Below are 576,716 nucleotides of genomic sequence, written 5' to 3'. Positions count from 1 at the left end.
ACTTTGTATTGGTTTATGATGCTACTGAGTATGATACGGAGTTGTAGGAAGTCAGATTACTCTTGTACTTAGTCCCGAAACAAAAAGACAAACTGAGAACGAAAGCAACACAATGGCAGAGTCAAGGATGCAAAGTGTGTCGGAACCAGAAGCGGTGCGGATTTTATGGAAAAGATAGCACAATTGGCAGCGGACAATACTCAGTTGAGAATGAATTAACATCTAGAAGTGAGCGGGAAACCGCATCTGATCAGTCATTGTTGCCTAGGGTGCAGGGGATTGATCCAGCCACTGCAAGTTTGATTATTCCGTTTTCTGGCAGGGCATCTGAGGATGTGTGTTCGTTTGTGGATGACTTGGAAATTTCAGTTGTGATGAATGGTTGGTCTGATGAGCAGTTGTTACATGTAGTGAAGATTAGACTAACGGGTGATGCGAAAACATATGTAAGGTGTTCTGAGGCCTTAAGGAAGGCACGACAGTTAAAGTAGTTAAAGGAAGGGCCTTCACAAAGGTACAAGAAACAGAATAGCGCTCGGTACTTTAGGGAGAGGTTAAGGACAATGACAAAGAGACAGGGGGAGACGATGGAGAAATTTGCGGACAGGATAAGAGAAATTAACGAGTATACTTAAGAGTCGGGTCAGAGAGATGAAGCGAATAGTGTTCTTTTGCAGGAGGCTGATCAAAGGGCACTTGATGTATTTTTGAGAGGGTTACCAGTGCACATGTCACGGAAAGTGCGTGAAGGGACTCCGAAAGATTTGTATTCGGCCATTAAGCTGGCAATTCAGTGAGAGGAAATAGACGCGGCAACAGGGGTACGCGAGAGGCAAACAGTATTTGCAGCGGGTATAAAATGTTATAAGTGTGGTCGGATGGGACATATGCTTAGGCAATGTACCCAGTCACCAAGGAATAGAGGAAAGGGTGAAAATCAGCAGCCTGGAGGATGGAGAAATGGAGATAGGAGACGTGGACAAGTGTTAAATGACAGGGGGCCCAAGACACACCTAAAGGAGCTCCCATTTAATTTCAATTCTACGAATATGTATGCAAAAGTGGAATGTTCAGTGGTAGGATCCGTAGGAACTAAAAAGTTTAAGGTTTTGTTGGACACAGGGGCTCAAGTGTCAGTGGCTACTAAGAATATAATGGGATGAAGGAAGTTAGAGTCACCACATTATAGGTTGCGTGGAGTGGGGGATAAGGAGGTCACACCTTTGGGGTTGGTGACAGTTGACTTTTGGATAGGGAAAATCCAATTTATTGCATGCACGGAGGTAGTACCATGAGTGAGTGAGGGCTATGACATGATCCTAGGAGTAGATTTCTTGCATCAACATCATGCCAAAATTGACCTTCGACAACGAGCTGTGGAACTTGGTGGAATGTTATTTCCACTAGGGGAAACTGTTGACAATGCAGAGCTGTTGCAAGGGGTGTTCAACATAATGAACCGCGTACATTAGCATTAAGGCTTAATTCACATGAGTGTGTGTCTAGTGGAACCGGGAAGTCGCTTTGGGTAAGTGTGGAGTCGAACCTATCTGTGTGTACATTATGTGTTATTGAACCATTGGAGCATAATGAAGATTTGAGTTCATTGGGTTATTTTGTGAAACATAGTGTTTTACGCGTACAGGAAGGGAACAAGGTACAAGTAGTTAGCGTGAACGTGGATAATTTTAGCGCTGTAGACGTTAGTTTGAGGAAAGGAGTTTTAGTAGCAAATTTGGATGTGCCAGATGATGAAGACTGGTGTTCGAGAGGTAGGCGAAGCGATCAACCACTAACTGCCGATAGAACTGCATTGCATGACAAAATTAAGCATTTGAAAGAAGAAGAAAGGGAGCAAATGGACGAATTATTGTGGGAGTTTAAGGATTTGTTTTTCCACAAGGGCTGTTACCAGCAACTCCATTAGTTCAACACAGGATACCAACAGGGAATGAAGCACCTATTTACCGTAAACCATACAGAATACCGAGGTATTTGCAGCTGATTGTAGAAGATTTCATTGATCAGCAGCTTGCGGACGGTATTATAGAGCATAGTAATAGTTCCTGGGGAGCAGGCATTGTCGTTGTGCCTAAAAAAATCTGTGGATGGAACTAACAAATACAGGTTCTGTTGCGACTACCGATACCTCAATAATAAGACAGTAATGGACGCATACCCCATTCCCAACATATTGGAGACTTTGGATCACTTAGGACAGCGCCAGTACTTTTCTACAATGGATTTGACAAGTAGTTATCACCAGTTAGAGGTGGCTCCAGAGGATCGCCCAAAAACTGCTTTCTCTACACCTGCAGGCCATTACCAGTACATTAGAATGCCATTCGGTTTGAAAAACACTCCGGCAACGTTTCAGAGGTTGCTAGACAGTGTATTGAGGGGTTTGAAACCACGGCAGTGTCTTGTCTATTTGGATGACATTATAGTGTTTTCAAGTAGTATGGAGCAACATACACAGCTGTTAGGGGATGTCTTTATGAGGTTAAGAGCAGCTCATTTGACATGTAAATTATTTGGGTCATATTATCAGTAAGGATGGAGTGCGAACAGATCCAAGGTTGGTACAGGCTGTAAGTGACTTTCGGGACCCGAAAACAGTTAAGGAAGTGCAGTCATTCATCGGAATTTGCAATTTCTATTGAAAGTTCGTGAAGGGTTTTGCAGATTTAGCAAGCCGTTGACGCAATTGTTACTGAAGGGTGTGAAATTTGAGTGGGCAGAAGTGTGTGAGAAAGCGTTTGACTAACTGTGTTAACATCAAGACCGGTTTCCAGATTTTGAAAAGGTGTTTATACTAGCATGCAATGCATCGAATCGAGCATTAGGGTGTGTTCTTAGTCAGGAAATTGATGGGAAAGGACACCCTGTAGCCTATGCGTCTAGGCAGTTGAATGCAGCAGAGAAGAATTACTCAACAACAGAGAGGGAGATGCTTAGCGTAATCTATGGAATCGCATATTTTAAATGTTATTATATGGGAGAAGATTTTGGGTAGTGACAGATCATACTGCATTGAAGTGGTTGTTGGGGCTGAAGGATCCGTCTACTAGACTCGCTCGATGGGCTGTGAGGCTTAGTGAATTCGACTATGAGTTGGTGCACAAGCCAGGGAAGAAGCATGGTAATGTGGATGCACAAAGTAGGGAGGTCGCAAAAGTAGAAGTCATAGGTTATGACCTAGCATTATGGCAAAAATACAGGACACGGACAACAATTGTAAATTGTATCAGACAGCCACAGTTTAATGTTTATGACAGTCTTCCGTGCAGGGAAATGAAGTTAGGGCCATGGGTAGTAGTGCCAGCAGAACTGAGGGACGAGGTTTTAACGGAAGCTGATGATCACGTGTTATTCGGTCATGGAGGGTGTAGAGCGACGAACAGGAGAGTGGTGGAGAGGTATTGGTGGAGAGGTAGGAAAGGAGATGTGGATCAGTATGTCAAGAATTGCATACCATGTGCGCAGAGAGCAGATTTGAGTCGGAAACGGATACAGCTACAACGATTACCGGAAGCAACATGTCCATTCTCTTTCCTGGGGATTTATGTCTTAGGACCTTTTAGGCGAACACCATCGGGGATAGATTCGTTCTCACAACAATAGACCATTTTTCGAGGTATGTGGAATGGTGGCTATGCCAAGTCAACAGGCAGCAAAGGTGGAGGAGGAGGAGGAGATTACTGTTTAACGTCCTGTCGACAACGAGGTCATTAGAGACGGAGCACAAGCTCGGATTAGGGAAGGATGGGGAAGGAAATCGGCCGTGCCCTTCGTAAGGAACCATCCTGGCATTTGCCTGAAGCGATTTAGGGAAATCACGGAAAACCTAAATCAGGATGGCCGGACGCGGGATTGAACCGTCGTCCTCCCGAATGCGAGTCCAGTGGCAGCAAAGGTCACGCAAGCATTAGTAAATAGCTGGATTTTGAAGTTTGGTGTACCAGAGACAATAATTACTGACCAAGGGACCAACTTGATGTCGGATTTAATGAAGGAACTATGTAAATTGATGACCATAAAGAAGTTGAGGGCGAGTGCATTGCATCCACAGGCCAACGGAAGGACAGAACGGGTACACAGAACAATCGGGAAGATGCTCAGTTTTTATGTGGACTCTCATCACCGTCAGTGGGACAAGTATTTGAAGCATATCGTATAAGCATACAATGCAGAAGTCCATACAAATACCCGTTTGTCTCCATATGAGGTGGTGAATGGGTGAAAAATGCCGTCACCGTTTGATTTAGTGACGCTACAGAAAAGAAGGACTGGCGAATCTGAATGTCAATTCGCAAGGACAATTCGGGATGTTTGGAAACGGGTACAAAAGGCGAATACAAAGGCTTTGGAAAGGCAGGAAGACGCAGTAAAGCAGAAAGGAAGTTTACCACAGTATAGGGTGGGGCAATGGGTAATGCTGTCCAGCCCCTATATGCAAAAAGGGAGAACGAAGAAGTTCCTCATGAGATATCAAGGGCCATACCAAGTTGTTGAAATCACATTTCCCGTTAATGTTAAGCTTCAGCTGCCAACCAGAACGACGATAGTACACGCTGGGCGATTACGGCCATTTAAGAGTTGCCCGGATGTGCTTCCAGCACAGACATGTCACAAAAAGGAACAAGGAAGAAAGAGAGTGAAGAGCACAGAGTAAACCAGGAGGATAGAGTACAGTATGCTTCACGTTCTAGAAAGTAGTAGAATATTTGTAGTTTTTTTTTATTTTATTTTCTGGTTATGTATCATTGGGTTTGTGTAGATTCATTAAGCATTGTATTTTATGTGTTTTTGAGAATTGTGAGCCTGCTAGGGATAGGAAGGGTGATGGTGATCCCTGTCCACAGGTCACTGAAAAAGGAAGTGTAGCATCTGACGTATGTAGAGTGTTGTTGTTGAAGGAGAGATCAAATGCAGTTCTGGAGAGGTAAATATTCCGGAGTAAATAAATATGTGTTGAAAGATGTCAGAGTCATATGATTTCTTGTTTAAATTTTCAGTTATCGACATTGCTGAGTCAGAAACATCATGTTTATATAATGTAAATTCAGGGATGAAAGTAGTTACACAATTGGTGTTGGGTTTGGATCTTCTCCACCTACAAGAATTTGGTAGTAGTAGCAAGTTGTTTTGAGCAAGGAGTGCTTACGGAAGCGAAATGTGTAGATCTCAAAGGAAGTGGAATTTTAATCAATGGAACTAAGTGTAACATAATAGGACTAACATTCCATCTGCCCGCGTCAATTTCAGGAGTCGTGCAGTTGAATGTTACACAGCCACAGCTGTACTGGCCAGAAACCACTTCAGAGTTTTTGCCAAGGCACAATCTGACCTTGTAACTCAAACTCTGGAGCCAGGTATGTTGAGATCCGTAAACCAGTTCATTTCAGAGCAAGAGGGGCGCATATCAGCCGAAAGCTTGTGCAACATGTCGTGCAGTATAGGGAAAGGCAATGGCAAATAACGATCATTTTGAGCACCTCTGTGCCAAGTGCCATCGCAGCCTTAACTTTGTTATATGTTGTTTTCTTTCTGATCAGGTGGAGAGCCACTTCCCAGAAGGATCCGAGGGCAGTCCAAGTCCCAGTGGATTGGATACCAAGGGCGTTCTCCTGGATGGCAGGGCGTGTCGCACCACCAGCTACACCAGGCGACAGAGGGGGCGCCAGCGTCCCAGTCCACGGCGGGTATTTGGTTTGACCCTCTGAGGCTGACGCGAGGTCCGCAGCCAGCCAGGGCACTCTTCAGCTTGCTACCGTGGACAGTCGTCTCGGCTTCCCACCCAAGCCAGAGACTTTCGTGGCGAGGGCCACAGATTCGAACACCGGATCGGGTGCAGTCGTTGCCGCCACGTTCCCAGCTACACCAGCCGAGGAAGAGGCAGCAACGGGGCCAGCCTACGGCTCCTGGCGGAGCAGCACGGTGTCAATGGGGATGGTGGTCGCTGAGTCGGCTGATGACGCAGCCATCCTGACGTAATATGAACTCTACAGCTGGCGACACACAGCGTTGCGTTGCACAGGTCGCTGGGGCAGTGGCCTTAGCATTGCGGGGCCTGTGACCTGGACTGAGGTGAATGAAGCTCTGTAGTGGAAACGAATAAATCATTTGAAAAGCTCCGACGAGTTTCAATACAGCACCTCCTGGCAAACACCCACTACATTTGGTGTCAATACGCCGCATTTGGCATCTGATACTACTACAGGGGATTCCTTTTGGTACGAATATGGATTAGTTCACACTTTTCATTATTTAGAGTCAATTTCCACTTTTCATACCACACAGATACAGTGTATTAACTAAATCATTTTGCAATCTTCAGATCATCTGATGACTTTACAAGACCATAAATGACAGCATCATCCGCAAACAATCTAAGAGTGCTACTCAGATTGTCTCCTAAATAGTTTATGACTTTACGCAGATCAGGAACAGCAGAGAACCTATAACACTTCCTTGCAGAACACCTGATATTACTTCTGTCTTACTCTATGACTTTCCATCAATTACTACGACCTGTGACCTTTATGACGCAGAACCATGAATCTAGTTGTACAACTGAGGAAATAGCCCATTGACATGAAATTTGATTAGAAGTCGTTTGTGAAGTACAGTGTCAAAAGCTGCAGGACTAATCCTACAACAGAAACAGGATGGAATTTGGAAGCCTACTGGTTTATTTCTGAAGACTTTTCCCTCGTCCATAACACCTACTCAGCTAATGACTGAGAACTTCTCGATATTTAAATAGCAATAAAATAGTTCAAATAGCTACCTGACAGAAGAAAATTTTATACAGATCATATGCCAATAACTTATGCATTCAAAAAGAAGAATGAAAAGGTTTCACCACTGCACGTCCATTGTTTACAGCATATTTCTCAGTTCACAAGTGATTTGCATAGTGTGTCTGGCACAGAAAATACACTGGCTAGTGATTTGTCAAGGCTGAAAGATTTAGAGATGATAGACTATGATGAAATAGGTATTTCACCAAAGAAACAGGAAGAACTTCAACATATGTAGTCAAGTTGCAGCACTTCACAGAAATTTAATGAGTTTAGTACTCTTGATCAATTAAGACTTCCGTGTGACTTCTCATCTGAAACCATTTCTCCGTATGTTTCCAAACAATTTAGGACCACAGTTTTTAAGCATTACTATAACATTGTTAATTCAAGTGTGATATCTTGAGTAAAGCTATCATCCAGATTTGCCCTGCAAAACCTGAAGGATAGTCAACAATGGATTAAGACATATACAGCCTCTCAGAAGAGCTAAACTGTCAGGTATACTAAACCACTAACTGGAAAATTCCCCATTGCCAGTGAACGTTTTCACATGGTACCTGTTGATCTAGTGAGACCTCTACCACACTCCAATGGATTTATTTACTGTTTAATTTGTACCGATAGATTCACCCCCTTCGAAACACTGGAGCGAAGACCGAAGCAACAGCCTTTAATTCTTTGATTGTCAGATTTGGAACACCACAGCAGATGGCAACAGAGCAAAGAAAACAGTATCAATCTAGCATATTCTGAGCCTTACAAATATTTGTGGCTGTAAACTGACTAAAAATAGTGCACACACCCCACAGACTAATGGAAAAATTGGAAGGTTTAACCATACATTGAAGAGTATTTGGCTTCCTTTGTTCCTTCTGAAGTGAAAGATAGTCTACAACAGTAGAAATGCTATATGGTACTACAATGAAACTGCTGGGAAACTACTTCCAATAACTTGATGTATCAATAAACACTGGCCTTCCAACTTTCATAATTTAACTGAAGAAAAGAATGAATCACATGAATTCTTCTGAGTATTCCTGTACGGCCAAAGAAATTCCTTTTATCCATAAGAATCTTGGAAACACAAGTCATGTGTTTATTAGAATTGATAAGTTACGGCCTGGGCTCTAACAGCTATATATGAAGGTCCTTATGAAGTGATTCAATATTTATCCAAGTACTTCACTGCCAAGATTAAACATAAACTAATCAACAGTTTCATTGGTTGAAGCTACCCTTCTTTCTTCCTGATAAGGAATATGTGTACCCAAAACCATAAATCCACTACTAGCTGAGCAGAATATGAAGTGTTCCCAAGAACTACAGAAAGTTACATTGAGTTACATCCACACTGAGTGTGGAGTGATGTGGGGATATATAATAAATGTAAATTGTGACTAACAAGAAAATTATTTATTTCAAGGAGTTCAAACTGAATGTTCTCTTGTACGAATATCTACATTTTGTGTTTTTAAGTGCAAGGACGGTAAAAGGGGAGTTGTGAAATAAAGTGTTGTAGTCTAAAATGGTGTTTGGTTTAGTTACATTTCAACAAACACACACACACACACACACACACACACACACACACACACACACACACACACACACACACACCAAAAGATTTCATGTTTAAGCACCTTACTTTCTCGATAATTCCATATTTTCGTTATGTTAATAGTTATGATTTAATTCAGTATAGGACCATAGCTATAATGTGGAAACACTTGTTATTCATCCTGCTTGTCTTATAGTTAGGCCAACGATAAGCAATGTGCCTTTCTTGTTATTGCAACTCTAAGTACAATGGCATATTGCATGAGTCAGTCAACTTGAAATTGGTTGTTGCTTTCCAGATAGCCCTACTATTTCTCACAAACTGTGTTGGTGCTTAAATCAATGCACTTAAATTTCCACAATAAGTGTATACTGAAGATCTTAAGATAGGTGTCTTGGGTGCCCTTTAATGGAAAATATAAGACCTTAATAAAACACATATTTTATTTAGACAGTTACAGATTCAACAACAAACAGATAAATTACAGCTGTTATGTAATAAAATGCACGCACATGCTTGTGTGCACGTGCGCGCGCACACACACACACACACACACACACACACACACACACACACACACACTTTCAAAGATTTACATGTCCACAGATACTGTACAACCATTCAATGACGGATCACAGATATTTAATCAAAAAGATTGATTCTAGTAATCAACTAAATTTGAAACTAAAAGATATATCTACTGTTTATCACAGGCTTGGAAAAAAAATACTTTTCTCACAAAATAAAAAATTGGAAAGAATACACAGAAAGTAAATGTAAGTATCTATGTGTACCACTTACAGGAACAAAAAAACTGTCATCTCCCTGTTCTTTCCTAAAAGTTTTCAGGCATAAATCTTGTTCTCATTTCACAAATAAGTGCATTAAATACAGCATACATATTAGATGCCATTTAACACAATGTAAAACACTTCACATAAATAGCAGAATATCTTCACTATACTGATGACCATTTCTTGTTTTAATTGAAAATAAATTTTCTGCAGTATACTAACATTCAATCCTCCTGCATGTATTTCTACTTTTCAATGATGTCACTTGTGTGAGTAAATGAGCACAGAAAAACAAAAATTTCTGCAACCATTATACCATTTCAAGACGACAATTATCATATGACAACTGATGGTTGAGCAACAAGAACATTTAAGATAGTATTACAACTATAAATTAACTTATTAATAGTTTTCACTGCTGCTCAATTTGTGAATAACAATCTAAAACCTTATATGGATGATGACAAGTAATGGTTCTGGAAGCAAGTCACATCCGGCCTGTTTACTGCTAAACACATGTTACGATTCATGCAGTAAAATATTTGTTGCGCTGTTGATGTCATTGTTCGCGCTTCGCAAAGCACTCAGAACTCTTGTTCGTTCAAATCCCATCTCAACTAGTGTTTGGACTTGTTCTTCTGACGGCTGAACATTGTTCTCTGAAATGATACCAATCGTCGTTATAAGAATTTAATGTGTTTTGAACAAAAAAACACCTTCAACCACTGAATATTTACAAAAAAACCATAACAAAATCATTACTATGAAATAATAACAGGCAAACACATGTACTCACCTTCAGGTACAGCATTTGGTCGCCTATTTCTGAGGAAACCTCCAAATAATGTTCCATTTTCCTGAGGCCAATAGTTTTCAGGTCCAACCAAGGTTTCAGCAAAGCCCTGACCCTGCTACAGAAAAAGAGATGCGACTGATAATGACCAGCATATTTACACTTCTTATAATATGTAAAGCTAATTTTTATCATCCATTTAGCTTCATTCTAAAAAATCAATAATAACCCTAGATATAAAGCACAACTAACATAAAAAAGCTAAAGCATGTCTTGACATACTAAACACAGACTGTTACTATTGTTTTATAAAAAAATTTCAGTAGTACAGAAACATGATAAATATTTTTAGGCAATATGTGAAATGGAATGTGGCATGGCTATCTGCCATACATTTGTTATATAGAAAATAACACTAACGACAGTCATATGCCAGTGCCAGTGATCAGCTTTTCATTTGCACATTATCACGTGAAAATTATTTTTACTCCTTTGTTAATGGAGAATTGTTTTTGCTCTAATTACAGCTCACATAGAAAATCACAAAATGGTTGCAAGAACATGGCAACGCGTAAGCTAATACAATATTTTTGCTATTTGTACACAGTTATGATTCCTGATAAAACAGTGTTTAAATTATGAGTTGTGAATAATGGAATGTAATGATGAAAGTGTTGCTGCAGCAATGATGTCAAAGATGAACGAACAGCAAGAAAGGTGCAATCTAACTACATCTGAAGCAGATATATCAAAAAATCTCATTATAAGAGGAATTAAGATAGAAAATGGTTTTCACATGACAAAGTAGGTCACTTATCAACAAACTATATGGCGGACTTGGTTAGTTTTATGCAAGAAAAGGGCCATGATCAAACAAGTGCCCCAGCATATGCAAAATAAAGGTATGTGCTATGTTGTCCACTTGCACAACATCAATAGGAAGTTCAAGATATTGCAGCTGCATAAATACTTCAAGTTTTAATGGTGAGATACATCAACTTTTTCTGTATATATAAACAAACTTGACTGGTGAGTGGTACACTGTCAATAGTGGGACGCATCACATCACACAACACAACGTATCAAATTGATTTGTACACCATGTATCAGCCATTTAAAACTCTAACATGGACAGTGCCAAAGATGTACAAACTGAAAGATTTGATATGGGTTGAATTTATGCACAGGTTTTCAATGGACAGAGCAATATTTTGAAGATAATTGGTTTTGTCAGGTGGATATTTTAACTTATTTTCTGTTAAGAAATCTGCACAAAAAGAGTAGATGAAATAATTAAAAGCATGGCAAGTCATTTTTATTTTTCAAAAACAACATTGCAATTGCTTTTTCTGCATCCAGTGGTCGAAACGAGCTTTATTGTCTAGCTGCAAAGGTTGTTAGTCAAGTAAAGTCTTGTGTTGTTCCTGAAACTGATCATACAAAGATTGTGTGATAAAATGAGTCATCACAATAAATGCTACATGCACCAGTTTTTGAAGGCTTGTGGTGTAAAGGCATTGATTGATAGCAGCTTTTGTGAGGAGAGTGTATATGGTGGTAAACATCAGTGGCTCAAGTTTGGTGAAAAGTGTAGAATCCCACTAAACATGGTGAATTAGTTTATGCAGATGTTTGTGGACCAATGAAAGTAAATTATTTGCAAGGTCATCAATACTTTGCTGTTTTTAAGAATGATTTTCCCAGTTTCACAAAACTGTACCTTTTGCAACTCTGTTTATTAAAATGACAAAGGCTAAAGCTGGAGTTACTGTGACAGAATTATGAACATCTGTTGGCAATGAGTTCCATAATGAAGATGTAAATAGGTTTTCTGGATCAAAACTGGACTGAAAAATTCAATTACTGCACTACATACTTCTCCGCAGAACGGAATCCTGTGTATGATGCCACATTTTTGGTTCTGGTTTGTTGAACACTTCCCAAAAGTATTATGGAGGAAGTAATTCTGCCTGCAACACAATGCTGCACAATGGAATAGTTGGTGCAAAAATAAAAATTTCGTTACAAATCACACGGACATTTCAAAATGGTGTGTGTCTGCCAGCAATGGAATGGTGTCGTAGCCGAATTTCAACTTGGGAGGGCTGAAGTACAAACAAGCTGGGAACTCAGGTCATCAGATTTTGTGAGAAAGAAGACCAGAGCAAGAGATTCAGCACTCTGACAACAGTGTGGAACAGAGAGAATGTGCTATTGCAAAGTGGCTAAATGTAGTAACTTCACTCAGAGATGTTACAAGAACACCTTCAGTGTGCAAATATTACATAAAGGAACACACTGAAAACCTAAAGTTAAACACTTGACCAGCTGAGAGTGCTGTCAGGCTCAGAAAAGGAGAGCACATTTGGTCACAAGAGCATTGGGAGAGGGTGTGGGGGAAGGAGATCAAGTCACTGCCTCCGCTCTCCTCAGGCTCATTCTCAGAGTTAGGCCATCCCATCTGCGGTGGAAGACCAGCTCTATGAAATCACAAGACGCTCTTGTGAATGCTGCCAGCTTGGAGTCCCCTTCTGCAAATCCAAAGTCATCCACCTGTGGAGGGGACTTCTGATCTGCAGGTCACAATCCTGCCAGTCAAAAAGCTGACTGAGGATGAGGGCCAGGACGATCTTCCATGGATGAAGAACCAATCTGCCCACCTGCAAGCTGTTCAACTTAGACGCTGGGAGCCTGTGTCACCATCCCTGGGGGAGCAGTACAAGCACCACCCTTACAAGCTGCATGCTGGGACCATCACTTGGGCTGTCCATGTTGCTGCTAGGGCTTCTGCCTACACGCCATCTCAACAACCGACAATAGGGGCATGCAAATATGTGGGCACGAGCCTAAGTGCAGCTTCACTCTTCCAGAGTGCTGAGGCTCTGACGCATCCACAACCATACCAGGCTGCGGGACGCACCAACTGCATCCTCTTACGAAGGGGCTGCAGCACTGACTGCAGGCAATGCTAGGATCTGAGACTGATAGTTCCCTTGCAGGAAGCAAAGATTAGGGCCATGGGCATGTTTGTGAGAGGTATTTCAGCACATATGTTGTGAAGGGTAAGAATGAAGAATTCTAGGGATTTGTCCTTCACTACCAAAATTTCCACATAGTTTAAGGAAACAGATTGCAACCCAAAGAGAGAGCGGCCAAGGTATTTTCTCCTCTTGACATTAAATACTACAGCTGTGGACAGCAGGCCACATGAAGAGGCAATGTCGCCAACCACAGGGTGTTGAATGTGGTCAGGTTGGACATAATTTGTGCGATTGAAAAAACAATAAATTACAATAAGAAGCAGCTTGAGTCAAATGCAAAAGGGAGCGCCTTAACTGTCAAAGGTCATTTCCAATAAAACAGTACACTGCAAGAATGAGTGCAGAGGCAGACTGTTGCTTGATCGGCACAGTAGGGAATATGGAACATAAATTCTTGGTCGACACAGACGCCTAAGTATCATTTGTATGGACAACTTAGATAGGAAGAAACTTCAGCCTCCATGATATAGGTTACGTGAAGTGGGTAACAATGAGGTAGAATCCTTTGGGACAATGCTGCTCACTTTTAGAATTGGGGCTGGAAAGTTTAAGAAGCATATGGAGGTATTACCACACGCAAGTGAGGGCTCTGTGTAACTTTTGCGGCCTATGTTCGAACTTTATGAAACTTTGTTCCCGTTAGGGGAGAAGACTGCTAGTAAAACAATGTACCAAGGTGTGCCTGTCATGTAGGCAGTACCAGCTAAACCTGTACATGTGCACTAAAGGTTAATTTGCAGAATAATCTATCAGCAGGTACAGGAAAATTGTTCAGAGTTGTGATTGGTAGAACCACTGATGTGCAATAAAGAGATAGGTAAAATTATTTAATTGGATAGATAAAAAATCTACCCACCTAGTGGTGGCAGAACACACACATAAAAGACTGTTGTAATTGGCAAGCTTTCGGAGCCAGTGGCTTCTTCTTCAGGCATAAGGGTTGAAGGGGAAGGAAGAAGGATGATGGAATAAGACTGGAGAGGTCTAGCAAAAGGGGTATATATTGGGGAAGTCACCCAGAGCCGCAGATTAGGGGAGACTTACTTTCCTTCTCATCATGTATGGTGAGACTTCACTGGAGCAGTCACCCAGAACTGTAGGTTAGGGGAGACTTACTTTCTTTCTCATTCTGTACGGTGAGTCTCCACTGATCCACAGTACTGGGTGGCTTTCCCAAAATCTACCTCTTTTCCTAGACCTCTTCAGTCCTTTTCCTTCCTCTTCAGCCCTTCTGCCTGAAGGAGGAGCCACTAGCTCCAAAAGCTTGCCAATTACAACAGTCTTATGTGTATGTTCTGCCACCAATTGGTGAGTAGATTTTCTATCTATCCAATTAAACAATTCTGTCAATAAAAGAGTTAGGTAAGTCGCACTGTACGATGTGCAAGAGCTTAGAACAAGTTACACATAAAGACAGAATATTTATGGTTCCTGCAAGTATAGACTATTTTGGCATGGACAAGACGAGTCTACCAATGGGCCTAACTATTGCCAGTTTGAGTGTCTTGGAAGAAGAATATAACGACAGGCTGAGTGACAAGTGCAGCCACAAGCATATCATTAACAATTCTGCACTATGTGATAAACATTTGCAATGGAAGGATAGGGAAGACGTGGAAGCTTTACCACTTAGGTTCTTCGATTTCTTCAATGTAGTGGGTCCGTTACCAGCAACACTGATTACAAAGCATGGGACACTATGAGGATGCAATGCCCTAGTGCATAAGAAACCATACAGCAGGCTGTTCCAACCGAGCTCCAGGGAGCCGGAGCGCTCCGGAGCACTCACTGCGGCAGCTCGGAGCCCGCATGGAGGGGGAAAGTGAACTCACTGCCCCCTGGCCGCAAGCAGCCGCAACTGACGCAATAATCCTTGTTCAATGACAGCTATGACTAGCCGCGGGAGCCCTGTACCTCTGCTGGAGGATACCTTTCTATTCACTGAGAGGGATGGTCGTCCGCAATGTCTTGTATGTCATATAAAGTATTCAATTCTGCAAAGAGGTACAATATACAACGACATTATACACGTCTTCATGCTGCGCACTACGATCAGGTAGAAGGCGTTGCACGCAGAGAACTGGTAGCCAGGCTTAAGAACGACATAGCAGGAGACGTAAGTTCAAAAACAGTTTCGTAATATGGAGGGTATCAAAACACGCAACATAGTTCGTGTTCTGTAATGCGTTTATAATTTTCAGGTGAATGAGAGTGGAGAAAACACTACTGAATCCACACTTCGAGCAAGCTACAGGGTCGCTCACATCATTGCGACAAGTGGCAAGCCATTTTCGGTGGGACCACTCGTAAAACCGTGCATGGTAGCTGTTGCAGAATGTTTGTTTCCAATGAAGGTGCAGGCAATTGAAGGGATTTGCCTGTCGAAGCAAACAATGTCTTGTTGAATTCTGGACATGGCAGCGGATTTAGAGACACAGCTCAGGAGAAAGGCGGAGAGCTTTGTTGCATTTTCGCTAGCGCTTGACGAAAGCACCGACATATCGGACTGTGCTCAACTTGCAGTCTTTGTGCGTGGTGTCGACATGGAGCTGCAAGTAACTGAAGAACTCTTGGATGTGGTACCACTCGATTACACCGCAACAGGACATGACATTTTTGAAGCTGTTTGTGAATCAGTGGACAATATGAATTTGCCGTGGGATAAGCTCCATTATGCAGTGACAGACGGTGCACCACAAATGATCGGGCGTCACCAAGGTTTTGCTTCTCGTTTGAAAAATAAACTCAGGGACGAATTTGGGAAAGACATTTTGACTCTTCATTGTTTTATTCACCAAGAGGCACTGTGTGCTGAAACAGTAGAGCTAGGTGGCGTAATGAAAGATGTCGTGAAGTGTGTGAATTTTGTGCGGCGTCACAGTATGAATCACCGCCAATTCAAAGGATTCCTGAAAGATATTGAAGCGGAGTATGGGGATATACCTTACCACAGTACAGTTCGTTGGCTGAGTCGGGGAAAAGTTCTTGATGTTTTCTTTGCCAGTCATGAGGAAATATCCCTTTTTCTCAAAATGAAAGGGGAAGAAATGTGTTGTCTGAAAGATATAAAATGGATATCAGACCTGGCGTTCCTAGCTGATATAACTATGCATCTGAATAATTTAAATCTGTCACTGCGGGGCAAAGGGCAGCTAATCGTTGACATGCACGACCAGATCAAAGCATTCATGGAAAAGTTACGTTTATTTGAGAGGCAGATGGGTAATGGACATTTAACGTTCTTCAGTCGTCTGCTTCTTTAGAACTACCTGAAGGTACTACTTTCGGCGATTACCAAGCAAAGTTGAAGCAGCTCATTACGTCGTTTGAAACACGATTCCGAGACCTCACTAATTTGGAAATGGAACTTAAGGTGTTCAGCATTCCTTTTTCAGTTTCCCCCGATGACTTGTCACCGTCACTTCAATTGGAGATAATTGATTTGCAAAATTCAACTTTGTTGAAAGAGAGGTACTACAACACGTTGGATTTGTCACGATGGTATCGTTCATTACAGCAAAAAACATTTCCCAAGCTTCACAACAATGCCACTCAGATCACGTGCATGTTTGGATCTACGTATTGTTGTGAGCAGCTTTACTCAGTAATGAAAGGAGTAAAAAGTAAGGAACGATCGTTTCTTCAGGATGCAACAATGAAGGCCATCCTCCGCATTAACTCTGCGAACACTTTGATGCCTGATATTTCCGATCTTGTAATGAAAAGAAAATGTCAAGCTACAGAGACCCAATAAAGTTAGTATACAATTTCTTGTAAAACAGTTGTTTCTTATTTATTTCCTGAACATCGTATTTCCTGGTGTAGCATGTCATAGCAGCTAAGAGTATGAGGTTGTCGATCTTGTAAGACGCAGCTGGCACATCGAAACGGTTGCCTTGCCGCCTGCCTCAGCCAGCCGTGCCACATGCCGGCGTGGGAGCCCACTTGACTGGTTACAGCGAGCGACACGGCTCCCTGGAGCAGGGAGCGCTCCGCAGCTCACAACGGAGCCGACGAGCTGGAACAGCCTGCCATACAGGGTTCCAAAGCAATTAACAATCTCTAATGGTGGAAGCAATTAACAATTGCTAATGGTGGAATTCACTGAACACCAGTTGGCTGATGGAATCACTGGGGACAGTGATAGTCCCTAGAGTCCAAACATGGTCAATGTGCCCAAAAGTCATCGGATGGTACCAAAAAATATCGGCTCTGTTGCGGTTTTTGTTTCACCAATGCAGAAACTGTCAGCAATGCATATCCCATCGCAAACGTCATGGGGACAGCCGACAATCTGGATCAACGCAAATACTTTTTTGACTACGGATTTGAAGAGTGGCTACCACCATCTTGAAGCAGTTCCAGAAGACCAGCCAGACAGCTTTTTCCACACCATGTGGACATCATCATTATCACAGAATGCCATGTGGACTAAAAAATGCACAGGCTACATTTTGGGGACTCTCAGATGGACCACTTCATGGATTGAAGCCTAGGAAATGCAGGGTGTATCTTGATGACATAACTGTATTTGCAAAGAATATGGAAAAAATGTGAAACAACTGGAAGAAGTCTTTAAGGGGAGCCAGAACGATGAAAATAAAATTAACGTTTTTTGGTTTCTTTCATTATAAAATTATTTGGAGTTTTCTGAATAAAACAAATCAAGTTTCACCCTTCTAAGTGAATCCTAAGTGTGTTTTTTATTGCTGCTAAGTGTATGGATTGCGTTGCATTGGCAAGGGCAGTGCTGCAGGGACAATGTTACGTGGAATTATGAACTTGCCAAAACCACCAACAAGTTTGGATTTTATAATAAATTGGTGGGATTTTCTGCTTAAGATATTGTTCAAGAAATAATGAAGAAAGCAGTTGAAGAAGCTGTAACAGATAATGGGAATTGTAGAGATTTAACTGTTGCTTTAAATGGATCATGGCAACATAGAGGTCATAAATCTCTAAATGGAGCTGTGACAGCTACCACAGGAGACTGTTGCAAAGTAACTGATGTTGCTATTATCTCAAAACATTGTAGATGTAACGGCAATACCAAGGACGAACACAGTGAAAGTTGTGAAGCAAATTTTCACGGCACGAGTGGAGTTATGGAAGCAGAGGGAGTGAAAGCAATTTTTTCCAGATCACAGGAGTGGTATAATGTACGACACACTAACTATCTAGGAGATGGTGATTCTAAGGAATATAAAGCTGTAGAGGAACTCAAACCTTATGGCAATGAAATTCACATTAAAAAACAGGAGTGCATTGGACATGTGCAGAAGTGCATGGGGGCTCACTTGCGCAAACTAAAGCAGACATTAGGATCCCAGAAGCTTAGTGATGTCAGACCCTTGGAGGAAGAGGAAGATTGACAGAGGAAGCTATTTATAGATTGCAGAGGTATTATGGGTGTGCAATTAGGCAAAATACAAGAAGCATTGAGCATATGAGGAGAGCAGTATGGACATTACTTTTTCATACTGCATCAACAAATGAGCACCCACAACATGCACTGTGCCCCACAGGTGATGACTCATGGTGTAAATACCAATCAGGAAAGGAATATGCCCATAAAAACAGTTGCCAAATCCTGTAATTGATGTAATTAAGCCCATATGAGATTTATCACAGTCAAGTTTATTGGAAAAGTGTTTACATGGGAAAACACAAAATCCAAATGAAAGTGTAAATAATTTAATTTGGATTAGGATTCCCACAGAAAAACATTGCACTTTGGAGTGTAGGATGCAGTGGCAACAATGAAGGAAACATTATCAAATGTGATGTGCTGAAACGTTTAGGTTTCCAACCAGGACAACAACATTTCCACAATGCGCCTAACTGATGAAGAAAGACTAAGAGGTGCAGGAAGAAGAGACAAAATCCTACAACATGCAGCAAAATGGAAGAAACGACCAGTGAAAAGGAAAGTAACACTGGAAAAAGAAGAGGATGCTGATAATCCATCATATGGGGCAGGAATGTATTAAAAACCTTGGGAAGCCATTTCTCAAACTTTAAAATTTTCATCTTTGAGGAATATTTTCTCAAAAACTGCTAACAGTATATCAATGAAGTTTATACACAATATTGTTTACTTCTTTTCCTTCATTTTTATTGTAAAAAATATTATATAATTCAAGCATTATAGAAGAAAAAGTGCAAAATGTTAGAGAAAAAATAAGCATCTGTTTAAAAAAATTGTAAAACAAAAACCAATAAATATTTCTTAATGTGGCATTATAATTTTGTAGAGAAATATTCACTGAACATGTAGTCCAAATTTCAGAGCAATATGTTTAATGGTTTTAGAAAAAATGTTTCTTTTATTTGCTAAAATTAACATGGAGGAGATGGATCGTTTCGGCTCCCCTTGAATACGGTAGCATGCTTAACTCTCAGTGCAGGTAAGAGTCATTTCATTCAAACAGAAGTAAACTTTATAGGACAAATAATTAGCAAGGAACAAATAAAGACTCCTCTACATTTAATATCAACAGTTCGTGACTATGTACCACCACAGACCACAAAACACTTAAAATCTGTTTTGGTCTCTTTAATAACTGTAGGAAATTCATAAGAGATTTGCACGAATTGCCAAGCTTTTGAAACATCTATTAAGAAAAGGAGCTAAATTTGAGTGGTCAGTAGTGTGGCAAGTCACATTCGAGAAATAGAAGCATGCTTTAGTATATAGGCCTGTATTTGTATTTCCTATCTTCGAACAAGAGTTCATACTATTCTGCAATACAAGCAATAGGGCAATGGGATGCATTTTGAGCCAAATCAGGGATAATACGGAACACCCAGTGGCTTATGCATTAGGACAGTTGAATAAAGCAGAACAACTATTCAGCAGTTCGCCAGGTGCAAGTCTTCCGATTTGACGCCACTTCAGTGACTTGCGCATTGATGGGGATGAAATAATGATGATTAGGAGAACACAACACCCAGTCCCTGAGCAGAGAAAATCTCCGACCCAGTCGGGAATCAAACCCGGGCCCTTCGGATTGACATTCTATTGCGCTGACCACTCAGCTACCGGGGCGGACATTATTTATGGTGTTACCTACTTTCACTGTTACTTGTATGGACAAACGTAGTCACTGATCATACTTTCATTGGGAAGTGGCTCCTGTGACCGAGAGGCCCTTCCTGTGGATTAAAACAGTGGGCATTGAAATTAAGCGAGTTTAATTATGAGGTAGTGCATAAACCTAGCAAAACACACAATCACGCAGACACGTTCAGTAAAAAAATTGGAGCTCTGCAGGCACTAGGCAAAAGCTTGGTTAGAATGGCAGAAAGTGCAAGCAACAGACATAGATGGACAAGCTTTTAGGTCACAGCCAAAGTTTGTAACACATAGCGGTTCTCAGTGATAAAGTACGAAGTGTGGACCATGCATAGTGGTTCCTGCATTGTTCAGAAACAAAGTTTTGCAACAGGCTCTTGACCACTTGTTGGCAAGTAATGGAGGCCAAAGGACAACAGACAGAAGTGCAGCAGAAAAGTTTCATGGAGAACCAGAAAGCAAGATGTTGACTAATATGTGAAAGACTGTGTGCCATCCCCGTCAAGAGCAAATTTAAGTCACCAATGCATACCCCACTGCAAAGGTTACAGGAAGTGACAAAGCATTTTGAAATGCTTGGTTTAGATATTCTTGGACCTTTCAAAACAGCAGCAGCTGGTAACAAGTAAATTCTAATGATTATAGATCATTTTTCCCAGTTCATGGCAATGATAGCAATTCCGGATCAGCAAGCAACAATACTTGTAAATGTGATGCTTAATAATTGGATACTAACATTTTTATAAAATGAATAGTTGCTACTCACCATATAGCAGAGATGCTGAATCACAGATAGGCAGAACTAAAACACCGTCAGAAAGTGAGCTTTCAGTCAACGGCCCAAACTGGCCCCAACAGATACTGTTCTCGTGCGCGCGTGTGTGTGTGTGTGTGTGTGTGTGTGTGTGTGTGTAGTCTATTTCCGATAAAGGCCCTTAGTCTGAGAGCTCACTTTCTGACAGTCTTTTAGTTGCGCCTATCTGCAATTCAGCATCTGCGCTATATGGTGAGTAGCAACTATCCTTTTAATAGTGTAACATTACATTACATCCTGGATTTTCCACTTTTTAATTTTGGATACTAACATATGGAGTTCTTGATACTATAATTACAGATCAGAGTACAAATTTTATGAAGCATTGTGTTGTCTGCTTTGTATCCAAAAACTTTGCACTAGTCCTTTCCATCCACAAGCAAATCACCATACTGAACTGGTTTACCATACAATTTCTAAGATAAACCATTATGTGAATAGTGAACATGATAACTGGGATACATATTCACAATATGTACTCTCAGCATATAATTCAAAATCACAAAGTAGTACAGGCTTTTCACGTTATGAGTTTGTATACGGTAGAAAGACACCACCCTCTTTCGAGATTGTGAAACTTAAATTAGATGCCAATGACAAATCAGTGAATAAATTCACAAAACGGATTAGAGAAATTAGTAGATCAAATGAGCAAATACAAAATGCACTCTAGCATCAAGAAAAGACAGGGAACCAATGAAGAAATTGCCGCAATATCGAGTATGTCAGTGGGGTTTGATAACTAATCCATACAAGCCAAAAGGAAGAACAAAAAAAAAAAAAATTTTTAATTAGATACCAGGGTCCACATCAAGCAATAGGGGTGACATCACCAGTGAATCTGAAGGTAAAGTTTCCAACAAAAACATTATTTATTCATATAGGCCAAGTCAAACACTTCAGTGGAGTGGTGGGTGCTCTGTCAACAGATTCCAAAACAACACGTGGTATGCAATAAAGGCTTTAGGAAGGTGAAGAAGTAGTAGTTAAAACTGCACAGGATTCACGTAACATACCATATGTACTGTGTGGTATTCAGTAGTATTTTGTTATGCACTGAAGCTTTAGGAAGGAGGGAAGGAAAATGATGGGGAATTCCTTTCTCTCATGTGACGTGCCAGCAAAGGTGGCCAACAAGAATGCAGTAATTTTGCTGCTCCTTCAGCTTGCAGGGAGTGGAATAGGAGGTGAATAGCGGAACCAACTCAGGGGAAAGTTAACAGTATTTTACGACGTCAGTTGTCTATGTGGGAACAGATGTAGTGTCACTATATGCATTAATTCGTTTTCTGATAGAATGCTTAGATTCCCAGTATCAATGTTTCATTACAACTCTTACCAGTGATATGGAGCACAATAGGAAAATAGATACAAGTTTGCACTAGTGCAGTAATGAATTTCAGAGAATAGAGAAACATATCCACTGATGTCCAGAGAAAAGTTACAGACTGCCTGCTGATCTGGACTGACATGCGCGCATGAGAGGTAGCATTGTTCCTAGGAAAATTCAAAGCACCAGAACGTCCTTTAAAAGATAACCCTTACCCACATTTCCAAGGAATGAGAGTACATTGGATTATTCGTTATTTGTTCTGGTGATCATATTTCTGAAATGATACAAAAAAGGAAAGCTATGGGACATGTCCAAAATGTAGTTAAAAAACAGGGGAATCTTAACAAATGCAATGGTTTGCAATATAACCGGAACAACTTTTCACTTACCTGCAACAGTTTCAGGTATAACAGTAATGAAGGTGACATACCCTTTGCTGTTTTAGCCACAGAAGCAAGTACAGGTACTGCCAGCCCAAAACCTAACATTTTATATCATTTGCTCAATAGACCAATTAACAGCATCATAGAAGGGGCAGATTTCTGCAGAAAACGTTGTCACCTGGTATAAAACCTCTGAACACCTCAAGCTCATTCTCAGGGTTAGGCCATTTTATTTGCAATGAAAGCCTAGTTCTATTAAGGGGAGACGGAAGGCAAGTGGGCTTCAAAAATTTGATTTTTAGATTTCAGCATATTTGAAATGCCTGGTCTTTCCTATGTGAAACAGTTCTTGTTTTATATAAACATGACAATTTTTTCGTGAGATATGATGATTTTCCTGATGCTCTGTGCAATCTGGCATTTAAATTTCACGCCTTCCTTTTTGCGCCATGCAGAGATAATACACAGCATTCTTTTACTCCTTTTATACTATTTCGTGCTTCTATTGTTTTACTGCTTCAATGTTTCCTACCCTGCATCTACTATCGATACTTGATTTTCCGATTGTGTTTGTTATTGTTTTCGAGTACTAATGGTTGTACTTAGTGAAGTTTGTTGTGAGTGAAGTATGTGTCGATTTGTATTTTCTTTGGTTCTGCGTGTTTTCATAAAAAGTCCACGAATAAAGAAAATCTCGCCTAAACTAAAGTTCAGAGGAAATAAATACATAAAGGTAAATGAGGCTAGTGGGTCAAAGGACCCAAGAATGTTAGACATAACGAAAATCAGCACATCAAGAAAGAAACTGCAGTGTCTTCAAGGCATTTCCTCCCGATCAGCTTGTGGAGATGAACATTCGTTTGGAAATATTATGGTGAACCTTAGCATGCTCTGTTATTTCATTTCCAAAAATACTGTGTGCAGAATATGTGGTGGGGACATATCTTTGGGTGAGAACCAGCGTCTTCGTAAAGGGATTGTGTCAAACCTGACATTGAGTTGTACAAAACGTGGTGCAGTTGCTACAGCAATGACATCAAAAACAACATAAGGCTAGTTTATGGTCTCAGATCTACTGGTAAAGGGATGGAGGTTGGCAAACTCTTGTGTGCATTACTTGACATTCCAAATCCTCCTGCAAAATTTATAACTTACAATAATGTTATTGGTACTGCTGTTGCTGAAGTTTGTAACATCTCAACAATGAAGGAAGCAGCTGAAGAAATATTCAAGGAAAGTGATGACAGTGAAAGCAGTGATACTTGTGCATGTTTTGATGGCAGCTGACAGAAACGTGGACACACTTCACTAAATGGTGTCGTGACAGCTACATCATATGATACCAGCATATAGAGATTCTAAGCAAGTACTATAAAACTTGTGGCAGTGTAACTGAGAAAGAGGATGAACATAACTGTCAGATGAATTATACTGGTCCAAGTGGTGGGATGGAAGTAGCAGGAGTTCTCAGGATTTTTAATCGTTTAGTGGCAAAAAGAGGTGTCAAATACACACAGTATTTAGGGGAGAGTGACAGCAAGGTTTATGACTGGATACGTGCAGAACAACCCTATGATCCTAATGGCACAATTTCTAAATTAGAGTGCATTGGGCATGTCCAGAAGAGAATGGGGTCCAGGTTGAGAAGATCATTGAAAGGAAAGTCAAAAATAGTATTGGAAGATGGTAAGAAGATAGGTGGTAAAGCTCGCCTGACAAATGTTGAAACAGATAGATTACAGAAATATTATGGCTTGGCCATAAGAAGAAATGTAGGGAATTTAGAAAACAGGAAAAAAGCTGTATGGGCTATCTTTTTCCATAACCTTTCCACAAATGAAATTCCAGAGCAAGGTCTTTGCCTGTATGATCCTGACACTTGGTGCAAGTACAGGAGAAGCACCAGATATGACCACAAACATTCTTTACCTGCATGAGTAATGAATGAAATTAAACTCATATTTAGAGACCTTTGTAAAGATATCTTTTTGAAGAAATGTCTTCATGGGAAAACCCAAAATGTAAATGAATGTGTTGAATTCTGTCATTTGGAACAGGTTACTGAAAATTGTATTTGTTCAGCTTACAACTCTCACATTTGGTGTTTATGATGCAATTTTATGCTTCAATGATGGTGTAAATAGAAAACTGGATGTTTTGGAATTATTGGGCATAAAATCTAGTGGAAATACTGCAAAAGCCTTGATGTAAATAGATAAAGAGAGAATCTGTAAAACAGACATTGCTAATTTAAAATGCACAAAAGAAGCCATACATAAAAGAAGAGGGACCAAGAGAAGAAAAGAAGACCACTATGATTCAGATGATGCTCAGTATAGTACAGGAAAATATTAGTGGTAAGTGATTTTCATCAATAACTATACTAGAATTGTAATATTAAACAGTAAACGGATTTTTCTCAAAACTACCCTTTTTTTTACTTTCAGGTACCACTATTTGATAAACTAATGGGGTTAGAAACATGGAATTTGGTCAATTTGTACTGCAGATGGTAATAAGTTATTACAAGTAAACTGAGAACCACCAAACAATCAGTAACTGTTTTATAATAATTAATGTACAAAAAAAAGTTAAATTTTACTAGTGAAAGAAAAAAAATTTTTTCTTCAAAACCATATAAGGTATTATGTTCATTTTATTTGTAAATTGAGGCATATATGTTATATATACACAGTAAAAATTTCATTGTTTTATCACTTATAGTTCTTTTGAAAAGTGTGCCCATTCAAAGGGTAAAGTAGCATTGGCAGAATAGGGATAAAAATTGCCTTCCATCTCCCCTTACGTTGCATGAATCTGGTGAATTCAACAAGTGTCTACAAGCTGCCTCTGATCTGGAGTCCACTGCTGCAAACCCACAGCTATCAAGCCACGGAAGAGGTTTATGATTTGCAAGCCGCAGTCCTGATGGTCACAACGGTGACAGAGTGAGGACGGGACCAATCTTCTGTGGATGAAGAACCAATCTGCCCATCTGCAAGCTGTTCAACTTAAGACACTGGGTGTGTCTTTCACCATTTTTGAGGCACTACAAGTGCCACCATCAGCTGAATGCTGGGACTGCCACTTGGGCTGTCCATTGTGTTTCTGATGGATATTCCACCTGAATAAGAGATGACGACAGAAGCATACAGGTTTCTGGGACTCAGCCTAAATGCAGCTTCACTCTACAAGAGCACTGAGGGCCTGGCGAATGTCCACATCCATGCCAGGCTGCAGGGATGCACAGCCACTGCAACCTCCAGTGACGGGAGCCATGGCACTGTCTGTAGGGGGACCCGTGCTCAGCAAGTTCCTCCCTAAGCACTGACATGGCACCTCACGCTTTCAAGCAGGGCGAACTCTACACAGTCGATGCTAGGCAGTGCCGGTAAGAAGAATGAGGGATTGTAAAATTCTCACCAATAAATGTCTATTAATTAAATGATGTTTCTTAGTGCCCCAGCACTTTACAGGATCATTAACCCCTGCTCTTCATTCAAACTCCTGATAAGAACACAAGTCCGGCTCAGGTTGTAATAACACACACTGAATCAAACTGATCTCACAGAAGTTAATGGTAAAACTGAGATTTCTTGACAATAGAAAAAGGCTGGATTCCCATGTAATGCTGAAGTGTGATGTTAAATCTTGAAAGGATACACGGTAGGTTATGATGACTGTGGGTTTCATGTTCATTTTTCTGAAAAAGGTGTAACTGTGTATGCAGATATGTAAAATTCAACTGCAAACAATTATAGAAACCTCTGACTCAAACAGTCTAAAAGGCTTCTTGATATGTCAGATATATATGGAAAGGACGATGTTGCAGAAAACAAACATCTATTAATATTGATTTTGAGGAGGACGGTCAACGTGGCTGTATGAATCAAGATGTAGTTATAAGCAATGAAAATGTTAGCGACCATTTGTATGCTGGGTGTATACGTGGACAAGGAAAAAAAATTCCCGGATTTCCCGGTTAAAAATACACTTTCTCCCGGGTGACAGTATATTTTCCCTTATCAATCCTTATGGTTATGGTTTTATACACGGGTGTACAATTTCCCGGCACTTTAGAAAACGAAAATCAGGGAAAAAGACACGTTTTGGAAATATCTTTGATGTGCAGCAACATGTACGCTGCGTATTTTCGTATTACAAAAGTATACATTGGAATTCCACCAAACACCGCATGTTACTTTCCCAATCATTGAAATCGAGATTTCGATGTGCTTTTGTAAGCCGTTCGTAGCTCGTGTCACGTGATCTCGCCAGCCGATGACAGCGGGTATTCATAGCATAGGACACGTGATGCAGTCAGCCAACAGCAACATCACTGTTAAGTTGCACGAACACACAAACAGGGAAAGTTAATAGTTTAAATTAATATTCATAGTGTTGCTACAAGAAAAGCAAAGCTTTCACATATAATATTGGTCTCAAGCTGCAAGAGAAGCTAAGCTTTCTCATATACTGTTGATCTTTTCTGCGCGCGTTACACTTTAAGATATATCACACAAATGTGCCAGTAAAATTTTTTTTTAATAATGACATAAATGTCTGATCTTCAGGGTTCAAAATTGTTCTAAATGGCTCTTCATCAAAAAGTTGATTGTTAAATGAGAATCTAACGCTCCGTGATTTAATAAATTCATGGTACATTCTTGCACATAGTTCAACTTACGTAAAAGGATATTTTTGAAAGTAGCTCTTTTCAAACCACTATTCGCAGTATTTTTCTGCGACCTGTTAGAAATAGGTTCGTTTCAGCAGTTGCCAGAGAGCGCATATAACAGGCGACACCACGCTTGCGTAGCTATCATGATGTAGGAAGCCCGTATGTACGTACGTGTTGAACATTGAAAGATCATACATTATGTCATAAAAGAAACAAGACATCAGAGGATACTCAAAGAGCATCGGAATTTCGTGAACCATATTAAAATGTGCACATTCGTATGTCCAGATTCCCAATGAAGTAGACCTCGACCTGATATTAAGCTTTTGAATGTGGTTTTCCGGATGTAAATTTTCTTGGAGCACTGGTACTGTATTATATCATGTTCGTTTCTTTATTATGGCATAATGCCATACGTGCTAGAAAATGAAAACGTGCACTTGAAATGCACCGAACAGTTGAAACTAGCCAGTACTGTGGAATTAAACATTTCGTTTCAAATACATTGACTGCCTCTGCGGAAAAGGTTAACAAAAGTCAAATTTCTTTAGCAAATAGACCCAAAAATAACTTCATTGTTCCGCAAGGCGATTAATGCTCGACTGTCAGGAACGTAGAAATAAAATAAAATATGAAACTAATGACATATTTTAGCCTTCTGTAATTACGTGAATGTGTTTTAATTCACTTGATGGCTCCCGGCCACAGATATCTGTTTTGTTTTTATTTCGCGTGAGAGTAAACGAAGGGGAAACAGCAAAATCACTAAATGTAAACACGGGTCACGTGGAGACTACCCACTATAACTCAAACTGCTCTGTGCATCAGCCCAGGATCTACGACATTTGCAAACCGGGTCAATACTTAAAAAAATCGAATTTTCAAAATATGTTCATCTTGTAGGGCACATCTTTCTGAAAAGTCTGAAACATAAAACATACGTATTCGAGGAAATGTAAGACATATTATTTGGTCTTAAGTATGCCAACGTGCAGTGTCATGCCTCTTCTTAAAACATTTTTCTACGGCACGTCCAAACTATATTCAGGAGAGTGGAAATTGAAATGTACTGTGGTGCCTCTCCTGCTCCCAGTCGGCTGGTTTGTGCGATGTCCCCGTTTCTTCTCCTTCTTTGTTCTAACAAACAATCTTGTCATCACCAATTCTGTAGCTATTGCTGCCATTGTCAAAATTTGTTCGCCGATTAACTTCTCTAACCCTGCCAGAATCACAGGTTCAGTTATTCCGCGATTATTTTCCGGTTAGGCGTTATTACGTGTTCGAAAAACACGTTTTCCGCCTTACTTCCAGAATAGAATTTCCACGGCTGCTAGCCGGGGACTGTACTACTGGTCCTTACTAGTGTAGCAATCCGGCCAAAAATTTTCTGTCAAAATTTCATTTTCTTGGATACATCAAGAAAATGTGTGTGAAATCTTATGGGACTTAACTGCGAAGGTCATCAGTCCCTAAGCTTACACACTACTTTAACCTAAATTACCCTAAGAACAAAAACACACACACATGCCCGAGGGAGGACTTGAACAGCCGCCGAGAAGATAATACGTAATCTTTCGCACCTGTTATTCTTGTCGTCGTTTATTTCCATTCTGATAGTCTGAATCTAAGGATTTCGCTAGTAATTATAACAATGCTGATCATTCGCAAACACAATCAACCACATAATCAGACAGCGATTGGCCGTCATCCGTTCGGCTTTACTCCCTCAGCTCGTATAGCACCGTTCCCTTTTGTCTGCGGAAAGTTTATTTATAGATGCGATGAGGATTCTCCTGACAGAGACATCACGTACACTACGCATGCATTCAAAAGTCAACTTATGATTCATTCAGAAATCAACTTAAAATGTGTTCAAAAATGTTCAAAAACCAACAGGGAAGTGTTTCAAAATCATATGAATAATGGATAGACAAAGCTGGATGCTAGGCGCTTTGTGAAACAAGTTGTTTTCCTTCAAGAATATGAATTAGGCCCCCCCCCTCCCCTTTTGCCGGTAGCATCTAGCTGCTTGCTGCGACTGCTTGCACAGCTAACAGCCACATTTCTGTAGCCAGAAGCGGGAGAATATACTCCTCAAACGTGACTCAACTCCGCATGCGCATGAGCCCGCACGTAACTGCTAAAACAAATCGAATGTAAACAGTTGCAACTTCACGCTCATTGGAGGCAATCTGTTGTTATGAAGCACTGCACAGTCTTCCTAAAGCCTTTGACACATTCTCAATTGGCAGACGCTTGCATGAACACTGTGTGTCGTCGTTGTACATGGCGCATTTCCTTTGCAAATTAAGTTATTTTCGTTTTTTTTCTCTCATTTATGTTTTATTGTTGAAGTATTATTCTGCAGTAGTGGGATACAGTAATATCCATTGTTAGCGTATCGTTTCTTACCAGTCAAAATTACAAAAATTTAACTGAAAACTAAAACAATGAAAAATTCCCGGAATTCTAAAAATATCCCGGGTTTTTTCTGGTTTTCTCCCAGATGAAAAAAAATTATCAGGTTTTTCCCAGATCTCCCGGTTGTTCCGGGTCATATACACCCTGGTATGACACTGAAGGAGAGCAACTCTGAAGCAAGAAATGAACTTTAAGTAATCCACAATTTATGTCAATGGTGAAATTTGGAGAAACCCTCATGTTACTGTGAGGATTCAACACATTAACCAAGAATAGTGGTTCTCTGTGAGATTCCAAGGAATTATAAATAAGAAGTGAGATGAAAATTCTGAAGAAAGCAATGGAGAAAGAAAAGAATTCGCAGAAGAAAAATAAAACATAAGAACTAGTTTTTACAACTAAAACAAATAGGGTGATCAAAAATCAAAGGGATTTTGCTATAAAATTAAATGTACATAAGGAAGCAGTTTGATACATAAGGCTCAATTGGTGGCAAAAGGATAAATGCAATGATTTGGACTATATTACGTTGATATATTTAGCCCTGCAGCAAGATTTGCAATGCTGAGAGTCCTGCTGAGTGTTGCAATTCAACGTGATTGGTATATAAGGCAATATGATGTAAAGACATCGATTGTCAATGGTAATTTGAAGCAGGAAATTTATATGTCAATTACTGAAGAGTCTGTATGGTTTAAAGCAAACCTTATAATGCAGGTACAAATTTCTTGTTACATATCTTAGCGAACATGATTTATGGGAGATATGTTCGGATCCATGTGTGTTCTATAGTGAGGGTCTGGCACTACTGTTTTGTGATGGATTGGTTGTGGGCTCTACTGATGCAACAGCTAAATCTGTTGAACAGTTGGCCGAATGTTTGTGGGTCACTGAGGATGGTGTTGGTTGTTTTCTGGGCTTACAAATCAAGAAGTCCGACAGCTGTAATCGTTAAAGTACTTTTATCTTTGAAGGTTTGTCAACTGATGTTATAGAACATCTTCGTTTGTTGTGTTGTGTTGGCTATACTTTGGACATTTGACGGGTTTTCCAATATTGTCATACTTTTCAGGTTTTAAAATAAATGTTTTAGTTTATAAATGGCCTATTGTGTTTTACCAATGACTTCAATGGATTACCAGATCTGAAACTGAATTTTTAAAAGTTCTTCCCTGTAACTGCTCTAAAGTGCTTCCATTTCAATTTTACTCTTTATAACTGGAAGAATAATAAAATTGTAGAAGCAAATGTAGCTCTTAGTTCTCTATTACTACAGACCAATGAAGCTGAATGAACTATGTTGAAGCTGTTGCACCATTAAAGCTATAAAAAAGCTTCTGATGGTGACACGCTCTCAGGTAAATGTCTATAGAGATCTCCTAGTCCTCCTGCACCAACACCAACATTCTGGGCAATGGTATCTACAGTATGACTAGCAATGAAACAAGTTTGTATGGCCATATGAAACCAGTTTTTTCCAGTTCATTTACCATCACTAACTACCGTTTCTTGATTTAACGAAACCACTACTGAAATGAATGTGGAAAGTGGTTTCTCAATCTAAGTAAGATGTAAAGATGAAAATACATGTGCATCCAGTGCCCTCTAAATTCTAACAATATACTCTAAAATTACTAGCAGTATTATTCTATTTTATTCCAAGCAGTTGCTGATACCATCTACGACTCTGGTCGTAGATGAGAAATATGATATATGGAAAACAAGCAAATTCACAACTAATACTACTGCCACCAACAAAATCTCCCGGAATACATGGCGAACTGCCACATCAGTTTAGGAGATGTATACCCATTGTAAGAGAACTTTAAGAACCTTTTGTTTGGAGATGTTTGGATTCTTGGGAAAGCCTATACTATCACATTTACTCCAGTGCAAGAAGATTGGTTAAATACGTGTCTGAGATGATGAGTTCTACTGACAGAGAAGGATGTAAAATTACCCTGCAAAGTTCTGTAACTTTTAGTCAAACATCTCTTGGCATGTTCAACAGGAATTCCACATCGTGTTTGAAGAAAATCAGAAATTCACCATAAAATAATACTCTATAATCTTCCAAGAATAGCTTTAATATTCAAAATATTAGGCCATCTAACATACTACATGTGCATGTAAGGTCACTGTAGCCCAACTTGCACTGCTCAGATGCTGGCCCAACAGTCTTCAGCACCGAAGTGTGAAATAATGGGTTTGATATAGCTGCACATCGCAGTCTACATCTACATCCATACTCCGCAAGCCACCTGACAGTGTGTGGCGGAGGGTACCTTGAGTATCTCTATCGGTTCTCCCTTCTATTCCAGTCTCGTATTGTTCATGGAAAGAAGGATTGTCGGTATGCTTCTGTGTGGGCTCTAATCTCTCTGATTTTATCCTCATGGTCTCTTCGCGAGATATACGTAGGAGGAAGCAGTACACTGCTCGACTCTTCGGTGAGGGTATGTTCTCGAAACTTCAACAAATGCCCGTACCGAGCTACAGAGCGTCTATCCTGCAGAGTCTTCCACTGGAGTTTATCTTTCATCTCCTTAACGCTTTCGCGATTACTAAATGATCCTGTAACGAAGCGCGCTGCTCTCTGTTGGATCTTCTCTATCTCTTATATCAACCCTATCTGGTACGGATCCCACACTGCTGAGCAGTATTCAAGCAGTGGGTGAACAAGTGTACTGTAACCTACTTCCTTCGTTTTCAGATTGCATTTCCTTAGGATTCTTCCAATGAATCTCAGTCTAGCATCTGCTTTACCGACGATTAACTTTATATGATCATTCCATTTTAAATCACCCCTAATGCGTACTCCCAGCCCAGCAAAGTCAGGTGCATAGTGTGAATCTGTTTAATGTTGTTTGTGAAATCTATAGAACCTCAAGTGATCATCATCTTTCCTGTAAATAGGTACTTAACGACTTACAGTGGCAATCAACCAGAGCAGTTGCAAAAGGGTGAGTATTTGATGTCTCTATGCACATATAACATACCATGCAGAATATGCGTCTTTTGCAAACTTGATAGCATAACTGCTAGATTAGTTGCACAATTTAGCTCACACCAATGGTTGCTGGAATGAAACACTCGTCCACAATTGACATCACCCTACTGACGGGCTAAAATTACAAGTTATAGCAAAAAATAATAACATAAGAATCATTTGTTGGCATCAATGTTCGAAAAAAATAGTCTTTACAATTAAGATCTGGCACACAGTCCAGTTTGCTGGGGTTTGCAAATCAGGTAAGATTTTTTAAAATAATTACATGTACCAGCAACAGTTATCTAAGTTACACACCCCAATAGCCATATCAAACAATAGCAATAAATTATCAGAACAAGTGGTGATTTGTGCCTCAAGAGTCTATCTTCTTTGGCCGTTGTGGTCTAACAGATAGAGCACTAGATTCCAGTTCTCAAGGTCTCAGGTTCAATCTCGGGTAGGAGCGGGGTTGTTACCTCGTTCCATTCCCTCCAGGACAGCTCAAGGTCCACTAAGCCAGCTCTCAAATTGTGTACTGAGGATCTTTTGGGGTAAACGAGGGCTGAGGCGATGTGCTCACTGCCCTTTGCTTCCTAGTTCCACAGCAAATTAAAAGCTGTGTTCTATCTGCTGTCATGACAGAAAGACCATTCACGGGCTGAGTGCCACAGACTTTTCAAGTTTCTGAATCATGTCACATCACTGGGACAAAGTTCATCAAAAGCTATTTCCGAAGACTTTGTGTACTTCAGTAAAACTGAGTTAAAGCTTGACAGAACTCACAACTGCTGTATTTTTTAATGGTTTAAAGTCAGTATTTCATATACAATAACGATTTCAAGAAGCAACACAAATGTGCGATTATGAAAGCCCTCCAGTTTATCGAGACTGCATTTTTCCCCAAGAAACTCATGACGTAAATGACAAAGTATACTACAGTAGTCAGTAGTGTGATACTGATAGGTTGACGATATGTTCATTGCATGGCACCAAACACAGCAAGACTTAGCAATCAAGAATTGTGTTAATACCATCTACACCCACAGCCCTTGAAAACTGATCTGCTGTCTGCAGCTAATGTCTTTGGTTGATTAATAGCTCCTGACAGCACCACCATAATGAAAATTCTGGGAATACAGAGTACATATGTTGCCCTAAAGTATCAGAAAATTAGCTTGTGCATAGCAGTAGAGACACTAAAACACATTTAACATAAATAACTTGAAGTATCTGTTCATGACATCCAAGCAGCAGTTGGTAAATGACCAAATGAATTGTAAGCAGCCTTCTCTGTGTTACAGCTTCACTAACCTGTCTCCTGAACTCCCTTGCTCTATTGAGAAGCATCTGCTGCTCCAAAATCTCCATCTGCTGTGCTCTTTGGATTTCCAGTGTTGCTCCGATTGCTCCCTCCTGTGGTGCTCCAGAACGAAGTATCCAGCCAAAAGATTTGTTACTAATTTGTGCCACACATTTTGGTATTTTCAACCATTTTCTCAAATATACCACATTGTAACGGTACATTAAACCTGCAGCCTGAAAAATAATAAACACAGATACTGTGCCATTGTGTAAGTGGAAAAAAACTATTCTACTACAAAGGTTTGTCATGAGACACACCATTCATCAAAACAATACGTCTCAGGGGTGGGGAGGGGAGGGGAGGGGAGAGGGGGGAGGGAGGGAGACTTTAAGTAACATTTCACAAAATATACACAGAAGTAGCAAAAAACAGACTTATTTCTTTTTTCTCATCTCTGGGGCAACAAGCTTGGACGAGCTTTCATGGAACAAGAAGTTACAATAAGATAAATCTGCCATCTGGTGGTCAACTCCTGAATTAATGGCAGTCAATTCAAAAGTCAGTCCGAGTTTTTTTTTTTTTTACCTACATGGGATTTACCCCAACTACCTTACAACAACAACAGATTGCTAAACTGTAATTACTTCTGGTGAAAGACCAATCCCCAACATACAGGATGAGCACAAAGTCTTGCCCTGATTATAACAATTTATTACAGAGTAACTGTTTGACATAATAATTTACATTTGATGCCATTACATAGGTTAGTGTTACTAGTTTTTTTAAGACACTTACGTTAGTAAGCCTCATCGTGTGCTCCCTTGGTAGCTCGGAAAATGTCGAGGCGGTATTCCAGTTCCTGCCAGGTGTTTTGTAACATGTGTTCTGTCACAGTACCCACAGCAGCTTGTATCCTAGCCTTCAGTTCATCATCGTCAGCAACAGGTGTGACGAAGACTCAGTCCTTGACATAGTCCCAGAAAAAAAAAGTCAAGGGGTGTAATGTCTGGAGAGCGGGGTGGCCAGGGTGTTGGACCGTTCGTTCCAGTCCACTGATCCAGGAATGTTTCCTCCAGGAAATCATGCACTATCAAAGCCCAGTGGGGGGAGGGGTGCTCCATCTTGCTGGTAAAGTATCCATGGTTGATACTGTTCTAATTGTGGGGCAATGAACTGTTGCAAAACAGTCTAAGTAAATGTTAGCGGCAATGGATTTATCAGCAAAGAGAAATGGTCACTGTCTCGCTGTAACTGTACAGTAGCATGTGGAGACTGAACCCCATATATGGACATTATGCCTATTTACCATTCCACTGACATGAAAGGTGCATTCATCGGTAAAGCATATGCAATTTAAGTAATCATTAGCACCATCTATCCTGTTGAGAATCTCAGTATCTCAGTTGCAAATTCAGCACATCATTCGGTTGCAAGGCCTGCACGATTTGCAACTCGTAAGCATACAACCTAAATCTTTCATGAAGAACCTTCACCACACTTGCTTGCGGTATTTGAAGTGCACGTGATGCTTGATGAGTTGATTTAGACAGACTCTGTTGAAACGACTGCTGAACATGACCAACAGTTGCATCACTCACACGAGGCCAGCCACTTCGAGGACGATCTTCAACACTGCTTGTTTCATTAAACTTTGCATACCATCGATTTATTGATTTAACGTCAGGAGGGCTGCGTCCATAAGAAAACCGAAATTTACGCTGAACACTGATGGGCGATTCCGTTTCGTCAAACCAGAGCACATATTGCGCTTTCTCCTGCTTCGACGCCATTTGGCCAGCAACTAACGTGACCTAACAGACCACATCGGTGTTGTGGAGCACTAACGCCATCTATTGGTCGCAACTAGTTACACTAACCTATGTAACGGCATCAAAAGTAACTTATTGTGTCAAACAGTTACTCTGTTATAAACTTTTATAATGAGGGCAAGACTTTGTGCTCACCCTGTATATTCCTTCAGACAGTACATGTCTAATCTGAAATGCTCTTTTATACATATTCATCAATTTGTATCTCTTCCGAGTCAATCTTAAATGAGTGACTATTTCTTATCACTTTTACATTCAAATTCTGTCATTCAGTATAATGTTGGGTGCAATCTTCTCAGAATACTGGAATTTTAGTTTTCCACCCTTCAACTATATAACTAATCATCCCTTCCCACCATTAACAGCTGATACAGTTGAAAAAAATCTCAAAATCTAAGTAAACTTCACTTCCACTAATTACTTAGGAAGCTTGAAAATATTAAAACTACAAACTGCAGATAAAACCTAAAAGCCATTCTGGAATTTCTCACTAAAACATCCGAATTCACTACAAAGAATTGAAACATACTCTTGGAACTTTACAAATATCCTGTTGTAATAGTTGCAGTTAACCACAGACATTGAAGTCCACCCATACCAATGGAATGAGTATACAACTGAGGAAAATTTCATCCTTTAATCAAATATTTAGGTAAGGTACCTGACAAATACAGAAGTTGCCCAATTAGGTATCATAAAAAGCACACACAAAAAGAAATCTCTATACTCACTATTCCACATACTGCAGAAATTCCGTTTGCAAATGACGAGGAACAAAGTTGTAATCCAAGTAGATATGTCAGAGTTTTTCCAGTAATAGGTATTCCAAGAATATGAGTCTGCGCAACACGAGGGACATCAAAGAAGAAACTCACAAACAATGGAAATATCAGGCCATACCTAGAAGAGATTTCTGCAAGTTACGAAATAGTAAAAGTTCTCAAATCAGTAAAAAACAAATGCAGCTATACTTCAATCAGAACAACAAAGTGACTGACAGCTAGCTGTTCACATGACAGCTACCATAGCAACACCCAATCAGAGCAGGAGCTTAGTCACATCTTTTGTTCTGTGAACAGTCGTTTATCTTATATGTAAACTGAAGGTGTATGGGGAGGAGGAACAAAGGGAAGGGAAGGGAAGGGAAGGGAAGGGAAGGGAAGGGGACTACTGATGTCAGCTGCATTGTGACTGTGCGGAATCAGCAGCAACATGTGAAAATATATGCTGCACCAGGATTCAAACCTGGGATCTCCTGCCTGCTAGGCAGCTGTGTTAACCGCTACGCCATCCAGACACAATGTTTATCACAACTGCGCTGACTATCTCATTGTGCATCCACACCGAAGAAGGCGGATTCAATGTCCGTCGAGATGAATCAATTATATGAATGCATGGTGTCTGTTCTTTCAGACACGTCTTGAGTCCGAATGAACAGACATCACACATCCATATAGTTGTCACATTGCAGAGCTACCTCTGTTGTCAGTTACTGGTCAGCTGCTGATGATAGCTGGAGTCTGCAAAATAATTGTTGTGACTTATTATTATGTGCTCTGTTTCTCTTTATAGATTTTTTTAAGGAATTTGTGAAAGTAATGTGAAATTACTTAGAAAATGGTATGACTATTAAGATCTTCCAAAGTGAACTCAACAACACACATTAAAAGGGAACGCATTAATGTACTCACTACAGAACCACACTGCTGCCGCTACCAAAACCATACTGCACTTGACATAATAGCGAACTGACAACATTGACCCCCTCCCCCTTTTCATGCTAAACTGTCAATCACTTTGTTATTCTAATCCAGGGATACACACACTTATTCAACAGTATTTGGCAAAACATAGTACTACAAATAAAGTAACTTACTAAATGTTGCAGATAACCAAGAATATGCAGCTAGAGGCATTAAGATACCAATTTCACAACATAACTTAATGGGATGTGAATGATTATAAAAAATAATATGAAAAACACACATATCAAAATTTAAAGCTACAATAGTTAAATAATATTACAAAACTAAGTGGTTTTAGTATTTGTATCAACATTTAGTAGGTAATGAAAATCTTAATTTTTTTCCACAATTTTGTTTAGGCTGGTTAATTGATTGACTGGTGGGTAAGGGAATAAAAACAGAGGTTATCAGTCCCTTGGTCATGACTGTTAATCCAGGGGTAATGATGATCATCAATTTTGTTTATGCTGATTCTACAACTAATGAGTCCACCTCCATAGCAAATTGGTCAGCACATGTGACTTATGTAGAGAACCTAGTTTCGATTCTGGTAATGACTGGGATTTTTTCTTGGTGGGAGGAGAGGAACGAGTGAACTCAGTCCTGTGGCGTTAACTGAGGAGCTACTTGAGTGAGGAGTAGTGGCTCCGAGATTTGGGAAGGAGAGTGGTTTGCTGACTCTGCACCCCTCCATACTGCATCCAGTGACCCCACTGACAGAGGATGACTCAGCGGTCAGTCAATACTGATTGGCCCATCAAAGCTAGAACATGGAGCTTCGCTTAATTTTTACAATGGATGAGATACTGACATTCATTATATTCAGTTGCTTGACTAACTAGAGACAGTTTGAAATGTAGTTACTGCAAGAATGGATGAGTTACACACACTCATGAGGTTCAGTTGCATGATAGGCAAATTGACAATCAGTCAGACTTCTGTAGTTACAGCAGTTGTCCACCTCTGGTGCACTATACTACATAATATGAATACACTAAGGTTTCTCCCTCCCTCTCTCTCTCTCTCTCTCCCTCTCTCTCTCTCTCCCCACACCAAAGACTGAAGTATAAACCGGACACAAAGCTGATTATGAAAGTTCATTAAAATTTATATCCATTTAATCAACATTAACAAGAATCTCATCTTAAACTACGGGATATGCTACTCAGTTTTGATCAACTACTAGGAGTTGCAAAGTGTCATAGTAAAGTTTTGCAATGTCGAAGTCCAGCTGAAAAATTAAATCCTCCTTTGTACACTTTTAAACCTATGATATTTGAAATAAAAAAGAGCTTGAGTTTCTCTAATCAAAAATGACTTGATCATTGGCATTAACAAATGATTCAATGGAAAAATTAAGTGTGATTAGTAGTTTTGCAGTTTCTTCTTTTTTTTTTAGGAGTGAAAATGGGTCAGTGCTTTGATGGAATCTCTCTATAGATTGGAGAACCCTCTCTGGTCCACGTGGCCTTTAATGCTGCAGAGAATGCATACAGGTTAAGGGTCTTGATCAGCAATTAAGACCACAGGGATAAATTAAGACAATAGGGATCATAGAGACAGCTGCCAATTGAATCCTATTAATACAATGAATGCACTGGTAAGTGCACAATTTACTTCTATGGCCATCCCCCTAAGACAAAACTTACTTTCTTAGGAAGTAGCTGTTGCTGATTATACAACTGACTCAATTTCCAGGGGATTTATTTTATAAATTACATGAACTAACAAAAGACATTGTGTGGCAAACAGAAGATTTCCAAACTGACAAATCTAACTGTTCAGGGCAAGTGTGCATAACCGAACGCCTTTAGTATTATACAATATGACCACTAAGAAATTCCACCATTTCAAATCACTCACTCACTCTCACTCTCACACACACACACACACACACACACACACAAACACACACACCACAGCTCCAATGGAGTGAGGAATTCTGTCAGTTGGAGTGGGAAGGGAGAAAGAAGATGGAGAGTGCAACCCGCCCTTCCGCTCCTTTCCCTTCTTCCACACCCACTCCACCTGCCAATTATTTAGACAAGTTGAGCTGCAGTGCAGCACAGTATTATCGGCTGGGATAATGCTACACAAGTGAGTATCTGTTGTGTGTGCTTAATCTGTTAGCTCTAAAGTAATATTAGTCCAAAAGTCCAGCATCTTTCTGAGGCCTCTTTGCATATCTATAACAACTCAACGTCTCAACTATATGGTGAGTTGTTATCTTTATCCCTTCCACTGCACAATTAGTTTTCATCATCTGTAACTGTAATATCTGCACCAAAGGTCACAACTTTTTGACAATAAGAATGAAAATATAGTGACACAGATAATGAAGCTGAGAGATCGTACTTGGAAAAGTTAAAACTCAGCACATCAATGTGGTACAAACTCTAAAGAAGGGGTCATGATGTTAAGGAGAGTAGGAGTTAAATGTGTTCTCTAGAAATGATTAAATAACCAATCCTGTTTGAACAACGAAATATTGTACAGACAAGAATACGTATTATGTCTTTTTATGACAAAACTCTCATATGTGATTTGTTTGTATAAGAAGGGAACTACAATGAATAACATTGTAGAAAGAGGTGGAGAGGAAGGTGCCATCAACCAGAAGGGTTAGTTGAACAGAATGGCTCTTTATAAGGCTTGGCTCTTTTAGAGGTGGCAGTAAGCCATTGCCTTCCTTTGACTTCTGAACTGACAGTTATAGAGGGCTGATGGTTTAATGTGGATTCCAAACCACAGTACACATGGCATTTTTCACACTGACTTGCGTTGCCAGAGGTGAAAGAAGTGAAACGTAGCACACAAATATCATCGGCGATCAACCCCCTGCCTTTGGCTCTATAGCCTGGCACTTTACCACTTTCAAGAAGGACACTGGTCAATCTGATTTTTATAATTTTTTATATGAAGTTCAGAACTCACTTACCAATCTGTCTCAACAGTTCAATATAATTCTCAAGAATCCTCAAGAAAATCGAGTTCGACATTTTTCGAGGAACTTTAATTCACTAAACGTTAGGCCCTTTTCACAACGGGCCATGCGGCTCACTTGGTACCATTTGAAAATGGTAATCCCTAGATATTTGAATATAAACTTCACCAAATATATGCTACTAAAAAGAACAGAAGCTTTCGAAACGTGGTGCTACAGAAGAACGCTGAACACTGAATGGGTAGATCACACAACTAATGAGAAGGTACAAATAAAAGTGGGGAGAAAAAAAGTATGTGGCATAATCTGACTAGGAGAATGAATGGACGACAGTACATAATCTGAGACATCAAGGGATCATCAATTTAGTACTGGACGAAAGTGTGGGGAATAAAAATCTTAGATGATGACCAAGAGATGAATACAGCAACCAGATTCTGAAGAATGTAGGTTGTAGTAGTTATTCGGACATGAGGCTTGCACAGGTTAGAGTGGCATGGAGTGCTGCATTAAAACAGTCTTAGGACAATGACGACATATTAATTAACACATATCTAAGCATCAAAAATACATGTCATCTTGTTTCTAATTACATATTGCACAACTGCAAGTATAATTTCTCAATTATTGATACTTTGTAAAATACTGTTAGTAAATATGTAATTTTTTTAATTTAAGCAATATTTATTAACAATGTTTAACAAAATATTGTTAATTATGAATGTATATTTGCAATATGTGTCATATATAATTAAAAACAAAGACATGAGCTATTTTCATTATAAATGATGATTTTGTGTGTGTTAAGTAGCACATATTTGATTAATTTTATATATAAAAGATGCAGGTATTTGGAAAAGAAGAAGAAGACTAGTGGCACATCAATTACCCAATTACCATTCTCCAACAATACCAAGCAAGCTACGGAGCCTGTTGTGAAAATTGCTACGGAACCTATTGTGAAAGTCGCCTGAAGTTTAGTGAATTAATGTTCCTCTCAAATGTCAATATTCTCGAGAACTATCGAGTTGCACTGAGCTGCTTTAGCGGATTGATATGTGAATTTCATGTACTAAATATACAAACAATTACAGAACTCCAACTGCAAGCTAGTCTCCTTGTTAGTTATAGTGTCTCACCTTCTGTCAAAATAGCAATATTTGGCAGGAGGGGAAGGGGGGGGGGGAGCCTTGGAAATTTACAATACAACTTGACTAGAAGAAGGGCTCTCGAGAGATATGACACATCATGGTGGAATAGTCCAACTTGGTAATGGACCAATGTGTAAGGTCTAACTTGTGGGGGCATCAGTAGTCAGTTTCAAGTTGATGTAGAGTGTAGCAGTTACACAGTGGTGAGAGTTACACCAGACAGACTAGTGTTGAGGACTGTATCAAATCAATCTTCTCACCTGCCAAACTAGTACAGAATTCAGGTTATGTTACAGGCTGTCTACACAAACTCCATAAAAAAAGTGCCAACTGTGATGTTACTGCTCTAAGGCAGAATAACAGCATCACGATCTTTGATATGCTTGCCATCTTACTAATCCTGAACAACACAACTGAAGCCATCAACGACATTATGTTGTGAAACTATGTTGCTCACTAGACCTATATACGGCTGTGATACAACACAAAAATACTGCAGACACTATCCATATAACTTATGACATCACACTTCAAAGAATAATCAAAAAACCACTTTTCAATAAAAATGTTGTTCAACATTCAATTGTGGGTACATAATTACTGAGTGACAGTGACCCATTTGTAAAAGCATTAATGAAGCTCTCTTTTTCCCTTTCTCTTTCTGCATTGTGCATAAACATGACATTTTTGCAACTAGGGGCAAAACTTTAGTTTGCCTTATCGAGGTATACTTGAGATAAAAAAATCTCCAGCCAAAATACTGCGCCGTTCAACTCAATGTCTTAAACAGTGCACAATGTGCAACTGAAGAGAGTATCTGCTACCACATAATTAACACCACCCCTTCCACATGAACTTTATGAATGGCATAACTAGTATTTACATTTGAAAGACATTAACAAATAGTTGCAAAATGTAAACCGATAGCAACTTATGTTTTAATGGTATGTTGCATAGCTAAAACAACTTACTCATTGTATGTTTGCTTATTTGTTATTCAGTATCTCCGAGTATAACACAAGGTCAAATGTAAAAATTCTTGGTGTAGCAGTGAAACAAGGCTGAAATGGAAAGCAAATCAGTTTTCAATGTAGTCCCTTTAATGGTCAAATATTTTTCCAGTCAGTAGTTTCCATACTGTAGAAATTATGCAGAATCCGATTAAGGATAAGAATGAGTTCTTCACTAAACTCTGTTTCTCTTTCCATCTACAAATTTCTTTAGATGTGGTGTAAGTGAAACACACAGGGTGGCAAATATAGTGAACGGAGTGGATTTTCCAATGATCTGTACTTCCAACTATCATCAACAACAAGCTTTGGTTGAAAGGTGCGTTATCGCGTTGTCATGATTTCTTTTTCAATTTAAATTCAAGCCTTTGGCAGTTATGTTTTTCATTCAGCTAATCCACAAGACAAGTGCAGTATTTGCTTGCTCTTGCTTTATCCTTTGCCAGTGAAGCAATAAGGAAACCTCTCCTAAGAATGGAATTTGTTTTGCTTTTCTCAGTAAAATACTACTGTCTCAGGCAAATGTCACCCCACTCAGTCATCTACTTCCCATCCTGCACATCATTCCTCTCCTATATAATACTGTTTAAGTTATATGAAGGTTACAATGCATGATCCTTGTGACAACACTGTTTTGAAGTTTAGAACAGAGCATTATCACTACGTACAGAAAAATTTGTCTTTTTGAGATCGCTCAGGAGTTCATGTAAGATTTTAAATAAAGTGCGATAATCTTTCAGTGTAAAGGAGATGTGATTTTTGATGAGTATCTGCAGCAGAAACATCAGAGTAGTAACTGTTACTGTCAAACAGGAAAGTAACTGAGTGTTGAGTCATCAACAGGCACAGAAATATTGAAAGCTTGCTAGCTTTGTGCCAGCTAGACACCAAATGTTGGAGCTGCAGTCCAGCAGGTGGACTAGGGTGGGATGGTGTTATGTTGGTTGAAATGGGTAGAGGGAGAAAGTGATGGGTAGCTTGTGGCTTGGAGGGAGGTAGCAAGTGTGGAGGAAGGGGCAGCAGCTGCACGAACAAAACATTTAATACATGGGTAGGTACCAGAGCCAGTGAGGTGTGGCCACAACAAAGATGATGTGGATGTGTAGACTGGGAGGCAGTGATAGGACAGAGGAAAGGGAAAACTGTTGGTTAGAGATGTGGAGACAGTGGGTTAGTGGAGATTGGTGCCACGAGCATGCTGTGCTCAGCTGCATGTTCCCCCACTAGACGGTCAACTTTGTTCTTGACCACAGTTTGGTGGCAGCCATTCTCTCTGATGGACACCTATCTGGTTTTCATGTTTGGGGGAAAAGAAGAAGAAGAAGAAGAAGAAGAAGAAAGAAAGCTATGCTGTGATTGTGTCAGATTTGGTATATGACAGGTCTGCTTTAATAGGGGGATAGAACAATCCTGTGAGAGGACTGGAATAGGAAGGCCTGGGTGGATGAATTGGGCAGGTTTTGCACGTGACACAGGGATATGGGGTTGCGAGTGGCATAAGGACAGACCAGGACACTGAGTGTGGGTGATTCAATACCACTTAAGGAGGAGTAGGGAGGCTCTTGGGTAAGAAGTCCCTCATTCCCATGCATAATGGTACGTAATCAAATTATCATGGACTGGGCAGGTTTAGTGACATCTCTGAACAGTCGGAGGGATTGTGTCTGTGGCACAACATCCACAGCCAACGTCTATCTTCAGGAGTTCCGGGAACCGCGGTGATGCAAAATGTTTTTTGATGTGTGCAGATTGTAAAAAATCACAATCAATGGTTATGTCAACACCTCAAATTACAACAAAGATTTTGTATTTGTCCCATTCCCTATGCATGACAGAACACATTAGAATGAAATGACATGACATGATATTTACTAACACAAATTAAAATTAACACAATGCCTGTTATGTTACATAATATAAAGTTACATATCGTTTGAACCTGGGTTACAAAAACATAACTACTTACGGTCCTGGTGGAAGGTAACCACCTCCATGGACATCCATATTTAAATATTGGAGAATCATTATTGTTGAAGTTTCTAAAATTGTTGCTATTGTACAGGTTGCCAAAAGATATGAAGCAAACTTATGTGAACCATATCGCCTCTCAAATATCCTGAAAAAGAGAAGAAAAAAATTAAGAAGTGCTGAAGCACAGCTGCTTGACAATAACATTTGCATTATGTCCTGGTTGTACAGCTGAGGCAGTTTTAACATTCTCTCAAAGAGGAAAGGACTGATCACTACTCTCACTTTCAAGTAGTTACCTGTGAAGTATGGAATATTTGAAAAACAAGAATTACAAAAATCAGCATCTACCAACATATCACAGTTTCTTACTTTTCCATAACTAAAGTTAAATCACTAATTGCACTTCTAGAGAATGCTATGAGCTGTTTAAAACTATGACATAACAGAAAGCATTAAATTTTATGCCAACTCTTTGTTTTTGGACTTAGTTCAACTGCAGAGACAAAAAACACACAAAAACAAACATGTTATACGTAAATCCATTTTTTAGTGTAATGTAACTGGATAGATAAAAAAATCTATTCACCATACAGTGGCAGAACACACACAATAAAAGGTTATAATGAGGCAAGCTTTCAGAGCCAGTTGCTCCTCCTGGCAGAAAGGCCTGAGGGGAAGGAAGAGTGGTGAAGGAAAAGGATTGAGAGATGTAGGAAAATGGGTATAATTCAGAAAAGTCAACCAGAACCACGTGTCAGGGTAGATGAGGAGGAAAGATCTTCCTTCTTTTCTTCTCATCCTGTCATCTCCTCTGATCTGCAGTTCTGGGTGACTTTTTCGAAGTCTACCCCTTTTCTAGACCTCTCCAGTCCTTTTACTTCACCCCTCTTCCTTCCCCTTCAACCCTTATGCCAGAAGAAGCAGCCACTGGGTTCAAAAGCTTGACTTTTATGTGTGTGTTCTGGCACCACTTTGCGAGTTAATTTTTTACTATCCAATTACATTACATTATAAATACAGGTTTACATGAATTTTTAACCCTGAGAATGCTACTTTTAATTCTTATTTCAACTGCATTTTACAACTGAGTTTCCCCAAAGTTACATAATGGTTGAGAGAAAAAACCACTCATCTTTAAGACAAACTGCCAATTGACAGGCATGTAATAAGTAGTGATGAGTATAAAGATTTCAGTCTTCATTTTCCTTCTGGGCACAAAGTTTAAACAAACTTCTGATGCTGCCGTGTCACTGGTCCATGTAGCAGTCAGGCCAAACATTCCTAGCATATAAAAATGAGATGAAGGGAAAGAAAGCATGTGATTTCACAGATAACACACACCTCACAAAATAGCTGAAGAGCAGATAAGTTTTATGGCAAGAAAGAGCAAAATGGAGGTAGAGGGGCAGAAGAGAGGAAACAAGTCAAAAATGAGAAACATGGAAGAACTGAGGATGAGGGGAATACAACTAAAGAAAAGAAAATAATAATATTTTAATTATGTAAAATATGATATACAATAAAATAATAATGGATAATTAAACTAAATATAAATGACAGGGAAAGTTGGGAAGTTTCCTGCTTTCTGCTGTCAATCGCCCTATATGATGTTCTGTGGCAAGTCATTTTCAATTGCATCTTTCTTTGGTCTGCCTTGTGGTCTTCTTCCGCAAATAGTAAAATCAATGGATTTCGAAACGCTCACTGATGTTCATCCAATCAACTGACATGACCTGCCCATACAAGCTCTTCGGTTCTGATAATGCCTACAATATTTGGGCTGTTGTAGATATCATCCAGCTCACAATTATGCTGTATCCTTCATCCACTTGTGATCTCATCTTGTACCAGACCATTGATCTTCCTTAAGACTTTCCACTCAAAGACAAGAAGATTATTTAAGTATTTTTTTCAGACACTCCATAATTTGCTATGATGCATCCCTACAAGTTGGAGGTGTGTTTAGTACAGCTGGAGTTTGAAATTCTTAAAAAGAGTGAGTGATTTAAAAAGCTAACTGAAGTACAACTGGTTTGCGGTTTGACTTACATTTCACATGATGTGTCTTCTGTAAATATTACCCCTAGATACATAAAATTGTGAACCCCTTTGTAGAATTATGTTTCGACTACCAGTGGCCGGAGTGGGTCTCTTGGATCAGACATGAGTTCAGCTCACCATCAGGTATCTGGTCTTTGATCCACTGACATGGAGACCAATCTTGCTTGCTGCCATCTCCACAATGTCACTTATCTGCATTAGTTGTTCCTTAGATCTGGACGACACGGCCATGTCGTCGACGAATGCAAGATGTGATTTTCTCACCTTCCCCCACAATCCCTTTGAAATTCTTAGGGAAAGCTTCCTTCATCATCTTTTCAAGCTCCAGATTGGACAATATTGGTGACACGACATCTCCTTGTCTCAAGGTTTTGTTTATGTTAAAGGTCTCCATGACTTGGCTCCCCAAGTTTCAGTTTGCCTTTTGTATCAGTGAAACAAACTTACTACACTGACGAGTTTTTTTGGTATTCCAAACTCAGTTAGGCAACCCATCAGGCTCTGCTGGTGAAAACAACCATATGTCTTCTTAAAATCTATGAAAAGCAAATGAAGGTTTTGTCGTATACCCATGTCTTCTCGGTGAGCTGTCTCAATATACAGTTGTCCGCAATCCAACAGCACTTTCTGAAACCACCTTGATATTCACCAATCACTACTTCTGCAAATGGTTGTATTCTGTTCTATATACAGTTGGCCAACAGGGTGAATACACGGATACGGGAAGAAATTACCGGATTTTTCCCAGATAAAAATACACTTTCTCTTGGGTGAAAATACACATTTTCATGGGTGAAAATATACCTCAGAACTGTAAAACTTAACAATTCCTGAATTGGTAAAGGTTTTATACAGCACTTCCCGGCACTTTAGAAAAATCTTTGTGCACAGCAATATGTACGCTTCATATTTTCATATTATGGAAGTATAAATATGAATTCCACCAAACACAGTACGTTAGTTTCCGAAGCACTGAAATCGAGATTGCAATGTACTTTTGTTAGCCAATAACAGCTCACGTCACGTTATCTCACCAGCAAATGAAAACAGATATTCAGAACATAGGACACCTTATGTAGTCAGCCAATAGCTACAATCACTGTTAAGTAGAGCGGATGCACAAATAGCCAAAGTTTATAGTTTAAATTAATATATATGTAGTATAGCTACAAAAAAGCTAAGCTTTTATATGTTTATTTTTTGAGTTATCCTTTAAAATATATCAAACATAAATGTGCCTGCAAAATTATAAATGATGACCAATTTCTTGTCTTCTGGGCCTAAAATTCTTTTAATTGGCTGGTCCTCGAAGTGTTAAGTTTGGAATGAGATTCAATCACTCAGCGATTTAAGAAATTCATCACACATTTTCACACTTAACATAGCTCATATTGCATAAAAGGAAATTTACTTTGAAACTTAACACTTGTCAAAGCAGCATTTGGAATATTTTCCCACAACCTGTTAGAAATATAAACTTTTGTGGCGCCATGCTCATCAAAAGCAGCTGTTATGAAGTATTACACAGTCTTCGTCCTGAAGCCTCTGACACATTTAGCTGTTGACGAACTATTATGTGCACTCTGGGTTTGGTTATAAGTTTTACACTGGTGTTTCCCTCTTGTTTATGTTTTATTGCTGCAGTATTATTCTACAGTAGCAGGCTAACGTAAAATTCTTTGTTAGAGTACAGTCAAAATTACAAAAATTTAACTGAAAAGTAATGCAATGAAAAATTTCCAAAATTCTAAAAAATTCCCAGGTTTTTCTCAGATTTCCCAGCTGTCCCGTGGCATATATGCTCTGGACAAGATGTTATGGCATATGTTCAGGAGTGCTATTCCTCTGCAGTTGGTGCAGCCCATTTTGTGTGTAGGGCAGGTAACTGCTGTATACCAATCTTCTGGAATCTCCTGTACAATCCAAATCCTCTTGATAAGCTGGAGAATTCTCTTGTGGAGTCTCTGCTCCAGTTTGAATGACGTCCGCCTGGATTCCATCTTCTCCTGCATTTGAGCTGGAGGTTAAGCTAAATCTACGTGTCAAGAGACTGTAATTCTAAATCTATATCAGGAGTTCATAACTCAAACAAAAGCTGAGGAACACACTGATGTGTTATTTCTATCTGTCAGCAACATTGAACTCAATGGTGTCCTCGACAGACTTTTGCCAGCTCTGGTGTCCCTCCTTAAAGAAGTTGAATCCATGGTACATCTATCGAGCCTCTTTTCCCAAAAAATGTTGTTGATCCTCCTTTCTCATTCCTTTGACACACATTCTCTTTGCTCTCCTCGGGATTGTTTGGGTAGTTCCTGCATACTTATCCAAACTGTGCTTTGCCTTGTGCAAAATCTGTGCCTTGTAGTTAGGCTCTCCTTGGCTCCTCTTCTCTTGGCTATTGGCTACCGCCTTAATGCATTCGTTCCTAAACCAGTTCCACATTTCTTCAGGGTTCTTTTTTTGAGTTCTTTTCCTGCATATTTTTTTGCTGTGTTTGAGTATCAATGTGGTAGCATTCTACTTGCTTAGGACTGTTTCTCATTTTGGCTGTGAGTTGTACTTTTAGTGTTTTCTACTAGAAAGTGGTCCCTCCCACATTCCACTGTCTTTTTACACAAATCACCCAGTTCTTTAGTTTTGTGGCAGTTGTAATGTAATCTATGTGATTGTTTTACTATCAGGTAACACTCAAGGCCCTCTGTGTATATTATTTTTTGTGCTACTGATGAACAATTGTTATTGGGTCACACACTGGGTTAAGGCTTGGTGTGAAACTGAGGAGTAGTAGCAGCAATAGCAGTGCTAGGTCTGGTCTGAATAGAGATAAGGTAATTGGTATTTTAGGCATCACTTCTCCCATTGGGTCTGCAACCTTGTTTTTGGCTCAATATATCCTCGTCTTTGTAACTACATTCTTTTTATTATACTCCATATATTTGCTTTAACTGCATTGCAGGATAAATATGTGGTACAAATAACTACATGAGAATGCATGACATGCACTTTTACAACACAATACGTTTATAATAATTGAGGAAGGGATACATGGTACCTAGTCAAAAGTTGATGTATTACACAACATCAGGGGCCAAACCAGCTCTTACCGGTTGGCACTTTACAAGGTAAACATGTCCCATCACCACATGGGTGAAGTGAATGGCACATGTTGAATATGTTTTCCTGTGTTATTTTAATGTGAAATAATTATTCCCATAATAAATATTCTACACATATTAAATTATAAAACATTAATTTACAGTAAATGTTGTAAGTCAAAAAATGTTTACCTTGATCTCTCTCTCTCTCTCTCTCTCTCTCTCTCTCTCTCTCTCTCTCTCTCTCTCTCTCTCTCTCACACACACACACACACACACACACACACACACACACACACACACACACACACACACACACACACACTTCATTTGTACGTGTGTGAAATGATGGTCTGTTTTTGTTTTCATCAAATATCTCGGCACAGTTACGTAATTATATTACACATATTTTTATGTTGACTATTAAGAATTCGTTTATCGTGCATAAAATTCACAAGAATGTTAACTTAGCACGCATGCATGGTCATGTGCAGTGGAAAACATATTACTCATATATTAATGATATGAACTACAAGTAACGCTGTTACACGTACAGACAAGAAGGGAATTTTATTTTGAAGTTGGGAGTGGAAAGCAACCCTTTCCTTTATATGGCATCCGAAATAGAGGAACATGGCAAAAACATTAATGACAGTAATAACAGAAAGGATATCTAACATTACCGAGACAATGGTAATACATAACGTGACATGGCTGTAGGCACTTTCATTAAGTCACATTCTTCTGATATTTATGTACAACTTGCAGCCCAGCTAGCTTTGCAAGTGTAGCACTATACGTCTACAGTTGGACAACTTGTCTGGTGTAGCTGTAAATTTGTTTAAGCGGCAGTATGTTGAGTTATGTTTAAAAATTGACAGCAGCATTAGCTAACTGTTTCATCACTTTCAAATAAATTAAATAATTTAAGCATAAGCAAAACATGCCACTTGCTGGCACACTACAGCACCTACAGGCACAAACAGACTGCCTGACCACAACCCGCTAACAATGAGAGCCCTAAATCAAGGGTCTGCAACCACTCATTTGTCGGTACGGTGGTCGCACCAGCCTGCTGCATGTGCAAAAATCTCTACAGCAGTTCCCGAGAACAGCCTTCACATACAGGCAGAAAAATAGGGCATGGAACTGTAATTCATCATAGTTCAGAAATACAAACATTTATAAATTAACCTTCCTTGTGAATCAATGTATCTATTAGTGAAAACCTTATCAAAATTTCTACAGAAATCCCCGAGATTAGCCCATATATACGCAGAAGAAGGTGCCAGGGGACTTTAATTTATAGCATGTATAGAAGGAGATTGTATGTATATGTAAATTCTTTCATGTGGCTCAATGTCCTGGTGTAAGTCTTCAACTGGACATCATTTTGGTGATTTGTGTCTCCCTAGCTAGTTATTCAACTGGGAAAAGGGAACCTACAATTTAATACGGAATCCAAAACATGTTTCATTTGTGTTGCATCTCTGTATCATTGAGAGGTGACAGCTCAGTTGGAAAATAAAGAAAAATGTTTCTGGTCCAGCCAGGATCTGATCCGACGATGTTTCCATTACCAAACACACACTTTAACTCTAGACTACCAAACACAACTTTGATTTTACTCTTGTAAATAACACCTACAGTTTAACATGGATTCCAAACTCTGTTCTGCAACTGGTGAATGTCCACGTCATCATTGAGCGTGAACACTAGGTTAAAATGGCAGCAAAAAATCTGTGGTCCAACTGGGATTTTATCTTGCATCCTACGGGCTTTCAGACATGTGCTTTTCCACCAGACCAGGCCTAAATGATACTGCTCAAACTTTGCTGTTGTCTGTAGTTGCAGCGGCTGTACTGTCGGATGGCGTTGCCATCATTTTCACAGTAGCAGCAGCCTTTAATTCATCGCTATACAGCCAATTTCCGCAAAATATTTATAAAATTGTATACGCAACCTTCCTCGTGAATCAACCTATCTATTAGTCACAGCTGAATCAAAATCCCCACAGTAGTTCCTGAGATTAGCCCAAGAACACAGACAGAAGAGGGAAGAAGAGAAGCCTGTTACTAATACTTGACATAATATTATCTGTAATTTGTGAGATTTTGCCCAGATATTTGACAAGAACAAAGAATCAACAGTATGTGCAATGCACCATATCAAGTGTGTAATTAGGAAAATGGGAACTAACAACAAATCCCATGTGGCATGATTGTCCATCATTACATACACACAAATGAAATGAATCCCAAACATAGTGTTGCTGTATGAAAAAGCAATGGTAGCAAGGTCATTGATAATGTCGTCATTTGTTACTTTAAGGGTTGCTCATTGTCAGAATTATGCAAGAGCTAGAACCCAATACCTCAAGTAAGCAGTCCCAAAACGCTAAAAAGCACACTTTAAATACCACTGCATGTCAAGTTTCAGGAGCACCTTTTAATCAATAATCCAAAAAAATCATTTAAGAAAAAAAACAATGCCCACAGCTACTCTTCTGTAAAATGTTTTGTAGTGATAGCAGAAGCCATAACAATTTTCATACTACTGTTACAATCTCTACAGTAATGTACAGACAAGAAACAGTCCTCCTACAAAAGCCATCAAGGAACTCGTCTCCCACTGTCCCATACTAAAAAAACAAAAATGACAAATTAAAAAGTGTTTTTGAAACTTTGACATATGTGCTTTGTAGCATGCTTCCTTGTGGTATTGGGTTTTTGTTCTTGCATAATACTGACATTGAGCTATCCTTAACATGACAACTGACAAGGCTATCCATGATACTACTACCATCATTCTCTCTTACAGCAGTGCGTTCTTCAGGTCCACTTAATTTGCATGAGTGTGAAATGATGGATTGTTTTTTGTTTTCATCTAATATCTGGGCAGAGCTACGTAATTATATTACATTTATGTCTACTATTAAGAATTCGTTTACCGCACATAAAATTCACAAGAATGTTAACTTAGCATAATACCTACCACTATTTCATATTGTGTACTATCATTGTCAGTACTGTCAAGTATCATTTCTGTTATTACTGTCATTGTTTATGTGAGCCCCTATTTCAAATGTCAATATAAAGGATTTCTTTCCTCTCCCTAGCTCAAAAAAATATCCTCAGACGTAGAGGGCCAACCACTGCTTTTGCCTTTACAAAGACATCCTGTTTCATTAAACATCTATACGTAATCGTAAATGGAGCTTTGTTAAATGTGGTCATTAATTTACAAAACACTGCAGTTGTGGACTCGTTCTAGCAGAGGTCTCATCACGCAAATTGCCTTCTCCATTGGTCTAGCAGGTATGCAAGTTGCTGCAGATTTCTCTCTCTCTCTCTCTCTCTCTCTCTCTCTCTCTCTCTCTCTCTCTCTCTCACACACACACACACACACACACACACACCTTGAGTTGCTGTACCCATGTATAAAATCATATAATGCCTTACCTCAATAGGAACAATTTTCACAATCTCTTGAAAGTATCTACATAAGTTTGAATAATCCTATACATGTAACACCACTACTTGTAATTTATGTAATTAATATTGCAGTAATATGTTTTCTACTGCACATGTATTAATTGCTGTATTTTTTTATTGTACTATAGACATAGCATCATATGAGTCAAGTCATAGATTTTTTGATGCACAGTAGTATTTACTGTAAAGTTATAAAGTGTATTAAAACAATGTGTGTGTGGCCAGTAATTATAATATCTGTGGTGGGAAAAATTGTTTCACATTAAAATTACATGAAAAATCATTTTCAATGTCTACATCTATACTCTAAAAACCACCATGAACTGCACTGCAGAAGATACATCTCGTTGTATCAGTTGTTGGGGCTTCTTCCTGTTCCATTCACATAGGGAGTGTTGGAAGAATGAACAGCTGAATGCCTCTGCGAGAGCTGTAATTATTCTAGTTGTGTCCTCACGATCCCTATGTTAGCGATAAGTAGGACATTGCATATTTTTAGTCATTGTTTAAAGTCGGTTCTTGAAACTGCGTTAGTAGACTTTCTCAGGAGAGTTTATGCCCACCTTCAAGAGTATGCCAGTTCAGCTTCTTTAGCATCTCTGTGCCACTGTCCCATGACTCAAGGATCAATCCGTACCAAATGGTCCAAGAAAAAATAAGTAAATTAATTTTTTTATGGAAGGGTGGTGCTGTTTAATGTAGTTTGTTAATTTTAGTTGAAAAATGTGCACTGCTGCAGTCTTGTGTTCAAGGTAGTCACTTTATGATGCACAAGCTGTTTATCTTCATCTTTATAGTAGACTACAAATGGATGAACTGTGGCCTGTTTGTTTACCCAGAGGTGCCTTTGTGTTTCATCTTGAACAACAAAGGAATAATTTTCCAAAAAGTCAGCAAGAACTAAGCATTCATCAGCAGCCAAGGTCTGCTTTGTCTTTCAAAAATTTACTTTGAGCTTTTGCAATAAAATGATGCATTTTCAGATTTTCAAAGTTAACCACCAAGACTTTAAAAAACTCTTCATGATTTTAGGACTGTCACCATTTCAGTTCTGTCTTGTGTCACCCATTGTTTGTATCAACAAATCGTCATCTTCAGATTCTTCAATCAAGTCAAGGAAGGCTTGTTTGCCTGGTCAATCTTCACATTTTCCCTTGATCATAGAATTGTAACTGCCAATATCGCGTACCGTAACTTCCAAATGGTCTTTATAGTCAACTCTAAGATTGGCCCCATCTATCATCAACTTTACGTTCTGATGATACAAACACACACACACACACACACACACACACACACACACACACACACACATTATGGGTGCCAGATGCCCCTGCAACAATACACCATCTTGGTCTCAACTGGCAAAACTTTGATCTTCCAATTTTAATGTCAGGATTCTCTTTTATAAATTCAATGAATGGTGCATTTAAATTACAGAATATTAATCATTTTTGTCTTTCAATCTTAGAACCATTTTCTTTCACAGAAACACAGTCGTTTTTACCAAACATCAAACAGCTGTTATTGTCATTATGCTTAATAACTTTAGTAATGCTGTTAAAATTCTGTGTTCTTTTACCAATTGCCTTGTTAACTTAACAAGACACTCTTGACACATTAAATTCATCACTAACTTTTGATCAACTCCAAGAATTTGGCAGTAAACTGATAATCTTTATTTTATCCACTTTGTTTGAAGTACTGCATTTAATTTTTCTATGTTGTATTTTGAAATGAAACTAACAAATTCTTTTTGACTGTAGCTGCCACTTTCTCAATTTTTGTATTCAAGGCACCTGGTCTTTTATCTTGACTTCGTGTTCTAATTTTACTAGCAGGCAATATACCCAGAATTTCACAAGCTGTATCTACTTTTTTAATGGTTTCTGACAAGTACAAAATTCGGTATCTGAGATTTCACTATCCTTTCTCTTGTGAATTACAAATATCTTACAATAACATGTTGGACACAATGATTTTCCTGTTATGAGACTGACAAAAGGGCTTTTATCTTTAGAATAATAATCAAATGTTATTTCTCACAGACCTTTTGCTATAGGTTTCTTATGTTTCTCAAAAGGGCCCATACAAGAATGACCAAAAAGGTGACGAAAATTTTCATTTCATGGCACTTGCACGTTGATTTAACCTCTGCGCCGACTTAAGTAAAACACCACTTTTTTTTCTTCACTGTACTCTTCGATTAAAGTAATGTCTTTAGGACACACTCCAAACACACTTTTATGACATGCTTCATTAATAATAACACCAACAGAACTGCACACTTCTAGAACTTCTAGCTAAATAAGTGTGAGTAGACAACTGTTGGTGTAAGGGGAAGACAACTATCAGACTTGTATATGCTTGCAGATGAAATTGTTAGCCTGCTGAAAATTACCACAGCATTGTTTCGACAAATGCTCATTAGCTAGTGTAATGTGGTGTGTGACATTATGGAATTGGTACATACTTTATTTGATTAGCCTACCAGATATCTCAGATGTTAAAAAACATATTTTTGACACATGTTTGTAATCTTTTTTTCCATAACTTCCAATTGAATTTCAAAGTCGAAATTTATATTGAAGTTTGAGCTCAACAGCAGCTCCCGATCCCATAAATTAGGACCTAACACTTCCCTTGACTTATATAGCTCAAAAACATCTCCCGATACCAATACTAACATTCACAGCCACACATTGGGATCAAACACTTCCCTTGACCTGTTATCCTTATGACAGCTCCACATACAGCCGTCCCTGGTCCGAGACGCCGGAACTTTAAGTAAGCCTAATTTCTTCACAACACACTGAACACTTCACGACTTCATCCAAAAATCCGAATAGTTGAAGAAATTTTATTAGAGACAACGCACTGTTACCCATCATAGCCGACAACCGAAAACTGTTGACCCTGTCAGTTATATCCATACCTACCAAAGACATAAAAAAAAGCAATTTACCAAAATTCACACATGACGCCACACTCGCAAAGTAAACCAAAAACATCACCTAACACACCACCAGAGACCACCACCGATCACATCAAAACAACACCTACAAACACGCCACTCTCACGGAGTGTGGCCTGCAATATCTATGTTGGGGGACCAAATAAAAATCAGAAAATTTCACAGTTAATAGACCTTTATGATATCAAACTTCGGTCAAGGGGAATTGTTCGATCCCAATTTATGAGATAGCGAGCTGCTGATGAGCTATATACGTCAAGGGGAGTGTCCGATTCCAGATGATACTGTGTTTGGGGAGTTTTGTGATGTCTGTTTTTTTTCATCGTTTTGCGTGGTTTTGTATGGGGGTGGGTGTCTAAAATTATTTATATTTAGTTTGTCCCCACCCTAAAACCCCATATTTCCCACGCTTGTTCCGTTGGTGTCATTAGGCTTTTTGCGGAACGTGTGTGTGTGTGTGTGTGTGTGTGTTTCTCGATTTATTTTCGTCCTCATAATGCGTACATAAAGACTTTATATGCGCCATATTGGAATCGTGGTTTATGGTCGTTTCCGCCATATTTGTGATGACATGGGACAAAGCAGATGGGTGGGATCGGACGCTTCCGTATTTCCAAAAAATCTATTTTTTAAAATACTGTATTTTTTAAAGTGTAAGCTGCTCAACATTGATACAATATAAAAAGTAACTATACTATACAGTGTAATAGCACAAAAAATATTAAATCTGAGAAATTAATCTTTCTTTGGAAAACTACTCTTCAAAAATTGGGTTTTTTAATTTGTGGCTGATAACTTTGAACTATTAAAAATATATTAAAGAATACTTTCAGCTAAGTGATAATGACGTTAATTTGTAGCCCAGAGTGTGTTGAACTAAATGCATTTTATCTGAAAGGTTTAGGACAATCCACAACTGAACAGTTGTAAAAAAATGTAGATGCTTGCAAATATGAAAAAACGCATGCGACCTGGAACAAATATGGCCAGTCTTTCAAAATAATACACTATATATATATATATATATATATATATGACTACTAAACATTGGGGAATTCACCCAGCAAATACAAAATTTTTCTGAGACGGTCAAGCAACCAGTGCGGGACCACTTGGTATGGATTGACCCCACAATATTAGATTATCTTAACTGCATGGACGACATGTTACCCTTTTATAGCACCTTCCTTTTCTTCCTCTCACAACGTCCCCTAAATGTGTATATACCCCACCTTGTTTGTGCCTGGATCAGAAAAAGTGACTAACAGTAAATTGTTTCAGTACAGTCACCATAGCAACAAAACAAGAAATTGTAATGTGTGGGTGTGCTATATTTTTGCTCAGCTACGTCAGGAGCTGGCCACGACAGTCAGGGGAAACACTTGTGGCTTGCAGCAAAATTATGCAGATTATGTTCTGCAATACAATTCTCTGTGTGGAAAATTTCTTTCTGATGTCAAAACAGTACAGAAAGTGCACATCAAGGGAATAAGCGTAGAAGTTGCATAGGAGGTCCAACTTACATCTTTCTTAATTTACGTCTGATAAATGTACATATTATGCATCAAAATATTCATGGTTGTACATGATCTAGTACGAGTTTCCTGAATGTTCCACAACTGTTTCCAGCCTTTTACTCTCACTCGTCCACCTTGATTAAACGTGTTACCTTTTAAGGTGTTGTGTACCAATTGCCAATGTCTTTCGGCATTGTATGATTTAAAATTTGCTGGCCAAACAATAAGAAAACTCAAACTCATAAGGTCACAACAAATTACGAATTTAACCCACTGCTTGTTTACCACTGTGCTTTCTACAACATTGTGGAGGCAAGCTACATGCATAGTACATTATGAGTAATATACCTGAAGTAATAAATCAGAAGGGCACCACAGACCAAATCTTTTGTCTCCAGAAATGTAACACGGGATGTGAGTAATCTCCATACCTGTAGGAAGAATAGTAATATATCAGTAGAACAAATGGGCTAATTTTGTATACGTTAACAACAGTACTAAAAAATAAATAAAAAATCATTCGATACTATGTTACAGAAAAAATGGGCAACTTCATATGGACATCAAACGCACTCCTCATGCTGTAATATAAAATATAATACGTGCAGAAGAATTGGTTGCATAAATGTAGATTAAGTATCCACTTACTTCACCCTCTACAAATATATCGGGCAACTTGCATACGAGATACTTCCGCATATGTGCCAACAGGGGCACATTCATTGCGGTGCACGTCAGAAACATGGTGCCCATCAAACCTTTGCATACTGGCGCCTTGTCTGAAACAAACACATTGCTTGCGAGTGATATTCAAAAACAAACAACTCCAGACGCACGGCAGTTAACCAAATTCCTGTTGCATTCACTATACAGATGTCAACTAACATTGCGTAAGTTCTGTAGATATGACGGAACGGCACAGCTATTCTCTAATAACTAGATAGAGTGTTGAAGAGTGACACTATTATATTGTCCTGCAACACTTAACATTCTACCAAAATGACACTGCCAAAATAAGTCAGACAGTAATTCGTCATCAAATAACACTTACAAAATCCTGTTGTGCTGTATGGTGAAAGAATTGCAGCCATTGTTGATTTCGTAATATTATTCAGACAATTTCTTTCGCGAATATTTTCTGACGATCGACCTAAACATTACACCACGCATATAAGTTAGACAGCACACAACAATTTCACAAAGTAATTACGTCTCATGATCTCCAACACAATACACAACAGTACTAGACACCTGGCGTTCAAAGCGAATAACGAAGATATTCCTGACATCTGAAAGTCAATAGTAACAATGTATCAAAGTGTCTCACTTTGAATAGGGGTATGGCGCAATAAGGTCGATTCCATTTGACTCAACGGAACAGAATGTTAAAAAATCCCACTGTGCTTTTCAAATTTACGCAAGTTGTTAACAGAACGAAACATGTTGGTTGAAGGCCAAGGTTTCTCAAGAGCAAAGAAAAGCTACGACGTTGGGATTGACACTGGGTCCCTGTCGTCATCTGCTAACATAGATAGCATGAATTGATATTCATAAATGAATTACAAAGTTATTTAATACAAGCTGATACCGTACTGTTTTCTGACGATAAAATGACTAGAATGTGATATAACTCTTCACTAAAGCTCAGAAGGAGACCCGCTTGCACAAAAATAGAAATAACAACAGAAGAAGTAGGTGAAAGGTTCACGGATAACTGCTTATTTGTAAACGAGGAAAGAACATTATGGGTGACTTTCGGACACATATAAAACAATCTGAATATAATATAATTGTGAAGCTACTCAGGCAGAAGATACTACAAATAATTAGTAAAATCTTTTAAAAAATCTGTTTAGATGAGCATATAAAGTAACGATAAACATGTTGACATGCTCAATAAAAAATTAGGGAAAAGCTGATTTGTATTTAGCATAGTTAAAAACCACTGCCCCTTAAACATTTATGCATCATGGCAGGGTTTCTTCTTTTGTGATAATTCAAGTCTGGCAAATCGTTCATTTATTATTCAAACTCGATCAAAACGAAAAAATGGGCTGCATGTAGGATGCCCTGTTGGATCATTTCCAAGGAAATTAAAATTATGACACCTCAATCTGTTTCTCTCTGTGGAAGACTCTGCTTTTTGAAATCTCACCCCCAAGTTTTTTCTTTAAACACTGATTTCCGTGAGTGTTCAATAAGACACAGCAACGATTTCCATAAAGAAGTATATAAGAAAGATCAGTATTATGAGTGCATTATACTAACCCAAAATTCTTTTTAGTGCTAGTCCTTTAAGAATTAAAAGGATACCAAAGTTCTGCAGTTTCAAAAATGAGTTTAAAAGTGTTAATAAGTGTAAGACTTTACAGTGTTAGTGAATACATAAATTTTCGGAATATCAGTACAACTATCACATAATTTGTGTTACATGTAGTCATGTGTCTCTGTGTACCTGAACTGGCTGATGCTCTGAGTCAGTACAGAGGCGAGTTGTTGATAAATAGTAGTGTTATAATCAAGAACAGCATAAATAAAAAAAAACAGAATTAATGATATGATATAGTGCGCAGTGTAAGTTACTCATTTTTAGGTGTGCATAAAAATGAATTAATCTGAAACTTTAATTTCTTGGTTTATGTATTTAGTTTTTAAGATCTGATCACAGACACTATTACATAAGATGGTTTCATTCATTTGTTCTGTATCACCACGTGAAAATCGTATGCCATTGTATAGGATAAAATGGATGCTCAATAAATAAATAAATAATAAGTAGTCGACATTGTTTTGCCACACTCATTCGAGCTATAACCGCGGATTTTGTGTTTGCCGTCTTCTTATTCTGTGTTTAATTATTTTATTTTATTTTTGAGACACATTAACGTGATAAATTTGATATTTTTTACATTGTGTGTTCTCCCACAAGAGAGGGCTAATTAATGAAAGCGAAAAATGATTTACGTTTTTCATCAATCGAAAAGAGTTGACACCCACACTTTGCATAAATAAGGACATAAACTGATGAAACAATTTTCATTAATTGATAATGTTTTTCTATGTGAAACATGCAACACAACTGTAGGAGAAAAGCAATTGTTTCTGATGGTGTTTGTTACATAGAAAAAAACACAGAGGATAAGGTCAACAAGCTCTATGTATTATTAATAAAGGTGTTTGTATATATTTTCTCCAGCAAATAAATATCAATGTTTCGAAAAATTGTTTCATTTCTCATAAATTTACCATACAAATTTGATCAAGAATATCCATTACAATGACTGTTTTGGCGTTTAATAAGCTTTGGCGTTGGTAGTTCCTTAATTCTGGTTCTATATTCCGACTTTTTGAATCACCAATGGCATCCCATAACATCACTTCCACTATTCATTACTGGGCTAAGCGACTTGACATCTTATTGAAATTCCATCTAGTGTGAACATTTCATTATTTGATGGTGGTGTCACTTGTCCTCCCATTCCATTGCACTGAAGAGTAATGTGAATCGGCATTATAAATTCTCTCACTGCCACAACGTAATTATTTCATAATTTTTAAACCTGAAAAAGCAACCATTTCGTACAAATCCCATCCAAATACGTGAAACAAGCATTTATTCTCCTGCAAGGCCAATTCACACTGGCCATCATGTCATCTCACATCATGTCATCGTCACATCAGGGTGTATTCACCCTGTCAAACATATCACATCAATTTGCTTACAGCCTGTTGTACAATCTCAGATAAATCCAGGGCTAGCTAATTGAGGAATAGGCTAACCACAGATTAACTTGGAGTGTGCATTGTACAACCGCACTTTATTCCCTATTTAATTATTCCTGGAATAGCATTCCCAAATAGTTAAGTTGCCAACAATGGAAGAGCTCATTGGGTATTTTCGCGTCCATCATGTCATACTTCTTTAGTAGTCATCTACAGAAAAAACTAGTTTAACACGAGCGGTAAGCGTTCTGGATCGCAAAACTATTCACTTGAGCATATTTTGAGATTAGTAAATGTTGCAAATGAGTTCAAGAGAATAGCAGAAAACACGAAAACTGATGTTGTTTCATGCACTGAAAAATCAGTACAAAACATGTAAGTGAGCTTGTAAGGTATTTGTTTGTATAACATAACGATCTATCTTAAAATTAGTTAAAGGATTAGGTATTTATTATTTGATCGCTAAGAGAGCATTCTAAACTTAGCGTGGGATAAAAATGTACGTCTCACTTCATAAACAGCTTCACAAAGATCACCAGAGAAGCTACAACAAATGTACGATTTTTTTGTTTAAGAAAGAAAGACTTAAATATTATACCTACAAAAGGTAGCGTAGGCTACATAATGGTGTTGGCCCATATGTGGAATATAGGTTCAAAGTTGTGTGCAATGAAATACACTATTTGATAAGATTGCCAACAGAAGGTAGCCACAATCAGTTCGACTCAGATGCTACATCTCTAGCAAGAGAATTTTCAATCAGATGTAGCTGTATGGTTGATCTATAATTGTAAGAAAGCACCTCACATGGTAGCAACTATAAAGTGCAGTCTGATCTGTGAAACAGTTGGTCTTTTCAGAGGTTCCAAGGAACTGTGACAGCATGGACATCATGCAGATTGATTTGATTGTCAATTCTGATAGGTGTTACTGGCTAAATGCTGTTTTATTTACATCTTATAATTAGAATGATTAATTCAGTGGATGTTCTACAGAAAGGCCCTTCACTGAATTATTGAACACTATTTGCACATCCACTTTTCCAGTTCTTGGACATATACAAATCCTGTTCCTATGATGCAAAGATTATTAATAAATATATTGGAAGGACATATGAAAAATAGGAAACCAACATTTACAATGAATAACCACAACCTTTTTTATATTGATAGGGTATAAATGTATCTATGACATGTATCCTAACTGGAAGCTGGTCTTATTGTAATATCTTACCCCAAAAGCTTTGAGAAAAGTAACTAAATCATACACAATTTTGTTGTGCAATCATCTCTAGCAGCTACAAGTAATCTCAGAAAGAATGGGGAGTAACTGGAGATGAGACACCTTCAATGTGTTCTTCCTTCTTTTCTACAAACAATTCTAAAACTTTCAATTTTGTTTTCTCGTACATGAAAGAATTAATGGAATTGCAGATGATGCTGTTGCAAAAGTACCATGGCGACAACCAGAGAAGGGACAAGAACTATATAGGTAAAAAAGGAGGATAAATTTCAATATTAGGAAAAAATTAGAACAAGTGATTTCAGAATAAAAATATATTAATAGATATACATTTGTTTATTTTATTTTCTTTTAAATGCAGCAAAGCGCATGTAATAATGGGTGAAAGAAGGAGACTTAGAAATGAAGACTGGTATGATGAATGCAGACAAGCAGAGAAACAGAAAAAGGAAACAAGACTAAAGTGCTTACAGCGAAACAGTAGTCCAAATCATGCATTATACAATGAAAAGAGAATAGAGGCAGCAACAATGGGTAGGAGAAAAATAGGGAAGCCTTCAGGAGAAAGACAGAGAAGATAGAAGAGCACTATCAAAGCAATGAGAGCAGAAAGTTTTATGAGAAAATTAAAAAAAGGAACTAAAGAATATAGACCAAAAATAACAGCATTTAAGGGCAAGGTGTGACATTTGTTGATAGATCAACAAGATGTTCTGGATAGATGGAGAGAATATTTCAAAGAAATTCTGGAAAGTTGTCCAAACAGGAATGCGCAAAAAAAAAAAAAAAAAAGTTCAAATGGCTCTGAGCACTATGGCACTTAACATCTGAGGTCATCAGTCTCCTAGAACTTAGAACTACTTAAAGCTAACTAACCTAAGGACATCACACACATCCATGCCCGAGGCAGGATTCGAACCTGCGACCGTAGCAGTCGTGCGGTTCTGGACTGAAGCACCTAGAACCGCTCGGCCACGGCGGCCGGCTAGGAATGTGCAGCCACTCAATTACACTACAGATCCTGAGATAGAAGAAGCCTTATTAGAGAGGTAGTACAAAATCTGCAAAGGACCAGGAACTGATGGAATAACAGTAGAACTGTTGAAAACTGGAGGAACTGGACTCCATAGGCGCCTCCCAAAACTTATCAAGTTGATATGGGATAAGGAAAGAATCCTAGAAGAGTGAATCTTTGTGGATTTTGGCCTAATAGGTCAACAATAGATTATATATTTGTGCTGAGGCAAATACATGAAAAGCCATATGAGTATAATATTTAGCTTCATAAGCTCTATGTAGACTTCCAGTAGGCCTTCAATAGTCTCAATAGGGTAGAAACGCTAAATTTTTTGCTACTCCTTCGCATTCCATGTAGGTGTGTTTCACTTATCCAAGTAGCATTGGATGGTTCCAAGTCTGCAGTGTGAGTGTTTGAAGAACTCCGAAAATGGTTTAACATTGTAGAAGAGTCAGACAAAGGAGTGCCTTTCTACAGTGCTTTTTAACCTGGCTCTTGAAGCAGCCACTCAAAAGCCTCAGATATCTGGTTACATAAGCACCAAGTCAACCCAAACATGTGTGTAAGCTGATGATGTAGCAATTATTAGTAGAAGAAGAATTTCCCTAGAGAGAACAATAGGTAAGCTGAAAGAACTTGTACTACCCAGAGGCCTTGCTAATGAAATAAAGGGTAGAAACATGAATTTTACTAGGAAGGGAAACAATAACTTGGATTAACTGTTAGCATTTGGTTTCAATTTTGAACATATGTGACACTTTCATTATCTTGAATATAATGTTAATTGAACAAATTCCGTGCCAACTGAAATAAAACAGCATGTTCTAAGTGGTAACAGACTCGTTTAAGAAATTGTTGGCCTCTAGGTTATTAAATAGGCAACTGAAACTTCAAATTAATAAGGTCATGATCAGGCCAGTTATAATCTGCTGACATGGAACAAGGACACTAACGACTGTTGATGAGCAGCAGCTCAGGATATTTGAATGCAGTGTTCTGTGCAAGATCTATGGGGAAATTCAGGATAACAATGATTTCTGGGGATCTAGAATGAACATTGAGCTGGATCCATTCATAAAAGAAGCTGATATTGCAAGAACAATAAAAAGTGGGAGAACAACCTGGCTTGGACGTGTCCTTAGGATAGATACTAGACAAACAACTAAAAGGGTTTTTGAATGGACCCAACTGGAAGAAGAGAGCTAGGAAGGACACCAAAGCAGTGGATAGACGATGCGGAAGAAACTTGCAGAATTAGATGATGTCACTGGAAAAAGCACAATGGAGGAAATTTGTTGAAGAGGTTAAGACCCATGCAGGGTTGTTATGCCATGAGAAGAAGAAGACAACTCAGAACTGAAATAATTAACAAAACTGTCTCCTGTACATGTTGCCGAATGTTGTACACATTATTTTAATAATCCTGGTGGCTGTCCTCTTATCGATACCAATGAAGTCTCCAATGGGCAGAAGGAAAATCACCAGAGGTAAAGTATCTGTATGTCAATAGTAGCTGATTCACTGTCAGAACAGAGTCATTTCTGAAAGAAAGAAAAGAATTGCATGCGAAAATTTGTCTGACAATACAAGAGAAATTATAAAACATAATTTGCCAACCACTTATTCCATTGTTATGATTATGTAGTTTAATAACTAAAGGTTCCTCTTAACCAAATGACAAGTACATATGGCCTTCTAACACACAGATAACTATTATGTTACAAGAGTTATGGATGTGATTGTGTGGTTAATACTAATAACTGAGAAACACAACAGCTGTACATTATAGATTTTTTTTTTTAAAGAGAGAGTACTGACTTCACTGTTAGTGTGTTAATATTAACTTGAGCAAGCATACACATTTTATGTGTTTATGGAAATAATGGTAGGTGGGATAAAATTTTATTACTCTGAAACATTAGTGGGCCTGTGGTCCTAATATTTTCACTAAAAGGTGGAGGCTTTTGGTCACAATGGGAGATAAGAACAAGAAATACTTTCTGCTATAGATATAATGTGGTCTTGTGAGCTAGGGACATCAGTGTACTATCATACTTTTGTTAGATTAATGTTACATAATGCTTTTGCCTAATATTGAATTTTATTAGGTCTATTTTGGCACTGTATGTTAAATAAAACAGAGTAATTCTTTCTAATACCGCAGCAGCTATAACACACATCAGGTAAACAAGACTATTTTGGCATGAATTACTATTTTTACGCATTATGTTTATATAAATAACACAACAGTATATTATTCACAAAGTACTGATATCAAATGTGTATTACTACAAATAAACAGTATGTTTTAGGAAACACAGACATAGTCTTACCTGTCAGTCATATGCTCCAGTTCCGATACATAAAGTGAAAATGTCAACCCTATTCATGGAAAAAATACAGTTTTTTATAACATTATTTGCTATGTAAGTTAAAATATTGGATAAGATACTCCCTTAGAAATATTTTTTGATGTAGTTGTATGTGTATACACTGGCACCAAGAAGGAGTTGTGCAACAAAAACGAAAGTTGGTAAGTGTGTTTCTACATCTGAAAGATGATGTCTATTCCAATTTCATTCCAGTCGCATAGAGTGACACTAGTAGCGCCACTATGAAGTGGCAAATCAGGTTAGCTTTAAATACACGTTGTAATGGTTGAGGGCATTAATTACCTTTGAGAGTGTGTTGATGTTAGTCAAAAATGGCTTTAAGGTGACAAAGATGCTATTATCAACACCTCACTGAGTTTAAACAAGGTCAAGGGCTGGATTTTCCTTTTGTGTTACTGCAGGTAACACTTGGGGAATGTAGCCCTGTACACGTTTGTTGACAGCAGTTGTAGCGAGAATGAATAGTCACAAGAAGACTAGACTCCAGACGACCATATGGCACTACGAAGAGGCAAGACATTGTGTTCAGCATATGGCTCCGGTACATCATATTGCATCTGCAGCAACAATTTTAGCAGCATTTGACACAACAGTGACACAACCAATTGTTACAAACTGGTTACTTGATGGAGAGTTCCAAGTCATATGACCTGTAACGAGCATTCCACTGACCCCAAACCATGGATGGTATCTCACTTAGTTATTTTTCTGTTCCATGGAACCTTTACATAAGTATTCTGCTAGGATGTATACGTATCTGACTATTTCAGTAATAATCACATGCAATTTTATTGGTGGCAAGAAAGAAGCAATAGCTAGAGGGAAACAACATTGTGAAGTGCTGTATGGCAGAGGAAATAACACTGAGAAAGAGAACATTTGCATGGAATTTGACATGAACCTGATATTCTGTTCAGTGACATCGAGAATGCCATCAAGGTACTGAAAAACAAGAAAACCGCAAGTACAGACAGTTTTTCCAGGTAAATTCTGTTTGCAGTGGAAGAGGATGGCTTGCTTGCTGTAAGGCTCCTGTAGAAGATAAGCCATCAGTTAAATTTTACTATGTTTGCCGAATATTTTTACGATGTTCAGTGCTGTTTGATGTATCTGTCATAGATAGAGTGTGGTTGTCGTGTTTGAGAGAAATTTTGATTGATAGAAAATTTAACAAGATGACAGATGTTGTTTGAGTTGATATTTTGCTGTATATGTTCAGTGAAAAAGAATTTTATTACAGTCTGTCTCACTGTAATGTCAGATTCCACAGCTATGGAACCTAAAGTCAGGGATAAAACCAAAAAAACGCAGTTACCAAAATGGCATAGGTCTCGCATCTTTCCCAGCCATATATTATACAGGAAGTGGTTAAGAAGAAGATTGGTAATCAACACATATCAGCAAGAGTAAAAGAAAATAAAAAAAAGTCTTTCTCTGGTTCTTCCACAGACGAGTCAGGCTATAAGTTCCCACGTTATGGTATTTTAATAAACTGTCATTAGAGAACCAAGTAAAAAAGAATAATTTTTTTGAGCTTGTGTCTTCTTATGTAATATAAGGATGAAGCTACTCTAAACAAGTTTTTAAAAGTTTCATAACCCATTTGGAGAAAGTTGATGTAATCTACAGGTTCAAGTGTAACATTTCCTTTAATCTTTTTCAAGTGTATATTTCTCTTTCATTTTATACCATTCCCTGGACCAGCGTCTTGTATTCTTCTTCTTTAAACACAGTACTTAAGTCCATGTTAGAAATGCTTTAGCTGCATTTGTAGCCATTCTCACTAGTGTCAAAGTACAGCATGCCAAACAGTGTCTGCTTCAAAAGTGAGATTAAATTGAGAAACTTGTTTGATCATGTATAAGCTTGTTTGACAAATCGACAGATATATAGGTAAAGGTACTTGACGGACATCTATGAATTTGATGCAGATAATTAAAAATATCGCGACTTTTCTGTCCCTGTCTTCTTCTGCTTCTCAGAATGTAACAAAATCTTTGATTATATCATGTGAGACAAGTTGTGGAGTGTGCTAAATGAGTTTGGTGTTTCAAAACATCTAGTATCATCGCTAAAAGTTCTTTACAACAATGGGTGTTGAATACTCAGAGTTCCTGAGGTGGCAAAAGGAGTTAGACAGCTCTATAACATCTATGCAGAATGTGTCATTAAGGATGGCTGGGAAGCTGGAATTTGAACTGATGACAGTAATATCAACAATCTACAATTTGCTGATGATTCTAACCTTATTGGAGAAAGTGAAGAAGAACATAGTGATTTATTCTCCAGAGTAAACCCAATTAGTTTAAATTTCAGCCTGTAGATAAACTTAAGAAACATGAAACTAATGGCCTTCAACAAACAAGGCATACATCAGACCCGACATAGAGGTTTCACAAGGAATCTGGAAATAGTGAGGGATTATGTCTGAGTAGGATCTCTGGTCAGTGACACAGAAAAGTGTGATAATGAAATAAATTATGAATTATCCTTAGTTGAGCCACAATGATCAACTAAGGTCTGGTAAAACAAAGCAATATCCAAAACAACGAAGATGTACTTGATGGAATCGTTAGTGTCCCCTGCTGTGGGATCTGGACTGTGAAAGCTATTGCTAAGAACCGATTTGATGCCTTTGAGATGTGGTGTTGCCAGAAAATGTTATGTATTCAATGTACAGCAAAAGAATCAAAGCTTCCATTATACAAGAACTGAGAATCATAAGAAGTGTATCTCCCCACATCAATCAAAGACACTTCCAGTTCATTGGACACATTTTGAGAAGAGAAGGGAATCACTTAAAAAATATCATCTTGCAAAGCAAAATCAAAGGCAAGAAATAGATACATGGACCAGCCAAATGAGATTACTGGCCTACCTCTTCACCTTATATTGAGAAGAGTTGAAGAAAACTGTGGATCTATGGATAGAGATATCTAATTGAAGATTCAGTTGCTCATGAAATGAAAAGATATGGTCTCAACACTCACCAATGAATTAACTGGCTAATGATGATGGAATGGTCATAAGGCTTATACTCTAAATCGTATGTAAACAGATACACCAAAGTCCGATAGTAACTCAGATAATTGTAGTAATAACAGTGAAACATACAAATCATAAGGTTTACCATCTAATTCACATAAAAAGCACTCTGTTAAAGATTGAGATACCACTGCTAATAGAAAATTCATATACTAATGGTAAAGTTACAGTTCACAAAGTATTACATAGTTTAAAAAATCCCTGTAAAGAATTGAAGAACTATCCAAATGATAGTTTTTTCTTGCAATCTATTGAGTTTAGTCAGATCCTCAATAACTGATTCGATGGGAACTGAAAGTTTGTTGTATGATGTACTCTCTTCTATACCGTACTGAATTTGTTTAAATCTCTGTGAAGATCATCTTTACTTCATGTCTCTGGATCATTATATCACTGTTTATTGTATTAAGTGTATGATTCCTTATGACAAAGTTCCTAAGTGAAAAATATGCTGGAATGGCATGGTGAGGGTACCCAGCAGTTTGAATAAATTTCTACATTGGACTCTACTCATAATTTTGAAGACCGTCTGAATACAGTCAGAGAGAGTCCCTTTAGTCATCCACAGTGCCAGTAGTGCTAGTGTATGTTTTGAATACAGTCCAGAGACAGGTAGTGCTATTTTCATTGTTTTGTACAAGAAGTGTCAAGTAACCACAGTTTAGCCAACTATCAGCCGCCTTTAGTGAATTAGCAGTCTAGTTAAAAGTTGATTAACTCTCTACAGTAAATTGATTTCTTAGGATGGATAGGATGTGTGACTGCTGTGTACGGATGCAGGAGGAGCTGGCCACTGTTCACGAACAGCTGAACGTGTTGATGGCCACGGTCAGCTGTCTTCAGGCTGCTCCCTCGGGGTGTAGCGGCAGTGGGGAGTGTGGTGCGTCGCATGGTACACCCCAGGTGTTACATGCTTCACCCTGCTGTCGAGACATCTTCGCGGGTACCGGGCGCGGTTGGGCCACCCTCTCCCCAAGGGGAGTGGCGGGTTCAGCGGTGTTCGCGGCACATGAGGCGGAGGGTCAATGTGGAGGCTGGCTGTGTGGCATCGCCCACTCTGCCTGTGAGTGGACATGTGGCCGATCCTTCAGCAAAGGTCGAGGAGGCACACGGCGGAGGGATTTATTAGTGATTGGGAGGTCCAACGTTAGGCGGGTGATGGAGCCCCTTAGGGAAAAAGCGGAAAGGTCGGAGAAGAAGGCCAGTGTTCACTCTACTTGCTGGGGGGGTCTCATCCGAGATGTGGAGGAGGCCCTGCCGGCGGCGATAGAGAGCACTGGGTGCACCCGACTGCAAATTGTTGCTCATGTCGGCACCAATGACTCCTGCCATCTGGGTTCAGAGGTCATCCTCAGCTCATACAGGCGGTTGGAGGGGTTGGTGAAGGCGGGTGGAATCCGAGATAACTATTTGTAGTATCCTTCCCAGAACCGATCGCGGTCCTTTGGTTTGGAGCTGAGTGGAAGGCTTAAACCAGAGGCTCAGATGATTCTCCGGAGATCTGGGGTGCAAATTTCTCCGCTATCGGGTGGAGAAATGTAGGGTCCCCCTGAATAGGTCAGGCGTGCACTACAAGCAGGAAGCGGCTACAAGGGTAGCGGAGTACGTGTGTAGTGCACATGTGGTTTTTTAGGTTCGAGAATTCCCTCCCGAGGCCCGACAAGACGCATCAAGGTAGGAGTAGACAAAATGCAACAGGGAATAACAATATTAATCTGTAAATAGTAAACTGCAGGAGCGTCTATAGAAAGGTCCCAGAACTGCTCTCATTAATAAATGGTCACAATGCCCACATAGTACTAGGGACAGAAAGTTGGCTGAAACCAGATGTAAACAGTAATGAAATTCTAAATTCAGATTGGAATGTATACCACAGAGACAGGCTGGACAGTGAAGGGGGAGGCGTGTTTATAGCGATAAGAAGTGCAATAGTATCGAAGAAAATGTGAAATGATTTGGGTGAAGGTCACGGTTAAAGCAGGCTCAGACATGGTAATTGGATGTCTCTATAGACCCCCAGGCTCAGCACCTGAAGGATAATTTGGAAAATATTTCGGGTAGATTTCCCCACCATGTTGTAGTTCTGGGTGGAGATTTTAATTTGCTGCATACAGACTAGAAGACTCAAACGTTCATCACAGGTGGCAGGGACAAAGAATCCAGTGAAATTTTTTTAAGTGCTTTATCTGAAAACTACCTTGAGCAGTGAAACAGAGAACCGACTCATGGCGATAACATATGAGACCTTCTGGTGACAAACAGACCTGAACTATTTGAAACAGCTAATGAGGAACAGGGAATCAGCGATCATAAAGCGGTTACTGGATCGATGATTTCAGCTGTAAATAGAAATATTAAAAAAGGTAGGAAGATTTTTCTGTTTAGCAAAAGTGACAAAAAACAGATTTCAGAGTACCTGATGGCTCAACACAAAAGTTCTGTCTCAAGTACAGATAGTGTTGAGGATCAGTGGACAAAGTTCGAAATCATCGTACAATATGTGTTAGATGAGTATGTGCCAAGCAAGATCGTAAGAGATGAAAAAGAGCCACTGTGGTACAACAACCAAGTTAGAAAACTGCTGCGGAAGCAAAGGGAACTTCACAGCAAACATAAACATAGCCAAAGCCTTGCAGACAAACAAAAACTACGTGAAGTGGAATGTAGTGTGAGGAGGGCTATGCGAGAGGTGTTCAATGAATTCGAAAGTAAGGTTCTATGTACTGACTTGGCAGAAAATCCTAAGAAATTTTGGTCTTATGTCAAACCGGTAGGTGGATCAAAACAAAATGTCCAGACACTCTGTAACCAAAATGGTACTGAAACAGAGGATGACAGACTAAAGGCCGAAATACTAAACGCCTTTTTCCAAAGCTGTTTCACAGAGTAAGACTGCACTGTAGTTCCTTCTCTAGATTGTCGCACAGATGACAAAATGGTAGATATCGAAATAGACGACAGAGGGATAGAGAAACAATTAAAATCGCTCAAGAGAGGAAAGGCCGCTGGACCTGATGGGATACCAGTTCGATTTTACACAGAGTACGTGAAGGAACTTGCCTCCCTTCTTGCAGCGGTGTACCGTAGGTCCGTAGAAGAGCGTAGCGTTCCAAAGGATTGGAAAAGGACACAGGTCATCCCCGTTTTCAAGAAGGAACGTCGAACAGATGTGCAGAACTATAGACCTATATCTCTAACGTCGATCAGTAGTATAATGACTTTTCTGGAGACTAGAAATCTACTCTGTAGGAATCAGCATGGGTTTCGAAAAAGGCAGTCGTGTGAAACCCACCTCGCGCTATTCGTCCACGAGACTCAGAGGGCTATAGACACGGGTTCACAGGTAGATGCCGTGTTTCTTGACTTCTGCAACGCGCTCGACACAGTCGTGTAATGAACAAAGTAAGAGCATATGGACTAACAGACCAATTGTGTGATTGGATTGAAGAGTTCCTAGATAACAGAGCGCAGCATGTCATTCTCAATGGAGAGAAGTCTTCCGAAGTAAGAGTGATTTCAGGTGTGCCACAGGGGAGTGTCGTACGACCATTGCTATTCACAGTATACATAAATGACCTTGTGGATGACATCGGAAGTTCAATGAGGCTTTATGCGGATGATGCTGTGGTATATTGAGAGGTTGTAACAGTGGAAAATTGTACTGAAATGCAGGAGGATCTGCAGCAAATTGACGTGTGGTGCAGGGAATGGTAATTGAATCTCAATGTAGACAAGTGTAATGTGCTGCGAATACATAGAAAGAAAGATCCCTTATCATTTAGCTACAATATAGCAGGTCAGCAACTGGAAGCAGTTAATTCCATAAATTATCTGGGAGTACGCATTAGGAGTGATTTAAAATGGAATGATCATATAAAGCTGATCGTCGGTAAAGCAGATGCCAGACTGAGATTCATTGGAAGAATCCTAAGGAAACGCAATCCGAAAACAAAGGAAGTAGGTTACAGTACGCTTGTTCGCCCACTGCTTGAATAATGCTCACCAGTGTGGGATCCATACCAGATAGGGTTGATAGAGGAGATAGAGAAGATCCAACGGAGAGCAGCGCACTTCGTTACAGGATCATTTAGTAATCGCGAAAGCGTTACGGAGATGATAGAAAAACTCCAGTGGGAGACTCTGCAGGAGAGACGTCCAGTAGCTCGGTATGGGCTTTTGTTGAAGTTTCGAGAACATAACTTCACCGAGGAGTCAAGCAGTATATTACTCCCTCCTACATATATCTTGTGAAGAGACCATGAGGATAAAATCAAAGATTAGAGCCCACACAGAGGCATACCGACAATTCTTCTTTCCACGAACAGTACGAGACTGGAGTAGAAGGGAGAACCGATGGAGGTACTCAAGGTGCCCTCCGCCACACAGCGTCAGGTGGCTTGCGGAGTATGGATGTAGATGTAGATGTAGATATTCCACTAAGAATTCACTTGCTTGTGACTGGTTTCCTCAAAATGCGGTGCATGATGCCATATATCATAAGTGACTGGAAGTAGCTAAGGCACACAGATTTCATTGTTTCCAAGGTACGAACAGGTGCAATCGAACAAATAGCCAATGCTGCCGAATTTCGTCCTTTACATAGATCAAGGATGTGAACTGACCATTTAGGTTGTGATAACAAGTAATCCCACGTATGTGGAAGACTCGAATCTCAATATTTCTTCTCATATATTATGTTTTGCATGTGCAGTGTGAAACTAAATGAACTGGGACATTTTAATATTTAGTGTCAGACCATTTGAAGCGAACCAATCTAGAGCTTCTTTGAATACATTGGTACCAACATTCTCCGCACTGGAGTTGTGAACTTTGTCAAACACAATGTTGTGTTGTCTGCAAATAGGGTGAAGTGTGCTTTTTGGCTCATACACCATTGCACATCACTGATAAAAATTAAGAATAGTAAGGACCAAGAAATCGATCCTGTGATACTCCACATTTGACTGTGCCCCAGTCAGAGCAGGCAGGGGTCATGAAATTATTTAACATTACCTTCTGCTTTTTGTCATCTAGATACAATTTGAGCCACATCCCTACTTTAGCTTTTAAGCTACAGTTCTCAGTCTAAGTAAAATTTTCTGACCTGTCGAATGCTTTAAACAAATCACACAAGATTCCAGCTGGTAACATTTTATTGTTTATGGATTCTTGAATTTGGTTAACAAATGAGAAAATGATGTGTTCAGATGAAATATCATTTCGGAATACAAACTGGCTTTTGCTAAAGATATGGTGTTTGTTAAGATGATTCATAATTCTTTGTGCAAAAAGACTAGTTAGCAATAGCACTGCTCAATAGTTGGAAGCTTCAGATTTGTCGCCTTTATCCCATTTTTTGGAGAGTGGTTTGACAGTTGTGTGTTTGAGTATATTTGGGACTGTTTCTTGATTTAGTGAATCATCATTTATGTCACAGAGAACTTTAAGCATAAACTTACAACAGTGCCTCAGCACTTTGACTGACATGTTGTCCATATCTGCAGAATTTTTGTTTTTCATTTGCCTTTTCATGGCCTCAGTGTCATACATTGTGATATTGCATATATCATTTGGCTAGTTTTGTTCTGCACTGATATTTGCAAAACCATAGAACCTTTACAATCAATCTGATCAGCTACTGTCAAGAAATGATTGTTGAAAATATTGAGAAGTATTAAATCTTCATCTGCCATGGCGCCATTATGGCATACTTTGCTATTGTCTGTATCATTTGAATTTTTCTGTTTCCTTTCCTTATCACCCTTCATTTCATAGTCTGAACTATCAGTTTCAGATTTAATGAACATCTCTTTGGATTTTTAATCCCATTCTTTACTATATTCCAATATAACCTGTATCCCAAGGTATAACAGAATATCTTAGTGAAATGTACAGCAAGTCCCATTCCATGAATGCTGAAGATTTTCGAGTTTTCAACTTTTTTGTGTTAGTGATGCAACTACTCTCGTTAGAATGACTGGCACCATGCATTTTAAACAGGAACTCATCACAATCAGAAATACCATTTAAAATTTGTCTTATACCAACATTCTGTTAATATCTGCAAAATCTTGTCACTCAGTCTTGTGTAATTCTTTGTTACCCTTGTGAGAAAGTAAGCAAATGATATCAGATTAAAAGAGCTTGTTACATTTGCAAAAGCTGTCCTATAGTTATTACAGGTACAGAAATTTACATTAAAAGCACCAAGTATGATTACTTCTGTGGACATTTGACACCAGGTGAATTGAAAATGATTCTACTTTCTTAAGGAATACATTCAGTTTTCCTGAGGGAGTTCTATAAACAGGAATCACATAAATAGGCTGTGTATTAACAAGGAGTTCAATTCTAAAAAGCCTCAAAATGTTGATCAATGCAACTGTTTTTTATGTCTGTAGACTTGCACACTACATTATTTTTAACATGCATTATCACACCATCTTCTTCAATTCTGTTCTAGAGTAATAAGCTGCTAAGCTGTACCTATCTAACTGTGACATTTCAATCCTTTTGCTCATATGATATCCAGTAAAATGGGTGTTGTCTATCACATTGCTGTCATTTATTCAAATAGACTGCTGATCCTGTTTGTTTCTTAGAGCCATTATATTCTGGAGAAGTATGTTAAGTTTGTAATTTATTCAACTCTTCGTTTCGGTGTTGCTGTTGTTATTGAGCTTTATTTTTTCAAGACTCATAAGGAATAATCTGTCTTAAAGGAAGCAGAGCTGTTGAGAAAGTTCACACTCTGACTCATAGGCGGCATACGGTTACTGGCTTGCCATTTCCCATTTTGATGAAAAAACTAGAGACATGTTTGATTTTGAATGTTGTTAATTGGAACTGTAGCTTTTAGGTAGTGTACTTGCAAATATTTGAGTTAGACCAGTTCTGGAACTGAGGGCACGCACCAACACTCCAACAGAGTTGCACATTTTTTGATTATTGGACTTCTTCTAATTGCCACTGATTCTGCTGATGATCATGGTGGCATGTCAGGGGTTGAAGCATCTTGAAACTATTGAAGATTGTGTAAGCATAAGTAGTGATGAACGGTTTAGGGCTACTTATGAAAGGTCAGCTGCTGACAAAGTTTCTAAAATTGCTGCTGATGAAGGCAGTGGGATAATTGTAGTTCTTTTGACGGCTGTTGGAGGAATACATGGTGTAAACTTTCCACAATTCAGAGTATTTTCTAACACTGTCTGGATGTTTCATACTTTTTGTGATATCAGAGTCATTATTCTTGCACAAGAAGTTTATGGTTATGTTTCTATTCCTTCTTCGACTGTTTACACAAGTGTGGTTGAGCCCTATATAACTGTCATTGTTGGCGGAGGAATTGGGACGTTGTTTATTTAAGAAACTGATAGAACAGATTTTATTATTTCGGCTCAAATGGCATTTTTACCCTTGTTATTTTCTGTGCAGAGCATGTTATGTGCAGCACTCTCTTATAGAGTTGTCAGATGGTGTGGATGTTGATTTACAAAATTATTTATAATTTTTTTGTTGACTCCTAATAGTGTTTGTGATTTCAAAATTACCACAAGATTTTTCTGTTGAGTAATGTCTCTATGGAACAGCTATAACAAAAACGTTAAAAAGTGCGTTATTTCAAAGTTTAAGTTTCAAAAATGTCGTTACTCACCTAATTTCAATACAGTAAATGTCGTTTGCACCCCCTACCACAATACACTTGATTTCATACTGCCAAGAGCTTTTACAATTTTTTTTAGAACTTCATATACAGGAGTGCCCAGCTTGACAGTCCAGATGTTTACAATTTCGGCCATTTGTCTTCCATGTGTTATGTATATAAGAAAAGTGGGAAAGAAAGAAATTTTTTGATGATAACTTTATTATTTTGTAACTGATTATGGTAAATTCTTCGTAGTAATAGGAACTATGAACACACAATATCTTCAAAGTGATAAGCAAAAGTCGAAGATTAGGCTACATTCAATTAATTTTAATTAGCTTCTACTGCCAATAAGAGTCATTGCTGGAGTGTGTTGAGTGAATCCACCATATTAGCGTTATTTAACAAAACCTCCACTTTAAAGGAAAAATGTATGAATATTTATGAACACAAAGTTATTCAACTTATTTCTTTCTCAACCCCATACAAGAAAATGATTTCTAGTAGGTAGAAGATGCAGCATGGGGACGCAAAAAAGTACATTAGATTGCCGAATTCAGGTCCCTACAAACTAACCTACTAACACTATATAAAAGTCTTTGTAGAAAATTTTCATTGTTCCTTCAGTTTCTAAAAGGGACGCCTAAAACACTTATTTGATAGGTGAAAGAGCAACATAACGTAAAAGTGGCAACCTTACAGGGACTACGCCTCTCGGATTTAATCAGTACAGTTTGCTTTAACTACTGTAAAGAATTTGATTGTTCACATAATAATGATGTGCATTTGTTAATTAGGTGATATGTGATCATAAAGAAAATGACAGTAACATAACAAAGATGGAAAATGAAGGGTGTAATACAAAACACGAAAGAAAAAATTTATATGACTATACACAAAACAAGCACATCAGCGTAAATCCAGATAGGAACAAGTATTATTAATTATGGTAACCATTAGCACACTGTAGCTACATTCATCGTCAGCAGATCCTTGATTTCTTTCGTTTTATTAGTTTCCAATTTTTTTTAACATTTCGTTGTAGCACCACTTGTGAGAAAGCTCATATTCAAACAGGAAATGATTTTCGCACCATTTAATTTGGGTAAAAGGAAACAGCAGCCATCTTGTTGAATGCAGTTTGTATAGTAGAATTTTCGATGAAAACTTAATATAACTTGTAATATTATAAACAATAGTTAATGCAAGTAAAAGTATATATTTGACAAAATGAAACCAAAGGAAAGCAACAAAATGAACGCAAGTATTTTAGTAAATAGAGGTAGGAAATAATTAATATGAATGAGCAGACTGACTTAACTAATGCAAGGAGATAATTAGATGACCCTTATCAATGGATGAATTGTCGACACAATTGTCAACAGAGTGTGCTTTCTCGCCTAGTAGTTTAGAAACAGGCATTGTGGTTGACTTTGAAATTTTCAGTAGCCCAATAACAATGAAAAGTATGTTTTTGGAGAAAAGGGTATCACTAGTAGAAGGAAACTGTAGGGGGCCTGAGCCAGGTAAAGACAATGGAATGATGCAGTTTATGTGTTTGTAAAATTTGATCAAAAACTTTCCAACCATTTTAATGAATTACACATAAGTATGTCAGACGATTTTGTTCAAAGACTGGATATAAAGCATGTTCAAAAAATTTTCAACTTGTCCAACGATTTCATTCAAAAGTTACCTAACTTATTAGAGGAACAAAAGAAGGGTACACATTGGTTAGATGACTTAAATAGAGTGCAAAATAATTTACAAACTGTGCATGATGACCTGGCTAAGACTGTGTCTGTAGTTCAAACAAACGTTTCAGAACTACAATCATTACATAATCAGATCCCTGATAAGGTGAAAAAATGTTTGAAGAATATCAGATTTATGAAAATAGAGCACGAACATGTCTATACCAACATAAAGAAAATGAAGGAACACACAGAAGTAGGTATGTTTGATAGAGACACCAGATGTATTGAAATATGTGACACAACTAGGACATAAATAGACAAAGTTGAAAAAATGTCAAAAAGAGAAAACAATATATCAAATAAAGTCGATGTGGACGTCAAAGCCGCCAAACAGAGGATTCATTCTGAACTAGCTCATGGCAGATTTAGTTTGAACGAATCAGCTATGGCTAACACAAGAAACAAGTCACAGAGAGTATAGGAAACAACGGAGAAAGTACCTTTTCACCCTTCCAGTTTCATGGCAATGGTGAGAAAAATTTTGGCATCGATAATCAGTTGCCTACATCAATAGCAAATCACCTTGGTTACCCCCTACCACCACACATGTTAGTGCCACAACTAATGGAGGCAATATCTTGCCTGTTGTCAGAATTAGCAGACGAGAGCTTATTAAAATACCATTAGTTCCACGTGTTTTCCACAGAATCAAAAAGGCTCATCCAGTGGTTTTCAGAGGAGGTTTCCACAAATTTTTTCTGAGTAACCAGACAGTCACAGAAAATACACTATGTAGTGGGGTTTGCTCAGTGAGACGCAGTTTTATGGCAGTCGATATGGCTGAGTGGTGCCAAATTTATGAACAGGCTGTGCAGGAGTTGTGGATAAATTTTGGTCGACTGCAAGAACGATTGCAGCGTGAAGTATCTAACCTCCAACAGTTCAATAGCTAACAAGGAGGATTATGAAGATACTTCGAAAAACATACAAGCAAAATGAGGTATTGGAGTAACCACATCATACATACTGTAATGCCAAAGAACTTCAAAAGTAAATTACCTCTGAATTTGCATGAGAAATTGGGTGCTATCCCTGGGACAGACCTTGAGTATTTTCTCTCGGTAATGAACTCTATAGATCTCGTGTATGAGGATGGCTGTGGTTGAGAGGACAATTTGAATCACAGTCAAATGTTCAAAGCAGTGGAAGCAACCAACCTGGTAATAACAACAACAACCACAGTTGGCATCCAAAGGCATTACCTCCTGATAATACGCATAGAAATTTCGATTATCATGGGAACAGCGGGTGTCAAAAGAGAAATGACCATGGATATGAGCCAAGCTATTAGAACTCACCAAATCCGCACATCAGAGGCAGGTATAATGATTGACAAGGTGTTACAGACCACAGGAGATAAAACAATGGTAACTGTAATGAGTACAGACCAGTAACCGCTTATCTAGTACAAGATAGAGAAACTAGGTCAGGAAGATAGGGTTTAGGAGTGAACAGGCCACATACTGGCGCAACACAGAACATGCAGTGCATGCAGTTGAGGCAGCTGATAATAATGGTGCTATGCCAGTGACACCGATTGCATTAGGCCTCCTGACGACCCCCAAAGGGCAACACCGAAACATGTATTTTTTATGTTGGATGTGTGGGGCGAGTTACATATAGCCAATGTACAGGATGATGACAACACTGATGAAATAGTACAGGCAATAATAAATACTGAATAGGGAAAATTTCAGTATCTATTTTAATCACACTGGAGCTTTGACCAATGTGTTATCAACAAGCTTATTTAATGAGATTAGAAGGAACATGCATAACACCAACCTTACCTGTGCAAAATTGTAGAACTCTGACCACAGTAGGAGGTAGGACAAGAGGATTAAAAACACAAACACTTATAACTGATACTCTTAATGGCATTACAGTGGAACGTACATTTCTTGTGGTGAAGAAGTTAATAATTAACTGTATCCTCGGACTGGATTACTTTCGGCAGTTGAAGTAAGAACGGATTTAGGTAATGGCAAGCGTCATTTCCAGTTTGGAAAGTGTACGATTTTGCTTCAGCTAATTAGAACTACAGCAGGTCACTGTAAATACCAGAGCAATGTAGATTTGCAATTTTTTAATACTGAGGTATTTTTTTATAAATGAACAATGTAATGACCTGTTATTTGATCGCATAAAGACATACAAGTGGTGCGAGATAAGGTAAAGGAATCTCCATGGTTATCTGAGACTCAAAGAGATGAGTTATGTGGATTGCTTTTACAATACACACAATTGTTCGAGAAATGACCTGGAATTATTAAAGATTATCTTTGTAAAATGGACTTATACCTACACCAAACGTCTGGTAATTCATCATATGCGATACCACGGTCTAAAAACGAAGCAGTAAAAGAAGACAGGGCTGGAGAACTTAGATGAACAACTGAGGGCTTCCTATTGACAGATCACAATTCATCCTGATAGCAGAAAGTATACTGTGTTTATTTGTTTTGGTAGGAGCAACCAATTCATTGTTCTACCCTTTGCGCTTAACATCAGTGCTGACTTATTCATAGGAGCACTGGATACATGGTTGGGCTCAGAGCTGCTAAGTAGAACAGCGACATATGTAGACGACTTATTGAATGCGACCACTTCATGGGAAGAAAACAGAGAATTACTAGGTAAAGTGTCAGAGAAATTTCTGAAGTTTGTCATCACCATAAACCTATTAAAATCTGAATTTGGGTGAGAGGAAATTAAATTTTTAGGTCATCTCGTCTTCCTAGAAGGAATACTCCCAGATACAGGAAAAATAGATGCAATCAAACATTTTCCAGTACCTCAAACCGAAAAATAGTTGCAAGTATTTCTAGGATTAACAAATTTTTTAGGATATTTGTACCAAATCAACTACTGAATGGTGACACATTAATAAATTTATTGAAAAAGAACAACACATGGTTAGGGACAAAATATGTCACAAGGACTTACATGCTATCAAGAAAGCATTGGTAAATGCTAACTTATTGTGCCACCCAGACGTGAGTAAAGAATTTTGTTTAAGTACAGATGTTTCATCACAAGAATGGGGGCAAGTTTGTTTCAGATAAGGGAAGTTGAAGGGAAACCAACAGTTTGTGGAATTAGTTTTTCAGCCATACCCTTACTGAATGCAAGAGAAGATATTCAGTGACTGAGCTAAAAGCGCTACAATTTGGGTATTTAGAAAATTCCAGTACTACCAGTGGAAGAATTATATAAAAGTATTTTGTGACCACCAGGGCCTGTCATTCCTCTTAAGGTGTAAAATATTACTGCAAGAATTCAGTTTTGAGGTCTGATATATAAAAGGAGATCAGAACTTAATAGCAGACACACTTTCATGGCACCCACAATGGTTGAATGAATCTGTGAACTAACAGTACAGACTTCCAATTTCCGCATTTTATTGGTACACAAAGGCATATACTGTTTGTATTATTTGAAAATGAGTTGCAGCATGCAACAATTATAAGAAGAACATCCATGTTATAAGAGGGTCAATCAGAGACTTCGATAAAATGACGAAGAAGAATTGGGTAAGTACTACAAGTTATATCAAGGAGTATTCTCATTCTCGCATGCTAGAATTATCCAGGTGATGCGTATGTTTATCCAAGGTGTAAGACGACAGTTTATTAATTGTGCTGACAATACTTGAGGGCGTTATGGAGCACTGAAGTGTACTAATAAAATTATGTCATACTGCCGTTTCCACAACATTTGTCACAAAGTACAACAGCTGATCAGAACATGTGTCAAATTCCAGGAAACAAAACATTCAAACAGTGTCTGTTTAATAGAGTTACATCCAATTATTCCTACAAAACCTCTAGAGTTAGTATCACTGCATTCAGCCAGTCCATATCCACAGGCCAGACGTAGGGTAAAGAATATAATTGCACTGTATGATGTTTTTTCTAAGTATCTCTGTATGCTCACTAAAAACAGTGACATCAGTTTCTGTCATTAGACTTATTGTGAATGATTGTTATTTACTCAGCGTCAGTAAACCAAAACAGCAATTGTGATAGGTAAGGCAACAAATTTTATGAGTAATAAGTGGAGAGATTTTGTAAAGTAACAGCAAATGAAACATATTATGTTGTCAGGATTCCACACATATGCCAGCGCAGTGGAGAGAGTATTTAAAGATTTCAATAGGTTTGTTAGGACATACATCCCAAACAAACAAAGTAAATGGAGAGAATATTTGGCTCTCTTCTAACAAACTGTACCATACACTTCTACCAGTTTTACACCAACAGAACTAATATTCCATAAATGTGAAACAGACAAATGCATTAAACTATTGCCACATATACCTCCTGATGGGTTATGGTTAGAACAGAAGGCCGGACAATTACCGATAACTCTTAGTGAAAAAACTCCAATTAGAGGAAAAGTGAACTAGAAGAAATTTGGACATTTGTGTACCTTGGAAGTGGGGCAGGAAGTACTCTTACGTACACATCCTAAATCAACCAAGCATGAGAAACTAAACTGTAAATGGCAACTATTGTATTCCTGGTCATATATCATAATCGACAATCCAACCCAGGATGCTACCTTCTAGGATTTCTGAATACTAGGGAAGTACAAGTATTCTACCTGCACAAGGACCTGAAAAGATTACGCTAGTATTAACAGTCGATGAGAGACAGCACTCAAAGGCCTAGCAAGGTAATCAATATGCAAAGAGAAAGAGGATCTGAAAAATATACAGATGTAAAAATACTGTCAGAGAAAAATCACAATGCCAAAAAATATTTTGTATAGAATTACGAAATTTTGGGAATACATTTGTCTGGGTAATATATGTAAGTGATTAACACTGTAAGACTACAGGTTAATATGAAGTGTGAGATAAACTATTGGAAATGTGAAATGTTGGTGCATTAATAATAACCATGTAACAACCACATGTCAAATGCAAGCTTGCAAACGTACATGCATTGTCATTGTGTTGCACAGATGCCAGATGTCAGTTTCTCAGATGGAGTTCTCTACCTGTTGCACTTGGTCGGTCAATACAGGGACAGTAAAGCTGGTTGTGAATGACACTGGAGTCATCATCCAATGATGCCCCATATGTGCTTCATTGGAGACATATCTGGTGATTGAGCACGCCAAGGCAACATGTCGACAGTCTGTAGAACGTTTTGGGTCATAACAGCAGTATCTGGACGAGTGTTAATCCTGTTTGAAAACACCCAACGGAATGTTGTTCACAAATGGCAGCACAACAGGTCGAATCACCAGACTGAACTACAAATTTGCTGCCATGGTATATGGGATACTCATGGAGTGCTCCTGCTGTCATTAGAAATCGCATCCCAGACTATAACTCAAGATGTAGGTCCAGTATGTCTAGCGCATAGAGAGGTTGGTTGCAGGCCCTCAACTGGCCATCACTGGCCCCAAGGCAGAATTAGTTTTCATCAGAAAACACAACAGAGCTCCAGCCTGCCCTCCAATGAGCTCTCGCTTGATACTACTGAAGTTGCAAATGGCAGTGGTTTGGGCTCAGTGGAATGCACATTACAGGGTGTCTGAGTCGGAGCTGTCCCCCAAATAACTTATTTGTAACTGTTCATTGTGTTACTGTGGTGTCAACTACTGCTCAGATTCCTGCTGCGGGTGCAGTACAATGCCCCAGGGCCATACACCGAATACGATTGTCTTTCTTCTTGGCAATGCCACATAGCTGTCTGCAGCCCAGTCTTATTTTGAAAGTACATTCTTGTGTTCAATGCTGCCAACAATTACATACAGTTGCTAGTTTCCTACAAAGTCTTTCTGCAGTATCACAGGAGGAACATCCAGCTTCTCTTAGTCATTCAAACTCAGTGAGGTGTTGATAAAAGTGTCTTTGTCGCCTTAAAGGCACTCTTGACTTAAATCAACTCATCGCATGAAACCTCAAAGATAACTAATTCTCAGGGCCATTACAAAGTGTATTTAAAGCAAACATAATTTGCATCTTCACAGTGGCGCTACTAGCGCATTATTGTGCAACCGGTGTGAAATTTGAATATACTTCATCTTTCAGATGTAGAAACATACCTACCAACTTTCGGTTATGTCCCACAGCTCCTTCTTGGTACTGTGATTTTTTTCCGTCAGCGTATGAATTTCATGCTTAGGAATAAAATAGGGTAAGAACATAAGAAAACGATAAGTACGTAACTAATGTGAACATGCTTAAAAGAAGTAACTACAGTTACTGCATATAGAGTGTGACTATTTACAAAGGAACATTATACAAGTAACCCAAACTAGCTAGACTCCATCATAACGATTTACAGCGGACCTATTCTGCACGAAATATGAACTGCACTAAATTAGAGGATAACTAAATTCATGCTATATACAAATATTTACAAAAGCCTCATAGACAACGAATGTAAGAACAAGAAGTATCATGGCAAGACATGATTAGTATTTGTATGGAGTGGGAGAGTCACTGGCCACCATGAAAACAACATGTGAAATACTGAAAAAGGCAGTTGATTTAATTTACTGAATAAAATAATGAGAATGTAAGTTAAGTAATGAAGTATATGACATGTTGGGCAATATAAGCTTGCAACATGAAGACTAACATGTGAACTCACTAGTATAAGCTTTGATGGAATAATTTTAATACTGTTGGACTCTGTGAGACACAAGAGCAATATCTGATGAGTATGAGAAGTTATGCGCAGTAAGCTCTCTGCTGATAACTATTTGGAGTGTACATGGTGCCCTGGCAGACCTACAGGGAGTTAAGAATTTAGTCATTTTATTTAGAGAAAACTGTACAAATCTTCCCTTAGATGCTGCTGAATGTAATTACTAACATAGATATGATAGATTTCTGACAAAAGTCGTGATTTTGAGGATAGAATTGATTAAATAAGACGTCTTCATTTGCTTTAAATCGGAAAGAAGCCCGAATTACCTAAATGAACTTCTAAATTTTCTTCTCCCCCAAAAATGATTTAATATAAAGAAAACTATCAGTTGGGAAGCTTCTTCTTTCTTTAAAATTGTTGGTTTGAAGATATTCATGTTACAAATTATTTATAGTAGTGTATGTTTTGTAAGGAAGATATAACCAGAATTTTATTTCAATACATTGAAGCGCCTAAGAAACTGGTATACGCATGCATATTCAAATACAGAGATACATAAACAGACAGAATACGGCGCCGAGACTGCAACGCCTATATAAGACGCCTGTATGAGACGCCTGGGCCCGTCAGCATCGACATTGGACTCTTGATGACTGGAAACATGTTGCCTCCTCGGACGAGTCTCACAAATTGTATTGAGCGGATGGACCTGTACGAATATGGAGACAACCTCATAAATCCATGGACCATGCATGTCAGCAGGGGACTTTTCAAGCTGCTGAATGCTCTGTAATGGTGTAGGGGTGTGCAGTTGAAGTGATATGTGACCCCTGATATTTTTAGATACGACTCTGACAAGTGACACGTATGTAAGCATCCTGCCTGATCACCTACATACATTAATGTCCATTGTACATTCCAACGGACTTGGGCAATTCCAGCAGGACAACGAGAGACCGCACACGTCCAGAAATGCTACAGAGTGGCTCCAGGAACCCTCTCTTGAGGTTAAACACTTCCGCTAGCCACCAAACTTCCCAGACATGAACATTATTGAGCATATCTGGGATGCCTTACAACATGCTGTTCAGAAGATATCTCCACCCCTCGTACTCTCGCGGATTTATGGACAGCCCTGAAGGTTCCAGGGTGTCAGTTCCCTTCAGCCCTACTTCAGACATTAGTCGAGTCCATGTCATGTTGTGTGGCGGCCCTACACAATATTAGGCAGGTGTACCAGTTTCTTTGACTCCTTAGTGGAAGTTGTGTAAAATAAGTAATGGCTTCATGTGAAGCGGTTCTTATGCTTCCTGAAAAAACAATAATTAAAAAAAGAACAATAAATCAATATAGTGACATGATTTGCTGTGTCCATTACGGTTGTCATATTTAAAGTTTGTTAAATGATTTAAGTTACAGAGTGAACTGCCAGTTCAGGAAACTACTTGTAACCATGTGGCAAACTTAAATTATAAGGTTTTCGCTGGTATACCAGTTCTGGTGGCTTCATTTTGTCGTTCAGCCTGAAAAGACCCTTTGTATTCCTTGGGAGAAATGATTATTTGGACACAAGACAACTATAGGCATATATCGAAAGCGGTTTGTACTGCAAACTTACTCCTGTCAACCAACACGATGACAACACTACTGTTTTGGTGTTTGGACCAAACAATATGACTTCACCGAGAAGGAAATTGAATAATATATCTCCACTGCCAGCAAAATAATGTACCTCTGATGTGGATTAATAAATGAAAGATGACAATAAATTATGTATAAGAAAGATAACTTAATAAAAAGGGCGATAATCTCATGTAACCTCAAAGCTTGCAAACATGAACTTAAAGATAAGACAGCTTTATTTAATTATGAAATATAATTTGTAAAATAATATTCTTAAGATTTAAGTTATAATTATCAAAGAGGACTAACCCATTTCCGTGAAAAATAAACTCTAACAATCGATTCTCTTCCTGTGGTCTAACATCAAGAAATAAATTCCAAGATGATGATACAATTCTGATGAAATATGAAAGGCGGAATACAAAATAATCCTGTTTTACATGAAAAGGTTTTTTCTTACAATATGACGATATTTTCATAATATACGATAGCATAAATTTAAAATGCGACTTGCACGCATACAACGCTATAATGCCTCTACTGCATACTGTCATTGAAGGAACTGAAATGATCGATGCCAGTAGGAAAGATGAGACAAGGAAGAAGTTTTTTGTCATTTCTTAACCGATTATCGTAAATCGTACATAGTAATAGGAACTAAGAAAACTTAATATCTCTGACATCATAAAGAGAAGTCGAAGATTAACTTGTATTCCATTTTTTAAATTCTATCAGTATGAGTCATTGCTCGAGTATGCTGTGCAATATAGCCATATTAATGATATGCAATAAAAAATCCACTCTTAAAGAGAGGATATACGACTCCTTATGAACACAAAAGTTATACGACTGACTTCTTTATCAACCAAATATGAGAAAAGGATTTCTAGTGGATAGAAGATGCAGCACAGCAATGCGAGAAAGTACGTCTGATTGCTGAATCCAGGTCACATGGGAAATACCGCGAGATTCATTTTGGTAGACGATGATTAAGGTGCGAGAGATTGTAAGACCAGACAACAAATAGGTAAAATGTTGATCTTAACTGCTTCCAGAAAAATTAGCATCTAAAATTACTCCAGAGAGGACAATCCCAGCGAACATCAGCATTGTGTAAAAATCTTTGTAGAAAATTGTCATTGTTCTTTCAGTTTCTGTAAGGTATGCCTAAAACTCTTAATTGATCAGTGAAAGAACAACTGAACAGTATTCATAGGTATCTGCAAAACGTGAGTATTGCTTTTTTTAGGTATATGTTTATATGTGCGATTTGTTTTTCATCCACTTTTGCTGGAGATTTATCAATACCTTGCCAGTTTTTCTTGTCATTACATTTCCTTAGTACTCGTAAGTCTTCATCGTCAACAAGATTGAATTTGTTCTCTGTACACAACAAAAATTTTTCTTTGATCTGCAGTGAGTTTTATTTTTAGGAGTAATATCTGTTTCCTGATGGTTTTCGTCCTGCATATAGTTTTCAACGTTGAGTTACAGTAACAATGCTTTTACATTCCACAAATAATTTTCGGTTGCTGAAACATTCATTTCTGAGTGCTTCTGACACATATTTAGCCAAATCAGCACCAAATTTTGGGTTCACAATTTTTTCATCTGCAGTGTGTTAAACCATGTTCACTCGATGGATTTCTTATTCTTTAGTCTATCTGTCTTACGAAAAGTTTCAACTGGAGGCTCTTTATCATCTCCTATTCTGGGCATATTCCTTCAACTGTTTATATGTTCACACATTTCTAATGCTGTCCATGACTCTAATTCTCTTCTTACCTTTTCCTGTCATTCTTTCCACTTTTTCCTCTATAATTCTTCGTTGCAGACAACTGCTATGCTGTATATGTCTCAGCAAAGTTTTTTTCCTATTTCTGATCGCTTCCAATAATCTACTTTCTTCCTACATTTTCTCCATTCTTAAATTATTCAGTCCATTTCACCTTAAGCATTATCCTCCATAACCATATTCCAAAACTTTCTAAATATCTTTCTTCTGTCTGTTTAACTGTTTATGATTCACTGTTTTGTAACTCTACTCTCCAGACATAACTTTTAGCAAATATATTCCTCAGCTCTTTAGGAATTCTTCTAACTGTTAGTAACTGTTCTTCCTTTTCAGATGCTCGTTTTCCTATGGATTTACTCCTCCTTATTTTTTCTGTGCAGACACAGAAAGGATTTTAGTTGTTCTGTGTTTTTCCATCAGTGAATATGTTAACTAGTGCTTCCTTCTCACTTATTCTCACGTCTTTTGTCTTTCCTATATTTATCTTCACTCCATATTAAACCATTCTTACAATATTCTACAACATATTCTGTAGGCCTAGCTCCCCTTCTGGCTCCACCAACACTGCTTGATCATCCACATGTTTTATAGTCTTCACTGTTTGTGCTACAGTATGCCAAATAAGATGATTAGTCCACATATGTATCACTGGCGTAACTGAACACCTTTTATAGCTGTGTCTTTTCCATAATTTACTGTTTTAATTAATCAGATACAGAAATTTAAAACAGTGATTCACTAATATGTGTAAACACTACAGAATATTTCACCATTCAGTACTGAGATAAGTGAAGTGACATGTTGATGTTGTATCTAGTGTGACCACACTGCCATTTGAGTAACATCGCCTGCCTCCCCATTCCATTTGTCACGTCCTTCTCGGATCTTCGGTCTTGGCTAACACTCAGCGGTAGAGCAACGAGATTGTTATTTCTTATATATCGGTATCGATGTTACAAACAGAACATTGATGAACTGAACTCCTGACTTGTGAAAGATATTTACTTCACCAAATGTCATAATTAAATCGTTTATAATCGATGGTTTATCCATTGCTACTTAAATATTAATGATACGTTCAAATTAATTTGCCGGCCGTGGTGGCCGTGTGGTTCTAGACGCTTCAGTTCGGAACCATATGGCTGCTATGGTCGCAGGTTCGAATCCTGCCTTGGGCATGGATATGTGTGATGTCCTAGGTTTGATTAGTTCTAAGTCTAGGGGACTGATGACCTCAGAGCTATTTGAACCATTTTTTTAAATTAATTCCAGCGACATCAAATTCCCTATAGACTGGTTGTAATCTCAAATATATAATTAGTCGTAACAGTGTTATTAATTCCTAATGTCAAGGAGTTTCTATATAAGCGCCAAGCGCTTCAGTCAAATAATATCACAGCACGTTATCTCTATAAATAATATTGTAAAACTTGAATTATAAATGCATGAATTGACATGATATGCTGGTTTATTACACAATATTAATCACTTCCTAACAGAGCCGTGAGGAAGAAGCTCTCCCAGCTGTTGGGGGGAATTATAAATTATATGCTTCATAACTATTGCCAAGTTCCATAGTCCATTAGTTACTACGAATGAAATTGTCTATCAGTGTTCACTTCCTAAATAGTGTTAACTTCAGGTTATCTAATTAAAAGTTACTTCTGTCTAACATATGCAAGTCCTCTATCTGAATTCTAAATAATGTAATATTTGAAGTCAAAGTATCGTTTCACTGTGTGATAATAGATCGCAATAATCAATTCTGAAAAAACAATCTAATTGCACCTGCATATACCAGCATTCAAAAGTATGACCTGCTTTGGCTAACTCTCGTAATGTAGTGACAATGGATTCAATTATCCTTAGCCATTACTCACGAATCTTAAAGAATACTTACACGGAGTATTCTTTGGGAATGTTGGTTCTACTTTGCGAATTTTAATTATAATGATTTTGCAATTTACTATGATTTTGAATTTTGAGTTTGATTTTACTGGAATCCTATCTTTCTTTCATATGTTAATAAATTACTAAGTATTAGATTCCTGATTCAATTACTGGTTAATATCCAAATAATAATGTTAACTGGAAATTTGTTTGCTTGTTCATTTTTCATGGAATTTGGAACTTGTTTGGGGGAAATCTTGATTTCTCGTCCGAGACGGCTACTGTGAACTGAATGAAATGAGTCATAAGTTTTAAATGGATCATGATATAGAACATTTTGTATATAAAATAATGCAGGGTGAGCACAGAGTCTTGTCCTGATTATAAAAATTTATAAAAGAGTAACCATTGGACATAATAAGCTACATTTGATGCCGTTACGTAGGTTAGTGTTACCAGTTTTTTTAAGACCACTTACGTCTGTAGACCTCAACGTGTGCTCGTTTGGTAGCTTGGTGAATGATGAGGTGGTATTCCAGTTCCCACCAGGTGTTTCGTAACATGCATTGTGTCACAATACCCACAGTAGCTTGTATCCTAGCCTTCAGTTCGTCGAAGTCAGCAACTGGTGTGACGAAGACTCTGTCCTCCATATAGCCACAGAAAAAGAAGTCAGGGGGCGTAATGTCTGGAGAGTGGGGTGGTCAGCGTGTTGAAACATTCCTTCCAATCCACCAATTCGGACATTACTCCCCTCTCCAGACATTACGCCCCTTGATCTTTTTTTCTGGGGCTGTATTAAGGACAGAGTCTTCGTCACACCAGTTGCTGACATCGACGAACTGAAGGCTAGGATACAAGTTGCTGTGGTTACTGTGACAGAACACATGTTACAAAACACCTAGTGGGAACTGGAATACCACATTGACATTCTCCGAGCTACCAAGGGAGCACACGTTGAGGTTTTCTAAGGTGGTCTTAAAAAAACTAGTAACACTAACATATGTAACGATATGAAATGTAAATTATTATGTCAAACGGTTATTCTGTAATAAATTGTTTCAGGGCAAGACTTTGTGCTCACCCTGTATAATGAGATCACCATCTTCCCTGCACCACCTATCAGCTTAGAGCTGGCTTTTGACGTTTCAGTCTTAAAAAAGGTTTCATTCAAAATTGTTTCATCAGCTTATATCCTCATTTGTGCACAATGTTGCCTTTTTATTTGTACAAAAATCATAAAACCTGAAATATTTTTCGCTTCTACGTATTTGGCCTCTTTTGAGGGAGAATACTCATATGAAAAGTTACCAACACCACATGGAACCTTCGTAAAGTGTTACAGAAACAAAGCAAATAATAAAATAAATCTTAAGAAGACACAGTAGCAGGAAATCTACTACCATAATATGAGAAGACAGGGGAATATATTAACTTCTGATGCTAACAGAGGATGCCACTCTATCCCCACCAACGTCATTCTTAAAATTTTTCTTCGAGAGAACCCTTGACACTGACTCTGTTGGCAGTCTGTGTGAATATAGACATTTCAAATGCATTATAGAATGTTTTTAATTTCCATTCTCTGACGACCAGTGTGTTGCGATCTTTAGTATTTTTCTCAGAGTCAGCTGAACATTATCCTGTTGAAATACTTCTCATTGCTTAGCTGGATCCAAGTGACTAGTTCCTTGCTTTTTGTCATTTTGTCCAGTTGCTATATTGGTACCCTAGACAAGAATTTATCCGTTTACAGCAGGACTTTCAATTGCCAGTTGATATCTGCAAATAAATTTGCATTTTTTTCTGAGAAGGAACAAAATGAAGCTTCAGTAGTAGCAAATATAGGAAACAATTGTATAAGATCAAAATGAAGTGCAACTGCAATTCATTATCACAACCCCACAGAAAATTTGTAATGAAAACATGTTTCGAATCAAAACATTGCAATAATCTACCGATTTCTGAAAATAGCACTGAGGGTTGCCAAAGGAAATCGAGAAGTAGAGCATTTGAACTTACGGCAATAAGAAATTAGGCAGAGGAAAGAGTTGTATTTATACGTGTTGGAAGAGAACAAGCTTAAAAAATCTACTAGTATTGTATGTTAAACGATTAAGCATTATTTCATTCAGTTGATTTTCGTTTAGAACACCAAAGAAAACGTTGAGAGATTCATGAAAATAAGACAGAGCATTAGGAATCGTTACATCACAGCCATCATCCTAAGGTTGTTGGGCATGTGGCTCCAGCAGTCCCATTACTAGGATGTCAAATAAGAGCTTGGGAAATGAATACTTTTACTTATCTTTGTACCTTTTGAATAATATTCCAAGCTATAAAAGTGGTAATACAGAATTTTTGTAACTTATCAGTCGATTAATATTTAGGAAGTAGCGGACCGAACACTCTCAGTATAATACAACGGCAGAAGTGATGGCATTCCCTGGGAGACACAGCACATTACAGTGGAACTTGATGAAAAAATATAAAAAAACCAAATGAATCATTCTGTCGTTGTTTGAGAACACAGTCCAATCTATGGATTATTTCAAGCAACCTGGACCCATCAATAGTCGGGAGAATTTAAAAATAATATTGTTATTAGAGAATATCCAATGTAATGAATATAATGTAAAATCATCTTTAGACGTACAATAGGTAAGGTTTTTCAGAATGTAGTTCTGTATACATATTCTGTTCTTGTTCAACCTCATATTGAAGTTGTTTGCATTCAGTAACTTGTATTCAGGAGATGGTTACCAGGGCACTCATTTTGCAGATACTGCAAAAAATTGGAGCTCTCTGTACTGACTTCATTGTACAAGCTTCTTTCGATACACAGTAGGACAGGAGTTTCAGAATGTAATTAAATAAATAGATTACCTTTTTGTTCAGCCTCCTACTGAATTTGTTCACATGCATTAATATGCTTTCAGGAGATGGCAGCCAGGATGGTCACTTTGCAGATACTGTATAAAATTGGGCAATCATGTAAATTGTGATGTGCTGAGCCATGATTGCTGTTTACATTTGATGCAATATAATCCAATGTCTCTTGGCATTTTCCATCATGATAGCTTCAATGGCTGCAGTTTTTTTGGAATCACAATGCAATGTTATTCAAAGATTTCCATTTGTTTCACATACTACACAGTCACCAAATAATAGAGTGTGGAAGTCACTAATGGTATGACCACACTGATGTTGTTACTGTGACATTATTTGTGCATCTGCATGGTGCACTGTTATCTAGTGAAATCTGTCAAACTGTTAGAAACATGCTTCACAACGTACAGGTAACTTGCGCCAAATTTTTGCTATTTAATTTAAGTTAACAGTTTTCATGTGTCTCACCCATGTTCATAAGTCAGGTAAAGAAGGAAGAATATGATGATTATCTACTTTATGTGGTTTAGTTGTACCACAATCTAGGAAATTCAGAAAGAAGGAAGACTGGGTTTAGAAATCTAGAGATTTATGTGGGGAAAAGCAATAGTGCTGATGTAGGTGATGCACAAAATTCATTAGTGCAGATGCAGAAGAGTATCAGCATTGGAGATATTGAAGAATATGTTTTTGTTGTCAAGCGTATAAGACAATATAAGTAGAATATCTGTATGCATTCAGCGTGAATGAGAAGAAGGGGGACGTTTATTAAATTGATAAAATATGCTGGAAAGTGAAAGCTGATACAGACAGTGAGGAAAAAGTTAATGATCTTTAAGAATTTGAATGAGTTTGCAGATGTTGTGGGCAGGAGTAGGCTGTGCAGCAATTCAGGTGATGGTTTCAAAGATAAGGCTTAAGATTAGAATTAAGACTGGGATTTAGTAGGTAAAGAGTAAGATGCGTGGATGCAATCAATCTATTCAGTTGGTAACTAGCTTGTGTTTTGTTGTGATATTTCTGTTGACTGGAGAGATAAAATATCTTAGCTAGTTTAGAACCAAGGGTTAAGTCTGTGGTGTTTAATTATGCTAGTCAGCGTACACAACAGCCTGTAGATGGAAAGAAAGAATTCAGTCTTGCAGAAGTGACTATTGATGCATCCTACGATCAAGGCATGGATTTGTGTATGATAATTAGCGGTGGTATTGGTAAGACCATTTCTGTATGCACAGCCACAAACTTCTAACAAATGCTTCATCTGCTATTTCATTTCTGGAATGATGTGATGCACCCACATCTCATCCATTGTAGGTGCTGGGTGCACAAAATCAGTTAGATGACTTTTAAAGTGACTCAGACATAGACGAAAAATTTAATGTTATGTTTGCTTTTGATCAGTATAGAATGAATGATATTCCTTTTTAGAATAAAGCTGTATGTTGCGTAATTAAGGAAAAATGTTCCACACTCTCTCTTTTGGTATTTCAATGGCATTGTTTATTTGACACACCTTTAACTGCAAATCGTCTTATATCATGTTGCTAACTTCTGGGTGTTATAAATTTGGGACGTATGACATGGAAATGGTGGAGAAATTTTGAGACTTAAAATTCTGAAATACGTGTGAATTTATCACAATACAATTTCTGCTACCTTGATGACATATGTGAGTGGGTAAATGTGTAGAGCTACAATGTTATTATAGCATTGTTTCATGTTATATAATGTTATTCCAGAAACTCAGGTTTCACTTGTAAAATAACGTAAATGTCGTGTGACTAGGGCCTCCCGTCGGGTAGACCATTCGCTGGGTGCAAGTCTTTCGATTTGACGCCACTTTGGCGACTTGCGCATCGATGGAGATGAAATGATGATGATTAGGAGAACACAACACCCAGTCCCTGAGCAGAGAAAATCTCCAACCCAGTGGGGAATCGAACCCGGGCCCTTAGGATTCACATTCTGTCATGCTGACCACTCAGGTTTCACTTGTGTATTGTAGACATTTGTCTCTATGTTGATTTGTGCACACTCTGTCTGGGGCATTTGTAGGTCTACGGGCAGTGTTGGGGTGCACCAGCCATTGTCATGACATCAGAGCACGTGCAGAAAGACATCATTGCCAACAAGGAATACTCCATACAGAAGATTCCTTGCACCCTAATAAACAATGATGAAGAAGAGAACAATGAGACTGCATGAATATTTTAAGCATTCTCTTGTATGAAGCTCGAGAGAGATCTCTCATTTGATAGCATTGTAAGAGACTTCACATTGTGTGACTAAGTCTGAAAATAACGTTATTTGTTAACGAGAACTTCAGCCAATTGATTTAAATAAGCTAGAACGGATAAGTAGCTGTTTCGTGTGGTGTACATTGGTTTGAGAACTGTATGAGAGTACTGCACAATCGTCATGGTCACAGTTTAAAACAATAGCACTGACGCTAATCTGTGAGGCACTCCTGCACATGATGATCGCCATTCAAAAGAAATTCTGTAAAGATAAGATGTCCAAAGTAGTAGGGTAAAGTTCATTTTACAAAACTTTTGATGTCAAATATATATGAAAATTAATTAGATTGTGAAAGCTGATTGATTCATAACATCAACCTATTGTTCTGCTTAGTGGTTTTTCATGTAATGCCTCTCCGTCCCCTTAACCTATTGTTGGATTAATTGATTTATGATCCCTAACAGACAATTCGTCCTCCTGAGAAATCCCCCACCACTCCCTCTGTCACTCCTTCTCACAAACCTGCCAGGGAGATCCCCAACCTTCCCCCTCCCCCTCCCCAATACAAGCACACTTTTAATATCAAAGTAATTGACTAATTAATAAAATTCATCAATTTATTACTCTTTCCTCCTTCTGAGAAATTCCTCCATCCCCACGTCCCCCTCTCCACACAGAAAAGAATTGTCGGGAAAATGGCTCAGTTGTGCAGAGATGTCGGTGTGGAAGGTGCAAGTATTACTCTGTCTGGCAACTGCATGTCCTAATTATATAATTACACTGCTGAATTTTGGAGGTGTTGTCTTGCTAGAAACTTGTTGTGTGTGTGCACATTGTGAAATTGCAAGGGTCGACTGAGCTAGTGCACAACCCCACCATCAGAGGATGTTCCATCTCATACCCCTCACCCCTTCCCTAACCGCCTCCCCCAGAAAAAAATGGCAGGAAAAAGACTCGGTCTGTGCTGGAGAGGAAGCATATAACAACACGAAATTCAAGTCAGTGTCAGTAATATATTGATGCATATTTTTTATTGAATCAGTCTGAGGGAGACATCCCCCCCCCCCACTTGGGGAGAGCTCACATCTGCACCCCTATCCCCTCTTCCCATGACATAATAACGGTAAGTACCGACGAAGGGAATGAAGTGCGGTGTAGTAGCTACTGTTTAGGGTCCCCTGGTGTGTATCTGTCGGATGGGCGCCGCCAAGGAGGTCAAAACCAGCTTAATGTCCTGCTTACACATCTAATCTCATGACCCTAAACAAAACATAAAGTGGCAGTGTTTCGTTGATCAGGGATTTCCTGACTCATTCCTGACTCTTTCTCTCAAGAGGCTACATCCTGTTTGTGTGTGTGAACCAATGTCTCCAATCACACAAATGAAAGTTTTCATCTCTCCTGAGTTCCTATTGGCTAATGCTGAGGACAAGGAGAACTACGCAATTTCGATACCAAAATAGAGGGAAATAGTCAATTTGCACTACTCTACCAAATTAATTATTTAACAATTTATAGGAGTTAAATAGATTATTTAAAACGCTCACCACTAGCTAATAATGATCCTTCTCCATAATAGAAACATATTTTCAACGTTTGAGTATCCCATGCAAACATTATGCAAATCAAGTAGCCCAATTTCCTCCACAAACAGATCGTAGAGCTAAATATATCTGAGGTTTTGTATACACCGACGTTTGAGAATACAAGCACCCTCTTCCATCGCAACGATTTCACTAAACATGCCCGGTGAAAAAATCCCACCAATCAAACACACTTGAGATCGCACCACTGGCAGGGACGTCGTCTCGTCTCATAGATGCCGATTATGAGAGATCTGCACATGCATCAGATATACCAGCAGCTGCACACCCACCCCCAGCATCCACATGCCTGCCCTACAAAAGACTCAGAGGTCGGAGAGAATGTCACCAAGCAGTCAACCAATCAGTTTACGTGGGGGGAATAACAGTCCATCGCAAAACACCCGTCATATTGAATCTTCTCACTCAGCACCCACATTCCCTTCTGTCGCCACTCACCCAGCATATTGGTCACTTTGCTAGTCAGAAATCCAGCGAATGCCACTGCTGGGACTTTGTCCCTGCTGGCTTGGGCAAGATCTGACAGGTCGTTGCATCATTGGAAATTAATTTGCCACTTCCGGTCGACCAAAGGCTTGTGTCCACTCCTGTCGCTGTCCATGGCGCATTGCGAGACAAGCAGCAGGGGCCTGGACGTATAGTTCTAATTGCAATTCCACCCCGACGTAGACTCCCCCCAGATAAAAAAATCCATTTTTCCCTATCCGAGTCAGGGATGTTCTTAATCATACACCCAGAATTTCTCATATGTAATGGCGACTTCTCACTTTTACATGAGTCATTTTCGGAGACAGAAGAATTCGGGCAATACACGCGTTTTACCATCGCTAAAGAACTCTTACGTGTTGTGAAAACCCCTTAACAGTATGGCATAGGCTATATTTCCTCTAAGTGTTCTCTCATCAAGGAAAAAAAATCTATTCATAAGCAGAAGTGACAAAAAATCGATTGTTTGTTGTTGTGGTCTTCAGTCAAGAGACTGCTTTGATGCAGCTTTCCATGCTACTCTATCCTCTGCAGGCTTCTTCATCTCCCAGTACCTACTGCAACCTACATCCTTCTGAATCTGCTTAATGTATTCATCTCTTGGTCTCCCTCTACGATTTTTACCCTCCACGCTGCCCTCCAATACTAAATTGGTGATCACTTGATTCCTCAGATCAAGTTCTACCAACCGATGCCTTCTTCCAGTGGAATTGTGCCACAAATTTCTCTTCTCCCCAGTTCTATTCAATACTTCTTCATTAGTTATGTGATCTACCCATCTAATCTTCAGCATTCTTCTGTAGCACCATATTTCGAAAGCTTCCATTCTCTTCTTGTGTAAAATATTTATCGTCCACGTTTCACTTCCATACTTGGTTACACTCCACCCAAATACTTTCAGAAACGACTTTCTGATACTTAAATCGATACCCAACGTTAACAAATTTCTCTTCTTCAGAAACGCTTTCCTTACTAGCGCCAGTCTACATTTTATATCCTCTCTATTTCGACCATCATCAGTTATTTTGCTCCCCATATAGCAAAACTCATTTGCGACTTGCAATGTCTCATTTCCTAATCTAATTCCCTCAGCATCGCCTGATTTAATTTGACTCTATTCCATTATCCTCGATTTGCTTTTGTTGATGTTCATCTTACATCTTCCTTTCAAGACACCGTCCATTCCGTAAACTGCTCTTCTGGGTCCTTTGCTGTCTCTGACAGAATTACAATGTCATCGGCGAACCTCTCAGTTTTTATATCTTCTCCATGGATTTTAATACCTACTCTGAACTGTTTTTTCATTTCCTTTACTGCTTGCTCAATATACAGATTGAATAGCATCGGGGAGAGGCTACAAACCCGTCTCACTCCCTTCCCAACCACTGCTTCCCATTCATGTCCCTCGACTCTTATAACTGCCATCTGGTTTCTGTACAAATTGTAAATAGCCTTTCACTCCCTGTATTTTACACCTGCCACCTTCAGAATTTGAAAGAGAGTATTCCAGTCAACATTATCAAAAGCTTTCTCTAAGTCTGCAAATGCTAGAAACGTAGGTTTGCCTTTCCTTAATCTTTCTTCTAAGATAAGTCGTAGGGTCAGTATTGCCTCACGTGTTCCAACATTTCTACGGAATCCAAACTGATCTTCCCTGAGGTCGGCTTCCACCAGTTTTTCCATTCGTTTGTAAAGAATTCGTGTTAGTATTTTGCAGCCGTGACTTATTAAACTAATAGTTCTGTAACTTTCACGTCTTTCAACTCCTGCTCTCTTTGGGATTGGAATTATTATATTTTTTTGAAGTCGGAGGGGATTTCACCTGTCTCATACATCTTGGTCACCATATGGTAGAGTTTTGTCAGGGCTGGCTCTCTCAAGGCTAACAGTAGTTCTAATGAAATGTCATCTACTCCTAGGGCCTTGTTTCGACTTAGGTCATTCAGGGCTCCGTCATACTCTTCAAGCAGTATCATATCTCCCATTTCATCTTCACCTACATCCTCTTCCATTTCCATAATATTGTCCTCCAATAAATCGCCCTTGTATGTACCCTCTATATACTCCTTCCACCTTTCTGCTTTCCCTTCTTTGCTTAGAACTACGTTTTCATCTGAGCTCTTGATATTCATACAAGTGGTTCTCTTTTCTCCAAAGGTCTCTTTAATTTTCCTGTAGACAGTATCTATCTTACCCCTAGTGATATATGCCTCTACATCCTTACATTTGGCCTCAAGCCTTCCCTGCTTAGCCATTTTGCACTTCCTTTCGATCTCATTTTTGAGGCGTTTGTATTCCTTTTTGTCTGATTCGTTTCCTGCATTTTTATATTTTCTCCTTTCATCAGTTAAATTCAATATATCTCCTGTTACCCAAGGATTTCTACTAGCCTTTGTCTTTTTACCTACTTCATCCCTTGCTGCCTTCAATGTTTCATCTATCAGAGCTACCCATTCTTCTTCTACTGTTTTTCTATCCTCCATTCTTGTCAATCGTTCCCTAACGTTCTCTCTGAAATTCTCTACAACCTATGGTTCTTTCAGTTTATCCACGTCCATTCACCTTAAAATGCTACCTTTTTGCAGTTTCTTAAGTTTTAATCTACAGTTCATAACCAATAAATTGTGGTCAGAGTCCACATCTGCCCTGGATATATCTTACAATTTAAAACGTGGTTCCTTAATCTCTGTCTAACCATTATATAATCTATCTGAAATCTTCCAGTGTCTCCAGGCCTCTTCCACGTACACAACCTTATTTCATGATTGTTAAATCAAGTGTTAGCTCTGATTAAGTCGCGCTGTGTGCAAGATTCTACCAGGTGGGTTCCTCTTCCATTCCTTACTCCCAGTCCATATTCACCTACTACTTTCCTTCTCTTGCTTTTCCTACTATCGAGTCCCCAATGAATATTAAATTTTCATCTCCCTTCACTATCTGAAGAATTTCTTTTATCTCATCATACATTTCATTAATCTCTTCGTCATGTAGGGAGGTATTTGGCATATAAACTGTTTGAAGTAGCTTACCCCACTCCTATTTTTTTATTCATTATTAAGCCTACTCCTGCATTACCCCTATTTGATTTTGTATTTACAACCTGACCAGAAGACTTGTTCCTCCTGCCTCTGAACTTCACTAATTCCCGCTCTATCTAACTTTAACCAATCCATTTTCCTTTTTCAATTTTCTAACCCACCTGCCCGATTAAGGGATCTGACATTCCACGCTCCGATCTGTAGAACGCCAGTTTTCTTTCTCCTGATAACGACGTCCTCCTGAGTAGTCCCCACCCGGAGATCCAAATGGGGGACTATTTTACCTTCGGAATTTTTTACCCAAGAGGACGCCATCATCTTTTTACCATACAGTAAAGTTGCATGCCCTTGGGAAAAATTACGGCTGTAGTTTCCCCTTGCTTTCAGCCGTTCGCAGTAGGAGCGCAGCTAGGCTGTTTTGGTTAGTGTTACAAGGCCAGATCAGTCAATCATCCAGACTGTTGCCCCTGCAACTACTGAAAAGGCTGCTGCCCCTCTTCAGGAACCACACGTTTGTCTGGTCTATCAACAGATACCCCTCTACTGTGGTTGCACCTACTATCTGTATCGCTGAGGCACGCAAGCCTCCCCACCAGCGGCAAGGTCCATGGTTTATGGGGGGATAGAATTACGAAAACTGACAGAAAATGTGTTTGAATTGAGGGAAAATACGCCGAAATGCGGGGAAATTGAGGGAGAATGAGGAAGTACTTCTACATCTACTTGGTGAGGGAAAGTTCTAGTACATGGAAACGAGTATGTGCTGACAAGAGGAATATGAGAAAAAGTTGACATGGAAGCATGGGGACCAGGTAAACAGTCATTTTTCGTGGACAGCGATTAGACAGCTGGGGTAGATTGTTTGACGTGGATGACCACCAAATGTAGAGCAATAAATTTATATGTGTCAAGTCACAAGCCCAGGTGTGTATCCAGGGCTATTGGCGACCATCTTGTAGATTTTTTTAAAGTGCCCTTAGCTAAAGAGCTGCAGTCTGCAACTACAGAATGGACTACAAGTTTGACCCTGTGCAAGACTGTTTAGGTGTTTTAAACCCTAACAAACAATATTAACAATATGCTACTCTGTACTATCTAACAGTCACAACCATGCAGTGCCAGCTACCAAATATCTTGCAGAACAGTTGCTGCACAATTTTTTACAAACTACTGCTGTATGTCTATTCAGGTAATAGGGATACACACAGTTGACTGCTCTCTTTGATGTTCTCCTGGACAAGAGAACTACCTGCCTCTGAACCGACATGTATCTGCGTTAAAGGATGATAGAAAGGAGACAGAGTAATCAGTTGAGATGGGGTGTGACGAGGTATGTTTTAATGGTAGACTGATGATGCGTTCCACAGAGAGGAAGATGTTGTGGCAGAACATTTATCAAGCATTTAACGATTTTTTCCGTTGTTCTCTTGAAGTGTATCAGTTGTTTGGTATAACCTTCGTTTGACTCGTATAGAATTGCGTGTTCCGTGTGAGACTTCGACCGTTATCTATCTGCGATCATTAACAGCAAACCTCTCCATACCACAGTCAGCAGGGGCTTCGAGTGTATCTTTGATGAATCATGTCCACCAAACCGGTGAAAAACGTATTTCGGGACCCAGCTCCAGGCGAACGAAAATTTACCCCCTCCGTCACATCTTGGGCATAAATCTAGTCTTCAGTTTGATAACTGCCTGGTTCTAAGCTAGTGACAGGGGTTTGTGAGACACTGCAATTCCTATGCTTGACAGCAGATGTTGTGTGTGCAAGAGAGTGTTTTGTTCACAGGGTTAGTGCAGCATGGCGTGTAATTTAAAACGTCAAACACTGTTATGCATTTGTCTATTTCCTCATAAGATGTCATATTTTCATGAATTTTTCGTTGCTGACGATCATTTTATAGGATGGATGCCAGCATAGCATAATTTCTGAACCATAATTGGACGCAAACAGTGAGCGCTATACACCTCTGGAAAACTATATAGTGCCATGTATCACAAAGATACTATGTTCTTTCCCTTTTGTCTAGAAAGTAGTAGTTTCATCATCTTAAAGTTTTTTAAACTTTGAAGTTTACTAAAAGAAAGAACTCTTGTTCAGCTGCAATGACCTGTGTGAGTCCAGTCGAAGCAAACCGCCCAGTAATACAAGATTGCACTGTTTCAAAAACTTCAATGTAAATAGCTTTGTGGTAGTCCTTTGGAGTTTTGAAAGTGTGCAGTGAGCTGGCTTCATTGTTTTCATACTTCTTTGGTATACTTCGAGTCCGAGGAAGTGAAGGATCATCAACTTGTGAAGGTTTTTCTTTTAAACACAATTTCCAAAAGTGTTCAAAACTATCACGCCTTCCATTCAGTATTCAAATCAAGCCAACATATATTTTTTCCAGATCAGCAACACTTAGATGAGGGCACTGAATTTTTTTGTTGCTATCCTCTAATTGGTTCACTGCATGGCAATAAAGACATAAAAAGAAGTGTCTTGAATTGTAAAATTGACTCAAGGAAGCCTGCACATTTGTAACCTGCCTCTGTGTTGTCCTCTGCAGAAAATGTTTCAAAAAACTCTAGAAGTTCTTCAAAGGTTTTCAATATTCTCCAGATACTAGAAGCTCACATAGTCCATCGAGTCGGGAAAAGGGGTCGCAGACCAGCTTGGTCGTTGGCGCTCTCACAGTGTATGCCTTACGGTGTTTATTAAGTCCTTTGCTAAAGCCATTATATCGCTCATAGACGTAAGATGCCGGAGGCTGTCTACAACTGCCACGTCTAAACTGTGAGCAATGCAGTGCACATAACGTGCTTTTGGTTGTATACCCAAAACTAAATTTTTTAGTCCTTTGAACTTACCTCTCATATTCGAGGCAACATCATAGCACTGCCCACTTAAGTTATCCCCTTACAAATCAAGACAAGCGAAAACGTCTTTTAAAATACTAAACAGAGTTTGTGATTCAGTGCTGCGGGTCTCATATAAGCCAATAAAACCTTCGTTGATGATTAAGGAATCATCGACAGTACGAATAAAAAATGACACTTGTTCATGAATCGAAGAATCACTTGTTTCGTCAACCATAACAGAAAAATGTTCAGTCTTCTTTATTGAAGCCAATACCTTTCTCAACACGGAGTCTCCTAGTAGATCTATGATCTCGTTTTGAATGTCGTGGGACGACCACTTATACCCTGAGTGACCTAAACAATCTTTAAACTCTGGTATATCATTCTTTCGGAGTTCCAATTGAGAAAAATTTGAGTTTACATCTTTGTGCCCTCTAATTGCTAGTCCTTGTCAGCATAGAAATTGCACGGTAGTAAAAATTGTCTCAAGAGCTAAAGGTCCTTTCTTCACATCACTACCTAACTGTTCATTCAATTGGAAGGCCACACTTCGATTAGTGATAGAATTTAGTTTCAGAACACCTTCTTTATGCATAAACGTATTTTCATGAAGACAGAATTTTTCCAAAGCCTTTTTCCAGTTAGAAAACACTACGGAAGTAAATGCATGTTCTTTTTTTGAAGAAAATTGTAATAGATTTGTAGCATCTGTCTCTTTGTAGGTTTTGCAAGAAACTTTTTCGGTAGATGCTTCATATTCTAGCCATGTATATTTGATCAATCAAGACTTCTGAAATGATCTTCCCTTATTGGATTGTTCAGGTTTCGGCTGTGAACGGTTCTCGCCTGAAAACAGTGAAGCAACTGACGACACAATAATTGTTGGGAGGTTGACTTGCAGTATCATCAACTTCCAAGCGCGCCTATTTGGTACCAAATTTATCCATTGCATACTTAATTCACAATACAGTAAGAGACTAAAGTAAACGAATAAAATATAGTCATATAAAATAGTCCTTTAGACACTACTGTCGGAACACTAAACACGTCTGCAGCATGCACTGAACGAAACTATCCACACTCACTGTGACAGCAGATGGGCTTTATACAGCCACAGCATCGTAATGTCTCGAAGCGCCAAGGCGATGTGAGGCTGAGGGTTCCAGACGCTTCTGCTCCAGTCCTTTTCGTATTGCTGTGGCCGCAGCACTGGCCCGCCGACGCCAGACGTTACCCGAAGGTTCGCGCACTGGGACAAATTCTAAGTGTGTCCGCAGCACCATAACACTATCATGATTCATACCACTTGTTTTGAGTTAATCTGCTTACTACTGTAATAATTATTTGTTTTCACTCTTTACTGGATGTATTTTAAAAGGTAACTGTCGTCAAACAAGGAAAATAAAAAATTCCAACATAATTTTGTGATTTTACAAAGCATAATATAACTAACAATTTTCTTAAATTATTGGGGGGTTTGGTTTAGCAGTGATACAGAAATTGAGAACAGTGCTGCAATGTCATTGTCTGATAGTATAATATGTGAGATGTTTTGCTAACGTGACAACATGTCAAGAGTGCCACGAGTAAGTGAGTAAAATGTGTTGAAATTGCGGAAAACCTGGTAAAATTACGAAAATTGATGTGGAGGGATGAGGGTACTTACATGCTCTCCTGGGCGTATGAAAATCATTCCATTCCTCCACTGGTGGGATTGAGAACTGATGGTTCATACGATCTGTGCTATGTGAGTTTAAGTCCTGCAAAATACCCCCTTGTTCCATGTGTCGTTATGCATTGTAAATGATAAAAATGAAAGACAAAGTATCCAGAGATTGGGGGTCAGAGCGACTACCACATAGGACACCTAAACAGTGATCAGACACCTGGGTGCAATTTGCACCACTGATATCAGAAATCAATGCTCTGCGTCTCTTTGAAAACAGAACACTAAGATATCTACTACACCATCACTGTGGAAGATGAGATTAAATGTAGAGGTCATCGTCTTTCGATTGCTGTTTGGAAGTGCTCAACAACGCCGCCAGTCCTTCCAGTTCCCATATGCTGAGATGTCTTCCACATTTCTGTCAATAAGAAAAACCCACCGCCTCTGTATTTTATTTCAATATTCCTGTGTGTTGTGGCAGCAGCTTAACTTACACCATGCAATATCCAGCTCTCGCAACATGTTAATGTCAGTTTAGCAGTTCAGACACAGACCTCAAAGTCATGGTAAGTCATGGTAGGAAAACAAAATGTATGGCGGTGTACAAAGCTGTAGTCATACACTGCTTGAATGTGCTACAACAGAAAAACAGTGTATCAAACTGCTTATGAAAGAACAACACAGGAGTCCTCTCTTGTGAATGTTCGTGTGTGGCATATGGTCCTCCTACAGTACAGTCGACAAAACTTTACACAAGTCTGTGCAAGCGACTTTGTTCACTGGCTACCTGCTCCAGTAGAGAAATACATGTGTATTTAATAGAATCAGCACATATGCTCGATGTCAGTACGCAGACAGTATTTGTATTCGATATCTCGGAAGAGACAGACGTCGCAATATCTTATCGAGTTCTCTAGCTCTACAAGGTGAGGTTAGCGAAGTTTTTATAGTTCGTAGTTTTACTCTGTTGGATGTTATAAAAATAGTGAGGAAAGAGAGAGAGAGAGAGAGAGAGAGAGAGAGAGAGAGACTGTCCTTTCAATGAAGTCCGTGGCACCATTACACTGTCGTATTTCGAAGGTAGTAATCATAGAAATACGATATAAAGTATATCAGGACATGTATAGGATGATATTTATAGACCATAATTCGATATTGATGAATTGTAGGTGTTATGCTTCCGCACGTCTTTACGCAGTCCACATGTACCGTACTCTGCATGGTTGTGAATTTCCTCCTGTACTTAGTGTGCTGTTTTTCTCGTTGTGGTAGCTCTCTATGGAGTCAGTGATGGGTGGAGCACTAGAGAGTCTCCTAACTAATGAACAATGCTGTCGGAATGTGATGGAATTTAGAGGAAATTAGGAGGGGACTGTGACTTGACAGGATCTTAGTCGTGGAAATCATGTGGATTCAAGTGCCAAACATCGAGAACTGGAAGATTCGTGAGAATACGGTAGGTACGTGACACTCTGACGATGGGAGAGTTGAGAGGTTACCACTATACCGCTTCTTCTACGTGTTGTTGGCAAATATATTACAGCCTCTCACATACGTCTTGCAAAGTGACTGCAATGAGAAAATTAGGAGCTATTATGAAGATTTTTACAGAGAGACAATCAGTAGCTGAGGTTCTGTCTTTTGTTTTCTCAATAAATAATAGACAACTTTCCTCCTTGCCATTCGTGTGCCTATGAATGGATGGAATGATATCTCAATAGGTAGACCAAATTTACATTTACATCTATATCCTTACTTCGGAAGCCATCGTGCGGTGTGTGGTGGAGGGTACCCTGTACCACTCCTAGTCATTTCCTTTCTCATTCCACTTTCAAATAGAGTGATGGAAAAAGGCTGCCTATGCGCCTCCTTATGAGCGCTGATTTCTCGTATCTTATGTTCGAGGTCCTTATGCGAAATGTATGTCGACGGCGGTAGATTCCTTCTGCGCTCAGCTTCAAATGTCGCTTCTCAATAGTGTTCCTTGAAAAAACGTCGTCTTCCCTCCAGGGATTCCCACTTGAAATACCTGGCGAATGTAATCTGACAGCTGTAAAAGACATTACTCACCATGCAATGTTACTTTCATGATGAGTTTAATTAATTAGCCTATCAATTTGATATCAATGACGTGCCACCGGAGGGTGGAGGCGAGGGCTAGACTACCACTGATATGATTCGGGAGTTGCAGCAGTAATGAGACGTTTTTCGTTGCAGCGAGATCTTTTAACGAAATTTTAATCTTCCACCTACACGGGAATAGATGCTAATCGTAATAAAATCAGCTGTATTATCGAATTTTCAAAGTGATTCGTAGTATAAACCTCTGGGCTGTTACCGTAAGAGGCATCATATATTATGTACCATTTGATTACTTTAAGAGAGTTCGAAAGTGAGGAAACATCCTATGATATAGGTAGATCTTAGCACTCTGCCTTGAGCCAAAAATGAGTTTAATATTCTAGTCCTGTGATGCAGGACATAACAGATATTAAGTTGATTAGAACAGATTTCATTACCTGATGAGAGAATACTTAGAGGAAATGTAGCCCTTGCCATACTGTCACAGGATTTTCACAACTATCGATACTTCAGCGATGTGTAACCACGTGTATACCCCGATTTCTTCTGTCTTCGAAAATAACTCGTATAAAAAGTGAGAAATCTACATGTATCGTGAGAAAATCGAGGTGTATGGTCAAGTCGCGGATTATTTACAAGAACTACGCCGACCGACCTATCGCCTCTTGCCCGTGACGGCGGGGACAAGTCCCGGCGGCGGTGTTCTCTGGATGACTGACTAGTGAAGTGACCAGTAAGCGGCGTGATTGGCGACAGAAGTGGACCTGTGCGTTGTGTGAGAAGATTCGATATGACTAGTGTTTTGCACTGGACTCTTAATCCCCCCATGTAAATTGATCAGCTGACTGCTTGTTGACAGTCTCTCTGACTTGTGAACCTTCGCTAAGGCCGGCGTGCGGATGTCACGGGATGGATGTTCACCTGCCAGCGTGGCCAATGCGTGTACACGTCTTTCCTGACTGGCGCCCACGAAATGATGCAATGTCTCTGGCAGTGGCGCAGGCACGCCTCTCACACACGGTGCGCTCTTCGGGATCTCGAGTGAGTGTGATTGGTAGGATTTTTGCACCAGTCGTGTTTAATGGAGACTTTGCGATGGAGGAGGCTGTTTGAGTTCTCAGAGGACGGTACATACAAGACCTCAGATATATTTAGTGCTACAATCTATTTGTGGTGGAAATTTAACTACTTGATTTGCATAATGTTTGCAAGTGACACTCAAACTTGGAAAATATATTTTTATTATGAAGAAGGATCATTGCAAAGTGGTGTGAGTGTTTTAAGCGATCTATTTAACGCCTGCAAATTGTTAAAGCAATTAATTTGATAGGGTAGGGCAAATGGACCATTTCCCTCTGTTTTTGATACCGAAATTGCTTCAACTTTCCCTTTGTCCCCAGCATTAGCCAATAGGAACACAGTATTCCAAGGAGACGTTGGCTCACACAAATAAACAGGAAGTAGCCCCTCGAGAGAGACAGGGACAGGAATGAGCCTGGAATTTCCTGATCAACAGAATGCTGCCACTTGATGCTTTGTTTAGGGTCACGAGATCAAAGGATACCTACATCGGGCCCTTGGTCAGTGATATTTAGTATTGTGACCTGTAGTTAGTACATTGGGGGGGGGGGGGGGGTGGGGGCGGCTCTGTGGCGGTGCCCGGCCGACAGACACACGCGCGGGAGACCCCGAACGGCGGTTACTACACCGCCTTTCATTACATTCCTCGAGGCTTATGTCATGGGAAGCAGCGATGGGTGATGCAGTCTCTATCCAAGTGAGGGGTCCTGTCTCTCTAAAATGATTAAATAAAGAATACGCATCAGTATATTATTGACACTGGTTTGAAATTCGTGTCATGAGATGCTTCCTGTCCAGCACAGATTGAGTCTTTCTCCTGTGAATTTAACACAGTACCTGCAGATACAGAGTATATTACATAGTAACAATAACTTAAGTGTACTGTAAAAGAAGCCACACATACTAATAGTTTCAATGCAGAATATACCAAAAAGGATACCAGAAAAGAATTTTAACATCTTCTAGATCAAAATAAAACACAACCTACTAACACCGACTTTTTTAATATAATATTAAGCAAAGGATTGAATCACGCATTTCCCAGATTCGTAATGGCTGAGGACGTAAGCTCTGTATTATTTCTAAAGTCATACAAAGGTCTGTTACCTCATACACAGACAGATTGTGATAAATTAAATTCATGTTAACTCATTTGCACGGCGACACAGCCCAGTGGGGAATGTTACAGGTAGAGGATTTCACAACATATCACGATTCTGAGGTAGCACTTGGGTCAAAGAACAGGAGTGAGGTTGTTCAAAAGCAGTTGCGTTTGGAAGTATTAGATTCCAGACATACAATAGCAGTAACTGGAAAGGATACAGCAATTTCGTTGAATGGGATTCAAAAAAAGGCAAAGTATTTAGATGACCCAATTAGGAAGACCATTTACTTGAGGTACTCATTAGTAGATTACCTTGGCGGGTCAAGAAAAAGCTTATAGGAAAAGATTAGGGCAAAGTGTCATTATTACTACAATACTTAGAGCATAACGGTACTGTAGAACAGTTATCTGATAGACATACAATAACAATGGAAATAACAGTAATGATAGTAACAGAAATAGCAATAGTAATAATAAATGACCAAAAGGAAATAGGAGTAACAACAACCAATGAACTGATAAGGGAAGGATATATTCAGTACATAGGTGGTGAAATACCATACATAAAAGAGATAATGCAAATAACACAGTTCGCAATAGCGGTAATGATGGAGAGGGAAACTCTTAAACTTCTGGCAAGTAGTTCGATTCTCAGAAGTGATGCAGACAAGCCACAAATAGACACTAGTATGTGTGTTAGATTTAATGATAATAAGAAGCTATCTGATGAACTTATAGAGGAGCAAGAATATAAAACGAAAGACTATTTTAAACCTAAAGTTAATGGCTCATTAAACAACATACCAGTCGAGAGTATGTTAGCAAGCGAGATTTGTGTTATTGGTGAAGGATTTGTTGTGCGTAATAATTTGCTACACACTTAACCTCGGTTACTAGTTACAGGAGTTAGAGTTATTGGGATTGCAGGAATAACTGGCAACCTTATTAATACCGTTAATACCGTTTAATATTGTAGGATACACTTTAGAGTATCCAGTGTATTCTGTGGTGGGCTTAAAACGCCCCAATCCTGACAGGCATGGACTGACTGACAGAAACAAAAGCCTTATTAAACTTTAAAGAAAGTATTGTAACGTTTCCATACAAAGTGTCTGAAGTAGTAATTTGTTAAAAGTTGTAGTACATCACACTTACAAGAAATGAAATTGATACCTGAAGCTACATTAATAAATAAGGCTTCAAATCACATGATAAATACAAAAACGAACATAGATCGAGCCAAAATAAATGATTCAGCAAATAAATCGACATATTTAAAGTAGATTTAAAAGAATGCATTAACAGATATTTTGATGAAACAAAGATTTTTTATTACATACATGGCTGATTAAAAATTAAGAGTGTAAGCCTAAATTAAAACAACACTAACCATTTTTCATCTAACCTTACTGAACTGTGAATTTACATTCAAAACCTTTTCTTATGAATTTACTTTATTTACTACCGATTCATCAAGAACATTAACACTTTTAATCACACTATGCGAGCGTGGAAGTAGTTACCAATGGTAACTGAAGAAACAAATTAAAAACTTTTTTTAATCAATGGAAATTTTATTCCTAAAAGCCTTTTTTTTTTTTTAACAGATTTAAAAATTATAATCAGAAAGCACCCTGTAAATATCAAGTTACAATTTATTCAGAGGCAGAAATAACAATTTTTTTTAATAGTACAAGCTTTCGGGCTGAGAACCTTGCTGCTCCCTTTTAACATGGCCATAGTCATGACCGCTCACATCAACCTCTGAAAGACTACACTGGTGCAAATCTGCAACACACCAGATTGCTTTAAACTAAAAATTTTTACAACTCACACAAACACATAAATTATGCACCCAGTAAGAGGGATGGAAATTGTACAAAACACTCACATTAAAAATTATTTGCCACCGAAAGTGCAACTTGTTTTTAAAAGAACTCTTACAGTGGAAGGGTGGCAACTTTATATACTAACATGACCATTTAAATAAAAACCCATGAAATGCAGTCTTACATAAAATGAACAAACATGCTCTTCATTACACATATACCACCTCTCAAGATGATAGGCAAGATAAAAACGTATTTCAGGAATTCGGCCTTTACACCTTAAGAAATAAATTCGTTAACAACGAATCCGACAAATATGACAGAGGCAGATATTAATGTATGGCAGACCGACAGACACTAACTGCCTAACAAATGCGGACGAAGGACTGGCGAGCAAGCTGGGGACGAGAGACTGACCAAGAAAACAAGTAGAATCTAACAAGTAAACGAAACATATCAGCAATCACTTAACTTCTAATAAACGGCGATGTCTGGCGAAGACCTGGGACAGCACGCCTAAAACGCTCTCCCGACCCGTCCGCTGCCAGCCGCTTAAACGGATGGAGGAAGGCGCGCCGATCTCCCATCTCACGGCGTCGCAGCTCGCACCGGGCCGACTTACGTCGTGGGTTGGCTCCTGTTCATCTCGTGTCGCCCGCAAAGCAACTACCCCTCGCTATACGGAGCGGCCCACTGGACTGCCGTGGCGACGTCACATGCGCCGACGCTCAAGACGGACAAGTCCTCTTGTGTCCCAGTGCGCGACCGACCAACCAATCGATCCAACCGCCAATGCCCATTGCCTAAACAAACTCGAGCAGACTGGTGGCCTAACAAATACTAGCACTCCGGACAACAAACCGACACTGACTGTTACACAAATACGAACGAGAGACAGATCAGCAACCGGTGACAAGTGACTGACCCAGACTCACTCTGCCTGACCAACTGACCAGACTCGCCCTGACAGACAGACTGACTGACCGACTGCCGAGCTCATAGTGCCCCTTAAATGCACATAAACAGGCAACTTTTCCCCTTTCCCACAAGAGGGAGACACCAAAGCTGTGATTGCCACAGTGGCGCCACCGCCAGAAACGGAGGACGACTGCTTCACATTACGTGCTGCGGAGCGCTCTTCAAAACAGCAGTTTTTACTACGGCTCAACTTCCTCCCCCCAAACTAGAACCCGTGGGGTGATATCCCGAAATAAACTAACTAACCGCTCTAAAAGGCACAAGACAATGGCCGCAAGCTATACACTCAGTCGGACCCACCCCTACAGCGGAAACATGCCCTCAGGTTACCTCGACATTCCTGCCCCGGGAAGAGACTGACTTAAGACCGACAAGACGATCAATTCACAGCCATTGCTAAGCCAGCAACGAAAAAAGCGAGATACCCACTCGGGCTTCAACCATGTAAAGGAAACATGCCCCAGGCAATTCGACATCTCTACACAGTAGAAGGCACCGAGCTAAGCCTCACAAGATGACCAAGATTGAAGGGACTATTTGAAGCTGACAACCAATAAGCTACCAGAAGTTTAATCCAGAGGGTAATGCCTGAACCTAACGGACTCTGTTGATCAACACACAAGCCAGTCTAAATGTTGTTGGAACTCACTGACCTCTCCTGCCGCCGCTCCCATGTCTGCCGCAAAGGAACCAATAATTTACTCTGAAATTTGGACTGGATTGAGCAAGGCACCTTTTAGGTCCGCAAGCAACTCAGGAACAGTGTCTTGTTTGTTTATATTACGAATGCGCAACAGGCCTAATCCTGGATATTCTTTGGCCACCATGACAACCTGAAACATGCAGCTAAACATTCACTTGGCCAAAGCGAAATATTACTAAATTATAAAATAAGTACAACTACAGTTCCATCAGTTACTCAAAGAGTAGTGGCAAGAACGCTAACCATTCTCTGCTACCAGTAATGAACCGTGAATTTACTTTCAAAACCTTTTCTTAAGAATATACTTTATTTACTACCGATTCATCAAGAACATTACCACATTTAATCACACTATGTGAGCGTGGAAGTAGTTGCCAATGTGTAACTGATGCGACAAATTCATTTTTTTTAATAAATGGAAATTTTATTCCTAAAAGCCTTTCTTTTAAACAGATTTAAAAATTATAATCAGAAAGCACCCTGTAAATATCAAGTTACAATTTATTCAGAGGCAGGAATAATTTTTTTTTTAATAGTATGAGCTTTTGGGCTGAGAACTTTGCTGCTCCCTTTTAACACGGCCATAGCCACGACCGCCCGCAACAACCTCTGAAAGAGTACGCTGGTGCAAATCTGCAACACACCAGGTTACTTTAAACTAAAAATTTTAACAACTCACACAAACACATAAACTATGCACCCCGTAAGAGGGATGGAAATTGCACAAAACACTCACATTAAAAATTATTTGCCACCGAAAGTGCAACTTGTTTTTAAAAGAACTCTTACAGTGGAAGGGTGGCAACTTTATATACTAACATGACCATTTAAATAAAAACCCATGAAATGCAGTCTTACATAAAATGTACAAACATGCTCTTCATTACACATATACCACCTCCCAAGATGATAGGCAAGATAAAAAAATATTTCAGGAATTCGGCATTTACACCTTAAGCAATAAATTCGTTAACACCGAATCCGACAAACATGACAGAGGCAGATATTAATGTATGGCAGACCGACAGACAGACACTAACTGCCTAACAAATACGGACGAAAGACATTCGAGCAAGCTGGGGACGAGAGACTGACCAAGAAAACAAGTAGAATTTAACAAGTAAATGAAATAACATATCAGCAATCACTTAACTTCTAATAAACGGCGATGTCTGGCGAAGACCTGGCACAGCACCCCCAAAACACTCTCCCGACCCGTCCGCTGCCAGCTGCTTCATGGGTTGGCTCTTGTTTCTCTCGTGTTGCCCGTGAAGCCACTACTCCTCGCTATACGGAGCGGCCCACTGGACTGCCGTGGCGACCTCACATGCGCCGACGCTCAAGACCGACAAGTCCTCTTGTGTCCCAGTGCGCGACAGACCAACAGATCGGTCTAACTGACAATGCCCATTTCCTGAAGAAAATCGAGCAGACTGGCGGCCTAACACATACTAGGACTCCAGACGACAAACCGACACTGGCTGCTACACAAATACGAACGAGAGACAGACCGACAACCACTGACAAGTGACTGACCCAAACTCACTCCGCCTGACCAACCGATGAGACTCGCCCTGACAGACAGACTGACCGACTGTCGAGTTTTTTTTTGTTTTTCTTTATTGTGATTTCATTCCCCTGCCTCATATGGGCAGGTGAGGGCTGTCAGCGGCACAATCTGCCGCTCTTCAGCCGAGTGACACGACAACTAAAACAAGAAGAAAATGATACATACATAAGGAGATAAAAAAGGGGAACATAAAACAGAGTAAGGGGAGAAAATGGAGGTAAAAATACACAGACATGGAGACGTTAATGGGGGACAGTTAAAAAAAAAAAGTCACCAGGAAGTTGAAAAACACAGTTGGCGATTCTTAAAACACAGAGAAGACACTGAATGCGCATGCACAGGTTAAAGGTCGGCCATAGTATTAAAAACACTTCGGAACAACACACTTAAAACCCACTTGGAGCACACACGGCGAAGAATAAAACTGCCAGGTGGGACCTGCCGAGGGAAAGGCCAGAGAGGATGGAAAAGGAGGGGAGAGCATGAGACAGCTGGGGAAGCGGCGGGATGAAAAGAGGAGTGGGCATCAGTGGGTTCAAGAAGAGGCAGGAGACACGTGGGGCGGGAGAGGAAGAGGGAAGACAGGGCAGGAGGGAGCGCAGAGACACTGAAAGGATGCACAAGAGATGGAGGGGGAGTAGGAGGGGGAAGCTGCTCAGGAGGAGGGAGGGGGAGGAGAGGGAGCCCTGAGGAGGAGGCAGGAAGATGGGGTTAGAGTTGGTAGGAAGGGTAGATGTCAGGGCGAAGCTCATCATCCGGGAGGGGCAGAGGGTGGAAGTTGTGTTGGGAAAGGAGATGGAGGGTGTGGAGATGGAGAGAGGGTGGGACACAACTGGTGGGGGTGGAGAGGAAGGGAGACACCAGGGAGTGGGTGGGATCAAGGCGGCGGACAATATATAGTGTGCGGATGTGTACACCACAATGTGCAGTATCTATACTAGTAAGGTGCACATATCTAGGATACATACACTCTGGAGCAAAAAATGTATATTGAATATTACAAAATATTATTACTTTAAGAATATGTACAGACAAGCTACAAGATTACTTAGAACCTGTCTTGTATGTCAAACAGTCAAATTGTCAACAAGTGAAACACATGTATTGTCATGCCCAATAATACATGAATGACTCTGGGATTTAGTAGCTGTGGGCCTCTATGGACCAGTGCCTGGAGAATGTGGAGGAATGACACACATTTGTGTTGTGGTTGAATACTGGTCAAAGCTAGTAAATTATATCTGATGAAAGCTACAACATGTGTTGTGAAATTCAAACTAAGGGGCCACTTTTTTAAGAATATAGGGAAGCCTAGCAAACTTCTGTCTCTTCTGTCTCTTAGTGCCAGAAAATTGAGGAAATTTCTGGTATGGAAAAATGTTACCCACATTCCAATTCTTGGTACCATCAGCAAGCAAATCATGCAGAAAAGAATAATGAGGGAGCTAGGCAGATTATACAGAATGCACTGCAATAATAGACATTCAAGATGGGTTGAGATGATTAAGCATTTTGAAGTAGTTTTAAATGAGTTACCATTTTAAGCTATGAAAGTGTCGCCTACCAAAAGAATAGACTGTAAGTTAAAAGAAGAATTGTTGCTGAAATGGATTGATTAGCCAGAGGAAGAAACACTGAAACAGGAAATAGAAACTAATATTAAAGAATTATGAACTAAGGAAGGAGATAAAAGCAAAAGGAGATGGGAACTGGGAGCACCAGTACAATTCAGTGTAGGAGATCTAGTATTACTGAGAAGCCACAAACGAAGTTTAAAAAGTAATAAAGTAACAAATAAATTCTATCTGTTATATGAGGGACCATTCATTATCAAAAGTCTTCCTTATCCTAAGGTAGCTGTCAGCAATTTAATTGCAGAGAAGTAAAAAGGAATGTATAGTATTCTGGATATGTAGTTGTTCATACCTGACTAAATCAAAGACTGCAGCCCAACATTTGTTCCAATTTGTATCAGTACAATACTAGAAATAAACAAAAATTTTACATTAGCAGCCACAGAACACAAGGCAAGGATCCACAGTATGCATGTTTAAAGATAGCCAATGCACTGCCCAGTAAAGTTATGACCATGCCCACAATGAAGCTTGAATGTCATCTAAAGAAATTCCTGTTACAAAATCCATTTTACACATTAGAAAAATACCATACCTACATGCAGAATAAGAAGTGCTTCGAAAAAATATGTAAATAGTGTTAAGCAAACCATTTATTTGTAATTTAATCATTTTGTTAATCAATGGCATATTCAGAAGAATGTGTTATTGTGCTATGTATCCAGAATTGTAACCTGTTTTTATACATATGCAATTAATCATTGATGTTGAATAAAGTATTATTATTATTAGGTTGATATACAAACATCAAAATTCGCAATACAGGAAATGTCAACTGATACATCCGAAGATGTACTGGACACCTGAGGCAACTTATAGATTTTTTTGTACCTGCAAGAGATAAGAACGACGCATATTTGACATTTTTGGACATTATGAAACAAGCACTAATATTCACATATGCATAGTAGGAGAGCACTGCACTAAATTTCTAATATCATTGTATGTAGTTGGTTTGAGCATGTTCTGTATGTGTCTTGTCTAAGGTGCAGTAGTAAGAGTAATATTGTATGATTTATGTGGGCATTGAGGTTCAGGATGAATCTTAACTCGGAATTTTAGGATGATCAGGGAACAAATCCGTTTGTTAGCCTTAAAAGGGTTTAGTTCTGATGGAGGTGTTTTATGGTTTGTGCATAATATATGTGTGGAAGTGACAGCCCTGAGAGGTAGACTGTTCACTTTCTGGAGACCAATGTATCGTTTAGTACTTGGATAAGGGGGCTGCAAAATGTTCATTATGGTAAAGAACTCAGTTTTTGTGGATAATGACTCAGATAGCCAATGCTGCTGGGACAGTTATCAATGTTGTTAGTAATAAGCGGCAAAGAAGCATAAATCATTACGAAGTCTACCCCCATCAAGCCATGTTCTGGGGAACCATGCCCTTCCCTAACTAAACTAAAAAATTGTGTACAACTTTAAGTTTTCTACTGTAGTACAATAGGTTATCTACATGAACATTTGCTTAAGTATCTGCATCTGGGAAAGTTTATATTTTTCTGCTGGGTAGCTACAGTAAGCACGTTTTATGTAAGTTTTATATAGCAAGACATTTCATGGATTTGCTTGTGACAAACATAAAGTTTCATATCAATTACAGCTATGAAAACGAGAACAACTGTGTTAAGGTCACACAGAAAGTGGATTTTTTAATTCTTGCTTAATTAGACTGTGGATCTAGGAAATGAGGTGTTATGTAAACGAAAAAGGGAATGTATAATGTATGTAACTGCTTATGTAGTGTTATAAAGATAGAAATTAGTTATATTCACTCATTTATATGAGCAGCAGATGAAAGACTGCAGAAATTTGGAGACTTAAAATTCTGAAATATACGAGAATTTATCACACTATAATTTCTGCTCCCTTGCTGACGTTTGTGAATGAGCAAACGGGTAGAGTTACAGCATTATTCTTATATTGTTTCACGTTATATGATGTTATTCTTGAAAATCATTTGTCACTTATGTATTATATTACTTCTCTCTTTTCAGTTAACACACTTTTTGTTTGAGGTATTCGTTGGTCTGTGGGCAGTGCTGGGTCACAGCAGACAATGTCATGATGTCAAAGTACGTGTGAAGAGAACACATCGCCAGCCACAGTTCCAAGGGGTATACTAGACAGTAGATTCCTTATATTCTAATGAACAATGCTGAAGAAGAGTTGATAGCATTATAAGAGACATCATATGTTGTGTGACTGAGTCTGAAAAATAAAATAATTTGTTAACAAGAACTCCAGTCTACCGATTTAAGTAAGCTAGAATGGGTAAATAACTGTTTTGTGTGATGTATTTTGGTGCTTGATCTGTACAGGAATACTGCACGATCGTCATGACTACAGGTGAATGCAGTATCACTAACTCAAATTTGTCTGGCACCCCGACAACACATGGGTTATTTTTAAGAGAAATCAGTTGCCTATTTTAACAGTGAAAATGATAACACAGACTCACTAAAAACTTCAGCAGCTTTAATATTCATCGTTGCTGTGAAACCATCCAAAATGTACAGAGTTTCGTGCCAGCTTCATACAGTAGTTTGTTTGTTTGAGGGGAACTTACATGAGACACCATTTTAAAAGGCATAAATACAAAAGTATTCCACAGATTATGTTGTCATTTGACAATCGTTATCGTGAATAACAAAATAATATTATTTTCCCTCACATCAGATTTAGTATAGTTCTGTTGTTGGGAAAGGAAGTGGTTGAGCTCAGGAGTTGATCATCAGCTTATAAGCTGGAGCGGAATCGTCACTAGCTAACAAACAGAAGTATGGTATAGCTCAGCTCTTTATAGAACTGCAGGACTAGCATTGACACAAATATTCTGCTTATGAGATAATTCTGCTCAATTCGTCATTCTTTTTGTCAAACTAAGATCGATATTGGAGTAATATGTTTTTGTTTTGTGCTGAATAAATATAAACAAACATTACTTCGAGTTTCCATTTGTTACTAAAACCATTTAAATCACCTCAGGTATGTCAGGAAGCTGTAATCTTGAAACCCTGGAGAAATAATTAAAAAGGATAAGGATATTCACAGGAGATGGAGATTTGGAAACTACTGAACAAAGGCTTGATTCATATATTTAAAACTAAATATAGGTACATTCCAAGATGAAGACTCAGTTATGCTGGTGGTATTATAGGAGGAGGCTATGTTGATAGGTTTGTTAGACTTTAGGATGAGAAGAATATTGTGTATGGGATTGGGTTTTAAGAGTGAATTCGATTAATAGGAAGGACTGGGAAGAGTTTTCTAGGTTTTTTCATTTGCTGCAATCATGATCAGGTGAGGTGTTGTCATTTTCATTAGGTGTCTGTTCGAAGTCAATGGAGGGTATGCTCATGTTGAAGTGTTCCAATTTCTGTATATCTTTGAACTGGGAGTTTAAAATAGGGTTATGATGGTTGTACTGATGCGCTCATGGGGTAATGAGAATAGAGTTCACCCAGTTCCAGTACTGTCAGAAATGGAGAAGATGTCAGAGAGATAATACATCAAAGTAGTTAGTTGGGTATTACCTCCAGTTATTTTTCATGATACTTTCAATTCTGTTCCGAAGTAGGCGGTGTGGATGAAGTGGTTCCTGTTGTGCCACTCATTTAATTTTCAGGGCAATGTTATTTTTGAAAGTGCATATCAGAAGAATGCACTTCAACAGCATTGGAACAAAAATACTTTATTGTCTACATATCACCAGCAACCGAAATTTTGATTACTTTTCTTAAATTTCCTTATAAATTATTTGTATATTTTCTTTCACTTAAAAATAGAAGTTACAGGCCAAAAGTCAACGTTGGTTATCAGTATATTTGGTAATATGTGACAGTAGAAGTAAATTAATATTCACAGACAGGAAAAAGTTTTGAAAATTTTTTAAAAGGTGTACAACTTTGCTTCCGGCGTTTGCCGATAGGCGGCGACAACGGTAAGTAGTGGTCGACAGAAACAGATCGCAGATGTCAGGCAGTTAGTTTGGACCTCTGTCACCATAACCTCATTCAAACATTAGTCGATTTGTGTCTGCATCATAAAGTTATTCTTGATTGAAAATGTCAGTTTACGAGCCTAATTCTCGTCATTTGCGGGAGCTGTTACTGTTTTGTTTGAATATGAAGCAAACAGCAGCTGAGCCTCATGGAATGCTCTCAAGTACGTATGGTAAGGACGCTGTTAGTGAAAGAACGTGTCGTGAGTACTTTCAATGCTTCAATAACGGTGATATTAACGTCGTAGACAGCCGTAGTTGTGGAAGAGAGAATGTTTTCGAAGAAGCAGAATTGGAGACATTGCTGAGTGAGGACTGGCGTCAAACCCAAGAAGAATTGGCACGATTAGTGGGAGTGACACAGCAAGCCATTTCGAAACGTCTCAAGACTATAGGCATGATTCAGAAACCAAGACACGTTGAACGGCGTCTGTGTGTTTGTGAACAGTTGCTTCAGAGGCAAAAACGGAAGGGATTTCTGCATCGCATTGTGACCGGGGACGAAAATTGGGTACATTACGATAACCCTAAACGCAAAAAATCATGGGGATATCCTAGCCATGTTTCCACGTCGACGGCCAAACCGAATATTCACGGCTCCAAGATCATGCTCTGCATTTGGTGGGACCAGCTCGGCGTCGTGTACTATGAGGTGTTAAAACCAAGTGCAAACGGCCGCAATACAGCGAGAGGCATGATAAAGTGATTCTGCAGCACGACAACGCTCGACCCCACGTTGCAAAAGAGGTCAAAACGTACTTGGAAAGAGTAAAAAGGGGAAGTCCTACACCACCCACCGTATTCTCCAGACATTGCTCCCTCTATCACCGGTTTAGATCAATGGCGCATGGCCTGGCTGACCAACACTTCCGACCTCATGAAGAAGTCACAAATTGGATCGATTTGTGGATCGCTTCAAAAGAAGAACAAATTTTTCGACACGGGATTCGTACACTGCCCGAAAGATGGGAGAAAGTAGTGGCGGGCGATGATAAATACTTTGAATGATACATGTGTAACCAATTTGTTTCATTAAAGCCTAAAATGTTTGGGAAAAAACGGCGGAAGCAAAGTTGTACACCTTGTATTACATCATGTATTTTTATGTATATCATTATATATTTGTCATAACTGGATTAGATTTCTCAGGAAGTCCTCATGATATTATGATATGAATATATTACCGAGAAACTCGTCGAAGTACGCAGAAAAGATCAGGAGAAGTGCTCACTGATTATGAATTTAAAGCAACTGTATTCAGTTTTGTATGTAATTGAGGCTTAAATCGCCTGATGTATTGACATATTCACAGCTTCAGATTACGTAAGTATTATGAAATAACTACTGGAAAAATATTTTTGACAGATGTGAAGCACTGAACAGATCAGCACTGCTTTTTACTTTTGTTGAAACTTTTCCATTACATACACAAGGTAAATTGAAAAAAAAGCCAAGAGAAAAAAATCAGAGGGGGAATAAATCACTCAAGATCATCACTTCCATCGTCAACTCAGCTGTGTCTACATTGAAAATGATGTCGCCGATGACAACTTCCTTAGCGCCGTTATTTGACTAATAGTCTCTCTCCAGTTGCTGTACCTAACGACACCGCGTTACCCAGTTCTCTCCAGTGACTGACAGAAGTGAAGAGTCCGTAAGTTTATGGAGATTTCAGTTATTCACATATTCAGTAATGCGGCCGAATTCATTTGGTTATGGTAACTCATTGGGACGATTTAGCCCAGAACTTGGAAAACCATTCGTCACACGACCGTTGCCACTATTACTCCTAAGGAGACACACCAGCTAGGTCTCCATTTTGACAACAATCGCCAGTTGTTAGATAACTACTGACCCGAGTCTTCGCGATAAAATATATCCTTCCCAGCTTCACTAATTGATTTCAGTCCCCAATGTCCTGAAGCTCGAATAACATGAATATGTTGTATAGGTCCTTGCACCCCATGAAGCCCATGGACTTTAAGACTTTTGTAAGACGTATACAAGCCACATCCAGCATATTTTACACTGAAAAACTGACAGTAGTTTACTTATGCTGCAAACAACTTTCAGCATTGCATAAAAATTTCTGATTGTATCACAAACGGCACCTTGGAGAGGAGGAGGAGATTAGTGTCGACAACGAGGTCTTTAGGGATGGAGAGCAAGCTCGGATTAGGGAGGGATGCGGAAGAAAATCGGCCGTGACCTTTCAAAGGAACCATCCTGACATTTGCCTGAAGCGAGTTAGGGAAACCACGGGAAACTTAAATCAGGATGGCTCGACGCGGGCTTGAACCTAATTTTTCCCGAATGCGAGTCCAGTGTGCTAATCACAGCGCCACATCGCTAGGTGACACACTTGTTCATAGGCGTCTGAAGTGGGAGCAAGTGGGGGCACTTGCCTCCCCTGGAATCTCCAAGTACGCAGTTTTCATATATTGAGCTGATAAAAATCAATTTTCTGGATATAATAACTTTTTGTGTCACCTACAAATTGTAGTTCCTATAGCTTGATATGTCTCGAAACTGACAAACTCATTTATAACAAAAATGTCAATTCTAGAGCATCACTTCCCCCCTCCTCCCTTCCTCCCCAGAAAAACTTTTTACGGACACACATGCGCTTTTTACTGTCATCCTTCCCAATTAATTTTACCAATCATCCCCATAAGGAAAGAAAAAAGTCGCTTAGAAACTTTGACCAAACACATACAGACTATTTGGAAGTAGCATAGAAATATATTAATACTCTGTACAGTGCTTCTCGATTTGAGTGTAATCGAGTATATGTATTAAAGTAATTCAGGTGCACAAGTGGCTACATTGGAGGGGAATGTAACAGCAGAATACTCAATTAATCTTTTTCTTGGAGGTGTTCCAGGAGACTCTTCATAATGAGTTTTCCTAATCTTAATTAGTCTTTTTATACTGGTCGAGCTTTTTCCAGTATAAGTAGCAACTCTTTTTCCGTTTGTAAAGTGGTGGGGGCAGTTTATTCTGCTGCTTTTCCGCATCACACTTTAACCATTACTTTACCCACTGGACTATATGCAATTACAGTGGAAACACGATTAACCGTCATCTTCGGGATGGTTGAGCGAATAGACGGATAACAGAAACACTGTATTCCTCCAAAACATAACCTCAATCAATTATTTTATGTATAGACACATATCACTCTCACAGTAATATAATAATATTTCGGAGCGAAAACAAATTAAACACGATTGTAATAGCAAATAAAACTATTTATTACATGATGAAAACATCCGTACAGTAGCTACAAAAGTTGCATAATACGTAATGTACAGTACTGTACTGTACTATAAACTTACAGGTGAAATAGTCAGTCAATTTCTTCTGCCTTTTTGATGTTCGAGCTTTCACCGCGGCAATATTTCGTATTCTTCAGAGCAGTAGTGCCTGCGTTGCATTAGCCTCTTCTTGACTTTCAAACCATTCTGTACACTTGGACAGCATTGTTTCGGCCTCTGAATGGCTAATAGTTTGTTTTTCTTCATGGTTTGAGCACTCGTCTTCATCAGCCCCTTCTTCTTCCTTTCTGGTGGCACTTACGCTGGCAACAATTTCGCCATCACTCAAAATTTGAAACCCCCATCCACTTTGTCACACTCTAACCACTCTGATACTTCTTCTGACGTCAAATTTGTGCTGATTTGTAAATTACTGCACAAATTGACCATCTCGTCAACTGTCACACACTCAGGTTCCTCCGATTCTTCACCTCTAGGTTGAGGCCAAAGTTTATTCCAGCTGTTGTTGAGATTTGACACTGACAATTCACTCCATGCACTGGCAACATTGAAAATGGCATCTTTAATACTGTAAGACCTCCAAAACTGTTTTACAGATGTTGATTCATCAGATGAGAGCAAACTTTGGATAAATATTTTTCTATAACGATGTTTCATGTTTTCGATGATACCCTGATCCATGGGCTGTATAAGTGAAGTTGTGTTTGCTGGAAGGAAGAGACATGTTATGTTGCCATCATCACTTTTCATTTCACAAGTAGGGTGCGTTAGGGCATTGTCTAATAGCAATAGCGCTTTCGGTGCCAACTTTTTTTCAGACAAATGTGCTCTAACTAGAGGTACAAATTGTTTGTGCAACCAGTCAGAAAAAAATTGATTGATCCATCCAAGCACTCTTCTGGGCGTAGTATTGTGCAGAGAGAGCATTCAAATTCAAATTCTTGAATGCACGAGGTTTTTTTGATTTCCCAATCACAAGTAGGGGTAGCCTATGATTGCCGGTCGCATTTGCGCAAACCATAGCAGTGATGCGATCTTTTTGTACATACTTTGAAACCTGGAGCAGCTTTTTCAGAGAGTGATGCTAATGTCTTTTGTGGTAAAGCCTTCCAATGAAGCCCAGTTTCATCACAATTGTAAACTAGCTCCCTAACAAGATTCTATTCAGCCATTTTTTCTTTAAATTGTTCCCGGAACTCAGCAATTACAGAGCTATCCGCGCTGAGTGTTTCTCCACTGATATCAAGTTGGCGAATGTCGAGTCATCCGATACTTGCTTTAAAAGACGAGTCACCATCAAGTTTGTTGTTCAATTCAACAGCCTTGGCCATTATTATAGGCCCTGAAAGTGGAATCCCCTGACTTCTTGCTTGTATAAGCCATCGGTACATTGCAGTGTCCAATTCATCATATTTTGCAGGTTTCATTGTCTTTCTTGTTCGTACATCTTCCATCCTTGCTCTGCATTGTTGACACATGTTGTTCTATTTTATCAGCATCACGTTTTATATCGTTAACTGTTGTTCTTCCAATACCATAAATCAGCGCTACACTTGTCACAGTTTCCCCCTTTCTTAAGCGTTTTATAATTTCAAGTTTTTGGTTAAGTCCTAAAACAACACGTTTACGTTTTTCAGACATTTTATCAAGTCACTGTATCACACACACCTGCACTAAATGCGGTAGTGTAAAATATTAGTCAATAAAGCTTATTCAAGTGGAAAACACGTAACACGGCACAGCCCGCTAGATACACTGCGACAATTACAGTCTTCTGGCCACAACTGGAAACCGATCCAGTGGTGACTGTTGACTCACAAGTGAGACAAAGACAAGAAAAGGGAGAGATGTGTCAGCACGTCAACTGAAGGTCATACTTTATGTCCCATTCAACGGCGGGCGGGCACATTCACTTCCCACTAAAATAGAGTAAATAAACAAAGCGAACGCGTCACTCACTTCTGTTATTACAGTATTATTATGCTGTTACAGCAGTGATGGTTAACAGAAACTGACGGTTTAAAGAGTGACGGTTAATCGAGTTTTTACTATACTTCAAAAACAGTACTCGGTCGCGGGACACGAAACAAGCTCAACACAGCGAAGACAACACAGAATGGCGACAACAATGACGGTATATACAGAACTGTAAGTGTGCTTGGCGAAAGCTGGTAGGCATCTGAAACATGTGAATGTTTGCTCAAAGTCGTACACCGTCTTGCAACTTTTTTTTAATTCTGCATGGATGTGTGTGATGTCCTTAGGTTGGTTAGGTTTAAATAGTTCGAAGTTCTAGGGGACTGATGACCTCAGATGTTAAGTCCCATAGTGCTCAGAGCTATTTCATCAGTCACTGCGCCAACGAAAAACAAGTGAATGTTCAGAGTCGTATACTTATCTTGCAGCTTTTGTGATTCTGCTGTTCTCACTAGTCGACGCGCCAAACGTAGAGAAGTGTGCGATTGGCGGGTAAGTAACACGCTTGTTGGTATGATGTGTGTGCATGCGACCGATACGTTTGTTATTTACACAGTGTCAACTATGTTTTGAATAGGCCTGTACGTGACTGATAAAGTGATGTCAGACAAATAAAATTTAAAGTGCCAAACTGCCCATATAGCCCCAAGCAAGGTGGTTCTTGCAACAGATAAAGTTGTTGCTGCTTCTCTGAGCACCATCGATAGCATCTACGATATTACGGAAAAGAAAACTGCCACGCATTTTGAATAAATCTATATAAGCACGTGTTAAGAAAAGTGAGGACTATTTTGAGGTGGTAGTACCCCTCCAAAAACAAGAAAAAAAGTCCAGTAAAAAAGGACTCTAAAATGCGTACCATAAGAGCTATGAGCACTCGTACATCTTCGATACTATGAAACACATGTCTTCTATTTCAAGCTCTTCGCTTGCCATATACTGGGACGAGGTAGTATGGAGCAGAAGAAGAAAAAAGTCCAGTAAACAGTAAATATAGGCTCTAAAATGCATACCTTAATTAAGCTATGAGCACTTTTCGGTAGAAGAGATATGTTTCACAGTAGGAAAGATCAAAGAGTGTTCGTAGGTAGGTATGCATTTTAGAACCTATGTTTACTGGACATTTTTTCTTATTTTGATCCATGCTACCTCTCTCCAACATACGGAAAGCAAAGAGATTGTAATAGAAGAGATGTGTTTCACAGTATCAGAGATGAACAAATGCTCGTAGCTCTTAAGACATGCATTATAGAGCCCACATTTGCATGACATTTTTTCTTGTTTTGGTGGGTACTACCACCTCTCAAAATATTCGACACTTTTTTTTAACACCCTGTGCAATCCCTATACAGGACGGTTCACGCTAGCAAGCAGCAAGATTTCGCTCCGAAACGTCTAGACCCTGGGAACGGAGACGATTGCTGCTGGAAAATGCGTCATGCTGTGACAGCTGTGTCGTCGAGGAAAGAGGATGCGTCATGCTGTGCAAAGTGGGCCGAGCCTCATTTTATGGGAGACAGCTGTAAAGGCAGTTAAAGACAAATTTTTCAAAATCAACAAATAAATATTTTCCGGACCAGTGCAGGGAATGGAAACCAAAGGCATCGTAAAAAAAAGTCGAAAATGCTAATCAAATACGTTCAACATTAAATAAAGATCATTGTCGTACTCTTAACTGAAAATAGATTATCACGTAGAAGAAATTGTAAGGAAAGAAGAAGGGACGAATATAGTGTAACGGCAGGCTGAAGAGTTACCGTTAGCATCATGATTAGTGGACTATGCTTGCCATTGACGCTTATCTCGTAGTCTCTCCTCGATTTACAGCGTAATCCCGCTTTAAATTAGACTTTCTTTTTGGTTTAGTATTTTTGGCAGAGAAGACGTTTCGCAAATGCTATCAATTTAGCTTAATTAGCACTTTCCGATTAATGTAGGAAAATGCTGACAGAAGGAATCACAAAAGCAGGGAAGAGAACTATAGTATAAGTAATAGGAAAAAGAGCAAAAATGCCATGGGTACATAGGAAATTACACTCTATGACCAAAAAAAGAAGGAAGTCGGTAGATGTGATGTACATTTACAGACAAACTGAACATTTTAATTTCAGAAAAATTGTATTATTTACTCGAGAGAAGATTTTCACAAATTGAGCAAGTCAGTTTATCGTTGGTCCTTATGCAAGCAGTTTTCGGCTTGGCATTGATTGACACAGTTGTTGGATGCACTCCTGAAGGATATCGTGCCAAATTCTGTCCAATTGGCTCGTTAGATCGTCAAAATCCCGAGCTGGTTGCAGGGCCCTGCTCACAATGCTCCAAACTTTCTCAGTTTCGGAGAAGCGCGAAGGCAAGCGATAGAAAGTTTCGCCGTGTACGGGCGGGCATAATCTTGCTGAAATGTAAGCCAAGGGTTGCTTGCCATTGAGGGAAACAAAACAGGATGTAGAATATCGTCGACTTAGTGCTGTACTGTAAGGCTGCCACGGATGACAACCAAAGGGAACTGCTGTGTTTGGATGCAGGCTGAGTGGGCATCCCTTCGCTCCCAGCTTCAGGCAGTGTTGGCTTCGGTCACACAGCTTGAGGCTGTTGCCAATGGGTGGGGACGGCCAGCTCGTCCCACGCATCCCCTGATCGGACTACGACTGTGGTTGCCCGGGATACTGCCCGCATTGAGGCTGATCCCTCACCTGTGGTAGAGTGGGAGGTCGTCTCAAGGTGTGCCAGGGGGCGAAAGACATTCCGGAGGGCTGAACGGAAAGCCTCTCCAGTTTGTCTGACGAACCGGTTTCAGGCTCTGTCTCAGGCTGATACTGATCTTCGGCCTGACATGACTGCTTGTCCTGTTCCAGAGGTTGCCCCTCAGTCTGCAAGATCCGGGCAGTCGCAGAGGGTGGGCTTACTGGTAGTTGGGAGCTCCAACGTCAGGCGCGTAATGGGGCCCCTTAGGGAAATGGCAGCAAGAGAGGGGAAGAAAACCAACGTGCACTCCGTGTGCATACCGGGGGGAGTCATTCCAGATGTGGAAAGGGTCCTTCCGGATGCAATGAAGGGTACAGGGTGCACCCATCTGCAAGTGGTCGCTCATGTCGGCACCAATGATGTGTGTCGCTATGGATCGGAGGAAATCCTCTCTGGCTTCCGGCGGCTATCTGATTTGGTGAAGACTGCAAGTCTCGCTAGCGGGATGAAAGCAGAGCTCACCATCTGCAGCATCGTCGACAGGACTGACTGCGGACCTTTGGTACAGAGCCGAGTGGAAGGTCTGAATCAGAGGCTGAGACGGTTCTGCGACCGTGTGGGCTGCAGATTCCTCGACTTGCGCCATAGGGTGGTGGGGTTTCGGGTTCCGCTGGATAGGTCAGGAGTCCTCTACACGCAACAAGCGGCTACACGGGTAGCGGGGGTTGTGTGGCGTGGGCTGGGCGGTTTTTTAGGTTAGATGGCCTTGGGCAAGTACAGAAAGGGCAACAGCCTCAACGGGTGCGGGGCAAAGTCAGGACATGCGGGGACCAAGCAGCAATCGGTATTGCAATTGTCAACTGTCGAAGCTGCGTTGGTAAAGTACCAGAACTTCAAGCGCTGATAGAAAGCACCGAAGCTGAAATCGTTATAGGCACAGAAAGCTGACTTAAGCCAGAGATAAATTCTGCCGAAATTTTTACAAAGGTACAGACGGTGTTTAGAAAGGATAGATTGCATGCAACCGGTGGTGGAGTGTTTGTCGCTGTTAGTAGTAGTTTATCCTGTAGTGAAGTAGAAGTGGATAGTTCCTGTGAATTATTATGGGTGGAGGTTACACTCAACAACCGAACTAGGTTAACAATTGGCTCCTTTTACCGACCTCCCGACTCAGAAGCATTAGTGGCAGAACAACTGAGAGAAAATTTGGAATACATTTCACATAAATTTTCTCAGCATGTTATAGTCTTAGGTGGAGATTTCAATTTACCAGATATAGACTGGGACACTCAGATGTTTAGGACGGGTGGTAGGGACAGAGCATCGAGTGACATTATACTGGGTGCACTATCCGAAAATTACCTCGAGCAATTAAACAGAGAACCGACTCGTGGAGATAACATCTTGGACCTACTGATAACAAACAGACCCGAACTTTTCGACTCTGTATGTACAGAACAGGGAATCAGTGATCATAAGGCCGTTGCAGCATCCCTGAATATGGAAGTTAATAGGAATATAAAAAAAAGGGAGGAAGGTTTATCTGTTTAGCAAGAGTAATAGAAGGTAGATTTCAGACTACCTAACAGATCAAAACGAAAATTTCTGTTCCGACACTGACAAAGTTGAGTGTTTATGGGAAAAGTTCAAGGCAATCGTAAAATGCGTTTTAGACAGGTACGTGCCGAGTAAAACTGTGAGGGACGGGAAAAACCCACCGTGGTACAACAACAAAGTTAGGAAACTACTGCGAAAGCAAAGAGAGCTCCACTCCAAGTTTAAACGCAGCCAAAACCTCTCAGACAAACAGAAGCTAAGCGATGTCAAAGTTAGCGTAAGGAGGGCTATGCGTGAAGCGTTCAGTGAATTCGAAAGTAAAATTCTGTGTACCGACTTGACAGAAAATCCTTGGAAGTTCTGGTCTTACGTTAAATCAGTAAGTGGCTCGAAACAGCATATCCAGACACTACGGGATGATGATGGCATTGAAACAGAGGATGACACGCGTAAAGCTGAAATACTAAACACCTTTTTCCAGAGCTGTTTCACAGAGGAAGACCGCACTGCAGTTCCTTCTCTAAATCCTCGCACAAACGAAAAAATGGCTGACATCGAAATAAGTGTCCAAGGAATAGAAAAGCAACTGGAATCACTCAATAGAGGAAAGTCCACTGGACCTGACGGGATACCAATTCGATTCTACACAGAGTACGCGAAAGAACTTGCCGCCCTTCTAACAGCCGTGTACCGCAAGTCTCTAGAGGAACGGAGGGTTCCAAATGATTGGAAAAGAGCATAGATAGTCCCAGTCTTCAAGAAGGGTCGTCGAGCAGATGCGCAAAACTATAGACCTATATCTCTGACGTCGATCTGTTGTAGAATTTTAGAACATGTTTTTTGCTCGAGTATCATGTCGTTTTTGGAAACCCAGAATCTACTATGTAGGAATCAACATGGATTCCGGAAACAGCGATCGTGTGAGACCCAACTCGCTTTATTTGTTCATGAGACCCAGAAAATATTAGATACAGGCTCCCAGGTAGATGCTATTTTTCTTGACTTCCGGAAGGCGTTCGATAGAGTTCCGCACTGTCGCCTGATAAACAAAGTAAGAGCCTACGGAATATCAGACCAGCTGTGTGGCTGGATTGAAGAGTTTTTAGCAAACAGAACACAGCATGTTGTTATCAATGGAGAGACGTCTACAGACGTTAAAGTAAACTCTGGCGTGCCACAGGGGAGTGTTATGGGACCATTGCTTTTCACAATATATATAAATGACCTAGTAGATAGTGTCGGAAGTTCCATGCGGCTTTTCGCGGATGATGCTGTAGTATACAGAGAAGTTGCAGCATTAGAAAATTGTAGCGAAATGCAGGAAGATCTGCAGCGGATAGGCACTTGGTGCAGGGAGTGGCAACTGACCCTTAACATAGACAAATGTAATGTATTGCGAATACATAGAAAGAAGGATCCTTTATTGTATGATTATATGATAGCGGAACAAACACTGGTAGCAGTTACTTCTGTAAAATATCTGGGAGTATGCGTGCGGAACGATTTGAAGTGGAATGATCATATAAAATTAATTGTTGGTAAGGCGGGTACCAGGTTGAGATTCATTGGGAGAGTGCTTAGAAAATGTAGTCCATCAACAAAGGAGGTGGCTTACAAAACACTCGTTCGACCTATATTTGAGTATTGCTCATCAGTGTGGGATCCGTACCAGATCGGTCTGACGGAAGAGATAGAGAAGATCCAAAGAAGAGCGGCGCGTTTCGTCACAGGGTTATTTGGTAACCGTGATAGCGTTACGAAGATGTTTAATAAACTCAAGTGGCAGACTCTGCAAGAGAGGCGCTCTGCATCGCGGTGTAGCTTGCTCGCCAGGTTTCGAGAGGGTGCGTTTCTGGATGAGGTATCGAATATATTGCTTCCCCCTACTTATACCTCCCGAGGAGATCACGAATGTAAAATTAGAAAGATTAGAGCGCGCACGGAGGCTTTCAGACAGTCGTTCTTCCCGCGAACCATACGCGACTGGAACAGGAAAGGGAGGTAATGACAGTGGCACGTAAAGTGCCCTCCGCCACACACCGTTGGGTGGCTTGCGGAGTATAAATGTAGATGTAGAGTAGATGTAGATCCTGAAAAGAAATGGCACCCCAGACTATCACTCCTGGTTGTCAGGCCGTTGATATCCCGGCGCTGTCCGAGGCATCTCCAGACATGTCTTCACTGGTCATAGGGACTCAATTCGAAGCAGAATTCGCCACTGAAGACAGTTATACACCACTCATTGAGATTCCAGGCTGAATATGCACGACACCACTGGAAATGGGCTTGGTTTTGTACAGAAGTCAATGGTACTCTGCGCAACTGGCGCCGTGTGCTAAGACCCCTTTCTGTGAACCGCCTATTAATGGTCCTCTTGGTCATTGAAGCACCAGTTGCGCGTCAAAGCGACGATAGTGATAAATATGGGGTTCCGAGTGCCCGTCTGACGACTGCTTAGTCCTTTCCTTCTATTGTCTCCCTAGGTCGACTGCTTCCTTCTTGACTCTTCGGCCATAGTTCATCCATTCCTGCCAACATTATCGAATACTGACATCGCTCCTATTCAAATGTCGAGTGATTCGCCGCTTGCTCCAGCTGGTTACTTTGAACCAACTACACATCGTTCCCAAATGGTTAGATCGGCGTGCATGTTCACATACCTGTCTGTGAGGCATAGTTGCTCTCCAGCTAAGTACACTGAATGAAATTCGCAAAAACTTCGCGTCCTGGAATCGACATGAGCCAGCAGCGCAATGAAACTGTGCTGCTGAATCACACATTCATCCATTGCCTGCCAAAGTTTATAATTTTGCAGTTTATGTCGATACCTGTATGAATATGAATTTATGATCAATTTGCATAACTTCTATGTGTCAATTTTTTGTTCAAAAAATGGTTCAAATGGCTCTGAGCACTATGCGACTTAACATCTGAGGTCATCAGTACCCTAGAACTTAGAACTACTTAAACCTAACTAACCTAAGGACATCACACACATCCATGCCCGAGGCAGAATTCGAACCTGCGACCGTAGCAGTCTCGCGGTTCCGGACTGAAGCGCCTAGAACCGCACGGCCACCGCGGCCGGCTCAATTTTTTGTCTTACAGTGTATTTTCAAAATAGAAAAGAGAAGAAAATTGAAAAATAAGAATAGTGAAGATACAATGAGGAAGTACAGGAAGCTGAATAAACAAGAAAACCATATTTAACTAAGGGAATTAAAATCTCATGTAAGTGGAGGAGGTAAATTTATGTAATGGCCAGAGCTAGCCAACATCTGACATGACTTGAATGCTACAAAAAATACTGTAATATTTTGAAGAAAGTCATTAAAATGTACAGAGGTGTACATGTCCTGAGAGGAATAAATAACGCGAATAATAAGATTAAAACTATATGGGACATTGTCAAATGGGAGACGTGACAGTCAATCAATGTACAAGATTCCATAGCAATTGAACTACATGACAGTGTTGTGACTGACAACTCACTAGTTGCAAGTAACTTTAACAGTCACTTTCTAGATGTAGCAGCAAATACGGGAGTAAATGGTTTAGTTGAAGAAGTGAGATAATATATTAAAATGTCATTCCACAAAACGTTAAGGTACCTAAAATAGCACCAACATCCTTCACTGAAATTAATACAATTCCTTCTAAAAATCAAAAGCTCTTCTGGAGTTGATGGAATTTCAAACAGAATCCTCAAAACAAAGATGTCCTTAGTGATGTATGCAATACACGACGTATGCATTTTAATTTTTTCCAGTGATGTATGCATTTTAATTTTTGCAGACAGGTTAAAATACACAATTATTAAGCCACTTCATAACAAAGGTGAGAGGCGAGACTTAAACAATTATCATCCAGTTTGCTTACTGACTTCTTTTTCCATAAGAAGTAGAAACAATTTACTTAGTATATCACAACTCGGATTTCAGAAACGTTCGCCGACTGAGAATGCTATTTATACATCCTCTCAACAAATAGCACACGCCTTAAATAATAATATATCACCAGATGGAATTTTTTTGTGATATCTCCAAGGCCTTCGATTGTGTAGCTCATGACACTCTCATAGAAAAACCCAGGTTTTATGGAACTGATGGCTTTACACACAGCTGGTTTGAATCATACTTGACAAACAGAATGAAAAACGTTGCGCTAAACAACAGAGAGGATATCAGAACGATAGAAAATTTTAGTGATGGGTAAAAATCATAAACGCGGTCCCATAGAGTTCAACTTTGTTCCACTCATACTCCTTATATACGTCTATCACTTTCCACTTATCACTGAACAAGCAAAATTAGTACTTTTTGCAGGTGGTACTAGTGTCATAATTAACCCCACTAGAGAGAAACCAACAGAGGGGTTAGTGAATACTTTTTTCCAACGAATTATTAAGCAGTTCTCTGAAAATGGACTCTCCCTAAAATTAAAAAAAAAAACACACACACACTACATTCAGTTCTGCACAACAAATACAGTCATACCAGGAATTGATGTAGCACAGAACATGAGCCAATAAGCAGGATAGAAGGCTCCAAAGTTTTGGGTATACACGTTGATGAAAAATTGAACTGCAAGAAGCCTATTACTAAGCTTCTCAAACAATTAAGTTCAGCTACTTTTGCTCTTCGTATACTTGCTAATCTTGGAAACAGGTATATTTTGCGTATTTCCACTTAATAATGTCGTACATAATAATTTTCTGCGGTAACTCATCGCTTAGAATGGAAGTATTGATTGCACAAAAGCGAGCAGTAAGAATAATATATGGCATTCAATCGCGGAAGTCATGTTGGTACCTCTTCAAGAAGCTAGGCGCGCTCACAATACATATACATATTAATGAAATTCGTCATAAATAATCCATCACAATTTGAAGAGAACAGTGATGTACATAACTACAATACCAGATGAAAAAATGACTTTTATTACCCATTGTTAAAGCTGTCAGTGGCTCAGAGAGGGGTTCAATATGCAGCATATAACTGTTGATCATTTGCCCAATAACATAAAATGTCTGACAGGTAACGAAGCAAGTTTTAAACGCAATTTTAAACCGTTTCTCCTGGAGTAAAAACTAAATTAATCAATTAATTAAAAAATTTAAACGTTGTTTTTAAATAGAGTTGCATGAGTAGGAATAAAACGATAAAGTGTTAATTAATGTTAGCGCTAATCATGTATATGTATCCTGGAAACTGACTCGTTCTACACCATTGCGATAAAAGAATCGTTCAGGTGACCTATGGAATATGCAACTAACTGCCAGGCCACACATGAGCTCTGTGAAATCTGCAACAACCTGACATCTTGGGTTCAACGCCTCAATCATCATCCCTATAGTCCCAATTTGGTTCCATCCGGTTTTCATCTGCTTCCAAAACTTAAAGCACGCCTTCGAGGACTTCAATTTGATAGGGCTGAAGCGGTGTAAGTAGAGGTGAGGTTGTAGCCCAGTCAACGAAGTGAAACATTTGACAATGACCATATCAACCAACTGGTCTCTCATTGGGAGAAACGTAGTTGTAGTCAGGTTGACTACGATGAGAAATAAATATGTAGACATGAGGAATGAAGATGTAGAATGCTAATGAGGTTGATTTTATTTGAAATGCTTTAAGAGCTTCCACAGAAGAAATTCGGAGACATTACTTCCTACCAAGCCGTTGTATGCGGAAAAGATTAGAAACCAACAACTTTGGAACTGAAATCCCTGAATTATGTGGATGATGATGATGAGAGAGGACCATCAATAATACACTCCTGGAAATGGAAAAAAGAACACATTGACACCGGTGTGTCAGACCCACCATACTTGCTCCGGACACTGCGAGAGGGCTGTACAAGCAATGATCACACGCACGGCACAGCGGACACACCAGGAACCGCGGTGTTGGCCGTCGAATGGCGCTAGCTGCGCAGCATTTGTGCACCGCCGCCGTCAGTGTCAGCCAGTTTGCCGTGGCATACGGAGCTCCATCGCAGTCTTTAACACTGGTAGCATGCCGCGACAGCGTGGACGTGAACCGTATGTGCAGTTGACGGACTTTGAGCGAGGGCGTATAGTGGGCATGCGGGAGGCCGGGTGGACGTACCGCCGAATTGCTCAACACGTGGGGCGTGAGGTCTCCACAGTACATCGATGTTGTCGCCAGTGGTCGGCGGAAGGTGCACGTGCCCGTCGACCTGGGACCGGACCGCAGCGACGCACGGATGCACGCCAAGACCGTAGGATCCTACGCAGTGCCGTAGGGGACCGCACCGCCACTTCCCAGCAAATTAGGGACACTGTTGCTCCTGGGGTATCGGCGAGGACCATTCGCAACCGTCTCCATGAAGCTGGGCTACGGTCCCGCACACCGTTAGGCCGTCTTCCGCTCACGCCCCAACATCGTGCAGCCCGCCTCCAGTGGTGTCGCGACAGGCGTGAATGGAGGGACGAATGGAGACGTGTCGTCTTCAGCGATGAGAGTCGCTTCTGCCTTGGTGCCAATGATGGTCGTATGCGTGTTTGGCGCCGTGCAGGTGAGCGCCACAATCAGGACTGCATACGACCGAGGCACACAGGGCCAACACCCGGCATCATGGTGTGGGGAGCGATCTCCTACACTGGCCGTACACCACTGGTGATCGTCGAGGGGACACTGAATAGTGCACGGTACATCCAAACCGTCATCGAACCCATCGTTCTACCATTCCTAGACCGGCAAGGGAACTTGCTGTTCCAACAGGAGAATGCACGTCCGCATGTATCCCGTGCCACCCAACGTGCTCTAGAAGGTGTAAGTCAACTACCCTGGCCAGCAAGATCTCCGGATCTGTCCCCAATTGAGTATGTTTGGGACTGGATGAAGCGTCGTCTCACGCGGTCTGCACGTCCAGCACGAACGCTGGTCCAACTGAGGCGCCAGGTGGAAATGGCATGGCAAGCCGTTCCACAGGACTACATCCAGCATCTCTACGATCGTCTCCATGGGAGAATAGCAGCCTGCAATTCTGCGAAAGGTGGATATACACTGTACTAGTGCCGACATTGTGCATGCTCTGTTGCCTGTGTCTATGTGCCTGTGGTTCTGTCAGTGTGATCATGTGATGTATCTGACCCCAGGAATGTGTCAATAAAGTTTCCCGTTCCTGGGACAATGAATTTACGGTGTTCTTATTTCAATTTCCAGGAGTGTAATAGAAGAAACAAAGAATGTAAGAGCTGCAATGGGAAATGGGAAAGCAGTAGGCACAAATAGTTTACCAGTAGAAAAGCTTGCGTTTGAGCAGTGAAGGATAAGAGAAAATTTGAAATTTTTAAAAAATACGCTCGTCTCAACACTTGCTCCTCCATGTCCAGCATGCGATCCTTTCTTCTTCTTGCGTATCATCTCACATCTGCGAATCCCTAGAACAATCTTACGCACATATTTTTCGGATGAAATAATGCTTTAAAGATATCGTTTGGCGAACGTGTAATGCCTGTCGATTAACGCTGTTGGCTAAATTATAACTGAATATAACATCATTCACTTCCCGTATGGAATACAGTACGGCATCGATTGTTCGAAACTTCGGTTAACTGGAAGAGTTCCAGTCAGCAAATTTAAATTTACGAGCCACACACTTCCGATAGCGGCCGCTAGTTCTTTGGCGCTTCAGCTCTTTTCCTCTCTGTCAACAATGAGCAATCAAGTACTTCACCTCTTATCTGTCATCCAGTTGCTTGTAACATGAGTTCCAAGTTACATGTTACAAAGGGCTAGCATCGTTACTTGTGAATCTTACCATACGTCCGCGAGTAGCTCGTACAGTCTTGGTTTCTTAGTGCTGTCAGGATTAATGTCCAGGGTCGGATTTTTGAAATTTTACACCTGTATGTCCGACATCGCGTTTTTGAACATTCCCTTACGACTTCGCCTTTCTAAGTCGGCTTGGGGCAATCACTTACGTTGATGGGGAGGCGTGGCTACTAGTTCCTACAGAACTTTTCGCTAACTGTTCGTTATTTGACAACACACCAGAGACCATGTGCTTATGTTGTTTTCACGAGTGACGTAATTCGTCTACACATTTTTGATCATTTTATCTCTATTAGTTTTCTGTCTCAAATTTTAGCAATGGGCAGAAGAAAGCGTTTGTTTAATATTAACCTGTAAGAGAACTACGAGTTTTTGAAATTGTCTAATGATAGTAAAAATGAACATGTTTGTTGCACACTATGTGCAAGATAGTTTTCTATTGCACCTAAAGGAAAGACTGATACTGAAGACCACATGAACACTGCTAAACCTAGGAGTGCTATTAATGGTACTGCTTCTCCAAATACAAGAGATAATATTTTCAAAGTCAGAGATGGGAATTGTGATTTGCAGTGTGCTGCAAAAGAGGCTACATTTCCGTGTCACACTGCTATAGACACGAAATCTGTTTCAAAATGTCAGGTGCGCGTTTTAACTTGTTAAAAAGTTATATGACCCAAAATTTTCATCTGCTAGAACCAAAACTGAGGCAATTATTGCTAACGTTAGCTCGCAGTTTATATCTGATAACGCGTTCTCTTAAAAACAGTAATTACGTAATAGCGAAGCGGCCACTAGACGGTCAATAATAATGCACAATAATGTTGTGCAGTGGTATTGAGCTTTCACATAGGCTGCTCAGTCACGTTACCAATAATATTGTGCACTAATAATGTGGTTCAGAATGCTGGACGATAAAGACACTGCTGCTTTGGTAATAGGTCTACTCTACTGCAAGCAGAAAAAAAGGTAGAAGAGAAATTGGTTCAAGGAGCATCAAAGACTACCCACAAAAGCTTATCGAGAGAAGTGAGGTTGAACAAAAAAAGGTTATCATAACTTTTTGTGTGTTGATGGTCCAATATTTGATGCATAACTGGAAATGGTTCTCCCAACACATCGGCTGCCCCATACATATTCGCTTCCTCCACATAAATTTCTACGGACGCCCATACCCCTGCAATCAAAAAGCAAAACAATACATTGAGAGACGCAGTTCCCACCAAATCTGCGCTTGCCTACTATACTACGGAACATTACTATTGGCAATTCTTTCGAAGACTTGAAATGTAGGTACAAGAGTAGTTTCAGCTTACAGTATTTGAGACATAGTTACGGAAATGTGTCATGCAATAACACGTACACTTAAGGATTTTATTCGGGTACGTAATATACATACAGAGATAAACGTCTATATATACTGTTATTCATAACTTTGCATTAATAATTTTAAAAAATCTATCTTCCTTCGTGGCCGTTCCCTATACTTTCTGAGCAACAAATATGGTTCATCATTCTTAACACTTCTGTTTTTGTACTCATCTGCCCTAACATCCCACAATGCCGGCAATTGATTTATACACCACATAACAAGAAGCCTAACTTAACGTCCTTGGTCTGTGTAGCATGCAAGAGACTCACGGATATTGTCAATACTGCCCACAGAAGACACAATATTTCCGAGCGAAGCAGTATATTTCCAATTTTTTTTTACATTCTCAACATTATTGCGCAACCTCTCAATATCCCTCACAGAAGGTCAATATTATTGCGCATCAGAAAATATAGGGCAATTCTGTTGGCCGTCTATGGGCTTGGATAATTCAAACGAAGGAAATAAAACTTACTGCAAGATACTTCAGTCTGGAGGAGGGAATGCAAGTTAAGCTTTTAAATTTCGATGAAGTATCAACTGTAACTGTTCAAATTTTGGCTCAGTGTCTTTTGCAGTCTGTTAACAAATACAAACCTGAAGAAAAATTGTTTTCTTATACTGTTGATAACAGTATTTTGGTGGTGTGAAAAGAAAGGGGAATGAACATGTGTTCAGAAAAGTTAAAAGTAAGTTTAGATAGACCTATTTTAGGAATTCGTTGTTCAGCCCACATTTTACGCAAACCATTTCTGAAAAAAAGTTGCGTCTAGTGAGGAACACAACTGAGTAAATGAAGTTTAATATTTCAGTAAACTGTTAATATTTTAAATGATTTAAAAAATGTATCCTAGGTGTCACTCAAAGAAATATGGTAATTTGTCCAGGTTTGGACCCAAAAAAATATGGTAGGCCTAAACATCGTGCTTAGTTGCACCGTCCGCAATGGCGAATGAACGAAAACGCATAGTTCTCAGTGTTTCCGATAAACTTAAAATAATAGACCAACTGAAGATCGTTGCTATTGGATCAAGTTTAGCTAGGGAATATGGATGTTATGTACGCCAAAATATCGGATATTAAAAAGAACAGTGATGCCATTAAAAAATTTACAAGTCGGCTTGACAGTGAAGACGGAACCATACACAGAAAAACGTTGATAATGGCAGAATACCAGGATTTAGAGTTGACATTTCAGTTTACGCATCGTGGTTCATGCAGGTACATAGTCAAGGGCAATCATTAGTGGCCCTTTGATTTGTGAAAAAGGGCTTGAAATAAATAAGAAATTCGGAGGTAACGCTGATTTTAATGTGACTACTGGCTTGCTTTTGCGTTTAAAATCTAGGCATGGAATTAGGGAATTGGACATTCAAGGTGAAAACAGTCGACTGATAGAGAAGCAGATGAACATTTTAAAGAGTTTTTAAATAACTGATAACGAGTGTTAAAACAAAACCAATGCGGACGAAACTGGTCGTAATGGAAGAAAATACCAACAAAATCTCAAATTTCCAACAAAGAAATGTCAGTACTTGGTTCTAAGTCCAGCAGATCACGCATAACTTCTATGGTATGCGGAAATATTACTGGAACCCACAGGCTACCGGTGTCTAGTCTAAGAATCCGCGGTGATTTACGGGTTTAAGAAAACTGCCGGTCACTTAGAAGACTCAACAGCATTTGTTGGTGGGTACAAGCATTTCTACAGAATGGTATGACACGGTGTTTATCTCTGAAGTCAAGAAGGGTCAGCATACAACTGGTAATTCTGGAACTGTTTTGTTGTTGACTGATAATGACCCAAATCATTCCTCATACCTTCCAATGAATAGAGAAAATGAAAAGCTTAAAGAGGGGATAACTGAAAGCTTCAAACGGCATTATACAAAGGCATTGCTGGATATGGTTCTGACTGGGGGAGGACGTGAAAAACATTTCAATATGAATACGCAAGAATTAACTTGAAAGACACTGTGTACGTGGCAGCAGAATCTTGGGCTACTCTGAAGAACACTATCCAAGCACAAAGTTGGGATATGCTCCTTACATCAGATAAGCTTATCACTGCAACTGAAGACCCCCTAGTTGTATCACAACTAGCTGGGCTGATTAAAAAATTTTCAGGATTTGAAGGTGGTGACCAGGGAAACATTCAAGAATGGCTGGAATGTGGTGTCGATGATCCTGGTTATCAGTTACTGTCGAATAATGAAGTAATTTCTAGTGTCATCGACGACCTAGACCCTTGCAACCCGAGGAAGAGGCTAGTGACAACCATAATGAAAATGGACCATCCAGCGAGGAAGCTTTACACTGCCTCGAGATGTCTATCAAGAGGTTTGAAAAATTTGATGTATGTAATGTCTAACTGGTGTGTTTAAGACTCGTGCGAGATTTTGCATCGAAAATGCATGTCTAACTGTGAAGCAAAAGTAAGTTTGGACTTCTTTCCATAAACTGTGAGGTTACTTAAATAGTTTATGAAAAATTTATGTAAGGTATGTACAGTCCTTGTAATACATATAAAATACACTCTAAGACAGGAAAAAAAAACAAAAAAAAATTATCCGAAAGGGACGGAAATCCTTAGATATGATGTACATGTACAGACAAACAAATGATTACAATTTCAGAAAAGTTAAATGGTTTATTCGAGGGAAAGAGCTTTGCAAATTGGGCAAGTTATTAACTCTTTGGTCTACATCTGACCGTTATGCAACCACTTATTCAGCTTGGCATTGGTTCATAATGTCGCTGAATATCCTCCTGAGCGATATCGTGCCAAATTCTGTTCAACTGGCGCGTTAGATTGTCAAAATCCCGAGCTGGTTGGAGGGTCATGCCCATAATGCTCCAAATGTTCTCAATTGGGGAGAGATCCAGCGACCTTGCTGGCCAAGGTAGGACTTCGCAAGCAAGAAGGCTAGCAGTTGAACCTCTCGCCTTGTTACAGCTGGGCATTCTCCTGCTAAAATGTATGCCCGTAATGGCTTGTCATGGAAAAAGAAAAAAAAAAAACAACGGCGTAGAATATCGCCGACGCAAGGCTATGCTGCAAGGATGCCGAGGATGACAGATATGTATTCGCTGTTCTTTGGGGCTTAATTGCAAGCGAGACTCATCACTGAAGACAGTCCTACTCCAGTCAATGAGACTGTAGGCCGAAGACGTGTCTGGAGACGCCTCGAACAGTGGTGGGATAAAATCGATTGTCGCCCGCCATACAGACGGACACTCAGGAGTGATGGTCTGGGGTGGCATTTCGTTTCATAGCAGGACCCATGTGGTCGTCATGCGCGGCACCCTTACAGCACAGCGGTACGTCGACAATGTTCTGTGTACAGTTTTGTTGCACTCCATGGCAAGCCATCCCAGGCTTACAGTGATTTCCCTAAATCACTTCAGGCAAATGCCGGAATGGTTCCTTTCATAGGGCATGGTCGACTTCCTTCCCCATCCTTCCCTAATCCAGTGGAACTCCTGACCTCGCTGTTTGGTCCCATCCCTCAAATCAGCCAGCCATCCAACCCGGGCTTAAATTTCAGCAAGATAATGCTGGCATGCACGCGACGAGAGTTTCTGCAGCTTGTCTTCGTGCTTGCCGGACCTTACTTTGGCCAGCAGTGTCGTCGGATCCCTCCATAACTGAGAACGTTTGGAGCATTATGGGCAAGAACCTCCAACCAGCTAGCAATTCTAACCACCTAACGCACCAGTAGGACAAAATTTGACACTATGTCCCTAAGGAGGACATCCAACAACACTATGAATCAATGCCAAGCCGAATAACTGCTTGCATAAGAGCCAGATGTGGAACAAAGCGTTATTGACTTGCATAATTTGTGAGGGTGTTTCAATTAAATAAATCATCCAGTTTTTCTGAAATTGTACTGTTTGTCTGTAAATGTACATCACATTTACCGATTTCCGTCTCATTCAGATAATTCCTTCGTCGTGCGTCTATTTTTTTTATCTTAGAGTGTATATGCAGTTTTTGTTTAATACATATATCTGTTTGTTTCGTATTGTTAATATGACAGTAGCACAGTGGTTTCGTAAACGATCGATTATCCGAAAAATCAGTTCTCCGAACAACCCTAGACCCGAATTTTCGGATAAACGATGCTCCATTGTAATAGAATTTCTTTCACTGTTTACGTTGCTTAAATTCCACAAGTAAAATGGCCCATATTTAGATATATGTTTAAATGACCTTTTTTTAGTTTTGATGGGTACTGTCTCCTGGATGAATATGGGACATTTATTTAATATACAAGTGCTTGAACTGAGTTAGAACATACAGAAATTTATGCTGTTAATAGTTACGTAGATCGGCCGTTGGGTGAGAAGTTTATGATGAGGAGGACGTTTTTGAACTAGAAATGTCAAGGACTGTAGTTTAAAAAAGCAACTGGGGTCCAATACGCAACCTTATGGTTTCTGTAGATCAAGGAACATAAAGATGATGAGTCAGCTGCTGTTACTCTGACAGGGTAGGAAATGTTCGAGGTATAGGCGTTGACGATCAGTAGATAATTCAAGGTGGAAGTTTCATTTGGTATAATGTAAAAATTTGGAGTAGGAATTAAAATCCATGGAGAAGAAATAAAAACTTTGAGGTTTGCGATGATATTGCAATTCTCTCAGAGACAGCAGAGAACCTGGAAGAGCTGTTGAACGGAATGGACAGTGTCTTGAAAGGAGGCTGTAAAATGAACATCAACAAAAGCAGAACGAGGATAATGGAATGCAGTCGAATTAAATCAGGTGATGCTGAGGGAATTAGATTAGGAAATGAGACTTAAAGTAGTAGATGAGTTTTGCTATTTGGGGAGCAAAATAAATGATGATGATCGAAGTAGAGAGGACATAAAATGTAGACTAGCAATGGCAAGGAAAGTATTTTTGAAGAAGAGAAATTTGTTAACATCGAGTATAGATTTAAGTGTCAGGAAGTCTTTTCTGAAAGTGTTTGTATGGAGTGTAGCCACGCATGGTTCAAATGGCTCTGAGCACTATGGGACTCAACTGCTGAGGTCATTAGTCCCCTAGAATTTAGAACTAGTTAAACCTAACTAACCTAAGGACATCACACACATCCATGCCCGAGGCAGGATTCGAACCTGCGACCGTAGCGGTCTCGCGGTTCCAGACTGTAGCGCCTTTAACCGCACGGCCACTTCGGCCGGCTAGCCACGCATGGATATGAAACGTGGACAATAACTAGTTTAGACAAGAAAAGAATAGAAGCTTTCGAAATGTGGTGCTACAGAAGAATGCTGAAGATTAGATGGTAGATCATGTAACTAATTAGGAGGTACTGAACAGAATTGGTACGCAAATTCAGAGGGATGTAGGTTGCAATAGTTACTTGGAGATGAAGCAGCTGGCTCAGGATAGAGTAGCTTGGAGGGCTGCATCAAACCAGTCTCTGGACTAAAGACCACAACAACACCCAACAACAATGTAAAAATAATTACTTGTTTAGGTATATGTGAATGGATTCTAAGACGGTACCAGATACCGAACTGAGACTGCTAAGTAGGTAGCAGGAGCTTTCTCTTGGTCGTTTTTTGGGTCTAAGGAGAGATAGTGTTCTGAAGATCTCCTCCGGCTCAGGACAATAATCTGCGTGAAGACAGAGACAGAATGAGGCAGGGATTACTTTATAAGAGTGAGCCTGTTCTTTCAGTGCTACAGAAGTATGCTGAAGATTAGATGGTAGATCATGCAACTAATTAGGAGGTACTGAACAGAATTGGTATGCAGATTCAGAGGGATGTAGGTTGCAATAGTTACTTGGAGGACTCCTCCGGCTCAGGACAATAATCTGCGCGAAGACAGAGACGCAGAATGAGGCAGGGATTACTTTATAAGAGTGAGTCTGTTCTTTCCGTGTATCTGGAGAATTCTGACTTGTCCAGCAAGAGTAACAGCCTTTTTTTGAAGGAGTAATTGTTTGAAGTAATATGCTGTAAATGTTGTATAAAGACCTTTCCATGATATGTTGCCCAGGCACTAGAAGTTAGTAGCAAGACTTACCTATTCTGTTCTTTCATGGGCTGCGAGAAGTATGCAGTAGTCTAAATGCAAGTCGGAGGGAATGCAAAATTGTTAGCTTTGCTCCATTTCACAGACATGGGACGCTTATTGTGCAGGAAAGGGGTGTAGGGAATAAGGTCATTGCCATTTAGGCACTGGAAGGCTTTTCAAAAAATTAGACGAGTTCGTAGGTTCTGTGGAGTTTCGTACCTGCTTGGTTCCATTTCAGATGTTTCCCTTTTCTTTACGGTGTGGCTGCGTATTTGCTGGTGGCGTATGTACGAGAGTTGTCCAGAGAGTAAGTTCCCTTCGGTCGCGAAATGGAAACCGCAGTGAAAATTAGAAATGTTTTATTTGCGACAGTTAGCTGCACCTTCCGGCTGCTTCTCTACATAGTTACCGCTCCGACTTCGACGTTTATCGTAGCAAATGTTCAAATGTGTGTGAATTCCTAAGGGACCTAACTGCTGAGGTCATCAGTTCCTAGACTTGCACACTGCTAAAACTAACTTATGCTAAGAACAACACACACACCCATGCCTGAGGGAGGACTCCAACCTCCGGTGGGAGGGTTTGTCGTAGCATGGTACCAACTTTCCAATACCCTTGTCGCACAAGGCAGCCGCCTGTGCTTTCCACCAAGTTTCTGTGCTGGTCTACAGCTCGTTGTCTGTGTCAGAGTGCTTCATAGTAAGCGGTTCACATGAGCAGAGATGAGAATCACAGGGTGTGTGGTGGGTGATCAAAGACTTCCCATCGAAAACACCGCAGGGGCGTCTTCACTGCCAGTGCAGTGTGCGGCCGAGAAATGTCACGAAGAAGGAAATGTGTGACAGTTACGTTATGCGGGGTTGCTTGAAATCAGCTGAAATCTGTCGACAGTCATCCTTACTTGGTGGGAGACATTATTTTCTAGGCAACTTTACGTGCCCCCTGTGCCCTCGGAACTGCAAAGAGCGACGTGACGCGATCACCGGGCATACTAGAGACACTGTCCAACACATCTGTGCTAAGCTTAATTGGATTTTCACTGTGTTTTCCATTTCACGACCGATCACAAGTTATTTTCTGGACACCTCTCGTATCTCAGTTTCGCCTCTGCAGGAATAAGTGAATGTTTTGGAGGAAAGTTGTCATGAAGAGGATGACTTCTTCTAATGTGGGTCTAGGAGATAAAGTTATTGTGGTATATGGGAATCCCAATAGGATGGGCAGTTGTGATTAGTTCTGGTTGGACAGATGAAGGGTTGGCTTCCCGTTTCGAGGTGCTCATAGAATGTCACTGATTGCATTGACGATCAGGTTCTTTATTTATCTGTTGTTTATATTTTTCTAGTGGGGGGGGGGAGGGAGGGAAGGAGGGGACTCAGTAGCAGTCATGTTGTCTCCCATCAACGTTTGAATAAAGTGATGAAAAATCTTTAATAGAAATAAAAGGTATGATATGAAGCTTGATGAGATGTTGCTGCTGTATGTGGGCTTGAAACCTGTAACGGTGTTGGTACTGAACTAACATTTCCTACCTCAGAGATTTGGATGCAGAGACGAAGTGATTTTGAGAAAGGATGTCGAATGAGTGTAGGAAGGTGTTCAGGGACGGGATCTAGCCAATAGGAGGCACACTGGATTGTAATTGTGCAAGGCGCCTCGATTTGGGATGGCAGGGGTAGGGCAGGTTATACTCGATCAGATGAGTGGATCTCACGAATGACTTAATGGTCTGGCAGGAGGTAGTTAAAATTAGCCTAGAAAACGAGGTGAATTTTGTGGTGATGTAAATAATATGAGACATGGTGATGGAGGCTTGGCATAAGGCTGGCGTTCTCAATGTTGGGAGGTACAGCGGGCTGAAGGGATTGTTCTTTACAGGGGACGTAGGACTGGCGGACGTATTCATTGCTTTTGGGTGGTTACGAAAATGTTGTCAGTCGATACAGGATACGGTTGGGGAGAGTAAGTGGATATAGAAAGTGCAATGGATTGCATGATGCTAAAGGATTTGGAGCAAATGGTAAAACTCGGCAAAAACTGAGATCCACGCAGAAATCCATATGTGAATTTGGGATGATGTGGTTTTTGTTGGCATGCTTGATAGTCATGACTTTTATTCCCCTATGTTTGGCTGGTTAGTAGTTTCAGTCTATTGTGGGTTTCTTTTGGATGATTAATAGTGGGAGCTTTCATGTTTGATTTTGGTTGAGTGACAGTCCAAGATATTTTTGTGTTTTGTTTGATGAACAGGACAGTTTTGGATTGAGATGTAGAGATGTAGAAGACGAAAAGCACGAGTAAGTTTTCTGCAATTATTCCTCTCTCTCTCTCTCTCTCTCTCTCTCTCTCTCTATATATATATATATATATATATATATATATATATATATATATATATATATTACCAAGTATGATGGTACTGGTTACACCAAGATACGAAGTTATGGAGTTGAAGTTGGAGGAGTCGTTGGGGCGAACGGTGGGGTGGAAAGCAAGAAAAGTGGTATTGTCAGTGTAATGAAATATGTAAACGGAGAGAATGGTTTAGGAACGTCATTTGTAAACAGGAGATAGGGGATGGTTACAGGAGCGATTCTTGTGCACCACCATTCTTAGAAAACAAGATTTAAACACAAACATGGTTCTGAGATCAAAATGTGGTATTAAGGCTACATTACTGGTGGATGTGTTTGCAGCCTACAGCAGTCTGGTGCAGCAGACTTATTGAAACGCTCCAAAGCGGAGTCGTTCCTTCGTCTTTCGCTTAGGAGACAGGCCGAGATAACGAGAGCCGACATCTAGCGGCCTGTGCTCCAACTTCCCCTGCGTGCCTTATCGCGCACAATAACCACTTCCTGAGCCTAATCTCCCATCATAGCGCGCTGTGTGTGAGCAGGCTACCGAGCTGACGGGTACTGCTGGCCGTGCCACGGTTTACATGTTCCACGCAACGCCCATCGCCTTTCTGCCAACACTCGCCGGCTTTCTGCTACCTGTGGAGCTCTCCACCGCTGCTGTAACTGCTGCTGAGACGTTCGTTCCTCGCCAGAGGTGAGTATACGTTCACTTAACATTCATCGACGAGCAGCATCGGAAACGAAGTAAGAGCAGGGTGTAGTGCTACACCTTTGGTCATTATGTAAGTCAGACGTCTTTTACTTATCAGCATTATCCTAAGATCTTCCCACAAGGGTGAAATACCACGATTCATACTTAGTTTCTACACTGTAGAAGCTCCACTACGTTTCACATGCATTGCAGAAGCGCTTGTAAAAGAAAGAAAAACATTTGAGAGCTAAGAAATGTATACCTGAAATGTTGCGATAACTGACAGCTCAGTCTTGTGCTAAATCTGCCAGATATTCTCCGAGATAAAACTTCTTTTCTCACGAATAGTGTGTGCACTGCCTGACAATGAAGATAACATTTTGTGGTTATTTCTAGTATTGTCTGCTGCAAATTTCCTGTAACATTTCGAGGCTAGTCATTTCACACAATGTGACTGCTAATGAAATTTAAAAAATCGTAACCATGAACCATTTTATTCCATATTACTTTACACTACGCACTCTGTTCTTTTAATCTGTCTTCATTCGGTACAAGAATACGCTCTTACCATTCACCTGTGTCTCCTGCTTCTCAATGTTTAGTGTCCTATTGATGTCGACGTCGTTAGAGGTGGCCTTTTTCATAATATTGCTTCTCCGTTGATTTTCAGAAAACAATAGACTTCGAAAGCGGAAACATCGTATACACCTGTTCAATGAGTGATCAGTCTGTTTGTGCAAACGTCTTCATACAAAAAAAAAAAAAGGTTTTTAAGTCCGTCAACGGAAAATTATGTACCTTATCTGGTAGAAACAGAGTTTGGTGAAAGATGTAAATATAATTTCGAATTACTTGAAGGTGAAGTATGAAGCATTTACTGAAATGTTCAGCAACAAAGTTGCTGCTTGAGTGAATTGCATCTCGGGCAGGGTCATAGACCAGGGTCTTTGCTGTTCAGGGCCAGCTGTCTATCGAATGAGGTATTCGATCAAAGCTCGACATTTCATTTTGTCGCTACTTCTCTCTCCTTGCTTCAAGTGTAAGAAAACTGTTGCTCATTTTTTTTCCTACCGTAGCACTTTTTTCGATTTATAAACACAGCTTACGGATACAGAGAACTCATTGCGAGGTTTAGATGTCATTTTTGATTTTATTGATAGTGTCTGGAACTAAACAATTTTCGGTTAACGTATCGTCTCTTAGAGAGCTATCGAAGCATCGAAGTTCTCTTGAATTCGCACTGAACATGAAATATGTAATTAATGCTGACGAAAATAGGAAAGCAATTTACGTATCGTCTTTCCTTAAAAACGAGACACTGGTAACGATTGTTATTTTCTTATAGCACCTCAACAGAAAAGAGACCATCCACTCTTTGTGACAACATGGTGTCTTCATCTGCAGAAGGCCATTTTCTGTAGCTTACATGGGTTTCAACTAGAGGTTTTTGCATGAGTATCTGTTTGGCTGGCAGTTGCCAGTTTTACAAATGAGTCTCGAAATAAGGCACGATGCATACACGATGGTCCGCACCACTGGCTGTACCTGGAATTTCATATGTGAACCAAGCCACACACAATACGTCGTTTACACTATTAATAAAGTGTGGAGTCTCAGAAATGAATTTTATTTGTTATGTTCTGCAAAAGCGGTAAACAATGTGTTGTGTTGACAGTTTTATCTGTTTATTCCATAAGTCGAAATTAATTTACCATTACGGGTTCTCAAAGTACTTGGGGCAATAAGAGATAACGAAAACGAAGATAAAGTCAGACAATTCCATGTTTTGACATCTGTGCACGTTTTCTTCACCTAAAAAATGTCGCAAGCCTAGATTTGAAGGAACTCTTCGTGCTAAAGGAGGATGGAAAAAGTAAAGTTCTCTGGTGCTTTGCTAATGCCGCAAACTAAAGAATGCATTCAGACAACTAACACCGTGATGCAGTTACAGGGCAAGCAGCCACGAAACATGAATTCAACAACACTGCTGACGCTCTTGATGTTTCAATACACGGTATCTTGCTGTTATTTATTTTATTCCAGTTGTACTGAATAGATTAACGGACACTTATGACGAAGTGCAGATGAAATTCTATACTTCCAGCATCAGCTGTGCTAAGTTCCTAAATTTCAGATAGTGTGATGTTATAGCCTTTACGAAAGAAATCTCACTATCATACAAAAGAGAATTCACTCACTAGAAACATTTTAAAATTACTATCAACGCTGTTCTCAAACTCCGAGTTCTTTCCGGAACTAAATATATTATTCAGTGTTTACGTAAATTCGTGTTTGCTCTTGAGTTTGATTTTCTCCTTTGTATCTTGCGTCTACTGTAAGAGGTTGTTCGCTAAGGACGGTACAGTAGGAGTAAATATCTGCAACCGTTTTTTAAGCTCCCCTGAAATGTAACGACCGTTTAACGATCGGGACTTGCTTCTGGTTGTGACATGCCTTGCTTTACAGAGAGGTGACAGCTCTTTCGGTTTTACTTAACTCTCTGACTTTTAGCCAGTTGACTATTGATCTCCGTACAGCGAGCAGTGAACCAAGTCTAGAATAAAACACTGAGGAATCATTTCTCTACCAAAAAATGAAAAACACCATCATATTGATGCTTGTCTAGATAGAATTGTAACTCAATACAAGACAATTTTAGTACTAGTACAAATAGTGGTCCAACAAGTGCAAATTGCAAGATGTTCAAAAATAATTTTTTACAATAATACTAAGCAAACAGTAGTCATACTACACTGATGAGTCGTTAATGGTTACACAAAATCTTTTGCAAAGCTTCTGAGAATAAGTCTGAACACTCGTTAGAAGTGTGTTTACTTTGTGACATGAATACGGAAAGAATTAAGTGCCACTCGGAGTCTGATAAAATACGCTGTGGTTTGAAGTGGAAATAGAACATCCAATTTTTGAGGTTAGTAAATATATTTATAAACTATAATTGATTGTTAACACAAAATAGGATATAGGTAAAATCTCTTAATGAACTATAGTCAAAATCAGACATAGGAGTCCTTCACGTCCACCAAGACTAATTAGAAATCATATAAGTAAAATAATAAGTCTCATATTGGATCTAAGTTTATGGAACCCTGAAAGATTTGTAATATCAGATTGGATACAACCACAAAACAAAGTTTCGAGCAAAGAAGTCTCTCTTGTATATCAAAGAAGCGTTAAATTTCAAAAAAACAAACGGGCATAACCCAGATTTGACCTATGTCTAGACACTTTAAAGTAGCATCTTCGCCTAGCATTTTCCTTGCTGGGCAATAGTTTTCGAGCACAGATTGGAACTTGAAGTCTCCGTCCCGTTAATACAGTGAAATAAATGCCATACTAAAGCTGTCAACGAATTCCAGTTCAATATTTTGTCGACAGTTGATGTAATGCTAACAAAAATGTTTGAATAATCACCATACTGCAGGATTTTAATTCTCTTCAGGCGTATTGTACTAGTCATAATACATGTTGATGCCTTCTCTTTCTAAATGCTTAACTTATTGTACTTTTGTTTCGGCTTACCCATATCCAACAGGAGTGCCTCGTTCTCCAAGTTCGACAGTGTTTTTTGGAGGTATATCTTTTGCGGCATCAGTTCTCACTGTTCAATTAATTATATTGCTGAGCTCGTAATCAGCTGTCTATTTTTCCTCTAAAAATGTCCCCTCTAAAAAGTTTGTGTTGCGCTATAGGCTGTACTTTGCGGTGACAACTAAGAGCACTGATGGCTTGTGGCAAATAAACAGTGACATCTCAGCAAATACATCTAGTAACGGAGCAGAAATTTGTTGCAATTTCTCAGCACATTTTAATGTGCTCTGCTCCTTTGCAAAAAGGAAGCTGCTCGTTCGGATTTAATTTACAAATATTTCAATGGTTAACACTTTCTGGACAGCTGTTTTGGTGCATACGGTAAAGTTAAATGATGCATCTGATACCGATAATGTGAACTCCGAACACTTCTTAGCGATCTTATATAAATTGGGACGTCAGACTACTATCATTTGTATTACGTTTTATCATTATAAAGAGTGAACATTATGACGATTGACATAAAGTTTTTCTGAGAATCGTACTGCGTCGTAATGTAAATAAAGAACTGTGCTGGAGAAATCAACGTTTCGGCAAGGGTTACGGTGACCTTCTTCTGGGTCTACTGTTTTGATTTAGTTTTTTTTTCTTTATTGTTCCTTTTTCCCCCTCGTCCTATATGGGCTGTCAGCGGTGCAATTTTCGGCTCTTCCAGAGTATTTTTAAAAATATAACAAGGATGAGAATAAAGAACCTGTGGACCGTTTTATTATTTTAAATTTAAAAAATTAAAGATTGATATCTAAAAAACGAAAATATGTACATTTTGAGAACACATTAAAGAATGGCGAAATTCGTCTAGGAAAAAACAATGAAGCACTGCAGTTTCACTTAAAATCTGAAGGACCTGTACTGGAAGCAGACAATATGTTCCACAGGGCTGAGGGGTAGGAAAACTATGGATATGAGGGTAGGTATTGGGGTGGATTGAGAGAAGACAGAAATTGGGAAAGATAGAGGGTGGAGACGAGTTTGGTTAGTGGGTAGGGTAGGTGTAACAATAGGAAAGGGATGGGAATGGATGGAGAGGGATAGGGAGAGAGGAGCCCTGATTTTGAGTGGGATGGATGGGAAAGAGTTAAATTTGTTATGGGTGATAAATATCTGGGCTTATCTGATTGTCTGGGAGAAGGATTTAGTTGAAGTTGCGTTGGGACAGGATGCGGAGTGTGTGTAGGTCAATGGACGGTGGGACGTGTTTGTAGAGGCGCGGCAGCGTACCAGGGTTGGTGATCAGATTAAAATCTAGTTTGCGCACAGTATAGGAGATACGGAGGTGTTCGATGTAGGTGAGGAGGGGTGGGAATTTGATGTGATGGTAGAGAATCTTTGTGGAGGAAGGGCAACGGGTACGGAAAACGAGAAGCAGTGCATGGCGTTCGAGGATTGGGAGGGACTTGTAGAACTTTTGTTGGGTGGAGATTCATGCAGCATTGGCATAGGAGAGGATGGATCGGATTAGGATTTTGTAGGTGCGAAAAATAGTGGAGGGGTGTAATCTCGAAGTTTGGCCTGTTAGTAGTTTTTGTCTATTGTGGGATTTTTGTAGGAGGGATAGTAGGTGAGGTTTTCACATTAGTTGCCAGTCGAGCGTTGTCCAAGATAGTTTAATGTATTAGTTAACTGGATAGGACGGTCGTAAATTGTAAGCTAGAAGTCATGGAGGTGTTTTACTTGTGTGTAGTTGCTTATATTTTGTCATTGCTGCTCATTGAGCATGAAGCTACGTCACAATTTTAAAAGCTCGTTGTTACACTGAAGCGCCAAAGAAACTGATATAGGCATGCGTATTCAAATACCGAGATATGTAAACAGGCAGAATACGGTACTGCAATCGGCAACGCCTATATAAGACAACAAGCGTCTGGTACAGTTGTTAGATCGGTTATTCCTGCTACAATGGCAGTTTATCAAGATTTAAGTGAGCTCGAACGTGGTGTTATAGTCGGCACACGAGCGATGGGACACAGCATCTCCGAGTGGGGATTTTCCCGAACGACCATTTCACGAGTGTACCGTGAATCTCGTAGAACATCAAATCTCCGACATCGCTACGGCCGAAAAAACATCCTGCAAGAATGGGACCAATGACGACTGAAGAGAATCGTTCAACGTGACAGAAGTGAAACCCTTCCGCAAATTGCTGCAGATTTCAATTCTGGGTCATCAACAAAAGTCAGCGTGCGAAACATTCAACGAAATGTTATCGATATGGACTTTCGGGGCCGAAGGTCCACTCGTGTACCCTTGGTGACTGCACGACACGAAACTTTGCGCCTCGCCTGGGCCCGTCAACGCCGACATTGGACTGTTGATGAGGAAACATTTATCGGGGTCGGACGAGTCTCGTTTCAGATTGTATCGAGCAGATGGACGTGTACGGGTGTGAAAACAACCTCATGAATCCATGGCCCCTGCGTGTCGGTAGGGGACTGTTCAAGCTGGTGGAGGCTCTGTAATGGTGTGGGGCGTGCAGTTGGAGTGATTTGGGACTTCTGATAAGTCTAGATACGACTCTGACAGGTGACACGTACGTAAGCATCCTGTCTGACCACCTGTATCCATTCATGTCCATTGTGCATACCGACGGAGCAATTCCAGCAGGACAATGCGACAGACAAGACGACAGACGGACGTCCAGAATTGCTGTAGAGTGGCTCCAGGAGCGTTCTTCTGATGAAACGCTTATTCTGGCCACCAAACTCCCCATACATGCACATTATTGATCATATTTGGGATGCCTTGCAATGTACTGTTCAGAAGACGTCTGCATCCCTTCGTACTCTTACGGATTTATGGACAGCCGTGCAGGATTCATGGTGTCAGTTCCCTCCAGCACTACTTCAGACATTAGTCGAGTCCATGCCACGTCGTGTTGCTGCACTTCTGTGTGCTCGCGAGGGCCCTACACGATATTAGGCAGGCGTACGAGTTTCTTTGGCTCTTCAGTATATGATCGCTCACTTGAGGCAGAAGGAAAGGGAACATATTTATATCAGGTAGCTACGGTGCACGGAATGAGGATCTGCTGTTGTGTATTGTTTCTGGTACTGTTGGCTGTGATTTGTGATCATCGGCTGGTGAGGCGTGGTCTCGTGTTTTCCTCCTTCTGGACACAGGCTATAATGGCTCGAATGGCTCTGATTACTATGGGACTTAACATCTATGGTCATCAGTCCCCTAGAACTTAGAACTACTTAAACCTAACTAACCTAAGGACATCACTCATATCCATGCCCGAGGCAGGATTCGAACCTGCGACCGTAGCGGTCACGTGGTTCCAGACTGAAGCGCCTAGAACCGCACGGCCACACCGGCCGGCTCTGGACATAGGACGCGCGGCGGCAGTTACTCGCCGGTAGCGCTCGCGTCACGTGTTGCTGGTGCGCCCTGTTGGATTCTGAGGGCTGGCAGCGAGGATAGGGCAAGCTGGTATCCATCCTCTCTGTTCATATTGTCAGGGTGTTTTATTATTTCTATGGCTTCTCTGATCTTGCGTTTGTCAAACCTGGCTGCTTGGGCAGTACTCAGATTTCCTTAAATTTGATTTCCTTGCAGCACTTTTGCCGGTGTTTGACCACTGCAAACTTGCTGTGCTGCCCCAGACGAGTGTGGCGCTCGTGTTCTCGTATGGGCGTTCGCAGAAGCGATACACAACACCCGATCCTCACTCCTTCCCCAGAAACAACCTGCTATGATAAAGTTCCCGTTCCTTCCGCCCCAAGTGACCAATCATTACAACGACCTTTTAAAATTGTGACGTAACGGCATGCTCAGTGAGCAGCAATGACAAAACATAAGCGGCTCCAGACAGCTAAAGCACACCAGTAGCCCAGAAGAAGGCTACTGTAGCCGTGGCTGAAACATTGGTTTCTCCAGTACAGTTTTTTACAATCTGACGCGGTACGAGAGTGGAAAACTTTCATGTCAATTGACTCTGGCTGCAGAAGCCTATGCAATTATATTACGACTCTTCTCTAATGTTTTCTTTCAGTGATCAGTTGAAAAGCTCACTCGGTGGTCAGTTGCCCCGATCTGGAGCCGTGATGATTATTGCTGGTCTAATCACAGCGTCTCAGTACATTAAGCTTGCAAAGAATTTTAAAAAAAGCTTGAACTATAGTTGATCTTTATTAAGTTTTATATTGCTTGTACAATGCACAGGAACCACTTCCGGTATCACTAGAGAAGATGATATTCCTCTATATCTTACCCACTAGTCGAATTTTCCACCAGAGCCTTTGCACACATGTCCACGACGAAATACACACACACACACACACACACACAAGAACGCAAGAACACAGAAACGAGCTATAACTAATTTTTCTGTACTGTCAGTATCCACGACAGAGGATAGTACTTCAGACGTCCTTTGTATCTCTGGTACGCGATAGCCGGTATTTCACACAATACACCTATTCGGAACAGCTCCCAGTTCAAAAATGGTTCAGATGGCTCTGAGCACTATGGGACTTAACATCTGAGGCCATCAGTCCCCTAGAACTTAGAACTACGTAAACCTAACTAACCTAAGGACATCAAACACATACATGCCCGAGGCAGGATTCGAAACTGCGACCGTAGCAGTCACGCCAGCTTCCAGTGATTACATGGTGTCTCAAAAGGTACGCTACCACTGCAGTGTGTTATAGCAACCAAACTAATTACGATATTCACACCATATTTTGCTTACGTCACAAACTCACAAAGTTTTGTTTGCGTGCGTTTCAACAAGATGGTGCACCACCACGTTGGGCTCCGATTGTGCGAGGTGTTTAGACCTGGCGTTTCCAGATAGTTTTACCGACAGCGATGGTCCAGTTCACTGGCCTCCTAGGTCGCCTGACATTACACCGACGAACTTGATTCTATAGGGTTATTCAAGGAACGAGTCCACCAAATGTCTGTCAACCACATCAATGATTTAAAGATGTGTCATTGCCACAGTTGGTGTGGATATGTTGCGCCGAGTTTGGATAGAGCTCGATGTTGTGTGTGCCACCAGTGGCGCAGTATTGAAATTGATTGAATGACATAAAAACTTTGTGAGATAGTGCATCACGTAAGCCAAACACGATGTCAGTATCTAAATTAGTTTGGATACTATAACACATGGGTAGTTAATCTTTTTTACCTATCGCTCACTTTTGTATCTCTGCTAGTACTAAAATTTTCTAACCGCTTTGGACGGAGCATATTTTGGAAACGACAAATGTATGATTCGCTTAACCGGATCACTCTATCGCGATTCAGACAGTTCGTGAGTTCTGTATACGAGGGTTGGAACTTTAATAGTGGCAACTATTTATTTACAGCTCGCATAAAGTAGATACGTGTGACCTTCAGAGTAGTCACCAGCATTGTGTATAACTCGTTGCCAGCGATGTGGAAGTCGTAGGACAGTCGTAGCAATGGCAATAATGTTAACAGTTCGAGCGGCGCGGTCTAGTGCCCGATGAATTTGTAGCAGTTCTGAAGCGAATACCGTGAAGTATTTCCTTCGGTTTAGAGATCGAGTTGAACTCACGAGAGCTTAACTCAGGGGAGTGCAGTAGGTGGTATAGCACTTAGCAGACCCATCAGTCAAACAAATCAGTAACAGCTTGCACTGTACGTGCTTGAGCATTGTCCTGCAAAATGGTGGTCAGGTTCTGCAGAAAGTGTCATCACTTCTGTCTCTATGCTGTTCATGTTTGGAACACAACCTACGATCAGCTTAGACACAGAAGTGATGACACTTTCTGCAGAACCCGACCACCATTTTGCAGGACAATGCTCAAGCAAGCTGTCACTGATTTGTTTGACTGATGGGGCTGCTAAGTGCTATACCACCTACTGCACTCCCCTGACTTAAGCCCTCGTGAGTTCAACTCTATTTCTAAACTGAAGGAAACACTTCACGGAAATCGTTGACGTGTCAACATGAGCTTGGACAAAAGGAGCAGGACATTACTGGTGAAGCTCTATTACCAAAATAACAGTAATGCTGCAGCTCCATTTCGAGAATATCGCCAACTGAAAGGATTACGGAAGGATCCTCTTTGTCCTCCTGCTATGCGAAGGAGATGAAGAAGTTCGAATGAACTGGAGAACTGGGCGTCGCTCAGGGAAGAGGCCGAGGACCGGTTGCACCACAGCTGATTGATGAAATCGCTGTTGCTATGGGAGACAACGCTGCGCGCAATTCCCGATCATCAGGCAGTGCGCGTGCTGTCACGACAGTTGAGCATCCCATGGTCCACTGTTCGGAACGTGCTTCGAACCATTCTCAAGTGGTATCCGTACAAGATCCATATCGTACAGCAGATTGCACCACAGGATGCACAACGACGTGTTGACTTCGCTCTCCATTTTCTCGCAAGGATTGAAGTCGACGAAGGCTAGCCCTGAACCATCCTATGGACAGACAAAGCTCATTTTTCTCTGATCGTGAGGTGAACACACAGAACTGTCGAATGTGGGGATCTTCACCTCCAGTCACTGTGCAGGAAGTTCCTCTGTATGGTGAACGTGTCACCGTAGGGTGTGGCTTCACGGGTACGTTCATCATTGGCTCATTCTTTTTCGAACTGGTTGGCTCTCAAGGTCCGAAGACGTGCAATGTGACTAGGCACTTACTGCGATTGGTTCGCCACCCTAAAGAAGAGAGACGCATTGAACTCAACAGTTTTCATGCAAGATGGGGCACCACCGCACATCGCTCGTGAAGTTCACCAGTCTCTCCGAAACACATTTGGAAATGACCGAATTATCAGCCGATCGTCTCCAAATGCTTGCCCGGCACAATCACCTGATCTCACTCCCTATGATTTCTGGTTGTAGGGCTACCTGAAGGACAGGGTTTACCAGGGGAACATTCACACATGTGCTGATCTGAAGCGCAGCATATCAAGAGAGGTAGCCAGCATACCTATGGACGTGCTTCCTTCTGCTGTGCAGAATGCAGTCCTGCGTTTTGAGACTCTTCTATACACTGATGGCCGCCATATTGAGCCCCTTTTGTAGCAGTAATGGTACCGGTGTGTAATGTTAGATATACTGTAGCAACACATTAAAAATGTTTCGATTGAATTTATTCCACATTATTTCTCGTCCCCGTGTCCTTGACATTAATACTACAATGTTTGGTCCTATTACGGTAATTAGTTTCCGTGTTACGTCTTAAATAGGGAAGTTTAATTATAACCATTCGGCGCATTGTAAACAGTAACGGGCCTATCACACTTCCTTGGAGTACTCCGGAAGTCTGCTATGAAATCTTTATTCAGTCGCAAATCTGGTCCGATGTTTCAAAAGCTCGTATTTTTTTCATTAACCGGAAGTGCGAGACGGCGTCAGATTCCTTCCAGATGTCAAAGAACACATCAACCTCAGCGCCGTTGTCTACACCTCGCTCTCTTCCTCCATGAGATCATAGATTCCTGATTTTCGCTCCTTTGTGGAATCGATATTGTGTTTTATAGATGAGGTTTTCGTTCTTCAAAAGCGTGACAGTTTTTGAACATAAAATCTGTTCCATAATTCTACAACAGATTGACGTCAACAATATAAGCCTATAATTACGCGTATCTATCCTACGGGCCTTCTTGAAAACGGGAATTACCTGTGCGTTTTTCCAGTCGTTAGGTACCCTTCGCTGTCCCAGCGAACTACGATAAACTTCTCTACCCCTCGCGGTATCGTCAGCAAAATTCAAAACGGCGATTTTTTTTTGGCCAAACAGTCACCACTCTAATATTAAGTGATCTATTAATCCGTCCCTTGTGATTCCTTTAGTGAAGGCGAGACGACACCAAACAAATAACATATTGTCTGTACCGCAAGACCGCTACGGTCGCAGGTTCGAATCCTGCCTCGGGCATGGATGTTTGTGATGTCCTTAGGTTAGTTAGGTTTAACTAGTTCTAAGTTCTAGGGGACTAATGACCTCAGCAGTTGAGTCCCATAGTGCTCAGAGCCATTTGAACCATTTATTGTCTGTACCAAAATACAATATTTTAATGACACTTTTACGTCCGAAAGAGGAATCACAAAACGTAATAGATTCGTACTCGGCAGGAGCTGGGTTCGAATCCATGCCCAACCATCCAGATTTAGATTTTTCGTACCTACCATAAACTGATCACGGTGAACGACAAGATGGTAGCTTTGAAAAGGACCATCCCTTTTTCCAATTTATTCCAAGAGTTAGTACTCCATCTAATGTTTTCGTCGTCGACTTGATGTCAGACTTGACTTCCTTTGGTTTCACTCTGTCAGCGGAGTGCACGGTGCACAGGATGAGGAAATCAAAAGCCACCATCGCAGACTGCCTCTATCGGAGAAGATCCGCTACAGCGTTTTCCTCCTTCCTTAACAAATAAAGAAGTAACAGTATCTTCTAGATACAACAAACTGTATCAGTTTGGTAACATGATACGGATACGGCGTGGCTTTCGAAAAAAGCAGTAACGCACATTATACTTTCTTAGTGAGCTGTATTTACGTTGAAGAGCCAGCCACGTGACTTTTCTTGAAGTGTAATGCTCGAATGGCGTCTGTACCTGATGAAAAGCCAACAAATAGATACTTAATCTCTGTGAAGTTCGGTAAGTCGCTTATCGCCACTTTTGTACCACAGGAGGCCGGAAACTGTCTAGAATAGTGATTTATGTAGATATTTTGACCGACCGCTAACAGTACATCGTATACAGAGTGGAGTGCGTAATAGTTGAGGCGCTGATTGTAGAGAAGCGGAAGTCAGGATCCTCCATTACGTTTTCAGTGGATTACGAAAAAAATTCCCTTAACACTGCGACTCACGATGAGGAGTTCTACTCGTATTGATGGCTTCATGGCCCCCGTAATCCACGTCACCGTAAATTTTTTCGTTATCCGTAACAACACTGTACCACACTAACCAAGCACTCATCAAAATAATCCTCACGAGACAGCTGCACACCTGAGACAATATAGCGAGATCAGGGAAGGGAAGAGACCGTACCCTTTCAACAGCCATGAATTAGGTCACAGCCCTCGCATTGGGATTACTAGAATGACCAGATACAGGCAATGTCATGACTACGTGAAAAGAAACAAAATGATCGTATGCATTATTGGCCGGAAGAGCCCATCTGATTCTTCGGCTGCCTAGTGCAAGCCTTTCTATTTCACGTTATTTTGGTCATTTGCGGGCCTTTTTTGATGAAGACGTACCCGTCATGTCCAGCAATCGAACGCGGCACACTGCGGTGCAGAGGCAGCATAGCTAATGTCGACGAAGGGAGTTATCGTCTACAACTCTTGTGGTTAGAAAGGGATTTTTCCCGCACTAATGCTGGAGAAAAGTTATCGGTTAAAATTCGTCCTGCTGCTATTGGTGGGCCCATATCATTGGCTAGAAGTGAAAAGGGCAATGCAAGAGAGGGGGACTGTTCATCCAAAATATTATTGTCCGCAGAGGTGGCTTCCAGTGCGTTGTTTGTATTGCTCGCACACCGCGGCCACGTATTCACTTCCTTGATGAAGGGAAGCCACAACACCGGAAGCGTATAGCCGTCTCCTCTATTAAAGTCACATGCGTTCTTAGAAATTTCAATCGCTTCTCGGACTTTTCTTCTATAAGTGTTGGTTTCCTTAGCTACCACATGTACGTTACTGAGATCGATGTCAAGGCTACAGTTCTCGTGATGTTTCGCTACCGCCTATTTCATCCTTTGTTTCAGGCCGCGTATGGCGTTCATGTTCCTTAATGCGTTCTTTAACAGTCCTTCCCGCTTCGCCTATATAAACTCTGTCGCAGCCAAACGTCATTTTATACACGCTCGCAGAGTTGAGGCAATTAGGTAGATTCGTTTTCCGACGGAAAAAATATTTTTATCTGTTTCGACTGAAGAAAGCGATCTGAATAGCATTTTTCCTTAGAATTCTGATTATGTAGTCGGTGATCCCAGAAACAAACAGTAACTTAGCAAAGTGAGAAGATTTTAACTTCAATGACAACGGGTTCGAAAGCCAGCAGAATTACTCTGTGTAATGATATATCTCAGCTTCTGATGACCAATGCAGAAATTAAGCTGGATGTGTAATAGTCCTTTATCCATAAATATGTGGGTTCACGTATATAATGAGCTTCGAAAATTTTGAAATTCGGTAATAAAAGCTGCAGGTTTTATGCTTGACTGCTGAGTAAAAACTGTTTGAGGTCTAGTGTATTACTGAAGGCTTGGTCCGCGGCTGTTAATGAATGCCTCGAATAGTAAAAACAGTCGTTTCAGATTTTATTAATATTAAAGGCATTTACAGGGACGTCGACAGTTCTTTCAAATAATTACAGTATGTTTGTAAATTCCTGTTACAAGCATATGACATTGAAGGTCGCAGGAACGATAATATTTTGAGTAGCAACACATGACCTGAGACACCCAACACCGGCGGACAAAGGAAATGGCCAACACTTACATGTTGCATTAAGCATTCTATATCCCTTCTTGTACTGATTGTGCACATCCTGTTCCATCACTATAACAGCAGCTAACGTTGAGCATTGTTGCATGATATAGTTGGTTTACAGTTTTCTCGGCCACAAGTGAGAAAAGTAGACAGTTTCACAACAAGATATTTTACTATGGTTCCTTAACTGTTCCCATTAAACCATGGCACTCTGTGTCTATAGAAACTGCGGCAATTTTCGCTTCAGCACAGGGGGCTTGCCGAAGGGGACTTTTACTGGAGACTGTCAGGAGGGGGCTTGCTGGATACATTAAGGGAGAGGGTCAGACAGAGATAATACTATAACTACCACAGTCATAGTAAATCCCTGTCACACCTACACCCAGCATACGAGATGGTGTGTAACTCAAATTTGTTTCTAGACTCGGATCCATACCCAAACCACTTTCTACACAGCGCACTCGACGCGCCCCAGGACTTTCTATGTGGAACTTTTTAACAGCATCTACATGTAATCCAACATGCTCGATACTTTCATTGGCAAAATAATCTCAAGATTGGTTCTTGAGTCACTACTAAGAAGTAACAAAAATAGAGACTGTATTTCTTCGTGATATGCTGAATTTATTGCGCTTTATGCTTTGTAGACGTAGCATCAAAACGTAGCTACCTGCCAATAATTTTATACCTGCCGGCCGAAGTGGCCGTGCGGTTAAAGGCGCTGCAGTCTGGAACCGCGAGGCCGCTACGGTCGCAGGTTCGAATCCTGCCTCGGGCATGGATGTTTGTGATGTCCTTAGGTTAGTTAGGTTTAACTAGTTGTAAGTTCTAGGGGACTAATGACCTCAGCAGTTGAGTCCCATAGTGCTCAGAGCCATTTGAACCATTTTTTTTATACCTCAAGAAAAACGAAAATGGGGTTCCAATTAAGAACAAGGTTCTGCTTATCAGACGGACACCCCCCCCCCCTCCACCCTCAGTTATAATCCTAGACAGCCGGCCGGAGTGGCCGTACGGTTCTAGGCGTTACAGTCTGGAGCCGAGCGACCGCTACGGTCGCAGGTTCGAATCCTGCCTCGGGCATAGATGTATGTGATGTCCTTAGGTTAGTTAGGTTTAATTAGTTCTAAGTTCTAGGCGACTGATGACCTCAGAAGTTAAGTCGCATAATGCTCAGAGCCATTTGAACCATTTTATAATCCTAGACAGACTGTGGGTTTGTTGTTTTGAATGTTACTGGCAGCTAGCATTATCTGATAAAGTGCGATAACAGATACCGATATATTTTAGATCACTTTTCTGGTACGTGCATCTCTCACCTGTATTAGATCGAACACGCCCTCTATATTCGCGTCACCCCTGTACAACATAACCATACCACTGCAGTCCTTAGCTTTATCTCGTTAGATCGCTGAGATATGTTGATGACGGAGTAGTGCTAAGTTTTATGTGGTCTGTAAACTTGTGGAAACCGTTTCAAGCCGAATGTCTTAACTTCGCCGCGATAAATGAGACATAAAATTTATCTGCCCAGCGAAGTACTTCGGAGAACAATTTTACGAGAAAAGTAGCTAGACTCTCGCTGTTTTACAGAAACCGTCAGATTGTATCTTGGATTAATTATAATTGTTCGTGAAATGGAGCAGAATGACAGTAACGGGCAAAAGTAACGCTCACAACTGTATATTTTGTAATGTCTCCACCGAAATTCTGTGTAAGCCAACTGTTAACTGAAATCGATTCGCCATACGAATATTCCGGGAAGTTCGTACCACCCATGAAGGACACCGGTTCTCCAAAAAAGCTCTGCATTTATTCCCCGTGAGTTGAAAAACTTTCCGGGCAGTTTTTAAAATTTTTCGATGTGCCGTAAAGGCTCTGTACTACCTGCAACGCAGGCTAAATTTGTCATTGCATAGCTAACGTCTTGTTATCATCCAAATAAGACTTCCGTCTTATCAGATGTTGCAGTTCAAGCAATCCGGTGAACCTTATGAGTAGGGAAGACAAGTTGGTTCAATGTCTACGAGTTCATTGTGCTAGAGCGTATTTTTTTAGCCCTTATTGGTTTGTTTCTTGAATGTAAAATGATCAGAATTGATACAGAATGTTCTGAACTTGTTTGTCTGGTGGTTTCTCAAGTTGTAAATACGAAGGATGTCAAAGCTATTCCACAAACATAGTGCGAAGATTCTTTTTGAAAACCTTGTGTTATTTACTTCTGTGATGACTGTAAGAATTAAACTTGCCACTCCTCTGTTTGTGAACATTGATAACCTTGTCGTTGCTTTTGTGATCTCTGCGTGTAAAGTTGGTTTCATCCATACCAAACGGTGAGGACTTTTTACTACATTAGCTCCCTTGAGACATTAATTTTAAGTGTTCTTATCAACCTCATCGATTTTTTTTATATCCCGTCCTTGTTTCCTGGATGGCGCAAAAGCTGAACATAATATCACACGGGTTCCTTACACTTTACTCTTTGCACAGGACGTGACACTGAGAAAAACGAGTTTATAGACTCTAAAATCCCCTTGAAGCGAAAACAAGAATTCTAGTCGTTAAAGAAATGCAAAGCTTCAATACAGAGAGCAATATCGGTTTCATAGATTTGTTTCCTTGTCTGTTTTTTTGTTTTTTTTTTTTTTTTTTTTTTTTTTTTTTTTTGCATTAGTCTCGAAAATGCTTCACTTGCTTATAACAACATACAGAGAACTAGAGACAGCCATTTTTTTTCTTACTCTGTTTACAAGTTATTAGGAAAACGAAAAGTAACAAATTGCTTATACGCTGCATTGTACACTGCAAATGTCGACGTTTACATATTTAAATAATTACACTGCTTCCAAATGGAAATTTTCTCTCTGTAGCGGAGTGCGCGCTGATATGAAACTTATAGACAGGTGAAAACTGTGTGCCAAATCGAGATTCGAACTCGGAACCTTTCTCTTTCGCAGACAAGCGCTCTACCTACTGAACTACTCAAGCACAACTCACGACCAGTCCTCACAGCATTACTTCCACCAGTACCTCATTTCCTACCTGCCAAACGTGACAGAAGTTCTCCACCGAACTGGTAGTAGTAAAGCTGTGAGGATAGGTCGTGAGTGAAGTTCTAAAACTAATGTAGGCTGTTGCAGACTGCCATAAGTAAGTGCAAACTAGGGTAGTTTTCCCAAGTAGACTAGGCAGTGTAGATCCTACGCGCGTTACCTGAATGTCAAGTGAGTTGCATACTTATTGGGCGTTACCCCATTTGGATCGCTTTGTTTACATACGCGATCAGTGTTTTACTAGATTCCCCTAGAAAACGGAAGTGTTGAACCATCTAGAAACTGAGTATGCATACGTAAAGGGCTGCGTAACCTGCTGCGCATTAATATGCGACGAGCATTCGTCAACGTGCATCGTCATTCGGAAGTGTGAGAAATGTACGATACAACGACCATCGAAAACAACGCAGAAGCCACGTCTAGGTACTGTGAAACCATTATCCATAATGCAGTGGCTACTCGTCTACGAGATCACCTTCAGAAGCGTAGACTCGGTCCGCAATCTATCAAACGTGTGGTACAGGAATTGTTACAGACATCAGGAAAAAAAAATTCGAGGGCCACTTGTGAAACAACTAACGAAACGTCGATTGCTACAATGTGTGGGATCTCACCTGATGAGCAATGCAGTCTCTCGAATGCCACATCATCAGTTTTATTGGACACTGCTACAACAATTTCTCATAGTGACATAGACTAAGTCGTCACTAGAGCTAATTAAGCTTCAGGAGACTCGTTATCAATGCGAGAGACCCAGTACTGGAGGAAAGCTTTTCAGTTATTCATCCTAACTACGAGCCACCTATGGGCACAACGAGGCTCAACGCTGTATATTAACGTGTTCACGTTGCTGTCACACGTAAGATTAAACTCTCTTGCTTTCATTTCTGGTAGATGGACAGATGTGTCAGGACGTCATGTGATGAATTTCATTGCCACGGCACAGGGAAAAAATTTCTTCAAGAATACTCGTCCTGTTGAGTGCAGAGAAACAGTACAGTTTATCGAATCAAGCTGTATCACAGTAATTCAAGAAATGTGGGGCGAAACGTTCATAGCGGTGATCACCGAAAATACCAGAAATATGCAAACTGGAGAATAGTGGAAGAAAAGTACATGCATTTAACATTTGTAGGATGTGCTGCTCTTAGCGTCAATTTCCTTATGAAATACACTCCTGGAAATGAAAAAAAGAACACATTGACACCGGTGTGTCAGACCCACCATACTTGCTCCGGACACTGCGAGAGGGCTGTACAAGCAATGATCACACGCACGGCACAGCGGACACACCAGGAACCGCGGTGTTGGCCGTCGAATGGCGCTAGCTGCGCAGCATTTGTGCACCGCCGCCGTCAGTGTCAGCCAGTTTGCCGTGGCATACGGAGCTCCATCGCAGTCTTTAACACTGGTAGCATGCCGCGACAGCGTGGACGTGAACCGTATGTGCAGTTGACGGACTTTGAGCGAGGGCGTATAGTGGGCATGCGGGAGGCCGGGTGGACGTACCGCCGAATTGCTCAACACGTGGGGCGTGAGGTCTCCACAGTACATCGATGTTGTCGCCAGTGGTCGGCGGAAGGTGCACGTGCCCGTCGACCTGGGACCGGACCGCAGCGACGCACGGATGCACGCCAAGACCGTAGGATCCTACGCAGTGCCGTAGGGGACCGCACCGCCACTTCCCAGCACATTAGGGACACTGTTGCTCCTGGGGTATCGGCGAGGACCATTCGCAACCGTCTTCATGAAGCTGGGCTACGGTCCCGCACACCGTTAGGCCGTCTTCCGCTCACGCCCCAACATCGTGCAGCCCGCCTCCAGTGGTGTCGCGACAGGCGTGAATGGAGGGACGAATGGAGACGTGTCGTCTTCAGCGATGAGAGTCGCTTCTGCCTTGGTGCCAGTGATGGTCGTATGCGTGTTTGGCGCCGTGCAGGTGAGCGCCACAATCAGGACTGCATACGACCGAGGCACACAGGGCCAACACCCGGCATCATGGTGTGGGGAGCGATCTCCTACACTGGCCGTACACCACTGGTGATCGTCGAGGGGACACTGAATAGTGCACGGTACATCCAAACCGTCATCGAACCCATCGTTCTACCATTCCTAGACCGGCAAGGGAACTTGCTGTTCCAACAGGACAATGCACGTCCGCATGTATCCCGTGCCACCCAACGTGCTCTAGAAGGTGTAAGTCAACTACCCTGGCCAGCAAGATCTCCGGATCTGTCCCCCATTGAGCATGTTTGGGACTGGATGAAGCGTCGTCTCACGCGGTCTGCACGTCCAGCACGAACGCTGGTCCAACTGAGGCGCCAGGTGGAAATGGCATGGCAAGCCGTTCCACAGGACTACATCCAGCATCTCTACGATCGTCTCCATGGGAGAATAGCAGCCTGCATTGCTGCGAAAGGTGGATATACACTGTACTAGTGCCGACATTGTGCATGCTCTGTTGCCTGTGTCTATGTGCCTGTGGTTCTGTCAGTGTGATCATGTGATGTATCTGACCCCAGGAATGTGTCAATAAAGTTTCCCCTTCCTGGGACAATGAATTCACGGTGTTCTTATTTCAATTTCCAGGAGTGTACATCATTGCTATACCAGTACTCCAAGACTATTCTAGCTCACTAAGGAAATAATAAAGCATTCAGTCACGCACCTCATGCTCTGTTGGAAACAAATCAGAAACAAAAGTATGGGAATTCGCTTTTAACTTTGAAACTTGCCTCACCAGCTCGTTGGGCTGGAGCTTTAACGAATTTTGAGAGCTTGATAAGGAACAAAGAGGCTGTTCTAGAATCTATTGTTTCCCCTTCAGTTCGTTTCTATAACACAGTAAAGAACTGCTGTGTTAAAGGAGCACACATGAGAGAAACTTGAAAAAGCAAGTGGCTTGTCTACTGCCATCACCCAACTTGAAGCAGACGTGCAGTATCACTGCACTAAATTTGCAATAGAGGTAGGCCATCTAAAAAGCAACAGTTCAGTGCTATCTCCAGAAGACCCGCTATGTATTACATCTGAAGCTACAAACAGAACAAAATACACCTGCAAGCCTATCCATACTGCAAATCTGTTAGATCGACAGCATAAAATCACTAGCATGAATGCTGAATACGAAACCCATGCATTACATGGCGTTACATGGCTCGCACGTCGAGAAAATCGCGACCCGACCTATACTAGGGCGCGGTCTTCTAAACACAAAGTTGTGGTCCGAGTTATGCTCGGGCCTGATACAGAAAGGGTTAATGGCACAGTTACAGCTTTTCAGCCGCGAGCCCAGGCAGGGAGTATTCGAATACACGCAGCTTGCAGCGGCTGAGGAGGACGACTGGGTCGGTCGTCGAAATATTGACAATAAAATGGAAGCAACAATTCGGCTGGACACCTGGAAGTACACTACTAATCGGTCACGCCGGGAAAACCTGACAGATCACAAGGTCCTGCATAATATTCTACAAAGGAAAGTAATAGTAAAACAGGCATAAAATATTTTATGCCCAGTTTCGTTACAATAATTATTCCTTTAAAATATTTACATTTTACAGAATTGAATAAAGGTACCCATTGATGGTGGCGCAAAGGTGTTGAAGCATACTTTAGGCGTTAAAAACAGTTGTTAGTGTGATAGGTGGACCTGAATTCCTATAATTAAGCAACATATTGTTTGGTTTGCTGTTTTGTGAGAGAGAAGCGAGAATTTGAGGGTTTCCCTGAAAGCGGCGCCTGCCGCGACCCAGCTGGAGGTTGGTAACCCTAGCTCAATTGCAGCGTTAATCCACTAAGTGGCCTAAACGGCGGCGGGCGGCAGGCGGCGGCCGCCCACGGCGAACCGCACGCAGCTGGACGCGCGGCGTCCACGCTCCAGGCCCCGGCGGCCGAGCAGATCCACCAGGCCTGCCGGTGGGCCGAGGACCGCTGCAGGGTCACGCACCCTCACCAACCAGCTTTGTTGTTCAGTGTCGTTGTTGCTGATCGTCATAAATGTCCTTTAAGCGTGGAACAAAGGAAGAACAGAGTTCAACGTCCCGTCGACAACGGGGTCACTAGAGTTCGACGACGGGGAAGAGAATCAGCCGTGGTCTTTCAGAGGAACCATTCCGATATTTGCCTGGAGGGCTTTAGGAAAGTCACGGAAAACTTAAATTGGGTGGCCGGACACGGATTTGAACCGTCGTCCTGCTGAATTTAACAGGGCAGTTTAAACAGATGTGCCCAACGCGTACGGTCAAACTGATACAATGTTCTTGTTGTGGTCTTCAGTCCTGAGACTGGTTTGATGCAGCTCTCCATGCTACTCTATCCTGTCCAAGCTTCTTCATCTCCCAGTACCTACTGCAACCTACATCCTTTTGAATCTGCTTAGTGTATTCATCTCTTGGTCTCCCTCTACGATTTTTACCCTCCACGTTGCCCTCCAATACTAAATTGGTGATCCCTTGATGCCTCAGAACATGTCCTACCAACTGATCTCTTCTTCCAGTCACGTTGTGCCACAAACTCCTCTTCTCCCCAATCTTATTCAATACCTCCTCATTAGTTATGAGATCTACCCATCTAATCTTCAGCATTCTTCTGTAGCACCACATTTCGAAAGCTTCTATTCTCTTCTTGTCCAAACTATTTATTGTCCATGTTTCACTTCCATACATGGCTACACTCCAAACAAATACTTTCAGAAACAACTTCCTGACACTTACATCTATACTCGATGTTAACAAATTTCTCTTCTTCAGAATCGTTTTCCTTGCCATTGCCAGTCTACATTTTATATCCTCTCTACATCAACCATCATCAGTTATTTTGCTCCCCAAATAGCAAAACTCCTTCACTACTTTAAGTGCCTGATGCAATAGGATGATCGAAATGATCGACATTATTTACAAGCTGATAAAAAGTGAACAGCTGAAACGTGAGAAGAATTAATTCAAGACATCAATTCCTGTTTGACACAGGTCGAAGAAAAATACTAGTTCCTTTAACCAGTTTTAAGAACACAGAACAAAAAAAGAGCATTCCTCCTCCCTCCCAAGAGATTTCATACATAACATTGCCTTCAGTTTTGATAACAGTTCATTTTGGTGGAGAAGACTGTTCGCAAGGTTTTTCGGGTATACCGTGTCCAGCGGTAGACATTCACCGATGATCAGACGAGCTAACAGACTGCAGGGATTTTGATTGCTCTGTTTCAATACCGTTCCAAAATAGCTCTATTTATAAGGGGTGATCAAATGTTTCCGTCCGAAGACCGTACAATCCAGAATCGGTATGCCAGTCAAGCAAATTCGCCACTAGCATTGAGTCAATCATCCCAATGACGTAAGAGGTTTGAGACATCCGTTTCGTAAAACGCCGTGTCCTGTTGCGTGAAGATGTCCGTAACTGTGTCCTGCACATCCTCGTCCGACACGAATCGTGACCACTCAAGACCTTTTTTAAGCGACCAAAGTCGTGATAATTGCATGGGGAGAGATCACTCTCTCACATGAGCTGCAGTAACTTCTGCGTTACGACATTTGCCACTTGAGGACGTGCGTTGTCGGGAAACAGCAGCACCCTTTGTTGCACCGTTCCAAAACGATGCTTTACGACAGACATGCTACCCCACACACATTCTCCATTCTCCGAGTGATGTCTGCCGGTATTTGTCCTTCTGCAACCAAGAAAATAATAACAGCACGTTGGTGCTGCTTGGACGCATTTAGTAATAACGTCGCCATAGTTCAAACTGAACTGCTTTCCTATTCTTTAACTTCGTATGTGTCTGTATCGTAATCCCGAACAACTTCTACGGAAACACTATCTTATAAAATGAGTCGTCAAAACTATCTGAAGCTGTATAAATGTATTTTAATGAACTTATATCAAATTATTTAGAAAATCTTAAACACTATGTAAATAAGCCGGCGTGTGAAATTCTTTATTGTGGTGTGCATTGAACAGTGCCGTAATGTGTGACGTCTAAGTGCTTGAATTGCAGTTCCAGCACACAAAGCTAACAGAATAAAAATTCTTCATAAAGCTACAAATCGAATTTTGAAACAATAAATAACCAAAATGTTTCCGTAAAAATGCACTATGACTTTATGCAAGCAAACTGACTGAACGATATTCTAAACATTACACAGGACACACTCCACTGTGAGAATAATGCTGTCTGACAAAATAATGTAATCTGAATTGAACTTTCTTAAACCGAACCTGATAACAATTTTGAAAAGCAATGCCTTACTGTGAATGGTCATCTTATGTTCTAACCGAGTTAAACTCGTGCTAATAAATTTTAATGACTTCCCTGTGCCAGCGAAAACTCGGTACTTTTCGAAAATGGTGAAAATAAAAACGTTGCGCATCAGGAAACCAGCTAAAGAAAAGAAAGCCTTGCGCAGTGCAATGTAAGTACATGCAAGTACATGCAAGTTTTGGTTTTACGTTTGTGTAACTGTGTTCCGTTCAGCGCAGTGCAGCGACACACTATGAGCAAATAAAACTTTCAGGGGAGACGGAGCGAGATACAGTATTTACTGAATCTTGTTGAAGAGACTAGCACTCAAAAAGTATATTGAAACTCTCATTTCTTTACAGAAATCACTTATACAAAAACATACTCCTTTTCCATGAAATTAGTTAACAGAATGGTAAAGGAGTGGCGCATCTACGAGCGCTATTCTGAATGTAAGGTCAGATCGGTCGCGAAATGGAAACCACAGTGAAAATCAAACATGTTTTATTTGCAACAGTTAGTTACAGCTTCCAGCTGCTTCTCTACGTAATCGCACTCAAGCTTAGACATGTGTTGTAGCGTTGTAGTCGTACTAACTTTCCAGTACCCTCGCCACAGAAGGCAGCCGCCTGTGCTTTCCGTCACTTCTGTACTTTGATCTACTGCTCGTTGTCCATGCCAAAATATTGTCTTCATAGCCAGCCGTTCATGTAAGTAGAGAGGAAACTCAGTTCAAGACGCTTCACACCGCGCGGCAAGTGCAGCCGAAAATTCTAAAGACGAAGGAAACGCTTGACAGTTACATGGGCTGCATCACCTAAGGCGAAATCTCGCACCAGGCCCTCATACTTGGCGGAATACAGTATCGTTGTAGGCATCTTTACGTACTCAGTGTGCGCTCGGAGCTGATAAGAGCCAAGTGGTGCGATCGGCACGCGTACTAGACACGCTGCCAACACATCTGCGCAAAGCTTCATCGGATTTTCACTGTCGTTTCCATTTCGCGCCCAATTTGAACTTACTTTCCGAATAGCCCTCGTATAACTCTGAGTACAAGCTATGTGAGCAGATAATTTTACTTGATCTCGTCTCGGCAATCAAACTGACTAACCAGAACCAATAAAAAATCGTCGAAAATTAGCCCTTCACAAACTCAACATAAATTACCCGTGAGCAAGCAATGCAGTAACAGAATTACCTGAAAATCTTCATACTTCTCAAAGCAATCTTTACCAAATCTTATTTCTAAAACTCAACATTCTCTGCCATTGTATCTCTGTGCTCTGTTAGCTATGTCCACGCTGCTCTGCATCGTGACCAACACTCGAATCTCTTGCTCACATCATTCTGAATACATACTGGCAACGACAATACAACTGACCTCCAAAAATCACATTGCTTGAATTCAGAATCTCTGTGGCGTAACATATCGCCTATTGAAGACTTCTGTTTGAAAGATATCCATTGTACAGCTATGAAGTGTTGATACATCGAATAAAAATAGAGCTCACATCACTTCCATTGAATACCAGAAATAAGCAAGAAACCTTGCAACCGCACGCACGTCGGTCGCAGGTTCGAATCGTGCCTAGGGCATGGATGTGTGTGTTGTCTTTAGGTTAGTTAGGTTTAAGTAGTTCTGAGTTCTAGGGGACTGATGACCACAGATGTTAAGTCCCATAGTGCTCAGAGCCATTTGAACCGCACGCACGTCGGTTACCATAGTAATCCCTTGTGTGCGTGTCGGTGCTTGTGTACCCGCATCGAAATCGTGCTGAGTTGCTTATACACTGCAGCAACGCCCTCAGACGGAAACTTTTCGATCGCCCCGTATACTGGGCGCTTCTAAGAGAATGACCTGATTTCAAAACTCCGTATGTATCTCCGTATTTATTGATAAAAACATACTTCAATGATAGAATTGATTGCAAAATCTTAAGTTTTAGCTACGCTATTACAAATGCTGTATGTGTTCACCAGCAGCAAGACGAACATCATGTAGACAATAGCTAAATTCGTCATAAACTTTACACAATGTATCTGCTTTTACAGAAGTAAAACGACTGGAAGCTGTTATGAATGCCAACTGTTTTTCTACACCGTATCAGGCATGGTAATGCGTTGTGCTTCTGGTGTTTGAATATTTTTTCCATCCTCTGTACTTCAAAGGGCAAAAAACGCGATGTAAACATTGGTATTCGTCGTATATGCTAAAGAAGCAAAAATTAACAAGGTAATCGTTTCCTCACACGTGAGGACAAGGCGCTTCATTCGGTATTTATATATCCGAACAGTAAGGCTAAATTGAAGGCTCATAGGAAGACCGTACCGAGAAGAAGCTCACTTAGGCGCCGCAGATGAAACAAAGTGACGTCAACATTGTCCTTTTTCCTTCGGTAACATACACCGAGTGAGGTGGCGTACAGGTTAAGATACTAGCCTCGTATTAGAGATGGCCGCGGTTGAAATCCTCACCCAATCATCTCAATTTAGATTATCCGCATTTTTCTTAAATCTTGAAGCAAAATGCCAGTATGGTTCCATTGGAGAGGACACTGTCGATTTACTTCTTTCTTTCAAACTTCTGCATCGTCTCTAATGATCTTATCGTCGATGGGGTGCTAATCACTAAACTTTCTTCCTTCTGTAATACATGCGATTCCAGGTAATATGCTGGCGAAAACTATACTCCAGTGGACGTAATAATTATTGTAAACAGATAACATGCATAGTTAACGAAAACCGTATGACTTTCCAAGTAAAATTTTTCATTCTTTGCTCCGTTATTAGATGAAGATTTCAGATTGGCCAACATGAACTATTTTGCAGTTTTTTAAGCGCTTCAGGGCCAAAAATGAGCTTATCGCAGTCTCCAGCTATACACGTCACCGCAATCTAATTCTGTAATTTTCTTCAGTATAATGGAACAGAAACAGCTGTACAGACGTAAACTATGATATTACAGAAATTACTTACCGCAAACTACTGAACACGAAAAACGGAAAAAAGTAGGCACTCCTATTGAAACTGATTTTAAAGAAAATCAAGAAATTAACAAAATTGTTTCCAGAATAATTTTCCAACAAATTATGAATGAATTGTAAAGAAGTTTTATATAATTCCATGAATGCGAAGTGTAAGCGGGTATGAAAGAGTATATAGTAGACTAATGAGAAAAGTGCTCGTCGTAATACTGCATGAAATTTTTGGTATCCAGCTGAAAAATTGTTTCATGCAGCAAAGTTAACTGAACGGAACTGAAGTCATGAAAAAAGATCAATATATGTACACAGAGAAGTTCGGCGGTGGAGTTGTATTTGGAACAGATGGGATTCGTCTTTCAAAAACAGTGACTTTTGCTGCCCACCTACGACGTGCCAACAGCACCATGAAATAAATTGCCCTTCCGCTTTCTCCAAAAAAAAAAAAAAAAAATGTCCTTTTCACTCTGAGAAAACCCAAAACAAAAGTGTAATGACATGTAAAGTCGGTGTTCTTTGAAGAGGTGCAAAGGAGGGAAAAAAGAGCGATCCTAAAGCAAACATGGAAAAAGGCAACGAGTATTTGTGGAGAAGCTGTGAATCAATTCTGAATTAGCTAGCTCTGCTATCAGACGACTGGAGTATGAATACACAGGCAGGGTCGACCATAGTGTCCTGGCGAATGATAACGCCTTGTTTTCACAACAGAGGCTGCAGAGGCTGCCGTAGCTACACAGCCGGTATCCTTGAGAAATGTACGCTCTAGCCATTGTTTTAAAACAAGGCAGTTCGGTCGGACAGGCACGTTCGGCTGGAAAGAACACGACGGTGTCAGCTTTTTAGGATAGGGACACTTTCTTAGCACGCGAGAAGACTGCCACGAGAGTTGCCAACAGTAAAGTGGGCAAAGACTCTTGGTAAGCACTGATTCAATAGGTGCTCTGTTGTCCCTTGCAAGAGCAGAATAGGGGAAAACTGCAAGTTATCTTATGCAGGATATGCTAAGACTTACGGAAACGAAAAATCTCCATATATCGATGTGTTTTCAATGGATACGGGGCCACGTACGCATAAGAAACAATAAACGCACCGGCCAGCTTCCCAAAAACGTGTAACAACTCGCAGTCACTATAATACTCCTTCCGCGCTGTGATAATCGACGACGGCTTGCATTTAAGTCTAATGAAGAATGGTTATCGTTATGTATTGCGGATATTAAGTTCAAAAGAACTTGGTACTGGGGTTCTCAACACCATATACCTCTTATCCCACGGTTTTTTAATTCTGCTCTGTAGCTGAAGAAGATTATCACCATCAATAGATTAAGACCAGGCCACACGACTACCAACAAAACGAAACATCTATTAGAACCCTTTACCAGTTGCGATTACTGTCCAGCTGGAGCTGACTAACAGCATTTTAATGGAGTGTTAAAAATATAAAAGCAAAATGCGGAAATACGATACGATGTACTCAAAATTATTGATTACTTATAACTACAATAGTTCTTTGAATCACGAAACCTTTAACTGTATTTATAAGCTGATTACATATTGTTCAAATGGTTCAATTGGCTCTGAGCACTATGGGACTTAACAGCTGAGGTCATCAGTCCCCTAGAACTTAGAACTACGTACTTAAACCTAACTAAGCTAAGGACATCACACACACCCATGCCCGAGGCAGGATTCGAACCTGCGACCGCGGCAATCGCGCGGTTCCAGGCTGTAGCGCCTAGAACCGCTCGATCACTTCGGCCGGCACATATTGTCAAAATGGTTCTATAATGATAAACTTAAGTTGTAGTGTACCATGTGATTGGCGCTTTAATTTGGTGCTTCTATGGAAAACCTTATCTTTGAATGACATGATTTTCAATATCTTTATATTTATGATAGCAAACAATACAGATTATAATTTACAAAATTTCCCTTAGTCAAGTAACTACAATTTAATTTTTTCAATTTTGTACTTTGCAGTATGTGCCTTTGCCCGAAGCCATTTGACATATAAGAATCGAATAAACAAAATGCTCTCGTTGCGCAGGAAAGCGCCGTGAATTTTTATTTTATTTATTTATTTATTTTCTTTTACTAGGTGAGAACCGGCTTGAAATGTGCGCTTGTCCCGAAATCTGAACGAGGAGATATTGTCAGACGCGTAATTGAAGTGTGACGGCATCGATACTACTTCCGACATGTATAAATGAGTCAGTAGTCATTGCTGCTGTTGCATTGACGGATGTCACAGTATTAGAAAGTAGTTCCCAAATGTGGAAAGACGTTTGAATAGTGAGCGCTTGTTGCCAAGACTGGCAGCTAAGTGTCGACGCTCATAAGGATGAGAGTCGACGTTCTTTAACTAAATCATCCAAAATCGATGACTCGAATCACAGTGGCTAATTATCGACAGCTATCAAATACTCAACGATTTGAGATGAAACGATCACACAAATCTAATTATATGAAAGACATGAGATAAACAGAGATTAATTGGAAGAAAGCTTAGGAAGCGTGATTCACCCAATTTCATTGCCTAACAGAATTAAAGGATCAGTTTTTCGAAACCCCGTAATTCCCACCCACGACGATGTATCACTTTGAAATTCGGCTCAAAGATGCTTACAACGTTCCTGTGTACTGGTACAAAAGTGTGGCGTCCTGCGACGTCACCCCCAGAGCTAAACGATCCTTCTAACAGCGAGGTGTCGACACGTGCGAAAAGAAGGCAGCAGCCAAGAACCTCATGTGACGTGTAAGGTGGGTTAATGATGTCACATTAGCACCCAATTTCACCATAATTGCGCCAAATGCTACCGTCGACTTGCCACACCATCGGAATGTCGTCACATCCCCTCTTACCCACAATTCACCCGTTCATTTGACGCCACTGAGGTGGAGATCAGAACAGCGACGCCCAGTGTTGAAATATCGCAGTTTCCTTATGAGTGGTCGAGGAAAACATGCTAGACACACCGCTGCTCACTATCGGCTCGCAAAGAGACCGCACGGGGTGGCATAAAGAGCATTAATCAAACCTCCCCTTCCCTCGGGACATTGATTCGCACACATACTGTGGTCGAAAACGCCAGTTCGCAGTGCGATGAGCAACAGGAAGACCTTCTTCACAACTTTTCACACTGCTGACACCCTCCTCTAACAAGGGAATCTCCCCATCGCACCCCCCTCAGATTTAGTTATAAGTGGGCACAGTGGATAGGCCTTGAAAAACTGAACACAGATCAATCGAGAAAACAGGAAGAAGTTGTGTGGAACTATGAAAAAATAAGCAAAATATAGAAACTGAGTAGTCCATGTAGACGATAGGCAACAACAAGGATAATGTGACCTGAGGAGCACCGTGGTCTCGTGGTTAGCGTGAGCGCCTGTGGAACGAGAGGTCCTCGGTTCAACTCTACCCTCGGGTGAAAAGTTTAATTTTTTGTTTTCAGACAATTATCAAAGTTCAGGCACTCACACATCAATTTCGCTCTCCAAAATTCCAGGACATGTTCAGATTTGCTTGGACATATGCAGGATTTGACGGTCTACACAAGGAAAAATTTGAAAACGTTAAAAACATATGTTTTGACAGAGCACAGGGAAAACTGTACGACTGTGAAACTGTTGCATTCATATGTTGCAGTTTGTGTGACAAACTCTTATGTTTTCATCACCTTTTTGGGAGTGATTATCACATCCACAAGAAAACCGAAATCGGGCAAGGTAGAAGAATCTTTTTACCCATTCGCCAAGTGTGCAAGTTAGGTGGGTCGACAACATATTTCTGTCATGTGACGCACATGCCGTCACCAGTGTCGTATAGAATATATCAGACGTGTTTTCCTGTGGAGGAATCGGTTGACCTATGACCTTGCGATGAAATGTTTTCGGTTCCTATTGGAGAGGCACGTCCTTTCGTCTACTAATCGCACGGTTTTGCGGTGCGGTCGCAAAACACAGACATTAAACTTATTACAGTGAACAGAAACGTCAATGAACGGACAGATCATAACTTTGCGAAAATAAAGAAATTAAAATTTTCACTCGAGGGAAGATCTGAACCACGGACCTCGCGTTCCGCAGCTGCTCACGCTGACCACAGCACCACAGCGCTCCTGAGCTAAGAGTGTCCTTGATGTTACCTATCTTGCGCATGGACTACTCAGTTTATATATTTTGCTTTTTTTTCATAGTTCCATACAACTTCTTCCTGTTTTCTCGATTGATCTGTGTTCAGTTTTTCAAGGCCTATCTACTGTGCCAACTTATAACTAAATCTGAGGGGGGTGCGATGGGGAGGTTACCTTGTAAGTACCAGGCGCCTGCAGGTAGGCTACGCCGCTGCTCTTCCGCCGCTGCGATTCTGCTGTTGCACCTGACAGACAGTAGACTATTCGGAAACGGATGGTGTCAAAGAGGTTGTCAGTCTGCAATATAGATGGGTCGTTCGCGAACTAACGAGTCCAAAGGAACGTTTCATCTAGATGAACGGAACGGGCGATGGACGACTTCTAAGGAACGGTTTTTCATAATTCACTTCGCTCGCGGCTTTCTACTCATAGTTCCCGGGAACGGGAAACGGTGGATCTCGTTCCCGCAACGGCACGTCGGCCGGTCTCCTTCCAGCCTCGGACCCGTTCCCGTCGGTCGGTCTCGCTCGGCCGGACTCGTCCTCCTTCCCGTGGCCACTCGCCGCAGTTCCCCCCACTGCCGACTGCTTCTAGTTAGTTCGGTATCGAGTTGTTTTTCGTTTCGTTCGCTGCGCACGCCCGTTCTAGATCTGTTTCAAACCTTTTTTCAACTCTGAACTTCTGGTTCTTTTCATATTCTATTCTTTGTCCATGACCGGTAATTGAAAGGTATTTCATAAATACGTTAATTACATAAAATTACGAGGTATGTAATACATACATCTTCCCGAGTAACAAAACAGCATATCAGCTTACTTCACTATTTCGATAAACAGCAGAAGAAATACTTGTAAAAAGGCAAGATTTTTTGAATTACATTTGCCAAGGAAGTCGGCACGGCACACACGAGTGGCCATTATTCGTCTTTTTTTTTTTATCCAAGGTAAAAGAGCATGTTCATTGTTATGGAAGGCAGACCGCCTTGCAAACGAATGAAGTCCGCGTTCCATAATATTGTATAGTGTCACATTTTGTGAAGAAAATATGATAACTTCTACAATATTATTTCAGTGGTACAGGGTGGCGCACGAAAAATCGGCCCCGAGTACTAGACTGCTCATTGCCGCCCACCAATCGTCACCTATTGTTTCGAAGTTGTTGTTTGCATTAGGTTATTTGTTATTTCTTCACTGCCTAATTATTACATGTTTATCTATTCTGCTCGTAGCGGTCAACAAATCGTGCATAATTGGCGACCAGTCTGTACTCGGGGCCGGTTTTTCCTGCTCCACCTTATATTATTTCACTGCGATCAGCCACATAACGTTAGAGCTGGCTAAACGAGAGATTTTGCAGAATCACGAAAATTACAATTGTGTGAGAATTCTGTTATGAATAAAAACTCTGTTCTCCAGGGCGGAGGCAAGTGCCCCTCCCCCCTCCCACTTGGCGCTTTCCATCTTCAGTCACCTATGCTACTAATTTTCAATTTTGCGTAAGAACCCTATACCAAGCACAAATGAGCGGTGAACGAATAAAAATGAACGGTTCCCAAAAAAGAGCGATCACCGGTGAAGTAGTTCCCAAGTATGAACGAGTTTGCCTAGCTCTAGTCTGCAAGCGCGTTGGACGTTAAAAGTTTCTCAGTAGAGTTGGACGGGTGTTACCGAGGGTTTCGCCGATTTGAGGGGCCTTAGAGGGATCCTCTGCCGTTTTATTCGCAAATGTGTCAGTGTCGCATCCCTTGTGATCACACCATAGGAGGACACATAATAGGAGCTATGACAAAGCATAAGTACTCTTAACTGCTTTGAATCGCATTCAAATTTCGTCTAACGGTTTTGAACGGTCCCTAATGCTTCCAGGTTGTAGACAAAACCAAAATTTGTGGTCGAGCTGTGCTTCAAAAGCGATGCGATCACGTTTTTTGGGGATGCAGTCCCACAGTGTCCTCAGAGAAGGTATCAGTAGTGTCAAAGGTTGCGAAGAACATCTTCCAATGGCTCAATGCACTGCGAACTGTCGTTTTTGACCGCGAAATGTGTGGGAATCAACGGCCAATAGAATTGATGATTTCATCGATGCTCCTTATGCCACCTCCTGAGACCTATTCGTGTCGATTCTGACCGGCAGTGCCGGCCGTTGTGGCCGTGCGGTTCTAGGAGCTTCAGTTTGGAACCGCGTGACCGCTACGGTCGCAGGTTCGAATCCTGCCTCGGGCATGGATGTGTGTGATGTCCTTAGGTTAGTTAGGTTTAAGTAGTTCTAAGTTCTAGGGGACTGATGACCACAGATGTTAAGTCCCATAGTGCTCAGAGCCATTTGAACCATTTGACCGGCAGTGTCTCTGAAATGTTTTCGCCGGCCGAAGTGGCCGTGCGGTTAAAGGCGCTGCAGTCTGGAACCGCAAGACCGCTACGGTCGCAGGTTCGAATCCTGCCTCGGGCATGGATGTTTGTGATGTCCTTAGGTTAGTTAGGTTTAACTAGTTCTAAGTTCTAGGGGACTAATGACCTCAGCAGTTAAGTCCCATAGTGCTCAGAGCCATTTTTTTTTTGAAATGTTTTCCTCGGCCACCCATAAGAAAGACGCGTTATTTTAACGCTGGATGTCGCGGTGCTGACCGTCGCAGAGGTGTCAAAATAACGGGTGATATGTGGATTAGAAGGGGTGTGACGACCTTCCCATCGTGTGCCACGCCCACCGTGGCGTTGAATTGGGCAGAATTGTTGTGAAGTTTGTAGCCAACGTGACATCATTAACGCACACTATACGTCACATGAGCTTCTGAGCTGTGGACTTTTTTCCGTAAGTGTCGACGCCTTGCTGTCCGTTCGTCGAGTCCGAAGATGACGTCACACGGCGCCACGCTTCTGCACCATTACATAGGAACGTTGTAAGCACCTTTGGGTCATATTTCAAGCTTAAGCGTCTAAGTGTGTGCGAAGTAGAGGGGTTCCGGAAACGTGATCCTTTAATTCTGTTGCGCAGTGAGTTTTCAAATCGTTTCTTGGATATTATTTGTCGATGGAAGACGCTTAGGAAATATAATTAACAGAAATTTTAAGCATATTAGAGAGGAACCTGAACTTGGAAAATGTTGACGCTTTCCATGAATAAAAGAAGGACAGACATCTCTGAGATTTATCTGCCTCCAATCTGTTAATCGATCTCTATCGCAGTGTCCAGCAAATGATGGTTTAACGCTAGTGGAATAGTTGGGTTTTTTAGCAATCTCTCAGTCTAATACCAGCGACAGTTGTTATCAAACAGTAGTGGAGTACACTCTAAAACAATAAAAAAAGGAGGCACCACGAAAGAATTTTCCCAATGGGATGGAAATCGGCAGATGGAATGTACATGTACAAACAAGCAAATGATTACAATTTTAGAAAAATTGTATGATTTATTCAAGACAAAAATCTTCACAAATTGAGCGAGTCAATACCGCTGTGGTCCACCTCTGGCCCTTATGCAATAAGATATTCGGTTTGACATTGATTGAATGAGTTGTTTGATTTTCTCCTGCGGGATATAGTGCCAAATTCTGTCCAATTGGCGCTTTAAATCGTCAAAACTCGAGCTTGTCGGAGCGTCCTGTCCATAATGCTCCAAACGTTCTCAATTGGGGAGACATCCGGTGACCTTGATGGCCAAGAAAGGGTTTAGCAAGCACGGAAACAAGCAATAGAAACTCTCGCCGTGTGCGGGCGGGCATTGTCTTGCTGAAATGTAAGCCATGCGTGGCTTGCCACCAAAGGCAACAAAACAGGGCGTTGAACGTAGTCTACATACCGCTAAGCTGTAAGGGTGCCGCGGATGACCACCAAAGGGGTCCAGCAATGAAATGAAATCGCACCCCATAGCTTCACTCCCGGTTCTTGGTCAGTATAGCGAGCGATAGATTGGTAACCAATGCTGTCCAGGGCGCCTCCAGTCACGCATTCGCTGGTCATCGGGGCTCAGTTCGAAGCGGGACTCATCACTGAAGACAATTCTACTTCAGTCAATGAGATTCCAGGCCGAAGACGTGTCTGGAGACGCCCCCCGGACAGCGGTAGGTTATAAACCTGTCTGTGGCCGCCTTGCTGGGAGTAACGCTCTGGGGTACCATTTTATTTCGTAGCAGGACCGCTTTGCTTGTCATCCGTGGCATGCTTACATCACTGCTCGGTACGTCGAGGATATTCTGTGCACCGTTTTGTTGCCCTCCACAGCAAGCCAACGTGGGCTTCCATTTCAGCAAGATAATGCCCGCCCGCACACGGCGAGAATTTCTTCTTCATGTTTCCGTGCATCCCAAACACTACCTCGGCCAGCAAGGTCGCCAGGTCTCTCCCCAACTGAGAGCGCTTGGAGCATTATGGGCAGAGCCCTGTAACCAGCTCGTGATTTTGACGATCTAAGGAACCAGTTGGACAGAATTTGGCACGATGTCACTCAGGAGGAAATCAAACAATTCCTTCAGTCAATGCCAAGCCGAATAACTGCATGCATAAGGGCCAGATGCCGACCAACACGTTATTCCGTCCCGTTCGAAAATCCCTTCGTGGTGCGCCGTTTTCTTCCCCCCCCCCCCCCCCCCCTTAGAATATATATCGAAGGGACGCACAAGAATTTCAATCAAGGTAATTCAAAGGCTCTCTATTAGGACCATAACAGGTCGATATAGTCTAAACGATCTAAACGAAAAAGTGTCAGGGAGATACAGGAAACGTAAATGGGTTCACTTCACTGCATTAAAAGTGTTGAATTTCTGGCCAAACGCACTTCGATAAATTTTGAGATCTGATATACGCGAGACTGACTGTAAGCATATGTGCTGTCTGTGTCGTACACCTCAGGTATCTATCATGAGGCGCGTAGTTCCCTAAATAATGGAAACGAATATGTGTTCCGCTTAAACGATTCACTTTCGACGCAGCCTTTGCTGTGTTGAATATTCATAGGACGCGCAACTTGTGCTCAGGGCACTGTTTTTGAAATGTTTTTTTAAGCCGCTCGTTGTCACCTGGCTAGGCCCGTCTGCTGTCCACATTTCTGCTGCCGCTGTAACGTATCACGGGCTGTCATCGCAAACAATTCCCGCAGAGGGAATAATACAAGAGGCGGAAGAAAGCCGACCTGTCAGCTGGGAGAAAGAATGAAGCCGACACACGTCCACAGAGGCGGACGTATTTGATTTGCGCAGCTACGTTATCAGCCAGTCGATCTAAGAGGAGTGCTAGGAGCGAAGGGAACGACGGATTGGCGATGAAACCGGCGCAGAAGGAGGTGTTCTAGTAGCTCTCCGCGGATACCATGTGCGTATGTTTTCTCGTGACATTTGACAGTAGCCTGCTTTCAATAATTTTTTGGGTTCTTAAGTTTTTATGGTTTCCCGTATTGCACTACAAAGTTTGCTTTTGTCGCTTTATTTTCGGCAAGCTTGAACTGTTCCTCCTTTCATTTCGTGTTATTATTCCCCATGCATGTTTACGCAATACCTGTTTTATAAAATTCGCTTTCCATTTCTTGTGTCTGCCAAAATTCTTCTTCGTTAATGTGCAGAGTTGATAGTTCGGGTATGAAGTCTACCGCCTATGATCAGAGTTTGTACAGCGATATTTACTGAATGTTGCGATATGGGGAAGTACAGACTTTAGTCACTGGGTACCCAACATATATGTTCTGGAAATGGAAATAATTCAGTCAATTACTAACTAGTTTCTGGTGAGTGGTATCGCTCGTATAAGAACAAGTAACCAAAACTTTCACAACTAAGTACATGCGTAATACAACAAACTTCAGACGTAGCATGTACATTTTCGCCAAGTCACTGCTCTGTATCTGAATCGGCTTGACTTCCTCTTCTAGAATCATGTGAAAAGCATAGATGACGCTATAAAAGTGGCTTTTTGTTACTAGGCCATCTAATCAGTTTTTTAAATTATCAGTCATCTTCTGTAAGTCAGCATCATATATTAGTGTTACATTTATATATATATATATATATATATATATATATATATATATATATATATATATTCTTTTTTTTTTTTTCAACTAGTGACTCGCCCCGCCTTCGCACAGGGAAGAATGAATACCTACGGCCGGAAGAGCTGTCTGTAATACATTGAGGTGACCAAAGTCATAGAATAGCGATATGCACATGCACAGATGGCGTAGTATCGCATAAACAAGGCATAAAAGGGCAGTACACTGCCGTGTTTTGCACTCAGGTGATTCATGTAAAACGACTTCCGACCTGATTATGGCCGCGCGGCGGGAATTAATAGACTTTGAACGCGGCATTGTAGTTGGAGCTAGACACATGGGACATTCCATTTCGGAATTTGTTAGGGAATACAGTATTTCGGGAGATGCAGCGTCAAGAGTGTACCGAGAATACCAAATTTCCTCTCACCACGGACAACGCAGTTGCCAACACCCTTCACTTAACGACTGAGAGCAGCGCCGTTTGCGTAGAGTAGTCAGTGCTAACAGACAAGCAACACTGCGTGAAATAACAGCAGAAATCAATGCGCGACGTACAACGAACGGCAAAATTTGCCGTTAATAAGTATGGCAGCAGACGACTGACGCAGATGTCTTTTCTAACAGAACGACACCGCCTGCAGGACCTCTCCTGAGCACGTGACCATATGGTTGGACCCCAGACGACTGGAAAATCATGACCTTGTCAAATGAGTCCCGATTTCAGATGGTAAGAGCTGATGGTAGGGTTGGAGTGCTGCGCAGACCCCACGAAACGGTGAACCCAAGTTGTCAACAGGGCACTGTGAGAGCTCTTTACAGTGCTTGTATAGTTGGAGGAATTCGACCACTTTATGGATGTCCATCCTATTGCATGGACGAGGGACTTCAGCTGATGATACATATGAGAAAAAGTATTACCACAGCTGTATCTTGAGAATGGCTTTATTGTCTCACACGACCAGTTTCGGCGGCACATAACCGCCATCCTCAGGCCCCACCACCTGCAAAAGAGTATTAGATTTCCTCGGCGCATTTATTGTGGAGTCCTCGTTACTAGTAGATTAAATTAGATTAGCTTTACTTTCATTCCAATTGATCAGTGGTGAGGAGGTCCTCCAGGATGTAGAACATGTGGGCTAGCTCTCCTCAGGAGTCTCCTGTTCCGCCGAAACTAGTCGTGTGAGAAAATAAACTCATTCACAAGATACAGCTGTGATGGTACCTTTTATCATATAATTCGACCGCCGGCCGCGGTGGCCGTGCGGTTCTAGGCGCTTCAGTCCGGAACCACGGGACTGCTACGGTCGCTGGTTCGAATCCTGCCTCGGGCATGGATGTGTGTGATGTCCTTAGGTTAGTTAGGTTTAAGTAGTTCTAAGTTCTAGGGGACTGATGTCCTCAGATGTTAACTCCCATAGTACTCAGAGCCATTTGAACCATATAATTCGACCAATACTTCAGATTTCTTCCTCGGTACCTGTTAGTATGGTCTCCGAATTTGTTTGTGTGGATACTGCATCATATTCCAGTCAATAGACGAGTAAAGCAGTGAAGGCAACATTATTCGAGGTACGCTCGGGGTTGTATCGGCGGGTGAATGTTTGACTGGCAACTGTTCTAGCTGCTGTGTGTTCTGTACACAACGGTTTCACTCCACATACTAGGAGTGGGTCATAATAAACCGACCCAACGGCGTAGGCCCATACACTGGTATGCGCTCGCACGTTTAGTGTCGGTCCTCGCATTCCTGGCGTGCTGTGCAGATCGCTGTGATAGTCAAACAACACCACATACTTACGGAAAGTAAAACATTCGAACAACTCAAAGTGCAATGTTCTGTCTGGATGTGTTGAAAATGCTTTATCTTATTGAAACCAAAGAATAATCTCAGTTAATGTTAAAATGTGATCTTTATTGACAATAGCGACACTAAAGTCTCTAACTGAATTACAGCACAATAGACCACTGTTCCTGCTCTGCTCAGTATCTTAAATTTAACGCCCCATCCCAACTTGTGGAACGGTCATTTAGTTGACTAGTTGTGTAGTGTCCCAACAAAGTTATCGACAACGAAGGCGTGCTGAAAAGTAATGCCTCCGAATTTTTAATGTGAAAACTCTTAAGGCTTTTTAAATAAAACAAACGTTATTAACATTCTACATCTTTATTCTTTACGTCTAGATGTTTTCAATCATCTGCCGCTAGGGGACTCTGAATTGTAGCGTGTAACATGACGGTATGTAACGAAACTATGTCGATACGTCAGTAACAGAGTGTTGTAATCGGGTTTCGAATTCCAACAGTTTGTCCACAAATGGAGCTTTGTCCACAAATGGAGCACCCTCTCTTCAGCACGACAATGCCACCCACACACGAGTGCTGAGACATGTGCAACAATCCGACGCCTTGGGTTCACGATCATCGATCATCCTCCATACTGTCCCGACTTGGCCCCATCCAATTTTCATCTGTTTTCAGAACTTGGTGAACGCTCTCAAGGACTTCACTTTGGTAGCGATGAAGCCATGTAAGCAGAGGTGAGGTTGTGGTTCCGTGACGGTATCAACAAACAAGTCTCTCGATAGGAGAAACGTGTTCGTCGCCAGGATGATTGAGTTAAGAAATCAATATGTAGACATGAAGAATAAAGACGGGGAATGTTAATAACGTTTGCATTATTTAAAAAGCTTTAAACTTTTTCACATAAAAAAATTCTGTGGCATTACTTTTCAGCATGCCCTGGTACATTGTTCACATAACATACAGGAGTGCTACCAGATCACGGCCGGCCGATGTGGCCGAGCGGTTCTAGGCGCTTCAGTCTGGAACCGCACGACCGCTACGATCGCAGGTTCGAATCCTGCCTCGGGCATGGATGTGTGTAATGTCCTTAGGTTAGTTAGGTTTAAGTAGTTCTAAGTTCTAAGGGACTGATGACTTCAGATGTTAAGTGCTATAGTGCTCAGAGCCACTTGAACCAGGGGCAATTTTGTGGCAACTAAATCGCAAAGATAGCATTTTACAGCAGTATTCGAGTTAAAAGCTTGTAAGGCAGCATTTAGGATTTATTATTGAACTGCGTAAAATATTACGACACAACTCATTGTCGTACGCTTATAATGACGGATGAGGATGGCTCCGTAATGATCCGAAAGCAGCAAAGAAAATATGCGATCTTGACTTAGGATTATTATCCACACATATTTTAACGCGTACAAATATTCACTCAGATCTTGATGAGATTTTAAAGTGGTGCAAACATTATCAGCTTGCTTCAGATGTTCATAAATGTAAAACTGTGCACCTCACAAAACGAAACGAGTAGCATTCCATGTTAGCAAAATCAGTGAGTCACAACTAAAATCAGTCAACTTCTGCAAAAAACTGGGTGTGACAATTTGTAGGTTCAAATGTGTGTGAAATCTTATGGGACTTAACTGCTAAGGTCATCAGTCCCTAAGCTTACACACTACTTAACCTAAATTATACTAAGGACAAATACACACTACTTAATCTAAATTATCCTAAGGACAAACACACACACCCATGCCCGAGGGAGGACTCGAACCTCCGCCGGGACCAACCGCACAGTCCATGACTGCAGCGCCAGAGACCGCTCGGCTAATCCCGCGCGGCCATTTGTAGGCATATGAAATGGAATGATCACACAGTCTCAGGCGCAGGTAAAGCAGGTGGCAGACTTCGAGTTATTGACAGTGTCATCGGAAAATGCAATCAGTCTACAAAGGAGACTGCATACTAAACACTCATGCGACCCTCTTAGAACATTGCTGAAGTGCATGGAACCAGTACCAGCAAAGGATAATGAACGTATATAGAGTAGGGCAACACGAATGGTCGCAGCTTTGTTTAACCCATGGGATAGCCCAGCATTGAGGAATATTGGAATGTAGTACAGTCCCACGCGTATCGCTCTCGTATGCAGCCCGAAGACAAGATTAGACTAGTTGCTTTGTGCACAGAGACATTTAATCACTCACTCTTTCAGCGCTTCATACGTGAATGGAAGGGCAGTAAGTCCTAGTTAGTGGTACAGTGGGCTGTACGCTCTGTCATACACTTCCCAGTGGCAAGCAACAAAAATAAAAATTTCAGTGGTTATGTATTTTGCCATCAGCAGCTTATGTGGCGTTGCCACATTCACCGTTACGCTTATCCCTGGCAACACTATATTGTACGGTCGTTTATCTCATCAAAATTATTCACAGCCTGCACGTAACACATTGAGCATGTCATAACAGCGCAGGGGAAGGGAACGGCTCTAGCAGCTCTGTTTGGGATTGAATGACTTTTTCGTATTGCAGTGAAAGAATCTATCGAGTTGTGTGCCCTACAACAGTTAAAATGACGCTTTTCTTGTAATTTTTCTCTCATCGTCTAATAACAATTGGAAAATTATACGGGACCTTCGATGGGAGGAAGGGAAATTATAACTGAACATCCCGTTCCCGCCGGAACAGTTAAAGATACAAGCAAACATTCACGGCTCTCATGTTTGGGAGATGTGTTCTGTGTAGCGGTAGCACCGATCAATATAGAGGGCATTTCATTAAGCCACCGACGCCAAAGAAAGTAAAAGAAAATACGACGAAGCAGGAAGACACCAAAGGAAATGAAGGCAGGTTGCTTTCTCGCAGGTTTTAGATCACGAGAGAGAACGCAACTTAATTCTTTAAGATTCAAAGGAATATCTTTCACTTTCAAGAGGAACGGATCTTTTTGCCAATTACCGTCAAGGCATCTTTCTCATGGCTGTGTCTTTTTGCTGAGAGCGATAAAGGAAACCTGTGCGGTACAATACACCAGCCATTCTGCTGTAGACTGCGCAGAGCAGGCAGGCTGGTGGTGTGTAGACTGGCTTTGTTCATACAGGCTTCGTTTGCGTGCTTTCATCATCAGACTCATTAAAGAGACGAAAATATCTAAGCGCGATCTCTTTGTTGGTATTACGAGACCACAAGCAAGGCTCTTGGGCAAAAGTTGTAGAAGCAATATCTGTATACCTAACAGTAAATCTTCAACAAAAGAAGAATACAGAACTAAAACAACTTTGTGATAAGCTACAAAATTTTAAAAGAGTTCTGAGCACAGATGAAGAATAACTTACCATGGCATGACTGCTGAATGCTGATTTCGAGATTATTTATTTCTCAAGGCGCGCCCTTGTCTAAGGTAACAGAGAGAACCGAAAAAACTTCTAAACTGAAAGCATTTTCAGTTTGCTCTCCTTAGCAACAGCAACGCTTTTAGTACGTTGCAACTAATAACATTTAATTGGACATCAACAAAAGAAAAGAAAAATGAAATACTGTGCCTCACAGTTCGAGGTTCGCGGGGCCAGCTAAACGTTGTCTCGCTAACAGCTTCCAGTACTAACAAAAATGTGGTTTTCAATATTTCTCATTATTACTGACCGAATTTAAAAAATTACAGTGCTATCATAAGCTACTCGTTAAGACGTGTAATCTTACGTCAAAGGTTTAACACTTGCAAGACCATCCAGCACTCGGATTCTTGTAATTTTTTTTGTCTTTTAAGTTATGTGAAGTTCGGAACTCAAAAATATCAATTTCCCAAAATCGTTCGATTCAGTTCTCAAAAATTTGCGAGAAAATCGACTCCAAAGTTTCCCGAGGAACTTAAATTCACTAAATTTAAGGCACTTTTCGGGACGGGTAATGTTTCTCTTTCGTTAGCATTGGAGAATGGTAATCGGGTAATTAATGGATCGCTGATTTCAATGTCACTCCGATTTCTTTTCATTTTAGTTTTGTCGTTAAGTTCGAATACCTACATTATTTAAATATAAAATTCACGAAATTTATTCTAAGTGACACGTATATAACCAATATTTTTATGAAAAATGCACGTTTTCTTGTTTCTATATTTACAGTGTGATCAGAAAATGTCCGAAAGGTTTCAATGGCTGTTGTAGGGTAGGCTGCACTGAGAAATAACTGTTAAGAAAAATTCAATGTGTTGCGCCACTTTCTAGTAAATTAAGCATTGAAGTTAGCCAATCAGGCCGCCACGTGCGCAAATTCAAGCGGCGTACCAGGTACAATTATGCCAGCTGTTCGCCTAGGGCAGACGATAGCGCATAAGACTGCTCAGCCTATAGCTCGGCCTCGGTCCTTACTGCCGCCCCATGTCCAGCTTTTTGTATCGCTCTCTTGTTCGGTTTTAGAAAACTAAACGAAGCAAACGTTTGGCGACATTCAAGACATTCAAGAGGCACAACGAATTTGTTTCTTGACAATTATTTCTCAGCACAACGTACTCTGTAACACCCTTAAAACCTTTTCAGTCCGTTTCTGATCACCCTCTATGCAGCACGCAAGATTCTACATCCCTTTTGCAAATATAAATTCATAGTTATCAATATTTCATAAATGATTTTTAATAACTCTCTAGTTTTTAATGTAATCAGTCTTTATTACCAATCTTTTATAAAATATCGATAATTAAGAATTTATCTTTGTAATGAAACCTAGAATTTTGCATGCAATGTGTAACTGGAAACAAGAAGACGTGCATTTTTCATAAAAAATTATGTTTAAATACGTGTTAATTAGGCATACTTCTGATGAATTTTATATTTAAACGATGTAGGTATTCGAACTGAACGAAGAAAATGAAACGGAAAAAAATACAATAACAAGATTCGAGCCATCGACCCACTGACTGCCCGATTTCCGTTCACCAGTGCTACCAAGAGAGCAACATGGGCTGTCCGGGAAAGTGCGTCAAATTTAGTAAATTCCAGTTCCTCAGCAAACTTTAATTTGGTTTTCTCGAGAATTTAGGAGCTGGATCGTACTGATTTGGGAAATTGATATTAGAGTTATGAACTTCACGTAGAATAAACATAAAAAAATTACAAAAATGTGATTGCGGGGTGTCTCCTTGTTACAAAGTGAATATATGTCTTGAGGAATCATAGATCGCCACTCCTAACAGCCAAGTTATAATCATCCGGCAATTGGGAATGATAGCACTTAGTGGCTTGCAACATAATCTCAAACCTTCACGAAACTTACTGTCATTGACAATCCCTACAAAATGATGAAAGGAAAAAAAAATTATCGCTTACTACATTTTCTCCGTTCATGCAGTACAATTATCGCATCAGGAATGACGTTTTAATTTATTACTTCTTTACTACTAAATCCGTCCGCAACACGTCTGCAGACAGTATCCATGCTTAACATTGACTGTACCTACAAAATTACATAATTGTACTACAAATAGTTCAGGAGCTATGACATCATTAACATTGAGAGGCGTGAAAAACTGGCTTTTCCTTAAAACGGAGTGCAAATTACCCAGACTATACTCATGCAGTGTTTAATTATGCGAGCAGTCAGCGACTGTCAACAAGCTTTAAACGTAATTTCAAAACTTTTATGAACATCTTCTCGCTTACATACTTCACGACAAATATTTAACACATTAATTTATTTGTAAAGTAATCAGAAGTCTGAAGCTGTTTTATACAGGAGGACCGTTTTCACAAAACTCAACAAACGCCATTTTTTTCAAAACACCTTTTTAACGGATTCTGGACTTTCATTAGAGCCTCACACAATGCCTAAACATAAAAACGACGAAACCGAATATTTGGCGATGTAACAGCGGTCTGAATATAGCAAATTTTCAAAAACCTCTACATCTCCATTTTTCAAGATTCCACAAAACTCAAGTACTCCTTCTTTTATGCTGCATAGTTGGAACTTAGAGCATAAAATTTGAAAATTAAAATTAAAAGCCTTTACACTCGCTTATGGTTACTGTTATGTTGTACAACTTCCAACAAGATAAACCAACTGCTTGCTAAACGTTTGATGGATAACAGTGCATACTGTCTCGCTTAATTCTCTTTCATGTTCAACCACTGTTGTACTACAATATTAGCAGCTGTTGTAGTACGTACTTGTTGGAACATAAGATATTAGAAGATTCAAAATATTCTGAAACAATTCAGTAAGTGAAAAATGCAAGATAAAGCAGTAGTCGTCAATGTCAAAAAAGTGAGAACTGCACGCTTGTACCCTCAAATGAAGATCCGAATACAGATTGTAACCCTATAGAAACAGCAAAGGCAACAACATGTAAAGCAGGACGTTCGTGTGTCAATGATCTTATTCGTTTTAGAGATAGCACTTATATTAATAAAACAAAAGTTGAACAGGGTGATCTCTTACTACGATTTGTGTAGGCAAATTGGAAGTTTGCTGGCCAATAAATATCCACAAACTGTGAATAATTTTAATCAACGTTCGGTATCGCAAATAAAAGTTAAGTGAGTATGGGACAATTTCCGGTCTGTGCTAAGCTTTCGAGGCCCGACAAACCTGTAATTTTTTGGACTTCCTTCAGTTTTTCGCTTAAAATTCTAAAACGATACATCCTGTAGAAAATTTCCTAAACAACAGAACGAAACAGCGCAAAATTTCGCGTGAATGACCAACTGAAGAGTTAAAATTGGTTCAGCTGTTGAGTCACCATCGATCGTCAAAGTTTGGCGGAAAATTGAATTATGCTCATGTTTCGACGTCTGTACCTCAAAAACCGGCTACTTCAAAGGAAACATGCCATACATTAAAGCTTAGAATATCAATTTCTGCGTAAAAATAACTACTAAATATTGAAATTCCTTCACGGTTTTGCAAAGATACAAATAACAATGTGAAAGTATTCGTAGCGGTAAAGAAGGAACGTGCGTGGAAACGTATGTTGAGTTTTGTAAAATTTTGTAATTTGTAACTTTTTTCCTCAAGGAAGGAGATTGGTGATGAACTTCAGTTATTCCTTCATCAGTCCCTGTCTACATGGATGACCAGAATTATATTTTTGAATTTTTTTGAACCAACGCTATTGAGTAACGAAAAAAATGTCCCTCCTGTAAAATTCTGAATGACGTTTGTTGAGTTTTGTTAAAACAGTCCTAAATTGGGTTTGAGAGGAATTTATTTGATACATGAACTGCAATGATTGGTGTCCGAAAACCATTTATTGAAACTACAGGTCTAAATATTGATTCAGAAAATTCAATGAATTTTCTCTGTACTATCCACTAACAACTCTTTTTTGTTAAAATCGACTGAATACACTAATTTTATGAAAACTATATTTGCCAGTATTAACTCTATTAAATCTTCTCCAATTACAGGAAAATGCAGAAACATGTTAAGTTTGTGAATATGTGTCTTATTGTTGTAAGATGATTGAGTAAAGATAAAAGGTCACAACTATGTAAATGAACTAGGGCAAACAATTGCAGTATCTATGGGCACAAAAGAAAACTCAGTTATCCAAGTAAAAAAAGTGGATATGCAATTCGAAGATTATTAAACTTAGTAATCTTAATTTGCAAAAACTAGCCCAATTGGCTAGTGAATCGTATGAACATGTCAGAACGTCTAATTACCAGTAAGTCAAATAAGAGCGACAAACTGTTATAACTTTCACTCAAAAACGGCACTTATAACTGTTGTGGAGCTAAATTGAATAGCTTACTTTTAGACAAGATTTACCGAATTCTGTAACTAAAATCCCACGTTGTGCATATTTGCTCTCCAGTTAGATGCCGGTGTAAATAATGAACTAGAAAGTTTTCTCGGCGTAATTAATATTCCACGAAGATTTGGAGTTTGCAGCCAGATGGCGGCGGCATCTTTTCACGATATTTCGATTGACAATTAAGATCCGCCTTCAGATGGAATATGCATGAACACTTTCTTACTAGGAAAACTGGCTCCAATACCGAAACTTCATGTAAATGTATTGAGATCTTACAAACGAAATAACCGAGCGAGGTGGCGCAGTGATTAGACACTGGACTCACATTCGGGAGGACGACGGTTCAATCCCGCGTCCGGCCATCCTGATTTAGGTTTTCCGTGATTTCCCTAAATCGCTCCAGGCAAATGCCGGGATGGTTCCTTTCAAAGGGCAAGGCCGACTTCCTTCCCCATCCTTCCCTAATCCGATGAGACCGATGGTTTCGCTGTCTGGTCTCCTTCCCCAAACAACCCAATCCAAACGGAATATCTGAGCTGCTATGGACTTTGCTGATGTCGACCATGTGTACACAGTCAAAATCTTTCTCTTGCCTCCATTGTCAAGGGCGTCCAACCACAACAGTACTTAAGCCGACTAAACGCATCGCAGTCTCCTCTGTGTCATAAAATTCCCTCCAGACTGTGTGTCGTTCGCTTCGAGAGGCTGCTACGTATTCACGGTGGTACACACAAAGGTACCGCCTGTCTCAGCGAATGTTGTTTCTTTACCGCCGTAGGTGGAACGAGTGATTGTAGGTTAGTGTCCTGTTCATGAGTCTCGATTTAGTCTGGAGAGTGATGTTCGCAGTTTGTATATCTGATGCACTCCCGGGACGGGTTTCAATCAACTGGTATTGTGGAATGGAACGGATCTAGCGTTTGGTTGTTTTCCTTCTCGCGCCATAAAAGGAATACGCATTTCCGAAAGGTATCGTGGTACGCTGTGTGATCAAAAGTATCCGGACACCTGGCTGAAAATGACTTACAAGTTCGTGGCGCACTCCAGCGGTAATGCATGAATTCTTTATGGTGTTGGCCCACTCTTAGCCTTGATGACAGCTTGCACTCTCGCAGGCATACGTTCAATCAGGTGCTGGAAGGTTTCTTGGGGAATGGCAGCCCATTTTTCAGGGAGTGCTGTGCTATCGAGAGGTATAGATGTCGGACGGTGAGGCCTGGCACGAAGTCGGCATTCCAAAACATCCCAGAGGTGTTCTACAGGATTCAAGTCAGGACTATGTGCAGGTCAGTCCATTACAGGGTTGTTATTGGAGTGGAACTACTCCGCCGCAAGCCGTGCATTATGAACATGTGCTCGGTCGTGCTGAAAGATGCAATCGCCATCCCCGAATTGCTCTTCAACAGTGGGAAGGAAGAAGGTGCTTAAAACATCAATGTAGGTCTGTGCTGTGACAGAGCCACGCAAAACAACAAAGGGTGCAAGTCCCCTCCATGAAAAACAAGACCACACCATAACACCACAGCCAGTATGTTCCTAACCCGCTTAGGGCCAGTTTTCTTTGACTTTTGTTAGTGTGTCACATGTAACAATGTAATCAGGCTACCTGACAGCGCACGTGTTACCACCATGTCTCATGTTGTTTTCTCACTCTCGAAGGTCCCTTATAATTAAGCAGTGATTTTAAAGGACATTTCAGATCTTATTTGGAATTACCTTCCTTTTCCCACTTACTTAATTAAGAGCCACAACTGTGATAGGGACATGTCTGGAAAGACAGTAGGACATGTGGCAGTGTCGTTGGTCAGTGTGGCTTAGAGGCTGACTCACCGGCCACCCCAGGAACCCCTGTTAGAAACGAATACAGTCGCCTTTTGCTCAGTGTGAAGGGCAGTGACTAATAAGCCACGGCGGCGCTGACGACGTAACGGGGTGGTCAGGACCTGCACGCTGTCGCTTTTCTTCCCGGTGCGAAACCAAATTGTGATCACAGACGTTTCTTTCTCTAGCTCAGTTTCTACCGCCTACATTACTTTAGCATATTTTAAATATACTGTCGGTTGGAACAACGACGAACACTACCACAAAAATTTTATTCGCTATAGTCTGTACTCGCCCTTTCATTTTGTGAAATGACTACCGGTTTCGGTAGCAAGTGACACGATCAGGAGAGACTACGATCGAAACATCACAGTGCATAGTTAAAATACTCCTTTGTAAATATTTATAAAATATTTTTCTGTATGATAGCAGTACTAGTGCACAAAGTGCAACCATGAAACACAGTCATCAGCCTCACTTATCCACGTACACTCTCTGATCAAAAGTATTCGGACACCTCTACGTAAAAACTGACCACTAGATGTCACAGAATATGGATCGGCCAGTATAAAAGAAGGCTGGGAAGTATTTTTTTTTTTTTGTCAGTAGACAAGCAGTAACAGCAGAATGTTTTGTCAGAGGAGCTCAGTGACTTAGGATGTAAACTAGTCATTCGGTACCACCTAAATAACAAATCCGTCAGGGCCATTCCAGCTCTTTTAAAGCCGTGCATATCGACTGTCAGTAATGTGACTACGACGTGGAAACGTGAAGGAACAACCATAGCTAAACCAAGAGCAAGTAGACCTCATATACTGGCGGACAGCGATCCTCAAGCTTTGCAAAGGGTAATTATAAAAATCGCATGAAATTAGCGGAAGGAATCACTCGTGAGGTCCAAAGTGCTACTAACAGTCCAGCTAGCACAGTATCTGAGCGCAGGGAATTAACATGAAAAGGATACAACGGTCGAGCAGGTCCTTATAAACCACACATTTTTGTAGTGCATGCTGAGCGACCCTTGTGTGGCGCAAAGCATGATGGCACTGGACAGCGCATGGCTAAAAGCTAGTGATGAATCACACTATGCATTGTGGCAATCCGATGGAAGGGTACGGCGTTGGTGATTGACTGGAGGACTCTACCTGCCATGTGTGGTGTAAGGAGTAGGGGTTGTTAGGGTATGGGGGTGGTTTTCGCGATTAGGATGCGGTCACCTTACTGCACTTAATAAACGTGGAATGACATGAACACATTTTACAATATTGTGTACTATGTACAGTAGAAGAACCACTATATCACCACGACAACGCACCCTGTCGTAAAGCAGCATCTTGGAGACAATGGTTCGTGGACAATAACATTTCCGAAATGGACTGGCCTGCCCACAGTCCCAACCTCAACCCAATGAAACACTTTTGGTATGAGTTAGAATATCGACTACGTATTAACCTACCGAGCGAGGGGCCGCAGTTATCACACTGGACTCGCATTCGAGAGGACGACGGTTCAATCCCGCGTCCAGCCGTCCTGATTTAGGTTTTCCGTGGTTTTCCTAAATCGCTCCAGGCAAATGCCGGAATGGTTCCTTTGAAATGGCACGCCCGACTTCCTTCCCCGTCCTTCCCTAATCCGATGAGACTGATGACCTCGATGTTTGGTCTCTTCCCTCCAAACAATCCAATAGTCCTAACCCCCAGCGTCCAAAGTCACTATCTTCTCTGGTTTCTGCTCTTGAGGAAGAATGGATTGCCACTCCTCGGCAGACTTTCACACACGTCATTGAAAGTGCCCCCCCCCCCCCCCCAGCAGAGTTCAAGCTATCACAAAGGCGAAGCGTGGATACATCCCATATTAATGTCCACTTATAGCTGTCCGGATACTTTTAATCAGATAGTATATGTACTGCGACGCTTTTGGTCGCAGCGAGGTGTGATGACCGAACTTGCTATCGAAACCGGTAGTCATTTGACGAAATAAAAGTGTTGTGACTTAGCAAGACAGCCAAGTCACAACGAGAGGAAGCCGAAAGGCACGCGTTAAGCTCACGCAGATTGGCGTGAGGTCTGGAACAGTTAAAAGGAAATGAGAACTTAGAAAATGGACGCAGTTGCTGTAATACTTAACTTTAATCCACATTTGTAGAACATCGCTCTTGATGATACATGCTTCACAATATTAATTATCAATTGAATACGGCGCCTTGCTAGGTCGTAGCAAATGTAGCTGAAGGCTATGCTAACTATCGTCTCGGCAAATGAGAGCGTAGTTGTCAGTGAACCTTTCCTTGCAAAGTCGGCTGTACAACTGGGGCGAGTGCTAGTAAGTCTCTCTAGACCTGCCGTATGGTGGCGCTCGGTCTGCTATCACTGACAGTGGCGACACGCGGGTCCCGCGTATACTAATGGACCGCGGCCGATTTAAAGGCTACCACCTAGCAAGTGTGGTGTCTGGCGGTGACACCACAAAAAGTACATCTGCAGACTGAAGCAGAAAAAGAAAAAAAAATTAGTCGGCTGGAGTGACCGAGCGGTTCTAGGAGCTGCAGTCTGAAACCGCGCTACCGCTACGGTCGCAGGTTCGAATCCTGCCTCGGGCATGGATGTCTGTTATGTCCTTAGGTTAGTTAGGTTTAAGTAGTTCTAAGTTCTAGGGGATTGATGACCTCAGAAGTTAAGTCCCATAGTGCTCAGAGCCATTTTTTGAACCTGCCTCGGGCATGGATGTGTGTGATGTCCTTAGGTTAGTTAGGTTTAAGTAGTTCTAAGTTATAGGGGACTGATGACCTCAGAAGTTAAGTCCCATAGTGCTCAGAGCCATTTGAACAATTTCTGAACAAAAAATTTTACAACACTTCTAACAAACATTCTCGGTCATGGAGGCGTGTTAGAGGTGGAAGAAGGAACAGCAATGTGTTGAGCGTGGAGGTCTTCAGTTGAGGTCCTGCTCAGTACGGACGCTGCAGAGGCGAAGCAGCGCCCTCGGTACGTGCCGGGCGTGATTCAGCCGGCTGTTTGCGCACTGGGTACGGACGTGCACGGCGGCCGCGTATGTACTGCTGACTCAACCAGCTGTCTGATACAGCCGTAAAGCCCTGCGCGATTCACCAAATCTCAGTCACCGTTCTCAGCACGAGAACTTGCGCAGTGAGTGATTCAGAAGTGTTCGTCGCATATAATACTTCAACAAGGGTTGACTTTGCACCAACTGTGCATCTGTATTATTAGATGCAGTTAAATGAAAAAGAGACAGAGGGAAGAAGTAAGTAAGCTGTTTATTATTTCAAAGTTGATCACCATAACTGTTAATATATTTATCCCACTGTGAAACAAGACGGCCAGTGCCTTCATAGAAAAATGTCTGCGAATGCCTGCGGAACCATGATTGCACTCAGGTGTGCAGGTCTTCGTCCGAGGCAAAACGACAGCCACTAATGACTTTCTTCAAGGCTTCAGAAACATGGAGAGAGATCGGGACTCTATGGAGCACGCGTAAGGGCTCCCTAGCGAAATTTCTGTCCAAACGCCCAGGAATGTTAACGAACGGGATCACTCTGTTCCAACATAATACCCGCCCACATACTGCCAAGATTGTTTCGAGTACGCTACAGAAGTTTCGCTCTAAAGCCCTTACATATCCTCCATATAGTATCGATCTTTCCCCATGGGACTTCCGTATTTTTGGAGCCCTGATGGTTTGTTGGTTGATTTGAGGGAGGGGATCAAACAGCGAGGTCATCGGTCCCATCGTGTCAGGGAAGGATGGGGGAGGAAATCGGCCGTGCCCTTTCAAAGGAACCATCACAGCATTTGCCTGAAGCGATTTAGTGACTTCACGGGAAAGGTAAATCAGGATGGCCGGACGCCATGTGAGTCCGGTGACCTAACCACTGCACCACCTCGCTCGGTGTCGAGCCCTGAAAGTAGACATTTGTGTCCGTCGGTTTACTTCGGACGAAGAGGTGCGCGCCTGGGGTACAATGGTGGTTGCGTAGGGAACCGCAAGAATTTTTCAATGAAGGCATTGACCTCCTTGTCCCACGCTGAAATAAATATAGTAACAATTAAAGCGGTTATTTTTTAAAATAATAAGCAGTTCACTTACCTTTTTTCCCATCTTTCTCGCTTTCATTTGACTGCCCCTTATAGATAGATCTGGTTTTGTAACCTTGGCTACGTTGTCAGATAGTGTTCCTTCTGTGTATTTTCGGTAATAGGTGACGTGAGTGTGGCCTGACAGAACTGGGCCATGGAAAGTAAAGTAATCTGTTGAAAACCTGTATTCTGTGTATGATAAGAAGACAAGGATAGTTCACTCAAGTCATTGTAAATTTTGCAGGGAATAGTTGGCTGGGATATCCCACGACGTGGTTTGTGCCCTCTGTCGGAACGTGTGTTGTTCCTCTGCGCACATTGACCCCTTTCCATGCGGAGATAGAGTTGTGTGGTATGCGTATTTCTAGAGTGTAGGTGTGTATGATGGATGCGTGCATATTACAGTGTTTTGTTTGTGTTGATGATGATGATGATGAGAGAGAAGGGAGAGGCTGGAACCCGGTGACGGCACGTAGCCTACTCCTCTCAAAGAGCACCAAGATGGCCACCGAATCTAACGTTCCCATCCGACGGATGGATCATCATCAACAGTCACAAGCCCTCACTTCATGAGACTCTGAGGAGATGTTTGGAATTTAGCCCAGGACTTTGTCGCAAAGACTGGTGATAAAGAGCTTGAATCCCCCCCACACACACATTGCTCATTCAAGACCTGATACCGCACGAAATATTCGTTCCTTACGTCAAGATAGTTTAGCATCCTTTACTATCTGTCTGTGTACCTCTAAAAGAAGAGGACATGGTGAAACATTGACAAGAAATATGAACAGAATGATAGGAACCGTGGTAAGATATCAAGGTATATGAAGAAGGTAAAAGAAGCAGAGGAAGACAGAGATAGGAATATATCCAACAAATACACAGCAGCACAAAAAAAAAAAAAAAAAAAAAAAAAGCGCACACAAGCATAAGGTCATCTTACTGACAAGTGAAGGGCAAGGTGCCAACGGCCTCGCCGCTGTGGCAACACTAGTTCCCGTCAGGTCACTGAGGTTTAGCACTGTCGGGCTTGGCTAGTGTTAGTACTTGGCTGGGTGACTGTTTGGGTCCGCCGAGCGCTGTTAGCAAGTGGGGTGCACTCAGCCCTTGTGACGTCAATCGAGGAGCTACAAGATTGAGAAGTAGCTGCTCCAGTCCTGGAAGCTGACAATGATGTGCCGACTACAAGGCCTCCCTCCCTCACATATCCGCATCCAGTGACACCTATCGGCTGAGTATGACCCGGTGGTCGATCGGTACCGTTGGGTGTTATGAGGCCTGTTCAGACGGAGTTTAGAGTTCAGAGGTGACAGGTAGTTCTTCACTGTAGGAGTATATGATAACAAATTCAGACCAAATGAAACACAGACATCACAGCAAAGGGAACCCAACAGTTGCATCAGCACCCAGTGTACCCCATGTCGGCGGGAGCGCAGGCGTGTATTCTCGCATCATAGCGGTGCCGAACTGCATGCTGGTAGAGGCTGCGCCACGCCTCTTCTGTCTTTTGTAGCGATTCAGCAACGGTTCTTGCAGGCCCTGGAGAGTGAGTAATTTTTCCCTCTTCATCATTTTCCGTACGTGTTCAATTGGTGAGAGACCTGGGGTTCTTGGTGGCCAGGGCAGATGTCGTACACGACGAAGACCATGTTGCGTCGCAGCAAGCGTGCATTGCCCTGTTGAATAAGCACGTCACCTTCCAGTCGAATAAATGGCTGTAGAAAGGTAGCGGGCGCTGGTTACTTTACCCTGCAGAAACATCAAATGTGACCACGAATTGTAACTGATGGTCCCCCACACCATGAAGCCCGCGATGGGACCTGTGTGTAGTTGGCGAATGCACTCTAGAATAGGCAGCTCACGAGGCCTTCGCCATACACATGTGCGGCCATCACTCGCATATAGACAGAAGCTAGTCTCATCACTGAAAACAACAGAGCATCATTCTACTCTATAGTCATCCCTTTTAGTAGCCATGTTTGGCGGTGCAGGGTTTCAGTGGTAGTCTGGCCAGAGACATAAGTGACCTCAGCGGTCCCTGATGACACGGCAGGTGCAACACGCGTCCGAATTTCATCCCTGGATGATGTTCGGTCAGTCGCTGCTGCTCGCACAATGCATCGATCTTGATGTGCGTCTGTGTTACGCGGACGTCCAGAACCTGCTCTACGGATGTGGGAATGTTCCAGAGGCCATTGTCGAAAGCAGCGACATACTACCGGTGTATTGTGCCTAACACGTGCAGCAATCCGCCCATACGTCCACCCAGCTTCCCGCAGGCCCACAATACGATCCTGTTCAAATGGCTAAAGCTATTCAACAGGAGTACATACTCTTCTGTGGAGCATGGGTGTACACTAGAAAGAATATTGCAAATGTTGTTCATCTCTAAATTCAGCACAGTTAGTGCCTGCAGAGTCAAAACAGAGGGTGTACAGACAGGCTTCCTGAGCGCCATCTCATCGCTGATGACCGTCACAAATGAATCAGTAACATTAAAACACCTCAGTTTGCACATATTGTACCCTGGTGCCGCTGAACAATGTTCTTGAGAGTGCTGCATTTCTTTCTAACAGCGTAACTGAGGACGCTGGGTACAAGTGAAATTGTGAGATTATGGGGTTGGCACTGAAAAGGAATTCGAAACCACAACAAACCAGTCAAAAAGCTGATGACACACACACAAAAAAAATATCTGTACAGTGGCATTTTTGACCCAGCCGAAGATGGGAAATGAGTCTTTTCGTTCTAATGTAGAAGTGTGGGAGATGGCAAAGAAACAAAAATGTGGTCTCCCGGAGGTAAAAGGGGCCTTTCTGGCCGGCCGGTGTGGCCGTGCGGTCTAGGCGCTTCAGTCTGGAACCGCGTGACCGCTCCGGTCGCAGGTTCGAATCCTGCCTCGGGCATGGATGTGTGTGGTGTCCTTATGTTAGTTAGGTTTAAGTAGTTCTAAGTTCTAGGGGACTGATGACCACAGATGTTAAGTCCCCTAGTGCTCAGAGCCATTTTTTGGGCCTTTCTGTTCATCGCTGGACACTGCTTTCTCCGATAAGCTGCGTCACTTTGCCTTAATCGGGAGACGCTGGAGGCGACAGTAGCTGTCTTGTGGGATGCCTGCGTGTCGCTCTCTTCTTGTAGACTGGTCCCCTCGGCAGATGCTCCTGTTACCGCCACAGGCGATTGTTAGACGAGGTTGTTAACGGGCCCAGTGCCCGCAAAATTCTCTAACGCTAAGTCCTTTGCACGAGAAGAGTACAAGCTATCGATAAATTTCATAAGGTTATAGTTTCACAAATACTAGTCTCAAAGAAGAAAATCCGGAATTTGTACACAGACGGTAGACGTTCTCGGTTTGAGCCTCATATAACTCGATATACATCCACGTTACAATATCATTCCTATCATACCTCCAATGATGTCTGTTGCCATCTTGTATCAGTTGTGGAAGCATTCCTGCAAGGTGATGAAAGAAAACTTCATCGTTGACGAAAAGCAAGTGAACGTATCACAAAGTGAGAAATCAGGAATCAGTGGTTGCCCATGTTCCTAAATCATTATCTGCAGGCAACTCGTGAAGGATCTATCTACCCACAAGTTTATGATTTCTATACGACAGAATAAGCAAGAAAAGAGTGCGACAGGAGATATCCGGACAATCAATTTTTCCTCGCTCGATATGCTAATACAATAGAAGAGATAGCGACTAATAAAGGTAAGAAGTCAGTCCCGCCATGTACTGTATAGTAGCTTTTGTAAAACATTTTAAGAAATGCATAATACGAAAGCTGACTTATATTCTACTTTATTCACCAACCTGTTTCAGTCGAAGACGATGCACACGGTAGTCAAAATGCTATTACAAATTCGTCACTACGGATCCAATAAACAGTGAGCTCGTGAGAAGCAGGCGTTAATCATTTCGAATGAAGACAATAAACAGGGTCCAAGTTCATTAAAATGAACCTATATAATTCCAGGTACATTTTCACGTCTCAAACATATATAATGCATACATGTAGAGTTAAGCGACGACTGTAGAAAGACTGGGTTCCGAACACAGGCGCTAACCGCTCCATACAGCTGCATGGACTACCCTAGTATGCCTCCCTCCTCAATCATCGCTTCAGTTTGCATTTATACATCATAGATGTTGAGACTTGAAAAGGTCTCTGGAACCATACAGTTTCATTTTATTAAAGCACCTATACCTGCATTTGAGGTAGGATCCCCTGTTTCGTTCGATGCTGAGGTGCTATTCCAGCACAGACGAACGTTCGCCTGTAAGTGAAGGGCTAATTTCAATAGTGGTTTAAGTCCATTACCTCCACTTTTCTGCCTATAATGCTTCTGCAATTAATGATCCAAATAAACAGAAAGAAAGGTTCATCTCTAGCAAGAAGCCATATGCTTGGATATTTCTGGTATCTCAACTGCAGATTTTTCAGCGCTCATTTAACTTTAGGACTCTGTATCTCACAATGAACAAAAATGGACTTTTATCACTATTGAAATAAGCCCTTCAAGTGATTTAGGAGCTAGCGTTGGTGCCTCTGGCTCACGGGGTCAGGTGTTTGATTCCCGACCGGGTTGGGGATTTTCTCTGCCTGGGGACTGGATGTTTGTGTTGTCCTCGTCATTTCGTCATCATCATCACCATTTGTAAGAGTAACTAGATTAGATTGTGAAAAGAAAATGGACTGTGTAAAAATTGGGGCTTTGTACAGGCAATGGTGACCGCGCAGTTGAACGCCCCACAAACCAAACATCATAATCATAATCATCATCATCATCATCATCATCACCAGCACAAAGAATACCAAGTGGGCTAGGGCATGAATGGAAATTTGGGCTGAAGAGGGAGCGTGCTAGGGTGGTCTGTGTGGATGTGCAAAGCCATTGTGCCAGGGTGGCGTACTGGTTAGCGCATCTGCCTAGACAACGACAGTCGGCTCTCAGCCGTGCTAGCGTGCGGAGCTGCTCCGCGCGCCGTCCGACGCTCCGCTCTCGGCGGTGTTTACTTCCGCGTCGCGGTGTTTGTGTCTATCGAGTCCAGTACTAACGTACACCATGGCGCACTCGTACCGCCGTGCAACGATTAAAGTAACGTTTCAGGCCGAACATCCACGACCAAGAGCTTTCGAAGTCGAACAGTTCCTACGTGAGGATCTACGTTTGAACCCCCAGGACGTAATCGGCATACATTTTTCCATCACTGGAAGTGTTGTCTACATCAAGATGTCGACGGAGGAAATTTGCAATGACATAATTCACCGTCATGCGACCGGACTGAAACTTAAACACTCTGAAGGACATATGGGTGCTGTGACGGTCGCCCATGCTGGATTCGGTCTCCGGACATTGCGGGTGTTTGAGCTCCCGTTCGAGGTGCCGCAGGATGTGGTCGTTGCCGCTTTCCAACCGTATGGCACCGTCTTGGGTCACGTCGCGGAGAAGTGGCAAACATTTACGACCTACCCCGTATTAAATGGCGTCCGGCAAATAAAAATTGAGCTGACGAAACATGTCCCATTGTACCTGCTGAGCCGGCCGCGGTGGTCTAGCGGTTCTAGGCGCGCAGTCCGGAACCGCGCGACTGCTACGGTCGCAGGTTCGAATCCTGCCTCGGGCATGGATGTGTGTGATGTCCTTAGGTTAGTTAGGTTTAAGTAGTTCTAAGTTCTAGGGGACTGATGACCACGGTAGTTAAATCCCATAGTGCTCAGAGCCATTTGAACCATTTTTTTGTACCTGCTGATTGGCGGTATGAGGGCCATCGTCATGTATGATGGACAGCCACGAACGTGCGCAGGATGTGGCCAGGAGGGACATGTACGTTCCTAATGCTTACACCGCCGTTTAATACAGACGCCGTTACGTGACGAGACCCAGGCTTCGACGGTCACGTCCTTACCCATCACCTACGCCAAGGTTGCACAGGACCCCGTCGTACCAATCTCGATTGCGCCAGCAGCATCGTCAACGCCACCCGCCGCCGCACAACGCGCCGAGGACACAAGCACGGCGTCGCCTCCAGTGCTCGCTTCAGGACTGTCCGGTTTGCAGACCGAAACCGATGTTCCTGTTGGAACCATGGACGTCGACCTCGGTGTCGTGCCGACGTCTGCCTTTGTCCAGACTGGTTCGGCGTCAGACGACGGGCGACCACATTCTGATTCAGAAGGCCACATCAGAAAACAGCGGTCGCCTCGCAAACACAGGAAACGACGACGAACGCCTTCCGATGACGCCCTTTCTCAGACGGCCCCACGAGATGTCGACCTGATGTCTGACGGTGATCTCCCACATTGCGTCCAGTCACGCGATGTGGCAGCAACAGGCGCCACTCCTGTGACGCCTACTCTCCCAGCCAGGGACGTGTCCTCGCCGTCGTCAACGAACGATGACGGCGGTCCCCCTGCCACTCATGTTGCGGAATCCACAACACCCGTTCCGGAAGTACGTGACCGTCACATGTCCACGTCGTCAGCTTCCTGGGCCGATGACGTTGAAGAAGAAGTGGAACAGACTGCCAGCGTGTCTGCACAGGAGTCCACCTCGGCGACACTGGGGCTGGCGCCCCGCCAGTAATTATCACCACTGCGGCACCACCGGCGGGTCTCCACCTGCCGGCTACTTCTACCGCACGTTCTGCACATACTGAGGATGGCCGCACGCAGCAATATCGTATCGCCACGATGAATCTTGCCACCATTCGTGCCCCCCATAAACTGGCCATGTTCAGAGACACTATTTACTCTGCGGATGTGGATATAGCACTCTTACAAGAGGTGTTTGTGGCTGACTTCCTAGTTCCCACCGGATACAACGCCCATGTTTCCCCCGCATCCGATACCGGTAGCGGCGTCGCCATCCTGCTACGCGACGGACTCTCTGCAGAGGACGTCATCTACCTCCCCACTGCGCGAGGTATGGCCCTCACACTGTTCGGCGTGCGTATTATTAATATCTACGCTCCGTCCGGCACTGGCCGCCGTCATGACCGACAAACTTCTTTTGCCGAAAGCGTCACACCCCTCTTCACCGGTCCGCAGGACGATTTGGTACTCGGTGGGGATTTTAACTCGACACAAGAGCCCGCGGACCAACTCCCGCGACATTCCCCTTGTGCATCTCTCTCAGTGGTCATCGACCGTCTCCGACTTGTTGACACATGGAAGAAGCTCCACGGAATTCAACCGGGCTATACATTCTACACCTCTCACTCGTCAAGCCGCATAGATCGCATCTACGTTACCCGCTCCCTTGCTGATGGCACACGTCATGCGGAAGTCTGGCCCTTGGCCTTTGCAGACCATGATGCGTACCTCTGTGACGTCACTCTCGCCCGACAGCAAGTGCGGCATAGTCGTGGTCTGTGGAAACTCAATGTCGCTCACCTGACCTCCTCAGACTGTCGCCGTATGGTCGAAGAAGCGTGGGCACGCTGCCACCATCGTCGAGAAGCCTATGATTCCACCTTATCATGGTGGCTCTCCTGTGCAAAGCCGACCCTCAGGAAGACTCTGATGAGTTATGGGAAGGAATTAAAGGCGTGGCAAACTCACACCCTGCACTTCTACTACACCATTCTACGTGACTGTGCGACGATGCCTTTCTCGCCAGCCCGGCAGTCGATGGTCCATCGCACGAAGGCGCAGATCTCCTTGATCATGCTGCGTAACTTGGAAGGCACTGTAGTCCGTTCTCGAGCTTCTAATCGAATCCCTCAAGAACGTCCTTCGATGTACCACCTCCTTCAGGAAAGACAACGACGACGACGAGCTCTGATCCAAGTCCTCACTGATGTGGAAGGGCGCCGGCACGACACCCAACAAAGCATCGGTCGTGCTCTCCATGCTCACTTTGCCGGGCTCTACGCAGCCGTAACGCATTCTGCAGCACTGGTCACAGAAGTCGCTCAGCTTACTACGAACACTCTTCCGGAGGATGCAGTGCATGACCTCCAAGACGACGTAACCAAAGATGAAGTGGTAGATGATATCAAGGCGGGTTCCGATAACAGATCTCCTGGACCTGACGGTATACCCATCGAATTTTATAAAAGTTTTCACTATTTGTTGGCTTCCACGTGGACGGCAATCGCACAAGAGCTGATGTCACCGATGACAGTGGTCTCGAGCGCCTTTCTAGAAGGAATTATTATCCCCGTACATAAACCGCGCGGGTTATCGAGGGTCCAGGACTATCGACCAATTACTTTGCTCAACAGCGACATGAAAATATTCACACGGCTACTGGCATCGCGACTCAAGAAGGTCGCACGTTACGTCACATCCTGCGACCAGACTTCCCTAGGAGGTGACAACAACATCCGTACGGCCCTTTGCCGTTACAGAGACATGATAGTATTAGCGCATCATCAGCGTCTCCCTGGCGCCTTGGCTTCACTGGACTTTAGCCAGGCTTTCGACCGTGTTGACCACTTCTATTTACGGACAGTTCTTCAGCATATGGGTTTTCCTGGCGGTATTGTCACAGTGGTTATGCGCCTGTTGAGTAGTGCAACCTCTAAAATCATGTACAATGGTCGTCTTACACCGTCCCTGGTCATCGCACGATCTGTACGACAAGGATGCCCTCTTTCCACGATTTTGTATGCTTTCGCCTTGGAACCCCTGCTCCAGGGCATGCGCCAACGTTTGGAAGGCATGGCTGTGCAAGGCCACCGTTTTTGTTGTACAGCCTACGCAGACGACATAGTACTATATCTGCGCAGTGAAGATGAAGTACGAGCAGCACTGACATGGGTAGCGACTTACGGAGAAGCGTCGGGGAGCTGCCTCAACGTGTCAAAATCCACGGTCCTGCTCATTGGTGAGGGATTGCCGGAGAGATGCGCTGCCCCCCTTAGTGTCGCCGCCACCATACGGTGTCTTGGACTTGATTTCACAGCAGACCTGCGCCGCTCAGCGACTATCAATGGTATACGCTTGCTACAGACAATCAGAGCAAATCTCGCAGATCACCGGCTACGAGCTCTCGACGTTATCCAACGCGCGCAATACGTGAACATGTATCATGCTTCCCGTATACCACACGTGGCTCAAGTACTACCAGTCCCAAATCTCCTGGCGCGACGACTGTTGATGGCTTTCGGCTCCTTCGTCAGCTCGGGGATGTTATTCAAGGTGCAGTATGAATCCCTTGCACTGCCACGAGATCGTGGCGGGGTGGGACTCATCCACGTGCCGACTCGTGTCAAGGCACTATACGTCAGCTCCCAACTAAAACTTTGGCATCGTTGCCCGCAGAGCCTTACTAGCCTACTGCTTCACAACTTTGCACCGGTCTCCTTGTCCGCCCCAGTACTGGTGTCGACCATTCCAACCCACTTTTATTACATCCAACGATTTTTCCTGGAGTTCAGTTATATCTACCGGTCCTTACCACTTACACGTTTGTACCTCACGAAAACAGTCTCCGAATTGTTACAACAGTGCCGCCCGTCCAACCCCATCGAACGTAAGTATCCACAGAACGTGTGGCGACACGTATGGAAAGCGATCCATGCGCGTTTTCTCGAATCAGACGTTCAATCAGCGTGGTACATCACCGTGAATGGCAAACAAGTTAACCGAGATCGTCTGCACCGCATCCATCTCGCCGATTCGTCCCTCTGCACCCACTGTGGAGTGGATGACAAGGATGTCCACCGGTTCCACTGTGGCACAGCGCTAGACGTCTGGACACTTGCGCGGCGAATTTTGGCGTTTCTTACTCGCCAGACACCGGCTCAGATCGACGTCCACATGCTTTTGTATCCCGATAAGACTTTCTACCCCTCCGCCAAAACTAACTCTGTGAATTGGATCTGTGGCCACACGATCCGCTGTCTTTTTACTTTTGGCGACAAGTCTACGCTAGGATATTGGACTTATCTCAACGAACGACACTGCGTCCTGATACGCAACCCACGCTATAAACAATATTTTTCCAATTTCTTACGGAGCACTTTCGATGACCCACCTAGTAGCTGGAACGTCCAAGCCCTGAGAAGCTGAAAACTGTATAAACCGAACCGAACTGAATAGATCTGCTACCCAGAACCCACGCCTACGCCATGAGAAGACACGTTTGGACGAGCTGGCATACTGTAGGCGGATACACTTCAGGAGCTCCTGTAAGAACTGGACTTTAACTACAAGTCGCACGACGACTTAAAAAGCTTTTCCTTATTTATTCCTCATAATTTGTTCTTAAAGGAAAAAGAAATTTGATTTTGGCTTTGAGAAACTTTTTTTTGTTCCAAAAGATTGCTTCTTTGCCAACAAGACGAAGGAGACTCATTTTTGTTTACTGGACGGAGAAACCAGTAGAATTGGAGTCTTTGTTTTCTTTTGGAAAAAAAACTTTTCCTTATTTATTCCTCACAATTTGTTCTTAAAGGAAAAAGAAATTTGAGTTTGGCTTTGAAAAAAAAAATAAAGGAGACTCATTTATCCAAAAAAAAAAAATAAGAAAAAAAAGAGGGTTAACTGCCCTCTGTAATAGAAAAAAAAAGATGGATAGAGCGTCTAAAAAAAAAAAAAAACAGTAGGAGACCTCGGTTCGAATCCCACCCTTGGTATAAATTTTCATTCGTCTCTTCGGTCTACACGTGTACATCGGAGTCTGATTTCATTATTCGATTTTGTCAGCGCTGCTTCGCACACAGTCACTGCTTATTGGATCTGTACTGTTTCAAATCATGTGTCTCGTGTTTTCGTAAGATGTATAACATATCTACATCTACATCTACATGATTACTCTGAAATTCACACACTTAAGTGCCTGGCAGAGGGTTCATCGAACCATTTTCACACTACTCCTCTACCATCCCAATCTCTAACGGCGCGTGGGGAAAAGGAACACCTAAATCTTTCCGTTCGAGCTCTGATTTCTCTTATTTTATTATGATGATCATTTCTCCCTACGTAGGTGGGCGTCAACAAAATATTTTCGCATTCAGAAGAGAAAGTTGGTGATTGAAATTTCGTAGATAGATCTCCCCGCAAAGAAGACCGCCTCTGTTTCAGTGAGTGCCACCCCAACTCGCGTATGACATCGGTGACACTCTCACCCCTATTGCCCGATAACACGAAACAAGCTGCCCTTCTTTGCACTTTTTCGATGTCCTCCGTCAATCCTACCTGGTAAGGATTCCACACAGCGCAGTAATATTCCAGCAGAGGACGGACAAGTGTAAGGTAGGCTGTCTCTTTAGTGGGTTTGTCGCATCTTCTAAGTGTTCTGCCAACAAAGCGCGGTCTTTATTTCGCCTTTCCCACAATATTATCTATGTGGTCTTTGCAATTTAGGTTGCTCGTAATTGTAATTTCTAGGTATTTAGTCGAATTGTCAGCCCTTAGATTTGTGCGATTTATCGTATACCCAAAATTTATCGGATTTCTTTTAGTACCCATGTAGATGACCTCGCACTTTTCTTTGTTTAGTGCCAATTGCCACTTTTCGCACCACACAGAAATTCTCTCTAGATCATTTTGTAATTGTAATTGATCATTTAATGATTTTACTAGACATATAACGTCGGATTTGTGATAGCATTTTGCGTACCGTGAGCATGGTTTTTGACTGGAGCCAGGTGGTTAACAAAGTACAATACAAGTCAGCATTCGTGCTATGTATTTCTTAAAATACATATGTGTTGTATCAGCTTGCAAAAAATCTTTCGGAATTCATTCAGTGATGAGCCATACATCATCATTGGCACCTACAGTGAGTTTAATTGTCGTCGGGTGGCGTTGTAGGCACGTGACGCGCTAAGGAAAGCACGGGGGGCGTTCAATAAGCAATGCAACACTTTTTTTCTGAAAGCAGGTTACTTCTATGAGGATTCCAATACACCGTATTATTTATTCCTATTTTTATCATAATTTCCGTTCAACGCGACGGCCGTACACCACCTTACTAGGAGGGCCTGTACACCCTCATGGTACCCCATTACTGGTCGACGTCGGAGCCAACGTCTTACTGCATCGATAACCTGCCCGTCACCCATGTACTGCTCCCGCGGCGTGCATCCTTCATTGCACCATACAGATGGAAGTCGGATACCGGCTGTAGGGTGGATGAGGAGGAACTGACCATTGAAGTTCTGTTTCTCGAGTGCGCAGATCTGTGTGATGCCTTGTATCATGGTGAAGGAGAAGTTCGCCTGCTTTTTTTGTGCCGATAAACACGATGAAGCCGTTTCTTCAATTTCCTGAGATTAGCACAGTACACTTCACAGATGATCGTTGCACCATGACAGAGAATATCAAACAGAATAACCCCTTCAGAGTCCCAGAAGACAGTTGCCATGGCTTTACCGGCTGAGAGTGCGACTTCGAACATTTTCCTCGTTTTGTTTCCGGCACGAAGTGATGAACCCATGTTTCATTGCCGTTGGCTAAGTTCGACAAAAAAAAAATTGACGCGATCAGTCTCGTAACGCACAAGCAACTCCGCACAGATGGTCCTTCGTTGCTCTTCATGGTCTTGTGTTAGAAGGCGCGAGACATCGGACTGATTTGCGCGACCATGTTGCGATAGTGACATCCGCCTCGCCCAACTGCTCACCGTGCTTTTGTTCATTGCTGGGTCTCCATAGACATTCTGCAAATGCCACTGAATATTTGTAGTGCTCTGATTTTCCGCCAAAAGAAACTCAGTGAGACTTCTGTGCTTGGAACACATCTCCGTTACCGACTCCATTTTGTACCCTACATATAGCGTCGCCACTTATCGGAACTTTATGAAACTGTAGGGGCTGAAGCGGTAATATTCCACGATGTTCCATGAAGTTTCTACATTTTTTCAACCGTAATTGGCCGAGAAAAAAAGTGTCGCATTACGCATGTGAGCGAAGAGTAGACGGGGGAAGCACTGGAAATTTATTGTAGCAAGGATACCAGCCGTAAACGAATAAATCCACTGACTTAAGCGACTGTGACAATGGAACATTATTACGAGGGTAATCCCAAAAGTAAGGTCTCCTATTTTTTTTATAAGTACGCAGAGCCGTTTATTTCTACAGTGGTTTACATCAGTTTACAGCTTGAACGTTTAGCTATTTCTCGACATAGTCACCATTTCTGTCGATGCATTTTTGTAGACGCTGTGGCACTTTTTGTATGCCCATGTCATGCCAGATCGCCGCCATGCTGTTCAGAAAGTTATGAACCTCTTCTTTCACCTCGTCGTCGGAGCTGAATTGCTGGGACCACAATTAACGCTTACAGGTACTGTGAGACTCTGAGAAAACTCAAACGGGCAATTCAGAACCGGAGAAGAGGAATGTTGAGCAAGGACGTACACATTCTCCATGACAACGCTCGCCCACACATCGCTTGGCAAACCGTTTCTCTGCTGCAGCAGTTTCAGTGGAACATAATCACCCACCCACCCTATAGCCCAGTGACTATCACCTGTTCCCTAGGTTAAAAGAGCATTTGGCTGGAAAGCGATTCAGCTCCGACGACGTGGTGAAAGAAGAGGTTCATAACTTTCTGAACAGCATGGCGGCGACCTGGTGTGATATGGGCATACAAATACTGCCACAGAGTCTACAAAAATGCATCGACGGAAATGGTGATTATGTCGAAAAATAGCTAAATGTTCAAGCTGTAAACTGATGTAAACCATTATAGAAATAAACAGGTCTATGTACTTATAAAAAAACAGGAGACCTTACTTTTGGAATTACCCTCGTATGGCCCCTCATCTGTAAAGGACTATCGCGGAAACGGCAAATCTTGTCGGCTGTTCGAGTATTACTGTGTGTGAACATCTAAGGGAAGTCGTTGAAGAACTGTGAAACTACGAGCAGGCGACAAGGTGTTAGACATACACGCCTCATCACAGAACTTCACGCTCTGAAAAATGTGTTAGACGGAGATCTGAGGCAGGTCTGACGACGGAGAACAGTGCTGGCACAGCAGGCGCAACTGTTTCGGAACACATCGTCCAACGTAAGTTGCTGAACAAGGGACTCTGCAGCACACGCTTTATACCTGTTCCCATGTTGACCCAACAACGTCATCAGTTACAAATGCAGTGGGCATGGGATCATCGAGACTGGACAGCAAGATGAGCAGCTTTTCTAAACATGCACAGCGCCACGGACGCATACTAATGGAGGCAGTATTGTGCTATGGAGAACATAGCATGGCCTTCCATGAGATTCAACGAAAACATTTGTGGGCTGCGTGAATATTATCGAGGACCATTTACATCCCTTCCTGTTCGATGTCTTCCCCGACGGCGATGACTTCGTCCAGCAGGGTAACTGTCCTTGTCACAAGGGCAGAATCACGCTGCAGTCGCTTTAGGAGCATGACAATAAACAGACGTTGATGTTTAGGCATCAGATTAGCCTGATCTGAACCCGATTGAACACGTCTGTGACGCTCTAAGGCACCAGCTCTGTGCTCACAAACCAACAGCCCGTAATTTACGGGAATTGGGTGATCTGTGCGTAGATTTTTGGTACCACACACCTCCTGAAACCTACCAAGGACTTGTGGAATCCCCGCTACGCAGAATCGTTGCCGTATTGCGTTCCACAGGTGGGTCACGCGGAAGGTCACATTATGAATGGAAACACACACGGCACTGGTGTCATATTCTACAAGACTTACTATTTATTTCGGCTGCCAAGCCATCGTCAGGTGCAAAGATAATTAGGTGGTGCAGTGAAATTCTTTTAGGACCAAAGATTTTGAACTAGCGCATCTACAGAATATCTCCGTTTCCAAAGACGAAAATTATTAACCTTAGAGTTCGGAATGAAAGGAGAAGATTATCTCAGTGAAAATGCGAGGTAAAATTATTTAAGTAGGATAAAATATGCGACACATTAACTAATGAACTATCTAACAAATCACAACAACTGTTCTTAGAAGAAAATAAATTGGACAATTAACTATAGTGACATGTTCCAAGAGAATGGGCGAACAAAATTATCTTTTCTCGATAGGGTCCTAAAATACAAACCGATATATTACAGAGATAACAAAGGTAGGTGAAGTACCTGTGATTATACAAAGCAATTACACTGAAGCGCAAAGAAACTGGTATAGGCATGCGTATTCAAATACAGATATATGTAAACAGGCAGAATACGGCCCTGCGGTCGGAAACGCCTATACAAGACGAGTGTCTGGCGCAGTTGATAGATCGGTTACTGCTGCTACAATGGCAGATTATCAAGATTTAAGTGAGTTTGAACGTGGTGTTGGCCGGCCGGAGTGGCCGTGCGGTTCTAGGCGCTACAGTCTGGAACCGAGCGACCGCTACGGTCGCAGGTTCGAATCCTGCCTCGGGCATGGATGTGTGTGATGTCCTTAGGTTACTTAGGCTTAATTAGTTCTAAGTTCTAGGCGACTGATGACCTCAGAAGTTAAGTCGCGTAGCGCTCAGAGCCATTTGAGCCATTTTGAACGTGGTGTTGCAGTCGGCGCACGAGCGATGGGACACAGCATCTCCGATTAGTGATGAAGTGGCTTTAGGAGCCGAAGGCCCACTCGTGTGCCCTTGACGACTGCACGACACATAGCTGTACGCCTCCCCTGGGCCCGTCAACACCGACATTGGACTGTTGATGACTGGAAACATGTTGCCTGGTCGGACGACTACGCGTATGGAAACAACCTCATAAATCCATGGTCCCTGCATGTCCGCAGCGGACGCTCAAGCTGGTGGAGGCTACTGGTGGCAGTAGTGTAGGACGTATGCAGTTGGAGTTGATATGGGACACGTGATACGTCTAGATACGACTATGGCACGCGACACGTACGTAAGCACCCTGTCTGATCACCTGCATCCGTTCATATCCATTGTACATTCCGACGGACTTGGGCAATTCCGGAGGGAAAATGCGACATCCCGCATGTCCAGAATTGCTACAGAGTGGCTCCAGGATCACTCTTCTGATGTTAAACACTTCCGCTGGCCGCCAAATTGCCCAATCATGAAGATTATTGATCATTTCTGAGATGTCTTGCAACGTGCTGATCAGATGAGATCTCCGCCCCCTTGTACTCTTACGGATGTATGGACAGCCCTGCAGGATTCATGGTGTCAAATCCCTCCAGCACGACTTCAGACATTAGTCGAGTCCATGCCACGTCGTGTTGCGGCACTTCTGCGTGCTCGCGGGGGCCTTACATGACATTAGGCAGTTGTATTAGTTTCTTTGGCTCTTCAGTGTTCAAAATGGTTCAAATGGCTCTGAGTACTATGCGACTTAACTTTTGAGGTCATCAGTCGCCTAGAACTTAGAACTAATTAAACCTAACTAACCTAAGGACATCACACACACATCCATGCCCGAGGTAGGATTCGAACCTGCGACCGTGGCGGTCTCGCGGTTCCAGACTGTAGCGCCTAGAACCGCACGGCCACACCGGCCGGCGCTCTTCAGTGTATTTTAGCAGGACAAGAAAAATTATAATTACTGAAATAATGGGAAAAATGGGGAATGTGAGTAAGAGGGGTAATTTACAACATGGTCGCGATGGGACTAGGAGTAGTATCTGCAGTAACAAGTGGCGAGTAAGGGAACTGTGTCTGGGCATTCAGTACCAAGCTTGGGCAGGCGGTCATATGTTCATTAATTTTCATTATTTCAAGGTAGTTCGTCTTCCTTCACTTACTGGTGTGATGTAATTCATTATGTTGGATCTTATAACTATGGCATTCTTTGAACAGGTTTCTAGCTTCTATTGTGTTCCTCCAAGCGGGTGCGTTTTGGACCAGACTGACCAACCGAATTTACAACAGTTAAAAGTGATGTTGTAAAATCCACTCTTTTTCAAAGCTGAAGTGCTGTCTTTAACATTGGACAAAAAGTGTCCAACAGTGTTGTGGACATAAAATGATGTTTTAAAGTTCCTGTGTTCAAGCTTTCTGGCTACATTCAGTGAGACTTTTCCAAAATGTGGAATTGTGTACCATTTATTGAGTTCTTGAGATGGTAGGCGGGGAACATTGTAAATAAGAGAGTACAGGTGATGTTTCTGTTTTTTGTGCATTTTGGAGCTCATCAAGGTAGCCTTTGATGCTATTTCTTTGACTGCATTGAATTCAATTTGTAAGTTGTCTTCAATCATGGGGTGGATAGATACAGATGCGTCTTTGGATCTATGTCGTGCTTATGAAATCGCGTTTTTAGCTTGTTGTAGTTTTAGTAATCATAAATTAGGTGACAATAACTTTGTCCAGTGGCGTATGCCACATCATTCCAAACGTGTTGCCAAGGTTCGCGTTACTTTCATACAGCTACACCGATTACCGTAGGTTTCACAGCCGCTGTGAACGTGTGTGTTGTTGGCTGTCGCGTCAGGTAGAGCCTGGCCGATTGCCTCGGGGAATGCCGAGCGCGCCTCAGTGCGACGTCGGAAGTCGCCTTCCGTGTTCGCCCTGCAGCCACGTCGGGCCATTGTGTGCCATATTTACTCTCGGCGCCCGGAATGGCACCAGTCCCCACAGTCAAGCCGCTTGCCCTATTCTTACTCCATCCTGAGAACCCATTGAGCAACGCTCGCTGCATTATTATCAAATACAAATACCCAAACCCTCAGTGACTGGAGCATCATTGTCACTAGTCAACTACATCCATTTATCTGATCATTTACAATTGTTAGGACTTAGGATCTTCTCCCTCAATACGCGGTTTCTGCTCCTTGCACAGCTCTGGGCTGTGAATCGTTGGCTTCTGTCAGTACCTCAAACAAACTTTAAAATTCTGCTTCTAAAGAGGTGTCCAATTTTCATTTTCCAATAATGTACAAGTACTGACACGCTTAACTTGAATTAATGATTGGCTACTTTTTTTTAAAGAATTCCTTGTTGTTCTTCTTCTTTCTTTCTTTTTCTTCAGTCTGTCTCTATCCACTGCTGGATACAGGTCTCCTCCACATGTTTCCATTGTCTTCGTTTTTCAGTCCCTGGTAGAGTTGTGTTCCACCCACCAGCTTTACGTCTTCAAGCCATCTCTTTCAGGGTCTCCCAATGCCTCTCTTGTGATCCCATGGTCTCCAGTGAACGATTCTATGCACCCACTTGCTCTAATCTTGTCGAGCTACGTATCCACTCCTTTGCCACTTCAGTCTTGCGATTCTCTACAGGACGTCTAGTTCTCCTTCTAGTGTCATATGATCGAATTCTATCCCTGAGGCTGACTCCTAGCATCTTTCGCCTCGTAGCTCGTTCTGTATACTGTAGTTTAAGAGCACTTTCCTGAGTCGGACTCATAGTTTCCAGATCGTAGGTTGTAGCTGCTAGTATGCAACCATTATAGATCTTTGGACTTCAGGTCATTTAAGATAGATTTGTTGGCTAGAATGTATCGTAGTATCCGGAACACTTCCAAGCTCAGTTCAATATTCGGCAAGGAATTTCTGCATTTTTTGTTTCTGCCTTGTTTAATCTTGTAGCCACGGCAAGAGTATTCATCAACAGCTTCTATAGACTGGTTTTCGACTGTAAGTGGCTGTCTGTCCGAGTGTGCTATTTTGCTGAGGTTTATTTCCGGGCCAGTATTTGTAGTGGCAAGTTTTAGTTCTTGGATCATACTCTTTGGTTCTTCCAAATTTTCACTATTAAGCAAAACATAATCAGCAAAGCGCATACGGTTCAGATACACCGGAGAGCCAAAGAAACTGGTACATCTGCCTAATACCGTGTAGAGTCCCCGCGAGCCTGAAATACTGCTGGAGGGAATTGACATCATGAATCCTGTAGGAAAGTTCATAAATCCGTAAGAGTTCAACGGGGTGGAGATCTCTGCTGAACAGCATGTTGCAAGGCATCCCACATAGGCTCAATAATTTTCATGTCTGGGGAGTTTGGTGGCCAGCAGAAGTGTTGAAACTCAGAAGAGTGGTCCTGGAGCCATTCTGTAGCAATTCTGGACGTGCGGGGTGTCGTCTTGTCCTGCTGGAATTGTCCAAGTCCGTCGGAATGAACAATGTACATGAATGGATGCAGGTGATCAGACAGAATGCTTACGTACATGTCACCTGTGAGAGTCGTATTTAGACATATCAGTCACTCCAACTGCACACACCCCACACCATTACAGAGCCTCCACCAGCTTGAACGGTCCCCTGCTGACATGCGGGGTCATGGATTCATGAGGTTGTTTCCATACCCGTACACTTCCACCCGCTCGATACAATTTGAAACGAGACTCGTCCGACCAGGCAACATGTTTCCACTCATCAACAGTCCAATGTAGGTGTTGATGAGCCCAGGCGAGGCGTAAATCTTTGTGTCGTGCAGTCATCAAGGGTACACGAGTGGGCCTTCGGCTCCGAAAGCCCGTATCGATTATGTTTTGTTGAATGGTTCGCGCGCTGACACTTGTTGATGGCCCAGCATTGAAATGAACACTGGTTTGTGGAAGGCTTGCACTTCAGTCACGTTGAACGATTCTCTTCAATTATCGTTGGTCCCGATCATGCAGGATCTTTTGCCGGTCACAGCGAAGTCGGAGATTTGATGTTTTACCGGTTTCGTGATATGTACGGTGCACTCGTGAAATCGTCGTACGGAAAAATCCCCACTTCACCGCTACCCCGGAGGTTCTGTGTACCATCGCTCGTGCGCCGTCTATAATACCATGTTCCACATCAATTAAATCTTGATAACCTTCATTGTAGCAGCAGTAACCGATCTAACAACTGCGCCAGGCACAGTTTAGTGATTTGAGTACCTCTTCCAAAGCAAGGGTAAACATTTTCAGCCGGCCGGTGTGGCCGAGCGGTTCTAGGTGCTTCAGTCTGGAACCGCGTGACCGCTACGGTGGCAGGTTCGAATCCTGCCTCGGGCATGGATGTGTGTGATGTCCTTAGGTTAGTTAGGTTTAAGTATTTCTAAGTTCTAGGGGACTGATGATGTTAAGTCCCATAGTGCTCAGAGCCATTTGAACCATAAACAGTTTCGGAGAGATAGTGTCACGCTGCCGTGCTTCTTTGCAGATTGGATCTAACTGGTGATAAAGAATTCATTCACGCTGGTTGTCATTGTTGTCGTCTCATACATGTACATCAGGATCCATTACATACCTTTGCATTTATCCTGGCATTCTGAAGGGTCTTCATGATTTCCCAGATCAGTAATGAATTGAAAGCTTTCGGTAATCAATAAAGACCAGATGTACCCTAACGTTATATATATTTTTAAGGAGAAAGCGAGTAGCCAGATTGTGATCCATAATCGAAAAACAACCGAAATCTCACTTGCTTGTTTTAGAGGTTGATAGAAGTATAGTTCTCTTGTGAGACGATTTGTTACAATTTTAGCCATGCGTTTGTAAGGCTTGACAACAAACAAACCCGACGATAGTTCTACAAATTTTTCCTTATCGCCTTTCTAGAAGAGTACTAAAGCTTCAGCATTATTCCATTTACTGGTATTGTTTCAAAGTTGATTTACTTGTTGATTAGTATCCTCGAAGCATTGTTCCATTTACTGGTTTGTTTCAAAGTTGATATACTTGTTGATTAGTATCCTCGCAGCTGTCAACAAGTTACTTCCACCTAGTTTCAGCACTTCATTTGTTATCGTATTCACCTCAGGGGCTTTTCTGTTTCTTAGTTGTTTAAGTACTTTTTCAGCTTCTGCAGTGGTTACTTTCAGTGCATCTTCCTAAGTATCAATCAGGGCTGCTTGTTCTTCCTTATGTGTCCTGTCAGTGGTTGCACTAGACAACTGTTGGTAAAAATCACTAACAATTTCAGTAATCGTATATCTCTCTGTGACTGTCTCTCATTTCCGTTTCTTGAGTTTCTGGTTTTTAAAAGTCTCATGTTTCGACTTTTTTCAGTTATGTGCAAGCTCAGATTATTACTAAACTTCTTCAGGTCTTTTATTATTACTTCCTGGAAAGTCTTATTAAGAGTTGGGTATTCTGCTGTATCTCTGTCGATTGTCTTTCTGTCTTCGGTGAGCTGAATTATAATCGACAGTCGGCTGTTCTTGTTACGTTTCTGGGGTGGAATCTCATTTCCTACGCTCTGAATACTTTCTGTAATTTTCTTACCGAGTTAATTTACTTCTACGAGCGTCAGTATACTGTTGGACCAAATGTCTCAGATGAAGTTTGCTGAAACGACACATTGTGTTACACTAACTCATCCGCTCTTGGAAAAGTGTTCTTCCTTATCATTTATGATCGCTTCAGGTCAAACGTCAAGGTCGCTAAAAACTAGCCTGTGGTCGCTTTCGGTATCCAGTCTACTGAGAACTGACACATCTTTCCAGTACTGTCTTTTTGTCAGTGTGGATGAAGTCTGTTTCATTTTTGGTTTGACCATCAGGGCAATTCTATGCCCATTTCTGTTGGATGTCCTTCTTACAGAAGAGATTTACACACTAGAGATTTTCGACTGTAAGATATTTTAGCATAGGTTCACCTCTGTCCTGACCCATAGTTACCAATGTTCATTGATTTCTTTTACTCTATTTTTATTATCTTTTTGTTATCATCCAGTTCAATGGTCTCAGAATCTTTTGCTTTAGCGATATGTACGTATAGGTGTTCCATCTGCTCTTCATGAGAATTGCTGGCCTGAGCGAAAATCTGGATGACCTATATGGGAAATTTGCTGTTCGATTTCAGGACAATATATTTCATTCCACGAGGAACGGAAACTATTTTGTGTATGAATTCTTTGATATTCCTGTTAACTAGAATTTCGTAAGATGACATGACCTGATAGAAGGATCTCACTTTTTTCTCCTTGTAAGCGTGTCTTACAGATATTCAGGATGTCATATTTGACGTTTCGCAGTTCTTTTTCTAGTCTCTCAATGCCTTCGGCTTTTCTCATGTTGTAAGTGGCTGCTCTTATTTGTTTATTCTTTCTTCTCGATCTTTTGCCTTCCCCAGAATCCTTAACGCAGACTGATGAATCATTAGTGTGTGATCCTGAGTATTTCTCTCGACTTTGCGATATTTTCATTTGAGGATCCGAAGTCATCATTGGATTTTATGGAAGGTGATTGAATTCTGAAATACCGTGCTTGCAGGGGAGTTTGTGAGTTAATATTCTGACGACGCTGACAAGGGGAACAAATGCTTTTCGTAGTCGTTCGTAAACTGGGGAACAGCCGCTACCTCTCCATACTACTTTTATATCATCTCTAAAAGCAGGGATGAATCTTCCGCCAGTTCCGTCGTACCGATGATCTTCATCTCCATGTTCACTGCGTTAAGGTCTTTACCGTTATCCTAGCAAGAGGCCCTCACGAGGTACTATCACTTGGGTCAGGTGAAGCAACTTTTTTTTTAGCGGTCTCAAGCCCGGTTGATAAAGTTACAGTATCACTTTCTAACATCAAAAAGTGTTCCTATTCGATAATTCCAAGATAATCTTTGCATTAGTTCGCCTTACTTCAGATGTAAGAGATAGAGCTGCCATCGAACAGTATTCGACGTGCGATCACTTTCCTTCATCCGACGTATGAGAGCAGATGCACCCATCCACCTATGACAAGACATTTTGACAGGACATTCGAATCTCGGCGCCAAACGAAGAGGGGCAATGCTGAGACTCTCGACTAGCATTCGGGAAGACGACGGTTCGAATTCCCACCCGGCCCCCTAGAGCTAAGTCTCCCGTGGTTCCCTACACCTCTAAAGGGAAGCAACTACATGGACGGTTTGTCTGGAAAGTACATGACCGAGTTCTCGTTTCATCCTTCTCCAGTCCGAGAATATGCTCCATCTGTAATGACGACGACGTGACACGTGACACCTTAATGGCCTTCCGTCTTCTTTTCCTTCCTTCTTTTGAACCAATGGGCGAGATGCCATTTTTTCACTTAAGCGAGGCATTGTCGGAGGGGAAGTCGTGACGTATGTCAGAACAAACCTTCGGAACAACTGATATTTCGTGTGATTTGGAGAAATGCGATACACTTACCATGTGCTGAAAGTCGCGGCCGTTAGAGACGGAACACAAACTAGACTCAAACAACTGTGGGAAAAAACGTCACCGTGTCTTTGGTCATGGAACAATCCCCAGCATTCACTTGAAGTGGTTTTTGGCTACAGGATAACGAGCTCTTAATCACAATACCACCTCATTCAGCTGATGTGGTTCAGTGTGAATGACCAGGGTCGAGAGGACTGGCCTCCAACTTACTGAATAGTATGAGTGACGTTCTGTTGAACAGCAAATTTCACGAATGCAACGGTTCACGGTCGCTTCTACAAGTACAAATTGACACCAAAGATCAGAACAGAAATTCTTCCACGAATACTTCCTGCATTCAGTGCCACTCGTCTTTCCGTTAAACACTCTTTATCAACTGTTACTCGGACAAAACATTTAATACGTTATCCCGTAAGAAATCGTGTCATTAATGTCTCCCCGATGTACTATGGCGCACATTTCGTTCCAGGAATATCTAGACTTTTTTATCCCAGTAATGTCATCTGGTATGTATTTTCGCTTTCCAGCTAAATTGTATTATCCAAGCCCGTTGCGTTTATATTGTGAGATGCTGCCGTCAAACTTTTCTCGGTGCTGGATATCACTGTGAGAAAATGTCATACGTCTAACCTTTCGATTCAGAGAATTACTTCAGTCGTTAATGAACTGTAGATAAAACAGAAATGTCTGGCTCTGTTAATCTCCACTGACGCTCTGCTATCAGCCACACTGTGCTGTGGCCTTTTTGATAACAGGGACGTCGCCACCACATTCAATGAATACTTATTCGAGCATATGTTTACAGTTAATCAATTTTAACGTAGATTAAGGTTAATGTAAGTATAAACGCCACGAATCCTGTAACCGGTCAGTTTGTAGCTTTATTTGCCTGGGAAACTCTGTTCTTATTATAAATTAATTGTCAGTTCGTGTATCATGGTGACAAGAGTAACCTTGATACACAGAATAATGGAATCCTACAGTGGTGACAAATCAAAAACAAACACCCTGAGGCTATAAAGTCCTTTAAAAAACTAAGGCAATAGTCCCAAATGAACGAATTTTATTTGTGCATCACACAGGTTGTGTACTACAAATTACCACAAGCTCATGTACGTGCGAATAGTGTTTGAAACAATTACACTATCCTCTACCGCCATTTACAGCAACAAGACAAGTCCAAGACGGTGACAAGAGTCTGTCACAGAAATATGTGAAATTGCATTGAGATATATTTCTATTGTCTAAGGGATACTGTCAGTAAGGCCATTCATGTAGCATTCATCTTTTGTGGAACACAGGACAGCTGATCGTGCTAGCCAGACATATGAACGATAGCTAGTTGCGTACTGGGCGCTGAGACACTTATTATCCAAAACTTACATTCCATAGAAAAATGAATGTAATCTGTTTCACCGGCGACGTTTGGATTAAAAGACATTACTGTATGGTTATTTCAGTTAGTTTTGTAGTCAGAAGTGTTATTGTTGTCGTTGTGGTCTTCAGTTCAGAGACTGGTTTGATGCAGCTCTCCATGCTGCTCTATCCTGTGCAAGCTTCTTCATCTCCCAGTACTTACTGCAACCTACATCCTTCTGAATCTGCTTAGCGTATTCATTTCTTGGTCTCCCTCTACGATTTTTACCCTCCACGCTGCCCTCCAATGCTAAATTTGTGATCCCTTGATGCCTCTGAACATGTCCGTCCTACCAATTGATCCCTTCTTCTAGTCAAGTTGTGCCACAAGCTTTTCTTCTCCCCAGTTCTCTTCAATAACTCCTCATTAGTTATGTGGTGTACTCATCAAATCTTCAGCATTCTTCTGTAGCACCACATTTCGAAAGCTTCTATTCTCTTCTTGTCCAAACTATTTATCGTCCATGTTTCACTTCCATACATGGCTTCATTCCATACAAATAGTTTCAGAAATGACTTCCTGACACTTAAATCTATACTCGATGTTAACAAATTTCTCTTCTTTAGAAACGCTTTCCTTGCCATTGCCAGTCTACATTTCATATCCTCTCTACTTCGACCATCATTAGTTATTTTGCTCCCCAAATAGCAAAACTTATTTACTACTTTAAATGTCTAATTTCCTAATCTAATTACCTCAGCATCACCCGACTTAATTCGACTACATTCCATTACACTCGTTTTGCTTTTGTTGATGTTCATCTTATATCCTCCTTTCAAGACATCGTCCATTCCATCCAACTGCTCTTCCAGGTCCTTTGCTGTCTCTGACAGAATTACAATGTCATCGGAGAACCTCAAAGTTTTTATTCCTTCTCCATGGAATTTAATTCCTACTCCAAATTTTTCTTTTGTTTCCTTTACTGCTTGCTCAATAACAGATTGAATAACATCGGGGATAGGCTACGACCCTGTCTCACTCCCTTCCCAACCACTGCTTCCGTTTCATGCCCCTCGACTCTTCTAACCGCCATCTAGTTTCTGTACAAATTGTAAATAGCCTTTCGCTCCCTGTATTTTACCCCTGCCACCTTCAGAATTTGAAGGAGAGTATTCCAGACAACATTGTCAAAAGCTTTCTCTAAGTCTACAAATGCAAGAAACTTAGGTTTTTCCTTTCCTTAATCTATCTTCTAAGATAAGTCGTAGGGTCAGTATTGCCTCACGTGTTCCGACATTTCTACGAAATCCAAACTGATCTTCCCTGAGGTCGGCTTCTACCAGTTTTTCCATTCGTCTGTAAAGAATTCTGTTAGTATTTTGCAGCCGTGACTTATTAACCTGACAGTTCGGTAATTTTCACACCTGTCAACGCCTACTTTCTTTGGGATTGGAATTATTACATTCTTCACGAAGTCTGAGGGTATTTCGCCTGTCCCATACATCTGCTCACTAGATGGCAGAGTTTTGTTAGGCCTGGCTCTCCCAAGGCTGTCAGGAGTCCAAATGTTGTCTACTTCCGGGGTCTTGTTTCGACTTAGGCCTTTCAGTGCTCTGTCAAACTCTTCACGCAGTATCATATCTCCCATTTCATCTTCATCTACATTCTCTTCCGCTTCCATAATATTTTCCTCTAGTGCATCGCTCTTGTATAGACCCTCTATATACTCCTTCCACCTTTCTGCTTTCCCTTCTTTGCTTAGAACTGGGTTTCCACCTGAGCTCTTGATATTCATACAAGTGGTTCTCTTTTCTCCAAAGATCTCTTTAATTTTCCTGTAAGCAGTATCTATCTTACCCCTAGTGATATACACCTCTACATCCTTACATTTGTCCTGTAGCCATTCCTGCTTAGACATTTTGCACTTCCTGTCGATCTGATTTTTGAGACGTTTGTATTCCTTTTTGCCTGCTTCGTTTACTGCGTTTTTATATTTTCTCCTTTCATCAATTAAATTCAATATATCTTCTGTTACCCAAGGATTTCTACTAGCCCTCGTCTTTTTACCTACATGATCCTCTGCTACCTTCACTATTTCATCTCTCAAAGCTACCCATTCTTCTTCTACTGTATTTCTTGCCCCCATTCTTGTCAGTCGTTCCCTAATGGTCTCCCTGATACTCTCTACAACCTCTGGTTCTGTCAGTTTGTAGAGGTCCCATCTCTTTAAATTCCCATCTTTTTGCAGTTTCTTCAGTTTTAATCTACAGTTCATGACCAATAGATTGCGGTCAGCGTCCACATCTGCCCTTGGAAATGACTTACAACTTAAAACCTGGTTCCTAAATCTCTGTCTAACCATTATATAATCTATCTGAAACTTTCTAGTATCTGCAGGCCTCTTCCACGTATACAACCTTCTTTCATGATTCTTGAACCAAGTGTTAGCTATGATTAAGTTATGCTCTGTGTAAAATTCTACCAGGCAGCTTCCTCTTTCAATCCTTACCCCCATTATACATTCACCTACTACGTTTCCTTCTCTCCCTTTTCCTACTACCGAATTCCAGTCACCAATGACTATTAAATTTTCGTGTCCCTTCACGATCTGAATAATTTCTTTTATCTCATCATACATTTCATCAATCTCTTCGTCATCTGCGGAGCTAGATGGCATGTAAACTTGTACTAATGTGGTAGGTGCGGGCTTCGTATCTATCTTGACCACAATAATGCTGTCACTATGCTGTTTGTAGTAGCTTACCCGCATTCCTATTTTTTTATTCATTATCAAGCCTACTCCTGCATTACCCCTATTTGTTTTTGTATTTATAACCCTGCATTCACCTGACCAAAAGTCTTGTTCCTTCTGCCACCGAACTTCACAAATTCCCACTATATCCAACTTTAACCTATCCATTTCCCTTTTTAAATTTGCTAACCTACCTGCCCCAGTAAGGGATCTGACATTCCATGCTCCGATCCGTAGAACGCGTTTTCTTTCTCCTGATAACGTCCTCCTGAGTAGTCCCAGCCCGGAGATCTGAATGGGGGACTATTTTACCTCCGGAATATTATACCCAAGAGAACGCCATCATCATTTAACCATACAGTAAAGCTGCATGCCCTCGGGAAAAATTACGGCTGTAGTTTCTCCTTGTTTTCGGCCGTTCGCAGTACCAGCACAGCAAGGCCGGTTTGGTTAGTTTTACAAGGCCAGATCAGTCAATCATCCAGACTGTTGCCCCTGCAACTACTGAAAAGGCTGCTGCCCCTCTTCAGGAACCACACGTTTGTCTGGCCTCTCAACAGACACCCCTCTGTTGTGGTTGCACCTACGGTACGACTATCTGTATCGCTGAAGCATGCAAGCCTCCCCACCAACGGCAAGGTCCATGGTTCTTGGGGGGAGGAGTCAGAAATAACACTATGAAAACCATAATACCCGTCGTTTCGGTTTCTAGCTTTGTTTGTGACGCGACAAATGTCAGTACGTGCGTCAAATTCTCTGACACGAATTTTCGGGGAAGGCGCTACGGCAACCCGCTTTGCAAATCTTTCGTTGGGTTGCCTGTCGCAGGCGTCCCCTGTTTCGATGCGACATACTTGGCAAGGGGTTAATAATAATACTTGAAGATAGCTCAATCTACAGGTGCAGTCTCTAATTATTAGAATTCTGTAAATCATTAGCAGGCTTCCCTTTAGCAGTGCAACGCTGATACCATGTAACAAATTTCCAATAGTTCTATGGTAGGCTTTCGTTGGGTGCATAAGTCACAGTGATAAATGAAAGGCTTAAAGTATAAGAGAAAACTTAATTTACGTGCATGTTTTTAAAACTAGACGTACAATCTGACATTTTTTTCAGATATTCGCCTAAAATATAAGGATCGTTTCAGAGTTATACTATGCACCACTAACAACTGGCGTCTCCACCCTTAGGGGTTAAAATGTCATCCAGACTATCAATAATCAGCCTAACGGCCATGAGAAATTTGTATTTGAGGCGAGTATCGTTCGTTTTCGATTAATCTCAAATGCAACCACTATAAACGTGCATCCCATCTGTAACGGTCCTAGGGGTGTCTTGCCCAACACCCACTTGACTGTGGCGTTTGCATTCACTATAAAATAGAAGCTTGAGGTGTGCTAGCTGCAAGAATATAATAAAAGTATATTATAATTGCTATATTAATCCAGAATTTATCGTATTCTGAATCTGGGCTGAAATGATTGAAGTTATCATTTACAAAATTTATTCTGAAATAGTTAATATCTTTCCATTGCACACTGAGATAAGAAATAAAACAATAATATGTCCATTTTACTCCTGATTATTTCACGGGCACTTTTCTGGGTTTTCTGGGCTTTGAGACAACACTGGCAGGCTGTCTGTAACATGTGTTCACTCTCCCTTTTTTTAAATTTATTTTATTTTAGTCATAAGTCTTCCGACTGGTTTGATGCGGCTCGCCACGTAAGTCCCTCGTGTGCCAACCTCTTCATCTCAGAGTAGCATATGCATCGAACATACTCAATTATTTATTGGATATATTCCAATCTCCGTCTTTCCCTACAGTTTTCATGCACTACAGATCCCTCAAGTACGGTAAAAATTGTTCCTTGATGTCTGTACACATGTACTATCATCCTATCGCTTCTTCCTGTCAATATTTTCAACATGTTCCTCTCCTCACAGATTCTGCCTAGAACCACCTCAATTCCTACCAGAGTCCACCTAATTTTCAACAGTCTCCTATACTACTACATGTTGCTCAGTTTCCCACAGCCACAGTCTATGGTTCACTTGCGTACTATACAGTGATCCACACATGCACTCCCAGTAAACTTCCTTTAGACAGGAACGCATTCTTTGTCCGTGAAAGCCCGCTTTTTATATCCTCTTGTTTCGTCCGTCATGTGCTATTTTACTTCCAAGGAAGCAGAGTACCTTCACTTGTCACTCTTCTTCGTGGTCCCCAGTAATGACGTTAAGTTTGCCGCTAATCTCATTTCCAGCCGTCCTCATTACTTTCTTCTCCCTTCAATTTACATTCAATGCTTTTTCATGCTCATCAGACTGTTCATTTCTTTCAACAGGTCATCTATTTCAACACGTCTCTTTCACTGAAGATAGCAATGTCATTAGCGAATCTTATCGTTGATATTCCTTCTCCCTGAATTTGAAACACATTCCTGGTGCAGTGTCTCGCGCTCCCGTGCGCCCTGTCCAGCGTTGAGACGGAGTGTCACTGAGAAACTGACGTACGTTGTTGTGCCGGTGTGGTTGAGCTCCATCCTGTGGGAAAATGAAGTCATCGGAGTCCTCCTGAAGCCGTGGAAAAAGCCAGTTCTGCAGCATCTGAAGGTACCTCAACGCTGGATAGGGCACACGGGACGCCGAGACATTGCCTCGCATTCTTGCCCTCCAAGATTGCCAGACATGGGTCCAAGCGATTTTTTCTTGTGGGGATATGTGGAGGAAAGTGTGTTCATTTCCCCTTTACCTCGTGTTATAGAAGTGAAGAACAGCACATCAGCCGCAATAACTTGTGTAAAAGCAGATACAGTGGGTAAAGTTCATGGAGAATTTAGCTATGCTCTCGCTGGTAGACACACAGAGAATTTGCAATAGCGTAGCTAAAATTTTAAGATTTTGTGAGAATTTTTTAATTCGTTCCATATTTGTAATATGTTTTTATCAATAAATATGGACTTTTGAAATGACGTCGTTCTTTCTTAAAAACACTGCATACTCGTATATATCACAGTGCGTAAATTGAACTGTAAGGACGAAAGTCTTTATGTCTCTCTTATACCCTTTCTAACCCGAGCACTTCGCTTTTGATATAGCTTACTCTTTGTTCCTGTACATACTGTATGTTACCTGTCTTTCCCTATAACTTAAACCCAATTCCCTAAGAATCAGAATATCTTGTATCATTTTACATTATCAAACGCTTTTTCTAGCTCGACAAATGCTATAAACGAGGTATCCACCAATCAATAACAGTAACTCTCCAAACGAAAAACAGGATAAAGAAGATAAACGATGATCATAAAACTATGTTGTTGTTCCTGCGGTCCTCATACCGAAGACTGGTTTAATGCAGCTCTCAACCCTAGTCTCTCCTGTGCAAGCTTATTCATCTCTGCATAACTACTGCAACCTACATCAATTTTAACTTCTTTACTGTATTCAAGCCTTGGTCACCCTCTAGAATTTTTATTTCCCAATCTCTCTCCATTGCCAAAGTAACGGCCTGTTGATGCCTCAGGATGTAGGCTATAAACCTATCTCTTCTTTTAGTCAAGTAGTGCATACATTTGCTTTTTCCCCAGTTCGATTCAGTACGTACTCATTAATTATGCAATCTACTCATCTAATCTTCAGCATTTCCCTGTAGCGCCACAGTTGAAGAGCTGTTTGTCGCCGACGTTTGACTTGTTAGCTCCATGTAGTTCCGAGAAATACCTTCAGAAAACACTTCCTAACATTTAAATTTATATTCAATATCAACAACATTTTTTTTCTTTATCAGAAATGATTTTCGTGCAATTGCCAATCTGCATTTTATATCCGCTCTACTTCGGCCATTGTCACTTAATTCGCTGCCCAAAACTCATCCACTACTTTTAGTGTCTCATTTTCTAATCTAATTCTCTCAACTTCAACTGATCAGGCGGCTACATTCAATCACCCTTTTTTTAAATTTTTTTTTATCCATTCCGTACGACTACTCTTCCAAAGAAATTGCCGTCTCTGAAAGAATTATAGTGTCGTAGGCCTGTGTGTCCTCGGGAAATTAACGGCTGTAGTTTACCTTCCTTACAGCCGTTCGCAGTACCAAGATAGTAGGGCCATATTGTCTAATTTTAGAAGTCCTGGTTAATTAATCATCCTGATTGTTTCCCCTGCAACTACTGAAAAGGCTGCTAACCCTCTTCAGGAACCGTATGTTAATCTGGTCTCTTCAAAAATGCTCCTCCGATGTGGTTATACCTAAGGTATCGCTGAATCTATCGTTGAGACACGCAGGACATCCCACCGAGGCAAGGCCCATGTTTCGCACGGATAAATTATTCTATAACCTGTAATAAATTCTGTCCGACGACAAAGAATTAACCCTTACCTAAGTTGATATTTATACGATACATTCTTCAGTAATGTTAATGCTCCAAATATACCTGGTGTTTATAATTAAAATGCAGCTACTCACAGAGATCCTGTGTGGGATGTAATAACTGTATGACAGCGAAACTAGGGCCGCGCGGAGTGGCCGCCAGGTTTGAGGCGCCATGCCACGGATTGCGCAGCCCCTCCCGCCGGAGGTTCGAGTCTTCCCTCGGGCATACGTGTCTGTGTTGTTCTTAGCATGAGTTAGTTTGCGTTAGTTTAAGTAATGAGTAAGTCTAGGGACCGATGACCTCAGCAGTTGGTCCCTTAGGAATTCACACATACACACGCACGCGCAGCGAAACGTGGTAGGTATTCTAATTGCGTTAATGCGGAACCGGTTTACGCTGGAAAAAACTAGATCCAAATTGGGCCACCAGGTGCAAATCTGATGCAGTGAATGCAAGAAAGACCTGTAGAAATATTACCATACGTCATAAATTAGGTATGGGACTTGGAAGAAACGATCAAACGATCGAACAAATGAGAAAGGCATATTGTTGACTTTGTTGTCAAACGCCGGTTAGACAATTTGTTTAATATGAGTACCGGAGACGTCGACGAGATGCTGCTTCCGTAAAATGGCGTGATCAACGGTCACCCACAGTAGTTCAAACGGAATCTGAGCTACGTGTTCCTGGATACTGGCCTTCTGATCAAGTAGAACACTGGTGCCGCGCGGGTTTTAGCCGAGCGGTCTTAGGCGCTGCAGTCATGGACTGTGCGGCTGATCCCGCCGGAGGTTCGAGTCCTCCCTCGGGCATGGGTGTGTGTGTTTGTCCTTAGGATAATTTAGGTTAAGTAGTGTATAAGCTTAGGGACTGATGACCTTAGCAGTTAAGTCCCATACGATTTCACACACATTTGAACATTTTTCTGAACACTGGTAAAAGAGTTCTTTTGTATATCACCGTAACCAAGGCTCACACGGACATAGATCAGGTGATCTTACAGGCCATGCATCTGGAAAACCTCTGGATATAACACGTTTGTGAAGGGATGCATTAACCAGATGTTGCACTTCAAATGGTTCAAATGGTTCTAAGCACTATGGGACTTAACATCTGAGGTCATCAGTCCCCTAGACTTAGAACTACTTAAACCTAACTAACCTAAGGACATCACACACATCCATGCCCGAGGCAGGATTCGAACCTGCGGCCGTAGCAGCTGCGCGGTTCCAGATTGAAGCGCCTAGAACCGCTCTGCCACAGCGGCCACTGGACGAAAACAGTGCTTTCCACACAGTTGCGCTCTTCCGAGGCAGGAATCACAGAATACTGCACAGGGAGGTCTCGATAACGTGCAGACGACACGGTGGACCTAACAGGCCCTCTGGGAGTATTGTCGTCTAACAATAAAGGTGCTTGTGAATCCACATTACACAGTCACATATTGCTAGTGACAGCACGCTCTTCGTGCATAACACACGGCTTAAAGGTGTCCCAAATTCGGCAGTTCTGTTGTAAGTAGGCTGTTTATGTTTTCTTATTGGCAACGTTACATAGCGCTCTGTGTGAGAATCACTGGCTGTGCTGTGTGCAGTCTGTGGCTGGTTTGCATTGTTGTCTGCCATTGTAGTGTTGGGCAGCGGCAGCTGGATGTGAACAGCGCGTAGCGTTGGCAGTTGGAGGTGAGCCGCCAGCAGTGGTGGATGTGGGGAGAGAGATGGCGGAGTTTTGTAATTTGTCATGAACTGCTATATATATTATGACTATTAAGGTAAATACATTGTTTGTTCTCTATTAATATCTTTCATTTGCTAACTATCCCTATCAGTAGTTAGTGCCTTCCATAGTTTGAATCTTTTATTTAGCTGGCAGTAGTGGTGCTCGCTGTATTGCAGTAGTTCGAGTAATGAAGATTTTTGTGAGGTAAGTGATTTCTGAAAGGTATAGTTTAATGTTACTCAGGGCCATTCTCTTGCAGGGATCTTTGAAAGTCAGATTGCGTTGCGCTAAAAAATATTGTGTGTCAGTTTCAGCACAGTCCTGTATAAATGTTCAAAGGGGACGTTTCACTGTGTACTCATTGCACCCTGTAAATGTGCCACCTCACTCCACCGAGTACTGCCCAACAGCTCACACTGCAACTTACGTGAGTAGCTGCTCTTTAATTATAACTACCCGGTGCATTTAAAAAGTCGTAGGATTCCAGTTCAGAAGATTTTTAAAAAATATAGGAGGGTAGGAGGACCAATTGCTGGTCTCACAGAGATGAGAAAATGTCGGAAGCTGCAGCGCAAAGTCTCGGGCGTCGCCCTGTTGAAGGCGAGTGACATAATAGCATCGGCAGGCGGCTCGCGGCTCGCGGCTTGTGGCGCTCCGGCGGACAGACACCTGCCACCGAGCCGCGCATGCGCGCAGGCGACCGCCGGCTGCGGCCTGCCCACGCCTCGCGCGCAGTAGCCTGTAGCCTCCGGAGCGGCGCAGTAGGGCTGTCGACGCTCCCGCGGGTCGCAAGTGGCCGGACACATTCCACAGCGATACGGTGCGGCGCGCTAATTGGCCTATCGTGACAGCCGCTCCCATTACGTCATGCTCGTGTAGCCTCCGCCTACAGTGCAAAGCGACATGGTAAGTTTTTCGACACTCGTGCGTGATAATCTGTGAACTGTTATCCGGCAGAAAGAAGTGCAGCAAAGGCGTCATATGAAAGAGCCTACCATACGTCATTTGTCGATGAGCCAATACGATTCTTGGTGAAACCGAATACTGTACACGGCAAAATAAGCGTGGAATTTTAGAAACTATGTTCGAATTTTATGTGTGTTTAGAACAGCAGAGTCAGTCACTTTTGTTTTCTGTTGTTTTGTTGTTTATTAACATAATTTTCACGTGTGTAAATAACCGGTTTTCAGCTAACGCATGCGTTGATGCATAAATTCCTGTAGCAGATCGTGCTAATAACCGTTCAGCCGCGAGAAAACGGGAAGTGCGGGCAGCTGGTGATCTGAGCTAATGTTGACGAGAAAAAAAAGGTAAAAGAAAAGGATACATATCTGTGCATTTAAGTGAAACAATGACGCGTAGGTTTCTGAAGTCTATCTGTTTTTACTTTCCTCGCATGTGTTCAGATTTTTAATACCACTTCATTTTTCTCTGATGGAAAGAAATGGTTCAAATGGCTCTGAGCACTACGGGACTTAACGTCTGAGGTCATCAGTCCCCTAGATTTAGAACTACTTACACCTGACTAACCTAAGGACATCACACAGTTCCATGCCCGGGGCAAGATTCGAACCTGCGACTGTAGCAGTAGCGTGGTTCCGGACTGAAGTGTGATCGAAAGGCAATGTACTTGTTGAACATAAGTTGTATCAAAGGTTGCTTCACTCGTCCGAAAATGAGTTGTTATCCACTCCAAACTAGTCATTTGTTTTAATAAACAATATAGGAAATTTAAAAAAATATATTTTACAGTCATGACGTTCTGTAGAAATCCAAAATGGGTGAAATTGTGCTCTTATTACAATATTATTTTCCTAAACTTGAAGTCATGAAGTATTTTATGCCGGTGGTGCCCCACATCTCGTAAATATTTGAGTATATAGAGTGCACTCGACACAAGAGGCTGAAACTTGAATATGACGTTCTGCTGGCATTGTTTAACTATATTAACGCATTTTACTATTAACTGTACTCAATGACACAGGAGAATTTTTGGTACCGTAATAAGAACGAAATGTGATTCCCTCAAAGGTTAAATTCTGTTTTTCTTTTTAATTTGCTATAAAGTTTCTGTTTTGTTTCATTTGCAATAAAATTTGAATCAGTATACAAGTGTACGCGACAATTCATTCTGTAGCACTCTGAATACTAACGAAAAGTTCTGAATACGCTGCCTCTGGGTCACCCGTGAAATGCAATTTGAGCGGGTGACCGGGTTCTTGGAAATGTTTGTCGATTTCCATTAGAGAGAGTTTCACATCTTATTACAGCTAAACCGGGAGAAATGCAGCAGCGTTCAATATTATCGGTAGTTCTCTGCGCTGTTCTGCACGCTTTGTTCTCAGTGACCGGCGAAGTAAAGCAAACGCTAAATAGTGGAAGCATAATACATTGTTAATGAGAGGCAATTCCAGAAGCGTAAGTACTCATTGTATATTACACCATCAGGTAGTGGCTAACTAAACGGAAAAGAAACAATTTAAACGCGCATTAAAACGATTTTCTGCAGACAATATCTTTAGCTTGGTAGTGAGCTGCGGCCGCACATTCGTTAACAAACTAGACCTGCATTCGGGAGGAGCAGGGTTTAGACGTCTGTATATTTCCTGGTAACACTTGAAGTGAACGCTGAGATGGTTCCTACGGTGAGGCCGCGCCAGATTACCCTCCATCTTTGTCCAACCCGTCGTTTCTAGCGTCATCTAATCTCCCTTCCGTTCTTCCTGTAGTCTGGTTGCAATCCCATTTCACCGAGGTCTTTGTCTCTTGTATTCAGTCACTACATACGTGAAAGGACACCTGATTTGCATACTTTGATCCAAGGAAACATCTACCAGCAATGCAAAATGACTGGGGAGCTAGTTTCAGGAAGGAAAGTGTTTGGTGTCTCGAGTAGCACAATCCTGGTGAATATCTGTGACGTGCAAACCAGTCAACAGATTGTTGAGAGCAGTAATATTTAATTACAATTGGAATGTCGCTGATGCATATTTCACGGCACAAGAAGATACATTCTTTACTGTTGCTGTAGCATGTCCGCACTTAGAATCCATGTCATCAGGGAAACCAGTTGAGAACATCTCAAGTAGCCTACGGCATAAGACGATCTCAATATTAACTGGAGTAGTAACTTGTATCGATTTGTCGAGGCATTTTACTTTCTTAAAAAAAGTAAAACTTAAGTTGCATGGATTACAGTCAATAATCGTCTACCTGATACCCTCTGCATCTTGGGTGAAACCTAACCACAGAACGGAGACAAAAGCTATTGGCCTGTCAATTAGTATTTTAGATAAAGAATGCGATTAATTTTCGGCACTTCCTTTTTAAGGCAAAACTTCGTCCAACTTTCGCCTAGTTGCTAAAATTTTGTAACTAAAGAACTGACTCTAAGAGGTAAGAACACATACACGCTTACATTCATTGGGCAGAAAACGTTTTCCAGACACAGACTGCTTTAAATGTGGAATTGAAGTCAGACCTTATGATGAACGAAATGGATGTTCCAACAAGACATGGTTAAGTCTCTCAGCTATCATCTCTCCATAGAACCTTCGTAACAAGCAGAATAGTCCCAAGAATTGTTTCTTTTGCAAGAGAGCCGTCTTCTCACAAACTGTTCACTTATTTCGTCCAGCAGACTTCCGTAATATTCGCCAGTCATTAATTTACTCTTTCCGAGGTAATCGATAAGAAGGATTAGTACGATTACAAGAGCATTCAAGCTACGGCAGGTTGCGTGAGTCATAACACTTCACCACACTGGCTGTCATTGAATGGATCAAAAGTTCCCTGTATTCTGTTTCTGATATTGCGTGGTTTCAACTGAGGAGGCATTGCACTTATACATTCAAAACTGATTTCACAGCCGAAACTGTTATGTAATAGAAAGAGAGTAAAGCCCTAACACATCCAGTGCACCCATTTACATCATCGCCTCGCAGCCAGAACTTTCCTGTAATAGAAAGAATATAAAGTTTTACATCTACTGGTAGTCAACGTGGTAAAATATTATCCATACAATAGGAAGAACCTGATTTGTAAAGGAAACGGTGGCCATTACGCTCGCAGCATGTAACAACGACGTCGCCTTGTTGTAACCGGAGCTTCTGTCTTCCAGCTGCTGCTTCGACTAATGGCTCGTTTCTGGCATGAAGTTATGGATGGACACCTCATCCACACTCAGAAATCAACATACGAATAACGACAGGAAAATTAAGTGACATAGCGTTTACACAACTGCTTTTCGTGATCATATGACAAAACTGCAACGGTCTTGTAGAAAGTTTCCTCATCACTAATTTTTTCTGCATCGTCCAACACACGACAGCGCACTTTCTCGTTGTTTTCATCAGCTGTGGGCCGTAATTTATATTAATCATCTCCGAGAAAAATACTATACCGAACACCGTTCCATCCATGTCAAAGAAACAAACACGACTAGTTTGAAAATTTGAATGAACTACACTATTACGAAGATCAAGTTGACATCTTAACTTCAGTTACTACGCAACATATAACCAAATAACAAAACTAAATTTTTGTGAAAGCTTTATGAACGATGAGTGGCTCATTTGTTACAAAGAACCAAAAGCATATGCGAATACGTATATTGTGGCAATGTTTGTAAAGTGTCCAGTGTCGTTGTTTTAGATAAGACATCACTTCGCGATAGAAACGAAAGATATATCAATGCAGTCGGTGTTCCTGCACCAAAATATGGGAAATCAATTCCATCTGCCTGTGTCGTTACAAGGTATTTTTGTACTGAATACGTTACAAAGGGATCAAAACCAGCTGACAAACACTACGCCAATCTTCTGACGACTGTGGATTCTGAAAGTTAAAAATCCTTTTTCATCGGGGCATGCAGCTGCCAAAAACAGCTCTCTGCAAATAGGAAACGGGTTTGTTTTAACGCTGCCTTGTCGTAGAAGACACAGAATTGATTATTCACCTCGTCCTCCCTCGCGCCAAATTTCAAGTGGCGCAGGGTCAAACACGCGGGCACATCAGTTGGAAAAACAGCCAAGACTTTTAAAACAATGCTTGAATTCGATACAGGTAAAATTTGAATGGCTGATATACTTCATTTGGACTTGCGTTACCTAAAAATCATATTTTGTATTACTGGTAATACGCTATTTTTAAAACTGAACCACAGATTTTTTCCATTGACATGAATCTCAACTTTCGTTCTTTTTTGTAAAATGTGGTTGGTCATAGAGGGTGTTTAACGAAACTGAAATATATTCCTACAGGAGGTACTAATGATCAAAACTAGAGGAAAAGTTCATACAGCTGGCTCCATTTGGAATGCGTCGTACGCATTGGTGACACGTGCCTGTAACGTCTGCACAATGTCGTTGGGTTTGACACACACCAATGCGTTTAAATGTCTCCACAGAAATTTTGTGATAATTTTCTATGGGACCAAACTGCTGAGGTCATCGGTCCCTAGGCTTACAGACCACATGGCTATCCCCTTAGAAATCCAGCGGGTCCGGTGAACGGGGCAGGCCACGCTACTGGGCCACCTAAACCAGTGAGTCGCCCATGCAACGTCGCACAATCCGTAAAAAATGAAGTGGTGTCCCGTCGCACAGAAACCGCTGTCGCTGTCTTTCTACAAGGATAAACTTCTCCAGTAGCGCTGGTAATTCATCACACAGAAACCGGCGATACACAGATCTGTTTGGTAAATTGTTTGACCATATGAGTCTGTCACCGACAATTCCTGCTCTTACATTGATGCGTATTGTGGCAGCTTACCAAACTCTCTCTTGCGAATCCTGCCTCATTTACAAATAAAAGCCGCGCGGAGTGGCCGCGTTGTTAGAGGCGCCAAGTCACGGATTGCGTGGCCCCTCCCGCCTGAGGTTCGAGTCCTCACTCGGACCTGGGTGTGTCTGTTGTCCTTAGCGTAAGTTAGTTTAATTAGTTTAAATAATGCGTAAGTCTAGGTTCAAATGGCCCTGAGCACTATGGGACTTAACTTCTGAGGTCATCAGTCCCCTAGAATTTAGAACTACTTAAACCTAACTAACCTAAGGGCATCACACGCATCCATGCCCGAGGCACGATTCGTACCTGGGACCGTAGAAGTCGCGCGGTTCCAGACGGTAAGTCTAGGGACCGATGACCTCAGCAGTTTGGTCCCATTGGAATTCACATGCATTTGAACATTTACAAGTAAAATTCAGACTGTGGAATGCAGAAGTTCAATGGCTCCTAAGTCAAGAGACAGCGGTTACCGGACATATAACTATAGAAACTATTGTTGTAGTTTGAGCAGTAATACCTTTAGCACTATGTGAGTCTTTTTAATCACTGTTTATCATGTTGAATAATTTGAATTCAGTTCTTTTGAGTTTTTATTCTTATCATTATAAATGATAAAACATATGCAGTTGAGTAATAAACCTTAATAGTTACTAGAATGAAATTTTCACGCTGGAGCAAAGTGTGCGCTAATATGAAACTTTCCGGTAGATTAAGACTGTGTGCCGATCCGAGACTCGAAATTGGGATCTTTGTCCTTCTTGGGCAAGTGCTCTATCGACTGAGCTCCCAAAGGACGACTCCCGACCTGTCCTGACAGCTTTTCTTCAGCCAGTACCTCATCGCCTTCCTTCCAAACTTCGCAAGAGCTTCTAATAATTTTCGTGTATGCAGCCGGATCCTGTCGACATTTTGCCACGATATATCGGCCCAGAGACATCCGGCCATCTTCAGGTGAGTAGATAACTACTAAATTGCTCAGGTTCATTCATGGCATTTATGCCGAATCTCGCGCATGCGAAATATGCTGGCGTCTTTCAGCGCGCGCTTCAGGTTAACACATTCGCGGAACATCCGAGTTGTATGTGCTGCCCTCGGTGGTGGAAGTGAGAGATGGTCTAATCACTGAATATCGAATGACCCTGTCGATGAGCACATTTCGCATGAGCGAGATTCGGCATAAATACCGTGAATGCACCTGGGCTCTTCAGTAGTTGTCTGTTCACATGAAGATGGCCGGACGTCTCAGGGCCGGAATAACGAGGCAGAAAGTCAGCGGGATCCGGCTGCACATCCTAATTATTAGAAGAAGAAATTCGCCAGGAAAATTTAAGAAGTTACATCTTCACAGAAGCTCTCCTGCGAAACTTAAGGGATTAGCACATCAGGAAGAAAGGACGTTGCGGAGACGTGGCTTAGCCGTGTGAGGGTGGGTCTTGAGTCGTGCTTGGGTAGCTCAGTCGGTAGAGCACTTTCCCACGAAAGGTAAAGGTTCCGAGTTTGAGTCTCAGTCCGGCACACAGTTTTAAACAGCCAGGAAGTTTCACCTTAAAAGTTGAGCATAGATTTTTAATTCGAAAGGTGCTCTGAAATGTTGTTTTTGTGAGTTAATTGTCACAAAACGTGACAAGACGTTCAGCCTATGGATTCACAACGCTTTCAACCTATAGGTTTACAGATGCTAAGTGCGACTCTGGCCACCGGCCGTTGTGATCGAGAGGTTCTAGGCGCTTCAGTCTGGAACCGCGCGACCGCTACGGTCGCAGGTTCGAATCCTGCCTCGGGCATGTATGTGTGTGAAGTCCTTAGGTTAGTTTGGTTTAAGTAGTTCTAAGTTCTAGGGGACTGATGACCTCAGATGCTAAGTCCCATAGTGCTCAGAGCCATTTTTGAACGACCCTGGCCATCGAGAAACCTAATCTTAGTAATCCAGAGACGAGACAGATATTGCTGCTGACAGCAGACAGTGGCAGTAGCACAGCGGAAGCGGGCAGGCAGGCAGTAATTAGCCTCGAGCGGGCAGGTTGCAGTGCGGGAGCGCAGAGGCCGCCATTGTCCGGCCGATTGGCTGTGCCGTCCGCCGTCGCTATCAGTAGGGGAGGCAAGGCGAGGCGAGGCGAGGCGCGCCTTATCGCCAGCTGGCGGCGGCAGCGCCGGCGACGCTCCTCGGCGTACTGCCGCGCCCGACTTCTCCTCCCGCAGCGACATTACGCTACCAATGGCCGTATTGTTCAGTCAGCAAGCTGTGAAAATGTGAGAACCTGTGACGAACCCCAGTCTTCTCAGTTCAACCGACCTGCGTGGAGCCATACTAAACTCCTTCCTATGCAAGAGCACAGGGTTCAAATGGCTCTGAGCACTATGAGACTTTTCTCAGGTCATCAGTCCCCTAGAACTTAGAACTACTTAAACCTAACTAACCTAAGGACATTACACACACTCATGCCCGAGGCAGGATTCGAACCTGCCTAGAGCCGCTCGGCCACCCCAGCCGCCAAGAGCACAGGGGATCAAGTTCTCGTCCAACCATCGAGATTCCAGTTTTTCGAGTTTTCCCCGAATCTTTTAATGAGAGACGTCCACGAAATTGTCCGCCCCGATAGCTGAATGGTCAGGGTGACGGACTGTCGTCCTAAGGGGCCCGGGTTCGATTCCCTGCTAGGTCGGGGATTTTCTCCGCTCAGGGACTGGGTGTTGTGTTGTCTTCATCATCATTCCATCCCCATCTAGCGCGTAGGTCGCCCAGTGTAGTAAGACTGCACCAAGGCGGCCGGACCTGCCCCGTAAGGGGCCTCCCGGCCAATGACGCCAAACGCTCGTTTCCATTTTTTCACGATATTCACCGAAAATGTCGATTTTCAATTTATTTTTTATTTATTAGCGGAACTCATGGACAAGAAGTACCCAAACCCGACTCCGTCGCCGAGGTTATTTTTACTGCCAGTATTTGGCAGGCAAGGGGAGGAGAGGTGATGCCGTTAAAGTTCCCGATCACCAGACTTTGCCCTACTGTCCGGGCTTAACCCTTTCAGATCTGAATTTTTGCTGGAGGAAGTAAAATTTTTCCTTATATAGTAGTGATTTTAGATGCAAGATTTATACAAAAATACACTGAAGAGCCAAATAAAGTAGCACACCTGTCCAATTTCGTGTAGGGTGCCCGCGAGCACGCAGAAGCACCGCAACACGACGTGGCATGGAGACGACTAATGTCTGAAGTAGTGCTGGAGGGAACTGAAACCATGCATCCTGCAGGGCTGTCCATAAATCCGTAAGAGTACGGGGGGGGGGGCGGGGGGGGGGGGGCGGATACCTCTTCTGAACAGCACGCTGCAAGGCATCCCAGATATGCTCAATAATGTTCACGTCTGAGAAGTCTGGTGGCCAGCGGAGGTGTTTCAACTCAGAAGAGTGTTCCTGGAGTCACTCTGTAGCAATTCTGCACGTGTGTGGTGTCGCATTGTCCTGCTGGAGTTGACCAAGTCCGTCGGAATGCGCAATGGGCATAAATGGATGCAGCTGATCAGACAGGATGTTTACGTACGTGTTACCTCGTATCAAGATACATCAGGGCTCCCATATCACGCCCCACGCCATTACAGAGCCTCCACCAGCTTGAACAGCCCCTTGCTGACATGCAGGGTCCATAGATTCATGAGGTTGTCTCCATACCCGTACATATCCATCCGCTCGATACAATTTGAAACGAGACTCGTCCGACCAGACAACATGTTCCACTCATTAACAGTACAATGTCGGTGTTGACGGGCCGAGGGGAGCCGTAGAGCTTTGTCTCGTACAGAAATCAAGGTTACACGAATGGGCCTTCGGCTCCGAAAGCCCATATCGATGACGTTTTGTTGAATGGTTCGCAAGCTGAAACTTGTTGATGGCCCAGCATTGAAATCTACAGCAATTTGCCGCACTTATGTCACGTTCAAGGAATCTCTACAGTCGTCTTTTTCCGGCCGTAGCGATGTCGGAGATTTGATGTTTTGCGGGATTCCTGATATTCACAGTACACTCGTGAAATGGTAGTACGGGAAAATCCCCACTTCATCGCTACCGCGGAGATGCTGTGTCCTATCGCTGCTGCGTCCACTATAACACCACGTTCAAACTCACTTAAATCTTGATAACCTGCCATTGTAGCAGCAGTAACGATCTAACAACTGCGCCAGACACTTGTTATCTTATACGGGCGTTGCCGACCGCAGCGCCGTATTCTGCCTCTTTACATATCTCTGTTTTTGAATATGCATGCCTATACTAGTTTCTTTGGCGCCTTAGTGTATGTAACCGTTTTCAAAACATACTTTGTACACTTCTCTTCATTTTATGGACTAAAATAACTAATTACGAAATAGTGTCTCTTGTAATAAATAGTAAAATGACCACTCAGTAATCACCATGCAAAATAACAACATTGAGTTACACAGTGGAATATAGCAAAACCAACCACATCCGTGTATTCTGTTGGTCACGGGCTGCTGCGCACTGCTACAATGACTTGCTGACGTTTTCACAATGGTACCCAACAGTAGGCAGCACTTGCACATAAGGAAACGTTGGAAATTCACAAACGTGTAACTCAGGTTTCCATTGGGAAAAAATACTTCTGGTGCAGCTAGGACACAATAAAATTTAATGTGCACAATTCTAGTCACAGGGCCTGAAAGGGTTAAACGACATTGCAGCCACACCGCATACCGCTCAGTTTTATATTTCATATTTCTCAATAATGTAGGTCACAAACAAAACAAATTTTCAGTATTTTTTAACAAGTTTTGGCGCAGGGGAGACTTAATTTTTATCTGGTACAAACTGTCAGCATACGGACAGATTCGGACAATTTCACCAAATTTCGCACTCACGTCGTCACGTAATAGTAATTTATTTAGTTCCATAAACGAAACAAGGTCTTTCGCACAAATATTTCTATCGAAATATTGTAGCACTTTTGCAACCTCATTATAGAGACTTGGAAACTCTTCCTCAGGAATGCAGTGCAGACGCCCTGGGCAGTTCTAATGTAAAAACCTTGCAGGTTAGTCAGCTACATCTGCGTATGCACAGGGGCTCTTTCAACTGAAATGGCAACGATCTCAGAAAGAGCTCGTAAACAGATGTACGATTGACAGTGTACTCAAAATCTTTATAAAACTACCCTTGTAATTTTTTCAAGTCCACAGTGAATTCTTCAAACGTCGCGCTTTCTATAACGCCACGGAGCTTAGGGGACTGGACTGTCTTTGTCAGAATACGTCCCTTCTACAACGCAATTTTCCTTCTAATTGTATCGCCATCAAATCAGAAAGAAGTTATCTTCCAACGTCATACTGCGAGCAGTGTGCTGCCAATTCCACCTAGAATGCGAAATCTGCAATCGATTCGGGACGTTCTAATTTTCGTTCTTGCACCTCCTTTTCCGTCATAAATTCAACAATAGCTAGTTTTAAATCGAAAAATGGTTCTACTCATGCCCCCTTGACTTAACCAACGAACTTTGCACTAACATATAATCTGTCCCTACTTTTTGTTCAGTTCCATTGAAAACGGTTGCAATAGACAATGGAATAATGCGCGCGTCTTCAGAAATTTTACTGTTCGTACCACCGATTTCTTCACGTGCTCCGGGCCTGAAAATTTAGCACAAAGTGCTTTTTTATGTATAGAACAAAGAATCCCGTTTGTAGATTGTTGTAATTTTTTGCTCTTTTTTTTTAGGTCTTATGGGACCAAACTGCTGAGGTCATCGGTCCCTAAGCTTACAGACTAGCTAATCTAACTTAAACTAACTTACGCTAAGGATGACACACACACATCCATGCCCGAGGGAGGATTCGAACCTCCTACGGAGGGAGCCGCGCGGACCGTAACAAGACGCCTCAGAGCTCTTTCATTGCCACCTATAATTTTTTGCTCTTTCATTGTCAACTAAATCCTTAAATTCTTTCTATATACTATTGTAATGTCGTTTCATAGCAAATATGCAGTACTTGTCACTTATGCGAATTGAGCATCCTCATCCCTCTCTTGTTTCATTCCCATTCATTTTAAAGGACTGTGACGATAAATCGCTAGACTACCTCTTTTTGTGCAAATAGCTACTGGAACTGTGAACGTCCTTCATACCACGGACGAATAGCGAAAGTTAAACAGCGCTGGCAGCACGATTCTGCCGAATTCAGAGAGTTGTGCAGACCGAAAAATGCCCCTGATGTACAATGAAAACGAGCTCTCCTTCCAGACCGTGAAGGCCCAAGGGCTGTCTACGGGTCGCTGTGTCGTCATCTGCCTTGCGGCGTCATGCGGATGGGGTATGGAGCGGCATGTGTTCAGCACACCGCTCTCCTGGCCATTTTGCAGACTTTCCAGACCGTGGAGCGGCTACTACGCGCTCGAATAGCTCCTACATTGGCATCACGAGGATGAGTGCGCCCGTTACCAGTCCTCCCACCGAGGAAAAATCCCTGGCATTACTGGGAATCGAACCCAGGTCCTCTGCATCGCAGCCATTGACGCTGATCACTGAGAATGTACAACGGGTAGAAGGAGTCAATTTCCTTTACTGCATGTCTATGGTCACAAATTTTTTGTCGTCAGACTACCGGTTTCGGTCTGTAATGACCGTCTTCTGATCTGTTTTATAAAAGAAATGTCATAATATGTTGTAAACAGATCTGAAAAAAATTAGTTCAAATGGCTTCACTATGGGACTTAACATCTGAGGTCATCAGTCCCCTAGACTTAGAGCTACGGAAACCTAACTAACCTAAGGACATCACACTCATCCATGCCCGAGGCAGGCTTCGAACCTGCGATCGTAGCAGCCGCGTGGTTCCGGACTGAAGCGCCTAGAACCGCTCGGCCATCGCGGCTGGCTCACAGATCCGAAGATCGTAATTATAGACTGAAATCGGTAGTCTGATAACGAAAACTTTGTGACCATAGACGTGTAGTAAAGGAAATTTATTTTATATTCGGGTCACTGTTCAATGCGCGACCATGTCGCAGCTTGTGGGGGTAGAAGGAATTGTTTATAATGTGAACAATTGACAAGCAGACTCCGTGTTCATTAGCTCGCGATACAAGATATTAGTCACCTAGCCACTCCCTTAAAACAACACATTGATCGCTTTGGAGTGGAACAGAAATGGTACCAGGACCTCATGGGCCTCTCCACTGCTGGTGAAATGGTGTGATGTGTCAGTCGCTTTAAGGCAGTCATCGCAGTGAGACGGGCACAGGCGGGGGAGAACAGCACTAAGGGGTTGACGTGATTGGACGTGCCCATGCCCGCCCCGATCATGAAGTTAACCGATTTCTCAACGTGGACTGTCCAAAGTCTCTACAACGAAATAATGCACCACCGTCACCGCTCAGAAGCAGTGATAGTGAGAAATCCTAACCGATAGGGACCGGAGACGAGTCTTACTCCGTGTCAACGACAGTCTATTTCAAACCCGACAGGAATTGCTGCTATCAGTGATTGCAAGCCCATCTGAACCAGTTTCCGAGTGGACTGCGAACTCCGTGCACTGGGCATTAGGATTCGAGTATTTCGCAGAAGGCCATCGCTCACCTCGGCACACAAGGCTGCACTCAAACAACATAGCAGCTGGAAGCCGACGAGTTGCGGTTTTGCCTTTTTTTCCCAAATGATGCAAGTCGCAGAGCACTCCGGTGGCCGAATGATGGGTTTAACCCTCGTTGTGTGGAGGGTGTAGTCCGGAAAATTGTGGTTCTGCGAGTTTTTTGGGAGTATGTTTCGACCGTGTTTTGGGCTCACTCGTACAGGTTACCGTGAACATCAACCATAGCGTTCATTTTAACATTCTCGACTACCAAGTTTTACCAATTCTTGTACATCTTTATGACGAATATGCAGTGGAGACTCCGTCATCCTAGATGATGTTCACAGGCCTCCTCGTTTGAGGAACAGTCAGGTATTATATCGTAACTCGATTGGTCCATTCATCATCTGCCCCTGCAGACCAAGGAATGTCGCGGTGGGTTTCGAGTGGCTTAGCGGCAGCCACAGTGGAGAGCGTTATCGACAGCGTTCCACCATATTCAGGTGGTTGCCAAACTGCCACAAGAAATGGTTCATTTCCAGTTCTGTTTGGATCCGCAATGAATTACGTACATTTCATACACAGCGTTAGCCAAACAGTACCGGTTACTTTCACACAAGATGCGACCCGGCGTCATCAGTCTACAGTAGATGAGTTCACTCTGTATGAGGCCGAACTTTTTGAAGGCAGCGAATTATCGTTGCGACTGGTTTTGTAGAGGAGTAAATACCGGGTGATCAAAAAGTCAGTATAAATTTGAAAACTTAATAAACCACGGAATAATGTAGATAGAGAGTTAAAAATTGACACACATGCTTGGAATGACATGGGGTTTTATTACAACCAAAAAAAGAAAAAAGAAACAAATTATTGCTAGATGCGTGAAAGATCTCTTGTGAGCGTCGTTTGGTGATGATCGTGTGCTCAGCCGCCACTTTCGTCATGCTTGGCCTCCCAGGTCCCCAGACCTCAGTCCGTGCGATTATTGGCATTGGGGTTACCTGAAGTCGCAAGTGTATCGTGATCGACCGACATCTCTAGGTATGCTGAAAGACAACATCCGACGCTAATGCCTCACCATAACTCCGGATACGCTTTACAGTGCTGTTCACAACATTATTCCTCGACTACAGCTATTGTTGAGGACTGATGGTGGACATATTGAGCATTTCCTGTGAAGAACATCATCTTTGCTTTGTCTTATTTTGTTATGCTAATTATTGCTATTCTTATCAGATGAAACGCCATCTGTCGGACATTTTTTGAACGTTTGTATTTCTTTGGTTCTAATGAAACCCCATCTCATTCCAAGCATGTGTATCAATTTGTACCTCTCTATCTACATTATTCCGTGATTATTCTGTTTTCAAATTTATACTGACTTTTTGATCACCTGGTATAAGGCCATAATATGAAGTGGTGGAGTAGCGAAGTGATCGAGCTAAAATTGCATTATTATTTTTATTTAACTAATTGGTTCAGATGCAGTCTTTTGTGTTAGCAGTGTAGCCATAAGTGAAAAAAATCAGTTAACAAGTAATTTTATTCGTTTTATTAGCTATACGCCCATGCTTCGCAGCGAAAATTAAGCAATGGCCTTTGCATGCCGTCGCTTTTGAGGGTTCCGTATCTAAATCGGTGGAAACGAAACCCTTATAGGATCACTTTGTCAGTGAATTCGTTTTTCCTAGCCAATAAGTCGAATATAAATGAGACCTATCGAAAGAAGCAAAGAAATTTCGTTAAGTTTTTAATACACAAAGCTAAATCAGTAAATCCGTATATCCTAGTAAACAAAAAAAGCCATCTATTGGTCCTTTGTCGTACTACACCTTCACTAAGGTCACATCCGAACTACTAAGCTAAGAAGGCTTCTAAAACTTTAAATTACGGTATCTTTTTCCCGTGATCTGATTTTGATGAAATAAAGCCTATATGTTACTCCAGGCTACGTTCAACTTACTAGTGAAAACTCCATGAAAATTCGTCTAGCAGTTTTGGAGATGAGCGTCTTCAGACAGACACGACTGTTTTACAGCTTTATTATTAGTAAACCTAGTATAGTGTTATAGATAGTCAAATGTTATTCCATTAATGTTTTGAAGGCCACAGATGTTATTAGTCTCTCAGCTGTAAAGATTGGCTCCTACGGTTTGTACGGTTACGAAACAGCCACAGGGCGTGCTGATGTGAACCAGGTGCAGGCAGCAACGGAGATCTCGAATTCTAACGTTTACTGCTCGCGCCAGATAGGCTCCGTGTAATGAACTGCCCAGCATTTGCCTATTCGCTGTGGCCCTGTGCCCTGCACCTGAAAGATAAGCCCACCCAAGAGCAGGGCGCCTGCGGGCGGATTAACTACGCCACTCTTCTGACCGGATCCCCTCTGCCCGAATGGGATTAGACCAGCTTTGGATTGGGTACAAACGCCATACACCTGGCGTGTCTACATTACTTCCTGTGAGCTGCGTGCGCCCTGCAGCCTTCTTGTGAAGTGTTGTGGCGAATAAAGCCTCCAACAGCTACACGCGTTATTTCTGCAATATTGCTCCCGGGCAGACAGAGGCATAAATAATCTACGGTAATTTACTCCTTTTGCGTCGCATATCCTTTTGAAATCATTGCTTCAGGGAACGCGTACTGAACAGCGTGAATTTACGTTGGTTTTGAACTGCACTCTATAAAGTGCTCATTAATTTTAGGTCTTCTTCTACTTGTTCTTGTTCTTCCTCTTCTTACTTTTTCTTTTCTTTCTTTGACACTTACTTTTTCATGAGTGGCTGTCCTCTGTTCTGGTGCCCCTGTGGCAAGCTACAGATCTTGTTCAAATGTGTGTGAAATCTTATGAGACTTTACTGGTTAGGTCAGCAGTCCCTAAGCTTACACACTACTTAACCTAAATTATCCTAAGGACAAACACATACACCCATGCCCGAGGGAGGACTAGAACCTCTGCCGGGACCAGCCGCACAGTCCACGACAGCAGCGCCTAAGACCGCTCGGCTAATCCCGCGCTGTTACAGATCTTGGAACAAAGACTTCATTGGCATTAATAGGCCTTTACCTGTCACCACAATGAAGATGCAAAACTGTTGTCTGATTATAAATATGATATGTCCCCTGAGTTACCTTAACAACCATGTCCTTAATCCTTATTTTTTAACTGTCCACAATAACAACTGATAAACAAAGTAAGAGCCTACAGAATATCAGATCAGCTGTGTGGCTGGATTGCAGAGATTTTAGCAAACAGATCACAGCATGTTTTTCTCAATGGAGAGACGTCTACAGACGTTAAAGTAACCTTTGGCGTGCCACAGGGGAGGGTTATGGGACCATTGCGTTTCACAACATATATAAATGACCTAGTAGATAGTGTCGGAAGTTCCATGCGGCTTTTTGCGGATGATGCTGTAGTATACGGAGAAGTTGAAGCATTAAAAAATTGCAGCGAAATGCAGGAAGATCTGCAGCGGATAGGCACTTGGTGCAGGGAGTGGCAACTGACCCTTAACATAGACAAATGTAATGTATTGCGAATACACAGAAAGAAGGCCAGCCGGGGTGACCGAGCGGTTCTAGGCACTACAGTCTGGACCCGCGCTACCGCTACGGTCGCAGGTTCGAATCCTGCCTCGGGCATGGATGTAAGTGATGTCCTTAGGTTAGTTAGGTTTAAGTAGTTCCAAGTTCTAGGGGACTGATGACCTCACAAGTTAAGTCCCATAGTGCTCAGAGCCATTTGAACCATATTTTTTTTTAGAAAGAAGTATCCTTTATTGTATGATTATACGATAGCGGAACAAACACTGGTAGCAGTTACTTCTGTAAAATATCTGGGAGTATGTGTACGGAACGATTTGAAGTGGAATGATCATATAAAATTAATTGTTGGTAAGGCGGGTGCCAGGTTGAGATTCATTGGGAGAGTCAATCAACAAAGGTGGTGGCTTACAAAACACTCAAGTGGCAGACTCTGCAAGAGAGGCGCTCTGCATCGCGGTGTAGCTTACTGTCCAGATTTCGAGAGGATGCGTTTCTTGGTGAGGTATCGAATATATTGCTTCCCCCTACTTACACCTCCCGAGGAGATCACGAATGCAAAATTAGAGAGATTCGAGCGCGCACGGAGGCTTTCCGGCAGTCGTTCTTCCCGCGAACCATACGCGACTGGAGCAGGAAAGGGACGTAATGACAGTGGCACGTAAAGTGCCCTCCGCCACACACCGTTGGGTGGCTTGCGGAGTATAAATCTAGATGTAGATGTAGAATTTTCATTTCACCAGCTCACAACACGTATAATCAGTACTTTTCAAAAGTTCAGTACAGTTTCTTTTCTTGCTTTATACCTGTGTCTTCAATAAATTTTTCCAGAGATCTACTGAAACTTTGATAATTTTGCTGCAGTCTGATTTATTTGTTGTAGGAAACAAGTAACCTGATAAACAAAAATAGAATTTCCGTCGATCACGTCAGTATTTATCATGGGGGCGAGCTGAGAAGCAACGCCTCCGAATTTTTAGTGTGACAATTCTTTAAGTTTTCAAAATACAACAGACATTAATAACATTATAAATGTCTATGTATCTGTCTCTCAACATAGTCACCCTGGCGACGAACACATCTGTCCCAACGAAAGACCAGTTTGTTGATATCGCCTGTGTAGTGTGTTTGACATTGTTGCACTTCACCGGTGCTTGCACTGCCTCATCACTTCAAAGTGAAGTCCTCGAAGGTGTTCCTTAAGTTCTGGATACAGATGAAATCGGATGGGGCCAAGTCATTAACGTATTCAGGGTGATCGATGACAGGCGTCGGATTTTTACAGATGTTGCAGCGTTCGTGCGTGGTCTGCCATTGTCGTGCTGAAGGAGAGAGTGCTCCATGTGCGGGCCAACTCTTGCAATTCGACACTCGATTACAGCACGCTAATGTCTCACGCACCGACATACACGACTGGGCATTAAAATTGCTACACCACGAAGATGACGTGCTACTGACGCGAAATTTAACCGACAGGAAGAAGATGCTGTGATATGCAAATGATTAGCTTTTCAGAGCATTCACACAAGATTGGAGCCGGTGGCGACACCTACAACGTGCTGACATGAGGAACCTATCCAACCTATTTCTCGTACACAAACAGCAGTTGACCGGCGTTGCCTGGTGAAACGTTGTTGTGATGCCTCGTGTAAGGAGGAGAAATGCGTACCGTCACGTTTCCGACTTTGATAAAAGTCGGATTGTAGCCTATCGCGATTGCGGTTTATCGCATTGCGACATTGCTGCTCGCGTTGGTCGAGGTCCAATGACTGTTAGCAGAATATGGAATCGGTGGGTTCAGGAGGGTAATAGGGAACGCCGTGCTGGATCCCAACGGCCTCGTATCACTAGCAGTCGAGATGACAGGCATCTTATCCGCATGGCTGTAACGGATCGTGCAGCCACGTCTCGAACCCTGAGTCAACAGATGGGGAGGTTTGCAAGACAACAACCATCTGCACGAACAATTCGACGACGTTTGCAGCAGCATGGACTATCAGCTCGGAGACCGTGGCTGCGGTTACCCTTGACGCTGCATCACAGACAGGAGCGCCTGCGATGGTGTACTCAACGACGAACCTGGATGCACGAATGGCAAAACGTCATTTTCTCGGATGAATCCAGGCTCTGTTTACAGCATCATGATGGTCGCATCCGTGTTTGGCGATATCGCGGTGAACGCACATTGGAAGTGTGTATTCGTCATCGACATACTGGCTTATCACCCGGAGTGATGGTATGGGGTGCCATTGGTTACACGTCTCGGCCACCTCTTGTTCGCATTGACGGCACTTTGAACAGTGGACGTTACATTTCAGATGTGTTACGATCCGTGGATCTATCCTTCATTCGATCCCTGCGAAACCCTACATTTCAGCAGGATAAAACACGACCGCATGTTGCAGGTCCTGTACGGGCCTTTCTGGATACAGAAAATGTTCGACTGCTGCCCTGGCCAGCACATTCTCCAGATCTCTCACCAATTGAAAATGTCTGGTCAATGGTGGCCGAGCAACTGGCTCGTCACAATACGCGTCACCACTCTTGATGAACTGTGGTATCGTGTTGAAGCTGCATGGGCAGCTGTACCTGTACACGCCATCCAAGCTCTGTTTGACTCAATGCCCAGGAGTATCAAGGCCGTTATTACGGCCAGAGATGGTTGTTCTGGGTACTAATTTCTCAGGATCTATGCACCGAAATTCCGTGAAAATGTAATCACATGTCAGTTGTAGTGTAATATACTTGTCCAATGAATACCCGTTTATCATCTGCATTTCTTCTTCGTGTAGCAATTTAAATGACCAGTAGTGTAGTTAGGGTTAACATCGCGACGTTACACGCTACATTTCGGAGCCCTCTAGCTGCAAATATTTAGACATGAAGAATGAAGATGCAGAATGTTAATAGCGTTTGTTGTATTTAAAAGCTTTAAAGATTTTTATGTATAAAATTCGGAGGCATTACTTTTCAGTGCGCCCCCGTGTTTTTATCAATGTGGTTATTTGCCCTTGAGAACCATATATTTCGTTTCAGGGACAGCAGTTCTTAAGATAAGCTTTTCTTGGGGTATTTGTAGGAGACAAGCATCTTGCGTGTTTGCAATTGCTCTGATTTTTGGTCATTATTGTCAAGATGGCCGATAATGCTGATTGAGGAGTCTATAAAATGTATGAATAATTAAGAGAGAGAGAGAGAGAGAGTGAGAGTGAGAGTGAGAGAGAGAGAGAGATTGTGCGTGTACGTGAGTGTGCGTGTGAGTGTCGCGCGCGTCAGAATAGGACGTGACATCACGATGGCAGTAAGGAAGTGCTTCATCAAGCTAGACATAAACTTCTCATCGCCGAAGATTACGTGAATGAGTGGGCCCAGAGGAAGTTTAAATAATGCTTGTGATAGTGTTGTCAGTAAATAGTGTTTCTTTTTTTTTCTAAGTGAGATTAAGTGAGAGGCCCAGTGCTGTTTTCCCAAATAGCGGTATCACATCTCATAAATTTTTGGCATCTTCCGCTGTAATATATTACAATTATGTCGATTAATCACCTAATTTAATTTGAACGTGACCTCGTCGTTCCATACAATTTTAAACGGAAATGGTGCATGTCTCGCTAGCGACGTTGCCTGATATCATACTCGTTTATGACTTGGGTCCGATGTCCAGTAGCCACCCTAAAAATGCCTCTGGTGAAAAAGTCTAGAACTATATTAAGTCTTGTGTGGTCGCAAGAGAAGGAGCCTGAATAAGGAAGCAGTGACACTTTATGAGTTGGATGTCGCCGAAATGGCGTCAAATCAAAAGGCAAGGTACAAGCATGAAGATGTAACACACTCGTTGCCTTATGCTTTCCAGACGGGGTAGTTTTAGAAATGATTCTCAGACGAAACGTCGGAAGTAGCTGGGAACTCCCCACATTATGGCCGGCCGCTTTGGACGAGCGGTTCAAGGCGCTTCAGTCCGGAACCGCACGCGGCTGCTACGATCACAGGTTCGAATCCTGCCTCGGGCATGGATGTGTGTGATGTCCTTAGGTTAGTTAGGTTTCAGTTTTTCTAACAAGGGGAGGCCGCCAATTGTGAAATTCAGATTCGATTCATACTGCCCATAATAAAAGCTCATGGCCAGAGGTGTAATGTGGCAAAGCGCCAAGATGCACTTCTCAGCCGTTGTCGAGAAAATCGACAGTTAAAAGAAACCGTTGCGGTGAAATACTCTCTACGATTAATAATTTTCTACAGTGTTGTGGCGCAGCGGTAAGCGCTCGGGTTCGTAATCCGAAGGTCGCCGGATCGAATCTCGCACCATGCAACTTTTCTTTTTATTATTAGTTTTTTGTAATTCAAATATATATATATATATATATATATATATATATATATATACTATTAATGAATTGCTTACGCATGTTGGTGAAGGTGGATCGCTCTCCAATTGTACCGCCTCCATTTTTCCCTTTTTTTTTTAACAGGGTGTACCAAAGCTCTCCCGTCCGCACTGATTTTCGACGATGTTATAAGTTGCGCTAGGGACCGCATCTACCTTCTTCCGAAGTTAGCACGCAACTACGCTGTTATGCGGCGGCTCGTTTCGGCCCATTCAACATCTGTCCTTCAAGTGTAACGAGCGAGTAACGGAGTTTATATCTCATACCTGCCACAGCAAATTTGTGTTCGTGGTGTCTCTAGTCTAATTCGAACGTTTGACTTACGCTATACGTATTCGTTTCGGAATATCGTTTCTACGTCTTCCGTTAACTATACGTGGATAACATTATGAAGATAATTAATAACATTTGTGAAATACAACTTTGTTTGCGGAAAACATAATGATGTTCGAAGTCGCCAGTTTTTCCACGACAAACGACTTTCAACAACTTATTATATGCATAATTGTTGCAACTGATTGCCGGGAATTATATATATATATATATATATATATATATATATATATATATATATATATATGAATTACAAAAAACAAATACTAAAAAAAAAAGGTTGCATGGCGCGAGATTCGATCCGGCGACCTTCGGATTACGAACCCGAGCGCTTACCGCTGCGCCACGACGCTATAGAAAATTATTAATCGTAGAGAGTATTTCACCGCAACGGTTTCTTTTAACTGTCGATTTTCTCGACAACAGCTGAGAAGTGCATCTTGGTGCTTTGCCACATTACACCTCTGGCCATGAGCTTTTATAATGCGCAGTACGAATCGAATCTGAATTTCACAATTGGCGGCCTCCCCTTGTAAGTCTAGGGGACTGATGACCTCAGATGTTAAGTCCCATAGTGCTTGGAGGCCACATTATGTCGTCGGTGCAGCTGACTGACATCTTTAGGTGTGACGAACACACTGCGTGAATACTACAGCCTATTTTTCACAGTGCAAGCGGGAAACGTGCAGCATTAAGGCACCAAATTCGGTGACCAACAGCGAAGAATATGTAATCGGTAGCAGGGAGGAACACTATGCCACTTGTCGGACAACGAACCGAGGACCTCGGCGCATGTGCTAAGACTGTACTGCTGCCAAGCCGTTCCAGCCACATCTGTCGGAAGCAGCACGATGAAATACGCGAACCAATGGGCTGTGGCCGTCCTCGCTGTTGTTATCCGAGTACAGCTCGCCACCGAAGCGTCGTCTCTTCGATGACTAGTACTCTCCCTTGTAGTCACTGTGAATTTAGTTTTGCCAACGCTGGATCCCATCTGTACTAATGTGGAAACCATTATCTCTGTCACAAGATTTGTTGAGCTGTGATTTTGATTGCTTCTTTGATTACCCTGTACCAATACGCAGACTTCGTCCCAAAGACAATCGGACGAGCTACGTGAATGTGAAAAGCAGAGAGGATTTTTTATATTATCAAACAGCGATTGTATAGAGTTGAAAACAGGAAGATTACTGAAGAAATACGTAGTTAAATACGTCTTTCGTCAGCCTACAAAACACTTAGCTCTTTAGACTTGGTTGAAGATAATCTTGGCCAGAGAAGGTTTGCCGTTTATGAGATTCCTTGTGTCCTCCTGGCAGTCATATTCGGACAAACTTAGGATCTACAGTGTTTGCATATCTGATGTAACACAAACGGCGGTGACTGTCAGCTGTATGAAATGAATTACATGTATTCTCAGTTGCGAATATGATTAGACTTCAGCTGCAGTTTGAGTCAGTCCTGGAGGCGCGGTCGGATAGCCAAAGTGGTTAAGGCGACCGCTCGTGATAAGCGGGAAATCCGTGTTCGATTCCCGGTCCGGCAAACATTTCCATTGTCATTCATCCATTATGTAGCTGAAGTCTAATCACGTTCACAATTGCGAATATGTTTAATTCAGACAAACATGTCGCACCATGGAAGATAGATGCGTCGAAATCGATGACACACGCATCTGGACCAGCCACAGAAATCTGCAACGGCTGACCACTGACTGAGTACAAGGCACAATATGGATTACAAAACTCCTAAAATTCTTACGTTGACGTCTTCGTATTGGTACAGTTAAAGACGAGGCCGAAATTCGGAGCTCAAGAAAACTTGTAAACAGAGATACCAGGTTTCCAGTTTAGTACAGCGTGAGATCCAGCGCTGGCAATACAAAAGTCACAGCGACTACAAAGGGAAACTACTCTTCGTTGGCGAGTTAGGTGTTCGGATAACAACGGTGACAATGGGCACATACCAGCGCGGACGCGTATTTCGGCATGCGGCTTCAGACAGTAGTGGCTGGGACTGCTTTGCGGCAGAGCACAGGAAAAGCAACAGTCTTAGTGCGTGCGCCGAGGTCCTGCGTTCATCGTCCGACAGGTGGCGTAGCGATCCGTAGCGATTCTTCCATTTACTGATCACGATGTCTTCGCTATTGGCCTCCGAAATCCATGCCGTCATGCCTGCGCTTCTCCTACTTACCCTGGCATAAATAGGGATCTGCACTCGTAGCTCAACAGTGTGTTCGTCGCACCTTAAAGTCTGTCAATTGGGCCGATGAAATATTACGGGATTTCACGACGACTTCCGAAGTTTCGCTTGAGAACCATTTCTATTACAGACGATTTCAGAGATCTGTAAGTTTCAAGGTTCAAGAATGCTTTCACGGCCCATAAAATACTGACATTCAAGGCAAACTTCCAGTGTGGGATAAAACTCACTGCGATTTGGACCGAGAGAATACGCCCAGTGGATAAGGCGCTAAATTCACAATGATCCATCCCCATTCAGGTTTTCCTAGTTTTCACTCAATCGGTTAAAGTCAGCGCCGGAAAGTTTCCTTTTTCTCCTCGCCTTTGTCCAGTCAGAACGCATGTGCCTTCGCTAATGACGTCGTCGTTAACTGAACTTTACGTCGCAGTCCTCTTCCCAGGCCGTGATACGGATTCGGAAGTAATCTGTAAGTATCTCCTCTTTCCTAACGCTCTTCCCCGCTGCCCTTCCCCTCCCTGCGGCACGTAACTGACTTACGGAGCTGGCCCCGGCTTGGAGCACGGGAGACACTACCACCTTGAATAAGACCGTGCCTGATGAAAGAACATGAGATTCCAATCATTTTGCACTCTGATACCTTTTTATGGGACTTTTTGCGTGTTATATCGTTAGTCCACTTCTTTGGTCGATGATAACATCCAGATCACGATCCATCGGCCGGTGTATAATTTCAGCAGAGATCCGATATACGTTACAGATAATGACTTTCTTCCACGTTGTTCAACAAATGTCTATGTAACTGTTTTTTTCTGCATGTTAAGATACAAAAAACTGTAGAACAGATCTGCATTTCTCATACCATTTGTGTGGACTTCTTAAATATTTTACGTAGTTGGTGATCATCTGGTGAATTGTTAGCAGAGAAGGAAGAGACCTGCAAACTGCGTTCAGTACGACACTCCTTTAGAAGACTATAGTTGGGGCCTGAGCTGTAAACACTTATTTACTTCGTATTATTAGATACGACGCCAAAGTAAGGGGGACCCCGGTGACGTCATTTCCAAAATTGTAACTATACGCTCCGCCAGATTTTTGCAAAGCACTGTTAGTTTTCCCATTAATGCGCCGATGAAACATTACATTTTTGAAAGTAAAAAATATACATAATGTCTCGTATAGTATGATCGACCTTAACGTATAATGAACAGTTTAGTGCATTGGAACATGATTTTCCACAAGTAGTACCACGCAATGGGTTATATTACATATGATTAATAATTAGCTGTATAATTTTTAATCTGCACTGATACTGACGACTTTCGAGCAGCACTAAGCTCTCTTTTCATACGTGTTTTGAGAGCGGTAGCTGATAAACATTTGTGGCGGGAATTGATGTTTCTAATTTGTGTGGTCACGACACGTTTGAAAAGCCATATATAAAACCGGATCTGCTTTTCAATCACGAGGAAACGGATTGGAGGCGGAATGCAGCGCCTGATCATTAATTGTAAGTCACTAATGGCTAACCGATTAGAGATCGCTGACGCATGCACTTGTATAGCAGCCGGCTAGAATTCTGTCGGCGGAAGAACTTGTCATCACTAGAATGTGTGCAGCATGAAGAGGGACATACGGTGAGCTACAGTTCCTACTCACCAGACTTTGCATCGGTCACGCATTTAATCCCATACGATTCCACGGTGTTTCGACGCCGTTGTTTGCGGTCCGTCTAACAGAGAGGGTGTGTACTCGTATCTACGGTCAAGTGTGCCCTGTTCTGAAACTGATATTCAAAACGCAAGTTATTTTCATTTAAATTGATTTCAAATTTACGTTCGAAAATTCTAGAGTTTACAGGTTTCTTTACATTTACAACTTCTATGGATTTTCTTTTAAAATGTTCTACACAGAAACTATCTTACTTTCATCAGATAAGAAGTATTTATTTTTTGAATAGTAAATACCATTCTAAAATATTAATTTGTACAATTTCAGAACTTTGGACATTATTCGTTGCACAGTTAAGAGACTGTACAAAAAAATGGTTCAAATCGCTCTGAGCACTATGGGACTTAACTTCTGCGGTCATCAGTCTCCTAGAACTTAGAGCTACTTAAAGCTAACTAACCTAGGGACGTCACAAACATCCATGCCCGAGGCAGGATTCGAACCTGCAAGCGTAGCGGTCTCGCGATTCCAGACTGTATCGCGTAGAACCGCTCGTCCACCCCTGCGGACAGAGACTGTACAAGAGAAAATTACAGAGTTAAACCGTTAAATCTTTCTCTTCGCTGCTAAGAACCCCTTCTGTTGCAAATAAGCAATGCGGTGACAAACCTTTAGTGGAATATCTTGTGCATAATAATATTCTACACGTAAACCAGAGTTTCAATCTGCTGGGGAGTATATGCTCAGCTACCATAACGTACCTTTAGAGGGGGTAGGCCGCGCGCCAGCGTCGTCTTTCACTACCCTTATTTCATGTTCATAAAGGAGTCTCGTAAAGTCATCAGATGATCAAAACGAATTTCAAAACGATTTAGATAAGATATCTGTATGGTGCGAAAAGTAGCAATTGACCCTGAATAAAGAAAAGTGTGAAGTTATTCGCAGTATCACTAAAAGCAAGCCGGCCGCGGTGGTCTCGCGGTTCTAGGCGCTCAGTCCGGAGCCGCGCGACTGCTACGGTCGCAGGTTCGAATCCTACCTCGGGCATGGATGTGTGTGATGTCCTTAGGTTAGTTAGGTTTAAGTAGTTCTAAGTTCTAGGGGACTGATGACCTAAGATGTTAAGTCCCATAGTCCTCAGAGCCATTTGAACAATTTTTTGAACTAAAAGAAATCCGCTAAATTTCGATTACCCGATAAATCACACAAATTTGAAGGCTGTAAATTCAACTATATACTTAGGGAGTACAATTGCAAATACCCTAAATTGGAACGATCACCTAGCTAATGTTGTGGGTAGAGCCAACCAAACACTGCGATTAATTGGCAGAACACTTAGAAGGTGCAACCGATCTACTAAAGAGACTGCTTACAACACGCTTGTCCGCCCTATTCTGGAGTATTGCTGCACGGTGTGGGATCCATATCAGATGGGACTGACGGATGAGATCGAGAAAGTACAATGAAGGGCAGCTCGTTTTGTATTATCGCGAAGTAAGGGGGATAGTGCTACAGACATGATACGTGAATTGGAGTGGCAATCATTAAAACAAAGGCGTTTTTCGTTGCGACGGGATCTTCTCATGAAATTTCAATCAACAGTTTTCTCTTCCGATTGCGAAAACATTCTGTTGGCACCCACCTACAAAGGGAGAAATGATTATCGCCATAAAATAGGAGAAATCAGGGCTCGCACAGAAAACTTAAAGTGCTCGTTTTTCCCGTGCGCCATTCGAAGAATGGAGCGGTAGAGAGACAGCTTGAAGGTGTTTCATTGAACCCTCTGCCAGGCACTTTATTGTGAATAGCAGAGTAATCACATGGATGTAGATGTAGATAAAAAAAACACAATGCACTTGAACGAGATGGCGTAGCGGTGAAGACTGTAGACTAATTATTGTGAGGATACGAATGAAGATACCCCTCCGGCCACCAGATTTTGGTGTTGTGCAGATTGTCTAAATCAGTCGAGGCGAATGTCGGAGACTCCTTTGACAAACGACATGGGCTTCCCATGTTCAATCCGAGATCTTGATTGCACTGAGATGACTGCGTCGTCCACGGTATGTTACACCCTAATCTTCCCTTCCCTTTCTTTCGGTGTAAGTGCTCAGAAGTCAGCCACACAAGCATGGGGTCAGCAGGAATTTTTCCGAGGGGGCCCAAGATACTGAAACTGCCATTTCTTATATAAATGAGTTGCATGAAATGTATTCACGGTTGCGAATACGGGCAACCATCAGCTGTATAATGGAAAGACGAGGATGAAAATTTATGTCGGTCATGGGCCTCGAACCCGGATTAGCTGCTTTAGACGAGCGGTCGTCTTAACCGCATGGCTACCGGTGCACGACTAACAGCTACACTCAAACTTCCATATATTGTCGTTCATGTGTCACAACCTGCACTCGTACACAGTGTGTAATTCCCGTACAGGTGCAGTACATTTTAACTGGAAGTCGCTGCCTGGCATCGGCGGATAAATGCGATATTGCAGAGCCTGTCTTGTTAAGAAGTGCGGTGCACTAAAGTATTTATTCGCAGGTAGCAAGCAGCGACTTTCAGTTAAAATGTACTCCACCTGTACGGGAGTTACACACAGTGTACGAGTGCAGGTTGTGACACATGAACGACAACATATGGAAGATTGAGGGTAGCTGTTAGTCGTGCACCGGTAGCCATGCGGTTAAGACGACCGCTCGTGTAAAGCAGCTAATCCGGCTTCGAGTCCCGGTCTGGCATAAATTTTCACCCTCGTCATTCCATTATACAGCTGATGGTTGCCCGTATTCGCAGCTACGAATACATTTCATGCATGCTTTTCGTACTCCTTAATAACTCAGGGATGCAATATCGTAGAAATGAGTTGGTCAGTTTCAAGACGTGCCACGCCACAACTACTATATTTTAAAGCAATAAAAAAGTTTGTTACACAATATTATCGCGGGCCAAGTAACTTCTATTGAATGCTGCACTACACTTCAAAGTGTCATAGATACTATTTTTCAACGTAGTCACCAAATGTCTGCAAACAAGGGTCCGAAAGTTATACCAATCGTTCAGTTCTTCAAAGATGGAAATCAGCTCCTTGGTCGTAGAGCCATTTAAGAAGCGTTGTGTGAACTGTTTCATCTTCTTGGACTGCTTGGACATTCTTGTCTGTTGTCGACGTCGATCGCCTTCCTTTCAGATCAGCATCATGCATATCTTTGCGCCGGCCTCTGTGGCTGAGCGGTTCTAGGCGCTTCATTCCGGAGCCGCGCTGCTGCTACGGTCACAGGTTCGACTCCTGCGTCGGGCATGGATGTGTGTGATGTCCTTAGGTTAGTTAGGTCTAAGTAGTTCTACGTCTAGGGGACTGATGACCTCAGATGTTGAGTCCCATAGTGCTTAGAGCCATTTGAACCATATCTTTGCGGCCTTCGTCAAATGCTTGGCTTTATTTCACTATGGTACTGTCTCGCTTGCTTCAACTTTGGAGTACGTTTCCAGTTGCCGCGCCATTTCATTTGCGCACTGTTACGTACCTGTTATCCATATCGCAGCACAATTGCGTCTGCCAGAAACTCGAAACACGTCCCTTCCTCTGACAATGTGCCACTCTTGTTACGTTGTGGTCTTAGCGTGGGACTACATGTGTAACTACTTTCTGAAGCTCCTACGTAGAAACATTGTCTCCGAAACTATACCTTATCAGTAGGGCCTTAGAAAAACTAATTAAAATGTGTGTATGTACTCATGTTTAAGTAAGCAGCCGCTGTGTATACAAGTAAACAGTCGAAAGGCTTGATACAACGGCGGAGTCTGGCATCAGATCCCTACTTGGCGGTGCTTACCTGCCCTTCTGCCTCAATTTTAGCACATTTCTCGGTTATTTTTGGGAAAAGTTACAACTCCCACATTAACAACCTTTACCTCATTGTACAACAGGACTGTAATGACGTACCATTAAAAAAAGTCTTCCTTCAGTGTCCCCGTTGATACAACAGATAAGAATTCATGGTGTTTAAAATAGAGTAACCTGATTTTGGAGGGTAATAATTACGAAACATGGGACGTGCCGGCAAAGAAATATGATCAAATATTCGTCAATTTTTTTCGACAAAGATCTTTGACGTGGCGCTAAGAAGAGGTATGACACTGCCATCACATTTTTCGTTAAATTTCAAGATGGCGGGCAACAACAACTTATTATACGCTGCAGTCGCTTGAACCACAATTGCTTGTGTGTGCATGTGGAAGAGAAGCGGCGAAAAAAAGGAAATATACTAGGGTGAAGCCGTGGGTCTTAAGTCGAGACAGTAAAAGCATTCAGGAAAATTTGTTAAGAGAGCTGCAAGTGGAGGACGTCAGTCTTACATAAATTATTTACGAATGCAAGAAAATGCATTTAAGTATTTGCTCAGAAAAGTGGTTCCTCATATTACAAAGCAGAATACTCACATGGGTAATGCAGAACACAGGTACACAGCAACACTGCGATTTCTTGCTACAGGATAGAGCTATTCTATCTTACTACACAGCACTCGAATACCCCAGAGCACATTAACCAAATTAATTTCAGAAACGTGTGAAGCGATTTATAAGCCACTGAAGGTGGAATATGTTAAGTGCACTACATGGACACTAAGAACAACTTTCATTTTTGAATAATTTAATTAATTTAATTAGTGTTCTAACAACTACAAAATTAATAAAGAGTACGAAACAGATGAAGCACTTTTAGATTATGGCATCCTGAGTTCAAAAATATACAAACCAGAATCGAGAGCTAAGAAAAAAAAAATATTTTAGAGTGTGTCGTCATCTATCCCGGCTTGCTGAAAAGGTGGATGGCTGTAGCTGTAATTGTGGATTTGAAGTCGCCCGCAGCATGTTACACCTGCCCGTCAGCACACGATTAATAACATGCTCACTCCCTCACCCCTATCGAAGTAAGGTTATTATAAATGGAGCCGAAGGAACACACCTAGCAAACTTTGCAGCCCTCTTTACAAACACACTACAGACGTCAAATATGTAACTGTAGCGATGCCAGCGCTCCAAGCGGTTACATTTCAAACTGCAGTGAACAGAACACGAACGACTTTTTTGACCGAATCTACGGCGAGGCTCTAGATTTGATCACATTTATTTGACGAAAGGCGAGATTTAACAAAGTTCTCTATTACATTATCAAATTTCTGCGACAGAAATATTTGACATACCAACTTTGACAAAGAAATACGATAGTGTAATACCGGCTTTGGATGTCAGTCAATACGTCTTCTCAGTTTGCAGTCAGTCAGAAGTAGGATGGCGTCCGCTCAACAGAAGGCGTTTTGTGTTAACGAGTGAGTGAGTGAGTGAGTGATTTCAGCCCAGCGTGCTTTTCAACGATGTCTTGGCATTGATCTGCCTGCGCCACAATCATTCGTCGTTGGTTTCTCCAATTTAAAGAGACAGGATGCTTGTGCAAAGGTAGGAGTCCAAGTCGACGTCCCACTTCTGACGACAAGATGGAAAAGACTTCGGCAAACGTTTGAACGGAGTCCACGGAAGTCTACTCGCCGTGCAAGCAAAGAAATGGCAATGCTTAATACGACTGTCTGGCGAGTGTTACGGCGTCGTTTTGTCTATAAACCATACAAACTACAATTAGTGTAAATTCTTCGGGTTGGTGGTAAAAGGAAATGGGTTGACTTCAGCAGCGCTCTGATAAAGAACGCGGAAGACGATTCATTTTTACCACGGTTAATTTTCACGGATGAAGCAACATTTCATGTTAGCGGTAAAGTAAACCGACATAGCTAGCGCGTATGATCTTGTGAGTATTTTGCAATTCATCCCATGCTCGTAGTACGTTTTTATCAAAACTATGGAGTTTTCAAATCAGGCAATTCTTCTTGGAGCACCCTGTATTACTCATAAAACTTACGTTCCCCTTTACCTACTGTTATTTTCAGAAAACACCGTTTCGATATTTTGAATTGTTCGCGAAGTATAACGTTCGTAATTTTTGATGATTTGCCCTGCAGGTCAAATAGTAGGGGCAAGAATTAACCGTAGGTGTAGGTGTAAGTTCACTGAAAACAGTGACATTGTATGTTTGATAACAAAATACACCCAAAACGTCACGACTCTTCTGTTCTACTGATGTCACTTCCGAAAGAAAGTGGGTTGTCACAGCGTTAACATGAGATTTATATGAAGATCCCAATATATTGATTCTACTAAATTTTGTGTGACTGCACTAACACGTCATACAGCTTACGGCGAATTAAGTTTGTTGCAAATACTGGGAAATGTGACGACTTACGAGTCAGTGGGCGATGCTCGCTGTAAGTGCCGGGGTATGACCTCAGCGTTCGTCGGACAAACCAGTCCCTCCGCGAACCAGTTATCCGCTCACTGCCGGGTCTCTGGTTCGCTTCTGCAGTTCCGGCATACGGAGAGGCGCAACACCAACGCACCGGTACCACTACAGTTGAGCTACCTACAAGGTCTCGCGCCACCGTTGATGGCATCATGCTCGTACCGACGAAGAGAACGACTATGGAGTCTACGGAGGAGCATTCTATGAGATGATAGAATAGTGGACGGAGATTCGAACTTGTGGTCAGATACATCAAATCTTAGAGTTCTGGCTGTGTAATATATCGTGTATACACATTATATTAGTTAGTTAAGGTGTCTACGGGTCGTTTGTACAATAAATCATAACGAAATTGACCGAATCAGCTCACAAGCTGTTTAAAAGTATTCATATTTAAATAGACATGCTGATAGTGTACAGATGAGTTTATGAGACAGGAAAATTGTACAATTTTAAAAAAAGACGTGAGTTATTTTTCCTACGTGCTATTAAAGTTTCTAAATAAAAGAGGACTATTTCTAAGTAAAAGAGACTATCGAAAGTTGCCCAGTTGGATTATCTGTCAAATGGTTGTATGTCATTGAGTAAGTGACCTAAGATTTTGGTAGCAGTATTATACGCCCATTTCTGGACTCAAATAATGGTTCAAATGGCTCTGAATACTATGGGACTCAACTTCTGAGGTCATTAGTCCCCTAGAACTTAGAACTAGTTAAACCTAACTAACCTAAGGACATCACACACATCCATGCCCGAGGCAGGATTCGAACCTGCGACCGTAGCGGTCACGCGGTTCCAAACTGCAGCGCTTAGAACCGCACGGCCACTTCGGCCGGCTTCTGGACTCAATTCAGTTTTAATTATCAGTTGTTTTCTTCTGGTATAGTGATTATGGACACCTCTGCTCCTTCTTAATTATTGTGGTCTGTTATTTTCAGTCCGATGACTGGTTTGATGAAACCCTCCGTACTAATCTATCTTGTGGAAGCCTATTCTTCGCCAAATAATTACTGCAACGTACATCAATTTGAACGTGCGTACTGTATTCACCTCTTGATCTCTCTCTACAATTTTTACATCCCACACTTCCCTCCAATAATAAACTGATGATTTCTTGATTCTCAGAATGTGTCCCATCAACCAATATACTCTTCTAGTCAGATTGTGCCACAACTTTCCTTTCTCCCCAGTTCTGTTCAGTACCTCCTCATTAGTTACGTGATCTACCCATCTAATCTTCAGCATTGTTAAATAGCACCGCATTTCAAAGCCTTCTGCGGTCTGAACTGCTTATTGTCGACGTTTCACTTCAGTACAAGGATACAATCTAGACATGTAACTACAGAAAATACTTCCTAATACTTAAAATTATATTCAGTGTTAACAAATTTCCCTTCTCCAGAAACGATTTTCTTGTCATTACCGGTCTACATTTTATATCCTCCCTACTTGGGCATCGGCAGATGTCTTACTGTCCAAATAGCAAAACTCATTTACTTTTAGTGTCTCGTTTCCTAATCTTAATATGTCAGCATCACCTGATTTAACTGGACTAACATCGGGGCTAGGCTACAACCCCCATCTCATCCACTGCTTTGCTTTAATGCCCCTCGACTCTTGTAACTGCCGTCTGGTTTCTGTACAAGTTGTACATAACTTTTGCTCCCTGTATTTTACCCCTGCTGCCTTCAGAATTTCAAAGAGAATATTCCAGTCAGCATTGCCGAAAGCTCTCTGTAAGTCTACACATGCTATGAACGTAGGTTTGCCTTTCCTTAACCTATCTTCTAAGATAAGTCGTGGGGTCAGTATTGCCTCACGTGTTTCTACATTTCGCCAAATTCCAAACTGATCTTCCCCGAAGTCGGCTTCCACCATTTTTCTCACTGTCCTGTAAAGAATTCATATTAGCATTTTTGCAACAATGGCTTATTAAACTGATAGTTCGGTAATGTTCACACTTGTCAGCACTTTCTGTTCTTTGTAACTGTAATTATTCCATTCTTCTTGAAGTCTGAGAGTATTCCGACTGTCTCGTACAACTAGCACACCAGATGCAGTAGTTTTGTCATCCCTTGCTCTCCCTTGGTTATCAGTAGTTCTAACGGAATGTCGTCTACTCAGGCGTTTTTTTCGAGTTAGGTCTTTCAGCGCTCTGTCAAATTCTTCTCGCAATACCATATCTCCCACCTCGGTCTTCTTCCTCTTTCCTTTCTGTAATATTGCCTCCGAGTTCATTCTCTTCTACAGCCCCTCTATATACTCCTTCCACTTTTCAGCTTTCTCTTCTTTGCTTAGCACTGGCTTTCACGTGACCTCTTAATATTCATAGAGCTGCTTACCTTTGCTCCAAAGACGTCTTTAACTTTTCTGCATGTGATATTTATCCATCACCTAATTATAAATGCTTCTAAACTTGTCCTCTAGCCATTTTGCACTTCCCATCAGTCTCATTTTTAGACGTCTGTAGTCCCTTTCGCCTGCTTTATTTGCTGTATTTTTATATTTTCTCCTTTTATCACTTAAATTCAGTATCTCCTGCTATAGCAAAGGATTGTGACCTATTTGATCCTCTTCTGCCTTCACTATTTCATCTCTTCAGGCTACCCATTCGCCTTGTATTGTATTCCTTTCCCCTATTGTAGTCAATAGTCGCCTAATGCTTCCTCTGAAAGTCTCAACAACTTCTGATTCTTTCAACTTACCCATGTCCCGACTTCTGAATTTCCTACATTTTTGCAGTTTCTCCACTTTTAATCTACAATTATAACCAATAAATTATGGTCAGAATTGAAATCTGCCCCTGAAAATGTCCTGGTTCCGAAATGTCAATCTTGCCATTCTATAACCAATCTGACACCTTTCAATGTGTCCAGGTCTCTTTCACGTATACAACCAAATTTCATGATTCTAAAACCAACTGTTAGGCATGATTAAATTACGCTCTGTGCAAAATTCTACCAGGCGGTTTCCTGTTTCATACCCTTTGCTCAGTCTATGCTCTCCTGCTGTTTTCTCTTCCCTTCCTTTTGCTACTACAGAATTCTTGTGCACCATTACAATTAAATTTTTGTCTCCTTTAGCTATTTCGATAATTTCTTTTATCTTATCATACATTTTTTAAATCTATTTGTCTTCTGAGGAGCTGGTTGGAAATAAAATTGTACTACTGTGATGAGCATTGCTTTTGTGTACATTTTGGCCACGGTGATGTATTGATATCGCTGCTCGTCGTAGCTTAGCCGCATTTATATTTTCTTATTCATTCTTAGACCTCCTTCTGCATTGCCCCTGCTTAATTTTGTGTTTACAACACTGCACTCATCTAACCAGAAATCCTGTTCATCCAGTCATCGAACCTCACTAGTTCTCACGGCATCTAACTTCAAAATATCCATTTCTCCTTTTAAATTTCCTAAGCTGCTTACTTAATTGAGGGATCTAACCTTTCACACTACGACATGTAGATTGCCATTTTAGTTTTTCCTGGTAACAGTATTCTCCTGAGTAGTACCCGCCTGGAGATCCGAATGGGGGACTAATTTACCTCCAGAATATTTTTACATTAGAGGATGCCGTCATTTAACCATAAAGTAGAGCTGCGTGCCCTTGGGGAAGGAAACATCTGCATAAAAGTAGCATGTTCCAAACATAAAACTCTTTACACAGTTGTGTACGAGATAGTCGTGGGAAAGCACAGAATATTATTGTTACAACACTCTCTTGTGAAATGGAAATTTCGTTCTCAGAAATGTGCTTCTCTAGCATTCTGCATGGTATATTGTGTGAAATAAAGTTAATTGTGTTAACTTACTGATTAATGTTTCTAGCCGGAGGTTAGAGTCCATCCTCGGGCATGGGTGTGTGTATTGTTCTTAGTATAAGTTAGTTTAAGTAGTGTGTAAATCTAGGGACCGATGATCTCAGCTCTTTGGTCCCTTAGGAATTCACACACATACATTTACTACACTACTGGCCATTAAAATTGCTACACCAAGACGAAATGCAGATGATAAACGGATATTCATTGGACAAATATATTATACTAGATCTGACATCTGATTACATTTTCATGCAAATTGGGTGCATAGATCCTGAGATATGAGTACCCAGAACAACCACCTCTGGCCGTAACAACGGCCTTGATACGCCCGGGCATTGAGGCAAACAGAGCTTGGATGGAGCGTACAGGTACAGCTGTCCATGCAGCTTCAACACGATACCACAGTTCATCAAGAGTAGTGACTGGCGTATTGTGCCAAGCCAGCTGCTCGGCCACCATTGACCAGACGTTTTCAATTGGTGAGAGATCTGGAGAATGTGCTGGCCAGGGCAGCAGTCGAACATTTTCTGTATCCAGAAAGGCCCGTACAGGACCTGCAACATGCGGTCGTGCATTATTCTGCTGAAATGTAGGGTTTCGCAGGGATCGAATGAAGGGTAGAGTCACGGGTCGTAACACACCTGAAATGTAACGTCCACTGTTCAAAGTGACGTCAATGCGAACAAGAGGTGACCGAGATGTGGCACTCCATACCATCACGCCAGTATGTCGATGACGAATACACGCTTCCAATGTGCGTTCACCGCGATGTCGGCAAACACGGATGCGACCATCATGATGCTGTAAACAGAACCTGGATTCATCCGCAAAAATGACGTTTTGCCATTCGTGCACCCAGGTTCGTCGTTGTGTACACCATCGCAGGCGCTCCTGTCTATGACGCAGCGTCAAGGGTAACCGCAGCCATGGTCTCCGAGCTGATAGTCCATGCTGCTGCAAACGTAGTCGAATTGTTCGTGCAGATGGTTGTTGTCTTGCAAGCGTCCCCATCTGTTGACTCAGGGATCGAGACGTGGCTGCACGATCCGTTACAGCCATGCGGATAAGATGCCTGTCATCTCGACTGCTAGTGATACGAGGCCGTTGGGATCCAGCACGGCGTTCCGTATTACCTTCCTGAACCCACTGTTTCCATATTCTGCTAACAGTCATTGGATCTCGACGAACGCGAACAGTAATGTCGCGATACGATAAACTGCAATCGCGAGAGGCTACAATCCGACCTTTATCAAAGTCAGAAACGTGATGGTACGCATTTCTCTTCCTTACACGAGGCATCACAACACCGTTTCACCAGGCAACGCCGGTCAACTGCTGTCTGTGTATGAGAAATCGGTTGGAAACTTCCCTCATGTCAGCACCTTGTAGGTGTCACCACCGGCGCCAACCTTGTGTGACTGCTCTGAAAAGCTAATCATTTGCATATCACAGCATCTTCTTCCTGTCGGTTAAATTTCGCGTCTATAGCACGTCATCTTCGTGGTGTAGCAGTTTTAATGGCCAGCAGTGTATTAATGTTTCTACAATACAACCACTGACTTGAAATGAATTAGTTGTTTAGGAAGTTGCGAAACGTGTTTCTTTAATTTACCATCAATAAGAAGAGCGAAAAATTTTAATGATTTTATCTTAACTATTAACTCCCACGCCTGCGCAAAATTCATGATTTGTACTGTTCCCGTCGGTGTGCAGAACTGATTGTGCTCTCTCTCTCTCTCTCTCTCTCTCTCTCTCTCTGTGTGTGTGTGTGTGTGTGTGTGTGTGTGTGTGTGTGTGTGTGTGAGCGAGCGTTGGGCTAGCCTTTCTGCCATTCCCCTTGTTGGCAGCAGAAAAGCCCAGCGAGCTCGGTGAGGCGTGCAAGTCAACAGGAAACAGCCCTGCAGTTTCCTCGCCGGCTCTCGTCCGCGTTTGTCAACGCGGAGTTCAAGTATTCAGACAGCGAACAGAGTCCCTGCAATGGTCACAGCGCTAGACAGGGATATAATGTATCACTCGGCAAAGCGAACTGAAGACCAGGCCGTAGTGGCAGCCAGAGAAACGTGTGGGGGAGGGGGGAAGGGGGTGGGTGTAGTAACGGTGTACACTCCCGCAGTAGTCTAGAAATGGAACGCTATCGCAGTCTGTATAAATATGGCGCAGTAGTAAGACCCTGGACTTCCAATTAGGAGGACGACAGTTCAGATACCCTGTCAGCTATCCGCATTTACGCTTTTCATCATTTCTATAAACCGAAAATTTTTAAAGATCTTCGGAAGGAAATGGTCGATTTCCTTCCTCAATCCCCAATCCGAGCTTCTGCTCCGTCTCTGATGACCTCGTCGTGGACGGGACGCTAAACTCTGATCCTCCTTCTTTGCACATCTATGCACCAGTTCACCGAATCCTCGTTTCATTAGAGTAAACCACAGGCCGCCTTAAATCTGATGCTTCAATTTTTCGTAAAAATCTTATGTACTACGCCTTTTTTGAAAGAATGCCATCTCATTCAAACATGAAGACTCGTTTGTTCTGGAGCCCTTTGAAACTAAATCCACTGACAGAAGAAATTATTTCAGAAATTCCTTGCTAGACTTGACGTACACTTCTGTTCAGATTAGGCTGTTACGTTTCCGCTGAATTGCTATTTCTTTCATAATACCGCACAAAATCGCTACTTATTAGATCATTTAACAGTATCGTCAATGGTTTGTCTCCACTTTGCTGCTGTTTCATCTTTGGAATAAATACTCTAATCCCACTCCTATTAATATCGTATCCCTACTTCCTTCATTTTCACACCATCATCTTACTCGAAATCAAAATTTTGCTCTCAAGTTTCGTCCATTTTGTCGAGTTGGCATGTCACTTCTCTCTCCTCGTTATTGTCAGTAAAGTTAATGACGTTAACAGTATTGTGTATGGAACCGGGGACCTAGAAACAACGGAGAGGCTTCGTCCCGCCGCAGCCCTTAGTGTTTCACAACCCCACAACAGGCCACAGCAGTCCACCCACACCACCACCGCCCCACACCGAACCCAGGGTTATTCTGCAGTTCGGCCCCCAGTGGGACCGGCACGCCTTCCTTCGCGTGAGGGCTGTTTCCGCTACCACTGCGCGAGGTAACATCGCGCTCTACTTTGAAATGTAACGTCAGTGAACGTAGTTATGTGACAGAGTTAGTTTCCTCCGGGTCGATGGTTCGCTCTATTGAGTAATAGCAAGATGTGCTAGCTAGGGCTAGGAAAATAAACCAGTCTTGGTACACAAAACGCTACAATAACTGCAATAATCAGAAAATGTCAATGGGGGTACCAAGACTGACGGCGGCACAGACTAACAAATAAATAATTTCGATACTGGCGCCCCTGGCACTGAAAAATTATTAACATTATTTTGAGCGAACAAGGCATCAGGTCCTGACAGAATCCCAATTAGCTTTACTATGTATGTGCCACCCGTCGGCTCCTTTCCCTGTTCTCATTTACCGAGAATCTCTTGCGCAGCGAAGAGTTCAGTGTGACTGGAAAAGAGCATAGGACACTCCTGTTTGCAGAAATGGTAAAAAATTGGAAGCATAGGATTACAGACCAGTGTCGATGACGTCCGTATGTTGAAGGAGCATACTAAGCTCAAACTCTGTCGACGCTGCTACTAAGAAAAAAGCACCATGGTTGGGTGATGCTAAGGATTTGCAGAAAGACTTGGACGATATTTCCACCTGGTGTCACGGATGACAGTTCTCGTTAAATATGGATGACTAAACTCCTATGCCAAAAAATGAAAGAACCGTATAATATATGGTTAAAAGATTAGAGATGAACATGGTGCGCACGACAAATCGTCTTAGTACACTCTAAGACAAAGACGAAGGGGACGGAAATGGAAAGATGTGATGTACTTATACCGACAAACAAATGATTAGAATTTCAGAAAAATTGGATGATCTATTCAAGAGAAAGAGCTTTACAAATTGAGCAAGTCAATAACGCGTTGGTCCACCTCTGACCCTTGTCCAAGCCTTATTCAGATTAGCACGATTGACAGAGTTTTTGAATGTCCTCCTGAGGGATATCGTGCCAAATTATGTTCAACTGGTGCCTTAGATCATCAAAATCCCGAGGTAGTAAGAGGGCTCTGCCAATAATGCTCCAAACGTTCTCAATTGGAGAGAGATCTGGCGACCTTGCTGGCTAAGGTAGGGTTTGGCAAGCACGAAGACAAGCAGTAGAAACACTCGCCGCGTGAGGGCGAGCATTATCTTGCTGAAATGAAGGACAACAAAACGGGGCGTACAATCTCATCAACGTACCGCCGTGGTGTAAGGGTGCCACGAATGAAAACCAAAGGGGTCATGCTATGAAAAGAAATGGCACACCAGACCATCACTCCTAGTTATCGGGCCGTGTGGTGGGCGACTATTAGATTGATATCTTACCGCTGTCCAGGGCGCGTCTAGTCACATCTACGAAAGTGCTCGAAGAGCTCCTTGAAAAAATGACGTCGTAGTTCTCGCGAATCTGAGTTGCGAAAATTTAGAGCAGCTGTTCAGGAAGAAAAATTTACGACCATTACGCTGCCACCTTCGGACATTCTCGCAGGGGTCATGAGAATGAGAGAGGTACACAGTCACTTTTTCCTTGCTCGATACGCAAATGAGATAGGAAAGAAAATCGACAATATACGTGCGATGTATCCTCCGCCAGTGGCGTGTGGAGCACATATGTAGATGAGAAACTGAACTTCAAGCCTATTCCTGCTAGTAGACTACAGGAAAGTCATAAACATGGCAAAGATTTAAAAACCACGACCACACTAATCCGCTCTAAAGACCATAGACCAAATACTAATTTCATACAAATTCGCAGCTGCTAACCTTTACAAGAACAATAAATTATTACACTCAAATTCATTAAATTACCTCAGGCAAAAGAAAGCTTATAATCGGTGCAGGTGGCAGATCTAAACGCTAAAAACCAACCGTCCCATTCCTCAGCCACCATACGGACAAGTGATGTTGCTTGTCCCCCTAAATAATCTCACAATTCATATAGCAACAAGCCTGTACTTGCTCTCTCAGAGCCTACTGACGCTCTCCCTTTCATTTAGCCCAAAATGCTTGCGACAGTGTGAGTAATAGGATTCAACATCAGCACAGTTTTGAAACACCTTGAATAGTAACGCGACAGCCATATTAGATCATTGGCCTGAAGTAAACTATGGAAACGACAGAAACATTCAATCGTCATGGTCGTTCAAAACTTAAGGCGACAGGAAGGTGTTTCATAGTATCACACTACGTTCATCTCGTCTCTAATTCTTCTCAGGGCAGTGGCTTACTTAATGGAATTGCACTCAACAGCACGGAACTGTTTACTGCAAACTGAGAGCCTATAGCCAGTATACGGTAGCTGACTCGGCTGTCCGCCTCAGCCTGTGGCAGCATGTGAGCCTCTCTGGCGCGGCATTGTCCTTATCGCTGTGGTTTCAACTTCTCGATCCGACAAAAGCGTGGCCAGGCTTCTTTCGCAGCCTTGAACAATGTCCAGGAGTAGTGCACGGGCGTCTTCTGGCTGTCTTTAACTATAAAATTACCAAAAAAGCAGCAACCAGTCGCAAAATCATGTTTTATTTATCCACTTTTACAAATCGATTTCAACTGATTAACAGCCATTATCGGTGCTTTCAACGAATATGTGCCACATATAAAACATGCTTTTGCGACTGATTGCTGCTTATTTGGTAATTTTATGGTTTATGGTCGCTGCACAACTTGGGAACCACATGGGCCCACCATTCGTAAGTCTTTAACTACACTACTGGCCATTAAAATTGCTACACCAAGAAGAAAAGCAGATGATAAACACGTATTCATTGGACAAATATATTATACTGGAACTTACACGTGATTACATTTTCACGCAATTTGGGTGCATAGATCCTGAGATATCAGTACCCAGAACAACCACCTCTGGCCGTAATAACGGCATTGATACGCCTGGGCATTGAGTCAAACAGAGCTTGGATGACGTGTACAGGTACAGCTGCCTATGCAGCTTCAACACGATACCACAGTTCATCAAGAGTGCTGACTGGCGTATTGTGACGAGCCAGTTGCTCGGCCACCATTGACCAGACGTTTTCAATTGGTAAGAGATCTGGAGAATGTGCTGGCCAGGGCAGCAGTCGAACATTTTCTGTATCCAGAAAGACCCGTACAGCACCTGCAACATGCGGTCGTGCATTATCCTGCTGAAATGTAGGGTTTCGCAGGGATCGAATGAAGGGTAGAGCCACAGGTCGTAACACATCTCAAATGTAACGTCCACTGTTCAAAGTGCCGTCAATGCGAACAAGAGGTGACCGTGACGTGTAACCAATGGCACCCCATTCCATCACGCCGGGTGATACGGCAGTATGTCGATGACGAATACACGCTTCCAATGTGCGTTCACCGCGATGTCGCCAAACACGGATGCGACCATCATGATGCTGTAAACAGAACCTGGATTCATCCGAAAAAATGACGTTTTGCCATTCGTGCACCTAGTTTCGTTGTTGAGTACACCATCGAAGGCGCTCCTGTCTGTGATGCAGCGTCATGGGCAACCGCAGCCATGGTCTCCGAGCTGATAGTCCATGCTGCTGCAAATGTCGTCGAACTGTTCGTGCAGATGGTTGTTGTCTTGCAAATATCCCCATCTGTTGACTCAGGGATCGAGACGTGGCTGCACGATCCGTTACAGCCATGTGGATAAGTTGCCTGTCATCTCGACTGCTAGTGATACGAGGCCGTTGGGATCCAGCACCCACCGATCCCATATTCTGCTAAAAGTCATTGGATCTCGACCAACGCGAGCAGCAATGTCGAGATACGATAGACCGCAATCGCGATAGGCTACAATCCGATCTTTATCAAAGTCGGAAACGTGATGGTGCGCATTTCTCCTTACACGAGGCATCACAACAACGTTTCACCAGGCAACGCCGGTCAACTACCGTTTGTGTATGAGAAATAGGTTGCAAACGTTCCTCATGTCAGCACGTTGCAGGTGTCAACACCGGCGCCAACCTTGTGTGACTGCTCTGAAAAGCTAATCATTTGCATATCACGGCATCTTCCTCCTGTCGGTTAAATTTCGCGTCTGTAGCAATTTTAATGGCCAGTAGTGTATATACGCAGCCTCTCTTGTGCCACCTTGTCAGTGATCTGAAATACACTCTTGAGCCAAAACATTATGACAGGACATTAATCCCACTCTGCCTTTCTCCCCACCTTCCTTCCTTCCTTCATTTTTGGTTAGTAATGTGGGTACTCGCATGAGTTTTTTTTAACAAGGTAGACTGAGCCGAGATAAAAGTTACTCTACTGACTTCTGTGAAAATAAAACACTGACTTCAGGATAACTATTCAACCACTATGACTTCCATTACCTGGTAAGCACACCAGATAAAAAATTAAGGATCCCCAGGAGAAATCATCATACCGTGTGACACTGACTCTAGCCTTGACAATGGTGTCACTTTGGTGATGAAGATAGTTTAGGAGTTTTTGGTCAGGTGCACCACATTCAGTTGGTGCCACACGTAGATATACCCGCATGATGGTATGGTATTACTTGCCTATCTAGGGTTATTCGGCCGCCTGGAGTAAGTCCTTTTATTTGACGCCACGTCAGCAGCTTGCGCGTCTATCATGATGGAATGATGATGATACCCAGTCCCGGAGTGGATAAAATTTCCGACAAAGTCGGGAATCGAACCCTGCTCCCCCATCATGGCAGGCAACCACGCTGATCACTCAGATACGGAGGCGGACACGAAGGGATGATTAGATTCCATACAGTTACTAAACTGTGGGGATGTTGACTGCAACGTTTCAGCCTCTGTTCTAAGAAGTCCCAGACATTTTCCATGGGAGTAAAATGATTTAGCGAGCCAGTCGAGATGCTATGGAGTGCCTGAGTATTTGTCACACAAGAAACGTATACGTGCAAATACATAAAAGCTGAAATAAACATCCTGTATATCCATGGTAACCCACATGAGTGAGTCATAGCACAAAAAACATTACCAAAACTACACAGCACCCCCTCCTGTCTGAATTACAGCGTCCACACAATGCACGCCGCAAACCTCGCTGGACCGTTCGTGCACTCGACGCTTCGCATCATTTGACAAGAGGCAAAACTGAGATTCATCGGACGACAATATGCGCTTCCATTCAGTTACTGTCCCATTTCCGTGTTGTTCGACACCACTGAAGACGTAAAGCTTCTTGGAGCGCTTTGAGCAATGCTCTTTTGCAGAGTACCCAACTCCAAATGTCCATTGCATGCACTTCCCTTCGCTCGGTAACTGGTTGATAAGCGCCTACATTCACCGACAGCAGCAATTCCTGTCGGAATGAGAGTTTTACTCTGCAGCGGAGTGTGCGCTGATATGAAACTACCTGGCAGATTAAAACTGTGTGCCGGTCCGAGACTCGAACTCGGGACCTTTGCCTTTCGCGGGCAAGTGCTCTACCATCTGAGCTATCCAAGCACGACTCAAGCCCCGTCCTCAGAGCTTTACTTCTGCCAGTATCTCGTCTCCTACCTTCCAAATTTTACAGAAGCTCTCCTGCGAACCTGCAGAACTAGCATTCCTGAAAGAAAGGATATTGCAGAGACATGGCTTTGCCACAGCCTGGGGGATGTTTCCAGAATGAGAAGTTTGGAGGGTATGAGACGAGGTACTGGCAGAAGTAAAGCTGTGAGGAGGGGGCGTGAGTCGTGCTAGGGTAGGTCAGATGGTAGAGCACTTGCCTGCGAAAGGCAAAGGTCCCGAGTTCGGGTCTCGGTCCGGCACACAGTTTTAATCTGCCAGGAAGTTTCATATCAGCGCACACTCCGCTGCAGAGTGAAAATCTCATTCGCACCCGTCTAGACCGCTTGATGCTAACAAGCGGGAGAGAGAGACAAAACTTCAATAAATTTAAATAAAAAATAAGTTGTACCTTTTTTTTAACACTGTTTACAATGTGTCACCAGTCATTAACCTTTTAAAACTATGCAAAAAATTGATATTTTATGCCGAAATAGGAAATTAGTCATATTTAAGTAAACAAAGGCATACTTTTTGAAATACACTTCCTTTTAAAAACATCCTTTTTATTTACCTGTGCTTGAAATAAGATACACTAGATTGTCTTTAAGAAATTACTAAACTGTTATCATAGCTGTTCCGAAATTTCCGTTACAAACTTCTAGCATTTGTAGAGAGAAGTGAGTGCATAATATTTTGAATAGGAACCCATGTCCGGAAACGTACCGCTTCCGTTCTACTACGCTTTCAGTTTAGATGTTTAACTTCTCCACTTCTAATGTTACTTAAAATCCGTCTTGATTGCAAATTTTTTATTCATATGACCGGTTTCGGTTCATTCAGAACCATCTTCAGATCTGATATTTCAGTTACAGGAGTAACCCGTCCAAATCCAGCAAATTTCACATGCTACGTCACGTCACGTGAACCCAGTACGTTGTCCTCGATGGTGAGATCGGAGGTGAGGGTATCATCTGGAGTGCTCCAGGGAAGTGTGGTAGATCCGCTGTTGTTTTCTATCTACATAAATGATCTTTTGGATAAGGTGGATAGCAATGTGCGGCTGTTTGCTGATGATGCTGTGGTGTACGGGAAGGTGTCGTCGTTGAGTGACTGTAGGAGGATAGAAGATGACTTGGACAGGATTGTGATTGGTGTAAAGAATGGGTGCTAACTCTCGTTCTGTTTGGAAGCGGAACAGGGAGAGAAGATGCTAGTTGTGGTACGAGGTACCCTCCGCCACACACCGTATGGTGGATTGCGGAGGATGTATGTAAATGTAGATGTACTCACTCCGCCGTACAAGTCATAAAAATTTCTAAATGGAAATCCCGAACACCCAGTATAACCGAAAACGACGAACAAGTAAGTGAAATCACTCTAATCTGGAGACTGAGTGAGAAAACTGATGTAACTAAAGTAAACTTCATGGAATTGGGTCAGTTGTTGTCTCATATTAAGTGAAATCACTCAGACCCGGAGAATGAGTGGGAATATTCATATAGCTGACGTGGTCGCAGAGACTAGTTTCATTCGGTTGTTTCATTCGACTAAAAAAAAGCCACGAAGCGAAAAACCAATCGACCGGCCATTCGGTTGTTACGACCAGTCGGTAGTCCCGTCAGTACAGAGAGCCGGCAGTGCCGGAACAGCCGGGCGGCTTGTGTGGACGCAGCTGCGGCCTTAACCCAGATGCGGGCAGCGCGTTTCTCTCTGGGTCTGGGTCACGGCCGGCCAGACCTTCTCCTGCCGATGGCGCCCGACACCCATCCCAGACTCCCTTCTGAGAGCTAATAGCGGGGCTCTCGCCACACGGCAGTCACACTTCTCCGTCAGTTATGATGGATGTCCTAGTTAGCTCACCATGGACAGTGGATATGAACACTGCCCTGCAACACTGTCTATAGATGTATAAAGCATTCTCTGACTTCTTATCGCGTCAATTCAGGACAAAACCTCCATCGTCTTCATCAAGAGTAACTGACTGTCAAAACTTCCGCTATGGTGGCCTTGCATAGCCCATAGACGGCTTCTGATTGGTTGATAATTACGTCATGCTATCGCAGATAGTGTCAACGTCTGCGCTGGTGGCGCCACCGCTCGCGCCGTATCGTAAACATTGAGATAAATATCTCTGCGGTTGTTAGAGTTCTTCCTGCACATTCTTACTTCTACAGCCTCTTTAATTATAGACCCGTAGTATATAGGAGCCTGGGACAAAAATTTTGTTTCATAAAACAATATTTTGTGTATGTTTGTGAAGCAGTGCTGAGCACCTACATATTTCTCCTGTTCTTGATGTTTAATGTACTGTTGATGTTCTACACAGGTCGGAAACGGTACGGACGGACTGACCGATGTAATTGCTTCCGCGCTCACCATTCAAATCAAATAGCTCCAAGCACTATGGGCCTTAACATCTGAGGTCATCAGTCCCCTACTTAAACCTAAAGACATCAAATACTGCCATGCTTGAAGCAGGGTTCGAATCTGCAACCGTACAAGCAGCGCGGTTCCGGACTAAAGCGCCTAGAAGCGCTCTGTCACAGCGGCAGACGCGCTCACTATTGTTCTACGTCCCAGGGGCCATGAGGCCGAGACTGTCCTTAACAAGGCATAGCACCTGCTTTATCTTCTTAGGAGGTAGGAAAATACTGTAGATCTTACACCTCGTCTTCCCAGGACTCTGCGCATTTCGATGGGTATAGCGCCGCAGAAATGAACGAATGCAATCGGTGCCTCATCACGTCAGTGTTCAACATTTTCACGTCTCCTTTGCCGGCCGGAGTGGCCGTGCGGTTCTAGGCGCTACAGTCTGGAGGCGAGCGACCGCTACGTTCGCAGGTTCGAATCCTGCCTCGGGCATGGATGCGTGTGATGTCCTTAGGTTAGTTAGGTTTAATTAGTTCTAAGTTCTAGGCGACTGATGACCTCAGAAGTTAAGTCGCATAGTGCTCAGAGCCATTTGAACCACGTCTCCTTTTCTTGCGGAACGCTGATTTTATATCACGTGACCCATAGCCGTTTCTTAGGAACACGTACTTCAGATGATTAACTTTCGGAATCCAAGTGGTCCTCATGAGAAACAGTTTTTCCTCTTCGTACCACTATACTTAAAACTTCTCTCTTCTGGACTGAGTGGTCAAAACTCTGGGCGCTAAGATACACTGCTTGAGTTTGCGATACACTGGGTAGCTGAGACATATACCCCACTTTTGATGAACCAAAGCATTTTAAAATGTCAGCCTTCCTTTTTTCTCTGTCTCGGCAGTGAACTGGATGTTTGGGAGCATACTTTCTTTACAACGTCATGTGTCCGAAGTGCCGCCAGGCGGCTTCCATTGCCGCGGTGAGCAACGGTCATAATGTCTTGGCGCATCAGTATACACCCTAGTGTGGAACTCAAGGACGAAAGTAACTTCCGAACGCTGTGTCACTGCCAAATGTCGTAGCTCGATGAAACTTGGGCAGTACATTCAAAGACAGCAACTATGCTGAACTCACCATGATCTTATTGGTCCCCCAGACATTACAAAAGGCTGAATATCGTACTGAACACGGTGTGCATCACCACGGACTGCAATGTATGCTCTGCGACATGCTCCCATGCCCGCATCTCGTGGTCGTGCGGTAGCGTTCTCGCTTCCCACGCCCGGGTTCCCGGGTCCGATTCCCGGCGGGGTCAGGGATTTTCTCTGCCTCGTGATGGCTGGGTGTTGTGTGCTGTCCTTAGGTTAGTTAGGTTTAAGTAGTTCTACGTTCTAGGGGACTGATGACCTAAGATGTTAAGTCCCATAGTGCTCAGAGCCAGAGCCATGCTCCCATGCTGGCCACAAGATTGGTCGCGGTTGACAGCTGCTGGATGATCACTGGGATTGTGGATGTCCCGTGCTTGCCAGGTGGTTGGATGGGTTGTTTTGGGGGAGCAGACCAGACAGCGAGGTCATCGGTCACATCGGATTAGGGAAGGACCGGGAAGGAAGTCGTCCGTGCCCTTTCAGAGGAACCATTCCGGCATTTGCCTGGAGCGATTTATGGAGCGATTTAGGGAAATCACGGAAAACCTAAATCAGGATGGCCGGACGCGGGATTGAGCCGGCATCCTTCCGAATGAGAATCCAATGTGCTAGCCACTGGGCCACCTCGCTTGGTTTGCCAAGTGGTAAGGAGTTCTTGTGGTAGGGCGTTAGATTCCTCCACCAGCGCATTTGAAAAGTGCTGGATGATCGTTAGTGAGTATGGACGTGCTGCGTACGTCTCCCTAACGCATCCGATATGTGCTCGAAGGGATTTAAGTCGGGGCACAAGCAAGCCAATCCATTCGCCGAATATTCTCTCGTTCGAAGAGCTCCTCCATCTTCGCTGTTCGATACGGTCGAGCATCGACGTCCATAGAAACGAAGTCAGGGCCGAACGCTCCCGTGAAAAGACACACGACACGTGGGAAAGCAGTACAGTGCCACAATATCATTGACCAGTAAGTAAGCCGTGTTCAAAGATTTCAAAGGCAATACGCCGATACAACATTATGCCTCCTCACACCATAAGACCTGGACCACCAAAACTAACATCTTCGCCAATGTTCCTGGGTATATTGTGTACGCATTCCTAGTTCTCACCATAAGAGGCTACGTCCAGCATTGTCAGGTTTGATCTTTGGTGGTCCACGTGTTACTGTTTGCGGAGGTATACCGTTGCGTCGGGCGTACTGACCTCCAAATCTGGTCATCGTTATTGTGACACTATATTTTTTTTCCATTATGTCTTTTGAGGGGTGCATTCGGCCCTAGCAGATGGAGGATCTCTTGGAACGAGAGGATATTCGGCAAGTGGACTGATCTGTCCCTTTCCCCACGACTTGAATCTCATGAAGCACCTGCGGGATGCGGTGGGGAGACGTATTGCAGCACATGCACATGCACATGCACCAGCGATCACCCAGCAGTCGTCATCCGCACTGGTGGAAGAACGGATGGAACCCTGTACCACAACAACTCCTTAACCAACCTTGTGACCAGCATGGAAGCACGTTGCAGAACATGCAGTGGTGTCCGTGCCAAGAACACACCCTACTAAGAACCACATTCTGCCTTTTATAACGCTCATGGGACCATCGTGATCGCGGAGATTTCAGTGTAATCACTGTCTTCGAGTAAAAGTGCCATTTCTGTTTGTCTCATTGCTTATTTCTTTCAGTCACCTTCGGTACTACAAAGTAGCAGTTCTTCCTGTGTATGGTCCAAGTTTGATCCAGCTGTCTTACTTGGCAGAGACAAATCATGCGAAAGTTACTTACGTCCTTAAGTTTTGCACCCCATTGCACTTGCATAAGGTCTAACGCCACAACTCAACCACAACTATACTAAAGATGCTTTCATCTGCACGAGTGTGGTAAAATTATTTTAACTTCTACTTCAAGATTTTCAAGGGAAATGACGGTTAAATGTGTTTATATATAATGCTAGAGGCCATTTATTCAATCATAGATTGTTAAAGAGACTGCGGTCTAATACGCGCTGTGCCATGCAGCCACAGTTACAGTATGCGTTGAAAATGGTTTCCATATGCCTCAACGCACGCGTGTACCCGTCGTAGCATGTTCTGTCTCACACGTTCACATCGTCCAGGCTGCATCCGAACAGTGTCAAAGGCAGCACGAATACGCTGCATCAGTGTCTCCATATCTGGAATGGGCTCTGCATGCATGATACTTCTGAGATGTGCCCATAAACAGAAATCGCACGGGTTGAGATCCGGTGAACGAGCAGGCTATCCAACTGGACTCCCTCGTCTCATCCATGGGCCAGGGAAGACACCATTGTTATGTGTCCGGACGTTAACAGCGAAGTGGGCTGGAGCACCATCATGTAGCAGCCACATAACCCTTCGAATCACCAATGACACTTCTTCCAGCAGGGGAGGCAAGTCACCCGCAAGAAACGCCGATAGTTCCGGCCTGTTAGGCGACGTAGAAGAAAGACTCGTTCCAAAATCGGTCGCCCACACATTCCGGCTGTACCGGCGCTAATGGATCAAATGGCTCTAAGCACTATGGAACTTAACATCTGAGGTCATCGGTCACCCAGACTTAGAACTAATTAAACATAAATAACCTAAGGACATCACACACATCCATGCCCGAGGCAGCATTCGAGCCTGCGACCGTAGCAGCAGCGGGGTTCCGGACGGAAGCGGCTAGAACCGCTCGGCCACCGACGCTAATGATTCAGTCGCTATACCATGGAGGTTCTGCATACTGTCCCACAGATGACTGTTTTGAAAGTTAAAGATACCATCTGCATAAAGGTGCCCTCATCTATGAACAGGATGGATGACACAAATCCCGGAATCGAAGCCGGCCGCGGTGGTCTAGTGGTTCTAGGCCCGCAGTCCGGAACCGCGGGACTGCTACGGTCGCAGGTTCGAATCCTGCCTCGGGCATGGATGTGTGTGATGTTCTTAGGTTGGTTAGGTTTAAGTAGTTCTAAGTTCTAGGCGACTGATGACCACAGAAGTTAAGTCCCATAGTGCTCAGAGCCATTTGAACCATTTTGAATGTTTTGAACCGGAATCAAATTTGCCTGGTGAAGAAACCAGTGAAAAATCTGCTCCCGATGGAGAAAGTCTGTCTGTCGCTAATAAGCCCTGCATACGCTGCAAGTGATTAGGATAGTAACAGTTGTCATAGAGAATGTTCCACATTGTCGACTGGCTCACCCTGTGCTGGCGGGTCAACTACCTGGCACGGCGTTTCCTTCCACAGTGTTAATCACATTTTCCTCCAAGTCTGCTGTCCAAACATTTCCTGCTTCCTGAAACGACCCTGTCTCTGAATGCTGTGGTTGTATTCGGCGGGGATAGTCTCCTGATACAACCTAGCTGCCCGCTGCCCGTTGCCATTAGGCTTTCTGTACGGAAACACCGTGTCGGCGAGCTCTGGATTCGAATACGGTACCACTGTGTACAACGCTGTATCACATCCACTTGAAGGTGAGTCAGTAAGATAAGTGAATCGGCCACATTACCAATTATTATGCAGGAAAGAGCGCTAGGGTGACGTATGAGGAACAGTACCACCCTCCAGGAGGAAACCAAGCGTACTGTAACTGTGGCTGTATGGTACAGACCGCAGTCTCTGTAACAAAATGTGATTGAGTAAATGGTCTCCAGCATGGAAACCATACATTTTCGGACATACGATCATTAGACCCGGCGGAGGTTCGAGTCCTCCCTCAGGCATGGGTGTGTGTGTGTGTGTGTGTGTGTGTGTGTGTGTGTGTGTGTTTGTCCTTGGCATAATTTAGGTTAAGTAGTGTGTAAGCTTAGGGGCTGATGACCTTAGCAGTTAAGTCCCATAAGATATCACACACATTTGAACATTTTTGAACTAAATATATACCGGAAGAGTGGTGTGCTGATTTTACTTATCTCCAGCATTACTGTCCAATGACGCTTTGGGCCATTAGTCTAAAGGCCAATGTCCCGGAGGGCACGGCATTTACAATATTAGTCACCGACCTACATCAAAGAGGCGCCAACTGCCAAAGCGAACGGCACGCAGTTAAAGCGGCACGCTCAAACGTCCCGGAACCGTGTCAATATTTAGCGGACAGAACAAGCACTTCGCAGACAGCAAGGTCTTGCTGCACTTCTCGTAGAAGGAGATTAAGCACACTATAGCGGCCAGTAGGACAAGAATTCCTCTGTTTAGATAAAGTCGAATGTACAAAGAATGGCAGCACCAATGTTCAGGGCATAACGCAAATGCTGAAAAATCTGAACTAGAACACACCTAAAAGATGATTTCTAATATCTAAATAAAACAGTTTTAGAAAAATGTGGGAAAAAGTTTAAAGAAGACTCTTCCTCAGACTGTTACATTCCGTTCTTGTAATGACAGCGGACAGGAACATCTCGAGTACAGACATGAACGCTGTTATTCTCCCCATACTCTGGTTGTTTATGGCACAAAAAGAAGCCATGGTGGATGTTGCAATACAAGTTTCCACTGATAGGCGCTTTGAGTGAATTGCAGTGTGCAAACGAAATGGTGACCGAACAGCAACAAACTGTATTGACGAGAGCCGGCCGAGGTGGCCGAGCGCTTCTAGGCGCTTCAGTCCGGAACCGCGCGACCGCTACGATCGCAGGTTCGAGTCCTGCCTCGGGCATGGATGTGTCTGATGTACTTAGGTTAGTTAGGTTTAAGTAGTTCTAAGTTCTAGGGGACTGGTGACCATAGATGTTAAGTCCCATAGTGCTCAGAGCCATTTGAACCATTTTTTTTTTTTTTTGAGATCCTGTGCTGATACAAACTCTAGAAACCGCTTCGCTAAGGTGTGACTTACCAGCGGAAATGTGGTGGTATCCAGCTAGACATGAGAAAAAAGTTGTTTCAATCTTGTTGTGATTTCATAGCAAATAACACCAACGAAAACCTCTGGGGATGAGAAATATTACTGGCATCAACTGTCCAAATAACATTCAATTTTGGTAGTTCCTTTCACCCTGAATCGTTAAGTCAAGTTTTTCTAATTCTGTAGTGTGTTGGTTGACTTCACCCATTACAGAAAGTTTACTTCACCCGAAAAAAAAAACTAAGCAGTAAACACTCACATCTTCCAAATCTGACAGAATTTCAAAATAAAAGCCATACTATTTGTTTATACCCCTACGAAGTACAGTTATCGAATATCTCACTTTGTAAGGATTTATGTGCTAACAGTTTCGAATCGTGGGAAATCCAGGTTTCGTACTTGCAGGAGCAATGGCTTGGTTAAGGATACTTGCAGACACTTCGATTTCTTATTCGAATTCCGTATGTGGAAAGTGCTCATTAAGTACACAACTTCAAAGCCTTTGTAGTAGGTGTCTTTCAGTTCCGTAAGATTATTCTACACTTCTGTCTTTGTAGAGATGGTAGTTGGAGTCCGTTGTCAAAACCTGTTACGCCGTACCAAGTGTGTACGTAATTCATAAATACCTGCGGTGAGTTTTCGCGATAGAGTGCAGTAATTATGTTTTAATGGGCGAGTATGTAATGTAATGGAATCGGTAAAATTCGTTGCTTGCACTTAGCCTACTCTTGAACAGCTTCAGAGGGGAAGCCCTGAGCTTTTCACCACTTGGCGGATGTATCACAGTCGACAGTGTCACGAGCCTCCCCCCCCCCCCCTCCCCGTCGTCCGCCAACAGGGCAGCCCTGAGTTTTTCACCGCCTGGCTGATGTGTCACCAGTCACACACCTCTCCCACCCCCTTCCCCCCACGTGTGCGAGACATACTGCGGAGCGGAGAGGATGACATATCCCGCAAGCCACCTCGGCACATGGCGGAGGGTACTTTGTGTACCACTGTCGTTTCCCCCCTTTTCCTGTTCCAGTCGCGAGAATTTCGAAAGAAGAAAGATTGCCCGTAAGCCTCAGTGAGGTATTTTCGCGAAGTATACGTAAGAGCAAGCAATATATTTGTTGACCCTTTTAAGAACTTACTTCACCAATAATCTGCACCGTGATGCAGAACACCTCTCTTGCAGTGTGTGCCACGGGAGCTGATTGGTCGTCTCTGTGACACTTTGGTGCTTACTAAATGAACGTGTAACGAATCGTGCTGCTCTTCTGTGGATCTTCTCTATTTCCTCTCAGTCCTATCTGGTACAGATCGCACACTGACGACCAATATTCAAGAACTGGTCGAACGAGTGTTTTGTTAGCTACTTCCTATTTTGACGGATTGCATTTCCTGAGAATTCTTCCAATAAAAGTCACTCTGACGTCTGCCTTGTGATTAATTTTATGTGGTCGTTCTACTTAAAATCGCTTCGTACGCATACACCTATATACTTTATGGAGGTAACTGCTTCCAGTGATTGTTTTACAGTTGTGTAAAGATACAATATAGGCTCTTTCTGTCTATGGATTCGCTATATGTCACGTTTGTTTATGTTGGGGGTCCATTGCCACTCCATGCACAAATGTCGATCCTCTACAGGTCTTCCTGCATTTCTTTACAATTTTGTAGCACCACGACTTCTCTTTATGCAACAGCATCATCCGCAAAAAGCCTCGTGGACCTTACGACGCTATCTGTCGGATCATTTACAAGAGGGCATGCTGAAAAGTAATGCCTCCCAATTTTTATGTGATAATTCTTAAAGCTTTTTAAACAAAACAAACTTTATTAACATTCCATATCTTTATTTTTCACGTCTGCATATTTATTTCTCAACATAGTCACCTTGGCGACGAACACATTTCTCCCAAAGGCAGAGCAGTTTGTTGATACCATCAGTGTACAATGTTTGACAACCCCACTCCTGCTTGCACCGCTTCATCACTATCAAAGTGAAGTCCTCGAAGGTATTCTTTAAGTTTCGGAAACGCTCCAAGGTCACAAACGTGGAAGTTAGCACCACCGTATCCTTCATTACGAGCTCGAACAACCCGATGTCACACGTTACTGATGTCGATACACGCGTCACCCTATACAGCTTTAATTCTTCTATGAATTTCAAATGGAGACACGTTTTCTGCAATTATAAATTCGATTAGAGGGCGCTGTTTCTCATGCACCGACATATTTATTGCACACCGTCATGTTACACGCTATAGTTCGGAGCCCTAGCGTCAGATGGGTGCAACTTGCGTCAGCGTAGCGGGAAAGTCGACCGAGTGATACACGTCACATATAATACCTCAACCGATACTGAGAACAACCAAAATGGGAGGCATCATTTTTCAGCACACCCTCGTAATGCTACTATGACACTCCCCAAAGGCACGCCCGAAGTTACTCATAAGTCTGAAGACTTCAACCCGTTCAGAATGACATGCTGGAAATGATGGAAATTCTTCAATCCAGTCACAGAGTTGATACGATATTTCGTACGTTCGTATTTCGTTCTTTAGGCGGCAGTGCGAAAATGTATCGAATACCTTCCGGAAGCCAAGGAGCTCGACATCTAACTGGGTGCCTAGAATTAGTGCTATCTGGGTCTCCAGGACGAACAGAACGAGCTAAGTTTCACGTTCGGCATCCAGAAAAGTCTCGCCAGCATAAAACATGTTCCAAAATTCTAAAATTGACCGACCTCAAAGATATCCTGCTTTGAAACGGGAATTAACTGTGCTTTCTTTTTCCAATCATCATGGACACCTCACTCCTCCAATGATGTAGAGTATACGCTGCTAGAAGAGAGGGAAGTTCTTTTGCATACTCAATGTAGAATCGTATTGGTATCCCGTCAGCTCTGCTGAGCGATTTCGGCTTTTCTGTCTCATTGTCATGTATTTCGATTATCAGCCATTTTGTCGTTCGGGCAACGATTTAAAGAAAGCACTACAGTGCGATTTCCTCTGTGACACAGTTGTGCAGCCGGCCGCAGTGAAGGAGCGGTTCTAGGCGCTTCAGTCCGGAACCGCGTGACTGCTACGGTCGCAGGTTCGAATCCTGCCTCGGGCATGGATGTGTGTGATGTCCTTAGGATAGTTAGGTTTAAGTAGTTCTAAGTTCTAGGGGACTGATGACCTCAGATGTTAAGTCTCATAGTGCTCAGAGCCATTTGAACAGTTGTGCAAAAATATATTAGTATTTCGGTCTTTTCTGCGTCGTCCTCTGTTTCAGTGTCATTATCGTCACAGAATGTCTGTACCGATCCGTCTATTGATTTAAAATAAGACCAGAAGTTCTTAGGATTTTCTGTCAAGTCGGTAGACAGAATCTTACTTTCGAATTCGCTGAACGCTTCACGCATGGCTCCCCTTGCGCTAGTTTTGGCTTCATTTTAACCTTTGTTTGTCTGTAAGGCTTTGGTTACGTTAAACTGGTAGTGAAGCACTCATTGCCTTTGTAGCAGCTTTTTCTCCATCCCTGACAACTTCGCTCGGCACAAACCTGTCTAAAGCATTCCTTACAATGCCCTTGGAGCTCTATCCATTGATACTCATCGTTGCTAGTGCTGGAGATGTTACTTACGCATTCAGTGGTGCTGTAATGACTTTATGATAACTGATCTTTCTGTTCTACGCCGAGTCTAAAAGACCGGATCTGTTTGTCGCCAACAGTTCTAAGATGTTATTTTCATGGATCGGTTCTCTGATTAACTGCTGAAAGTAATTTTCGGGTAAGGCACTGATTCTTTGCCCCTATCAACCGTCCTAAGCTCTTGAGTCTCTCAATCTGTAGCTGTTAACTTGAAAACTATAACACGATTCCCAGCACTGACAGGCATTTTTCCTTGTTCGGTGTACTGGAGTGGGGTGCACTCAACTTTGTAATACCACTGGAGGAACTACTTGACTGAGAGGTCGAAACGTCAAAAATGGGCGTGCTTGCGGTGTGCTGTAACCCCATGCCCCTCCATACCTCATCCGATGTTGGATACCTGAGCATGACAAGACGGTCAGTCGACTATCGCGTGGTCTTCAGGGCCTGATCGCGGGATTTCCTTCCTTTAATATCACAGTTTCCACTCAGCTGTTCGACCACTACTGCTGCTGAGACATGGGGTCTATAACAACACCCGAATACCATATTTACTCCACCTTTAACACCCAAATTATTTCACTTTTTAAAGTTGCACTAAGCTCGTCTAGGTATTACCGTATTTTTTATGGATACCAACACTTCTCCACTGCAAACATTCAACCCATCTTTGCGATGTACATTCCAGTCGGAATTTAGAACTGCATAGCTTTTGACATCTGGTTTCAGCTATCTTTCTATCCAAAGTACTATGTGGGCACTGTTACCATTTACAAGCTAGATTAGTTCTGAGAGCTTTTCATAGATTCCCCAGCAGTTAACCAACACAACATTAACAATTTATTTCTCCCACCTACTACGATGAATGCTACTCTGTCTGCATTCAAAATTCATCTTATAGAGCCTGTCGAGGGATTTCTTTACCCTAAAAGAACAAATGTGCATGCCACTTCCTGTGTGTAGTGCACGCCTGAGCTCTTGAGGGCGGTCTATAATTCTCCAACGGATAGCACAGGCTGAGGAATTTGCGTCCTATGACATCACAAAGTCGTCTGAGCCTCTGGTTTAGGCCTTCCGCTCCGCTCCAAACCAGAGCACCATGTTCGACTCTGGAAACGGTGCTGCGAAACGATAGCTCTGCATCCACCCTGCGAGCGAGGCTAGCTGTCTTCACCAAATCAGCCAGGCACCTGTAGGAACCGAAGATAACCTCTGGCGTAATTCGTGCCTGCATCAGCCAGTGGGCTCAATTGCTGCCAGCAGAGGCTCCTTCACATATCGGACGAGACATTCCAGTAGACAAACAACCTGCTCGCTATTTTCTTGAGGGGGGGGGGGGGGCTCCATACCCGCCTAACACTGGAGCACTCAATGATCAGTCCCACCCTCTGCACTTGTCCAGACCTCACAGGAAGATTGGCCACAGACCGAACAGGCGAGGTGTCCCGTGCTGGCTCAGATACACTTCGTCCGCAGCGCGTTGTCTAGTGGCTAGCGTTGCTGCCTCTTGATCACGGGATCCCGGGTTCGATTTCCAGCCGGGTTGGGGATTTTCTCTGCCCGCGGGCTGGGTGTTGTCCTCACCATTTCATCATCATCTTCTTTATTTGTGACAGTGGCTAGATCGTAATTGTGTAAAAAACTTGACTGTGTAAAAATTGGGACTTTGTACGGGCGCTGATGACCACGCAGTTGAGCTCCCCAAAAACCAAACATCATCAGATACACTTTCAGAAGCAGGCAATACCGCAAATCCGTTTTTAAGACGTTTTTAAGGGGGACAGCCATGTGGCTGGTGCCCACTTTCGCCTTCCGCCAGAGATTAGCGACGCCACACCTTTTCGCTAATCACTGCCAGGTACGTGTCGAGCGGCTGGGGCGTGGGAATCGGAAGGCGCAACTGCATCAGGGATCCCAGGCCACAACGGCAGTATTGGCCGGTTCCCATCACAGAGCCAAATAAAAATAATGTGATAACTACAGATTCGAGTTGCCAACAAAATTTCAAACTCGTTGATAATAATCTGAGACCTTAGGGATGTGTAAATAACAAATCATAAAACTAAATCTGTGATTTTATGCAACTACAGTAATTTTCCCCAGATGACGAGTATCATAGATTGATTGCTTACATGAAGGACCATCAAATAGAGGGAAACAGAGTAATTTTCACATTCTCCATTTGGTTAATGTAGAAAATACTGAAAATGGCAAATTTCGTCAACAGCTCGTACCGTTAAATTTGTTTGTAAGGTGAAGCCACGCGTTGGCGTAGGTATAGCACTTTTCTCTCATTCCGAGAATTCGCGCCCAGACGGATGTCTCAAAGTGCGACGCAGAGAGATCGAACCGCTGTCTAGGACGAGGTTGCACCGTCGGTTGGTTTGCCTCGGCTGTCATGCTAGCTGCAGGGGCCTGCTTATCAACTGCGGATGCACACTGCGCTATCAATTAAGCGACAAAACACGTGCAGAGAGCAATAGTCCAACGCTTCCACAGTCCAGGGCCCGCGCCGTCCAGAGTGGCCCAGGGGTTCTAGGCGATATAAAGTCTGGAACCGCGCGACCCCTACGGTCAAACAGGTCCGAATCCTGCCTCGGGCATGGATGTGTGTGATGTCCTTAGGTTATTTAGGTTTAAGTAGTTCTAAGTTCTAGGGGACTGATGACCTCAGATGTTAAGTCCCATAGTGCTCAGAGCCATTTGAACCATTTTGAACCAGAGCCCGCAGATCAGCCGGTGATTGTAACTTCGTAACGCTAACATGCTAATTCTGAATTCACAACACAAACAGTGTCTCGCTTGTTGAAGTCAACCAGGCATCGGCAACTCGGGAAACTTTGTCGTAACGCCATGGACGCAAAACATATATGTTCTGGCAGTTCTCTTGAGATCCTGTGCTGATACAGACTCTAGAAACCGCTGCGCTAAGATGTGACTTACCAGCGGAAATGTGGTGGTATACAGATAGATATGAGGAAAAAGTTGTTTCAATCTTGTTGTTATTTCATAGCAAATAACACCAACGAAAACCTCTGGGGATGAGAAATATTACTAGAATCAACTGCCCAAATAACATTCAATTTTGGTAGTTCCTTTCACCCTGAATCGTTAAGTCAAGTTTTTCTAATTCTGGGCATTGAGTCAAACAGAGCTTGGATGGAGTGTACAGGTACAGCTGTCCATGCAGCTTCAACACGATACCACAGTTCATTAAGAGTAGTGACTGGTGTTTGTGACGAGCCAGTTGCTCGGCCAACATTGACCAGACGCAATCAATTGGTGAGAGATCTGGAGAATGTGCTGGCCAGGGCAGCAGTCAAACATTTTCTGTATCCAGAAAGGCCTATACAGGACCTGCAACATGCGGTCGTGCATTATCCCGCTGAAATGTAGGGTTTCGCAGAGATCGAATGAAGGGTAGAGCCACGGGTCGTGACACATCTGAAATGTAACGTCCACTGTTCAAAGTGCCGTCAATGCGAACAAGAGGTGACCGGGACGTGTAACCAATGGCACCCCATACCATCACACCGGGTGATACGGCAGTATGGCGATGACGAATACCCGCTTTCAATGTGCGTTCACCGCGATGTCGCCAAACACGGATGCGACCATCATGATGCTGTAAACAGAACCTGGATTCATACGAAAAAATGACGTTTTGCCATTCGTCCACGCAGGTTCGTCGTTGTGTACACCATCGTAGGCGCTCCTGTCTGTAATGCAGCGTCAAGGGCAACCGCAGCCACGGTCTCCGAGCTGATAGTCCATGCTGCCGCAAACGTCGTCGAACTGTTCGTGCAGATGGTTGTTGTCTTGCAAGCGTCCCCATCTGTTGACTCAGGGATCGAGACGTGGCTGCACGATCCGTTACAGCCATCTGGATAAGATGCCTGTCATCTCGACTGCTAGTGATACGAGGCCGTTGGGATCCAGCACGGCGTTCCTTGCTAACAATCATTGGATCTCTATCAACGCGAGCAGCAATGTCGCGATACGATAAACCGCAATCGCGATAGGCTACAATCCGACCTTTATCAAAGTCGGAAACGTGATGGTACGCATTTCTCCTCCTTACACGAGGCATCACAACAACGTTTCACCAGGCAACGCCGGTCAACTGCTGTTTGTGTATGAGAAATCGGTTGGAAACTTTCCTCATGTCAGCACGTTGTAGGTGTCGCCACCAGCGCAAACCTTGTGTGAATGCTATGAAAAGCTAATCAATTGCAAATCACAGCATCTTCTTCCTGTCGGTTAAATTTCGCGTCTGTGGCACGTCATCTTCGTGGTGTAGCAATTGAAATGTCCAGTAGTGTAGCTACATCAGAGTAGTGGGTTATCTCACTAATGTATGTTAGTAAACCCATCTATTCACGGCCGTAAATGTTTGTGACGGGAGGGCTCGCTGTTGTAGTTACAATGGGATGTAAATTGCAGCTGAATTATATCGTTACTTTTTACGAACAGTGGCACAACAAACAAGTTCTCCTGTCACTCATCCTGATAAAACAACCGAATAAATATAAATAAACAGCAGGGCCACCTTGTGGAAATATTAGGAATGTACTGTGAAACGATGTGCTGAACAATGCTTTTAAAACACATTTTCTTTCGGCGATAAAAATGCGAACCGCTCGCCTGCCGTGCGGTTCTAGGCGGCACAGTCTGGAACCGCGTGACCGCTACGGTCGCAGGTTCGAATCTTGCCTGGGGCATGGATGTGTGTGATGTCCTTAGGTTAGTTAGGTTTAAGTTGTTCTATGTTCTAGGGGACTGATGACCTCAGAAGTTAAGTCCCATAGTGCTCAGAGCCATTTGAACCATTTTTTTTGAAGCCCTCTTTCAAAATTGGTTCAAATGGCTCTGAGCACTATGGGACTTAACTGCTGAGGTCATCAGTCCCCTAGAACTTAGAACAACTTAAACCTAACTAACCTAAGGACGTCACACACATCCATTCCCGAGGCAGGATTTGAACCAGCGATCGTAGCGGTCGCGCGGTTCCAGACTGTAGGGCCTAGAACCGCTCGGTCACCCCGGCCGGCGAAGCCCTCTCTCTTTCATTGAATACGGTGTACATGCCTAAACTACAGAAGCATGTTAAGGTTTGCTCATACAGTACAGTCTCTCATGACCGGTACTTACGAGCTTTGCTGTGTGAATCCTCAGATGCTACAAAGAGGTGGTTAGTTGTTTTTCAAACTCAGAAAGACGAACAGTTCAGCTTGTTGAGCTTATTCAAGTTTTAAAGCCAACTAACTGCGTCCTTTTAGCCTCTAGGATGTCTAGCATTTGAAGCTGAAAACGTGAGTCACAGAACACGCCTTAGACCACGGTCTAATGCCCGTCTAACTAAACCACGAAACGCATTACGTTCATGGCTGGCGCCGCAGTAATTCATCTTCTGCTCGTTAACAGCGCGGGGACCCCTTCCTGTGTAAATATTATTGTTCTGTTAGGAGCTCGCTGAGCACTATCTTATGTAGCGCGCCGCTGACACTCGGACCTCGGCAACTGCTCTCCTACAGCTGGAAGTACTTAGCTCAGCAATAACAACCTGTGACGCGCCGCGCCCTACAGTAACGATCGCGTTGTGTGTGTGTGTGTGTGTGTGTGTGTGTGTGTGTGTGTGAGCTTGAAATCTTGTCGATATTTCCAGAATCTTCTCCCGTGCAACATACATCTAGATTTTTCACAGACCATCTTTTGTGCACATCATCGTAAACCCTATATTAACATAATGCAGCAGACATGTTTCGTTTTCTGAACTTTTCATTACCTGGTGAGCAGTTTCACCTGACGCTCCAAATTCGGCTACGTCTAACAGTCGTACTGTATCAGAAATATCTGTCAACATTGTCAGTCACGATGCAGTTCACCACATTTCGTGAGACGACGTTGAGCGCTAAACCCTTTAATGCCGTGTGCCGCGAATTCGCACCACATCACAGCGACGCTAATAAATGGAACGTAGACTGTTCTTGAGCGTTAGCGACGGTAGGTGCAGATTATACACGAAGCTACCAACACGTCTGACATGTGCTGCCATTTCCTGACTGTTTCGGGTACTTCTCGCCCGACCTTGTTTCCGCGCCTTCCTTCACGACCCGGACACGAGAAGTTGTCATTGATTGGAGAATTTAGGCTAGATATAGAAGTAACACCACTTCTGAAAATTAGTTGCTTGTTCTATAGTATCTGTGGCGTGACGTAAATCACATTTTGATGTAAAAAACTACTTGAACGTGCAACTCAATTTGAAAATATTGTTTGTGTAAAATACGCATCATTAGGCGTTTCTGGGAACATGAAAGAGATGGAATCAAGGAAGTGAAAGCAAATATACCGATTGATTTGTGGCACCAGAGTACTTCAGTGACCAATCGTGTTCATTATTTACGTATATATACTTCAGTTTATTACAACTTCACAATAATTCAAATGTTTTCAACATTTCACGATTATTGCGATGTGGAAATTGTGATGAAACGCTAATACTCTGGAACTTTTATTTAACTACCGATGGATTCCCGGGGGTCTATATTTCACGAAATGGAAATAAACATTTCAGATCTCCTGTAGTAACTGCGGAGGCAGTCTGTGGCAGTTTCAAAATTGCCCATAATAGACCGTGGCCTAGGCGTGTTCTGTGCCTCACGTTTCAGATTCAATTGCCCATAATAAATAAAATGTTGTACCAGAATTCAAATCCACAATAACAATGTAAAATCAAAATGTTAAATAAAAATATTTTGCTAAATAAAGTGTTGTAGGTGTTCAATGTCTCACATTCCTGTTGTCGCAAATATACAGCATACTCGGTGGTACCTGGCAGGTATAACATATCTCAGATGTGGCCTTATGTACTCATTACTGGTTACAAAACACGATTTTTTATTTTCTTGAAGTGGAAATTTATTCAGGTACTAAGGGATCGAATGGACTCATTGTTTTTGGGTGCGCAACTTGACGTAACTGTAGAACTAGCATTTCTTTGGTGGGACTCGACTGTTTCCAGAAGCTAACCACAGTGCACTGACATTTCTGTTTTTACTTCTCTGTGATTTCAGATCAAAGATAAGTGTGCCTGCAGACTGCAACTTGCAAAAACATGCCATAACAAATGTCGCGGTGTTAAGATCATGAGATTTATTGTATAACGTCTTCAGAATTACTGAAGACATTACTTTGCAGACTTCGACTGTTTCGTCTCTTTGAGTGCGTTATATGCACTTTTAGATCCTCCATGAGATCCAGTCATTACGTTTTCCAAATATGTCAGAAAGGTTAGTGACGATTAGCCGAAAATCGTTTTATTCTGTTCTTGGGTTCTTTCTCAAGCCACTTTTTGCCCTCCGCGCCTGGCGGTCTGTATCGTGTCGAGTCAGGCAGAATTCGATCCGCCGTCACGGGACGCGCTGCGCAAGTGTGCAGTCAGCCTTTTCCCACTCTCTTTGGCGACTAATTTGTTCTGCTGCTGATGTCCCCGGACTTGTTGTGGATAGCGTACCTGTACACTGGCTCTACAAATGGGAAGTGCACGTTGGCCGACAGTTCAGGACACTGAGTGGGACGTTTAAAAATGGCTACTGTTTTTAATATTTACGGAGGAACGGGAACAGAAGTACCATACTCAACGAGTGCTCGCAGCTGCGCTAGAATTCCGAACAGCTGACCTGGTCAAGGTCCTGGTGGTAGCCGGGTGTGTGTGCAAATGGTTCAAATGGCTCTGAGCACTATGCGACTTAACTTCTGAGGTCATGAGTCGCCTAGAACTTAGAACTAATTAAACCTAACTAACCTAAGAACATCACACACATCCATGCCCGAGGCAGGATTCGAACCTGCGACCGTAGCGTGTGTGTGTGTACCTGCATCGTCTGCATAACTGCGGTGGGTGCTTGTGCAGCAGAACTGATTTGCGATCATGTAACTAAGGATGAGTGTGGATGAAACGAAAGGAGAAACTGAAGCACAGTGCGGACGTCTATGCTGCTCCTCTTGAGTAGCACCAAATGTATCGTCGAACTTGTCTTCAATACACATCAAATGAATTCGCAATTGTGAATAAGGACTACCATCGGCTGTAGATGCAATGACGACAGTGAAATTTTTTGCCGGACCGGGACTCACCATTTGGCTAACCGTGCACGAATCACGGCCAGACGCAGACTTCCATATATCGTACATCCCTTACGTCGTGGACGCATGGTTGACGATATATGGCCGTGAGTCGCGCACGGATAGCCAAATGGTAAGGCGACCGCTCGCGATAAGCGGGAAATCCGGGTTCGAGTCCCGGCCCGGCACAAATTTTAACCGCCGTCTTTCCAATATACAGCTGATGGTAAATGATGAATTCATTTGATGTGTTTCGTAACGGCTGTGATCGCCGCAATGCCTGTTCCTCTGGACATGCATGCGTGTCCAAAGGAACTTTGCATCGTAATCAGAATAACACAGTTATCTTCAATAGCATTACACGTTGCGTATCCGTCCGACCCATATACTTTCACGTACCTAAATTATTCCTCAGCTCTAACATAGATATTTCTTTCAAACCTCTCTCTCTCACACACACACACCCTCTCCAACCAACCAGTATGACATGCCTCTATCCCTGAATATGCAGAGAGTTTTAGTATTTTACTCAGAATGTTTGAGCAGGTCTGCTGATCAGGATCTCTCGTACAGTATACAGTTCCAAGCGAACGGTCTCGCTGGACGCAGGAATCTCTTATTAAAGTTAAAAGGGAGCTCTGTCAAAATGATTGGTAACTGCGAGATAAAGACTGCAACACCTTCTCACTTTCCTCTGAAGATTGTCACTTCAATTAAATTGCCCGTCACCGTCTTTATACACACTCATGTTCGCTAGTGCTCTCCGACCCCAAGACCATACGTATGAGCGCCACGGGTGTCGCAGCCCCACTGTGTATTGCTTCCAAACAGTAAGTCACGTGAGTACAAAGTTCTGCCGAAGTTCCTCTAGCAGTTCCAAATCCATTGTTTACGTGTCAGCACTTTCCATCCTCGTTCTTACCAATAGGGATGCTGGAGTTGTTTTACTCACACCGGTAACTGAACCCCAGTACTATACAAGCGGAACAAAAGTAACCTGATAAGGTCACAGAAAGGTAGGGGCCGTTAAATCGAGCAAAATTTTCCCAATCGGCATAGTTCGGAAATGTACAGTTGTGTACTGACATAGAGTTCATGAGCTGCGGCAATGGTGCTGTTTGAATCAACTGATTCGAGACGCTGGAGTATCACTTCATCAAATTCCAAAGTGCTCAATGATTTTCGCCGTCTAGTGGGCGCAGACATTCCTGTTTCTCTCAAGCGTTGACCACAGCCATGAAAATGTTGGCGGTAGTAGCCTTCTGTTTCGTAAATGTTCAACATAGCATCGTCTCGCATTAAGTATTGCATCCCGTCACGTGAATGTCGGCTGGTTCGTTGTCTGTTTACCTTTTCATGGGTATTCCGTCGCAGTACAGCACACCAACAGAGCAGCAGCGCAGTCGGACAAAACCGCTCTGTTCGACACACCCAAACACGTTCTCTTACTAGACAAATTTAGCACGCTCGTCGCTGATTGGCTCGATGGCCGTAGCTCTACAACTATGAATTTCCACCAATAGCTACCTGGAAAAATTTTGCCCAATTCGACGTCCTCTGTTCTGTTCTGACCTTATTATGAGATTGTTTTTCTTTACACTATATGGATTGGCCTGCTGACTGATCCCTGCTTCATCCCCTCATAATGTTCCATTGGACGACAGTACTAGAGAAGCATGAGGTCACCATTTCACTCTGTCGGCCATTAATGTAGCGTTTCGACATAAGCACTCCTCCTCCAAGGAACACCTCAGCTGTCTCTGTTAAGACTGAATGAACCACCTGGATGCCTCCTACCCATGAAATATCGCTAGTGATACTGGAAATCTAACTTGTGATCTTATTGCTGCAGTAACAGACGATGGACTTTCAGCAGCGCCGGCTAAGTAGCTGAAATATCGCCGAGAGGGAAATTAAGGAAACAGAGAACAGAGGCGGTGGCACTCCGGGAAACTGGAGAGTCGTTTCCCACGCGCTCCAGCGGTGCCGTGGTAAATGATCGCCGGAATTAGTTTAGCTCCGGCCCTGACCAGTTTGAAAGTGGATTTCCGGACAACTGACTCGGCCGCTGTTTCAGGCAATTAATCAGAAGTTACGTACAGACTCTGAATCGCTGAAAGTCGTCGGGCGTTCGTTATTTCTTTTAAACAGACCTGTTGCCGTTGCGTGTTTGACTTTCAGCGTCACATTCACGACTTCCCGTCATTCTCAGAATCCTGCATTCCACGGGCATGGATGCGAATAGTTCGATTCATCTTTCTGTTTTAGTGCAAAGGCACGCTACAACGCACTTCCGGTGTGTTGTTGCTGTTTATATTTTGCTCTCATTCCTGAGTCGGACAGGCCTAAGTTTTCTGCTCTATTGAATAATTATTGGCAATTTTGCTTCCCAGTGATCCTAATGTTCTACTCAGACATTAAAATCACAATATTACGAGTATTCTTATCTCGTAATCAATAAGATAGTTACCATAAAACTGAAATGTAATAATGTTACAGTTTTGTTTTCGGCTCATGGAATGCCCTTCCCGTCCATTTTGGGTATAGAGCCAGCACTAAAATGTCCCAGCTGCTAAGCTTGAATCAAAGTTTTGAGATCTGTTCTTGAGTAAACAAATGTAATTTTTGTTGGTTCTTTGTTTCCTTCTTTCACTTTTTTAATTGGCCATGTTATACTATATTTTCAGGAATTTTATATGTCGAGAAACGTCCTTCGTACTTAGTCAGGCGTTTCTCTTCCTAAAATCTCGACAAGAAAAGTGTGACGATGCTTGTCGACGTACTCTTGTAGGTTAGTGAGTCTTTAACACAGCATTACCTGTAGGAAAGCGGAATGGCGGCCGACCGCTGTTTCACTGGACGACCGTATTGTGGAGTGATAGGGACTTATTTTGTCATCTCTAGATGTAACATTTGGTCGATTCTGAGATAATTACAATACTCGACTACACAAATGTGAGGCAGGAAATGGTGCGTTAATTATTCAAAGGATGTGAATGAAACAGAGAAAAAATCTAGAACTGGATTGCTTGGCGGAACTTTGAACCCCAATCAGCCTGTACGTCAGTGCAGAGTCATTATGACTGCACCACCTCGCTACCTCGCTAGGTGCCTCCTGGTCCTGTTCAAGTGGCTATATAGCTGCACTCGTTACGGTGAGTGTGGCATCTTTCCATTTCACACGTACAAAAAAAAAAAAAAACTAGTAGTGCCAGGAATCGAACAGGGTTCTCCTTGCAGCAGTCTCACAATGGTTTCTTAGTCATAGCCAGACATCAATTGGTACATATAAAAGTAATTAAATAAGAAACTTAATGCACGCAGTGCAGCGTTGAACTCCTAAGTTTTCGTAGAGGTTACAACAGGGTGTTGTGCAGTAGCCAGCAGAGTTAACATTGTTGTCACCCCTTCAAGGAAGTGAAAGCTCTTCCCTGCACTCTCCGAACACGTGGGCCATAATTTCGCGCTCAGTCTGCAAACATGTTTGTCTTTATTGTTCAAATCCAGCGCCGCGCGGGGTTAGCCAAGCGGTCTGAGGCGCTGCAGCCATGAACTGTGCGGCTGGTCCCGGCGGAGGTTCGAGTCCTCCCTCGGGCATGGGTGTGTGTGTTCGTCCTTAGGATAATTTAAGTTTAGTAGTGTGTAAGGTTTGAGACTGATGACCTTAGCAGGTAAGTCCCATAAGATTTCACACACATTTGAACATTTCAAATCCAGCGGAGTCAAAGTTGCCTGGCGCATGCCCAATGAAAACAAAATTTTCACCATGACCTCCAAACTCGGGGGGAACCGATCGTAGACGAAATATTCGAAAAGACGTCGCGGTTAGTGTACAACGTGAACGCCTCGCTCTCCCCCCCCCCCCCCCCCCCCACCATGAATTTCTCCCGCGGGGCCGACCCGGCGCGCGGGCCACTGGTCGCCCATCCGCGGTCTAAGCTCTGTAAATGATCCTTCGTGGCACGTTGCCGGTCTCATCAGGGTACACTAATCACATTGTACCATTCGCGATTGGGGACACAGCACGCTCCATTAAAGTGCACTGAAACTGCAGCTCAAATTTCCCTGCATGTGCACACGTGGCTGTACGTGGCGATTAGCGGTTTGTATTAATTTCTGGTAACGTGGCCGACTTTTTGACTGTGTTACCGTTTGGAAGAAGACGTGCCGGCTGCGACGACAGAGTCGCGTAGCCTTATCTCCATGCCGACTTGACTCTGCCCGCTTAATCTCGCGTCGCACGTGGGCGTGCAGATAACTTGAAATGATCCTGGCACTGGCACCACCCACAATCCATCGCCTGACCGCGAGTATACTTACCGCTTTCCCCGCTTCTCAGAAGTCATCTGCTGCGAGCCCGCTTGCCTCGGTGTTTAATGCCTGAGGTGTGGCGCCGGTTCAAAAACAGAAGCTCCTTTGAACATATAATGAGTAGGCCGGAACTGAAACCAGAATACACACCTCACGTTTAATGAGGGCGCGGCAAGTACAGGCGACTGCAGCCTTAATGAACTCAGACGCACGAGAGTCCCAGCCTGAAGGTGGTCGCCGTTCGTAAGCGTAGCCACTCCATGATCCATCGCGTGCGGATCCCACTAATGGCTTAATGGATTTGGAGCTGATCTGCAACTAAATAATTTTGCAGCTATATCTAGATCTATACTCCGCACGCAACCTTGCGGCGTGTGGCGGAGGGTGCATTGCGTACCACGGTTAGCGACTCGTCCATTGCTACGAAGTTTTTGCCAGTTTTCTTGTGTTCTCTTCGAAAGTTATATCGTAACAATCTCACCTTTGGTTTCACCAGCAATTCCCCGTACGTTTCATTAAACCCTAATGGGTTTGGCCAACTGTTATTACCATACTAGCTGTTGCAGCAGCTCCGTTCGTATATCAGTAACTTAGATGTGATGAATGATGGTAAGTAAGTAAGCTATTGTACGAGCAATAAAGTCTGGTACCCTCATGTGATTAAGTATACGCATAAGCATAGCTCGTAACGTGCGCCCCCCTCCACCCGCCGTACCAAACCCCCGTGACTGACCCAATGCACGACGCGGTGGCACCCTCAGCACGCTCAGCGCCGGACGCTGCGTGACAGTGCGTGCGGAGGGGCGTCGCCAGGAGCGTGCTTCTATGCGTCGCGTTTTTATGCAACAAATCGCTTCTGTTCTTTGATGTAAGGAAAGATGTCCAATCCTTATTTCGCTGTCTTACGGGTCTTTTTTTTACTTTCAAAAGCAGCCTATGTCCTTCCTCGGCGTTTAAGCTGTCTTCATACCAAATTACATCGAAGTAGGTTCAGCGGTTTAGTCGTGAAAACATAACAAAGTTACTTTCGCATTTATAATGTTGCGAAAGCAGGAGGACGGCGTAGGTTATCTTCAATCAGAAAGATTCCAATCGTCAGTAATAAAATGATACACTACTGGCCATTAACATTGCTACACCAAGAAGAAATGCAGATGATAAACGGGTATTCATTGGACAAGTATATTATACTAGAACTGACATGTGATTACATTTTCACGCAATTTGGGTGTATAGACCTTGAGAAATCAGTACCCAGAACGACCACCTCTGGCCGTAATAACGGCCATGATACGCCTGGGCATTGAGTCAAACAGAGCTTGGATGACGTGTACAAGTACAGCTGCCCATGCAGCTTCAACACGATACCACAGTTCATCAGGAGTAGTGACTGGCGTATTGTGACGAGCCAGTTGCTCGGCCACCATTGACCAGACGTTTTCAATTGGTGAGAGATCTGGAGAATGTGTTGGCCAGGGCAGCAGTCGAACATTTTCTGTATCCAGAAAGGCCCTTACAGGACCTGCAACTTGCAGTCGTGCATTATCCTGCTGAAACGTAGGATTTCGCAGGGATCAAATGAAGGGTAGAGTCACGGGTCGTTAACACATCTGAAATGTAACGTTAAAAATGCCCTCAATGCGAACAAGAGGTGACCGAGACGTGTAACCAATGGCACCCCATACCATCACGCCAGGTAATACGCTAGTATGGCGATGACGAATACACGCTTCTAGTGTGCGTTCACCGCGATGTCGCCAAACACGGATGCGACCATCATGATGCTGCAAGCAGAACCTGGATTCATCCGAAAAAATGACGTTTTGTCATTCGTGCACCCAGGTTTCTCGTTGGTTACACCATCGCAGGCGCTCCTGTCTGTGATGCAGCGTCAAGGGTAACCGCAGCCATGGTCTCCGAGCTGTTGGTCCATGCTGCTGCAAATGTCGTCGAACTGTTCGTGGAGATCGTCTTGAAAACGTCCCCATCTGTTGACTCAGGGATCGAGACGTGGCTGCACGATCCGTTACAGCCATGCGGATAAGATGCCTGTCATCTCGACTGCTACTGATACGAGGCCGTTGGGATCCAGTACGGAGTTCCGTATTACCGTCCTGAACCCACCGATTCCATATTCTGCTAACAGTCATTGGATCTCGACCAACGCGAGTAGCAATATCGCGATACGATAAACCGCAATCGTGATAGGCTACAATTCGACCTTTATCAAAGTCGGAAACGTGATGGTACGCATTTCTCCTCCTTACACGAGGCATCACAACAACGTTTCACCAGGCAACGCCGGTCAACTGCTGTTTGTCTATGGGAAATCGGTTGGAAACTTTCATGTCAGCACGTTGCAAGTGTCGCCACCGGCGCCAGTCTTGTGTAAATGCTCTGAAACGCTAATCATTTGCATATCACAGCATCTTCTTCCTGTCGGTTAAATTTCGCGTCTGTAGCACGTCATCTTCGTGGTGTAGCAATTTTAATGGCCAGTAGTGTATTTATTAAATACGAAGAAACACTCAAATGGTGCTTTTTACTGTGGAATGTCCAGCACAATTAGGAGTTTGAAATTATACAAATCCTCTAAAATGTTAAAGTCCTGTCGCTGTGCCTCTGAGTGAGGCCTACGAAGAGTCCAGAGCTGGGCTACGATGCCTACGGAGTCGAAGTTACAGAAACGACGGATGAACATTGAAGCTTGTAGACCCAGCAGTAATTGAAGACTGTACTCGACTAAGCGCCGTCAAGAGAAATGTCCGCCGTAGCTCAGTGCTCTGGTATTTAACGAGGCATCGAATAAGCCCTATCCACACACGGGATGCCCATGAGTTGGCAGCTGTGGCCCTGGCGGACATCAGTATAGACCATACTGCCAACCCATACAGCTGCTGCGCTACGAGTGTCTCGAGCGCGGTTTGTGGTGCAGTACTCTCTGGAGTAGTGAATACCGTCACCACCTGTAATAGTAGTATTAACGTACGGATAAAATATGTTGGGAATTGCGTAAGCATTGCATTCATTATACTGAATCGTATTATGTAGAACTTATCAACCAGTAAAAGCATCTGGTCCCTTCAACCCCCACAAACCAACCAACTAGTAAAAGCATTTTCACAAATATGACAAATTTTGAAACTGAAAATGAAAACAGGTTTTTAAAAGAGTAAATATTTTTCACTAATTCGTGTTACATTCTTCAAATAAATAAATATCGTTCACTATACGCTTTCTGAAGTAACCTGTGCTCTTCCTCGGCGTTCAATTTTAAATCTCAGAGTTCATCGAAATCGGTTCAGCGATTTAGTCATGAAAACGTAACAGACAGAGTTAACTCCGGATTTAAAAAGCGTAATAGTATGAATTTGGAATGCTTTTACCTTGAGTGTGACTGCTATTGTGTTCGAACTCATCGTGGTTGGGTCTGTTCGTAGCGAGGAGTTGTAAAATAGTTGTGTCATCGGTGGGCTTTTGTCTGAGTTATTCAGTTCTCCAACACTGCGTTCAGTATTTTTTCACAGCCTGTAATGCACGTGCAGTTCTCTCATTCCATTTTAGGTAATTTTATAGCCATAATCGAATGATCCAGTCTTTAAACGGCTTTACGAGAATTCTATCTGAATCTGGTGGCCGTTAGAAGTATCTGATTATTAATCTAAGGTAATCTAACAAGTATGCCAGTTACTGTTGTGCGTGTAAGTTCGTGTCGGATTCTCTTGGATCCTTGCTAGACCTGATGTTTCTTGAAATAATTTTTGTTTCCAGACAAAATCACATATAAATTCTTATATTACCGATTTCAGATGTATCAAACGGTAATCCTCATGTCAATGTGCAGTGCAGTGCAGTGCAGCCGGTAGTATAAAAAAATGTGTTTTCCTCCAGAAATAAAACATATTGTAATGAATGTTGCAGTAACGGTCGTCTCGACAGCATTAAATTTACTCCAATTGATATTTCTGCACATTGTGGTGAACATGGCACTTCCCAGATGATCTAATCTGGATACGTATGGAGCGCAACCTTTTTTTTATGCTTGGGACGTCTGCTTTGTGGATGCGTTTGCTTCATGACGCTGAAGCAGAAGAATTGGTACCAGAATTAGCTTATCCGAAATTCTGTATTCTTACATTTAACAGGCTACGTTGTCATACGTTTCCTACGAGTTACAGTTATTGCATAACCTTTCTCAGTGTCTTAGTTCTTACACCTCCACGACGCGCGGTTATCGACCTCATGCTGGAACAAATTTTCATTAGTAAAACGGTGAGGGTACACAAAATAAATACATAGGAAAAAGGTAGTTCCCCCCCCCCCCAACAGATATCAGGCGAATAGCCTTGATAGTGCCATCAGTTCGGCGGGGGAAAAATCCTCACTTTCTGCACGTATGTCACACCCAGTTGGAACCACTCATTCAAAATTTGACCTCGTGGAGCTACCAAGTTGCTCCGCTTCACTCGCTGTTTCAGATAGCCCCAGACATTTGCCACAGGATTAAAACGTGATTTAACGAGCCATTCGACGTGCCCCACTGTTCGTGAAACCGGAAAGTTGTGCGCGCAACACTGTGAAGACGACTGTTGTCACCTCGAAGCTCGGAAATGTCCACAACAAACTCATCACCGAGATATACGAGGAAGGGGAACGCTTAACCGCGTAAATGGAAATAAACATCCTGGTTGCGTTCGCGGTAATCTGAATGAATGTGCCCAACTCACGCTGCAAGAATACGCCCCCAAAACATCACAGAACCACATCTGGCGTGGACTGCAACCTCCACAGGTGTCGCTTTGCGCCTTAGGTACATTCGACGCCTTGTACTGTTTGGAAAGAGGCAAAATCGCTACTCGTCGGAACAAATTACACGCCTCAACTCAGTTACCGTCCAGTTTCTGTGTTGTTCGACCCACTATAGATGTGCAGTTTTGTGTGCTGCTTCGAGAATTGGCGTTTTACGAGGTGGCTTATGTTCAACAGCAGCAATTTCGGTCGGATTTGAAACCGATTGTTATTGACAAAACGTAACACTTGTGCCCGGTTTATGTCGGTTACGATTTTATTACGACCATTGTACTTATGCCACGGTACACAGTTACGAGTCGTACACCATTCCTTGTAGATACGTTAGATACTTCGCGCTGATGTTCCAACAAATGGAATAGTTTCACAGTATGGCAGACACGATAGCTCTCTTCTACCATTCTGTCACGTCTTCTGTCATGGCTACCCACCTTACTGCGCATACAACCGAGTGGGGTGAGAGAGGTGGGGCACTGGTTAGCACACTGGACTCGCATTCGGAAGGACGACGGTTCAAACTCGCGTCTGGCCATCCTGATTTAGGTTTTCTGTGATTTCCCTAAATCGCTTCAGGCAAATGCCGGGATGGTTCCTTACAAAGGGCATGGCCGACTTCCTTCCCCATGATTTCCAAATCCAATGTGACCGATGATCTCGCAGTTTGGTCCCCTCCCCCAAATCAACCAACCAACCGAGAGGCACAGGCACACCACTTCACTGCCAAGTCCGTTGTCGGCTATGAAGGGTGAGCTGGCCACTTGGTGCCAGCTCCCAACACCGTGGCTCTCTGTGCTTACCTATTGTCTTTGGGAGTGTCAGCCACCAAATGCAATGGCTTTTATCCTGTCCGCGCTTGTTACTGGACGTTTTCTCATTAATGTGATGATCACGTCTGGAAATACTTCGTGCAGACCAGCAGGACTATGCCTAGTAAAAAGAGTTGTGGTGTTCTAACCAGCTATCGGGTTGATAGCTGCTGCTTATGTTTCACACTCATCTGTGGGAAACAAAAGCAAACCAGATACACTCCGACTTTCTCAAAAGGAGACGGTATAGAGTTTTACATTGTTCCAGAAGTTCACTGACAACAAGAACTTCTTAATATAACACACAAAGGGATTACAGACATTCGCCGCGATTGGGCATTGATTTAAATCAATGGGGAAAATTAAAAGTTTGTACTGGACTGGGATTCAAACACGAGTCTCTCGCTTATTAGGCAGACGCTCTGACCACTCATTTTGTTCGCTACTGTTCGTTGCATATGTTCGGGGAGGACTTCCCAGGATACTTTCTTTTCTATCTCATTTTGTTCTGTATAGTTCGTTGCATTTGTTCGGGGCGGGCGTCCCATGTCACCCGTTCAGATTCAGCGTTGATCAGTTCACTCAGTTTTTTATTACAGAGGGCAGCTAACCCTCTGACCGAAGACGCTGAGCTACCGCGCCGGCTATCACACACAGTGGTCATCGCAGCTTCACGGACTATCCTAGCACGCTTCTCTTCAAACCCAAATGCCCATGATTCTCATTACCCGCGGCATTTACCCCATACCCGTAAAAGTTAGAGCCCGTAGTTCATCCGCACTGAAGAAATAACTGCCCGACCTCGCCTTCATTACATGTATGTGGTAGCCGTTCTTTCGGCTACTTCATATATACTTCTGAAAATTATGCGTGCCAGCAGCTAACTTGTTTTGAGGATCCCCTTGAGCTCTGAATGGTGTACGCTACGAAACTCCGCCGCATTACGTTCATAGACCGGTTGAGTGGAGCAGAACTTACTGGAGTTAACTTGCAGCAGCCAATACGGAGAAGATACCGATGTCCCACCGATTCCGTGTAGCCCTATCATGCGTTTCCGCGCGCATATGGCGATTGTTGGACTGTTTCTGCGTTACATGTCAGGAACAAGTTTCATAAGCAAAAATTGACTTGGCAGTTGCAGCTTCAGTGTTCTCTGCCTTATAATTAGAGAAGCATACATTCTATAGTACACGTTCAAAGAAACACGAAAAGACCAACAATGAGCTGACAAAAGTTATGAGGTACCTACTAATATCGTATCAGACACCCTTTTGCCCGGCGTAATGCAGTAGATTGACGTGACATGGACTCAACGAGTCTTGGAAGTCCCCTGCAGAAATACTGAGCAATACTGCCTCTATAGCCGTCCATAATTATAAAAGTGTTGCTGGTGCAGGATTTTGTGCACGAACTGACCTCTCGATTATGTTCCATAAATTTTCGCTGGGTGACCAAATGATTTGCTCGAATTGTGCAAAATGTTCATCAAACCAATCGCGAACAACTGTGACCCGGTGACATGGTGCATTGTCGTCCATAAAAATTCCATCTTTGTTTGGGAACATGAACTCCATGAAAGGCTGCAAATAGTCTCCAAGTACCTCAACATAAACATTTTCAGTCAATGATCGGTCCAGTTGGGCCAGGGGACTGAGTCCATTCAACGTCAACATTATGGAGCCACCACCCGTTTGCACAGTGCCTTGTTGACAACTTGCGTCCTGCCTTCGTGGCGTCTGCGCCACACTCGAAAACCCTACCATCAGCTCTCACCAACTGAAATCGGGACTCATCTGACTAGGCCATGGTTTTTTAGTCGTCTAGGGTCCAACCGATGTGGTAATAGTCAAGGAGAGGCGATGTCGTGCTGTTAGCAAAGGCACTCGCGTCGGTCGTTTGCTGCCAAAGCCCATTAACGCCAGATTGCGCCTAACGGATACGTTCGTTTTACGTCACACGTTGATTTCTGCGGTTATTTCACACAGTGTTGCTTGCCTGTTAGCACTGTCAGCTCTACGCAGACGCGATGCTGTCGGTCGTTAAGTGAAGGTCTTCGGCCACTGAGTTGTTCGTGGTGACAGGTAATGCCTGAAATTTAGTATTCTTGGCACACTCTTGACGCTCTAGATCTCGGTGTATTGAAGTCTCTAACGTTTTCCGAAATGGAATGTCCCATGCGTCCAACTCCAACTAGCGTTCCGCGTTCAAAGTCTGTTAATTCCCATGTTGCAGCCATAATCGCGTCCGAAACCTTTTCGCATGAATCATCTGAGTACAAATGACAGTTCCGCCAATGCATTGCTCTTTTAAACCTTGTGCACGCGATGTTGTCGCCATCTGTATATGTGCATATCGCTACACCGTAACTTTTTCGTCTCACTGTATAATAAAACTGTGATACGTTTATAGAAAGATTAAGCTCGATTTAATCAATGTTTTTGGAATCGACGGTTCCGCAGAACCATGCATGATGTATCTGGTAAGTTAGTTAGTTAGAAGGCAAGTTGTTGCTGCAAGAATAGCGCCACTCTAAAAGTTTTAGCCATATCATTCGAAAGACTGCATAACGTACACAATAAGGCGCAGTGGATCTGCATTGTGTCACTATACATTACTGGACGTCTCACTGAGCACGCTCTGTCTTACTTCAGGATGTATTGTCATTGGTGGAAACATAAGGAAAGGAAAATTATGATTTATAGTACGTCGACAACGAAATCCTTAGAAACGTAGAACATGCTCGGATTGTTTCAGAGATAGGGAAGGAAAGCGACTGTGGCCTTTCAAAGGAGCCGCTCAGATATTTGTCTTAATCGATGTGGGGAAATCATGGAAGGCCAAAATCTTGATAGCCGAATAGAGTTATTAACCACTGACCGACCAATACGAGCCCAGTGTCCTACCATTGATGTGAGCCACCTTTCTCGTTACAGGTCAGAACTGGGAAAAGCACGCTGTGTCAGCGCCACAGGTCGCATTAGGCCAGAAAGAAATGAGTATGATCGCGAACGGACTCGTGCTAGCTTTTGTTGCTGCAGATATCTTATTCTGTTGTTATAAAATAGAACGTCAACCAAGAACTACACAAATTTATGGTCCTGTTGGATCTAATAAATTTAAATTTCGTTCAATGGTTTTGACTAGTTTGTGTCGGGAAATTGCTTTAAGTTGACAACAAATGAACGCAAATGTTTAAGTGGCTTGCTTCGCACACTGTGGCAAAAGTTTGAAATCGGATTTTTTTCTGTATCAGTATGAATGTGCTGCTGTCAAAAGGACAAGAACCAATGTGTCATAAGTTGATGGAAGTCAGGTGTGTTTTTTGAAAGAGTGTAATACACTGAAGAGACTCGCATTTGCCAGTTTTTAATACTAAGTGCTCAGGACGTATTTAGTAATATCCATTGTTTCTCATCGTGATTCGTTTTCCTAGCATCCGAAACTGCAGCATTCTTACTTGTTGTTCCATCATCATATTGCGTAAAATAATTCGTAGTTGACCCACTAGTTTCGCATTTACGAAAACCTTAGTAGCAAAGTACAGATGCGGGGTCCATTCAGCGCCAAAAGGGAAAGTGCCATATGCCGGTGGCGTATGGACCATTCTACCAAAAGAATGGAATTTAAAGTTTACAGCTGCTTCTTCCTTTTTCGTGGGAATATAACAGTGATATCGAGACTTAAAACGCTCCATACTAACACGTACTACAGAATCGCAGTACCATGAAGTGCCTTGGAGAACTACACAGATAATTAAACTACATGTACTTCACACTATCACATAGAATCCAGTAAACCAGGAAATAATCGCCACTGAACAAAGAGTCTTTCAAGTTAAGATAACAATTTCCTACTTCAGTTAAGATATGCTGCTCTATCGCAGGCAAGTTAAAGAAACTGCGTCAAAGATAAATGGGGTTTCAGCATCATCTTCAACAGAAAGGACACAGCTTGCTAAATATATAGTAGTTAAATGTACCACACGTTCTGTACTTTGTCTTGAAATACGTGGATCATCTCTCCCGATGTTGAACATACTGTATACCACGAAACAAAGGCATTGTGCTTCTGAGTAACTTTTTCTCGACAATCCTTCCTCTTCCGTGCCTTTCTTTTGTAGAACCGAACTGTATTCTCCTTCCCACCTAATATCCATCTTGTCTTGAAAATAGTCTACTTTCATAAATTACGCTTTCATCGGTATATTAGCTGTCTTCTTTTAACTCTCAAAGGCTCCAAACATAACGATAAAAATTGTGGTCATGTTTTCAGAGTTCCATTCTTGAAAGTCGTTCATAACATGTCCGTGCCATAGCGTCTGTATCCTGATGCATATCTGACATTGTTGTTTCTTTTGCAGTCAAATCTAGAAAGGCTACGATTTTCCGAAAGGAAATCCTTCTTTGATCGGTTTGCTTGCCTCTGTTCCTGCCCTCCGTGCGCCACACTCTGGCGGGTAAGTCGTGGCCGACTGCGCAGGCGCAGTAGCTGCCTAGTTGCGTAGATTACTGTTAAGACTAGTTTACTTGGGGACACTACGTTCCGATCCAAGTTTCAAAACTGTGCTAATGGCCACTGCGCATGCGCAGCCCGGAGTGGTGGAAGTCGTTGCCGAAACTATTCAGCATCGGGACGTTCCAGTTTCCGCGACACGAAACAATTAGTTGCGTGTGTTTTTTTAGGTTGTGTGATGTTGCAATAAATGCAACATGGAGTGGGGAGTTGGTTTTGTACTGTTATGCTACGCATAGGTGCTTGTGAGACATTCATGATAATCATTAAAAGAACAAAGTGAGTCTTAGTTCAGCACTTGAGATAAATCGTCCTGATACGAGCATCAAAGGCCTGACAGTGTCGGAGTTACTAATCAAAATACATTATGTAAGAAATATGACATCTGAGACCCCTTTTTGCATTTGAAAACTTTTGTAGGTGCCGTTGGGTCAATATGAAACTATCCTGAAAAGATTACACAAATGCGGGAGGTACCATAAGAATACAATGTGGAGCTAAAGGCGGAAATATAAAATTTAATATGAACGATATCCACAAATAAGCCGCGCCACAAACATCTGAAAGAAATTTGGCCATTGTAGATTTTTGAACACGATGTGGATAAAAAGAAAAGGAAATGTGTGTTTTCCACTTTCAATTTCAACGATAACACTTCACCCATTAGCTAATTCTCGTTCTTTATGGCACCTTGAACCCTGTTAAGATCCATGAATTGTTCCGACGTCGTTCTTAAGTGGTTGTAAGTAGTTTCTGGAGTAATCTACCAAAATTTTGTTGCTGAGCTGACATCTCCTGTTTATCCAGTCATGAATTTAAACACGTTTGCTCTTTTCCTTTCTAGATTTCGGGCAGCCAAGCCTCAATTCCGCTATTACCCATGTGCAACAATTGTTTCAGAGACGAAAATGTTGCTTCGGTCCTCATAAAATGACGAAACTGAAATGTATACTGCCTTCGCCTGGTAGACTGCTATTTACGGAATAGTTTCACAATGCTAGTTTCAATAAACGAGTTTCGCAGCTCATTGTCTCTGTATAAACTAAGCTTTAGTTATCAGTGGAACGGCTGCCCCGTCTTGTCGTGTTTGTCGTTTATGCACATTTTGTAAACCCGTACCTTAAGATTTCTAACTTGTTCAAACAATTAGACAGCCGAGGTATCACAAGACGAATACCTACTGTTTCCAGTGCTACACAGAGAACGCTCACTTTCGATTACGGAGCGAAAGCAGGACCTCTCACATCTCCAGCGAGCGAGATTTAGTGAGGCAATTTATTTGTAGTGTGGAGTGGCGAGATTCATATCTCCGTCGCTTATCTGTTTTACGGTTCCTTGGTTTCCGTGAGCCACTTGAGGAGACTAAGGAAATCCTGAAACAAGATGGTTCAAATGGCTCTGAGCACTATGAGACTTAACATCTGAGGTCATCAGTCCCCTAGAACTTAGAACTACTTAAACCTAACTAACCTAAGGACACCAGACACGTAGCGTTCGCGCAGTTCCAGACTGAGACGCCTAGAACCGCTCGGCCACAGCGGCAGGCCTGAAACAAGACAATGATCGATTTCCTCCTCAGCTCTTAACAATGGGACGTTGTCAACTCATATCTTTAGTCCGCAGCTCCTGTCTAGTGGTTAGTGTTGCTGCCTGTAGATCACGGGGTCCCGCGTTCGATTCCCAGCCGTGTCAGAGATTTTCTCCGCCTAGGGACTGGGTGTTTGTGTTGTCCTCCTCATTTCATCCTCATTCGAGAAAACAGCGAGATCACACAGTCAAAAGATTGTGAATAACAACGTGGTTGAGCGCCTCACAAATCAAAATCATCATCACCACACCTTTATACTCTATGTTCCTACTAACCTGAGAGTGGCGCCGTGATCCCCCATCTTACTTTTTCGGTATGTCCTACAGCATGAAGTGTTGTTGGTCACTTGCTTGTGGACAGGTGCGACATACACTGAAGAGCCACAGAAACTGGTACACCTGCCTAATATCGTGTAGGGCCCCCGCGAGCATGCAAAAGTGCCGCAACACGACGTGGCGTGGACTCGACTAATACCTGAAGTAGTACTGGAGGGAACCGACACCATGAATCATGCAGGTCTGTCCATAAATCCGTAAGAGTACGAGGGGATGGAGACCTTTTGTGAACAGCACTTTGCAAGGCATCTCAGGGATGCTCAATATGTTCATGTCTGGGGAGTTTGGTGGCCAACGGAAGTGTTTAAACTCAGAAGAGTGTTCCTGAAGCGACTGTGTAGCAATTATGGACGTGTGGGGTGTCGCATTGTCCTACTGGAATTGCCCAAGTCCGTTGGAATGCACAATGGATATGAATGGATGCGGGTGATCAGACAAGAAGCTTACGTACGTGTCACCAATCAGAGTCGCATCTAGACGTATCAGGGGTCCCATATTACTCCAACTGCACACCCCCACTTCATAGCTTGAACACTCCCCGGCTGACATGCAGGGTCCATGGATTCACGAGGTTGTCTCCATACCTGTACACGTCCATCCGCTCGGTACAATTTGAAACGAGACTCGTCCGACCAGGCAACATGTTTCCAATCATCAACAGTCCAATATCGGTGTTAACTGGCCCACTTAAATCTTGATAACCTGCCATTCTAGCAGCAGTAACCGATCTAACAACTGCGCCATACACTTGTTTTATATAGTCGTTGCCGACCGCTGCGCCGTGTTCTGCCTACTTACATACATCTGTATTTGAATACGCATGCCTATACCAGTTTCTTGGGTGCTTCAGCGTATAACTGGCTAATTGTGGCTTTCCCCTCTTTATAATGCTACAGTGGCATTTATAACTGTTATTATTCTATCGTGAGACTTTGCATAAAATCCTACTGAAACTACTTCCGTGTACCAAAGCATTCGGAAGGAGCCTAGAGACAAGTGGGTGTTGTAACGTAGCGATTTCTTAAGTGTTCTCGTTTTGTAACATATCTACGTCTCTGTCACAACGCAGATCAATTGAAAATGTTCAATGAACATAATATTCGGTGAACATTAATGTATTAGCAGCAGCATAGATGGCGTTTTATATACGCCTTATTGGAAAGTAAAGTATCACCCATTATTTATAACAAGCCGGCACGACTGCAGAGCGGAAATGAGCCGTAGTCAGCTTTGCAAATCGCACCAAAAATACCTGGGGCGCCCGGACTTGTCTGTTGTCGCATTCCTGAAGACGCGTGTGTTTATTAGGCGCCGTGATTTCTCTGCCGAAGTCACGATGATGCACGGAGTAACTGGACTTACGAACGTAGAAGTTGGGATCACAATAAGTGTATAGATGTGCAGAACTGGAAACGATCTCTCCACAGAATGGGGTGGCACCGTCGTTTCCGGCTGTGAAAGACAACAGTAATTGGCGGAGGGCAGATTCTCTGAAGCTTTGAGGTATCATTAGTGCTCCGGTCATTTCTTTGGGTGATGATGTAACTTCCCTTAGAGTTAGTTTATTGCAGACTTGTAACATCAGGGCACTGCATACGGTAAATAAATGTCGTGTGACTAGGGCCTCCAGTCGGGTAAGCCGTTCGCCGGGTGCAAGTCTTTCGATTTGACGCCACTTCGGCGACTTGCGCGTCGATGGGGATGAAATGATGATTATTAGGACAACACCCAGTCCCCGAGCGGAGAAAATTTCCGACCCAGCCGGGAATCGAACCCAGACCGTTGCGATTGACAGTCTGTCGCGCTGACCACTCAGCTACCGGGGACGGACACTGCATATGGTGAAAAGTGACAACAAACAGTGTGCCGAATCGGACTTTGAACGCGGATCCTTAGCTTTGGCGCGCAATGCGCTAACGACTGCGCTAGCGAACGTGAGTCATGGATCAACTCAAAGCTTGGATTTGTCACGGATTTCTACTGTCTCCTTCCAGTTTGTTGGTAATATCTGATGTAACTCGTGATATTTTCAAACGCGTGTTTCGTTGTAATAAAGCTTTTAGTATGCGAGGATCCCGATCAATGAAACCGACTGCCTATGCCCCCCTTCAGGGCTGTGGTGTATGTACTATTTTCTGAAAAAGTCTGTCATGGTTTTCTCACAGTTTAGCGATTGATGATATAAGAGGAAGTACAGAAGTTCTCGGTATAACTCGAAGATGCCGTAGAGCTATTTCCTTTTCCGCATACGTGTTACGCAGTAATGTAACTCACTGTCAGCTTGATCTGCGGAATAGATGTGTTTATATACCTCTTTAAAGCAGTGATAATGTGGGTGATTCATTGAAAGGGTTTGTTGGGTGCGTGTAAGTTTGAGAAAAGAAAAGGCTACACAGATGCAGCTCGACCCAGTCAATATACTTTCATGGACTTTGTTCACTTAGAGAAAATGGAAAGAGGCGCAATGTGTCTTACATGCTCAGAAAAATATGTATACATTATAGATATAGGTGAATAAAATACAATATTTACAAGACTCAAGAGGGGACAAAAAAATAGGATACCCACAGAGAAGTGCTCGGGATTAAAAATACCGCCGGCCGCGGTGGCCGTGCGGTTCTAGGCGCTCCAGTCCGGAGCCGCGCTGCTGCTACGGTCGCAGGTTCGAATCTTGCCTCCGGCATGGGTGTTTGTGATGTCCTTAGGTTAGTTAGGTTTAAGTAGTTCTAAGTTCTAGGGGACTGATGACCACAGCAGTTGAGTCCCATAGTGCTCAGAGCCATTTGAACCATTTTTAAAAAATACTTTAAGGCAGGGATGCAGTCTTTCTCAACTATTGTTCAATCTATAGATCGCAGTAGCAACCGAGGAAATTAATGGAAGTCTCATAAAGTGGCTTAAAATTCATGGTGAAAGGGTATCAGTGATAATATTTGCTGACAACGCTATTGTTTGTGAAAGTAGGGAAAAATAGGACCTACTGAGTGGAAGTAACAGTATACTGAGCCCAGAACATGGGTTGAGAGAAATCCAAAGAAAAGCTAAATAGAATGAGATTTTCACTCTGCAGCGGAGTGTGCGCTGATATGAAACTTCCTGGCAGATTAAAACTGTGTGCCCGACCGAGACTCGAACTCGGGACCTTTGCCTTTCGCGGGCAAGTGCTCTACCATCTGAGCTACCGAAGCACGACTCACGCCCGGTACTCACAGCTTTACTCCTGCCAGTACCTCGTCTCCTACCTTCCAAACTTTACAGAAGCTCCTTCGGTAGCTCAGATGGTAGAGCACTTGCCCGCGAAAGGCAAAGGTCCCGAGGTCGAGTCTCGGTCGGGCACATAGTTTTAATCTGCCAGGAAGTTTCATATCAGCGCACACTCCGCTGCGGACTGAAAATCTCATTCTGGAAACATCCCCCCCCGGCTGTGGCTAAGCCATGTCACCGCAGTATCCTTTCTTTCAGGAGTGCTAGTTCTGCAAGGTTCGCAGGAGAGCTTCTGTAATGTTTGGAAGGTAGGAGACGGATACTGGCAGAAGTAAAGCTGTGAGTACCGGTCGTGAGTCATGCTTCGGTAGCTCAGATGGTAGAGCACTTGCCCGCGAAAGGCAAAGGTCCCGAGTTCGAGTCTCGGTCGGGCACACAGTTTTAATCTGCCAGGAAGTTTCAAAAGCTTAATAACTGAAGATAAGTGGACATGAAATTAGCACCAAACTTAGCTTGAAAATTGGACGGCCATGTAGTAGACGAAGTGTGCATAATCTACCTTGGAAGCAAGATAAGGCGTGGGGGACGGGGAAAGAAGAAAATTAGAAGCAGACTAGCACGGACAAAGACAAAATTCCTTGCCGAATGTAATATAATAGTATCAAACTTTGGCCTTAATTTAAGAAATGAATTTCTGCGAATTTGGTTTAGGAGCACAGCAGCGTCGGTAAGTAGATCTTGGACTGTGGGAAGATCGGAAAAGATGACAGTCTTTGTGTTTATAGTGTGGTGCTATAGAATAATGTTGAAAGTTAGGTAGACTGATAAGATGGAAAATGAGGAAATTCTTCATAGAATTGGCGAGAAAAGCAAGATGTCTATTACGCTGACTAGAAGAAGAGGCTGGTAGAACATACGTTAAGCCGATAGCCGGCCGAAGTGGCCATGCGGTTCTAGGCGCTGCGGTCTGGAACCGCGAGACCGCTACGGTCGCAGGTTCGAATCCTGCGTCGGGCATGGATGTGTGTGATGTCCTTAGGTTAGTTAGGTTTAACTAGTTCTAAGTTCTAGGCAACTAATGACCTCAGAAGTTGAGTCCCATAGTGCTCAGAGCCATTTTAACCATTTTCGTTAAGACGATAGGAACCAGCTTTCATAATATCATAGGTAGCCATCGAGGGCAACACATATAAGGTAAGACAGCAATAGGAACATACAACCAAACCTCAAGGACGTCAAATGTAATTGCTATCTTGAGATCAAAAGATTGGAACAGGAAAGGAAGTCGTGGCAGGCCACATCAAACTAGTGATGACGCAAGAACTAAAATAAAATACAGATTTGGTGCCATGGAGACATTGCAGTTGCTGTTTCATACGAGACATGTGCATGTTAGATAGGAGCGAAGATATTACTGCATCCTGCCTCGGCTCCCTGAGGACTGTGCGACTGCCACAAAGCCTAATGCATGCCGAGCAGGATGTTTATATCGCACTGAGCTGCACTGTTGACTGCATTAAGCGTGACCTATCTTTCCACTGGCCGAGTTGTGCTTCGGGCTACGCTGCTCTACCGTGAACTGGAGTGTCCAGAAGCAGACATTTTCTTTTGTGGTTCGCTACACAGTGTGTCTCGGTGGCGGAGGGGGGGAGGGGGGACAATGCATGCTCAGGGGTTACTGAAATGTTCATCTGTAGAAGCGCGGCTCATGACTATGTAGTATATTTCGAATGGTTTGTGTGAGAAACACGTGTAAATATTTATTATGGTTATTTTAATTAACGTTTTAGTTGTCTTTATGTATTTATTTATTTGTAGAGTGACGCAACCAGCCACTATCGTCAACGGCCGCGGAGTTCACAAGATCCAACATGGATAAAATAACATATATTCATCGGGTTACAAATTTGAAACAGTTCGTGATACATTTTGAATAATTCACAATAAATATAACATAGTTCACAGTTTTAAACAGCTTATATGTTCGATAAGTCCACCATGAACCTCGGTGCACTTTATTACACGCAGATGCTGTCCGGTTCCTTCTCCTGGTGCATCTGTATTACTTTATGAGGACGTCAGTGTTCCTTACGTAGACTTACTTACTCGGTCTGGTGTATGCAGATTTTGTCTGTAAACTTCTGCCTTTAGTCAATACCAAAACAAAACTCTAACCGTGTCAGATCAGCAATTTTCATAACTTGAAAATGGTAATAACACGACCGATCCACTCAGTAGGGAAGTCGCGATTGAGATGTTGCCTTTCATGTCCTCGGTTCTATAGCCATTACCAGCCAATACTTCTTTATCATCTCGTCCATGACCATATTAAAAAATACCTTGTCTGATACCACTATTAACTGGTATACAGCTAGTTAACCTGAAAACAATTTTCACGTGGATGTAGTTGTTGAATAAATATTTTCAACTGTTTTTATTAAGTTGGAAGTAATGCCTCGACCGTACAGCAGGTTTATCACATCTGTAAACAAAACCCTACCTAAAGCCTTGAGTGATTCAATGAAACACAGGTAAGTAGATCTGTTGTATTCAGTGAACCTTTCTACAAACTGTCTAACAATGAGTACTACTTCTGTACATGTCCTACCGGATCCTCTGCAAGGGTTGTAATTTTTTAAAATTTTATTTCATTTATTTCTGTTATGTGTTTAAGAAATGAACTGAGTAGATCTGTTGTTACTGTGTTCAGTTCGAAGACTGGTTTGATGCAGCTCTCCATGCTACCCTATCCTGTGCAAGACTATTCATCTCAGAGTAATTAGCGCAACCTACAACATTCTGAATCTGCTTACTCTATCCATCTCTTGGTCTCCCTCTATGAGTTTTACCTCCACACAGTTCCCTCCAGTACTAAATTGGTGATCTCTTGACGTCGCAGAATGTGTCCTATCAACTGATCTTCTAGTCAGGTTATGCCTCAAATTTATTTTCTCCCCCATTCTTTTCAGTACTTCCTTATTAGTTATATGATCTGCCTATCTAATCTTCTGCATTCTTTTGTAGCACCACATATCCAAAGCTTCTGTCCTCTTCTTGTCTAATCTGTTTAATGTCCATGTTTCACTTCCATACATGGCTACTAAACTAAACTCCATCCGAATAGGCCTTGGGAGGCCCGACGGTACCGACCGGCCGCCGCGTCATCCTCAGCCCCTAGGCGTCACTGGATGCGGATATGGAGGGGCATATGGTCAGCAAACCGCTCTCCAGGCTGTATGTCAGTTTACGAGACCGGAGCCGCTAATTCTCAGTCAAGTAGCTCCTCAGTTCGCCTCAAAAGGGCTGAGTGCACCCCCGCTGCCAACAGCGCTGGGCTGCCCGGACGGTCACCCATCCAAGAGCTAGTCCAGCCCAACAGCGCTTAACTTCGGTGATCTGACGGGAACCGGTGTTACCACTGCGGCAAGGCCGTTGGCCCATACATGCCTACACACCATACAAATACCTTCAGAAAAGACTTCCTGGCTCTTAAATCTATACTCGATATTAACAAATTTCTCTTCTTCAGAAACGCTCTTCTCGCCTAGTCTTTCCCTCAGCAACAACTGATTTAATTTGGCTACTGTCCGTTTTCCTTGTTTTGCGTTTGTTGACGCTCATCTTATATCCTCCTTTCAAGACACTGTCCATTTCGTTCAAGTGCTCTTCCAAGTCCTTTGCTGTCTCTGACAGAATTACAATGTCATCGGCAAACCTCAAAGATTTTTATATCTTCTCTCTGGACTTTAATTCCTAATCCAAATTTTTCATTGGTTTCCTTTACTGCTTGCTCAATATGCAGATTGAATAACATCGAGGTTAGGCTACAACCCTGGCCCACTCCCTTCTCAACCACTGCTTCCCTTTCAAGCCCCTCGCGTCTCATAACTGCCGTCTGGTTTCTGTGCAAGTTCTAAACAGCCGTTCAGCCCCTTATTTTACCACTGCTAACTTCGGAATTTGAAAGAGAGTGCTTCAGTCAGCATTGTCAAAAGTTTTGTCTAAGTCTACCAATGCTATAAACGTAGGTTTGCCTTGCCTTAACCTACCTTCCAAGACAAGTCGTAAGGTCAATATTGCCTCGCGTGTTCCTACATTTCTCCGGAATCCAAAGTGATCTTCCCCGAGGTAGGCTACGACTAGTTTTTTCATTCTTCTGTAAAGAATTCGTGTTAGTATTTTGCAACCATGACTCACTAAATTGATATTTCGGTTGTATCCATACCTGTTAGCACCTGCTTTCTTTGGAAGTGGGATTATTAGATTTATCCCTCTGTAATTGGTTGGGACCTTCTTATCTCCCTTCTTGGACATGAGAATAGTGACTGCAGTTCTTCATTCATTTGGAATTTTATTGCGAATTATGACATTATTAACTATCTTAAGTGTTCAGGTAGCAGATATCCTCCGTACTGTGAAATAATTAATTAATCAATTAATTTAAAAAACGCTAGATCAGAGTAGGTGGTCGGTACGATTCTCACTAGCACACTCATGAGCATCTAAATTAAAGACACCAACTCAATTCTCTCTTTCACACAATGGGTCGCGCAATGGACTACAAGAGAAGCAAAAGCGTTGGCGAACTGTCCTGATCCATATCGTATGAATCTCAGCTCACAACTCAAGGAAATAGGTCGTATCTAGGTCCAAGATACGGTGCAAATTATGGTTGACGTTAGGTGGAGGGAAGTGGGGATGGGTGCAGGGAAGTACCCTCAGTCCATGATGTATTCCTCAAACAATTGTGACACATCTCGCTAGTGACAGAGTGGAGCATTGTTTTGCCAAAGAGACAGGTCACTGTTCGTTCCAAATTAGCCTACTCTGTTGCTGCCAAGTCATCCACTGTCTGGTAGTCTCGACAATGCGTGTCATTGCCAGCATTGATCTTGCCTCCGAATTGTTTGCGTGAAAACTCTTAAAGGATTTTTTTTTTTAAGAAATGCACTTTATTCACATCCTATATCTTTATACTTCACGTGTACATATTTGCAGCCTTCTGTCGCTAGAGACCCGACTTGTAACATATAACATGGCGGTGTAACGTAAGTATGTAGGTGCACGGGAAACACGGTGCTGCAATATACTTTCGTGTTCGAAGAGTTCGTCCACCCATGGAGCACCCACTCCTTCAGCATGACAATGTCAGACCACACACGAGCGTTGCGACGCCTCCAAAAATCCGACGCCTTGGGTTCACTGTCATCGATTATCCTCCAAGCAGTTCCCACTTGGCCCCATCCGATTTTCATCTGTTCCCAAAAGTTAAAGAACACCTTCGAGTATCTCACTTTGATAGTGACGAAGCGGTGAGAGCAGAGGTGAGGTGTGGCTCCGTTAACAAACACCCTACAGTGACGGAATCAACGAAAATGTTCAAATGTGTGTGAATTCCTAAGGGACCAAACTGCTGAGGTCATCGGTCCCTAGACTTACACACTACTGAAACTAACTTACGCTAAGAACAACACATACACCCATGGCCGAGGGAAGACTCGAACCTCCGGTGGGAGATTCAAATGGCTCCGAGCACTATGGGACTTAACATCTGAGGTCATCAGTTCACTAGAACTTAGAACTACTTAAACCTAACTAACCTAAGGACATCACACACATCCATGCCCGAGGCAGGATTCGAACCTGCGACCGTAGCGGTAGCGCGGTTCCAGACTGAAGCGCCTAGAACCGCTCGGCCACATCGGCCGGCCCGGTGGGAGAGTCCGCGCAATCCGTGACATGGGGTCTTAAGTCGCACGGCCAAACCGCGTGGCACGGAATCAACAAATGGGTCTCTTATTGGCAGAAATCTGTTGATCGTCAGGGTGACTATGTTGACAAATAAATATCTAAACATGAAGAATTAAGATGCAGAATGTTAGTAACATTTGTTTTATTTAAAAAGCTTTATGAGTTTTCACATAAAAAATTCGGATGCATTACTTTTGAGCGCGCTCTCGTAGTTGGACGACTAATAATTGTTATTGCCGCTGGTATGCAAAGATGACGATACGATACCTCACTCGCAGCAGTATAGCTCGTCCGTGCTATTGGACTCCAAACGAAAAATCCATTAGAAAATGCAAACAGAAAATCGATTGTCAACAATAGGTTCAAACTAACATGTTATAAATGAGTGAAAACTTGTTAATTTACTTTGCTATTAATACTAATTTATCGTTACCGCGCAAATACTATCGCGCCGTTAGCACGGCGTCTGTGGTAATCGGCGAGACGCCGTGGCTCCCAACCGAATCCACCCAATGGATTTAAAAAAACGACGAGGGCCGGCGTGCCGGCTAGCCTCTATGTGATTCTTAGGCGGTTTCCCACAACCGACCAACAAGCGAATCCATGGCTGGTATCCAAGCCCCGCCACAGTTACGCGATTGCCTAACATTTCAAAAAAGGTTCTCACACTTTCACATAGGATGACACTAGATGCGGCCAGATGTGGTACAGAGCTCCCATCCTGGCGAAATGGGCGGGGAGGGTGAGGGAGGGAAGAGGTGGCTACAGGGTAGCGACAGGAAGGGCATCCCGCCACCCCTTACCACTAACATAACATGCCGATCCTGTGGATATATGGCATAAGACCAGAAAAAAGAAGAAACAGTAATAATTTTTTATCGTAGCGCAGTGGTTACAGATAACAAGTATTGAGCCAGTGCCCCAACCAGCAGTGTAGAAAACTATTGCAATGACGAGAGCAGCCAAAACTGCGTACTGCTCTGTAGTACGTCCAGGCAAGAGAGTTTATTGGCGAAATCTAGTGATAAAACAAGCGCTGGGGGACAGGTACACTCCAGCGGTTTAGTATCTTCGTCGACAAGTATTACGTTCATTATGAGATGAAGTAGTCAGGCACAACGCAGATAAATTTAGATCCCAATTGTAATGGATACTGCCGGCCACGGTGGTCTTGCGGTTCTAGGCGCTCAGTCCGGAACCGCGCGACTGCTACGGTCGCAGGTTCGAATCCTGCCTCGGGCATGGATGTGTGTGATGTCCTTAGGTTAGTTAGGTTTAAGTAGTTCTAAGTTCTAGGGGACTGATGACCACAGATGTTAAGTCCCATAGTGCTCAGAGCCATTTGAACTATTTTTTTGTAATGGATACTGCAACCAGCGACTGAAACGTCCCCCTATGTTTATCGTAGCTTCTAATTTCTAGAACTCATCGCCATATTCCAGACCCACAATTGTCATGTTACACTACTGTCCATTAAAATTGCTACACTAAGAAGAAATGCAGATGATAAACGGGTATTCATTGGACAAATATATTATACTAGAATTGACATGTGATTACATTTTCACGCAATTTGGGTGCATAGATCCTGAGAAATCAGTACCCAGAACAACCATCTCTGGCCGTAATAACGGCCGTGATACGGCTGGGCATTGAGTCAAACAGAGCTTCGATGGCGTGTACAGGTACAGCTGCCCATGCAGCTTCAACACGATATCACAGTTCATCATGAGTAGTGACTGGCGTATTGTAACGAGCCAGTTGCTCGGCCACCATTGACCAGACGTTTTCAATTGGTGAGAGATCTGGAGAATTTGGTGGCCAGTGCAGCAGTTGAACATTTTCTATATCCAGAAAGGCCCGTACAGGACCTGCAACATGCGGTCGTGCATTATCCTCCTGAAATGCAGGGGTAGAGCCACAGTTCGTAACACATCTGAAATGTAACGTCCACTGTTCAAAGTGCCGTCAATGCGAACAAGAGGTGACCGACACGTGTAACCAATGGTACCCCATACCATCACGCCGGGCGATACGCCAGTATGGCGATGACGAATACACGCTTCCAATGTGCGTTCACCGCGATGTCGGCAAACACGGATGCGACCATCATGATGCTGTCAACAGAACCTGGATTCATCCGAGAAAATGACGTTTTGCCATTCGTGTGCCCAGGTTCGTCGTTGAGTACCCCACCGCAGGCGCTTCTGTCTGTGATGCAGCGTCAAGGGTAACTGCAGCCATAGTCTCCGAGCTGATATTCCATGCTGCCGCAAACGTCGTCGACCTGTTCGTATAGATGGTTATTGTCTTGCAAACGTCCCCATCTGTTGACTCAGGGATCGAAACGTGGCTGCACGATCCGTTACAGCCATGCGGTTTAGATGCCTGTCATCTCGACTGCTAGTGATACGAGGCCATTGGGATGCAGCACGGCGTTCCGTATTACCCTCCTGAACCCACCAATTTCATATTCTGCTAACAGTCATTGGATCTCGACCAACGCGAGCAGCAATGTCGCGATACGATAAACCGCAATCGCGATAGCCTACAATCCGACCTTTACCAAAGTCGGAAACGTGATGGTACGCATTCCTCCTCCTTACACGAGGGATCACAACAACGTTTGACCAGGCAACACCGGTCAAGTGCTGTTTGTGTTTGAGAAATCGGTTGGAAACTTTCCTCATGTCAGCACGTTGTACGTGTCACCACCGGCGCCAACCTTGTATGACTGCTCTGAAAAGCTAATCATTTGCATCTTCTTCCTGTCGGTTAAATTTCGCGTCTTTAGCACGTCATCTTCGTGGTGTAGCAATTTTAATTGTCAGTAGTGTACTTGATTTCCCGAGAGTTAGGTGGGAAATTTGGAAACTGATGTAAGTAAAAAAAATATAAACGCTTCTACTAAATTGCTTTTTTGGGGGTAGGGGCGGGGAAGAAAGTGCGGAGGGTGACATGCCCACAATCCTCCACCCCCCAACTTCCACCCCCTTTCCCCCTGGATCCGCGCCTGTGTAAGTGCTGCCCTGAGACGGACAGGTTGGAACAGATGAGGAAGTCGTGGCGAGCTGCATCAAACCAGTCTGAAGTCGCGTGACAAAAAAAGGCGTGTTAAGTGTAGGTGCAGCGTCTCGCGCGGCGGGTCCTGGAGAGGAGGCCGGCCGGCCGCTCTTCGTGACACACAAACAGCGCCGTCCAGATTGGCGGCTTCCTGCCCGCTGACTGGAATGCAGCTGCTGCCCCACTTGATAAGCCAGACCCTCCCCCTCCTCGCCACTCCGACGCCTCCGGCTCCGCGTCTGCGGAAAGGCAGGCAAGGCGAGAGCTCCATTGTCTGCGTGGCGCGGCGCGGCGTCGCGACCCGCCCACCGTATCTCGCCGCCTGCCCGCTGCCCGCGCTTCCTGCAACAAGGCGCCGCGCTTAGCGTTGGAACTGAACTCAACACTCCAATATTTTTCAGTTTTATTTTATTGGCCTCTGTGTATACCAATACAGCCAGTTCAAATTTACGAAGCTGTCTTGCCACAACGTAATTTAAAACGCACATTTCACTGCCATTAAAGACAACACTTAAATAAGTAAAAAAAGAAAAAAGGCATTTCAGTCTTTGATCGCTATTTTTTATTTTCGATAACTGGTTTCAGGCTATCTGATCGTCTTCCGATCTGCTGTTAGATAAAGTAACTACAATATGTGGTATGCTGGCATTTAATACATTCCAAAATTTCTTTTTGTAAACTAAGAAAGTTCTATCAGTAACTATATCTCTCTTGTTAATTATATTTTAACTTTATCTAACAGATCGGAAGATGGGCTGCTATGCTGAAACCGGTTATCGAAAATAAGAAATAGCGATCAAAGACTGAAATGCCATATTTTTATTCAAAGAACGATCGCGGCGATCCCAATAAGGCAATCATGTCTAGTTTTGATAAACTTAAATAACTACAGTGACCAAAATGTGTGCACATATTACGTTAACAACCGGGTGCGTGAGCGCACGCGCGCGCGCGCGCGCCCGCACACACAAACACACACACACACACACACACACACAAAACTGCCACCAGTCACTATGAAAATATTAGGTTACCAGCTGTTCCCAATCATGCGTTGCTGTGGCTCTGGTTAAATGGAAAACGAAAAAAAAAAAAGAAAAACCACGCATGGGAATTGGATATTACGCCCTAATCTTCTCCATCCCCCTGCTTGGCTCTGACCACTTTGGGACTTAACATGTATAGTCATCAGTCCCCTAGAACTTAGAACTACTTAAACCTAACTAACCTAAGGACATCACGCAACACCCAGTCATCACGAGGCAGAGAAAATCCCTGACCCCGCCGGGAATCGAACCCGGGAACCCGGGCGTCCCCCTGCTTGTCTCCATCTCCTCCTCCCCCTCTCTTTGTCCATCTCCGCATCCTTCCCTTTTCTCTATCCACACGTTCTCCCTCCTCTCTCTCCAGCTCCTCCATCTCGTCTTCTATGTCAATTTCCTGCCACCCCTCTGCCCACCTCCTCTTCCTACCGGTCTCCGACCTTGACCCTTGTCTCTTGTTATTGCATCTTCAGATAAGCCAATAAGCCATAAATACAATTTTCCTATTTGCTAACAACGTTTGAAAATACAGGATGGTGCAGTTAAAATTAGCCGGCCTCCTGTTTGAATGCGAATGCAAGATTTCGACTTCAGAAATAAACAGTCAGTTTTACACGATAATCGACTGTTAGCGTTTTCTATTGGCATTCATCTCCTTAGATACCCCGGAAGCCAGCATACGGTGCCTGGCGGAGGGTACCCTGTACCACTACTTTTCATTTCCCCTGCTGTTCGCCGTGCGGGATTAGCCGAGCGGTCTCAGGCGCTGCAGTCATGGGCTGTGCGGCTGGTCCCGGCGGAGGATAGAGTCCTCCCTCGGGCATGTGTGTGTGTGTGTGTGTGTGTGTGTGTGTGTGTGTGTGTGTGTGTGTGTGTGTGTGCGTTTGTCCTTAGGATAATTTAGGTTAAGTAGTGTGTAACCTTAGGGACTGATGACCTTAGCAGTTAAGTCCCATAACATTTCACACACATTTGAATATTTTTCCCCTCCTGTTCCACCCGTAAATAGAGCGAGGGGAAAACGATTGTCTGTACACCTCCGTATGAGCCCTAATTTTTCGTATCTCATCTTCGTGGTCCTTACGCGGGACGTATGTTGGCGGTAGCCGAATCGTTCGACAATCAGCTTCAAATGTCGGTTTCCGAAATTTTCTCAATAGTATTTCTCGAAAAGAATGACGCCTTCTTCGAAAAGAACGTCGGTAACAACTCTGGCAGCTCGCCTCTGAATTGCTTCGATGGTACGATGCTTCGATGGGGTACGATGCTTCGACCTGGTGCGGACCCCAAACATTCAAATGGTTCAAATGGCTCTGAGCACTATGCAACTTAACTTCTGAGGTCATCAGTCGCCTAGAACTTAGAACTAATTAAACCTAACTAACCTAAGGACATCACACACATCCATGCCCGAGGCAGGATTCGAACCTGCGACCGTAGCGGTCGCACGGTTCCAGGTTGTAGCGCCTAGAACCGAACGGACACTCCGGCCGTCCCCAAACGTTCGAGGAGAACTCAAGAATAAGGTTGCACCAGTGCCCTATATGCGAACTCCTTTACAGGTGAACCACTCTTCCCTAAAATTCTCCCAATAAACCGAAGTCGACCATTCGCCATCCCTACCACAGTTCTCATACGTCCATTCCATTTCATATCGCTTTGCAACGTTACGCCCAGATATTTAAACGACTTGACTGTGTCATGCAGGATACTAGTGATACTGTGTCCGAATATTGCATGTTTGACCTTCCTACTCATCCGCATTAACTTACGTTTTTCCACATTTAGGACTAGCTGCCATTCATCACACCAACTCGAAAATTTGTCTAAGTCCTCTTGTATCTTCCTACAGTCACTCAATTTCGACACCTTACCGTACACCACGGCATCATCAGCAACCAACCGCAGTCTGCTGCCCACCCTGTCCGCCAAATCATTTATGTACACAGAGAACAACAGCAGTTCTATCACACTGTCTGTGATGAACACACGCTATCGAGTTCTGGGTTCGATTATTTAAGAAGTCTTCGAGCCACTCACATATCTGTGAACTTATTCCATGTGCTCGTACCTTCCTTAACGGCCTGCATTTCAGTTTACTCCATCAGTGAAGTTAGACGTTTCTCTTTTCGGTCTGCGAAATAACTTTCTCGATAGGAGAAAGAATTGAAATTATGGAAGCATATGTGAAAACAGATTCCATCAAGGAAACTCGCGAAATTTTCAGGGCCAAGTATCCTGATAGCGGACTGCCAGCAAAGAGAGCAATAGAGAGACTGCAAAAAAACCGACGCACCTACGTATCTGTGCAAAACGTAAAACGACAGAGAATTCCTTCAGTTCGCACACCACTAGTTATTGCAGACTTTAGTTGAAGAATTATAAAGAGCCCGCGGAAGTTTACACGTAAATTGACCCAAGAGGCCCTTGTAAGTAGGAGGAGTTGCCAGCAGATATTGAAAAGTCTTAATTGGAAGCCATATCGCGTGACGATTTTGCGCAGCTATGGGAAGATGACAGCCAGAAACGTGTAGATTACTGCACGTGGCTTTTGAATAACATCAACGATGGTTTGTTGGAAAATGACATTGGGAATAACAGGCCACGATCAACGAAAAGCGATTAAGTTACGCGTAAGGTTAAGCCATTAAGCTACAACTACAGACTTTGCTGTCATGTGAATTCACAGAGCACGAGGTGCTGAGCAACGGAAAGCCCTAACATTGTTTGTCACCAACCACTCCATGATGGAAAAATCGGCGTTAGTGTGGTGTAACAGGAACGCGCATCATTACACCGGTATTTTTTGACACTGCCCTCTACATGGTTTCATATATGAAAACTTTTATACGCTTTGCCCTCAACTCATTGAATATGAAACACAATAATGCTTCTTCAAGCAAATGGGGCAACATACCCACGTCTAAGGTATCCCTGGAACGAGTCCATGATGTCTTCACTGAGGAACGAACTGTCAGCAAACATTTATGGCCACCACGTTTGCGGGATCTAACAACATGCGATTTTTTTCCTATCGGGAGACTTGGAGAGCATGGTCTATGAAATTAATCCACACACAATACGGGAACCTAAAGACAACATCAGTCGTGAAGTTGCCGCCATCGATATCCAAACTTTACGCCGGGTGTATCTGAATATCCTTAGACGTGCACATCTGTGTATTGATATTGCATGGAGTCACTTTCACCATTTTTTATAAATGTATTTTTAATGATAAGTCCATTTCAGCTCTTCGTTTCTGTACTTTTATCTGTGCCACACTATATGTATATTAAAATAGGTGTATAAAAACGCGTGTATTCGAATGCAACGTTTTCTCGTAATTTCGAAGCAATTGGTGAAGAACGCTCAGACATTTTAAGTTTGGAACAAACGGAAATTTATATATAGATATATATAAATTTTTGATTATTACTTATATATTTACATATTATATGTGGCACCTTAAAAGCCACATAAAAAGGCGCCTATACCAATGCAACGTGTTTCAAAATTTCAAAGCAATCTCTGAAGAACTTTCGGAGATTCACGATTTTGTACAAATAAACATTTACATTCCTATTTGTGTAGATTCACATAAACTTGTTGTCGGGCCTTTTCAGGCTCGTTTTCATAGGGGGAGGGAAAAATCATAGTTTCGTAGCGTCATACTATGACCCGACTGTAATATCTCGGTATATTCATTATGGGTGACCAACTGCATTTGCGATTTAAATTTATATTTGGATATAAATATGCAACCAGTCTCTTTTGATCTTTGATAAAATTCACTGTGAGATTAACTAGTTTCAGAGCCACTCCAGGGTCATCATCAGATTTTCTGATGTGCAATGTGGGACGCAAAACTGGACTTGTTTAAGATTTTGAGACGAAGGGCGTCCACTTTTTCTTTGTAATGGATTGCAAAATTTCTCCCTGTTTGTCCCGCATAAGACAAGAACAGGAGCATGTGAGTTTGTATGTGCCAGACTTTTGATGTTGCTCTCCAATGGTTTTATTATTGTGAACAATTTTATTTTGTAGATTGCGGAAGGATATTTTTATATTATGTGGTCTGAAAATAATTGCTATTTTATATGTCCGATTGAAAAGGAATGGGAGACTGGCAAATTTTTGCATTTCTCTTTGAGCTTGCAAAGGTGATGGAGGTTTCTGTAACTTACTGAGAATATTTTCGACTTGAGCGTTTGAGGGAGGTATTATTTCGGGCTATATATTCAAGTATGTCCCTTCCTTTACATGCATCTCCTCCGCTGATGGGGATGCAGAGCATACGGTTCACAGCTGACCTGGAGACACTGATTGCACGGTGGTTTGAACGGCGTGACGTGTTGTTACTGGCAACAACAGCTTCTGTGGCTTTTCTGTATAATTTGAATGTATGCTTGTTTTTGTGACTAGAAACAGTCATATCAATGAAATTTTTCTTAAGTTGTCTGATGTTCAACTGTGAATGTGATATTCATTGCACCAGTTAGGTTAGTCAAAATGTGTGTGAACTCCTAAAGGACCAAACTGCTGAGGTCATCGGTCCCTAGACTTGCACACTACTTAAACTAACTTATGCTAAGAACAACACACACCAATGCCCGAGGGAGGACTCGAATCTCCGGCGGGAGGGACCGCGCAGTCCGTACATGACGCCTCAAACCGCGCGGCCACTACGCGCGGTTTAGGTTAGTCACTTCTTCTTTTGGAGAAGATAAGAAACACTTTAATCTATTGCAGCGACATATTGCAGCGACAGATATTTATACAAAAAGTGTGACGGAATACGAATTCCTTTTCGGTTATAGTGAAAATAGATAAATCTGTGGCCAACAGCCAACTAAAATGAAAACTGCCAGGTGCATACTAACTACAGTGCCATCCATACTGTCGCGGTAATAAAAAGGAAATCGTACATCGACACAGCTTGCCATATAACTATCACTCATGCCGACAAACCAAAGTGTCTCCTACTTTGTTGACGCAGAGCCAGTACACAGCTTCACCCTATAAAAATAAAGACCTAACTTTTGTATGTTCATCTCAAGATGAGCTTGAAAAGGTGCGAAATCTAGCTTACGAGAATAAACAAATAATTTCAAAGTGGCTGATAGTCGTTTTCTGAGTGATTATATTTTTTAATACCAATTTTTAAAAAGAATTCTACAAGCAATTTATCTGCCGAAACACCACAGAAAATTCGCCTGAGCACTCTCGGGAGGAAGTGTCATGAACTGCCGTCGTCTGTTGAACTGTAACGAAAATGCACTAAAGATGGCTATTGATAGCCGAAATTTAGATATGCAGGTGTAATAAAAGTTAATGGGGTTGCGACTGCCGGCCGCTGTGACCGAGCGGCTCTAAGTGCTTCAGTCTGGAGCCGTGTGACTGCTACGGTCGCAGGTTCGAATCGACTGACTGCTGTGTACCTCTCCCTCCTTGCGATCTACGGTCGCTGTGCACATCGGTTCCTGATATGAATCAAAGTTTCTTAACTCCCAGAAGGGACACCCATATATATATATATATATATATATATATATATATATATATATATATATATATATAAAATTACCCCATCAGTCTAATCTCGTTGACCGAGCGAGGTGGCGCAGTGGTTTGACACTGGACTCGCATTCGGGAGGACGACGGTTCAGTCCCGCGTCCGGACATCCTGATTTAGGTTTTCCGTGATTTCCCTAAATCGCTCTAGGCAAATGCCGGGATGGTTCCTTTCAAAGGGCACGGCCGACTTCCTTCCCCATCCTTCCCTAATCCGATGAGACCGATGACCTCGCTGTCTCGTCTCCTTCCCCAAAACAACCCAACTCTAATCTCGTTGTTGGTTTGAGTGGGTTCTGGTTTTGAAGTGGGAGACGTAGAAAGGCGTTCTGCATTATGAGGAGCTCTTCTGCAAAATTTCAAGAGTCCAGTTCTTGTTAAGGAACATATAACTTCCTTCAGCAAAAACCTCCCACAAAGACCACGATAGTTAAAAAATTCAGGTTGTAGAAAGGAGTACAGACAATAGTTTTATACATGTACCGTTTGCGAATGGAAAAGGGAGGAAAAAATATTTACGATACACCATGTACAGTCGATCGCACGCCTTTCGGAGTAGAAATATAGGCCTACATGTGCAGTTCCTTAGAGGTAAAAAATCGGTACCAAGCAGTTCACATCATTTAAAGAGCCTTGCTGGTACGCACTTACGACAGAGTAGATACGTCCAATAGAAATTATTCTAAACATGTAGCCTTTGCGGGCAGCTAGGTCTGTCAGCAAGCACCTAGGAGACGATGGCAACCTTTCGTGTTATTCATATCGACATTCTATGTAGAGCCTCTTTTTTCTCTTAGCGCATTTCTGCTTTTTGGGACTCCGACAATTTGGACACTGGGTATTAGTAAATTAAGTTTCTGTAGCGACATGCCGTTAATGACACAACGCCTTTTGCCCAGGGAACTCGTGTTTACCAACTTATTGTGAACTACGTATTTTCTATTATGTGTTACTTCGTGTTGTAGTTGTTTGTAAGTCGCATCTCTGTACGTTATGTGATGCTGTAACGTTTAGCTCAATAACGACGTTTTGTGTGACATACATTCCTTGCAACTGCTGCTCTTGTTTTGATTCTCGGAATCATCCCCAGACGACTGTTAAAATGTTTAGGATCACACAATGTAGTTGACCCCGGTAACGTTTCTGTTGATAAATCTGCTGTCGGAATTTAGTCTACTTGTCAGATTATTTTCTGTAGCTGTTGGAATTATTCTGCACTCATTACTCGTTTTAGGAATAAACAGTCGCTTGGTTTTGCCATAAAGACCTGATATCGGCCGTACTATTTCTTTGGTTTACTGTTAAATATCGCCCGTTTCCGCTTACGGCTGAAAAAATTAGTTTTATTTTAATGTGTTGCTTTATTTGGTTTACATTCCGCTGTCTCCATATATTGCTACGTCAATAAATGAATGGATGTTGTGTGGCTAGGGCCTCCCGTTAGGTAGACCGGTCGCTTGGTGCAAGTCCACTTCGGTCTCCCAGTCTCTGAGCGGAGAAAATCTCCGACCCAGCGGGGAATCGAACCCGGGCCCCTTTGCTTGGCACTCTGACGCGCTGACCACGTTTTTTTGTGTTTGGTCGTAGCGGCCATCCCACGTTATCTGTTGAAGTTCGTTGTTGATCCCTTCGCTCAGTTTTTTTATTACAGAGACCAGCCAGCTCTAAAAAAATGGTTCAAATGGCTCTGAGCACTATGGGACTTAACTGCTGTGGTCACCAGTCCCCTAGGACTTAGAACTACTTAAACCTAACTAACCTACGGACATCACGCACGTCCATGCCCGAGGCAGGATTCGAACCTGCGACCGTAGCGGTCACGCGGCTCCAGACTGTAGCGCCCAGCCAGCTCTCTGATCGAACACGCTGAGCTACCGTGCCGGCACCCCTCAGCTATCGAGGCGAACATGTAACTGATACACTGTTTTCGGTAGTTGTGATACGTGAAGTATTCTGATCCCGCAAGTGTATGCTGAAACCATCCAAAATTTTCCTTCGCGTTATACCCATGTGTCCGTCATTTGGCGTGATTGAGGTTACTGTTGCTTATCTCTCGCTTGTTACTATCAAAATAATAATCTACCGTGGTTTCTGGGTGGCATAACGCTCACGTAAAGCGGAGATTACTTGGGCACTGGTGTGGCTGTTTAATGTGGTCTTTCTCTGCATGCCTTGGAAGCACAGTGGAAAACAATCAGAACGTACCGGCGCGCTGAACTCCTTAACTCCAGTGAAAATACCAGAATGTAAGTCAATGAAAACATGGTTTGGTTGTTGTCCTGTGGCTAATGAATAATTTTCAAAGGCCAAATTAAATTTTTTTGCCAGAAATAAACTATTTGTAGTTGTATCCATTTTTGTCCGTTTTCCTGTACGTGCTTCATTAGTATCCTATATAATTATTATAATAGCAGTGGTGAATGCACGTACTGTAATTACTCTAGCTATTATATTTCTGGGTTACTCGGTCATCGGCTACTTTCTAGTCCACTTGCTGATCACGTGGTTCGTCTGTAGCTTGTTTTCCGCATGGAAAAACAGCTATTTACTGAAGTGCCAATCAGTGAGAATGGTGGCGCACGTTATCCAGTTCAATTCCTGAAACAACCGTGAAATTCTTTAGTATTTGTTAGAAGCGTGAGTGCACTTGGAATGTACAACATCCTGACTCAAAAATGGCTCTGAGCACTATGGGACTTAACATCTATGGTCATCAGTCCCCTAGAACTTAGAACTACTTAAACCTAACTAACCTAAGGACATCACACAACACCCAGCCATCACGAGGCAGAGAAAATCCCTGACCCCGCCGGGAATCGAACCCGGGAACCCGGGCGTGCAACATCCTGACTATTAAAAAAACTAAATACTGATATGCAGACAGTTTAACTGTTGACAGATGCTAAGTGAAAATCGAAAATCAAGAAAATATACAGGTTATAGTGAAGATAGCGAGCAATAATAGAAAGCACTGAAGCTCAAATAGTTATAGGTACAGAAAGCTGGCTAAAGCCGGAAATAAGTTCATCCGAAATTTTTTTCAAACGACCTAACAGTGTTCAGAAAGGATAAATTAAATACAGTTGGTGGTGGACTATTTACTGCTGTCAGAAGTAGTTTGCCTTGTAGTGAAATTGAAGTAGATACTTTCTACGAAATAGTATGGGTAGAGGTTATACTTGACAATCGGACTAAACTTACAATTGGATCGTTTTACCGACCCCCGACTCAGAAGATATAGTTGCTCAACAGTTCAAAGAAAACTTGAGTCTCATTTCAAATAGGTATCCCTATCATACAATTATAATAGGTGGTGACTTCAATCTACCCTCGATATGCTGGAAGAATTAAAAGTCTGAAGCCAGCGTTAGGCATAAAACGTCTTTACAAATTGTACTGAATGCTTTCTCAGGAAATTAGTTTGAACAATTAGTACATGAGCCCACTCGAAGCGTAAATGGTTGCATGGTTGCGAAAGCATACTTGACCTCTTAGCAACAAATAATCCTGGACAAAAAGAGAGTATCATGACGAATACAAGGTAGTTGCTGCTACGCTGAATACCGTAACACCCACAACCATCAAAAAGAAACGCAAAGTACATCTATTTAAAAAAACTGATAAAAATTCTCTTAACGCCTTTTTAAGAGACAATCTCCACTCCTTCCGTTCTGATCATCTAAGCGTAGAAAAGATGTGGAATGATTTCGAAGAGATAGTATCGACGGCAATTGAGAGATATACCACATAAATTAAAAAGTGATGTACTGTTCCCCCATGGTACACGAAACGAGTCAGATCGTTGTTAAAGAAGCAACGAAAAAGCGTGCCAAATTTAAAAGAACGCGGAATCCCCAAGATTGGCAAAGTTTTACAGAAGTTCGAAATATGGCGCGTGCTTCAATGCGAGACGCTTTTAATAATTTCCACAACGAAACTCTGTTTCGGAAACTAGCAGAAAACCCAAAGAGACTCTGGTCATATATAAAGCACGCCAGTGGCAAGACGCAATCAATACCTTCACTGTGCGATAACAACGGTTAAGTCACTGATGACAGTGCCACCAAAGCAGCGTTATTAAACACGGCTTTCCGAAACTCCTTCACCAAAGAAGACAAAGTAAATATTCTCGAATTCTAATCAAGAAAAACTGCGAAGATGAGAAACATAGTAGATATCCTCGGTGTAGCAAAGCAGCTTAAATCATTTAACACAGGCTAGGCTTCCGGTCCAGACGGTATTCCTGTCAGGTTCCTTTCAGAGTATGCAGATGCAATAGCTCCATATTTAGCAATTATATACAACCGCTCGCTCACAGAAAGTTCCGTACCTAAAGACTGGAAAGTTGCTCAAGTCACACCAATATCCAAAAAGGGAAATAGGAGTAATCCGCTTAATTACAGGCCCATATCACTAACGTCGATTTGCAGTAGGGTGTTGGAACATATACTGTATTCGAACATTATGAAGTACCTCGAAGAAAACGATTCATTGACACATGGTCAGCACGGATTCAGAAAATATCGCTCTTGCGGAACACAACTAGCTCTTAACACTCATGAAGTAATGAGTGCCATCGACAGGGGATGTCAAATTGACTCCATATTTTTAGATTTTCAGAAGGCTTTCGATACCGGTCCTCACAAGAGTCTTCCAACCACACTGTGTACCTATGGAATATCGCCTCAGTTGTGCGACTGGATTCGTGATTTCCTATCAGAAAGGTTGCAGTTCGTAGTAATAGACGGAAAGTCATCGAGTAAAGCAGAAGTAATATCCGGCGTTTCCCAAGGAAGTCTTGTAGGCCCTCTATTGTTCCTGATCTATATTAACGACGTAGGAGACATCTGAGTAGCCCTCTTAGGTTATTGCAGATGATGCTGTCATTTACGTCTTCTAAAGTCGTCAGATGACCAAAATGAATTGCAAAACGATTTCGATATGATATCTGTGTGGTGAAGTTATTCACATGAGTACTAAAAGAAATCTGATAAATTTCGATTAAGTGACAAGTCACACAAGTCTGAAGGCTGTAAATTCAACTAAATACTTAGGGATTACAATTACAAGTACCCTAAATTGGAAGGATCACATAGATAATGTTGTGGATAGACCAAACCAAAGACTGCGATTCATTGGCAGAACACTTAGAAGGTGCAACAGATCTACTAAAGAAACTGCTCACACTACACTTGTCCGCCCTATTCTGGAGTATTACCATGCGGTGTGGGATCCGTATCAGGTGGTACTGACGGATGATATTGAAAAAGTTCAAAGAAGGGCGGCTCGTTTTGTACTATCGCGAAAAATTACCTCTGAATACTCAAAGAACTGTGGCTGACGCCCGAACAACAGGGACTTATATGCATTGAGAATAAAAAATAGCGCACTGAGACTGGCTAGCTACTAGCCGAAACCTGGATTTGCGTAATAAAATCTAAAAAGTACGACTTATTGCTGCACATGCAGTCGCTGAGAACATCCACTTTCCGAATTGAAGGTAACCTGATGTCTTTCGGTGGGGATATCGAACGACGATTCACGCAGTACATGTCAATGAAGAAACATCTCTCCTCATGTGAGGTGTGGAAATGTGGGAGGCAGTATGCGCTATACCAGGTGTTCCGTGTTCCGAATTTACTGCAGCGATGAGCTGACGCCAGTAATTACGTGGAAAGTGAACTCTGCCAACACTTTTTTTTTGTAATCAAATCAGGCGTAATGAACAGTCGTTCGAAACTGGCACTATGGTTGACAGTTTCATAACTAGGAAACGATATACCGGGTGGTTATAATTAAAGTGCAGCTAGTCACATAGGTCCAGAGTGTGTGTAACTGACATATGGCAGCGCAACTTGGTAGATGTTCTAATGCGTTAATGCGCAACCAATTTATGTTGGGAAAAGTTAGTTCGTGCTTTGGCCACCGGGTGAAAATCGGGTACTGCTATAGAAACTGCAAGAAAGACGTGTAGAAACGTTTCCATATGTAATGTAATAGGAACTGGACCTGGGAAGAAAAGGTCAAACAAATAAGAAAGGCATAATGTTGATGCTATTATTAACCGCCGCTTTCACAGTTTGTTCAGTATGAGTACCAGAGATGTCGACGACATGTTGCATCCGTAAAACGAGGTGATCAAAAGTTGCTCGCAGCAATTACGTTGGAATCTGAGCCACTGTGTTCCTGTATACTGGCTTTCAGATCAAGTAGAGACCCAACGTGTGCCGGGTAAACGCGTCCTTTAGACATCCTCAGAGCTAGTCGTGCAGTCGTCTCTGTAGACCAGTCAAGCCCTCTGGGTGTATTCTCTTCAATGAAGAACGGACCGAGAATTAGGTGATTGTGAATCCACAGCAATCAGTCACATTCGGCCAGTACAGTGGCTCTTCCTTTAATGGTACCCTAAATTCAGCAGATCTGTGTATTCGCTGCATCCCGTAGTGTAAAATGTGGCTTGCCGCTCCATAGAATATTGTCCGGCCACATGTCATCAACTTCCCTCCGAGTCAGAAACCGAAGAGCAAATTCGGAATGTTGCTGCGGGTCTTGAGGTTTCAGTTGCTGCACCGTCTAGCTCTTTTATGGGAACCCGTGTAAAATAGATCCGAAAACTCCACGTACTTGACCATGGGATGAAAAATTCTCGAGACAGTACACGAACACTAGCAATACCCGGCCCATGTTCAAATGGCTCTGAGCACTATGGGACTTAACATCTGAGGTCATCAGTCCCCTAGAACTTAGAACTACTTAAACCTAACTAACCTAAGGACAACACACACATCCATGCCCGAGGCACGATTCGAACCTGCGACCGTAGCGGTGGCGCGGTTCGAGGCTGAAGCGCCTAGAACCGCTCGGCCACTCCGGCCCCGGGCCTTGTGCTGCTTGGTCGTTAACAGCAGCAGCAACCTCTTGAGTAACTTCCACTTACAACCTCTTGAGTAACTTCCACTTACACGTACCATACCAAGCTCACACGTGTTTTCGAATTTGATTATCATGTTCTTTGAATCATTGAATGATATCGGGCTTCCCCTCAGACCTTTCAGTTGGCAATATTCTTTCAATGCAGCACTGTAATTGCTGCCGTTCACATAAAAGTTTCATTGAATAGTGCACCGTCTCGGCTTTCGACAGTCACACTGTTCACTCACGCTTTGGTTATGGCTTGTCAAATGACAGTGTGGTTGTCATCCCATCATACACACAGTGTACAGTTCCAGATTTGCACATGAGGTCACAATTTGGAACAAATTTGTTTTCTAGTTTAAATCGGTTCCATATTATCGCATTAGCATCAGCCCGAATAGAGACTCCTAATCACGTATTTCGTACAATGTACTGTGTCAAACGAAAACATCGGTTTGTTTCTCGCTGAAACTATTTGTTGATCAAAATTCCAATATCGTCTTGCCATACAGTTTTTGCTCTCAACGGTTGTCTCTGTTACTGTGAAAGTTGTTCGTTAAAGTCATTAACACACATCCTACCGTCCTGTACATTCTTTCCTTCTCTATTTTCCACACATTAATTTCATCATCGATTCTGCGCTGAAACTCCTGGCTCGCTATCAAAAACAGTTGATTTTTAGGATACTTGCGTAACACCACATCCCTAGCGCTTCCATCCTATTCTTTACCCGTCTCTCTCCCGCTTTCCCCGAATCCAAGATCCAGATACATACAATGCTGTACTCCAGAAGCAAATTTTCAACTTAGGGTCTATTTTTGATATTAGAAGACCTCTTTCGACGAAGAATACTCTTTTTAGTTGTGCCAGTCTGCTTCTTGTATCTCCATGCTTCGTCCGTCGCGCGTTACTTTGCTTCAAAGGTGGTAAAAATTCACTTCCTCTAGTACGTAGACCCCAATTTAGACGCTAATCTCGTTTCTTCTGATCGTAAACGTTGTCACTTTGTTGTGGTTTGCTCTCTAACCATCCCCGTATAAAGAACATAAAACTACATTTTTCTTCTACCACGTTCTTGCAGCTCGACTTTCAGGCGGCTTGCTGGCTGTTGTTTATTGATACTTGTTTATCGTGTTTCTGCTCTCCAGTATCAATTCCGGTTGAACTGACTACAGCGAGTATTACAATTACTATTACTATTATTTTTATTATTATGTCTTTTAATCACCGTTGTTTCGCGTGGAGGGTTACGTGTTGTAGCGAACTACTGCGGCACAGGTTTCTCTGGCTCGCACGCTGTAGCACAACGGACAGCGATTAAGGCTGTAATTGCGTAGTAAGCTCCCGCATAATAGGTGGTACGTAGCCCCGATCAGTATGGGCCTGCCTGATGTGTATGTAGCTGTCTAGCTGTATCGTGCTACTGGATTCCAGGCATCGCTGCTTCACAGGTGAACTAACAGGTTTGTGATCTACTGCAACTCCGCAGTTCGCGTTAAGCATTGGCTTTCTGTTTAGCAATCGTCGCAGTAAACGTAATATAGTTCCAGGAAAACTCTCTCTCTGTGAGATTCCTGGTGAACAAGTTATGCTGGCACGTTGACGCTGATGCACACTCCACCAATAAACGACTTTCAACGTTAAATGTCTCCGTGCTGGGGCAGTTTTTGTGAGTCTGCAAACATATGATCAACAAACAAAACGTTAATCACCCGCTTAGAAAAAGACACTGGTCGCTTTGCAGAGCTGTGGACGGCCTAGAACTGGTAATAGCTGGTCATGTGGCGTAGCGCCTTACATCGCGCCTACGAAATCCGGCAGTAGGAAGGAGACAGCTTCATACATGAGCCATGATTGTAACATGACAGATGTGCTATCCGATACAGTAGCTGGCTGGAAGTAGTTACGGCTGTGGCCGAAAGGTGATAGCATTTTATGGACTATGAAATCATACGTAATTAAAATTGTGTATGTTGAACTATTATGAATTTATTATTGATTATTGAATAAGTTTAATTATTACTGTGAATGATGGTATGAATTGAAAGTAATATACTAAATGAATACTGTTGTGCCCATTAACTGAGCGTGAGAACTGTGCTTGTACATAGAGAGTGTATAATACTATCAGGGGAATTTTGTAACGTGTCAGTTAATTGGACTAGAGAAACAAGAAAAGTGTTAACGGTAGTTCCGTTATTCAAAGGAGAAGTTATTTTATTAACTGTGAATTTCCTAATTTGTTCATTTAATAAAGTTTTCGTAAAATCAATTAAGTTGTGATTAGTGAAAAGTGAAAGCCGCGGCATTGCTCGGTTTAATACTAATATCAGATTGACTATGATGTAGATTAGCCAATCGAAGGACGCATATTTGGTGGAGTATGACAATTGCTTACTTAAGTCAGAGACGATTCATAGCTCATCTATCATCATGTTCGGATGCGTACATTAAACTCTCTGAGTAGATGTGAAATTTTTCCAATATTATGTTTTAAATTTAACTGTGGAGTGCTGCAAAGCGAACGCGTACAAGTGAGAAAGACGTATACGCGAAACTCCAATTTTATGTGTCAGTTGTGAATTTGAATAACAAAATCCACGTGACGTACTGTGCAAATCGGGACCTGAAACTGGACGTTCAATGAGATCGATTTCAATAATATTAGAGGGAGCATTCGGTCACAGATAATCGGATCGGTAATCCTTTTGGTAACGGCTTCGGCTGATTACCGTAAGCTAACCATGATGAGTGACTCTGACTGGCTGCATGTATGTGCCGAAACTGTTAACTTAAGATTAGCACGGACTTGTCGCTATTTATGTATCAAACAAGTCACAATATGATGAAGTTTCACCCGCAAACTATCATTTAATTTCTCAGCTAACCTGATACTGAAAAACATTTGTTGCGCCCGTTGGACTCATGTAATGGTACAGGTTATAATATAGCTTTTCTAGTACAGAAACGTTTTTAACACGCAAGGCGTGTAAACCGGACTGCACAAGAAGAAATACCAACAGTAAACCGCAATGTGACGTAATTCACGGCAGCGAAGGTGTGTGTGTGTGTGTGTGTGTGTGTGTGTGTGTGTGTATGTGTATGTGTGTGTGTGTGTGTGTGTACCTGTTGCCTGTAGGAATGAGTGCAGTAATACAGGTTCACTTGGATATACGGCAGAATGGCGCTTGAACATCCCAAATCCCATACTGTGGATTAAGCTGCCCGATATGCCTTGTAACGGCGTAAAAAAATGGTGATCGGCAGGGGCTGGAGACGAATGTCATGCATTGTAAATGAAAATCGGTTTAAAACTCCTTCGGAACCGCTGCTGTAAGTGAACGCAGGTCAGTCTCAACCAGTTTCGGAGCGAGAACTGCGAACGGAACTGCAAGCAATGGACATTTGGACTCGGGTAATTAATGTTCGTCATGGTATATCGCCTCCTTGTGCTAAGATCTCTTTTGACTTCTGAAATACGCCTCATCTCGATTCCCTTTCTGTTCATTTACTGTTTAAAAAATACATTCATTCTGAGGAATGCAAATTCAAACGAAGTAAATTTTTAAAATGATAAATAAAATAATAAATAAATAAAGTGACAAGGCTAATAAGTTTTTAATTTTGTGAATATCCTCACTAAAATCTAAAACACTCCGGGATTTCTTTGAAACAGCCCACAGGTCCCTCTGAACCTTATCATCGTCTACAGGTCGAAAGGCCATGTGGCAGTGGTTTCCTCTTCCTTGTTGGTTCTCTCCTTGTGTGTATCACCTGTTATCACAGTGCTGTGCTACATGTACCGGAAGTTTACAATTATCTTCGAAGTTCAATTACCTTTAACGGTTCTGAAGAGTTTAGAAGTCATAAAGATGGCCATACATTCGAACAACTGTATTTTTTGTCATTTCACGCCTGGTTTGTGTGCTACCTGGAAGTTACTTTTCCAATAGGTAGCGTAGGTAAGTTGTCTTTCTTACTCAGTAATCTTATTAGCTCTTGTTGTATTTCAGATTCAATCTTAATATCTCTGTTGATTTTTTGAGCATTTTGTTGTGCGTTCAGATTTTAAACGCCTATATTCATATCACAATCGACGTTTATTGAGATTAATTATCTGTTGGGCTACACGGCTTTGGCAGACGTATGGCGACAGAGGGAAAAGTTCTTATCCTCTCTTAATCTTTTCATTGAACTTAAAACGTTCTGCGCAGACTTAATCAACTTTAGATGAAATTTCGTTGGAGGTAAATCGTCTGAAACAGAAAGTAATAATGGTACGTTATTCCAGTATATCAATTTGAACGAAACAATAAGTAACGTGACATCTTAGACTGCCGTAAAATACTCTTCCGAAGTTCAAATTGATACTTGAATTAAGTTATTGCCCAACATATATTAATACAATAAATTTGAACTTTACTAACGCCATCTCTTCGCCAGTCTGGAAACTTTTCACTTGCCCCCCCCCCCCCCCCCCAGTGCTTTGATTGATATTTGGACCTGGGGGGTGGCCGAGCGATTCTAGGCGCTACAGTCTGGAACCACGAGACCGCTACGGTCGCATGTTCGAATCCTGCCTCGGGCATGGATGTGTGTGGTGTCCTTAGGTTAGTTAGGTTTAAGTAGTTCTACGTTCTAGGGGACTGATGACCTCAGAAGTTAAGTCCCATAGTGCTCAGAGCCATTTGAACCATATGATATTTGGACCAAATAAGCTAACTGGGTGTAGGTTTAATTTGGCACAGATTTGGTGCTCTCCTCATCGCTTTTTTAGAACGAATCTAGCAGGTGTGTGGAAGGTCAGTTTGGCATGGCAAGAACATGTGTCAGAAGACAGTAAGACCATAAGAGTGGCAGTGAAAACATGACGACACCCCAGGTACAGAATGTAAGACTACGGAAGCTCGTAAAAGTATTGCTTATTTTTCCAACCGACACTTCCGCTTTAGCAGTGAAAGAGTGGTTCAAAACACATTCTGAACGTGAATAATGAGTGCCAGTAAAGCTGAATACAGATGTGTGGCGTTTACTTCGCTGTTGTGAGTGCACGCGTACGATAATGTAATCATATGATACGAACGTGTGGTGTCTGCTCTTTTGGACATGTCCGGAAGAACAGACACCACGCTTTCATATAACAGATACGCCTAGTTGGGCAATGGGTCTACATTCATCACTGCGAATTCACAGATGCGTCCGATCTCCTGTTGGAATCTCAGAGTTGCATACATGGAGTCAATGGACAGGGACTGCAGACAGGTGGCGCTAGGTGGAAATGTGGATCGGCCGTCAGGTGTGCCGCGATAGTCCGGGCAGTTGCGATAATGCTGTGTTCTGGATGGTGTAGTGGTTAATGCACCGGCCTAGTAAGGAGGAGATCGCAGGTTCGAATACCGCTGCAGTGCACGTTTTCACTTGTCGCAGCAGATTCCGCGTAATGTTCGGCTGCAGTTGATAATGTAATCGTCAGGCTGATGTGCACTGTATTTCAGGAGTAAATATTCTGAAACAACTGCACAGCGTTACAGGTTGAGGAGAAGGTCAACGTTCTATTGCAGGTAGTATACAGGGCTATTTGATGAAATACGAGTAAGCCACGGGTCATAATGGAAGAAAGTTTGGCTTATACGAAATACATACCCTGTTTCATACACAAGACTACCGAAGACAAGTAGCAGTGCCTAAGCTTTACGCTACAAGGCTATCCCATCAATTGGCGAAGGAACAGAAAGGAACTGCTAGATTCACTGGATCGCTTGTGGCAATACGATGAAGTACAGTACTCTACTCTTCTCCGGTGACCTATCGTAGTGGTTCAAAGTTTCTAATATTTTGGGACCGCGAGCAGACGTCAAATCCTCTGGGGACATGTGAGCTATCGCTCCCCTACCACCCCCCGACAAGAGCGTATTCACCTTTTTTTGAGCTCTGATAGTAGTATTTTCCCTTCTTTTCTGTGCCACAGCAGGGCATGTCACTCATATGAAAAGAAGTTTATGGGTCGATAATACTGATAGCTTACTTACGTGAAATTAAAATAACGCAAAACTAATTTTTACATCTCAGACCGGATTTTAAGTGCACAGAAATTTTGCATGTGCTTCAGTACTATAACATGGGGGTCCCAGAACCCTTATGATGTTACCGGAAACACTTCACAGCGTATTTCTCCGTGCTGCGTCACTTTATAAACTACGTTATCGCCTCACACCGGATTTTGCGTGCGTATTTTACGCGTACAGGTATGGTAATTTTCAACCTCCGTATCTCGTTAACGGATAAAGATATGAAGAAAATTTTCAAAGCTGTTCAAAATCGGGATATTAGGAATAGCTCAGAAAAATTTCAGCCATTTGGTATGCATATCTATCTTGAAATCCGCGCCTCGGTTCTGGTACGAAAAAATGGTAAAAAAAGACGCTTTCTTTGGAGTTTTCTAAAGATCCCTCCATAAGACCCTAAAGGCCCATCATAGACCACATCAAATGCAAAAAGAACGAACCGTCATTCACCATTTGTCTGAGCAGGGGGAATTGTGTAATATTCATACTTTGGCCCTGTGATGGTGGGTAGACAGTCCTTCTGTTGGGTATACAAGTGGTCGCTAGTCCAAGGACTATTCAAAACAATAGACCTTATCTTTCTATCATCAATAGAAGCGGATGTATGAGCCCCGAAAAAATCCCGTTTTTACGTACTGTGTTTTCGAACGTATTAGTAGTTCACGATGTCGACTGCATACCAATTACAAAGCGATTCTCCCGGAACCCAACAACAGCTGGAGGCTGTAGGAGCAATAAAAATTTTTATTTTTATATTTCGCATGATCATTGACTGAATGAGGTAGGAAAACCGGGGCAAGTTGAAGATGTTAACCATGAATTTATATTCGGAGAAATACTTTTTTCTTTCAAAGTATTAATAGAGCAGCCGTAAGTTGTACAGTATCTAATTGCATAATTTTTTATTTAAGTAGAATCACAATTATTTTGCCGTTTTTACAAAGTAGTGGAAAAGTGTCATCTTGCCCCAGTACTGACTCAAGACGACAACAGGACAAGATAACAACTCAGATACTAATTGAATGCATTTTTATTCTCAGAAGGTGAAAGAAAAGTACATCAGTTAATTAAAGCTTGCTAATAATGTATTAGTGAATAGTCTGTAATGAAAGAATTATAGTGTTGAAAATTAATATCTTAAAATCAATGTTTTTATAAACAAAAATCACACACAAATATTCCCCCTTTAAGGGGCTCCGGAACGCCCTATACTTGCAATGTTAAAATAACGCTTATAAATTACATGTTTCCTCACAAAGTATTTGAGGTAGGAAGTTGAACAATTTACAGATTATTTATTGGAATATGGGCTACAACTTAACACAGGGATTTTACAAAATTTTAGTTCAGTTATTAAAGATGATTTTTTTTCAATTGTAATGAAAATTCACAACATTTTTTTGCAATTTTTTATTTATATATTCAAAAATATACAGTTTTTTGGAAAAAGGCTGTGTTAAATTAAGAAGAAGGTACTGTGTAACATTTACTGAAAGTTTGAAACAAATATGTTTGGAAGATCCTTAGAAAACATGTAATTAGTATGAGAAAATAAAAGTTTTGGGAATCGAGCGACAAAGATTGGATTAACTTTTTAGTGCATTCCAGGTCCATAGGATGGATTATCTTCATCCTCTGCAAACTCCTCCTCCAGCTTCCTCTTGTTCCTCCTCCTCCTGTTTACTCTTGCTTGTATTTCTAGACTCTTTACAGCCCTGTCTGCAGCCCGAAGGCGTTCCTTGTCTAAAGCAAGCATCGCTCGTTGTTGTGTTCGTAGATTTTGCTACCATTTTCTTCAGTTGCAGTTACTGCAACACTGTTCCAAAAGGTGGTCATGTATGAACACTTATCACATTTCAGTTCTATTTCACTAGCAAGTCCTACGTGCTTTATTATGGAGAGTTCCAGACCAACTTCACTACAGTGAATACATCTTACACAGTTTGAAAAAATTCCTTTGAGAACCGTCATATCAAATATTTCATTCACATCCGATTCGCCCATAAAACATTCATAGTTTTCACTCATTGAACCAAGCTTCTTCTGTGAAGTATTTTCTTTCCCACTTTGACTGCTATGGGCAGGTGTACTTGAGAGGTTAGGTTCACTCACTTGGTTATCGTCTTTCTTGTTTACAGTAATAACACATACCTTTGACTTTCCAACATTTCTCCGTTTCTTAAAAGCCTTCAGAGGATTTCTAATAACTTTACTTTTACTCATTATTATACTTCAACAAAACAGAGACTCAAGAAACAGAATTAATTACGAATATTTTCGAGATAACGACAGAGTAAATAAACATGAAACAATCAACAATCACACCAGCGATATATATTGAACCATCACAGGTTAGCCACAACACATACTTTATCTCACATCACTAAAATGTACCTGATGAACAAGGACGTTAATAATAACACCATTTGACAGCAGTTTAACAGCGCCACAGTGGGTCACGCCCATGTAGAACACATTTCAAAAAAAATTTAAAAATAGTTGTAGTCTTCGGAATTGAATAAATTATGTACCTATTAAAAGGTAATAGTCTGCAGATTCAGAAAACGCAAAAAAGTAAAAATTGACCTTTTCATGATTTTGAGCCATTCCGGAGCCCCTTAAAGTCTGAGTCCTCATGCTACCACGTATGGTATTTGCCGCACTCTATGTAATCTTTATTTCATTTTATTTTATTTAAATGTCAAGTTCCGTAGGACCAAATTGAGGAGCAAATCTCCAAGGTCATGGAACGTGTCAGTACATGAACTTACAACATAAAAAGTAATAACAGATAAAAATAAATGTTCATGAACCTGAAAGAAAATCAGTCCATAAGTTTAAACAAACGCTATCAGCAATAAAATGAGAATCATCTTAATTTTTCAAGGAACTCCTCGACAGAATAGGAGTGACCCATGAGGAAACTCTTCAGTTTCGATCTGAAAGCGCGTGGATTACTGCTAAGATTTTTGAATTCGAGTGGCAGCTTATTGAAAATGGATGCAGCAGTATACTGCACACCTTTTTGCACAAGAGTTAAGGAAGTCCGATCCAAATGGAGGTTTGATTTCTGCCGAGTATTAACCGAGCGAAAGCTGCTTATTGTTGGAAATAAACTAATATTGGTAACAAGAAACGACAATAAGGAATATACATATTGAGAGGCCAATGTCAAAATACCCAGACTCGTGAAAAGAGGTCGACAAGAGGTTCGTGAACTCACACCACTTATTGCCCGAACCGCCCGTTTCTGAGCCAAAAATATCCTTCTAGAATGGGTAGAGTTACCCCAAAACATAATACCATACGACATAAGTGAATGAAAATAAGCGAAGTAGACTAATTTACGTGTCGAAATATCACTCACTTTCGATACCGTTCGAATAGTGAAAATGACAGTATTAAGTCTTTGAACAAGATCCTGAACGTGGGCTTTCCACGGTAGCTTACTATCTATCTGAACACCTAGGAATTTGAACTGTTCAGTTTTACTTATCATATGCCCGTTCTGTGAGATTAAAACGTCAGGTTTTGTTGAATTGTGTGTTAGAAACTGTAAAAACTGTGTCTTACTGTGATTTAACGTTATTTTATTTTCTACAACCCATGAACTGAGGTCATGTACTGCTCTACTTGAAACCGAGTCAATGTTGCACACAACATCCTTTACTACCAAGCTAGTGTCATCAGCAAACAGAAATATTTTAGAGTTACCCATAATACTAGAGGGCATATCATTTATATAAATAAGGAACAGGAGCGGCCCCAACACTGATCCCTGGGGCACCCCCCACTTGACAGTACCCCACTCAGATCCCACATCACAGCCGTTATCAACATTGTGAATAATGACCTTTTGCTGCCTGTTGCTAAAGTAAGAAGTGAAACAATTGTGAGCTACTCCCCTTATTCAGTAATGGTCCAACTTCTGGAGCAATATTGTGTGATCAACACAGTCAAATGCCTTTGTTAAATCAAAAAATACGCCAAGCGTTCGAAACTTTTCGTTTAGCCCATCCAGTACCTCACAGAGAAAAGAAAATATAGCATTTTCAGTTGTCAAACGACTTCTAAAGCCGAACTGTATATTTGATAGCAAATCGTGTGATATAAAATGATCAATTAACCTTACATACACAGCCTTTTCGATAACTTTTGCAAACACTGATGGCATAGAAATAGGTCTAAAATTATCTACATTATCCCTTTCTCCCTTTTTATAAAGCGGCTTTACTACTGAGTACTTTAATCGCACAGGAAACTGACCATTCCTAAAGGAAAAATTACAAATATGGCTAAATACAGGGCTAACATGTGCAGCACAGTACTTTAATATTCTACTAGATACTCCATCATAACCATGAGAGTCCTTAGTCTTCAGTGATTTGATTATTGTCTCAATCTCCCTCTTGTCCGTATCACAGAGGAGTATTTCAGACGTCAATCCCGGAAAGGCATTTGCTAAGAAATTTATGATTTCCTGTAGATACTAAGTTTTTATTTAATTCACCAGCAATGCTCAGGAAATGGTTGTTAAATACTGTACATATATCTGATTTATCAGTAACGGAAATATTATTACTGCAAACTAACTTTATATCGTCAACCTTGTGCTGCTGACCAGACACTTCCTTCACAACTGACCATATGGTTATAATTTTATCATGTGAATTAGCTATTTTATTGGCATACCACATACTTTTTGCCTTGCTAATGACATTTTTAAGCACCTTACAATACTGTTTGTAATGGGCTACTGTAGCTTGATTGTGACTACTTCTAACATTTTGATATAATTCCCGCTTTGTTCTACATGATATCCTTATCCCACTAGTCAGCCAACCGGGCTGTCCATTACTGCTAGTACCCCGTTTAGAATGTCCTAATGGAAAGCAACTCTCAAAGAGCATTGTATTTATCATCTATATTATAGACACTATAAACATCTTGCCACTCTTGTTCCTTGACAAGTTTTGAAAAACTCTCTATTGCTGTTGGATTAACTTTCCTACGTAGTTTGTAATTAAATACGACATTGGCTAGTTTTGTGGCGGCGTTCGTAGCGACAAACAATTCGCTGTAGAAACGGCTTACGAAGTCACCGCCACACTTTTGATAGCGGGCCGACCGGTCCGCTGGAACAGTGAACAGAAAGACGAAAACCCAAACACTCTGATTAAATAAAAGTCGGTACTTATCTTTATTAACGAAAATACAGAAACACAGTAGTGAACTCCGTGTCTACAGAGATCTGTCTAGTTCGAGCCGGAGCGGCTAGGTCAGCGTCGGCTGACGACAAACAACTACTCTGCTGCGATGAACACACAACTGACTAGCAAGTACACAATTCGGTGGCGAGTATACAACTGAGCGGCGAATACAGAACTGTCCTAGCGCTCGCGACTCCAGCGCTTAAGAAACCAGAAGCCAGCGGTGGCGCGCGCAGACTTGCGGCGATTTCCTGTCTCGCTGGCGCTGCTTATGCGGACGGCGTCCGGACTTTGATGCTGCCAACCTTTTGGCAGCGGGCTCGGGTGGCATTACTGGCTAGGATATAACAGTTAGAGTACAAAAACTTTTTAGTGTTAAAATTTGTGCATCATGGTCTGAAAGGCCATTCTCCCTTTTACTAACAGAATGCCCATCTAGTAATGAAGAATGAATAAAAATATTGTCTATGACTGTGCTACTGTTCCCCTCCACCCTAGTTGGAAAAAACACAGTTTGCATCAGATCATATGAATTTAGGAGATGTACCAACATCCTTTTTCTTGCACAATCATGTACAAAATTAATATTGCAGTCACCACACAGAACTACTTTCTGGTACTTCCTACAAAGTGAATCAAGAACCCTCTCTAGCTTAAGCAAAAATGCTCTGAAGTCGGAGTTAGGGGACCTATAAACAACAGCAGTTAGAAGTTTAGTTTCACTAAATTCAACTAATGCTGCACAACTTTCAAATATCTGTTCAGTGCAGTGTCGTGATACGTCTATGGACTCAAATGAAATACTGGTTTTTACGTACAGAGCCACCCCCCCACCCCGCAAGGAACTCCTTGAGAAACAGCCAGCTAATCTGTAGCCTGGTAAAGGAAGCCTTTGAATTATCAAATTATTTAAGTGGTGCTCTGTTATACCTATAATTTCAGAGTTAACATCTATTAGCAGTTCACTAACTTTATCTCTAATACCTCTTATATTTTGATGAAATATGCTAGTTCCTTCTCTACTTGGAAACATTACATCCTCTGGAGGTGAGCCCTTAGTTAGAGGCACTTCCTTTAAGCAGGTATACCTATCAGCTGACTTCAGTCTAAAAAAGGTGCAGCTCTAACACCAACTACTATAAGAATTGTTCCATGAGTGATACCACTATCACCACCACCACCCACTACACTGTCACCTATAAGCTTAGCCAGCCTCCCCTTCCCATACAGTTCTACAAACATTCTTCTGATGGAGGATCAGTGTAGAGCTCATTACATCCGAATCACTGCATTGTACTATTTTTGGAAGCGTGAGCTGACACCATGAATGCCGAACATCCACACAGCATATCCTTTTTGCTACGGGTACCATACTTAGACTCCCTGGCACCAAGACCTTTCCTTCAATTCCCACCCTTTTTTCTTTGTTGCTTTAGACGTGCTTGTTACATCTTATGTGATTCATTATAAGCCAATGTTAGCTTCATTAGTGGGCTTGTTAAGACACTTGCACTTTGCGTACAGTGACGGTTCCGTTTTGTCACATTTGATCTTTCTGTAGGCATCCGTTACCGTGGAAAAACGGGGGCAGACAATAGCGTTAGCGCAACAAATAGCACTATCGTTTCTCTCTCCCCCCCCCCCCCCCCCCCCCCGCCCACTGCTGATACAGTTCTACAAACATTCTTAGTTCCTGTGGGTGAAATGACATTTGGTAGCTTACTAGGCACAGTGGACGATCGAGATTAATCTGCATTGTTAATTGCCGATCCAGAAAACTTATGTAATTCCCGCACTTCTTTCAAAATTGAGTGAAACTTATCCACACTATGCTTGTAAACACCCACTGATCTGGCGACAGATGTTGCCTCTGTTCTCCGCATACTGAACTTAATTTTTTTCACAAAATATTCCAGCCGATCCTCTGCTCCCTGCTGAAAAGATGAGAAATCTCACATTATTCTGTGTATTCGAAAACACAAGTCTTCTGCACTGCTACTTCGTCATACCAAAAAACACTTTGCCCATGGCTGTTAAATAGGTTTTCAAATCGGACACTTTTTAAAAAATTCCTCACCTTACCTGAAAAGTAAGTGCCTTAAAGTAATAAAATAGCACAGAAGGCAGAGCCACAAAATTTTCTGGTGTCAAGGTCCCTTACTAACACTTACGGCCCTAGTTTGTGGCTCACAAAGTTCAGAAAATCGCATACCGTAAATAAGAAATGCACACAATCACCAAAATAAAGCAGTAGAAAGCAAGTGGGGCAAGATGACGACTTCGTCAACTTGGTCTCGTCATCATGCCTCGATTATCTATGTTAAAAGCCGCCGAATTTCACATTGCATTAACAAGGCTAAGACATGAATAAACTGTGAGTGTAAAACACTTACTGTCTTAGTAACGCACAGAAAAGAATAACCAAACTTAATAACTGTTGGATCACAAGAGGTTATCTTGGAAGTCTTGAAAATTATAACACGTCAGATAGTATAGACAGCAAGTACCTAACGTACACTAGAATGTCTGGAACGGCTAAACTGTTGGAGTTTGTAGTGTATCGCCGTGAGGAGCGAGAAGCGCTAGTAGTATTCGTAATGTGGCGCCAGTTAATAGAATAAACAAGTACCACGTAATTAATCACCTTTCCCCGTTCGTCAATTTGCTCCGGTCTCCCCTATAATATGATGTTAAAAGCTTAACACAATAAGTCAAGTACTAATTGGAAAATGTGTGTGTGTTTTGAGACAGTGTAGCCGATGGCGCGCAAATTATCCCAGGTTTCATTAATCCAGTATTTGAGAATGAGATCACCTAGTAACTTACAAAAAACCTTAGGCATAATTTCAAACCTCTACGACAATTTTTATCGCGGAAACCCCTCACAAAATGATAAAATGTAAAAAGTTAATCGCTTACTACATTTTCGCTGTTTATGCAGTAAAACTTAAGCATGAGACATGACGATGTAATTTATTATTTCTTTACTACCAACTCTATTCGCAACACGGCTTGCAGATAGTGTTTACATATACCACTGAACGGACCTGCAAAATTATCTCATTGTACGACGTAATTATAGTTTAGGAGATATGACTTCATACACATTGAGATGCGTGAAAACCTTGCTGCTATTAGAACGGATCTGTTTTACACATGAGGTTTCGGTTCTTTAAATAATCGGGGGTGTTTACTGGTGTCGCACTAAACCAATAACCCCCCCCCCCCCCCCTCACAAATTCGATACTTTCAAGAATCGACTCCCATGTACAAAACAGCTCCGTTCCAAGAAAAGCTGGGTTTTCATGCATAACGTCATATCTCCTGAATTACGTGTCATACAATGGTATAATCTGGTAGGTACATTCAGTAATATATGTGGATTAGCGCAGTTGATATTTTGCCCGGAAGATAATGATATATATCGGGATTAATATTTCCCGCGATATATCGATATCAGAGTGGCGATATCGATTGCCGATATTTTTATATCATATTACATTTTTTCACAATTTTCGTTAAATATTAGGAGTTGTTCCTTTGAAATTGCAGTATAACATAATTTTACTTTCACTGTGTGAAGGAGTCTCGCTACTTTTTGACCTTTCATCACGACCATTCTTTCTCTTGGACTGTGTGAAGAAAGGATATGTGGCACAAAAGAAGTCCGATTACACTATTGAGGATGGCGGTATGAATGGAACGATAAGATTTCAGATGTGAAGAAATAGCGTTCCTTTTCGTAAATATATATATATATATCGCAAGATTGGTCTTTACTCTGGGCGAAGACATGTGAGGAGAAAATCTGACGTAATCGGCGCTGCCAACAGAAACTACAACGTCTAGCTTCACCACACAATTTTGACAATAGAGCTGCTAGGTCGCTAGCATTGGTAGAAATGAAAAAAAAAAAAAAATCAAACAGGGTAGTCGAAGTGTTCCAGACAAATCTGATATGCGACGAAACCGAAGGACGAACCCGTCGGACAACTTTTATTGTGCCACTTACACGCAGTTACCATTTTTAGCATAGTGGTTGTCGCCAAGCGTGAAAGTGCATCATTTTACTTTCAATTTTTGCTCTAAGGGGGATATGCAGGCTGCTAGCTTGTTGATGTACATTACATCTAATAATAAATCAATACTTAAATATGCAGCTCTAAAACTGGCAGTACATTTACAATGTGCAGGCGATGTGTTTTTATAGGTATGTACGTCGATATTTGTTTCGTCGATACACCGTTATATTGATGATGACGTGTCTTTACATATCGATATTTCGGATTCTGGATACTTTTAAAAATATCATCAGTCCTAATGTGGATACTGTCTGCAAAATGTGTTGCGAACGGGGTATGTTGTAAAAAAGTAATAAAACGTCTTGGCTGAAGTTTTACGACATGAGAGCGAAAACGTCGTGAGCGGCAAACTTTTTTTCCTTTCATTGTGTGTGTGTGTGTGTGTGTGTGTGTGTGTGTAGGGAGGTCAGTGAGACGGAGTTTAGAAAAGGTTCGAATTAATCTTTAAAGTTTGTTGGAAGTCGTTAAGTGCTCTCATTCTCAAGTACTGGATGAATGTAGTCTCGATACTTGGGCGCCGTGAGCTACGCTGCCTCAAGACACATACACAGTTTCTAACGTTCAAAATGGCTCTGAGCACTATGGGACTCAACTTCTGAGGTCATCAGTCCCCTAGAACTTAGAACTACTTAAACCTAACTAACCTAAGGACGTCACACACATCCATGCCCGAGGAAGGATTCGAACCTGCGACCGTAGCTTCTAACGTTAATATTTGTCTTGCTGCGTTAAATCTTTAACATGAGACTAGACGTCTTAGTCAGTAGATTGTGAGAGCATTTTAAATTTTTAAATTCGGTCAATTATATGAAATTTTAAAAACCAAGTTTTTATTGCCCTGGAAACTTTTGTTGGCCCTGGAAGCGATTAGATAGGCAACCTGTAACCTGCCCCGTCTGACCGTTTTAGCTGTGTAGTGATACTGATAACTAAAGCACCCACCAGAACATTCGGAAACCGAAGAGCGAAAGGTTTCAGAGAGTTGGGTTGAGGAACGGGTGAACGTCGCCCCTACAGCCGAGATCCCCTTTGAGGTCTTGCTATTTTTTTTTTTTTTTCCTCACACAAGAATAATCATTGGTGTAGTTCAATCATTAGGGACCTATAAGAAAGGGGGTATCTCTCTGTCTTTCGGTGCCTTACGAGTTAAAGTTACTTTTAAAGCAATAAATCTACATTATAATTTTCTGGTCCAGTTCTCATTTGAGTGGCTCAAACGTTCTCCGTGCTACTTGAGAATTACACCAAATGGACAATGTTGTGAGCGATCCTGCAACATAAACAATATAAAATATTAATCAGGCCTAACCTACTCACTAGAGAAAGACGACAGCTATTAACGTAGCATGAACTGTGTTTATCGGCATGAATGAGTAAATCTTTTTCACTTGCCACAAGTCTAGACGATCCGAAGCAAGTTAACATTAATCCGCGAATGGAAATGGAAATGTGGGAAACCATACCAGTGTGCGAAATGCCCTCCGCTAGACACTGTGAGGTGACTTGCGGTGTGTAGATGTGGATTTATGGCTTCCGTTATTTGCAACTGAATTTCACGCTTACTCGGACGAATCCAAAGGGTGCAGCCATCAAAATACTTGATTACTTCCGTTGTGTATTAAAATCACTCAAAGCCAATGAAGACCATAACGAAAACAAACTTAAATTATGCTGCCTGATAAGTACTTGTAGTGTATATATAAATTTCAAAATAGATTCAGCAACTGAATGTAAATGTAGATAAAGATAAATGTGGAAGTCCATGAAGTAAACGGTCAGTGTGAAAGTTCATGATAGTTGTAAACAAAGCGACACGTTCAATACCATTTCGATACATGAAGAGTATAATCCATGGATACACAGACTGTACTCCTGCTGATACAACCACCGGTGAGTTTCTAACACCGTGGCTTGTAATGACGACCTTGTGTGCTAAACTGTCTCCTCCTCCGCGTCTTCTGTCTGACGACGTCAAGATAATTCCAGAAACGAGGAATTTGTTAGACCCTGTGTGACGTACCGCTATTGCGGCAACACTAGCTCATCATTGCAGCCACAACTTCCCAGTAGCTCATTCGACCATTCACACTCCTTCACGCCCATGTCTGTCGCAGTCGCTGTACAGGATGTCTGGCAATTACTGTAACAACTGCTCTGCCTGGTAACCCATGGCTGCCGCGCGGGATTAGCCGAGCGGTCTCAGGCGCTGCAGTCATGGGCTGTGCGGCTGGTCCCGGCGGAGGTTCGAGTCCTTGCTCGGCATGGGTGTGTGTGTGTTTGCCCTTAGGATAATTTAGGTTAATTAGTGTGTAAGCTTAGGGACTGATGACCTTAGCAGTTAAGTCCCATAAGATTTAACACACATTTGCATTTTTTTTTTTTTTTTTTTTTTTTTGTAACCCATGGGTCCCAACTGTTCCGCGTGAAATGAGTTTGAAGCAAATTTTTCATGGTGAACTGAACGGTGTTGGAATTGCTTGCACTCTGTTGGAAACTAAGGAAGTTATCTTTATAATGTCGTCTGGGAATGCGGTGCAAAATTTGATTTGTTAAATCAGATTTTAAAATGTTTTTTTTTCTTTTAATCTGAAAACATTTTTTAGTACGGTATCTTGCGTCGTCCTATAACATGACAAAGGGTTACTAACTCTGGCAATATGAACAATTTTAGGGAAAGAAACATTTTATATTATTATGCATCTGCTTAAAACAAAAATGCCTCTTATTAAATTTTGTATCGAGGAGAAACTTTCTGTTAACCATCCTATTGAAAAGAACGCCATTTCCTCCGTTTTATCAGTACGATGATTTTTTAATCACAGATATTTTCTCGTTGCCAGACTATTACAAAAGATCACACTGGTCAGTAGTCCTCTCCGCGATGCATCCAACTCATTTTTTATTTGTGGGCAGCCATGCCTTTTTCACGTATCGCACGCTTATGTGCGTCCGTTAGTAGTAAAATTTTCTTAACGTCCACTGATTCAAAAGTAATGGTGATTTATGAAGTAGGGAACTAACTTTACTTTATGAAATGTTTAAAGCAGAGTTAAAGGAACGTAAATCATACATTAATAATTGCGTACCAAATTCTTAATATTAGGATTTTATGAAAACCTAATGGAAATGTTTTTAAAGCTCCTACCACCCACCTTTAAAAGCACGAAGGCCAAGTAGTGGGCAGTTGGGACCGGACTGATAATAGCTGCCTTAAAAAGAAAAAAAATCCTGGTCGATAAACTGGGACAGGGAGACGATGCTTTATCTATCTTGACGAAGCTGCACGAATATACAATCAGATATTGATAAGTCAACGAAGAGGTGCAAAGACTGTGAACTTGCTTTAAACGTCTAGAAATATAAAATTTAGCACTTCAGAAAATAAAAACAAAAAAACGTAGGGATCTGGGTGGCTAAAACATTCGTTCGAATTGTCCAGTATGTTCTTCTAACTAATCATGAACAATTGCGGCCCGGTGACACGGTGCATCGTTGTTTGGGAATATGAAGTTCAAAATGGTTCAAATGGCTCTGAGCACTATGGGACTTAACTTCTGAGGTCATCAGTCCCCTAGAACTTAGAACTACTTAAACCTAACTAACCTAATGACATCACACACATCCATGCCCGTGGCAGGATTCGAACCTGCGACGGTAGCGGTGCGCGGTTCCAGACTGTAGCGCCTAGAACCGCTCGGCCACTCCGGCCGGCGGAACATGAAGTCCATGAATGACTGTAAATGGTCTCCAAGTAGCTGAACATAACCATTTCCAGTCAATGATCCGTTAATTTGGACCAGAGGACCCAATCCATTCCCTGTAAACACAGCCCACACCATTACGGACTACCACCAGAACGCATAGTGCCTTATTGACAACTTGCGTGTATGGCTTCGCGGGGTGTGCGCCACACTGTAACCCAACTATCAGCTCTTACCAGCTGAAATGGAGAGTCATCTGACCAGGCCACGGTTTTCCAGTCGTCTAGGGTTCAACAGATACGATTTCGAGCCCTGCAGGCGACGTCGTGCTGTGCTGCTAGCAAAGGCACCCGCGTCTGTCATCTGCTGCCATAGCCGCTAACGCCAAATTCCGCCGCACTGTCCAAACGGATACGTTCAGCGTAGGCCCCACATCGATTTCTACGGTTATTTCACGCAGTGTTGCTTGTGTGCTAGCACTGACAGCTCTGCGCAAACGCTGCTGCTCTAGTTGGTTAAGTGAAGGCCGTTGATCACTAAGTAGTCTGTGGTGAGAGGTAATGTCTGAAATTAGGTATTCCGAGCACACTCTAGACTTCTAGATCTCGGAATATTGAATTCTCTAACGATTTCCGAAATTTAATGTCCCCTGCGTCTAGCTTCGACTGCCATTCTGCGCTCAAAGCCTGTTAATTCCCGTCGAGCGGCCACAATCACATCGGAAACCTTTTCACACGAATCTCCTGAGTACAAGTGTGTACGCGGTATTACCGCCGTCTGTATGTGTGCATATCGCTACCCCATCACCTCAATGAACGCTACAACCCCTACAGCAATAGCGAAGACAGTAGTCTTAATACTAATATGAACGGAAAGGAGCCATAGTAAATGGCACAATGAGAGGCATCTTTTACCATACCCTTCACAGTGATTTGCAGTTTGTAAAACTGTTTTCCTGCATCAGTGACGTAGGTTCTAGCACTAGAGATCAAAGGAAAGATAGCATCCATTAGATCCGCCAGTCGCTGCAAGCAGTAGGCACATGGGACGTACAAAGACGCGCACGAAAGCACTTAGTACAAAACGTAAGATATTTTAAACGCATTTTGGGGTTATTAAACTGAATACAGGTACATGTGCATTTTGTATTTCCAATAAAAAGGCTATATTTGAACTCTAAAAAGAGGAAACGTTTTCTCACTAAAATTACGAAAATGCATTTGTAAGTTCATCTGTTTTCGTACCAAGTTATTGTTCTTTCCGTAAGGATTGCTTATTGTTGTGACTTGGCAAGACAGCCAAGCCACTATGAGGTGACCGAAAGGCACGCGTTTAAGCTCACGCAGGCTGGCGTGAGGTCTGGAACAGTTAAAGGAGTTGAGTCTAGTAAAAAAAGTACGTAGCTTCTGGAATACTTAACTTTAACCCATAATTGGCGAACATCGGTCTGACGGTACATGCATCACAAGATAAATAGCAAATGATAATAGCGCCTTACTAGGTCGTAGCAAATGACGGAGCTGAAGGCTATGCTAACTATCGTCTAGGCAAATGAGACCGTAATTTGTCAGTGAACCATCGCTAGCAAAGTCGGCTGTACAACTGGGGCGAGTGCTAGGACGTCTCTCTAGACCTGCCGTGTGGCGACGCTCGGTCTGCAATCACTGACAGTGGCGACACGCAGGTCCGACGTATAATAACGGACCGCGGCCGATTTAAAGGCTACCACATAGCAAGTGTGGTGTCTGGCGGTGACACCACACTTATCTTTTTATATTACCATAATACTAAACTTACCGTATTCTACTTCAACTCTTTTGAAAACACTACTGAAACAAATTAATTTTGTAGCGCCTTTCGTAGTGTAGATTCTGAAGCTGCCTTTGTTCCTCCACATTCCAGGCAGAATATACGCAATGTGAAATTCGTCATGTCTTTCGTCTGGAAGGTCTACCTAAAACGTTTTCATCTCCATAAGAAGTACAGAGCATCCTTTTCGAGAGAAGGCTGGAACGACAGTTTTAAAACACCTTGTATTTCAGGTATGCATTCACCTTCATATGTCCTGAAATCATTTTATCCAGTAATTTGTCAGGCAGAACTCGGAAGTTCGGTTGCTCCATGGAGCCGTTCCTGGATGATGCTGTTGTGTACGGAGAAATTGCAACCCCAGGTAATTTTAACTTAATGGAGGAGGATCTGCAGACGAATGACGCTTGGTAAGCGCTCAGTTGTAATATGGTGCGCACAAATAGGCGGCAGGACGTGTGATGGTTTAATTACACGATTGCTGAAACCATGAGATGCCAGACTGGCAAGGGGACCACGCATACCTGTCATTAACGATTTCGTCCAAATTTATGGTATCTGCAAGTCTTGACCAGCATTGAAAGTGACAAAAGTGAGAGTGTTAGATGGCCAAGCGTTTAGAAAAAATATCATTTTTGCCGCGGATCTTGGAGACATGAGCCTCATATTTATGTTAACGTGGTTTTCAGGCAGCGGTTCGCCCAGCGGGAAAAGTACAGAACCGCAATCCGACGGACGTAGGACTGTCTCTCGATGCGGAAATTTTTATTTTTAATTTTTACATTCCTTACACTGGAAATAAACCGAAATAATGCCCATTGTATTGTATTTGTTAACATTTTTGTAAAAGACGTGAAAAAGGAAGGCAAGTAAAATTTGCGGTTACAAATAACTTTCGAAGAAGGAATTTTAATTCACGCGTAAGGACTTCGTTACATTTGGTTTGCCGCCAAACTGTTCATTGAGAGAGAGAACCTATTTTGAATGTAAACCAATTTTGTTATTCTATAGAAACTTTAAGACAACCATGTAGGTGTAAAAAAAATCTACTTTTAGAAAGTGTGCAAGATCCTCTTGTTTTTATGATGAATATTATAGCATCACGCGAAAATCAAGTGGTAAATAATAAAAGTATCTAATTTAATTTACGAAATTCTCGTCTGCACTCTATGGTCCCTTTCTAGAAATTTATTTGTAATTCCAAATTTTGCTTTCCCTTTCATTGCTTTTATGAAAATATTAATAATCACAATATATAGCGTTCTGCACTCTTTCCACTGCTCTAACCGCTGCCGGGAAACCACGTAAACATAAGTCTCTCATGCTTCGCCCGCCCCGCGCCAAATTTGCGATTTTTCTAAACGCTGTACCATCAGATGCTCCTACTTTAGGTCATTTACATTTATGGCCAAGCCCGACATAATTATATCATAAATTTGACAAAATCGGCGATGGCGAGTAGGCGTGGTCCCCTCGTAAGATTCGCCGAAGAATCCTCAAGCGCAAAACCGTTTTTCAATCGATATTTCAGTATTGCTGATCAATCAAGGACACTTGCCAGGTATAGTTGATAAAAGGAAAAAGAGAAATCGAAATATGAGCAGTGCGTTCCATCACAGGTTTGTTTGATAACCTCGAAAGCGTCATGAAGATGCTCACCCAACTACAGCGGCAGACGGTACATAGACACGTTGTGCATCACGATGTGGTTTTGTTGTTAAAATTTCGAGCATATGCGTTCCTGAAAGAGTGAACGAATATATTTATTACTGCTACGTATACCTGGCGAAAATACTGTGAAGGTGAAATTAATGATATTACGTCTCATAGGAAGGCTTACCAACAACCAGGCCTCTCGTGTACCATACGCGACTGGAACAAGGAAGTGGGGAGTGTTACAGGAATTACCCACAGCGACACATCCTAAGGTGGCTTACGTAGTATAGCTGTAGATGCAGACGCGCACTTTAACATGATATCCGAACCACAGGATATCCTGTTATTTCCACATTCATGAAGAATTGCCAGAAATGACAGACGCGTTAAAATCTGGAAAGATATCTTTGTCGAACGGGCGATCGACACTGAAACGAAGCGGTTTTCTGATACCCTTGATCCACCAATTCATGTGTTATCTTTTCCGCGAGCTAGTCATGTACTTAGTATGCCGTACTACACACAAGGCAACAGAGAACATTTGTGATTATGCATTTATTTCCTCAACGTATACATGGCAGTCTCGCAGAACTTTTAATAGCATACGTTGCCTCTAAAATATCGGCAGTATTTTCAGGAGGTCTCTAGCCTGTGTTCGTATTAGCGTCTAGCAATCAATTCAAATGGTTCAAATTGCTCTGAGCACTATGGGACTTAACATCAGTCCCCTAGACTTACAACTACTTAAACCTAACTAACCTAAGGACATCACACACATCCATGCCCGAGGCAGGATTCGAACCTGCGACCGTCGCAGCAGCGCGGTTCCGGATTGAAGCGCCCAGAACCGCTCGGCCACAACGACCAGCTAGCAATCAGTGACAGCCCACTATATACGTAACTATTCTGTTGACATACCCCGAGCGACATAGCACAGTGCACAGGGTATACAGTGTAGCGTCCAAATGAAAGTTTGGCCGCACTGATGTTAGGTTTTCCGTGGTCTTCCTGCACGTTCTTCGGTGAATTCTGGAATGATCCATGAAACACCCTACTGCCGCTTCCTTCCCCCACACTTACTCAACAGAACTCGTGCTCCATTTGACGTCTCTAACCTCTCTTCCTCCTTATTTTCCTTCCTTAATTTCGGAATAGGATTTTATAAAACTACTGGCAGAATAGGATCGCTTGTATAACATTGCTGACTGGAGATCAAATTTGACATTAGATAAGAAAGTGAGCTATGTTCAGAACTCAGATTTGATCTTAGGTAGCACATAACACGATTGGCAACACGGCTAAAATAGAGTCAATGTGGCCAAGGTAAAGGCATGGAGTGCTGTTTACTTTAATTCTCCCATAAGGCCGATACCTTATGGACACCTCGGAAAGCTGTTGCTATGTCTGCTTTAAACAGATCACCAACTACTATTTGAAAGGTTCCTGTAGCGTAAAATCTTAAGATTAACAGCAAAACATACATTGCAGTCAGTGGTTCGAATCTTTTGATTGGTTTCGTTTGATAGTCTCTGAGTCCTACTTCCAACCGCTCTAAATACTTTTCTCCAAACGAAACTTCAGTTTAATCGACTTGTTATTTAACTCCACGAGTGGGTTCACCCTTTCACGGAACGTGCCGGGAGGTCATTGTATCTCGTCATCATCGTCCTCTGTGGACACGTCTGAATGCTCTGATATTTGTAAACGAAAGGAAAAATGTAATTCACATCGCACAGTGTTACTGCACACAGAATTTTGCCCAACAGTGATCCAGAACGCTTGGAAAATGGAGCGTGTGGTATGGTATTGTGTGGTTTCAGTGGTATGGAATGGCACGGTGATATTGTTATATTATCTTTACGACCAATAATCTAGAAAAAGTAGTAACAAATGGAAAAAATTCAGTAATTGACATGGGTTCGAACACGTGATCTTTTGCACAACACAGCCTCTGAGCCAAAACAAAGTTAGTGTATTTCAAAATACTTCCTTATGTTCTATTTATCTACGCACGTAGAACTGTCATAGTAATTTAAGGACATGTTCGGATGTTAAAAATTTAATACGAATTGCGTAGTTATTGCTACTATGAGAACATATATAAGTGATGCTGAATCGTTATTAGCTGCTGTCAACATTCCCATACTTAACTGTTCACTGAAAATTCCTTTCTTACTCTGCTGCTATGCGTCTATAACATGCCTTTGAACTAATCACATAAATTACGAGTCATCTTCCAAGAGTTGTTATGAGATTGATCATTAAGTCACACTTGGGGTAATCTTCTCAGCCTAACCTTCCAGATAGAACAACCGTATTTTGAGCATCAGCAGCGTGGGAATGGCACAGTCACATATTTATTTGCCATTGTTTGTGTTAATAACAACTTCCTTTATTATTCCAGTTGCTGATAAAAACATAAGCGATGAATCGTAGGGCCACTACATTATAAACTGCCGATTAGAGCTGAACTTGACTTTGATCCACGAATTGCCGCCAGTCAAATCTGATCCGACTTCACGGCGGTGTGACTCATATGCCATGTTAAGCTCGGTCTAAGGTCATTTCCTGTCTTAACCTAAGCTTAAATGCTTTATACAGTCGGCCCTAAGAGTGTTCAGCTGGCGCAGGAGCATCCCGATTATGCTTCTGTTCGCACCCTGTAGGCAGGCAGTACAGATGCTGCTGTTGTTTGGAGGCGCAATATACAGTGATTTGGTATAAAAGCTTCCTTGCCCTAGGCGCTGTGCCAGTTGCGCATCTGGCGTTTTGCGTTCACCAGTCAGCAGAACCTGAATCAGGACAGCATGTGGTAGGGGGGACATTCCATGTTTACCGTTAACGCTCCCCGTTTTCCTCTTTGAACTGGATTGGTATGCACATGGAGATGTTTAGAGGCCAGTTACTGGCCTTTTTATCCACCGTTGTGGACCCGCGATTTCGCTTAGGTACGTCCGCTATAGTTCCTATGCTCAAAATGCCGAGTTATGGCAGGCTATAATCTTCCATCAAAATCAGTTTCCAAGCAAATTTTGCGAAGACTACTGGTGATTATGGACGATGTTTCACTGGATCTCTTTAAGAACGATATCTGGAGATTTCTGTTACTTTGGAAGGACCGTGATACTAAACATACCAATTTTAAATCCAAGTCACATCAGCCATACAATGGTATATTAATTTAATGAACTGTCGTTGCTCAAATCCTAAATTTAAGTATGTAAAACTTTGCTTGCAGCATGTATACGGCAACGAATCATGTCATGAATTAAAGGAAATAATTCATAAGTTAAAACAGGAAAACCATTTGTGTCATGAATTAATTGTAACATGTATGAAACAAGAAAGAAAGGTTTATATTAAAAGTTCCGTTACAACTAGGTCATTTCTAGACCAAACTTAAGCTCCGTTTAGGATAAGCGTCGTCAGAATTTGCCTTAATACAGTAGGGAATACCTACACCTGACTAGCTGGGCGTCCAAAATGCAAGTCCAGTGTCTTAACTACTACATTGGATGATAATTTTATTCACAAGCCATGACACAGTTTGATGACACAAACAGTGCCAGCGTAGGTATAAAGGCTCAGTCTGATTTTACTCCATTTATAACGCAAAATGTGCCATAGATATATCTCAGATCATCGCACAAGTATAAACATAGGAAGTTTGAACGTACGATTATTATAGAAAAGCAAAACTTAAGAGATACTAGAGACTCTGGTTGCAAACTTACAGCTTTTGTAGGTCTTCATTATTATATTTCTTTCAGCGCAGAAATAAGATTTGACTAAAAGTGTTCCAAGGAATGCGAGTGAATTCATAGACTCCTGTAGTATTTCTTGTTCTTAACGTCTAGACCACCCGCTAGTATTATCTTGACCCTCTCGTTTTAAAGACCTTCATTCTTACCTCTGATAGAGAAAATGTCCCGTCTTCTAGGTTCTTGCTCACGCTAGATCTGTTACTTTTGTCCTATCAGTCGGAACATATCCCTATTCTCAACTGTGTATCTATATACGTGTCTGTATATCTGTATCTGTCTATATTTGTTACAAATATTCCGTGTATTCTTTAAACCATTTCGCTTCTGGTTCCTAAACGAAACATGGAGGTTAAGAATTCCATCCTAACAGTATTCCAGGCGCTTCAGAGCCGTGGAGGGTATGTTTAACGACCTGTTATTTCTGTCTTATCAGATGGATTAGCGCTAAAACGGTTGTGTAGCCGTTATTACCGCGCTTAGGTCAGACTACAGATGTTTTGATTTTGCAACAAGTAGTGCAACGTCAAAAGAGCGTTGGTGGCAAGCTTGTAACAGATCTGGACGGATGCCATACTTTCGCACTGGACAGCCATTGCCATCTACCTGACTGCTTTGATGTACATCTTAACTGGGGCTGTACAAAACAGCCGACATAATCCACCATATACTTTCCAGTGATATCGGTGTTACAGCTCAGTTGCGCCTAGTTTTACGTTGGGTTAATTCCATACATGCACCAAAGTGTTAAGTTATGAGTTAAAAACATTTCATCCCTTGTGGGGATCGAACCCACGACCTTTGGATTAGAAGTCCAACGCGCTATCCTCTGCGCCAAAGGGACGATGTTTGCTAGAGTGCGTCACGTCCAGAGTTGTCTTATTGCGGTTCCCGTAGTCTGAGCACTCGTCACAACTGATTATCACCAGGCCTACGAGAAAGACACGCCGCGGCGCGTACGTCACGAGGGTAGGCCTGAGCTAGCTAGCTCGCTCGCCCAACTCAGCCGACGAAATGAGTTCCTAATTGTGTTAACTCGTAACTGGGTGTTTACATATTAACGAGAATTGCATATTCTACTGAAAACTGCTTTTACGGAGTCTTACTGATTACTAGTACTACAAAAAATACGCAACTGTGCAGTAGCTGTAATTTAAGATCTATCTCTGCATTAATGATATAACATCTCGTTTATAGCATTTAGTCTCTACTGCTTAACAGTCCTCATTTTATACAAGATGTGGTGCCTCATCCAACCGATAAAATTTTATTATACCCAGTACAGCCGTAACAAATTATTACTAGGCGTAGGGACTTTCGATCGTTGTAGGATTAATAAACAACAAGACTCCATAACAGCGGATTCACAGTAGAAGGGCAATTCTCGTTTGTACGTAAACACGCAATTACGAGTTAACAGGTGCAGAAGCGTAATTTATCTGCAGAGGTGAACAAGCAAGCGAGTAAATCAGCCCTACCTTCGTGACGTACGTGTCGCGGACTGTCTTTTTCGCGGGCCTCGTCATTATCAGACTTAATAGCGATGACTGGTACGGGTGAAGGGGACAAGAGGAAAGAGGAGGCGACAAATCAAAAGTGACTTGCGTGCAAAGATGCCCCGCAAGAGGGAGTAATTTACCTCTGGTTAAGATGGAACAAAACCTCTGTGGCGATCATAAATAATTAAATTGCAGGGACTGTGGGCATAAGAGATGTTAAGATTAGGCAGATAGAGCGCATAAGAAACTCAAATTTTAGCAGAAGTGGCTAACCAACTGCCAGTAATTCCAAGTATCACCTGCTCAAACAAACAAGGGTAATGGAATGTAGTCAAATTAAATTAGTCAATGCTGAGGAAAACAGATTAGGAAATAAGACATCAAATAGAGTAAATAAATTTTGCACTTTGGGCAGCAAATTAACTGACGATGCCAGAAGTAAAAAGACCATAAAATGTAATAGCAAGAAAATTATTTCTGAAAATGAGGAACCTGTTGAAACTTAGTGCAAATTCAAGTGTTAGGAAGTCGTTTCTGGGGAGTATGTATACATAAGTGAAATGAGGAGTTCAGGAGCTCTCGAAATCTGATGCTGCAGAAGATTGTTGAAGACTAGAAGGAAGATCCAATAATTAATGAGAAAGGACTGAATCGAATTGTGTCGCAACTTGACTAACAGAAGGGATTGGTCGATGGGATTCTACTGGCGCATCAAAAAGTCAACGTGGTAATGGAAAGAAGTGTGCGGGCTACAAATTGTGGAGGGAGGGAAAGGCTTGACCACAATAAGGAGATCTAAATGAATGTAGGCTGCAGTAGTTACGAGATAGGAAGAGACTTATACAGGAAAGATTAGCGGACAGAGTTACATCTCAACAGTCTTCGGACAACAGTACGTTCAATTCATCCTTGCATGAGCTCTGAAGTAGCACATTGTCTTGTGGACTTAAGCATTTCGATTTTGCTTGTTAGGTAAATACTGTGTCACGTCGGGCATAAAGGTCTTACGTTAGGTAACATGTCACAACTCAATATATTGTGCCAGTAATTTGTTGTTCGATGTGGACGATGAATTATGAATCTCCTTGATATATTTCGATAGAGGAATTCTAAGTTGGCCTCTCACTTCCATTTCTAATCTTACTGAATAAGGTAAATTAATTGCACAACTTACAACAATAGTGATGCACACGGGGAAGCGACTATCAAACCACGCATGTGTCCCAGTTTTTTGGGTGTGTCTGATGCTGCTTCGTATGAACTCCATGATGTTTCCTTCAATAAGGCCATGTCACTCTAGAACCCCACTTGGTACTCCATCTTCAGAGACATAAGTATCGACGATATGTTAAAATCTAATCTTCCATCTTTTAAATTACTGCATTAAAGAATATGTAGATGTTACAGGATTCTGATAAATTTAAGTGTCATTTTGATGCAAAATTACAAGGAGACTTGAGAGGTAATGTAAAGAGCAGACGCATTTCACAAACGAGTCGAGACGTCTTGTTGAATTACTTGACAATTAAAACTCAGTTAAGATGGAATGTAACTTGTCCTTACGGCGGGAAATCGCCACATTTATGAGTGACAGGATCCATTAAATTTTATTTCGTCGAAAATAAAACTGGAAAAACTTCTGGATAACGCCCATTAATATTTAGATTTGATGTGGGATAGGTCCACATCCTTAATGCAATTGTTACACGCGTACAGCTGTCAAACATTCTTTTTTTATTTATTGCGTTTGTAATTTGCGGTATTACTTACCTTCAGGCAACTAGAAGCATATCACATGTCCGCAAATACAGCAGTTCGTATAAAATGCCAAAATCTGTGTGTGAATGGTACTCACAGATTTTGAATCCACATGTGCTCTCAGGCAGAGATACGGCGCTATGGTCTGCAACGTCCTTGAAGGTGTTATCAAAGATCAGTAAACTTGTGAGCGTTGCAGTGTTCTCGCTACTGTCAGACTTCAAACAGGGCAAATTGCTCGTGCCCACTAGTTTGGTGTTTTCGAGACAACTGCGATTCTACTAAAGGGTGTCTACATTGTCCAGTCACATTAATGTGACCTTCGCCTGTGTTCGACATCAACGTACAATAACCACTCACAGGTGGCACCACTAGCAGCGAAGGGTATATAAAGCTTGTCGGAGGGACGCAGAAAACGCTGCAGTCGTCGTCGTAATGCAGAAACTGGACGATTTATCTCGCGTTCAAAAGGGCATGTTCATTGGCTTTCAGCTCAAGGGTGGAAGCTTTTCCGAAACCGCTAAGTTTGTAAACTACTCGTGTGCCGTGCTGCCGTGGTTAAAGGATACCTTGCACGCCAAAATGGCACTACCCAAAACAGGTCCCCAGGCAACTGTGGCACACCACGGGCCATAGAAGACAGGGGTGGACGAAGGCTGCGGAGATGTGTACGGGTGTACAGTCTTGCAACTGTTGAGGAACTAACACTCATGAGCTAAGGGGCGACTAACAGCGTCTGCTCAACGACCGTTCAGCGAACGTTGCTGCTTGTGGACCGATAGATCTGTACCTACAGATTGGAAAATTGCGCAGGTTGCACCAGTGTTTAAGAAGGGTAGTAGGAGTAATCCATCGAACTACAGACCTATATCATTGACGTCGGTTTGCAGTAGGGTTTTGGAGCATATACTGTATTCAAACATTGTGAATCACCTCGAAGGGAACGATCTATTGATACGTAATCTGCATGGTTTCAGAAAACATCGTTCTTGTGCAACGCAGCTAGCTCTTTATTCGCACGAAGTAATGGCCGCTATCGACAGGGGATCTCAAGTTGATTCCGTATTTCTAGATTTCCGGAAAGCTTTTGACACCGTTCCTCACAAGCGACTTCTAATCAAGCTGCGGGCCTATGGGGTATCGTCTCAGTTGTGCGACTGGATTCGTGATTTCCTGTCAGGAAGGTCGCAGTTCATAGTAACAGACGGCAAATCATCGAGTAAAACTGAAGTGATATCAGGTGTTCCCCAGGGAAGCGTCCTGGGACCTCTGCTGTTCCTGATCTATATAAATGACCTGGGTGACAATCTGAACAGTTCTCTTAGGTTGTTCGCAGATGATGCTGTAATTTACCGTCAAGTAAGGTCATCCGAAGTCCAGTATCAGTTGCAAAGCGATTTAGAAAAGAATGCTGTATGGTGTGGCAGGTGGCAGTTGACGCTAAATAACGAAAACTGTGAGGTGATCCACATGAGTTCCAAAAGAAATCCGTTGGAATTCGATTACTCGATAAATACTACAATTCTCAAGGCTGTCAATTCAACTGAGTACCTGGGTGTTAAAATTACGAACAACTTCAGTTGGAAAGACCACATAGGCCGGCCAGAGTGGCCGTACGGTTCTAGGCGCTACAGTATGGAACCGAACGACTGCTACGGCCGCAGGTTCGAATCCTGCCTCGGGCATGGATGTGTGTGATGTCCTTAGGTTAGCTAGGTTTAATTAGTTCTAAGTTCTAGGCGACTGATGACATTAGAAGTTAAGTTGCATAGTGCTCAGAGCCATTTGAACCATTTTTGAAAGACCACATAGACAATATGGTGGGGAAGGCGAGCGAAAGGTTGCGTTTCATTGGCAGGACACTTAGAAGATGCAACAAGTCCACTAAAGAGACAGCTTACACTACACTCGTTCGTCCTCTGTTAGAATATTGCTGCGCAGTGTCAGATCCTTACCAGGTGGGATTGACGGAGGACATCGAAAGGGTGCAAAAAAGGGCAGCTCGTTTTGTATTATCACGTAATAGGGGAGAGAGTGTAGCAGATATGATACGCGAGTTGGGATGGAAGTCATTAAAGCAAAGACTTTTTCGTCGCGGAGAGATCTATTTACGAAATTTCAGTCACCAACTTTCTCTTCCGAATGCGAAAATATTTTGTTGAGCCCAACCTACATAGGTAGGAATGATCATCAAAATAAAATAAGAGAAATAAGAGCTCGAACAGAAAGGTTTAGGTGTTCGTTTTTCCCGCGCGCTGTTCGGGAGTGGAATGGTAGGGAGATAGTATGATTGTGGTTCGATGAACCCTCTGCCAAGCACTTAAATGTGAATTGCAGAGTAATCATGTAGATGTGGTTGGACCTGTGCAGCAGGCGCCTGGTTCGTGCACCCTTGCTGACTGCTGTTTATCGGTGGCTGAGGCTGAAATTTCCGTGCCAATACCACAACTGGACGTAGACTGAGAGGCGACAGGTGGCCTTTTCAGATGAACAGCGTTTTATGCTCCATAGGACAGAAACGAAACACCCTGCAACGATCGTCGGAAGGGTCCAGGCCGGAAGAGGGAGCATTATGGCTTGGGGAAAGTTTTCGTGGCATTCCCTGAGTGACTGCGTTATTCTGGAAGACACAGTGGATTAAAACAAATATATATCTCTTCTTGGAGACCACGTCCACCCCTAAATGCAATTTGTTTTTCCTCGACACGATGGCTTGTACCAACAGGAAATGCAGGGTGTCACACAGATAGCAGTGTACGTGCGTGGTTCGAAGAGCACCAAGATGAGTTTACCGTACTCCCATGCTCACTAAACTCTCCGGATTCAAACCCAATCGAGTATCTGTGAGACCATCTTTGATCGGGCTGTTCACGTCATGGATCCTCAGCCGAGAAACCTAGTTGGGGTTGGGTTGTTTTGTGGGAGGAGACCAGACAGCGAGGTCATCGGATTAGGAACGGATGGGGTAGGAAGTCGGCCGTGCCCTTTCGAAGGAGCCATCCCGGCATTTGCCTGAGGCGATTTAGGGAAATCACGGAAAACCTAAATCAGGATGGCAGGACACGGGATTGAGCCGTCGTCCTCCCGAATGCGAGTCCATTGTGCTGGAAACCTAATGATCTGGCCACGGCTCAGGAGCCGGCATAGGTCCACATCACTGTCGATACCTTCCAGAACCTCACTGACTCTCTTCCTTCACATCTCGCAGCAGTTCACACTGCAAAAGATGCTTTTTTAGGCTTTCGACAGATGCTCACATTAATGTGACTGGACAGCGTAGAACCACCGTGTCTGGAATTGAAACAGCATACATAATTCAGAGACGAACATATTTTAATAAAATCACTATTGGAAGGAATACTAAACTTACCAGAAGGGATGTGAGACAGGCGAGGATCAAAGGGATTGGGGGGACGTGCCGTCATGGGGTTATGACCCACACCCCTCAGCAAAAATTTAGAGGAAATGTTTACATCTTTTTATATTTTAAATTCCAAATTTTCCAGCAGACGAGACTGAAGCAGCACAACAACTGAGAATCTCGAAAATGATAAGGAAATCTTAAATACAAGCTACGTTTAACACAGAATACTTCTGAGTTGCTTGAGTGATGGCCTGCCCACGTGGATGGGCTTGCGGTCTGAACGATAAAATACCAGTTTTCCAACCAGGTGGAGGCGCACGTTTACAGGCTGACGGCGCCTGCTGTCAACCACGAATGCGATACGGCTCCTGAGGCCACAGCTAGAACCGTCAGACCACGGGAAGCTGAGTAAAAGGACAGACTTATTCCCCAAACGTAGGCGGAAACGGCTGAAAGAAAAGCAGTCCCCTCGTTTACACGCTCGCAAAGGCCACAGTCTGCAGACAATCGCAATGCTAAGTAATATACAATTGAGACAGCAGACTGTGATTTCATACCCGTAACTACCGAGGATGTCAGAGTTGTGAGTCTGTTTTGCTGTTAATAGTTCTTAAATTAACTGCACAGGACATTTCCTTTTCAAATTTTCGGACGATTGTTTTTTAAATGATACATATAAGGAAATTGTAATTTCTTGGGTGTTAAACTAAGGCTACGAGGGTTGAAACTTTAATACTGGCAACTATTTATTTACAACTTATACAAAACAGATACGCTTTTCAAAGCTTTAGTATCCTTCAGAGCAGTCTCCAGCGTTGTGCTTAGACCACTGCCAGTTGTGGAGCGGTCTATTCTCCGTCGAATCTTTGTAACGGTTTTGAAGCGAAGGCCATGAGCTAATTCCGTCAGTTTGGGAATGAAGTTGAAGTCACAAGGGCTTAAGTCTGGGGAGTGTTGTGGGTGGTACAGCACTTCCCAGCCCCGTCGATCGCACAAATCAGTCACAACTTGCGTCATATGTGCCCGAGCACTGTCTTGCAACATGACGGGCGGATCCTGCAGGAAGGGTCGCCGCCTTTTTCTAAGCTGGTCGCAGGGTGTGTTGCAGAAATGAACAGCTTCGTCGGGCAATAGACCGCTCCTTTCGCGCTATCAACACAACTGGCGTTGCTAAGAGTATCACATGACTCACACATTGCTGGCAGCGGGCTATACACAATGTTGGTTACTACTTAGAAGGACAGTAGATCTTCGAAACTGGTGTCTATCTTATATAAGATGTAAATAAACAGTTTCCACTATTAAAGTTTCGACACTCGTACTAACATATTGTAACATTATTATTGTTATTATTATTATTATGTTGAAACATAATACACATTTTATTGTTATTAAACAATTTATTGTTCTGAAATCCAAACTTGTGTGTACTGTTACTTTGTTACTAATAAAATCGTAGACATCTGTGCCGCGTCAAAAGTGGGGGTGGCGGCAAGCTATAGTTGGTGAGCGATGGGGGTGTAGTATCAGCCTACTCCTCTCTCCCATCTCCCTCCACCTCTCCCTACAGCCAAATAGTCAAACCTTGAATCCGCGCATAATGGGAGAACAGAGAGGGAGATTTTATCAATAAGAAGAGTGTAGTCATCATGAGAAGTAACTGGTTACTTAACACGCGTCTGGAAAACACGTCGTCAACGAAAGCAGTGCGATGGGAACTGTGTAAACAAAGTATTAACAGAATTTGGCAACAAATTAGAAGAACGTGACTGACAAGAACATGGACAGCTACTTTTCGCGTTGGTGGAGTTTCAACGTGTGTTGTCAGAGCAGTCGATGTACACGAACGATCAGTAACGACTACTACTTAAAAGTTGAAGGTCATTTGCATGAACCATTCCACAAAATATCCTGATTTATGGTGAAAACATTCATGACTTTTGCAACGCGATAATGAACCTGCTCACACGTCGTTCTTCTTTGTCAGTTTTTGTCCAAAATTAATGCTGTAATCATGCCCGAAGTCCATATTCGACATAAATAATCCACGTGGCTTTTATCTATTCCCAGAAATAAAGAAAAATTAAAGAACCTTTCATTTTATGAACATAGATGAGAGCTAAGAGCTATTCCAAAGGCCGAATTCCAGAAATGGAAATGTTCAGTCCAGACTGTCTTCTTTCGATTGTGAAGCACTCTCGAAGTTATATGATGATTTAGGCAATCGTATCGAAGGTGAGCTCTTTAGTTAAGGAAGAAGTAAGGTAAATAGTAGGCTCTGTGAATGAATTTCACACGACTTGTGGTATCAGTGGTTCAAATGGCTCTGAGCATTATGGGACTTAACATCTGAGGTAATCAGTCCCCTAGACCAACTACTTAAACCTAACCAGACTGAAGCGCCTAGAACCGCTCGGCCACACCGGCCGGCTGTATCAGTGGGGAATGAATTGTATCTGATAAGGAATTCCATCTTCCGCTGTTGTACAGCCACTATTCATACTGCTGAAATATACATTCAAATGAAATATGCATGTTTCACTAAAATGTAACGCAACAAAATCATACAAATCTATGCCGTATCGGTCTCACAGCGAAGAATAGTATGAAGTAAAACTCACGAACAGGATTTATATGCATCGATTCCTAAGAAGATGCCAGACATGGCGTACTATGACAGTCTTACTTTTGTAAAACTGCTACAATCGTCCCATTACATTTCAGCACGTATGGGAAATCTGCCTTCATTGGAACCATTTGTGGAGTAATGAAAGAGTGAATGTTGGCAACATTTTGAATGTCTCTTTGGCGTCAACCTCTTTCCCACAGAGCTCATTATAAGCGCAAATCACTTTACATCGGATGTTACGAATTCTACTCATTCCCGGAATAACCGCTTTGCAGCTACGGATCAACATATAATTGTGGGTCCTTCCAGTGTGTACTTGCAAAAATAATCCTCGCGTATAGTTCACAGAAATACTGCCTTTTATGTGTTAACATAAAAAAATCTGATGGGTGACTCTTGCTCAACTATGTTCCACAGCCGACATTATGAATTCTTGCCACTAAAGCATCGCGCAGGTGTGTGTGTCAAACGTCAAAATGAGCTTAGAGAGTAAATGAGCTTGTACTACAGTATATTTATATATGTCCTGTCTCATCTGTATTTTCTCATTGACTGGAAATAAAGAAGGAAATTTTCTCTGAGTCGCTGTGTTCTTGATCACGACAATTCCACAACTCGTGTCTCCTAAAATGTTCGAGTATGGAGATGTGTGTTTCATCTGAAGTGTTATAGTATTGTGTAGGGAAGTCTGGGATTAAAAAGATCAGGGGCCAATTGTAACGTTTCACATTTACGGGCAAATCTCATTCGAAGAATTCCCTAGATATGGCAGCAGGTTTCACATCTCTTCCACATAAAAGGCAAAAATGCAGGTAGATCGTCACCTGTGAGATGGCTGTGCGACAGAGTGAAACTTGTTTTTAGTGTGTATAAGTAAAAATAAATTTTCTGATATATTTCTTTCTAGTTATTTCCAGGTAATTTATTTACCTCAACTGGTATATACAAATATATGTTAGTTATTATAGTTTCAATTTGCGTAGGATTTAATTTACATATTTTTTGTGTGGCTAGAGCAATTTAATTTTAATCTTAATACAGAGTGATTGGGTCAGTTGTAACAGGCATAGTGAGAACGAATCGTTTTTGTGTCCGTTTCTGTACAATTTAGCTTGCTTCAATATTACCTGCAAGAATTATTTATTAAATTTGTCTGTATTAAGATCTTCTATAATATTCCGAGGAATCAAACGTGCAAAAGACAGATGGCAGGTCCCCGAGGACACTAAGGAAGTTGCTGCTTCAGAAGTTCTAAGTTCCAGAATAGCAGCTGAAACTTCTTAATTTAATTAATCTTTTACTTAAACTGAGATCACTGAGGCGGTAAAACTTATTATTTTATTTAAATTTTTTGCTTATATAGCTGAGTGAAATTGACTTACTGTTACTTCGCTTGTCTTTATCGTTTCAACACTGACCTACAGAATTTGCCCTGACTAATACAGCTCAAACTTCTCCTATTTATTAATTACTCACAATGTTCAAGGATAACGCGAGCTGACTGCTCGAAAATGATAACCTGAGTTCAAATAATTAATAAAAAATAATGGCCCTGAATAAGAAGAAATCCTGACAGTAACCTGTACATTTCGTAAGTCACTTACCTCACAAAAATTTTCATTACCCGAACTATAGCAATGCCGCAAGCACCAATACTGCCAGCTAAATAAAAGATTCTAACTACTGAAGGCTCTAACCACTGATAGGAATGTGGTTAGCAAAGGAAAGATTTTGTTGCAAAGCAAACAATGTATTTTCACCTTAATAATATGACATCCAGCTCAAAACAAATGTATAATCGTCCGTGACATCCAGTTCCAAAAATTATGTAATCACGAGTAATATTCAATCTCCAAGTCGCACACGTCCAGATCGTCCGCTCGCGCTACTACTGCAAACCTTCAACACTGCTAATTAGTAGCCTCTAACCTCCCTCACTACTGGGTGTTCACCTCCAACTTTCATCACTGCTGGCTGTTTATCTCCAACTGCAAGTCCGACTAGCCACAGAGTCTCTTACAGACTGCACACAGCGCAGTCAGAGATTTAATACAGAGCACTACCTAGTGCTGCCAACAGACACACACATAAACAGCCTACTTACACAGTGATCGGAGTGACGAGATAATCTCTCGTTATGTTAAACGTGTAGCTGCATAGACTTTTCTAGAAAATGAGAAACAACGAGATTCCAAAGTAGGCTACAAGCCACATAACCGTAGTTTCAGTGCCGGATAGGACAAGACACCTGAAAATCGCGTCTGTATCTACGTTCCGCAAGTCAACTTACGGTGTATAGCTGAAGGTACGTTGAGTACAATTGTCCTTTGCCCCTGTCCTGTCCTAGTCGCTAATGGTTCGCTGGGAGAACGGTTGTTGGTAAGTCTCCATGTGGGGTCGAATCCCTCTGCTTTTATCGTCACGCTATTTTCGTGAAAAATAGAAAGGAGCAATATATTGGTTAATTCATCTAGGAACATACGCTTTCGGAACAGTAAATCATATCGTGATGCAGGACGCCTCTTTTACAGTGCCTGCCATTGTATGTGGCCGAGTATCTCCGGTGACACTTGAGCGTTTACTAAATGGAACTGTAACGAAACGCGCTGCTCTTCTTTGGCTCTTCTCTATTTCCTTTTTCTGCCCCATCTTGTACGGATCCCAGACTCACGAGCAACGTTAAAGTACTGGTCGAACGAGGATTTTGTAAGCTACCTACTTTGTGGGGGGACTACACTTCCTGAGGATAATTCCAATGAACCTGTCTGGTATCTGCTTTATTTGCGATCAGTTTTATGCGGTCGTTCAAATTGGTTCACACACATACTTCTAGATATTTTACAGATTTGATAGTTTCCATTAATTGTTCTGAAATGATGTAAGCATACAACAACGGACCTTTGTACCTGTTTATGCACAATACGTTACACTTGTTTATTTTGAGAATCAATTGCCAATCCCTGTACCAAACGCCCATCCTCTGCAGTTCTTCCTGCATTTCGCTACATCATTCTAGCGTTGCGATTTCTTTGTTTACAACAGCATCATCCGCAAAAAGCCTCATGGAGCTTTTGATGTTATCCACCAGGTATTTATAAATACAGTGAAAAATAATAGTCCTATAATACTGTAGTGGGGTAGCCCCGAAGTAACTTTTACGTCTAAAAATCTCTCTCCGTTGAGAGTGACATGCTTTGTTCAGTTTGATTGAAACTCTTCAATCCAGACACAGCTGGTCTGATATTCCGCACGCCGTATTTTTTTCAGTAGGTGGCAGTACGGAACAATATCTAAAGCCTTCCGAAAGTCAAGGATCAACCTGGGAGACGATATCTACTGTTCTCTAGGTCTCGTAGAGGAAGAGAGCGAGCTGGGTCTCACACGATCATTGTTTTCTACCTACTGCTTTCTGGGTCTCGTGGGCGAACCGAGCGAGCTAAGATTCTCACGATCATTGTTTTTAGAACCCATTTGGATTCCTGCAGAGGCCATTTTCGGTCACCAGAAATGCTCCAGTGCGCGAGCAAAAAATATGTTCTCAACTTTAAAACAGACCGATGTTATTGCACTTTGCCTATAGCTTTGCGCGTATTCTCGAACTACGCTCGAGAATGGGAATAGCTTGCGCTTTTTTCCAATCGCTAGGAACGGTTCGCTCTTCCAGATACACCGGCTTCCAGAAGTGGAGCAAAAGTCCTTTCACGGACTCTGCGTAGAATTGGTATCCCATTAGCCACAGTGGCCTTTACCTTGCTGTGCGACTTCAGGAGCTTTTGTATCTCGTCGTCACTTATTTTGAAATCTCTAACTCAGCTGTTCCCGTGACGATTTAAAGGAGGAACTACAATGAAATCTTCCTCAGTGAAACAGTTTTGGAAAAAGATTTTTAGTATTTCTGTCTTCTCCCGATCAAACATTCTGCCGGTCTGTACTATGCGTTACCCGCAACAGATGTTAGAAAAATTAGCCTCTCAGTATGCTCTACACTTTTGGATGTAATTCCCCGAAATATGATGAATGGAAATGGTTGGAGTGGATTGGATGAGATGAATATTTTTGTCTGATATGGAATAGTTCATTTTCAACTTGTCTCGCCCGAACAATGAACTTCAATAAAGAAATACTTCAAAAATATTACGTGACAACAACTTGCAGCCCGAGATTGTGTAGAAAGTAGGCGAGATTGTATCCAAATATATTGGCAGAGATGAAGAAGAAATAACTTGGAGCAGTTACTTCCGCAGAACGTGGAAATCTCGTGACAGTTGGTGTAGCAGCAAATGCTACATGAAAATGTTCCTCCACTGTTCCTCTTCGCAGGTAAAATCTTCTGGGATGGGTTGCTACGATGTGGCCCTATAGGTTCTGTTGTAGCACCCAATGGTTCTGGATATATGCAGAGGCCCAAATTGTTACATGTTCGTGAAGCACATTGCAATACATTTACAGCCTTCCCTAAAAGAAAAACTGGTGCTTCTTCTGGACAAACACGATATTCACATATATCTACCGGCTACTTAATTCTGTAGGGAGGTTGGGAAAGTTCTTCCGTCATTCCCGCGTCACTGCTCACATCGCCTTCAACAGTTTTATGTGGCAGTTTATGGACCGTTCGAGCCTAATTTAAATTCCGACAGTATATAATATTGCAGAATTCATTGCTATTGCCGTGCATCAAATAGCGACGCCAACAGATATTCTGTCAGGATCCTCTGCAGTTGGGAGTTGGCTATTTCATGAGAACATTTTTGAAGATTGGAATCGCTCCATGCCCGAGTTACGGACGGATGAAATCAGATAACAACCCAAATGGTCTCAATGGTAAACTGACAGAACCATCGACTAGCAGCGCAACGTCACCGGAATGCTCTGAGGCGTCAGCTTTTTCACCTGAGCTGATGCGGTGCACTCGTCTTCTAAACCCATCTTGGAGACAAGTTGCACAGGACGTCCGTCAAGAAAAAAGAATAAAGTTCAGTTCTGACAAGCACTCACGAAAAACTCGAATTTGAAAAAAGGGGAAAAAGAGGCAATAAATTCTAATAAAGCCCCAAAAAGCCAAAGACAAGCCCCCCCCCCCCCCCCTTCCCAAACAACTTCAGTCTCAGGTCCACGAAACAGAGAACATTTAGCATCAACTTTATGCCAAATAGTTCTGCCTTGTCACCATGGCCTATTATAAAAGCAGCAGACTTGGAGAGGCCTGGGTGCAATGCATACCGTGTTCGAAATGTGATTATATTACATGAACAAAGAGAGGAAAACGTTAGGAATGCTGTGTTTTTTAAATTAGAATTTATGTTCCGTTCTTGCCTCGTGTAAAAATGTTGGAATATTATGTTTTTATAATTTAATTTTACAATATTTACGTGATTAACTTTAACTTTACAAATAAGTGTTAAATCGCATTTACTTATTTCTTTAAGATCTAGTTACGTAGTAAATAATCATTAGGGTAGTTTTTTATGTGAATAATGTATGCCATGACGTATTTCGAAGAAGATTTACCATAAACCATCTACACCAAATTAATTAACCCACACCTAAACGTACTTTTGTGTGTGTGTGTGTGTGTGTGTGTGTGTGTGTGTGTGTGTGTTACAACTGACTCTCATCCAGGGGCAAATATAACACCAATGCAATACACCACAGTTTAAATATAAATCTAAATACTGCGTAAAATATCGTGTTCATGATGAGGACAAATTTGCAATTGCCAAGAAACTAGAATTACATTCAATAAATTAGATAAATTTCTTGTCGAACGAAGCCTGTTAATTACAAAAGAAGTTTTTTACTCCAGGTTCTTTACCCAGCTGATGCACGTATTCCTAGGGTGAATGAAAGTCTTCTCACGCAGAGCCCTCTATAATAATTTCATAGTGTGACGTTTCATGTTCTACCATATTAAATCATGATCCAAGCTCTCTGAGAAGGCACGAAGTGCGTCCGTAATCTGTAGCAAAAAAAAAAAAAAGGCTCTGAGCACTATGGGACTTCACTTCTCAGGTCATCAGTCCCCTAGAACTTAGAACTACTTAAACCTAACTAACATAAGGACATCACACACTCCCATGCCCGAGGCAGAATTCGAACCTGCGACCGTAGCGGTCTCGCGGTTCCAGACTGTAGTGCCTAGAACCGCTTGGCCACACCGGCCGGCAATCTCTAGCAGGCAAGTTTAATTTTATCTAGACAGAATGGCACAGGCATCATTTTTTTTTCTTTTTATAGGCATTAGATTTCGTTAGTGTTCAATAGCTCTTTCGAGATGGCAAACCCATGACATTGAATGTTGTAATAACGTTATGAATGTTTTGTAAATTGCCAGTAACAATGCTGAGTAATAAAGGGCGTTGGACATCAAATAAACAGATGATGGGAAAAGGCCGAGCGGTTCTAGGCGCTTCAGTCCGGAACCGTGCGACTGCTGCGGTCGCAGTTTCGAATCCTGCCTCGGGCATGGATGTGTGTGATGTCCTTAGGTTAGTTAGGTTTAAGTATTTATAAGTTCTAGGGGACTGATGACCTCAGATGTTAAGTCCCATAGTGCTCAGGACCATTTGAACCATCTGACGCGGAAAAACTTTGTAATATCGTGAAGACCACTTCCGTTGGCAATGTTTCCATTATACTCGTAGTTAGCCACGCAGTACTGGTGCTTTATATCGTGACAGTATGCTTTACGTTGTGTGATAGCTTGTCAACATGGGGGACGTTCTTGATGTACGTTGTCAGTATGAACTGGACCGCGCTTATTATGCGACAAGGAGGTATGAGTAATGCCGCCATATGTGTCGCCTGTGAGTCACGCTGTCTTGTAATAGAGTTAGTGGTGTGCCTTAGTTTGCAGACGCTTAGCGAGGAGGAACTCAAATATAGCCAAGTATTCACATTCAGCAGAACCACACAGCACAGTGAACCATGCTCACACTACCCATCAAACCCAATTTTGTAGCAGCAGATAAAAGCGAACCAGCTGTGATCTGCTTTCTACGGAGCTACTGCAGTCCCTATGGAAGAACAGATATGTTTTAAACGTATTGCCTACTCTTCGTTGTTAGCAGTGATGAGAGTTAATCCTGCCACTGCCTTGGAAGTCGTGCGAAATACGCGCTTATCTGCATCGTAGAAGAAATTGTATCCTTACGTCACCTGTCAGTCGCAACACAACATAAATCTCTTCCTGGGCTAAGGCCATTCCAGGGACGTTGTGTTGGCTAGTGAATCTCGTTGAAAAGGCCGTCCCTTTGGCGCAGAGGATAGCGCGTTGGACTTCTAATCCAAAGGTCGTGGGTTCGATCCCCACAAGGGATGAAACGTTTTTAATTCGTGAGAAATTGTTCAGAAAGCTAATACCACTAAATGCCACCACATTCACCTCAAAACGAGATGGGAATGAACTATACTCCCATTATCACATGAAAAGACATGATGAATTATCTCAGCAATTTCGTAGAGCTCGAAATAAGATACATTAAAACGGTCGTTCATGTCCAGTGATAAGGTATGACATTTGCTCAGATTAGTAAGAGGTTTTCTGCGGATCTTCTTTCGACATCTCTTTATATGTCATCAAAGCAAGATGGTACTAAACAAGACAAAACATGTTTAATCTGAGGTAATTTTTAATTTGGCTACAGAAAGTCTTTACTGCAGAATTTTATGAATTTTATACGACGAAAATAACTTACTTCGTTGAACAGATCAGTCATGCCTCCCAGAAACCAATAAAGTATTGTCAGGATGAAACTGTTATACTCTCTGTTAACATCAAGGATACAAAACGGACATTGTTTTAAGAATACCCTTAAGATTTATAGCAAATTGGTATTCCTGAAGATGTGGAAATCTATAAGATGACACGGCGAAATGCGTTCGGCGAATCTTTTTATCTCGTTTGATGCTTGTACCACTCCTTCCTGCTCTATGTTATCCGCTACAGCTTTTTCTTCTCTGTCTGCTATTACGTCTTCCTCAATAGATCTTTATAGAATGCCAACTACTATTTTTCTTGTATTATCTCGATTGTTGCTGTATTCTTACTTGAATATTAAGATGTTTAAATAAATCACGTGAAGACGACAATCAACATATGATAGAGAAATTTAACTTAATTAATGGCACATGTAGGTGAACCTTACTACGGAAAGTAAGGAAAGAGATATTTATGAAATTTTACACGATATTGTCGATCCCTTCTGTAACGTTCGGAAATGAAACCTGGATTTTAAAATAAAGGAATTCGGAGTGCGGAAATAAGATGTCTTAGACATGTTGCAAGATACACAAGATAAGATCAAAAGCGAAATACGGGAATAAGAGAAGAATTATGTTAATGTCTCTAAATGAAAGAAAAAAAGAATGACACAGAAAAATTGTAAAGGGCACATCGACAGGACGGTGGATGACAGTCTTCTAAAAATACAATCCACTAGACGAGGAAACATGGTTAAAAGACTGATCTCTATATAAGTTGGTGTATCAGTTCAAGCCCAATACGTGAAGAAGACGATGACGACGACGACGATATTAGTTCGATTACGAGGGCGCAGCCTAAGGTCCGAACAGGTTTTGCGTTGGTTCCCTACTACGACCCTGCCCCGCTGCGGGCTAGTAGTCTGTAGGCGGTAGGTGGAGTGACTACAAGTAGAGCGATGTGAACTTGAGCCGGTCGGGCGGACCGCTGAGCCGTGGAGCCGCTCTTTGCAATCTCTGAAGCGTGACACGTTCCCCCTGACACGCTTCGGCACAGACCACTGCCTGTCATAGACCTCTTGCTGCAAGGAGAGCAGGAGGTTTGTGATGTCTGTGGAATGGTCCCGACGCATTACTAAAGCAGTCCTGTACGATTATACTCACATCAACGATGCACAGAGCAATGGATCACGGAGTATACAGAATGGAGATAAACAAACTGATTGTAAGGCCCGAGTATGCTAGGGGACGTGGAAATAAGCAAAATTTTCTAGATAACAGCCGAATGGGTTCGGAGAGCGTCAGGCAGGTAAAGCGCGACCGCGCGGCAATAGTGTGTACACCCGCGACGGCGTTTCTGCAGCACAAATTTGAACGCGACCATTCCGAACGTTGCTCATCATTTACGCCATCACGTGGCTTTCTTAATTAATGATCGGCGGATATTAAAAGTGACACACCCTCCCATCTGGTGGTCCTTTACCTGGACAACACACCACTGGGTACAGATGGCTAAGGAAAATTGATGTTGATGTATGAATTTGGCGATTAAGTTTATCGACATGCCATTTGACTGTGCAGTAAGCTCATGATCTCTATCATTGGAATCGTAATTAAATATATTAATCCATGATTTGAAACATGTGTGTCGGCCGGTGAGCCCGAGCGGTTCTAGCCGCTTCAGTCTGGAACCGCGCGACCGCTACGGTCGCAGGTTCGAATCCCGCCTCGAGCATGGATGTGTGTGATGTCCTTAGGTTAGTTAGGTTTAAGTAGTTCTAAGTTCTAGGGGACTGATGACCTCAGATGTTTAGTCCCATAGTGCTCAGAGCCGTCTGAACCATTTTCTGAAGCATGATTATCAAGTAATTAAACACTCTCTCTTTGCATGGAAGTGGATTGCACTGTTACTGAGGCTTCTGTAGAAGTGTCTCAGGTTTACACGATTCCATGCCGCATTATATTTTTCTCAGGAGACAATATGCACAAGACATCACAACAAAAAAAAGCTCTTAAAATTAGCTGTTATGGGTTCGAAAAAAAGTTCATTTTTAGCCTCTCTCTTTACTATACATTTTCACGTATCATTTCCCGCTGAAAATGAGCTGTTGTACAAGGAGCCCCTAAAATGTTCCATAAACAGTGATAAAACAGTGAAAATAGGGAACGCAAACTAAATGCCTCTATTTGTCTCCTAAATAATGTCCTTTGGCAATGTTTATCTGCTGGAAATTTTCAACGAAGGCGCCTCCTTTTGTAGTCAGTTCAAGCATTCTCGTCACACATTTTTGCGTGTTTGTCGAAATATCATGGAGACGGATATCTTTTGCGACGCGGATGATTGCCTACTTCGACGGGGATCGAACGTGTGAAAGTATGTTTCATGTCCTACGACTATGGTTTTCAAAAATGATGGCGCTCAGTCTCACACTTCGAAAAAATGTCCAACGGTTTACGTCCACGTCAACTTCTGTTCATCACTCAATATGTGCAGAATAAAAAAAAAAAAAAAAAAAAAAAAAAAAAAGGTTGAAATGGCTCTGAAGACTATGGGACTTAACTTCTAAGGTCATCAGTCCCCTATAACTTAGAACTACTTAAACCTAACTAACCTAAAGACATCACACACATCCATGTCCGAGGCAGGATTCGAACCTGCGGTTGTAGCGGACGCGCGGTTCCAGACTGTAGCGCCTAGAACCGCTCGGCCACCCCGGCCGGCTGTGCAGAATAAATCGTGATAAGATCTTCTTCTTACTCAAATCTTTTGATAACTTTGCGTTGTTTCTAGCTACCCCGAATTTCTCTGGTATCAGTTTCAGAGACAAGTCATCCGTTTCGTGCCACCATCCGTCGCTCTTGTTGTGTGTTGTATCGTATACTTGTTGACGACCTACTCTTATGTACCGAGCGAGGTGGCCCAGTGGTTAGCACACTGGACTCGCATTCGGGAGGACGACGGGTCAATCCCGTCTCCAGCCATCCTGATTTAGGTTTTCCGTGATTTGCCTAAATCGTTTCAGGCAAATGCCGGGATGGTTCCTTTGAAAGGGCACGGCCGATTTCCTTCCCCATACTTCACTAACCCGAGCTTGCGCTCCGTCTCTAATGACCTCGTTGTCGACGGGACGTTAAAACAACACTAACCTAACCTACTCTTATGTAGCGCATATTCAGATGTTTTGCTGCAGCGGAAAGCCATGTGAACCACTTCTGCTCCGTAGACATTAATTAATATCGTGAGTGTCTCCATCGTCGTTTTAGCTAGTTAGTGACAAAATTCCAGCTTCACGAGGTTCCTCATTGTGCTAAGACACTTGCCTTGAGACTTACTTCATCAGATCGGTGTAGCTCAATCTGTCTGAAAATGCACCGCATCTCTCAACGTGTATCTTAATGGTGCATCTCTTAATTATTTAGCTGCTGGTCCTTTCATCCAGTTTTAGCAGTTTCTCCTGTAGATCGTAGATTTTCCCCAGTTAGATGCCAGAGAACTGTTATCGCAATGCGATGACTGTGTGAAAGGGATCTCAGGTTTCGGCATTCGCTAAAGAACCTTTTATACGACTAAGTTTGTTACCTCAATCGACTGATATCACTTCAGTTTTACTCGATGATTTGCCGTCTATTACTATGAACTGCGACCTTCCTGACAGGAAATCACGAATCCAGTCGCACAACCGAGACGATACCCCATAGGCCCGCAGCTTGATTAGAAGTCGCTTGTGAGGAACGGTGTCAAAAGCTTTCCGGAAATCTAGAAATACGGAATCAACTTGAGATCCCCTGTCGATAGCGGCCATTACTTCGTGCGAATAAAGAGTTAGCTGCGTTGCACAAGAACGATGTTTTCTGAAACCATGCAGATTACGTATCAATAGATCGTTCCCTTCGAGGTGATTCATAATTTTTGAATACAGTATATGCTCCAAAACCCTACTGCAAACCGACGTCAATGATATAGGTCTGTAGTTCGATGGATTACTCCTACTACCCTTCTTAAACACTGAAACGACCTGCGCAATTTTCCAATCTGTAGGTACAGATCTTTCGGTGAGCGAGCGGTTGTATATGATTGCTAAGTAGGGAGCTATTGTATCAGCGTAATCTGAAAGGAACCTAATCGGATTACAATCTGGCCCTGAAGACTTGCCTGTATCAAGCGATTTGAGTTGCTTCGCAACCCCTAAGGTATCTACTTCTGAGAAACTCGTGCTAGCAGCTGTTGGTGTTTCAAATTCTGGAATATTTCATTCGTCTTTCCTGGTGAAGGAATTTCGGAAAACTGCGCTCAATAACTCCGCTTTAGCGGCACAGTCGTCGGTATCAGTACCATCGGCACTGCGCAGCGAAGGTATTGACTGCGTCTTGCCGCTGTGTACTTTACATACGACCAGAATTTCTTCGGATTTTCTACCAAATTTCGAGACAATGTTTCATTGTGGAACCTATTAAGGGCATCTCGCATTGAAGTCCGCGCCAAATTTCGCGCGTCTGTAAATTTTAGCCAATCTTCGGGAGTTCGCGTTCTTCTGAACTTCGCATGCTTTTTCCGTTGCCTCTGCAACAGCGTTCGGACCTGTTTTGTGTACCATGGGGTATCAGTTCCATCTCTTACCAATTTATGAGGTATGAATCTCTCAATTGCTGTTGCTACTATATCTTTGAATTTGAGCCACATCTCGTCTACATTTGCATAGTCAGTTCGGAAGGAATGGAGATTGTCTCTTAGGAAGGCTTCTAGTGACACTTTATCCGCTTTTTTAAATAAAATTATTTTGCGTTTGTTACTGATGGATTTGGAAGAAACAGTATTGAGCCTACTAGCTACAACGACCTTGTGATCACTAATCCCTGTATCAGTCATGATGCTCTCTATTAGCTCTGGATTGTTTGTGGCTAAGAGGTCAAGTGTGTTTTCGCAACCATTTACAATTCGCGTGGGTTCGTGGACTAACTGCTCGAAATAATTTTCGGAGAAAGCATTTAGAACAGTCTCGGAAGATGTTTTCTGCCTACCACCGGTTTTGAGCAAGTATTTTTGCCAACATATCGAGGGAAGGTTGAAGTCCCCACCAACTATAACCGTATGAGTGGGGTATTTATTTGTCACGAGACTCAAATTTTCTCTGAACTGTTCAGCAACTATATCATCGGAGTCTGGGGGTCGGTAGAAGGAGCCAATTATTAACTTAGTTCGGCTGTTAAGTATAACCTCCACCCAAACCAATTCGGTCGGAGTATCTACTTCGACTTCACTACAAGATAAACCACTACTGACAGACACAAACACTCCACCACCAATTCTGCCAAATCTATCTTTCCTGAACACCGTCTGAGACTTCGTAAAAATTTCTGCAGAACTTATTTCAGGCTTTAGCCAGCTTTCTGTACCTATAACGATTTCCGCTTCTGTGCTTTCTATTAGCGCTTGAAGCTCAGGGACTTTCCCAGCTCAACTACAAGAATTTACAACTACAATTCTGACTGTTCCTTGATCCAAGCACGTCCTGTATTTGCCATGCACCCTTTGAGATTGCAGCCCACCCCGTACTTTCCCGAGGCCTTCTAACGTAAAAACTCACCCAGTCCACGCCACACAGCCTCGGCTACCCGTGTAGCCGCCAGCTGAGTGTAGTGAACTCCTGACCTATTGAGCGGAACCCGAAACCCCACCACCCTATGGCGCAAGTCAAGGAATCTGCAGCCAACACGGTCGCAAAACCGTCTCAGCTTCTGATTCAGACCCTCCACCCGGCTCTGCACCAAAGGTCCGCAGTTGGTTCTGTCAACGATGTTGCAGATGGTGAACTCTGCCTTCATCTCGTAAGCAAGACCGGCAGCCTTCACCAAATCAGATAGCCGCTGGAATCCAGAGAGAATTTCCTCATATCCAAAGCGACACACGTCATTAGTGCCGACATGTGCCACCACCTGCAGCTGACTGCACCCGGTGCTCTTCATGGCATCCGGAAGGACCCTTTCCACATCAGGAATGATTCCACCCGGAATGCACACGGAGTGCACACTGGATTTCTTCCCCTCCTTAGCCGCCATATCCCTAAGGGGCCCCATTACGCGCCTAACATTGGAGCTCCCAACTACCAATAAGCCCACCCTCTCCGATTACCTGGACCTTGAAGGCTGAGAATCATCCTCTGAAACCGGGCAGGCATCTGCATCTCGCTCAGCCAGAGACAGTACCTGAAACCTGTTTGTCAGACACACCGGGGAGGCTTTCTGATCAGCCTCTGGGGACGTCTTTCGCTGCCTGCCACGCCTTGGAACGACCTCCCAATCAACCACAGGCGAGGGCTCAGCCCCACTGCGGGCAGCAACCGGGGCAACCACAATGGCAGACCGATCTGGGGACAGACGGGACGAGGTTGACATCCCCGTGATACCCAAGTCCAGCTCCCCACAGTGGTGCCCATTGGCAACAGCCTCAAGCTGCGCAACGGAAGTCAGTGCCGCCTGCAGCTGTGAGCAAAGGGATGCCAACTCAGCCCTCATCCGAACACAGCAATCACAGTTCCTGTCCATTCCAATTGATGTTGAACAACAATTACTGAAACACGAGTCTGTGCCTAGATAATGCAAGGGAAACACTATGTAACAAATAAGTGAGATAGGAGTATACGATTTGCTGCTGGCAGCTGCTTATCCAACGGCGGCAGGGAGCACACTGGCTGTGACCAACCGACACTAGTCGTTATTTGCTTGAAAATATGTATCAACACACATATACATTCTAAGACAAAAATCGACGCACCAAGAAGGAAGTATCCGAATGGGACGGAAATCGATAGATGTGACGTCCATGTACAGATAAACCAATGACTACAATTTCAGAAAAATTAGATGGTTTATTCAAGAGAAAGAGCTGCACAAATTGATCAAGTCAGTAACGCTCTGATCCACGTCTGGTCCTTATGCAAGCAGATTCGGCTTGGCATCAACTGATAGAGATGCTGGATGTCTTTCTGAGGAATATCGAGCCAAATTCTGTTCAATCGGCACGTTAGATCGTTAAAATCAGGGGCTTGTCGTCAGGGCTCAGTTTGAAGCGGGACTCATCACTGAAGACAATTCTAGTCCAGTCAATGATATTCCAGGCCGAAGTGTCTGGAGTCGCTAAGGACAGCAGTGGGATATCAACCTGATTGTCGCCCCCCATACGGCCTACGACCAGGAGAGATGGTCTGGGGTCCCATTTCTTTTCGTAGCAGAATGGCTTTGGTTGTCACCCGCACCCTTACAGCACAGCGGTGCGTTGACGATGTTCTACGCCCTGTTTTGTTGCCCTTTGTGGCAAGCAATCCTGGGCTTAATGTCTGTTCGCACACGGCGAGAGTTCGTACTGCTTGTCTTCGTGCTTGCCAAACCCTGCCGGGGCCAGCAACGTCGCCGGATCTCTCCTCAACTGAGAACGTTTGGAGCCTTACGGGCAGTGCCTTCCAACCACCCCGGGATCTTGGCGATCTAACGCGCCAGTTGGACATAATTTGGCACGGTATCCCTCAGGAGGATATCCAAAAACTCTATCAAGCAATTCCAAGTCATATAACTGCTTGCATAAGAGCCAGAGGTGAACCAACGCGTTACTGGCTTTCTCAATTTGTGAAGCTTTTTCTCTTGAACAAATCATGCAATTTTTCTGTAATTGTAATCATCTGTATGTCTGCACTTGTACGTCACGGCCACCAATTTCCTTCTTATTAGGATAATTTCTTCTTGGTGTGTCGTTTTTTCGTAAACTGTATATCAAATAATATTTAGACGACAGTAAATAGCGCCTTTCTCCTCTGTCTTTCATCTCTTGCTCTTTGTAAAGGCCAAATACCATCGAAAATTTTCTCATTTAATTAGTTATTATTTTTCCAACACTGAAACAATTTTCATTAAAATTTATCTATTTACGTTTTTATTTATGCGTGGTATTGGTGTTTCTTCGTCTCTCTACAGTAAAACCATAATAACTTAAGGGTTTCAAATGTTTGCTTTCTCTTGTGGGCAATACTAATAGGAAAGGATCAAATACTTATGCAATCTCCACGACATGTCACGAAAACTAAAGCAAACAATAAGATTAAGACTGAGTAGACACAAAAGCACAAAATCCGTTAATACGAGTGAGCGCGGCGAGTATAGACTAAGTTGCCATATTCTGCACATGCACAAACTGCAGCATATTCGGAATTTTAGAACCCTACATTCGGTGCAATTAACTGATCATTGACGCCACGATGAGGTTGGTTGCTGATTTATACGCAAGTATGTGATGCGCACCCATGACGAATAGTCGATTTTGATCAGGAAGTAGTTCTTGTAAAACGGGATTAAACATCAAGTAACCCTCGTAAGACGGGACCGGTAGATTTTAAACTCTTTTTATTTTATTGCTGCAAGTACACTGTGATAATCTCGGCCGAGGGGAGAGGGGGCAAGCTTCATTCTAACGAAGACAGGAGAATGAAGCATGACTGAAGAAATAATATCCATCCATTTAACGCCGAACTGCGACTGACTCGCGGCGAAGCAACATGAGCAGTGAGTCGAGGCATGCCCCATGCCGGCGCCGCAAAGATCAAGCTGCTCTGAAAACCAGAAGTTGGTTTGAACTCCACAATGCTTTACTAAGCAAGATTGTTAATAGGGGTGGTTGTTGCATCTGCATGATTACTCTGCAGTTCACACAAGGCTTTGGCAGAGGATGCAGAGAATTTCTCTATCGTTTCGATCTCGAATAGCAAATGGAAGAAATGAATACCCAAACCTTCCCGTGCGAACTCTGATTTGTCTTTTTTTTTATCACGATGATCATTTCTACCTACGTAGGTTAGAGTCATAATACACTGCTCAAAAGAATTAGGGGAACGTTACTTTGGGCGTCTGCCATACTCCATTGAGCAATAATTGCCCACATACTCACGGTGGGGTTTAAGTTGGGACTCACAGGCGGCCACTCCACTACTTCAATGTCCAGACTTCGTAAGACATCCCTGCTGACGCCCGCCACATATGCACTGGAATTCAGGGCCACCACCGTATGCAGCAGTTACCACCTGGTCCAACAGGATCTGTTCGATGTACTGTCTGGCGGTAATGCGACAGTGGACAACGACAAGATTCGAATGGCTGTCGATGCTGAAGCCTCCCAACAACATCACTGTATCCTGGAAATCTTTAGATTTCCTGCACAACATTTGGCAGGTACCACTCACACGGGTCTTCAACAAACAAATACGGCAATCACCTTGCTTCAGAGGATATCTGAACTCGCCTGTAAATAACACGTTTCGCTAGCCACGAAATTGACAGTTGACATGGGAACGGCAAAACTGAAGGTGAGCTGCAATATGTCATCGTGTTAAGCGGTGTACTCGAACTGGGCGTCTGGGTCGTAAGGGCCTTCTTCGCAACCTGTTCAGTACAGCCTGATCGGACACAGCAGCTCCAGTGGCCCTTATGAGATCGTCTTGCAGTGCTGTGGCGGTATCCGTACGACGTCGCAACGCAGAGATGGCCATATATCGGTCTTCACGTGGAGTTATAATGCGTCGGCGAACTTGACCAACACGCCTTGTGTACTGATCTGTCTCCCTGTAGCGTATCCACAATCTGTGGATGATAAGTGGAAAGGCATTGGCATCTGCAGAAAAACGACCGAAAGTCCATTCATTTTGGATCAAACAGACCGTCCTTGCAACTTGCTTGTTTGAATATAACCTCACAAATGACAACTGCTATCTTCGTGCCTCACTAGGATACCGGAACCCTCTTGCTTCTGAAGCATCAAATGAAAAGGAGATAGATGGAAAAAAAGTAAGTAAACTGTTCATCATTTCAAAAGTAATTGCCATAATTGCTAATACATTTATCTCACTTTGACATAAGACGGTGAGTGCCTTCATGGTAACATGTTTCCGTTTGCCTACGCAACCATGATTGTCGCCAGTGGTACACTTCTTTGTGTGAATCAATCAACGCCCATGAGTGTCTTCCTTCAGGGCGAGAGATCAGGACTATATGGAGGATGTGTGAGGGCTTCCCAGCGAAACTTCGGCAGCGTAATGGAAAAATGCGGGCTGGTCCACATGTTGCCCTTACACATCCTCCATACAATCCTGGTCTCCTCCCACGCAACTTCCACATTTCTTGAGCTTTGAAGAAAGACATTTGTGGCCGGTGATTTTCTTCGGACTAGAGCAGGCCTGAGCACTATCATGGTTCTGTAAGCAAATGTAAACATGTTGCCGTGAAGGCATTGACCGTATTGTCTCACAATGGGATAAATGTTGTAACAGTTATTGTGATTACTTTTGAAATGATGGAACAGTTTACTTACGCTCTTTCCGCCTGTCTCGTTTTCATTTGTGTGTCCCTTATACAAAATGAAGCTGCCCTTCACTGAATTTCTCCGATGTACGCACAGTGGTACTCCGTTATGGGTCCCATAACGTGCAGAAATACTCCAGAAGAGGAATGGCAAGCTTAGTGCAACAGTCTATTTACTAGATCTTTAGCACGTTCTACGTGTTCTGTCAATAAAAGGCAGTCTGTGATCCAGAGTTCTGAACGATTGTGCCAATTTAAATTGTTTGTAATTGTCATCCCTAGGTATAGAAAGACTTTAAATTTGTGAGTTTTATCGTGTAACCGTAATTTAATGGAGATTCTTTTTTAGTTCCCATGTGGAGTACCTCACACTTTTCATTGTTCAGATTTCGAGCCATGCCGATATTTTATCTAAATAATTTTGTAATTCTTTTATCTTGTGATGACTTTACTGGACAGTAAACGACGGCACTCTACAAGGTTTGTTCATATTGCCTCCAAAATCGTTTATGTAGATGAAGAACAGAGGGCCCGTAAGCCTTCCTTCGAGCATCTTAGATATAAGTTTCACTAGCTAAATTCTTATCTGTTACTATGAACTGCTATCCTTCAGACAGGGAAATTTGATTAAAAACTGCTTACGGGGATCGGTGCCAAATGCGGCCTGGAATCCTCGAAATATGGAAACAACTTGACATCCCCAGTTATAGAAGTCATTGCTCCGTGCGAATAATTATCCAGTTGTGATCGACAAGAACAATTTTTTCTGAATTTGTGCTAAAAAAAATGGTTCAAATGGCTCTGAGCACTATGAGACTTAACATCTGTGGTCATCAGTCCCCTAGAACTTGGAACTACTTAAACCTAACTAACCTAAGGACATCACACACATCCATGCCCAAAGCAGGATTCGAATCTGCGACCGTAGCGGTCACGCGGTTCCAGACTGAGGCGCCTAGAACCGCACGGCCACACCGGCCGGCGAATTTGTGCTGGTTGTGCATCAATAGATCATTTCCTTGCTTTTCTCCGACTCTTGAATATTTTGAATACTCAGTCAACCACGTACAGTAATACGCCCGTGCGTTGTTAACAGTGTTTTACTGGCGAGAAACAGCTCTTCGCAGTAATCGTATGGATGGTCTTGGTTCCGTATGACGTGTCACTGTCTTGCAACCTTTCAGCCATCTCGAGGCGGTACTGCACAAGACTAGCTGACCAGCTTCGGGTTGTGTGCGTCCTCCCTGTCAGGGGATGCGCCCACGGCTCGTTGGCGGAGTTGGCAACAGGGCGAGCACCTCGTCGCTAATTCAGCGCTAAGCTCGGCGAGGCCTCAGTCCTTAGCCTCCGGCGTCATTAGCAGTGGCGTAACCAGCCGCTCCTTCCGCACGGCGCACTCGAAAACACGGCCGCTGGTCACATCGGCGGGCCCAACGCTTGCTGAACGGGGTTTCCAATTCCATCAACTAGAGAATCCGCAAGTTCGCAAACATCTGCTCCTATCAGTGAAGCACGAACTACGGTTCAGTAGACTGTAACTGATTTCGGTTTGCTGCCCTCCTCTGCGTTGTAAACTACATGTAGATTATACTCTCAACTGAGATGACTTAAATCCGATGGTATGAAGGGTTCCAAATGAGGTGCCAGCAGATTTCAATTGGGAAGGCGGATAACGCTGCGACTAACGAATGTACTGATCAGGTTGCCACAAATCTGAAACAACTGTCACCCACAGTAATCTGCCTGTCGCTTTGTTACTGTTATTACCGTTGAGGTACAGTGAACTGGTCAACGCCATGCGACGAGTACATCAGCTTCATGGTACTTGGTCCTTGGCACAGCAGGTACCTCGGTATTCACTGCCCTTTTTCTGGTGTCAAGCGCAAGGAGGTTGTCTTCAGAACACGCCACCTGAATACCTACAAACTGAGCACCTAGACTCCAAACTAATGATGACCATCAATAGGGTTTATGAAATCATTTTCGATGACAGCAGATGTCAGAGTCTCATTTATTGGAAGAACCATGAAGAAATGCAATTCACAACCGAAAGAGGTTTTCTTTGCTAAAGCCTTGTTCGAAGAACTGAGTATTTTTCATTGGCCTGGAAGAGTTACTACGCTGGGTTAACAGATGGAGGAGAGGAGAACAAAAAGATGCGAATCCAATGTTTGTTTTTCTTTTGGGAGGATCACATTTTGTTAGTGTCATACTGCACACTGACATATTACGCACCAGTTATAACAGTTTCGTCATGGCTGGCTCTCCCAAGGATACCAGTTCTTAGAATATCGTCTATTCTGGGAGCTTGTTCCGACTTAGGACCTTCAGTGCTCTGTCAAATTCTTCTCGCAGTATCATCGCTCTCGTCTTTTCTTCGCCTACTTCTTCTTCCCTTTCTATAATAGTGCCTTCAAGTTAATTTCCATTGCACAGGCGCTCTATATATTCCTTGCGCCCTTCAGCTATTCCTTCTTTGCTTAGTACTGGTTTCCCATCTCAGCTCTTGATATTCGTACAGCCGCTTTTCTTTTCTCCAAGGCATCTTTAATTTTGTTATAGGTTGTATCTATCTTTCTCCTAGCTATATAGACTCCTGCAGCACTGCATTTGCCCTCTAGCCCTTCCTGCTTCGCCGTTTTGCACGTGGACCTGGACAAATCGCAGTTTCGGAGACTGCGTGTGGCGGATGCCGAGACATAGTAAATAAATGGTTCAAATGGCTCTGAGCACTATGGGGCTTAACATCTGAGGTCATCAGTCCCCTAGAACTTAGAACTACTTAAACCTAACTAACCTAAGGACATCACACATATCCATGCCCGAGGCAGGATTCGAACCTCCGACCGTAGTGGTTCCAGACTGACATAGTAAATAATTAGTGCTGCAGATCATCCTGTGTTGCTTTAAAAAATTAAGGGAGTAAACACTGGACGTGAAAGTCTGCTTGTATATTGCGAACGACTGACTGAATTACAAAACAAATCTACTACTCTCGTATTTTTACCCCTTTCGACCATAAATGTGCTCTTCTGCAGTGATTGTTACTATGAATCTGACAAATTTCAGCATACTAACACGAAATACGGTAGTTTCGTTTTTAAGTGAATACTTATTTAAAAGTTATCTTAGTTAACATAGCTAGCTGACATGACCCATAGAGATGCATTTTAAGATAGCATTTGCCGTTACGATTTGGGTATGAGTGATAACGAATTTTAGTGCAAGCTAAATGAATTGCTTGTTGTAATATTAATGTTCATAAACTTTGTTTTTTCTTGGTAACAGGAATAAGAATTTTGGTTACAATTTTGCTTTGACGCCTCCCAGGAAAAGATGTAACCCAGCTCAGAAGCAGGACCGAGCGAGGTGGCGCAGTGGTTAGCACACTGGACTCGCATTCGGGAGGACGCCGGTTCAATCCCGTGTCCGGCCATCCTGATTTAGTTTTTCCGTGATTTCCCTAGATCACTTCAGGCAAATGCCGGGATGGTTCCTTCGAAAGGGCACGGTCGATTTCCTTCCCCATCCTTCTCAAATCCGAGCCTGTGCTCCGTCTCTAATGACCTAGTTCTCGACGGGAGATTAGTGTTTATCTCCTCCTCCTCAGAAGCAAGGAGCTTATAAAATGAGGGTAAGGCAGATTCAAAACGTCGGAGGAGGGCCGTGAAGTTAAGGCTTCAGCAAGTTCATGTTGCCGCCTCTCGATCTCTCGAAAGCAGTGGAGAGCGCTAAACATGCGTAATTTGCTGATCGCGATAGCCGTTGCCTGGTTCGTGCTTCGGAAGCGTTTGCTCACCGCGAGGGCCCGTTAACTGCTGGCCACGCGATCGCTATGTTGTTGACACAGCTCTTCAGAACGAGCGCCAACGGCTGGAGTACCTTAGGATACGAGCGTCCATCCATTGGTTATTTTTTTTACCTCTTGAAATGCAGAGAGTTCGAGGAAGCCGCGTAAATGAGGGCGATTTAAATCATGAAGCTGTTGTAAATACCTACCGACATTAACTCTTTTTTTGTTATTTCGCCTCTTAGATGCCAATGATTCTCTACAGCAGAACGTGGTGAGTAATGATAATCCTAGTTTTCCTCAAAAAGAAATCCCCTTTAGTATGGTTTATTGTTATTTTATCTCATTGCACATGTTTTAGCAGTTGGTCTCTTGCGATTTAATGCGCGGTCCCAGCGCCGCTAGAAAAAAATGGCTCTGAGCATTATGGGACTTAACAGCTGTGGTCATCAGTCCCCTAGAACTTAGAACTACTTAAACCTAACTAACCTAAGGACATCACACACATCCATGCCCGAGGCAGGATTCGAACCTGCGACCGTAGCAGTCGCACGGTTCCGGACTGCGCGCCTAGAACCGCGAGACCACCGCGGCCGGCCGCGCCGCTAGAATTATGCAGTGGTATGTACAGGTAACTTGGCTTGTAACGGTGGGGCGCTTGCAGTTAAATACCGATTTCAGAAGAGTTACCACCTGACACGACACACTGTATCATATTTGTTTCTGGTTTGTAACCCTGGCTGTCTATGAATCTGAGTAGATTTATGCCTAATGTATCATGTAATTTGTGATGTTTTGTAACAGTCTATTAATGGGCCACTTCCGAAACAGGTCGAAAAAGTATTTATAATGTAGTCTGGTACATACGTCAAGTTCGTAACTGAAGGGCTGGTCGTTATTACTTAAAATATTTAATTAGCCTCAACAGAATGATATTAAAGAAAGAATCAGATTAAGCCATGGAATACTATTTTTGGTGACTCTTGAACTTGCTGCTAAGTACAACCTCGTCCTTATCTCCAGATAAACTGTAATTTACCTGAAGATATTGCTCTCTCTTTGGGCGTGGTAGCATCGGAAGCCGAACCTACAGCAGGTATTTTAGCCAGAAAATATTTTCGAATAGGCGAAATGGAACGAGCATGTGGGGATTGCGGTAGGGAAGGTGAATGGTCGACTTCGGTTCATTGTGAGAATTTTAGGAAAGTTTCGCTCTTCTGTAAAGGAGACCGCATATAGGACACTAGTGGGACCCATCGTTGAGTACTGCTCGAGTCCAGAATGAGATTTTCACTCTGCAGCGGAGCGTGCGCTGATATGAAACATCCTGACAGATTGAAACTGTATGCCGGACCGAGACTCGAACACGGGACCTTTGCCTTTCGCGGGCAAGTGCTCTACCATCTGAGCCAAGCACGACTCACGACTCACTGGCAGAATTGAAGCTGTGAGGAGGGGTCCTGAGTCGTGCTTGCGTAGCTCAGATGGTAGAGCACTTGCCCGCGAAAGGCAAAGGTCCCGAGTTCGAGTCTCGGTCCGGCACACAGTTTTAATCTGTCAGGAAGTTTCATACTGTTCGAGTATTTGCGATCCGCACCAGGTCGGAGTAAAGGAAGACATCGAAGCAGTTCAGAGGCGGGCTGCTAGGTTTGTTACCGGTAGGTTCGAACAACACGCTGGTACTTCGGAGATGCTTCAGGAACGCAAATGGGAATCCCTGAAGAGAAGCCGACATTCTTTTCGAGGAATATCCTCGAGAAAATTTAGAGACCTGGCATTTGAAGCTGACTGCAGAACGATCGTACTGCCGCCAACATACGTTGTGCGTAAGGACAATAATGGTAAGAAACGAGAAATTAGCGCTCATAGGAGGTACATAGACTTTTTCGCCCTCTCTAACTGCGTCTGGAGCAGACGACAAGTAGTGGTACAGGGTACCATCCGCCACGCACCGTATGGTGGCTTGCGGAGTAAGTATGTATGTAGATCTAGGTGTACACCTGTATTTATCGTAAATTAACTCTATTTTCGAGTTCGTTAGCAAAGGTCACAAATACGTAATAGAAAGGCTTAGTTGTTGTTGTGGTGTTCAGTCCTGAGACTGGTTTGATGCAGCTCTCTATGCTTCTCTATCCTGTGCAAGCTTCTTTATCTCCCAGTACCTACTGCAACCTACATCCTTCTGAATCTGCTTAGTGTATTCGCCTCTTGGTCTCCCTCTACGATTTTTACCCTCCATGGTGCCCTCCAGTGCTAAATCTGTGATCCCCTGACGCCTCAGAACATGTCCTACCAACCTGTCCCTTTTTCTTGTCAAGTTGTGCCACAAACTCCTCTTCTCCCCAATTCTATTCAATATCTCCTCATTAGTTATGTGGTCTACCCATCTAATCTTCAGCATTCTTCTGTAGCACCACATTTCGAAAGCTTCTATTCTCTTCTTGTCCAAACTATTTATCGCCCATGTTTCACTTCCATGCATGGCTACACTCCATACAAATACTTTCAGAAACGACTTCCTGACACTTAAATCTATACTCGATGTTAACAAATTTCTCTTCTTTAGAAACGCTTTCCTTGCCATTGCCAGACTACATTTTATATCATCTCTACTTTGACCATCATCAGTTATTTTGCTCCCCAAATAGCAAAACTCATTTACTACTTTAAGTGTCTCATTTCCTAATCTAATTCCCTCAGCATCACCCAACTTAGTTGATTGATATACACATGTCCAGTGACGTTAATGTGACCACCTCTCGAAAGCCTGAGTAACCACCTTCTGCAGTACGGATGTTCAGGAAGAGAGTCAGTGAGGTACTAGAAGGTAACAACAGGAATGAGGAGCTGCCTTAGGTTACCCGGGTGAGGATCCATGGCACGAACAGCCTGATCGAGGTGGTACCACAGATTTTCGATTGGGTTTAAATCCGGGAAGTTAGGTGACCAGGGGAGAACGGTAACCTCATCCTGGAGCTCCTCGAACCACGCTCGTACACTGCAAGCTGTGCGGCCCATTGTATTGTCCTGCTGCTAAATGCCATTACACCGAGGGAAAAACAGGGGTGTATATGACCCCAAGGATAGATGTATATTGTGTTATTCCATTGACCTTCCAGAATGACGAGATGACCCAGGGAATGCCACGGAGACGAACATTCCTCAGATCCTAACGCTCCCTCCTCCGGCCTGGACCCTTCCGATGATTGTTACAGGGCTGTAAACGCCAGCGGCCATCTGTTCGGTGGAGCATAAAACGTGATTCATCCGGAAAGCCCACCTGTCACCACCCAGTGGACGTCAAGTTGCACTACTGGCGCGCAAATTCCTGCCTTCGTCGCTGATGAACCGCAGTCAGCATGGGTACATGAACCAGGAACCTGCTGCGGAGGCCCGTACGCAGCAACGTTCGCTGAACGGCCGTTGAGGAGACACTATAGACAGCTCCTTGGTTCATCTGGGCGGTCTTCGCCGTACTGCACCACAGCTGCTTCGGCGCTGGTTGTGGGTAGCGCCATTTTGCCATGCTCGGTCTACTTTAAACATGACGGTACATGGACAGTTTACAAACTTAGCCATTTCGGAAAAACTTCTACCGTTAAACTGCTCCGTCACTTCCACATTACGACAATGACTGCGCTGTTTTAGGGCGTTCTCCTCCCCTCTCCCTCCACCGACACATTTTATATACACGCCACCGCTATTACTTACACCTTCCATCTGGGAGTGGTTATTGCAAGTTGACATCGAACATACGCAGCGGTGACATTAATATGACTAGCACTCCGTCTTCAGGCCACGAGTGGCCTACCGGGACCATCCGACCGCCGTGTCATTCTCCGTGGAGGATGCGGATAGGAGGGGCGTGAGGTCAACACACCGCTCTCCTGGTCGTTATGATGGTATTCTTGACCGAAGCCGCTACTGTTCGGTCGAGTAGCTCCTCAACTGGCATCACGAGGCTGAGCAACAGCGTATGGCTTATGGTGGCCTGGATGGTCACCCATCCAAGTGCCGGCCACGCCCGACAGCGCTTAACTTCGGTGATCTCACGGGAACCGGTGTAACCACTGCGGCAAGGCCGTTGTTAATGTGACTAGACCGTGTTTATTTATTGAATCATGAAACGCAATAAAATACGACACAGCCGAATTTTCCGAAGAGTAGCCTGCCCTCCACGGGAATAAGAAAAGCCGGCCGAAGTGGCCGAGCGGTTCTAGGCGCTACAGTCTGGAAACGCGCGACCGCTACGGTCGCAGGTTCGAATCCTGCCTCGGGCATGGATGCGTGTGATGTCCTTACGTTAGTTAGGTTTAAGTAGTTCTGAGTTCTAGGGGATTGATGACCAAAGAAGTTAAGTCCCATAGTGCTCAGAGCCATTTGAACCATTTTTGAATAAGAAAAATTACGAAAGGTGGATTAAGTAGTTTGTCCAGCACATAAGAAGTTGTAAGTAGTAAAAGCATGGGAAACAAGAATGGAGGAAGATGGTACATATGGTTTACCATGACCGAAACGAGATTTCAGTATGGGGCGGCATGTACAGAAACTCTTATCAAAGCAGCACTGGCGTTTGGTGTGCAGTAAGTTAGGCCGGCTGGTGTGGCCGAGAGGTTCAAGGCGCTTCAGTCGCAGGTTCGAATCCTGCCTCTTGCATGGATGTGTGTGATGTCCTTAGGTTAGTTAGGTTTAAGTAGTTCTAATTTCTAGGGGACTGATGACCTCTTATGTTAAGTCCCATAGTGCTCATAGCCATTTCAACCATTTTGAGTAGTAAGCTCGTAGAACAAAATTCGTGTACGCATAATTACGGCGATCGCGGTAGTCGCGTGCATCCTCTCGTGATGCGACCGGACGTTTACGACTCTAAACACAACTGACTCCAAAGCAATGGAGGCGAGTACGCTAAGAAAAAATAGCGGCAAACTTCGAGGCTGATTCATACGAGCGATCTAAAAACCGAACGGAACTGACGAAAACCTGCGTCTGTTAGGGGTTGGAGAGTGTGTCTCCATTAGTTTTAATGCCACAGCGCTGTGCCTCCATTGTAAAACAAGTAACTGCTGCAGCCGGCTTTAGTGGAGAGGCTGCGGTGACCTCTCCTAGCGCTTTGTAGGCGGTGGGACGGGCGACTCTATGGCTCATAGGCTGACCACTCTGAAGTGGCGCCACTTGTACGTACGGAGAAAAAAAAAGGCCTTTCTCCGCGACAGCTGGCCACGAAGCCGCTTTGACCTAAACAGCCCATTTCTTCAACGATCCACGTTATCTAGGAGCTTTTTTTTTTAAACAATATGCTTCGCAGATATTAAAATATTTTGATCTTACCACCCGATGGTTCTGTACTTCAGCAACACATCGACAAGTCCAGAATACCGAGCAAAATTGATTTTATAGTGGAAATTTGCATATTATGTTTTCCGACTTATTAAATATGCCCACAACCGACTCATGATTGCCGTCATCGGATTTGCTATTTCCCTTCCTGTATGAATGTGTAATTTTATATTAATTAAATAATTACGTACGTTTTTGTAAGGGCTGGACGAAACGGTCGCTAAGGCCTCTCCACATGTGTGGCAAACATCGGAGAAAAGTCTCAGTTTACAGTAACAAATCGATTCTTGTTATTTAGCGAACTGAAATAGTGTTAAGTGAGTGCGCAGTTAATCGTTTAATGGTCGCAAGCCTCTTGTGCAACCTTGTGTTGCAAACTAAACTCCTAGCAGCGATTGTACCAAATTTACGGTGATTTTTAATCTTCTCAAATCCTAAAATATAGGAAGAAGTGAACTGGACTTCACAGTAAGGAAGGAAATAGGGATTTAACATCCCATCAACGACGATCTCACAAGGGACGATGCATACGCTTCGACTGGGACAAAGAAATGAGCGACATCCATCTCTGCATCTAGACCACGGGGGACCTAAATCTGAATGGCACATGGTAATTTTAGCCGCTGCCCTTCTCAGTGTGAACTGGACTTCGAAGCATGGCAGGAAGGTTACAGCAAATGATCAAAACACGAAGTTGGGGTGGAGCCTTAGAAGTCTTCATAAGCTTTGAAAATTGTCTGGAATGATAACCATACACACAAATTCTTTGATAATACGAGGGCTGGAACTTAAATAGTGGCAACAGCCGGCCGCTGTGGTCGAGCGGTTCTTGGTGCTTCAGTCCGGAACCGTGCTGCTGCTACGGTCGCAGGTTCGAATCCTGCCTCGGGAATGGATGTGTGTGATGTTTTTAGGTTAGTTAGGTTTAAGCAGTTCTAAGTGTAGGGGACTGATGACCTCAGATGTTAAGTCCCATAGTGCTTAGCGCCACTTGAACCAAATAGTGCCAACTATTTATTCACAAATGATACAAAAGAGTTACATGTTTGCACTTGTTACTGTCCTTCAAAGTAGTCACCAGTATTGGAACAAATAAGCCCTCGGTCACAAATATTAATTCAAAATTGACCTGGTTTCGACGCTACTATGAGTGTTGTCTTCAGAATTAGACTAACTGTTCTAAAACATATTAGGTATATAGTACATTAATAAAATTAAAATTTGTACCGACTGGAAAAGATGCAGTACTTACAAGTCACATATTAAAAAAGGTCTAAGCCGGAAAGGCGACGTCATGAACAGTTGTGAGATGGCGAGCCACTAAGAGTTGCTCGTACTGTGAACAAGGGTTGCAACAAGACTCACCAGTGCTGGGTAGAACCCGTTGCCAGCGATGTGGAACGCGTAGTATACCGTTAGCAGAGCCTGTTCTGTAGATGGTGCGAATGGAGCGGTCTACTGCCTGTCGAATCTCTGGAACAGTTCTGAAGCGAATGGCACGAAGTGGTGCCATCATCTTCGGAATCAAATCAAAGTCACAAGGACTTAAGTCGAGTATGGTACATGTTACAGTACTTCCCAGTCCAATCGACCAAATTGAGCAGCCACAGCTTGCGCTGTTTGCGCCCGCGCATTGTCGTGCAAAATGATGAGTGGGTTGCGCGTAAAGTGTCGCCGTTTCTTCCGCAAAGCTGGTCGCAGGTGATGCTCCAAAAACGGACAGTAGCACTGTGCACTGACAGTCTGCCGTGGAGGAAAGTAATGCGTTAGGATAACATCATCACAGTCGTACAAGAGAATCACCATAACTTTCACCATAATGGGGCTCTGATGCACTTTCGACATTCGCGGCGACCCATAATGACGCCATTCGTTGGATTGGCTTTTCAGTTTTGGCTCGTACGATGTGGCCCATGTCTCATCCAGTGTTACGACACGGCGTAAGAAAGCCTCTCCTTCGCGCTCATACCGCTGCAAGTGCGTCTGAGCAGCGTCGTAACGCACCCATTTCTGCATTTCCGACAAGTCATTTTTTCGCATGCCCAGGTGTTCCTTCAGGATGCGAAGCACAGTCGTATGCGCTAATCCGGTTTCGTGTGCGAGCTCACGAATCGTGTGGTGTCGATCACTGTCCACCAACGCAGCAACAGCAAGCACTTCTTCTTCAGAGGCGCTAGAACGACCTGCCCGATGCATGCCTGCCATAGTTTGCCGACCTTCGTTGAAGGTTTTTAGCCAACGTGCCACTGTTCTGTACGGCAATGCCGATTCCACGCACGCCTATTGAAGACCTTGATGACACTGTCGTGCTGTACGACCTCTGGCACATGCAATCTTCATCCAACTACGTTGTTCCTGTTTCGAAAACATAGTGGCACCGTTACGTAAGACCGCTCACTCACAAGTGACTGTTTCCCTCGATTGTGCGCACGCCGGTGACATGGGACGGGCGAATCCATTTGTTCGGAGGTACAGTAGGTATGTGAACAACGTGTGCTATCAGTGACAATAGTAGATTCCATTGCATAGTGTCTCCTCAGCAGTGTTGCCAATATTTTAAGTTCCAACCTACGTATTGGTGTTTCAAAAGCAGTGATAAAGGCACTGCACTGCAGGAGGAGCAGAGCTCAGGTCGCTCGTCTCTTTCTATGACTTAGATTTCCCACGATTCGCCTAAACATCATTAGGCGAGTGCCAGAGGCCAGAGCTGCGCCTCTGTCTTCTTTGTACAACTGTGCTAGCACTTTGTAACGATCCTAATGTGGACTACTTTGCACTTCTGGAAGGAACTTACCTCGGAACTAACAAGAAAACTTGGTCATTCAGCTGGGTATAATATGCAACCAGTCGCTTATTTAAATGTTTGATACAATTTATTTTCTGTACTATAAACTAGTTTTCAAGCCAGTGTTGGCTCATCATCAGATGGGAATGTTACAGGAACATTGTTTGAAGCACATGCATCTAGACGCTGTGATAATGAGCATTTTACTGCGCTTCGTTTCATGCTCATTCACAGTAGTCTAAGTAAAAACTCAACGTGAGTACAAAGGATGCGAAAATGAAACATATCACATTTGCCCAAAACGCGGTCTTTGACTTCTAATTCACGTCTTAATTATGTCACGTCTTAATTATGCAGTAAATATTTCGCGCTGTTTGTTTCTCTTGTATGTAGCTTTTTGATATTATTGTACTTGGGCTTCTGTGATGGTTATTGGAATCACTCGTTGACTATACTAAACGGGTACAGTGGTCACTAAGAAAAACTCATGCCACTGTAAATTATTTCAAGACAGTTGTGCCTATTCTATCAAATGTTTCATAGTATCCTCGTGAAATACCGTGACAAAAGCAGGATATAAGCCGACCAAAGCGCCCTCATGCTCTGGTACAATAATATCGTGGTCGATTACTTAGTGTACATTGTCAGTCTTTGAACTCATCTGTAGATTGCAAGGTTCCCTTACATCCAGTGTCTATGCTTGTAAATCTTTATTCTGTAACGCAACACATCTCACATCAACGATCGCGATTTGGCTAAGTGTGATATCTGTCATATTTACATACTTTGCGCTTGCGTAGGGTGTTTACTTATATTGAATGAGAGTGAAACGAAATGCAGCTGAATACTGTACATATGCGTCTGTATAATATGCAAAATAGATACCACGAGGTAGTCAATGTATATACCCAGTACATGACAATCTTTTCGTTTCATTAACTTTGCGTTCCATCACTTCCGCCAGCATCACAACCACAGGGTATGGCTGCACATGGTCCAGATAATGTTCTCGCAACACCTGCATCTGATGATGATCCTGTAGTGTCTTGAAAAATAGTTGACAGTACAGAAAGGAAACTGTATCACAAATTCAAATAAAGCGCCAGTTTAAGTCACAGTGGCAGTTCGCCACCCACACTGTATATAGTGAACTAACCAGAAAACGGAAGATCCGTGTATGCCGAACTTTCAGTTCCAAGCAGTAGTGTCCCACTTGACAGAAACTTTGTCTCCACACGAGCCAAAACTGATTCACATTTATCTGTGGCAAAATAAAATTATTAGGAATAAACATTTTACACTTACTGGTAACATGACTGCTCAGCACCAAATTATAATGCATCAGGTGAAGCCACACACGTGTATTTTTAGAGCTCCGTCGAATCGAGGAGAAACAATGATTACAAGTTTGTTAGTAGCGCTGTCCGCTGCCCACTGCGCATGGAATAATGCGAAAGAGAATTAACTTGCAGCGCTCGTAGTCGGATATATGACAGGCGTGACGGTGTGCTGCGCGGCCGAGACAATGGCGAAGCATATTAGCGAAGCTCGCTAGGCTCAAGTAGACCTGCAGCACATGCTAATTCACTGACGTACAGAACAGAGGTAGGTACAGTTTTACGATGCACCAGGCTGACTCGACTAAACGAGTTTAACTCTCTTATTAAAGAGAGCAAATCTGTAATGTTGCAACTTTTTGAAATTTCAACACGCACTAACAATAAGGCTGATGCACTCACTGTAAGTACAAGGTATGTTGACCGTCACCAAAGGCGTTTTGCTCTATTTATCAGTCACTAGTAAATGTGAATTCCCAGTTCCGATTTTATCTACTTCTGCCCGTGCAGCTATACTCCGTAAGCCATCTCACTGTGTGTTATACTGTTGCGAAGGGCAACATGCCCTGTTTCCATCGAAAACTACTCACCTTCTCCCCAATATAAATATGAGTTACTGCATGTATAGGAAGTCCCAAGCATAATAACGCCTGACATATAAGTGTGTTAACGAAATTCGAGGTTACTTCTAACAGATTGCGTGTACATATTTTATTTTGTCGAGTCCTACTAAATACAAAATAAGATACCCTATCTACTGTTTAGGACGATGAAATATGGGCTGACACAATTTACGCAAACGTATAAGTCTTATAATCATACACTGCATATAATAAACTCACCGGTATTAATATTTTGGCATTAGCTATATTGGCTAATAACTCCAATGACCCAATAGGTTACTACAGCTCTGAAATACTCTGTACGAACATCTGCGTACTTCAAACGATCGCAGCTCTTATTTAATCGCTGTACACTTCGTATCCAAAAGTTAATTAAATAGGTTCACTAATACCTGTGCACCGAATGCAATAACTATTAGGTCTAACTATGACTCATACTTACTTTTTTCTTAATCTTTCCACCTTAAGGGCTTCATAACTTTCTTAGCAAATGAGATTATCATCGTAGATATAAGTATGATAGAGTAATTAACTTACTTACTTTCCTGGTTTACACATATTAAAACCCGTTACTCTCTATCTTATGGTCTATGATTTTGGTATCAAGAAAGCAAAGATCTATCTAACTGCAAAATCAGCGATATAATTTCTGCATTCCGTTAATAGTATTAAGTTCGATAAGTGTACTTTCCTTTATGTTCCCGCCTTTCCTTCGCTTACTTATATTTTATAATTATTTCTTTTATTGGGAAAAGTCTCAATCTATTCAGTATTTCCTTTTGAAACACAACTTCGGCAGTATATGCTAACTTGACGATAAAGTTAATTCAATCTTCGAAACATTCGGTGCTATAGCAACTCCCTACAGAGGTTACTGGTATTTTTTCTTTATAACATGAGTTAGATTGTGGTAGCAACTGAACTGATAATTTTTTTATCTTTTCTGTACGTTTCTTTCCCTTTTACGTTATTACAATATCTTCTTTAATGCTGATCATAAATCATTGGCATTAAATAACCACGTGAAATAATAGTTAGGAACTTAATTTGACTTCAACGTAATGAGGTTTTATTCATGAAATTTTAGATTATTATTATTATTATTATTATTATTATTATTATTATTATTTGTGTGCTATAGCTGCTATGAACAAGTGCCAGCGTAACTCAAACTAACAAACAAATCTGACCTGCAACAAAAAATAACTGATGTCACTGCCACTTTCACCCTAACATTAAAACATGAAAACAAAGCTCTTCCTCTTGAGGCGTTGGTGGCTATCTATCTCTCTTTTCCATCAAACGTTAAAGTGTGTAATGGTCAGTCGTCACAGTTTTTCGTTGAAGTGTATGATACACTTAACGTAGTTCAAATTCCACTAGGTAAGACAAGTTCTCTCGTCATTGGTTAACGATGTTGTCAACTCTAAGGCAAACTACGCTGTACAACAAATCTCACGTCCAGCAATCGATTGCCTAGTGCCTGTTAACACAATACATACACTTGAGTCTATTTCACGAACTCACTGAAGTTCAGTAGTCAGTTCCATACACAACCAGAACTACTCTTCCTCCCTAGAAGGTTCTGCACAGCCCATAAGTACAATAAACGGTAGCCGGCCGGAGTGGCCGCGCGGTTCTAGGCGCTGCAGTCCGGAGCCGAGCGACCGCTACGGTCGCAGGTTCGAATCCTGCTCTGGCATGGATGTGAGTGATGTCCTTAGTTTAGTTAGGTTTAAGTAGTTCTAAATTCTAGGGGACTGATGACCTCAGATGTTAAGTCCCATAGTGCTCAGAGCAATTTGAACCATTTTTTGAACAATAAACGGTAACAAAATCGGAGCCAGTCTCAATTCCAGATACTCATCAAACTAAATATCCGCGGACACAATTGATTTGTCAACGTACAGCAGTCAAAATATAATCCCTTTCGGATGTAACAACTCATTTATGCCCACTAGATATTCCCGTACTGACAAAGATCTCAAACTTCGTTCAACTCTAGCTTGCTGTTGAACAAAACTCCCAAATTAATTCTTGAAACTTGTACTAATGTCTTTCGAAATTAACAAAATTAAATTACTGAACCACTATATCCACTGGTATTCAGTCTCTTACGTTGACATACATAACCTCGTACAGTCAATCCCGACTGCGCCTGTTAACAGACACCCGAAGTCACACATCATTTTTATATAAACATAGGCTTCCCCGACCATTGTAACATTCAATAAAATTTTCCTGCGTCTGTGACCGAATTGTCAATATATAAAACTACAGTTATCACGAAGCAGCAGTAGCCCTTGTCGCAGCTTCCCCGAACTGAATGCTGTAATTTCTCTAGCGTTGCGCAGTACCATTCCCCAGTGATCGAGACACCGAGCTGGCCTCCCAGATCGATCGGTTTCTTGTGTCGAATCGCAACCAGCACCGAAGTTGGAGCACTGTACCACAACCAGCACCGAACTTGGAGCACTGTACCACAACGGTGGTTTCCGACGGACGTGCTGCCCGATACACATTCTTCATTCTCCTATGAATGTCGTACGGTGTTTGCCCTTCTGCAGCCGAGAAAAGCACATTGCTCCTGTTTGAACAAATCTGGTAATAAAGTCGCCATGGTTCACGTTTTCACATTTTTTGCAAGCACGCCACACCATTCCCTTGCCTACCTGTCGGAGTTCCGCCGGCCGCTGTGGCCGAGCGGTTGCGCCAGGACGGTAGCTCAGCGTGTTCGATCAGCTGCCCTCTGTAATAAAAAATAACTGAGCGTACGGATCAACAACGAACATGAATGGGTGTCATGGGACGTCCGCCTCGAACAAAAGCAACGAACAATATCGAATAAAATGATTTAAAAAAAGCAAAATCTTAAAAAACAAAACAAAAAAAGCGGTTCTAGGCGCTTCAGTGTGGGACCGCGCTGCTGCTACGGTCGCAGGTTCGAATCCTGCCTCGGGCATGGATGTGTGTGATGTCCTTAGGCTAGTTAGGTTTAAGTAGTTCTAAGTCTACGGGACTGATGACCTCCGATGTTAAGTCCCATAGTTCTTAGAGCCATTTGAACCATTTTATAGCGTTAAATACTTGAATACTTCTAGAAATCTTCCCTTTAAGTTCTGATACGCCGAAGGGGAAGCTTGTTTACATTCTTCCCGAAGCATTCTGAACATGTGTAGCTGGGTCTTCGGTGAACTGATGGCTCATCCCAAGGACACTACTTGGTGTTTTAGACGAAATGTCGAACAAGTCAGCCCAGAAATTGCATATGTTCTTCAATAATCCTTGGTTTGCGGACTATATCGGTACCATTTAAAACACAGACAGTCCGATACGAACGGTAACTTGCTGTTGTTTAAAAGGCTTCTTTGAGTCCTCTTTCTTCGTTTATTCCAAACTAAAGCTAACGGTCATAGCGTAAACAATAAAAAAAATAATGGCACAACAAATCGGTGACAAGGTTTGCGATGTTGCCAAGAGCGTAGAGACTGGACCAGCGAGGAGTGGGAAGGCATACTCTTCTCGGATGACAGCAGATTTTGTCTGACAAGGAGAACTCGGCAAGTGCCATAATCCGATTTTCCAGAAACTTCACTCAGTGGGAGAGTGGTCAAAATAAGCGAACACCTGTTCGATTTATCCTTAGATACTCGACCTTTTCTGGCTAGACAATGTTCAAAGTTTTCGAGGTATTTTAGGTATCTTTTAGTGCACCATAATCTCAGCCGAAATGAATTTTCTAGTGTATATAACGTTGCTGGCCGGTTGGCCGAGCGGTTCTAGGCGCTTCAGTCTGGAACCGCGCGACCGCTACGGTCGCAGGTTCGAATCCTGCCTCGGACATGGATGTGTGTGATGTCCTTAGGTTAGTTAGGTTTAAGTAGTTCTAAGTTCTATGGGACTGATGATATCAGAAGTTAAGTCCCATAGTGCTCAGAACCATTTGAAATAACGTTCTTCTTATTACTCTACTAATTGTACGTCTGGTGACTAAATTTAAAAAAAGAAGATAAAATTATTTGAAATTGTTTTCGGTAAAATTTGTGTAGTGTGTCTTGATTCACAATCAGTTGCAAGCGCCAGTTTTCGGTAAAATGGTGCGCTATGCTTGGTTTGCCGCGAAACGTTCAGCAATGTTAAGTACGTTTCTTTCCCGAGTGAAATTCGTATGAAGAAATGTCCCTGCGCCAAACTTGCCTTCACGCGATGCCCGTGGTTTTGGAAACTTTTGTGTGTTTCGAATGCTTCTACAATCGGTGTCATCCATAGGAATGTACCAAATCTTCCTGAAGAATAAACATAAGAATAAGGTATAATATTTAATATAAGAACTGATCGAAGAATGAAACATAAGAATATGAGAATTTAATAAGGTTGTAACCCCTGAAAATACCATACATACATATAGTATATACAAATGTAAGACTTGCTGTGAAACGCAGCTGTAATTTTACAATTAATATAACGCCCTTGTATCCACTAACTTGAACATTCGTGTAGTAACCTCCTACGGACCTGAGCAGATAAATGTAAAAAAAAGTAAAATAAAAAATAATACTCGGGTTTCTAACATGGAGCACTCAACAGAGATCGCGATGCTGACCACTGTGACACCATTTCAGCTGAGGTTATTGCGCGCTGAAAGGCACATAAAGTACCACGAAAATTTGACCGTCGTTTTCTCAGAATCGGTTGAGTATCTATGGAGAAGCAGAGGCACGTGTTCGCTTGCGTTGACTCCCCTTCAACTGAGCATAGTTTATGAGAAATCGGCTTGTGGTACCTGCTGTGAGAGTAGTGATTCTGGACGTACCTTCACAGGTCGAGGGCTTGGAACACGTAAAGCACCCAGGAGCATCGTCGAACATGATCGTTTTGGTGGTCCTTGTGTTTTAGTGTGGCCAGTCAATACGTTTGGATTGGCGTACTGACATCCAAATCTTTGAACATGGTACAATCTGAGATCAACGCTATTATGGTAAATGCGCCTTCCCCATTTGCGTATTTTCGGCGGTGCATTCGGCCTGATGACAAATTTGCCACTGCATCGAATCGAACTGCGCAGGTGGAGGACCTCTTGGAACGAGAGGATATTTGTCCCGACTTAAATCCCATCGAGCAACTGACAGTTTGGCGGTTCCAACAGCAACAGCGGCAGCGCCGAAGCTTCCGGTGGCTGCGTCCCGAGTATTCTACCTGGCCGACCTGAGCCGAGTCGCTGTAGGTGCGCCACCCCTACCGGAAGCTGGCGACGGCTGCCGCATGCCGATGATGCAGCCAGGCGCTGCCGCTGCTGCCGCTGCCACTGCACTCCGCCGCGCATCCGAGCGGCGCCGGGTTCGACGCCCGACCTATCACGCCTTCTGTCCAGTTCGAACGAGCCGCACCACCGCATTACTCTTACGACAATACGACCTTTTTTAATGGTGAAAACCAAACAAACTGCGCCGTGATCCTCTAATATGACAAGCTCCCGATTATCCGAGTACAGACTATAAAATAAAAAAATGGCCAAGTGCGAGAAGGTCTCGCGCACCGAGAGTTCCGTACAAACTTAATTACGTATGTAGGCAGTTTATCCATTACGGGAATGGAGAATATCTCCACCCTTTTTGCTTGTTATCGACGTTGCTACTGGCAAGATATTGATCCCAGAGATTCAAAGATTTTCGAGATAGATTTAATTTCAGTAATACGAATATGACAAAGTCATCGCAGGAGGCAGGCAACAATCATAATAATAATCAGTAGTTCTACATTCAAGATGACTGGATCGCGATGGTAGACTTCTAACTTCAGGCAAGGAATGACTTTATCGCTCATATGACGCGTTTCGAAATTTATCCATCATGAGATATCCAGGAGCGAGCGCTGCACGTATATATGCCGTTTCAAGTTGTATCTGAAACCAAGATTCGCGTCATATGAGCAATAATGTCATTCCTTCCCTAATGTCAGAACAACTGATTGTTAACGTCGGATAACAAATGAAATAAAGATAAATTTTTCGTGTGGTATAATTACAAATTAACAATTTTTTGATTTTTTCCTTTACTTGTACTGTGATAACCCTTCTTCTTGCCATATTTCATGATTCTAGGTCAACGGGAAGCACCCTACAGGTTTTGATGATTGAGTTAGCGAGTGTCAACATATGTGACATAAATGGCCGTATCTTTTGGTAGTACTGACTTAGAAGCTTACATTTATTACACTGCCAAGGACTGTAGGCCTTAGTACATGGTATAAAGTTCATCTAGGTATGTCCAGCCGACCGGCCGCTGCGACCGAGCTGTTCTAGGCGCTTCAGTCCGGAACCGCGCTGCTGCTACGGTCGCAGGTTCGAATCCTGCCTCGTGCATGGATGTGTCTGATGTCCTTAGGTTAGTTAGGTTTAAGTAGTTCTAAGTCTAGGGGGCTGATGACCTCAGAAGTTAAGTCCCAAAGTGCTTAGAGCCATTTGAATAATTTTGAGCCGGCCGGAGTGGTCGAGCGGTTAAAGGCGCTACAGTCTGGAACTGCACGACCGCTACGGTCGCAGGTTCGAATCCTGCCTCGGGCATGGATGTGTGTGATGTCCTTAGGTTAGTTAGGTTTAAGTAGTTCTAAGTTCTAGGGGACTTATGACCACAGCAGTTGAGTCCCATAGTGCTCAGAGCCATCTGAACCATTTTTGAATAATTTTGAACGTCCAGCCGTTCCTTAGAAATGTGACATAAATGGGGGTATCTTTTGGCTGAATTGACTGAGAAGCTTACATTTATTACACTGCCAAGGGACTGTAGGCCTTAGTATGTGATATAAATGTTCCCTAGATACGTCTACCCGTTCCTGAGAAAAACAGTTGAACGGACGGACAGACGGACTGACCCTGTGACGGTTCCGTTTCTGTCGATTGAGATACGGAACACCAAAATGTGTTTACCTACAAATAGAACTAATATTTTCGTTTAGAATAGGCTATTATGCACGTGACGCATGTTTTATCACGCACATTGGGGCGGCGCAGTACGTTTCTCTTTTTAAAGAATGCAGGACAAAATTCGGTTGACATACCAGTGTTTCGACTCGGCGGAAAATGTGAATCGCCGTAAAAAATGGAGTTAATGACAAACATAAACAGAAAAAATTGGGGTTGCCGCGCGGTCTGGGTGCCTTGTCAAGGTTCAAATTCAAATGGCTCTGAGCACTATGGGACTTAACATCTATGGTCATCAGTCCCCTAGAACTTAGAACTACTTAAACCTACCTAATCTAAGGACATCACACAACACCCAGTCATCACGAGGCAGAGAAAATCCCTGACCCCGCCGGGAATCGAACCCGGGCACCCGGGCGCGGGAAGCGAGAACGCTACCGCACGACCACGAGCTGCGGACGTTTGTCAAGGTTCACGTGGCTGCCCCCGTCGGAGGGTAGAGTCCTCCCTGTTGTGTGTTACCCTTTGCGGAAGTTAGTTTAAGTTAGATTAAGTAGTGTGTAAGTTTAGGGACCGATGACCTCAGCAGTTTGGTCCTATAGAACTTACCATCACTGTGTGTTTTAAGCGTAATTTCGTAAATAAGTTGTTAATTTCCGGCCAGTAATGCGCAACCAATGCAGCGGATCTCCAGATTGACGCATAGCATTGTTTGTAAATACGCTATCAGCTCAAAAATATCCGGACACCACTAATTGATGTGCAATTGACCACTAGGCGTAACGAGACGCTGACGTACCTGAATAAAAGGAGGTAAGGAATTCCGAAGGACCATTGTATCGTTCTTAACAACACAGGCACCGCAATATCCTATTTATCCCCTGATACCAAGATCTATTAAAATGTCTTCACCCGTACAGCAATTATATAAAGTGTGTACGAGTACAGGTTGTGACGCAAGGAACGACGATATAGGGACGACTTCCTCCCAGCCATGAGGCGTGCACGGATAGCCATAGCGGCTAAGGCGACGGTTGCGTGAAGTAGGAAATCTGGGTTCGAGTCCCTGTCCAGCATAAATTTTCATTGTCGTCATTCCCTTATACAGCTGATGGTTGCTTGTATTCGCAACTGTGAATATATTTCATGTATAACAATTTGCCCCTTGTCAAAGGCGCTTATGTCACTGGATTTCCTCATTTTCGGCCCGTATTGTCGCTAGATTGATGCTTCATTCGTCTCTACTCGGCTTATATCATTTGCTTACCGCGTTACGTGCACGTGTTGCCATCAGGCAGCTTTCAGTCTGGCCGTGAGCAGTGGACATAACGTTTTGGTTCATCAGTGTATGTAGGTGTCGAATGTCATTAAAAGTTACAAAAAATGGTTCAAATGGCTTTGAGCACTATGGGACTTAACTTCTGAGGTCATCAGTCCCCTAGAACTTAGAACTACTTAAACCTAACTAACCTAAGGACATCACACACATCCATGCCCGAGGCAGGATTCGAACCTGTGACCGTAGCGGTCTCGCGGTTCCAGACTGTAGCGCCTAGAACCGCTCGGCCACTCCGGCCGGCTTTAAAAGTTACACAGCTCCATCTCAACGGCAATTATTGAGTGTCTCCATAGATGAAGTTAGTTTATTTACAATACAGCAAATATTCGTTTTTGTATACAATCATTTGCCAAAGAACATACTGAACCTTTTATGAAATGTGAGGTTCATTCAGTGGTACAGGGGCGACGACTACGATCCAGCCGGCCTAAGTGGCCGTGCGGTTAAAGGAGCTGCAGTCTGGAACCGCAAGACCGCTACGGTCGCAGGTTCGAATCCTGCTTCGGGCATGGATGTTTGTGATGTCCTTAGGTTAGTTAGGTTTAACTAGTTCTAAGTTCTAGGGGACTAATGACCTCAGCAGTTGAGTCCCATAGTGCTCAGAGCCATTTGACCACGATCCAACTGATCTCTGAGATTATCTACACGGGTGCACAGCAACTCTATCGGGTACCTGTCAGATTACCACTTCTGAGTTTCGGAGTTCGATCATCGTTTGAGCCTACAGTTTTCTTTGTTCACACCTCGCGCATATAAAGTGAAAAACATGTCTCGCTTTGCTTCGATTCTATGTTGCCACCTTGTCGGCTCGGTAAGTTGGTTCATGGGCACAGCGACATGGCGACGGGCAACTGCCATAAGATCATGCATCGTGAAAATTAAAGCACTCTACAGTTCTCATCATGTTAAGGACTATCTTATTCACTCTCTGAGCTACGACTCTCTAAGCTCACTCTTAACAACAAGTACTTTCTGAGAAAAAAAATTGTGGGCATTACTTATTGAACAACCCTCGTAGACACGTGGCTTCTTATTGTCATCTTTGGTATCTCGTCTGATCACATCTATTGAACCTCGTGGAAGAACCTAATTTATCGAGTATATTTCTTTCCGTTTATAGAGTGGACGATCCTTTGAGTTATATGCCTAGCGGAAAATAGTTGTTTTTTGCCAGTACATCTCAGTTCCTATCAATAGGAAAACGAGAGAATTTTTTCGTCGTAAGTAAAAAAAAAAAAAAAAAAAAAAATCCGGGAAGATTGCAAAGCAAAATCGACACTACATCGTCTATAAAGGAGAATGTTCTTCATACAAAAAATGTAACACAGTTTCAGTGTTACTTCTGTCAGTACAGTGAACTCCAGATACAGATGGGCCTTACAATTTCTCTGTTGAGTGGCCTTGCACTCAACGAAGTTTCCTCAACTCGGCCCTGTGAAGCTCTTTGAAAAAGTGAATGTAGTGCAATGACAGGGGTGCGCTTCTCCAAGTTTAGAAAATATTCTTTCGAAATAATGACGTACTGTCAATCCTTATAGAAAAACATGTAGTACCGAACAGCTTGCCATTTATCTGTTTTTACTATGACATGTCTTGACGCTAACTGATTAACATCTGCAGCAAGAATGCTATGGTGATATTGTGCTCTTGGCTGCTATGTGGGCCGAGTGAAGTGGAGGAGATACTGGACTCACTTTCGGAGAGACGCAGGTGCGTCCAGCAGCCCAAGTTCGTTTTCCGTGATCGCCCAGTATCGATTAAAGCGAATGCTGGGATGGTTCCTTTAAAAAAGACACCGTCGATTTCCTTCTTAAATCCGAATTATTATTATTATTATTATTATTATTATTATTATTCGGTTAGATAGAGCAGCAATCAGTCGTAGAATTAAGTTGCTTTAATATGACATTTATAGTCACAACGCAGATCAGATTTCGATCTGTGTCAGGAGGTCATTATCAATGCAGTGCGGAATTGTAGCAGTTGTTCGTGCTCAAGTGAATGCTTACACAGTTCAATTCCGCACTGCATTGATAATGACCTGACACAGGTCGAAATCTGATCTGCGTTGTGACTATAAATGTCATATTAAAGCAACTTAATTCTATGACTGATTGCTGCTCTATCTAACCCAATATAACCAAAATCGTTGCGTGCACCCACCCCATGGAGGGCAACCTGATTATTATTATTATTATTATTATTATTATTATTATTATTCCGTCTGGTTCATTGAACTGGTGTAAGACTAATTGGTCGCCACTTCGGTGACTTGCGTGTACCTAACCTATCTCAGTAACCCTACTGGGAACAAGAGGGCCCTACAGTTTAACAAAAAGGGCCCTACAGTTTAACGTGGCATCGAAGCAACGTGTCGTCAATGGCGAATTTTTACATCATCGAGAGATAAAGGTTAGGTTGAAAACACACAGCTTTATTTTGTGGTCCGACCTGGATTCGATCCCGTGACCTTTTTGTTCCCAAGCACGAGCTTTATCACTGGACCACCAGGCCAAACGACAAGGTGTAAATCGTTTATCACTTATATTCTTGGCCATGTAATGCATTACATGGGCGCTGTAAATGCTCTAGAGAAACAGACAATGCCGTATAGATCTAAATGTTCACACTATATTTTATCAGGCTGTAGTGAAATCTTTTAATCCTGTACCCAACGGCGCATTACGTAGACATATGTACTTGGAAACCCATTTTAATGTGTGCACATGGCGAAAGAATTCCCTCGATGAAACTCATCGTTTGCTTCACTGTTTCATTTCGCTTCAAAGTGCTTGGCTTAATGTCTCTTATCTTCTCCTCTCCACAACATTCTCAGACTCTCTCTTGACCGTGCGAGGTAGTTTATGGTGCGGCGGCGCCCTCAGCGTTGCGTTTACTCGACCCAGTGCACCACTGTTGCGTTCGCCTAGCGACAGGAGCGTTTAGGACGAATCCGGTGACCAGCGTCCTGGTGGAAGCCGGAGTCCCTCCACTACAGGTTAGGCGTGCGCAATTGCTCTACAGTTGCGTTACACAATTATGTAGTTCACCTGCGCATCCGAATTACAGTCTCCTTTTCCCGCCCACGGCGGTTCATCTCCCTCATCGGCGACCCAGGTCAGGCCTAAAGATTGCAGTTCGTGTGCGATCCATTATCTCCGAACTGGAGTCATTGCCTTTACCACATATACTTGAGGTTCATTCACGAACACCTCCATGGTGTACACCTAGGCCGCGGCTTCACCTGGACCTTTCACATGACCCTAAGGACTCAGTTAATCCTGCGACTCTCCGCTGTCACTTCCTCTCGATTCTCGCCATGTACCGGGACCATGAAGTGGTTTACACCGATGGCTCGATGGCTTATGGTCACGTTGGCTTTGCCTATGTTCACGGAGGACATATACACTCCTGGAAATTGAAATAAGAACACCGTGAATTCATTGTCCCAGGAAGGGGAAACTTTATTGACACATTCCTGGGGTCAGATACATCACATGATCACACTGACAGAACCACAGGCACATAGACACAGGCAACAGAGCATGCACAATGTCGGCACTAGTACAGTGTATATCCACCTTTCGCAGCAATGCAGGCTGCTATTCTCCCATGGAGACGATCGTAGAGATGCTGGATGTAGTCCTGTGGAACGGCTTGCCATGCCATTTCCACCTGGCGCCTCAGTTGGACCAGCGTTCGTGCTGGACGTGCAGACCGCGTGAGACGACGCTTCATCCAGTCCCAAACATGCTCAATGGGGGACACATCCGGAGATCTTGCTGGCCAAGGTAGTTGACTTACACCTTCTAGAGCACGTTGGGTGGCACGGGATACATGCGGACGTGCATTGTCCTGTTGGAACACCAAGTTCCCTTGCCGGTCTAGGAATGGTAGAACGATGGGTTCGATGACGGTTTGGATGTACCGTGCACTATTCAGTGTCCCCTCGACGATCACCAGTGGTGTACGGCCAGTGTAGGAGATCGCTCCCCACACCATGATGCCGGGTGTTGGCCCTGTGTGCCTCGGTCGTATGCAGTCCTGATTGTGGCGCTCACCTGCACGGCGCCAAACACGCATACGACCATCATTGGCACCAAGGCAGAAGCGACTCTCATCGCTGAAGACGACACGTCTCCATTCGTCCCTCCATTCACGCCTGTCGCGACACCACTGGACGCGGGCTGCACGATGTTGGGGCGTGAGCGGAAGACGGCCTAACGGTGTGCGGGACCGTAGCCCAGCTTCATGGAGACGGTTGCGAATGGTCCTCGCCGATACCCCAGGAGCAACAGTGTCCCTAATTTGCTGGGAAGTGGCGGTGCGGTCCCCTACGGCACTGCGTAGGATCCTACGGTCTTGGCGTGCATCCGTGCGTCGCTGCGGTCCGGTCCCAGGTCGACGGGCACGTGCACCTTCCGCCGACCACTGGCGACAACATCGATGTACTGTGGAGACCTCACGCCCCACGTGATGAGCAATTCGGCGGTACGTCCACCCGTCCTCCCGCATGCCCACTATACGCCCTCGCTCAAAGTCCGTCAACTGCACATACGGTTCACGTCCACGCTGTCGCGGCATGCTACCAGTGTTAAAGACTGCGATGGAGCTCCGTATGCCACGGCAAACTGGCTGACACTGACGGCGGCGGTGCACAAATGCTGCGCAGCTAGCGCCATTCGACGGCCAACACCGCGGTTCCTGGTGTGTCCGCTGTGCCGTGCGTGTGATCATTGCTTGTACAGCCCTCTCGCAGTGTCCGGAGCAAGTACGGTGGGTCTGACACACCGGTGTCAATGTGTTCTTTTTTCCATTTCCAGGAGTGTAGAACAGCACTGCTTACCAGATGGCTGCAGTGCTATCACTGCGGAGCTGGCGGCCATATTTCATGCTCTTGAGTGAATTCGCTCATGCCCAGGCGAGTCATTTCTCCTGTGTACTGACTCCTACAAGCTATCGACCAGTGCTAACCTCTTCATCCTTTGGTAGCGACCATCCAGGGGTCCATCTATGCCCTGGAACGATCCAGTCGATCAGTGGTATTTGTCTGTCCCCAGGTCACGTCGGAATCCCAGGCAACGAACTTGCCGACAGGCTGGCCACACAGGCTATGCGGAAACCGCTTACAGAGTTCGGCTTCTCTGAAACTGACCTGCGTTCAGTATTAACGTCGCAAGGTTTTGCGGCTTTGGGAGACGGAATGGCATAACGTCAGTACGCACAAGAAGCTGCGTGCCGTTAAGGAAACTACGAATGTGTGGACGACCTCCGTGCGCGCCTCTCGCAGGGACTCTGTGATTCTCTGTCGGCTCCGCATTGGCCATACGTGGCTGATGATTCTCCGCCGCGAAGACCCACCTCGGTGTCGCTATGGCTCACGAATGACGGTCGTTCATATCTTGCTGGACTGCCCACTTTTAACTTTCCCAGCACCCTACCTTTGCTGTTGGGCAACAATCCCTGAACAGCAGCTTTAGTTTTACGTTTTATTCGTGAGGGCGAGTTTTATCATTTGCTCTAAGTTTTAGCACATGTCCTTTGACTCTGTGTGTCCTCCACCCTAGTGCTTTCAGGGTGGAGGTTTTAATATGTTCCAGAGTGGCTGGCTTTTCCTTTTTATCCTCGTAGGCAGCCAGCCATGGTAGCCTGCTTTCTTGTTTTAACCGCTTCTACCTGTTTCTTGCGCCTTTGTGGTTTTCTTGTCCCCTTTTGTCCATTTAAGTGTTTGTTGCCCTTCAGTCGTTGTTTCGGTTTTTACTTTCATTCTGTTTTAAGTCTCACTGTGTTATTCTCACCCTTGTGGCATTGTTTCCTTCGGAACAAGGGACCGATGACCTCGTAGTTCGGTCCATTCCCCCCTCTTTTAAACCAACCAACCAAATCAAAATGTCTCAATCGACCAGCTAAAATTCTGGTTGCATGCCTCTGATTCCTCCGCATTAATCCGACCTGATAAGGATCCAAAATACTTGATCGCCGCTCCGTATAGATGTAACAAAAGTTAAAGATGTATATTTTCTTTAAGTTCAATATAATGAAATTGCTTAAAATTATGAAATACCAAATCATTACAATTAAACTGACAATGTTCAGAGTACTGCTGAAACATCGTAGGTATGTTCATTAATCGGTGCGCTCGTGGAGTATGTAGAAAACAATAATAGTTTCACTTTCTGCCATTGGGTGGAAATAGGACGTATGCTGTTTGTCGCTTGGCGACGCGTGTTTTTCTCTTTTGTGAAGTGGCTGTTGGGGTAAAGGGTTATGAAGCCGCGCGGGATTAGCCGAGCGGTCTCAGGCGCTGCAGTCATGGACTGTGCGGCTGGTCCCGGCGGAGGTTCGAGTCCTCCCTCGGGCATGGGTGTGTGTGTTTGTCCTTAGGATAATTTAGGTTAAGTAGTGCGTAAGCTTAGGGGCTGATGACCTCAGCAGTTAAGTCCCATAAGATTTCACACACATTTTTTTTTTCCATACGAAACGCAACGAGAAGAAAGACCGCACACTGCTGGTAAAGTTTTATAAGAACGGCAGTAATAGTAGGGCTGTATTGCGGGAACATCGCTGACAGAAACAGCTGCGAAGAGGCCACACGTCAATAAATGGGCTAAGGAATATAATCAAGAAATTTGAAGGAACAAGTGAATTGGGTGGGTACAGCAGGGGAGAGGGAGGCGGCCCACTCTCATGCCGGCTGTTGATGGGTTTACTATAGCTGTAGACGACCGTGCAACATGTGCCTCAAATTCTGCAGCCAGTGCTTGAGCTGTGTCACGGGAATTGTCTTTCCCCAGGTCAACAGTCAAAAAACTTTTGCGGCGTATTTTACACTGCTATCACTACAAGATTCAGAATCTACATCCAATGAAGCCCCAAGATAGGTTAAACGCCGTGACTTTGCCCTTCGTTTTTTGGCACACATGGAAATGGACGATATGTGACCGGAGAATATTCTTTGGACGGGCGGGGCACATATTACTCTGCACAGTGCCGTGAATGCACAGAACTGTCATATACGGGGTTCTACTCCGCCATATGTTGTGCAGGAACATCCACTGCTCTCAGCTTGTATGACTGTGTGCTGTGGTTTCAAAAGCTCCTTCATTCTCGATCCCTTCCAGGTTCAAAAATGGCTCTGAGCACTATGAGACTTGACATCTCAGGTCATCAATCCCCTAGAACTTAGAACTACTTAAACCTAACTAACCTAAGGACATCACACACATCCATGCCCGAGGCAGGATTCGAACCTGCGACCGTTGCGGTCGCGCGGTTCCAGACTGAAGCGCCTGGAACCGCTCGGCCACACCGGCCGGTTACTTCGAGGAAATGACACCTCGCGGGTCTGTGAGATCTGCACGTTATAAGAACCTCCTAGTGCAACACGTGATTCCAGTTTTGCAAGAACACAACTGTGTCCACACCACTAATTTCATGCAAAACAGGTGACCCCACATGTTACTTACCAGGTATGGCCCTCCAGACCCGCCGACCTAAATCCAAGTGACTTCTGGTTAAAGGGATATCTGAAAGATCGTGTCTGTCAGGGAGGTATCCAGAATGTATCGTATCTGAGGGACAGCATACGACTACACATCACTCTGATCACACCAGATATGCTGCGAGCAGCTGTCCACCATGCCGTGTAACGGATCCAGCATGATGCTGAGTCGGGAGACTACACTGAACACATGTTTTAACTTGTGAGCACATCCTAATAAGCGTATCAGAACAACCGTTATCATGTGTTTTATCGTTCTTCCCCTTTTCCCGCTCCCACACTTCATTCTGACTGCTTACAGAGCCATATTTTCAGCCGGTGGCAGAAAGTGGAACAATTACTTTTTCAGGATACTCCGTGAGCACGCCGATTAACGAACTTACCTACGATGTTTCAGCATCCTGTGATGTACATAATCCGTACTGCAACGCTCGGAACACTGTCAGTTTAACTACTGCAGTACAGTGATGTCAGTTATAACAGAATCAAAATTCCAGAATGAGATTTTCACTCTGCAGCGGAGATAGAGCACTTGCCCGTGGAAGGCAAAGGCCCCGAGTTCGAGTCTCGGTCCGGCACACAGTTTTAATCTGCCAAGAAGTTTCATATCAGCGCACACACATTCTGGAAACATCCCCCAGGCTGTGGCTAAGCCATGTCTCCGCAATTTTCTTTTCTTCCAGGAGTGCTAGTTCTGCAAGGTATGCAGGAGAGCTTCTGTGAAGTTTGGAAGGTAGGAGACGAGGTATTGGCGGAATTAAAGCTGTGAGGGCGGGTCGTGAGTCGTGCTTGGGTAGCTCAGAAGGTAGAGCACTTGCCCGCGAAAGGCAAAAGTCCCGAGTTCGAGTCTCGATCGGGCACACAGTTTTAATCTTCCAGGAAGTTTCAGAACCAAAAATATTAATTTTACGATTTTCTGTGAAGATACTCTTCAGTGGAGTAGCAGGAGTTGCCCAACAGAAAATTATTTCAGTTTTAAACTCCACCACATTAGCTACAAGACATTTAATAATGTCTGGAAGGTTGTTACACGAATATATACCCAAGTATCTGATTCCTTTCTGTAATAGTGTTAACCCTGTAAATGTGAAGTATTTGGAGAAATTGTTGGTATGATAATAATGTTAGTATTATAATAATGCTTTTCACTACTTTCTTTTCGCAAACAGAAACATTGGTAGCGACAAAGGACGTTAATGACTTCCAAGTTAAAAGTTGTCCTGCAGGTAATATAACAGCCTAAACTTAACATTCCACACATTGCATTGTTATCAGCACTTCCATCGTCGGAAAATACAGGGTGTATCAAAAAAAATCATCCTATTTTAAATAATCATAAACATTATGTTATTTGAGATATGTCCGTGAACAGCGTACTGTTGTAAAGACCAAATTCTCGAGTTTTACATGGTTCCCGCAAGGTAGCAGCAGTGCGCACATACTTCAGTTCCAGTAAAAATGGTGTCGGAACAACAGAAAGCGTTTTGTGTTCTACGTTTTACGCAGTGCGGGTCAGTAATAACTGTTCATCGTGACTTTCGTACTAGGTACGGTGTGGATCCTCTTACAGCACAGAGCATTAGACGATGGCATGAACAATTCCGAGAAACAGGTTGTTTGTGTTAAGGCAAATTTCCGGGCCGTCCCCGAGTGTCTAACACATACGTCAAACGCATCCGCCATAGTTTCACAAGGAGTCCACAGAAATCAGTTAGCCGTGCACCTCGAGAGTTCAACATCCCCCGATTTCCGTCTGGCGTGTGTTGCGTCGACGTTTACACATGAAAACATACAATATTCAGCTACTGCAAGCTCTTCGTGAAGGCGAAAAACAACAACGTCTGGAATTCTGTAATTTCGTTCATGGTTAGATGGAGGATGACAGTTTTCTTCCACGCTTAGTGTTTAGTGACGAACCAACATCCTATTTGAAGTTTTCTACCACGATTAGTGGTTTTTAGTGACGAGACAACATCCCACTTGAAAGGACAGGTGAACCATCATAATGTGAGAATATGTGGTCGAAACAACCACATGAAGCTGTAAAACATGAGAGGGGTACTCCCCAAAATTCTGTGTGTTTTGTGTAGTTTCACAGGAAAAGGTGTATGGTCCATTTTTCTTTGCCGAGAACACTGTTACAGGAAGCACATATCTCGATATGCTTGAGAACTTTCCTTTCCCACAGTTGGAGACTTCATTTACCAACAGGATAGGGCACCGCCCATCTGGCATCTGAAAGTGCGGGAATTTTTCAATCCAAGGGTTGCTGAACGATGGATCGGTCGCACTGGACCAAATGATTCAGCCTTAACATTACTGGCCTTCAAGATCACCGGACCTGACAGTATGTGGTTGTTTCTTGTGGTGGTTTATTTAAGACTATATATGTGCCTGCGTTACCAACAACAATGAATGAACTGAGACATCGCATATCAGCAGCTGTGGAAGCTGTAACTAAAGACTTGCTCGTAGCAGCGTGGGAACTATTTGAATGCCGCATTGATATATGCCGTGCATCTCAATTGGGGGGGGGGGGGGGACACATATTGAACAGCTATGAAAAGGTATGAAAAAAAACCTTTTGAGTTTCAAGTTCATCAAAAAGCAAAATACACTGTATATGTTTATTAGTTTCAAAAGTAAAGACGTGCCAAATCGAATGATTATTTTTGATACACTCAGTAGTTTCTTTCATTGGACGATAATAAATGATTATGCGCTGTCAACCACTGGAAGAAAGTGGAATTTCGCAGCTTACGTAGAAATAAAGGAGATAATGTGCCTCGACCTGCCATTAACGACTAAGCTTTTTCTCCGGGAACCACTAGGGCGATCAGGCGCTTCCTCGTGTCTGCAGGACGGAAGTCGTGAAATGAGGCAAAACTTCCGCGTCGGTGGGATTGCGACAATGCTGCGCGCTTCGTGGCTGCGATGCCAGACGCAGCCCTTCTGTGCGTGATGTACTCCTGTTCAATCTTCACAGCTGTCTGAAGTCACCTGCATCGAAGCGTTGACTCGAGTGTAAGCAGCACAAGTTTCTCTGGTTAAGAGTACTTATTTACAAAGACACCAACATGTTTAATTCAGGCGCGCACACACACACGAACACACACACACACACACACACACACACAAATACACACACACACACACACACACACACGAAAATAATCAATTTATCTTAATGCCACCATCAGTGCTTGTACCATCAGTTCATTTCGTCCATCTTTATATGGTGGAAAAGTTTATTTCACGAGCTTCCGTATCATGCACAAGAGGCTAGAGTGGCATATGAGGAAAATGCCATTTGCAGGAGTCTTCATCGATCTCTTTCTCATTTAACAGATTTTAGTATAACGGACGTTTGTTTGCTTTTTACAAATCAGGTATTACACTCTCTCAATCTGTATTGCCTACCAGCAATCACCAAAAATTTATCAAACGGAACACTGATTCCTATCATGTACAAACTGGAAATTTTACTCCCCCTTTTTTCTTCATCCTTCTGTTTTATTATTCAAATTTCAAAATGTAGCATCAAGACATAGACAATGAGAATATTGGAATAGGCCACAAATTTTGGTAGCTGTGTTTCTATTAAAACAGATGTGATCGAACTTGGCCAAATGCAAATTAAGTTCGATTTGCGAAAACAAAATGTATCTATGAAGTTCAAACCATGCTGCAGTTTGTTTTTCGTGTGTTTCTGTGAAAACAGCTTATCAACAGATTCGTAATATTCACTCAGCTACATAATCATATCTCATAGAAGTGTTTTCTTACTTTTTTTGCTGTGAGCAATCATAAAACTTTGCATCATGGGTTGTTTTAGTTGTTCTTATTTGCTGATAGTCTCGTTTGTCTTACTTTTATGAGATATGCTGGTTGCGATTTAACATGGTTTTCTTAGCCAGGAGTGGTTCATATGAAGTAGCTGAAGTTGTTCCCGGCGTTTCAGCGTGACGCCGTCTCGGCTCGGTCAATGGAGTACCGCGAGATCGCGGAGACACACAACAGAATTCCTAAAAATCTCCCAGACGAGAGTTCCACGCCGGTAGCACGCAAAGGACTTCAAGGAAATCTTTCCGAAAAGGAAATCGCTAATGATAGGGCCGCCTTAAGAAGCAGTGAAAAGCACTGTTTGCTGGCTGGCGTTGCCCGCCGCACTCGGCGAATTCGAAGAAAGTGTTTTTTAAATGTGCGTGGGGCGGTGGAGCAAGAGGCAGCTGTCCAGTCTCGTTACGCGAGTTACGGTCCTGTGTATAGCAACTGCACAATTATCTTATACAATGAGATACGATGCTGATAGGTACAAAATGTTCAAATGTGTGTGAATTTCTAAGGTGCCACACTGCTGAAGTCATCGGTCCCTAGACTTACACACTACTTTAAACTAACTTTAACTTATACTAAGAACAACACACACACACACACACACACACACACACACACACACACACACGCCCGAGGGAGGACTCGAACCTCCGGCGGGAGGGGCCGCGCAGTCCGTGGCATGGCGCCCTAAACCGCACGGCCACTCCGTGCGGTCCGATAGGTACAGTCTCAAGTAAAAAATTACTCGACGAGGAACACTTTGTTTGGCACGTGTCACGTGAAACAACTACTTTCGCTGTGCTTTTGGCTACGCATCAGCTTCACACTTCTTACGAATGTTATTTTTTCTATCTTTCCCTTGGTCGTCTCAGCTGCGTGTGTATCCACAAATGGGGGGTGGAGTGAGAAGAGGAGGGTTGGGAGATACGAATGTTATCAATTTAAGCTAAGTGATTTTTTTTTCACTGTAGTCCTACCTACGTTCTGTTGTAATTTGTATTTGGTGCTCTGTCATAATTTCTGCAGTTCTTATCTTTTTTTTCTTTTTGTGTATTCCGTTTTTCTTATCAAATACGTCATTGCTCCTAACTTCTGGTTTTTTCTTAGCAACCATAAGTTGCTTCACATTGCCGAACAGGAATAGTTATTGTTCCGCGAAACTTTCTCACGGCTACTCCTCTTCTATAATATTTGTCATCAACTCAGTAAAATTCCTGTTTTACTTCCAATGTCCTTCTCTTCTTGGAAAGTGAAGGTATATCCTAGGAGGGCAAATTAATTTATCATTTGAATGATTAGTTTTCAGATCATGTTACACACTTCATCGGTTGTAATTCTTTAATGTCAGCAGTTATTACAACTAATCTGTTGCACCCTACAGCCTGGATGATTGTTAATAACAGAAACCAGCAGATGACTAACGGGACAAATCAACAGCTGCTGGTTAAAATGCATTTTATTAAATACTTAACGTCCTTCAAAGGACTGAAGGATTCGGTTACGGCAGGAACAACGCCCTCGTTCACTCACACCTAGGGTCGGGTGATCCTGCTTCCAGCGTACAGAGTTTAGAAGTTCGAGTGTGGGGTTAACTGACCCTTTTACAGTGCCTTTCTTGTGATCGCTAAACGTTGCTGATTTCGCCTCTGACCTTTTCTGCAGCTTTTCCTGAATTTTCTATAGCTGTGACTTCCCTATATACAAACAAGTACAAAGAGCCTCATGGAGCATTAGACGTTATCCACTAGGGTACTTCTATATGCAAGGGATTCCATGTGCTCTGTTGGGCAGTAGCTATGCCTCGCAGACAGGCGTGTGAACAATATACGCAGATATTAGTATTTGATAGAGGACGTGTAGTTGGATTCAAATAAGGTTCCGGACTAATCAGCGAATTCCTCGACATTTGAATAGGAGCGAAGCCACTATTCGACAATGTTGGCTTAAATGGATGAACCTTGGACGAACAAGGCGTCAAGAAAAAGGTGGTCGACCTAGAGCACTGGTTCCCAACCTTTCTTGGGCCATTATCCCCGAGTGCAATTAGACGTTAGCTAGTACCCCCCCCCCCCCTCCCCTTTCACCCACATTATCACCAAGTTTAGCACCTAACTAAATAAAGTGCAGAGTGAAGACTTTTCTTGGAACATTTTTGTTTTTAAAACGATTGAAGATGAAATATATTTAGTTTGTGTGTGTGTGTGTGTGTGTGTGTGTGAAAATAAATGATGAAGCAATTTGTGGTTTATCGTAAGTGCTAGCCACATATCCTTCTCAGGTAAGAAAGCTAACTATCCACAGTGAGGGTAGACACGTGTTACAAAACGTAATTCCCCTACATTATTCCTCTCAATTGCGCTACTAGCTTGACCTGCACTCTACAACCCCATTTAAAATCAAACAGGTTCAGATGTGCACACTATACTTACTGTTAATAAATCAGTTGATTCCTACACTCCTTGCTTCTGAACTGTCAGAAATTGGGTGACTTCAGGCTGTTAATGCTTTGTGTCTAACCACTATAATAATAATAATAATAATAATAGTAATAATACTATGTACAGCACTGTAGCAGTGCAGTAGCTCTTATGTAGTTTACTGCTGTGTCGCGCTGTCAATTCATTTACCTGTCTCCAACCGAGTAACGAAGCAATTTCTGGACTACTGCAGTTACTATCTACAACTTGGGGAAGACATTTTCTTGAGATATTTAGCTTTTGTTACGCATATGTCTCACATTTATCATCAGCAATGTACGGGACAAGGCACAACACGTGTGTTGTGGGTGGACTGTGTGAGGAACCTGTACCTCCACAGTGTTAATGTTACCAACTGAGAAAAAGTAATTATTGATAACTTACATAATCAGTATTAGAGTCTTAGAAAATTGTGATAATAGTAATGAATTTTTGAAAATATTTAGTTTCGTGACTGGAATAGAATCGTTTGGTTTTTGCCCCTCAGAAAATTTCATTTCACCCCTCAGGGGGGTAATTACCTACAGATTGGGAACGACTGACCTAGAGAGACGACAGAACTTGGGGACCGAGCAATCGTCAGAGTGGAACTCAAAAGCCCCGGATTCATCCTTATCATCGATCCGACGAGCTACTGGCGCTCCAGTGACCAAAAGGACCATTAACAGGCGGCTCGTAGAAAGGGGACTGAGTTCATGGCGGCCCTTGCGCCGACAATCATTGACCTCTGTACTCCAACAATCCCCTTTGGCAGTGGTGTCGAGCACATTCAGCCTGAAATCTTATTGTCTCCACCAGAGTTGTCTCCACCAGAGTTGTCTCCACCAGAGTTGTCTTCAGTGACGAATCACGCTTCGAACTGAACTCCGATGATCAGTAAAGATGTGTCTGGAGACTCTACGTACAGCGGTGGCATACCAACACGACTGTCGCCGCCATACGGCCTGATACACAGGAGTGATGATCGGTGCCATTTTTTTCGTAGAATGACCACTTACGGTGTCATCCGCGGCACCCTTAGAGGACAACGGTTCGTCGACGATATTCTATGTCGCGTTTGTAGCTCTTCATGGCATCACATCCTGGGCGTATATATCAGCAATATAATGCCCTCTCGCACACTACGAGACTTTCTACTGCTTGTCTTCGTGCTTGCCTTGCCCCGCCTCGGCCAGCTAGGTCGCCGGGTCTCTCCCCAATTAAGGTCCGCCCCGATAGCTGAGTGGTCAGCGTCACGGATTGCCGTCCTACGTGCCCGGGTTCGAGTCCCGGCTGGGTCGGGGATTTTCTCCGCTCAGGGACGGGGTGTTGTGTTGTGTTGTGTTTCATCCCCATCCGGCGCGCAGGTCGCCCAATGTGGCGTCGAATGTAATAAGACCTGCACCAAGGCGGCCGGACCTGCTCGGCAAGGGGCCAAACGCTCATTTCCATTTTTCCCCAACTGAGAACATTTGGAGCGTTATGGGCGGGACCCTCCAACCAGCTTGGCATTTTGACTATGTAACGCACCAAATGGACAGAATTTACCATGTTATCCCTCTGGAGTGCATCCAACAACTCTATCAATGTCAAGCCGAATAACTGCTTGCATAAGTGCCAGAGATAGACCACCCTGTTATTCATTTGCTCAATTTCTGAAGCTCCTTCTCTTGAATAAATATCCAATTTTTCTGAAATCGTAATCATTTACTTGTCTGTGCATGTACATCACATCTACTGATTTCCTGAGTAATAGAGACAAGACGAGAACAGTGGAGACTGCCGATATTTGCAAGCTCCAACGGTAGTTGTTTCACAATACTACAATCGTCCATAAAGACTACGTTAAACAAAATGATCGCCATGGAAATCAGCACACGTTCCAAAAACGTCGTTTACCTGAAACCCAAGCCACCCTTCCCGCAGACAGTATCTGAAGTGCGATGGAAAAAGGTACCCGTAACCGGGTAGATTGTGATTTTAGACTCTGGAAAAACTTTGTGTTCAGTGCCACATCCGCTTTTAAGGAAATATTTTCGCATTATTATCAAACCGGGTTTGTGCCTGGTATGAAAATGTCTTGACAGGCCAAAGGAAACACTTTATCCTGGGTAAAGAGTCGTATACTGGCATAAATATAATAGATGGTGTACCATTGAGACGTCTACTACGACCAGTAGTAATCTTGATTATACTTTATTGACATTACGTGAATATTAGGCTTTGCGCAGGTGACTAAACTGTGTTCGATATAAGTTGTTGTTATAACTAGTTACATCTTGGTCTGCCCTATGAAGCCAGACATTCCCGAGATGGAGTGGCTTTGGTGCCTCACTGATATTTTGTCTACAGGTATACGTACTGTATGTGCAATCATAATGGAGGGGTATCTGTGGAGAGGCCAGACAATCGTGTGGTTGCTGAAGAGGGACAGCAGCCTTTTTAGCAGTTGCAAGCGAAGCATCGTGGATGATTGGCTGATCTGGCCTTGTAACGTCAGCCAACAAGGCCTTGGCGTGCTGGTACTGCGAACGGCCGAAAGCAGGGGGGACTACAGCCGTTACCTTTCCCAAAGCCATGCACTTCTGCTGTATGGTTAAATGATGATGGCATCATTTTGGGAAAATATTCCGGGTAAAATAGTATCCGATTCGGATCTCTGGGCGAGTACTATTCTGGAAGATGTCGCCACGGAAACCAAAACTGGCTTTCTGTGGACAGCAGCGTGGTATGTTAGATCTCTTAATCGAGTAGGTAGGGTAGGAAATTTAAAAAGGGAAATCGGTAGGTTGAAATTGGATAGAGTGGGATTAGTGAAGTCCGGTGGCAGGATAAAAAGATCTTCTGGGTAGGTGAGTACAGGGTTTTAAATACAAAACCAAATAGAGGTAACGCAGGAATAGGTCTAATAATGAATAAGAATACTATAATGAATAAGAAAGCTACTATGAGCAGCATAATGAAATCTTTAACGTAGCCATGACAGAAACGAAGTCAACAAACGTAGTAGTACAAGTTTATACGCCTACTAGCTCCGCAGATGAAGAAATTGAAAGAATGTATAATGAGATAAAACGAATTATTATGATAGTTAAGGGAGAGGAAAATTTAGTTTTGATGGGTGACTGGAAGAGGAAAGAAAGAAAAATAGAAGGAGAATGTGGACTGGTGGAAAAAAAATGAAAGAGGAAGCAGCCTAGCAGTATTTTGCACAGAGCATAATTCAATCACTAACACTTGGTTTAAGAATCGTGAAAGAAAGCTTTCATGGAAGAGACTGATTTTGTATGGTACGGCACAGATTTCAGAACCAGATAACTGTAAAGTAAAAAGGTAGGAAATTAAGGAGATGGACCTGGATAAGTTGAAAGAACAAGAGATTGTTGAAAGTTTGAATGGGAGCATTAAACAACGATTGACTGAAACTGGGAAAAGAAATACAGTAGAAGACTAAAGGGTGGCTTTAAGAGATGAAATAGTGAAGGCAGCGGAGGGTGAAAAAAAAAATATATATATATTTTTTTTTTTCACCCTCCGCTGCCTTCACTATTTCATATATATATATATATATGTTATTCAGTCTAGTAGATATCCTTCAATATTACGGGAGATATCGAATTTAATTGACGAAACGAGAAAACACAAAAATGCAGCTAGTGAAGGAGGCGAAAAGGAATACAAACGTCTAAAAGTGTTGATACAAAGAGCAAAATGGCTAAGCAGGAATGGATTGAGGATAAATCTCAGTCTATAGAAGCATGTACAACTAGAGTAAAACTAGATACTAGGAAAGTTAAAGATGCCTTTGGAGAAAAGAGAAGCAGCTGTATATCAAGGGCTCAGACGGGAAGCAAATACTAAGAAATAAAGGAAACCTGAAAGGTGGCAGGAATATTTAGAGGGGCTGTATAAGGGAAGTGAACTTGAAAGGTAATATTATAGAAAGGGAAGAGAAAGGAGATGAGAGATGTGATAATGCGAGAAGAATTTGACAGAGCACTGAAAGACCAACGCCGAAACCAGGACCCTGGAATTAACCACATTCCCTCAGAATCATTGAGATCCTTGGGAGAACCAGACATGACAACATTATTTCACCCGGTGGGCGAGATACATGAGACGGGGAATTACCCTCCTACTTCAAGAATAGTGTAATTATTCAAGTTCCAAAGAAAATTAGCGAAATGTCAGTTTAATAAGTCATGGTAACACAATACTGACAAATTACAGAGGAATGGAGAAACTGATAGAAGATCAATTTGGCTTCCTGAGAAATGTTCAGACACGCGAGGCAATACTGAACCTACGGCAGGTTAAGGAAAGGCAAACCTTATAGCATTTGTAGACTTAGAGAAAGCTTTTTAACAAGTTGACTTAAATACTCCCTTTGAAATTCTGAATGTGGCAGAGATAAAATACAGGGAGCGAAAGGTTATTTACAATTTGTACAGAAACCAGACAGCAGTTACAAGAGTCGAGGGGCATGAAAGGAAAGCAAAGGATGAGAAGGGAGTGTGACAGGGTTGTAGCCTAGCCCCCATGTTATTCAATCTATACACTAAGCAAGGAAGGAAGTGTAGGGGGTAAAAACTGTAGATAGACACCGAGATATGAATACAGTAAGCACATTCAAAAGGGTGTAGCTTGCAGTACTTCATCATTTGGATTTGCAGCTCCTTGTGTTGACCGTGTTTGCAGTTAAAATTGTGGGATGTGAGGTCCGCCAGATATGCAAAACACCTTTTTTCTCAGTACCCAAATATGTTTCAGCACCGCTGTGCCATTATCAGTGGGTTTCCGTTTTATTTATTCTGGAATGTGAAAATTTTTATTAAATTATTACAAAATTATGTGGATGTTTAGTTCAAATAATAGTTCGTTTCTTTTTGTTAATACCTTTACACTTGGTGTGCATGATTTTTCCAGATCACTTGTATATTATTTACTACAGGTAGCTTGTCATCTGTAACAAAACATCTACATCTACATCTACATTGATACTCCGCAAGCCACCCAACGGTGTGTGGCGGAGGGCACTTTACGTGCCACTGTCATTACCTCCCTTTCCTGTTCCAGTCGCGTATGGTTCGCGGGAAGAACGACTGTCTGAAAGCCTCCGTGCGCGCTCTAATCTCTCTAATTTTACATTCGTGATCTCCTCGGGAAGTATAAGTAGTGGGAAGCAATATATTCGATACCTCATCCAGAAACGCACCCTCTCGAAACCTGGCGAGCAAGCTACACCGCGATGCAGAGCGCCTCTCTTGCAGAGTCTGCCACTTGAGTTTATTAAACATCTCCGTAACGCTATCACGGTTACCAAATAACCCAGTGACGAAACGCGCCGCTCTTCTTTGGATCTTCTCTATCTCCTCCGTCAACCCGACCTGGTACGGATCCCACACTGATGAGCAATACTCAAGTATAGGTCGAACGAGTGTTTTGTAAGCCACCTCCTTTGTTGATGGACTACATTTTCTAAGCACTCTCCCAATGAATCTCAACCTGGTACCCGCCTTACCAACAATTAGTTTTATATGATCATTCCACTTCAAATCGTATCTAATATTTTCTGGGTCTAATATTTTCTGGGTCTCATGAACAAATAAGGCGAGTTGGGTCTCACACGATCGCTGTTTCCGGAATCCATGTTGATTCCTACATAGTAGATTCTGGGTTTCCAGAAATGACATGATACGCGAGCAAAAAACATGTTCTAAAATTCTACAAGAGATCGACGTAAGAGAAGGGGGGCAAGTTCTTTCGCGTACTCTGTGTAGAATCGAATTGGTATCCCGTCAGGTCCAGTGGACTTTCCTCTATTGAGTGATTCCAGTTGCTTTTCTATTCCTTGGACACTTATTTCGATGTCAGCCATTTTTTCGTTTGTGCGAGGATTTAGAGAAGGAACTGCAGTGCGGTCTTCCTCTGTGAAACAGCTTTGGAAAAAGGTGTTTAGTATTTCAGCTTTACGCGTGTCATCCTCTGTTTCAATGCCATCATCATCCCGTAGTGTCTGGATATGCTGTTTCGAGCCACTTACTGATTTAACGTAAGACCAGAACTTCCTAGGATTTTCTGTCAAGTCGGTACATAGAATTTTACTTTCGAATTCAATGAACGCTTCACGCATAGCCCTCCTTACGCTAACTTTGACATCGTTTAGCTTCTGTTTGTCTGAGAGGTTTTGGCTGCGTTTAAACTTGGAGTGGAGCTCTCTTTGCTTTCGCAGTAGTTTCCTAACTTTGTTGTTGTACCACGGTGGGTTTTTCCCGTCCCTCACAGTTTTACTCGGCACGTACCTGTCTAAAACGCATTTTACGATTGCCTTGAACTTTTTCCATAAACACTCAACATTGTCAGTGTCGGAACAGAAATTTTCGTTTTGATCTGTTAGGTAGTCTGAAATCTGCCTTCTATTACTCTTGCTAAACAGATAAACCTTCCTCCCTTTTTTTATATTCCTATTAACTTCCATATTCAGGGATGCTGCAACGGCCTTATGATCACTGATTCCCTGTTCTGTACATACAGATTCGAAAAGTTCGGGTCTGTTTGTTATCAGTAGGTCCAATATGTTATCTCCACGAGTCGGTTCTCTGTTTAATTGCTCGAGGTAATTTTCGGATAGTGCACTCAGTATAATGTCACTCGATGCTCTGTCCCTACCACCCGTCCTAAACATCTGAGTGTCCCAGTCTATATCTGGTAAATTGAAATCTCCACCTAAGACTATAACATGCTGAGAAAATTTATGTGAAATGTATTCCAAATTTTCTCTCAGTTGTTCTGCCACTAATGCTGCTGATTGATTGCTGCGATTGATTGCGTTCCGTACGCATACTCCCAGATATTTTACAGAAGTAACTGCTACCAGTGTTTGTTCCGCTATCAACGATGTTGATGAGTAATTTTGCTGTGAGTTAACCTACCATCTAGAATGTAATTTAGTTTGTCGCGATATTTCGCGCCTATATTCGTTTTTACTTACATTTTCGTGTGGCAAACCTTTTTTTCTCCGCAACATGGTGAGGTGTTTTGATGCACATGTAAATATAGCACGTGTTAAAAATTAATGGTTACCTAATGCAAGTCAGAATAACTATACGCAAGGAAGTTTTACCGTTTCAGTTACGAAAACTAGCAGAGTCAATACGTTGTACGTTAGTTGTGATTCCTTGTTGTACCATGTCCTCAGTGGTAAACGGTCTTGGTTTTGGAGCTGTCTTCTTACGCTATTAATTCAATGACTGTCGTAATACACAGAACGATGCTGGCGTATCTTCGCTATTAGTTGATGATAAACTGCCTAGCGCTTCAACGATGACAATCGGATTCGGAGTCTGAGTGAAGAAGAAAGTCTGCCAAATGTGAACAAATACTGGAAACAACATCCAACACCTGTTACTTCCAGAAAATTCAGTTCTGGATCACTACGGGAGTTATTTTGATCTTGTTTATTACACGAGTTTCGCAGAAGTCGTCGTACTGGCTATGCTAATCCGTCCACTAGCGTCGTGTGAACCATACAGAACACATGATCTTATAGTGCTGCTTTAATTTTTGATATAAGGATTTGCATGTTACCTCGCTAATGGTAGAGATATAATTTCTCATACTCATTAGCTTATTATTTCTTTGTGCACTGTGGTGGTTTAGAAACAGAACACTAATCTGTCCTTACTGCAACAAGAGTGCGTGGAATTTGCCTGCATTCTTTCGTTTGTTTTTTTTTCCTATGATCCATTGTGTTGCAAATCAGTGTGTTTCAAACAAAATGCACATGCATTTCGAATTACCATTTGATTTCGTCACTCGTTGAAGAATCTTTGTTAAATAGGACACCAGAAAATATGAATATTATCTTCGAAATAGTGACAGCCTTTGAACGCAAAACGTAGATAGTATGTAATGTAATTTTTAAAAGAGAGTGTTCTGTTTGTAATAAATGCACGTGTCCTTAGAGCAGTTTTGTAAATGTCATAGATTTTGCTGAACAGTTTTTAGTTTCATTTGTGCACAGGTTCGATAATAGGAACTTTTTCAGTTTGCTTATCTTTCAAAAATGGTTCAAATGGCTCTGAGCACTATGGGACTTAACATCTGAGGTCATCAGTCCCCTAGAACTACTTAAACTTAACTAACCTAAGGACATTACACACACCCATGCCCGAGGCAGGATTCGAACCTGCGACCGTAGCGGTCGCGCGGTTCCAAACTGTAGAGCCTAAAACCGCTCGGCCACACAGGCCGGCTGTTTGACTTTATTTCTTCATCTATTGAAGTACTCCTGTCTTCTTGATTTTCAAAGCTAAGGTATATCCATACTATACCAAAGTAACATCAGTTTCAGAAGGATATTTTATTGCGTTCTTGTGATCGATTGTGCTGATCTCAGCAAAAGCATTCTAGGGTCCAACTACATATTGCAATTCGTATTAATATAGTTTCGCAGCGACTTTTGTCAGTGACAGAGATATTTTTTACTGTCTTGGAGGTACATGCCTGACTAATCCTCAGGGCTTCGCCTTCTTCATTGGTACAGTTAGCAAGATTCAAACGCTCACATAGGAACACTAACATATTCTTAATTCTAACATTGCCCAATACTTTAACAGTAGCGATCATACTGGCACTGAAACTAAAGACGAAAGACAGGAGAGGAAATGCTAATTTGGTCTTCCGAAATTGTTGCATTGAGGAAGATCGTAATACGTTTCTTCCTTTCACTCATTGCACGAACGCCAAAATGGCAGATATTGAGATAAGTAATGGACATGAAAATCGGAAAAAGAACGGAGCGCTTCGTCAAGGGTTCGATAAGGAAGCACAAGACTGTTACGAAGATTTTCGTAAGGAGACTCACGGGGCAGACGGTTACAAGAAAAAAATGGGAACGAAGCAATTGACAATAAAATCAAAGTGCCCTCCGCCACAAACCGTAGGGCGACTTGCGGAGTAAAATGTTGCGGAGTATATATGCTGATGTAATAGCTCTACAGGACACACATCTGAACAGCATGTAGCTCTCTAGTATAACACCTTTTTCTCCTTTGATATTATCGCCTTCCATTTTAGGATGTGACCACGACTGCTATCTATCTGCGTCTGACGTTTGCCAGTAGCGAGAAGACAGCAGCGAACAATGTCTGATCATCAGCCTGCATTGCCATCCTGTATCGATTGCCATAATATCTCGAGAATTTGATTATGAGGCATCAGTCAGATCGGTGGTCCTCTTGATGCTAATCGAGAAGCTTAGGCGTTGAAGATGAGTATACGATCAGCAGCATTTTTCAGGAATTGAAAAACAGCTGTGAACTACATGGCATGCAGATAAATTGAGATTTCCATGGCATAAAGCAAAAGACAGTTTTAAATATTTATAACTGAACAACAACAGCGACATAGGATTCGAAGAGAAAGAAATGAAATGAGCGTTTATTCGACGCCACATTGGGCGACCTGCGCGCCGGATGGGGATGAAATGACGATGAAGACAACACAACACTCAGTCCCTGAACGGAGAAAATCCCCGACCCAGCCGGGAATCAAATCCGGGCCCGTAGGACGGCAATCCGTCACGCTGACCACTCAGCTATCGGGACGTAAGAAGAGATGGAAGATTGGGTTTAACGTCCCGTCGACATCGAGGTCATCAAAGACGGAGGACAAGCTCGGATTGTGTCAAGGATGGAGAAGTAAAACGGGCCGTGCCCTTTCAAAGGAACCATCGCGGCATTTGGCTGGAGCGATTTTGAGAAATCACGGAAAACCTAAATTTGGATGGCCGGACGCGGGTTTGAACCATCGTCCTCCCGAGGGCGAGTCCAATGTGCTAACCACTGCGCCGCCTCGCCCGGTGGAAGAGAATGTGGGTACAGTGATAAAGGGGACTTTTTATAGGAAAAACATTTTGTATTCTTGCATAACTAAGGAAGGAAGTTAATTGTTTGCGCAATGTCTAGCCATAAACAGCGCTGAAACAAGAAAAGCTGCAAAAACGAGCATTCCGAAGCCTTTTTTATGGACGTGGAGAAAGATGGAATGAACTGGAAAGACAAAATAAGGAACGGGGAAATATTGGTACTAAGGACACTAAAAGGTATGGAACGTAATTGGTTGAGGTATTTTCGAGAAAAGGCTGCATAATAAAGCAAGCTTTAGAAGAAACTATCGATGGGTGAAAGAACGGAGAAGATAAAAACCAATGGAGGACATCAGGATGCATTAAGTATACAGAGTAATTTAAAGCACGGCGGCGGCAAGAGCGCCCGTACGATAGTGTGTAGGGAAGGGAGAGGGTCAGGAGCTGGGAGTATGGAATATATATAGTACCGACTGCACCATTTTTTTCCCTTTCCCTGAGAGGAGCTTGAGAAAAGGTGTGTAGGGAAGGGAGAGGGTCAGGAGCTGGGAGTATGGAATATATATAGTACCGACTGCACCATTTTTTTCCCTTTCCCTGAGAGGAGCTTGAGAAAAGGTGAGGAGGTGGGGGAGGGGGGGGGGTGTAGGAGGTGGCCGGACGCTGTCCCCTTATCCCCGTGTATGGGTGTCCTTGAATGACGGTGATGGTGATAATGTGGTGATTCTGATGATGACGACAGGGCTGTGTATAGGCACCGAGCTTCATTGTGTCCGTGCCTTTCACTCCACACCGGTACGTCTTCAACTTAACACAGATACAACAACATACCGCTCAAGTACTTATCACAATCGCCCACATGTGTAGGCATACACTTGACATTTCATAGCACCTTTTTCAGAAAGTATTTTTTTTTCTTTTTACGTGTGTATAAAACTCCATGCAAGCCAGCTTGTATTTAAATTGGCACTGTAAGATTGATTCCACAGTCCGTGGTAGCAGTCGATTTCTTTAATTGGTACACTGGGCCGACATCAGAGAAAATACTCTTTCCACAGTGATGTAGTGTGCGGTAGTAGAATACAAATACTCGTGTAATTTTAGTAGTTGTCATTTGCGTTCAGGATTTTCGGTTTAATGTTGGGCTAACAGAAGGCGTTACTTCAGTACCTACGCCAAGTTCGTGTTGGGACAAGAACGTCCATAATGGTGACGGTCCCGATATATCGAGACGAATGGCAACCCTAGAAGCATGGTCACCAATGCCCACTGACTAATGAGTAGGGCTGACACAGACTGGTAGGTAAGTTACGTGGGTGGCATTGAAGCACCGTATTTGCCACACACACACACACACACACACACACACACACACACACACACACACACACACCTCTTTTTCGTCGTCGAAGTGCCTATAACCACGGAACGTCTGTTCAAAATGGTTCAAATGGCTCTGAGCACTATGGGACTCAACATCTTAGGTCATAAGTCCCCTAGAACTTAGAACTACTTAAACCTAACTAACCTAAGGACATCACACACACCCATGCCCGAGGCAGGATTCGAACCTGCGACCGTAGCAGCCTCGCGGTTCCGGACTGCAGCGCCAGAACCGCACGGCCACCGCGGCCGGCGGAACGTCTGTTCAGCTTGCACATTGTGTGTAGTTCAACGGTCGAAGGGATTCCACCATATTCAGTCGCTTATCATGGACTACGCTGTCTGTGACGTGTGAATTAAGACAGAGGCTTAGTTTGCGAAATGCGGGGCCACTGATATCTTATCATTTATTTCTGTCGCCCTACAGACAAAGGGGCGATTCTGAATACTCCGATGGATTGTGGCCTCGTGGGAGTCTTTCGAATACTGTACCAAAACTGTCTCGCCTTGTGAGATAGGTCACTTTTTAAATGTTTCTCAAAAACCAAAGTCGTTACAAGTTTTATACTTCTAAACATTTTTTTGTTCAAAGCCATTCACGATCTCCTATCAAGACAAATAACATCAGTAAAATGTCACGATGACTTAAGTCATACATTACAAGAATTTACATGTAGGTTACCATGTTTGTAAGTACTGAGAAAAAAAGATTGTGTCCATTAATGTAAAGAGAAGGAAGATTAGGTTTCAACGTCCCATCAACAACGAGAGCATTAAAAACGAAACACAAGCTCACTAGGGCTATGATGGACAAGGAAATCAGCAATTTCCGTCTCATAGGGCACATACAGGCTATCAGCATAACGGGGTTAGCGAAACTGCAAGCCTAAAAGCACGCTTACTGGATGAGGATTCGAATTCCACTCTTTCTGAAATGGGGCTTGGAAAAAATGACCGATGAAAACCGATATTCATTTTATAGTTCTAAATAACCGGTATTTTTCGGTTTTTACTTGGTCTCTGTTATAACAGGTGTTTTTATTTTTTACCAACAGCCGGGTAAAGAAACAGAAACATTAATTGGTGAAAGCAGCATCACTAAAATTTTTGTTTTTAAATAAATATTTTAAATAACAAACAATTTTATTTGCAAAATCTGCATTGCTTTGAAATATTGCGTTATTACAAAAAATGGAAAAAGCTATCATTGCTATTTTAATAACAATGCCTAGAAAAACGACCAGTGGCGTGGTCTATTAGATGCTACGCGTGCACATGCAATGTGGAAGACTTGCTCCATCTGGTCCATATGGTGGTTTCTCACTGTCGTTGTCTGACATCAGCTGTGTTACAATGACGTCGTCTCTAGTCTGCAAGAATTTTACGAAGTACTGTATTAGTAAGGTACAATGCTCCATTTGCTTTAACCTTAAAATTCTAACGTGACCAGTTGTATCATCACCCTTGCTATGCTGGGTCTCTTAAAGCCAATTTGCTTTTCTCTCCTATTCTTTAATGATTTGGAATGCAAAAAAACTTGACACTGAATTGAGTTGTATACATTAAGTACGCACACACATTCTGATTTGAATTTGAGTAATTTTTTGTTGATGTAATACTTAACGCAATTTAGAAAAAGGTCTTAGATTTACGTTCAAGATCGAAAATGAATACAATGGGTGAATGTACATGTACACTGAAAAAACTGAATTCACACTATTGTATTGGTTACTGAGAACTGTGTAATGACAAATTAAGTAGAACAATGAAACTTGCCGGCCGAAGTGGCCGTGCGGTTAAAGGCGCTGCAGTCTGGAACCGCAAGACCGCTACGGTCGCAGGTTCGAATCCTGCCTCGGGCATGGATGTTTGTGATGTCCTTAGGTTAGTTAAGTTTAACTAGTTCTAAGTTCTAGGGGACTAATGACCTCAGCAGTTGAGTCCTTTTGCATCCATAGCACCGTCCTCTCTTAAGTACTGTACTCTGCTTTACACTTTCATCTTCTTTTGCTCGAGTTCATCAGTCTGTTCTCAGATTTTTTGAGAGGTTGGTTGATATGCTTACTGCTAGTCCTTTTTAGTAACTGGCCTATGATTAGAATCTTCCGAAAAGATTTCAGAAAGTCTCTTTTATTCATCTCCCACTGGTTGTTAGCTCTGAAAATAACGATGCTGTTTATGCCTGTATACATTCATTAAGCAAAAGAATAAGGTCAAAGTCCATATTCTATTCGTTCTTGCAACATCATAGGTGGCACACATCTTTCCTACTAAGTCTACCCCTCCATTAGTAGCTTTATACAGGGCTATCATCTCAGGCTTCATTTCTTATCCTTTTTTTTAGTGATGTGTAGTGCTCATTAGAACTACGCGCCTGATTTTCTTTGGAACATAGTTAACTATTATCCCATGTTTCTGAAAGCCTAAGAGCTTGTAAAAGCATATCTGCCTCTTGTGCTCAAGAATTTTGGGGAATTTCTTTCTTGTTCTTTCTTACTGTTCCAAAAATTGTTATTTAATGGTGTTTCAGTGGCAGGGCCAGTAAGTTGCTTGTAAATCAGTTGTCCACGGTTATATTTCTCGATGATTTGGAAATATAATTACACAACCTTTTTCACAACGTCAGCTGCACTGTTCCTCAGCTTATAAGACCCACCTGGTTACTCTCCTAAGGTTTAAATTTGAGGTGTAAGCTGTTCTTGCATCAGCTAGACTAACACTTTCATTCGTTATTTGCCTGGTTTGGAAGGGATGTGCATTCGAAAACTATATCGTCCTCGAAATTTTACAAACGTTTCATCTACAGTAACATATTCTCCAACAGAATAGTGCGCCATGCAATTTTTTGTGAACAAATCAAAGATATTTCGTATAGGAACCAATATATCCTCTTTTCGTCTTCGGACCTAGTTGACTTATCGTCAAATCTTAGAGACTGTGCCAGAAACCAGCACCTCTGTAGATTCACTGCGCAATAGAATATTTCCAACCCTGTCCGATCTTTGTCCCAGAGTTCTCCTAAATTTATCCTACCTGCCTTGTATATTCCACCCAAATACATCACACCAATAAAAGCTTCACTTTCAACTCTATCTGTCTCATGAATAGAGGGTTCAGAAGAAGAGTATCTAGAATTAGCCGATCTGATGCACAGGTTAGTAGCTGTCACTACTTCGTCCACTATTTCATCACTGAAAGACAACCGCCATATTTCTATCTTTTTATTCTTTGCAATTCCCCTCACACTTGGAATATGTGATACAATATTATCTGACTCACACTGTGTTCATCGTACGAATAAACCCGATGTAAACATTACGCCATGTATTCTTTCGCATTTGCTTGAAACTTATTGGATTTCGTTACACGTAAAGCGGAAGCCAAGCTGTGTCCAGTACAGCAAAGTACAATCATAAGGATACGTTTTATGCGGTGTTACACGCTCACAGACTGAGCGATAATGCGAGACAATAGCTCTACCGTCGCGTTTAGCGTGAGCAGCACTGACCAGCCACCTGGTCCCAACTAACCTGCAATGATATGAGCAGTTGCAGCTCAGACGTAAAAAGAGACGAGCAGAGAAACAATATAACTTCGGATGTTATTTAATTTTTAAAGAGAATGAAATAATATTCGGTAAAACTCCAGCACTACCATACGCTTCATAGGTTACCAGACGGAAACCACAAAATGCTCTCGTTCTCAACTAATATAGTATTCTAATTACACACAAGGATGAGTGATGAAAATTCGTAACATAAACACAGGGAAATTTTCCTGAGTGACCTATGTTAGATGCAGAAGGGTACTGCAGGGATTTCACCTTATTGTTGAATGCTGAAGCCACTGTGGTATTAATTACAGTCAGTCGTCTGGTAATCTCTTAGCTCCTTCCTTATCCGAGAAACACATTTCACTTCTGGAACTGTCATCTGCTACGTTGATATCAAGTCGATCAGCAACAGAATTCACGAAGGCACCCAGGCGCCGCATTTTTCCTCTTCTTTCATTACGTGCCGCGTTGCATATCCCGCCAGCGTTCGGCAGTGACAAGTGAAAATCCTGCCTGCGCTGGTTGCAGTACGTCTGGCTGCTTAACTGTCGTCTTATTTCTCGCGACAAGTCCCTTAACTTGGCTCCAGGGCAGTTCTGTTGGGTTCATATTGTATTGGTAGTGGCCGTGAAAATGATTGTTTTTTTATGTCTCTACGACACTTATCACTCGGGTTCGTGTGAGGCTACATGTGTGGTACGAAACAATTGACAGAATCCAAATAAAGAGTACTTCGTTTTTCATTTTTGTCCTAAAAATTAACTTATATTTTCTTAATTTAAGAAACCTATACTGACAATATTTCATAAAATACCGATAATTAAGAATTTATATTTGAAATGAAAACAGGAATTTCGCTTACAATATGTAATTATAAATAAGAAAACGTGCATTATTCATAAAAAATGATTAATTTTACGATCACGAGATGTAGGTATTTCAAATTGAAAAAAAAAAGGATGATCAGAGCGAGACTTGAACCTGTGATTCATGAACTGTATCAGATTATCGATCTACTACACCACCGAATTTGCTATACATCCAGTGTGTATCTGTATCTCCTCTGCTATCAAATACAACCCTTCGGAAAACTTCAAAGCCGGTTTTTTTCTGCAAATTTATGAAGAAACATTAAGAACAACCTATTTGTCGGCACGTTTTAACCGTGTCCCACATGTGTGTTTCATTACAGATCAGGAAGCAGCCTCGGCCATTTTCATAGTGCGTGTTAGCCTGCGGTCATAGTGGCACCAAACACGGCCGATCGTTTCAAGTCAGTACGCCACTATGAGCGCGGTCACACTGTAGCGGATCTCATCGACTGAACGTATAGACTTCGGACGACAAATCAATTTGTTTTCTTCGGTGAAATGGATCTATATTCTCACATATAAGCTGTGAGAAACTAGTGTTTAATCCAAGAAAGAAAGAGTTTGTAGCATCCTGAGGATAAAAATATCATAATCATGGTACAGTTCGGAATCTGTCTGCTGAAATTGAATGTTTATTGAAACCACAAGTGAGCAAAATCTTTATCGGAAATTTTATATGTGGAGTATACCCTCAAAAAATTATTTGTTCAGATGAGAAGGACGACATATCTTATGCTTTAAGTTACTGTAGTGGAACGTTCTCGTGTTGTGGTAGGGACGTTAGCTGTCTACAAATTGTTATTACTACTTACTGACGTTTTTATGCCAGTAGGGGGTTGATTCTGTTACATGAAGTGGTTTGCAAATGTAGTGTTAGTCCACTTTTCGGTGTTTTACGTGTTCGGAGTATCTTATTCTAAGCTTTGTCTATCTTTCGCACGTATGCTACATGATTCTGAAGGCTAATTAACGTGTGCCTGCAGAACTTCCGATAAATTCAGCAAAACATAGTGTTTGTAATCTTCATTTTCAGGGTCTCATACGTGAAACACTTTCGGATAACGAAAGCTAATTTCGAGTACTTGTACAGGTGTGATTCGAGCCCTGTTACAGAATCCGATACATTAAAGACGCAGTTCTCGCTTAAGTAAAGACGCGACACTTCGGTACTTGATATCTTCCCAATATTCAAACCTGTACCACGTTCTGAAAAGTACAATTTCAAAGTTTTTGTTTGATATGTTAGGCGCTATTTACGATGCCCTAGAGACTAAAGCTAACATCTTCACTCTTGCATCCCAAATGTTACGAAATGTTAAATTTATTCTGTACCAGTACCGAATTTTGAAGCTATGCTTTGTGGAAATGCACTAAAAAGACACTGTAAAAAGTTATGGATGATTTCCTTTATTGAAAGCTGTACTCAATCTGAAATAATACTGCCGCCAGAAACATTGTTACCTCCTGTTTCAAATCCACTGAGAAGTGTTTAAAGAGCACTGAGCAAGTGTTTAGTGAGCATTGGTGTTTCTCGCACTAGAATCTGATTATCCTGTCATCGTTGCATTAATTTTCACTATTTTTAGAATACGGTAGGCTACTGTGAACCACAGTTCTGTCTTCTATTAATTAAATAATTCTTCCTTACTATCACACAAATTTTATATGTGTATCGTATTATAGAAAGTGTCTACTTCATGTAACTTAACCATTATGTGCTCCTAACGTCATTGCCAAAACCTTTTATACACGGAAGTCTCATATCCTACCACTGTCGCACAATAAAACATAGTGGGAACAACGTGTTTGGAAGATAGCCTTAATGTGGCATATCGGTGACACTACATATTTTCTTAACATACACGTAGAAACATGAAACACATCAAGAAAGGCAGTTTAGATTCAAAGGTAACGCCTTCTTCTCACGCTAATCGTTGGTGGTAGAAGAAAAATGTGGTCACAAAATTAAAGCATTTTTAACTTTTGTAGAATGGCGGTTTCCCCTTCATTTCATATTCATAAGACTGGTCACGGAATTCCAATAACTGATGACAGTGATACAGTACTGGCCACGTTCTTTTCAAGACACACATAGCTTATTTACATGCATTCGGTAGCTTTTTAATAACAAACACCGCACTGCAGCACTTGCCTACAAGCACAGAGGTTAAAATATAACCTGCTTCATGCACAGAACACAACCTAACCTCCTCCTCCACGTCAAAAACCGACGAATAAGATCGGACGCACAGTGACCAAACTGTTGGCCGCTGTTGTTGGGCAACCAGTGTATGAGTGTTACGGCGTCCGACAAATAATCGCGTTTGTGTTTATTCTTATGATGATCAGAGAATATCCCAGACACAAGGATTACGACTGTCTTTCATCTATTTAGTATGATTGTCTTCACCAAAAAAATATTTATTATTGTTATGATTTGTGTCACTGCCATACCCACTTTCTGTATCGTGTTCACAATACAGTCCAAAGACTTGAGTCAGCACCTTCTTCACCTGATTCTTCACTAGCCATTTCTTTTAGTCTTCTGTCTCATCCATCTTAGCCCTCTCCTGAAATGAGCAGGCTGATTCAGCGTACTGATCGTGTACTAAAATCGTTTTTGTGTTACGAGAAAAGAAAATGCAATTGCTGTTTGGGCCTTCCAGACCCAAACCTCACCTTCTTGCTGTCGTTGGTTCTGGCAGACCCAAACACGTCAAAATCACTCACAGAAATGGACTTAAACCTACTCTCAACAATCAAATTTCACAACAGCCAAAAGAAGCACACGAAATGCGACGCGGCTACAGTGTTGTAAACCTTTTAAAAAAATCACCAATCTAGTCCTGTGTCTGGAAGACCTAACAGTAGCAATGGAAGGTTAAAAGCCTGTGACATAATATCAGGAGAAAACGTAGAACATAACAGTTCACTCATACTTACATAAAGATAAAAAGTAGCTAGTCTACTGCCAGTGTCGACATAATATGCCTCTGCTTGTAGCCCTTCAAAACGAATAAATTAACACGAAAAGCACTTCTTCAACCTCAACCTCAGTTTTCACCCTTTAGCACTGCCTATTCTTAATGTCCAATAATGGTATGATTTATGAGCAGAGTTTTTTTTTTAAAAATTAGGATCAATAGGAGAATGCTTGTGATTCAACCACTTACAGCTTTTCTAAAAACACAGCGAACGGTAGACAGACCAAGTTCTCTTTTATTTGCCTATTTAATATTTTGGTTCTGTGTATCTTGAAAGTGAAGAAGTCAAAATTTTTCAGTCTTTGTTCGAGTTTTGCGTTTATTACAGGAAATAATTGGGATAAAAAACGAAAATCGGTTATTTCAGAAACCGGTTATTTTGAGCGGTTTTAACAATCCGGTAAGCTGGCCTTGAAAAAACCAATATAACTGAAAACTGGTTGGTTCAGCGATAAGAACGCGAGCAGAGCGCTAACCACGACACCGCCTCGCTTGGTCCCATTAACGAATGGAAAATAATCGCACAATTAAAAGGATGTAAGTTCTCCATTAATGTGACTATCCCTACCGCCTTTTTTCGGACTAAAGATTCTGTAAGTCTGCTTCGATTTTTTTTTTCACAGGTAATTGGAGACAGCCATTTGTCTGGATATGACAATTATGAAACTATTTCTCCAGATTTATTCCATCTGCGTCGGTATGTTTTATTATTAGTTTTCTCATTTCAGCCGGAATCACGAACAATTCTGAAATCTACTCTTCTGCCTTCCAGGCACTAATGCTGCTACTGAAAGGATATTTTCTCACATGAATAATGTATAGGCCAGTGGCAAAACAAAGCGGCGATTTTTCGCATTATTACCTGTCATTAATATATTTCTACAATATCACAAATTTTTAATGTGTTCCAAATTTGAGTCTAGAAAATGTGGTTGCCTTACGTTAATTGCATGAAGGAAGCTGTAGGATTCTCTTAAGGGAATGTGTATTTATCTCTAATGCCAAACTGGCTTCTCCATACAAAGTATGGTATCGTTAAAGAACAGTGAACCATTTGTTTGTTTACACTGTATGTTTCAGAATTGATATCACATCCACAGGTACTTACATAATTCATTCAGAACTATATCTGAAAGTTGACAGTTTAATTAGGCCTACTGAGGACTATATTGTTTCAGTTCATCATTGTTGGTGTCACCCATAGATAAAACATTGACTGCTAAGTGAAAGAAATCATTATTTACAGAGCCTGAAAAAACCAACAATTATTAATTACATAAATGATAGTTGCCCAGTGATGGCTTCAAAAAGGAATGGTGTAGATGAAGAGATATTTTAATCATCAAAGGAATCCCACAACATTAGAGTTTACAATACACAACAAATCCTGCAAGTCATTATGTCTCATCTCCAATTATGTTTTCATTGACAGAAAGTTAAATTTAAACTTTCCTTCCCTTAGCCGGCCGCAGTGGCCGAGCGGTTCTAGGCGCTTCAGTTCGGAACCGCGCGTCTGTTACGGTCACAGGTTCAAATCCAGCCTCGGGCATGGATGTGTGTGATTACCTCAGGTTAGTTAGGTTTAAGTAGTTCTAAGTTCTAGGGGGCTGATGACCTCAGATGTTAAGTCCCATAGTGCTCAGAGCCATCTGAACCATTTGAGCCTTCCCTTACGCCATAAGCCACAATAAAAGAATGGTGTTAATATTTTCATCAAGAGTATGTCAACTACAGGAATGACAGCAGTGGTCCATGAATCCCAAATGTCACTGTAAATTGCACCAAATCATGAACTGATTAAGGATGATTGCCCCTGTACTATTGCATGTTTACAATATTCAACTGGAGAATATGCTAATTTGCAAACCTCTCCATTGTTGCCTAATGGGCTACCAGTATTGCCTAGAATGTGCAAATCAGGCAGCAAATATCACAGAGGGATGAAAATTCAGTAAATCATACATCATTAATGTAACTGTTGCATTATCATCAAGAACGCAATCCATTTTCAACCATATGGTCTCAACAGCAAATTGCAAAAAGAGCACAAGGGCCTTGTTTCTTCTGCAAGAACTTTGCTGTCCATTCTCTTGCAGGCAGTGGCTTTACATTCAATTGCACATCAAACTGACATTCAGCAGAGCGTAAAAATGTTAAGTTACTGTGTAGTGATCCAAACTTTTCCTGCACCAACTACAAATTAGCATCATCATACATAATCTTTAAGAGTAATCTTGTACGACAGTGCAAAGCCATAAAAATTCGGAGTGAAAGTTAATGGCAGCAAACCTTACAGTATTCACTCTAATGACTGCATTGCTTATAAGATGTAGCCCTTAACCTACCTAGCTTCCACCATGTAGTGTTAACATTTTGTCCTTGAATTGTACTTGTTTGAACCTCATTTAAGGAGCAGCATTAAGTTTTTAGCATTCATTGAAAGAGACCATTCCTGAGGCTTTCAAATGACAGCCAAGTGAAACCTTCTTGACATGGCAGAGATATGGTGGTTACATCAATGAAACTTTGTCTTTGTTATGTTCATAAGCATTACGCCATAATATCAGGCAATGCTCAGTTTGATTTGCAAAATAGTTTTGTTCATACAAGCTTCTGAACTAGTTTTATTGTAAATGTTTCATTCAAATGGATAAATTGGAGTATTATTTCCTCATAAGATGGACAGTTTATTTACTTCATCAAAAGTTGGTGAAATCTACAAGGAATCTACTTTTTTTTTTTTTTTTTCTTCAAAGTTGTGGAATGCATAGCTAAACTCAAACATGATCATACTGCTCTTGAAGACAATACACATTAATTTTGTCACTTAGAATCCCCTTCCAATTATGCTTATCTTTGTAGAATGAGATTTAAGTGGTGATGTATTTCTTTCTCCATTGCTTTACTCATCTCAAAATCTCATTTTCTTTTATTGAGCTTCATTTTTCCCCACTATTCTTCTTTATCACTTGCTTTGTTGGTAAGCTTGTGCCTGTTAAGATGCAGTGGTGAAATATACTGTTGATTCTCTTAGTTCTGTAAATACTGATTTTTTTTGCGTTGATCTGACTCTTGCAATGTGTCTGTAGACACACATGAGGGCAATAGTAAATGCCATGAATAAAGTGTGCAGGTGAAAAACAGAATCATGTTCATTCAAGCTGTTCAGTTAGAATATATATTTTAGCCTTCACTGCTGATCAGTTCCAACCCTTAGTTAGTAACAACTATTTAGTACTTCCAGTATAAGTATGAACAAATGCATGTATATGGTTTCCTGCTATATGTTTCAGCTTAATTTTACCCAAGGGTACAGTCCACCCCACCGGGAAAAAAAAATGTGTTTTGGCATTTTCAGCGATCATGCTTTCCAGTAAAACTATAAAAAAAGATAGTTTTCATGAATGGCTCCCGACATTAATTTGTCCCTTCATAAGAGATACAGTGACTTGCTTTTATTTCCTGAGAACAGTAGTCTACACTGAACAGAGACAACTACAGACTGAAGAATGTGTTTAATTGATAATATTCGCTTATACAATTCTGAGTATGTGATGTTGGAGATGGAGATTTGGATGAACCACACAGCACTGGCTGTGAAACCATCATCATCATCATCATCATCATCATCATCATCATCATCATCATCAGTTATCTGCTATATTAGCAGGTCCTTTGCCTCTCCATTTTCTGCGATCCATTGCTTCCTTCTTAAGGCTGGTGTATGTTGTACCGTCCATCATGTCATCCAGTATCTGGAATCTCTTCCTTCCTCACTTCCTTTTCCCTTCTACATAACCTTCTGAAACTGTTTTTATCAGTCCGTCATTCTTTCTTAATATATGCTCAATCCAATTTCTTTTTCTTCTCTTTATTACATCTAGTAACTGTCTTTTCTCTCCCACTCTTCTCAGTACCTCTTCATTTTTTACTCTGTCCATCCAACTTATTCTTTCTATCTTCCGCCATGTCCAGATCTCAAAAGCCTCCAGCCTTTCTCTGTCTTTTTTCCTCGTAGTCCATGTTTCAGCGCCATACAGACGAACACTCCATACAAGACATTTTATGAGTCTCTTTCTGAGTTCTCTGTCCAGACCGCTGCAGAAGATTCTCCTTTTCTTATAAAACGCCTCTTTTGCCATTGCTATCCTTGTTTTAATTTCTGTGGTGCACTTCCAGTCAGTGTCCATCCTGCTTCCAAGATACTTAAAATGTTGCACATGTCCTAGTGTTTCACCATTCAGCACAATTTTTATTTCCTTATTTCCTCCTATTGCCAATACTTTTGTTTTATTTGTATTAATTTTCATTCCATATTTTTTTCCGTTAGTTGCAATGGTGTCCACCAGATCCTGTAATTCTTTTTCCCCTGTGGCTAGAAGGACCATGTCATCAGCAAATCTCAAGCACCCTACTCTTCTTCCTCCAATTTCTACTCCTTTGTCATCTAATGAGCATTGGTCAATCATATTTTCCAAGTACAGGTTGAAAAGAGTAGGTGATAAACAGCATCCTTGTCTTACTCCTTTCCCTAGTCTGATCCAGTTTGTACTTTCTCCTCTCACTTTAACTGAAACTTTTTGATTAAGGTATAATGAGTTTATAAGTCTTCTGGTTTTCCAGTCCACTCTCTTTTCCCTCATAATAGTCGCCAGCTTGTCCCAAACCACATTGTCAAATGCCTTTTCTAAATCGATGAGGCACATATATAGGTCTCTTCCTTTTTCAATAAACCTTTCTCCCAAGATTCATAGGAGTCCTATTGCATCTCTGGTGCCCATATTCCGTCTAAAGCCAAACTGCTCCTCGCCGAGATTCTCCTCTATTACTTTTTCAAGTCTTTTGTTAATTATTCTTAACATCACTTTGGCTGCATGTGAAATGAGGCTGATTGTCCTGTGCTCGCTGCATTTCTTGGTTCCTTGTTTTTTCGGTAATGGAATCATTACTGTTGTCAAAAAGTCCTCAGGCCATTCACCACTGTCATATATTTTATTACATAACCTCAATATTTCTCTTATTCCATTGTGGTTCAAGCATTTTAGTATTTCTCCCGGTATTGTATCTGTACCTACTGCTTTGCCATTTTTCATTGCAGCAATGGCAGACTTTACTTCTTCCATTATGATGGTCGGTCCTTTCTCTTCATCACTTACACTGTTGTGTGATTCAAGTTCCAGAGTTTCTGGTTTGCTATTTGTGTCATATAGCTCTTTTATATATTCTTCCCATCTCTGGAGGACATCGTCACGATCTTTGTACACTACCTCTTCGTCTTTACTCAAAATTTCCATAGTAGCACTTCCTGCTCTGTTTTGTTCCCATGTCATAGTCTTTACTCTGTTGTATAGTAAGTCGTATCTTCCCTTCCTCTCCAGTTCTTCAATTTCATCACATTCCTCTTTTAGCCATTTTTTCCTAGCCTGCTCTGTTTATCTTCGCAGTTCGTTATTTAACCTTCGGTATATCTTTCTTGCATCTTCAGTGTTCTTGTTTTTCAATTTTCTTCTCTCCTCCATCTTGGAAATCATTTCTTGTGTGACCCATGGTTTTTTTGACCTTTTCCCTTTTACATATCCTATATTTTGCTGTCCTGCTTTAATTATTCCTTCTTTCAGCATATTACAGTACTCGTTGGCATTATCAGGAGCTTCTTTGTCTCGTAATGTGTTTAGAAAGTCCCGAGACACCATTTCTGTAATTTGTTCTTTGTTGGACCTTAGCTTCTCTAGATCCCACTTCTTCACCATTGTCACCTTTTTCAGTTTTTTCATTCTTATTTCTATTTCTGCCATAAGTAAGTTGTGGTCACTATTAATATCTGCACCTGGTAATGTGTGCACCTTCTAGATTCCATTCCTGTATCTTTCTTCTACCCGTATAAAATCGATTTGGTTTCTATATTTATCCCCCGGTGATTTCCAGGTGTAGAGCCTCCTCTTATGGTTCTTGAACCATGTGTTTGCCGCTATCAGCTGCCTTTCCCTGCAGAAGTCAATTAACCATTCACCTCTGTCATTTCTCTTTCCAAGACCATGACTGCCTACTATGTTTCCCTCTTTCCCTTCTCCCACAATGGCGTTCCAGTCTCCCATTACTATTTTGCAGCATTTTTTATTTTCGTCCATTATTCTCTCTATTACATTGTACGTTTCCTCTACAATTTGGTCATCATGTTCTGAAGTTGGCATATACACCTGGACAATCAGTAAATCTTTTTGTGCTCCTTTCAGCCTTACACCAATAACCCGGTCATTTGCATAGTCTACATATTCCACACATTTAGCCAATTCCTTTGTCATAATCATTCCTACTCCATTAATTCCTTTTACTTCACCTCCTGAGTAGTAGAATACATACTCATCTGACTGCAACTCTCCATGTCCATTCCATCTTACCTCAGCAACTCCTACGAGGTCCATATGATTCTTTCCCATCTCTCTTTCAAGGTTTTCTAGTTTTCCTGCTTGTAGCAGAGTTCTGACATTCCAGGTACCAATTCTCGTTTTGATTTTTTGCCTCCTTTCAAGTTGTCCCCCCCCCGGAGATCCGAATGGGGGACTATTTTACCTCCGGACACTGATTTAACATGAGAGGAAGCCATTTTTTGTGCATAAAATGGAGACTGCATTATGCAGGGAAGAAGTGAAACCATATAGGTTAACAAAGTTGTACTCAGTGCATGCCACACAAATGGATTATGAACTAGTCTTTAACAACTGTTTGGCCGTGCGTATTAATATGGGTGGACATTTGGTTAGTGGTCATATCCATTTGAAGACTGTACAGTAGTTCCCATATAACTGGTATATGGGATAGCTGCTTTGACATGTAATCCTGCTGCTATGGGATAGGATGGATCAGTGACAGGACTGCAATAGGATGTGCTGCATTGATATAATGGCGAGGTCTTGTACCTGATTCTTTTTACACTAATTTGACTCATGTGGTAAAGAGCTGGGGGGGGGGGGGGAGGCAGGAATTGTTTACTGACAGAAAAGAAAGGGAAAGATGGGAAAGCTTATGGTGGTGATCTTTTTTATTCTAGGACATAACTGAAATTTAGTGCACTCAAATTAATCTTTTCATGACAATCTTCTGATATTTTTGGGGCACAGTCATGTAATAATATTTGAACAATATTTCCCCCTTCTGACTGTACAATCTTCTTTATTTTATATTATTATGATGTTGGGCATAACTATACTTCGGGACTCCCAATTCAATAGATCTTGACAATGACTTAACAAAGTCCAATTATCCGCAACATTGTTGTATTTTATAATGGTTTAAGGCTGAAATCATGATATTAATATAAAATAAAGAAGGTTGTAGAGTCAAATGGCAGTAATATCATTCAGACATAATTTTTTTTCTTCATTAGTAGTCAATCTAGCCTTTTGAAATATGTTTAAAAATTGAATAAACATATGATTTTTTTAATTTTTACAAAAATATGATTTTACAATAATCTTTTCAATTTTCAGGGGTGTGCAATGACATCTCGGCGGGCAGGACCAGCCTATCAGAATGGGGACTCACCTTCATCCCAGCATAATCAGGCAGGTGGCCAAGGAAACCCTGCCATTAATCACTACAGGCCTATAAAAATCACAGCTGTGGGTGATGGAATGGTTGGAAAAACCTGTATGCTTATTACTTACAGCACCAAGCGTTTCCCAGTTGAATATGTGCCAACTGTGTAAGTAATGTTTCATTTGCACTACATCCTACAAGAATATGAGTTGAATGTCATGGTTGAAATACATTATTAAAAAGAAGGAGTAAAAATAAAAATGCTACCTAAATGTTGTACTGATTCAACAGCCTGCAAAACATGTAACTTCATATTCTATTAATCACTCTACCAATCAAAATTGTGTTGTTTTCTAGATGTACATTAATGTTATATATGAAAGGGAAAATTAAATCTACAATTATAAGTTCAACCAATATAAGAATCAATGTTCATGGAGAACATTTATATCCAAGCACCAGACAGTGAGATTTCCAGGTAAATTTCAGAAATTCAATAAAAACTGATTCATGACAGAGTTGTGTTGACTGCAGATTCAATGGCAAACAGTGGGGAAAAGACAATAAAAGGACTGTCTCACACAGAAACTGAATTTGAGCCAAGTCAACAAACTTCTCCTGCTGTGCCACCTGTCAAGGAAGGCAGGTGCATTGTTAACACATTCAGTGTATGGTGAATAATTATATCATTTGTTAAACAGCAAAAATAGATTAGTGCACCCTGTGCACTTAGGGTGTAGGTGATGCCAGAGTGGGGGAGTGAGGGCCCTTTCCATATGTTGAAGGGGCTGTTCTGGCAGCCATTGAGAGAATGGTGCACCCAGGTGCAGATTTGAACAAAAAATGCTTGTCATCTGATATCTAAAGTTGTATTTGTATCAATCCAGCAAATGGCACAGAAAGTTGAGAAGACTAGCCTCGTTCACAGAATTTCAAACACACAGTCTGCAGCATCGTCCTAAGACCAAGCAAGGTGCAGTGATTAATGCACTGGACACACATTCAGGAGGGCAACTATTCAAATCCTAGTCTGGCCATCCAGATATAGTTTTTCCATGATTTCCCTAAATTGCTTAAGGTTAATGCCAGGATGGTTCATCTGAAAGGGGCACAGCCCTCTTTTCTTCCCTGTCCTTCCCTACCTAAGCTTGTGCTAGATCTCTAATGTGCGATGTCAACAGGACATTAAGCACTAATCTTCCTTCCTTCTTTGCTGTTCTAAGAAGTGATTTTGACTGCTTGGTTGTGAGTTGTGGATGACATGAACTAGAGACTTTGTAGGTTCTGAAGTAAGTTAGACTGTGACTCTATAGACCTGCCACAGAACAGAGAACTTTAGGATCCTCCTAAATGGCTCAAGGACGCAGAAGGCTGTTTCATGGGTAAGATGGCCTTATGTGGAGGTGCATACAAGGTTTATTTATGTTTATGTGATTATCTATCTCTGGAAGCCTGGCCCGGCAAGTTTTAAGGCCCACTGGAAGATATGGAACTCAATGACAGCCACTAGACAGCACTGCTACATCTGCATGTGCTGGTATTGCTACTGCATGTGACACTGTGAAGACAACCTCACCATATGGGCCTGTCAGCACCTGCAGCTGCCCTTTAAAACTGGCAATGCAACAGCTCTGCAGTCAGTCATGACTTCTCTGCATTATATTATTGATCTTGCTAAACCTCATTGTCTCAATTCTTTTACACATTAGGTTTTTGATCTTGGTTTACCTGATGGAGTTGTTATTCTGGAATGCCACCTCCATTGTTTGGTTGGTTGGTTTGGGGGGGAGGTTGAAAGGACCAGACTACAATGGCCATCGGTCCCTTGTTCCTTGACCATAAAATCCTACAAGGAATAAAAAACAAGCAATAGAGATGGCAAGGGACAACACAGAACAAGAAAGACACAAAGACCAGACAAAAGGAATTAAAAGCACACAGAGTGTGACAGTGGTCAGCCGACCATAGAAACAAAAAATGAAAAGCCAACCACCAAGAAACACACTAAAAACCACAATCTAAAACCATAGGCCAAAGGCCAGACTCAAAACAAAACGCATAGCCAGCAGAGGACAACGGAGTCCTTGCGAGAGGCCTGCAAGGAGGAGTGCCACACACCGGTAGTCTCCTTGACGACGCAAAGTTTGTTGGGTGAAGGCAGGGTGTGCCATTCATTACCCCAGGTACCAAGGATCTTCTACCACAAAACTGGCTGGATATCACACTCCAAAAGGCCAATCTCCAGGGCTGGTGCACTGACAGCCTGTTTGGCCAGCGTGTCAACACGTTCATTTCCCAGGATGCCAACATGACCCAGGGTCCACACAAAGACCATGGAGCGGCTGCAATGGGCAAGAGTATTGAGGGACTCCTGGATAGCCATTACCAGACGAGAGTGAGGAAAACACGGGTAGATAGCTCATAAACCACTCAGAGAGTCACTACAGATAATGAAGGACTCACCTGAGCAGGTGCGGATATACTCTATGACGAAAGAGATGGCTACCAGCTCAGTAGTGAAAACACTGGAGCCAGCTGGCAATGAGCGTTGTTCACAATGTTCCCGTAGAGTAAGAACATACCCAAAACGACCAGCAACCATTGAACCGTCAGTATAGACAATGTCAGAGCCTTGAAACGTGGCAAGGAGTGAAAGAAAGCAGTGGCAGAGAGCCTCAGGAGGGACTGAGTCCTTCAGGCCCTGTGTCAAACCGAGCCGAAGGTATGGGCGGGGCACACACCATGGGGGTAGATGTATATGGGCCCGGAAAACAGGTGGGAGAGAGAAAAACTCAAGCCCAGAGAGAAGGGCCTGGACACGAATCGCGATCATACACCCTGACCGGGGCCACTGTTCTGGCAGATAGACGACCGAGTTCGGGAACAGGAGACTGTAATTGGGATGCCCGGGCAAGTTACAAACGTGTGCAGCATAAGCGGCCAGTAATCGCTGGCACCGGATCTGCAATGGAGGAACACCATATATACTGTTGACAGGGTTGTGTGGAAAGCTCCACTGGCTAGTCGGATCCTGCTGTGAAGGATGGTGTCAAGCAACCGCAATGCGGAAGGTGATGCCAAACCATAAGCCAGGTTCCCAAAATCTAGACGGGCCTGAATTAATGCCTGATACAGTCGTTGTAGGGTAGACTGATCGGCATCCCAGCTGGTGTGACTCAAGCAACGAAGAGCGTTAAGATGCCACCAGCACATTTGTTTAAGCTGCCGAATATGAGGGAGCCAAGTCAACCGGGTATCAAAAACTAATCCCAAAAACCAATGTGTCTCCACCACAGCAAGAGATTCGCTGTCAATATAAAGCGATGGCTCAGGGTGAACAGTGTGATGCTGGCAGAAATGCGTAACACACGTCTTGGCAGCTGAAAACTGGACGCCATGCGTTACAGTCCAAGACTGTGCCTTGTGGATGGCGCCCTGCAGCTGCCGTTCAGCAGCTGCAATGCCAGTGGAGCTACAGTATAGTCAGAAGTCATCAGCATACAAGGCAGCTGATACAGACGTTCCTACCACTGCAGCGAGCCCATTAATTGCAATTAAAAAGAGGCAGGCACTCAAGACAGATCCTTGCGGGACCCCATGCACCTGAACTCAGGAGGAACTATGGGAGGCCACAACTTGCACGTGGAAGGAACAAAGTGACAGAAAATTTTGTATAAAAACTGGGAGTGGGCCCCGAAGACTGCACCCGTGAAGTCACCGTGTCGTATCGTACACCTTCCGCATGTCAAAAAAGATGGCAACCAGATGCTGATGGTGGGCAAAGGCTTTACAGATAGCAGACTCCAGGCAGACCAGATTATTGGTGGCAGAGCAGCCCTTACAAAACCCACCCTGAGACAAAGCCAGAAGGCCCTGAGACTCAAATAACCAACTCAACCCCTGGCTCACCATGCGTTTCAGCAACTTGCAAAGAACGTTGGTGAGGCTAATGGGGAGGTAGCTGTCCACCTACAGTGGGTTCTTTCCAGGTTTCAACATGTGCATTACGATGCTTTCCCGCCATTGAGACAGGAATTCACCCTCAATCCAGATACGGTTGAAAACGTCAAGGTGGTGTCGCTGGCCGAGAGGTGTTGGAGCATCTGACAGTGGATGCGATCTGGCCCGGGAGCCATATCAGGGCAAGCAGCTAGGGTACTTTGGAATTCCCACTCACTGAATAGAGCATTGTACGATTCAGCGTGGTGCATGTGGAATGACAGGCTCCAATGTTCCAACCGTTCTTTTAGGGAGCAAAAGGCCAGTCGGTAATTCGTAGAAGTGAAACTCTGAGCAAAATGCTCTGCTAAGCGGTTTGCAATTGTATCAGAGTCAGTACAGACTGTTCCATTCAGTGAAAGCCCAAGTACGCTGACAGGTGTCCGATAGCCATAGAGTCGCCGAATATTGGCCCAAACCCGTGATGGAGAGGTACAGATGCCAATTGTGGAGACCTACCTTTCCCAGCACTCCTGCTTGCATTGGCAAATGAGGCGGCGGGCTCGCGCACGGAGCCATTTAAAGGTGATGAGGTGTTCCAATGATGGATGCTGCTTATGACGCTGGAGGGCACGCGTGCGATCTCTAATTGCATCAGTGGTCTCGGGTGACCACCAAGGCACAGTCCTCCACCGAGGGGACTCGGAAGAACAGGGAATTGCAGATTCTGCGGCAGTAAGGATGCTGGTGGTGATCGAGCGAACCACCACATCAATGGCGTCATTAGAAAGAGGCTCAATAGTGGCAATGGAGGTGATCAAGTTCCAATCAGCCTTATTCTTATCCCATCTGCAGGGTCGCCCAGAAGTGTTTACCGCACAAGTCGTCATGCACACTCCACTGGACAGATGGTAAAAGGCTAGGGCTACGGATCGAAAGGTCAATGGCGCCACACTGAAATGTGTGAAGGCACCATTATTTAAAAGAGAAAGGTCGAGTTGTGCCAACACTTGCTCAATGACAGTGCCTCGGCCTGTTGACACTGATCTACCCCACAGAGGGTTATGGGCGTTAAAGTCGCCCAGTAACAGAAAAGGTGGCGGCAATTGGGCTATCAGTCCAGCCAAGACATGCTATGGGACATCACCATCCAGAGGAAGCTAGATACTGCAGACAGTAGCAACCTGAGGCATCCACACCCGAACAGCAACAGCCTCTAAAGGTGTTTGTAGAGGGACAGACTCGCTGTAAAGAGGGTGAAAGGCGTAGATGCAGACGCCACCAGATACCCTCTCATAAGCTTCCCGGTTCTTATAAAAACCCCGATAGCCATGGAGGGCGGGGGTTCGCATCGCCAGAAACCAAGTTTCCTGAAGAGCAATGCAGAGGAAAGGGTGAAGGCTGAGAACTTATATGAGCTCAGCAAGGTGGTGGAAAAAACCGCTGCAATTCCACTGTAAAATGACATTATCCATGGCCAAAAAAGGCGTGAAGGGACCGAGGAGGCAGATCACACCACTAGTTCACCTGCTGCCACAGACTGAATACCGATGGGAGCGACATCCATTGTGTCTGAGTGACCAGCGAGATCTAGGTCCTCCGTGGATGGCAGAATCTTCATCTCATCCTCAGACGCAGAGCTGGAAGGTAACGATAGTGGTGGGGGTGCCACCGCAATTTCCTTCATCTTAGGGGTCTTTCTCGATTTCTCGCACTGTTCCTTGGATGGCTCTAGCTGGGAGGGCTTCTTTGATTCAGTCTCTGGGACTGAAGAGGACCGTGAAGCCCTACGACCAGCTACCTGGGGCTTCTTCAGCCACTGGCGGGTGTCTGGTTTGCCACTGGTAGGAACCTGGGAAGGGAGTGACCCAAGGGACCCCTTCATAGTGAGAGAAGCAGAAGAAGACTTATGCTTCTGCGGCTTAGAAGTGGGGATGGATGTCCCCGATGGTTCGGAGGAGGGGGGGGGGGTTCTGCTCCCAAGGTAGGTGGTGCAGAAGCAACAGGGAGGGAAGTGCCCCCCACCATCAAGTGGGCAAGTGTGGTCTTACGGCTCTGAGAGCTGACTGTAATTGGTGCAACAGATGGGGCTGTAACAGTAGTGACAGTGGCGGCGTAAGATGTTGTCATGCGCATGGGATGGAGTCGTTCAAATTTCCTTTTAGCCTCAGTGTAGGTCAGTCGGTCCGGGGTCTTGTATTCCATTATTTTCCTTTCCTTCTCTAGAACCCTACAGTCCAGCAAGCAAGGGGGATTGTGCTCTCTGCAGTTAACACAGATAAGAGTAACCTTTCGTTCCTCCCATGGTGTGGCCAGGGAGAGGAATGATTTGGGGTCACACATGCTTGCGTTAAAGTGAGCCCTTAAATGGTTAGAGACGGCTGGTGGTTGGTCACCAGCAAGAGAAGATGTGCCATGCTTCATTGCGTGTCATCTGCCCTGATGTCACCCACTCCAACCAAGGGCCCTTCCCATGGGTGCCACCCAGCCTCAGCAAGGGTCACCTGGCAGGATGGCCATTGCCGGGAGTCCCGATGCCTCAGGGAGATAGGCATCTACTCCTTGGCATACATGGGGAGTTAACGGCACAGGCATCAGTAGAGTGTTCCCTGTGTTGTCAGGGGGCTACAACCAACAGGGTACATGGCGGCCCCATCACAACGGACTGGCTACCATGCTGGATATTAGGTGCAAGGAAGCCCATGGTCATTGTCTCTGCAGAAAGCGACACTGCACAGTGCATGGCGGAAATCGCACCCAGGAATGTATCCTCGCCCAAGAGGTGGAGAGTGAGCGGGACGGCAATGCGAAGACGAGAAAGCAAGCTAAAGATCTCAATGCACAATGGACACAATGCACCATGTAAGGTGCCCTGCCCCAGTTGGCTCACTCTTTGGAAGAATTTTGAAATATGGAGGTCAAACCCTACAGGGGACCATCACATAAAGTCCAAAACGTGTGAGACTCCCTTTAGTCGCCTCTTATGACAGGCAGAAATACCGTGGGCCTATTCACACCCCCGAACCCACAGGGGGGACCTTCATTGCTTGTCGTTCCCTCATGTTGTCCACCTGTTTACTCTCGGGCAACCCGCTGTGACTTCCTTGATCAGTTGGCATGTGTCTACTGTTTCTTGTCTTGTTTCTGGTCACTATAATTGGCAACAAGGTGAAAGATTAGCAGCGTCCCAAACTTGTGCAGAGGCAACAGCTGGTCCTATAGCAACAATTGCAACAACAATGGCAGCAGGAAACTGAATTGCTCCATCAGGAAATTCAGCTTTCAAAGGATTGACTGCAGGCTGAATGAACCCACCCAGTGCAAGGGGTATTTTCTCCTCAGCCTGAGAGCCGCCCACCTGCATTTCCTTTGTCTAATGATTCAGAACAGGATGAGATACATACTTGCACCAACTGAAACAGCACTTTTCCACGTTTCAGGTTTCAGCTTATGTTCTCCAATGATTACTCTTCCTTTGTTTGACTTCCTCAGAGAAGTTTTTCTTGCTAAAGATGTTTGCTCCACTTTTGAAACTTGTCATGCCCATGTTCAAGGAGATATGTTCATTGCTGTCAAATTATCATTCACAAAGTTTCCATGTGGTTGCATCAAACCTAGAGTTCTATCAGTACCACAAACTCCTTGATCAGTCATACTGCCCATGGGTGATGCAATTTGCGAGGAGTGAGTTGGTGTTGCAATTTCACTTGTGCAAACCCAGCTTGAAAAACATCATATGCAGATCCTTTGATTTGAGACACAGTGGTCCAACCTACCCCACACCATATCCAGAGGACATCCTCACAAAGCTTTTCAGAGGTGGATATTTTTCTAAGGTAGACCTTTCAAGTGCCTTTGTGCAGATCCCATTGGATGAGAAACTGCAGGGTGTTATGTTTATCAGCACTCCCTTTGACTTATACAAATCCTTGATCTTTGAGATCTTTTCTGCTCCGACAATATTCGAGAGTTAACCATGTCCATCCCTGCTTGTACTATCTATCTTGATGACTTAATTGCCATGGGCACTACACATCAAAACCATCTGTGAAACATTTGTTCCCTCTTTACTACGTTGTATGATGCTGGGCTCAAATGCTGCTTACACAAATGCCAGTTTTTTTCAGGAGCAAGTGAAATAGCTCAGCCACTTGCTCAATGAAGGAGGGACCCAGTCCACTGACTGCAATGTTCCTGCTATTGACTCTCTCCCATGCCCCTAAACTTACCAGGACCTGCAGGGTTTTTAGGGAAAGGTGAATTATTATTCTAAGTTCAACAATGTAGGAAAAGACAGATTGATACTTACTGAAAAGAACACATATTAAGTTGCAGACAGGCACAAAGACACTTACATAAAGAATTCGACTGCAGCCTTCATCAGCAAAAGAGAAACACAAACCATTCATACACACAAGTGAGAAAACCTTATGCACACAAGTGCCAACTCCAGCATCTCGGGTCCAAATGGTGGAGTTGGCAGTCATGTGTGTATGAGGTGTGCTTGCTTGTGTGTATGAATGGTATATGTTTCTCTTTATCTGATGAGGGCTTAGGCCAAATGCTTTATGTAAGTGTTGTTTAACTGTGCCTGTCTACAACTTAACATGTCTTCTTTAAAGTAAGTAGCAATCTGTCTTTTCCTTCATTGTTCATATTCCTACCTTGAGTTTCCATTGTTTTATTGTTCCCAGTTCCTTTCAAAAGCAGCCGAAATTCTACATCCGCTCAACTGATTGTAAAAGGAGGGTGTTCATTTCAGATGGATGGCTGATTCCTATACATAGCTGAAGCGTCTGGTGCACTTGGCACCCTGCCTTATTCCCTTTTCTCTGGCACGTCTACTTGTTTTGGCTGCTAATGCTTCTCGCTATGGCATTGGCGCAGTGCTGGCTCAAAGGAAAGATTACGGTACTGAGTAAACAATTGCCTATGCATCAAAAATGCTGACACCTGCTCAAAAGAACTACTCATACATCTAAAAAGAAGCTTTGATGAGCATCTTTGCCATTAAAAAGTCCATGTCTACCTATTTGTGACCAAACATACCCTTATTATGGAGCACAACCAACTGGTAGCCCTCTTTGGACCCTGCTCTTGGCTTCCAGAGCAGAGAGCACAACAGATCCAGCATTGGGCACTTCTACTCAGCTCCAACAATTATATCATTAAATAAATGCCCAGGGTGCAACGTACAAATGAGGGTGCTCTCCCTCATCTCCCCTCAGGGTCCAAGCCAGAAAATCTTCTGTTTCCACATCAACATGGAACAACAGCAAGCCCTGGAGAAGTTTCCCATTACAGCCACTCACATTACTGCAGACACACTCCCCGCCCCTATCTTACAGTGCCTGATGCACTATGTGCTCCTTGGGGGGGGGGGGGGGGGGGGGCACTTATTTATCAAAGTCTGCTGATCTGGAACTCTGGGCCTGGGCTTGCCTCTCCCAGCATTCGACCATTGTCTCTGTGTTCTCCTGCTTTACACAGTAGCAGATACTTAGTGTGTCGTCATCCCATCTACCCTGCAGATTTTGCAACTCCCCATTGTGAGCATTAGGGTGTGCTGTGGATAAAAGCCCTTGCAAGGCGACGTACCTACTTGCTGGGACTGAACAAAGGCATGGAGGCCATGGTGTGCAGTTGTTCTGTTTGTGCCAGAACCAGCATGCTCCTCCTCAAACTTTCACCCCGTCGCCTCTCCCCTCGTTGCCCCTGGGACCACATTTACCTGAACTCTGCTGGCCCCTTTCTGCGTTCTATGCAGCTCACTGTCATGGACACTTATTTCATCTACCCATATGTGGTCAGCATGGCGTCTGCAACCACTGATACTATTCCCACTATCCTCATCCAGATGCTAGCCATTGAAGCGTTTCCTGCATCATAATGTTGAACAATGGGTTCCAATTCATGAATTTCGAACAGTTCTGCACCTCCAGTGGCAAAAAGTGCCATTCTCCAATGGCATACCGTACAAATGTTTAAACAACAAATGTTAAAAATGGTGGGCACTTCGACTAAAAATGCCATCCTCTCTGTTTCTGGGCACCTACAGGACCACCCCTGTCCATAATCCTAGACCAGGGCAGCTCCTCCATGGGCAGCAGCAATGTACTCTCCACCATCTCCTGGCACCACAGCCCAAGGAGGCCTGTACCTGGTATGCCAGGTGCTACATGCTGGCCTCGGCTGTACGGCTATGCCTGTATGGGGAGAAACCATTGTAGTTGCTGGGTACAGTGGTTGCCACACGTGGGTGGAGCCTTATGACAGTTGACACTTTGAGGAGCTTGGAGTGCCATCATTTCAATTAGCTCCATTGCTGCCTACCAACTGCATCACTGTCTGTGGCTCTGTAAGACCTGGAACATCCACCTTTGCCGAACCCCCAAATGCCCTGCTACAACTTGTCTCCAGGGTACCAGCAAAAGTTCCCCTGGATGTGGGCATCGAAGTGGAGGTTTCAGTGCAACCTCTTCCCTTTCAGCCATTGTCCCTCATGCTTTTGTTCCCACACCATCATGCCCCAGCATGTTACCTGATGCCTAAGTTCCTTTCTACCAGCTGGCAGGCTTCCAGGTTGAGAATCTCCCGTGCCACCAGATTAACTTCCAAAGCATCATCCAGGACACTTCCAGCAGGGGCAAGTTTGTAGGTCGCTGAAATATATGGAACTTAATTGCAGGTGCTAGACTGCACTGCTAAATCTGCAGGTGCTGGTGTCACCACTGCAGGCAACACCTTGAGGACACACCCACCGTGCTGACATATCAGCACTGGTAGCTGCCATTTAAGCCAGCAGCTCTGCAGTCAGTTGTTATTTCTCAGCACTATTGTGTTGATCCCACTACACATTGCTGTCTTGGATCTGAATCTGCTACATCTTAGGTATCGATCTTGGTTTACTTACTGAAGTTGTTATTCCACCATGCTGTCTCTGTTGTTTGTTGTTATCTCATTGTCATCCACCTCTCTGACTTCCTGTGATGACCTTGGGCCGTCGGCCTGTTTTTACTGGTTCTCATGTCATTGCTGGTCTTGTCAAGAAACCGGTCACTATACTATCCACTACATACAATTATAGCTGCAGCAGACCCTGACGTATTAGTGCAAGATCCAAAACACTCCCTCCACAGATGAGACTATTAAAATCATAGAGAACAGCAACCAAAGTATTCAGAACAAAATGCCACAGTTTTAAGCAATGTTAAAAAGCAGCTGAGTTCACATAATATTAGATACTGAAAGTTGGTTAAGACCCAAGACTGACAACTGTGAGATTTCTGCAGTAAATAAAAGTGTATACCAAAAAGATTAGGCTATTAGTACATGAAAGTGGTGTACTTGTTGCAATAAACAAGAGATTCAAATCCACTGAGTCAAAAAATGAAACTGCATGCTAGATTATTGGGGCAATAATCAATATCAGGGGTCAGCAAAAGCTTACATTTAGATGCGTTTGGTACTTCACTCAACACTAAACTCATCCTCAGATGAAACTGAAAACTTTTGTGAAAATGTCACCTCATATGTTCCTTAATCATACCGTCATCATTGGTGGAGACAAAAACTGTTCAACAATAAATTGGAGTAATTACTGTTTCACAAGTTATGAGCATGACAAGACATCCAGCCGTCTCTGAAAACTTCTTAGAACAGATAGTTCAGAAGCTCACTCACAATGGAAATACATTAAATCTAATGGCAACAAACAGACATGACCTCTTTGAAGACATCCACACTGAAACTGGTATAACTGACTATGCTGAAGTTTTTGCAACAAGGTATAAAGGTTCATTAAAACAAGTAGAAAAGGCAATGCACAGAGCCTTCAACAACTACCATAGCAGAATCTTATTGAAAGATCTCTCACAAAGCTCAACAAAAGTCTTGTTTTTCATAAGGGCTGTCAGTAGAACAAAAATTAGTGCCCAGACACCCATGGATGACACAGGAACTTAAACTGAGTGTAGTTGAGCAAAAGCAGAAATTTGGCACTCTGTTTTCAAAAGCTCCTTTACAAAGGAAATTCCAGGAGTACTGCCCTTGGTTAATTAATTCTTTCACCATATTAATGTCAGTGTCACTGAAAAACAGCTGAAATTGCCAAAGCTGAACAAATATTGAGGGTCTCATAGAATCCCTTTCAGTTATACACATTCTGTGGCTGAATTAGCCTTCTCTTGTAACCATAATCTACTGTAGACCCCTCAAACGTAAAAACTGTTCCCAGTAGTGGGAAGGAAGAATGTGCCGCACCTGTCTATATTTGATATCCATCTGTTGTAGAATCTTACAACATACTCTGAGCTCTATCTCAAAACAGAATGACATCCTCCATGCCAGGCAGCTTAGAGTCTGAAAACAGTAGTCATGCCAAACCATCCAATGTACATTCTTCTCATGTGACATCCATAAAGCTACAGATCGAGGAAATCAGGTGGACGCAGTATTTCTTGACTTTCAAAAAGCATTTGACTCGGCACCACACTAATGCTTATTAACTAGTGTACAAATATATAGAGGATTTTTAGGTTGGAGAACTCAGTGTGCTATGTTGGTTGGAGACACTGAACATTGTGGAAGTATTTCAGGCATTGCCCAGGGAAATGTGTTTGATCACATTGTTCATGCTGTATATTAATTTGGAATGAAAACATGGTCCCAGCAGGCTGTATTATTTTTATTTTCAATGCAATTGGCCAATTTCAGCTGAATGTAAACATGGTCCAAGTAATCTGTATTCTTTTTATTGTCTGTGCAATTGGCCAGTTTCAACTGTGCAACATTTTCAAACACATATCTTCCAGCTTTATTAAATCACTGTGTCAGCTAATGGATGTAATAATGTAAACTACTATATTGTTTTTGTGCTACATAACACACAAAAATACAGTGTATATCTCTTAGATGTAACAGTGATGTATTAGAATGTGAGATAAACTGGAAGCTTAAGATATGTTCTTGAAAATGATCCATGGTTAAACTGACCAATCATATGGAAAATAAAAAGAATACAGCACTCTTGGGCCATGTTTTCATTCTCAAAACACCTTGAGGCTGTGGATCCAAAAATAGAAAATTTTAAATCTTATATTAATGACCTAGCAAACTATAGTAACAGTAACGTGAGATTTTTTGTGTGTGTTGCAATATTTAATGAAGTTCTGTCTGCAAAATCTGCATCAAATATTCAGTTGGATCTTGATAAGACTTCAAAGTTGTGCAATGACTGGCAGCTTGCTTTAAATATTCAGAAATGTAACAAGAACATGTAGTATCCTGTGACCAAAATGTCAATGAGTCATCTCTGAACTCAGCTAGCTTGTAGAAATGCGTAAGTGTAACTACTTGTGGAGTATGAAATAGAATGGTCACATAGGCTCAATCATAGGTAGAGCAATGCAGACTCTGGCTTACTGGCAAGACATTGGGAAAATGCAGTTCATCTACCAGAGATTGACTACAAAATGCTTCTGTGAAACATAATACAATATTTTTGATGGATGTGGAACCCATACCATATAGGACTAACAGAGGATGTGGAATGCATATAAAGGACAAATGCTCACAGATTTGTTTACTTACTTCATAGCACTGCAGCAATGCTGAAAAACCTGTACTGGCAGACACTTGATGAGCGGTCCCAACTATATGATGAAAGCCTTCTTACAAGCTTTCTAGAATGAGTATTGATGTAGGAATCCATAAATATACTGCTGTAGTCCCACTATGTGTCACTCTCGTAGGGATCTCAAAGACAAGATTAGGCTAATTACAGTTCGCACCGAGACATTTATGCACTCATTCTTCCCATGCTGCATACATAAACAAAATGGGATAAAACTTTAATACGCAGAGTGTGGGTGTAGATCTAGAGTCACTACTGTCAAAGCTGCCTGTAAGGAAGTTCAGTAATTTTTTTTATTGCTTGTTGCAAGTCACTTCATTCTAACAGAAAACTTTATATATTTGTCATGACCATGACTGATTAAGTGAGGGTTGGTAAAATTATCACCACAAGAATACTCGCAGTACCATCGTATACCCCCTTTGTCAAAAAAGTTCCAGGGTAGGTTTTTTATTTTTGAGTTTTCAATACTGAAAAGGAACAAATGATGGTTTTATGTTACCTGGTATGTGTACGTCCTTGAAATAATCTAGGCCATGTTTCTGCCCAAACTCACTAGGTGGCAAGGCTGTGCTTAGCATTCTTGGTGCATTAGTTACAGTGACACAATGGATTCTGACTGTGAGCAAACAGTGAACATTAAGTTCTGTGTCAAGCTAAACCTCTAGTGAAATGTAGACAATGATTAAGCAAATACATGTAAGTTGGGCACTTTCAAGAAGTCATGTTTTCGAGTGCCACAAAAGGTTTAGTGAAGACAGAAATTCTGTGAAAGATGATCCCAGAGTTGGTCGCCCATCTACATCACATGCCGATGAAAACATGGAGCATGTAAGGCAGGTATTGCAAGAATATCATGATGCCAATCAGAGGAACATAATTTGAATCATGATGTGTCATAAGACTTTACATGAAGATTTAGAGGAACAGAAACTTTATGTAAAACTCGTCCCTCACTCACTAACATATGAACAGAAAGAGGAAAGATGAAGAATTTCTGCTGAACTACTGGATAAAGCCAGATATGATCCCACATTTCTGTCAAAGATAACTGCTGGGGATGACAGTAGGTGCTACCAGTATCACCCTCACACGATGCATCAAAGGGCTGAATTGTGGAGTCTTGGATCACTAGCCTAAAAAAAAGGTCAAACAGCAACCTTTGAGAACAAAGATAATGTTGTTCATGGCATTTGATAGTAAAGGATTGGTTCACCACAATTTGTTCCTCTGGGTCAAACAGTGAATCAAATTCTTTAAATCAAACCCAAAAAATGTTTGTGACAAGCAATCAGAGTTGCCGCCATGATTTTTTGGCATTTTCAGGACTGGTTCTTACAGCATGACAATGCAAGACACCATAATGCTTTATCTGTTACCGAATATCAGCCTGAAATCCCACATCTGCCACATTTGCCAGACTTCTTGCCTTGCGACTGAAAGGAAAGCTTCATCAAGATTTTGCAGACATCGAGCAGGCTGTGACAAATGAGCTTGGAAGCATCACAGTTTAAATTTCTCTGCTTGCTTCCAAGACCTCCAGAAACATTGGCAACTGTTGCATTGATAGCCAAGAGGACTACTTTGATACGAACTAGGATCATTACTTGGAAATGCAATTTTCTATTTTCTTAAAAAAAAAAAAAAATGCTGTCCTGGAACTTTCCCGACAAAGGGAGTATAAAAAGCATTGTTAAGAGTATATCTATAGAATAATTATGGGTAGAAAATGTTATAATTAATTACAGAGGACAATATAACTGTTCTAAGGTATCACAACTTATTTATCACTTATTACTCATGTATGAAGAGTTTTGAACATTTTATGTAATTGGATAGATGTAACAAATCTACTCGTGAAGCGATGGCAGAAAACTCATATAATGATTAAAGAAATGAGCAAGCTTACGAAGCTTTTGGCTCCTCCTTCTGGCAAAAAGTTTGAAGGGGAAGAAAGAGGGATGAAGGGAAGGACCGGAAAGGTTTAAGAAATGGGGAAAGTTTGGAAACATCATCTGGAATCCCGGATCAGGAGTGACTTACCAGACAGGATGAGAAAGGAAGTTATTGGGGGACTGCATGGATCGAGATTTTAAAATCTGAGAACTTAAAGGTGGAAGATAGGTTAAAAAGCAAGACTGAGATTACTTACAAAAAATCCTGCAGAAAGCTAAGGGCATTGTATGTGGAAGAGGTGGTGGAGGAAATACACTGCTCAAAAAATAAAAGATATAGAAAACTAAAAGGGAATGAAGGAAGGAATAGTTACTGAGAGGAAATGCTGATAATGAGGAAATTAAAGAAAATAATTAACGTAAATTAAGGCCTTGTGGATGGCGAGAACCAAGGACATACTGTAATGCCAATTCCTATCCGTAGAGTTACAACAAACTGGTGTCTGGGGGAAGGAACCAGATGACACTTTCAGCCCTAAACCTGCATTTAATGATGCTGCTTTAATGAAGGGCCTACTTTCCGTCATATACAGGGTGATTCAAAAAGAATACCACAACTTTAAAAATGTGTATTTAATGAAAGAAACATAATATAACCTTCTGTTATACATCATTACAAAGAGTATTTAAAAAGGTTTTTTTTTTTCACTAAAAAACAAGTTCAGAGATGTTCAATATGGCCCCCTCCAGACACTCGAGCAATATCAACCCGATACTCCAACTCGTTCCACACTCTCTGTAGCATATCAGGCGTAACAGTTTGGATAGCTGCTGTTATTTCTCGTTTCAAATCATCAGTGGTGGCTGGGAGAGGTGGCCGAAACACCATATCCTTAACATACCCCCATAAGAAAAAATCGCAGGGGGTAAGATCAGGGCTTCTTGGAGGCCAGTGATGAAGTGCTCTGTCACGGGCTGCCTGGCGGCCGATCCATCGCCTCGGGTAGTTGATGTTCAGGTTTCATAACTAACGTTTTTCGTAGGACTCTCCATACAGTTGATTGTGGAATTTGCAGCTCTCTGCTAGCTCTGCGAGTCGATTTTCCTGGGCTGCGAACAAATGCTTGCTGGATGCATGCTACATTTTCATCACTCGTTCTCGGCCGTCCAGAACTCCTGAAACCTACGCCTGTACCACTTCCATCAAATACCACGCTTTTCACCTTCCTCTATACCATCATCCCCTGCACCTACCTGATTCCAAACCTACAACTTTCGTCCTGCTCGTCTTAATTACCTTTACACTTGCAAACAACTACTTTACCTTGTAGGGGCAGACATACAAAGAGATCAGGGGCACGTCCACAGGAACCAGGATGGCTCCTTCCTGTGCCAGTATTTTCATGGGTCACTTGGAGGGGGCTTTCATGGGATCCACAAGTCTTCAACCCCTGGTTTATATTAGATGCAATGATATCATCTCTGCCACAATGATTCATTGTGAGCCCAACCTGCTAAAATTTTTGGATTCTCTTAATACATTCCCCCACTTAAATTTTACACAGTCCTATTCCGAATCTTAGGCCAATTTCCTTGATGTTGACGTCATCCTCACCAGTGGTCAGCTACACGCTTTTGTCCATATTAAACCTACTAACAAACAACAGTACTTACAGTGATCAGCCAGAACATTATGATCACCTACCTCCTAGCCAGTACATCCATCTTTGGCACAGATAACAGCTGTGACACATTCTGGCATGGAAGCAGTGGGGCCTTAGTAGGTTGCTGGAGGGAAATGGCGCCACATCTGCACATACAGGTCACCTAATTCCTGTAAATTCCGGGGAGGGGGCAATGAGCTCTGATGCCACATTCAATCACATCCCAGACATGTTGAATCGAGTTCAGATCTGGCAAATTATGGGGCCAGCACATCAATTGGAACTCACCACTGTGTTTCTCAAATCACTCAATCACACTCCTGGCCTTGTGACATGGAACATTATCTTGTTGAAGAATGCCACTGCTGCAGGGAAACATGATCACCATGAAGGGGTGTACATGGTCTGCAACCAGTGTACAATACTCCTTGACTGTCATGGTGCTCTGTATGAGCTCCACTGAACCTGTGGATGCCCACATGAATGTTCCCCACAGCATACTGGAGTCGCCACCAACTTCTTTCTGTCCCGCAGTACAGGTGTTGAGGAGCTGTTTCCTGGTAGCTTGTCTCCATCCCACAGTACAGATTTTGAGGAGCCGTTTTCCCGGAAGACCTTCCATCGGCATGGTAAAAAAGGTATCAGGATTCGTCAGACCGTGCAGCATGATGCTCCTGCACCAATATCCAGTGCCTATGGTCATGTGCCCATTTCAGTCATAGTTGCTGATGTCATGGGGTTAACATTGGCACATGAATGATCGTCAGTTGCGGAGGCCCGTCATTAGGAGTGTTCAGTGCACAGCATTTTCAGACACACTTGTACTGTGCCCAGCATGCAATCTGATATTAGTTCCACTACCGTTCTCTGCCTGTCCAGTTTTACCAGTCTGTCCAGCCGACGATGTCCAATATCTATAAAGAGGGGTCCACCCAACCCCATGATGTCCGGACATGGTTTCACCTTGGTTTGGCTCCTAACTCTGAGACCACTTCCATTGTAATACTTGTCCTGCACACTCTCCTACCAACACCTGCACCAGCTCTTTAACTGGCAGAACATATACTATCAAAGGGACGCCACCTGTGAAACAAGTCATGTACCAGCTGTTATGTAAACACTGTTTGGCCTTCCACATTGGTATGACTACCACCAAGTTATCAGTTAGGAGGAATGGGCATAGGCAAAGTATACTGGCAGCACACAACATCCTATTGCATAGCATGTTCCACAACATGGTAGTTGTGACCTCAGTGCCACATGTAACATCTGGATTCTTCCCCCAGACACCAGTTTCCCACAATTCCACAGGTGGGAACTGTTGTTACATGTTCTTGATTCTTGCCACCAACCTAGTCTTAATTTGCATTAATTTTTTTTTTTAATTTGTTGGTCTCAGCATTTCTTCTCAGAAACTATCTATCCTGTCTCCCCCCTCCCCTCACCCTTCCACTTCTACCACATATAATGGACTTAGCTTTCAGTCTTACTAACTCTTGCATGATGTTTTGTCAGTGATCTCTGCTTTATTTATTAGCCTTCTTTCCACCTTTAAGTTTTCAAATCTTGATGGATGCAGTCTGTAACAATCAGTCTTTCCTTCTCACCCTTTCTAGTAGGTCTCCCCTGACACAAGGTTCTGGGCAACTTTCCCATAACTCTCACATTTCTTAAACCTTGCTAATTGTTTTTGTTCACCCCTCTTTCTTCCCTTTCAACCCTTCTGCCAAAAAGGAGGAGCCACGAGCACCAAAAGCTTGCACATATTTTTAAACTTTTTGTATGTTTTTTCTCCTGCTGCCCTTGGTGAGTAGTTTCTTTTAGCTATCCAGTTATATTAATTATGTATGGCAATTTTTGTGCCTTAATTCAAGGATATCATGTACACTAGTTACATCTTATATTGCGAATATAAAATGGTAGAAGAATTGTTTCAGATGAGATAACTTCAATTTTACAGGTTTGATAATTATGCAGACAACATAACTGTTGATGGACAAGAATTTAACATGACATTATGGGACACAGCTGGACAGGAAGACTATGAAAGACTTAGACCCCTGTCTTATCCAAATGTAAGTACTCTGTTATTAATATGAGATATGGGATTGAAGCACTATTTAAAAGTTTGAGTGGGCTACCAGCTTCCAAATGTTACTAGTAACAGTGCATCTGTATCTGTTTCCAATAAATCAGCCCACAAACTTTTTTTTGTGGGGGGGAGGGTGGTCAGGAGCTTGCAACTGCCTCCATAATAAGGCAAGGAGTAATTGTATGCAATCACCAAGCGGAATTGTGCCACCAAGAAAGGGTATTTTTGCATTGCGATTTATATACTTACCTGAAAAAGAAGCAGCAAGAAGCAGAATTTGAGGAGTAATCCCTGAGGAACCAATACATCAAACTATAGGTATATAGTCACAGAAAGTGGTTTGTAATGGAGTGAGGCATTCCTTTCATGGACAGAAAAGTTTGTGGTGAGCAAATGAGGGTACAGAGTAAAGTAATTTATACTATTGGCTATTATAATCATAATATCATGAAAGCAGCTTGTAACAAATGTCAGACTGGCATGAAGTGTGCAACATGGTTGGTTACAGAAATGATTAACATTTCAGCACAATCACTTTCAGTAGGTATGAGAAATGACATCCACATTCAATACACAAGGAAAGATTGGACACAGGAATGGCACACAGCAAGTTTCTCATTGGCAGTTGTATTTGAATGTTGGTTGTTTGTGAGATCATGTTACATCCTGTGAATTAAGGAGAAATGTATACCTGCATCTGTTGAGATTTGATAGTGGCAGGATCAGAGCAAGATGGGAGTGTAATGCTATGCAATATTGCAGCCTGCATGGCTCGGGATCCCATGTCTGACATGCACATACAAAACTGATACTCCATGTCATGCAGGATCTCAGTGGTGCCTTGCAACTAGCACCTGGGAAGGCAGTCACATTGTTCACTCAGACTAGCAGGATTGTACAGACACAATGTGTATTTTGAGTCAGGAATGGAGCTCATTTGCTGCAACACAAGTGGCCACGTACACAATGTGATGATGGCTGGAGCAATGCAGGCTGTCAGCATGGCAACTGTTGTGGCTTTTCTTGACACAGCATCAGATACAGGTGTGCCAATAATGATGTAGCCATTGACAACATTGGACACAGGAATAGCACCATGTTGTCTTTTCAGATGAAGCTTGGTTTTGTGACCAGCATAACAATACAGTGGGTACATGACAATCACCTTTGGTTTATATGGAGGCAGTAATATGGATAGAAGCTCTTACTTTTCTGATGCTTGAGGCCTGTGGCTGTGCCCTATCTTTGAGATCTCCATGAAGTTAACTTTCAACAAGATACCACAAGACTGCATGTCAGTTGTTCTGTCCTGTCCCACCACGATATAGAACGATTCAACTGTTCTCTCAACCACTCAAAACTTCTGGCACATATTGATAAGAAAGTAGCATACCTTCATGTATTAGCCACTGCGACTGTCGAACTCTGCCACAGAGTTAAAGCAGCATGGAATCACTTATTTTCATTCATAAATTTATTGTGTTCCATAGATACCATCAAGAGGAGAACTTTAAGGGATGCGAAATGAGTCAAGATATACATTAACATGTGACAAAGACATCATAGAAACTTCAAACTGTATTATCAATAAACTGTCAATACACTGTATAATGGTATTCACACTTAAGAAAAGCTCCAGACTTCTTTGTTTTATTATATAGCTACTGTTTATCTTTGTTAGTAGCTTAATATTTACTTGATTACAAAGGTAGTGGTGGCATGATAAGACATCCTGTGAAATTTTATTAAATGCCTTCTCTGAAAGCTACCTAGAACACATAGTTAGGAACTCCATTCATGATGGAAATATATAGGCTCTGATGACAACAGGCAGACCTCACCTCCTTGAGGATGTCCACATCAAAATTGATATCAGTGACCATAATATGGTCATGGCAACAATGATTACCAAAGTACAAAGGACAATTAAAACAAGCACAAAGATATATATGTTCAGTAAACTAGTAAAAAATCAGTAGTGTCATATCTCAATGAGGAACCTGAAACTTTCACAACAGGGCAGGAGCATGTAGAAGGAACTGTGGATCAAGTTGAAAGGAGTAGTTGACCATGCACTGAATAGATATGTACTCAGTAGAATAGTTTATAATGGCAGGGAACCTCCATTGTATTCAGTCACTGTAAAGAAACTTCTAAAGAAACAGAGATTACTGCATAATATGTCTAAAAAAACATAGGGCTATAGACAGAGAGATGCTGAATGTAACATGTTTGGTTGTCAAGAGAGAAATGTGTGATGCTTTCAGTGACTACTGTAGCAGAACATTGCCAAGTGATCTTTCACAGAACCCAATGAAATTCTGGTCATATGTAAAGGCTGTTAGTGGCACCACAGTTCATGTCCAGTTCCTAGTGAATGAGACGGGAACTGAAATTTAAGGAAGCAACACAACAGTTGAAATGCTTAACTGTGTTTTTAAATGTTCTTTTAGAAAGAAAACACAGATTTGCCCCAATTTAATCCTTGTACCACAGAAAAGATGAATGAAGACGTACTAGTGTCAGTGGTGTTGAGAAATGGCTGAAATCGTTTGAACACAACTCCTGTGCCCAGTGGAATCCCATTAAGATTCTACACTGCATTTGCGGCAAAGTTATCCCCTCTTATAACTATAATCTATCATAGATCCCTTCAACAGACAGGTGTGCCCAGTTTGTGGAAAAAAGTCACAGGTCACACCCATGTACAAGAAGGGTGGTAGAAGTGATCCATAAAACTACCTACCAATATCCTTGACACAGATTTGTTGTAGAATCTTAGAACATATTTAGAATTCAAATATAGAGGTATTTTGAAACGAATGAGCATCTCCAAGCCAACCAACATGGATTCCAGACACATTGATCATGTGAAACTCTGCTCACACTTTTCTCACATATGTACTGAATGCTCTGGACCAAGGCAGTCCAGAAAGCATTTGACTCAGTACTGCACCTATGCTTGTTGTCAAAAGTTCCATCATAGGGGGTATCAGCTGAAATGTGCGACTGGATTGAGAACCTTTTGGTACGAAGGATGCAACATGTTACCTTGGATAGAGCATCATTGTCAGATACAGAAGTAACTTTGGGTGTGCCGCAGGGACGTGTGTTGGGACCCTTGCTGTTCATGTTGTATAGTAATTACCTTGCAGACAATATTAATAGTAAAATCAGGCTTTTTGTAGATGATGCAGTTACCTATAATGAAGTACTATCTGAAAGAAATCGCATAAATATTCAGTCAGAGCTTGGTCTGATTTAGAAGTGGTGCAGATTTTGGCAACTTCCTCTAAATGTTCAGAAATGTGAAGTATTGCACTTAAAAAAAATGAAATAATGTAGTAGCCTATAACTATAATATGAATGAGTCACTGTTGTAATCAGCCAACTCATACAAATGCCTGGCTGTAACACTATGTAGGGGTATGAAATGGAATGATCACAAATGTTCAGTTCTGGATAAAGCAGGTGGTAGATGTTGGTTTGCTGGTAAAACATTGGGGAAGTGCAATGAATCTACAAAGGAGATCGCTTACAAATCTCTCGTGCGAATGGTTCTAGAATAATGCTCATATATGTGGGACCCATACCAGATAGGACTAACAGGGGATATTGAATGTGTACAGAGAAGGGCAGCATGAATTGTCACAGGTTTGTGTAATCCATGGTGTCATAGAGATACTGAAGGAACTGAATTGGCAGACTCTTGAAGACAGACATAAACTATCCTGAGAAAGTCTGTTGATCAAGTTTCAAGAACCAGCTTTTAATAATAACTCTAGGAATGTACCATAACCCCCTACATACTGCTCACATAGAGATCGTGAGGATAACATTAGAATAATTATTGCATGTGCAGACGCATTCAAACAATCATTCTTCCCATGCTCCATATGTGAATGGAACAGGAAGAACCATAATAACTGGTACAGTAGGGACGTACCCTCCGCCATGCACCTCACGGTGGTTTGCAGAGTATGGACATACATATGGATGTAGGTATTCTTCAGATTTCAATCGTATTTTTCAAAGAAAATATTTTTATATCTATAAATGCTGGGTCCTGTAACTCATTCAACATCTTTGCGAATTTAAAAGACGACACAGAAGAGGAAAATGACTCCAATTGACATGACTGGCTAAGAAGAAAATCATGAGAGAGAAAAAATAAAAATAAATAAAATAAAACAAATTAAAAAATTAAGTGGTGAAGAGAGCTGGACAATGAGGCAAATTCTCATGAACATTATTTTGAAATGTGACACAGTTAATGATGTGGTCAGTGGTATTGCAACACAAACTTCAGGTTTACCCATCGGTTTATCGAGTTTAGCCATCTTTATTTGAACTTGAATATGGAATGGTAATGGCCCTGTAGTATGCAAGGCCATTTACCAAAATCTGATGAAGTTTAAATAAAGATGGCTAAACTCAATAAACTGATAGGTAAACCTGAAGGTTGTGTTGCAAAATTAGCTATTTGGATAAAAGTAAACTCCAAAGTGAAAAAAATCTCATTTTGTCACTAGATACGAAACAGTTACTTCAAGTTGCCAATGTGAAACTCCAAAAGATGTATGGGAATAGTTGCTCAAGCTCTATGAAAGTCAGTCTGCAGAAAATATAGACTTGTTATGATAAAAGTTTCATAATATGGAATGGGAATGGCCATGTGGTATGCAAGCTCATTTACCAAAATCTGATGAAGTTCAAATAAATATGGCTAAACTCAATAAACCAATAGGTAAATCTGATTTTCCTTAAGACAAAACATGGCATAAATTGCAGAAAAGGTGTCTGGATTATGAATTGTGAATAAAAGGAAGAGATGAAACAAATGTAGCAACTGCAATGTTTTCCAAATCCAAAAGAAGTATTTAAATACAGCAGTGGGGAAAAAATAAAATTGTTATTTTGCAGAAAGACCAAAATTCAAGTACATGAGATGAGAAAAAGTGTTTTTTCTGTGGTAAATAAGGACACTTTTCAAAAGACTGCATTTAAGATGCACTTAATCTGTTTTGCAAAGGTTAAGGTCACCTACCCAGGAACTGTCTTAGCTCTTAGCTTGTGGTGGTTCTGCAATGTTATCAGCCATCAAAATACCATCACAAGTAAGTCCAAGAAAGATGATGTCCAAGATGTCTGAATTACCTGCAAATGTAGATATATCAGTGTGTGACGAATAATATGTTGATAATGGTGCTACACATTACGAAACAAACTGTCGAGATTGGTATGTTTTGTACAATCCTTTTGATACAGCAAAGAAAGTAGACAATGCTAAGAATAATGTGCACATCAAAATATTGGGAAATGGTCATACAGATTATGAAACTTTTGATGGAAAAAGTTGGACAAGAATGACATGCAATTCTTCATCCAAAGCTAATCGACAGCCATTAATGTCTTCCTTCAGGGCTCCAAAGATATTTAAATCACATAAGAAGAGATCGGAACTTTATGGAGATTTCCCACAGAAACTCCTGCAGCATACTCTGATGGACACCCATTTTGCCAAGTTTGTTTCAGTTGTGCTGCAGAAGTTTCGCTGGAAAGCACTCATGCAGTTATGATGATTACTTTTGAAATAATAAACTTTTATCCATTTGTTTCATTTTCACTTCACTGCCCCTTCTAACTTATTTTATGTTAGAAAGGCTGGAGAAAAAGACATTGATCAAAACACCAAAAACAGTGGTAAAATATGGTTGTTTCACAGAAACAACATACCAATTGCTGTTCCTCTATCTGAAAGCAAGAATGAACTTGACTGTTTGGCAGTGAAATGGATTCAGAATTGAGCAAGAAAAGTCTTTTGTTGCAAAAGAAGCTGCTGATACTCTTCAAATATCTCTAGAAAGATTTGGGCACCAAAGTAAATGCCATGTACAATCATTCCTGACAGCACATAGTATCAATGTAAAAGTTAAAGTAAATTTTACGAAGATTGTATGGTAGATGAAATACAACAGCTAGTTTTTGGTAAATGAGTCTATAAATCAAGTAGCCCACAAGAGTTAGTCTTCACCAATGTCTATGCTCCAATGGAAGAAAGGATTTAAATGGCTATTGATATTTTCTTGTTTTTAAGGATGATTTATCTGGTTCAAGAGTGATACATCTGTTATGGCAAAAGATAAGGTTAGAAAGAAGTTAGGAATATTTATGTAGATGGTGAAAACATTGTGGCATGGTGTTTAATAACTGCGATGTAAAAGATATGCTGAGTCTGATGGTTCAAACATCCTCTGACTGTGCTGTAAACATTACAGCAAAATAAAGTTACTAAATGTAAGAACAGAATTATCTGTGAGATGGTACATCTGTGGCTTCGGATAGCAAGGTGTACTCCAAAAGCATTGTGGGGTGAAGTTGTACTTGCCTGTGACTTATGCTCTTAACCAAACTAGGCCAAGAAGGGTTAAAAGAAAACACAAACTGAATTATTTTTGAGAAAGAAAATTCAGTCTGATGGTTTGAAAGTCTCTAGAGCACAATGTTCCATTTGCATTGCAACACAAACAGAAGTAGTTTGATGCCAAATTTTGGAAAAGTTATATAGCTGGACAAGAAGCCCATAGCTATCATATATACCTTCCAGACAGGCATTCATTCAGCACTTGTCAGCCGAGACATAAGATATAAGAATGAAATGTTAAAACAACTGCTGAAAAGTGCTTTTATAAAGTTAGTTGACACCTCGACTATGGGTGATTTTACACAAGCGATACTGTCTAATTTGAATGATGAGGAACGTTGGAAGAAAATACATTCTCCGAGCTACTAAGGGAGCACACGTTGAGGCTTACTAACATAAGTGATCTTTTTTTTTTTAAAAAAAACTAGTAACACTAACCTATGTAACAACATCAAATGTAAATTATTATGTCAAACGGTTATTCTGTAATAAATTTTTATAATCAGGGCAAGACTTTGTGCTCATCCTGTATTATAGGACTGGATCATGATGTTGAAGTGTTTTAAGATGGAAATGTGACATCTCTTTAAGTGGAGCTGAAAATATTGATGGACATCAAGTTTTGAAGAATAGAGAAACGATTAGAAGGTCTGTGTGCTACCATAATGAACCTGAGCATAATGAAGGTATAAGCACCTCTCATGCTTATGCCTGCACTATCCTGAAGAAACAGTCATGCCGAACACACTTTCGAAAATTGACACAGAATTCTATTCGACAAAACATTTGTCATTATGAGTACGAAAGGATTTTAGGATAGCATCGTAAAAGAAATGGCAGAAATAAAAGTTTTGTACTTGGAAACTGTTGATTGACCGGTTGGAAGGGTAGCTACTGGTAAGTGATGGGTGTTTGCAATAAAACTGAATAATAACAATGATAATGTCTGCTAAAAGGCAAGATTAGTTGCAGAAAGATTTAGTCAGAGGCCCGGAATTGATTTCTCTGAACCATTTAGACCTGTGGATAGATCTGAAACAATAAGAACCTCTTTGCATGTTGCTGTTCAATGAAATTGGAACATTATACAATTTGATGTTAAAACGGCATTCCTGAATAGTATGTTGCAGGAAGAAATTTACCTACATCAGCCACAATATTAAGTTGATGATACAGGTAATGTGTATAGACTGCTTCAAAGCATGTATGGGTTGACACAAACAGCCAAATGTTGAGTGTTTGAAAGAACATCTAAAGAAATCACCTTCAGAGGAGAGCAGTGCTGAACCATGTGTGTATTTTAATGAAAATGTAACCCTTTCCTTTCATGTGGGTAATGGATTGATAAATGGGACATGATGAAATGGTTTACTGTATCAAAACAATTACAAGAAGAATTTGCTGTTGTGGTAAGTGAAGTGGCCTTCAAATCCAAATATTTGAAAATTTTGTGAAGAGTAACAAAACCACAAAACGAAAAGTGTGTTGGCAATGTATGGTATGAGTGATCAAGTTCAATATCATTCCTATTTGGATCTGGATGGATATCAGGTGATTCACGACCAGCTCTCTTACTGAGAGATTACCGACAGTTTCATGTATTTAACATTGAGAACATATATAAAAAACAAAGATGCTGTGACTTACCAAACAGTAAAGCGCTGGTAGATAGACACAATAAAAAGCACACAAACACACACACAAATTTCAAGCTTTCGCAACCCAAGGTTGCTTCATCAGGAAAGAGGGAAGGAGAGGGAAAGACGAAAGGATATGAGTTTTAAGGGAGAGGGTAAGGAGTCATCCCAATCCTGGGAGCAGAAAGACTTACCTTAGGGGGGAAAAAGGACAGGTATACACTCGCACACACACACATATCCATCCACACATATACAGACACAAGCAGACATATTAAAAGGCAAAGAGTTTGGACAGAGATGTCAGTCGAGGTGGAAGTGCAGAGGCAAAGATGTTGTTGAATGACAGGTGAGGTATGAGTGGCGGCAACTTGAAATTAGCGGAGATTGAGGCCTGGTGGATAACGGGATATATATACATATATAATAGAGGGAAACATTCCCCATGGAAAAATAATCTAAAAACAAAGATTCTGTAACATATATCATATGCTTATATGTCTACTTGTGTCTGTTATGTGCGGATGGATACGCGCGTGTGTGTGTGTGTGTGTGTGTGTGTGTGTGTGTGTGTGTGTGTGTGTGTGTGTGTGTGTGCGCGCGCGCACACGCGAGTGTATACCTGTCCCTTTTCCCCCCCAAGGTAAGACTTTCCGCTCCTGGGATTGGAATGACTCCTTACCCTCTCCCTTAAAACCCACATCCTTTCGTCTTTCCCTCTCCTTCCCTTTTTCCTGATGAAGCAACCGTGGGTTGCGAAAGCTTGAAATTTGTGTGTGTGTTTGTGTTTGTTATTGTTTTTATCAACGTACCAATGCTTTCGTTCGTTAAGTTACAGAATCTTTGTTTTTATTGATATATATCTCCATCCACACATATACAGAGACAGGCAGACATTCAGATGTAACTTATGCTGTCAATGTTGCTCCAGCAGCCCAGGATTCACCTCCCGAAGCCCACCTTAAATTAGTTAGTGAGAAAAATGTCAACGTAGAAGTACATTTCACCATGAGATCAGGCAGCAGACATTTTTACTAATGGTTTACCAGTGAAGATGTTATCAAGGATGAATACTTTGATTCAATAATAAAATATGAATATCGCAGGAGAGTGTTGAATATTGTATACAAACAGTTTGTGTTGCCAAGAGCAACATGTCATTTATTTTAAAAACTGAACAAACCCTCATTTCAGCAGCATATTTGTATTCCCGTCAACAACAAACACTGTTACTTGCCATGTAGCCAGCAAAAATTTTAAATCCCTGGCTCTAGCTATTCAGATAGTTCATTGGAAAAGTGGCCAACGAGAAGTTCTCAAATTTCTTTTGAAGTGGCAGAGATTCACAATATTTTTTTTTTTTTTTTTTTTTTTTTTTTTTTCCCCCTTTATGTTAGACGGGAGCTTGCTTGAACATCTCATCAGGCAACATAATTCTATTCTCGACCCAGGATAAGGAAGCAAAACGTATATGAAAATTATTTTTATGTCTTGTATTGTGACTGTGTATATCACATTTTAGTCAAGACTGATTTTTATTATCAACAACAAAAACTATTAAACATTAAATGTGTTGGGAAGAGTGTAATAAATCCAAGATCCTTAAAAAGCCTTCTACAAGATGTATAATTACCTGCGCTAGCTTGTGCTGAACAAACATCTGCGTATGAATGCATGGTCTCACAGCGATAAGAATGAATAAAATCTTCTTCGGCTACCGGCTGTGCCAGTGGTTAAAAATCCCATGAGCTTTCGACAGAGCTCTCCTCAGCCATTGTCAAGTGGTAAATCACTGTATTCACTGTAGTCTTGCTGTTATATAGCTGCATTGCTGGCTGTGGTAAATGTGGTAATTCCCCCCCCCCCCCCCCTGCCCATCCATCACCCTGCTTCAACCTCACAATGGCCACGTCCCATGCTGTGCTGCGCTGCAAACCACCGTCCTTGTTGATGGTGTTTCCAGACTCTTTTTTTATTTCCACTGCTTCTTTTATGATGCTGTCCCAAAATCCCTTTGTCCTCTTAATGACAGATGTTTCACTGAATAGGATTCGGCGTTGATTTTATAAAGTGTATTCTGCCATGGCTGATATTTCAGGATAATGAAGGTATAAGCACCTCTCATGCTTATGCCTGCACTATCCTGAAGAAACAGTCATGCCGAACACACTTTCGAAAATTGACACAGAATTCTATTCGACAAAACATTTGTCATTATGAGTACGAAAGGATTTTAGGATAGCATCGTAAAAGAAATGGCAGAAATAAAAAAAATAGGAAAACACCATCAACAAGGATGGTGGTTTGCAGCTCAGCACAGCCTGGGATGTGGCCATCGTGAGGTTGAAGCAGGGTGATGGCTGTGGAGGTTAGGGTGGGGGGAGGGAGGGGGGAACATTACCACCGTTGATGAGGGAGAGAGCATCAGTGATGTCACAGAGCAATGCAGCTATATAACAGCAAGACCACAGTGATGCTACAGTTATTTACCACTTGACAATGGCTGAGGAGAGCTCAGTCAATAGCTCTTGGTATTTTAACCACCTGATGCAGCTGGAAGCCTGAGAAATTTTATTAATACAGGGAGTGAAAATATGCAGAATATGGCTCAAGATGACTCTAAGCGCACAACACACTGAAATGAGCTTCATGATTAGTTTGTCCATGTGTTGACTCTATTTTAACTTTTTGTCCAACTGCACATGTAAGAATTTTACTCACTGTTCTTTATTCATGACCATTAATGCCTATTCTGGTGTTAAAAGGTTATTATTGTTTATTTCAAATTGCATAATATGAGTCTCTCTGTAGTACTGTCTGCAGCTCAACATTGTTCTTGTAAGTTATGCTAAATATTAAGATAAGCAAGTTATTGTAATTGTTGCTGTTCCAAATCTTCTACAAAAAAAAAAAAAAAAAAAAAAAGACCTGCCTATCAAAGAAGCTAGTCGGAGAAGGGCTACTCAGGACCAGAAAATGACTTCTTGTCTTCAAGCATTTCATCTATTATGCAAGTTGTGTGGTTGCATTGTTGCCAAAGATGGTACGATCAAACATACTTTCAGTGGCTCAGCCATGACAACTGTTAACTGTGAATCACTTGTAGGTTTGTGCAGTTATCATTGGGCTGTCTCTGCTAAAGCTGAGGTATGGCCATTGATGAGTTTGCTTGTGTCAACAACAAACTCAACAGTTTTTGAACTGCCCTAGAAAATCGTTAGAACATTTTTGTAGGTTAGAAACAGGATTGAACTCAGTAACGATCTTCGTGGCCCTTCATTTGTTGTTTCCCCCCATTCTGAGGTTATTTTCATGCCTGAGATGGGGTCTGTTTATGAGACCATCTGCTTTACAAAGGCAAGATTCCATCCAACCAAGAGGGGCCAGAGGTAGTGGTCATACGAGTGTGTTGTGCTTGCGTGAATGTGTGTGTGTGTTTTTTTCTCTATGTTATAAGAAGGCCTTTTGGCTGAAAGCTCACATATTTAGCAGTCTCTTTGTTGTACTGCCTGCAGCTCAATATTATTCTTGTAAGTTATGCTATGGCAGTGTACTAAATATTAATATAAGCAAGTTATTGTAACTGTTGCTGTTACAAATGTTCTATTTTTAAAAAAAAATGCCTATCAAAGAAGCTAGTCGGAGAAGGGCTACTCAGGACCTGAAAATGACTTCTTGTCTTCAAGCATTTCATCTATTGTGCAAGTTGCATGGTTGCAGTGTTGCCAAAGATGGTATGATCAATCATACTTTCTGTGGCTCAACCACAATGACCCGTACCCTGTCTGCCTACCAGCATGGTGGTCACAATAAAATATGCCAAGTTGATAGCTATTACACACCTGAAAAGTATAAATAATTTTATGATGAACTTGATGACTGCCCAGTGTATGAAAATGAAATGACTAGTGCTTTTCCACAAAACTTAATGATTACAGCTTATGGGTTTGGAAATTACAAATTTTAAAGACCATGTAAATATTGGAAGGAGTTACTGATCATGTTGTATGATGACTGCATTTAACGGTAATATCTGATGATACATACAATTTCTTTCATATTAACTGTGTAGTCCACCACTTCAGGGTTTCAGTGGTTTTTCTGTGTATTCTGGCAGACATATCCACAAAAATTAATTAATTGCATTAAAATTATAATTTTGATGCAGAAAGAGCCTCAGCCCATACTTTTTATATCAGCACCCACACTAGCCTAACATTCTAAAATCAAGTAATGTTACAAAATAATATTAAGCTTATTGGTTGCTATAAAAAAAATATTTTTTAAAACTTAAGAGACGTTCTACGAAAATTAAATTGCCATTTTCTTTCATTTTGTTCAAAAGTCACTCAAGTGGACTGAGGCCCTTTCAGTATGGGCCAATCCATCTGCCATAATGAGTTATTTATTTATTTCTGTTTAACCTTTTCAGACGGACTGCTTCCTTCTTTGCTTCTCAATCAACAGTCGAAGCTCTTTTGAGAATATTGCCTCAAAGTGGTATCCTGAGGTGCACCATCATTGCCCTAATGTGCCAATAGTTTTAGTTGGTAAGAAATCATTATACTGTATAAATTAAAATTATTTTTGCAGGGACTCATAACTGCACAAAAACTATGCAGTATTAAAGAATCTGTATCATATACAACAAGTCAGTTGTACAAAGTTAATTCCCACTGATAAAAACTGTGCATCGTAATTGAATCAGTGGGTATGAGTAAGAAGCATTGAACCATTTTAACTTTCATTGTCAAGAAAATAAGTATCCTTTGTCTAATTATTTTACAGCAATTAATTTCAGTGATTTGTACAAGGTTCCTTGCTGGTCTTTAATTCTTTAGATCGCATTAATTAAACTTATTTCACATTTAAGTGACACTTGCTATGTTACTTCAGGAGTTTCAAATGTTTTTGCTTAAAAATATTCACTATAGAGTATGTGATGCCAAAGGTAGCACAATTTTAATCTGATCTATGCATCCAGCAGCCATCCCATAGCTTGCATTTATCTCCTTCGAGGTACTTTGGCACAAGTAAAATTGACTACTCCCCTCCCTACTATGCTGTAGCCATACAGTTTAATTGTTCACTGTATCTGCACCAACATTTTGGAATTTCCTCCCTCTATGTCACCATGTGTAAGTCAAAATTCTTCCTGCCACCCACCCTCCACACCTCACCCCACTTCCAGTGTGACACCGTAGCACCCACTAATTAACTGTCCTAAGCGCCACTGTAGTAAAAGTCGGAGCTTGAAAAATCAAAACAAAATCTGTTGATTCAATTTCAACATTACATCATTTTTATCCCCCCACCCCACATATATACAATTATGTAATTTTGCTTCCAAAGTATGAAATGAACACCACTGTTATTATTTACAACCATCAAATGTGCCCTGTGCAGCTAAAATTAGATGCACACCCCTGTGGAACTTACTCTCATGCATTTTCTAGTTTTTGAATCAGTTGAATTTCTTCACATGGCTGAAACCAGACGTAAACAGTAATGAAATCCTAAACTCAGATTGGAATGTATACCGCAGAGACAGGCTGGACAGTGAAGGGGGAGGCGTGTTTATAGTGATAAGAAGTGCAATAGTATCGAAGGAAATTGACAGAGATCCGAAATGTGAAATAATTTGTGTGAAGGTCACAGTTAAAGCAGGCTCAGACATGGTAATTGGATGTCTCTATAGGCCCCCTGGCTCAGCAGCTGTTGCGGCTGAGCAGCTGAAGGATAATTTGGAAAATATTTCGAGTAGATTTCCCTACCATGTTATAGTTCTGGGCGGAGATTTTAATTTGCCGGATATAGACTGGGAGACTCAAACGTTCATAACGGGTGGCAGGGACAAAGAATCCAGTGAAATTTTTTTAAGTGCTTTATCTGAAAACTACCTTGAGCAGTTAAACAGAGAACTGACTCGTGGCGATAACATATTAGACCTTCTGGTGACAAACAGACCCAAACTATTTGAAACAGTTAACGCAGAACAGGGAATCAGCGATCATAAAGCGGTTACTGCATCGATGATTTCAGCCGTACATAGAAATATCAAAAAAGGTAGGAAGATTTTTCTGTTTAGCAAAAGTGACAAAAATCAGATTACAGAGTACCAGACGGCTCAACACAAAATTTTTGTCTCAAGTACAGATAGTGTTGAGGATCAGTGGACAAAGTTCAAAACCATCGTACAATATTCGTTAGATGATTACACGTGCCAAGCAAGATAGTAAGAGATGGAAAAGAGCCACCGTGGTACAACAACTGAGTTAGAAAACTGCTGCGGAAGTAAAGGGAACTTCACAGCAAACATAAACATACCAAAGCCTTGCAGACAAACAAAAATTACTCGAAGCGAAATGTAGTGTGAGGAGGGCTATGCGAGAGGCGTTCAATGAATTCGAAAGTAAAGTTCTGTGTACTGACTTGGCAGAAAATCCTAAGAAATTTTGGTCTTATGTCAAAGCGGTAGGTGAATCAAAACAAAATGTCCAGACACTCTGTGGCCAAAATGGTACTGAAACACATGATGACAGACTAAAGGCCGAAATACTAAATGTCTTTTTCTAAAGCTGTTTCACATAGGAAGACTGCACTGTAGTTCCTTCTCTAGATTGTCGCACAGATAACAAAATGGTAGATATCGAAGTAGACGACAGAGGGATAGAGAAACAATTAAAATCGCTCAAAAGAGGAAAGGCCGCTGGACCTGACGGGGTACCAGTTCGATTTTACACAGAGTACGCTAAGGAACTTGCCCCCCTTCTTGCAGCGGTGTACCGTAGGTCTCTAGAAAAGCATAGCGTTCCAAAGGATTGGAAAAGGGCACAGGTCATCCCCGTTTTCAAGAAGGGACGTCGAACAGATGTGCAGAACTGTAGACCTATATCTCTAACGTCGATCAGTTGTAGAATTTTGGAACACGTATTATGTTCGAGTATAATGACTTTTCTGGAGACTAGAAATCTACTCTGTAGGAATCAGCATGGGTTTCGAAAAAGACGGTCGTGTGAAACCCAGCTCGCGCTATTCGTCCACGAGACTCAGAGGGCCATAGACACGGGTTCCCAGGTAGATGCCGTGTTTCTTGACTTCCGCAAGGCATTCGATACAGTTCCCCACAGTCGTTTAATGAACAAAGTAAGAGCATATGGACTATCAGACCAATTGTGTGATTGGATTGAAGAGTTCCTAGATAACAGAATGCAGCATGTCATTCTCAATGGAGAGAAGTCTTCTGAAGTAAGAGTGATTTCAGGTGTGCCGCAGGGGAGTGTCATAGGACCATTGCTATTCACAATATACATAAATGACCTTGTGGATGACATCGGAAGTTCACTGAGGCTTTTTGCAGATGATGCTGTGGTGTATCGAAAGGTTGTAACAATGGAAAATTGTACTGAAACGCAGGAGGATCTGCAGCGAATTGACGCATGGTGCAGGGAAGGGCAATTGAATCTCAATGTAGACAAGTGTAATGTGCTGCGAATACATAGAAAGATAGATCCCTTATCATTTAGCTACAAAATAGCAGGTCAACAACTGGAAGCAGTTAATTCCATAAATTATCTGGGAGTATGCATTAGGAGTGATTTTAAAATGGAATGATCATATAAAGTTGATCGTCAGTAAAGCAGATGCCAGACTGAGATTCATTGGAAGAATCCTAAGGAAATGCAATCTGAAAACAAAGGAAGTAGGTTACAGTACGCTTGTTCGCCCACTGCTTGAATACTGCTCAGCAGTGTGGGATCCGGACCAGATAGGGTTGATAGAAGAGAGAGAGAAGATCCAACGGAGAGCAGTGCGCTTCGTTACAGGATCATTTAGTAATCGCGAGAGCGTTACGGAGGTGGTAGATAAACGCCAGTGGAGGACTCTGCAGGAGAGACGCTCAGTAGCTCGGTACGGGCTTTTGTTAAAGTTTCGAGAACATACCTTCACCAAAGAGTCAAGCAGTATATTGCTCCCTCCTACGTATATCTCATGAAGAGACCATGAGGATAAAATCAGAGAGATTAGAGCCCACACAGAAGCATACCGACAATCCTTCTTTCCACGAACAATACGGGACTGGAATAGAAGGGAGAACCGATAGAGGTACTCAAGGTACCCTCCGCCACACACCGTCAGGTGGCTTGCGGAGTATGGATGTAGATGTAGATAGATGTAGATACATTGTAATATACAAAGTAACATGCAGTAGAGTGATTTAAACACAGTTAGAAGAATCTTTTGGAAAGATTACTCTCAACATTAGCACTAAATCATATTGTCCCCGTCTCCTGCATTCACATCACACTGCTTTCTGTACTCTAGTCTGTCAATTACTTACATTATGGTTTCTGAAGAAATATCACCAAGCTCTTTCTTCCTTTCAGTTTTTATATTCCTTTTGCTGAGGCTCCTGTACTCATTGTGTTCCACTTACATAAATACAGACACAATCCTATAATTTGTTAGCTACAATGAGTTTAGGTAATTTTTTGAATCATAAGAAACTATGGCGGTTATGGTTCAGGGACACACATCACAAACTCATACTTTGGTAGCAAAATTAATTAATATGTTCATCATATTATGTGCACTCTATCATGAAGGAGAGCCTTTAGGGATGCGAAAAGTCTCAGTACATATTAATAAAGTGCAGCTGTTAAACACTACATTAGTAACAACTATTGTTAAACTGTTTGTACTTAAAGTGAATTTAATATAGTAATATGAATTGTGACCATCTGGCCACATGTGAAAATCTGATGAATAATCCAACTTTCCAAGAAGCACTGATTAAGCCAAGCAGAATTCAGTAAAGGGTGGTAATGTGCAGAACATATCTTTATCCTTAAGATCTTGATCAAAACCAAGATGCTGCAGGAGGTAATAAGCTGATCTTGACTCTTATGACTCCATTGATTGAGACATTCTTATAAATGTGCTGAAAGTGTTTGGGAAATAGGAAAATACAAGAGCATTTGTACAACAAACATTAATGAACACCTAATAAGTTAAATTCTTCGGAGTACCTCAGAGCGATTTGATATCAAAACAGGAATGCAAAAATTATGCTTAATGGTATCTTGGAGAAGTTAATTTCAAAATAACAGAAAGAAATGAAGCAACATAATATTCCAGACAGGATCAGATTAGGCTATCAAAACACTGAGCTTAAATTTAAATCTCTCACCTTTATGGAGAATCTAGTATTCTTCTTGTAAAAAATCTGGGCATTGGGACCAAAAAACTGAAGTGCTAAAAGAAACAGCAGAGAACACAAACAAGAAGTAAAAGAATGCAAAAGTTCATTTAGGTGATATTTTCATCTGAAACACCAGTGAGAAGGTGGCAGTAGAGAAAGAGCCAGAATAACAGAGACAGCATTCAGACTACGCTAAAACCCTTACAAATTCAAATCCCTATCTTTTCATACCAAATTCAGACATTACAGTACATTTGAGTACACTAACTGATGGACAAATATGTCAGCACTACCAACGGAGATGTCCAGTTGAGCAACAAAGTGTTTAATTGTGATCTGCCGATCACCTCGAATGAGAGTGACCACACGTTCCAACATTACAGGAATCACAGCTGTGCACGGCCTTGTTGCAATGATGACACACATTTCACCCTATGACTCACCATGCTTTTGTTCACTGTCAGGTCTCCGTAGACATTCTGCAAGCACCTACGAATATCTGCCATTATCTGGTTTTCTGCCAAAAGAAGCCCAGTGATAGCTTTATGCTTGGAACACACCCCCGTTAGAGACTCCATTTTGAAGGCTACATACATTATTGGAACTTCATGAAACTATAAGAGCTGAAGAGGGAATATTCCAACAAATTCTGCATTTTTACTACTGAAATTAGCAAAGGAAAAAATGTGTTGCATTGCTTATTGAACGACTCTTATATATGATCATGTGAATGTACAATACAGAAAATTTAGTACCTAAAAATCATCATTTTTATGTTCATTTGCAAATATTTTAAATGTTTTTTTCTCTCTTTGTTTTTCTTAGGCACTAAAATGGACTTGCGGAATGAAGTTGAAAACACAATATCAGTTACTGAAGCAAAGCAGATGAAGAAGAGAATCCGTGCCTATCGGTACGTGGAATGTTCAGCGAAAGACAGTGAGGGGCTTGAAGAAGTTTTCATTGAGGCAATCCATGCAGTAATGAAGAAACCTCCGCCTTCCAAAAGAATTTGTGCAATATTATAGTGACTGTATGCACTAAAACAAAGAGCAATATTTGGTATCAGTGGAATGCTTGTGATTAACTTATGTATTTAAAACACAGCTCAATGCACATCAAATGGAATCTATCATTCCACTGTGAGCTGCTCATGGACTAGTGGAAGTCAGATATATACTACAGATATTTGATGTGCTACTTCACCAGCTTGCAAAATGAAAGAATGCTGTTCAGTTTTCACTGATGTATTAATTAAACATTTGAATTAGATCCACACGTTGACACGACTGTTGTGTGACAAATTACATAATTTTTTGGAACGAGCTGGAACATAACTATCAGTCTAATGTTTTACAAATTACAGACATAAAAATTACCACTGTATATATAAAACATAAATTATTTAACTGAAACAATACTTTCAAAATTTTACGTGAAGAAGATACTTAAATTATGATCTGAGAGCATACTTCGCGAGTATATTAACTTTTTTATGTCCTGTGATTGACAATATATCTTCAATACTCATCAGATGTTCTCAGTAAAAAGTATGGAATATGGACCAACTTGATAGGCCATTTTCATGTGCTTTTGCTATAAAGTTATGTATATGCTGTTTCACAGAAATGTGACAAGGGAGTATACCTAGTCATAAACCAAAGGAACTGCAAGTATTCTGTGTGGAAGGGAAGATGTATTTTTGTATGAATAGTTTTAAAATCTGGGCAAATTATATGTACCTGTTATGATAAAGTCAGAAAAAAGCTGATTTCAGTTAACTAATAAAAATGTTTTGGAAACAAAAAGTTAAGATTCTCTTTTCCTCATAAGAACTTTTTGTACAAGTAATGTAAATGTGCCTTACCATATATCATATGATTTGCATTACAATAGAGATAAGATTTGCGTTACTTCATTGTTTTAAAGTAATACTTGTGTGAAATTGTGGTAGGTATACTCATTGCTACTCTACCACATACCTTTATATAGTGACAACATATAAAAGTTATCTTAGTCTGTTCATTGCAACAACTCAGAAAAGTAATGCATCACTATTCTGTACATGAAATTTCAGAAGAATCCTTCTATGTTATTTCCACAGATTTGAAATTGAGCAAGGTAATTAATGTCAAAAGTTGTTTAAAAGCTGTTTTTTCTTGTAAATGTCTAAAATCCTTTCTGTAAAGACCACTATGTAAATAAAATGTTTATATTACACATAATTTTATTTTCTCTCATGAGTCCCTAAAATATTAAAGGAAGCATAAAAATTCTCTGGTAAATTTTACATGTTGACTGCCATGAGGCAGCCAGCAAAGCAGCAGACTCACCTGCTCTGGCTGCCAGGATTTTCCAAACCTTCTTTACTAGTCCTGTATTTGTAAATTTTTATTTGAAGTACCTAGTGAAAATAGATCCTGTCTGCTCTTATTGGGTTCCAATCTACTGTGTCAGAAATTTATACAATGCAAAACTTCAGTATATAACAATATGACTGACACATAACTAACATTTGTGTTTGGAAATTGGTCATTACAATGTGCTGATATATCAGACTTCCTAACAGTATCATGCTTCTGTAGGTTAAAAAAGTTTTCACAAAATGTTTCATCAGCATCTTCCACAAGGATTAGTAGTGGAATGATATATTCAGACGCAATGTACGAGGGGTGGTTGGAAAGTAATGTACACATGCTTGTAGAAAGCAACCTAAATGACACTGAGAAACACTCCACATGGCATCTGGAAGGTAACTCCCCTCTCTATATGCACGCACAGTTTGAATGTGTTGCGTTCATCCAGTGTTTTTTGAGTAGCAGCAGTACGGAGACAAGTTCCAGTGCTATATCAAAGCGCTGTTAACTGATTTTTAACTGCTGAAAAAGTGACTCCCAATGACAAACTTGTCGACAATTTGGTCCAAAATGACCTGCAAATTACTTAAAAGCATATCACAAACCACAGTGAAATATTCAGGGAATGTGTCAACTTCGTTATTGAACAATTACGATATGTTAAAATGCACGATGGGTACCACATCATCTCACAGATGACAAAATGTCGATTGGAATGCTGCGAGCAATCTTTGCAGTGCTACTGTGATGAAGGAGACAACTTGCTTTTGAATATTGTGACGGGGCAGAGTTATGGGTCCTTCATTATGACCCAGAAGAGGAAAGACAGAGCGCTGACTACCGACCTGTCGTCTCCTCAAGCAAAGAAGTTCACAACAACCATCAGCAAAAAAAATTCTTTTGCTTGTGTTTTCGGATGCTCAAAGAGTTTGTGTGACTGATTATCTGATACGAAGGCAATGGTAAATTCCTTTCAGTACAGAGAGATGTTAAAACACCTCCGATGTCAAGTTTGTTGTGTTAGAGGTAGCCTGGTGCCAATAATCTTGCAACATGACAACACTTGTCCACACACCTTGTGCGCAACTAAAGCGGCTCTGTGAAACCTGAAGTTTGAACCGATTCCACACTCTCCTTATTCCCTGATCTTGCGCCTTGGGATTTTTACATTTTTCCTCCACTTGAGAGACCTCAAGGGGTTATCACTACACCTTGGACAATGAGCTGAGGCCACTTTCAAATCTTGGCTTCGAGAAAAGTCTAAAGAATTTTTCACTGACAGAATGAAAAACCTTGCACAATGGGAGAAATGTGTGTCTTAAGGGTGACTACGCTGAAAAATAAATTTGTGAGTTTGATGTTTAAGAATCATACTTTAATTGTGTTGTACCTGCTCACCCTAACTGTTTTTGATCATTTTTACACGCATGTGTGCACTACTTTTCAGCCTACCCTTGTAAGAAGCTTATATTAAAATTCCTGGATTCTAGTAGTGGGATCCTCTTTGTTCCAAGATATGAAGCATGATAGCTTGCTTTCAGAAATTTGGACATAGTCTTCAATTGGATATTGTGGCAGGATCTAAGAAACCAGTTCCAAGTTGCTCAGTTAATCAAGTCACCTACTATTTTTTTTTTTAAATTGTCTTATTTTTATGATTAGTTTTCAACATACTTGTGCTTTGCCCAAGTCTGATTTCATACAGATTAGGAATATATCAAATTATTCTGGTGTCTTATAAAATCAGAAATAGTTACACATAGATGGACATGAAGATAAATGCTGGTCATGCACGTCAACTACATCTCTTGCTTATAATCTATGCAGTACTTAGATCACAGCATTACTTTTTCACTTTTATGTGCCTCCATAAAAATCTTCCACAAATCTGTGCAAATATGAGACAATATCAATGATACAGACATTTTCACAAGATCTCAGAGGGGAATGAAGGAGTCACTTATTGCATTAGAACAGGCAGAAGAGCTTACCTGGGAAATATACCTAAGCCAGCAACTGTATCAGGCTTTTTGTTTGTTTTGTTTTAGGGCGCAAAAACAGCTGGAGTCATATGTGCCCATGTACAAACTATAGAACACGAAAACGGAGAGGAGTTTAAAAAATGACTGAATGTCAGCCTCAATTGACATCAGAGAAGGCCACTAAAAACAGGAACGTGGGAAAATGGGCACTAAAGACACCATACAGAAACAGAGGTCCAAAACTAAAAATTAAATGGCTTTCACCATATTGCTTTGACGGATAAAAAGTAAAACGTGGTCGACAACCCGCACGTCATTTGCTAAAATGGCCGATAACTCAAGATGGCAAACCCAAGTGCAAACTTAAACAATTAAAAAATGGACGTTCCGTCAGGAAGTGGCGGATGGTTAAAAACACCAGCAGCCTCATTTCATGGCAGATCAACATGACCAGCAAGCCACATAAACTGCACAGTGGCTCCATCAAGACTGAGCAAATGACAGTTTTCCTGAACCCATAGCACTAAGGGATGGGCGGTGTACAGCACACACAGACTTTGAATAGCACTGAGAGAGTCTGAGCAGAGGACACAATTTGAAAAGTCTGTGTCACCAGATGTACTCCGGGGCATGAAATGGGGCGAAGAGCTCGGTTGTAAATACTGAGCAGAGTGCCGGAAGCCAATATCGAAAGACGTGGGCACCAATGACGAAGGCATACCCGACACCACTGTCAGCCTGACAGTCATCTGTGTACACAAAGGTACTATCACAAAGGTCATGAAACTGAAGGCAATTGAGCAAGGCTGAGTAGTGCCCTTAGGAAGCGAATGAAGGCCAAGGTTAACACAAGCTGCTTCACGAAGCCAAGGTGGTGAAGGGTTCACACCCACCAGGAAAGTTGGAGGTAATACGAAATTAAGCCGCTGTAGCAAGTGCCGAAAGTGGACTCCAGGAAGTAACAGAGAAGAGGGATGCGCCCCATTCAGGTGATCAAAGGAATCATCGAAGGAGGTGGTATAGCATGGGTGGCCACACTTGGCAGACAAACAGCATGCATACCTGTTGAGGAGAAAATCGTGTCGGTAGGACAGTGGTAGTTCAGCAGCTTCACCATACAGACTCTCAACTGGGCTATTGTAAAAGGCGCCAGTTGCCAAACGGATGCCAGGATGGTGAATAGTGTTGAGACGGCGTAAGAGGGATGGACGTGCAGACGCATATACAAAGCACCCATAGTTGAGTTTCAAATGGACAAGGGACTGGTACAAACGGAGGAGGTTGGTTCGATCGGAACCCTAGTAAGTACTATTGAGAACACATAGGACATTGAGGACATGTAGGACATTGAGGGACCACGTACAGTAGGCTGCCAGGTAAAACATATGGGAAAACCAAGAGTGTTTCCTATCGAGCATAAACCCCAGGAATTTTGTAGTTTCAATGAATGGAAGGGCAACAGGCCCAAGATGTAAAGATGGTGCGAGGAACCAATTGCGCCGCAAGAAATTCATACAGACAGTTTTGTCAGTGAAAAAATGAAAGCCACTGCCGATGCTCCAGGAGTAAAGACAATCAAGACATCGCTGAAGAAGCCATTCAGTGAGACGGGTATGTGGAGAACTGATGATGGCAAAATTATCAACAAAAATGGAGCCGGAGATGCCTGGTGGAAGACAGGCCATTATTGGGTTAATGGTGATAGCAAAGTGGACGATGCTCAGGACCAAACCCTGAGGCACACAGTTTTCATGGATAAAGGTGTCCGACAAGGTGGAACCCACACACACCTTGAAAACTCTATCTTTTATAAATTCCTGAAGGAAACAGGGCAGGCAGCCACAGATGCACCACGTGTAAAGAGTACAGAGGATACTAGCTCTCCAGCAGGTGTCGTAGCCCTTCTCCAAATTGAAAAACATGGCCACAGTCTGGCATCTAATATCTTGAGGTAGGAGATACGGGCTGATCCATAGACCATGCTACCATAATATAAACATGACTGAACAAATGCCTCATAAAACTGCAGGAGGTGGGATCTGTTAGCTCCCCATGCTTTTCCACTAAAGCATTTCAAAACATTCAATGACCGGAAGCCCATTGTTAGTAGGTCTTTCAGGAGTCAGATCTAAGTTAATTTCAAGACAAATAATAAACCCAAAAAGTGCACAGTTTCCTGAAAACATGACCTGGGTGGACAAAGTAGCTAGAAGGAAGGTTTTTGTCCTTGCCAGGCTTAGGTATGGGTATGACGGTGGCTTCACGCCCAGGAAATGTGCCCTCAGCCCAGATGTGGTTGTACGTGTTAACCAGAAAGCGCTTACCCCCAAGGAAAGGTGCTGCAACATCTGAATGTGGATAGCATTTGGCCGGTGGAGGATCAGGATGAACTAAGAGCATGATCTAGCTCCCTCATAGTAAAGGTGGCATTGTAGGACTAACAATTCTGAGAGGAGAAGGGTGTCGCTCAAGCCTTCTCCATTCATTTCTGATGGAGGAAGGCAGGGTAATAGTGGGAAGAGCTCGAAATTTCCGCAAAATGGTGGCCCAAGGAGTTGGAGATAGCAACAGGGTCCATGATACCACCGTCTGCTACTGTCATGCTGGAAACTGGCGAATGGAACTTGGTCCCAGAGAGCTGTCGGAAGTTGGCCCACACAGCAGAGGAAGGGGTGGATCTGTTAAAACAACTAGTGAATGAAATCCAGCTAGCTTTTTTGCTATCCCAAAGAATGCGAGAACACTTTGCACACATTTGTTTATAATGAATGTAGTTTGCCATGGTAGGATGACGGTTAAAAATGCTAAGAGCACATCTCAGTCCACCAAGGGACTGGGACATGGTGTGGTAAAGAGGAAGTGCGAGGAAGGGAACGTTCTGCAGCAGTAAGTATAATGTTTGTGAGATATTCCACCTGGTCATCACAACTGGCGAAATCCTGTTTTTCGACGGTTGCCAGGCAGGAGTAAAGCCACCAGTCAGCCTTAGTAAGCTGGCATTTGGGTGTGCACACAGGTGGGGTAGGAGTCAGCAAACGGATAGCACATGGGAAATGGTCGCTCGAGTATGTGTCAGAAAGAATGGACCACTCAAGACAATTGGCAAGCTGGGCAGTGCAGAAGGATAGGTCCAAGTGGCAACAGCTGTGCGAGGAGTCAGAAAGGAATGTGGGTGCTCCGGTGTTAAGGCAGAAGAGGTTGAGTTTACTAAGAAGATAAGCCAAGAGCGCACCTCTCTGACAGGTTCTGGGAGAATCCCAAAGGGGATGATGCGCGTTAAAGTGACCGAGTAGCAGAAATGGGGGAGGTAGCTGCCCAACAAGCTCAAGGAAGTCTGCCCTGGTGACATCGAATGGTAGAGGAACAAAAATGGTAGAGTGAAAATTCAGGTGAGGAAAGAAAAGGCGAAGTGTAACAGCTTGAAGATGGGTAGTCAGGGAGATGCATTTACTATGAAAGTCATCCCGTATGAGCAGCATGATGCCCCCATGAGACGGAATGCAGACCTCAGGTGGAAGCTCAAAATGAACCGGGAGGAAATGTGAAAGCTCAAAGTGACCGTGAGGATGCAATTTCGTTTCCTGAAGGCAGAGTACAAGGGGACACTGTGATGCTAAAAGCAGCTATAAACCCTCTTTGTGGGACTGAAGGTTGCGAACATTCCATTGGAGGAGAGTCATGATGAGGGAGAGATGAAGGGGTGTCACTTCAGCAGCTGCTGAGTGACAACCTGTGAGGAGTCACTGCTACAGGGCACAGAAGCAGGAGGATCCTGCTCCATGGGGTCTACAGAAGCACCAGCTTGCTTGCGCTGTCAGTCTGTGGAGTCTAAAACAGAAAAATGGTTGGTGGTGCGCACCAGCGACACGGAGGCCGGCCAGGCTAAGGTATCACGTGGCAACACCACCAAAAGAGGATCTTCAAGTCGGCAAAGGAGAAGACTGTTTGCCTTTGGTGGACTTCTTGCCTTTCTGGTTTGCAGAGGAAGACTCGGGTGTTGTTTGGCTGGAAGGACATAGAAAATCTTCACAGGAGTACTCCTTCTGTCCTTTCCGGCCTACCAGTTGTTTAGCTGGTGGTTTTGTCTCTTGAGGTGAGAGTTTGATGGCTTCTTGCACAGCTGCATGGGGGGATGGCAATGCCACCCTGACACTGGGCAATTTCGCAACCTCATACCTGCATTTGAGGTCACATATCTGCATGGCCAAGTCCTTCATGCAGCAAGGGGTAACAGGAACAGAACTATAGGTGTCAGATGGGAGAATGGAGGGTTTGTGGCTAGCCAATAACTTGCGAGTGACTGGGTAAGGCACTTTTTCCTTTACCCGAACCTCTTGAACAACCCCACTCATCAAGATACACAGGACAATCCCGAGAGGAGGTGGCATGGCCACCATTGCAGTTGATACAGTGGGAAGAAGGAGGTGGACAGTCACCCACAAGCGCATCCCTACCACAGGTTACACATTTGGCTGAGTGTCGACAAGATGTTCTAGTGTGGTTGAAACAATGACACTGGTGGCAGTGCATCGGGTTCGGAATGTATGGTCAGACTGTGGCCTGCTTTGATCTTGGACGGAAGCACCACTCTATCAAACGTGAGAAAAGGAGTGCAGGTGGGCACTAAGGAGGAATCTATCTTTTTCATTGCCTGATGGACGGCAATGACACCCTGATCAGAGAGATAAAATTGGATTTCAGCCTTGGTCACACTGTCGAATAGCTTAGTGTAAATAACACCACGAGAAGAATTCAGAGTTCTATGGGCCTCGACACGAACAAGGTAGCCATGGAGAAGTGAGGTGGCAAGCAGTTGTTGTGCCTGAGAATCAGCAGTCTCCAAAAGCAAAGTGCCATTCCGTAAATGATGGCAGGATTTCACAGGGCCAGCAATTGCATCAACACCTTTCTGAATAATAAACGGATTTATCATTGCAATTTTAGGTGAGGGGCACTCAACATCATGGTCATCAGCACCCTGGTGAAAAGTCAGCATGCCAATGTCATGGGTCAGGACAAAGGCTGTCCCTATATGTCGAGACGTTTGTACTGCATTAAAGTCTACCTCCCCCCTTCACCACCAATTTAGGGATGACGCCTGCCAGCTCACAAAATGTCACGACTCTTGTAACACTGGAATCAGTATTGGTGAGGGTGCTGGGCTGCCCTAGCATCAGTATGTAAGACACACATTGCCAAAACATTCGGAACTGAAATTGGCACACCACACACCTCACAGAGTGGTGGGTTCTCCCGTTGGAGGAGGAAGCCATGTTTTGAAGGTCTATGTCTGATGTGCAGCCTGATAAGCAGAACCTCCTTCCAGCAGTGATGCTGATGTAAAGTCCGCCATGCTTGTGTGGTCAATTTGAGTGACCACAGTTTGTTTTCTGTCCCCTTCAACCATTCAGTCTTCCACTGACACACGATGCGCGGGAGAAAAATGAGATAATGGCATGAAACAATGTACAACACCATCCCAACATGCTTCCTTGGCCACTGTGTCAGCTATGTCATTTCCCTGTATCCTGATGTGTCCCGATATCCAGCAAAAGATCACTTCCTTGCCGTGGTGTTGCAGCTGCTGTAAGGAGTCATGGATGAGCTGAATCAACTGGTCTGCTGGATACATTTGGTGAAGTGCTTGTAATTCACTAATCGAGTTGGAACAGACAAGAAACCTTTTATGGTGATGTCTGTGAATCCCCTCCAGTGCTACCATAATGCAATATAACTCCACATCAAAATTTGTAAACTGTTCTGGAGGAAGCACTTTGGAAACCCTATCAGGGAAAACAGCGGAACACACAAGAATATTCTCTTGCTGGGATCTCTCTGTATAACCAATGACAAAATTGTGGTAAATACTCAAAATGGAAGAAAACAAATTAGCAAAAATGTAATCTGGAGTACAAGTTTCCTTGTACCATGCCAAGCTTAAAATCACTTTGGGTCTCTGAAGACACGAAGGCAGCTATTCAGAGATCTAACAGATCCAGATCGTTGAGACAGTCAGCAGCACGTGTCCCGAATAGCCTGGTCCCACAGGGCCGATTCCTGAATAACTTGTCAAAGCTGGATTGGACCACTGTACCAAATGCCAATGCCATAAGTGATGAAGAGATTTTCAGTGCTGTTGAGCCAATAGGATATGTCATCGAATCCAGAGTGATGGATCACCAGCCTCTGCAGACAGACTCTGAACAGCGCTGGTCCAAAAGGTTCCACTCGATATCTGAATGCCCTCATGGTGGGCAGCATCTAATATCTTGAGATAGGAGATATGGGCTTATCCATAGACCATGCTACCATAACCTAAACATGACTGAACAAATGCCTCATAAAACTGAATGAGGTGGGATCTGTTAGCTCCCCATGCTTTTCCACTAAAGCACTTCAAAACATTCAATGACCGGAAGCCCAATGTTAGTAGGTCTTTCAAGTGTCAGATCTAAGTTAATTTCAAGACAAATAATAAACCCAAAAAGTGCACAGTTTCTTGAAAACATAAAATATTGTCCTCCACAGTGAGCACTGGTTGGTTAAAACTTCAATGAGCACAGTCAAAACTGACACATGCAGTCTTCTCTGGTAATAACCGAAAACTAGCTGTCTTGGGCCAGGTTTCCAGCCTCCTGATGGTCAGGTGCAGTTGCCTTGCTATCATTTTAAGATCAGAGGCAGAGTAGAAGATTGTGAAGTTATCCACAAACAAAGAGCATTTGACAGGGCTCCTGACTGTGGAGGAAATGCCATTGATAGTAATAGCAAATAATGTTATGCTGAGTACACTGCCTTGGGGGGACCCCATTCTCTAGAACAGAGCAGTCAGACAAGGCACAAAGCATCAACATGATATTGAAGGCACCGTTCCTTGAGGAAGGATGGATAAGACTTGTCCGACATCCACAGTCCCCACTCATGAAGTTGGCGGAAGATGATGTACCTCCAAGTAATGCCATATGCTTTTATGAGGTCAAAAAACACAACAACCAATTGGTTTTAGCATAAGGACTCCTGTATCAGTCTCCAGTAGAATTAAGTTGTCAAGAGTGGAACGCTAGTGCCTTAAATCACACTGGAGCAGTTCAGGTGACGTCGGGATTCGAGCAGCCAGAAGAGGCAGTGGTTGACCATGTGTTCAAGTCTTACCCATACAACTGGTAAGGGCTACACTGCGATAACTGCTAGGAGCGCTACAGTCCTTGCCTGGTTTCCATAATGTAATTAATATTGCATCCACGTGGTCCCAGCGGCCAATAGCGGCGCCCCCAAAAGCGTACTCCAGTTGTGGGGTACTGTCCATCAAACCAGATCTGATTGAAACAAGAGAGGAGCTGTCCTTTCGCTTCAGAGCACAGCATAATGAATTTCACCATGTCCTAGAGCAGTGTCTCTGGTTGTGGACAGAGCTGATTTCAGTTCCCACATGGGGAACGGAAGGTTGTAGACTTCATTATGTGAGAAGAAATGCAGCTTCCTCATCTCCGCAGTCCTCCATCTGGTACCAGGCGCCGCGGAATTTGAATCCGCGCCAGACGTCATGGATGTCAAAGACCCATAGAGGTCTCTACACAATCGCCGCAAGCTGTGGCGGCGCTCGCCTCCTGGCCCGCTTTTAGTGTGGGGGCACCTCAATGGAACACATGGTCCCAGCGGCCAATAGTGGCGCCCCCAAAAGCGTACTTAAGCTCCGGCCCCTCGCACATCAAGTCAGTCTTATCTCGCTTACGTCAGTTTGCACCTCACTTGCGCTAGACTGCTTTCTTCCTGGTTCGTGTACGAGTTTGTTTCCTTGTGACTCTGTTGTTCGGTCTTGTCGTATTCGTTCTGTCCTACATTGGTCGTGTCTGTCCTTTCCCAATGTGTTGCTGTTCGCGGGCCTCTCCGCGTGTCCCATCGTGCCTTCCGTCAGTGCTACCCCTCGGCTGTCCTAATCGCAGTTGCAAGACTACAGAACCCCTCAAGTGCAGGAGGTTGTCTGGATGATGCAGTAACTGTAAACAACTGTTCAGTTAAAATCTGAGCCATGTCTTTAGGCACATCCACCAAGACCCCATTTCTTGACAAGGTACTAAGGGGACATGTACTGCCCTTGCCTGAAATCCGTCTTATTGATTCCCAAACTTGCGCAGTGGAAGTAGACTGATTAATGGAAGTCATGAATTCCTTCCAGGAATCCCTCTTCTGTTCTTTTATCACTTGCTTTGCATGTGCTCTTGCAGAAGGTTTTCTGTAGGTTGGATGGCATTTGAAGTTCCGTAGAGCCGTTCATCTGGCTCCGATTGCCAACTGACAGTCGTCATTCCACCAATTCATCTCAGGATGGACTCTCAAGTAGCCCATTGGATCTCACAAGTGATAAGGGCCACCATCTCCAGTGCACAATTCTTTTGTTCAAAAATAGCCTGTCGACTGTACAGTACCAATTTGCCCTTTGAATTATACATTTTCATGGTCTCCTGCCGACCACTGTCTGAGCTGGCAGATGGATCCACAATGGGAAGTTGTCACTAGAATGTAAATCTGTAACCACTTCCCATTGAATAGAGTCTGCAAGAGCTGGGGAGCAAACGCAAAAGTCAATGGCTGAAAAAGACCCTGTACTGTGGAAAAGTGCGTCATCTGACCAGAGTTCAAAAGGCAAATATTCTTTGAGCAGACAAGTCATTCAATAATTCGATCCCTGGAGCAAGTCATAGCTGAGCCCCACAGCACACTGTGTGCTTTGAAATCTCCCACAAGGAGTGATGGGCATGGAAGTGGCTGGAAGAGTTCTGTCAGTGCATCTGCATCCACAGGATCATGAGATGAAAGACAACGAACGCACTGTGATGTTAAATGGTTCAAAAATTTCACAGCACTTGCTTGTTAGGCCATGGTAAGAGGGTATGGCAGGAGTGGCATCTGTTCTCAATGAAAACCGCCACTCCACTTTTGGCCCTGTCTCCAGTTAATATCGTCCTTCCTGTTGGGGTGGTAACCCCTTAATGCAGGTATGTCAGTGACTTTAAAATGAGTTTCATGTAAGCAGATGCAAAATGGTTTCTCCTGGACCAGGAGCTGTAATTCTTGTAAATGTGACCGGTATCCATTTAAACTCCACAACAACATAGAAGCCGCTGTGGGAGCCATTGAATAGCAATGGTTAATCTTGTCTTTCTCCCTTGGACACGGTGATTTACTTGGGAAGTTTGGGGGGGGGGGGGGGGGGGGGGGGAACTTAGCCAATGCCCAGCTTTCCAGTTCCTCCAATTGGATATCCACATCCTCAAGACTAAAGCCCCATCTGAGAAGGAGAGAGATCATAGATCTGAAGATTTAACTGCCACTTTCTTTGACTTTGAACTTCTTTTCAGACATCTTTCCTTACTTATGGGAGGAGTTGGTAGCTTGGGTTGAGGGGACAGCTTAGTAGGCTTCTGATGGTGGGCAGCAATACGTGGCTTAGGTTGCAAGCCCATTGCCGATGGCTTCCGAATGATTTCTGGTTTGAGTATAGCATTTCTTCCATAGGTACAGTGACAACTGCAAGTGCTCTGTGGCCTGAATGTGTGGCAGTATCACACTTTGCAATTGGCTTCTTAATGGCTGATGCAAAAGAAGTACCAAAAGGCTGATGTTGCATAGCTTTGAAAGTGTTTTGGCTTCACCGTAGGTACACATCTCATGACTTTCTTCAACTCCTGAATTTTCCTTTTGTTGTTGTAGACCTCACTTTCTGCTCCACACTGGTGATCCCTAGAACAGTTTATACATCTCAGAGAAGTGTACAAGAGTTCCTTATTTGCGTGGTGAGCCTCCACAATTTCCACAGCCTCCACGCTTTTCCACACGTGGCCATCCCATTACATCCCATAGGCGTTCCGTACTTACACGACACCCATATTTTTCCATTCTCCACATTGACTCCACACCATTATATCGGAGCATGTAACCATGTGTTTATAAAAGTTAAGGGTGTTATGCAACTCGGTCTCAACTGGGTAGTCACCTAAGTGCTTTCATCCTCAGACATTTGGTTTGAATTAGTAGTTTCAAATGGAAGAGTTCCATTATGATGTCGTTTGACACATTTTAGGAACCCAGCAATACCCTCCCGTGTCTTGTGAATATAGAAAGGGGAGACCATCTCAAAGGTTCCCCCTGTTCTCTTCGAAGTGTTATGGGATACTAATGCCCTGTTACTATGATTCTGAGACTTTTTCTTGGGAGGACTGACCAACTGAGCTCCCTCTGATGAGTGTATGTAGGTAATACCTGATGGTACTCCTGTCTTGTCAAGTGTAGTTGTCTGGTGACACCGTTCCATAGGGATCCCAAGAGACACTAGGGAAACAGATATCGACCCAGGCAGAGCCCTGCATGCTTTACACAACTGGAGGGGGGGGGGGATGCAGGTGCCTCAGAGGCTGCTCTCTAGACACTGTTTTACCTCAACAGCCATTCACCTCATAAGCGTGTAGCATACTTCGAGCCGTCCAGGCGGTGAAGCCAAGGCCTCCACTCTCTGCTCTCTGAAACACACAAAATTCCACCACCGCATAGCATGGTGGTCACTGCAGCATGCTTGGAGATTATGGTAACAGAGGGCTGGCGGCACTTACCAGTCCCCAGCTCAGGAGCCCAGGGTTGCCAAGGCTGTACCCAGCAAAAGAACACTGAGCCTTTTGGTCCCTTTCATCCCTACACCAACCAACCAACCAACACTGAGCCCCTGGGTGGAAGGCAGAAAGGGCACAGCCGACCAAACCTACATGGATAGACAGTGTGGAAGAAGACCTGTGGGTAATGGAATGTACTGAGACAGTCAGAAATAAGATGTTCCCCGCTGGACTCCAACCTGTCAGGATGTGCTGTAGTCTTCCTTGGGCATTATGGGGTTTGGAGATGGTATGAGAGATGTGTGAGGTGGGGAAGCTGCAGATAAACCTGTAGTGATCATAAATCAGTCCTTTATTAATTTAGCAGTATTAGGAAAAGGATAGATTGCTGCCCACTGGAAAGACAACCCGATGAGTTGAAGACAGGCACAACAAAAAGTGTGTTAAACATTATAGCTTTTGGCCGGAGCCTTCTTCAGCAACGAAAACACACTGAATAAGGTTTTGGCCCAAAGCTATAACGTGTAACAGTCTTCTTGTTGTGCCTACCTGCAACTCAACATGTTATCTTTATGGTGAGCAGCAATATATCATTTTCCTAATATTACTGATATTCGGATCCGGAGTTGTTCTCGCTTAATATTCCGGCATTGTAGCAGCTGACAAGAAAGACACAGTGCACAGACAATAAGTGCTGCTAGAGTGGTGCTGTGCTGATCTGGCATGACAGGCATGCCAAGGCTGAGTCATTAGAGCCATCTGTAGCAATGCACATGGATCTGAGGTGGAACACCATGGGGCAGCAAGCAGAGTCTTCTGCCTTCAACGTAGATCGCAGTACTGTTCAAGTTCAACTCTGAACTCCACAACTGCAGCTGATCAAGTCTCGCTGCAGCTGTGTTGCCCATCTAGACAAACCCCACTGGTGAGTTTAATTGCAGCAGCCCAACAGAGACTTCACAAAAGTGCAGTGTCTCCATGTCACTATGGAAAGGTCTAGAACGAGGTCACTGACTGGTGTCCATCTATTGTAATGTGGCAGTGTGCCAAACTGCAGAACCTTCTGGACATCCCAGATTGTTGACATTCGCAAGGAAGCAGCATGGAAGCAAGTACACAGCTAGTGGTGCTTCTGTTACAGCAGCACTATGGCAGCTGGCGCTCCAGATAAATCAATGGCTGCGGTTTAGACTGTTACATTGCCAGTTGGAAAGCACTAGCACACAAACAGAACATCTGGTAGAAAATCATTGAAGAGAGGAATGTCTACAATGGATTGTAGAGCCACAGAACAAGATTTTTTTTAACCAGCTCACGTCATAGTAAGAATATTATTTATTTCCTTATCTGTATAATACAAAATGCTTGGAAATACAAAGCAGAATCAGGTATAATTAACCATTTTCAAGAAGAAAGTCACTGTAATGATTCAATTAGTGTTCAAAGGAGCGAAAACAATGTAACAGTCCACTAGAAGATGAACATAGCAGCATTTTCAATGCATACTGATTGTCGTCCCTAGAAACTACGGACACTTCATCCATTCTTCAGGGCAGTCACACTGAACTGAACTGATATTTTTTCCACATTAGTTAGTGTCCCAACAGTTTCAATGATTCTTTCTACTTGCTCCCTGAACAAGTTGGGAAACCTGCAACAGTTCTCCATATAAATAACTGGCTGTACTCCAATGAGTCCACATATTTTTACCACTATCCTTTCACATGATGGGAAGTTGATGACCAGATATTTTCTCTCTCTCTCTCTACCAATAAATAAACTATATTAGTAACCATTACCCAAAGAGCATAGTTTATGTATATTTATATCAAACCTGGGAGTTTGTTGCTACAATGAACTTTTGTAGCCCACTCAAATATCATCGCAATGTCCTCATGCAAACATTTTTACCTCGAAGTTATACTCTACGAAACCTTTTGTCTAGCAATATAACAACTGCTCTTGCCTACCTTACTTTATTGTGTCTGAAGAACCAGAAGCAAAGTGAAAATACTGGAGAGGAATACAAATCACCTCAGTGGCATTGTTCTGGGAAAAAAAGTGTTGCCAGAGAGCCTGAACAGATAGTTTTCTGTGATGAAGATCATGAGAGCATCGAGTGCTTTTGGTTCTTCAACTGTTATGTCACTAACCTTGTTTGAATCAATAGTTTCACACAAATTCATTTTTCTTGCAACAGTCTAACAATGTTGCTGGTCAAAATTCACTACCTGCTGGGTTTTGTCTGAGGCATCATAAAACTGTGGAACCTATTTCAGATTTGATTATATAAATATGCCTATTAAGATTGCTAACTACAATGGTTTAATTCCAGTCATCTATGCATACTCTGCTACGTTTTATAGATGTAGCATTGCAAGTTAATATTATACTGCATTCCAGACCTTTATGGTTAACACATTCCAGTGACTTCTGCAGTCTCTCTGATGTCGTAAACTTACGACTTCTTTCTGTGGCTCCTGCTTATAAGATGCCAGAGGAAAAGACATTACCATCTGTTTCAGAAATACTGTCATTGATTTCAAAACCGCCGACACCAATTTCGGCACCAGATTCTGAAGTGGCTCAGAATTTCTTCAACAATCAAACTGTCGCCCATTTTATGACAAATGTCTGCGATCAAGACAACTGCATAAGAATACTGCAACAATTTGGGGGAACTGATCACGTCTGCAATGTTTTCAAGTGATGTGGAAGCAGTAGCATGAACAGAAATCACAATGTGTGTGTAGTTTCTAGTGATAACAATTAGTATGCATTAAAAATGCTATGTTCATCTTCTAGTGAACTGTTATATTGTTTTCACTACTTTGACTTTCTTCTAGAAAATAGTTAATTATAACTGATTCTGCTTTGTATGTCCTGGCATTATGTACTATACAGATAAGGAAACAACAAATTGGTTACACTTGCACCATTTTATAATCTTACTTCCTCCAGAACTGCTACAGATTTTCAGTACAACAGTAAGTTAGTTACACAAGAGACATATTCTGTCTTTATGGAAATATGTCAGGCCTGGTGTCTAACAGTAAAGTATGTGCCTGGAAACCAAAAAGTTGTGGAATCGAATCCTGCTCGGACCATATAATGTTTCAGTCTGCTTTTAACCTAGCTTTTACCTCTCAATGATATGAAGATTTTCCAAGAAAAATCATGTGGTTTGGACTCCACCTTTAACAATAGGTCGCCTTTTACCAGTAGAATTACTGGGGTAGGTTTGAGACAGGCAAGTCACTGCAGTGGCACCCAACTTAAAAACTTGCATCACAAGTTGAGCCATGCATAATAATTACTATTATCGTAATATGATGACTACATGAGTTATTGTTACACTGTAAACACTATTCTAGTGACGTCTTCACCTGTTATTGTAAGCAAATGGTTTAATGGTTGCATAAAATCTTGCTAAATTCCACCCAAGTGTAGATAATTATTCGTAACTTCACACAGCAGATACAATATTCTTTTTTCGGTAAGAGATGATTTTCTCTCTCTCTCTCTCTCTCTCTCTTTCTCTCTCTCTCTCTCTCTCTCTCTCTGGGCTGTACTCAAAGTTCAACATATCACATTCTGAAGCTGTTCAATGATGATGGAAAAACATAATTGTGTGTGGCTTTAGGAGTTATTTCACAAAAATACTATGCATTAATTGTACAATCATCCATGGTAACAAGTAGATAATGATGTTTTTGTTATCATGCAAGTTTATTTGCTTTTACCCGACAGAAATTCTATTTTCGTTACTTTAGTTAATAAGCTGCACGCATTTTGTTTTATATATTTTGATATTAATTTGTGAAACAATTATGTAGCATTAAATTTACAAAATAAGAAGAGGAGGTTATAATGTATAGAGTTTTTTACTTCTTCATAACAGCCATTTAATAATTATTTTAAATGACTGTGTGTTGTTAATAAGCCGTTGTAGGTGACAACAATACCTCATCCTTGTGAAATTCAGCAGAACTATTTTAAAAATGTGTAAGTTGCCGCAGCATGCCTCCTCACGCACACACCTATGCATAATTCATTAGCAGGTACAGGGTGTCCAGAAAAGGGCTCCCTGATTTCAAAATTAAATATCTCGAAAACAAAGATCGATAGAGGAATGCAGTAAACGGTATGTTTATTGTGAAAGCTGTAAGAAGTTTATACAGCAGTTTGAAATAATAGTTACAAAAGCTGCTAACAGATGGCACTGTACGCTGTACAACTCATATCAGCATACATAAGTGAAATAATCGCATGAAAACAATCTTTGCAAACAATCACATCACAATGTTTTCAAAATGTTCACCCTTGGCACTACAGAGGTGGCGCAAACGAAGAATGAAATTCGCCATCACATTTCGTAGTGTCTCAAACGAAATGGATTCACATGCCACAGAGATCGCCGATTCAAGCTTGTCCAGCATGGCGGGATGCTTCGGGTAGACCACGTCTTTCACTGTGCCCAAAAAAAAAAAAAGTCACAGGGAGTCAAATCCGGCAAATATGGAGGCCAATCCATGCCTGCACCAGTAAATTTGGGATATTCCAAAGCAATGACTCGATTCCCAAAGTATTCCCCAAGAAAGTGAAACACTTGTTCAGTCCGATGTGGTCGGGCTCCATCTTGCATAAACCATTCAGTACCTGGTCGATCCTCTAACACTTGCTGTGTGGCGACATTGTTCTGAAATTGCAACGTAACGTGCACCAGTGACCATTTCTCGAATGAAAAAAGGGCCAATAATGCCTCTGCTGCATACTTCAGCCCACACAGTAACTTTAGGAGAATACAAGGGTTTCACTTCACACCAATATGGCTTTTCGGAGCCCCAAAATCGCCAGTTCTGCTTATTCACGTATCCATTCAGGTGGAAGTGTGCTTCATCTGTAAACCAGATGCAGCCAACATCAAATCCTTCACTATCAATCATTGTGAGCATCTGATTAGCAAAGGCAACCCTTTGTTGCACAGCTCGTACGGGTATGGCCTGGTGCGTTTGAATTTTGAATGGAAACATGTTTAGGCTCTTTCTCTGTATTTTCTGTGTGCTGGAACGCTTCAAACCAGTCTCAGATGCAATTCTACGGATGGATGACATTGGACTTCACTGAATAATTCCAGAAACTGGCGATATTTTCAGGCGTAACTGCGGTTTGCTTGCGGCCAACATGCCCCACTAGATCATCAGTTATGCTGCCTGTTCGTTGAAATTTTGCGAAGAGCGTACGAATGGTTTTCGCATCGGGTCCTTTTGGAACATTAAATCGTGCTTGAAAACTTCGCCTTGTTGCCGTAGGACTCTCTTCTAACCTGTGGTACTCTAGCACCAGAAAAACGCGTTGTTCAATGGAGTACATGGTTTTAATCTCTTCCTTCAGTACTCTAACCTCCTTTCACGTTTCGATAGTGGAACTGATCGCTCTGGGCTTCGGATCACTATTTATACTAGGCATTACGTATGGCGATTACAGCGCCATCTGTTGGCAGCTTTTGTAACTACACTCCTGGAAATTGAAATAAGAACACCGCGAATTCATTGTCCCAGGAAGGGGAAACTTTATTGACACATTCCTGGGGTCAGATACATCACATGATCACACTGACAGAACCACAGGCACATACACAGGCAACAGAGCATGCACAATGTCGGCACTAGTACAGTGTATATCCACCTTTCGCAGCAATGCAGGCTGCTATTCTCCCATGGAGACGATCGTAGAAATGCTGGATGTAGTCCTGTGGAACGGCTTGCCATGCCATTTCCACCTGGCGCCTCAGTTGGACCAGCGTTCGTGCTGGACGTGCAGACCGCGTGAGACGACGCTTCATCCAGTCCCAAACATGCTCAATGGGGGACAGATCCGGAGATCTTGCTGGCCAGGGTAGTTGACTTACACCTTCTAGAGCACGTTGGGTGGCACGGGATACATGCGGACGTGCATTGTCCTGTTGGAACAGCAAGTTCCCTTGCCGGTCTAGGAATGGTACAACGATGGTTTCGATGACGGTTTGGATGTACCGTGCACTATTCAGTGTCCCCTCGACGATCACCAGTGGTGTACGGCCAGTGTAGGAGATCGCTCCCCACACCATGATGCCGGGTGTTGGCCCTGTGTGCCTCGGTCGTATGCAGTCCTGATTGTGGCGCTCACCTGCACGGCGCCAAACACGCATACGACCATCATTGGCACCAAGGCAGAAGCGACTCTCATTGCTGAAGACGACACGTCTCCATTCGTCCCTCCATTCACGCCTGTCGCGACACCACTGGAGGCAGGCTGCACGATGTTGGGGCGTGAGCGGAAGATGGCCTAACGGTGTGTGGGACCGTAGCCCAGCTTCATGGAGACAGTTGCGAATGGTCCTCGCCGATACCCCAGGAGCAACAGTGTCCCTAATTTGCTGGGAAGTGGCGGTGCGGTCCCCTACGGCACTGCGTAGGATCCTACGGTCTTGGCATGCATCCGTGCGTCGCTGCGGTCCGGTCCCAGGTCGACGGGCACGTGCACCTTCCGCCGACCACTGGCGACAACATCGATGTACTGAGGAGACCTCACGCCCCACGTGTTGAGCAATTCGGCGGTACGTCCACCCGGCCTCCCGCATGCCCACTATACGCCCTCGCTCAAAGTCCGTCAACTGCACATACGGTTCACGTCCACGCTGTCGCGGCATGCTACCAGTGTTAAAGACTGCGATGGAGCTCCGTATGCCACGGCAAACTGGCTGACACTGACGGCGGCGGTGCACAAATGCTGCGCATCTAGCGCCATTCGACGGCCAACACCGCGGTTCCTGGTGTGTCCGCTGTGCCGTGCGTGTGATCATTGCTTGTACAGCCCTCTCGTAGTGTCCGGAGCAAGTATGGTGGGTCTGACACACCGGTGTCAATGTGTTCTTTTTTCCATTTCCAGGAGTGTATTATTTCAAACTGCTGTATAAACTTCTTACAGCTTTCACAATAAACATACCGTTTACTGCATTCCTCTATCGATCATTGTTTTCGAGATATTTCATTTTGAAGTCAGGGAGTCCTTTTCTGGACGCCCTGTACATGCTAAAGGCAACCTACAAGTCTTCTGGCTGGTTTTATGCAGACCACCCCAAATCCCTCTCTTGTGTCAACTTCTTATCTCAGAATAGCACTTGCACCCAACATCCTCAGTTATTTATTGGATATATTCCACCCTGTATCTTCCCCTACAGGTTTTACCCTTCTTCAAATCCCTTGAAAGGTATTCCTTCACATAACAAGATGTCCTATCTTCTTGTCAATATTTTCCCTATGTTCCTCTCCTCTCCAGTTCTCTGAAGAACCTCCTGATTTCTTGTCAATATTTTCCCTATGTTCCTCTCCTCTCCAGTTCTCTGAAGAACCTCCTGATTTCTTATCAGTCCACCTAATTTTCAACATCTTTCTATAGCACCACATCTCAAATGCTTTGATTTGATTCTATTCTTTGCTTTTTCCCACACTTACAATTCTTAGCATTTTCTCCTCAAATTGAGGCAGACATCCATTAACTTGTGAAAGACTACTTTCAAATTTTCAGAATCAGTATTAAGTGACAAATCTAGGAATATACTACAGCCCTCTATGTACTGCTCCTCTACGGAATGCAAAGACATGACTAAATTAATCACAGGTTGCACAGAGACACATGAAGAATTATTTTTTCCCCTCTCCATACACAAAAGGAACAGGAAGAAAGTCTCTAATATATGGTACAATGAGAGTATATTTGCCATACACTTCACAGTTGTTTGCAGAATATGAGGGCAGCTACACAGTCAATGAGGAGCAGTTCTCTAAACAATGACACATCTAGAGTGATCTTGAAGCAGGCACTTAAAGCTCATATTTCAGGATGATCAGTGACAACTGCTGCTCCAAACACAAACAAGGTTGTTATCCTTGCCCAGCATGGATTGGTGTGAGCAGTGATGTTTCTGTTCAAATGCACTGGTAAGGTGCAGTGAGCTTGTACCCAATGTGTTACCTAATGGGGCAGCATACAGTGCAAGCCATCCAGCGGCACTGCCTGCAATAGGCATGCTGGCCGGCTAGTCAGAATAAATGAAACATTCTTTGCATGCTTTGGTGCAGCAGGTGGCAGATTCAGTGTAGTGACAAAACAGAGGCGTGCGCATGCCAGCTGTCCTGCACTCTTCCTCAAATGATTTTACAGAAACTATTTGGTAAAAAAAAATAGCCTTATATGATGATGGTCGAAGTAGAGAGGATATAAAATGTAGACTGGCAATGGCAAGGAAAGTGTTTCTGAAGAAGAGAAATTTGTTAACATCGAGTATAGATTTAAGTGTCAGGAAGTCGTTTCTGAAAGTATTTGTATGGAGTGTAGCCATGTATGGAAGTGAAACATGGACGATAAATAGCTTAGACAAGAAGAGAATAAAAGCTTTCGAAATGTGGTGCTACAGAAGAATGCTGAAGATTAGATGGGTAGGTCATATAACTAATGAGGAGGTATTGAATAGGATTGGGGAGAAGAGAAGTTTGTGGCACAACTTGACTACAACAAGGGATCGGTTGGTAGGACATGTTCTGAGGCATCAAGGGATCACCAATTCAGTATTGGAGGGCAGCGTAGAGGGTAAAAATCATAGAGGGAGACCAAGAGATGAATACACCAAGCAGATTCAGAAGGATGTAGGTTGCAGTAGGTACTGGGAGACGAAGAAGCTTGCACAGGATAGAGTAGCATGGAGAGCTGCATCAAACCAGTCTGAGGACTGAAGACAACAACAACAACAACTACATGTCAGCTTAATAGTGAACAGCCTATCACTTCCTTACAGATCACAGTTATTGTCATACTTTCAAATTAAGTATGCCATGACATGAAATTCGAACAGTTTGCAATGAAAAGTAGAGGTCACTAAGGGTTTGTGTTTTGTGCATGTTAAAACATACATTTCGGAGTATGAAATGTAGCTAATATACTGAATTTTGCTTTAGACTTTGGAGGAAGTCTATATCTGTTTCCAATCTCGAAAAAATGGATTTTATGTATTGCACTCACTCATGCCCGCACATCCAATGATACTAGCCTTAACGTCTGTTGTATTTAATATATGGTACAAGATATAACTAGTTTTTGGCATGTGGTTAATATGCACGACTTTCAAATGTGTATCGCAATAGAAGTAACTGAAATTTTATTCAAGGGAATAATTTCTTTTTTAAACACTATAAATCATTGGTGAAAGAGGAAACTGTGTGAGTGCGCAACAACATAAGTGAAGAGATTACACATTTGTTTTTATGCAGCAATGAAATATTTCTTGAGCTACTGACTTGTACTGTCCCTGGTTGCTTTTTTTAAAAACCAACTATGATTTAGGATTCTGTCACAATTACAGCTGCACTAGCACTTTAGTGAAGTTGTGTAAACTATGGTGTGTTTTGGCAAAAGAAACAAAATTAATTTAAGTATTACTCAGAAATCGCCAGTGACGATGTACCTCTGAAGGAAAAGAAAAAGTTAACAAATGAAGTGAAAAGAAGTCATCACTACCATTGCAATTGCTGGAGTATCCTGTAAACTAGTGTACTTTTACTGATGGAACTGGAACTTACTACAGGGTTTTCTTTCTAACTCTATGATCTCTGAAATATGAGGGAAAAAAGGAGGAAAAAAAGAGTCACAGCAAATAGTGTACCAACTTTCTGTTACTATCCTAGTACAAAGTGGGGGACTGATCTTTTTCACTTCAAATGTCTTTTTGTTCATCAAAGATACTTATAATCTATTTCCATCTGGACAAGTAGTCCACTGGGTTCCACAAGCCATCAGTGGTTAACAGCTTTAAATTTACAAAATAGTTAAGGTTGTCCAAATGTGAATTACTATTCTTAAGCTAAAGATCAGAGTAGTTCTTTCTGTGAATTTTTTCATGTCTCTCATATCACTGAAATGTAGGGCAAAAACCCTTGTTATGTTTCCATTCCAGCTAGTATTTATTCAACACACCTAGGTTATGGGATTCCACAGAAATTGTGACAGAATTGGTGATTTATGTTCGTCCTACATTGTAACCTTTTCTTCTTTCTGTGCAGTATTATCAGCGCTGAGTTGAGAGTTACTTTTCTTTTGTTTCCAAGTAAAATTTGGCTTCTTTAACCAAAATACAGTTTGTACAACTTAACTCCAAAACATGTTAATACTGTTGTCCTATGACGGGATCTTGATCATAGTCAGTCTAATAGTAAACAGGCAAGCAAGCGAGTTCAACAAAGGTCGATAGCTTACAAAACAGCAAAAAAGTTACTTCTACTGCAATTTAATATGGAGGTTTTGAATATTAACCATATATCAAAATACTCTCCTCTTTGTGTGTTAGCAATTGTCACAAACTAATTTCAGTATCTCAAACCATTTATGAAAGACAATGGATGTTAAGAATAATTCAATATAGCCTTATCATTGTGCACTCAGGTGAAAATGAGATACGTAAAACCTATTTTCTCAAGACTGGAGACAGATGGACTTCTTCCCAAGTCTAAAGAAAAATGCAATATGTTAGCTAAATTTCATACACAGCAATGTATGATGTAAAATGCACCAAATGCATACCCGTAGCGATTCCAATTTTTATTCCAAACTATTCAAATTTTATCCTGTGGTTTACTTAATTTGGAAGTATCATAAAACTTTGACCATTAATGAAAATATAGACAATTTCCATGAAGCTGACATGTAAGATTATAAATAACAAAAGCTTTTTAACAAAGTAAGTTTCTGTGAAACTGTCTGAGAAAGAATGCACGACAGATGGAATGTGCACAATGCACTGTTCGTTCAATGCTACTGATGTTCTGACTGGCAGGTTAACTAGCATTCTCTGTGTGCATCAAATTGATCTGGACAGTGTGGTGAGTCAGCACACAGACTACTAGTCTCTCTCTCTCTCTCTCTCTCTCTCTCTCTCTCTCTCTCTCTCACACACACACACACACACACACACACACACACACAATAGAAGATGGGAGGACATCCAAGCAGGAGCTTGGCTATGGAGAACCTACTCTTCATGTTGCTAGGCAAACTATTACAATAATAAAAATATGAAACCACTCACCTGTAGCTAACAGACTTGCAGTTCACAGATATGTAACAGCAAAGAAATTTAACAGCTTTTGAGCTATCACTCTTTCTCAATTTTAAGTACACACTTGTGGGAAAGGCGGTACTGAGGAAGTAATGGAAGTCATGGGGCTCTGTGGCTGTGGCAATCTCAGGATTTAATGCAGCAAGTGAAGGAACCCATGATTGCTATCTCCAACTGCTCCGGAGCAGCCGGAGATAGCAGTCTTGTGCATGAGGTGTACTTGCTTCTGCAGGTGTTTTCCTTTCGGAAGAAGGTTCAAAATGGTTCAAATGGCTCTGAGCACTATGGGACTTAATCGGAAGAAAGCTTTGACCAAATGCTTAATGTGTAAAGTCTTTTCCTTCTACCCATCTGCAACTCAATGTGTCATCTATAGGGTGAGTGGCTATCTATCCTTTTCATAATATTGTTTACAATTGCAATAAATACTTTTAATAGACATATGTAAAATGGCTCCACTGAATTATTGTCAATTTGGTGATGAAACGAAGTGTGGAGAGTAAAACCCAGACTTGAGTACATTAAGCAAGATCAAGTGGACATCCTAAAAGTCGTTGAAGAAGCTGTCGATTCAGCTGGCTTAAACTGGGAACGATTGGTGTCAGTGACAACAGACGGAGCACCTGCAATGAAGGGGGAACAAATGGGATTTGTTGGATTACTAAGAAAAAAGCTACAGCGTGCAGAAGAATCATTGTAGAATATCCACTGCATTTTGCACCAAGAAGTACTCTGTGCAAAAGCAGCAAAACTGGGGGACATCACACAAGTCGTTATTTGGGCAGTTAATTATTTGAGATCCCATGGGGAAGAGTACAGTGACATACCATACCACAGTTAAGGCCACTGGCTTAGCCGTGGTATTGTACTCAAAAGATATTTTGAGCTGAGAATACCAATAAATCAGTTTTTAAAGGACAAAGGAAGGTACGATCCTAAGTTAGAAGATCCAGAGTGGGTTATCGACCTTGCATTTTTAGTGGACATTACCAGACACATGAATGCATTGAACACAAGTTTGCAAGAAGAAACTCAGCTAATTTGTGAAATGGCTGAAAAGATGCAAGCTTTCACTAGCAAGCTTCAGCTGTGGGAACAACATCTCTCTTCAGGGAATGCAGTGCATTTCCCTACTCTGTCTACCGTGCAAGAACAGAATTGCAAAGAATATGTTTCCGTACTCAGTGCAATAAAAGAGGAATTTCTCAAGCGATTTGGGGATATATCATATTTATCCCAAGCTTTTGAATGGTTCTCGAGACCATTTGCTGTTTCTGTAGATGATATTCATCCCAATTTGCAAATGGAATTAATAGGTCTACAGCATAATTCTCGTCTGAGAGCCAAGTTTCCTCGTCTCCATTGTGAGGCCGCGAAGATAATGTCAATGTTTGGCTTGACATACACTTGTGAAAGATTTTTTTCTGTTATGAAAATTAATAAGTCTCGGTTAAGAGCAAACATCAGTGATGAAAATTTACGGAACTGTTTGCGTTTGTCTATATGTAGAAATTTTATTCCAGACATTGAACGTATTGTAACCCCCCCCCCCCCCCCCAGTGATAATTAAATAAAACGTATCATACGTAATAGGTACTCTTTCAAACATGATTTCTTTCAAGCACTCCTACTAATCTTATTCCTTCATTCAATAAAGCAAGCTAGGAAACAAAACGCATTACAGAGGAAGGAGTGGAGAGACAGTATGGTGGGGAGGGGAGAGAAGCAGATGCTCAGCTTGCCCCTGTGTGCACGCAGAACACCTGTTACCTGCACACGAGCAAGTGCACCGCACACATGGAGGATTCCTGCCCGCCCCTGGAATAGACTAACATGGACAACCGAATCAAATAAATCTTCAGACAGAAAACAACAATAATGGAACTATCTCAGCACTCACAAAGCCTTTAAAGCAAACTGCAGAAAATCTAAATGAGGAGAGCCAGATCAGGGGTTTGAATAAGGGCCTAGAGCACAGCTATTCCACCAACTTAATCAGTATCCCAGTTCGGTCCCAGCTGCCAGAGATGGAGGTCATGTGTGCGTTGAATGTGCTTGCTTACGTTTGAATGAATGACTGTGCATTTCCTTTTCTGAAGAAGGTTTTGGACAAAAGCTAAATGTGTAACAATCTTTCCACTGCACCTGTCTGCAACTCAGTCATTATTACAGCCAGTAGCAATCTACCCTTATCCTTATATTGTTAAGCAGTACCTTGTTTGTTAAAGAATATAGCAATTGCTGGCTTCATTTTCACAAACGAACAAACACATTTGCCGAACATAACTGTTTTACAGTGTTTTAAAGCACGACTTGACAAGATACAGTACACAGTAACAATATTTGTTTTTTTATTTGGATAAAGCTGAATTACTGGCATCAGAGTCTACGACACTACACACATTTTTCTATATGAATCAAATATGAGCTCCACAACAAATGATGAGAAAATCTGGCAATATTTCCTGCCAACTCTTATTTACACTATTTATGAACAGGAAGCACAAAGGAAATAATTTTAGGAAAACAAATGAAATATGTATATTTAAATTATGTTGTACAAAGAAGTCAAAATACTGATGCAAATCTGCTTACAGTAAGAGCACTCAGTGGTCCAGTTAGATCATTTTGTGATGCAGCTGAAAGTCCTTTTACATTCTCAGTACACATCACTAAATTCTCACAAAATTATCTTTGTTCCCTACACTTGAACAAGAAATTTCATATTTTACCGTGCAAAAACATTTACGTCTTGTACTGGTGTTGACATGGTTGTCTTTTGCTGTATTATCTTCCCGTAACCACCACGTCCACCATCATAATCTGTACGGTATTCGTCTCGCACCTGCAGAAAGAAAGGTATAAGAACACTTACAAATTTTGTCAACATACAAGAAAAATCTATTAACTATTTCCACTGGCTCTCATTCACACTAGTACCGAACAGTTTCTAACACAAGTAACAACAACTACAACTGATTATTAGTTTATGCTTCACTGATTTAGCAGATAGGCACGTATGGATTACAGGGCAAGGACACAATGTCAAAGCCCATATATAACCTTAGGCTGTTAAGCTGAACTGGGTGTCTTCTATAATCATCTGCAGTACATTAACTATTTCATTATAAAAACAATAAAGAGTGTGACACATTAGACACATGCGAGACTACAAATCCAAAGGTCCAGGTTTTGATTCCCAGCTGGCCAAAGGTTTTCTTTTTTCTACTGCCACTTGGAATATTTGACAATGATTTATTAATATGAAAGACACCAAGTCACCCCTGGTTTGCAGCTCACCATAATCTACAGACCTCCCTAAAACTAGCTGTGTTAGTTAGTTCAAAGGCCAGCGGAAGGCAAAGGAATACTACTCCAACAGAACTGTACCTAGTAAAACAGTGGAATGCTCAAATCAATCTTCAGGTTGTGGACAACTTTACTTATTAAACAATTGAATGAACCCTGTACTAAAATCCAGTCATGATGTGCAGATGTGTACCATCCTTTACTGAGACATGATGTTGACTAAAATCTGAAAACAGTTTGGACCATAGTTCTGGAATAATAAACTATGGTATCATGACATGAGAACATCAACAAACCTCTGTAATAAGAAACACTCTTCAATCAATTTTAGGACAATCCAGATGAAATGGAATAACTCTGAATCCAACAGTATGGCTGACTTGAGAAACTTTGAATAATAAAGTGGAACATTGCATAGAGAACACTTGTTCTTAACCAAACAAATGAAAAGTTAATAAAAAAGTGAATACTGAAATGTCAATTACATCAACAACTTTGGTAGCTGAGTGGTCAGCGTGACAGACTGTTAATCCTAAGGGCCCGGGTTCGATTCCCGGCTGGGTCGGAAATTTTCTCCGCTCAGGGACTGGGTGTTGTGTTGTCCTAATCATCATCATTTCATCCCCATTGACGCGCAGGTCGCCGAAGTGGCGTCAAATCAAAAGACCTGCACCAGGCGAACGATCTACCCGACGGGAGGCCCTAGCCACACATTTCCATTATGAAACCAAAGCAGAATGAATGCAACATATCTGAGCGAAGCTAAAATGTGCTTAAATACAAGAGGATGTGGCAAATCTCCAGTTTTCAAGGAAAGTACTTCACTTACTATATGCAATATATGATTGTCATATATAAGGTCTTACCTCTGGTATATTTATGCCTACCCATATCCTCTTTTATGAAACGTTTCACTTGTTACATGTTTCTTGTCCCCCTTCAAATATTCAGGGTGGGCAAAAACAACCTGGTAAGGTCAAACCAGGTTAGAGGATGTCACATGGAGTGGTCACAAAAGTTTCTTGTTGGTTAGCAATAAATTTGCTTTAAAATTTCCATTGCTATCAAATGGGCAGTTTTGAATTTTCTTGCCCTGGGATATTAGTTTTACATTATGTCATCAATTCTGCTGGCCATTGCATCTCTAACCATTCTGATAGCTTAACTCGTTGATAACTTACTGATTTCGGAGTTTTTATGCCTACTTCAGTACCAAATAGCCAGTTTCACTAGTTGTGCCAATAATTCATATTCTCAGTAGATATTCTAGTTGTTGTTTTCAAATGCTGTAGTGTACCTTGGTTGCAATTTCCTTTCTACTATTCTAGTTTCCATGTGTAGTGGGCTGCTGAGGTTTACGCGTGGTTGTCTTGGTTTTAATCATTTTTCCCCCTTAATGCTGCGGAACATATATTTAGGTCTCTTATTTATGAGTATTGTTCTTATAGAATTCAAAACCGCCATTTCTTGATATCTACAAGGTTGGCTCTATCTGTTGTTACTGTAACCTTGCAGTTGGCAAGGTATTCTTAAGTAGTCTTTCGAGAAATTAGTATTCTTACACATATAGCAGTTTCCTGTCACTTAAAAGCTGAATAACAGTCTTTGCTAATTTGTTATCATTCAGTGTGAGGTGACAAGTGTCAGCAAATAGTTGGGCAGATGGTACATGGTAGCTATTATTCTAGTAATAATGTCCTGCACTTAAGTGTCTCATCATGTCATGATTTGGGTGCATTATTCTTGCTTTCTCTTATTTATCTAAAAACTGTAACTGCCTTTTTTTCCAATGTATTTTTTGATTTTAAGTGAACCAGAATTCAGCCAAGTCTGGTTTTTACCAAAGGAAACCACGTTTCCTATATATACTGCGTTTTGTCCATTAGAATGAATGGACATTCCATTGTTCATATTCAAGAGCTTTTTGTGCAATAAACCTAATCATGTACCAACATTAATTTGAAATTGTGCTGGTAATTATTCTTTTCATTCATGCATCAGACATTAAAAAATGTTTCCGACACTCAGAACATCTGTGAAATATAGGAGCACATCCCTTCTTACTGTTCTCAAAACCATAATACTGAAAGTCTACTTTAACAGTTTTTCTTTTTAAAGTTATGTGTGTCAAAACTGCACACTGCTGAAAGAGGAACATATTTGAACATTATCAGTAATTTCACTTGCAACAGTTTTAAACAATCACATTCATTTATTTCAGGAGGTACACTGAGAAGTCCAATTAAGTTGTCAGCAATTACTGCCCAGACATTCACCAAAACTCCTTCTGGAGACCATGTTAATGAATGTAATGGTCATTTTCATCTGCCCGCTGGTGATAGTTGTAGGGATTAAATACTGTGCCTTTCTTAAAAATAGTCTCATCCATAAAGATGATAAAGTAGAGGTAATTCTAGGTCAATTCAATGTAAAACAGTAACATTTTTAACTTAACCATCTCAGATTTCTTTCAAATTTTGCACATCCAATGATCCATATAAGAGATGGAAAACTAGCAGTTTTCAGAGGTATAGGACAATTGTCAAGCAAGTTACAGGTCTGCAAAGTTAGGAAATTGCATGAAAGTTACATGCATCTGTTTCAGCAGAAATGACTGTGATTATGGTTCTAATCTAGATACAGCAAAGAAACTTGTATAACTGAAAAGCTAATGATGAAAGGCTTACACTGAAATAAAACATGACAAGTTTCTAAGAATTTTTGCACTGAAGGTCACTGACCTTAATCTTTGACCTTCAATATCTCAGAACACTTCATCTTCAAAGCCTTTGAGGGAAAAAATATTTTACTGTTATAAGATTCTACTGTAAACATTGTAAATATCAAGACAGCACACCAAAGGCATCATATCTAAAAATTTATTTTGTCTACATCACTACAATAATAAAATGCAGTAAGCAATTACATGTCTGGTTTTTCAGAGCAACAGACAATAGCAGTCACTATTATTCTGACAAACTGGTGAACATCTTTTTTCCTTCTGTAAAAAGCCAATCAGAGAAACTTTTATTTCAATCAATATTCATTAGTTTGTGTGCAGTGTACATGTGATGTAAAGTAGTGTTCAGTAGCAGTTTGTAAAAAATGGATTTCAAGTCCAAATCGTATTGTTGCAATTTGTGTAAAGACGAAGGTTCCGCAAGTACTAAGAATTTGATGAGTATTCAAGAGTGGATGGCAAACGAGTGTCCCAATGTACTGCAACATGGAAAAAATTTGCAGCAAATCCAGAAAGCAAATATCGCAAAACCCAGAAGCCCCAGCAGGTGTTGCTTCATCTGTTTTACGTACTTCCAGAAAAAATGTTAAGTGGTGAAGAACCTGCATTGGATCTGACACTGGATTCTTTAAATAAAGGATACCTCAGTGTTGGAGAATACTTATGTGTACAACTGCAAAAAGAAGAGCATGGAAGGGGGGGGGGGGGGGGGGGGGGGATCGAGAAAGGCAAAACATAGCTCAGCTGAAAGACAAGTTTCACAATACAGACTGCATATGTGACAAAACACAAAGTTTAATAGTACTTCCAAAGAACTTGAGTATAAGAAAAACCATGAAAAAAAATTTCCTCTTAGACATCAAGGTATGAAGACTGACCGAAACAATTAGTAACAGATCATAGTACATATTAGTGACACTAAATCCAAAGCCAGTTAAGACATTGTGTGGAAAAACCATTCATCATGTGCATGATTTTTACTGTGATCATAAAGCCACATGATACCAGGAAGAAAAGACTATGTACCTGTGGAAGAAAACAGAATTACATTACTTAATCAGAAGCAGCTAGTGTTGCACGATCTTAGGAATTGTATACATATTTCAAAGACATGTATCCAGATGTACACAGTGGAGTTTCAAAATTTTGAGAGTTGCAGCCAAAGCACTGTACTCTTGCCTACGCCTTTAACAAAATGCAATCCTACAATTCCAACAAGCTTCTTGCAGCTCCTACCACATTCATTGATCTTCCAGCAGGATGAACTCAAAGTAAGCAAATATCTTATTTGTGATTTTGTAGAGAATTATTGCTTCAGCATTCTGGACAAAGTTGAGGGATTTCATTGGAATGATTCTCATGTTACTCTTCATCTACTTGTAGCTGAATTATTCCTTGACCTTTCAGAATGAAGTACAGGTATTTCATTGGAACGATTCTTGGGTTACGATCCAGCCGTTTGTAGCTTACTACAGAGGTGCAGACACAATTTAAACACACCATATGTCATATGTGGAAATATCTGTCTTCAGCATGATAAAGTGTGTGTACAGCAATTCTTTCCAGCACAATTTTATCAATTTCTTAGTATGTCACTTTCCAATCCCAAAACACATTTATTACTTTTAAAATAGATGTGCTGCCCAGTATAAAAACAGAAAGAATTCCATTAGGAAGATACTGATGTTACAGCAGAACAGCCTCCTCCCCCCCCCCCCCCCCTCCCCTACAGCACATGACAAAGGGCCTTATGATGGGGTTGCAGGGACTGCAATGAGATTAGCCACATTGCCAGCCTGAAGCAACCTCAAGAAACCAGTAATTCATTTTGACACCACAACATTTGCTCCAGTGGTGCAAAGGGAATATTTCTTTATGTGTCTTTGCTTATATATTGGCTACCCATCATGATAAAGAGATTGCCAAATTGAAACAATGTTTCAAGAATACAAGTACAATTCCAGGTAAACCTAGTGTAATTTCTATTAACAAAGGTATACTAAAACCAATAAACATTATGCTTCTTTAGTGAACAGGAAAGAGTCAATGATTGATTAGGTGAATGAAACACTGTTAGCAGACATACATGGATTTGTTGCCTGTGAGTATAACACTCATTGGTGGCTTGCATATGTCTTACAAACTTATTGAATTTTCTGCCAAACCAGACAACTGGGTTATCTGAAAATGTGAAATTCTCACAAGACTGGATCCAGACCCACAAACTTGGACATACACTCTGCCTGTATCAGATTGATTAATATTAACAATATAGTTGGAGACTTGTGAAATGAGGTGCAACCACTTTTTATTGCCTTTTTGTTGAAGCTACACTGTAAGTGATTTATAATATCAGTGCAACAATAGGCATAATATTTTTGTAGAACATTACTTGTGGATTGTATTTTTTACTAACTTGTGTTTCATATTTATGTGCTACTCTCCGCATTTTGATAGTGTACTGTTGCTGACAATTTTTTGGGAGTGATACCGTTGGTGTGCCATCTTCATAATCACCCTTTTATAGTAGCATACTGGAGCAGTAAAACATTTTTTTTAATTGAATGTGGAGAATTTTGAGATACTGAAGGTCAAAAGTTAAGGTCAGTGACCTAGAAAGTGAAAACTTTTAGAAACTTGTCGTGTTGCATATCAATGTAATGTTCTTCACTAGCTTCTCAATGATACAAGTTTCACTGCTGTGTCTGGATTAGAACCAGAATTACAATCATTTCTATTGAGACAGACATGTACATTTCACACAATTTCTAAACTTTGCAGACCTGTAACTTTCTTCACAATTGTCACATACCTCTGTAAATTTGTAGTTTTCCATCTCTTATCTGGATTATGGATGCATCAAATTTGAAAGAAATCTGAATGAGTCAGGTTAAGTGCTGCATTGAATTGACATGGAATTACCTGTAGGGAAAAGTCACATTGCTGGGATGCTGGCACTGCCTTAGGCATATAAATTGGCTCACCTTAGACAATCTGCTTTTAAAGATTGGACCTTCTGCGCATAGTGACAATGTAAATATTTTCCTTTGTGATATTCAAAGCAAGCAGATGAGTGACAGAGCTCATGCTCTGTAGATGGTTGAAGGAATTTTTCCAAAATGTTCTTCTTCAACTTCCAGAGTCCTCTCCATTCTTCCTCATCCTGTATTACCTTTTTAAGAGCAAAAATGCACTTTCTGTTGTTTGGAAATGTTCAGCATACCACCTTCTCATGCCCCCAGTACTTTTCCTCTTGCTCCATAAGCAATGTGAATATCATCCAGATTTGACTCTTGAAGTTTTCCCGGCGTATTGAATATTCCACAAGATTTCGGGATTGCAGCCAGATCTCCTCGACTTCTTTCCACGATATTTCGGCTGACAACCTTACCGGTAAATATACTAAAAGGAGATTATAGTACCAGTCACTGACTTACCTGCCCTCCAGTCTTTCCTCTACCATACTGACGTCCTTCAACAAAGCCTGCATCCCAATCGGTACGAATGATACGGTCATCAAGGCGTGTACCATTAATGTATCTCATACAACCCTCAGCATCAACACGACAATAGTATCTGAGATCGTCAAGGAAACAGAAATCAAGCTATGTTTACACACAGTACAATATCTGACATGTTACTTGACTGAAGAAAAGCAAAAATGATACGTGGCTCTCGCTTTATTTTATAATTTTGATGAATTCAAAACAAAAATTTGTCAACTGTTATTTTGTTTTCTCACTATTATGACACACAATGTGATCAATCACATACTGTGCTGAAATGTACTTTTTGACTACCGACTGATACAAGAAAAGAAATCAAGACAGTATTACATTCAAACTTCCTCAACAACTATAAATGAAACAATTTGTGTAATGTTTGCAAATGTTTCATACTTGTTACTCAAAAGGATACTCAACGAAACAAAATCCACATGGTGTTTTCTTATACTTGTCAAGACCCATGATAATTCTTTTCACATCCCCACATTTTGAGAATAGCTCATATATTTGTTCTTCAGTGGTGTAGAAAGAAAGATTACCAACATAAAGAGTTGATGATGTCCGTAGAAGTCTTTCCTGCTCACCTCTTGAGCCCTGAAATAAAGACAAGAGGGAATATGTAACACAAAAGATAAAGTAATTAATTTTAACCTCATATAAATATCTAAAACAAGAAACTCTGTTGACACATATCTAGAAATTAATGTTTAGTTTCATTTCTTTTTACTTAAAGTTTAGAGCTAAACTAAAAAATCAGCAAAAATAAAGATAAGGAAGTAAAACATGACATACATAAGCATAAACATATTTTTTGCTCGAGTATCACGTCGTTTTTGGAAACCCAGAATCTACTCTGTAGGAATCAACATGGATTCCGGAAACAGCGATCGTGTGAGACCCAACTCGCTTTATTTGTTCATGAGACCAGAAAATATTAGATACAGGCTCCCAGGTAGATGCTATTTTCCTTGATTTCCGGAAGGCGTACGATACAGTTCCGCACTGTCGCCTGATAAACAAAGTAAGAGCCTACGGAATATCAGACCAGCTGTGTGGCTGGATTGAAGAGTTTTTAGCAAACAGACCACAGCATGTTGTTATCAATGGAGAGATGTCTACAGACATTATAGTAACCTCTGCCATGCCACAGGGGAGTGTTATGGGACCACTGCTTTTCACAATATATATAAATGACCTAGTAGATGGTGTCGGAAGTTCCATGCGGCTTTTCGCGGATGATGCTGTAGTATACAGAGAAGTTGCAGCATTAGAAAATTGTAGCGAAATGCAGGAAGATCTGCAGCGGATAGGCACTTGGTGCAGGGAGTGGCAACTGACCCTTAACATAGACAAATGTAATGTATTGCAAATACATAGAGAGAAGGATCATTTTTTGTATGATTATATGATAGCGGAACAAACACTGGGAGCAGTTACTTCTGTAAAATATCTGGGAGTATGCATGCGGAACAATTTGAAGTGGAATGATCATTTAAAATTAATTGTTGGTAAGGCGGGCATCGGTTGAGATTCATTGGGAGAGTCCTTAGAAAATGTAGTCCATCAACAAAGGAGGTGGCTTACAAAACACTCGTTCGACCTATACTTGAGTATTGCTCATCAGTGTGGGATCTGTACCAGATCGGGTTGACGGAGGAGATAGGGAAGATCCAAAGAAGAGTGACATGTTTCGTCACAGGGTTATTTGGTAACCGTGATACCATTACGGAGATGTTTAACAAACTCAAGTGGCAGACCTGCAAGAGAGGCGCTCTGCATCGCTGTGTAGCTTGCTCGCCAGGTTTCGAGAGGGTGCGTTTCTGGATGAGGTATCGAATATATTGCTTCCCCTGACATATATCTCCCGAGGAGATCACGAATGTAAAATTAGAGAGATTCGAGTGCGCACTGAGGCTTTCAGACAGTCGTTCTTCCCGCGAGCGACTGGAACAGAAAAGGGAGGTAATGCCAGAAGCACGTAAAGTGCCCTCCGCCACACACCGTTGGGTGGCTTGCGGAGTATAAATGTAGATGTAGATGTAAATGCAAATGTGTAACTCACTGACATGTAAGTGGCATGCAGCTCAATGTGTCTGTCTGCCTTTCATTTGAGATGGTATAAGTTTGAAAATAACTTTATGTGATGGCACACATTTACAATAACACTGACTAGGTGCTTGCAGTGATACTGCCACAACAGTGTAGCAATTATTGTCAAAAGAAGAGGGGTGACAGATGATGGACACAAGGAAGGAAGGAAGGAAGGAAGGAAGATTGGGTTTAACATCCCATCATCAATGTCAAGGTCAAAAGAGATATAGTACAAGCTAGTATGGTGTCAAGGATAGGGAAGGAAACTGGTAGTGTCCTTTCAAAGGAAATATCCTGGCATCTGCCTGAAGTGATTTACGGAAATCATGGAAAACCTAAATCTGGATGGCCGGACATGGGTTTGAACTGTCATCCTCCCAAATGGACAGATGATGAGAGCATATGTGAGTGCTACCTTATGAAACCATTCCTTTTTTATCTGGAAACCAATAACTGTAACTGTAGCATACCTGCAGGTAGAAATAATGTATTTCTAGCCATTAAAGTGGCCTTATTTTTACATGCCATCGAAATCGGTCAAGCTTTTGCTATTTAAAGTTCAGTGAACAGAGTTTATGACATAAAATTCCTTTTTGATTTCAAGCAGCACATACATTCATTCACATTTTTTGTCTTATTCAGCACACCTGTCAACCCATCTTGATATTTTTACAGGTGTTCCAGATCAACACACACTACTGGTATGTCATTGTAGGTCACAAATCTGTTTGAATAAAATAACATGTGACCAAGGCTCTGTGTGACATTCACAGTTTATTTAAACATCAAGATCACCAGTCTCATTCAAAGGTTAAAGTGACCTTATTTCATAAACACACAACTTTGGACCTATTTTTTGCCAGCACCATTATAGAAAGAGTGCACACATGTGAAACCCAATCACAACTGTGATTCAGGATACAGCTGCACTTAGAGGTCATAGGAGAAACATCCAAATGCACCACCTACAGAGAATAGACACAGTCATCTTGATGATGATGATGAACTTCAATTAACGGGGAAAACCATTACCCATTACCCACATAGCATAGAAATTTTTTCAATAATAATAAGAGTCTTCCCAATAAAATATTTTCTTGTGAATAGTCACAGTTCCTGCTAAACACACAAAATTACCATTTTGGCTGTTCTATAAGTATCTTACACTGTGTAGTTTGTAATGACAAAAATAACCCACACATCCAAATCACCTAAGCCCCCTCCAGCCAGATTTATTTTGAATATACGAGGGTTATTCCAAAAGTAAGGTCCGGTTATAAAAAAAAAATCAAAACTAAAATGTTTTTTCAAAACAATTGTTTTATTTACATTCCTTACATCTTTATCTATTTTTCTACATAACTTCCATACTTATTTAAACATTTGTCACATCGTTCAACAAGCTTTTGAATGCCCATGTTATAGAAATCGGCCGCCTGTGACGATAACCAGTCCTGTTAACTGCTTCTTTCACTTCATCATCTGTGTCGAAGCGCTTGCCGCCGAGAAACTCCTTTAAGTAACGGAACAGGTGGAAATCACTTGGCGCCAGGTCCGGACTGTAAGGAGGATGGTCCATCTGTTCCCATCCAAATTTCTTGATCAGAGCTTGCGTTTCATTTGCAGTGTGGGGTCTGGCATTGTCATGCAACAACAAGATTCCAGACGACAAAAGACCACGTCGCTTATTCTGGATTGCACGTCGAAGTTTAGTCAGGGTAGCGCAGTAGGCGGCTTTATTAATCGTTGTTCCTCTCTCCATAAAGTCGACTAACAATACTCCACGTCTATCCCAGAACACAGTCGCCATAACCTTACGTGTTGAGATTGTCTGCTTTGCCTTGACCTTGACTGGCGATGACGTGTGACGCCATTGCATTGACTGACGTTTAGACTCTGGAGTGATGTGAGAAACCCATGTCTCATCCCCTGTGACAACATTGTCTAAAAGACTGTCACCTTCCTTATGATATCGCTCCAAAAAATCAAGAGCAAAAGCCATTCTTTTCATTCGTTGGGGCTCAGTAAGCAGCCTGGGAACCCAACGGGCACACAATTTGTGAAACTTCAAATGTTCAGACACAATTCTGCACAAAGTTGTTCTACTCACATTCGGAAAATGCATGTCTACGTCTGTAATAGTGAATCGGCGATCTTCACGAATTTTTTTGTCAACCGCATTGACCAAATCGTCTGAAATCACTGATGGTCGGCCACACCGTGGTTCATCGTGCACATTATCCCGTCCTTCATTAAAAGCTCGCACCCACTTGCGCACTTTACTGTCGCTCATTATGTTAGGACCGTACACTTCAGTAATCTGCCGATGGATTTCCGCCGCTGAATTGTTTCTTGCAGACAAAAACCGTATCACTGCCCTTACTTCACAATCGGCGGGCTGATCAATTGTCTTAAACATTGTAAAGTGACACTGTGAACTACACTCAGCAGTCAGCAACAGTAACAAAGCGAATGGCGGCGTTTGACGCGCAAGGCTTGCCGGGAGTCGGCGCGCATGCGTGTTTTGTCATTGGCGCCAAATTTCAATAGTTACGGCGAATCGGACCTTACTTTTGGAATAACCCTCGTATTTACACCAAGACACTAAGCTCATTAAAAGTACAGTGAGTTATTGAGTGGTGAATTAAACACATCAAGGCCACACAACACAATTGAGAATGTATACAACTGCAAGGCTCACGAGCATACACACACGGGGGGAAAAAACACCCACACGACACACCAAGTTCTGCAAGTGCCAGTTACTTTTCCACACCCATATAAAAATCACAACATGCTCAGATCACACATCAGCTAATAATGGAGTAGATGTTTCACTAATATGTCTGAAATCTGTGACAGGTCATTCAACAACAAGTGAACCAGTTTTAGAAGTGGCTTATGTGTCTACCATTTCCAAATCTTATAAAATTTTATGGGTGGTTGCATAATATCTTGGATGGATACGCACAAAGTTTCAGCTCAGTATATCCTTTGGTCACTTCTACAGCTTCTCACAGATATGGGTGCCAACTCTGCGCGAACGCGCGCGCACATACACACACACACACACACACACACACACACACACACACAAAAGTGCCATCTTCGGGTAACTTTTATAAAAGCCAATTTTAACTTAAAAGCCCTGTTTTTATACACCAAAATAATTTTTTGTGCTGAATAAGAATATATTAATGATTAGTTTTTTTACTTCATCTGGTGACAGGTGTACCACTTCAAAAACTGCAGAAAATTTAGTATGCAAGTTGAATTACTAATTTTTAACCAGCCATAAATCACAATTTTATGGATGGATTTTGTATAATCATCTGTTCTGTCAAAGCACAAGGGGTGATCATAAGGTAATGAGAATTTCTGATTTTCCTAAGGGATCTCTATTTATTCATCAACATCAACTTTCTGCCCTTCAAAGCAATCCCCCTCACGTATATAACACTTGTGCCAGTGCTTTTTCCAATCTTTAAAGCACTTCTGGAACTCACATTCCGCTATGGTGTTAGCTGCTTCAGTGATCCTGTTTTTATCTCATCAGTGGTGACAAAATGACATCCTTTCATAGTTTTCTTCAGCCCTAAGAACAGAAATAAGCCATAGTGGGACATGTCGGTGAATTCGGTGGGCTGAGGCAACATAACGGTTTTGTTTTTCCCAAAAAATCATGTACAAACATTGAGGTGTGAGAGGGAGCACTATCGAGAAGCAATTTCCATGAAAGAGATTGGTACAATTCTAACCATTTTCTGCAGATTGCTTCATGTCAATGATGCATAATTCCCGGGTAAAATCCCTTATGGACCATATGACCATAAGGCAGGAACCCACAATACATTATCCATTGTAATCAAAGAAATTAGTGACAAGAACCTTCACATGTGATCAAACTTGTCAATGTTTTCTCAGTCTCGATTTTTCTGGCAACTTGCCTCGGAGTGCCTCGGTTTCAACATCATTCCCATGTACCCGTGTTTCTTCTTTAGAAGTTCTGGATTGTTGACGACTTTATTCAAGATTCCTGAGCAAAGCATACAATTTTGGAACTAACTTTGCTGCTACACATTTCATGCAAAAAAATGCTGGCTTGAGCCAAAGGACATGCCAACTTAATTAACAACCCCCTCTGGTGGTGATTTCATAGATTCACTTTCTTTACTTCTCCACATCATCATCAGTAATTGATGTGCTAGGACATTCAGATTGGTCGTCATCTTCAAACACCTTCTCATCCCTCTTTGAAACATTTTTTTGTCTTACTCATAGCAGATTTGCAAAAGCTACAGTCAACAGTTTGAATGCACTGCAGCACTTTATTGCATTTTTCAAGCAAAATTTAATGCAAATTCTTTGATCTATCTTTTCTCAAAGTAAAAATTTGCCTATCACTCAAAAGCACATATAACCTTTTTGACTGTCAACAATAAACTAAATATTCAAAGCAGCTGTGAATGCAAACATACGTCAGGAACATATGTATGATCAAGATTTTTAAAAAATTGAATATCAGATGTATAAAGCATGTGAAATTAAAAAATTTCCATAACTTTTTGATCACACCTCGTATATGCCCCTGCAAAATTGATGAAAACCTCTTGGGAAATCAAATTCCAGTTGTACATTTTTTAATCTTTTTTATACTCTAAAATGAGTATTCTTTAAACTTTAGGCAGTATATAGTTTAATTTCAGGCCCATGTCTGCTTGTGGGTGAAAATATCACTCAAAGATACTAGTTTCCATACTCAAAGTTATTACTTTCCATACACAAGGAAGGAAGATTAAGGTTTAATGTCTCTTCAGACACTGAAGTCATTACAGATGAACATGCTCAGAATTCTTCAACGATAGGGTACAAAATTGTCCATGCTCTTCCGAAGGAACCATCCTGGCATTTGCCTGGATTGACTTAGGGAAATTATGGGAAACCTGGATGGCCAGATGCAGATTTGTACTACTGTCCTCCTGAAAGCAAGTCCAGTGTGCTAATTAGTGCATCACCTCATTTGGCTTTTGAGACAATGTATAAGCCAATATATGACATTAACAAATAAAAAGAAAGAAAAATCAGGTAGATCTGCTTCTACGTCCATAAAAACATCGAGCAATAAAACAAATGAAAATCCTTGCCAACTTATGGCTGAAATTACCCCAAAAGTTTTGTAAATTACTAAACTCTTTTTGCAATATCATTAAATTGTTAAAATATTGCCGAAATGTTTTTATACCACCATTGAAGGAATACATATTTTCCATGAATTGTCAGTTGCTCTCTGGTTTTTATCTTATTATAAGCTTGCTTTTAGAAAGCTTTATGACTAAACTTATTTGTTTTCTTTCTCGTTTTGTGAAATGTACCAAGAACTTCCTGGTACTTGTTTCCTCCGGTGCTCAAGTTGGCACTGGCTGTCCTAAGACTGCATCATTTTACTATATTAAGAGTTAGCTAAAGCCACCAAAACAAATTTCATTGTTGGACAAATTACTTTTAAAACTCAGATCTGGACTTGACTCTAGAGAATGTGACCAAATTTAGGCAAAATGCCGGCTTCTGATAAAATTTCAATTTCTGTACCTGGTGTAATCCATTTGGGGAAAACAAACATAATGTAAAGGAGAATTCATAGCCAACTGACATTTCTCGTGTTGACAAGTTGAAACTGTTAACTAATACTGCTTTCACGCCTGGCTGGAAACTTTGCCCCAAATGCAAGCAAAAATTGATCATAAACAACGACAGTCTCAGGATGAGTAACAATCAATGTCTACTGATTGCGTGGATTTAGTTGATGCTTGCTACACAGTGATTACTCCACTAGCATCTCCTGGACATTTGCCTTTAAATCTTCAATGAATTAGCAGACTGACACCAAGGCTACAGCACCAGCTGCTGATGTGAGTTCCTTCACTGATGTTGAGGGAACCCAAATGATGAGGCAATATCAGAAATTTAAGGATATGGGCATTTTAGTTGTTTAATTTCTCATGGCTGGGGTTCACAGTCCTGTAGAATCTCTTAAAGGACATTATATTCACCACTGACTGTAGAAATTATTTATTTCACAACTTCAGTTTTCAGCTTTGGGTCATTTTCAATTGGTACTATAAAAGATACAAAAATTAAGACAAAGTGTATATAAAGAACTGCACAAACATGTCACGTGGACAGCAGAATCTCACAAAAATTATGAAAATAATACATTACTTACATTTTGCTTCAGCACATGTCAGACTGTACATACATTCTGTGCTTCATTTTTTCATTCTTTTAGCTTTAGCAGTAAGACTTGAAAATGGTGAATGTGATGTCCTTTAAAATTTTTTAATTGTCGTCGTCTTCTTCTTCTTCTTCTTCTTCTTCTTCTTCTTCTTCAGTCCAAATACTGGTTTGATGCAGTTCTCCATGCTACTCAATCCAGAGCAAGCCTTTTCACCTCCGGATAAACATTGGAACTTATATCCTTCTAAATCTGCTTACTGTGTGCATCTCTTCATCTCCATCTACAATTTTTACTCCCTCACATTTCCTTGAAATGCAGAATTGGTGAACCCTTGATGTCCCTGGTGATCTAATCTGGTTGTGTCACAAATGTCTTTTCTTGCCAATTCTTTTCAGCACCTCCTCATGAGTTATGTGGTCTACCCATCTTATCTTCACGATTCTTCTGTAGCACAACAATTCAAAAGCTTCTATTCTCTTCTTGTCTAAACTGTTTATATCCATGTTTCACTTCCATAGATGGCTACACTCCACACAAATACTTTCAGAAAGGTCCTCCTGACAATTAAATCTATACTCTATATTAACAAATTTCTCTTCTTCCGAAACGCTTTTCTTGCCATTGCCAGTCTACATTTTATATCCTCCCTACTTAGACCATCATCAGTTATTTTGCTACCCAAATAGCAAAACTCATCTACTACTTTGTCTCATTTTGTAATACAATTCCCTCAGCGTCGCCTGGTTTAATTTGACTGCATTCTATTATTCTCATTTTGCTTTCGTTGATGTTCATCTTTTATTCTCCTTTCAAGGCAACGTCCATTCTGATCAACTGCTCTTCCAAGTCCTTTGCTGCCTCTGACAGAATTACAATGTCATTGACAAATCCCAAAGTTTTTATTTCTTCTCCCTGGACTATAATTACTACTCCAAATTTTTCTTTTCTTTCCTTCAGTGCTTGCTCAATACACAGACCTAATAATAACTGGGATAGGCTACAACTCTGTCTCACTCCCTTCTCAACCACTACTTCCCTTTCATACCCCTCGACTATTATAACTGCAATCTGGTTTCTGTACAAACTGTAAATAGCCCTTTGCTCCCTGTATTTTATCCCTGCCACCTTCTGAATTTGAGAGTATTCCACTCAACATTGTCAAAAGCTTTCTCTAAGTCTACAAATGCTATAAACACAGGTCACCTTCCCTTAACCAATCTTCTAAGATAAGTCACTGATTTTCCCCAAGGCCAGCTTCTACCAGTTTCTGTAAAAAGGCCAACTTCTACCAGTTTCTCTAAAAGTTCGTGTTAGTATTTTGCAACTATGACTTATTAGACAGATAATTCAGTAACATTCACATCTGTCAGCACCTGCTATCATTGTAATTATTATACTGTTCTTGAAGTATGTGAGGTAGTCGCCTATCTCATATACACTGAAGAGCCAAAGGAACTTTTACACCTGCCTAATATCGTGTACGGCTCCCGCGAGCATGCAGGAGTGCTGCAACATAACGTGGCATGGACTCTACTAATGTCTGAAGATGTGCTGGAAGGAACTGACACCATGAATCCTGCAGAGCTGCCCATAAATCCAGAAGAGTATGAGGGGTTGGAGATATCTTCTGAATAGCAAGTTGCACAGCATCCCAGGTATGCTCAATAATGTTCATGTCTGGAGAGTTTGGTGGCCATCGGAAGGGTTTAAACTCAAAATAGTTTTCATGGAGCCACTCTGTAGCAATTCTGGACGTGTTGGTGTCGCATTGTCCTGGTGGAATTGCCCAAGTCTGTCGGAACGCACAATAGACATGAATGGATGCACGTGATTAGAAAGGATGCTTACATATGTGTCATCTGTCAGTCATATCTAAATATATCAGAGGCCCCATTTTAGTCCAACTGCACACACTTCACACAATTACAGAGCCTCCACCAGTCTTGAACAGTCCCTGCTGACATTCAGGGTCCACGTATTCACGAGGTTGTCACCATATGCGTACACGTCCATCTGCTCGATACAATTTGAAATGAGACTCGTCTGACCAGGAAACATGTTTCCAGTTATCAGAAGTCCAATGTCAGTGTTGACGGGCCCAGGTGAGGCATAAAGCTTTGTGTCTTGTAGTCATCAAGGGTACACAAGTGGGCCTTCAGCTCCAAAAGCTTATATTGACGGCGCTTCATTACATGGTTTGTACACTGACACTTGTTGATGGCCCAGTACCGAAATCAGCAGCCATTTGCAGATGGGTTGCACTTCTGTCATGTTGAATGATTCTCTTCAGTCATTGGTTGCATTCTTGGCGGATCTTCCTCCGGCCGCAGCAATGTCGATTTGTTGTTTTACCACATTCCTGATATTAACGGCACACTCATGAAATGGTCATGCTGGAAAATCCCAACTTCACTGCTACTTCTGAGATGCTGTATTCCACCGCTTGTGAGCTGACTATAACACCACGTTCAGACTCACTCAAATCTTGATAACCTACCATTGTAGCAGCAGTAACTGATCTAACAACTGCACCAAACACTTGTCTTGTATAGGCATTGCCGAACACAGCTCCATATTCTGCCCGTTTGCATTACTTTGGCGCTTCAGTGTAGCTTGCACACCAGATAGAAGAGTTTTGTCATGGCTGGCTCTCCTAAGACTATCAGTAGTTCTGATGGAATGTCGTCTACTCCTGGGGCCTTGTTTCAACATCAGTCTTTCTGTGCTCTGTCAAATTCTTCTCGTAGTATCATATGTCTCATTACATCTCAACTATGCCCTCTTCCATTTCTATAACAGTGCCCGAGTTCAGATCCTCTATATACTCCTCACACCTTTCAGCTTTCCCTTCTTTGCTTAGGACTGGTTTTCCATCTGAGCTCTTGATATTCATACAGCTATTTCTCTTTTCTTTAATTTTCCTGTAAGCAACATCAATTAAATTCAATATCTACTGTGTTATCCAAAGATTTCTACTATGTCTTGTCTTTTTACCTATTTGACCTTCTGCTGCCTTCACTATTTCATCTCTCACTGCTACCAGTCTGTTTTCTACTGTATGGAAAGTTCTAGCTGAAAATTATGAATTATATAGGAATCAAGGCGACAACTCACTGACAGGCAGAAGCACTGTGTCGTCAATAGGCACACAAACAAAGGTACAGAGCTTGGTTCTTTCAGAATGCACTTCCTTTTTCTAGCTGTAGGAAAAACACACCCACACTTTTCTACCCTACCTACCCCATTAAGGGATTTAATATTCTATCCTTTCATCCATAGAACACCAGTTTTGTATGTCTTGACGACATCCTGGAGATCCGAATGGGGGACTATTTTATGTCCAGAATATTTTACACGCAAGAATGCATTCATCATTTAACCATTGGTAGAGCTGTATGCCCTTGGAAAAAAATATGGCTGCAGAGTACCCTTGTTTTCTGCCATTCACAGACCTAGCACAGCAAATCCATTTTAGTCGATGTTACAAGGCCTGGTCAGTCAACAAGCCACTCTAGGCACTGCAGCTACTGAAAAGGCTGCTGCCCTTTTTCAGGAACCACAGGTTAGTCTGGCCTCTCCACAGATACCCCTTCATTGTGGTTTCACCTACTGTACAGCTAACTGTATCACTGAGGCTGCGTGCAAGCCACCCCATCAGTGGCTGATCCACGGTTCATGGTTAAGATATCCTAACGCAAAGTTAATACAACATCAACTGATATGTGAATACACAATGTTAACTATGAAATGAAATATCACTATGTTTACATCGTAGTCACCTTTTACAAATCTCAATTAATGAACTAAAAATTAAATTGCATTCTTCAAATCATTCAAAGACAGTTCGAATATTGACCCTGGTCCTAGCAGCTGGAGTTTACAACAAACAGCAAAATAAATAAGTGTTTCTGCGAGAATGGTGAAGTACTCAAGAAAGCTTAAGATGGGGGCCAGCATCTTGACAAGTACCTGCAAAATGGATGGGGAAAAAAGACTAGAATCAATGATAAGATCAAATAGAAAATCCTCAGGATCTTTGAAGATGAATCTTTACATTGGTTGTGGTCCGACAAAAATTATGACCTAGCAGTAAGAGTGGATGGCGAAAATTTCATAAGCAGAAATACCTAATAGTTTGTAACCTGAAAGAAATGTTCAGAGCCTATTGTGAGAAACAAGGCAGTGAAATGGGCATCTCATAATTTTGTGAACTGAGACCAAGGTGGCGTATTACAGTGAGTGCTGCTGGTATCTGCTCAGTTTGTGTCAGCACTTCAAAATGCCAAACAGATGTTGGCTGAAACACTTGTCAAGGAAGGTGACTACAAGGAACTAATCAAGAAAACTGTGTGCTGCTTGGAATAAAAAGACTGCATGCTGCACTAATATGTACCATGTCCTAGACAACCTGAAAGCTCATTTGGTAGATGTTTTCATAGAATACGATCCAAAAGAAATGATAAAATAGGAACAGTGGGTTCATACTGATAAGGATACACTAGATACACATCACGCAACTGTAGAAGAGTTTATAGAGGTACTGGTTCTAAGAATTCATTGCCTGACAAGCCACAATTTCGTTTCAAAACCCCGAAGTTCATATCTGAGAGCATCTAAAAGAAAATCTGCCAATTGCTTAAGGTGCTCTCAGGAATGATAATTCAAAGGCTTGCAGTTGGGGGTAAGTGCAGGACATGGAACTGCTCCTCCTCTACCTACCCATATGTTGTGGCAGGTACCAGGTAGTGCATCTTGAACAGCTAGACTGAAATGTGCTGGAGCTCCATCATGCATAAACCACATGATTCTACTTATCTGCAGAGTCATCACCTAGTGTTGCTGGAAGGTATTCAGAATTAAGTCTTCATACACCGCATCCCTCCCCCCCCCCCCCCCCCCCCCCCCCCAATGAACCATGGACCTTGCCGTTGGTGGGGAGGCTTCCATGCTTCAGCAATACAGATAGCCGCACTGTAGGTGCAACCGAAACGGAGGGGTATCTGTTGAGAGGCCAGACAAACGTGTGATTCCTGAAGCGGGACAGTAGCCTTTTCAGTCGTTGCAGGGGCAACAGTCGGGATGATTGGCCGATCTGGTCTTGTAACACTAACCAAAATGGCCTTGCTGCGCTGGTGCTGCGAACAGCTGAAAGTAAGGGGAAACTACAACCGTAATTTTTCCCCAAGGGCATGTAGCTTTACTGTATGGTTAAATGATGATGGTGTCCTCTTGCGTAAAATATTCCAGAGGTAAAATAGTCCCCCATTCGGATCTCAGGGCAGGGACTACTCAGGAGGATGGCGTTATCAGGAGAAAGAAAACTGGCGTTCTATAGATCGGAGTGTGGAATGTCAGATCCCTTAATCGGGCAGGTAGGTTAGAAAATTTAAAAAGGGAAATGGATAGGTTAAAGTTAGATATAGTGGGAATTAGTGAAGTTTGGTGACATGAGGAACAAGACTTCTGGTTAGGTGAATACAGGGTTATAAATACAAAATCAAATAGGGGTAATGGAGGAGTAGGTTCAATAATGAATAAAAAAAAATAGGATTGCAGGTAAGCTACTACAAATAGCACAGTGAATGCATAACTGCGGTCAAGATAGACACGAAGCCCAGTAGTATAAGTTTATATGCCAACTAGCTCCGCAGATGACAAAGAGATTAATGAAATGTATGGTGAGATAAAATAAATTATTCAGGTAGTGAAGGGAGACGAAAATTTAATAGTCGTGGGTGACTGGAATTCGACAGTAGGAAAAGGAAGAGAAGAAAACGTAGTAGGTGAATATGGAATGGAGGTAAGGAATGAAAGAGTAAGCCGCCTGGTAGAGTTTTGCACAGAGCGTAACTTAATCATAGCTAGTACTTGGTTCAAGAATCATAAAAGAAGGTTGTATACATGGAAGAGGCCTGAAGATACCAGGTTTCAAATAATTATATAATGGTTAGACAGAGATGTAGAAACCAGGTTTTAAATTGTAAGACATTTCCAGGAGCAGATGTGGACTCTAACCACAATCTATTGGTTATGAACTGTAGATTAAAACTGAAGAAACTGCAAAAAGGTGGGAATTTGAGGAGATGGGACCTGGATAAACTGAATGAACCAGAGTTGTGGAGAGTTTCAGGGAGAGCATTAGGGAATGATTGACAAGAATGGGGGAAAGAAATATAATAGATGAAGAATGGGTACCCTTGAGAGATGAAGTAGTGAAGGCAACAGAGGATCAAGTGGGTAAAAAGACGAGGGCTAGCAGAAATCCTTGGGTAACTGAAGAAATATTGAATTTAATTGATGAAAGGAGAAAACATGCAGTAAATGAAGCAGGCACAAAGGAATACAAACGTCTCAAAAATGAGATCGACAGGAAGTGCAAAATGGCTAAGCAGGGATGGCTAGAGGACAAATGTAAGGAAGTAGAGGCATATCTCATTAGGGGTAAGATAGATACTGCCTATAGGAAAATTGAAGATACCTCTGGAGAAAAGAGAACCACTTGCATGAATATCAAGAGCTCAGATGAAAAACCAGTTCTAAGCAAAGAACGGAAAGCAGAAAGGTGGAAGGAGTAAATTGAGGGTATATACGAGGTTGATGTACTTGAGGACAATATTATGGAAATGGAAGAGCATATAAATGAAGATGACATGGGAGATATGATACTGCGTGAAGAAATTGACAAAGCACTGAAAGATCTAAGTCGAAACAATGCCCCAGGAGTAGACAACATTCTATTTGAATTACTGATAGCCTTGGGAGAACCAGCCCTGACAAAACTCTACCATCTGGTGAGCAAGATGCATCTGGTGAGCAAGATGCATGAGACTGACAAAATACCCTCAGACTTCAAGAAGAATATAATAATTCCAATCCCATAGAAAGCAGGTGTTGACAGATGTGAAAATTACCAAACTATCAGTTTAACAAGTCACGGCTGCAAAATACTAACACAAATTCTTTACAGACGAATGGAAAAACTGGTAGAAGCCGACCTCGGGGAAGATCAGTTTGGTATCCGTAGAAATGTTGGACCACGTGAGGCAATAGTGACCCTACTACTTATCTTACAAGATAGATTAAGGAAAGACAAACCTATGTTTCTAGCTTTTGTAGACTTAGAGAAAGCTTTTGACAATGTTGACTGGAACTCACTCTCTCTCAAATTCTGAAGATGGCAGGGGTAAAATACAGGGAGCAAAAGGCTATTTACAATTTGTACAGAAACCAGATGGCAGTTGTAAGGGTCAAGGGGCATGAAAGGGAAGCAGTGGTTGGGAAGGGAGTGAGACAGGGTTGTAGCCTCTCCCCGATGTTATTCAATCTGTATATTGAGCAAGCAGTAAAGGAAACAAATGAAAAATTTGGAGTAGGAATTAAAATCCATGGAGAAGAAATAAAAACTTTGAGGTTAGCCGATGACATTTTAACTCTGTAACAGACAGCAAAGGACCTGGAAGAGCAGTTGAACGGAATGGACAGTGTCTTCAAAGGAGGATCTGATATGAACAACAACAACAAAAGCAAAATGAAGATAATGGAATGTAGTCGAATTAAATCGGGTGATGCTGAGGGAATTAGATTGGGACATGAGACACTTAAAGTAGTAACTGAGTTTTGCTATTTGGGGAACAATATAACTGATGATGGTCGAAGTAGAGAGGATATAAAATATAGACTGGCAATGGCAAGGAAAGGGTTTCTGAAGAAGAGAAATTTGTTAACATCGAGTGTAGATTTAAATATCAGGAAGTGATTTCTGAAAGTATTTGTGTGGAGTGTAGCCATGTATGGGAGTGAAACATGGACGATAAATAGTTTAGACAAGAAGAGAATAGAAGCTTTCGAAATGTGATGCTGCAGAAGAATGCTGAAGATTAGATGAGTAGACCACATAACTAATGAGGAGTTCTTGAAGAGAACTGGGGAGAAGAGAAGCTTGTGGCACAACTTGACTAGAAGAAGGGATCAGTTGGTAGGACATGTTCTGAGGCATCAAGGGATCACCAGTTTAGTATTGGAGGGCAGTGTGGAGGGTAAAAATCATAGGCGGAGAACAAGAGATGAATATTCTAAGCATATTCCGAAGAATGTAGGTTGCAGTAGGTACTGGGAGATGGAGAAGCTTGCACAGGATAGAGTAGCATGGAGAGCTGCATCAAACCAGTCTCTGGACAGAAGAACACAAGAACAACAATGTATCTGTAAGACATGCGTGGAGAACATATGGCCCTGCCCTACAACAGTAATCTGCAATTTCAGCCCACACATTAATCTTAAACTGATGCTGATGTGTAGCCTGCACTGTAGCATGCGGATTACGATTGGCATATGTTTGTTGGTTTTGGAAATTTGTTATTATATTTCTTCCAAATGTTGCCCTGTCTCCAAACAAAACTGAAGAGAGAGAGAGAGAGAGAGAGAGAGAGAGAGAGAGAGAGAGAGAGAGAGAGAGAGAGAGAGAGAGAGGATTCGCAGTTTGTGCAATAAGTCATCAACAAAAGTTCTTCCGTGGGGTTGATCGGTAAACATAAGGCGTTGCACATGTTTAAAACCATCAACAAATTCATGAGTTGCTCATGAAGTATCCTCCACACGGAACTTTGAGGTGTAGACATGCCAGGGGGGTGAATTTTAAAATTTTCCCGGCGAATTGACTGTTCAAACAAATTTCGGGCTTGCAACCGGTCGTCGTCCAATACTTCGCACAATATTTCAACTGGGCACCTGCCAGTCACCTTCAGGTGAGCCGTCGCAGACTGGCGAAACCGTCCTCCGTTCCGCAATATATAGCGTACTGTAACTATTCTGCGCATGTGTATGAAAACTTGATCGTTGAAACACACTGCCCGCCAGCAGTGCCCTCGCTGGTGGAATAGCGGAACTCAGTCGCCCTCTGTGTTGCTGTTTGTCATAGCCGTCGACACCCTCTGTTGTCTTTGATTTGAGCAAATCGTGGAGATGATGGGATTCCATGCACTGTCCAGCTGGTAGCTGCTGTCACGGTTTAATAGAGTTTCCGCCAGTCGTATTTCTACGGATTCTTTAATAATGGAGTCCCGGAAAGACGTTGCTGTGGACAAAATCATTGTTTTCTCATACTCCATTGAATGTCCAGTAGAAATACCATGTACAGCAATAATGGACTTGCTTGGCTGCAAAAGGCGGGTGTAACGTTGAAGTTCAGTGGAGCGTTATTTCACGGAGCGTGTGGTTTGATCTATGTAAGCCATACCACATTGGCATGGTATCTTGGAAATTCCGGCCTTTTGTAGTAACAGATTGTCCTTAACACATGAATAAAATCTTCTCAGTTATCAAGCTGTGTCAATTCTAATAAAATTGTCAAACTTTCAACGGCTAACTCCACCACTGTCATCAGGAGTAATACTACTGACTGCCAGGGCTGGCAATATTTCCTGCTTGTATGTCTACGAGAGGGCTGAAACAATGCACGCTAGGGAGGTGAGTTCGGCAGCTCATAGCAGCTCAGGCAAGCCACAGGACCGAGTGACGTAAGGTGGCACGAGAGGCCAGTGCCACATCTGAAACTGCTGCTCCTCCCTCCTTGCAAGTGTTGAGAATCTGTCATTGCTTCCTTTCGACATATAAAGCCCACCCCCCACACCCTACTCAGTGTGTAACCCTGACCTCTGCTGAAATGGTTGCTGTTCATTCTAATCAAGCTGCTTCCTTTGCAACAGATTCCCAGTATGTTGAAGCATGAGCCAAAACTCTCATGTTCTCAAACAGTTTTCTGTGTCAGTTTTTGAGGCAATGCTCAGCTATTGGTGACCTGTCGAGCTTCCTTTGCTTAATATGTCTCTTGTGCTCGGTACAGCACTCTGCAACTGTGTGAATCGTCTGGCCTAAATAGAAGCTGCTGCACTTGCAAGGGACACAATACACACTAGGCACATGAAGAGGTATGTCGCCTTAACAGTGTGCAACAAACCTTTTATCTGGGGGAGGGCCAGAACACTAGCGTCAGAACGCATGTCTCTGCAGTACACGACCTAACTTGCTGCTCGTTGCCCCACAGTTTGGCAGGAAAGCTGCCACTTGGCTTCTTCTGCCAATTCACAAGGCATCCTTCTTTGGAGACACCAGAAAGCATTTGCAATGTCTCTTTTGCTGCAGCCACTTTCCCTTAACATGTGCCTCAAGTGCTGCAATTCAGACTGTAGGTGGTGGCCATCAGAAATAGCTTCGGCTCTGTGTATAAACATGTTCAGGACTACTTTCTAGTGGACAGGGAGGTGAAAACTACCAGCGTTCAAATATCGATCAAGATATGTTGGTTTCTTGCACACTGAATGACCAAGTCGGCCTCTTGCCTTCCACTCAACTAAAGCATCTAAGAACAGTAGCGTGCCTCTTTCTCCATCTTAGTGGTAAACTTAATCTTGGGATGGACACCATTCATATGATCCACGAACTGCTGCAGTGAATTTTCACAGTGAGGCCATGTCAGGGAGGTGTCATTGATGTACCTAAGAAAGCAAGATGGATGCAACACCACAAAGTTCAGAGCCTGCTTGTGAAGGTGCTCCAGGAAGAAATTCGTGACTGCAGGAGAAAGTGGTGCCACCCATCATTTAATAATATTCATTGCAGTACAAGAAGCATGTTATCGTTAGAACATGAGAGAACAACTTGATTCCAGGTGGGAACTGTTGGGTCAAAAGATACAGCGTGTTTTGTACTGGCACCCCCATAAAAAGTGACACCACGTCCAGAGTAACTATTACATAATTTTGACCTATTTTTTTTTTCTTGAGTGTTTCAACAAATGTCTGCAAGTGTACAACATGTTGTTCACAATGACCTGATTTTGGTGCTAATAATCCTGCTAGATATTTTGCCAGCCTGTAGGTGGGTGAGCTGATTGCACTAACAATGGGCCTAAGAGGAACATGTCCCTTATGTATATTGGCAGTCCATAAAGCCTGGGAGGTTTGGCAGTGTGAGGCATTAATTTCTTCACCACTTCATCTGGTAAACCAGATTTTTTTTAATAACTTCCCTGTCTTCCTGATTATGGCCTGTGCCGGATCGCGGCTGAGCTTCTGGCATGTGTCATCACTGTTGGTTTGTGGGATTCAAGGGACCAGACTACTAGGGCCATTGGTCCCTTTTTCCACGAACTTTAAAGACCCACAAAGAATAAGAACAAATAATGGAGATGACACAGGACAAGAAAGAGACAGACAGAGACCAGAAAAAAGGAATTAAAATCACACCAAGTGTGACAGTGGTTGGCCAACCATAGGGAAAAAAAAAGGAAAAGCCAACCACCATGAAACACACTACAAACCCCAGTCTAAAATCATAGGCCAAAGGCCAGACTCAACACAAAAAAAAGACAAACACTTAGATCAAGCGATAAAAATCCCCTGCACAAACAAAACTCAAAACTAAATCTGCCATTGCAACGTCATCTGATAAAAGTGCAGGAAGCGTATCAGGCAGCGCTAAGGTCTGCCTGAACAAAGTTAAAAGCGGGCAGTCCAACAAGATGTGGGCCACTGTCAAAGCTGACCTGCAGTGACATAAATGTGGGTCCTCGCGGCGCAATAAATAGCTGTGTGTTATCCAGATGTGGGCAATGCGCAGTCGGCAGAGGACAACAAAGTCCTTGTGAGAGACCCGCAAGGAGGAGTACCAAGCACCGGTAGCCTCCTTGATGGCCCAAAGTTTGTTGGGTGAAGGCAGGGTGCACCATTCTTCAGACCAGGTGCGAAGTACCTTCTGCCGCAAAACTGACCTGAGGTCACTCTCCGAAAGGCCAATATCCAAGGCCGGTGCACCGACAGTCGGTTTGGTCAGCATGTCAACACGTTCATTTCCTGGGGTGCCGACATGACCCGGGGTCCACACAAAGACCACAGAGTGGCCGCTAAACACTGGTCGACAGCTCGTAAACTGCTCAGAGAGTCAATACAGATAACGAAGGACTCACGTGAGCAGGAGCAGATATACTCTAGGGCACGAAAGATGGCGACCAGCTCAGCAGTAAAAACACTGCTGCCAGCCACCAACGAGTTTTGCTTATAATGAGCCCCTAGAGTAAGAGCATAACCAACATGAGCAGCAACCATCGAACCATCAGTATAGACAACGTCAGAGCCTTGAAACGCAGCAAGGATTGAAAGAAAGCGGCGGCAGAGGGCCTCAGGAGGGACTGAGTCCTTCGGGCCCTGCGCCAAATTGAGCCGAAAGCATGGGCAGGGCAAACACCAGGTGGGTATACACAGAGGGGCCCGGAAAAGAGGTGGAAGAGGGAAAACCTCAAGCCCAGAGAGAAGAGCTCTGACGCGAACCGCGATCGTACACCCTGATCGGGGCCGCCGTTCCGGAAGATGGACGACTGACTGAGGGAATAGGAGATGATAATTGGGATGCCCGGGCAAGCTACAAACATGTGCAGCATAAACGGCCAGTAATTGTTGGCGACAGAATCGCAATGGAGGGACACCAGCCTCCATAAGTATGTTGTTGACAGGGCTTGTCTGGAAAGCTCCAGTGGCGAATCAGATCCCACTGTGAAGGGTGGGGTCAAGCAACCGCAATGCGGAAGGTGATGCCGAACTGTAAGCCAGGCTCCCATAATCTAGACGGGACTGAATTAATGCCTGGTACAGCCATAGAAGGGTAGACCGATTGGCACCCCAGCTGGTGTGACTCATGCAACAAAGAGCGTTAGATGCTGCCAGCACGTTTGTTTAAGCTGCCCAATATGAGGGAGCCAAGTCAACCGGGTATCAAAAACCAATCCCAAAAACCGATGCGTCTCCACCACAGCAAGAGATTTGCCATCAAGATAAAGCCATGGCTCAGGGTGAACAGTGTGATGCCAGCAGAAATGCATAACACACGTCTTGGCAGGCGAAAACTGGAAGCCATGAGCTACAGCCCAAGACTGCACCTTGTGCATGGCGTCCTGCAGCTGCCATTCAGCAGCTGCAATGCCAGTGGAGGTAAAGTATAGGAAGAAGTCGTTAGCATACAAGGAAGCTGAGACAGACATTCCCACCACCGCAGCGAGCCCATAATTGCAATTAAAAGGAGGCAGACACTTAAGACAGATTTTTGCAGTACCCCATTCTCCTGAACTCGGGAGGAACTATGGAAGGCCACAAACTGCGCACAGAAGGAACGAAGTGACAGAAAATTTTGTATGAAAATCGGGAGCAGACCCCGAAAACGCCATCCATGAAGCGTAGAGAGGATGTGATGTTGCCATGTCATATCGTATGCCTTCCAAAACCAGATGCTGATGGTGGGCAAAGGCCATATGGATGGCAGACCCCAGGCAAACCAGATTATCACTGGCAGAGCAGCTCTTACGAAACCAACCTTGAGACAGAGCCATAAGGCCCTGAGACTCAAGTAGCCAACTCAACCTCTGGCTCACCATGCATTTGAGCAACTTGCAAAGAGCATTGTTGAGGCTAATGGGGCAGTAGCTGTCCACCTGCAGTGGGTTCTTGCCAGGTTTCAACATGGGGATTACGATGCTTTACAGCCATTGAAACGGGAACTCACCCTCAACCCAGATACAGTTGAAAAGGTCTACGAGGCGTTGCTGGCAGTCCACCGAGAGGTGTTTGAGTATCTGACAGTGGATGTGATCTGGCCCGGGAGCCGTATCAGGGGAAGTGGCTATAGGGCACTTTGAAATTCCCCCTCACTGAAAGGAGCATTGTATGATTCAGGGTGGCACATGTGAAATGAAAGGCTCCAACGTTCCAACCACTCTTTCAGGGAGCGGAAGGCCGGTGGGTAATTCGCAGAAGCGGAACTCTGAGCAAAATGCTCCGCTAAGCAGTTTGCACTTGTGTCGAAGTCAGTACAGACTGCTCCATTCAGTGAAAGCACAGGTACGCTAACGGAGGTCCGATAGCCATAGAGTCGACTAATCTTGCCCCAAACATGCAATGGAGAGGTGTGGAGGCCAATGGTGGAGACATACCTTTCCCAGCACTCCTGTTTGCGTTGGCGAACGAGGCGGCGGGCTCGCACACATAGCCATTTAAAGGCAATGAGGCGTGCCAATGAGGGATGCCAGTTGTGACGCTGGGGTTCCCGCCTGCAATCTTTAATCGACTCAGTGATCTCGGGCGACCACCTAGGCACAGTCCTCCACCGAGGGGACTCAGAAGAACAGGGAATGGCAGATTCTGCGGCAGTAACGATGCCGGTGGTGACCAAGTGAAACACTGCATCAATGGCATCATTGGAAAGTGGCTCAATAGTGGCAATGGAGGTGAACAAGTCCCAGTCAGCCTTATTTATAGCCCATCTGCAGGGCACCCGGGAGAGTGACGCTGTGGCAGTGACATAAAGAGTGGAAAGTGATCACTACCGCACGAGTCGTCATGCACACTCCACTGGACAGATGATAATAGGCTAGGGCTGCAGATCAAAAGGTCGATGGCTGAGTACGTGCCATGCGCCACACTGAAATGTGCGAAGGCACCAGTATTTAAAAGAGAAAGGTCGAGCTGTGCCAATACTTGCTCAATGATGCTGCCTCGACTAGTTGCCAATGATCCACCCAACAGAGGGTTATGGGCATTGAAGTCACCCAGTAACAGAAAAGGTGGCGGCAATTCGGTTATCAGCGCAGCCAGGACATACTGTGGGACATCATCATCCAGCGGAAGCTAGATACTGCAGACAGTAACAGCCTGAGGCATACACACCCAAACAGCGACAGCCTCTAAAGGTGTTTGTAGAGGGACAGACTTGCTGTAGAGAGAGTGAAGGATGTAGATGCAGATGTCACCAGATACCCTCTCATAAACTGCCCGGTTCTTATAATAACCCCGATAGCCATGGAGGGCAGGGGTTCGTGTGAAGGGACTGAGGAGGCAGATTAGGCCGCTGGATCATCTGCTGCCACCGACTGAGTACCGACGGAAGCAACATCCATCATGTCTGAGAGATCTAGGTCCTCAGCGGATGCCAGAATCTCCACCCCATCCTCAGACGCAGAGCTTGCAGACAGTGGTGGAGTGGGTGCCACTGCAATTTTCTTGGTCTTAGGGGTCTTCAATTTCGATTTCTCATGCTGTTACTTTGGTTGCCCTTTCTGTTAGGGCTTCTTTGATTCAGTCTCCGGGACTGAAGAGGACCAAGAAGCCCTACGACCAGCTACCTGGGGCTTCTTCAGCCCCTGGCAGGTTGTCTGGTTTGCCACTGATAGGAACCTGGGAAGGGAGTGACCCAAGGGGGCCCTTCCTAGCGAGAGAAACCGAAGAAGACTTACGCTTCTCTGGCTTAGAAGCGGGGACTGGTGTCCCCGAAGGTTTGAGGGGGGGGGGGGGGGGGGGGGGAAGGGGGGCGGGGGTGCTGCTCCCAGGGTAGTAGGTGCGGCAGCAACAGGGAGGGAAGTGCCCCCCCACCATCAAGGGGGCAGGTGTGGTCCTTCAGCTCCGAGAGCTGACTGTATGTAGTGCAACGGATGGAGCAGTCGTGGCATAAGATGACATCACACACATGGGATGATGCCGTTCAAATTTACGTTTATCCTCAGTGTAGGTCAGTCGGTCCAGGGTCTTGTATTCCATTATTTTCCGTTCCTTCTGTAAAATCTTACAGTACGGCTACCAAGGGGGATGGTACTCTCCGCAGCTGACACAGATGGGAGGCGGGGCACATGGATTATTGGGATTGGACGGACAACCACAATCGCGACAAATGAGGCTGGAAGCACAGTGGGAAGACATATGGCCAAACTTCCAACACTTGAAGCACCGCATCGGGGAAGGGATATATGGCTTGACATCACAGTGGTAGACTAACACCTTCACCTTCTCGGGTAATGTGTCACCCTCGAATGCCAAGATGAAGGCACCAGTGGCAACCTGATTATCCCTCGGACCCCCGTGGACGCACCGGACGAAATGGACACCTCGTCGCTCTAAGCTGGTGCGCAGCTCGTCATCGGACTGTAAAATAAGGTCCCTGTGGACGATAATGCCCTGGACCACATTTAAGCTTTTATGGGGCGTGATAGTAACAGAAACATCCCCTAGCTTCTTACAAGAGAGTAATGCCCGTAACTGGGCAGAGGATGTTGTTTTTATCAAGACTGAACCGGACCAAATTTCTGACAACCCTCCACCTCCCCAAACTTGTGCTCTAAATGCTCTACAAAGAACTGAGGCTTAATGGACACAAATGACTCCCCATCAGCTCTCGTACAGACTAGATACCGGGGCAAATACATCTTGCTGTCATTCACAGCCTTTCGTTCCTCCCATGGGCCAGGGAGGGGAACACTTTGGGGTCATACATGTTTGCATTAAAGTGAGCCCTCGAACGCATAGAGACTGCTGGTGGCTGGCCACCAACAAGAGAAGATGTGCCACTCTTCATTGCGTGTCATCCACCTTGATACCACCTACTATGACCATGGGCCCTCCCCACGGGTGCCACCCAGCCACAGCAAGGGCCACCTGGCAGGATGGCCATCACATAAGGGCCAAAACGTTTGAGACTCCTTTTAGTCACCTCTTACAACAGGCAGGAATACCACAGGCCTATTCTTACCCCTGAACACACAGGGGGCCATGCGTCATTTTCTTCACCTTCTCACCTTCAAGTGGTAGTCTTCAGGCATTTCCTTTGCTGTCTGGCAAGACAACCAAGTTCTCATTCCCAAACACAAAGCTGGTTAATACACTAATGGCTATTAAAATTGCGACACCAAGAAGAATTGCAGATGATAAACGGGTATTCATTGGACAAATATATTATACTAGAAGTGACATGTGATTACATTTTCACACAATTTGGGTGCATAGATCCTGAGAAATCAGTACCCAGAACAACCACCTCTGACTGTAATAACAGCGTTGATATGCCTGGGCATTGAGTCAAACAGAGCTTGGATGGCGTTTACAGGTACAGCTGTCCATGCAGCTTCAACACGATACCACAGTTCATGAAGAGTAGTGCCTGGCGTATTGTGATGAACCAGTTGCTCGGGCACCATTGACCAGACGCTTTCAATTGGTGAGAGATCTGGAGAATGTGTTGGCCAGGGCAGCAGTTTAACATTTTCTGTATCCAGAGAGGCCCATACAGGACCTGCAACATGCGGTCGTGCATTATCCTGCTGAAATGTAGAGTTTCGCAGGGATCGAATGAAGGGTAGAGCCACGGGTCGTAACACATCTGAAATGTAACGTCCACTGTTCAAAGTGCCATCAATACGAACAAGAGGTGACCGAGACGTCTAACCAATGGCAGCCCAACCCATCACACCAGGTGATACGCCAGTATGGCAATGACGAATACATGCTTCTAATGTGCGTCCACCGCAATGTCGCCAAACACAGATGCGACCATCATGATGCTGTAAACAGAACCTGGATTCATCTGGAAAAAAAATGACGTTTTGCCATTCGTGCACCCAGGTTCGACACTGAGTACACCACCGCAGGCACTCCTGTCTGTGATGCAGCATCAAGGGTAACTGCAGCCATGGTCTCCAAGCTGATAGTCCATGTTGCTGCAAACGTCATCGAACTGTTCGTGCAGATGGTTGTTGTCTTGCAAACGTCCCCATCTGTTGACTCACAGATCAAGACGTGGCTGCATGATCCGCTACAGCCATATGGATAAGATGTCTGTCATCTCAACTGTTAGTGATACGAAGCCATTGGGATCCAGCACCCTCCTGAACCCACTGATGCCATATTCTGCTAACAGTCATTGGATCTCGACCAACGCGAGCAGCAATGTCGCGATACTATAAACCGCAATTGCGATAGGCTACAATCCGACCTTTATCAAAGTCGGAAATGTGATGGTACGCATTTCTCCTCCTTACATGAGGCATCACAACAACGTTTCACCAGGCAAAGCCAGTCAACTGCTGTTTGTGTATGAGAAATCGGTTGGAAACTTTCCTCATGTCAGCACGTTGTAGGTGTCGTCACCAGCACCAACCTTGTATGAATGTTCTGAAAAGCTAATCATTTGCATATCACAGCATCTTCTTCCTGTCGGTTAAATTTCGTGTCTGTAGCACGTCATCTTCGTGGTGTAGCAATTTTAATGGCCAGTAGTGTATTTGATTTTGGTGACTTAGCTTTCGACAATATATGGCTGGTGGTCTTCAGCTGTGTTGTCCAAGAGATGCCAAATGCACTGCTCTATTTCACTTATAATCTCCAAATGCCATGGGACTGGTGAAAAATTAAGGCCTTTACACAGTGCTGCCCGAGCTGTCATCCAGTTATTGTTTGGAGAGATTAACAACTGTTCTGTGGGCCTTATCATTCTCCATGTCAGTTCCTATGGGAGTTAAGCGGTCAAACTAGTTACATTTCTTTGATGTTGTCTTCCACAAACTAGCATGCTGTTGTTCTGTTGTGGCTACGTCTATCCACTCTCAGTCGAATAGCGACAAAGTTGATGACAAAAATGGATGACTATCAAATGCTTTCTCGCAGGCTTTAATTTTTTCATCAGTCCTGCAACGTCTGCCAATTTTGGAAATTATTAGTGGCACAGAGCAGTCCATTCTGTATCCCTCACACAACAAACCTGAGGGCGTCAGACTAACCGTCAGCCATATACTGTTGAAAACTACACCACCAAAATCAAATATAAGCCACCTTATTGCGTGAGAATGAGGACTCAGTTGTCTTACCAGCTGACAAAGGAAATGCCACCATAGTTCTGTGTAGACTATCACCTCACAGAGCTACATTTATTAGAAAACGATGCATACAGAAAGCTTAGTTGTTATCCAACACAGGCCATAGTCAGCATGACAGTGAAGTCATTAAAGGAATCAGGTTTATGAGATGAAGTGGTGGAGAAATTAACACCTCACACCTCCCATGCTTTAAGGACTGTCGAAGAGACATAAGGAATACATTTCTCTCATGCCCATTGTTAGTGCAATCAGCTAGTCCAACTACAGACTGGCAAACCATCTTGCAGGATTATTAGCACCAAAATAGGGCCATTTTCAAGACCCATCTTGTAAACTCACAGACATTTGTTGAAATGCTCAATAAAATGAAAATACGTCAAAACAATATAATGGGTAATCTGGACGTGGTGTCACTTTTTATGGGGTGCCAGCACAATACACGCTTGATCTTTTGGCCCAACAATTCCCACCTGGAATCACCAAGTTGTTCCATCATGACAGTATTAGCAAATTATTCAGCTGAAGCAGAAAAGAATTATTCAGTTGTATAATGTAACAAACTTTCCGACCCTTCATTTGCTTTATAGATGTATATTGCTTGAAATTAATTTGTAAATAACTACACTTGTATTTTTATTGACATCAATGCAGGTTTCACTAATTGCATTTTGCATTTACTCAATGTCACATTTTGGCAAATACACTATGTATGAAAAGTACAACTTAATAACTTTGAGCAATGTTTTTACTCATTTAGTAGTAGCAGTAGCAGCTTTATTCGTAGATCTCTTTTTACATGGATATTTATAAAAAACCTTATTAAATAATGCAATGCCACACTTTTCACTCATATCTCACTATCAGTCACTGCACACATTATATACACATTTTTTCACAACACACACACACACACACACACACACACACACACTGGTGATCTCTGCGTCATTTTCTGTACCGCAACTTCCCATTTGCAATGCTGAAAAACCGAGTCAGCATCCATCTACAACGAGTGAGATTTTGAACTCAGAAAGAGGAAGAGGTGTTAGTATTGTACTATGCAAAGCCTGGGGATAAGTATTTATAGAAAAGGAAAAAAGAAGGAAAAAACATAGTGTGAAGGTGTTATGTGGAATGTTGGATGTTTTATAATCATTATTGTTATTTATTTATATGACCTTTTTTACCAAACCCCTACTCTGTTTTGTCTGAATAATTCTTCACTGTATAAAATGTATTTCATAACAGGTACTTTTTAGCTGTCTTTTTAAATATGTGTATTTTTTTGCAATTTCTTTAATCTCTATTGGTAATTTATTGTACAGTTTTATTCCTTGGTAGAAAATACTGTTTTGAGTTTTATGTTTATTTTTTTCTTGGTAAATGTAATCCGAGTTTAGTTCTTGTTTGTGCAGTAATTACCTACGTTATTTCTGATGTGTACAACTGACTGGTAAATGTATTCACATGGAGCACTTAAAATCCCCAGTGTTTTGAACAGATCTTTACAGTGAGCTCAACTACTAATTTTGGTTATTATTCTTTCGGCTCTTTTTTGGAGTTTGAGAATTGTGATCATATTTTGTGCATTTGTTCCCTAAAAAAGTATGCCATAGCTAAGAATTGAATGTACATATGAATAGCACACAAATAAAAGACACTACATGTTAAACACTGATGATAGGATTCTAAGGGCATAACATACTGATAACATTCTGTTTACAAGTACCTTTGTGTGTTCACACCAATTCAACTGAGAATCAATATTCATTCCTAGAAATTTTGTATTTTTTGCCATCTATAGGGGTGCCATCTACATTTAACATTGTCAGTTTTCCTTTCCAAACTGAAATTCATGGCATTAGTTTTCTTTATGTTCAATGTCACTTTATTGCTATTTTGATTCTGATATGTTTTTTGCTAAATGTTTAGATCTATTTGAAATATGTGTTACCTCTACTGCCAGGTATGATCCAAACCAGTCATTAACTACCCCTCTTATTCCTAATACTTCTAATTTATTTAATAGAGTCTTGTGGTCGATTGTATCAAAGGCCTTAGAAAGATCCAAAAATATGCCTGTGACACTCATCTTTATCAAGAGCATCAAGTAAAACTTTTGTGAATTCTGCTATGGCTGACTCAGCATTTTTGCCACTTCGGAAACCAAACTGTTATTCGCTTAAAAGATTGTATTTATTTTTGAGAATGGTGACAGCAGGGAAGTGGGCCAGTAACTTTCTATGTCTTCTTCATTACCTTTTTTAAGCAAAGGTACAACTCTTGCCTGTTTTAACTGCTCTGGAAATATTCCTGATGTGAAGGATTCATTTATTATATTTGTTAAGGGTCCTTGTACAATCTCTAAGCATTGTTTCAGTACATACATTGGCACCTCATCTAAACCTACTGACTTCTTATTTTTTAGTTTTTGAACAGTTTTATTGACTTCATTCTATGTGGTTGGAAGTAACATCATTGTATTTAGTGTAACATTATTTACAAGGGTTATATTTGTTTTGGGGAATTTTTGCTGTAACTTCGCTGCAATACTTGAAAAATGCTCATTTACATAGTTTGCTAAGTATTGTGGATCATTTATTACCTTATCCCCCACCCTTAGCAGTATGTTGTTTTGCATTTGTTTGCCTCTCTCTGTTTCCTTTTTTCTAATATCCCAGACTGCTTTGCTTTTATTCTCTGCATTATATATTATTTTGTCATTAAATGACTTTTTTGCAGCAATCAGCACCTTCCTATAGATCTTTTTGTATCTATGATAGAAAATTAAGAGTTCTGGATCATTGCGACTTTTTTTTTATGGAACTAAGTTATTTAAGTGTTTGGGAGGACTTCTCAATACCTGCTGTTATCTACCTGTTCTTGTGATATGTTGATACAGACATGCATACTTTTGGAAATGCCTTTTCAAAGTTCAATTTAAATAATGTGGAGAATTTTGAGAATTTCATTTTCACATTGGTTTCCTTATACACTTCATCCCAGCTTTTTTTTTTTTTATTATTTTATTTTGCTAGTTCTTATGAAAATCTTTTATTTTGATTTCTGATAGATGTCGTTTATAGGCTTGTAGTTTAGGGAATGACTCGATGCCTGATTTTACTGTTGTTATTTCACAGAGATGGTCTGAGATCTTCTGCAGCTACATCACATTTTTCACTGTCCATATTCGTGGCCACATAGTCAATTACTGATGCAGTCATTGGAGTAACCCTTGTTGCACTATTGACCAATAGGCACATGCCAAAACTTTGAAGGATATTTATGACAGTGCTCCTGGTGGGACTTTATCTAGGACATCTGTTAACTTATTGAAAAAAGTGTGCACACTACCACTGGGAGATCTATACACACACAAAATGATTAATTTCTTGGTGATATCACGCCCTGTCAATTCAATAGCTGATATCTCAAAGTGTTTGTCTTCCCTTACTGTGCTGAGGTCATGTCTTGATTTGAACTGTGTTCCTTTTCTGATATAAATGCATGATCCTCCACCCTTTGAAGCAGTTCTGCAATAAGAGTTTGCCCTTTTCTACAATGATAATACTACATGTTGGATTTCCGTGTCTCTACACCAGTGCTCAGTAACACAAACTACTGTGCAGTTCAAAGATTTGAGCTCAACTTCTAATAGTTGTATTTTACTTTTTACTGTTTGCATATTTTGATGGAGGATTGTTAAGTCTGTGAAATGCCCCACGTAACTATTTCCAATGGTTTGTTTTCCTTTGTGACATCTGGTATGTGTGATATCTGAAGTGTCAAAATCTATGTTGTGATTTTTTGTTTCAGTATTTTTTAAACTGCTGGAGACACTCTTTCGGCAGGGGAACCTGTTGTCTGGATTCATCCTAAAAAAGACCTACTTTTCCTACCTATGACAACAGGTATTTGACCATGTGAGGCCAAATATCCACCCCCTACACTTTTATGAATCGGCTGTGCCAATCTTCTCTTCCCAGCTCTGTTTAGGTGTAGGCCATGCCTAGTGAAATCTCATTTGTAGATAGTCCCGATGGGCACCAGAGAAACATGAGCAAAGTTGGCTGTCCTCAGAGCTATCCCTAACCCCACATTGATTCGCCTCATAGCTCCATTAAGGTGATTGACCACAATCATGATGCTGGAACAGCTCACCCAATTGTACATTGGTGCCATGAGTCAGGGAAGCTATCTTGTCGAGGTCACCACCTATGTCATATGACCCATCCCTGTCCAAACTGTTTCCCACCCCATCCACTATCACTACATGGTTCTTTTTTGTAAAGGCCTTACATAAAGACCCTAAGTCCTCTACCACATGACTTAGCCCCTTTGGCTTGAAGATACTGGTGGCCCGGTACGCTGCCCCTAAACTATCCTGTAACTGAGGGCATACACCGTGCCCATGGCTACTACCTAGCAGCAGCACTTTCTTCTTCCAAACACTTTGTACATTCCTAGGCTTCTTGGCCTCAGTTGAAGTGTGCTGCACAGTTCCTGCTCCTCGTTCTACCTGAGGCTCTTCTCCACTTAACTCTGGCAGTGGTAGATATCTGTTTTTGGTGTTGTTGATAAAACTGTCAGATCGTGTTCTCTTTCTTCCTGTCCTCCTAACAGCTGCCATTTCCTAACCACCCTCCTCCTCCCCCCCCCCCCTATCTCCCTTGATCATTATCAGTTCCTTCCTTGCTCCCTCTAACTGGCCCTGAACGGCACAGATTTTCCTTTCCTGTAACCCAAGCAAAATGTTCCTACTGCATACTCTGCAGTTCCAGGAGAGAGCCTCTTCTGTTCTCTCAACATTTATTTCTGGGACAATGTTGGACATTCTACCAAACATGAAAAAATGCAGGTGTTTACGAACGTAAACTGTCACTATCATGTCCCCTCCCAACAAATCACAACACATGCCTAATGATGTCATATCACCATATGCATTTCTCAATTACATGTATCTAACCACAGTCAGTCCGGTAATAGTAATGTAGAGCCACCAAAACTGTAATACAGATTTTATGAATTTACCTTGCGCTTATAGTTTATTACAGCTCGGTTTGTTACCATCAATATCTCAGTGGGGAAGGTGGGGGGGGGGGGGGCAACACTATAACACTTGAACTTGACAATCTTGTGTCTTTAGAGTGTGTAATAGATCTGTATATGTAAAACTACACAGTACAGTAGTGGCAGTATACATTCGAAGTATTCTTATAAAACAAAATGCTGTTTTCAACATAAGAACCAAAAATGTACTAACATATGTATCCAACTTGCAGAATAACCACAGAAGTTGCATTAAAAATAAAAGCAAAATGCATCTGGTATAATTCTCTTTAATTAAACTGCATTATGCTCAAGACAGATAACCAATACTAGGCCCTAACTGACAGTTAAATGTGTTTTGAGTCATTTTTCCTATAATATTACAACAGCATTGGTTTAGAAAGCATTGTAAAACGATTAGTGTATTTTTTCCTGTATTTTTTCCAGTAACTTCTCATTTAATTTTCCACCAAACCAGAGCATCAACAATACCCAAATTTTCAGCAGAGTTGTCAATCTAAACTCAAACTCATCAAGCAGGAAATAAAATTTCTAGGCATTAGTGTGGCCAATTCGAGAGTTCTGGAAAAACAGACAGATTTTTCATATGCTGAGGGGAAATGTTCAGATAGCATGTTGTGAGTAGCCCTACTTGACAAATGTGATACATTTCAAGTAAAAGATTTAGCTGCTGTAAAAAATGCAACAAACATAGGTTCATCAAGAAACATAACTGCTACTCTGAGAGAACAACATACTAAGAGTGAGTGCAAAAGTGAATGGAAGTCTTAGTGTAAGCACCATAACTTAAAGAACTATAAAAATTTATGTGATTGAGCACATTCATTCTCTTTTTAACATTGAGAGCCTAGGAGAAAACTGGTTCTAAAACTTTAAGAAACACCATGACCCGACAGTGAAGAGATCACAGCCCTTACAGGAAGCCTGAGGTAACGTTACAAAAGATTCATTCATAATCTGGTGAAAGGTGAAATGGAGCAAATTTGTATGACGGATTTTTACAATTTTGACAAGACCAGTTTTTGCCTAGATAATGCTAAACAAAAAGAAAGATCTGATGGAAGTTTAAATGACGTTTTTAATATGCTTCAGCGAGACTATGTAGCGGTTGCCGTTGAAAAACAAGTGGAAGTTGTTGCAAAATCATCCCTGTTTTTTGTGGGTAAATCAGAGTCAATTGACCCCTTTCACATTAAAGCCACTAACGTGAAATAACCAATGTAATGAAAAAAAAAGAATCACAAACAGCACTTTAAAGCACGGAAATGTGTAGGCTAAATTGTATTTTGAAATACTATTTCTTTTAAAGGTTCTCATACCTTTTAAAGCGGACTGTTTCGTAACTCTGCCTGAAGCCCAAATGCAGTGCACATTTTGTCTTGCACTTCCCTGGGGAATCTTAAGTCTTTTTAAATAAGCTGTCTGAAAATTACCCTGTGAATGTCAGATTTACCCTGTCCTTGGGGCAATTTCCAAGCAGATTTTTTATTTAACATCCAGCGGGAGACAGTAGTGCGACATTTTCTCTTGATAGTGATTAGTCATCAGATGACATGACACTAAGATAGTATTAAAAAACAACAGGAACAGAACTAGAGAAAAAAATCAGTTTTATCTGAAATTTAACCCTGGCTACCACTCAACTTTACGAGATCCTACATCAATAGTACATACGTTTAGTAAAAGTATTAATTTTCGTGGTTGTCGCACGTTAGTTAAGCCTACATGTGAAAAACGAAGCGATTATGTGATGTTCTTTGCATTATACCATCGGAATTGGTTCCTGGTCACACACACACACACGACATAGAAGAAATGAATCACTATCAATAGTCATTATTGGAACATACTTCATTCTTGTAAGATGGTGCTCAAAATTGCGCACATAAATATTACCTTGAAATGTTGATCACGGTAACTACTTAGTTCTATTGATGGCGATGAAATAGAGGTCATTGCAGTTTATGTCAAATGCAAACGTCCTGCGCCACGATTCCTAAGATTTTAAATATTGTTCTTCTGAATTATTTGATGGCAAACACAGTTCCACCAAGATCAGGCACACAAATCACAACATTCGCAGATAATTTATACAGTCTTCACTCTACTTCCCGATGTACACAACAATTTATGCTCAACATTGAAGCATCACATCACACGCCGCGTCTAATCCAAAGCTATTAGCCGAATAGCCGTGGCTCTACGTAGAAATCACTGGTGCCACTGGTCCACACCAAGGATGTTAGTATCTATGCCGAAACTGTAAAACCAGCGACTGCGCTAATGGCACCGAGGTACATTCGGCCGTAAGTTTGCGACCAAAACAGTACGAGCAGCGAGTGTGAATAGTAGTATTATTCATAAAAAGGTAAATGCTTTAGCTGAAATAATGCCTTTGGTTTAAACATGGACTACTTTGTTCGGCATTTTCATCCATTTTTATGTTTACAAGACGCAAGTTCACGAAGGATAGTACAAGGAAGGGCAGGTGGATCAAGACTTTGCGGCGTAATATAGCATATCATTAAAATACGGCACTATATGTTCAGAGTGTTCCCTCAGAGCTCAGTCTGATTGAACTTCAACTCAATGTTTTCGCATAAGAGCCTTAAAGTCAATTCACACTGGCCGGCAAGTCACATCACGGCTCTTCGCATCGAACTATTTCTTCATCGTTTCTCCTGCATGCGCGGAATGTACATTGCAGCAAATGTTTCAGTGACTGGTTTCTATTTATATGACAGAATTAGATGTTTGACTTGTCATCCTTCGCTGTTGCCAGCTGGTGTCACAGCATTCATTATTCTACTGTGTGCTAATTGTTAAGTTGGAAGAGTTTCCAAGAGAATCAAGCTTCTTCAGCAGCTGAACTGTCGCCTCAAGCGGCAAAGTCACTTGTATCATATGATGTAGGCCTTACAGAAGAACTACAAGGACAAGAGCACATGTTCTGTTGTTCTTACAAAATGTGACTGAGATTTGAGACTATTTGAATTGATGCTTATCATTTATTCTATAAGAGCATATGTTTATGTCTTGGTTATGTTTGATACAGTATTTAGTTGCCATTTTCTAGAACAATGAATGGTAACAAAGTGTGGTTCCTGGTTTCATAAGTGACGCGATGTGTATGATACTTGATTTTCACTTTATAGAAAAATAAATGGAAGCAAAGTGAGGATCCTGGTTTCACAAGTGACGTTATATGTATCTCCACAGAAGACCATTCGTTTAACAGTTAATGAAGTTGTGAGTAAATGTTTAAACAAGACTATATTTGTAAACTTGAGTGCTCATATGGGACATCAATACTCACTTGCTAATCACTTGGCATTGTAACCTAGTGTGACACATGCTGTGAGAATGCATGGAAACAAAAGTGAATGCAAACAAAGTAATCCAACAATCTATTTGTTATAAGCTATACTGGTTAATAAGTTGCATGCTTGTTTTGCTTGTGAAAGTGATATAAAGATTTAATTTCACAAAGCACTACAGTATTATTTTGTTGCATACAGAACTATCATTTAAGTGCATAAGCCATTTATTGTTGAAATTACTCTTTAAATTACGTCATAACTGAGTATATGTGAACTACTCATGGTAATGATAAGTTAAAATCATGACTGAAATAAATATTCCTGATTGTGCAAAATTTTCAAACGAAAACGACAGTTTTATATGTTGTAGCAAGGTTAGATGACAGTTTTGCGGTTTTAACTTTAGGTGGAGGTCGAGAACTTTCTATAACACAGGGACAGGGACATTGGAATTACTGTGGATCGTTCGATGCAACAACAATGAAAACTATGTCAGATATAGTTGGAAGATTGAGGAAGAAGCAAATATTTTTGCGTTTTCGCAGAGTACTCTAACAAAAAAATTGGCGAGAAGTAGAAATGGAGCCCACAGGGGTCTCGAATACTGTGACTGTAGAAGGCTACAGGTCGTACATCATGATCGAAAGTACACGCAGTAAAAGCCTCACAGAAACTCATAAAGCATTAAATGAAGTTTGTGGTGAATCTACAATGAGTCTTAGCATAGTCTCGCATTGGGTTAATCGTTTTCGTGGTGGTTATATGACATTAGACGATAATCTTATCAAAAACATCAACAGATGAACTAAGTGTGAAACTTGTGGCATATACTCTTGAAGAAGATCGCAGTGCGACTAGCGAGGTACTCTCTGAAGCCAGGGAATTTACCTACCATTGGTATTCCATATTCTGACAAAGATTTTAAAAAAAGAGAAATATTTCTACAAGATGGGTCCCACATTGTTCGGCTGCTGAAGAGAAGCAGAAACGCCTGGACACTGCAACCATGTTCAAACAAAGATTCGATCATGAAGGTCAAGGATTCATGAGTCGAGTTGTCGCTATTGATGAAACATGGATTAGAGACTCTGAGCCAGAGTTGAACTCACAGTGGACAACTTCAGACACCTAACACAAAAAAAAGTTAGATGTGCTTAATAAAAGCTCAAGCAAACGATGATTTTTTATTAGGATCACCAACGAATCATGACAGATAGACTCATATGTGGAACAAGAGTCACAGCAGTGTATTATCGCAACGTCACACAAAATCTGTGCAAAAAAAAAGCGCAAAACCCGACTTCAGTTGCTCAAAGTTGGGCCGCTCATTCTCAATGACAATGCGCGTATCGCGTATCGGCATTGTTGTAGTCCCAAAGCTGCGCGAATATGGATGGGAAGCGTTGCCACTTCCTCCCTACCACCTGGACACGAGTCCACCAAACTTCGACTTATTTCCGAAACTGAAAAGACCTATGTGTGGACGTCATTATCTTTCTTTGAAAGAGCTTTCTCCCACCATCACCTGAGCCACTGGGTGGATGAACAGAAGTGGTGTCCTTGACGGAATAATAGAGCTTCTGAGACATTGGTATTTGGTCGTAGAGGAGTAGGGAGACTGTACTGAAGGACTGTAAATAGACACTGAAAAAAATAAACGTGTAAGTAAAAAACATTAGTGTGCATTATTTATGAAATGGCCCTCGTATTATTAGATCAGATTCAGAAAACATCCACAGTCATATGTGGAACTATAATGCATAATATTGTCTCAGAACCCAATGATGACTGTTCTTTACACTGAATAATAGTACTGCACTTCTCTCAAATGTATATAATACTTGTACTGAATAACTGTTCTAGACAGAAATGTTCTCAGACTAAAGTTACAGTCAAATATCATCTTGTATTTAACTCTGAAATTTAGTACACTCTTCTATTTAACGACACTAAGTCGCTGCTGAACTACAATGAAGCTATTTCACAGTGAGGCACGCAGTGCTGCACTCTGATGTAAGTAGACTTCCAGCAGTGGTGGCACAGGGAACCTCTTGAGGGCATTTTTCGTTGACATCTCCCATTTGTAGCTGTGTCTGACAGTAACTGTCATTATCTTGTGGCTCCACCTAAGGTATCAACTTTATCATGGAACCTCACTCTTCAGATGACACCACATTCTCTTCCACCCAGCCCTACCTCTATCTCATCATGTTGTGCAGGGCTATGTGTTGGCGCCAGGGAGGTCTGAATGTGGACAGGGATTGGAGTAATGACCAATGGCAGTTCCCTGTCCACACCCCAGTGTCCACCTTGCGAGTGACCAGGAACCTAGGCTATAACCTGTCCACAAACTGCATGTATACATCCCAAGACGCAGATCCTGTCGTCGAAATGACACTAGTGGTAACTCAAGGGCACTGTGTCTGTTCTTCAGAGATGCTGCCTCCATGGACAGCGGCTCTTCCTGTGAGAATGGCGGTGACATCAGCTGTGACGCAACATCGATCTCCATAGGTACCGCACTGGACCATGCCAATGAGGTCCACTGGATAGATGGAGATGAACTGTTGCTGTAGAATACAGCAGATGTGTTGGGTCTGCGGGCAAATATTCTATGGCAGTATCACTGACACAAGAGCGCCACAGTTGATTCTGCAGCCCAAAGAAATCTTGAATGACATAAGATGAATGACACAAGTTACCTGTGTGATGACACTGTTCTTCCAATGCTGCTTCTCACCAAAAACTTTGTCATGCACTTGAGACTTCGTCTGGTTCACAGGAAGGAGCTGTTTCTGCAGCAGCAGCAGCTGAAGACGCAACCAGTAAGATGGTGATGACTGTGTAGTAATTCTGACAGTGACTTACCATCATGTATCAAGGAGCAGCAGGAGGAAAGGAAAATCTGTAAAGCTCTCCCTCATGTATGGGAAGATTAGAGTTTTTCCATGTGACTTTCGAACTTTCGAACAAAGTGTTTAGCTTCACCCTGTTAGACTGCAGTGGTTACATGTTGTATGCCACTATTGAAAATCGGCTGACGTGAACTATGGCCCATTGTCCTAGACAGGAATCATGGAGGAGGAGGAGATTAGTGTTTAACGTCCCGTCGACAACGAGGTCATTAGAGACGGGGCACAAGCTTGTGTAAGGGAAGGATGGGGAAGGAAATCGGCCGTGCCCTTTCAAAGGAACCATCCCGGCATTTGCCTGAAGTGATTTAGGGAAATCACGGAAAACCTAAATCAGGATGGCCGGAGACGGGATTGAACCGTCGTCCTCCCGAATGCGAGTCCAGTGTGCTAACCACTGCGCCACCTCGCTCGGTGTCAGAAACCGTGGGAAGACCTTTGAGACAAGAAGAGGACAAAGCCAATACAGTTCTACCATTCATGGTGGATACCATGGGGTCTACAAAAGGAGATTTTTGCCAATATCTACCATAAACAACCACTGTGTGTTTCAGAAGGGACTGCAAAATCAATGTCCGAGTGTTACCACACTCGATACTCATGTGACCACTGGCAAAAGTATTGCCACGGAACAGACTGATGCTTCATACAAGCTGTGTTACAAGAGGTCATTTGCTGAATTTAAGGGTCAGTAGAACAAAAATGTTGCCAATGGCCTTGCTGCATGGTAACACTAGTTGCCATCAGATAACTCGAGTTAAGCGCTGTCGGGCTGGGCTAGCACTTCCAGTCTGGCGAGCACTGTTGGCAAGCAGGGTGCACTCAACATTTATGAGGCAAACTGAGGAGCTACTTGATTGTGGTTGAGAAGTAGAGGTGTAGCAATGCAAGTAGTACCAAATTTATCATAAAAGTCCGTAAATTACTCAACTGACATAATTTTTCAGTACAGGTATTTCACTGATTCCAAGCAAGTATCAATTCGTGACGTCATGCCATAATTTATCTGTTTAATATAAAGGTGATTTGATTTTTGTATGCATGTAAATATTGTGAATTTATGTGCGGCTTTTATTGTTAGACGAGTTACCACTTAGAGTGCTGAAAGTGCGTGTGTACAGTTCGGTGACCTGTGCGGTGAATTTCATTTTGTGATTTTGAGCTGAATAGAGACAAATCCAGTTTAATTTAGACTTTGCATGAAATAGAGACATCACGTTATTACAAAAAGTCGTTTAGATCATCAGGGAAAATTGAAACCTGCATCCTCAATTTGAAACACATTACATGATAGCGTGTGATTAAGGTTTCCTTTAAATCGCGTATAATAATTGTAAACGAGCTTGGACTTAATTCACGAAGCTTGAAATTACTTTTCGAGACAAATATTGATTATTGATAAAAACTAACCGAAAATTTATTCAAAATATCGAGGTTCGGTTTTAATTAGGACACATATCACCTTTTTGATCACATTGATTAGCAACACTGTAATGCAAATCAATTCATTCATTAGAACGATCTGAGATGTAATAAGTACCATTACACATACTATCTGTTACACGGAATTTTCTGTTTGAATGAGAGTTTTAGAGTGATCTTTTCCAGAAATGCCAATAAACCAGCCATTTCAAAAGGTAAATTACCAACTGTTGCGTAACTTCATTGATATTGCATTTCACTGATGTGCACTATTCTTATTGATAAATGAACATTAATTGCAAGTTGATTTTGAATACTCACCAACACTGCCAAACAGCAGTTCACATCACAACCAGTAATAAATGCCAGCATAACTGAATGGGCCATATATTATTATATCACATTAACCAGACAGATTATTAGTCAGAAACGAATTCACCCACAAAAGATTGTCCCATGCCACTACCAAACTTCTATCGTGATTCTTCACAAGAGATCTCAAGATGCCAGGATCAAGAAACAAGAAAAAAGAGACACCGGTATAGTGGCTCCAGTCTCATAAACTGACATATGGCTGGGAGAGCAGTATGCTAACCACATGCCACTCCATCTCCACATCCAGTGACGCCTGTGGGCTGAGGACGACATGGCTGCCAGTCGGTACTGTTAGCCCTTCCAAGGTCTGTTTTGACGAAAATTAGTTTAGTTTTAGAGCAAAAGTGTGGGTTCTAGCTCTCTTTTCCCCTCTAAGTCAAAAACGCACGTTTTTTCATTTTGAGAAAACTGACCCAGAGCCTACACTTACGTTCTACTATCCAAACTAAAATTTATATATGATTTTTATTTTACATCTTTTTTATTTTATTTATTTTTTATTTCCACCACTTCACAATTATTTTATTATCACAGTCACATTTTTACTAAGAAAATTGAGTTTAACATAAAATAAGGAAACAAATCCTCTTACCATCCACAAATTTTATTTACCTAAAATTTTCCTAATTCTTTCTTCTTTATCAGATATAAGATTACTATGAACTGTTGTTTGAGCGAATGCTTGTTTAAAGTTCTACCACATTCACATTTAACTTTGATTTTCTGGTGTCTCTTAACACATTATTTACATAATTGTGATATCCATGTTTCGAATATTTATCCTTATGAAAATCTTCAATATTTTTTTATCCATACAGTGACTACACTCCTTGATATTGATAATATAAGGGATATAAATTTTAAATGGAAAAAACAAAATTTTAAAGGAAAATCTACAGAGTGAGCTCTATATCACGAAATTAGGTTTTATTTTTAAGTTCCTTCATTCCTTTATATTGAATTTCATTTGTCCATCAATTAACTGAAAGTTCCAATCAGTATTTAATTATAACAGCTTTCTGGTAAAATAAATTGAAAATCATTATCGAGATCCACACACATTTTCTATCATTCATGATAACATTTCATATCTTAACAGTATACATTTCTCACATATGTTTTTAAACATATCTTTCCTTTCAATAACAATTCTCTGTCCTCTTTTGAACAATCTTTCACTTATTGTTTCTCTACTCTTTTCTTATTTTACTTTGTTATTAAGGCATGAGCATTTACTCGTGGTTTTAGTAAGCTTTACTAATATTTAGGCATTGCGAGGACTCTTTATCTTTTCTTTATTTCCTTTTTTTCAATCATAAACTTCAGGTGTTTATGATAAATGAGTAATATATTTTCTATTCCTATCTTTTTTACTACCTTTTTCCTAGTATGTACTATTTTCATTATTTGTAGCTTGGAGGAACTCTGGACGAAATGAAAGTGTTCTTTTAACACTCATTTATTTCCATGAAACATAATAATGCTAGTCGTTCATAGAATTCACACTTCCCAGAATAATCCCTATAAAATTTGTGACTTATGCCATGATACTGTCCCCTTCTCCTAGGATCGGCACCTATTCCGTGCTTGTGGGTTGACCTCATGAGAGCACTTCCTCTATCCATTCTGATAGGTACACTCCTTACAAAACATCCCTATTTTTTAGGCCACAGATTGTCCTATCTCCACATAGGTGCACCTGCCCTTTATACTTAGTGAAGCTGGGTATGCCTCCCTTATCGTTTCTGAGTAGGCCTCATGGTTGATTATCCTAGTATACATTTCTATGTATACCATAATTAAGTATCTTCTGGTAAAGATTTAAATCTATCTTAAGCTTCGCATTCATTCTTTAATATATCATTTACTCCCTAGAGTTCTCCTCTACTTATCAACTTCTATACTTTCAATAGATACTATGTCTACGTATATTATTTACGTCCCACTATCCTTCAATTCAACATTCTTAACGATCAACATTAGTAATTCCTCTCCTACTTTCATTTTCTTTCTTTGCTCACGCCTCTTTCTTATTTATCCATTACTCATTTATACTTTATAGTTGTTCATTATGTAGCATGTTCGTTCCATAAACTTATATGCCTTTGCACATGAGTTCATTGTGACTGTTCTAATCTCTATTTAAACCTGCACTGTTGTTCGTTTATGTGCACCTCTAGTCATGTATATTCGATGTAGAAATGTCGGAACTCCCCATATATGTGCGCATAATACCCTATGTACACACCTTTTCCCCTACAACACCTGGTGGTTCTCACATCGTGAGTTTCTTTTCTTACATAATTTAATGTTTGTGTAGAAGTGTATATTTGTGTATATGTGGATGTGTATTCGTGTAGTCTGATTTTTCAACCTTCTTATCTACAAATAAGATTTAGGTTCCTAGTAAACATGGAAATAAGAAAGGACTTGAGCGATAGAAATTTGTGAATATGAAAAGAGGGAAAAAATAGACAGGTCCTCAAATGAGAAGTAAGAAAAGAAAAAATAGATGTGGATGCTAGGATCGAAGAAGAGAAAGAAGATAGCTCCAAAGATAGGAAACTCAGTGGAGATTTGGTGTTAAATCGTCTCCTACAGAATGAACTTGTCCTATCTTCCCCCTTTGAGGTCCCCTAAGGAAATCCTAGCAACCCTATGGAAATGCAAATGATGAAAAATCAGGCAGACTTGTTTGTGAGGATTGTTTGAAAGGTGTGATGTGTGTTTTTTGTTTGTCATGATTTATCTGTTCTTCTAAATCAAGCTTTTAGCTACAACACCCACCTCTTTCAAAATTTATACAAACCCTCCCATCTATATCACATCTCATAAAAGATGTAAAATACTCTATACAAAATAAAAAGTCTATACACTATGGTATAACAGTTGTTCAACTAATCACATCATATTATATTTTCCACAAATGTAATACTCTATTCAATTTATATCACTTTTTCTGTGATTCTCTTAAGTTGTTCTCCATTTTATAGTCATATCCGGTTTTCTATGCAATAAGATTACAGGACAGTTCTAGATTTTAAAGAAATGCGGTGAAACAAAACTAGTATGGTAGAAATACCAAAGACATCTCGGGATCCAACAGTCGTTACTCTGCCCGTTAACTCAGAATGTTAACGTCCATGTGGGATATTGAATTTTACATCCCTTACATTGTATTTCCCCTTCTCTAATCAAGTTGTGGGATCTACTAAAAAAGTCGTCTTAGGGCAGATCACTGTTTGTACCCAGTAAGAACCCTCATATTTGTGGAAAAACTTATGAGTCTCTTTCTTCAGAGTTTAGCTGTGAAGATGTTGTTTTATAAGAACCAGGTGATCGACTTGGTACTGAGGTTCAACAGCCTTTTCATTGTGCTTACATACTCTTTGTTGTGCCTTTTCAATCAAATTTTTAGAAATTATTTCCTGATCTACTTGGTAATTGACACTAGGTTGTTCAGGCCAATTAAAAAAACTTAATTAGATGTTCTGCTATAAAAGGTTTGCCTATAACTTCTAAAGGTGTCAACCCAGTCGATAAATGGGGTAATACATTAAAGTAAGTTCAAACTCCTTAATTTTCGTTGCCCACGAAGTACGTTTTTCATGGCAGTAAGTAAGACCTAATATTCCACTTTGCTTCATTGCTCGTTCATACGGATTTGATGATGGGTTATAATTGGGTATTAACACCTGTCGAATACTTTCCCACGTTAGAAATTCTCTAAATTCGTTACTCACAAACTGTGGTCCGTTATCCACAAAAACCATTTTGGTTTACCTACTTCTAGAGAGTATTGTTGTAAACATTATATAACTGTCTGCATATTTTCTCTTTGAATGAGATATAGTTTTAACATATGTTGACCAGCATTCTATGATAACCAAAACATATGATACTCCTCCCTTTCCTTGTGGAACTGGTCCAAAACAATCCGCCACTATGAGGTCATGTAATGACTTAGGAATAATAGGTCACATTTTGTATTTCAAGTGAGTATTATTCTCTTTTACTCTCTGGCAAGTTTCACATATGCTATTTTATGACTTAGATTCCTGAAATAATAAAACTTATTCATATAGGACATACATATTTGATTCCAAAGTGTCCATATCCTGTGTGAACATACCATACAAGTTCGTCTTCTATTTCCTTCAGAAAACACAAGCGCCAACGCTGTGATATTACACTGTCTCTCCAAAACAAGTTATGATCTATAGTTTTCCAATTTCTTAATTGATTAGGAGATAAGGAGATCTGGATACACATATAAAACATTTCTGTGAAATAAGGATCATGATGGATATTCCCTGTTATTCTTTGAGCCATTTCCTTAACAATGATGTTAGGATATTCTGCTGACATAAAATTAATGGCAAAAGTAACGCAGGACCCTTCTGTACATTTCAGTTCTTTCATTGCTATGGCTAGCCTCGATAAAGCATCAGGTACAATATATTCGGAACCATTTGCGTATCGTATCTTAATATTGTATTCCTGCAGGAAAAGCATCTATCACATCAACCTACTGCATAGTTATTGACTACTCATCAGAAAGGATAAAGCTTGATGATCTGTATAAATATGGATTTCTAGTTCCCATACTAGTGTTTGAAAGTTTTGTTTACTCCACACAACCGCCAATAGTTTCCTACTGGTAGCTGTGTAAATTAGTTTGTCCTTATTTAGGGTATGGCTAGCAAAAGCTATGGTTCTGTGTTCTACATTACTCTGATCCCATTCACCTTGGATAAGTTTGGCAGCAATTCCATAATCAGATGCATCTGTCGAAATTTTAAACGGTTCGCCCATAACTGGATGATGTTATATGGGTGCCTCTACAAGTGCTCTTCTAACGTTTTCAAATGCATCATTTGCACCTTGATCCCAAGTCCACGGTACACCCTTTCTTAATAAACTTAAAATTCTTGGGTGATTTATCTCTTGCCCTCATAGTTGCCGTCGTTAGTATCCGGCCATGCCTATAAATCATTTGAATTGTCTTACATTTCTGGGGTGCGGACATTCTTTGATAGCGTTTATGCATTCAGGGTCTGGTCTAATTCCCCTTATCCTTATAATCTGACCTAGGAACTTAAGTTCTTGGCTCGCGAAAAACGATTTAGACAGCTTCACCATAATAGCTTTTTCTTTAAATTTTTTTGGAGTCTTGCACGTAGTTAGACAATGTTCCTCCCAAGTAGCTGATATTATTAAGATAGTATCTATGTATATTATCAAATCCTTCAATAAATCTCTCTCTATTGCTTCATCTAATGCAAGTATAAATATGGACACTGAGATATTAAGTCCGAATGGCAATACATTTCCATCAAACAAAAAGGCTGTATAAATTTTGGATTCTGGATGTAATTTTATCTGCCAATATCCTGGGGTCAAGTCCATTGTACTAAAGAATCTCGCCTTTTCAAACTTGGAGAAAAATTCGTCTATATTAATCTGTCGATCTTTTTGCATTTTTATATGTCAGTTTAATGTACGAGCCTCCAAGACTAATCGTACCTCACCTGTAGCTTTCTTCACCATGACCAGAGAGTTATTCATTACACTGGAACTTCGTTCTATAGTATTATTATCAATCATTTTGTTAATCTCATCCCGAAATGCTTCCTTCAAAAGGTTTGCAAAAGCATGGAGTGTCATCTTTGATTTGAACTTACAGATAAAGTCGCTGATGTTACCTTGACAATCGGAAAACACCACTTCATACTCCATTAAAATTTTATACAAATCTTGTCTTTGTTGATTGGTTAGTATTAGGGATTCATTAACTTTGTCTTGTATATCAGTTCTGTAGCTGTTAATTGCAGAGACTGGCGGACGTTGTTCGTTCTTCAAAGTGACTATATGTCACAAAAGATGTCCAGCATCTACTCTCCCCTTTACCGAAAAAAAGATGTTCCTCAAAGTTTAAGATGGCTTTAAACTCTAACAACCAATCTAAACCAAACAGTACTTCTCTGTTAATATTCTCGACTATCAAGTGTGTTTGACGAAATAACATATTTCCAATACTGCAGTTCACCTGTTTCGTAATTTAAAAGTTTACTTCATGTTCCCGTTATCCCAATTATGTATACTCCAGTCACTGGCAGTAATGGAATGTGCTGATTATTCTGTATCGAGTTAAAAAATGCGTTTGAGATAAGTGATACCTCACTCCCAAATCTATAAATATGTTAACCTCAGAAGTTTCCACTGTCCCTGCTGTTACAGGTTGTGGCTTATTAGTAGCTAAGCTTGGTTCTTCAAACAGCAACCATTCTTTAGTGGATATTTTGTGTCTAAAGTTAACATAATTATGTGGAATAAGGCCTTCTAATGTATCTCCACAACCTGAGCCCTGGCCCTGGATCCAGATCGAACAACGTTTTCCTCATTACCACTAATTATGGGTTGGTTACCTAAGAAGGTACTACATTCCTATTTTGTGTTTTTTGGTTACATGGTACAAGTTCCTGAGTAGCTACCAGATCTAAATTTGGATGTGGATGCTTCTTTTGACAATTACCATCACAACATTTCATATTGCACTGGTATGATTTTGCTAAGTTTGCCGCATGCCCTTTAAAATTATTCCCACTATTATTTTTATAGTTTGAACTTTGGCTTTGGTGTAAAGTTTAATTGCATTCCTTATTTATTGCATCAAGTGTATCAACAAAAGAGAACAACTCTTCTACCGTTTTCCAACCACTACATAAGATGTCTTTTCTTGCATAGATGGGCAATATTTCCTCATAGTACCCTAAGTATTATTGTAATATTTTGGGTCTCATAAATATGATATCAACTTTTCTTGAACGCTGGCAGCCGAGTACTTCTATTTAAATTTCCTTTGAAAGTCCTCCCAAGAGGAAAATTTCTCAATACTTACTGTACCTCATTATGAGGCTTCCCCTGGAAGGTACCCGCAGCAAATTCGATCTTCTTGGAATCTTCCCAATTTTTTGGTGATGCTTGGTTAAACCTTTTCAAGAAATGGGTCGGATGTACATCTCTGTCTGGTTTAAATTTAGGGAATTATGTAGATAACCCCGAATTAGCTCCCCATTGTAGATCAGTCACAGCTTGACTAGTTAATACAATGTTAGGTGAAGATACCCTTTTTTCTACGTTATCTTGGGTAAGCTTAATCTTTTTCCACAGGTCGTACATAACCTTCCTGGTATCATTAAGTTCAGAAGAAAGAATAGGCGATACATTTCCAGATGTTATTCTCTCAGTAACGCTCCGATCTATAATTTCTTTAAATTGTTCCTCCAAATTAATTACGTTTACAATATCAGAGTTAGCTATTTTCTCTATGAAATTTCTTCCTACATTATCTACCCATGTATTGACACCTGTTAATTGTGATTGATTGACTGGTATTAATTCATTTTGCTTATCGACATCTCTTTCAAATTATTCAACCCCTGCCTTACACCATTATACTTAATACTGTACACTTTTCCAAAGGATCCTAACTTTGCGATAAGTTTCAATTCTACACAATTACATTTGTTCTTAATGCTAAGTTCTAACCTTTTTGACAAATCCTGAAAGGTATAGTCTGTTTCTGATTAAGGTCAGTAAACATATGGTCCATATGAGTGGTCAAGATTTTGTCAACTCGTTCTTTAAATATACCTTTAAATTCTGTACTTTATTACTTATTGTGTCAAACTCAGTTTTCAAAGCACCCATTCCTTGGCATAGATTACTAAATTCTTTGTTTTTAGACTCGACTTTGGCGTTTAAAAAACCTAAATTTGTAGTTTGAATATTTAGAGTTTCACCCTGAGCGTTTAAAGCTTCACTCAGGGGATTTAAGTGAGAATTTACTAACTCTAGTTCTTTATTTAGAGTCGCAGCCTGAGCATTTAATTGAGAATTTAGTGAGTTTAACTTAAGACTCTGAGCTTTGAGTAATTTATCATCTCAGTCCATTCAGACACTTCTTTACTAATATTCTTGGCCATAGCCAGGTCTTGAGTTTCCATAACCTGTTGTATATTTTCGATAATTTTATATGCCTTTGCTCCTGTAAGTGTTTGAAACTAACTTGAAATATGATAATTACACAATAAAAAACTTCCTCAACAGTATCTTCTATAGCTTTGTACTAAAGTAACAAAGTTTTTAGCATTAATAAAATATACTTAATCGCGTTTTTTATTTATTTAGTGCTGACTGCGATCAGCCCATCGCAAGTTCCCTCTTCAGGGCGAACATATGGTCGCCCTTAAGATGGCCCCTGTGATGGGCTGAAACTGGTCAGCACTAAATGAATAAAAAACGAGATGAAGACTGTTTTCTTAATACTAAGTTAATTTATACTAATTGCTGTTAATCCATAACCGTGTTGTCCAAACATCTAATCAAGTTTTGTTTCACGCTCAGCCAGCGTAGAATTCACGTTGCATAGGTGAGCAGATGTGGGGGCAGGTCAGCAATGGTGAATAGCAGCTGGTGCCAGTGGCGTCGGATGTACCTGTATGTTGCTTTCTGTGTCTGCATCCCCGTAATGTGTGTAAGAGCTGTATACTCCCTGCACTGGATCTCCTTGTTCGAAGTGTTCTATGCGTACTTCTTCTTAGACAAATATGTCAAAATCTTCTTTGCTGTTTTCATCGTTGTGAATTTTTCATTTCTTCCTCGGGTTTTTCCATTTAAATTTTGCTCCATTGGATACTTGAACATATTCCAATTTCTCAGAGTAATTGCCTTGTCTTATTATGTTTGGTTGATATGGCAACATGTAACAGATTCTTTTCCGTTTTTGACTTAAAATTCCTGTTCTCTTGGTCCTTTCACACATGTCACCACGTTCTAACGTTTCCTACTTAAAATGTGAGTGTGAATCCTGGTTTTTCCGATTTATTCCCGCAAACCACATTCCACTTTGTTATGAGGTGCCTTGCTTGGAATTTGCAGCCACTCTTCTTTACAGGATCACTGGCTGCTGGAAACCCTCTTGACTTCTTCTCCGTCGAATAATGCTAGGTACAGCAATTTTTAGACTCTTTACAAGCTTTGCTGTTCGTCAATTAACGATGTATTTGACTTTCCTACATAATACAACTCTCACTTCCAATGTAAACATGTAACTTCTGGTAAGTCCCTCATAGAGTCGAATGTCAGAAACAAATTGAATTACAGGTAAAAGAAAGTTGGCTTTGATACCATAACATTTCTTAACGTAAATCAGAAAATTACCTTGCCTACAGAAAGGTTACGTCAAGAGTTTTCAATAGTTCTTTTTCAAGTGTCTTTGTTTTAATAACAATAATTAATGACCCAATAAGCCCAGAGCTGCTTATAAACTCTTCCTTATGCATTCACTAAAACATCTATGGAAGCCCGACAGGTAGTTGTCAGTGCCGTTCGTCCGCCTCGTCTACTTTCTTCCCGTGACTGATTTTAAACTTGCACACATGAATATGTGATGTGCAGT

At 42.1% G+C, this 576,716-nt stretch overlaps 3 protein-coding genes, 2 non-coding genes and 1 pseudogene across 10 annotated transcripts; 2 read left to right on the top strand and 4 right to left on the bottom strand.

The window, feature by feature from the left end:
- Window positions 1-8,792: 8,792 nt before the first annotated feature.
- On the bottom strand, window positions 8,793-59,064 carry LOC126457245 (uncharacterized). Of its 2 annotated transcripts, none has more exons than XM_050093398.1 (8): window positions 58,840-59,064; window positions 58,437-58,567; window positions 58,137-58,219; window positions 44,643-44,792; window positions 36,558-36,726; window positions 34,006-34,230; window positions 9,958-10,069; window positions 8,793-9,820 (listed from the first exon to the last, which is right to left on the bottom strand). In XM_050093398.1, exons 1-8 carry the CDS (start codon window positions 58,877-58,879, stop codon window positions 9,681-9,683), a joined length of 1,050 nt encoding a protein of 349 aa, XP_049949355.1. In that variant the 5' UTR covers window positions 58,880-59,064; the 3' UTR covers window positions 8,793-9,680. The 2 variants fall into 2 exon arrangements, with proteins under 2 accessions (XP_049949355.1, XP_049949354.1); XM_050093397.1 differs by having other exon boundaries at window positions 9,958-10,072; window positions 58,840-59,063.
- Window positions 59,065-147,874: 88,810 nt separating this feature from the next.
- Window positions 147,875-493,727, top strand: LOC126457244 (ras-like GTP-binding protein RhoL). Of its 5 annotated transcripts, XM_050093392.1 has the most exons (7): window positions 233,803-233,964; window positions 278,179-278,306; window positions 311,704-311,799; window positions 454,967-455,181; window positions 474,108-474,222; window positions 486,733-486,850; window positions 492,328-493,727. In XM_050093392.1, exons 2-7 carry the CDS (start codon window positions 278,256-278,258, stop codon window positions 492,528-492,530), a joined length of 798 nt encoding a protein of 265 aa, XP_049949349.1. In that variant the 5' UTR covers window positions 233,803-233,964; window positions 278,179-278,255; the 3' UTR covers window positions 492,531-493,727. The 5 variants fall into 5 exon arrangements, with proteins under 5 accessions (XP_049949353.1, XP_049949352.1, XP_049949349.1 ...); XM_050093396.1 differs by lacking the exons at window positions 233,803-233,964; window positions 278,179-278,306 and adding an exon at window positions 147,875-148,033; XM_050093393.1 differs by lacking the exon at window positions 278,179-278,306.
- Window positions 320,302-320,419, bottom strand: LOC126459377 (5S ribosomal RNA; annotated as a pseudogene).
- Window positions 366,381-366,453, bottom strand: Trnar-ucu (transfer RNA arginine (anticodon UCU)). The gene has a single exon. It is a non-coding gene; the product is annotated as a tRNA-Arg (tRNA).
- Trnar-ucu (transfer RNA arginine (anticodon UCU)) lies at window positions 382,104-382,176 on the top strand. The gene has a single exon. It is a non-coding gene; the product is annotated as a tRNA-Arg (tRNA).
- Window positions 493,728-520,034: 26,307 nt separating the features above from the next.
- Window positions 520,035-561,420, bottom strand: LOC126455577 (nuclear cap-binding protein subunit 2). Its single transcript, XM_050091332.1, has 4 exons — window positions 561,121-561,420; window positions 527,562-527,743; window positions 527,081-527,219; window positions 520,035-520,439 (listed from the first exon to the last, which is right to left on the bottom strand). The coding sequence occupies exons 1-4, from the start codon at window positions 561,178-561,180 to the stop codon at window positions 520,323-520,325; spliced, it is 498 nt and encodes a 165-aa protein (XP_049947289.1). The 5' UTR covers window positions 561,181-561,420; the 3' UTR covers window positions 520,035-520,322.
- Window positions 561,421-576,716: the final 15,296 nt, after the last annotated feature.

This window comes from Schistocerca serialis, chromosome 2 (assembly GCF_023864345.2).
Source record: "Schistocerca serialis cubense isolate TAMUIC-IGC-003099 chromosome 2, iqSchSeri2.2, whole genome shotgun sequence".
Taxonomy (NCBI): domain Eukaryota; kingdom Metazoa; phylum Arthropoda; class Insecta; order Orthoptera; family Acrididae; genus Schistocerca; species Schistocerca serialis.
Note: the sequence above shows the minus strand (reverse complement) of the source record. Positions and strands in the feature narration are given on the sequence as shown.

Excerpts from the sequence above, each read along its gene's own strand:
- LOC126457245 (XM_050093397.1), bottom strand. The coding sequence starts at position 58,879 with ATGGCTGCAATTCTTTCACCATACAGCACAACAGGATTTT. Across the intron at positions 58,220-58,436 it reads ATATATTTGTAGAGGGTGAA|GTATGGAGATTACTCACATC; the intron begins GTAAGTGGATAC and ends TTCTTCCTACAG. Across the intron at positions 44,793-58,136 it reads CTTCTGATTTATTACTTCAG|GATATTTGAGAGGCGATATG; the intron begins GTATATTACTCA and ends TCTCTTTTTCAG.
- LOC126457244 (XM_050093392.1), top strand. The coding sequence starts at position 278,256 with ATGGTGAGATCGGAGGTGAGGGTATCATCTGGAGTGCTCCAGGGAAGT. Across the intron at positions 278,307-311,703 it reads GAGTGCTCCAGGGAAGTGTG|TCAAATCTAGAAAGGCTACG; the intron begins GTAGATCCGCTG and ends TTTCTTTTGCAG. Across the intron at positions 486,851-492,327 it reads TGTGCCAATAGTTTTAGTTG|GCACTAAAATGGACTTGCGG; the intron begins GTAAGAAATCAT and ends TGTTTTTCTTAG.
- LOC126455577 (XM_050091332.1), bottom strand. The coding sequence starts at position 561,180 with ATGACCTCTATTTCATCGCCATCAATAGAACTAAGTAGTTACCGTGAT. Across the intron at positions 527,744-561,120 it reads ACCGTGATCAACATTTCAAG|GGCTCAAGAGGTGAGCAGGA; the intron begins GTAATATTTATG and ends TCTTTATTTCAG. Across the intron at positions 527,220-527,561 it reads TGTGGATTTTGTTTCGTTGA|ATACTATTGTCGTGTTGATG; the intron begins GTATCCTTTTGA and ends TGACGATCTCAG.